Here is a 492,630-nt window from a genome sequence, read left to right on the forward strand (position 1 = left end):
TCTTGCTCACTCCATTCCCTAAAGCATCACACGGCCTTGGTTTTCACTCAGAATTGTGGGACTAACCATGGATGTCCTGGAATAATGGATTATTATTAGTGCTATGTTTTAGCTTCATCTAGATGCAATCCTGGAGTGTATAAAAGTTTTTGAACATCCTTGGATTTGTTCAGTTGCATTAGCTGCAATATCTTACAATTGACTTAAAACCTGGAACGTGGCCTGAAATATTTTATTTAAATCATTAAAGCCTTCTTTATAGTAAGAGGTTTTTAGTCAGATGGTGACTAAAAACATTTTTTACTAAGATAAAATACAATACTTATTATATTTTTTTGGTTGCTGGAAGAATAATTTCTGTACTGATATTATATATTATATGAGACACTGATTCTTGTTTCTGCTTTATTGACATATACAGACTTAATATGTACCTGTGGCACTGGAGGCAACCATTTTGAATGCAGAACCAATGTTCATAAGAATGGAGCCCATCAATTCACAGGAAACCAGGAATATCACAGAGGCACAGTCACTGGTTCAGAGTGATTTAACAGGCTTCATTCTTATGAATATAGGTTTAGCCCAAAACATCACCGCCTCCATGGTCCGGCATGATGCACTTGAATTAAAGACAAGGTGGAAACTGCACTAATTTACTATAATAGTCATGCTTTGCATATTGGCTTGTGCAAGTGATCTAATGATAGGTTGTTATGGATATGTTAATAAACAAACAAAACTGCAAATTATTGTGTCCAGCTTTTCTATAGGTTGATGTAAAAATCACATGACCAGTGTACAGCATGAAATTGGACTGGTAACTTCCAACAATTGCTGTATGAAAATGTTCAATGTTTTTTAAAAAGCAGTGTTATATTTTCCCCGCATTGAATTTTATTACACATTTTAGCATAATTATTAGATATGCCAAGTTTTCAAATCTGAGTCTGGTGGCATCATATATGGGGTACACAGGAAGAATTGTGGTTGAAATAACTTAAATACTGTAAGAATTTGCCCGAAACAAACTGTTGTTGAAAACCATGTGGAAATGTGACTGTAATAAAAAGAGGTTTTTGCTCTTTGGATGTTTTATGTTATTATTATTGCTTCTGTTTTATGTTGTTGGTAACTGAACATGTCAATTCACAGTTGTCACATTATGTGATAGAGAAAGACAAGTGTCACAATGCCTTATTTCTTAAAGGGAGTAAACTACTACTCCAAACCCCTGTCGGTGATAACCATTATACAGAATCACCAGAGTTTTGCTTTTCTTTACAAACTAGCAGATATCCACCATTACTTCCTATGACTAAGCACACTGTCTAGCCGTTCTGCTAATGGTGGGACAGTTTCTAGAGGCACTTTGAGAGAGAGTCTACTGCACCAACGGGGAGGAGGGGGCCCAATTGGAGCCTGCACATGGGCCCTCTACTCCCCGGCGGAGCAGTAGACTATGTCAATGTGCCAGAGTCTACTGCGCATGTGCAGGTCTCCAAGGACATCTCTATTATAAATGCACAAATCAGAAAATGGCCGCAGTGGCCATTTACTATTAATTTCTGCAGCCAGCTCTGGACCAACAGAGAGGTAACTATATTTCAATGGGTGCAGGGTGTGCGGAGTGGGGGTCCCAGGGGCCTGTGTGCACTGCACACCTTGTATCCATTATAGATACACCAGTGGTCAGAACATTTGTCCTGCTGTATACATATAGGCAGGATGCATCAAGCATCGCATTCCATCCTGCCTCTGATCTCATGCATAGCAGTGATAATGAACGCCGTATGCAGGAAGATTTAAGCAAAGAACAGCTCTTCCAATAAGAGCTTTCCTTTGTGCGTGTGGACATGTAGGTTCGTTACCCAGGAGTCCTGACCATGAGTCAGATGAGGAATGCAACACGGGTGACACTGGGAGGGATCTGATTGCACATTTACAGATGCCATTACCTACTGGGTGTAAGCTCCATAATGTATCGCATTCCTGAGCTTGATGCATATGAGAAATGTGGCCAAACCTCCAAAATGGCATTTTTAAGGTCTGACCGCAAAATTACCTTTGATGCATCTCACCTTATATAGTTAGACAGTATGGGGCAAAAATCAGTCCGTGACTTTGTGCTCTGAGAAGGCAGCAGACAGGATCAGAGAAGCTGACTGAGAAGGGGAGAGCCCTGCTTGTGAGAGTTTAAGGTTAAGGGGAGTGGGGGTAAACTGGGAGGTAAACGTGAAAGAGAAAAGAATAGAGAACAGAAGGAATGAAGTACATTGTGAGTAGGGATGGTAGGCTTTGTGGAACAGATCAGTTTTCAGGGCACATTTGAAGCCCTATATGCTTGTAAAAAGGGCAGGGAGTGAGGTTCAGAGAAGCAGAGCCTCCATAAGTGGGGACTGATCGGCTTACAGATGTAGCCATGCTCATCTTTGATGCTATTCAGCTTGCTGCATGGTGCGCTGGGCTGTGACTATTTGCCACTGCCAATTGCTCCATTAATACCATTAAGAATTAATGGAGTGATCGCCGACTGTGATTATGAATACATCGAAACTGAAACCCTCCTCATCAATTAATCTTACCTGCACGTTCCGGATCCGGTGATAGCATACAATCCATGTAATCAGCATGCCAGTAACGATATACTGGATTATGGGCCTAACTCAGCATGGATCGCTATTCAGAGAAATTGCAAATCGAACAATTATGGAATGACTGCACATGCGTAGCATTCGTATTGTGCACCATTGATGGGTAATAGCGACAGAAAATGCGTACAGATCGTAATCACAATGTAGTCGCTGTCTGACTGACAGGATGCCGGCGTTTCTGGCGGAAACCTGCCATTTTCTGGGTGTGTCAGAAAAAACGCAGGGCTTGGTGTAGACTTTGCATGAGAGCATTGCGGTTATTAGGTGCTGTGAGGGGTTAACTGTTTTAGACTGGCTACTCATGTCATGCCGCTCTCTGGTCCAGCATTATATTGCCTACGGCCCGTAGAGAGCTGCACCAGGCTGTGCGACAACAGTGGGCCGATGTGCTGGGAGGACTTCTCACAAAACAAGTTCTGCGCATCAGCCGTCTGTGAATTATTCTGCAGGTCCACAACGATCCACCTATATGTGAGATCACAATGTGTGTTGTCATACAGTGGTGGAGCACCACGGTAGAAAACTGCACCCTAGAGCTCCAAGTAAGCAAATAATTTTTTTTTTGCGTTGGGATAAAGTAGCAGAGGTCTGGGCCCTGCCTATTTTAGCAGTCCTGGGCCCAACAATTTCTAAAGTCAGCCTTGCAGAGAAGGCAAACAAAGTGGAAAAGTCTTCAATGTGGGCATAAGAGGAGGTAACAAGCAAGGAATATGACACCTAGGCAGAAGATCTGAGTCAATGAGAAGATAATATTAGCAAAAGAAAGAGAAATGTAGAGAATAGAAGAATCTTGGGGGGAGGGATAGTGGATTTGGTAGGGAGGAGGGAACTGCAGAGCCGGCCATAGGCATAGGCAAACTAGGCAATTGCCTAGGGCATTTGAACTGCCTAGGGGCATCAGCAGCTTCTGCTGATTAAAATGATATGCGGCATGCCTATATTCTGTGTGTAGCATTTCATATGCAGATACAGCCACAGTTTCACACAGTATATAGGCATGCTACATACCATTTTAATCAGCAGAAGCTGCTTGTGCCTACTAGCTACATAGCAATGCAAATAAGCTGCATTTTCATAAAAAAAAGGTGATCGACGTTAGCATTGAGGCAAGATTTATGAGGACACAACTGTATCCAAGCAGAGGCAGAGGTCACAGTGTTAGTAGCAGTGTAAGTGCTGTGTGCATGTGAGTGGGTTGGTTGTGCAGTAGTGTTCAGAATATGTGTAAGGAGCATTATGTGTGTCATGTAAAAATGCATTAATAATATGCAACATATGTGTAAGGGGCACTGTGTGTGTCATTATGTGTATAAGGGCATTAATAATGTGCGGCATATGTGTAACAGGGTACTACTGTTTGTGTGTCATTATGTGTATAGGGGCACTAATAATGTGCAGCAAATGTGTAGGGGGCACTATGCGTGTCATTATGTGTATAAGGGCATTAATAATGTGCAGCATATGTGTAAGGGACATTATGTGTAAAAGGGCATTAATAAAGGTTATCATAATGCATAAGGCGCATTATGTTTATAAGGACATTAATAATGTGTCTCATATGTTTAAGGGGCATTACTCTGTGGCATTATGTGTATAAGGTGCTCTACTATGTGGCGTTGCATAGGACACTACTGTGTCGTCTAATGTGAATAAAGAGCAATAGAGTGTGGTGTAATGTGAATAAGGAGCAATTCAGTGTGATGTAATGTGAATAAGGGGCTCTACTGTGAGAAGTAACGTTTATAGGGTAAAGTGATACTACTGTGGGATGTAATATGAATTATGGACACTGTCGCATCATCAAATGTGAATAAAGTTGCAGTACTGTGTGGCGTAATTGGAATTGGGGTTACTATTGTGCGGCCATGCCCCTTGCCAGCAAAAACACACCCCTTTTTGGGCTGAGCACCAAATGTGCGAACTGTTCCTATTTAAAATATAGGGGGTACAAACACCAAAATAAGGACTGCTATGGGTGAGGGGTGATGGTGCTGGGAAAGAGGTGCAAGGTCAGAGGCGGAACCAGCGGTGGTGCTAGGGGGCACCAGCCAAAATCTTGCCTAGGGCATCATATTGGTTAGGGCTGGCTCTGGCATTACTAATCTGGTTCATATGTGTAAGGTGCATTATTGTGTGGAATTTTGTGTATTATGGTCATTACTAATGTGGGGCATATGTGTAAAGTGCACTACTGTGTGGAATTATGTGTATTATGGGCATTACTGTGGAGCATTATGCAGGGTTGAACTGGCCCACAGGGGCACAGGGTAACCCCCCGGTGGGCCCCACTGCCTGAGCGTTACTGGGTCAGATGCAGAACTAGCGGCGGCGCTAGGGGGCTCCAGCCAAAATTTTGCCTAGGGCATCAAATTGGCTAGGGCCGGCTCTGGAGGGAAGAATGGTGAATGTCGCATTTAGAGGGCAGTGGAGAGAAGATAAGAAAGGTGGGGAGGGGAAATGAGAGGGTGGCTATAAGCACAGGCATGTAGTACTAGATGAGGTATACATTGGTGCACATAAGGTACATGTAATGAACGCACATCATATGCAATGAATTCTCTAATAATATAATTGTAGCTAAAGTATATATAAAAGAGAATATAAGGACTGGGCGAGACATGAAAAGGTATGGTTGATAAAAGGTTGAAGAGGAAATAAATGAAAAGGGGAGAGAGAAATAAAGGGCATTAAGTTAAGGTTAATAAAACTATAAAATGTAGAGGTTGAAAAATAATTCATAAATCCCAAACTGAGGGACAGGACACAAATGGCTATGGAATATGTATGTGCTATAAATAATTGGTGATCAATAAATAAAGTAATGAATTAATGGCAAGAACAGCAGTGAGATATCCAAAGCTAAAACTATAGTTTAAGAAACAAACATGAACATAGTAAAAGCAACAGGGATAAATAAATGACTCACTATGTAAGATGCAAGTTATCGATCACTTTTAGCAAGGTGCCGGAGGACAGGCAGGCTGGATGGACGCATCCAACTTAAGTACTGGGAGCCTGACAGCTTAAAAAATTGGCCTGTTCTTAAAGATTGCTGATGTTATCAAACTGTAAAATTGTAGCCTTTAATCAATTTAAATGGGAAATCCCATCTATAATGCCTTTTATGCAGTGAGAGGCAATCGATAAGCAGACAGCGCTTCTGACATCTGACCAAGGTCATGGTTATATGTTTTCAAAAAACCTGCATAGTGTCGCCATCAAACTTTTTTGGCCTAGTGGCATCGTAGTCTAGCTGGAGCACTACATCTCTTGGGAGCACATCTTTGCAGCTCTTAGGAGGCGCAGGAAGCTCTTTTAAGTGCCAGTGCTGGCTTGGAAAGATCCATGATACAGTATGTCACCATTTTCTGTAACTATCTCCAGGATTCCTTTGAGATAAAATTGTGTGGCCTTATTTTCTGCATTCCCTGATGTTTTCTTAATAAGAGCTAATTGGGAATACATACTGTACCTATAATATCTGAATCATTATAGCCTAATTGGTGATGGGAATCCCTCATCAATCCTAGCAAACAGGTTCGTTCGTAAATGGTGAGCTGATGCTCGACCTTAACTTAGAGCACATGATGAGATTTGTGTTCTGACCACCATCATCTTTGCACACTGGCTGCTGCCTGGTAAAAAAAAACAACGGAAGGCGGAGATCATTACTAAAGGTCACCATATGCATTCTTTGGAATACATAACGAGTATTCTCGTCCTGAAGCTTTACTAAGACATGGTTGCCCTGGAGCTCACATTTTTATGTTTCCCCAATATGTAATTGATATCCTACAATGGCCTTCCTCATTAATCATGAAGATGAATGAACTATCACCACTCTCTGGGGGAGATGTATTATATCGGCACAATGCATGCGCTATAGCTCTTCCTGTTTGGGGTCTTTACCTAGGCGCAGCAGGAAGCAGTACTGACAGATGTATTAACATCTCTGCAGCTGGAGTGGGGGAGTGAAATCTCCCCCCCTCCTGCGATCCCTGCCAGACCCCACAGCGCATCAGCTTAGTGCTGATGCACTGTGTCCCCCCTCTTGGCTAGCTTCAGCAGGCATGCGTGAGATTCCGCAAGCATTATGAGATCTCCCATGCAGCCGGGAGCCAGCAGCCAGGTACAGTGGCTGTGAATGGGGCAACGACAATCGATAGCTACAGCTGTCGGTATGTTCAGTGCCACTGACCGTTATACATTGGTGGGCACACTGGCATGCTATCTTCAAGATAGCAGCACTGATAAGGACACGGGCACATCATTCCTGTCATTTACCACACATTGCCACAGAAATACATGGTGCTGATACCACATTACCCCATAATTCCAGGTCATACATCGTAATCTTAGTTTCTACCTACCAATTATGTTGGCACAGTCATCTGAGTTACCCTTCCCTCCCTCTTTCTTTTCTCTATCTTTTATCTGTGAACAGAATCCTTTCAGATTATCTAATATACAGTAAAAAATTGGATGAGACTATCATAGCATTTATACATGTACTGCTGATGCTCCTGATAGGCCTATGGTTTTGTATGTTACTACTGTGTCAATTATCTTTTATGGACCTCTGTGCAGACCTTGCACTCGTCTCTCATACATTCAATAACATTTTCTTAAAAAAAACTTATATCAGCATTAGCAATGATGTTTGGATAGTTATTTATTCCAGATAATGGTCTCTGTTTATTAGGAGTCTGCCTTCTAGAAAGATATTATAGCTTTTTGCACCAAATCTTTTTAGCCACAACAAAAATAACAACATTCAAAATGTTTTTTTTAGCAGGTCTTTTGAGGTGTTCCAAGTATGCAGTGGTTAGTACCTACTGAAAGTTATCCAAGGAAGAACAACTGGTGAACCGGTGAGAAAGCCATGACCACCCAAGGCTCAATGATGAGCGCAGGAGCAAATGCTAGCCCATCTTGTTTGATCCATGGAAAAACTACTGTAGCACAAGTTTCTGAAAAATGTATTGCTGGCTGTGATAGACAGGTGTCTAGACACACAGTGGATCACAGATTGCGTATGGGGCTGCGTAGCCATAGACTGGTCAGTGTGCCCATGCTGACTTCTGTCCACTGCCAAAAGCGCCTACTATGGGCACATGAGCATCAGAACCTGACCATGGAGCAATGGAAGCAGGTGGCCTGGTCTGATGAATCACATTATCTCTTATATTAAGTGGATGGCCTGGTGCATGCTCATTGTTTACCTGGGGAAGAGATAACACCAGGATGCACAATGGGAAGAAGGTAAGCCAGCGGAGGCATGTGATACTTTTGGCAATGTTTTGCTGGGAAACCTTGGGTCCTGCCATTCATGTGGAAGTTACTTTAACACGTACCACCTACTTAAACATTTTTGCAGACCATGTACTTCCTTTCATGGCAACGGTATTCCCTGATGGCAGTAGCCTCTTTTAGCAGCACAATGCACCCTGCCACACTGCAAAAGTTGTTCAGGAATGATTTCAGGATAATGACAAAGAGTTCAAGGTGTTGACTCAGCCTCCAGATTCCGCAGATCTCAATCTGATCAAGCATCTGTGAGATGTGCTGGAAAAACAAGTCTGATCCATGGAAGCCCCTCCTTGCATTATAGGACTTAAATGAAATCCTGCAAACATTGCGGTCCATGCCTCAAGGGATCTGAATTGTTTTGGCAGACCCACGGAGACCTACACAATATTAGGCAGGTGGTTTTAATGTAATGTAATATCATTTTAAACCTTATATGACAAAGTATATTGACTGTATTGAGACCATGTGTATGAAATACATTAACAAGACCCGAGTATTGTGTTAATGTGGAATTTATGTAGGATTCATTAAGGCTACATGTCTCATCCCCTCCTGTGGCAAAGCAAACACAAGGATTTTTCTGACATGTCAAGGATCTTGACGACCTGGTCGGGGAGAGCCTGGCACATGTTCCACTGGCAACAATTAAAAAAAACAACTTTACAGAATGTGATTGATAAAAAACACAGTGTACATGTTTCTACATTATAGCATGGCATCCTGCAAATACTCCTCCTGCTTAACGTCACCTGAACACTGGCATTTCTCAACTGATTAGGGTCCAATGGTGGCAGTCCTACCAATTCCTCTACATAATCAGCATTATGCTCCAAGGGGATCCAGTCAGCATACCGGCATTCAGGATGCTGGCAGTCAGAATACAGATGCCGGAGCAGTAGCTATCGGAAACCAATTCCTTGTGTATTGTGTATTTTGTACTGATATACTTGACAATAAACTGTTTCTGATATCAAACTATAGCTAGTAGCGTCTCTGGGTGCGCACCACATATTCCACTACTGTATTAAAAAGGTGGGCACAATATTTTTCTTTTCTGTGTGCATCTTTGGTGAAATGGATTTGCTGATGCTCATGTCTCTGGGCTGTACTAGTGCAATAACTTTCTTATCTGCTAAATGTATTAACCGCAATCTATTTACTGCTAATAATGTCTCAGAGGTTCCACAGTTTTACTCGCCACTGTGCTGAAATCAGAGATTACGTGTGGAGCTGTTGCACACAGATCAAGTGTATGCTACAGGACCTCCTCCCCACCACCCTCCATTTTGGGGAAGGTGGCATGTGATAGTAATAACCCTTATGGTACCAGATTCTCCCAAAAGTTTTTCAGTATGTCCCTCTGCACACCAACATGCCCCTTCACATATTCTCCCCTGCCCAACAACATGCCCTCCCTGCCCAATGAGTTTGACCACACACTGCAAAACATGATCCTGCACATCACACATGCCCCCCCACCCCGCCCACGTGGACCACACATGCCACCTTCCTGCACACCAGATTAGTATACTTTTTACTTACCACATTTTCCTGGAAAGCTGTCAGAAGTTGAACCTGGCTGGAACAGCAGTGGTAGGGGTGATGTGGCCGGTGCATTGCACCAGGGCCCGTGGTGATGAAGCGGTTCACAGTCTTTACTGATTTGTTGAACGCTGCGGTGCCCAGGTCTGCGGATGCTGGCATGCAGTACCATTTTTAGCGGTGGTATTAAGCCGCTCACCGGTCTCTACTCACACTAATGTGGATATTATTACCAATGGTAACCCTAGATGGGATTCCTATGGACATCGCTGTTCAGGATTTCAACAGTGGGGCACGGTGGTGGTGACATCACTGTCATTGCATCCCTGCCAGCCCTCTCTGCTTGTTACCAGACTTGGGAGTGGAGATAACATGATGTCATGACACAGGTACTAAGATGGGACCAGTGAGGTGGTGGGGGTGGGGTTTATGGTGAATTTAAAAAATATATATATTTAATCTGTCTCCTCAGATCACATACTCCTCAGATCAGTGACACACCCAACCATCTCTCCAGCACCCCATTCTCTGACACCCCCGGCAATCTCTCTAGTACCAAATTACAGCGGGTTCGGTGGCTCGCTGCACTCACCGCAGGTTCTATTCTCACTATATGGGGTTTATTTACTAATATTCGTGTTTGTGTCGATTTGTGTTGATTTTAAACTCAAAATTTAGCGGACGTGTTTTCCTGCAACTTTTTGAAACCATCTACACTAATTTACTGTGCTGTCAAGTTTGTTGTTTTCGTATTTTCCGATGGCGATGTTTTTCGTGTTTTGTTTTTTTTGCAGCCGCAAATCACTTGTTCGGTTGGGAGTTTGTGGGGTTTTTTTTTCACGGATTGGGACTATTTTAAACGTGGCAGTGTTTTTTGGCAACTATGGCTGCATTTCCACTTTTACTTTCGATTTTAACCTTCGTCCGTGATTGGTTGTGTTTCAGATGTAGGAGTGTCTGTGCGCAACCATATAAATACACCCCAAACCGTCCACACCTCATGGGTTTAGTTAGTGGTGAGGAGAGAGGTTGTGCTGTGGAGTTTGGTGAATAGGTGTGATTTGGAGTAGTATTTTTGGCGAGTTCTGAGTGTTGTATTGTGTTTGAAAGTAGTCTTGTCATTCTTGTAGTCTTGCTTCTTTTTGGTTTGTCTTATTTTTTGTCCTAGGTTTTTTTTGGGAGTATCTTGTCAGTGTGTGTGTGTGTGTGTGTGTGTGTGTGTGTGTGTGTGTGTGTGTGTGTGTGTGTGTTGTGTTATGTAGTGGTAGTGGAGGAGTGTGTTGTTTGTGCTTTTTTTCAGTGTTAATTGTTGGTTATACTAATTATGTCTGACTCAGAGGTGAGTGAGGTGGAGGAGGTGGGTGAGAGGGAAGAGATTAGTGAGGTTGAGGAGGTGGTGAGGTTGGTGCTGTAGCCTCTAGTGATCGTGACAGTGAAGCAGCTCCGCAGCCACTTACCACTACTAAGACTGGCCGCAATGTAAAGTTTAGTTATGCAGAGAATGTGGCTTTGGTGCGTGAGCTGATGAAATATCAGCGGTACCTATTTGGCACGGAGGCCGCAAAGGTAACATCACGGAAGAAGAAAAAGGGATTGTTCTCAATCTTATTGTCTGTGGCAGCACCCCCAATACAGTATTAGGTATAGTAACCAGAGTATGTGTATTATTTGGGGCTTTCCTTATACTTAAAAGAATATATTGACCTTTAACTTGTGCAGAGGGTATTCCCCGTCCCCTTTTCCTTGCTGAGTAACATCACGGAAGACGATGGTGTTGTGGGCTAAAGTTGTTGTTGCTGTAAATAGTGAGGGGGTGGTCAAGCGGACAGAGGACACGTGCCGCAAATGGTACTATGATATAAAGCGCCATGTGAAGTCCAAAATGGCCAAGGAGGTGAAGTCGGCTCGCCAGACCGGTGGGGGTCAGCCCTACATTGCCAGATATCTGGACTATGAGGAGCCCATGCGGAGCTTAATACCTCCTGAAGTTGAGTCAGCAACCCATGTCTGTGATTCCGATCGGCCCAGGAAGGATGGTGAGCATGTTTTTTCTTAATAACATACTCTGTATTTTTGTGTATTTAATTTGGTTTTGGATAATGTGTGTCCTGTGACCTAGCGCGTTACTAGCATCTTCAACTACACGTCGGCAAAACCCTTGGCATTGTTAATGGCTAATCCAAAAGCCAATGTTGCACATAACAGTACTGTATGTGAAATGTGTCTTAAAATGTTTTATTTTTTTTTTATTGTGAAGTTGTTAGTTTGTCCGGCATTTAATTTGTAAACACCAAGCTTGCCCTTCATCACATTTGCCACAAAATGCATTGTACTCTGTATTTTGATGCAGTTAGCCATGTGCAAGGTTTCCCAAACATTGGTTCAGATGTTATAGGCTGGAGTAGACCTAAGTAAATTTAACACCAGTGACATGTGCCAGCTAATGGAAGCACCATTTAATCTGGTTTAAAAATAAGCCACCATATTTTTACTCGCTTGCCGCCTGTATTTGTCACCTTTGCCAACACTGCTTTATCAGTGGCTTATGTCTTTGGATGGTTAATAAATCTGTTTAATGTTTTCCTTAGTTTTGTTGTGATGTTGTGCTAGTGTGTGCTTGTTGTGGCACATCACACAAGTTGACAAAAATGTCATTTCTCATCATTGATATTTGATTTTAGAATCAATATGTGTGTGCTTTGTAGTGTTCTTTTATGTATTTGGAATGTAGGGCCATGTTTGTGGCCTCTCCATTATCTCATGCATAGCACTTTCCTGAGTGCACATGCCTATTGGCCAATATTGTTGTGCTAATGGCTGTGTGTGTGGGGTCGACATCAGACACCATTTTTTTGGCAGGGAAATGTTATCTCTGCTACACATTGTGAGTTGCATGCATTAATGAACAGTCTTTGATTATCTAATTATTATTACCAGATTCTAATCAGTCTCATATATAGCAGCCTGACTAATGCACAGGCATGCACATTCTGAGGTGTATGCATTAATGAGCCAACAGTCTTTGATTATCTAATCATTATTACCAGATTCTAAACAGTCTCATATATAGCAGCCTGACTACTGCACAGCCATGCAGATTAAAACATGACCCATGCAACCTAATTTTTGGCTTTGTGTGGTTAATTGTTCAATACTTTATGCCATTAGGACAATAACAGTATTGCTCAACAAGCAAGTGTCTGAATATGTGCAAACAATAATGGTTTGTTTGTTTTTTGGTGGTTTGTCATTAATGTCCTGCCATGTTTGTGTGCGCTAAAAAGGCGTTATGGGAGCATTTCTTTTGAAACTTCAAAGAAATCACACTTTTCCTTGCAACTGCAAAAGTAATGTGTGTAATAATGGATACATATTGTTTCTTGTGTTGTGTCTAGAAAACATGCAGAATTGAACAAGCAATCAGAAACAAATAAAACATTTTGGATGGTACGATGTTTGTGTCCCTTAAATACCATGGAACACCACACATAGGGTCACATGTATTCAGCATGGAGAAGATAAAAAACATGGCGAAGTGTAAAGTTAATATGTAGCAGACATTCAGATAGTAACTAGTATTTTCTAAAACAATCAGGATTATGTAGTGGTTTATCACCTTCTAGTTATCACTGCTTAATGACTTCCACCAGCCTTAATACATGTGCATCATAATATGATGTGTACTCAAAATAGAAACACATAATAAACATGCTGCATTTGTATGCCACTAAGCTAGTGTATGTTTGTATGTCTTTGGAATCATACACATTCTGGCAAAGTAACATGTTTGAGATGGTTTAAAAAAATAATTATGTTACAAATTAAAAATGCAAAAAATACTGATACACATATACTTACATTAAAAATGTAGATTTATAAGCTCTTGCCTTACCTGTCTCCCTACATCTGTACTCCAAATGTCGCCAGATGTATCTAACTCCTCTGCTTGCTGACTGCTTTCTTCATCCTCCTCCTCCTCATCATCATCATGTGGCAGATGTTGTTGCAAACACATGTTATGAAGAAAACAGCAGCAGAACACAATTCTGGTCACCTTTAAGGGACTAAACAACAAAAGCCCACCAGACTTATCCAGACACCGAAACCTAGATTTCAGCACACCAAAACATCTATCACATTCCGTGTGGACTTATGTGCATTATCGTAGTTGTGTTCAGCAGGGGAATCAGGGCAGGACAATGGAGTCAGAAGCCAAAAGAAACAGCCATATCACCCATCACCTGAAAGGCATATATAGTAATGTGTGTAAACTACATATACAGCAACACATAACTAACACAGTGGATTTGGGCGTAGTATACAAAATCCTACACATATCAAATCACATACCCAGCAGCCATCTATCTGGCATTTTGACAAGAAAAATAACCAGAAACCCAAGGCGCAAACACACTTGTGCAGCCACTTGAGGAAAAAAGGGGCCACCTCACCCTTACAGAACAATATGACAAAAACAAATACTCAAATAGGCGCTCAGTGTTGTTTCATATAAACAAATATGGTGAATACTTAAAATCCATATGTGCGACAAAGGAAAAAGAGTCCAACTCCAATAAGAGCCTCCTGTAGGGGTGTTGACGAATCTTCTAATCCACAGATACAGATGTGTCCACTTACATCTTTGCTATTTTGCTAAATTTGGCACAACATGTAAAACACGGCTAAATTGTTTTTCACGAGTAGCGAGTGGATGGATTTCAAAATTTTTGTTTGCCATAATAGAATATGTATAAAGTAACAAATTAAAGAAGCAAGTTAAGAAAAATCACAAGGCATGGCTAAATCTCTGAGTGTATGGCATGCAAAACCAAGCCATACATGGCGGGATATAGCAAAGATGTATGTGGACACATCTGTAACTCACGGTGATATGCAATGGAAAAATAAATGAAATATCATGGTGTAGTAAGTCCAGTAAATCTGAATGATATTCTCTCAGACAATTGCTAGACCAAATGTTAAAGGGTAGCGTACCCCACTCACAATGGATAAAATTGAGCTCCACACATAAAGGTATCTTTTTAGACTGGGCTGTAAGGATATTCCATAACAATGAATGCATACCATTACTCACTCAGAATCAAGCGTAGATCCTCCCATAACGGTTTCTTTTATGTCCTGCTCCAAAAATGGACGAGGGAGTGGTGATATAAAACACTATTTATTTAAAAAGTTAAAAATTGACAGGAGACCACACATATACAACTCAAGGGTGGCAATGGAAAAGCCGGTGGTGGCCGCCGGCCGAAAACGGCAATACCAGCCAGATGTAATGCACAATCACAACCACAAGAGATGAGTAATGTGTGATACTACCTATCTGCACCCTTCCAACGCGTTTCTCCCCATTTATGGGGCTTTTTCAAGGAACAAGAGTGCCCTTACCTGTCTGTTATTTAAATGAAATCCCCGGAAATTAACACAGAGAAAATCTAATTGAGCTGGATTGGAACAGCTGTGTTGCCTTAGCAACACATGTCCACGTGGGGCCAGCATGCAATGCACAAAGTTACAATTGCCTACGTCCTGTGTGGGCATCGTCATCCACGGACGGAAAACACACTTCCGTCCGCAGCGACCTCACTTCCCGTGTGTGTTGTCGTGGCAACCCGTAATATCGAGTGATGCCGCGGAGTGCAATGGATCGACTACATATACTTATTGTCCCGTATATCTATGGGACCAGCAAACAAACAATGTGAGGATAATACTGAAATCCTATATATGTATTGTCACTAACGGACGGAGAGATACTGCCGCCCATAGTGATAGACTTCCTGTCTATGTTGCTATCACAACCCGTGTACTTCCGCCCTAACTAATAAGGGAAAATTCACCCATCACAATGCGAATAAGCATGTATATATAAAATCCCATGCATATATCCACACTCGTATAATAAAGATACAGGACAATGCACTTATACTGTGTGTCTACATGAAAAATTATTATGGGCGGAAACATACACTCGCCCATACTGGCGTTACCATGGTGACATAAAACAAATGGCCGTCCCAACTAATAAAATATGCATAACATATAAAACTATTACCACCCACTTCTACTATGGAACGAACTCCCGCTTGAGGTTGTAATTATGCATCACAACTATGGCAAGAAAAAGTACAACAAAATCATAAAAACCATCTCAGCTCAAATTCATGATTTAAACCGTTGGGTGTAAGTGATTGCAAATTGTTAATCCACTTCATATCACTTCTGGCTAATTTGATCTCCTTATTATTGTTGCGCCATTGATCTTTGGTCACCTCTATATTCCAAAAAGACATAATGTGATCAGTGGAGCATTTATGGGTTTCTTTAAAATGAAGTGAAAAAGGGTGGGTAATTAACCCCTTGCGTATATTTCATAGATGTTCTGCCCAGCGGATTTTTAAACTTCTACTGGTTTTACCAATATATAATTTGTTACAGGAACATTGTATAGCATATATGGCATATTTGCTATTGCAGGTGATAAATTGTTGGATCTTGTATGTTTTTCCTTTCCAGTCAAAAGAGGTAAGTTTTCTTATTTTGGAGGGACAACTCTTACATATACTACAATCCCCACATCTGTGGAAACCTTGGTTCCTCACAATGCCCCCTAACGGTTTATCTATAAATGCGCTTGCTGTTAATTTATCCCTAAGATTAGGTGCCCTTTTATAGATAAACTACGGTTTATCCGGTAAAATAGATGTTAATACCGGGTCCCTTTTTAGGAGATACCAATTCTTATGGAACACCTTCTCTATAAGTTTGTGATAACCATTGTATTGCATCACAAAAGCTAAATTATGTGATGTTTCCAATTGGGGTTTGATCCTTGCACTAAGGAGAGTTTCCCTATCCACCTCTGCTATTTTCTCTAATGATTCCTGTAAACAATAAGGTTCAAACCCTTTTTCAATAAATTTCTTCTTCATGATCTGTGCCTTTGCAGTGCAATTCTTGTCCTCTGAGCAATTCCGTCGTCCCCTTTGGGGACATTTTTCAACCACTGCGGTAAATGGTTACTCCTTGTACTTATATAGGTGTTAGAGTCTTTCAGTTTAATATATACAGTGGACTCAATTTTACCATCAACAGTGTATATGTGCAAATCTAAAAAATTGACCTCAATTTTGCTTAAATTAAAGGTCAAATGAATCCCTAAAGTATTCACATTAAGATAGGCACAAAAATCCTGAAGTGTATTGACGTCCCCCTTCCATATAAAAAGGATGTAATTTATATAACGCCACCATCGGACCAGGTTCGCCTCCCAGCCATGTCCCGCCCTCACGGAATTGTCCTCCCAACTGGACATGAATAGGTTAGCATAGCTGGGGGCGAACCTGGTCCCCATGGCGGTACCCACCTCCTGATTATAATATTCTCCATCAAAATTAAAATAATTATTATGAAGAATAAAAGCAATGCCCTTCAAAATAAAATCACAAAGACTACTGGACATATTACAGGTGGTCAAAGTCTGTTTAACTGCTTCGATTCCATCCGTATGTTTGATGATGGTATAAAGGGATGTGACATCCCCCGTCACAAACCACATGTCACTCTCCCACTCAACGTCTTTAAGTTTATTTAAAACGTCGCTAGTGTCCTTAAGATATGAGCGGCCCTCAAGTACGAGGGGCTGTAGTTGGAAGTCTATATAGTGTGACAGGTTTGCCGTGATAGAATTCGTACCCGCCACTATAGGGCGTCCTGGAGGATGATGCTCATCCTTATGCACTTTTGGCAAAAGATACAACACTGGTACAGTATATTTCTCGTTGATAAAAAAAACTCTGCTGTTGTTTTATCCAGTGTGCCATTCTCTAAATAATCTTCTATTAAATCCCGCAGACCATTAAGAACTCTAACCGAGGGGTCTGTTCTCAATTTTTTGTATGTTATCCCGTCTATTAATTGACGCATGGCCTCTTTGACATATACTGTCCTGCTCCTTATGACCATTCCCCCCCCCCTTGTCTGCGGGTTTAATTATGATTGACTCATTATTTCTGAGTTTATCTAAGGCAACACGCTCATTTTTGGTAAGATTATGTTTATAAGCTGGCATATTCCCTTGTAATGCATTAATTTCATCATTAACTATCCTATGGAACATGTCAACAAAACAGCCCTTTGCATGACTAGGGTTGAAATGAGATTGTTTCTTAAAAATAGTTTCTCCACTATTTTGTATAGGAGGATTCACACTGGTCGCAAAAAACTTTTTAAGGGACAGTTTGCACACAAACTTTTGGATATCTATATATAGATTGAAGAAATTTATTTAATTTGATGGGCAAAATTTTAAGCCCTTTTTTAAAACTGAAATCTCATCTTCATCCAATGTGTAGTCACTCAAATTAAAAATCTTCGTGACTGTTTCTATTTCATCAGATATATGAGGATTTCCTTTACACAAATTTTTCTTAGAATGACGTTCTCTTTTCCTCTGGCCTCCTCTTTTTCCTCGTCTAGTCCTAATGTGAGGTACAATTCGAGGTGTGGCCAGTGGAACTGAATCGTGATCTACCGCCAGTTTCTCCAGTTGTCCCTTCTGACATCTAAAAAATCCCGCGATGGAGTTTGATCTCCAAGTACATGATATCTATTATTTGTACGTATCGGAGTGAAATGAGCATCCTCCTGTTTGTAACGATTGGGGTTATGACTGCCATTTTTCCAACTGCTACTGGTCAGTTGGGAGCGGTTATTAAACCTCCCCCTTTGGATGGGCTCATTCTGTCTCCGATTCGGATAAGTGTACCTAAAAGGAACGTTATCAGCATTAATATCCTGTTTAGTCCTTTCTTCATAATGTGGACCTCTGCTCCTAATGTTGTAATTGGGTCTAACTTGATCAACTCTATATTTTAATTTTCTCCATTTCTGTGTAGACACTGGCGTGATAGTCTGGGCAAGTGGTCTCAAATCAATCTTATCCTGCCCAACACTCTGCTTATCTTTTGTCGACACAGAAACGGATTCAGAGTTATTTTTATCCCATGCCAATTTCTTAGTTTTGCGCTGTATAATGTCCCTTTCGTTTTTCCTAATTCTGTTTGTGATGGTTTCTTCCATACTTTAATATTCCTCTAGATCCTTAAATGGTGTTAAAAGAGATTCTAGAGACTTAATTTGAGCATCCAGTGAATCGGCCTCCTTTCGCCGTTCCTGGATGATCAATTCCATCAATGAGAATGAGCACATTTCCTTTATGCTATTCCATTTGGAAGTAAAATACTCATTCATGTCAGTAAAAGAGGCCTGTTTTTGTATCTGTAGGCCCTTGGGAATCAATTTTAACATAAGGTACTTCTCAAGTGTCACAATCTCCCACCAGATGCGATTCTCCTTGAGAAGTATCTTTTCCAATTTACCCATGATGTTTTCAAGGATCTCATCTTCCACATCTATAACAGGATTACCTTCAAATATAATGTCTACCAAACCATTACGTTTGGTCCTATGATGAAACATGTTTGCTGCCTAGATAACTGATATAAGTGAGAACAATATGACAAGAAAAATAATCAGAAACCCAAGGCGCAAACACACTTGTGCAGCCACTTGAGGAAAAAAGGGCCACCTCCCCCTTACAGAACAATATGACAAAAACAAATACTCAAATAGGCGCTTAGTGTTGTTTCATATAAACAAATATGGTGAATACTTAAAGTCCATATGTGCAACAAAGGAAAAAGAGTCCAACTCCAATAAGAGCCTCCTGTAGGGGTGTTGACGAATCTTCTAATCCACAGATAACTCACGGTAATATGCAATGGAAAAATAAATGAAATATCATGGTGTAGTAAGTCCAGTAAATCTGAATGATATTCTCTCAGACAATTGCTAGACCAAATGTTAAAGGGTAGCGTACCCCACTCACAATGGATAAAATTGAGCTCCACACGTAAAGGTATCTTTTTAGACTGGGCTGTAAGGATATTCCATAACAATGAATGCGTACCATTACTCACTCAGAATCAAGCGTAGATCCTCCCATAACGGTTTCTTTTATGTCCTGCTCCAAAAATGGATAAGGGAGTGGTAATATAAAACACTATTTATTTAAAAAGTTAAAAATTGACAGGAGACCACACATATACAACTAAAGGGTGGCAATGGAAAAGCCGGTGTGGCCTCCGGCCGAAAACGGCAATACCAGCCAGATGTAATGCACAATCACAACCACAAGAGATGAGTAATGTGTGATACTACCTATCTGTACCCTTCCAACGCATTTCTCCCCATTTATGGGGCTTTTTCAAGGAACAAGAGTGCCCTTACCTGTCTGTTATTTAAATGAAATCACCGGAAATTAACACAGAGAAAATCTAATTGAGCTGGATTGGAACAGCTTTGTTGCCTTAGCAACACATGTCCACGTGGGGCCAGCATGCAATGCACAAAGTTACAATTGCCTACGTCCTGTGTGGGCATCATCATCCACGGACGGAAAACACACTTCCGCCCGCAGCGACGTCACTTCCCGTGTGTGTTGCTGTGGCAACCCGTAATATCGCGTGATGCCGCGGAGTGCAATGGATCGACTACATATCCTTATTGTCCCGTATATCTATGGGACCAGCAAACAAACAATGTGAGGATAATACTTAAATACTATATATGTATTGTCACTAACGGACGGAGAGATACTGCCGCCCGTAGTGATAGATTTCCTGTCTATGTTGCTATCGCAACTTGTGTACTTCCACCCTAACTAATAAGGGAAAATTCACCCATCACAATTTGAGTGACTATACATTGGATGAAGATGAGATTTCAGTTTTAAGAAAGGGCTTAAAATTTTGCCCATCAAATTAAATAAATTTCTTCAATCTATATATAGATATCCAAATGTTTGTGCGCAAACTGTCCCTTAAAAAGTTTTTTGCGACCAGTGTGAATCCTCCTATACAAAATAGTGGAGAAACTATTTTTAAGAAACAATCTCATTTCAACCCTAGTCATGCAAAGGGCTGTTTTGTTGACACGTTCCATAGGATAGTTAATGTTGAAATTAATGCATTACAAGGGAATATGCCATTTTATAAACATAATCTTACCAAAAATGAGCGTGTTGCCTTAGATAAACTCAGACATTATGAGTCAATCATAATTAAACCCACAGACAAGGGGGGGGGGGGGAGTGGTCATAAGGAGCAGGACAGCATATGTCAAAGAGGCCATGCGTCAATTAAAAGACGGGATAACATACAAAAAATTGAGAACAGACCCCTCGGTTAGAGTTCTTAATGGTCTGCGGGATTTAATAGAAGATTATTTAGAGAATGGAACACTGGATAAAACAACAGCAGAGTTTTTGATCAACGAGAAATATACTGTACCAGTGTTGTATCTTTTGCCAAAAGTGCATAAGGATGAACATCATCCTCCAGGACGCCCTATAGTGGCGGGTACGAATTCTATCACGGCAAACCTGTCACACTATATAGACTTCCAACTACAGCCCCTCGTACTTGAGGGCTGCTCGTATCTTAAGGACACTAGCGACGTTTTAAATAAACTTAAAGACGTTGAGTGGGAGAGTGACATGTGGTTTGTGACGGGGGATGTCACATCCCTTTATACCATCATCAAACATACGGATGGAATCGAAGCAGTTACACAGACTTTAACCACCTATAATATGTTCAGTAGTCTTTGTGATTTTATTTTGAAGGGCATTGCTTTTATTCTTCATAATAATTATTTTAATTTCGATGGAGAATATTATAATCAGGAGGTGGGTACCGCCATGGGGACCAGGTTCGCCCCCAGCTATGCTAACCTATTCATGTCCAGTTGGGAGGACAATTCCGTGTGGGCGGGACATGGCTGGGAGGCGAACCTGGTCCGATGGTGGCGTTATATAGATGACGTCCTTTTTATATGGAAGGGGGACGTCAATACACTTCAGGATTTTTGTGCCTATCTTAATGTGAATACTTTAGGGATTCATTTGACCTTTAATTTAAGCAAAATTGAGGTAAATTTTTTAGATTTGCACATATACACTGTTGATGGTAAAATTGAGTCCACTGTATATATTAAACCGACAGACTCTAACACCTACATAAGTACAAGGAGTAACCATTTACCGCAGTGGTTGAAAAATGTCCCCAAAGGGCAATTTACCCGTTTACAACGGAATTGCTCAGAGGACAAGAATTACACTGCAGAGGCACAGATCATGAAGAAGAAATTTATTGAAAAAGGGTATAAACCTTATTGTTTACAGGAATCATTAGAGAAAATAGCAGAGGTGGATAGGGAAACTCTCCTTAGTGCAAGGATCAAACCCCAATTGGAAACATCACATAATTTAGCTTTTGTGACGCAATACAATGGTTATCACAAACTTATAGAGAAGGTGTTCCATAAGAATTGGTATCTCCTAAAAAGGGACCCAATATTAACATCTATTTTACCGGATAAACCGTAGTTTATCTATAAAAGGGCACCTAATCTTAGGGATAAATTAACGTCAAGCGCGTTTATAGATAAACCGTTAGGGGGCATTGTGAGGGACCAAGGTTTCCACAGATGTGGGGATTGTAGTATATGTAAGAGTTGTCCCTCCAAAATAAGAAAACTTACCTCTTTTGACTGGAAAGGAAAAACATACAAGATCCAACAATTTATCACCTGCAATAGCAAATATGCCATATATGCTATACAATGTTCCTGTAACAAATTATATATTGGTAAAACCAGTAGAAGTTTAAAAATCCGCTGGGCAGAACATCTACGAAATATACGCAAGGGGTTAATTACCCACCCTTTTTCACTTCATTTTAAGGAAACCCATAATTGCTCCACTGATCACATTATGTCTTTTTGGGGTATAGAGGTGACCAAAGATCAATGGCGCAACAATAATAAAGAGATCAGATTAGCTAGAAGTGAAATGAAGTGGATTTACAATTTGCAATCACTTACACCCAACGGTTTAAATCATGAATTTGAGTTGAGATGGTTTTTATGATTTCGTTGTACTTTTTCTTGCCATAGTTGTGATGCATAATTACAACCTCAAGCGGGAGTTCGTTCCATAGTAGAAGTGGGTGGTAATAGTTTTATATGTTATGCATATTTTATTAGTTGGGACGGCCATTTGTTTTATGTCATTATGGTAACGCCAGTATGAGCGAGTGTATGTTTCCGCCCATAATAATAATTTTTCATGTAGACACACAGTATAAGTGCATTGTCCTGTATCTTTATTATATGAGTGTGGATATATGCATGGGGTTTTATATATACATGCTTATTCGCATTGTGATGGGTGAATTTTCCCTTATTAGTTAGGGCGGAAGTACACGGGTTGCGATAGCAACATAGTCAGGAAGTCTATCACTACGGGCGGCAGTATCTCTCCGTCCATTAGTGACAATACATATATAGGATTTCAGTATTATCCTCACATTGTTTGTTTGCTGGTCCCATAGATATACGGGACAATAAGGATATGTAGTCGATCCATTGCACTCCGTGGCATTACGCGATATTACGGGTTGCCACGGCAACACACACGGGAAGTGACGTCGCTGCGGGCGGAAGTGTATTTTCCGTCCGTGGACGACGATGCCCACACATGACGTAGGCAATTGTAACTTTGTGCATTGCATGCTGGCCCCACGTGGACATGTGTTGCTAAGGCAACACAGCTGTCCCAATCCAGCTCAATTAGATTTTCTCTGTGTTAATTTCCGGGGATTTCATTTAAATAACAGACAGGTAAGGGCACTCTTGTTCCTTGAAAAAGCCCCATAAACGGGGAGAAACGCGTTAGCGGGGTGCAGATAGGTAGTATCACACATTACTCATCTCTTGTGGTTGTGATTGTGCATTACATCTGGCTGGTATTGCCGTTTTCGGCCGGCGGCCACACCGGCTTTTCCATTGCCACCCTTGAGTTGTATATGTGTGGTCTCCTGTCAATTTTTAACTTTTTAAATAAATAGTGTTTTATATTACCACTCCCTCGTCCATTTTTGGAGCAGGACATAAAAGAAACCGTTATGGGAGGATCTACGCTTGATTCTGAGTGAGTAATGGTACGCATTCATTGTTATGGAATATCCTTACAGCCCAGTCTAAAAAGATACCTTTACGTGTGGAGCTCAATTTTATCCATTGAGTGGGGTACGCTACCCTTTAACATTTGGTCTAGCAATTGTCTGAGAGAATATCATTCAGATTTACTGGACTTACTACACCATGATATTTCATTTATTTTTCCATTGCATATCACCGTGAGTTATCTGTGGATTAGAAGATTCGTCAACACCCCTGCAGGAGGCTCTTATTGGAGTTGGACTCTTTTTCCTTTGTCACACATATGGACTTTAAGTATTCATCATATTTGTTTATATGAAACAACACTGAGCGCCTATTTGAATATTTGTTTTTGTCATCTATCTGGCATTTGTCCGTCCTCAAATTTATCAAAGAAGGATGACTGACTAGGATCAAGGAGTCATGGCAGCCACCAGGGTAACCAGCAACAACACTCATGATTTTCAGTTTTCCATCACAAACCACCTGGACATTTGTACAGTGGTCAAGATGTCTATTGGTATATATTTGCTGCCTGCCCCTAGGTGGTCTCAGCTGAACGTGTGTGCAATCTATGGCTCCCAGCACATTTGGCATGCCAGCAAGACCATAGAAAGCTACCCTGTTGGCATGCCACTGAGACTCCTGGGTAGGAAGCAGATTGAGTCATCGATGTGGGGCTGCAAAACATCCAACACCTGTGTGTATATTTGCGAAAAAAGGGTAGTGAGATTAAATTACATATCCTCATCACTGTGCACTGACATTACTAAAACCAACAAATTAACAGATGAGGATGTTAGGTATACGTCACCTGTATTAGGATTCTGGAAAAAGAGGGCTGTGAGATCCCAATGACATCGCCAGACACAGCCTGAAAGCTACCAGTAGCCATAAAGTGCAACACAGCCAGAAGTTTGTGCAGGCCTGAGATAGGGCGAGAGCATGCTGTCTCAGGGTCTAGGTCAAGTTTGACATGGTCATACAGATGGAAAATGTTTGAACGATTTAGACGGAACATCTGTATGACCTTGTCATCGACCAATGCATTTAAGATTAAATGCCCCCTAAAAAAAAAAAAACGAGGCCTGCGCAGACTCCGCAGAACCTGTACAACCTGCTGACTATGTTCAGTTTCCTGGTCCTGGTTTCTTCCAGGCTGATGTCCGAGTCTCAGGAATCCCACAGCACACAAAACATCACTGCCCATAGTCCAGCAGCCATTTCTGAGTGTGGGTTGATTGAAATGGGCCAAGGGTCCTTTTATAGACATCCTAATTCAGGTGTGATTAATGTGGAAGTTGCCACACATGTAAACACGCCAGGAAAAAGCAGGTCTATTTTTTTGCTGCTTTTATTTACGATTCGCAAAAAAATACAATCGTAATTGAGCACTCACGGACAAACTTCCAAATACGAATGAATAGTAAATTACCGTGTTGTATGAACAAACAGCCGCATTTGACCGATGCTCTATTCATTCGTATTTCTGATCTCTGCCGTGAAAACCATTACGAATAGCCCAAACACTGCCGAGATTTGAACTTAGTAAATTCCCGTGTTGACACTTAGAAAAAAAAAAAATTGCAAAAAATCGAGACTTTAGTAAATAAACCCCTATGAGGTTCATGGACACCCACGAGTGGGAGTACTCCCTGTTGGTTGGTACTATCCCGGCGTCGGTATGGTGACCGGTGGTCTGAGTCACATAACCGCATCTCCATTCTCTGACACCCCCAGCCATGCTTCCAGTACCTAATTTTCTGACAACCCCAGCCATCTCTCCAGCATCGCATTTTCTGATAACCCCAGCTATCTCTCTGTAACCTTGATATTCAGCTTGTGTAGTTTTGTGAGAATCCGGTTTGGTAGTGCAGTGCCAGGGATTTGTCAGACACCAGCAGCTCACATTTGTGTGACTGTATTTTCTTTTATAGGCAAACAAGTAGCCAATGACTGTACAGTATATTTGAAAATAACAAGCAGCTAGCTAAATGTATCAATGAATGTATCCTGCAATACTTACTAACTCCTGTTACTAAGTGCTAGATTACATCATTTGTAACCACTACAATTAAGAAAGAAGCAAACAAATATAATGCATTATTAATCAGTGCTTATTCCCAAATGTAGCTGATATGAAGGAAATATATTTCTGACTCCAGATAGTCCTCTATGAGTATTTGTGCATGAGTTAATAAGGAATACTTCAAAATATATTATTTTGTTTTACTTATGACAACATGGTACTTCAGATTTTTGCGCATATGTTGTAAAAAGGTGTGATCTAAAAACAGATATACAGTACTGTGCAAAAATTTTAGGCAGGTGTGGAATAAAATGATGCAAAGTAAGAATGCTTTCAAAAATAGAAGTGTTAATCGTTTATTTTTAGCAATTAAAATGCAAAGTGAATAAACAGAAGAGAAATCTAAATCAAACAGATATTTGGTGTGCCCAAACTTTGCCTTCAAAACAGCATCAAATCTTCTAGGTACAGTGCATCTGGAAAGTATTTACAGCGCTCCACTTTTTCCATTTTGTTATGTTACAGCCTTATTCCACAATGGAATAAATAAATTTTTCGCCACCAAATTCTAGACACAATACCCTATAATGACAATGTGAAAAAGTGTTTTTGAGATTTTTGCAAATTTATTAAAAATAAAAAACTAAGAAATCACATGTACATAAGTATTCACAGCTTTTGCCATGAAGCTTAAAATTGAGCTCAGATGCATCCTGTTTCCACTGATCAGCCATGAGATGTTCCTACAACTTAATTGGAAGTCCACCTGTGGTAAATTCAGTTGATTGGACATGATTTGGAAAGGCACACATCTCCCACACTTGACATTGCATGTCTGAGCACAAACAAAGCATGAAGTCAAAGGATTTGTTTGTAGACCTCAGAGACAGGATTGTCTCAAGGCACAAATCTGGGGAAGGGTATGGAAAAATATCTTCTGCTTTGAAGGGCCCAATGAGCACAGTGTCCCCCATCATGCGTAAATGAAAGAAGTTTGGAACCACCAGGACTCTTCCTAGAGATGGCCAGCTGTCTAAACTGAGCAATCGGGGGGAGAAGGGCCCTAGACAGGGAGATGACCAAGAATCCAATGGTCACTCTGTCAGAACTACAGCATTCCTCTGTGGAGACAGGAGAACCTTCCAGAGTGGCCAGACGGAAGCCACGCCTTAGTACAAAGCACGTGGCAGCCCGCCTGGAGTTTGCCAAAATGCACCTGAAGGACTCTCAGACGATGAGAAACAAAAGTCTCTGGTCTAATGAGAAAGATTTTATTCTTGTGTGAATTACAGGCGTCATGTTTGGAGGTAACCAGGCACCGCTCATCACCAGGCCAATACCATCCCTACAGTGAAGCATGGTGGTGGCGGCATCATGCTGTACAGATGTTTTTCAGCGCCAGGAACTGGGAGACTAGTCAGGATAGAGGGAAAGATGAATGCAGCAATGTACAGAGACATCGTGGATGAAAACCTGCTCCAGAGTGCTCTTGACCTCAGACTGGGGTGACGGTTCATCTTTCAGCAGGACAACGACCCTAAGCACACAGCCAAGATATCAAAGGAGTGGCTTCAGGACAACTCTGTGAATGTCCTTGAGTGGCCCAGCCAGAGCCCAGACTTAAATCTGATTGAATATATCTGGAGAGATCTGAAAATGGCTGTGCACCGACGCTTTCCATCCAACCTGATGGAGCTTGAGAGGCGCTGCAAAGAGGATAGAGCAAAACTGGCCAAAGATAGTTGTGCTAAGCTTGTGGCATCATATTGAAAAAGATTTAAGGCTGTAATTGCTGCCAAAGGTGCATCAACAAAAGTATTGAGCAAAGGCTGGGAATAGTTATGTACATGTGATTTCTTAGTTTTTTATTTTTAATAAATTTGCACAAAACTCAAAAAAATGTTTTTCACGTTGTCATTATGGGGTATTGGGCCTAATTCTGAGTTGATCGCAGCAGCAAATTTGTTAGCAGTTGGGCAAAACCATGTTCACTGCAGGAGGGACAGATATAGCATGTGCAGAGAGAGTTAGATTTGGGTGGGGTGTATTCAAACTGAAATCTAAATTGCAGTGTAAAAATAAAGCAGCCAGTATTTACCCTGCACAGAAACAAAATAACCCACCCAAATCTAACTCTCTCTGCAAATGTTATATCTGCCCCCCCTGCAGTGCACATGGTTTTGCCCAACTGCTAAAAAATTTCCTGCTGCGATCAACTTGGAATTAGCCCCTAGGTTTTGCCCAATTGCTAACAAACTTGCTGTTGCGATCAACTCAGAATTACCCCCATTGTGTGTAGAATTTTAAGAGAAAAAATTAATTTATTCCAGTTTGGAATAAGGCTGTAACATAACAAAATGCAGAAAAAATGAAGCGCTGTGAATACTTTCTGGATGCACTGTATACTTGCATACAGTTTTTGAAATAACTCGGCAGGGAGGTTGTTCAAAACATCTTGGAGAACTAACCACAGATCCTCTGTGAATTTAGGCTTGCTCAAATCCTTCTATCTCTTCATGTAATCCCAGACAGACTTGATGATGTTGAGATCAGGGCACTGTGGTGGCCATATAGGGGGTCATTCCGACCCGATCGCTTGCTGCAATTGTCGCAGTGCAGCGATCTGGTTGGAACTGCGCATGGCAGCCATTGTTGCCTAGCGATCGCATCTGAGGCAGAGGCGGTCGCTGGGCGAGAGGGGGCTGGACGGCAGCGTTAAAGCCACTGTTTAGGGGGCGCGGTCCGGCCAACGCAGGCATGGCTGGACCATTGGGGGGGCGGGCCGCGGCGGCGGTGGCTGCGTGACGTCAAACGCAGCCGCTGCGGGCCGGGGACTGATGAGTAGCTCCCAGCTAGCACGCTAAAGCTGCGCTGGCCGGGAGCTACTCTTGAAGTGCAAAGGCATCGCCACTGTGCGATGCCTTTGCACTTCTGCAGAGGGGGGCTGGCACTGACATGCGGGGCAGACTAGCCCTTTGCTGGGCATCCCCCCGCAACTCGGAATCACCCCCATAATCACTTCCTTGTTCTTCTTTGCACTGAAGATAGCTCTTTGTAAGGGCTTGTATTTTAAAGTGCTGCTTGGATTTGTAAGTGTGAGTTGGTAACAGCAAAAGCAGGAGCTGGAAGCCGAGTGAAAAGGAGGTGCAGTGAGCTGGAACAACTGCAACTGCTAAGTGGAGTATAGGTGCCGCAGGAGAGAGTACTACGGCTGCATAAAAGTGAAGGACCAAGAACCGCACAAAGATAGATAAGTATAAGCCAGCTTAATTATTGTATAAGTGAGATTGTTTGTCTTCTACCTTTTATTTTTGCTGCTTTTTCTTTGAGAGTAACAGGGAGTTAGACCTTACAAACAATATGGGAAGGGCTGTGATTGGGGACCTCACTCAGTGCATGTCGTGCAAGATGTATGCACACCTGGAGCTACCAGCCCAGTGTGATTACATCTGTGTGCGAACGGTTGCCCTGGAAGCCCAGGTAACTGATCTAGAGCAAACCGTTACGCGACTGAGGGAGATTCACAATCTCGAGCGAAGTTTAGACAGAACGGTGGAGGAGTTGCGGGAGGGGTCACTGGTAGAAGAGGATGATGATCAGGTAGCCAGCTGGGTCACAGTTAGAAGGAAGAAAAAGAGGGGAGGCTCGACATCTCCGAACTATCAAACCCGAACAAATTTGCCCGACTGGATGAGGAATCGGAGGATGATAGGAAGAAATGACGGTGCCGGAGGAGACTGCTCCCTCTAGCATCCAGAGGAGCGGTCCCTCTGGCGCGGTTGGGATAAAAGATAGTGAGGTACCTAGTCAGATGGTGGTGGTAGGGGATTCTATCATCAGGAAGGCAGATATGGCAATCTGCTACCGGGACCGTGATCGCCGTACAGTCTGTTGTCTCCCGGGTGCTCAGGTACGGCACATCGCGGACCGGGTAGATAGATTGTTGGGAGGGGCTGGGAAAGACCCGGCGGTCTTGGTGCACGTTGGCACCAAGGACAAAGTTAGCGGAAGGTGGGATGTCCTTAAGAAAGACTATAGGGACTAAGGAAAGAAACTGAAGGCAAGGACATCTAAGGTAATATTCTCAGAATTATTACCCGTGCCACGCGCTAGTCCAGGGAGGCAGAGGGAGATTAAGGAGGTAAATGTGTGGCTTAGGGATTGGTGCAGGAAAGAGGGGTTTGTGTTCCTGGAACACTGGGCGGACTTCTCAGTCAGGCGCCATCTCTTTTGTCGCGACGGATTGCACCTGACTGAGGAGGGGGCAGCGGTGCTGGGGGGAAGGATGGTTAGAAGGTTGGAGGAGATTTTAAACTAGGAGCCTGGGGGGGGGTTTAACTAGAAACTACGGGTCATGCAGTGAGAATAGTGGGGATGGCGGTAGTAAACGAAATGGGGGAGAAGTTGGGGGGAGGGTAAGAGCAGGCGGTAAGGTTACTAACATGGGTACTAAAAGAGATTTTACCAAAGCACTAAACAATGACGATTACAGGTCATCATTGCTACATAAGGTGAAAGATGTCCCTAACGCAAGGGAAAATACTTATCTTAGTTGTATGTATGTAAACGCCAGAAGCATTACTGGTAAAAAGGGTGAACTAGAAATACTTGCAGCAAGCAAACAGTATGATATTATAGGCATTACTGAAACTTGGTGGGACGAATCTCATGATTGGACAGTCAATCTAGAGGGCTATACACTGTTTAGGAGAGACAGACTAAATAAAAAGGGTGGAGGGGTGTGTCTTTATGTAAAGCCGTTTTTAAAACCTGATATACGGGAAGATATTCAGGAGGGGACTGTAGACACTGTCGAGACATTATGGGTAGAAATTGCATGCGGGGAAAAAGGAATAAAAAAGTTAGTATTGGGTGTATGCTATAGACCGCCTGGTATCAACGCATCTGATGAGGAATTGTTACTAAAGCAAATTTAAAGAGCAGCAGGAGTAGGAGACATAGTAGTGATGGGAGATTTTAACTATCCAGAGATAAACTGGAAAAACGATTCATGTGATACTGCTAGGGGCAATATGTTTTTAAACACACTTAATGATAACTACTTAGTTCAACTAATTGAGGAACCAACTAGGTACAATGCAATCCTAGACCTGGTATTAACAAACAATGGGGATTTGGTATCAGGTATTATAGTAGGGGAACCCATAGGAAACAGCGACCACAATATGGTCACATTCAATATCAGTTTCCATAAACAGCCCTATACTGGCTCAACTAGGACTCTAAACTTTAGCAAAGCAAATTTTGACAAGATGAGGAAATTTTTCAGGGATATTGAATGGGAAGGTTTGTTTTTAGGAAAAAATACTACGGAGAAATGGGAGGTACTAAAATTCCTGCTAGCTAAAAATACACTCAAATTTATTCCTACAAGCAGCAAAAAAAGGAATAAAAATCATAAACCGATGTGGCTTAACAAAAATATTAAGGAACTTATGGGCAAAAAAAGGCGAGCATTTAAAAAATACAAATCTGACGGGGAAGCAGAGTCATTTCAGCACTATAAGGAATGTAACAAAATTTGCAAAAAGGAAATAAGAGCGGCTACAGTAGAAACTGAAAAACTAGTAGCAAAGGAAAGCAAAGCTAATCCAAAAAAATTCTTTAAATACATTAATAGCAAGAGATTAAAGAAGGAGAGTATAGGCCCTTTAAAAGACAAGTTGGGAGTCTTAAGCAAAAATGATAATGACATAGCGGACACACTAAATTAGTTTTTTTCAACAGTATTTAATAGAGAGTACCCAATTCAGGGACTAACATATAGTCTCAATAATGAGAATATCCCACTGATAGGTACTTATTTAAGCGAGGAAGTAGTCTGTGACCGATTAAAACATTTAAAGATTAATAAGTCCCCAGGTCCCGATGGTATTCACCCAAGGGTTCTAATGGAGCTTCATTCTGAACTTGCAAAACCGCTATTTTTGATCTTTAAGGATTCAGTAATATCAGGTATGGTTCCCAAAGACTGGCGTATAGCGGAAGTAGTGCCTATATTCAAAAAGGGAAGTAAAGCTGAACCAGGTAATTATAGACCAGTTATGCTTACATCTATAGTGGGGAAAGTATTGGAAGGTATTCTAAGAGATAGTGGCCCTCATTCCGAGTTGATCGGTCGCAAGGCGATTTTAGCAGAGTTACACACGCTAAGCCGCCGCCTACTGGGAGTGAATCTTAGCTTCTTAAAATTGCGACCGATGTATTCGCAATATTGCGATTACTAACTACTTAGCAGTTTCAGAGTAGCTCCAGACTTACTCTGCCTGTGCGATCAGTTCAGTGCTTGTCGTTCCTGGTTGACGTCACAAACACACCCAGCGTTCGCCCAGGCACTCCCACCGTTTCCCCGGCCACTCCTGCGTTTTTTCCGGAAACGGTAGCGTTTTCAGCCACACGCCCCTGAAACGCCGTGTTTCCGCCCAGTAACACCCATTTCCTGTCAATCACATTACGATCGCCGGAGCGAAGAAAAAGCCGTGAGTAAAAATACTTTCATCATAGTAAAGTTACTTGGCGCAGTCGCAGTGCGAACATTGCGCATGCGTACTAAGCGGATTTTCACTGCGATGCGATGAAAAATACCGAGCGAACAACTCGGAATGAGGGCCAGTATTCAGAAGTTCCTTGAAGTCAATAAGGTCATTAAAAGGAATCAACATGGGTTTATGAAGGACAGATCCTGTCAAACCAACTTACTTGGCTTTAATGAAACAGTAAGCGCAAACCTAGATCAGGGTAAAGAGGTGGATGTAATCTTTTTAGATTTTGCCAAAGCGTTCGATACTGTACCACACATGAGACTTATCTACAAGCTACAAGAATCAGGGCTAGGAAGCACAATATGCACTTGGGTCAAAAACTGGTTAGATAATAGGGAGCAGCGCGTTGTGGTTAATGGATCTTTTTCAACTTGGACTGAAGTGCTAAGTGGTGTGCCGCAAGGCTCAGTATTAGGACCGCTATTGTTCAATATTTTCATTAACGACCTAACAGAGAGCATGGTGTCAATTTTTGCAGATGATACCAAATTGTGTAAAGTTATAAATGCGGAGGGGGGTGCTGAGTCGCTTCAGAATGACTTAGTTAAATTAGAAGCTTGGGCAGCGAAATAGAGAATGCGCTTCAATACAGACAAGTGTAAGGTAACGCACTGTGGTAACAAGAACAAAAATAACACCTACCAACTAAATGGGGTAAAATTAGGGGATTCTGTACTGGAAAAGGACTTAGGTGTCCTCATAGATAGCAAACTAAGCAGTAGTACCCAAAGTAGGATTGCAGCAAAGAAGGCTAATAAGATATTAGCATGCATAAAACGGGGAATTGATGCTAGGGACAAGAGTATTATACTCCCGTTATATAACTCACTTGTGAGGCCACACCTTGAATACTGTGTACAATTCTGGGCACCTTACTACAAAAAGGATATCCTGGAGCTAGAAAAGGTTCAAAGACGGGCGACCAAACTAATTAAGGGTATGGAGACGCTGAAATACGAGGAAAGGCTTGCAAGACTAGGCATGTTTACACTGGAAAAGAGAGATTAAGAGGGGAAATGATCAACATTTACAAATATATAAGGGGACAATATACAGATCTTGCACAGGACCTGTTTTTGGTTAGATCAACACAGAGAACTCGTGGACACTCGCTCAGGTTAGAGGAGAGGAGATTCCACACAATACGGTGTAAAGGACGATACGTGTTTGGAATTCCCTGCCTGAGGGAGTTGTAATGGCCAACTCAGTCAACACCTTTAAGAATGGGTTAGATAAATTCCTAATGGATAAGGATATCCAGGGTTGCGGGGCATAGTCACGCACTATGGTTATTATAAAAAAGAGGGGTTAATCGGAACCACAGTCAGCAACTTCAGTCAAAATTGTATACAAAATAATCGTGCATAGGAGACCACAAATAGGTTGAACCCAATGGACAATTGTCTTTTTTCAACCTTAGATACTATGTTACTATGTATGTTACGTTGGCTGTATGTTTGGGGTCGTTGTCCTGCTACAGAATACATTTGGATGAATCCTGATGGCATTGCATGATGGATAAGTACCTGCCTGTATTTTCTCAGCATTGAGGACACCACTAATCCTGACCAAATCCCCAACTCCATTTGCTGAAATGCAGTCCCAAACTTGCAAGGAACCTCCACCATACTTCACTGTTGCCTGCAGACCACTCATTACTGTACCGCTTTCAAGCCCTTCGGCAAAAAAAATCCTTCTATTACAGCCAAATAGTTAAAATTCTGAATCATCAGTTTAAAGCACCTGCTGTCATTTTTCTGCACATAGGCCCTCATTCCGAGTTGTTCGCTCGCAAGGCGATTATAGCAGAGTTACACACGCTAAGCCGCCGCCTACTGGGAGTGAATCTAAACATCTTAAATGTGCGACCGATGTATTCGCAATATTGCGATCAAAACCGAGTTAGCAGTTTCTGAGTAACTCCAGACTTACTCTGCCTGTGCGATCAATTCAGTGCTTTTCGGTCCCGGCTGACGTCATAAACACACCCAGCGTTCGCCCAAGCACTCCCACCGTTTCTCCAGACACGCCTGCGTTTTTCCCGGAAACGGTAGCGTTTCCTGCCACACGCCCCTAAAACGCCGTACATCCGCCCAGTAACACCCATTTCCTGTCAATCACAATGCGTTCTCCGGAGCGACGAAAAAGCCGTGAGTAAAATTACTTTCTTCTTAGTAAAGTTACTTGACGCATGCGCAGTGCGAACATTACGCATGCGCACTAAGAGAATTCTCACTGCGATGCGATGAAAAATAACGAGCGAACAACTCGGAATGAGGGCCATAGTACATAGTTTAGTCACTTGGCCTTGTTCCACTTTGGAAGTATGGCTTTTTGGCTGCAACTCTTCCATGAACACCACTTCTTGCCAGACTTCTCGGAACAGTAGATGGGTGTATCTGGTTCCCACTGGTTTCTGCCAGTGCTGAGCTGATGGCACTGCCTTGATATCTTCTGATTTCGAAGTGAAGTAAGCATGGCGTGTCTGTCATCTGATGCACTAAGTTTACTTGACCAACCACTGCATCTCAACATTGCCCGTTTCTTTGTGCTTCTTCACAGAGCTTGAACAGCACATCCTGAAACCCCAGTCTGCTTTGAAATATTTGCATCGGAGAGACTTTGCTGATGCAGTATAACTACCTTGTGTCTTGCTACTGTGCTCAGTCTTGCCATGGTGTATGACATGTGACATGAAACGGTCTTCCACAACCTCACCTTTGTAGCAGAGTTTGGATGTTCCTCACCCCATTTTACGCATCCTACACAGTTGTTTCTGTTAATGAGTGTGTTTCACCCTACTGTACATATGAAAGTGATAATGATTATCACCCGATTCTGACTCTGATACTGTATATGGGGTTAATTACCTCAGAGCTAACTAAGGTATCTCCTTGTTGATTTACTTAAGGGTTATTAACTGGCTGGAAGGATTTGAGTCTCGTTAGCAGCACATTTCTTCTAGATGAACACATACTCAGAAACTCTTACCCTGTATTGTATCATCCTGTTTATAGGATACTGTATATTTCTTTATCTTTAACACTTTACCCCAGTCCAAGCCAGGACTCTTTCCATCTCTGCCTCTAGCAAATTCTAGCGCAACACATTATGGGATATCACGAGATAGGAAAACATATATTTTAAAAAACATACACAATTGGATAAGTAATTTAGATACATAAGGAGATTTATGGTAGACTTACCATTGTTAAATCTCTTTCTGTGAGGTACATTGGTTCCACAGGGAAACATTGGGGTGTAGAGATGGATCTTGATCCAGGCACCAACAGGCTAAAGCTTTAGACTGTCCCAGAATGCATTGGGGCCTCCTCTACAACCCCGCCTCCAGGCACTGTGAGCTCAGTTTCGTTAACCAGTCCAATGCAGGAGCAGGTAAAAGAGAAGGTAGATGTTAGTCACATAGAACTGCGTTCTAACAACAGGAGTAGGGACTAGCGGCTAATGCCATACAAACCCATAGAAGCTAGATGCGTCTGGGTGGGCGCCCTGTGGAACCAATGTACCTCGCAGAAAGAGATTTAACAATGGTAAGTCTACCATAAATCTCAGATTCTGCAGCGGGGTACATTGGTTTCCACAGGAAAACATCAGGGATATCCTATAGCAGTTCCTCGTGGGAGGGGACACGCCGTAGCGGGTATAAGAACCCGGCGTCCAAAGGAAGCATCCTGGGAGGCGGACGTTTCGAAGGCATAAAACCTAATGAACGTGTTCACTGACACCACGTAGCGGCCTTGCACAATTGTTCAGTGGACGTGCCTCGGCAAGCCGCCCAAGAAGGTCCAACAGATCGAGTAGAATGGGCTTTAATAGCAGCAGGAGCTGGGAGTCCAGCCTGTGCATAGGCTTGTGCAATCACCATTCTAATCCATCTGGCCAAGGTTTGCTCATTTGCAGGCCAGCCACGTTTTTGAAAACCTAAAAATACAAAAAGGATATCTGACCTCCTGATAGAGGCAGTCCTCTCTACGTATATACGGAGAGCCCGTACCAGATCCAAAGATCGCTCTTTGGAGGACAAACCAGAAGAGATGAAAGCCGGAACCACAATCTCTTGGTTAAGGTGAAAATATGAAACCACCTTAGGTAAATAACCCAGGCGAGTTCTAAAAACTGCCCGGTCATGGTGAAATATCAGGAAGAGTGGACGACAGGACAAAGCACCTAGGTCTGACACCCTCCTAGCAGAGGCGATAGCCAGTAGGAACAGGACTTGAGCGTAAGCCATTTAAAGTTTCACTGACTCAAGAGGTTCTAATGGAGCCTCTTGTAGGGCATTCAGGACAACAGACAGATCCCATGGAGCCACAGGAGGGACATAGGGAGGCTGAATCCATAACACACCTTGAGTGAAAGTATGAACGTTAGGAATAGATGCAATTTTTCTCTGAAACCATACCGACAAGGCAGAAATATGAACCTTGAGGGAGGCCAGACGAAGGCCTAAGTCCAGGCCTTGTTGCAGAAAAGCCAGAAGTCTGGAAGTTCTGAACGTGTATGCATCGTAATTCTTAACAGCACACCAGGTGAAGTAAGAATGCCAGACGCTATAATAAATCCGCACTGATGCCGGTTTGCAGACCTTCAGCATAGTTTGGATAACCACCTCGGATAATTATTTTCCCCTCAGGAGTGATGCTTCAAGAGCCACACCGTCAAAGCCAGTCTGGCCAGGTCCGGGTAGACACAGGGGCCATGAACGAGGAGGTCTGGGCATTGAGGAAGTAAAAGAGGACGCTCTATCGATAGACCCTGCAGGTCTGAGAACCAGTGCCTTCTGGGCCACGCTGGAGCGACTAGAAGTAGAATTCCTCCTTCTTCAATGATGAACATCCGTAGTACCCTGAGCAGAAGGGACACTGGAGGGAACACGTAGGGCAGCCAAAAGTTCCATGGGATTGCTAGTGCATCCACGAACGCTGCTTGAGGATCTCTGGTTCTTGATCTGAAGACCAGAACTTTGTGGTTGTGTCGAGATGCCATCAGGTCTACATCTGGTAGGCCCTACTTGTCCACTAGGAGTTTAAAGACTTCCTGATGAAGACTCCACTCTCTGGCATGCACATCCTGACGACTGAGGAAATCCGCTTCCCAGTTGAGAACTCCCGGAATTAACAATGCCGATATTGCTGGCAGATGGCGTTCCACCCAACTAAGAATTTTTGATACTTCCATTATTGCCATGCGGCTTCGAGTGCCTCCTTGATGGTTTATGTACACCACCGTGGTGGCGTTGTCTGAACAGGCCTGTTTTGTAACAGATACAGGGCGAAAGACAAAGCATTGAACAACCGCCCGCAATTCCAGAAATGTTTATCGGGAGGAGTGATTCCTCCTTGGTCCACTGACCCTGGAAGGAGTATTACTCCAACACCACACCCCAACCCCTCAGATTGTCATCATCAGCAGGACCCAGTTGAGGATCAGGAAGGGACGGCCCCTGCTTAACTGCTGGTCCTGTAGCCACCAGGTTAGCGACAGATGAACCTCCGGAGTTAAGGAGATCATGTGAGACCTGATCCGATGAGGCAGGCCATCCCACTGGGAAAGAATTAAGCTCTGCAGAGGGTGGGAATGAAATTGAGCATACTCCACCATGTCGAAAGTCGACACCATGTAGCCTGAGGAAGCTCTTTAAGAGTGAAATGCGCATAGGCTTCAGCTATGTGCTCCCGTTTTAATAATAATGTTTAAAAAGTGCAGTTGATATATAACATACATGTGAGACCTATAGTGCAGTGTCAGGAGCCAAACCTGCTCGTAGAGAGGAGTTTTCAAATGTCTTTATACTTACCTGAAATTTCATGTGTATGCTGTGGGATAGCTGACACTTATATCAAACAAGAGAAATAACTGGGTTTATGCCAGATACAAGAATTTCTCTGTATCCAGTGGACATCTAGGGCCATTGTATGTGTACTGCAGTTAGTCGGCAAACAGGGGCATGATCCTCTGATACCCACTATATATAAAATACAAGCTACTTGAGTTTAATGAGCAATATTTAAGTGCTACTAATATGTCCTGCATGGACACTAGTTAATATTGCTAAGTATCAGCAACGACTGCTGCTAATACAAACTTATACACAAGGTGGAAAATAGTGTGGATTAACATCATATTGGAATATATTAAACCCACCTCTCTAGCACATTTATTTATGCATTATTAACAGCAGCAACTGGGGTCAGAGATTCTTAAGCTCTATGAAGCAGACAGCCTCTAATATAGGGCAGTGAAACTGTTTACCCAGGCTTATCCCCATCGTTTCTCTCAAACACTGGGTTTATACATATAATGTCATACCAGCATTCTCTACACCATGTGACATTTTAGAGTTTCAGGCAAAAGTTGCACATTTAGCAACATTGTTACACCCCTCCACGTGTAACATTACAATCAAGTTATTATTATTACAGCCTTACAGGCAGGAGTGGAGAGAAACTTGGCTACAATTTGTTGCAACAGCTTGTAACTTTTAAGCAAGACAGCATAGTTTCCCTCTACTGCAGCATAACAGGCTCTAATGAATATGAAAACTGTAGGTCTCAAATAAAGATAGCACTGACACAGTGCTGCATAAATATATGTATGTAAATGCACAAGTAAAATAAGCACAGGAAAATATAAGAAGGGACGAACACATTAGCTTTGTTTTTTAAATCTTTATTCACATATATTCTATTTCTGTCACTTTCTATTCTCTGCTTCTTACTCTATGTATTTTAATATTTCGCTCTAATTTCAATAAAGGACAATTGAGTCCCACATAAATGAATTACATAATAAACCTCTATACTATTTTTGGTTATTGAGCACTTTAGCCTCTATTTGATACTGCTGCTGCGGATATATATGTTCTATAACAACAATCATATTGATAAATTAATAGTTGGATGAGTGCACCTTAAATTTATCTGGTTTCTTTTTCTTTTCCCCTTCCTATGGGGATTTGACTCCATAACCATGTAGCCTAGTACTTGCATCGCCGAGTGTATCGACACACTTGAGCGAGAGAGGAAGTATCTGATCCTGTCCTGAAGTTTCAGGACCTTCTCTGGAGACAGAAACAGCCGTTGACTGTGTGTGTCCAGAAGTGCCCCCAGGTACACCATGCTCCGAGCAGGGACCAGCGAGGACTTCTTTCAGTTGATTAGCCACCCATGGGCTTGTAGGAAGTTGTAAATGACTGAGGAGGACATCTTGGGAGTTTGCCAGAATCAGCAAGTCGTCCAGATATGGCAGGATTCTGACTCCGTGGTGACGGAGATGAGCCGTCATCACGGCCATAACCTTGGTGAAGATCCGAGGGGCCGTTGCTAGTCCAAACGGCAGAGCCTGAAATTGATAGTGGAGGTTGCTAATAGCAAACCGCAGATATTGCTGATGCGATATGGCAATAGGAATATGCAGGTAAGCATCTTGCATATCCAGGGACACCATACAGTCTCCGGGTTCCATGGCTAGAACAATTGAGTGCAGTGTTTCCATACGGAACTTGGACACTCTCACAAACTTGTTCAGTGATTTGAGGTTGAGTATAGGCTGGAAAGACCCATTGGGTTTTGGGACTAGAAACAGGGTCAAGTAGTATCCTCTGACTCTCTGGGACAGAGGTACTGGCACTACCACTCCTGTATCCAGGAGGGAACGCACAACCAGTTGTAGAGCCTGCGCCTTCAATGGATCCGAAAGGATAACCGACGCGAAGAACTGGCGAGGGGGACGTCTCTTGATATAGACTGCGTACCCATGAGAAACAACTTCTTGCACCCATGCATCTGAAGTGGTCTTCAACCAGACCTGGGTGAATCGCAGAAGTCGGCCTCCCACCCAGGGCGAGGGTCGCCCCGTCATGCAGCAGGCTTTTCGTGTTTAGAAGTAGGCTGACGGGTGTCCCAGGATTGTTTTGCCTTGAGCTTGGTGGTTTTGGGAGCACAAGATCGTCTTGGGAATGCCTGACCTTTTGCTTTCCCTGAAGGCCAAAGGAGCGAAAAGTGGTACCTGTTGCCTTCTGTGCAGAAGGATTAGTATTCGGGAGAAATGCAGTATTAGCAGCCGCTAAGTCAGTCACAATCTTATTGAGATCTTCCCCAAATAGGATGTCTCCCTTAAAAGGGGGTACCTCCAAGGTCTTTTTGGAGTCCAGGTCCACCTTCCACTACCTCAACCACAGAATACGGTGAGCCAGGATGGACGTAGTCGATGCCTTGGCCGCCAACACACCTGTCTCAGAGGATGCCTCCTGAATGTAATAGGTGGTGGTGGTAATATGAGACAGGTATTGTGTGGCAGTGTCAGATATATCTTGAGGTAGCTCTTCCTCTAATGCCTGGACCCATGCTTCAATTCCTTTTGCAGCCCAGGAGGCTGCTATAGTGGCTCTATGTACAGCACATGTAAAAGAGTAAATAGACTTCAGGCAACCCTCCACACGCTTATCTGTTGGTTCCTTCAGTGAGGTGACAGTGGTGACAGGCAGAGTAGATGACACCACGAGATGGGTGACATGGGAATCCACCGGTGGTGAATTTTCTCACTTGTTACACAACTCAGAAGGGAGAGGATAACGAGCTACCATCTTTTTAGAGAGGGAGAATTTCTTTCCTGGCAAAGACCAGGGTTCTTGACGGATGTCTACTAAATGGTCAGAATGCGGTAATAATGTTTTAGTTACCTTCGGACGTTTAAACTTATCAGGTTTCTTAGAAACTGTAGTGGAATCCTCATCATCATCAGTGATCTGCAGGATCTGCTTAATAGCAAGACACTAAATCAGGGACATCAACCTGAATAGTAGATTCCTCGTCAGAAGCAGCTGTATCAGTGTCTAACGGGTCAGTATACTCCCCATCTTCATCAGAAGAATCTTCAGAGTGATTAATGGATTGTGAGGAGAAAGTGGCCCCTTGACACAAGAGTGACTTGGGGTAGGTTTATGTCTAACCAAAGATTGATTCAATTGTTGCAACTGGGTAGACAAATTATCCGCCCAAGGTGGATTTACCATAGGGACAATATGTGGCTGCAATGGCACAGGAGGTCCCATAGGGGGGGTAAGGTGTGTCACAAGCATATTGACCATAGTTGAGAATGCAGCCCAAGGTGGCTCCTGATTGGTTACAGGAGCAGCAGACTGACTTCCCCCTCAGGCAAATCCCTGGCGCATGTGCTGCATGATACAGGAGCATCCGTGGATTTCCCACCCTTTGTGTTAGACATTTTAGTGAATGTAACCGCAGAGCATACGAGTACGAGTATGAATCAGCCAGAGTGCAATACCAGCGAATAAATCCCCTAGTATGTGACAGCATACACGGTACACAACACCAACGTCTAAATCCGGTACTATGTGACTGCGTACACAGTACACAACACCAGCGAATAAATCCGGTACTATGTGACTGCGTACACAGTACACAACACCAGCGAATAAATCCGGTATTATGTGACTGAGTACACAATAGAATACCTTAATCGGTAAATACTGTGAAACACTATGTACAGTATAAGACCCTGACACACCTAGTCCTTTAATGTACAGAATACAGTGATAGACAAAGCTGGGATACACTGAAAGTGAAATCCACACAGCAGATACAGGCACACACAGTCACAGTGACAATGCAGATAATTATTTTAGTAGGACAATAAAACTGCACTGGACTAGTATATGTGTGTGTGTATGTATATATATATATATACATAAACGAAGAGAAATGGGAGCACTCACCAGTCTTCATTATAGCAGTAATTTATTTGGAATTCATGTCAGACAGAGCATCGACGTTTCGGTCCTCACTTGGACCTTTGTCAGGATAATTATACAGTGGAACGGACAGACATATATACCCAGTGTATGCCCACCCACTACTAAATAAAAACCAATCACAGTGAGATACATATTAACCATTTAAAAACACACATGAGTGGGTGGTCGGATTACAGCACTTGTCATATCACCATCGCACATGCATACACACCTTTAACCACGGATGTCCTCCCTGTGTCCAGCGCAACCTCATGCTGAATGGCGTGCGTTCCACCGCCGCCATCAGCTGCTCATTGGGACCCAGAGCGCCGGGGACTCAGTACACGGCTGCGTCTCCCTCCGGCAACGTCACTTCCTGTCTGTGGAACGCATATCCGCTCCCGATCCCGGAAGCGTGTGCGTTCCACTGCGCACCAATACATATGTGGGCACTGTATGTGTGCTGAATTAACAGCATCACAGTGAATTCCATATCAGCGCTAGTGAATGGATAAATAAGGATACTGAATATTAAATCAATATCCGTAATGGTTCTCAGAAGATTGTTTTTATGAGGGGACACAGGGAATACATATCTCCATAGTATCCGGGTGTATATACTCATGCCTAATACAAAAATAATAATAAATAGGAAACCTATTCCATAACATTAATGTGCATATAAATAAATTATGCATAGATCCATATTAAAAAAAAATGGATCCATGCATAGATACCATACATATATCTTAACCCAATAGTGGACAACAATCCCTAAGAGAAATAAGAGAAAATAGTCATTAAAAAAGGCTATAAACCCTCACGGAAGCGGACCTATTGCACAACCCCTATTCATCCGCCGCATGCGGCTCTTTCATCCGCCGCATGCGGCTCTTTCATCCGCCGCATGTGGCTCAGCCAGCTCCTGGCCACCGCTGCCCCTGGCCCCCCTTCCCCCGTGCTGCTCACCGCGCTGCTGCTGTCAGTGAGGGGAGAAGAGCGCAGCGTGCGCCTCTCCTGCCCCTCACTCTCCAGCTGCGGTGTTATGCTTCAATTCAATGCCGGTCTGTGAGCCAATCATAGCTCGCGGACCGGCAGCTAAGGCTGCCGGACCGCGAGCTTTGAATTGGCTCACGGACCGGCGCCCAATTGAAGGGAGACAGCCTCCGGAGAGTGAGGGGCAGGAGAGGCGCATGCTGCGCTCTCCTCCCCTCACAGACAGCAGCAGCGCGGTGAGCAGCACGGGGGAAGGGGGGCATTGCTAGCACTGTGGGGACATGTATACCTGGCACTGGGGTCATAGATGGCACTGGGGAGGCACGTATATCTGGCACTGGGGGGGCATATCTGGCACTGTGGGGACACTGGCATTGGGGGCATAGCTGGCACTGTGGGGACATATATATCTGGCACTAGGGGCATAGCTGGCACTGTGAGGACATATATATCTGGCACTGGGGGCATAGCTGGCACTGTGGGGACAAGTATATCTGGCACTGGGGGCATAGCTAGCACTGGGGGGACACTGGCATTGGGGGCATAGCTGGTACTGTGGGGACATATATATCTGGCACTGGGGTCATAGCTGGCACTGGGGAGACGAATATCTGGCACTGGGGGGCATATCTGGCACTGTGGGGACACTGGCATTGGGGGCATAGCTGGCACTGGGGGGGAAATGTATATCTGGAACTGGGGGGGCATGTATATCCGGCACTGGGAGGATATGTATATCTGGCACTGGGGGCAGAGCTGGCACTGTGTGGGGACACTGGCATTGGGGGCATAGCTGGCACTTTGGGGATTATGGAATCAAGGGGTTTGCGTGGAGCGCACAGTATGTGTATCTTGTTCAAGGGGGCTGCTGGTATCTGGAGAGTTGTCCAGACTCTAAGGCTAGTGTTATCGTACAGGTTTTGGATACCCGCGCTCACCCTCTCTTTGGTGTTTTTATGTGAGAAATGATGTATCTCTATGATCTGTAAATACCTTTATAAGTCACAATGCTTAGTATAACAGATGGTACAATAATTCACATATAATTGATGATATTGTGATTACACATAAATGCCCTTATAATAACATGCATGTTGTGTGAACATCCGATGTATAGGGAAATTAAACACAAGATGAAGTAAAATATGGTATTGCCGCTTGATGAATATCCTAAAAAAAAAAAAAAGAAAGAAAGAAAGAAAGGAGTCTTGTGAGAAAAGGAGTGTCTTTGTTCCAGATATATAGGAGTCAGTCTTTATCTGAAGGAAATCCCTTCAGATAAAGACTGACTCCTTTAGACTCACACTGAGAGGAAAGGAAATCCCTTCAGATAAAGACTGACTCCTATATATCTGGAACAAAGACACTCCTTTTCTCACAAGACTCCTTTCTTTCTTTCTTTTTTTTTTTTTATCAGCGGTGACGTCACTTTAGGTCAACCGCAGGGCAGAAAGTTCCCACCATTGGTTACAATGGAGCGCATAGGCGCTACATTGTAACACTGCCGTGTGCCGCCTGTCACTCAGTACAGGAGCACACAGCCGATCAGGAGAGTGCTACAACGTAGCACTCTCTGATTGGCTGAAGAAACCCACTTAGACATCAGTCAGAGTGGGTTTCTAGCATTCGGGGAAAGGAGTCCCATGTGAAAACATGGGGCCCCTTTCAGTTCGTGGCTCGGCTTTCCGTTTTCTTATTTTATGCAAGTACGTGGATTACAAATGGATGCCCCGAGGACCCTGGGACCCGCGATCTGGTGAGTAGAATTTATTCAACAGGTACCCCTTGGATTCTACTGGAGAAGAGGACCGACCTGCGTGTGAACATAAGGTAAGTATGTATGTATGTTTGTGTGCATGTATGTAATAAATCTTTACTTTCACGGTGTGTGTGTCTTGTCTTTTTTTGGGTATTTTTTTAGTAGTAGTACTACAGGTACCAGCGGGCCCGTTTTTCCGTCGCATGCTGGTACTTGTGGTTCTCCAAGTACCAGCATGCGGGGGAGGCTTGCTGGGCCTTGTAGTACTGCTACTAAAAACAATATCTTTTCATTATCACAAAAGGCTATCAGCCTCCCCATCCGCAGCCCATTGGATGGGGGGGGACAGCCTCGGGCTTCACCCCTGGCCCTTGGGTGGCTGGGGGGGGACCCCTTGATTGAAGGGGTCCCCACTCCCCCAGGGTACCCCGGCCAGGGGTGACTAGTTGGATTTTTGATGCCACGGCCGCAGGGCACTATATCAAAGTGACCCCCGGCTGTGGCATTATCTGTCCAGCTAGTGGAGCCCGGTGCTGGTTTTAAAAATACGGGGGACCCCTACTCTTTTTGTCCCCCGTATGTTTGGAACCAGGACCAGGCGCAGAGCCCGATGCTGGTTGCTTAAATATGGGGGAACCCCTGTCAATTTTTTCCCCATATTTCTGCAACCAGGATCGGCTCAAAGAGCCCGAGGCTGGTTATGCTTAGGAGGGGGGACCCCACGCAATTTTTTTTAATAAAATAACAACTTTCCCACCCCTTCCCACTGATATACATGCACGGATCTCGTGGATCCCTGCATGCCTATCCAATCACGGGAAAAAAAAGCAGGTCTGTTTTTTTTTAGCACTTTTTTACGAGTTGTAATTTTTCACGGCAGTGTTTGTTTTTTTTTGCTTTGCACTTCTTAGTAAATTACCGAGATTCATACTTAAACAGCCGCGTTTTGACCGATGGTGTATTCATTCGTAATTTTTTTCTTGGACTTGCAAAAAATTACGAATGCCCTCATCACTGCCGTGATTATTGCTTAGTAAATTACCGAGATGACACTTTGATGAAAAAACGGCATCTCGGTCAAAATCGGGAGCTTAGTAAATTTACCCCCTTGAGCACAAAGGGGGTGGTCTCACAAGGGAGGGGTGTGGCCACACAATAGTACCCCACAATTGAAATTACGCCATACAGCTAGTGGGAAGAGGGCAGACTGTGAGAGGTAGGGGATAGAGTGATGGCTGTGACAGCTAGTGGGCAGAGGGTGGACTGTGACAGGTAGAGTGCAGGCTGCTCAGTCTCTCCCAGTGTCCGGCCGACAGCACAGCAGGCTGTGTGGTGGTGGCAGGAGAGGAATACTGATGAGAGGGTGGTATGAGGGCAGAAGGTGGGGGGCATTTGGGAGCAAAGGTAAAAAGAGAAGGAGAAAGGGCTGGGGAGGTGGGGGGAAGGTTGCTTACCCGTGTTCCGGCAGGGTGCAGTCTGCAGCAGGGCTCACCATGCCCAGCGCACACCTCACTCTGATGCTTTGCTCAGCCATATACGCAGAGCGACTCTGCGCATCACGTGACTGCAGTGCTGGAATGCCAGAATTTAGTGTGGCCGGGCAGGGTGAGTGGGCAGGCGGAGAAGCCAGGGAGTGTGCAGTCTCTCTTTCTAAACTGTACTTAGGTTGCTGTGACCAGGTTAGGCGGGCATCCGCCTCCATTTATGTGTCAGAATATAGTTCTGCCCCATTCTGGCTGACTTTAACATCTGCTATCAGCCATCTTTCCAGTATCCCATTCTCAGACACCCCAGCCATCCCACCAGCACCCCATTCTCACACTCTCAACCATCACAGCAGCACCACATTCTGCCCCCCCTAGCTATCTCTCCAGCACCCCATTCTCAGACACCCCCAGCCATCACACCCGCAGCCCATTCTCAGACACGCCCAGCCATCTCTCCAGCACCCCATTCTCAGACACCCCTAACCATCTCTCCAGCACCCCATTCTCGCACACCCCCAGCCATCCCACCAGCACCCCTTTCTCACACTCTCAGCAGCACCCCATTCTGACACCCCCATCCATCCCACCAGCACCCCATTCTGACACTCTCAGCCATCACAGCAGCTCCCCATTTTCAAACACACCCAGCTATCTCTCTAAATCCCCATTCTGGAAAACTCCAGCAATCTCCCAAGTATGCTTCAGAGCAAAAATGATCCCTAATGTATATGCGTCCATGTGATAGGGAATATAGATTGCAAGCTCCACTAGTAAAAGTACTGATGTGAATGACTGAAATATTCCCTATAAAGTGCATAATATTTACTACCAAAATCTAGTTTTTTATTTTCACTTGGGCCCATTCAGCAACAAAGCAGCAGGCAGCAGCCCCCTAAGCAATTTGACTGTAGCAGACACTTGACAGTCACATCAGAAGGAAGCCTTTTGATCAGGAACTACTATGATAATTTTTTTTCCTGACAGTGTATTATCAACTACAAGATATGTACCTCAGTGGGCTCTGGTAACTTAAGTACAAACTGCACTTGCTCCGCCCATGCTGGAATAGTGGCTGAGATATCTTACTTTTCTCTTACGTCCTAGAGGATACTGGGGTCCACATTAGTACCAAGGGGTATAGACGGGTCCACTAGGAGCCATGAGCACTTTAAGAAATTGATAGTGTGGGCTGGCTCCTCCCTCTATGCTCCTCCTACAAGACTCAGTTTAGAAAATGTGCCCGGAGGAGCCAGTCACACTTGGAAAGCTCCTGAAGTTTTCTGCATTTATTTTGTTTTCTCGTACGACCTAGAGGATGCTGGGGTCCATTTTAGCACCATTGCGTATAGACTGTTCTGCAGGAGCCTTCGTCACTTTAAGACTTTTTAACAGTGTGTACTGGCTCCTCCCTCTATGCCCCTCCTCCAGACCTCAGTTTAGAAAATGTGCCCAGGAGACTGGATGCACACCAGTGGAGCTCTACAGAGCTTTGTTGGAAAAATACTTTCTTAGGTTTTTTATTTCACAGGGAAGCTGCTGGCAACAGCTTTCCTGCTTTGTGGGAATTAGGGGGGGGGAAGTAGGAACCAACTTCTCAATTAGTTAATGGTTCTGCTTCCGCTGACAGGACACCATTAGCTCCTGAAGGGTACTGAACACAGCCCAAGCCTGGCCAGCGTTCACTCTTACAGCACTGCCGCCACCCCCTTAACAGAGCCAGAAGGCTGATGAGTATACTACTGGAGTCCTGCAGAGAGGTTCATCGGCGGCGGCATACAGGTACACGCGTGGCGGCGGGACGCTGCGCGCCATGTCTCTCAGCACAAGGGTGCAGAGCGCAGGGGGGGGGCGCGCCCTGAGGGCATGTTTTAAAACCTTACTCTCACTGGCAAAAAGGGTACATACATGTACAGCCGCTGATGTGCCATCCCCACAGCCAGTATAAATATTACATTGCTGAGGCTGAAGGGCGGGGCTTCTCAGACTTGCCAGAACAGTCACTGGGTGCCATTTTCTCCTGCAGAAACTCCAGTGTGAAGCTCCTGATGACAATGCTGATACAAGTATTGTTGCATATGGTGTTATAGAAGGGACAGAGAGTGTTCATTATAATTAGGTCTGTGGGCCTATTATTGGTATATGCGCTGTAAGTGGGTAATATTTCCACAATTCACAATAAGGCGCAGTGTGTGGACTGACAAATCCCTCTGTGTCTCTCTGACAGACTTTAGTGTGGGTCTGTCCCCAATAGATCCCCTGTGTGAAAGGTGTGTGTGTGTGTGTGTGTGTGTGTGTGTGTGTGTGTGTGTGTGTGTGTGTGTGTGTGTGTGTACAAGTGTGTAACATGTCAGACATTGGGGAGGGTTCTTCCCAGGAAGAACCAATTTTAGATGCACATGAGGGTAATGTGGTGGCCCTTCCCTCTTGGAAGGAGCCGGAGTGGGTGAGAATGTTGCAAAATAATATGTCAATGCTTGCAAATAAATTCTCTGAGTCTAAACAACAGACTAAATATTGGAGGCAGTCTGTGGAGGATGCACTGTTTACTGACTCCTCCATATCATCCACTCGGGTCCCATCCAGTTCCCAGAAAAGGTCTCTGGCCCAGATGATGCAAGGGGACACAGACACAGATTCCGACTCTGTCGACGACACTGGGGATTTGAGAGGGGTAGACCCCAAATTAGCCAAAAGCATACAATGTATGATAGTTACTATAAAGGAAGTGTTGGAGTTTCCTGAAACAACACTGGTCCCAGAGGAAAAGGATTATTTTAAATTAAATAAAAAAAACAAGTGACTTTTCCTCCTTCAAAGGATTTAAATGCGTTCTTTGAAGAATCATGGGCTAACCCTGAGAAGAAATTTACCCTTCCCAGAAGGATGCGTGTAGCGTACCCTTTCCCTGAGGAAAACAGGCACAAATGGGAGACTCCCCCAATGATAGACACCTCAGTTTCTCGGCTGTCTAAGAAAATAGTTTTGCCTGCCCCTGGTTTAGCCGCTTTAAAAGATCCAGCTGACCGTAAATTAGAAACAACCCTGAAATCCATATATACGGCTAACGGAACGGTGCTCAGGCCCACCATTGCTTGTGAGAGGGTGGGTAACGCTGTGGAAAAATGGTCTGACAACTTGCTTGTTAACATAGACACAGTTGACAGGGATGAAATAGTCCTAACTCTCGGCCATATCAAAGATGCTGCAGGTTACTTAGTTGAAGCTATGGAGGATATTGGGTTGCTGAGTTAAGATCCTCCGCTATGGCAATTTCAGCCCGCAGGGCGCTGTGGATCTGCCAATGGAATGCTGATGCGGAATCAAAAAAGAATATTGAGGCGCTCCCTTACAATGCAGAAGCCCTCTTTGGAGACAAGCTGGATGCCATGATTTCAACAACTACATCAGGCAAGTCAGCATTTCTGCCTTCCGCAGCTGCTCCACCTAGGAAAGGATTTCATTCTCATACGATGCAATCCTTTCGGCCCAACAAGTTCAAAAAGGCAAAGGGTACCCCCTTCTTCGCAGGAAGAGGGCGAGGAAGAGGTAAAAAAATCTACAACACCTTCAGGATCGCAGGAGCAGAAGTCAACAGATACTTCTGCTAAAACCTCAGCATGATGCTAGGGCTCCCCTGCGGGAGTACGATCGGGTGGGGGTACATCTACTGTTTTTCAGCCAGGTCTGGATTCACTCAGATCTGGATCTTTGGGTATTACAGATAGTATCCCAAGGGTACAAATTGGAATCTCAAGACCTTCCCCCATGCCGATTTTTCAAATCAGCCTTACCAGCTTCTGTTCAGGACAGAACAAAGGTGCTGAACGCAATACAGAAATTATGTCAAGACAACGTAATTTCCTTTGTTCCTGTGTCACAACAGGAAAAAGGGTTTTATTCAAGCCTGTTTGCAGTGCCGAAACCAGATGGCTCGGTCAGACCGATTTTAAACCTAAAGACTCTGAACCTTTATTTGAAAAGGTTCAAAATCAAGAGGGAATCCCTGAGGGCGGTGATCTCCAGCTTGGAGTAAAAGGAATTTCTGGTGTCAATGGACATCAAAGATGCTTATTTACATGTTCCCATCTACCCTCCGCATCAGGCATACCGGAGGTTGGCGGTGCATGACTGCCACTACCAGTTCCAAACATTGCCTTTCGGGCTCTCCACGGCTCCGAGAATACTCACCAAGGTGATGGTGGAGATGATGGTTCTCCTTCGCAAGAAAGGAGTCAACATAATTCCTTACCTGGATGATCTCCTCATAAAAGCAAGATCCAGGGAGAAACTAGTGCAGAACATTGCACTTTCCCTGATGGGGCTTCAACAGCACGGTTGGATCATAAACCTTCCAAAATCACAATTGTAACCCACAATGAGATTATCATTTCTGGGAATGATATTGGACACGGAAGCACAAAAAGTATTCCTACCGGTGGAAAAGGCTCTGGAGATCCAGAGAATGGTCAAACAAGTTTTGAAACCAGCACATGTATCGATTCACCAGTGCATCCGCCTGCTGGGGAAGATGGTAGTGGCCTACGAGGCTCTACAATTTGTCCGATTCCACGCCAGGGTCTTCCAATGGGATCTACTGGACAAGTGGTCAGGACCGCATCTACACATGCACCGGAGGATAATCCCGTCAACAAAAGCCAGAATTTCACTCTTGTGATGGCTTCAAAGTTCTCACTTCCTGGAGGGACCCAGGTTCGGAATTCAGAATTGGATCCTGGTGACCACAGATGCAAGCCTCCGAGGTTGGGGAGCAGTCACGCAAGGGGAAAGCTTCCAAGGAAGATGGTCAAGTCAAGAAGTACTCCTTCACATAAACATTCTGGAATTGAGAGCTGTGTACAACAGCCTTCATCAAGCGGCACACCTTCTTCAAGGTCGTCTCATACAGATCCAGTCAGACAATGTAACGACAGTAGCTTACATAAACCGTCAGGGCGGAACAAAAAAGCAGAGCGGCAATGGCAGAGGTGACAAAAATTCTCCTCTGGGCAGAAAGACATGCAAAAGCTCTGTCGGTAATTTTCATTCAGGGAGTGGACAACTGGGAAGCAGACTTCCTCAGCAGACACGATCTCCTTCCAGGAGAATGGGGCCTCCACCCAGAGGTCTTTGCGGAGGTAGCAAGTTGTTGGGTCAAGTAGATATAATGGCATCACGTCTCAACAAGAAGCTTCAGAAATATTGTTCCAGGTCGAGAGACCCACAAGCAATAGCAGTAGATGCACTGGTGACCCAGTCGGTGTTTCAGTTGGTGTATCTGTTCCCGCCACTTCCACTAATACCAAAAGTTCTCAAGATCATCAGAAGAACAAAGGTTTGAGCAATTTTCATTGCTCCAGACTGGCCAAGGAGGGCTTGGTATCCAGATCTTCAGGAGTTGCCACTGGAAGATCCTCGGCCTCTTCCTCTTCGCGAGGACCTGCTTCAGCAGGGGCAGTTCGTTTATCAAGACTTACCGCAGCTACGTTTGACGGCATGGCTGTTGAGCACCAGATCCTAGCCCGTAAGGGTATTCCCAATGAAGTCATTCCCACACTTATTCTGGCCAGGAAAGGGGTAACGTCCAAACATTACCATCGTATTTGGAGAGAATATGTATCTTGGTGTGAAGCCAAGAAGTCTCCTGTGGTGGAGTTTCAAATAGGACGTCTTCTCCTATTTCTACAGACGGGTGTGGATGCTGGCTTGAGCTTAGGGTCTATCAAGGTCCAGATATCGGCCTTGTCCCTTTTTTTCAGAAACAGTTGGCTTCCCTTCCTGAGGTCCATACGTTCGTGAAGGGGGTTCTGCGTATCCAACCTCCCTTTGTACCTCCTGCGGCACCATGGGATCTTAATGTGGTGTTGCAGCTCCTTAAATCGGACTGGTTTGAGCCTCTGCAAGAGGTGTAGTTGAAGTTTCTCACTTGGAAAGTGGTCATGCTGTTGGCCTTGGCTTCAGGCAGATGAGTGTCTGAATTAGGGGCTCTGTCACACAAGAGTCCTTATTTGATTTTTCATGAAGATAGAGCTGAACTGCGGACACATCAGCATTTTCTTCTGAAGGTTGTGTCTTCTTTCCATATCAACCAATCTGTGGTGGTGCCAGTGGCTTCTGACACCTCAGCCGTTTCAAAGTCCTTGGATGTCGTCAGAGCGTTGAGGACTTATGTTGCAAGAATGGCTCGGATAAGGAAACAGAATCCTTGTTTGTCCTCTATGACCCTCAACAAGATTGGGGGTCCTGTTTCTAAGCAGACTATTGCGCGCTGGATCAGAGGTACCATTCAGCACGCTCATTCCATGGCAGGATTGCCGTGACCGAGTTCGGTAAAAGCCCACTCTACCAGGAAAGTGGGTTCGTCCTGGGCGGCTGCCCGGGGTGTCTCGGCATTGCAAATCTGCCGAGCTGCTACTTGGTCAGGTGCAAACACGTTTGCTAAGTTTTACAAGTTTGACACCTTGGCTGCTGACGAACTTCAGTTTGGTCAGTCAGTTCTGCAGGAACATCAGCACTTTCCCGCCCGTACTGGGAGCTTTGGTACATCCCCATGGTACTAAAATGGACCCCAGCATCCTCTAGGACGTAACAGAAAATAGGATTTTTATAACCTACCGGTAAATCCTTTTCTCGTAGTCCGTAGAGGATGCTGGGCGCCCGCCTAGTGCTCATTTTTCCTGCAAAATACGTTTTGTCTTTTTACACAGGTTTTCATGTGTTAAGATGTTCACAACAGTTGCTGTTGTGTTATGCATGCACGTTGGCATGGGTTATGTTAAAGGCCATGTTAGGCGGCATGTTTTGTGTGGTGTGAGCTGGTATGAATCTCGCCACTAGTTTAATGTAAATTCTTCTCTCGAAGATGTCCGTCTCCTCGGGCACAGTTCCTATACTGAGCTCTGGAGGAGGGGCATAGAGGGAGGAGCCAGTTCACACTGTTAAAGTGTCTTAAAGTGCCGAAAGCTCCTGCGGAACCGTCTATACCCCATGGTACTAAAATGGACCCCAGCATCCTCTACGGACTACGAGAAAAGGATTTACCGGTAGGTTATAAAAATCCTATTTTTGTTGTTTTCAGGCAGGTCTGGCTGGCACCTTCGTGGGACTTAGGGGGGGGGGGGGGGGACTGCCCAACCTCCCTAGGGTTAAAGGTCCTGTTCCCCGCTGACAGGATACTGAACTCCTGAGGGAACTAGTCGCAAGCCCCACCACAGCGAGCGTACAGACCGGCAGCATGATGCCACTCCTAACAGAGCCAGAAGAATAAAGAGTGGTGAGTAGGTGGCCGGCATCTCGGTTAGCGGGTCACCGACTGTAATGGTGGCACAAGGGTAGGAGCACAGCGCTGAGAAGCAGGCTGCAGCTCCAGGCTTCAGAGGCATACAGGGTGTGTGTTCCACTGTGAGGGGCGAGCTGAAGCCACAACATACATATACCCACACTGGCAGCGCTTCTCCAGGGGTTTTAACCCACTGTAGGATAGAAATGACCTCAGCCAGTATAAAAAACCGGGAAGACCACGCGCCATTAAGGGGGCGGGGCTTCACTATGAGCGGAGCCAGAAGCTCACCATCGCCATTTTCCCTCTGCAGCTGAACGCAGACAGACTGACAGGGAAGCGCAGCTCCTCCACAAGGACTCCAGAGCACCTCAGCGGTACCAGGTGGTCATAGCAAAGGGGGGGAGCAATATTTGGTGTACTAAACCCTATTTAGGGTACTTAGTTTGCAACCCAGCTGAACTTGTACTTTAGCTATAGGGGCGCTAATTGGCTGGCTCCAATATACTCTGTGTCTCCCTAGAGGAATCTGTGTGGGTTAACTGTGTTTTACCCTAATTTCGTGTGTGTGTGTGTGTGTGTGTGTGTGTGTGTGTGTGTGTGTGTGTGTGTGTGTTTTCTTTCACATTTACTATTGTACTATGTAAAAGGAGTGTGTATCATGCACAGCAGAGTGTTTTTCTGAATCTGGGGGATCACTGCCGTGTACTCAGGATAGTACACATTCTCAGGCTAGTGGATCTGAACCAGTATGGTTAGATTCATTAAAAGGGATGATTTCAAATATTTCGAATAAATTATCCCAAAATGAGGAGACGCAATACTTAAGGCAATGTTTGTGACCTGATGAATAGAGATTCAGTGGTTATTCCAGTGTCTCAGACCCCTGCCATTTGCCTACAGAAGCATACACTGGCCCAAATCATGCAGGCGGGTACCGATGATGATGTTGTATCAGACCCAGAGAAGGGTGAGGTGGACTCGAGGGGAGGAGGGAAAGATGCAGCTTTGTCACAGGGAATACAGGCCCTGATAGTAGCTATTACAGATGTCCTGCACATCCCTGACAAAGTGACAGAGGAAGATGAGGAATCTTATTTTAATGTAAAAAAGAAATCCTCAGCTACTTTCCCTGCATCTAAGGCATTAAATTCCCTATTTGAAGCAACTTGGGTAAATCTTGACAAGAAGTTTCAGGTCCCAAAACGGTTACTCACCTCCTTCCCGTTCCCTCAGGATGATAGGAAAATCAGGGAAAACCCACCGATAATTGACGCATCGGTTTCTAGGCTGTCACGTAAAATAGTTTCTCATATGTCCTAGAGGATGCTGGGGACTACATCAAGACCATGGGGTATAGACGGGATCCGCAGGAGACATGGGCACTCTAAAGACTTTTCATTGGGTGTGAACTGGCTCCTCCCTCTATGCCCCTCCTCCAGACCTCAGTTTTAGAAATGTGCCCAGGTCGACTGGATGCACTCTGAGGAGCTCTACTGAGTTTCTCTGAAAAGACTTATGTTAGGTTTTTTATTTTCAGGGAGTTCTGCTGGCATCAGAATCCCTGCTTCGTGGGACGGAGGGGGCAGAAGTAGGAACCAACTTCCTCAGTTTCATGGCTCTGCTTCTGGCTGACAGGACACCATTAGCTCCTGAAGGGAACTGAACGCTAGCCGTGTCTAGATGCTCACTCCCACAGCACGCCGTCACCCCCCTCACAGAGCCAGAAGTCAGAAGACAGGTGAGTATGAGAAGAATGATCTTCAATCAAGTAAGTGACGGCTAAAGGTACCGTGCGGCTGGCGGGAGCGCAGCGCGCCATGTTGCCCACACATACACAGGCACTGCAGGGTGCAGGGCATGGGAGGGGTGGCGCCCTGGGCAGCATGAAACTGGCATAAGGGGCATAAGTTACTGAGGCACAGTCCTACCCCCACCAGTATAAAAATTACCTCATAAAAGCTGAGCAGAAACACACCATGGAAGAGTGGAGCTTCCTCCTCAGTCAGCCAGCACACTGCTCAGCACCATTTTCTCTCTCCCCTCAGGCTGCAGAGACAAGGCTGGTCCTCCTCCACTACTGAACAAGTATCAGGGTGCAAAACAGGGGGGACAATACAAAAATTGATCACGGATGCGCTAACTATGAATAGCAGCCTATGAGAAAAGATGGTGCCTCACAAATTCACCACAATAATCACAACAGATATAGATATTTTTTCCCACAATGGCGCATATCATTTAAATGTTTGAAGAAAAGTCCTTACTCCAATTAACTAAGAATGGAAAAAGGTCCAAAATCCCTTTTGTCATGAAGTGGAATAATGCTCATCCATATGTAGTATAATTTAACAGCAGGTACTCAATCTCAAAGAGAAGAACAAAAGGATCTAGTGCAATATTGTCTGATCAAATGAGCAGAATTAATTTTATTACATTAGACTCACAATAAAAACATGAAAAACAAGCATATCACCACAAATTGTGGGTGGGGATCATCACAGCTGACAAATTCCACTCTATTACCCGTCCCAGATCGAATAGGGTTCAGAGGCCGAAAGCCCGGGATTCTTTCACCTCATATGGTAAATCGTGGATCCAGTGATGTTATCCCTCAGATTGATCTCACCAGCAACCTAAAGCTTTTCGGACAACACGTCCTTCCTCAGAGGCATGGTGAGAATACAATGGGCTCCTATATTTATACCACTTCTAATTGGATAATGGAAATTAATTGCCCCACCGGTACGCCCTAAGTGACGTCACCGGAGGTGTCCCCAGTCCATTAGAAACGTAACTTCCTATCCTCGGAAAGTCCTCCTATTCATTACTACTTTTTGCTTTCCATTACTATTATGAGGCGTTTTTTCCTCTTAATGTATATTAACTGTATTCTGTTCCTCTCTCTCCCTAATATCTCTGTTATATTTCTTTTGTTTTCTTTCCCTCAGATCTCGTTTCCTTATTTAATTTGCGGACTATTTCAATTTCGGCTTCTTTAAAGTCCTCTAGATCTTTTGCCGGGTCTACTAAAGTCTGTAATCTCTCTATCTCTTCTGTAAGGGATTGTAGATTTTTTCTACGTTCCCTTAATATTAGACCTATTAATTTCAATGAACATTGATTCAGAATTGAATCCCATTCTTTAAGGACATTTTCATCTGTTAGGTTAAAAGAGGGTTTTTTTTTTGAATTTTTAATCTATGGATTATTTATGGACTCTTTTGGACATTTTATCTTATGGAATGCATTGCACTTTAAATATCTTCGGAAAATGGATGGAACGCAGTGTTTACTTCCTTCCCGCCGGAGAGCTTAAGATACTGTATCCGGTCGAGAAAGGAGAAGTCCGTTGGAACGCATGATTAACTTCCGGGATCATCTCCGACGGAGGTTAGCGCTGAGAAGAGACGTCACTTCCGCCGGAAACGGATTGGAGCGCGTTTAGCCGCGGACAGCGGCAAACGTGTAGGAGGACTTTCCGAGGATAGGAAGCTACGTTTCTAATGGACTGGGGACACCTCTGGTGACGTCACTTAGGGCGTACCGGTGGGACAATTAATTTCCATTATCCAATTAGAAGTGGTATAAATATAGGAGCCCATTGTATTCTCACCATGCCTCTGAGGAAGGACGTGTTGTCCGAAAAGCTTTAGGTTGCTGGTGAGATCAATCTGAGGGATAACATCACTGGATCCACGATTTACCATATGAGGTGAAAGAATCCCGGGCTTTCGGCCTCTGAACCCTATTCGATCTGGCACGGGTAATAGAGTGGAATTTGTCAGCTGTGATGATCCCCACCCACAATTTGTGGTGATATGCTTGTTTTTCATGTTTTTCTTGTGAGTCTAATGTAATAAAATTAATTCTGCTCATTTGATCAGACAATATTGCACTAGATCCTTTTGTTCTTCTCTTTGAGATTGAGAACCTGCTGTGAAATTATACTACATATGGATGAGAATTATTCCACTTCATGACAAAAGGGATTTTGGACCTTTTTCCATTCTTACAGTTAATCGGAGTAAGGACTTTTCTTCAAACATTTAAATGATATGCGCCATTGTGGGAAAAAATATCTATATCTGCAAAACAGGGGGGGCCACAGTGAATTTGGTGCTATATAATTGTGTGATTAACATTATAAAAGCGCTGAATGTAAGTGGGCATTTTGTGTTCACAGACATTGTGTTACTGGCGCTGGGTTGTGAGCTGGCAAATCCCATCTGTGTCCCTCTGACAGATTTTACTGTGGGTCTGTCCCCCTACAAGTCCCGGAGTGTCTGTGGTGTGGTTCTGCACGTGTGTAACATGTCTGTGGCAGGGAACTCTGTGGAGACATGTTAGGGACACAGAGGTGTAACATGACACCAAGAGCCTGACTGGGTGAAAGGTTAAATGATAGTGTGAATCATATCAGTAAGAGGTTGGACTGAATCTCATACAGAAAATGAAAATAATCTGTTGAAGATGTGATTTTTAATAGTTCTGCCTTTCAGCCACAGGGACCTTTCTGGGTCACATACAAATTTGCACAAGTAGTACAAACTGATACCGACACGGACTCTGATTCCTGTGTCGACACTAGTGATTCCAGGGGAATAGGTCCTAAGTTAGCAAAAAAAAGCATTCAAAACATGTTTTAGCTATAAAGGAGGTGTTAGAAGTTACGAAGCCCCCTCTTTTACCACAAGGAGAGGGTTTACTTTAGTAAAGAAGTAATGTAATTTTCCCTCCACCTCAGGTCTGATTTAACCTGAAAAGAAATTTCAGATTCCCAAAAGGAATTCAGGCAGCTTACCTTTTTCCAAAAAAGGTGGTAGTCACCCCGCATTTTAGACAGGGCCCTGTCATAAAAGAGAAAAGGTGTTTCTCCCTGCGCCTGGAATGGCTTCACTTAAGGAGCCGACAGGCCGCAAGTGAGTGAGGTGATTTATTGATGTGGTCAATGGGACACTACTCAGGCCTACCATTGTCTGTGAGTGGGTGAGTAGTGCTATTGAAAAGTGGTCAGAAAACTTGGTATTAGACATTGACACAATAGATGGAGACCAGATACTCCTAACGTTAGGTCATATCAAAAACACTGCTGCGTACGTACTAAAATCAATGAAATATATTGGTTTCTTGTGATCAAGAACCGCTACCATGGCAATATCGGCTCGGAGGGCGTTGTGGATTCGCCAGTGGAATGCTGATGTAGATTCCAAAATAAAATATGGAGGCTCTCCCGTATAAAGGTGAGGCCTTGTTTGGTGATGGGCTGGATGCGTTAGTCTCGGCGGCTACCGCAGGTAAGTCGACATTCTTGCCTTATGCTCCTACACCGGCGAAAAAGACATCACTCTCACATACAGTCCTTTCGGCCCAACAAATACAAAAAGGCCAAAGGTCTCCCCTTTTTTTGCAGGTAGGGGAAGGGGAAAAGGAAAGAAATCCGCAGCGTCTCCCGGATCGCATGAGCAGAAGTCCACCCCTGCTTCTGCCAAATCTGCAGCATAACACTGAGGCTCCCTTGCGGGAGTCCGCTCGGGTGGGAGCACGTCTGAACTTTTCAGCCAAATGGATTCAATCTGGCCTGGACCAATGGGTCTTACAAATAGTGTCCCATGGGTACAAACTAGAGTTTCAAGACGTCCCCCATGCCAATTTTTCAAATCGACCTTGCCAGCTTCTCTTCCGGGAAGAGAGGCAGTAACAACGGCAATTCAAAAATTATGTCAGGATCAGGTCATTGTCCTGGTACCCTTGGCTCAGTAAGGAAAAGGTTTTTTTATTCAAGCCTCTTCGTAGTTCCGAAGCCGGACAGCTCAGTCAGACCGATTTTAAACCTGAAAATCTGAATCTCTACCTGAAAAGGTTCAAGTTCAAGATGGAATCCCTGAGGGTAGTGATTTCCAGTCTGGAAGAGGGAGACTTCATGGTGTCAGTAGACCTAAAAGATGCTTACTTGCATGTTCCCATTTATCCTCCTCACCAAGCTTATCTGAGATTCGCAGTACAGGATTGCCATTACCAGTTTCAGACGTTGCCGTTCGGACTCTCCACGGCACCGAGGGTATTCACCAAGGTGATGGCAGAGATGATGGTACTCCTTCGTTAAAAAGGAGTCAATATAATTCCTTATCTGGACGATCTCCTGATAAAAGCGAGATCTAGGGAACAGTTGGTGCAGAACATCGCACTCTCCCTGTCAATACTCCAACAACACGGTTGGATCATTAATTTTCCAAAGTCGCAGTTGGAACCGACGACTAGATTGTCCTTTTTAGGGATGATTCTGGACACAGAAGTACGGAGAGTATTTCTTCCAGTGGAAAAGGCTCTGGAAATCCAGAAAATGGTCAAACAAATATTGAAACCAACAAGCGTGTTGATCCATCAATGCATTCGGTTGTTGGGGAAAATGGTAGTGGCCTACGAGGCCATACAGTTTGGCCGATTTATTTCATGCCAGAGTATTCCAGTGGGACCTGTTGGACAAGTGGTCCGGATGCCACCTACACATACACCGGAAAATAATCCTGTCCCCCAAAGCCAGGATTTCGCTCCTGTGGTGGCTACACAGTTCTCACCTTCTAGAGGGACGCAGGTTTGGGATTCACAACTGGGTCCTAATAACCACGGATGCAAGTCTCCGAGGCTGGAGAGCTGTCACACAGGGGGAAAGCTTCCAAAGAAAATGGTCAAGTCAGGAAGCCTGCCTTCACATAAACGTTCTGGAATTGAGAGCCACTTACAACAGCCTTCTAGAAGCAGTACATCTTCAAGATCCCGTGCAGATCCAGTCGGACAATGTAACAGCAGTTGCGTACATAAACAGGCAAGGCGAAACGAAAAGCAGAGCGGCAATGGCAGAGGTGACAAGGATTCTCCTCTGGGCAGAAAGACATGTTAGAGCTCTGTCAGCAATTTTCATTCTGGGAGTGGACAACTGGGAAGAAGACTTCCTCAGCAGACAAGATCTCCATCCAGGAGAGTGGGGCCACCACCAAGAAGTCTTCGCAGAGGTGACGAGTCTTTGGGGAGTTCCTCAAGTAGACATGATGGCATCTCGTCTAAACAAGAAGCTTCAGAGATATTGTTCCAGGTCGAGAGACCCTCAAGCAATAGCAGTGGATACACCGGTGACCCAGTGGGTATTTCGGTCGGTATATGTTTTCCCTCCACTTCCACTGATTCCAAAAGTTCTCATAAATAATAATAAGAACAAGAGTTTGAGCAATCTTCATTGCCTCAGACTGGCCAAGGATGGCTTGGTATCCAGATCTTCAGGAGTTGCTCATAGAAGATCCTCGGCTTCTTCCTCCTCGAGAGGACCTACTACAGCAGGGGCCATGTGTGTATCAAGACTTACCGTGGCTACGTTTGACGGCATGGCTGTTGAGCGTCGGATCCTAGCCCGAAAGGGTATTCCCAAGGAAGTCATCCCCACTCTTATTCAGGCCAAGAAAGGAGTAACGTCTAAACATTACCACCGTATTTGGAGAAAATATGTGTCTTGGTGTGAATCCAAGAAGGCTCCTACGGAAGAGTTTGAGTTGGGACGTTTTCTCCATTTTCTGCAGGCTGGTGTGGATGCGGGCCTTAGATTGGGGTCAATCAAGGTCCCCATTTCGGCCTTATAAGTTTTCTTTCAAAATCAATTGGCCTCCTTTCCAGAAGGTCAGACGTTCGTGAAAGGGGTTCTGCACATCCAGCCTCCTTTTGGGCCTCCAGTGGCACTATGGAACCTTAATGTGGTGTTGCAGTTCCTTCAATCGGGTTGGTTTGAGCCTCTACAAGAAATAGAGTTGAAGTTTCTCACTTGGAAAGTGGTGATGCTTTTGGCGTTGGCATGAATTGGGGGCCTTGTCCCACAAGAGCCCTTACCTGATCTTCCATGAAGATAGGGCAGAGTTGAGAACTCGTCAACATTTTCTTCCAAAGGTGGTTTCCTCTTTCCACATAAACCAACCTATTGTGGTACCAGTTGCTACTGACACGTTCGCTGAGTCAAAGTCTCTAGATGTGGTTAGAGCTTTGAAGATTTATGTCGCTAGAATCGCTCGAATACGGAAAACAGAGGTTTTGTTTGTCCTGTATGCTCCCAACAAGATTGGGTGTCCTGCTTCCAATCAGACTATTGCGCGCTGGATCAGAGGTACGATTCAGCAAGCTCATTCTATGGCTGGATTGCTGTTACCGATGTCGGTGAAGGCCCATTCTACTAGGAAGGTGGGCTCCTCCTGGGGGCGGCTGCCCGGGGGGGTCTCAGCATTACAACTTTGCCGAGCAGCTACTTGGTCAGGGTCAAACACATTTGCAAAATTCTACAAGTTTGACACCTTGGCCGATGAGGACCTAAAGTTTGGTCAATTGGTGCTGCAGGGTCATCCGCACTCTCCCGCCCGTACTGGAGCTTTGGTATAGACCCCATGGTCTTGATGTCATCCCCAGCATCCTCTAGGACGTATGAGAAAATAGGATTTTGATAACCTACCGGTAAATCCTTTTCTCCTAGTCCGTAGAGGATGCTGGGCGCCCGTCCCAGTGCGTACTTCACCTGCAGTTTAGTTATTACAGTTACACAAGTTGTGTTATCTTGGTTTCAGCATGTTGCTGCAATTAGTCCATGCCTGTTGGAGTGTGTTATGTTGAATGCCATGTGTGCGGCATGGTTGAGGGTGTGAGTTGGTAGATATCTCACCACTAGATAGGTAATTCCTTTCCTCGAAATGTCAGTCTCCCTAGGCACAGTTCCTACAACTGAGGTCTGGAGGAGGGGCATAGAGGAAGGAGCCAGTTCACACCCAATGAAAAGTCTTTAGAGTGCCCATGTCTCCTGCGGACCCCATGGTCTTGATGTCGTCCCCAGCATCCTCTACGGACTAGGAGAAAAGGATTTACCGGTAGGTTATCAAAATCCTATTTTTACCTGTTCCTGGGGCAGCTTCCTTGAAGGATGCTGCAGACTACAAGATTGAGACCACTCTCAAATCTCTGTACACAGCTGCGGGGGTGGCCCAGAAACCCACTATAGCTTGTGCATGGATCTCTAGGGCCATTGCTAAATGGTTGGGTAATCTAATTGACGGGTTAGATTCCTTATCCAGGGGGGAGATAATTTTACTCCTACATACAGTATACAGGATTCTGCTAACTTTATGGTGGAGACCATAAAGGAAATTGGTTTACTCAATGCACGCACCACTGCCATGGCAGTGTCATCACGCAGGGGCTTGTGGCTACGCCAGTGGACTGCAGACGCGGATTCCAGGAAGGGCGTGGAAAGCCTACCTTTCACAGGTGAAACCCTCTTTGGGGATGAACTGGATACGTTAATATCCAAGGCTACGGGCAGGTAATTCTACATCCCTTCCTTCCACAGCTCCCCCGGCTAGAAAATCCTACACTGCTCCAACTCTGCAGTCTTTTCAGACAGCAAAGTTTAAAAACAAAACCAAAGGTTCTTCTACAGCCTTCAAAGGCAATAGAGGTAAACCCAGAAAACCAGCAACTGCAAGTTCACAGGAACAGAACCCCAGTTCTGCTTCCTCTAAGCCTTCAGCATGACGTTGGACCGCACTGCCAGGAAGACAGACAGGTGGGAGCCCATTTGAGATTTTTCAGTCACATATGGGCAATGTCATGCCAGGATCCCTGGGTCAAAGATCTTATAGCCCAGGGCTACAGACTGGAGTTTCAGGAACTCCCACCTCACATATTCTTCAAATCAGGCTTACCAGCTTCTCAAGAAGCAAGTGTGACTTTACAGGAAGCAATTCAGAAACTGGTACAGACGCCGATCATTATTCCAGATCCACTTCAGCTGCAAAACCAGGGTTATTATTCCAACCTGTTTATAATTCCATAACCGGACAGTTCGGTAAGGCCCATTTTAAATCTCAAGTCACTGATCCCGTACTTACGGGTGTTCAAGTTCAAGATGGAGTCTCTGAGAGCGGTGATCTCAGGTCTGGAGGAGGGGGAATTCTTGGTGTCTCTGAATATCAAGGATGCGTACCTTCATATTCCGATTTGGCCGCCTCTTCAGGCTTATATAAGGTTTGATTACAGGACTGTCACTACCAGTTTCAGGCCCTGCCATTTGGCTTATCTACGGCACCAAGGGTGTTCACCAAGGTAATGGCAGAGATGATTTTTCTCCTCCGCAAACAGGGAGTAAACATAATACCATACCTGGACGATCTGCTGATAAAAGCACCATCCAGGGAGAGGTTATTAGTCAACATTGCCTTCTCAACCCGACTATTCCAGGATCACAGGTGGATTTTGAACCTACCAAAATCTCATTTGGTACTAACACGGAGGCTTCTTTTCCTAGGGATGATATGGAGGAACAGAAGGTATTTCTACCATTTGGAAAAAAGCATTGGTGATCCAGTCAATCGTGCGGAATGCTCTAAAACAATGCCAGACATCGGTACAACTGTGCATTTGCCTTCTGGGGAAGATGGTAGCCATTTACGAGGTGCTGCAGTACGGAAGGCTTCACGCAAAGCCCTTCCAGCTGGATCTGCTAGACAAATGGCCCAGATCGAATCTTCACATGCACCAGAGGATACGTCTGTCGTCAAAATCCAGGATTTCTCTTCTGTGGTGGCTTCAGACTTCTCACCTGACGAGGGCCGAAGGTTCGGTATTCAAAATTGGATTCTGCTAACCACAGATGCAAGCCTCAGAGGTTGGGGAGCAGTCACCCAGGGGGAACAGTTCCAAGGAAAATGGTCAAGTCAGGAAGCCATTCTTCCAATCAACATTCTGGAACTAAGGTCCATATACAATGCCCTAATACAGACATCGCATCTTCTTCAAAATCAAGCCATTCAGGTTCATTCGGACAATGTGACGGCAGTAACGTACATAAACCGACAAGGCGGAACGAAGAGCAGGGCAGCAATGTCAGAGGTAACAAGGATTCTCCCTCTGGGCAGGAAGACACGCTGTGGCGTTGTCCGCGATCTTCATTCTGGGAGTAGACAACTGGGAAGCAGACTTCCTCAGTAGACACCACCTCCACCCAGGAGAGTGGGGCCTTCACCCGGAGGTGTTCGGGTGCTTGACACGTCGGTGGTGAATGCCACAAATCGGTATGATGGCCTCTCGTCTCAACAAGAAGCTCAAGCGGTGTTGTTCCAGGCCAAGGGACCAGCAAGCAGTAGCGGTGGACGCTCTGGTGACTCCAGGGGTCTAACGTGTTTCCACCATTCCCATTGATCCCAAAGAGTCTCAAAAGAATAAAAAGAGAAAAGGTTCCAGCAATTTTCATTGCTCCACACTGGCCATGAAGGGCCTGGTATGCAGATCTACTGGAGATGCCCCTAGAGGACCCGTGGCCTCTACCTGTTCGCGAGGACCTTCTCCAACAGGGTCCGTTTGTCTATTCAGTCTTACCACAGCTACGTTTCACGGCATGGAGGCTGAGCGTCGAATTCTAGCCTGGAAAGGGATCCCGGATAGGGTTATTCCAACCCTGATCCAAGCCAGAAAGAGGTCAACGTCTAAACAGTACAGGAAATTTCCTGCGGTGGAATTTCAACTGGGACGCTCTCTATTTTTTCTGCAGTCAGGTATGGATGTGGGCCTACGTTTGGGCTCCATAAAAGCCCAGATTTCGGCCTTATCAATGTTCTTCCAGAAACAATTGGCTTCTCTCCCTGAAGTTCAGACATTTTTGAAGGGGGTTCTGCACATCCATCCGCCCTTTGTGCCTCCTACGGCACCTTGGGATCTCAAGGTGGTGTTGCAGTTCCTGCAGTCTGAATGGTTTGAGCCTTTACAGGAAGTAGACATCAAGTTTCTTACGTTGAAGGCCGTCATGCTGTTGGCCTTGGTTTCCACAAGGCGCGTGTCGGAGCTGGGGGCTTTGTCTCACAAAAGCCCCTATTTGATTTTTCATGAAAATAGGGCTGAACTCAGAACTAGTCAGCAATTTCTTCCAACGGTGGTGTCTGCGTTTCAGATTAACCAGCCTATTGTGGTTCCGGTGGTTACCGACACCTCTCTACTTCAAAGTCCTTGGATGTTGTGAGGGCTTTGAAGATCTATGTAAAGCGGACAGCTCGCCACAGAAAATCTGACTTGCTGTTTGTTCTCTATGAACCCAATAAAATTGGGTGTCCTGCTTCAAAGCAGACAATTGCACGCTGGATTAGGTTTACTATCCAGCATGCTTATTCAACAGCAGGTTTGCAGTGTCCAAAATCTGTTCAGGCCCACTCTACTAGATCGGTGGGTTCTTCCTGGGCGGCTGCCCGGGTTGTCTCGGCTTTACAGCTCTGCCGAGCAGCTGCTTGGTCAAGTTAGAACACGTTTGAGAAGTTCTACAAGTTCGATACTTTGGCCTCTGAGGACCTTCAGTTTGGTCAATCAGTTCTGCAGGAACCGCAGCACGTTCCCACCCGGTTTGGGGGCTTTGGTACATCCCCATGGTACTAATGTGTACCCCAGTATCCTCTAGGACGTAAGAGAAAATAGGATTTTAATTACCTACCGGCAAATCCTTTTCTTGTAGTCCGTAAAGGATACTGGGCACCCACCCGATGCTTCGTTTCCTCCTGCACTGTTACTTGGTTAAGTATTATTGGTTCAGCGGTTGCTGTTCCTGGTTTAAAGTTTGGTTAGCTTGGCTTTCCTCTAGTTTGTGTGTGCTGGTTCAGAATCTCACCACTATGGTTTTATATCCTTCTCTCAAAGTATGTCCGTCTCCTTGGGCACAGTTTCCTAGACTGAGTCTGGTAGGAGGGGCATAGAGGGAGGAGCCAGCCCACACTATCAATTTCTTAAAGTGCCCATAGCTCCTAGTGGAACAGTCTATACCTCATGGTACTAATGTGGACCCCAGTATCCTCTACGGACTATGAGAAAAGGATTTACCAGTAGATAATTAAAAACAGGATTTTGGTACCTACCGGTAAATCCTTTTCTCGTAGTCCGCAGAGGATGCTGGGGTCCAATTTAGTAGCATGGGGTATAGACGGGTCCTTTGGGAGCCACAGGCAATTTAAGAGTTTAATAGTGTGGGCTGGCTCCTCCCTCTATGCCCCTCCTACCAGACTCAGTCTAGAAACTGTGCCCGAGGAGACGGACATACTTCGAGAGAAGGAAATACACGGATAGTGGTGAGATGCACACCAGCTCACACAAACCAATGTAAACATGCTAAGAAGCATGAACCTGAAGCAAACACATGCTAACTAGCATGAAAAAGAACAGCAACAGCTGAACCAATACTAAACAAGTAACAATGCAGGAAAACGAAGCACTGGGCAGGCACCCAGCATCCTCTACGGACTACGGGAAAAGGATTTACCAGTAGGTACCAAAATCCTGTTTTCTCTTACATCCTAGAGGATACTGGGGTCCAATTTAGTACCATGAGGATGTACCAAAGTTCCCAGAACGGAAGGGAGAGTGCTGAGGCTCCTGCAGAACTGACTGACCAAACTTTAGGTCATCAGAAGCCAAAGTACCGAACTAGTAGAGCTTAGCAAATGTGTTTGACCCTGACTAAATAGCTGCTCGGCAAAGTTGAAGAGCAGACACACCCCAGGCATCCGCCCAGGAAGAACCCACTGAATGAGTAGAGTGGGCCTGTACAGATCTTGGAACAGGCAACCCTTCCGTGAAATAAGCATGCTGGATAGTTAGCCTGAACCAGCGATTGTCTGCTCAGAAGCAGGACACCCAATCATACTTGGATCATAAAAGACAGACAGTGCGTCCGATTTCCTGCGACGAGCTGTCCCCTTCACCTAAATCTTCAAAGCCCTCACAACAGCCAAGGACTTTGAAGCAGCTGAGGTGTCAGCAGCCACTGGCACCACAAAAGGTAGGTTGATATGAAAAACCAATACAACCTGTGGATGAAATTGCTGACGCGTTCTAAGCTCAGCTCTATCCTCATGGAAAACCAAGTAGCGGCTCTTGTGTGACAATGCCCCTAATTCTGACACACATCTTGCCGATGCCAAGGCCAACTGTGTGACCGCCTTCCAAGTAAGAAACATATGTCCACCTCCTGTAATGGTTCAAACCAATCCGATTGCAGGTACTGCCACACCTCCTTAAGAACCCAAGGTGCTGTAGGAGGCACAAAGGGTGGTTGGATGTGCAGAACCCCTTCCAAGAATTCCTGAACATCGAGAGAAAAGCCAATTGTTTCTGGAAGAAAATGGACAAGGCCGAGAAATGGACTTTTATGGAGCCCAAACGTAGGCCCACATCCACACTTGCTTGCAGAAAGAGGAGCAAATGCCCTCGTTGAAACTCCACCGCAGGAAACTTCTTGGATTCCCACCAAAACACCTACTTTTTCCAAATCCGATGGTAATGCTTAGACGTTACTCCCTTCCTAGCTTGGATCAGAGCAGGAATTACTTTGTTCGGAATGCCCTTCTGAGCTAAGATCTGGTGCTCAATGTCCATGCCGTCAAACGGAGTCGTGGTAAGTTTTGATAGATGAACGGCCCCTGTTGTAGAAGGTCCTTGCGAAGAGGAAGAGGCCTCGGATGCTCCAGTAGGAAATCCAGAAGATCCACGTTTTTATTAGCTTGAGAATCCCTGGGATGAGCGGAAGTGGAGGGAACACATACACTGACGAACACCCACGGACTTACCAGCGCGTCCACCACCACTGCTTGTGGGTCTCTTGACCTGGAACAGTAAACTCCAAAGCTTCCTGTTGAGGCGAGAAGCCATTATGGCAATCTGAGGTACACCCCACCGGCTTGTTACCTCCGCGAACACCTCCTCGTGGAGGCCCCATTCTCCTGGATGGAGATTGTGTCTGCTTCCCAGTTGTCCACTCCCAAAGTGAATATTGCAGACAGCGCCACTGCGTGCCTTTCTGCCCAGAGGAAAACCTCTGACATTGCAGCTCTGCTCTTCGTTCTGCCCTGTCGGTTTATGTAAGACACCGGCGTTTTATTGTCCGACGGAACTTGAATGGCTTGATCTTGTAGAATATGTGCCGCTTGTAGAGGGCCGTTGTATATGGCCCTTATTTCCAGAATGCTTATCGGAAGGATGGCTTCCAGACGACCACGTTCCTTGGAAGTTTTTTCCCAGTGGTGACTACTCCCCAACCACTAAGACTTGCATCTGTGGTTAGAAGAATCCAATTTTGAATTCCAAACCTGCGGCCCTCGAGCAGGTGAGAAGTCTGCAGCCACCAAAGGAGTGGAATTCTGGCTTTTGGCAACAGGCGTATCCGCTGGTGCATGTGTAGATGTGATCCGGACCACTTGTCCAGGAGATCCAGCTGGAAGAATCTTGCGTGGAATCTTCTGCACTGCAGAGCCTCGTACGAGGCTATCATCTTTCCCAGGAGGCGAATGCACTGATGAACCGACACCCGGGCTGGCTTCAGGACATCCTGGACCATTGACTGGATCACCAAGGCTTTCTCCACTGGTAGAAACACCCTCTGTACTTCCGTGTCGAGAATCATTCCCAGGAAGGGCAGTCTCCTGGTTGGTTCCAAATGTGATTTCGGAAGATTCAGGATCCACCCATGATCATGAAGCAGTTAAGTTGAGAGAGCAATACTCTGCAACAACCTCTCCCTGGAAGATGCCTTTATCAGTAGATCGTCCAATATGGGATTATGTTCACTCCCTGCTTGCGGAGTAGCATCATTTCTGCCATGACCTTGTGAATACCCTCGGTGCTGTGGAGAGGCCAAATGGCATGGCCTGATACCATGAATTCCTTTTCCTCCAGACCTGAGACCACCGCTCTCAGAGACTCCGTCTTGATCTTGAACACCCACAAATGGGGGTTAAATGACTCTAGGTTCAATATTGGTCTTACCGAACCGTCCTGTTTCACTACCAAAAACAGGTTTGAATAATAACCCTTGTTGTGTAGGTGAGGTCGAACTGGAACAATTTGAACAGGTTCCTGCAGAATTGTACGTTCTGTCATTGAAGCCGGTAAGCCTGATTTGAAAATTCTGTGCGGTGGGAGTTCTTGAAATTCCATCCTGTACCCCTGGGTAACAATATCTTATACCCAGGGATTTAGGCATGACGTTGCCCAGATGTGACTGAAAACTCTAAGACTCTCTTCCACGTGCCTGATTTCCAGGCTGGGAGGTCCACCGTCATACAGAAGTTTTTTTGTGTTTTTTGGAAGCAGAACCTGGTTTCTGTTCCTGGAAACCTGCCGCAGTAGGTTTTCCAGATATTCCACGACCTCCTTGAAAGAAGTTGGGGGAATCTTTGGATTAATTATTGAATTTTGCGGACCGAAAGGACTGCAGATTAGGCGTAGGATATTATTTCGTAGTCGGCGGAGCTGTGGAAGCAAGAAATGTCGGCTTACCCGCCATTGCTTTGGATATCCATGTATCCAGTGCATCCCCAGACAAGGCCTTACCTGTGAAGGGTAGATTCTCCACACTTATCTTGGATTCTGCGTTCGCCGACCATTGTCGTAGCTAAAGTCCTCTGCGTGCCGAAACTGCCATGGTTGAGGCCCCTGCATTAAGCAGGCCAAGGTCCTTCATGGCTTCTACCATGAAACCTGCAGAATCCTATATGTGCCGTAAAACAAGTCAATGTCACTCCTATCCATGGAATCAAATTCATCAAGTAAGGTGCCTGACCACTTTACTATGGCCCTAGAAATGAACGCACAAGCAATAGTGGGTCACTGAGCCACCCCTGTAGCAGTGTATAGTGATTTGAGTGTAGTCACAATCTTTCGGTCAGCGGGCTTCTATAAGGTGGCTGTGCCAGGGACAGGTAGAACCACCTTCTTTGACAATCTAGATACAGAAGTGTCAACTATAGGTGGACATTCCCACTTCTGTCTATCCTCTTCAGGAAAAGGGAAAGAATTTAGTATTCTTTAAGGGATTTAAAAAAAAATTCTCTGGGTTTTCCCAGGTTTTTTCAAATAAGGAGTTTAACTCCTTAGAAGCAGGGAAGGTAACGGAGGATTTCTTATTGAATGTAAAATAAGTCTCTTTATCCTGGGAGAAAATGGCACTGGTGAGCGCTGGATCCGCTCTGAGAGGAAGCCCCACCCCCTGTAATGGCACGTGACTTATTCTTTATACTGGCCTGAGGATTTGTGTGTTAACAGCGGGATTAGCCCCTGTTAACAATGTGACCAGTGTAGGGTTAACGCGCTGGCTCAGGACGCCCCTCCAGCGTCTACATGTGCTATGTTGTTGAGCCTTCCAGGAGTGCAGCCCGTCAGAGCTGCGCTCCTACCCTTGTGCCGCGCTAACCGGGATGCTGGCGCTGTACTCACTTGTGGCTCTGTTAGGGGGTGGTGGCTGTGCTGCGGGAGTGAGCGGTCACCTCGTGGGCTTGCGATCAGCAGCCTCAGGAGCTCAGTGTCCTGTCAGCGGAGATAGAGAACCATTAACACTTTATTAAGTTGGCTCCTACAATCCCCCCCCCCCCCCCAAGTCCCACAAAGCAGGGAAGCTGTTGCCAGCAGCCTTCCTGTAACCTAACTCTAAAAACAATAAAACTAAGAAAACTCCTAGGAGATCCCCAAGCTGTGACCGACTCCTCCGGGCACATTTTCTAAACTGAGTCTGGTAGGAGGGGCATAGAGGGAGGAGCCAGCCCACATTATTAAACTCTTAAAGTGCCAGTGGCTCCCAAAGGACCCGTCTATACCACATGCTACTAAATTGGACCCCAGCATCCTCTAGGACGTAAGAGAAATCCTATTATTTGCAATGCTTCCTAATCACAGTGATTACTTCTGACAAAGTTTCCGTGTGGTTATAAACAACTAGTGGGGTGTGCCTCGACAAAGACCCGCAGAGGGCAGAAACGCGTCGGCAGCTTTAGGTGAACCTGGTCTTTAACAGCGTGGAGCAGGGAGCGTCTAGCGGGGGAGAGCGGAGGAGTGTGGAGGCGGCTGCAGCGCCTGGAGGGTCCGTGACCGAAGGACGGCTAGCGGTGTCTAGAGAACAACTGCGGGTGAGCAAACCCTGCAATAGACAGTACCGCGATTACAAACTGCGCCCTGAGGGTCTGGTGAGCTCCATTGATATATCTTAAACCCCACTCTTGTACCGCCTTCCTTGCTGAGACTGCCCTGTGTCTATATAAAAAGACTTTTAATGGATGTTTTGAAATAAAGTAAGGATTATCTTTTATCTACATTGATGTGGTAAAGTGTCCTTCATATACGTGGAGAAACCTGGACTGTATCCCTGTGAGATTTGGCCCATTAGAAACAGCGCTGTGGTTTTCCTTGATTTTTTTTCCTCGTGTATACAGCATAACTACATTACCTTGCTTCCAGACCATAGTAGGGATAGACCATATTGGAGCCTTTACCTTCTTGCACCACAAAAGAATACCAGCAGCCATTTCAGCTCCCTGAACATGGCTTGCTTTATTTCAACAAAAATTGTTAACTGAACACAATAATTAACTAATAATTACAGTAAGGAGAGGGGTAACCAGTTCTTTTTATTAGGTCCCAAACCTCAATTATTGACATTGACACACAAAAGTGTCAAAGATCCCAGCTGGTGAGATATAGAAAATAAGGAGTTGACATACAACGTCACTTTATTCCAAACTGTCTAATTTTTGTACAATCCCATAGATTGTAAAAAAGGAAGGCGGAATGATAGTGACACTAAGGGCAGTGACCGCTTCCATCCAGCACCATATGCTTGTGCTGTTTTTGTGATATATATATGCTCTGTTTACGGTCTTAAGATGAACCTCTTGCAGTGTAGCAGATTGCAAATGTTTCATCGTGGAATTAAAATGATGCCTAATATCGGAGTGTGAAGAGCAGCGAGACATCTGTAGACCAATTAACCATGGTTAGTCCCCAGAGTTTAACTGGATCTAAGTAAAGAAAATCTTTATATCAAAATTTAGTGCGGTAAGTAGGGTTCTGTTCAAGAAAAGTGAGAAGCGTCATTAAAGTATCTTGAGATTGTGAGGTCTGCATCACAGAAGGTAGGCATATGTAGAACTGTTTATGGGGTATTTCGAAGGTATTATAAATCTCTTCAAATGTTTTCAGGCATTACCTGGGATCAAAAACATCTTTTATTTTCATGATGCCCCTATTTCCACATCCAGAACAGACTTCTCTAGAGCTAGGGGAAAGACTGGTTTAGACATAGAGCAGGCATTCCCAACCACGGTCCTCAAGGCACACCAACAGTGCAGGTTTTAGTGATATCCAGGCTGCAGCACAGGTGACTTAATTAGTAGCTGAGCTATTTTGATTTAACCATCTGTGCTGCAGCCTGGATATCACTAAAACCTGCACTGTTGGTGTGCCTTGAGGACCGTGGTTGGGAATGCCTGACAGAGCCTTGGAATGTATGATTAATAGACACTGTATACAGGCAAAGTATGTATCCTTAAATGGCCATAACCCCCAAAGTGACAGGGTCTGGAATCTTTTATTGAAATCATGCACCTCATCTCCTCCCCATTTGCCGTAACTACGCCGTGTCTACACTATCTCACACACCAGGACTGATACAGAAATGGATGCAATGACTGTTACTCTGCAGGTGAGTGATTTTGTTTTAGTTGTAGATCAATTTTTTTTCAGATCCACTGTGTACGGGATGGCAGTAGCGACGACATTTATGTCCACCTCTGAATCAGGCACACTGTTTTACTAATTACTCTCTGCAAAGAGTGTTTGGCTGAAAGTTCTCCCAGCCGCTGAATCCTCTTTTCCCTCAGCACAGCTGCATCACCCTGAGGTGCTGCCAACCCCTACTCAAGAACATGTACCTGAGAGAGAAACAGACACCTCCCTAATTTGCCAGTAGTAAGGGTGCCCAAACACGGCACGATATAGCTGCAGATCTGACAAATTGGAACAATACAGCAGCTATATCGTTCCGTGTTGTGGGCATATCGTCCATTGCTTACACCCATGGGGTTGTCTGCCTGTATCGCTGATCTTTCAGCATATTCAAAAGATCAGCGGTGCAGGCGGACAATCCCATGCAGCACTATGCGTAGGAGTGCGGGATAGCAGGCGGTCGGGCACCGGATCACCCCATGTGTGAGGACCGCCCAACAGATCTGCCCTCAGACGCGCCGTCGCTTTGTGTGTGGGCACCTTAACAGTAATTCCCATTACTAGAAAAATGATTAAGAGGAAATGGAAAATCTGTCCACTTTATACCATCTGGCACTAATTGATCAAATAGTTAAAAACGGTGGTTCTTGCTGCCACACAAGGTGATACCTGTACTCGCTCACAGTACAATAGTAAAAACAATTATCTGCGCTTTAAAAAAAAACTTTAAAATATAACCATTAATAAATCACATTTACATACTCATTATAAGCTAAAAATACAGAATTATCAAATTTAGATTATCAACTTAATGTTGCAGAATTGTATTTACACATACATAATTATACCAGTGCAACTGAAAATAATACATAACTTTAATTAAAAAAAAAATGAATAAGGAGCTAATAGAAGATCCAGATAGATATCACAGCGCTAATCAATGATGTGAAATGGATCTTTGAAGTGCCAAAGTGTATAGATGCTCAGTCATTCTGCAAACTACCATCTGTCCAACTGTTCATATAGAAGCCTTATGAATCCCTGTATACATGCTCCATCTTGGAGATGATGTCATTGCAGTAGAAGCAATGCAGTCAATACAAAATTGTACATTCAATAATAGCACCCCATGAATGAGCCCTCATGAATCTCAACTTCAATCCAAAATATTAAAAAAAAAAACCAAAAAACTGATTTTGTAAATGATCAATCAGTGTTATGACAAAGGATATTCAATGCGTTTCACTTGTGGATTTTTGTCACCTGCTGCTAAGATTGGAAGGGCATAATGACGGGAAGGCTAGAACAGTGACACTAATCAGTAAGGCTTGGAGGTTTCTATTTATTTCAACTTGAAAAAAATTGGATAAAATGGGAACACAACATCCCAAACAGAACTTATGTTATAAGTGAGTCATAGCACGTTACTATGAACACAGTTTGTTGCACTGAGGCCAGTTTCTTGTGAGTGCAAATGCAGAGAGATTCAGTTGTTCACCACTGGTCCCTTCTTTTACCCCATACTGAAAAACAGGAGAACTGCATTTTCAATGGAGATTTGGGCAGAGGCACCTACCAGAAGATTTGTTACCTACTAAGCAATCAGAAAGGGAAACACTGTTGCTTGGAGTTCAACATATACACAGATGAGCCATTCATTTTCGTATGCTACCATAAAATAATTCTCAGCTCATCTTCAAGTCGCACAAGTCCCAGCAATGGAACAAAATATGTAGTTAATTCACCCTCAACCATACTCTCTCAAGATATCAATCTATACTGGGGGGCACTGCCAAGTCTCAAATTTCTTCATTTCACTTCCCTGAGTTGGTCAATTTATTATTAATTAATAAAAGGTGCAACCATTATAAAATGATAAACAAAACACTGCCCATTAATTAAATTACTAGACAGCGAGCAGATTTAACTAATTTTAAAATGAAATTATAGGATTTTAATTACCTACCGGTAAATCCTTTTCTCGTAGTCCATAAGGGATATTGGGGAATCTAGTACGATGGGATACAGACGGGGTCCAAAGGAGCCGGTGCACTTTAAATTTCTTTACTGGGTGTGCTGGCTCCTCCCATTTATGCCCCCTCCCACAGGCAGTTAAAGGTAAAAACGTGCCAGAAGGAGAAAGGACATATATTCGAGAAGAAAACATGACAACAAAGTGGTGAGATTTAATACCAGCACACCACGAACATATAACAACCAGCAATGGCTTTTAACAATAACAGCAACAGCTGAACAGGTAACCACATAACAGAGAACCTGCAGAAAAGTCAACGCTCTGAGGCGGGTGCCCAATATCCCTTATGGACTACGAGAAAAGGATTTACCGGTAGGTAATTAAAATCCTATTTTCTCTAGCATCCATAAGGGATATTGGGGAATCTAGTACGATGGGGACGTCCCAAAGCTTCCAGAACGTGCGGAGACTGTTGCAGCACCGCCTGCCCAAACTGGGTATCCTCTTTGGCCAGGTTATCAAATTTGTAGAACTTCACAAAGGTATTCTTTCCCGACCAGGTAGCAGCTCAGCATAGTTGCAAGGCCGAGTCTCTTGTAGAGTCTTGTAGAGTGGGCAGTCAGAGACTTAAGAACACGCAAGGCTGCCGACACATAAGTCTGTTGGAAAGTAAGCCTAATCCAATGAGCAATGGACTACTTCGAAGCAGGGCAACCTTTTTTCTGCGCATCATAGAGAACGAACAAAGAATCCGTCTTTCTGATCCGAGCTATTCGCTTGACATAGATTTTCAAGGCACGCACAGCATCCAATGCCTCCGGAGGAGCAGAAGCATCAGAAGCGGACGGAACCACAATAGGTTGATTCAGGTGAAACGCGAAGACACCCTTCGGCAGGAACTGCTGTCTAGTCCTGAGCACCGCTCTGTCCTCGTAAAAGACAAAGTCGGGACTTTTACACGATAAGTCCCCCAATTCTGACACACGTCGAGCAGAAGCCAGGGAAAGTAACATCACCATCTTCCATGTTAGGTACTTGTCTTCTATCGTCAGAGATTCAAACCAGGAGGACTGTAAAAACTCCAACACCACATTCAAATCCCAGGGTGCCGTATGCGGCACAAAAGGAGGTTGTATGTGGAGTACCCCTTGCAAGAAGGTCTGATATTCTGGCAACACTGCCAATATCTTCTGGGAGAAAATGGAGAGAGCTGAAATCTGGACCTTTATGGAACCCAGACGTAAGCCCTTATCCACACCAGCCTGCAGGAAACATAAGAAACGTCCCAAGTGGAACTCCGGATATGTGCGTTCCTCGCACCAAGAGACATATGTTCTCCAGATAGGATAGTTTTTTGACGTCACAGGTTTCCTGGCCTGAAACATGGTAGCAATAACCTTTTTGGAAAGGCCCTGGTGAGCTAGGATGTTCCGCACAACTTCCATGCTGTCAAACGAAGTCGCCGTAAGTTCGGGTAGATGAACGGTCCTTGTTGAAGATCTTTTCTGAGAGGGAGAGGCCAAGGGTCTTCGACCGACATGTCCAGAAGATCCGTGTACCACGCCCTCTGAGGCCAATCAGGGGCAATCAGAATTGCTTGGACTCCATGATTTCGGATGCGCTTGAGCACCCTTGGGAGCAATGTAATCGGAGGAAACAGGTAAACCAGCCGGTAAGGCTGGGGGACCCTGGTTCGTGAGCAATACCAGTGAAGCTTCTTTTTGAGCCGAAAAGCCATCATGTCTATCTGCGGGCAGCCCCACCAGTGGATGATCTGTTGGAACACCTGATGGTGGAGACCCCACTCCCCCGGTTGAAGATCGTGATGACTCAGGAAGTTCGCTACCCAGTTGTCCACACCTGCAATGAAGATAGCAGACATTGCTCTTGCTTTTCTTTCCGCTCAGAGGAGTATTTTTGACACTTCTCGCATGCAGGCTCTGCTTTTTCTTCCTCCTTGTCGATTGATGTACGCCACTGCTGTGGCGTTGTCTGTCTGTACCTGGATCGCATGATCCTGGAACGGAGGAGAGGTCTGGAGCAGAGCATTGTAGATCGCCCGAAATTCCAGAATGTTGATCGGAAGGAGGGCTTCTTGGGCCAACCAATGGCCCTGGAACTGCGACCCTTGGGTGACAGCTTCTCAGTCTCTCAGACTTGCATCCGTTGTGAGGAGGATCCAATCCTGAATCCCGAAACTCCGGCCTTCCAGGAGATTGGAGGATTGCAGCCACCACAGGAGGGAAATCCTGGCCTGAGGTGACAGCCGTATCATCCAGTTGTGAACCAGACCATTTGTTCAGGATATCCAGCTGAAAAGTCCTGGAATAAAAGCTCCCGTATTGGATCGCCTCGTATGAGGCGACCATCTTTCCCAACAATCTTATGCAAAGATGGATGGACACTCGAGTAGGACGGAGCACCATGCGGACCATCTCCTGAAGTGTTCTCACCTTGTAGTAACACATTCTGGGCCACAGTATCCAGCAACATCCCCAGGAACAGGAGTCGCTGAGATGGCTCCAGGTGGTACTTCTGTAAGTTGAGGATCCACCCATGGCGTGACAGAAGTTGGATATTGCGGTCGATATGGAGCAACAAAAGATCCCTGGATCTTGCTTTGATCAGAAGATCGTCCAGGTAAGGGACAATATTGACACGGAGCTGGAACATCATCTCCACCATCACCTTTGCGAACACCCTAGGAGCTGTGGACAGGCTGAAGGGCAGCGCCTGGAATTGGTAATGATTGTCCAGCAGGGCAAACCAAAGGTACGCCTGATGAGGCGGCTAAATCGCAATATGGAGGTAGGCATCCTTGATATCCAAGGAGAACATGAATTCCTGTTCTTACAGGCCCGCAATCACTGCTTGCAATGATTCCATTTTGAACTTGAACACCTTCAAGTAAGGATTCAAGGACTTTAGATTCAGAATGGGTCTTACCGAACCATCCAGTTTCAGTACCACGAAACAGGTTGGAGTAATAACTCTTGCCACATTGTGGTATTGGTACTGGAACAATGACGTGGGACTGGACCAACTTAGGATGGCCTGTTGCAACGTAACCTGCATAACCTACAAAGCTGGTAAGCTTGATTCGAAAAAACATTGGGGAGGAGTACTGTCGAACAGCTTGTAGCCTTGAGAAATGAGAACCCTGACCCAGGTATCCTGACAGGAAGCCTCCCAGACTCGGCTGAAGTGATGCAGTCGTGCTCCCACCTTGAGATCCCCTCGGGGTGGGTAGGCACCGTCATGTTGAGGTCTTAGTGGAAGCAGAACTGGTGGTCTGTTCCTGAGAGCTGGTGCTTGCGGGTTTTCTTGATTTACCTCTGGCGCCTCTAGTTGCATTGGAGGCACCTCTGGCCTTAGATCGAAATCTGAGAGACCAGAAGGACTGAACAGACGGGCCCCGGGTAGAAGCGTCTCGCCGACGGGGCTCCAGAGGGGAGAAACGTAGATTTCCCAGCCGTAACTTTGGAAATCCAGGTATCCAATTCAACCTAAAAGAGCCATTCCCCTGAAAAGAGGGATTCCACACTACATTTGGATTCCGCGTCCGCTATCCACTGACGCAACCACAAGGCTCTGCGCACAGACACTGCCATGGCAGAAGTCCTAGAATTAATGTTCCCCATCTCCTTGAGCGAATCACAGAGGACACGTGTAGTGACCTGAATGTGCTTTAGGAGGGTCACCATAGTGACCAGGTGCACAGCCCCGGAGAGGCCTTCCTGAATTTGAGTGGCCCATGAATGAATGGCATGGGTCATCCAGCAACCCGCAATGACCGGCCTTTGCGATACACCTGCTGCCATGTAAATAGATTTGAGTGTAGTCTCTATTTTCCTATCACCAGGATCCTTTATGGTAAAGGAGCCCGGGGCAGGCAGCACCACCTTTTTTGACAGTCGAGAGACTGATACATCAACCCCTGGGGGTTCCTCCCAAAATTTCCTACCATCAGGAGCAAATGGGAAAGTGCGCAAAAACTTTTTGGACACTTCGAATTTTTTGTCTGGATTTTTCCAGGCCAGCTTGAATAGGTCATCTAACTCTGCAGAATCAGGGAAAGTGACATTAGGCTTGTTTTGTGTAAAGAAAAATTACTGCTGTGACGCAGCGTCCTCTAGAGGGAGCTTTAACATGTCCCGTATAGCCAAAATTAGGGGTTCAATACCGTGAGCAGAATCGGGATCCCCACTAACGGGGTCCAAGTCCTCCCCATACTCCTGTATATCCTCATCTGTCAGATAGTATAGCAGGCAAACCACGCCTTTGTGGTCCTGCATAAGTGTAGGGGGACTAAGCAACATCTGCCCTAGCAGCTAAACCTGCAACAGCCTGTTGTAGTAGCTGAGTTTTCATTAGTAGTGAGCTGGGATGACATATCAGACATCATAGTTTCATGGGGCTCTGGACACTCTCCCCCAGCCCCTTCACCGAGTTGTGAAGATTAGCTGCATTGTTCACATGAAACAATCAGATAATGGAGAGAATCTGGTGTGGCATACACTGCACAGCTTGTGTTTATCCATGTTTAACAGTAAGCACAATCACAGACACACAGTGATATATTGCAAGCCTGACCTACTGTATGTGAGAGGAGACACAAAGAGAGGACACCAGCACATCCCTAGCTGCACAACCCCAGTGAGGTTGTCAGCTAACTTTATCTGAGTAAACACTAGTAAATTCTGTCCTGTAGAGGACCCAGATAGTGTACAATAGCGGCTCCCCCCCCCTTTGCTACACCCCGTACCAGATATCCATGGCTGCAGTAAGCTGAGGAAGGCGCCAAAATGTCTCTGGTCCCGCACTGAGTTAGCTCCGCCCCCTCCAATACGCCAAAGCTATAGTTATTTTTTATACTGGCAATGTCTCCATTCAGCTTAAAAGCATCACAAGTGCTAGTTTAAGCGATTGTGAGCCAGTCTACATGGGGGATCTTACCGGGACCCCCCCGCGTGGTCCAGTACGCCGCGCCCGCGTTCAGCCGCTCAGTGAACCGGGGGACCCCCCCAAGCGGGGCCCCCGGTTTGTACTCACCACAGATATCACCTTCAGGCAGTGTTAGGGGTGTGCGGCATGCTGCGGCTGTGACAGCCAAGCCTCAGTGCCCCACTGAACAACCACTGCAGGGAAGCGGCTTTGCACCTCGTAAGGCTGGTGACCGTCCCCCTCCCTAACTCACACGGTGCAGGTATGCTGTTGCCCAAACAGCATGCCTCTCCTGAGGGCACTTTTTTATAAAATGCCTGTGGGAAGGGGCATAGAGGGGAGGAGCCAGCACACCAAGTGAAGAAATTTAAAGTGCACCGGCTCCTTTGAACCCAGTCTACACCCCATCATACTAGAGATGAGCGGGTTCGGTTTCTCTGAATCCGAACCCGCACGAACTTCATGTTTTTTTCACGGGTCCGAGCAGACTCGGATCCTCCCGCCTTGCTCGGTTAACCCGAGCGCGCCCGAACGTCATCATGACGCTGTCGGATTCTCGCGAGACTCGGATTCTATATAAGGAGCCGCGCGTCGCCGCCATTTTCACACGTGCATTGAGATTGATAGGGAGAGGACGTGGCTGGCGTCCTCTCCATTTAGATTAGGGTTGAGAGAGAGAGAGAGAGAGAGAGAGATTGACCTGAGGCTGTGATACTGTAGAAGAGAGTGCAGAGTTTAGTGACTGACGACCACAGTGACCACCAGACAGTGCAGTTGTTTGTTTTATTTAATATATCCGTTCTCTGCCTGAAAAAAACGATACACACAGTGACTCAGTCACATACCATATCTGTGTGCACTGCTCAGCCCAGTGTGCTGCATCAATGTATATATATATCTGACTGTGCTCAGCTCACACAGCTTATAATTGTGGGGGAGACTGGGGAGCACTGCAGTGCCAGTTATAGGTTATAGCAGGAGCCAGGAGTACATAATATTATATTAAAATTAAACAGTGCACACTTTTGCTGCAGGAGTGCCACTGCCAGTGTGACTAGTGACCAGTGACCTGACCACCAGTATATATAATATTAGTAGTATACTATCTCTTTATCAACCAGTCTATATTAGCAGCAGACACAGTACAGTGCGGTAGTTCACGGCTGTGGCTACCTCTGTGTCGGCACTCGGCAGCCCGTCCATAATTGTATATACCACCTAACCGTGGTTTTTTTTTCTTTCTTTATAGTCATACTAGTTACGAGTATACTATCTCTTTATCAACCAGTCTATATTAGCAGCAGACACAGTACAGTGCGGTAGTTCACGGCTGTGGCTACCTCTGTGTCGGCACTCGGCAGCCCGTCCATAATTGTATATACCACCTAACCGTGGTTTTTTTTTCTTTCTTTATACATACATACTAGTTACGAGTATACTATCTCTTTATCAACCAGTCTATATATTAGCAGCAGACACAGTACAGTGCGGTAGTTCACGGCTGTGGCTACCTCTGTGTCGGCACTCGGCAGCCCGTCCATAATTGTATATACCACCTAACCGTGGTTTTTTTTTCTTTCTTTATACATACATACTAGTTACGAGTATACTATCTCTTTATCAACCAGTCTATATATTAGCAGCAGACACAGTACAGTGCGGTAGTTCACGGCTGTGGCTACCTCTGTGTCGGCACTCGGCAGCCCGTCCATAATTGTATATACCACCTAACCGTGGTTTTTTTTTTCTTTCTTTATACATACATACTAGTTACGAGTATACTATCTCTTTATCAACCAGTCTATATTAGCAGCAGACACAGTACAGTGCGGTAGTTCACGGCTGTGGCTACCTCTGTGTCGGCACTCGGCAGCCCGTCCATAATTGTATATACCACCTAACCGTGGTTTTTTTTTCTTTCTTTATACATACATACTAGTTACGAGTATACTATCTCTTTATCAACCAGTCTATATATTAGCAGCAGACACAGTACAGTGCGGTAGTTCACGGCTGTGGCTACCTCTGTGTCGGCACTCGGCAGCCCGTCCATAATTGTATATACCACCTAACCGTGGTTTTTTTTCCTTTCTTTATACATACATACTAGTTACGAGTATACTATCTCTTTATCAACCAGTCTATATATTAGCAGCAGACACAGTACAGTGCGGTAGTTCACGGCTGTGGCTACCTCTGTGTCGGCACTCGGCAGCCCGTCCATAATTGTATACTAGTATCCAATCCATCCATCTCCATTGTTTACCTGAGGTGCCTTTTAGTTGTGCCTATTAAAATATGGAGAACAAAAATGTTGAGGTTCCAAAATTAGGGAAAGATCAAGATCCACTTCCACCTCGTGCTGAAGCTGCTGCCACTAGTCATGGCCGAGACGATGAAATGCCAGCAACGTCGTCTGCCAAGGCCGATGCCCAATGTCATAGTACAGAGCATGTCAAATCCAAAACACCAAATATCAGTAAAAAAAGGACTCCAAAACCTAAAATAAAATTGTCGGAGGAGAAGCGTAAACTTGCCAATATGCCATTTACCACACGGAGTGGCAAGGAACGGCTGAGGCCCGGGCCTATGTTCATGGCTAGTGGTTCAGCTTCACATGAGGATGGAAGCACTCAGCCTCTCGCTAGAAAAATGAAAAGACTAAAGCTGGCAAAAGCAGTAGCACCGCAAAGAACTGTGCGTTCTTCGAAATCCCAAATCCACAAGGAGAGTCCGACTCCAATTGTGTCGGTTGCGATGCCTGACCTTCCCAACACTGGACGTGAAGAGCATGCGCCTTCCACCATTTGCACGCCCCCTGCAAGTGATGGAAGGAGCACCCGCAGTCCAGTTCCTGATAGTCAGATTGAAGATGTCAGTGTTGAAGTACACCAGGATGAGGAGGATATGGGTGTTGCTGGCGCTGGGGAGGAAATTGACCAGGAGGATTCTGATGGTGAGGTGGTTTGTTTAAGTCAGGCACCCGGGGAGACACCTGTTGTCCGTGGTAGGAATATGGCCGTTGACATGCCTGGTGAAAATACCAAAAAAATCAGCTCTTCGGTGTGGAGGTGTGGAAGTATTTCACCAGAAATGCGGACAACAGGTGTCAAGCCGTGTGTTCCCTTTGTCAAGCTGTAATAAGTAGGGGTAAGGACGTTAACCACCTCGGAACATCCTCCCTTATACGTCACCTGCAGCGCATTCATAATAAGTCAGTGACAAGTTCAAAAACTTTGGGTGACAGCGGAAGCAGTCCACTGACCAGTAAATCCCTTCCTCTTGTAACCAAGCTCACGCAAACCACCCCACCAACTCCCTCAGTGTCAATTTCCTCCTTCCCCAGGAATGCCAATAGTCCTGCAGGCAATGTCACTGGCAATTCTGACGAGTCCTCTCCTGCCTGGGATTCCTCCGATGCATCCTTGCGTGTAACGCCTACTGCTGCTGGCGCTGCTGTTGTTGCTGCTGGGAGTCGATGGTCATCCCAGAGGGGAAGTCGTAAGCCCACTTGTACTACTTCCAGTAAGCAATTGACTGTTCAACAGTCCTTTGCGAGGAAGATGAAATATCACAGCAGTCATCCTGCTGCAAAGCGGATAACTGAGGCCTTGACAACTATGTTGGTGTTAGACGTGCGTCCGGTATCCGCCGTTAGTTCACAGGGAACTAGACAATTTATTGAGGCAGTGTGCCCCCGTTACCAAATACCATCTAGGTTCCACTTCTCTAGGCAGGCGATACCGAGAATGTACACGGACGTCAGAAAAAGACTCACCAGTGTCCTAAAAAATGCAGTTGTACCCAATGTCCACTTAACCACGGACATGTGGACAAGTGGAGCAGGGCAGGGTCAGGACTATATGACTGTGACAGCCCACTGGGTAGATGTATGGACTCCCGCCGCAAGAACAGCAGCGGCGGCACCAGTAGCAGCATCTCGCAAACGCCAACTCTTTCCTAGGCAGGCTACGCTTTGTATCACCGCTTTCCAGAATACGCACACAGCTGAAAACCTCTTACGGCAACTGAGGAAGATCATCGCGGAATGGCTTACCCCAATTGGACTCTCCTGTGGATTTGTGGCATCGGACAACGCCAGCAATATTGTGTGTGCATTAAATATGGGCAAATTCCAGCACGTCCCATGTTTTGCACATACCTTGAATTTGGTGGTGCAGAATTTTTAAAAAAACGACAGGGGCGTGCAAGAGATGCTGTCGGTGGCCAGAAGAATTGCGGGACACTTTCGGCGTACAGGCACCACGTACAGAAGACTGGAGCACCACCAAAAACTACTGAACCTGCCCTGCCATCATCTGAAGCAAGAAGTGGTAACGAGGTGGAATTCAACCCTCTATATGCTTCAGAGGTTGGAGGAGCAGCAAAAGGCCATTCAAGCCTATACAATTGAGCACGATATAGTAGGTGGAATGCACCTGTCTCAAGCGCAGTGGAGAATGATTTCAACGTTGTGCAAGGTTCTGATGCCCTTTGAACTTGCCACACGTGAAGTCAGTTCAGACACTGCCAGCCTGAGTCAGGTCATTCCCCTCATCAGGCTTTTGCAGAAGAAGCTGGAGACATTGAAGGAGGAGCTAACACGGAGCGATTCCGCTAGGCATGTGGGACTTGTGGATGGAGCCCTTAATTCGCTTAACAAGGATTCACGGGTGGTCAATCTGTTGAAATCAGAGCACTACATTTTGGCCACCGTGCTCGATCCTAGATTTAAAGCCTACCTTGGATCTCTCTTTCCGGCAGACACAAGTCTGCTGGGGTTGAAAGACCTGCTGGTGACAAAATTGTCAAGTCAAGCGGAACGCGACCTGTCAACATCTCCTCCTTCACATTCTCCCGCAACTGGGGGTGCGAGGAAAAGGCTCAGAATTCCGAGCCCACCCGCTGGCGGTGATGCAGGGCAGTCTGGAGCGACTGCTGATGCTGACATCTGGTCCGGACTGAAGGACCTGACAACGATTACGGACATGTCGTCTACTGTCACTGCATATGATTCTCTCAACATTGATAGAATGGTGGAGGATTATATGAGTGACCGCATCCAAGTAGGCACGTCACACAGTCCGTACTTATACTGGCAGGAAAAAGAGGCAATTTGGAGGCCCTTGCACAAACTGGCTTTATTCTACCTAAGTTGCCCTCCCACAAGTGTGTACTCCGAAAGAGTGTTTAGTGCCGCCGCTCACCTTGTCAGCAATCGGCGTACGAGGTTACATCCAGAAAATGTGGAGAAGATGATGTTCATTAAAATGAATTATAATCAATTCCTCCGCGGAGACATTGACCAGCAGCAATTGCCTCCACAAAGTACACAGGGAGCTGAGATGGTGGATTCCAGTGGGGACGAATTGATAATCTGTGAGGAGGGGGATGTACACGGTGATATATCGGAGGGTGATGATGAGGTGGACATCTTGCCTCTGTAGAGCCAGTTTGTGCAAGGAGAGATTAATTGCTTCTTTTTTGGGGGGGGTCCAAACCAACCCGTCATATCAGTCACAGTCGTGTGGCAGACCCTGTCACTGAAATGATGGGTTGGTTAAAGTGTGCATGTCCTGTTTTGTTTATACAACATAAGGGTGGGTGGGAGGGCCCAAGGACAATTCCATCTTGCACCTCTTTTTTCTTTTCTTTTTCTTTGCGTCATGTGCTGTTTGGGGAGGGTTTTTTGGAAGGGACATCCTGCGTGACACTGCAGTGCCACTCCTAGATGGGCCCGGTGTTTGTGTCGGCCACTAGGGTCGCTTATCTTACTCACACAGCTACCTCATTGCGCCTCTTTTTTTCTTTGCGTCATGTGCTGTTTGGGGAGGGTTTTTTGGAAGGGACATCCTGCGTGACACTGCAGTGACACTCCTAGATGGGCCCGGTGTTTGTGTCGGCTACTAGGGTCGCTTATCTTACTCACACAGCTACCTCATTGCGCCTCTTTTTTTCTTTGCGTCATGTGCTGTTTGGGGAGGGTTTTTTGGAAGGGACATCTTGCGTGACACTGCAGTGCCACTCCTAGATGGGCCCGGTGTTTGTGTCGGCCACTAGGGTCGCTAATCTTACTCACACAGCTACCTCATTGCGCCTCTTTTTTTCTTTGCGTCATGTGCTGTTTGGGGAGGGTTTTTTGGAAGGGCCATCCTGCGTGACACTGCAGTGCCACTCCTAGATGGGCCCGGTGTTTGTGTCGGCCACTAGGGTCGCTTATCTTACTCACACAGCGACCTCGGTGCAAATTTTAGGACTAAAAATAATATTGTGAGGTGTGAGGTATTCAGAATAGACTGAAAATGAGTGGAAATTCTGGTTTTTGAGGTTAATAATACTTTGGGATCAAAATGACCGCCAAATTCTATGATTTAAGCTGTTTTTTAGGTTTTTTGGAAAAAAACACCCGAATCCAAAACACACCCGAATCCGACAAAAAAAATTCGGTGAGGTTTTGCCAAAACGCGGTCGAACCCAAAACACGGCCGCGGAACCGAACCCAAAACCAAAACCCGAAAAATTTCCGGCGCTCATCTCTACATCATACTAGATTCCCCAATATCCCTTATGGATGCTAGAGAAAAATAATAATAAAAAAAAAAAATCGCACATGCATAATTTTGAAAGTATTTATAAGCTATCTGCAAAATGAGGGAAATATCTTTTTGGAGGCTGAGGCTCTACATGGTGGGATTTTGAGTTTTCTTGTACTTATGATAAGATGCAACTATGTCTGAAATGTGTGTGGAATTCGAGAAATAAGAGCATGTGTATGTGTCTTTAGTCATAGATGCTAACTTTTAAAACGGATTGTGGGTGCTTTCATTAACCGCCTACACCCCACAACTTAAAAATAGGATTTTCATTATCTACCGGTAAATGCTTTTCTCGTAGTCCGTAGGGGATACTAGGAATCCATTTAGTACCATGGGGTCTTGACAGGTCCACTAGGAGCCATGGGTACTTTAAGAAATTGATAGTGTGCGTTGGCTCCTCCCTCTATGCCCCTCCTACCAGACTCAATCTAGGAAACGGACATACTTTGAGAGAAGGATAGATAAAGAAAAGTGGTGAGATTATGAACCAGCACACACAGAACAAGAGGAAAGCCATGCTAACCAAACCTGAAACAGGAACAGCTGAACTAACCAGAATACTTAACTAAGAAACAGCGCAGGAAGAACGAAGCACCAGGCGGGCGCCAAGTATACCGTACGGGCTACGAGAAAAGGATTTACCGGCAGGTAATTAAAATCCTATTTACTAACGTCCTAGGGGATACTTGGAATCCATTTAGTACCATGGGGAAGTACCAAAGCTCCCAAACTGGGTGGGAGAGTGCTGAGGTTCCTGCAGAACTGATTGACCAAACTGAAGGTCCTCAGAGAACAAAGAATCGAACTTGTAGAACTTAGCAAACGTGTTCAAACCTGGCCAAGTAGCTGCTCGGCAGAGCTGTAAAGCCGAGACACCCCGGGCAGCCGCCCAAGAAGAACCCACTGACCTAGTGGAGTGGGCCTGTACAGATTTTGGAACCGGCAGGCCTGCTGTGGAATAAGCATGCTGGATAGTGAGCCTGATCCAGCATGCAATTGACTGCTTTGAAGCAGTACAGACAATTTTATTGGGATCATAAAAAACGAATAGCGAGTCCGATTGCCTGTGATGAGCTTTTCTCTTTACATTGAAGCAGCAGAGGTGTCTGTAACAACCGGAGCTGACAAGTTCTGAGTTCAGCTCTGTCCTCATGGAAAGTTAAGTAGGGGCTATTGCAAGACAATGCACCTAACTCTGACACACGTCTGTTGAAGCCAAGGCCAGCAGTGTGATGGTCTTCCACGTAAGGTACAGTATTTTACGTCCACCTCCTGTAACGGTTCAAACCAGTCTGATTGGAGGAACTGCAGTACCAAATTGAGATACCAAGGTGCCGTAGGAGGCACAAAGGGAGGTTGGATGTGTAGAACATCTTTCTCTAACGTCCTAGAGGATGCTGGGGACTCCGTCAGGACCATGGGGAATAGCGGCTCCGCAGGAGACAGGGCACAAAAGCAAGCTTTTAGGATCACATGGTGTGTACTGGCTCCTCCCCCTATGACCCTCCTCCAAGCCTCAGTTAGGTTTTTGTGCCCGGCCGAGAAGGGTGCAATCTAGGTGGCTCTCTTAAAGAGTTACTTAGAAAAAGTTTTTAGGTTCTTTATTTTCAGTGAGTCCTGCTGGCAACAGGCTCACTGCATCGAGGGACTTAGGGGAGAGATTTTCAACTCACCTGCGTGCAGGATGGATTGGATTCTTAGGCTACTGGACATAGCTCCAGAGGGAGTCGGAACACAGGGCTCGCCCTGGGGTTCGTCCCGGAGCCGCGCCGCCGACCCCCCTTGCAGACGCTGAAGATGAAGAGGTCCGGAACCAGGCGGCAGAAGACTCTCAGTCTTCATCAGGTAGCGCACAGCACTGCAGCTGTGCGCCATTGTTGTCAGCACACTTCACACAGCGGTCACGGAGGGTGCAGGGCGCTGGGGGGGGGCGCCCTGGGCAGCAATGTATAATACCTGTATGGCGAAAAATACATCACATATAGCCCTTGAGGCTATATGGATGTATTTAACCCCTGCCAGATATCTAAAACTCCGGAGAAGAAGCCTGCCGAAAAGGGGGCGGGGCCTATTCTCCTCAGCACACAGCGCCATTTTCCCTCACAGAAAGGCTGGTGGGAAGGCTCCCATGCTCTCCCCTGCACTACAGAAACAGGGTTAAAACAGAGAGGGGGGGCACTGATTTGGCGATATGTATATATATTAAAATGCTATAAGGGAGGAACACTTATATAAAGGTTGTCCCTGGATAATTATAGCGTTTTGGTGTGTGCTGGCAAACTCTCCCTCTGTCTCCCCAAAGGGCTAGTGGGGCCTGTCCTCTATCAGAGCATTCCCTATGTGTGTGCTGTTTGTCGGTACGTGTGTGTCGACATGTATGAGGAAAATATTGGTGAGGAGGCGGAGCAAATTGCCTGTAATGGTGATGTCACTCTCTAGGGAGTCGACACCGGAATGGATGGCTTATTTATGGAAATTACGTGACAATGTCAACACGCTGCAAGCCGGTTGACGACATGAGAGGGCCGGCGAACAAATTAGTATCTGTCCAGGCGTCTCAAACACCGTCAGGGGCTGTAAAATGCCCATTTACCTCAGTCGGTCGACACAGACCCAGACACGGACACTGATTTCAGTGTCGACGGTGAAGAAACAAACGTATTTTCTTTTAGGGCCACACGTAAGGGCAATGAAGGAGGTGTTACATATTTCTGATACTCCAAGTACCACAAAAAAGGGTATTATGTGTGAGGTGAAAAAACTACCTGTAGTTTTTCCTGAATCAGATAAATTAAATGAAGTGTGTGATGATGCGTGGGTTTCCCCCGATAGAAAATTATTGGCGGTATACCCTTTCCCGCCAGAAGTTAAGGCGCGGTGGGAAACACCCCTCAGGGTGGATAAGGCGCTCACACGCTTATCAGAACAAGTGGCGGTACCATCTACGGATAGGGCCGTACTTAAGGAGCCAGCTGATAGGAGGCTGAAAAATATCCTAAAAAGTATACACACACATGCTGGTGTTATACTGCGACCAGCGATCGCCTCAGCCTGGATGTGCAGAGCTGAGGTGGCTTGGTCGGATTCCCTGACTAAAAATATTGATACCTTTGACAGGGACAGTATTTTATTGACTATAGAGCATTTAAAGGATGCATTTCTATATATGCGAGATGCGCAGAGGGATATTTGCACTCTGGCATCAAGAGTAAATGCGATGTCCATATCTGCAAGAAGATGTTTATGGACACGACAGTGGTCAGGTGATGCAGATTCCAAACGGCACAAAGATGTATTGCCGTATAAAGGGGAGGAGTTATTTGGGGTCGGTCCATGGGACCTGGTGGCCAGGGCAACTGCTGGAAAATCCACCGTTTTTTACCCTAAGTCACATCTCTGCAGAAAAAGACACCGTCTTTTCAGCCTCAGTCTTTTCGTCCCTATAAGAGTCATATCTGCCCAGGGATAGAGGAAAGGGAAGAAGACTGCAGCAGGCAGCCCATTCCCAGGAACAGAAGCCCTCCACCGCTTCTACCAAGTTCTCAGCATGACGCTGGGACCGTACAGGACCCCTGGATCCTACAAGTAGTATCCAAGGGGTACAGATTGAAATGTCGAGAGGTTTCCCCCCTCGCAGGTTCCTGTAGTCTGCTGTACCAATGTCTCCCTCCGACAGGGAGGCAGTATTGAAAACAATTCACAAGCTGTATTCCCAGCAGGTGATAATAAATTTACCCCTCCGACAACAAGGAAAGGGGTATTACTCCACACTATATGGTGGTACTGAAGGCTAGGTGAGACCTATTCTAAATCTGAAAAATTTGAACACTTACAAGGGTTCAAATCCAGATGGAGTCACTCAGAGCAGTGATAGCAAAGAACAAGGGGACTATATGGTGTCCCGGGACATCAGGGATGCTTACCTCCATGTCCCAAAATTTGCCTTTTCTCACCAAGGGTACCTCAGGTTCGTGGTACAGAACTGTCACTATCAGTTTCAAGACGATGCCGTTGGATTGTCCAAGGCACCCCGGGTCCTTACCAAGGTAATGACCGAAAGGAGGATTCGTCTTCAAAGAAAATGGACGACCTCCTGATAAGAACAAGGTCCAGAGAACAGTTGGAGGTCGGAGTAGCACTATCTCAAGTAGTTCTACGACAGCACGGGTGGATTCTAAATATTCCAAAACCGCAGTTGTTCCGACGACACGTCTGCTGGTCCTAGGGATGATTCTGGACACAGTCCAGGAAAAGGTGTTTCTCCCAGAGGAGAAAGCCAGGGAGTTATCCGAGCTAATCGGGATCCTCCTAAAACCAGGAAAAGTGTCAGTGCATCATTGCACAAGAGTCCTGGTAAAAATGGTGGCTTATTACGAAGCGCTTCCATTCGGCAGATTTCACGCAAGAACTCTTCAGTGGGATCTGCTGGACAAATGGTCCGGATCGCATCTTCAGATGCATCAGCGGATAACCCTATATCCAAGGACAAGGGTGTCTCTCCTGTGGTGATTACAGAGTGCTCATCTTCTAGAGGGCCGCAGATTCGGCATTCAGGATTGGATGCTCGTGACCACGGAGGCCAGCCTGAGAGGCTGGGGAGCAGTCACACAAGGAGTGTGATCAAGTCTGGAGAATTCTCTCCACATAAATATACTGGAGCTAAGAGCGAATTTATAATGCTCTAAGCTTAGCAAGACCTCTGCTTCAAGGTCAGCCGGTATTGATCCAGTGGGATAACATCACGGCAGTCGCCCACGTAAACAGAAAGGGCGGCACAAGAAGCAGGAGGGCAGTGGCAAAACTGCAAGGATTTTTCGCTAGGTGGAAAATCATGTGATAGCACTGTCAGCAGTGTTCATTCCGGGAGTGGACGACTGGGAAGCAGACTTCCTCAGCAGGCACGACCTCCACCCGGGAGAGTGGGAACTTCATCGGGAAGTTTTCCGCATGATTGTGAACCGTTGGGAAAGACCAAAGGTGGACATGATGGCGTCCCGCCCGAACAAAAAAATGGGACAGGTATTGCGCCAGGTCACGAGACCTTCAGGCGATAGCTGTGGACGTCCTGGTAACACCGTGGGTGTAACAGTCGGTGTATGTGTTCCCTTCTCTGCTTCTCATAACCAAGGTATTGAGAATTATAAGACATAGAGGAGTAAGAACTATACTCGTGGCTCCGGATTGGCCAAGAGGGACTTGGTAACCGGAACTTCAAGAGATGCTCACAGAGGACTAATGGCCTCGGGAGCTAAGAAGGGATTTGCTTTCAGCAAGTACCATGTCTGTTCCAAGAGGAACCGTGGCATCGGCCTTTAAGAAAGGACCTGCTCCAGCAGGGACCTTGTCTGTTCCAAGACTTACCGCGACTGCGTTTGACGGCATGGCGGTTTGAACGCCGGATCCTAAGGGAAAAGGCATTCCGGAAGAGGTCATACCTACCCTGGTCAAAGCCAGGAAGGAGGTGACCGCACAACGTTATCACCACATGTGGTAAAAATATGTTGCGTGGGTGAGGCCAGGAGGGCCCCACGAAAAAATTTCAACTAGGTCGATTTCTGCACTTCCTGCAAACAGGAGTGTCTATGAGCCTCAAATTGGGGTCCATTAAGGTTCAAGTTTCGGCCCTATAGATTTTCTTCCAGAAAGAATTGGCTTCAGTTCCTGAAGTCCAGACGTTTGTCAAGGGAGTATTGCATATACAGCCCTTGTGTGCCTCCAGTGGCACCGTGGGATCTCAACGTAGTGTTGGGATTCCTCAAATCATATTGGTTTGAACCACTCAAATCTGTGGATTTGAAATATCTCACATGGAAAGTGACCATGCTGTTGGCCCTGGCCTCGGCCAGGCGATTGTCAAAATTGGCGGTTTTGTCTTACAAAAGCCCATATTTGATTTTCCATTCGGACAGGGCAGAACTGCGGACTCGTCCCCAGTTTCTTCCTAAGGTGGTGTCAGCGTTTCACCTGAAACAACCTATTGTGGTGCCTGCGGCTACTAGGGACTTGGAGGACTCCAAGTTGCTAGACGTTGTCAGGGCCCTGAAAATATATATATATATATATATAATTCCGGGACGGCTGGAGTCAGAAAGTCTGACTTGCTGTTTATATTGTAGGCACCCAAAAAGCTGGGTGCTCCTGCTTCTAAGCAGACTATTGCTCGTTGGATTTGTAGTACAATTCAGCTTGCACATTCTGTGGCAGGCCTGCCACAGCCAAAATCTGTAAATGCCCATTCCACAAGGAAGGTGGGCTCATCTTGGGCGGCTGCCCGAGGGGTCTCGGCTTTACAACTTTGCCGAGCAGCTACTTGGTCAGGGGCAAACACGTTTGCTAAATTCTACAAATTTGATACCCTGGCTGAGGAGGACCTGGAGTTCTCTCATTCGGTGCTGCAGAGTCATCCGCACTCTCCCGCCCGTTTGGGAGCTTTGGTATAATCCCCATGGTCCTGACGGAGTCCCCAGCATCCACTAGGACGTTAGAGAAAATAAGATTTTACTTACCGATAAATCTATTTCTCATAGTCCGTAGTGGATGCTGGGCGCCCATCCCAAGTGCGGAGTGTCTGCATTACTTGTACATAGTTATTGTTACAAAAAAAAATCGGGTTATTATTGTTGTGAGCCATCTTTTTTAGAGGCTACTTCATTGTTATCATACTGTTAACTGGGTTCAAATCACAAGTTGTACGGTGTGGCTGGTATGAGTCTTACCCGGGATTCAAGATCCTTCCTTATTGTGTACGCTCGTCCGGGCACAGTACCTAACTGAGGCTTGGAGGAGGGTCATAGGGGGAGGAGCCAGTACACACCATGTGATCCTAAAAGCTTGCTTTTGTGCCCTGTCTCCTGCGGAGCCGCTATTCCCCATGGTCCTGACGGAGTCCCCAGCATCCACTACGGACTATGAGAAATAGATTTATCGGTAAGTAAAATCTTATTTTCAAGAACGTCTGGACCTCAGGGAGAGAAGCCAATTGTTTCTGAAAGTAAATAGACAAGGCCGAAATATGGTCTTTAATGGAGCCTAGACGTAGGCCCACATCCAGTTCCGACTGTAGAAAAAGCAGGAAACGTCCCAGATGAAAGTCCACCGCAGAATATTGTCTGCTCTCACACCAAGAGACATATTGCTTCCAAATACGGTGGTAATGTTTAGACGTTACACCCTTCCTGGCTTGGATCATAGTCGGGATGACCTTGTCAGGAATCCCTCTCTTGGCTAGAATCAGCTGTTCAGCTTCCATTCCGGAAAACGTAGCCACGGCAGTCTTGATAGACGAATGGGCCCTGTTGCAGAAGATCCTCGCGAAGAGGCAGAAGCAACGGATCTTCGATCAGCATCTCGAGAAGAGCCGCATACTAGGCCCTTCGAGGCCAGTTTGGAGCAATGAGGATTGCTTGAACCTTTTCACTTTTTATTCTTTTTAGAATTCTTGGGATCAGAGGAAGTAGAGGAAACACGTACACCAACTGGTAGACTCACGGAGTTGTCAGAGCGTCTACCGCCGCTACTTGTGGGTCTCTCGACCTAAAGCAATAACGCTTGAGCTTCTTGTTGAGTCGAGAGGCCATCGTGTCGATTTGTGGATTACCCCACAGACTTGTCAGCCACAGGAACACCCCCGGGTGGAGGCCCCATTACCCCGGGTGTAGGTCGTATCTGCTGAGGAAGTCTGCTTCCCAGTTGTCTACTCCCGGAATGAAGACCACCGATAATGCCACGGCGTGTTTTTCCGACCAGAGGAGAATTCTTGACACCTGACATTGCGGCTCTGCTTTTTTGTTCCGCCCTTTCGGATTATGTACGTTAATCGCCGTTACATTGTCCGACTGGACTTGAATGGCATGATTCCGAAGTAGAGATGAGGTTCCAGGATGTTTATTGGAAGGACGACTTCCTGACTTGACCATCTTCACTGAAACTGCACCCCCTGGGTGACTGCTCCCAAACCTCTGAGGCTTGCGTCTGTGGATAGCAGAATCCAATTCTGAATCCCGAACCTCAGACACTCGACTAGGTGAGAAGTCTGTAGCCACCACAGAAGGGAGATCCTGGCTTTTTGCAACAGACTGATCTTCTGTTGCATGTGAAGATGCGATCCAGACCATTTGTCCAATAGATCTAGCTGAAAGGGCCTTGCATGAAACCTTCCGTACTGAAGCACCTCGTGAGAGGCCACCATTTTCCCCAGAAGGCGAATGCACAGAGATTCGGGTTGGCTTCAGGACAGCCCGAACCATTGACTGGATTACCATAGCCTTTTCCAATGGAAGGAACACTCTCGGAAACTCTTTGTCCAGTATCATTCCCAGGAATGGAAGCATTTGTGTCGGTTCTAGGTGAGATTCTGGAAGGTTCAGAATCCACCCGTTTTCCAGGAGTGATCTGGTTGAGAGACCAATGCTGTCCAACAACCGCTCCGTGGACGGTACCTTTATCAGAAGATTGTCCAGGTACGGAATTATGTTCACTCCATTTGTGGAGTAGAAACATCATCTCTGCCATCATTTTGGTGAACACCGTCGGTGCCATGGAGAAACCAAATGGCAGGGCCTGGAACTGGTAGTGACAGTCCTGCAGTGCAAACTATAGATAAGCCTGATGAGGCGGCCAGATCGGAATGTGAAGGTACACATCCTTGATATCCAGAGACACTAGGAATTACCCCTCCTCCAGACCTGAGATCACCGCTCTCAGAGACTCCATCTTGAATTTGAACACTCGTACGACTTGAGGTTCAGAATCAGACTCACCGAACCGTCCGGTTTCGGTACTACAAACAAGTTGGAATAGTACCCCTTGTTTTGCAGATGAGGAGGAACTGGAACAATGACCTGGGTCTGTACCAGTTTATGAACTGTAAAGTTATACTTGCCTCTTGTGACACTGGTAAGCCTGATTTGAAGAATCTGTGTGGTGGGAGCTCCTGGAACTCCAGTCTGTAGCCCTGGGAAAAAAGATCTATGACCAGGGATCCTGGCACGATCTTGTCCAGATGCGACTTAAGAATTTTATTTGGGCTCCCACCTGCCAGTCTTCCTGGCATCGCGGTCCGCCATCATGCTGAAGGTTTTGAGGAAGCAGAGCTTGAGCCCTGTTCCTGTGAACCAGCAGTTGCTGGTTTGCGTGGTTTACCTCTAGCGGCGTTACAACCACCTCTGGGTTTGCACCTAAACTTGGCAGTCCGAAAAGACTGTAAATTGGGACCTGAGTAGGCCTTCCTAGCAAGGAGAGCTGCAAAGAGAAGGTATGTGGACTTACCCGCAGTAGCTTTGGAGATCCATTTGTCTAGTTCATCTCCAACTAAGGCCTCGCCCGTGAAAGGTAGATCTTCCACGCCTTTCCTGGAGTACGCATCCGCAGTCCACTGGCGTAGCCATAGACCCCTGCGTGCAGACACTGCCATAGCTGTAGTGCATGCATTAAGCAAGCCTATTTATTTTATGACTTCCACCATAACGTTTGCAGAGTCCTGTATATGCTGCAGGACAAGATAACCTCCTCCTGATGCAAGGTGTCTAACCCTTCAATCAGGTTACCCGACCATTTAGCAATAGCTCTTGTAATCCACTCACATGCTACAGTGGGTCTCTGGGCCACCCCAGCAGCTGTATACAAGGATTTGAGCGTAGTCTCAATTTTACAATCAGCTGCGTCTTTTAGGGAGGCTGCACCCAGGACAGGCAATACAATTTTTCGTGAGAGCATGAATACTGATGCATCCACTATCGGTGGATTTTCCCATTTTTTTCCTATCCTCAGGACCATTAAGGGATTTCACATTTCCTATCAGGATTAACCCACGGTTCACAAACAGGGTTTTTAGTCATTTGACACAGGAAGAGTGTCTGAGGATCTTTTTTTTTTATATTAAAATAAGAATCCTCACACTCCTCTGTCACCTTATCAGGGATAATCAGAACTTCTCTAATAGCCTCTATTCCCTACGACAGAGTACCGTCCCCCACCTCTAAGTCCACCTCACCCTCCTCCATTTCTGACCCCTCATCATCAGTCAGACTGCAGGATATGGGCCAAAGTGCGTTTTTGCGGACAATTGGCAGGGGACTGAGACGCTGGTTTGGGTACCAAACTCAGTCATAGATTGTCTTAACTATTGCGTCTATTTCTCATTCCGAGATAACTTAGTAGAGATTGTGGAAATCATTCCCCTAATGGAGTCCAGCCATGCTGGTTCTGCCACACTAGCCTGGGAAGGGACACTACACCGAGTACACACTAGTGAACCCCCTGGGAGAGAGGAACACTGTGCCTTACATGAAACACACTCTTTGCCTGACATACTGTAACAGTGACAGAGCACACACACAGGAAAAGGTTAAATGCACAATTAACCCACAAAGAGCCCTTCCAGGGAGACACAGAGGGAGAGTATAGAACCAGCACACGGCGCACTTAACGATAATGCCAAGCTTAGCCGGTTCGCAACTAAGTACCTAGATTAGGGACTTAGTACACTAATAATCACTCCCCCCCCTGCTATGACCCCCTGGTACCGCTGAAGTATCCGCTCATAGTGAAGCCCCACCCCTTCAATGGCGCACGGTCTTCCCACACATTTTTATACTGGCTGTATTTGTCTATGTGCATAAAATGGAGACAGACTCCTTTTATGGCTTTGTTGCCAGTCTGGGTACTGTGTCCGCTGTTCAGCATTTGTGTCCATACACAGTAGGAGACGCAGTCCACCCCGTTTAGAAGCTGTGCGTCTCCATACCCTCATGCCGCCCCGCTAACTGGGACGCCGGTTTAGTACTCACCACTCTTCATTCTTCTGGCTGTGTTATGGGTGGCAGCATGCTGCTGGAATGTACGCTCGCCATGGTGGGGCTTGCGAATAGTTCCCTCAGGAGCTAGTGTCCGGTCAGCGGGAAACGGGACCACTAACCCTGAGAGAGGTTGGGGCGTCACCCCCTGCCCCCCTCCCTAAGTCCTTTTCTCGTAGTCCGTAGAGGATACTGGGGTTCCATTTAGTACCATGGGGTATAGCCAGGTCCACTAGGAGCCATGGACACTTTAAGAATTTGATAGTGTGGGCTGGCTCCTCCCTCTATGCCCCTCCTACCAGACTCAGTCTTGGAAACTGTGCCCGAGGAGAAGGACATACTTTGAGAGAAGGATAAAGATAGTGGTGAGATTCCGAACCAGCACGTAACCAGAGGAAAGCTAAACTAACCAAACTTTAAACAGGAACAGCAACAGCTGAACCAACAATACTTAACTAAGTAACAGTGCAGAAATAACGAAGCACCAGGCGGGCGCCCAGTATCCTCTACGGACTACGAGAAAAGGATTTACCGGTAGGTAATTAAAATCCTATTTTCTCTTGCATCCTAGAGGATACTGGGGTTCCATGCAAATATGGAATTTGGAGTAACTCGTTGGGCGCTGAAAGTTTTTTGGTGCTGCCTTGGACACACTGAGAGGTTTCCCTTACCCCCAAATGAAACAGATATGAGAATGTATGATAGAGTGACCTGGGCGCCCCCCTTTCAGTGGCTGGGTGCAGAAGTAATTACGGATGATTCACTTTTTTAACCCGTATAATCAGTAAATATCTCAAAATGAATGTCATCCAATTATATAAAAAAATGACAATAAATTTAATACAATGAGATAAAACAAACATGCATAAAATATTTCTAAGGACAAATGTCCCAAACTCAGAATGAAATCGTACCCATAGGGTAGCAAAGGAGCCGCAGGTGGTATATACGGCAGGGTGGTCCAGACTTCACCCTGCTCTGGCTCCTAAGCTTACCAGTGGAAGTCTATCCGCAAACGTCCTGGATCCGGAAGTGTGGATGTCCAATAGCCAAACGTGTATATGTCAAATAGCCAACGCGTTTCGAGGTGTATAACCTCTTCCTCAGGGCTTGATCCACACTTCCGGATCCAGGACGTTTGCGGCTCCTTTGCTACCCTATGGGTACGATTTCATTCTGAGTTTGGGACATTTGTCCTTAGAAATATTTTATGCATGTTTGTTTTATCTCATTGTATTAAATTTATTGTAATTTTTTTATATAATTGGATGACATTCATTTTGAGATATTTACTGATTATACGGGTAAAAAAAGTGAATCATCAGTAATTACTTCTGCACCCAGCCACTGAAAGGGGGCGCCCAGGTCACGATACTGGGGTTCCATTTAGTACCATGGGGATGTACCAAAGCTCCAAAACCATGTGGGAGAGTGCTGAGGTTCCTGCAGAACTGATTGACCAAACTGAAGGTCCTCAGAGGCTTAAGTATTGAACTTGTATAACTTCGCAAACGTGTTCGAACCTGACCTAGTAGCTGCTCGGCAGAGCTGTAAAGCCGACACACACCGGGCAGCCGCCCAGGAAGAACGCACCGACCGAGTAGAGTGGGCCTGTACAGATTTTGGAACCGGCAAGCCTGCCGTGGAATAAGCATGCTGGATAGTGAGCCTAATCCAGCGTGCAATTCTCTGCTTTGAAGCAGGACACCCAATTTTATTGGGATCATATAGGACGAACAGCGAGTCGGATTTCCAGTTGCGAGATGTCCTCTTTACATATACCTTCAAAGGCCTCTAAACATCAAAAGACTTTGAAGTAGTGGAAGTGTCGGTGATAACTGGAACCCCAATAGGTTAGTTGATGTGAAATGCAGATACCACTTTCGTAAGAAATTGCTGACGAGTTCTGAGATTAGCTGCGTCTTCATGGAAAATTAAATAGGGGCTCTAGTGAGACAAAGCCACGAGCTCCGACACACATCTTGCTGAAGCCAAGGCCAACAGTCTTCCACATAACATATTTTACGTCCACCTCCTGTAATGGTTCAAAACAGTCCGATTGGAGAAACTGCAGCACCAAATTGAGATCCCAAGGTGCCGTGGGAGGCACAAAGGGAGGTTGGATGTGCAGATCGCCTTTCAAGAACGCTAGACCTCAGGGAGAGAAGCCAATTGTTTTTGAAAGAAAATAGAAATCTGGACCTTTATGGTGCACAGACGTAGGCCCGCATCCACACCTGCCTGCAGAAAAAGTCCCAGGTGAAAATGCACCGCAGAATAAGTTCTGCTCTCACACCAAGAGACTTATTTCTTCCAAATGCGGTGGTAATGTTTAGACGTTACCCCCTTCCTGGCTTGGATCATAGTCAGGATAACCTTAGTAGGGATCCCTCTTCTGGCTAAAATCAGCCGTTCAACTTCCATGCTGTCAAACGTAGCCGCGGTAAGTCCAGATAGAAGAACAGGTTCAAGGACTTGAGGTTCAGAATCAGTCATACCGAACCGCCCAGTTTCGGTACTACAAACAAGTTGGAATAGTACCCCTTGTTGTGTAGATGAGGTGGCACTGGAACAAGGTCTTGAGTCTGCTCCAGGTTCTGAATTGCTTCCTGTAAAGTCACACTTGCTTCTTGAGAAGCTGGTAAGCCTGATTTGAAGAGTCTGTGAGGTGGGAGCTCTTGGAACTCCAGTCTGTAGCCCTGGGAAATTACGGTCCATTACCCAGGGATAGCTTAGTCGGGCTCCTACCTGACAGTCCCCCAGACCTCGCGCTGCACCGTCATGCTGAATGCTTTGAGGAAACAGAGCCCGAGCTCTGATCCTGAGCACCTGCAGTTGCTGGTTTGCATGATTTACCTCTTGCGCCTCTGGAGGCTGCAGAAGCACCTATGGATTTTCCCCTAAACTGTAAATTTGAAGCTGAATAAGCTTTCCTAGCAGTGGAGCTGCGGAAGGAAGATACGTAGACTTACCCGCCGTAGCTTTCGAGATTCATTTGTCCAATTCATCTCCAAACAAGGCCTCTCCTGTGAATGGTAGGCCTTCCACACCTTTCCTGGAGTCCGCATCAGCAGTCCACTGGCGTAGCCACAAGCCCCTGCGTGCTGACACAGCCATAGCGGTGGTGCGTGCATTAAGCAAACCAATCTCCTTTATGGCTTACACCATAAAGTTCGCAGAGTCCTGTATATTCTGCAGGAGTAAAACAACATCCCCCCTAGACAAGGAATCTAACCCCTCAATTAGGTTACCTGACCATTTAGCAATGGATTTTGTGATCCACGCACATGCAATAGTGGGTCTCTGGGCCACCCCGGCAGCTATGTACAATGATTTGAGGATAGCCACAATTTTACGATCAGCCGTATCTTTTAGGGAGGCTGCACCAGGGACAGGAAATACAATTTTTCTTGACAGCCTAGAGACTGATGCGTCCACTATCGGTGTATTTTCCCATTTTTTCCTATCCTCTAGAGGAAAAAGAAAAAGATGAGAGCAACCTTTTAGGGATTTGAAATTTCTTATCAGGATTAACCCACGGTTCTTCAAATAGGGTATTCAATTACTTCGACGCAGGAAAAGTGACTGAGGACTTCTTTTTTACATTAAAATAAGATTCCTCACACTCCTCTGACACCTTATCAGGAATCTGCATAACATCTCTCATAGCCTCTATAAGAGCCTCTCTATTACCTGTGACAGAGTGGCACCCCCCCCCCCCCCAAATCCACCTCACCCTCCTCCATGTCTGACCCGTCAGCATCAGACTGCAGGATATGGGCCAGAGACCGTTTTTGCGGACAAATGGGAGGGGATTGAGATGTTGGTTTGAGGACTGAGTCTCTATTCATCAACTCATCCACAGTCTGTCTTAAGTAATGCATCTCTTTCTCATGGCGGGATAGCTTTGTAGAAATATTTGAGATCATTCCCTTAATGGAATTAACCCATTCCGGGTCAGCCCCACTATTATGGGAAGGTGCATTGCCCTGAGTACCCAGTAGTGAGCCCCCTGGTGAAGAGGAACACTCCGCTGTACAAGAAACACACTCTTTGCCTGACATAATGACACACACAAAAAGGTTAAGCACAATTAACCCACAAAGAGCCCTTCAGGGAGACACAGTAATTTGGAGCCAGCCCCTACAGCGCCCTTATCGCTAATGCCAAGCTTAGCCGGGTCGCAGACTAAGTACCCTGATAGGGGACTTAGTACACTAATAATCACTACCCTCCTGCTACCGCTGAGGTAATCTAGAGTCACACTGGAGGTACTGCGCATCCCTGTCAGTCAGCGTCTGTGTCCACTGCAGAGGGAAAATGGTGCTGGAGCGCTGCTGGATCCTGTCATAGTGAAGCCTCGCCCCACCAATGACACGTGGTCGTCCCACTTTTTTTTTTTTTATACTGGCTGAGAAAATCTGTTGCTTAAAATGGAGAGAAACCCGTTTTAAGGCTGTTTTTGCCAGTGTGGGTACTGTGTACAGTGTACTGAGATGCAGCTGTGTACTGTGTCTGGAGACGCATTGCGCTCCGGTTAGAAGCCGTGTGTCTCCGTACCCTCATGCCGCCATAATAGCCGGCGACCCACTAGTCGGGACGACGCCATAGTACTCACCACTCTTCATTCTTCTGGCTCTGTTAGGGGTGGCAGCATGCTGCGGGATTGTACGCTCGCCGTGGTGGGACTTGCGAATAGTTCCCTCAGGAGCTCAGTGTCCTGTCAGCAGGGAACGGAACCATTAACCCTTCAAGAGGTTGGAGCGTCACCCCCATCCCCCCTCCCGAAGTCCCACGAAGCAGACAGGCTGCCTGAAAATAACAAACATATAAAATAAATGCAGAAAACTCTTCAGGAGCTTCCATAAGCGTGACCGGCTCCTCCGGGCACAATTTCTAAACTGAGTCTGGTAGGAGGGGCATAGAGGGAGGAAGCAGCGCACACTATCAAATTCTTAAAGTGCCCATGGCTCCTAGTGGACCCGGCTATACCCCATGGTACTAAATGGAACCCCAGTATCCTCTAGGACGTAAGAGAAAAACTCAGAAGACATTGGAGATGGGGGGGCGGGGGGAAGGGGGGGTGAACACTAGGCTCAGACATGTAATAAAGTACACCACACATGAAAGGCTGAGAACATGTAATAAGATTTTACTTACCGGTAAATCTATTTCTCGTAGTCCGTAGTAGATGCTGGGGATACCGTAAGAACCATGGGGAATAGACGGGCTCCGCGGGAGACAGGGCACTTTAAGAAAGAATTTGGATACTGGTGTGCTCTGGCTCCTCCCTCTATGTCCCTCCTCCAAACCTCAGTTAGAGAAACTGTGCCCGGAAGAGCTGACAGTACAAGGAAAGGATTTTGGAATCCAGGGCAAGACTCATACCAGTCACACCAATCACACCGTATAACTTGTGATAAACTTACCCAGTTAACAGTATGAACAACAACAGAGCATCAGATCAACCCTGATGCAACCACAACATAACCCTTATTTAAGCAATAACTATATACAAGTATTGCAGAAGAAGTCCACACTTGGGACGGGCGCCCAGCATCCACTACGGACTACGAGAAATAGATTTACCGGTAAGTAAAATCTTATTTTCTCTAACGTCCTAGTGGATGCTGGGGACTCCGTAAGGACCATGGGGATTATACCAAAGCTCCCAAACGGGCGGGAGAGTGCGGATGACTCTGCAGCACCGAATGAGCAAACACAAGTCCTCCTCAGCCAGGGTATCAAACTTGTAAAACTTTGCAAAAGTGTTTGAACCTGACCAAGTAGCTGCTCGGCAAAGCTGTAATGCAGAGACCCCTCGGGCAGCCGCCCAAGAAGAGCACACCTTCCTTGTGGAGTGGGCTTTTACGGATTTTGGAAGCGGCAATCCAGCCGCAGAATGAGCCTGCTGAATCGTGTTACAGATCCAGCGAGCAATAGTTTGCTTTGAAGCAGGAGCACCCAGCTTGTTGGATGCATACAGGATAAACAGCAACTCAGTTTTCCTGACTCTAGCCGATCTGGCTACATAAACCTTCAAAGCCCTGACCCCCATCCAGCAACTCGGAATCCTCCAAGTCACGAGTAGCCACAGGCACCACAATAGGTTGGTTCATATGAAAAGATGACACCACTTTTGGCAGAAATTGTGGACAGGTCCGCAATTCTGCCCTGTCCATATGGAAAACCAGATAGGGGCTTTTATGTGACAAAGCCGCTAATTCTGACACACGCCTAGCTGAAACCAAGGCTAATAGCATGACCACCTTCCACGTGAGAAATTTTAACTCCACGGTTTTGAGTGGCTCAAACCAGTGTGACTTCAGGAAACTCAACACCACGTTAAGATCCCAAGATGCCACTGAAAGCACAAAAGGGGGCTGAATATGCAGCACTCCCTTTACAACGTCTGAACTTCAGGAAGAGAAGCCAGTTCCTTTTGAAAGAAAATGGATAGGACCGAAATCTGGACCTTAATGGAACCCAATTTCAGGCCCAAAGTCACTCCCGACTGTAGGAAGTGAAGGAAACGGCCCAGCTGGAATTCCTACGTAGGGGCATTCCTGGCCTCACACCAAGCAACATATTTTCGCCATATACAGTGATAATGTTGAGCCGTCACATCCTTCCTAGCCTGTATCAGCGTAGGAATGACCTCATCCGGAATGCCTTTTTCTAGGATCCGGCGTTCAACCGCCCTGCCGTCAAACGCAGCCACGGTAAGTCTTGGAACAGACAGGGCTCCTGTTGCACAAGTCCTGTCTTAGAGGCAGAGGCCACGGGTCCTCTGTGAGCATTTCTTGCAGATCTGGATACCAAGTGCTTCTTGGCCAATCCGGAACAAAGAGTATTGTTCTCACTCCTCTTTTCCTTACGATTCTCAGCACCTTGGGTATGAGAGGAAGAGGAGGAAATACATAGACCGACGGGAACACCCACGGTGTCACCAGTGCGTCCACAGCTATCGCCTGAGGGTCTCTTGACCTGGTGCAATATCTCTGCAGCTTTTTGTTGAGGCGGGATGCCATCATGTCCACCGTTGGCAGTTCCCACCGACTTGCAATCTGCATGAAGACTTCTTGATGAAGTCCCCACTCTCCCGGGTGGAGGTCGTGCCTGCTGAGGTAGTCTGCTTCCCAGTTGTCCACTCCCGGAATGAATACTGCTGACAGTGCGCTTACGTGATTCTCCGCCCAGCGAAGAATTCTGGTGGCTTCTTCCATCGCCACCCTGCTCCTTGTGCCGCCTTGGCGGTTTACATGAGCCACTGCGGTGATATTGTCTGACTGAATCAGAACCGGTTGGTCATGAAGCAGGGTCTCCGCTTGACTTAGGGCGTTGTATATGGCCCTTAGTTCCAGGATATTGATGTGAAGGCAAGTCTCCTGCCTTGACCACAGCCCTTGGAAATTTCTTCCCTGTGTGACTGCCCCCCACCCTCGGAGGCTTGCATCCGTGGTCACCAGGACCCAGTCCTGAATGCCGAATCTGCGACCTTCGAGAAGGTGAGCACTCTGCAGCCACCACAGGAGAGACACCCTGGCCCTGGAGGAAAGGGTGATTAACCGATGCATCTGAAGATGTGATCCGGACCACTTGTCCAGTAAGTCCCATTAGAAGGTCCTCGCATGGAACCTGCCAAAGGGAATGGCCTCGTATGATGCCACCCTCCTTCCCAGGACTTGGGTGCAGTGATGCACTGACACCTGTTTCGGTTTTAATAGATTCCTGACCAGCGTCACGAGCTCCTGAGCTCTCTCTATCGGGAGATAAACCCTTTTCTGGTCTGTGTCTAGGATCATGCCTAGGAGAGGCAGATGAGCTGTAGGAACCAGCTGCGACTTTGGAATATATAGAATCCAGCCGTGTTGCCGTTACACTTCCAGAGAAAGTGATACGCTGTTCAGCAACTGCTCTCTTGATCTCGCTTTTATGAGGAGATCGTCTGAAATTAGTAATGACAATCCCGTACCGCAATTCTGAGGTACGCCTGATGAGGTGGATAAATGGGGACATGAAGGTATGCATCCTTTATGTCCCGAGTCACCATAAAATCTCCCCCTTTCAGGCTTGCAGTGACCGCTCTTATCGATTCCATCTTGAACTTGAACCTTTTCAGGTATATGTTCAGGGATTTTAAATTCAATATGGATCTGACCGAACCGTCTGGTTTCGGGACTACAACATGGTCGAATAATAACCCCCTCCTTGTTAAAGGAAGGGAACCTTGACCACCACCTGTTGAAGATACAATTTGTGAATTGCAGTTAACACTGTTTCCCTCTCGTGGGGGGAAGCCGGCAGGGCCGTCGGTGAGGGGGCATCTTCTCAAAGTCCAGCTTGTATCCCTGAGACATAATATCTATTGCCCAGGGATCTAACAGGGAGTGAACCCACTTGTGGCTGAACTTACGAAGGCTTGCCCCGCCTGTGGAGCCCCAGCGACATGCGGTGGATTTTTGTAGCGACCGGGGAGGACTTCTGTTCCTGGGAACTAGCTGTGTTGTGCAGCTTCTTTCCTCAGCGCCCGCCTCTGGCAAGAAAGGACGCACCTCGGACTTTGTTTCTTTATTCGAAAGGCTGCATTTGATAATGTCGTGCTTTCCTAGGCTGTGCAGGAATATAAGGCAAAATATCAGAATTACCAGTTATAGCGGGGGAGACCAGGTCCGAGAACCCTTCTCCACACAATCCTCAGCCTTCCATATGCCTCTTAAGTCGGCATCATCTGTCCATTGCATATTCTACAGGACACGTCAAGCAGAAATCGACATAGCTTTGACTCTAGGACCCAGTATACTCATGTCTCTTTGGGCATGTTTTATATATACATATCTCTTAAGACAGCATCTTTAATATATCTCTATATATACATATATATATACATACTAGGGTCTTAATCTCTGATAAGGTACCTATCCACGCTGCCACAGCGCTATAAACCCACGCCGACACAATCGCCGGTCTGAGTAGTGTACCAGAATGTGCACGCTATCTGCAGGATCCCTGAGAATATCAGGGCTACCTTTTGGGCAAATGTGACACCCTAGGGGAAGATTCCCATCATATCCTGGCCCTAGTGGGGAAAGGATACTGCCTGAGAATTCTTTGTGGGAAACTGCAGTCTCCTGTCTGGAGATTCCCGCTCTTTTTCATCATGAGAGGAGGGAAATTTACCTCAGCTTTCTTCCCCTTAAACATGTGTACCCTTGTGTCAGGGACAGATGAGTCATCAGTGATATGCAAATCATCTTTTATTACAATAATCATATATTGAATACTTTTCTGCCATTTTGGCTGTAACTTTGCATTATCGTAGTCGACACTGGAGTCTAACTCCGTGTCGATATCAGTGTCTATTATTTTGGATAGCGAGCATTGAGACACTCTAAAGGTCTCTGCGACATAGGGACAGACATGGGTAGATTTCCTGTCTGTTCTCTAATCTTTTGTGCAATAAATTCACCTTAGCACTTAATTACACATATCCTCACACACATATTTGCTCCATCTCCTCCTTAGGGGAGCCTTTTACCTCAGACATGTCGACACACACATACCGACACACACTCAGGGAATGCTCATCTGAAAACAATTCCCCCATAAGGCACTTTGGAGAGACAGAGAGAGAGTATGCCAGCACACACCCCAGCGCTATTAACCCAGGAATAACACAGTAACTTAATGTTAACCCAGTAGCTGCTGTATATATTGATTTTTGCGCCCAATTATGTGCCCCCCCTCTCTTTTTACCCTCTTCTACCGTGTAACTGCAGGGAAGAGACTGGGGAGCTTCCTCTCAGCGGTGCTGTGGAGAAAAAACATGGCGTTGGTGAGTGCTGAGGAAGAAGCCCTGCCCCCTCGACGGCGGGCTTCTGTCCCGCTTTCATGTACAATTTTGGCGGGGGCTCATACATATATACAGTGCCCAACTGTATATTATGCAACTTTTGCCAAAGAGGTCTCTAATTGCTGCCCAGGGCACGCCCGCCCCCCCCCCCCCCCCCCCCCCCGCGCGCCCTGCACCCTACAGTGACCGGAGTATGTGGGTGTAGTGTGGGAGCAATGGCGCACAGCGGCAGTGCTGTGCGCTACCTCATATGAAGACTGGAGTCTTCTGCCGCCGATTTCTAAGTCTTCTTGCTTTCACCCGGCTTCTGTCTTCCGGCTCTGCGAGGGGGACGGCGGCGCGGCTCCGGGATCGGACGACAAAGGGTGAGATCCTGTGTACGATCCCTCTGGAGCTAATGGTGTCCAGTAGCCTAAGAAGCAGGACCTATCTTCAGAGAGTAGGGCTGCTTCTCTCCCCTCAGTCCCATGATGCAGGGAGTCTGTTGCGAGCAGAGCTCCCTGAAAATAAAAAACCTAACAAAATACTTTCTTATAGCAAGCTCAGGAGAGCTCACTAAGTAGCACCCAGCTCGTCTGGGCACAGATTCAAACTGAGGACTGGAGGAGGGACATAGAGGGAGGAGCCAGAGCACACCAGTATCCAAATTCTTTCTTAAAGTGCCCTGTCTCCTGCGGAGCCCGTCTATTCCCCATGGTCATTACGAAGTCCCCAGCATCCACTAGGACGTTAGAGAAAATAAGAATTTACTCACCGGTAATTATATTTCTCGTAGTCCGTAGTGGATGCTGGGGACTCCGTAAGGACCATGGGGAATAGACGGGCTCCGCAGGAGACTGGGCACTCTTAAAAGATCTATATCTGGTGTGCACTGGCTCCTCCCTCTATGCCCCTCCTCCAGACCTCAGTTAGGGAAACTGTGCCCGGAAGAGCTGACATTAATAGGAAAGGATTTGGAATCCAGGGTAAGACTCATACCAGCCACACCAATCACACCGTACAACTTGTGATAACTATACCCAGTTAACAGTATGAACAACAACTAAGCCTTATTCAACAGATGGCTCATAACAATAACCCTATAGTTAAGCAATAACTATATACATGTATTGCAGAAAGTCCGCACTTGGGACGGGCTACCAGCAGCCACTACGGACTACGAGAAATAGAATTACCGGTGAGTAAATTCTTATTTTCTCTGACATCCTAGTGGATGCTGGGTACTCCGTAAGGACCATGGGGATTATACTAAAGCTCCCAAACGGGCGGGAGAGTGCGGATGACTCTGCAGCACCGAATGAGCAAACTCAAGGTCCTCCTCAGCCAGGGTATCAAACTTGTAGAATTTTGCAAAAGTGTTTGATCCCGACCAAGTAGCAGCTCGGCAAAGTTGTAAAGCCGAGACCCCTCGGGCAGCCGCCCAAGAAGAGCCCACCTTCCTCGTGGAATGGTCTTTCACTGATTTAGGATGCGGCAGTCCAGCCGCAGAATGTGCAAGTTGAATCGTGCTACAGATCCAGCGAGCAATAGTCTGCTTTGAAGCAGGAGCACCCAGCTTGTTGGGTGCATGCAGGATAAACAGCGAGTCAGTTTTCCTGACTCTAGCCGTCCTGGAAACAGATTTTCAGGGCCCGGACTACGTCCAGCAACTTGGAATCCTCCAAGTCCCGAGTAGCCGCAGGCACCACAATAGGTTGGTTCAAATGAAACGCTGATACCACCTTTGGGAGAAATTGGGGACGAGTCCTCAATTCTGCCCTGTCCATATGGAAAATCAGATATGGGCTTTTACAGGACAAAGCCGCCAATTCTGACACACGCCTAGCTAAGGCCAAGGCCAACAGCATGACTACCTTCCACGTGAGATACTTCAACTCCACGGTCTGAAGTGGCTCAAACCAATGTGATTTTAGGAAATCCAACACAACGTTGAGATCCCAAGGTGCCACTGGAGGCACAAAAGGGGGCTGAATATGCAGCACTCCCTTAACAAACGTCTGAACTTCAGGCAGTGAAGCCAGCTCTTTTTGAAAGAAAATAGACAGGGCCGAAATCTGGACTTTAATGGATCCCAATTTTAGGCCCATAGTCACTCCTGACTGTAGGAAGTGCAGAAATCGACCCAGCTGAAATTCCTCTGTTGGGGCCTTCCTGGCCTCACACCAAGCAACATATTTTCGCCATATGCGGTGATAATGTTTTGCTGTCACATCCTTCCTAGCTTTAATCAGCGTAGGAATGACTTCATCTGGAATGCCCTTTTCCATTAGGATCCGGCGTTCAACCGCCATGCCGTCAAACGCAGCCGCGGTAAGTCTTGGAACAGACAGGGCCCCTGCTGTAGCAGGTCCTGTCGGAGCGGCAGAGGCCAATGAGGCGGGACGCCATCATGTCCACCTGTGGCCTTTCCCAACGATAAACAATCAGCTTGAAGACCTCTGGATGAAGTCCCCACTCTCCCGGGTGGAGGTCGTGCCTTCTGAGGAAGTCTGCTTCCCAGTTGTCCACTCTCGGAATGAACACCGCTGACAGTGCTAGCACGTGATTCTCCGCCCATCGAAGAATCCTTGTGGCTTCTGCCATCACCATCCTGCTTCTTGTGCCGCCCTGTCGGTTTACATGGGCGACCGCCGTGATGTTGTCTGACTGAATCAGCACCGGTTGGTTTTGAAGCAGGGGTTCTGCTCGACTCAGGGCATTGTAAATGGCCCTTAGTTCCAGAATATTTATGTGTAGGGAAGTCTCCTGACTCGACCACTGTCCTTGGAAGTTTCTTCCCTGAGTGACTGCCCCCCAACCTCGGAGGCTTGCATCCGTGGTCACCAGGACCCAGTCCTGAATGCCGAATCTGCGGCCCTCGAGAAGATGAGCACTCTGCAGCCACCACAGCAGAGACACCCTGGCCCTCGGGGACAGGGTGATCAACCGATGCATCTGAAGATGCGATCCGGACCACTTGTCTAACAGATCCCACTGAAAGATCCTTGCATGGAAACTGCCGAAGGGAATTGCTTCGTAAGAAGCTACCATCTTTCCCAGGACTCGCGTGCAGTGATGCACCGACACCTGTTTTGGTTTCAGGAGGTCCCTGACCAGAGATGACAATTCCTGGGCCTTCTCCTCCGGGAGAAACACCTTCTTCTGTTCTGTGTCCAGAATCATGCCCAAGAACAGCAGACGCGTCGTAGGAATCAGCTGCGACTTTGGGATATTCAGAATCCAGCCGTGCTGTTGTAGCACTTCCCGAGATAGTGCTACTCCGACTAACAACAGCTCCTTGGACCTTGCCTTTATAAGGAGATGGTCCAAGTACGGGATAATTATAACTCCCTTCTTTCGGAGGAGTATCATCATTTCGGCCATTACCTTGGTAAATACCCTCGGTGCCGTGGACAGACCAAACGGCAACGTCTGGAATTGGTAATGACAGTCCTGTACCACAAACCTGAGGTACTCCTGGTGAGGTGGGTAAATGGGGACATGTAGGTAAGCATCCTTGATGTCCAGTGACACCATAAAATCCCCCTCTTCCAGGCTTGCAATAACCGCCCTGAGCGATTCCATTTTGAACTTGAACTTCCTTATATAAGTGTTCAAGGATTTCATATTTAGAATGGGTCTCACCGAACCGTCTGGTTTCGGTACCACAAACATTGTGGAATAGTAACCCCGTCCCTGTTGAAGGAGGGGAACTTTGATTATCACCTGCTGAAGGTACAGCTTGTGAATTGCCGCCAGTACTACCTCCCTTTCCTTGGGAGCAGCTGGCAAGGCTGATTTGAGGTAACGGCGAGGGGGAGACGCCTCGAACTCCAGCTTGTATCCCTGAGATACCACTTGTAGAACCCAGAGATCCACCTGCGAGCGAACCCACTGGTCGCTGAAGTTCCGGTGACGCGCCCCCCACCACACCTGGCTCCACCTGTGGAGCCCCAGCGTCATGCGGTGGACTTAGTGGAAGCAGGGGAGGATTTTTGTTCCTGGGAACTGGCTGTCTGGTGCAGCTTTTTCCCTCTACCCCTGCCTCTGGGCAGAAAGGACGCGCCTCTGACCCGCTTGCTTTTCTGAGGCCGAAAGGACTGTACTTGATAATACGGTGCTTTCTTAGGCTGTGAGGGAACCTGAGGTAAAAAAGTCGACTTCCCAGCTGTTGCTGTGGATACGAGGTCCGAGAGACCGTCCCCAAACAATTCCTCACCCTTATAAGGCAAAACCTCCATGTGCCTTTTAGAATCAGCATCACCTGTCCACTGCCGAGTCCATAATACTCTCCTGGCAGTAATGGACATTGCATTAATGCTAGATGCCAGCCGGCAAATGTCCCTCTGTGCATCCCTCATATATAAGACGACGTCTTTAATATGCTCTATGGTTAGCAAAATAGTATCCCTGTCAAGGGAATCAATGTTATCTGACAGGGTATCAGACCAAGCAGCTGCAGCACTACACATCCATGCTGAAGCAATTGCAGGTCTCAGTATAGTACCTGAGTGTGTATACACAGACTTCAGGATAGCCTCCTGCTTTCAATCTGCAGGCTCCTTTAAGGCGGCCGTGTCCTGAGACGGCAGTGCCACCTTTTTTGATAAGCGTGTGAGCGCCTTGTCCACCCTAGGGGATGTTTCCCAACGTAACCTGTCCGTTGGTGGTAAAGGGTACGCCATTAGTAACCTCTTAGAAATCACTAATTTCTTATCTGGGGAACACCACGCTTCTTCACACAATTCATTTAACTCATCAGATGGAGGAAAAGTCACTGGCTGCTTTTTCTCCCCAAACATAATACCCTTTTTAGTGGTAACCGGGTTAATGTCAGAAATGTGCAACACATTTTTCATTGCCGTAATCATGCATCGGATGGCCCTTGTGGACTGTACATTTGTCTCATCCTCGTCTACACTAGAGTCAGACTCCGTGTCGACATCTGTGTCTGCCATCTGAGGTAGCGGGCGTTTTTGAGCCCCTGATGGCCTCTGAGACGCCTGGGCAAGTGTGGGCTGAGATGCCGGCTGTCCCAAAGCTGTTACATCATCGAACCTTTTATGCAAGGAGTTGACACTGTCGGTTAATACCTTCCACATATCCATCCACTCTGGTGTCGGCCCCGCAGGGGGCGACATCACACTTATCGGCTCCTGCTCCGCCTCCACGTAAGCGTCCTCATCAAACATGTCGACACAGCCGTACCGACACACCGCACACACACAGGGAATGCTCTGACTGAGGACAGGACCCCACAAAGTCCTTGAGAGAGAGTATGCCAGCACACACCAGAGCGCTATATAACAGAGGGATTTACACTAACACAAAGTGAATTTTCCCCCAATAGCTGCTTATATCACCTTTTGCGCCTAAATTTATGTGCCCCCCCCTCTCTTTTTTACCCTTCTTGTAGTGTATACTGCAGGGGAGAGCCTGGGGAGCGTCCTTCCAGCGGAGCTGTGAAGAGAAAATGGCGCCGGTGTGCTTAGGGAGATAGCCCCGCCCCCTCCGCGGCGGGCTTCTCCCGCTTTTTTAATAATGTTAATGGCGGGGGATTAGGCACATATACAGTTTATAACTGTATTCTGTGCACATTTGCCAAAAGGTATACTTATTGCAGCCCAGGGCGCCCCCCCCAGCGCCCTGCACCCACCAGTGACCGGAGCGTGTGGTGTGCTGTGGGAGCAATGGCGCACAGCTGCAGTGCTGTGCGCTACCTTATTGAAGACCGGAGTCTTCAGCCGCCGATTTTCTCCTGGTTCTTCCGTCTTCTGGCTCTGCAAGGGGGACGGCGGCGCGGCTCCGGACGATCGAGGTCAGGCCCTGTGTTCGAACCCTCTGGAGCTAATGGTGTCCAGTAGCCTAAGAAGCACAAGCTAGCTGCACGCAGGTAGGTTTGCTCCTCTCCCCTCAGTCCCTCGTAGCAGTGAGTCTGTTGCCAGCAGATCTCACTGAAAATAAAAAACCTAACAAATACTTTCTTTTCTAGTAAGCTCAGGAGAGCCCACTAGGTGCATCCAGCTCTGGCCGGGCACAGATTCTAACTGAGGTCTGGAGGAGGGGCATAGAGGGAGGAGCCAGTGCACACGAGATATAGTACCTAATCTTTCTTTTAAGAGTGCCCAGTCTCCTGCGGAGCCAGTCTATTCCCCATGGTCCTTACGGAGTACCCAGCATCCACTAGGACGTCAGAGAAAAGGGGAGAATGCATGAAAGGCTGAGAACAAGGAATGAAGGAATCATGCATGAAAGGCTCAGACAAGCATAACGAAGACTTGCATGAAGGTGTCAGGCAAGGAATAAGGGGGGCATGTATGAAAGGCTCAGATAAGGGATAAGGAGGGCTTGCATGAAGAGCTCTAAGATGAGGGCAGGAGGTGGGGGGATAATAGGTTCAGACAAGAAATAAGGTGGATGAATGAAAAGGAATAAGGGGAGGGAGCATGCTTGAAGGGCTTAAACAATAGACCATGAGCAGGGTGTGGAGAACCATAAAAAAATTCAGCATGGGCGAGTCTTTTTATGTTCAGTGGGTGTCATTATTAGGGACGGAATGGGATTAAGCTATGGAGCCTTCAGCTATGTCATTGTTCCCAAAATTATAGTAGCTACAATTGAGTCTTGATGTGAACTGTACCTGCACATTGTACCTCAGAAACCATGCATTGCTTGGACACTGGAATCATGAAATGTAACCATACCGCTATCACTAGGTTTTGGTTGCACACACACATTACATGTGTGTTGGGCTGTGGGTATAAAATGCAGATGAATAAATATAGCAAAAAATAATTGAATTCTCAACTTTCTAGCCATCCCCAGCTAATTATGGGAACTGTAACATGTCTATATACATGTATTGCAGTGATTTTGGACAGGAAGAGAGTTAAACAATCTCCTTACAGCAATCTGTCACAGTGTTACTACAAAAGAGAAATTGTTGGCAAGCATTTTTCAGAAAATAAGAGCCGGACTCATTTAGTTGTCACCCTAGCCAACTCGATCTGCCGCTCACTAGCCGCTGGGGCATGAAATAAGATGCCAGAAAGACTTGTGCAAGGGTTAGATGAGCAATGTGTCTTGAAGGCCAGGAGCTAGGGCTGATACCAGTGTTAATAAAGAGATTTGTCTTCATTTGGCAGCGCTGTCTGAATCAGGATGAGTATTTGGGTGGCGTATGTGTATCAGGGATGGTGGGGTTACAGTTATGGGTTTCAGACTGAGAAATTCCCATCTGTATGCAGGAAATACTCATTTAAAATCTTTATGAACATGTACTGGTTTATAGGAATAACTGTCGCTCCCAAATCAGCAACATGCATTAGGGTTCTGTCATGTAAAATATATTCATTAACTCTTTATGTGAATAAATATATTACTTATTTAGGCCTACCATTATATATAGGGAGGCTGTCCCATCTCAGAGAAGGTGAAATGCCACGACCAGAATATTAAATACGTTTGGCAGTAAACTAATGATTAGTGGTTTGAAGACATGAGCCTGACTTTAGTATCCTGTTTCAGCAACTCACTGGCCGCTGCGACAAACACCTTCAGATGAGGTTATCATCGACCTGTAGTTACTGTCCTTCATGGTGACTGTAACAAGATGGCATTCCATCCATATCATTTTGCATGTTGTAGGTGAAAGGCCTTTAACGCACAGTCCTGTTAACTAGAACATCATAGGAATAATAAAGAGAAGTACTTCACAATTACATTAATTTTCTTTATAGATTAATTTGGATGGCCGCTCTTTAACAATCAGGTTAGTCTATACATTCAACCAGAAACCACTTTATTACAGCAGGTTCATTCAGGTTTAAAACAGCTGTATCACATTTTTATAATATTAATAATCATGGGTACCCTAAAACAGATATAAAAAAAAGACTAAGGAGTTAATAGGGAATGACTGGTGAAAAGGCTTAATTGTCTCCTGAGTGCAAGAGTTGCATTGTGTGTCACCTCCTGCTGGAGGGAGGCTGCCACTGCGCCATGTATCGTCTCCAGTGATGAACAGGTGAATAGCCGCTACGTCACCTGCAGTAATCGGCTAATCTCATTTCTTGACACAAACCAGAGTCAAATGGTGGTAACCTAGATTTTTCTGTCTCTTTTATACAGGGGTTCCCTCAAGAAGATGTTGTAGAGGGTTTTTGCTTGGCTCTTTACCCTCTTCCTTGCCCTCTGCCTTCAGCCATTCCATTTTCTGTTGGTGCTGCCGAATAGCATCAGCCACACGTGCATCGATCATGGCTTCTGTCAAAATGCCATCTTCTGAGGCATATGCTGCAGCCTGAGATAGATATAATAAAGGTTATTAGAAACAGGAGGCACTCACACCAACTAAAAGTACAAACCATTATGCTATAAGCTTTAGAATGATGAATGTCAAAACCACAAATACATTAGAAATCTAGATTTAGGTAACACCAACTTCTAGCCAAGTGTGGTACAGTACAAACGGCATTGAGGACCATTAAAGTAATTACAAGCCATAGCAACATTCAAATTGTTATTTTGGAGGATGAAAAGGATCTTATAATCTTGGCAGTCACCTACTGACTAATTACCATCCAGAATTTCCAAAGGAAACAGTATTGGCAACCCCATTTAACTGGCAGCCATCAGGAAGATACCATACAAACTGTCAGGTGGGGAGGGAGAACGGCGCTGGGATTCCCGGCGGTCAGCATACCGACCCCGGGATTACGGCAGCAGAATGCCGGCGCGGGGGTGGTCCGAACGCAACAAAGCCCCTTGTGAAATCACTGCGCTTGCCACACAGCAGACTCGTAGTGTCGCCACAGGTTCTATTCCAACTCTGTGGGTGTCGTGGGCACCAACAAGTGGGAATAGTGCCTGTGGATCGGCATTCCTCTTGCCAGCATTTTGATTGTTCGGGATCCCGGCATCTGCATGGTGAATGCCGGGATCCCAAACTGGCCTTCAAGACAGGTAACACTGCTGCATTAGGTAATGTGCCCTCATCAGTGATGGGACTGCAGTGATCGCTGCTAGAGGCTGTTACACCCAATAACCTCAGGCACAAGTACAGTGTTCCTGCATGGTCCTCGGGGGCTCGTTCACATGGAGTGCTGCGTCCCATCCTTGGCCTGTGCTCACTGCCCCATGCCTGTATTGTTCCTACATTCTAAGGGAGGCCTGACATGGGGATTGCCACAAGCAGATTTTGAGACCTGTCGTACTGTCTGATAAATTGTTCTTAGGTCAACAATCTAGGTTTAACATAAAGCGAAAAGCATTGCAAGGTCCAGGCCAGTCATGCGCAAACTATGGCTTCATAGACAAAATTGTTTCTGTCCAACAATAAATGCTCCTGCCTGTGTTATACTTGGTGCTTATTACTGTTACTTGTATAACTATTTAAAAGGAAAAGGTTATTGAGAAAGCGGTTGCAAATCAACTGGAAACCTGCCTGACAACTCATGACATTTATGATCCATTCCAATCAGGAGAAGACATATCACTGAAACAGCCATGGTGTGTGTGTTAAATGATCTTGTCATGGCAAGAGACTGAGGTGGCTGCTCAATCTTAAATCCTTCTGGATCTCTCTGCAGCATTTGATACCGTGGACCATGGACTTCTGATCGAGCGACTGAAAAATTTCTGTGGACTGGATGGCACAGTCCTAAGCTGGTTCAAATAATTTCTCACCTGCAGGTCACAGAGAGTTTCATCTGGAGTATACTCATCACCACCAGTGCCATGTGTTGTCCCACAAGGTTCTATACTATCCCCCATGCTTTTTGCAGTATACATGCTACCACTGAGTGAAATAATCAGGCACCACGGCCTGGTCTACCACTGCTATGAAGATGATACACAACTGTACTTGTCCTTTGCTCCGGGCACTGAGAACCTAATAACAACCCTAAATGGCTGTCTAGCTGAGCTCCAGGAGTGGATGAGTGCCAGTTGGCTGCGACTGAATCCGGATAAAACAGAGGTCCTTATGATAGGACCGCAACATCAAAGGACAAGACTGCAGCAAAGCCAACCAACTGGACTTCCACTTGAGGATTCAGAATTACAAACCACTGATCATGTGCAGAATCTTGGCGTTGTCCTGGATTGATCAGACATCAGCCATAATGGAATCTTCATTCTTTCATCTGAGGAACATAGCCAGAATCAAGCACTTAATTTCCTCAGATATTCTGCCAAAAGTCATACATGCATTTGTATTAGACTACTGCAATACCCTCTACCTTGGTCTCTCAGCAAAAGAATTGCACCACTTACAGCTGGTGCAAAACACAGCGGCCAGGCTGTTATCCAACCAGGACCATTCTAGTCACATAACACCAAACCTCTACTACCTTCACTGGTTGCCTGTAAGATGGCGAATCACCTTCAAGATTGGCTTACTGAGTTTCAAAGCACTACAGGACCAAGGCACCTGAAGCAGCTTCTGATTCCATACTGCCCCTCTGAATTACCGAGATCTGTAGATGAAGGACTTTTAGCAGTACCTGGAATATGCCGTAATTCATTGGGAGGGATCGAGCTTTTAGCCATGCGGCTCCGACTCTATGGCACTCACTTCCCTGCACAGTTCTGAGGCCTTCACTCTAGAATTCTTAAAAAACAGACTCAAGACTTTCCTATTTACCCAAGCATTTCCATAACTTCCCTTTAGTATCTACAGGGTCTCTGTATTTTATGAAAAGCTTTTCTGTACTTCACATGTTCTGCACAGGAGAGGAGATGCTGACCAGGAACCGGTGGTGCGTTCATGGAGGAGCTGGGTGTAGAGGACAGGAGCCTGTGCGGAGATCACCACTAAACGGAGTGGGGGGAGCTGTTGTGGGAGCCGCTGCCCATACTGTGCGGGGGGCTAAACAAAGAAGATGCTGCTACAACGAACCACAGAAAGTATTACCTTACCTACTGTATTGTACATGTGACTATATATATATATATTTTTTCTTGGTGCATACATATGGCAGGTGACGATGAAGGGGCGGCGTGTAGGAGTGAATGTGTTCGGCCTTGTATCTGATGTGACTCATTCCATACTATACGTGTTTAATTAACTTGGAGTTAATATCCTGGTGACGACAATCAAATTTTAAGCATATCATGTGGATCAGCTGGATCTGTAATTGTAATAAAATAGAGAGATCTTAATAGAGTAATGAACATGATATTACGAGTGTATAACTTATAGTGATTTTATGGCTCCCACTTATTTTAGGTTATTTCTACGATGTTTTAACTATTTAGATGATGATATCCTGAAATTGTTTATATTTATGGCTAATTGCACTTTAATGAAGATCGACACCCAGATTGGGTATATATAGGTGATATGAACTGGGTAAACCACACCCCCTGACGAAGTACCTTCAGTACGAAACGCGTTGGGCGTGGCTAATCTTGACGTGGACGTTGTGACGTCATCCTCCGGAAACAGAGCCGGTGCAGAGACGAGCCGCGGACTTGAATATCGGAGTGGCTAAGTCTAATGCAATATTATTGCCGATGAATTTTAACCTCAATGTATGTGAGCATATGTTATAAGTAAAGTTGTTACTTTTTATACACTCATGAGTGCGCTCTCCACTTTCTTAACAGTTTGTACAAACACTCCTTGGCACGGAGAGGATTTTGAAGCTGCACTTAATTGGACATTAACTCTGGATACTATTAGATCCTGGTGCGCAACACTGAATCTTTGTGGATATATATATATATATACATATACCTTCCAAACAACCATCAATCTGTTTATACAGACATCTGCCCCAGTACCCTCCCTTGCTTCATGTTGGAATATCTTGTAAAAAAAAAACGTGTGGCACTCTTGAGGGACTAACACAGCTGAAATAATGACGGAGACTGCGGTAACGTTTCAGTTGTATTACAACTTTCGTCAGACCTTTGTAGTCTAATACCCCTTTTCCACTAGCTCAAAAAACATGGGTAAATGCATGGGGGCACGCATTTACCCGTGTTTTTTGCTAGTGGAAAAGGGTCTCCCCGCAAAAACCCGGATCAAGTGACCAGTGAATCCTACCCGGGTAACTACCTGGGTAGGACACGGGAATGATCCGGGTAGGGTTGTAGTGTAAACGGAAGACGTGTCGATGCGACACGGCTCCCGTCTACACTGTATGGAAGGGCGGCGCTGTGAGATCATGTGATCTCCCAAAAAAATAAATCAGGGCAGCCAAAATAGAAAACGAAAAACAAATCGCAAAAGTAAAACAAAGGCCAGAAAGTTCTTTAAGTATATAAACGGTAAAAGATTAAAAAAAGAATATTGGACCATTAAAAGGCGAGTTGATGTCTTGATTAATGATTATAGAGAAAAAGCAGATTTCTTGAATAAATTCTTTTCATCAGTGTTCACGAGAGAGGACCGGTTAACAGAAGAAGTGCACAACATAAGTGATAAAAAAACGACCCATTGCTAAGTACTTGGTTAAACGAGGAAGTAGTCTCGGAGAGACTAAGTAAAATTAGGATAAATAAATCTCCGGGGCCGGATGGACTACACCCCAGGGCACTTATGGGACTTAACTCAGAGCTATCAAGGCCTCTATATTTGATTTTCAGAGAGTCAATTACATCAGGAATGATGCTGAAGGACTAGTGTATAGCAGAGGTAGTCACAATAATTAAAAAAAGGAATTAAAACTCATCCTGGCAACAATAGACCGGTAAGTTTGACATCTCTAGTGGGGAAAATACTGGAAGGTATATTAAGGGAAAGTATACTAGACTACTTAGATACCTCCAAGGTTATTAATAGGAACATGGTTTTGTGAAGGACAGGTCATGTCAAACTAATAAGCTTCTACGAAAAAGTGAGCGATAATATTGAGCAGGGTAAAGCAGTGGATGTGGTCTTACTGGACTTTGCTAAGGCCTTTGACAAAGTCCCACATAAGAGACTAATTTTCAAATTGAGAGGTTGGGGTGGGAAACACTATTTGTACTTGGGTAAGTAATTGGCTACACAACAGAAAAGAGTGGTGAGATGTGCTCTGAATGGGTCTCAGTGCTTAGTGGAATAATGCAGGGTTCAGTACTCGGGCCATTGCTGTTTAACATTCATTAATGACCTAGGAGTGGGCCTAGAAAGTACAGTGTCAATTTTCACAGATGATACTAAACGGTGTTGAGTATTTAGGCCCTCATTCCGAGTTGTTCGCTCGCAAGCTGCTTTTAGCAGCTTTGCACACGCTAAGCCGCCGCCTACTGGGAGTGAATCTTAGCTTATCAAAATTGCGAACGAAAGATTAGCAAAATTGCGAATAGACACTTCTTAGCAGTTTCCGAGTAGCTCCACACTTACTCGGCAACTGCGATCAGTTCAGTCAGTTTCGTTCCTGGTTTGACGTCACAAACACTCCCAGCGTTCGGCCAGACACTCCTCCGTTTCTCCAGCCACTCCCGCGTTTTTCCCAGAAACGGCAGCGTTTTTTCACACACACCCATAAAACGGACAGTTTCCGCCCAGAAACACCCACTTCCTGTCAATCACATTACGATCACCAGAACGAAGAAAAAACCTCGTAATGCCGTGAGTAAAATACCTAACTGCATAGCAAATTTACTTGGCGCAGTCTCACTGCGGACATTGCGCATGCGCATTAGCGACTAATCGCTCCGTTGCGAGAAAAATATAACGAGCGAACAACTCGGAATGACCCCCTTAATTCAAACAAGGATGATAAGTCTCTACGGAATGATTTACCCAGACTGGAGGTCTGGCCAGACAAATGGAGAATGAGGTTCAATATCAAAAAATGTAAAGTTACGCACTTTGGGACTTAGACACAATCGGGCAGCCTAAAAATTAAAAGGGGAAAATGTAGGGATAACGGTAGTTGAAAAGGATTTGTGTGTGCTCATCGATAATAGACTTAGCAGCAGTACGCAATACCAAAATGCAGCAACAAAAGCAAATAAGGTGTTAGCATGTATAAAACGGGGGAATGGAGACAAGGGATGAGAGTGTAATACTGCCACTGTATAAATCATTGATGCAGCCGCACCTGGAATATTGTGTACAATTCTGGGCACCGCACTATAAAAAAAAAAAAAAAAAAAAAGATATCTTGGAACTCGAAAGGGTTCAGAGGCGAGCCACTAAACTGGTTAAGGAACTAGAGGCACTAAATTATGAGGCAAAACTTAGAAGGTTAGATATGTTAACACTGGAAAAGAGGCAGCTGAGAGGGGACAATATTAATATTTATAACTACATTACAATATAAGGACTTATCAGATGATCTGTTTATCAAAAATATGCTACTCAGGATACCCCGAGGTTAAAATAAAAACAGTATTTTAATTACCTACCGGTAAATACTTTTCTCGTAGTCAGTAGAGGATACTGGGGTCCACATTAGTACCATGGGGTATAGATGGGTACACTAGGAGCCATGGCCACTTTAAGAAATTGATAGTGTGGGCTGGCTTCTCCCTCTATGCCCCTCCTACCAGACTCAGTCTAGGAAACTGTGCCCGAGGAGACGGACCTACTTTGAGAGAACGATATAAAAGGATAGTGGTGAAATTTCGAAACCAGCACACACAAACTAGAGGAAAGCTAAGCTAACCAAACTTTAAACCAGGAACAGCAACCGCTGAACCAACAATACTTAACCAAGTAACAGTGCAGGAAGAAACGACGCACTGGGCGCCCAGTATCCTCTACGTACTACGAGAAAAGGATTTACCGGCAGGTAATTAAAATCCTATTTTCTCTTACGTCCTAGAGGATACTGGGGTCCACATTAGTACCATGGGGATGTACCAAAGCTCCCAAACTGGGTGGGAGAGTGCTGAGGTTCCTGCAGAACTGATTGAGCAAACTGAAGGTCCTCAGAGCCCAAAGTATCGAACTTGTAGAACTTCGCAAACGTGTTTGAACCTGACCAAATAGCCGCCCAGGAAGAACCCGCAGATCTAGTACAGGGGCCTGTACAGATTTTCGACACAGCAAACCTGCCGTGGAATAAGCATGCTGGATAGTAAGCCTGATCCAGCGTGCAATTGTCTGCTTTGAAGCAGGACATCCAATTTTATTTGGATCATAGAGAGCAAACAGAGTCAGATTTTCTGTGACGAGCTGTCCTCTTCACATAGCTCTTCTAAGCCCTCACAACATCCAAGGACTTTGAAGTAGCTGAGGTGTCGGTAACCACAATAGGTTGGTTGATATGAAACGCAGACACCACCTCTGGAAGAAATTGCTGATGAGTTCTGAGTTCAGCCCTATCTTCATAAAAAATAAAATAGGGCCTTCTGTGAGACAACGCCCCCAGCACCAACACACGCCTTGCAGAAGCCAAGGTCTTCCATGTAAGAAACTTGATGTCAATGTACTGTAAAGGCTCAAACCATTCCGATTGCAGGAACTTCAACACCACCTTGAGATCCCAAGGTGCCGCAGGAGGCACAAAGGGTGGTTGGATGTGCAGAACCCCCATCAAAAATGTCTGAACTTCAGGGAGAGAAGCCAATTGTTTCTGGAAGAAGATGGATAAGGCCGAAATCTGGACTTTTATGGAGCCCAAATGTAGGCCCACATTCACACCTGACTGCAGAAAAAGGAGAAAACATCCCAGTTGAGTATTCACACCAAGAGACGTATTTTTTCCAAATACGGTGGTAATGTTTAGACGTTACCCCCTTTCCGGCTTGGATCAGGGATGGAATAACCCTATCCGGTATCCCTTTCCCGGGCTAGAATTTGACGCTCAACTTCCATGCAGTCAAACGTAGCCGTAGTAAGTCTTGAAAGACGAACGGTCCCTGTTGGAGAAGGTCCTCGCGAAGAGGTAGAGGCCACGGGTCCTCTAGGAGCGTGTCCAGTAAATCCGCATACCAGGCCCTTCTTGGCCAGTCCGGAGCAATGAGAAATGCTTGAACCTTCTCCCTTTTTATTCTTTTGAGAATCTTTGGGATTAATGGGAGTGGTGGAAACATGTATACCATCTGGTAGACCCATGGAGTCACCAGAGCGTCCACTGCCACTGCTTGCGGGTCCCTCGGCCTGGAACAATACCGCTTGAGCTTCTTGTTGAGACGAGAGGCCATCATGTCGATTTGTGGCATTCCCCACCGACGTGTCAAGCACCTGAACACCTACGGGTGAAGGCCCCACTCTCCTGGGTGGAGGTGATGTCTGCTGAGGAAGTCTTCTTCCCAGTTGTCTGCTCCCGAAAAGAAGATCGCGGACAATGCCACAGTGTGTCTTTCTGCCCATAGGAGAATCCTTGTTACCTCAGACATTGCTTCCCTGCTCTTCATTCTGCCTTGTTGGTTTATGTACGTTACTGCCGTCACATTGTCCGACTGAACCTGAATGGCTTGATCTTGAAGAAAATGCGATGCCTGTAGGGTGCTGTATATGGCCCTTAGTTCCAGAATGTTGATCGGAAGAATGGCTTCCTGACTTGACCATTTTCCTTGGAACTGTTCCCTCTGGGTGAATGCTCCCCAACCTCTGAGGCTTGCGTCTGTGGTTAGCAGAATCCAATTCTGAATCCCGAACATTCGGCTCTCGGTCAGGTGAGAAGTCTAAAGCCACCACAGAAGAGAAATCCTGGCTTTTGGCGACAGACGGATCCCCTGGTGCACGTGAAGATGCGATCTAGACCATTTGTCCAACAGATCCAGCTGGAAGGGCCTTGCGTGAAAACTTCCGTATTGCAGCGCCTCGTAAGTGGCTACCATCTTTCCCAGAAGGCGAATGCATAGATGCACCGATGTCCGGGTTTGTCTTAGAACATCCCGCACCATCAACTTGATCACCATTGCTTTTTCCAATGGAAAGAATACCTTCTGCGCCTCTGTATCCAATATCATCCCCAGGAACGGAAGCCTCCGTGTTGGTTCCAGGTGATATTTTGGCAGATACAAAATCCACCCGTGATCCTAGAGTAGTCGGGTTGAGAGGGCAATGTTGACTAACAACCTCTCCCTGGATGGTGCTTTTAGCAGATCGTCCAGGTACGGTATTATGTTCACTCCCTGCTTGCGGAGGAGAAACATCATCTCTGCCATTACCTTGGTGAACACCCTCGGTGCAGTAGAGAGGCCAAATGGCAGGGCCTGGAACTGGTAGTGACAGTCCTGTAATGCAAACCTTAGATAAGCCTGATGAGGCGGTCAAATCGGAATATGAAGGTACGCATCCTTGATGTCCAGAGACACCTAGAATTTCCCATCCTCTAGACCTGAGATCACCACTCTCAGAGACTCCATCTTAAACACTCGTAAGTACGGGTTCAACGACTTGAGATTTAAAATGTGCCTTACCAAACTGTCCGGTTTCGGAACTACAAACAGGTTGGAATAACCCTAGTTTTGCAGCTGAAGTGGAACTGGAACAATGACCTGAGTCCGTTCCAGTTTTTGAATTGCTTCCTGTAAAGTCATACTTGCTTTTTGAGAAGCTGGTAAGCCTGATTTGAAGAATATGTGAGGTGGGAGTTCCTGAAACTCCAGTCTGTAGCCCTGGGCTATAAGATCTTTGAAGTTGCCCATATGTGACTGAAAAATCTCAAACGGCTTCCACCTGTCTGTCTTCCTGGCAGTGCAGTCCACCGTCATGCTGAAGGCTTAGAGGAAGCAGAACCGGGGGTTCTGTTCCTGTGAACCTGCAGTTGCTGGTTTTCTGGGTTTACCTCTGTTGCCTTTGAAGGCCGTAGAAGAACCTTTGGTTTTGTTTTTAAACTTCACTGTCCGAAAGGACTGCAGAGTTGTAGCAGTGTAGGATTTTCTAGCCGGGGGAGCTGCGGAAGGAAGGTATGTAGACTTACCTGCGGTAGCCTTGGATATTCACGTATCCAGTTCATCTAAAAAAAAGGCTTCACCTGTGAAAGGTAGGCTTTCCACGCCCTTCCTGGAATCTGCGTCTGCAGTCCACTGGCGTAGCCACAAGGCCCTGCGTGCTGACACTGCCATGGCAGTGGTGCGTGCATTTAGTAAATCAATTTCCTGTATGGCCTCCACCATAAAGTTAGCAGAATCCTGTATATGCTGTAGGAGTAAAATTATCTTACCCCTGGATAAGGAATCTAACCCGTCAATTAGACTACCTGACCATTTAGCAATGGCCCTAGAGATCCATGCACAAGCTATAGTGGGTCTCTGGGCCACCCCCGCAGCTGTGTACAGAGATTTGAGAGTGGTCTCAATCTTGCGGTCTGCAGCATCCTTCAAGAAAGCTGCCCCAGGGACAGGTAAAACTATCTTATGTGACAGCCTAGAAACAGATGCGTCAACTATTGGTGGGTTTTCCCATTTTTTCCTGTCATCCTGAGGAAACGGGAAGGATGTGAGTAACCATGTTGGGACCTGAAACTTCTTGTCAGGATTTACCCAAGTTGCTTCAAATAGGGAATTTAATTCCTTAGATGCAGGGAAAGTAGCTGAGAATTTCCTTTTCACATTAAATTAAGATTCCTCCTCGTCCTTTGATACCTTATCAGGGATGTGCAGGACATCTCTAACAGCTTCTATCAGGGCCTGTATACTCTGTGACAAAGCTGCATCTCCCTCCTCCGGGTCTGAAACATCATCATCAGTATCAGCCTGCATGATGTGGGCCATAGTATGCTTCTATGGACAAATGGTAGGGGTTTGAGATGCTGGAATGACCACTGAAATCTCTATTCATCAGTTCATCAACAGATTGCCTTATGTATTGCGTCTCCTTCTCATATTGGGATAATTTGTTTGAAATATTTGAAATCATCCCTTTTAATGAATCTAACCATACTGGTTCAGATCAACTAGCCTGAGAATGTGTACTATCCTGAGTACACGGCAGTGATCCCCCAGATTGAGAAAAACTCTGCTGTGGATGATACACACTCCTTTGACATAGCAAATGTGAAAGAATACACACACAGGAAAATAGGGCAAAACACAGTTAACCCACACAGAGCCCTCTAGGGAGACACAGAGTATAATGGAGCAAGCCACACAGCGCCCCTATAGCTAAAGTACAAGTTTAGCTGGGTCGCAAACTAAGTACCCTAAATAGGGTTTAGTATACCAAATATTGCTCCCACCCCCTTGCTATGACCCCCTGGTGCCGCTGAGGTGCTCTGGAGTCCTTGTGGAGGAGCTGCGCTTCCCTGCCAGTCTGCCTGTGTACAGCTGCAGAGGGAAAATTGCGCTGGTGAGCTGCCGGATCTGCTCATAGTGAAGCACTGCCCCCTTAATGGCGTGCGGTCTTCCCGGTTTTTTTTTATACTGGCTGAGGTAGTTTCTGTTCTACAGTGGGTTAAAACCCCTGTAGAATTGCTGCCAGTGTGGGTATGTGTGTGTTGTGGCTTCAGCTCGCCCCTCACAGCGGAACACACAGCACCCTGTATGCCTCTGAAGCCTGGAGCTCTGTCAGCAGGGAACAAGACCATTAACCCTAGGGACGTTGGGACCATGTAGCTGCCTTACATATCTGTTCTGCTGAAGCACCACGTTGTGCTACCCATGATGGACCTACCTTACGAGTAGAGTGAGCAGAGACATTAGCAGGAACAAGGAGATCAGCCTGAGAATGTGCTTCTGAAATAGTCATCTGAAGCCAACTTGCCAGCGTCTGCTTATCAGCAGGCCATCCTCTCTTGTGAAATCCGTAGAGAATGGAGAGAGAATCTGTCTTTCTGATGGCACTGGTATGATCCATGTAGATCCTTAAGACACAGACCACATCCAGCGATTCATCTCCCACAGAAAGGCCCGGTACCCGGAAAGCCGGGACTACAATTTCTTAGTTAAGGTGGAATTTAGACACCGCCTTGGGAAGATACTCAGATCTAGTTCGGAGAACTGCTTTATCTGGATAAAAAAAAAAATCAGAAATGGGGAACGACATGACAATGCCCCTAAATCAGACACTCTTCTAGCTGACGCCATGGCCAGTAGAAAGAGAACTTTAGCTGTCAACCATTTAAGATCCACTTTAAGTCCCAAGGCACTGTAGGAGGAACAAAAGGAGGTTGAATGCACAGCATTCCCATGAAAAAAGTACTCACATCCTGTAAGTTGTTAATTTTCTTTTGGAACCATACAATCAATGCTGACACTTGCACTCTCAAGGAAGCCACCTTCAAACCTTTATCCATTCCTGCCTGAAGGAATGCTAATACCCTGGAAACTATGAAAGACTTTGGGTCCATTTTCCGTTCACTGCACCAATGAATATAGGTTTGCCATATTCTGTAATAAATGTGAGCTGAGGAAGGTTTCCTTGCTCTGAGCATTGTTTGAATTACCTGTTGTGAGAATCCTCTTGACTTCAGGATAGAGGTTTCAAGAGCCACACCGTCAAAGACAGTCGATCCAGATGTCTTGTCAGGAATCTGCATTTTCCATCACATCACTGCTGTGGAACTACAGGTTCCAGCAGTTCAGTTCTGTTCCAGTTCTCGTTTTCAGTCCTCTGCAGCCTGGAGTACATAGTGCTTCAACTAACTCACAGCTGATCTGGACACCCAATCCAGCTAGTATCTCCGCCTGCAGTTTGTGTCCAATCACTGCTGGGCAGGTGGTATAACTTCCAGTTTGTGGCTCTCTCACATCGCCTTGGACAACACGTCACATCCCGTGAACAGACCGCTCCTGTTTGCAATCCTCTGTCTACAGAGATTTCCTTGTGTATTAGACCTGTGGAACAACAGGTCCCAGCTGTTCCAGTTCCCAGTTGTTCCTGTGTTCCCGTGGAACTACAAGTTCCAGCAACCCCTCCAGCTCTCCTGCGACATTCCGTGTGCAAGTTCCTGTGTTCCTGTGGAACTACAAGTTCCAGCAACCACTCCAGCTCTCCTACTGCATCCAGTGGTTCCCTGTGTTCCAGTCTCCAGATCCCCTGTGTTCCTGGTTATCCTCCTGCATCTCTGTGGAACTACAAGTTCCAGCAACCACTCCAGCTCTCCTGCTGCATCCAGTGGTTCCCTGTGTTCCAGTCTCCAGATCCCCTGTGTTCCTGGTTATCCTCCTGCATCTCCGTGGAACTACAAGCATCAGCAATTCCTGCATTCATTTACAGGCTTCACACCAATCTCCAACACAGTGTGCTTCAGCCTCAGCTGTAGAGACTCCATCTCCAGGTGCAGCTCATCACCTCACCTGTGAATCAGCTTGCAAGCTGCCTGTGCTTTCCAATAGCACTGTGAACCCTGCATCAAGTCTTCTGCATCTGCTACCAGGTTTGCTACCATTATCATCACCTCTGCTGGCTCCACGTGTTTATCATCTCTGGTTCCCATACCAGCATATTGCCATAGACTCTCACTGTATTGCCATAGACTCTCACTGTATTGCCATAGACTCTCAGCTTCCACGCTGCATCATACCCATTGCATTTATTATTGTTTATTTCTCCAAGTATTCCTGCTGCCATATTGTTTTATCTTTCTGCTTAATAAACAACATTGTGCACATGCGCAGGAATCCAATCCAGTATCCTCACTTCTTCCATCCTACCTCCACTGACCCACTAGCACCCCCTCCGGGGACACAAACCAGACCGAACCTGACAGTTTGTCCAAGGCCCATGGACTCGGATGGTGGTCAGAATGTGGGGTCAGGGGCCTTACAAAATCTGGTCTCCCGTTTGGATGGTCAAGAGGCTGCGCAGCAGCAGATGTTCCAGTTTCTACAGGGAATGTCTATCCGTTTGGATACCTTGCAGCAATCCCTTCCAAGTTCTGTTGTTTCTCCAGTTCCTGTTCAAGTCACTCCTGCTCCAGTCATTTCAACTTTCCCTGCACATTCCGTTCCTGTGGATGGATATTGCTCAAGTCAGTCCTATGGCAGTCCCTTCACAGCGAATTCTCCTGAGAGAGCGACTTCCTCCTTTGAAAGCTTCAAGACTCCTTTGTTGTCTGCTGTGAACTCTGAACCAATAAGCACACTTTATCATCTATTGGAACAACTTCAAAGTCTCCTAACAAAAATCATTCCAATAATGCCAGAAATCCTGGGTGGTGCTTTAAACGCAGTGAAGAGTACTGCTCAAAGTATTGAGACTAGTGCGACCTCCGTGTCAACTTTTCTTCAAGCTAAAGTCTCTTCTCCTATGCAGAGGGAGGGCAGATTCCAGAGCTACCCGCGCTCCAAACTAACGGAAGCTGAACGCCGGCATCGCAAGCAGCTTCACCTCTGCTTTTACTGTGGGAGTTCTAGTCATCTTATTAAGGACTGTTCCTTCCGCAACTCAAAAGTTGGTGACAGGTCCCAGCATCACAGTGTTTTCACCTGCAAACCTTCCAACGTATCCTCTGCAGTTTCAAGTTCCTTTACCTCGGACAGGAGAGTCCAAAAAGTATACGATTGGGGTCCTGTGACAAATAGACCCAATCCCAAGTTCAGAAATCAACAGAGACTATCTATGTTACCCATAACTAAAGTAGTTTCTGTGCCTACAGCCCGAGAAGGGGCATCTGTGCCTACAGCCCGAGAAGGGGCATCTGTGCCTACAGCCCGGGAAGGGGCATCTGTGCCTACAGCCCGGGAAGGGGCATCTGTGCCTACAGCCCGAGAAGGGGCGTCTGTGCCTACAGCCCGAGAAGGGGCGTCTGTGCCTACAGCCCGAGAAGGGGCGTCTGTGCCTACAGCCCGAGAAGGGGCGTCTGTGCCTACAGCCCGAGAAGGGGCGTCCGTGCCTACAGCCCGAGAAGGGGCGTCCGTGCCTACAGCCCGAGAAGGGGCGTCCGTGCCTACAGCCCGAGAAGGGGCATCCATGTCTACAGCCCGAGAAGGGGCATCCGTGTCTACAGCCCCAGGTGGGGCATCTGATGTTGTGACCCCAGTAGGGGTATCTGATGTTCAGGTTCCAGAAGTGGCATCCGGGCATGCAACTCAAAGAAGTGTGTCTGATCTATTAACCCCAGGAGGGGTCTTTAGAGTTTCAGCCTCAAGTGAGGAATCCAGGGCCAAGATCCCAGGAGGAATTCTTAAAGTCACAGATACAGACATGAACTTTTGTTTGCCAACTTCAGAGAGTGCTACCAGCTCAGTACCACTCCAAAAGGGATCATCAGAACATCCGGATTCTGTCTATACAGAGTCAAGTGTCAATGGACCTAGCCCGGTTCCAGCCGTCGGTCCAAAGTCTCCACTGGTTCCAGCCAGCCTGAGTGGCTCCAATGATGGGCTACCTCCTTCGGTTCCAGCCGATTCCAGAATCCTCGGATCAAATCCGGTCCTATCCGTCAGTCCGAGGACTCCACCGGTTCCTGCCGATTCAAGCTCTTCCGGACCCAATCCGGTCCCATCCGTCTGTCCGGATCAGCCTCCTCTGGTTCCAGCCAGCCCGAGTAGCTCTGTTTCCAATGCTGAGCTACCTCCTTCGGTTCCAGCCGATTCCAGCATCCTCGGATCAAATCCGGTCCTATCCGTCAGTCCGAGGACTCCTTCGGTTCCAGCCGATTCCAGTCTCTTTGTATCAAATCCGGTCCTATCCGTCAGTCCGAAGACTCCTGCGGTTCCAGCCGGTTCAAGCTTATCTGGACCCAATCCGGTCCCATCCGTCTGTCCAGATCAGCCTCTTACAGTTCAAGTCCATTCAAGTAGTCCTGGACAAATCCCTGTTCCATCCGTTTGTCCAAAGTTGTCGTCGGTTCCTACCAATTCCAGTTCCTCCGAACCCGGTGTGGTTCTCTCCAGTGTTTCAAGTAAGCAACTCCTGTCCCTATGTCCAGAGTCTACAGTTCTTTCAGATATTGCAGTTGCCTCAATCCAGATGGAGGCTCTACGCATATCACCCCAAGATGAAGCTTCTAGCGTTCTGTCAACCTCGGCAGAGAATTCCCGTCAGTCAATCCAGGAGATGACGTCCTCTCTCCACCCTCGAGCATTTCAAGTTGATTCTACTCCTGCTTCTGAATGCTTATTCCAGTCCTCAACTCTCAAGTGTCCTACATTGTCTTCCGAGACTTCAACTGACATTCAGCCTTCCAAGTGTCCACCAGATACAAAAGCTCCAGTCTACTTTGATGGTGACTATGCTCAGTTTCGTGCAGTGGCGAGCCAATACCTCGCTTTTACTGAGTCAGAACCTTCAGTGACTATTTCTCCAGCCAATGCAATCAGATACTTCCTCCTGTTCTTCAAAGGTAGAGCACTGGACTGGGCGAATCCTCTCATTGAATCTAAAGATCCGCTACTGAGTGATCTTCCCGCTTTCTGCGAAGCCGTAAAACAGGAGTTTGCTCCAAAGTTTATGCATTCAGAGTCATCTGGGCATTCTGGCCAATTTGTCAACAGTTTGTCTACTGCTAAATCCTCTCCAACATCTCTGTCTGTGCAAGATCAGGATACGTTAGACCAAGCTATTAAAGATTTCCAAGCTGTAAAGTCAAGACAAGGTTCTCAGACTTCAGATTTGAAAGTTGCATATACTCCCGTGTCTCCATCCTACAGCAACACTTCTGAAAGTGAGTTTGTTGATGACGACTCAAGTTACATTATGGGGGGTTCTATCCTTCCGAGTTATGCCTTCTTCCAGGAAGTAAAACCTGTCTCAAATGACCATGAATGGTCTACTTGTTCTGACGAGGAAAATCTGTCTTCTGAAGATGAAAGTTGGGAAGACTTTTGAGGACCTCTGCTTTTGTGTATTTCTAAGTTCTTTTTCAAGGTTCCTCCAAGTTCCAGCGTGGGTGTTCGGTGCCCACCCATAAAAGGGGGGGTACTGTCAGGAATCTGCATTTTCCATCACATCACTGCTGTGGAACTACAGGTTCCAGCAGTTCAGTTCTGTTCCAGTTCTCGTTTTCAGTCCTCTGCAGCCTGGAGTACATAGTGCTTCAACTAACTCACAGCTGATCTGGACACCCAATCCAGCTAGTATCTCCGCCTGCAGTTTGTGTCCAATCACTGCTGGGCAGGTGGTATAACTTCCAGTTTGTGGCTCTCTCACATCGCCTTGGACAACACGTCACATCCCGTGAACAGACCGCTCCTGTTTGCAATCCTCTGTCTACAGAGATTTCCTTGTGTATTAGACCTGTGGAACAACAGGTCCCAGCTGTTCCAGTTCCCAGTTGTTCCTGTGTTCCCGTGGAACTACAAGTTCCAGCAACCCCTCCAGCTCTCCTGCGACATTCCGTGTGCAAGTTCCTGTGTTCCTGTGGAACTACAAGTTCCAGTAACCACTCCAGCTCTCCTACTGCATCCAGTGGTTCCCTGTGTTCCAGTCTCCAGATCCCCTGTGTTCCTGGTTATCCTCCTGCATCTCTGTGGAACTACAAGTTCCAGCAACCACTCCAGCTCTCCTGCTGCATCCAGTGGTTCCCTGTGTTCCAGTCTCCAGATCCCCTGTGTTCCTGGTTATCCTCCTGCATCTCCGTGGAACTACAAGCATCAGCAATTCCTGCATTCATTTACAGGCTTCACACCAATCTCCAACACAGTGTGCTTCAGCCTCAGCTGTAGAGACTCCATCTCCAGGTGCAGCTCATCACCTCACCTGTGAATCAGCTTGCAAGCTGCCTGTGCTTTCCAATAGCACTGTGAACCCTGCATCAAGTCTTCTGCATCTGCTACCAGGTTTGCTACCATTATCATCACCTCTGCTGGCTCCACGTGTTTATCATCTCTGGTTCCCATACCAGCATATTGCCATAGACTCTCACTGTATTGCCATAGACTCTCACTGTATTGCCATAGACTCTCACTGTTTTGCCATAGACTCTCACTGTTTTGCCATAGACTCTCACTGTTTTGCCATAGACTCTCAGCTTCCACGCTGCATCATACCCATTGCATTTATTATTGTTTATTTCTCCAAGTATTCCTGCTGCCATATTGTTTTATCTTTCTGCTTAATAAACAACATTGTGCACATGCGCAGGAATCCAATCCAGTATCCTCACTTCTTCCATCCTACCTCCACTGACCCACTAGCACCCCCTCCGGGGACACAAACCAGACCGAACCTGACATGTCTGTGATAACTAGGACCCTGCATCAGTAGATCTGGACGTTGAGGGAGCAGGAGTGGGGCATCCATCGACATTCTCTGCAGATCTATGTATCAATGCCTTCTGGGCCAAGCTGGAGCTATTAGTATCATGACACCCTTTCCATGCTTTATCTTTCTCAGCACCCTGGATAATAGGGTGATTGGACTAAACACATAAAGCCAGATGAAAGGCCCATCTCACTGACAGGGCATCCACAAAGATTGCTCTGGGATCCTTTGTTCTTGACCCGTATGCGAGAACTTTGCTATTCTAACGGGACACCATGAGATCTATCTCTGGCAACTCCCACTTGTCTACTAGGGTCTGGAAGACCTCCGGGTGTAGAGCCCCTTCGCTTGCCTGAATAGCATGTCGACTGAGAAAATCCTCTTCCCAGTTTAGGACTCCTGGAACGAACACTGCGGACAAGGCTGGATGATGAAGTTCTGCCCACTGTAGTATGTGACTTACCTCCTTCATCGCTTTTCGGCTGCAAGTTCCTCCCTGATGGTTGAGATACGCTACTGCCGTCGCATTGTCCGAGCGTATCTGAACTGGTTTTACCCGAAGAATGTCCTTTGCCTGAATCAGTGCCATGTATATGGCTCGAAGGTCCAATATATTTATTGGCAGGCAACCTTCTTGCTTGGTCCATTTCCCCTGGGAACACAACCTTCCTGACACTGCTCCCCAGCCCTGGAGACTGGCATCTGTTGTCAGAATTTCCCAATCGGATATTCAAAAGGATCTCCCCTTGTCCAGATGGGATGTCTGTAGCCACCAAGCTAATGACCTTCTTACTTCTATCGTAAGAACCATAGTCTGCGTTTTTATCATCTGATGCAACCCATTCCATTTGGCATTACTACAATAATCTTGGTAAATACTCTGGGGGCTGTGGCTAACCCAAAAGGTAGGGCCTTGAACTGAAAATGCTATTGGAGGATAGCGAACCTGAGAAAGCACTGATGGGACAGTGCTATAGGAACATGTAGGTAAGCATCCTGTATATCCAGGGATACCATATAATCCCCTGGCTCCATGGCCAAAATGATGGAACGTAAAGTCTCCATATGAAACCGTGGTACCCAAATGTACTTGTTCAGCACTTTTTTCCTTTAGCGTTTCCTTGAGACAAAAAGGGCCGAAAAGCCGGAACTTTAGTTTTAAAATTGAAGGAAACTTTACCTTCTTGGAGTCTGCTTCTGACTACAAAATATCGGTCAATTCTTTACCAAAAAGAATATCTCCAGAAAAAGGCTAAGACTCCAAAACCTTCTTAGATTCTGAATCAGCTTTCCACGTATGTAGCCAAACTGCTCTGCGAGCAGCGATTGTTGAAGCTGATGCCCTGGAGGCAATAGTACCCATATTCAATGCTGCTTCTTCCAAGAACATTGCAGCCTGTTTTATATGTGCTATATGGGATTTTTGCTCTCTAGATGCTATTGAAAAATCCCCCTCCAATGCATCAGCCCAGGCAGCCACTGCCTTTGCCATCCAAGCTGAAGCCATGGCTGGCCTTATGACTGCCTCAGACAGGGCAAAAAATGGTTTTTAAAAAAACATCCACCCTCCTATCCGTGATATCATTTAATGATGTTGAAGGCAAAGTTAATGTACATTTTCACACTAATCGAATCACATGCGTATCTACTTTAGCAGCCACCTTCCTTTTTAAACAATCCCCAGCTGGTAGAGGATAATTGGAATTCCATTTCTTAGGAGTTCTAAACTTATTGTTCGTAGCCCAAGGCTCTTCCATTTCCGTCAGCTGATCTTACCCTGGAAACTCAGTCTTAACTGTTTTGGGACGTTTACATACAGGTGCCTTGGTTTTTAACACAGGCTCTGCTGTATCCTCTAAGGATAGTATGGCTTTCATTGCTTTAATTAACTCCACTATATCCACTGAGCTGAGACCTTCCTACTCCTCTTCGTATGTCGAAGCAGAGTTTACTGAGCTTTCATCCTCCGATGACTCCTCATCTGAAACATGTGTAGCCTGTGAGGATGACGATTTACTTACCACTGGCTTATCAGCCTGTTTCTTTTGAGAGGCTGCTGCTGTAAGTGATAAACCACAGGTGGGAAGCTGCATGTAAGGGTTAATCGTGTAACCTAAACCTGGTACAGGAGTTGGAGGAATGATCCGTTCAGCTATACTGGATAATGTCTGTGCAAACATAGCCCAAGGTGGATCAACCTGCACCTGAATCTGCCTTATATTCAAGAGACCCTGGTGCCTGAGCGGTTAACACAGCATTGCAAAACAAACATGATATGAGTGTTGCTGTGAGTGTATCTTCCTCACCTTTGCCGCTCTTAGACATGATAAATAATCGACACTTTCACAGTGTACTACACAATTTGTGACTGTAATCACTTTAAGCTTTTTAAAGTGACCTACAATATGACCCTACCCATGCACCAGCACTAAGGATGGGAATAGAAAAAAAAAAAAAAAAAGACAGTATAGTAAAGTCAGCAATCACACTAGCAGTCAGTCACATGTTATACATTAGTATAATAAGCAATATGAGCACATCAACTACAATTCAAGTATGTAGGAGAACATATTACTGCACCATGTTTAAACATATCTACCATATTCAGACGCATAGCAAAAGAAACAGTAATAGTATACAGACTTAGTGCTGTATTACCGGTACTCAGTAGAGAGGGAGACTCACCTCGCTTCCAGGACCAATCAATACGTTAGCGAATGCTGAGTGGATCCAGACGCTACTAGTGTACACTGCCTCTCCATGAACCTATAGTGAACACAGACGCTCAATAAACACAGACGCACCCGTCACACAGCCACCTATGCTGCGACTGGGTGCCCCTCGTGTACAGCGTCTGAGACGGAAGCGGGAAACAGTTCATGGCGGGAGACTCAGAGGGAAATTGGTCAAGAACTGGGAGGAGGGGCGACAAGGAGAGTGTCTGACTCCCCATTGCTGACATTAACCTTAGGGATCGCGGCCTCATACTATTCCTGGAGCCTCTGATCTCTAAGGCTTAGCAGCGGTGCACCCGTGGCAGCGACTGTTTAGTAGTCTCCTCCCAAAACAGTGCGGATGTGTTTGTATTCGCCTTCTAAGCAGAACTGATGCCTTACCTTCTCCCCATGCTCCGGCCAAAGCCTGGTAACGTCTGCTGAACCTGCTAGTATATCCGACACAAACGCCCGCCGAAACAGCACTATACTCGTGGGTAAGGTTTGTCGCGACCCGGTGGAGAGTTGTTGGAGCAACTCTTTCTAAGGTATGTATAAGACGCTTTTTGAAAAGATCACTCAGGAAAAAATAAGAATTTACTTACCGATAATTCTATTTCTCGGAGTCCGTAGTGGATGCTGGGGTTCCTGAAAGGACCATGGGGAATAGCGGCTCCGCAGGAGACAGGGCACAAAAAGTAAAGCTTTAGGATCAGGTGGTGTGCACTGGCTCCTCCCCCCATGACCCTCCTCCAAGCCTCAGTTAGGATACTGTGCCCGGACGAGCGTACACAATAAGGAAGGATTTTGAATCCCGGGTAAGACTCATACCAGCCACACCAATCACACTGTACAACCTGTGATCTGAACCCAGTTAACAGTATGATAACAGCGGAGCCTCTGAAAAGATGGCTCACAACAATAATAACCCGATTTTTGTAACTATGTACAAGTAATGCAGATAATCCGCACTTGGGATGGGCGCCCAGCATCCACTACGGACTCCGAGAAATAGAATTATCGGTAAGTAAATTCTTATTTTCTCTATCGTCCTAGTGGATGCTGGGGTTCCTGAAAGGACCATGGGGATTATACCAAAGCTCCCAAACGGGCGGGAGAGTGCGGATGACTCTGCAGCACCGAATGAGAGAACTCCAGGTCCTCCTTAGCCAGGGTATCAAATTTGTAGGATTTTACAAACGTGTTTGCCCCTGACTAAATAGCCGCTCGGCAAAGTTGTAAAGCCGAGACCCCTCGGGCAGCCGCCCAAGATGAGCCCACCTTCCTTGTGGAATGGGCATTTACATATTTTGGCTGTGGCAGGCCTGCCACAGAATGTGCAAGCTGAATTGTATTACACATCCAACTAGCAATAGTCTGCTTAGAAGCAAGAGCACCCAGTTTGTTGGGTGCATACAGGATAACAGCAAGTCAGTTTTCCTGACTCCAGCTGTCCTGGAACCTATACTTTCAGGGCCCTGACAACATCCAGCAACTTGGAGTCCTCCAAGTCCCTAGTAGGCGCAAGGCACCACAATAAGCTGGTTCAGGTGAAACACTGACACCACCTTAGGGAGAGAACTGGGGACGAGTCCGCAGCTCTGCCCTGTCCGAATGGACAAACAGATATGGGCTTTTTTGAGAAAAAACCCACCAATTTGACACTCGCCTGGCCCAGGCCAGGGCCAAGAGCATGGTCACTTTTCATGTGAGATGCTTCAAATCCACAGATTTGACTGGTTTTAAACCAATGTGATTTGAGGAATCCCAGAACTACGTTAAGATCCCACAGTGCCACTGGAGGCACAAAAGGGGGTTGTATATGCAATACTCCCTTGACAAACTTCTGGACTTCAGGAACTGAAGCCAATTCTTTCTGGAAGAAAATCGACAGGGCCGAAATTTGAACCTTAATGGGCCCCAATTTGAGGCCCATAGACACTCCTGTTTGCAGGAAATGCAGGAATCGACCGAGTTGAAATTTCTTCGTGGGGCCTTCCTGGCCTCACACCACGCAACATATTTTCGCCACATGTGGTCATAATGTTGTGCGGTCACCTCCTTCCTGGCTTTGACCAGGGTAGGAATGACCTCTTCCGGAATGCCTTTTTCCCTTAGGATCCGGCGTTACACCGCCATGCCGTCAAACGCAGCTGCGGTAAGTCTTGGAACAGACATGGTACTTGCTGAAGCAAATCCCTTCTTAGCGGCAGAGGCCATAAGTCCTCTGAGCATCTCTTGAAGTTCCGGGTACCAAGTCTTTCTTGGCCAATCCGGAGCCATGAGTATAGTTCTTACTCCTCTACGTCTTATAATTCTCAGTACCTTAGGTATGAGAAGCAGAGGAGGGAACACATACACCGACTGGTACACCCACGGTGTTACCAGAACGTCCACAGCTATTGCCTGAGTGTCTCTTGACCTGGCGCAATACCTGTCCCGTTTTTTGTTCAGACGGGACGCCATCATGTCCACCTTTGGTATTTCCCAACGGTTCACAATCATGTGGAAAAACTTCCCGATGAAGTTTCCACTCTCCCGGGTGGAGGTCGTGCCTGCTGAGGAAGTCTGCTTCCCAGTTTCCACTCCCGGAATGAAACACTGCTGACAGTGCTATCACATGATTTTCCGCCCAGCGAAAAGTCCATTTCCCTCCTGCTTCTTGTGCCGCCCTGTCTGTTTACGTGGGCGACTGCCGTGATGTTTTTCCCACTGGATCAATACCGGCTGACCTTGAAGCAGAGGTCTTGCTAAGCTTAGAGCATTATAAATTTACCCTTAGCTCCAGTATATTTATGTGGAGAAAAGTCTCCAGACTTGATCACACTCCCTGGAAATTTTTTCCTTGTGTGACTGCTCCCCAGCCTCTCGGGCTGGCCTCCGTGGTCACCAGCATCCAATCCTGAATGCCGAATCTGCGGCCCTCTAGAAGATGAGCACTCTGTAACCACCACAGGAGAGACACCCTTGTCCTTGGATATAGGGTTATCCGCTGATGCATCTGAAGATGCGATCCGGACCATTTGTCCAGCAGATCCCACTGAAAAGTTCTTGCGTGAAATCTGCCGAATGGAATTGCTTCGTAGGAAGCCACCATTTTTACCAGGACCCTTGTGCAATGATGCACTGACACTTTTCCTGGTTTTAGGAGGTTCTTGACTAGCTCGGATAACTCCCTGGCTTTCTCTTCCGGGAGAAACACCTTTTTCTGGACTGTGTCCAGAATCATCCCTAGGCACAGCAGACGTGTCGTCAGGATCAGCTGCGATTTTGGAATATTTAGAATCCATCCGTGCTGTTGTAGCAGTATCCGAGATAGTGCTACTCCGACCTCCAACTGTTCCCTGGACTTTGTCCTTATCAGGAGATCGTCCAAGTAAGGGGTAATTAAGACGCCTTTTCTTCGAAGAAGAATCATCATTTCGGCCATTACCTTGGTAAAGACCCGGGGTGCCGTGGACAATCCAAACGGCAGCGTCTGAAACTGACAGTGACAGTTCTATACCACGAACCTGAGGTACCCTTAGTGAGAAGGGCAAATTTGGGACATGGAGGTAAGCATCCCTGATGTCCCGGGACACTATATAGTCCCCTTCTTCCTGGTTCGTTATCACTGCTCTGAGTGACTCCATCTTGATTTGAACCTTTGTAAGTGTTCAAATTTTTTTAGATTTAGAATAGGTCTCACCTAGCCTTCTGGCTTCAGTACCACAATATAGTGTGGAATAATACCCCTTTCCTTGTTGTAGGAGGGGTAATTTGATTATCACCTGCTGGGAATACAGCTTGTGAATTTTTTCCCATACTGCCTCCTTGTCGGAGGGATACCTTGGTAAAGCAGACTTCAGGAGCCTGCGAGGGGGAAACGTTTCGACATTCCAATCTGTACCCCTGGGATACTACTTGTAGGATCCAGGGGTCCTGTACGGTCCCAGCGTCATGCTGAGAGCTTGGCAGAAGCGGTGGAAGGCTTCTGTTCCTGGGAATGGGCTGCCTGCTGCAGTCTTCTTCCCTTTCCTCTATCCCTGGGCAAATATGACTCTTATAGGGACGAAAGGACTGAGGCTGAAAAGACGGTGTCTTTTTCTGCAGAGATGTGACTTAGGGTAAAAACGGTGGATTTTCCAGCAGTTGCCGTGGCCACCAGGTCCGATGGACCGACCCCAAATAACTCCTCTTCCTTTATACGGCAATACACCTTTGTGCCGTTTGGAATCTGCATCACCTGACCACTGTCGTGTCCATAAACATTATGGACATCGCACTTACTCTTGATGTCAGAGTGCAAATATCCCTCTGTGCATCTCGCATATATAGAAATGCATCCTTTAAATGCTCTATAGTCAATAAAATACTGTCCCTGTCAAGGGTATCAATATTTTTAGTCAGGGAATCCGACCAAGCCACCCCAGCTCTGTCAGCTGGCTCCTTGAGGACGGCCCTATCTATAGACGGTACCGCCACTTGTTTTGATAAGCGTGTGAGCGCCTTATCCACCCTAAGGGGTGTTTCCCAACGCGCCCTAACTTCTGGCGGGAAAGGGTATACCGCCAATAATTTTCTATCGGGGGGAACCCACGCATCATCACACACTTCATTTAATTTATCTGATTCAGGAAAAACTACAGGTAGTTTTTTCACATCCCACATAATACCCTCTTTTGTGGTACTTGTAGTATCAGAAATATGTAACACCTCCTTCATTGCCCTTAACGTGTGGCCCTAATAAAGAATACGTTTGTTTATTCACCGTCGACACTGGATTCAGTGTCCGTGTCTGTGTCTGTGTCGACCGACTAAGGTAAACGGGCGTTTTAAAACCCCTGACGGTGTTTTTGAGACGTCTGGACCGGTACTAATTGTTTGTCGGCCGTCTCATGTCGTCAACCGACCTTGCAGCGTGTTGACATTATCACGTAATTCCCTAAATAAGCCATCCATTCCGGTGTCGACTCCCTAGAGAGTGACATCACCATTACAGGCAATTGCTCCGCCTCCTCACCAACATCGTCCTCATACATGTCGACACACACGTACCGACACACAGCACACACACAGGGAATGCTCTGATAGAGGACAGGACCCACTAGCCCTTTGGAGAGACAGAGGGAGAGTTTGCCAGCACACACCAAAAAACGCTATAATTATATAGGGACAACCTTATATAAGTGTTTTCCCTTATAGCATCTTTTTATATATTTCTAACGCCAAATTAGTGCCCCCCCTCTCTGTTTTAACCCTGTTTCTGTAGTGCAGTGCAGGGGAGAGCCTGGGAGCCTTCCCTCCAGCCTTTCTGTGAGGGAAAATGGCGCTGTGTGCTGAGGAGATAGGCCCCGCCCCTTTTTCGGCGGGCTCGTCTCCCGCTCTTCAACGGATTCTGGCAGGGGTTAAATATCTCCATATAGCCCCCGGAGGCTATATGTGAGGTATTTTTTGCCAAAAAATAGGTTTACATTGCCTCCCAGGGCGCCCCCCTCCCAGCGCCCAGCACCCTCAGTGACTGCCGTGTGAAGTGTGCTGAGAGCAATGGCGCACAGCTGCAGTGCTGTGCGCTACCTTAAGAAGACTGAGGAGTCTTCTGCCGCCGATTCTGGACCTTCTTCTCTTTTCAGCATCTGCAAGGGGGCCGGTGGCGAGGCTCCGGTGACCATCCAGGCTGTACCTGTGATCGTCCCTCTGGAGCTAATGTCCAGTAGCCAAAGAAGCCAATCCATCCTGCACGCAGGTGAGTTCACTTCTTCTCCCCTAAGTCCCTCGTTGCAGTGATCCTGTTGCCAGCAGGACTCACTGTAAAATAAAAAACCTAAGCTAAACTTTTCTAAGCAGCTCTTTAGGAGAGCCACCTAGATTGCACCCTTCTCGGCCGGGCACAAAAATCTAACTGAGGCTTGGAGGAGGGTCATGGGGGGAGGAGCCAGTGCACTGCACACCACCTGATCCTAAAGCTTTACTTTTTGTGCCCTGTCTCCTGCGGAGCCGCTATTCCCCATGGTCCTTTCAGGAACCCCAGCATCCACTAGGACGATAGAGAAAATAGTAAGACTATAAAAATAAAATAAGAAAGCTTAGGGCTGCTAAAAACCAGCAGCCTCTGACCATGGTACGGCTCCTGCTGTTGCTTCATCATATCCCAATGTTATCCTGTGGATAACCTGTGGACCCTGCCGGAGAAAGGGTTCTTCACAGTAAGAGCAGAAAGGATTTGGAATTCTCTACCAGAGGAGGTAGTAATGGTGAACTCAATAAATAAGTTTAAAAATGGTTTAGATAAATTCTTAACTGATAGAAATATCCAAGGTTACAGCATCTAAATGATTTAGTACAGGTTGAACTCGACGGACATTTGTCTTTTTTCAACCTCACCAACTATGTAACTAGGTTTCTATACTGTATTATGTTCATGCTACCTGTTATGCAACTTGAGTCCTATTGGAGAAAGAGCGCTATAAATCAAATTATTATTTAAAGTCTAAAAAGGTCATAAAAACAAACATTCTATTTAATGGTTAAGATGCTACTAATCCCATTTGTAAAACAGATGATAAAAAGGTGCAATAAAGAAAAAAAAATACTCCATAATTAGAAATGTCACAACAAGCTAAAGTTCCAGGTTTACTGACACTTTCATCTTAGCCGGTATTTCTTGACATGTCCCTGATGCTTCACCTTCCCTACCTTTACGGTCAACTGTGCAGGGGGAGGGGGGGCTAGTGCTGTCTGTGTTCATTCATCTTAGGGGCACAGATGATGCAAAAATGATGCGACAGGCCTTTTCAGGCAGAAAATAGGTGTTCATACCCAGTGTAGCGTAGCAGTGCGAGGTGCGTCAATTCACAGGACTGTAACCTCCATCACCAACCCTTTAACGCTACAGCAAAAGAAAAACCCTTGTCTGAAGGAGACATGAGTTTATGTAATAACATTGTGGAGAGTACAAATGTTATACAACCTAAAGCAATTGGTTATCAGCTGAGATCGATGCAAAACAGAAAAAAATATGATCTCTTGGGGGTAACTGAGAATTGGAGTTGAGACTCGCTGAATGAGTACTTAATGTATCAACTAAATATTAGCTTAGCCCACATTTACTGCCAGGGCATCCTATGTCATTGTGCAGTGAGGGTCGAGACCAAGATGGCACAAGTGGTAATGAATTGTATAAACAAGGGAGGTGGGAGGAATGATCGATAGGGAGGTGGGAGAAATTGGGGCGAGGTTGTTATAGTTCTACATTTATGTTATAGTTACACATTTATTTCTATGAGCTGCAAACATTAAAATGAGGAATTTACACTTTATAGGTTGCCACAAGTGGTCCGCAGCACAGAGGGAAAATAAGAACGTACAGGGTAAAACAGTACAGAGAACAGTAGAATACAGTAGGTAAGTGACAAATGCCACTAGAGCTCTCAACACATCCAGTGATGCAAAGCGTGCAATGGTGATATTCACCGCAAGCTGAAACAGTAATGTAGCAAGTCCGGGGACAGACTGCACAAGGAGGTGTAAAGTGTAGCTTGTGTGTAAGAGAAGTAGGTAAGGAGAACAGAAAGTACAAGGGCCGTGCTCATTAAGCTTACAGTCTGAAGCATGCATTCCTATCCTCGGCCCACAAGGTACACTATAATGCTATGGAAAACACTGGCAGATACAGTGCCTTGCTAAAGTATTCACCCCCCTTGGCTTTTTACCTATTTTGTTAAATTACAACCTGTAATTTATTTTTTTTATCTGAATTTTATGTGATGGATCTGCACAAAATAGTCTAAATTGGTGAAGTGAAATGAGAAAAATGTATAAAAAAAAATAATTTTTATAAATAAAAATGTGAAAATTAGCATATGTACTCACCCCCTTTGCTATGAAGCCCCTCAAAAGTTCTGGTGCAACCAATTACCTTCAGAAGTCACATAATTAGTGAAATGAAGTCCACCTGTGTGCAATCTAAGTGTCACATGATCTGTCTGTTTAAACCAGGCATGTCCAAACTGCGGCCCTCCAGCTGTTGAGAAACTACACATCCCAGCATGCCCTGACACAGCTTTAGCATTCTCTGACTGCAAAACTGTGGCAGGGCATGCTGGGATATGTAGTTTCACAACAGCTGGAGGGCCGCAGTTTGAACACACCTTTTCTGAAAGGCCGCAGAGGCTGCAACACCACTAAGCTAGAGGAATCACACCATGAAGACCAAGGAGCTCTCCAAACAAGTCAGGGACAAAGATGTTGAGAAGTATAAGTCAGGGTTGGGTTATAAAAAAAATATCCAAATCTTTGATGATCCCCCGGGGCACCATGAAATCCATCATCTTCAAATGGAAAGAACATGGTACCACTACAAACCTGCCAAGAGAGGGCCGGCCACCAAAACTCACAGACCGGGTAAGGTGGGCATTAATCAGAGAGGCAGCACAGAGACCAAAAGGTAACCCTGAAGGAGCTGCAGAGTTCCACAGTAGAGACTGGTGTATCTGCGCATGTGACAACAATAAGCCATACACTCCATAGAGCTGGGCTTTATGGAAGAGTGGCCAGAAAAAAGCCATTACTTAGTGTTAAAAATAAGGCACAAAAGGCATGTGGACGACTCCCCAAATGTATGGCGGAAGGTGCTCTGGTAAGATGAGACTAAAATTGATCTTTTCGGCCACCAAGGAAAACGCTATGTGTGGCGCAAACCCAACACATCTCATCACCCCAAGAACACCATCTCCACAGTGAAACATGGTGGTGGCAGCATCATGCTGTGGGGATGTTTTTCAGCAGCAGGGACTGGGAAACTGTTTAGAGTTGAGGAAAAGATGGATGGTGCTAAATACAGGGATATTCTTGAGCAAAACCGGTTTCAGTCTGCCTGTGATTTGAGACTGGGACGGAGGTTCACCTTCCAGCAGGACAACGACCCGAAGCATACTGCTAAAGCAACACTCAAGTGGTTTAAGGGGAAACATTTAAATGTGTTGGAATGGCCTAGTCAAAGGCCAGATCTCAATCAAATTGAGAATCTGTGGTCAGACTCGAACATTGCTGTTCACAGGCATAAACCATCCAACATGAAGGAGCTGGAGCAGTTTTGCCTTGAGGAATGGGCAAAAATCCCAGTGGCAAGCTCAGAGACTTATCCAAAGCTACTTGCAGCTGTAATTGGCTCTGCAAAGTACTGACTTTAGGTGAGTGAATAGTTATGCACGCTGAAGTTTTCTGATATTTTGTCCTATTTGTATGTTTCCTTCACAATAAAAAAACAAACAAAAAACACCACATCTTCAAAGTTGTAGGCATGTTCTGTGAATGAAATGATGCAAACCTTCAAACAATCCAGTTTAATTCCAGGTTGTGAGACAGCAAAACATGAACAATGCAAATAGGGGTGAATACTTTAGCAAGGCACTGTATATTGGCCAATCAATTCATTGGCCAATACATTTTTTGCTAAATCTGCAGGTGCGTACAAGCAATATGTCCATTGCAGACGTCTTTCACATATATATTGGTGCATCTTTCTGTGCGTCTTAACAACCATCGGCAGATATATCTGCAGAGCGATTGATCTGCAGATATATCTGCCAGTGTGTAACCAGCTTAACAGTCCAGATTTTAGTGATAACCATGCTTGAGAACAGGTGACTATTAGTACCTCACTTATTTTGATTTTACCATCTGTGCTGCAGCCTGGATATCACTAAAACCTGCACTGTTAGTTTGCCTTGAGGAAAGAGGTTGGGAATGCCTGGTTAAAAGGAATAAAAAGTATAAAAAAGCCTTTATAAACACATCACCATGTCATAAAATTACTCCACAGCACAAGAAAACCTGTCCTATCTCACTGTGTATCCACGGAGTCCCTGCCAAGCCAGGCAGAAATATGCCGCTGACCATCATTAGCCAGCATTAATGCCACTATGTAGATTAGGGTATTTGTTTCTTGGCCGGTAAATGTGAAAGGGTTAATTGCTGAAGCAGAAATTGTGCAGGCAGTAAAAGTGAACACATGCTCATGTTAATGAAGCCCCATTTCTATTCATGAATGCTGGGGAAGTTGGAGTATTTATGTTCAGCAGCAATTTAGTGTAAGCAGTTTGAATCCCGCAGCTGGCAGGTGAAAGGCCCATCCTCCCCCCAAAACTGCTTCCTTGAGGGATTTTCCAGTGCAGCGGCTGTGTAATGTAGATTAAATGGAAAGGGAGAGTTCTCCCTCCTCTCATCACAGCTGAAGGTCATAAGAACAAGGAGACGTGCAAAAATCATAGAAGCCCCTTACATGATGTGGTTATAAAGACGACGGACAAATGCATGTGCCATTGGGACTGAGTGACCATACCACCCCTGCACTGAACCAGCAGCTATTATCAGATGAATATGACACACCCAACAATTGTTTTCGTCCCCAAAATGCAAATAGGCGACACCTATTCAGCATATGAGTGTCTGGGTAATCCTATTTACACGGCAGCCTCTAAATCACAGCTAAATCCAATAGTTTAACAAATAGCTTAACAATTAAAAATGTATTGAAGGTAATAAATTAATACCCCCCCCTAATAAAAAAATAAACGAAACCTAAATCGCTCCTCCCCCCATCCTGATTACATGGAATGGGATCATCCTGGGAGGACATAACCTCCGCAACATATGACAGAGTGTTCCTGGACATAGCTAAAGGAGACCACAAAACATCACACACACACACACACACACACACACACACACACACACACACACACACACAGCGGAGGGCAGAAAGAGTTCCCCCCCCCAAGAAAGGCAAGAGAGACACAGAGATTGGAGCCAACCCACACACAGCGCTTATAACCAAAGGGAGACCCCTTGTCAGCGCTGACTGTGCACCTTAATAGGATACACAGTCGCAATGCAGCCCCTCCCCCCTTCTACAACCCCCTGGTACCGTGAGAGATAGCTGGAGTTGCTGTGGAGGGACCTTCTTTCTACTGATCAGCACTGTGCAGGCAGGAAAATGGCGCTGAACGCAGCTGGGTCCGCTCTGAGGAGAAGCTCCTCCCCCAAAATGGCGCTGTCTACCCGCTCTTCATCTGATTATACTGGCCTAAGGATTGATGCAGGCTGAGATTCTGGGACCCCAACAGGCTTTGTGACCAGTGTAGGGTGTAAGCGCTGGCCCAGGGCGCCGCACTATGAACCGCTGAGCCATCCCGGAGCGCAGTTAATACTGCGCTCCTACCCTGCTGCCCCCATCTTCACCCCCCCCCCACTTGCTAGGGGGGGGGGGGAGGGTCGGTGACTTACTCGCCACAATCTTCAGCTCTGAAAGGGGGTGGTGGCATGCTGCCAGGGCGAGTGATCCCCTGTGGCGTGGAGTGATCTATCCCCTCAGGAGCGCAGTGTCCTGTAAGCGGAGCAAGTGGCTCAGACCCCGCAGGGCGGACACTACTGCCCCACCCCACCCCCCCACCCCCCGTAGTCCCACGCTGCTGGGAGGCTGTTACCAGCAAAAAACCTTAAAACAAAGTTTTACTAGAGAAGCTCTGGAGAGCTCCCCTAGCTGTGACCAGCTCCTCCGGACACATTTTCTAAACTGAGTATGGTAGGAGGGGCATAGAGGGAGGAGGCAGCCCACACTCTCAAACTCTTAAAGTGCCAATGGCTCCTGGTGGACCCGTCTATACCCCATGGTACTAATGTGGACTCCAGCATCCTCTAGGACGTAAGAGAAATTAAGTTTACGTTTAAAAAGTTTGGGAGTTAGCTATTTTGTGTACTCAGCCCAGCAATTTACAAGGGACAGTAGGGAATGGATTGGCTACACCTGAATATGGAGTCAAAAACAAAATGGCTGTCTCATGAAGTCTCTCAGTGATGTAAATGCTTTATACGAATACTAAAAATTCAGGGCAGCCATAAAAAAAACTGTGTGTGGCCATGCCATGGTGGAGCATGAATTTAAGAATATTGGGTATCTGCAGATATTTTAAAACAAAAACATTTTGTGCAGAAGACTCACTAGAACTATTCAACGCACAACAAACACTGTTTTGAAGCTTAATTATTAATAGCACAATTAAAAATTAATTGCCATTAAACATTTACAAATGACAACAAGAAAAGCTGAAGGCATCCATTATATAGATTTAATTGCAAGTTTTTATTTAAAATGTAACAGAATTTGCAATACAGCTGGAGGCCATTAAAACGGCTTTCGTTATTTTGATGCATATCCACAAAACAATGCCTAATGAGTAACTGGACAGCTGTGGAGCTTAAAGATGGGCTAAAATCAAAACACTGATATGAATGTCATTACAAGGCTTATAAAGTATAATGGTTTAAATACCACATGGGCTGCTACACGCTGTCACCGGATATTCGCTTTCATCCGTCTGATATCATCCATTATTTATAAATGTGCTCCATATTTAGCCACACTGTTCAATAGAATCCTTTTATGCAGCAGAACTTTATAATACCCTTACCACAGACATACGTACACCAGGACAGCTAAGACAACATTTATCCTAACAGTAGCATTTGGATTGTAGAAATAACAGAAAATGGACAGAAACTCCCCCAAAGTGGTGCTGGGAAGCACATACAAACTCCCAAACGTTTGCTTGTTTGTTCTCTTCAAATAAAGCTTCATTTGGGCAGGGTCCCGGCACACCTAGCAAACTGAACTATATAAGAATGCAGCAAGTTACATATTATATACAGATGGAGAGTTTTTGGAACAAGTGGAGCAAAGCCAGCTAAAGGGTTCAAATCTGAACACACCATGATGCAAAGCAAGCGGTGCAAATTAAATATTTTATTTTACTCGAAAATACTACCTGGTTTTACACCTAGTACAAAAATACTGGGAAGCTTAATTATGAACCTGAAATTTAGTGTTAATATACAACTTGATTTGACAAAGCCCCCAGCCCAATTTGCATGTAAAAATAATAGAATAAATAGGATTTTAATTACCTACCAGTAAATCCTTTTCTCGTAGTCCGTAGAGGATGCTGGGGTCCAGATTAGTACCATGGGGTATATATGGGTCCACTAGGAGCCACTGGCACTTTAAGAGTTTAATAGTGTGGGCTGGCTCCTCCCTCTGTGCCCCTCCTACCAGACTCAGTCAAGAAACTGTGCCCGAGGAGAAAGACAACTTCGAGAGAAGGATTTTACACAGATAGTGGCGAGCTTCACACCAGCTCACACATACAAGGCAAACCAAGCTAACCAGCTTGAAAACTCCGCAACAGCTGAACAATATTACTTAACCAAGTAAGAAAAACAGTACTTAACCAAGAACAAAGCAGTACTGAACTAAGAAACCACTGCAGGATCACGAAGCGCTGGGCGGGAGCCCAGCATCCTCTACGGACTACGAGAAACGGATTTACCGGTAGGTAATTAAAATCCTATTTTCTTACGTCCTAGAGGATGCTGGGGTCCACATTAGTACCATGGGGATGTACCAAAGCTCCCAGAATGGGAGAGCGCGGAGGTTCCTGCAGAACTGATTGACCAAACTTCAGGTCCTCAGAGGCCCAAGTATCGAACTTAGCAAACGTGTTCGACCCTGACCAAGTAGCCGCTCAGCAAAGATGTAAAGCAGAGATACCCCCGGGCAGCCGCCCAGGAAGAACCCACCTTACGAGTAGAGTTGGCCTTAACAGATTTTGGGCACAGCAATCCTGCCGTAGAAAAAGCGTGCTGAATAGTAAACCTGATCCAGCGAGAAATAGTCTGCTTAGAAGCAGAACACCTAAGTTTCTTGGGATCATACAGGATAAACAGAGAGTACGATTTTCTGTGACAAGCAGTCCTCTTCACATAGATCTGCAAAGCCCTCACAACATCCAAGAACTTTGATGTAATTGAGGAGTCAGTAGCCACTGGCACCACAATAGGGTTGGTTGATATGAAAAGCCGACACAACCTTTGGAAGGAACTGCTGCCGTGTCCTGAGCTCAGCTCTATCTTCATGGAAGATTGAGTATGGGCTTTTACAGGACAAAGACCCCAATTCCGAAACACGTCGAGCAGTAGCTAAGGCCAACAAAGTGACAGCCTTCCATGTGAGAAACGTGACCTCAGCCTCCTGTAAAGGCTCAAACCAATCCGACTGCAGGAAATGCAACACCACGTTAAGATCCCAGGGTGCCGTCGGTGCCACAAAGGAAGGCTGGATGTACAGAACCCCTTTCAAGAAAGTCTGTACCTCTGGGAGTACAGCCAATTCTTTCTGGAAGAAAATTGATAAAGCCGAAATCTGGACCTTTATGGATCCCAAACGCAGGCCCATATCCACACCTGCATGCAGGAAGAGGAGAAACCTTCCCAGTTGAAACTCCATGGTAGGAAACCTCTTGGATTCACACCAAGACATATTTTTTCCAAATGCGATGGTAATGTTTAGACCAGGCATTCCCAACCGCAGTCCTCAAGCCACACCAACAGTGCAGGTTTTAGTGATATCCAGGATTCAGCACAGATTGTTAAATCAAAATAACTGAGGTACTAATTAAGTCACCTGTGTTCCAGCCTGGATATCACTAAAACCAGGACTGTTAGTGTGCCTTGAGGACAGAGGTTGGGAAACACTGGTTTAGACGTTACTCCTTTCCTAGCCTGTATCAAGGGAGGAATAACCTAGCTCGGAATACCCTTCTGGGCTAATATCTGGCGTTCAACCTCCATGCCGTCAAATGTAGCCACGGTAAGTCTTGATAAGCGAACGGCCCCTGTTGCAGAAGATACCCGCGAAGAGGAAGAGGCCTCGGATCTTCCAGCAGTAAGTCCAGAAGATCCGCGTACCAAGCTCTCCTTGGCCAGTCCGGAGCAATGAGAATTGCCTGAACCCTTGTTATCTTTATGAGCTTTAGAATTCTTGGAATAAGTGGAAGTGGAGGGAATACATACACAAACACCCACGGAGTTACCAGGGCATCCATTGCCACCGCTTGTGGGTCTCTCGACCTGGAACAGTACCTCCAAAGTTTCTTGTTGAGACGTGAGGCCATCATGTCTATTTGAGGCATGCCCCAACGACTGGTCACGTCTGTGAACACCTCCGGATGATGGCTCCATTCTCCTGGATGGAGATCGTGCCTGCTGAGAAAGTTCGCTTCCCAGTTGTCCACTCCTGGAAGGAATATTGCTGACAACGCCACTGTGTGGGCCACCGTCGTTACATTGTCAGGCTGCACCTGAATGGCCTGATTTCGTAGAAGATTCTCCGCTTGGAGAAGACCGTTGTAAACGGCACAAAGTTCCAGAATGTTTATTGGAAGAATGGATTCCAGACTTGACCATCTTCCTTGGAAGGTTTCCCCTTGAGCAACTGCGCCCAAACCTCTGAGGCTTGCATCCGTGGTTAGAAGGATCCAGTTCCGAACCCCGAACCTGCGGACCTCCAGGAGGTGAGGCATTTGCAGCCACCAGGGGAGTGAAATCCTTGCTTTCGGCGACAGACGTATCCTCTGGTGCATGTGTAGGTGAGATCCCGACCACTTGTCTAGGAGATCCAGTTGGAAGGACTGTGCATGAAATCTTCCGTACTGTAGAGCCTCGCAGGAGGCAACCATCTTCCCCAGAAGGCGAATGCACTGGTGAACCGATACCCGGGCAGGTTTCAAGACATCCCGGACCATTGATTGTATCACTAACGTTTTCTCCACCGGTAGAAACACCCTCTGCACTTCCGTGTTGAGGATCATCCCCAGGAAAGAATCTCCTTGTCGGCTCCAAATGTGACTTTGGAAGGTTCAGGATCCAACCATGTTCTCTGTGCAGATGAGTCGTGAGAGCAATGGACTGCAACAACTTCTCCCTGGACGATGCCTTTATCAGCAGATCGTCCAGATATGGAATTCTGTTCACTCCCTGCCTGCGGAGGAGAACCATCATCTCTGCCATCACCTTGGTGAACACCCTCGGTGCTGTGGAGAGACCGAATGGCAGTGACTGGAACTGATAGTGACTGTCTAACAGCGCAAATCTGAGATAGGCCTGATGCGGCGGCCAAATCGGAATGTGGAGGTACGCATCCTTGATATCTAGGGATACCAGAAACTCTCCCTCCTCCAGAACGGAGATCACCGCTCTCAGGGATTCCATTTTGAATTCCCTCAGGAAAGGGTTTAATGATTTCAAGTTCAAAATCTGTCTGACCGAACCATCCGGTTTCGGCACCTCGAAAAGGTTTGAATAGTAACCCTTGTTTTGCATATGAGGTGGAACTGGGACAATGACCTCTGACTTTTCCAATTTTTGGATGGCTTCCTGTAGGATAGCCCTGTCTGTCAGTAAAGCTGGCAAGCCTGATCTGAAGAATCAGTGAGGCGGGAGTTCTTGAAACTCTAGTCTGTACCCCTGGGACACAATATCCTGTACCCAGGGATCCAAGCTGGACGACACCCAGACATTGCTGAAACGTCGGAGTCTCGCCCCCCCCTGCCCGTTTTCCAAGTTGTGCGGACCACCGTCATGCTGAGGATTTTGAGGAACCAGAAGGAGGCTTCTGGTCCTGGGAACCTGCAGTTGCAGGTTTCCTGGATTTTGCCCGTCCACCTCTAAAGAAGGTGGTAGGAGGTTTTGACATTTTTGTCTTAGCGGACCGAAAGGACTGCTGTGTGGATGAAGAAAAGGATTTCTTTGTAGAAGGAGCAGCTGAGGGAAGAAAGGGTGAATTACCCGCAGTTGCCGTGGAAATCCACGCATCCAATGCTTCCCCAAATAGAGCCTGACCTGTGAAGGGTAGGTTCTCCACACTTCTCCTGGATTCCGCGTCTGCAGACCAGTCCCCTGCGTGCCGAGACAGCCATGGAAGATATCCTTGCATTCAGAGTAACCAGGTCCTTCATGGCCTCCACCATGAAACCCGCAGAATCCTGTATGTTACATAAAAACTATTCAATGTCACTTCTATCCATAGAATCTAATACCTCTAGTAATGTGCCTGAGTACTTTACTATGGCTTTAGAAATCCATGCACAGGCAATAGTGGGCCGTAGCGCCACTCCTGACGCAGTGTACATGGATTTGAGCGTAGTACTCCAAGAAAAATAAGAAAACTAGAAGAACTCCTATGGAGCTCCACTAGCTGTGACCGGCTCCGTCGGGCACATTTTCTAAACAGAGTCTGGTAGGTGGGGCATAGAGGGAGGAGCCAGTCCATACTATTAAACTCTTAAAGTGCCAGTGGCTCCTAGTGGACCAGTCTATACCCCATGGTACTAATGTGGACCCCAGCATCCTCTAGGACGTAAGAGAAACTAAATAATATTACAGTCAAAATTTGAAAAAAAACTTGATAATCTGTGTGCATGTCTGAGTCTGTATACATAGCACGACAGAACTTGTCTTGGGGTAATTAGAAAAAAAAATATGTGAATGTTACTTTTTACACAGATATACAATACAAGTGTGGCATTTCAAAGTACGAGTCTTTACTTTACGAGACTGTGTTTACTGTACTTCTTCCCGGGCCTCCCCACTGCTTTAATAGGCAGCCTTCCCCACCCCACAATCCCACCTCCTGTGAGACTTCTGATTTTTGCTTACCGGGTGTACTGCTTAGCGTCCCGACCATGCTGTGTTTGCCATTTACTAAGCAGTACACCCAGTCCATGAAATAACAAGTCTTATATGAAAATATGTATGTACATATGTTTTTCATAGGCTCCTACATGGCTTGATGGATCTGTACCAAACTTGGTATACATACCCTTCATTATCCAACTTTAAATACAGACGGGGTTTACACTAAAAAAACAAAAACAAACAAAAACAATCCTTTCGGAGCCGGGGCCATATAGCTTCTATATAGAAATTCATTGGTCTGTTTTTCGGTCTGTTTATGCATTCGCACACCACTGCACAATTGTTCGGCAGATGCACCGCGGCGTGCTGCCCACGAAGGACCCACAGAGCAAGTAGACTGAGCATAGACTGTAGCCAGGACAAGGTGGTCGGCTGCGTGTACACCTGTAAGATAGTCATGTGAAGCCATCTGGCCAAAGTCTGTCTGTTGGCTGGCCAGCCCCTCTTGTGGAAGCCATAAAGGACAAAGGGGAAATCAGATTTCCTGATCGAACTGATAGATCCAGAGAGCATGGACCACATTCATGGAGGACACCCCTGCCGAGACATCTGAGGACAGGAAGGCTGGTACCACGATATGCTCATTAAGGTGAAAACACAACAATACCTTAGGATGGTAATCAAGGCAAGCTTGAAGAACAGCCCTCTCCTGATGAAAAATCAGAAAGGGAGAGCGCCCCCAAATCTGACACCCGTCTGGCAGATGCAATAGCTAGAAGGAATAGAGTCTTCGATGTTAGCCACTTGAGATCCACTGAATCCAGCGGATCAAACAGGCTCCTGAAATGCGAGGAGAACCACTGACAAAGTACAAGGAGCCACTTGAGGCACAAAGGGAGGTTGAACACGGAGGACACCTTGAAGAAAGGTGCAAACATCCTGGAACCAAACTGACAGAGCAGAGAAGTGCACTTTGAGAGAGGCCAGGAGGAGTCCGAGATCCAATCCAGCTTGAAGAAAGGCAAGGATCTGGGAAACTCTAAACACCAGAGGGTCGTAGTGTCTTGCAAGGCACCACTGGAAGTAAGTATGCCACACCTGGTAATTGATACAGGCGGAGGTCGGCTTACGCACTCTGAGCATGGTTTAAACTACAGAGCAAGAGAAACCTTTGAACCTTAGGATTGATGACTCAAGAGTCACACTGTCGAAGATACATCCGGGTGGTGACAGGGATCCTGAAACAGCAGGTCTGTTTGTAGAGGAAGTGAAAAGGAAGCATCAATGGAGAGACACAAAGAATCAACAGAAGATTAGAGGCTAGAGCAGTGGTTCCCAAACTGTGTGCCGTGGCTCCCTGGGGTGCCTCGGGACACTTGCAGGGGTGCCCTGGGTTGGTGGTCCAGGACCAATTCAAATTATTTATGATCAATGTAATAGGCAAAACCAGCGCTGGTGGCTGCCAGTCATAAAATATGTGGCCAAACAGAAGCAAATCCTGTCCCTCACCACACAATTGAACCTAAGGATGACATATAAACACAATTTATTTAATTTAATATTTATTCTAAATCTCTCAATAAAAAACTTTTGGCCTAGGGGTGCCGTGATTCAAAAAAGTTTGGGAACCACTTTCCTCTAGCCGCTAGAGGAAAGACATACAGCAGAAGGAAGTTCTACTTCACAGCCAGGGAGTCCACAAAGGCTACTTTGGGATCTCTTGTCCTGGACTCAAATACTGGAACATAGAAACATAGAATTTGACGGCAGATAAGAACCACTTGGCCCATCTAATCTGCTCCCTTTTTTTTTTACCATGTTTTTATCTCAAACCTTATTTGATCCTTATTTCTTTGTAAGGATATCCTTATGTCTATCCCATGCATGTTTAAATTGCTCTACTGTCTTAGTCTCTACTACAGGGATGGGGAACCTTTGGCCCTCCAGCTGTAGAACTACATATCCAAACATGCCCTGCAACAGTTTTAGAATGGGCAAATAAGCAAAACCTTTGCAGGGAAAGCTGGTGTGTGTAGTTCAACTACAGCTGGAGGGCCAAAAAGTTCCCCACCCCTGCTCTACCACCTCTGATGGGAGGCTATTCCACTCGTCCATTACCCTTTTGTGAAGTAATTTTTCCTCAAATTTCACCTGAACCTACCTCCCTCCAGTCTCAGTGCATGTCCTCGTGTCCTATTGCTTCTCTTGATTTGAAGAATGTTTCCCTCCTGGACTTTGTTAAAACCCTTAATATATTTGAAAGTTTCTATCATGTCCCCTTTTCCCTACTCCGCTCCAAACTATACATAGAGATTTTTTTAGTCTTTCTAGGTATGTTTTGTGATGTAGGCCATGCACCATTTTAGTTGCCCTTCTTTGTACAGTTTCTAATGTATTAATATCCTTTTGAAGATATGGCCTCCAGAATTGAACACAGTATTCTATATGACTCTGTACCAATGACCTATACAGTGGCATTATTACTTTTTTCTTTTGCTGCCAATTCCTCTCCTAATGCAGCCAAGCATCTGACTAGCCTTCCTCATTGTTTAAATGCCTTTAAGTCAACTGAAATAGTGACTCCTAGATCCCTTTCCTTCTCAGTAGTTACCAGTATAGTGCCATTAATACTATATTTAGCCTTTGGATTTTTGAGACCCAAGTGCATGATTTTGCATATTTTGGCATTAAACGGTTGACCATACCTCTAGTCTACCTAGATCCTCAATCATTTGTTTACTCCTCAGGGTGTGTCTACCATGGTGCATATCTTTGTGTCATCTGCAAAAAGGCATACTTTCACCTTAAATCCAATTTGCAATGTCAGCAATAAAGAAATTAAAAAACACTGGTCAAAGTACAGATCCCTGGGGTACTCCACTGGTAACATTTCCCTCCTGTGAATGCACTCCATTTACTACAACTCTGTTTTCTTTCCTGCAACAAAGATCTTATCCATTCAACAATCTAAGTATCCAATCCCAAGCTTTCGAGTTTATTTAGCAGTCTGCAACGTGGAACAGGGTCAAAAGCCTTACTTAAGTCTACATAAGCTATATCCACTATATCCATCACTTTAGTCACACAGTCAAAAAAGTCAATAATACCCCTTTCACATCGCACAAATAACCCGGTATCGACACGGCATATTGCCGCGTCGACCCGGGTCAGTGTGCGATGTGAAAGGTCCTTGGTCGTTTTACCGGGTCGCCTGACCGGGTAATTCAACCCGGTAAAAAAGAAGGGTTTTACCCGGGTTGATTACCGGGTCAGGTGCGGTGTGAATGGGAGCCGTGTCGATGCGACACGGTTCCCATTCACAGCATAGGGAGAGGCGGCGCAGGAGATGAGCTCATCTCCTGGCGCCGCCACCACACCCGCCCCTGCTGCTCCCTCCGCTGCTATGGCAACCGACCCGGTATATTGCCGGGTCGGAAAGCCAGCAGCGGAGCGCAAATGCCGGATCCCACCCGGTAAGTACACGTTTGTCTTACCGGGTAGGATCCGGCATTTGCGGTCTGAAAGAAGCATTAGGTTTGTTAGACATGATCTCCCTCCAGTGAATCCATGCTGTTTGGGACCCTGTAAATTGCTGGATTTGAGATAATCTACAACTCTTTCTTTCTTTTAAGAGTGCTTCCATCAATTTCCCTACTACGGATGTAAGGCTCACTGGTCGGTAGTTGTTTGCCTCTTCCTTGCTTTCACTTTTGTGCAGTGGGACTAATTTTGCTCTTTTCCAGTCCTCTGGAATTACTCCTGTAGTTAATGACTGTTTGAATAATTCCGTTAACGGTGCTACCAGCACCTCTTTAAGCTCTTTTAGTATCCTTGTATGTATCCCATCTGGCCCCAGAGATTTGTTCACTTTCAGCTTTGACAGTTTGTCACGATCCAGGGTATCTAGACGCCATTACTTAGCCTTCAAATGCCTCCTAAGGCTGGCTCAGCGTTCCAGGACCGGATCCCGCTGTTCCTGAGTTTCCACATGCAGAATGTCAGAGTGGTGATTTCATCAGCCGCGGCCTCCGCTGTGCCCGCGTGGTTAAATGTGCGCTTGTCAGTCTGGCGTCTCCTGTCTCCTGTGGCCGGCGTCGCCATTACTGTTTCAATTCTCACATGGATTACAAACCAAACTTCCCTCCAAGTGTCTGCATGGGCGCAGCCATCTTGGATTTTGTCATCTGAGCATTTCCACCAATCTGCTGTCTGTATTGTTGATTTGCATAATTGCCTAGCCAACCCCTTCCTTGCTGCAGGTATAAGTAAGCAGTGCCTGAGCAAGGAAGGCGTCAGTGCTTTGGTTGTCTAACCTAGTTCCAGTTTGTCTCTCTCCTGTGGTTGTCTTCCAGGTTCCAGCTCCTGTCTCCAGACTTCTGCTATAGAGACCCGTACCAGCATTCCATCTGCGGTGTAGCCTGACTCTCCGATCCATTCTGGACTCACCTGTTTCCAGTTACAACAATCACCTGCTTCCAGCAGTGTACAGCTTCTCTTAAAGGGCCGGTGTACTTTCTGCAGTTTACCACTCTCCACCGGTATTATTATTTCACCGCTCTTAAACTCCAAACTTCATTATTATTTCATCGCTCTCAAGTTCGTTTATTATTTAACTGGTTCCAGCCAGTATCCACTCCGTACCAACAACAGTCTGGTTCCAGCCAGTATCCACAGCAGCCGTTTTATCTTCAGCAACCCAGCCTTTCCTGGAACACCAGCTGGTACGATCCTGGGTTCTCTCCATTGCTACAGTCAGGTCTGGTAAGAACTTTCCAACTAGAAGATTATAAGAACTGTCTCACTCTACCAGTGCCTGTGGCCCTTGCCACCCTGTAGTACCCAGGAATTGTATTTATCCTCTGTTGACTTTTATGTTTCCTTTACTGCTGCCGTGTTACGGAGTTTGTCATAATAAACATCATTGACTTTTATCCTGGTTGTCGTGGTCACGCCTTCGGGCAGTTATTCTACATGTTACTTACATGTCTAGGGGTCTGATACAACCTCCCAGGTTCCGTTACATCTCAGCCCCTACAACTGAGGCTGCCTCCCGTCAGCTCAGGCCCTCAGTTGTGACAGTAAGCACTGACCTAATGAATCCAGCCGGAGACCAGGATCAAGCGGCCAGGCCAATGCAAGAACTGGCAGCCCGACTTGAACATCAGGAGGCTGCACAGGGCCACATCATCCGCTGTCTCCAGGATCTCTCTACACGGCTGGATGGGATTCAATCGACCCTCCGTGGACCTGGCACGTCCGGTGCGTCCACTACAGTGACACCAGCTGTAACCCCACCCACCTTACCCATTTCCAGTCCACATCTTCATCTTCCAACGCCAGCAAAATTTGATGGATCTCCAAGGTTCTGCAGGGGATTTCTCAATCAATGTGAAATCCACTTTGAGCTTCTACCTGGCAATTTCTTCAGTGACCGTACCAAAATTGCCTATATCATCTCCCTTCTCAGTGGCTCAGCCCTTGACTGGGCATCACCTTTATGGGAGAAGTCTGATCCCCTGCTATCCTCCTATACTGACTTTGTAGCTACATTCAGGCGCATCTTCGACGAGCCAGGCCGGATAACATCTGCTTCATCTGAGATTCTCTGTTTACGCCAGGGAACACGTACTGTGGGACAGTATCTTATACAGTTTAAAATCCTGGCATCCGAACTGGCATGGAACGACGAGGCCCTGTATGCTGCATTCTGGCATGGCCTATCAGAACGCATCAAGGATGAGTTAGCTACCAGAGACTTGCCCTCTAAGTTGGATGAGCTAATTTCTCTTTGCACGAAGGTTGATCTACGTTTCAGAGAGAGAGCAACTGAGCGAGGAAGATCATCTACTCCTAAATCTTCTGCTCCTCCTCCTCGTCAACCATCTCCATCCAAGGATGAGCCTATGCAAATTAGTCGTTCTCGTCTATCTCCCGCTGAGCGCCGAAGACGTCTCTCTGAGTCTCTCTGTCTCTACTGTGCAGCTCCGTCGCACACTATCAATGCCTGTCCCAAACGTCCGGGAAACTCCAGATCCTAGCTCGCCAAGGAGAGGGCCGGCTAGGAGTAATGATCTCCTCTCCATCTCCTCATGACTGTAACCTCCCAGTGTCGCTCCAAATTGCTCAACGTTACAGGAACGTCATTGCCCTCCTTGATTCCGGAGCAGCTGGGAATTTCATAACCGAAGCTTATGTTAAACGGTGGTCCCTACCCACCGAGAGACTGTCCTCGTCCATCTCTTTGACTGCCGTGGATGGCAGCAAGATTTTTGACGCAGTCATTTCCTTAAGGACTCTTCCAGTTCGTCTGAGAGTGGGAGTTCTTCATTCTGAGTATATTTCTTTTTTAGTGATTCCAAGAGCCACACATCCAGTGGTTTTAGGCCTTCCATGGCTCCGTCTCCACAACCCATCAATTGACTGGACGACTACGCAAATACTGGCATGGGGTCCCTCCTGTGCTGAGACCTGTTTAGCCAAAGTTCTTCCTGTTTGTTCTTCCTTCCCCAGGTCATCTGATGTTCCGCCTCCTCCATATCAAGACTTCACGGACGTGTTCAGTAAAGCCTCTGCTGATATCCTTCCTCCTCATAGAGAATGGGACTGCCCAATCGACCTCATTCCAGGGAAGGTTCCACCGCGAGGCCGAACTTATCCGTTGTCTCTGCCTGAGACACACTCCATGGAAGAGTACATCAAAGAGAACCTGGCGAAGGGTTTCATCCGACCATCCTCTTCTCCAGCCGGCGCAGGCTTCTTCTTCGTTAAGAAGAAAGACGGTGGTCTGCGTCCGTGCATCGACTACAGAGGTCTGAACGACATTACCGTCAAGAACCGATACCCTTTACCCCTGATTACCGAGCTCTTTGATAGAGTTAGTGGTGCAACTATTTTCACAAAGCTGGACTTGAGGGGTGCCTACAATCTCATCCGAATCCGTGAGGGTGACGAGTGGAAGACAGCCTTTAACACCCGTGACGGACATTATGAGTACCTCGTCATGCCCTTCGGATTGAGCAATGCTCCAGCAGTCTTCCAGCACTTCGTGAATGAGATTTTCAGGGACATCTTGTACCGCCATGTCGTGGTTTATCTAGACGACATCCTCATCTTTGCTAATAATCTCGAAGATCATCGTTTCTGGGTAAAAGAGGTTCTTTCCCGTCTCCGTGTCAATCACCTCTATTGTAAATTGGAGAAGTGTGTGTTTGAAGTTAAAACCATTCCGTTTCTAGGTTACATTGTGTCCGGTTCCGGACTAGAGATGGATCCTGAGAAACTCCAAGCAATCCAGAATTGGCCTATACCCTTAAGCCTCAAAGGGGTCCAGAGGTTCTTAGGGTTCGCCAATTATTATAGAAAATTTATACGAGACTTTTCCACCATTGTGGCGCCTATCACTGCATTAACCAAGAAAGGTGCTAATCCGTCCAAGTGGTCCGAGGAAGCTACACAGGCCTTTCACCTTCTGAAGCAACGGTTCATCTCTGCACCAGTTCTGAAACAGCCCGACACCGACTCTCCTTTTATCTTAGAGGTAGATGCCTCCTCCGTTGGAGTAGGAGCAGTGTTATCCCAGAGGGCCAAAGATGGACATCTACATCCTTGCAGTTTCTTCTCCCGGAAGTTCTCCCCAGCTGAGCGCAACTATGCCATTGGCGATCAGGAGTTGCTAGCCATCAAGCTCGCTCTGGAGGAGTGGAGATACCTGTTGGAGGGAGCTTCCCACTCAATCACCATTCTTACCGACCACAAAAATCTTTTATATCTCAAAGGCGCACAATGTCTGAATCCTCGTCAGGCCAGATGGGCACTTTTCTTCTCTAGGTTTGACTTTAAACTCCAGTTCTGTCCGGGTTCTCAGAATCGTAAGGCCGATGCCCTTTCCCGCTCATGGGAGCAAGAAAATTAGTCCGAGTCTGCAGACAAGCATCCTATTATTAATCCGTTGGCATTCTCCACGGTAGGGATGGACTCTACGCCTCCACCAGGGAAAAGTTTTGTTAAGCCAGTTCTAAGGAAGAAGCTCATGCATTGGGCCCATGCTTCCCGTTTTGCTGGACATACAGGCATTCAGAAAACCCTTGAATTTATTTCTAGGTCCTACTGGTGGCCAACTCTGAAGAAGGACGTTATGGAATTTATTGCCTCCTGCCCAAAGTGTGCCCAACACAAAGTCTCCCGCCAGTCGCCTGCGGGGCAACTGGTTCCATTATCTGTTCCCCGTCGACCTTGGACCCATTTGTCGATGGACTTTGTTTCCGATCTACCTATCTGCAACAAGTTTAATACCATCTGGGTGGTAGTTGACCGGTTCACCAAAATGGCACATTTCATCCCTCTCACCGGTCTTCCGTCAGCTTCCAAGTTGGCTCAAGTGTTTATACAAGAGATCTTCCGACTTCACGGTCTTCCTGAAGAGATCATCTCGGATCGTGGAGTACAATTTGTAGCCAAATTTTGGCGAAGTTTGTGTCAAGCCCTCCAAGTCAAGTTAAAGTTTTCCACGGCTTACCATCCTCAGACCAATGGTCAAACCGAGAGGGTGAATCAGGACTTGGAGGCCTTCCTCCGTATATATGTGTCTTCCTCTCAAGATGACTGGGTTCAACTCCTTCCTTGGGCCGAGTTCAGCCACAACAATCAATACCATTCCTCATCTTCTTCTACACCATTCTTCATTAATTATGGATTCCACCCTAAAGTCCCAGAATTCCAACCGCTTCCCGCAACTTCTGTTCCAGCAGTGGATGTCACCTTGCGTCAGTTTTCAAATAACTGGAGGAACGTCCGCGCAGCCCTGCTTAAAGCCTCATTCAGGTATAAGAAGTTTGCCGATAGAAAGCGTAGAGCGGTTCCTGCTCTCAAGGTGGGTGATCGTGTGTGGCTGTCCACGAAGAATTTGAGGTTGAGAGTTCCCAGCATGAAATTTGCACCTCGCTACATCGGACCCTTCAAGATTGAACAAGTCATCAATCCTGTTGCCTACAGGTTACAGTTACCATCCTTCTTGAAAATACCCAGGACATTTCATGTTTCTTTGTTGAAACCGCTGATCCTGAATCGGTTTCATTCCGCACTTCCTCCAGCTCCCAAAGTTCAGACTCAACGGGGAGTCGAGTACGAGGTGGCCAAGATTTTGGACTCACGTTTCCGTTACGGTCAGTTACAATACCTCATTGACTGGAAGGGCTATGGTCCTGAAGAACGCTCTTGGACCAATGCCTCAGACGTCCATGCTCCTGCCTTGGTCCGAAATTTCCACGCAAAGTTTCCTTTAAAGCCTAAGAAGTGTCCTGGGGCCACTCCTAAAGGGGGGGGGTGCTGTCACGATCCGGGTATCTGGACGCCATTACTTACCCTTCAGATGCCTCCTAAGGCTGGCTCAGCGTTCCAGGACCGGATCCCGCTGTTCCTGAGTTTCCACATGCAGAATGTCAGAGTGGTGATTTCATCAGCCGCGGCCTCCGCTGTGCCCGCGTGGTTAAATGTGCGCTTGTCAGTCTGGCGTCTCCTGTCTCCTGTGGCCGGCGTCGCCATTACTGTTTCAATTCTCACATGGATTACAAACCAAACTTCCCTCCAAGTGTCTGCATGGGCGCAGCCATCTTGGATTTTGTCATCTGAGCATTTCCACCAATCTGCTGTCTGTATTGTTGATTTGCATAATTGCCTAGCCAACCCCTTCCTTGCTGCAGGTATAAGTAAGCTGTGCCTGAGCAAGGAAGGCGTCAGTGCTTTGGTTGTCTAACCTAGTTCCAGTTTGTCTCTCTCCTGTGGTTGTCTTCCAGGTTCCAGCTCCTGTCTCCAGACTTCTGCTATAGAGACCCGCACCAGCATTCCATCTGCGGTGTAGCCTGACTCTCCGATCCATTCTGGACTCACCTGTTTCCAGTTACAACAATCACCTGCTTCCAGCAGTGTACAGCTTCTCTTAAAGGGCCGGTGTACTTTCTGCAGTTTACCACTCTCCACCGGTATTATTATTTCACCGCTCTCAAACTCCAAACTTCATCAATCACCTGCTTCCAGCCAAGCTTCCAGCAGTGTACAGCTTCTCTTAAAGGGCCGGTGTCCTTTCTGCAGTTTACCACTCTCCACCGGTATTATTATTTCACCGCTCTTAAACTCCAAACTTCATTATTATTTCATCGCTCTCAAGTTCGTTTATTATTTAACTGGTTCCAGCCAGTATCCACTCCGTACCAACAACAGTCTGGTTCCAGCCAGTATCCACAGCAGCCGTTTTATCTTCAGCAACCCAGCCTTTCCTGGAACACCAGCTGGTACGATCCTGGGTTCTCTCCATTGCTACAGTCAGGTCTGGTAAGAACTTTCCAACTAGAAGATTATAAGAACTGTCTCACTCTACCAGTGCCTGTGGCCCTTGCCACCCTGTAGTACCCAGGAATTGTATTTATCCTCTGTTGACTTTTATGTTTCCTTTACTGCTGCTGTGTTACGGAGTTTGTCATAATAAACATCATTGACTTTTATCCTGGTTGTCGTGGTCACGCCTTCGGGCAGTTATTCTACATGTTACTTACATGTCTAGGGGTCTGATACAACCTCCCAGGTTCCGTTACATCTCAGCCCCTACAACTGAGGCTGCCTCCCGTCAGCTCAGGCCCTCAGTTGTGACACAGTTCTGTTAAGACCTTCTCCTCTGTAAATGTACTTGTTTCATTTTCCCGAATATCTCTGCAACTTTACTGTGGCCCCTTCCCCTCTCTTACAGTAGTGAATACTGAGCAAAAATAATTAAGATGATCTGCTATTACATGTTCTCCCTCAAAAAGACTCCCAGTTTCTGACTTTAGTTTTATTATTCCGCCTTTTGGTTTTTCTCATTTTGTTTGTATACCTAAAAAAAAGTTTGGCTCCTTTACCCACTGACTGGGCCATTTTCTCCCCAGCTTGTGCCTTTGCACATCTGATTACCGTCTCAGTCTCCTGTCTAACAAGATATATCTCTTTGTCTTCATTATATTGTGTCTGCTTATATTTCCTCAAAGCCATCTTTTTTGCTTTCACAGTACTCGCTACTTCTCTTGCAAACCACACTGGCTTCCTTTTCCTTGTGTTTTTCTAATCACTTTTGATACAAAGGTCTGTTGCCTTTAATATTGCACTTTTTAAGGTTTCCCATCTCTCCTGCACTGCTTCCGAGTTCTTCCACTCTGCCAAAGAATCACTTACACTTTTTCCCATCCCTACAAAACCAGCCTTCCTAAAATCTAACACCTTTGTTTTTGTATGGGATGAGTCAGTCTCAGTCTTTATGCTTATCCATACTGCTTGATCATCACTGGATCCCACTTTTACGTCAGATATTGACTCCATTTGTAAGCCTAAAGCGTAATATTGCATCTTTCAGAGTGGGCTCCCTCACCAATTGGTGGAGGGATGCTTACTGCAGGGAATTTAAAATGTCCCTACTTGTAGTGGAACTAGCAACGGACACCTACCAGTTTTCATCAGGAAGATTAGAGTCTCCCATGATTATTACCTCTCCTTTTTAAGCCATTTTAGTTATGTCCTGCAATAGGTTCTTGTCCAGTTCCTCTTCCTGACCTGGTGGCCTGTATACCACACCAATACGAAGAATAGACTTCTCCCATTTCTATGGACACCCAAAGGACCTCAGTTTTTTCTTCAATACTTTGTATTAAGGTATGTATGCATATTTTTTTTTTTTTACATACATTGCTACCCATCTTCCGATTCTTCCCATTCTGTCCTTCCTAAATAAAGTATATCCCAGTATAGCTATGTCATAATTTTCATTGCCCCATGACTAATTGCCACAATATCTAGATCATCCCTTGTCATTGCAATTAGTTCTGGGATTTTATTTCCTTATCTCTGAGCATTTGCACACAGCTTTTAGAGTTTTGTTTGTGCTTTTCCTGTTCCTAGCTATGTTCAACTCTCCTCCTATGTTTATTTGGTTTTGATTTGAATTATCTTCTGTTGCTGTGGTTTCTCTTCACAGCTTTTAAGAATGAACAGCACAGATACAAACACAACCAAATTCAAAATCCATTTTCTCCCACAATATTACAATCCCTATATAGATATACAGAGAATACTCACCTGCTGCTGTTTCAAACTCATAATTCACTTAAAAAGCAAATCTTTCACTTAAGAATGAAAGCTCTCATAATGACCAACTTTGTAGTTGTGTCGGGAGGCCATGAGGTCCACATTCGGTTGGCCCCACTTGTGTACCAAAAGTTGGAAGGGTGTAGAGACCACTTGCCAGTTGAGGAAGTCCGCTTTCCAGTTGAGTATCCTGGGATGAAGACCGCTGAGATGACCGGTAGATGGCATTTGGCCTACCTGAGAATGCAAGTCACCTCCTGCATAACCATCTGACTGTGAGTACCGCACTGATTGTTGAGGTAGGCCACTGTAGTGGTGTTGTTGGACTGAAGTAGTCGGACTCTCTCCCTGGGGTCTCCAAGGGGGAAGTCCATCCAGTCAAGCTAAGGGCTTGTCATCAGGCTTGGTAGGTAGATGTTTCGCAGCCCAGACCGGCTTGGGTTTTGGTAATCATTGAGGAAGTAGTTTGTCTGGGAAAGGACTGACCTTTAGCTTAACCTTGTGGACGAAAGTAGCAAAAAGTGGAGCTCCAAACCTGTGGAGTAGGAGTGCGGGCAAGAAAGCCCTCTTGGCAGCTACAATTCAGCTCCAAACAAGATATCCCCATTTAAAAGGTAAGAATTCCAAGGCCTTCTTGGAATCTATGCCTGCTTTCCAAGAACGCAGCCAGGGGATGTGGCGGCCGACTACGGAGGTACAGTAGAAGACACCTTAGAAGCCAGGAGACTGGCATCCAAAAGTGCTTCCCCTAGGTAAGAGGCAGCCTCCTTGATATGAACAATGTGAGTCTCCCGAGAAGAGTCTTAGGGAAGCCCTTCCTCCTAAGAGTACAAGCAGTGATCAATCGCCCAATCAGTGGCCACAGTAGTCTTGATAACAGCACCTCTAAGGGAATATAGACTTGAGACAAGCTTAAATCCTCCTACCTGTAGTTTCATTTAGGGAAGATGATTACGGGATAGGGAGGGTAGAGGATTTAAATAAACGTGCTACGTGGGAATCCACTAGAGGGGGGAGTCTTGCACTTGGCACAGTCAGCAGCTGGACTGGAGTAGAAAGAAGTTAGTCGCTTAGGGAGTGGACACTTTTTAATCAGGATTATTCCACGAGGACACTTTTTACCAGGATTATTCCAGGCTTCATGTCTGAGCTCCATAAAGATGTTCAGAGAATGGAAATTCATCCTTGACTACCTTTTGGCGCTTAAATAGCAAAGTATTTTTAGATTCAGGAGCAGGCTCCTCTTCCGCTATCTGAAGGATATATTTGACAGCTCTTACAAGGGCAGATACATCCAATGGAGACAGACGCTCCTCTAGCCCGGAGGGAGACTCCCGAGAGAGAGAGAGAGACATCAGCATCCTCTGCCTCGCCAGATGATGTCTCTGAATCAGTGTGTGTAGATTGACAGAAGGGGACAGTACGCCTATTAGCTTTAAGAGGGCAAGGTCCTGTCTCCCTGTAACATCTATTGGAAAGCCGTGGAGGTCTGTGCCAGGCTTTGCACGGAGGAAGAATGCATATCCACTCAGGGGGTAGATGGGTCTGGGACTGGCATAGCCTGAGGCATTGGTATGAGAGGATGCACCTGCTGAAGAACATACATAGGGGGTGTAATGGCAGGGGTTGTCAAGTGGTAATCTATCTGACCGAGTAACTTTCAGAAAGAAGCCCAGTGTTGTTCCTGCACAGGGGCTGGTGGTGCTGGATGAAAAGATGCTTAACAAGCAGTACATATATCATCCTGTATAATGTCCCGAGGAAATAAACCTGCGGAACAGGACTTGCAAGAGACTAACAGAGGCGCCTCAGCCTCTTTGCAACCCTTGCATTAGCCAGACATAGCTGCAAGGGAATTACCACACACAATATGGAAAAAAATAAGATTTTACTCACCGGTAAATCTATTTCTCGTAGTCCGTAGTGGATGCTGGGGACTCCGTAAGGACCATGGGGAATAGACGGGCACTCTAAGAAAGAATTAGTACTACTGGTGTGCACTGGCTCCTCCCTCTATGCCCCTCCTCCAGACCTCAGTTAAGGAAACTGTGCACGGAAGAGCTGACATTACAAGGAAAGGATTTTGGAATCCAGGGTAAGACTCATACCAGCCACACCAATCACACCGTATAACTGGTGATAACATATCCAGTTAACAGTATGAACAACAACAGAGCATCAAACAAACGGATGCCAACAAAACATAACCCTTAATTAAGCAATAACTATATACAAGTATTGCAGAAGAAGTCCGCACTTGGGACGGGCGCCCAGCATCCACTACGGACTACGAGAAATAGATTTACCGGTGAGTAAAATCTTATTTTCTCTAACGTCCTAGTGGATGCTGGGGACTCCGTAAGGACCATGGGGATTATACCAAAGCTCCCAAGCGGGCGGGAGAGTGCGGATGACTCTGCAGCACCGAATGGGCAAACACAAGGTCCTCCTCAGCCAGGGTATCAAACTTGTAGAATTTTGCAAAAGTGTTTGAACCCGACCAAGTAGCTGCTCGGCAAAGCTGTAATGCCGAGACCCCTCGGGCAGCCGCCCAATAAGATCCCACCTTCCTTGTGGAGTGGGCTTTTACTGATTTAGGATGCGGCAATCCAGCGGCAGAATGAGCCTGCTGAATCGTGTTACAGATCCAGCGAGCAATAGTTTGCTTTGAAGCAGGAGCACCCAGCTTGTTGGATGCATACAGGATAAACAGCGAGTCAGTTTTCCTGACTCCAGCCGTTCTGGCTACATAAATCTTCAAAGCCCTGACTATATCTAGTAACTTGGAATCCTCCAAGTCACGAGTAGCCGCAGGCACCACAATAGGTTGGTTCAAATGAAAGGATGACACCACCTTCGGCAGAAACTGCGGACGAGTCCGTAATTCTGCCCTGTCCATATGGAAAACCAGATAGGGGCTTTTATATGACAAAGCCGCCAATTCTGACACACGCCTAGCCGAAGCTAAGGCCAATAGCATGACCACTTTCCACGTGAGATATTTTAACTCCACGGTCTTAAGCGGCTCAAACCAGTGAGATTTCAGGAAACTCAACACCACGTTAAGATCCCAAGGTGCCACAAAAGGGGGCTGAATATGTAGCACTCCCTTTACAAACGTCTGAACTTCAGGAAGAGAAGCCAGTTCCTTTTGAAAGAAAATGGATAGGGCCGAAATCTGGACCTTAATGGACCCTAATTTTAAGCCCATAGTCACTCCCGCCGGTAGGAAGTGAAGGAAACGGCCCAGCTGGAATTCCTCTGTAGGGGCCTTCCTGGCCTCACACCAAGCAACATATTTTCGCCATATACGGTGATAATGTTTTGCTGTCACGTCCTTCCTAGCCTTTATCAGCGTAGGAATAACCTCATCCGGAATGCCTTTCTCCGCTAGGATCCGGCGTTCAACCGCCATGCCGTCAAACGCAGCCGCGGTAAGTCTTGGAACAGACAGGGCCCCTGTTGCAACAGATCCTGTCTGAGAGGCAGAGGCCATGGGTCCTCTGTGATCATTTCTAGCAGTTCCGGATACCAAGCCCTTCTTGGCCAATCCGGAACAATGAGTATTGTTCTCACTCCTCTTTTTCTTACGATTCTCAGCACCTTGTGTATGAGAGGAAGAGGAGGAAACACATAAACCGACTGGAACACCCACGGTGTCACTAGTGCGTCCACAGCTATCGCCTGAGGGTCTCTTGACCTGGCGCAATACCTTTGTAGCTTTTTGTTGAGGCGGGACGCCATCATGTCCACCTGTGGCAGTTCCCACCGATTTGCAATCTGCTCGAAGACTTCTTGATGAAGTCCCCACTCTCCCGGGTGGAGGTCGTGCCTGCTGAGGAAGTCTGCTTCCCAGTTGTCCACTCCCGGAATGAACACTGCTGACAGTGCTTGTACGTGATTCTTCGCCCAACGAAGAATCCTTGTGGCTTCCGCCATCGCCACCCTGCTTATTGTGCCGCCCTGTCGGTTTACATGGGAGACTGCCGTGATGTTGTCTGACTGAATCAGCACTGGTTGGTCTCGAAGCAGAGGCTCCGCTTGACTCAGGGCGTTGTATATGGCCCTTAATTCCAGTATGTTTATGTGCAGACGAGTCTCCTGACTTGACCACAGCCCTTGGAAGTTTCTTCCCTAAATGACTGCCCCCCATCCTCGGAGGCTTGCATCCGTGGTCACCAGGACCCAGTCCTGTATGCCGAACCTGCGGCCCTCGAGAAGGTGAGCACTCTGCAGCCACCACAGAAGAGACACCCTGGCCCTGGGGGATAGGGTGATCAGCCGATGCATCTGAAGATGCGATCCGGACCACTTGTCCAACAGGTCCCACTGAAAGTTCCTCGCATGGAACCTGCCAAAGGGAATGGCTTCGTATGACGCCACCATCTTTCCCAGGACTCGCGTGCATTGATGCACCAACACCTGTTTTGGTTTTAAGAGGTCTCTGACCAGAGTCACGAGCTCCTGAGCCTTCTCCGCCGGGAGAAACACCTTCTTCTGGTCCGTGTCCAGAATCATGCCCAGGAAGGGCAGACGTGTCGTAGGAATCAGCTGCAACTTTGGAATATTCAGAATCCAGCCGTGCTGTTGCAACACTTCCTGAGAGTATGCTACGCTGAACAGCAACTGCTCTCTGGACCTCGCCTTTATGAGGAGATCGTCCAAGTATGGGATAATTGTAACTCCTTGCTTTCGTAGGAGCACCATCATTTCCGCCATTACCTTGGTAAATATTCTCGGTGCCGTGGACAGACCAAACGGCAACGTCTGGAGTTGGTAATGACAGTCCTGTACCACAAATCTGAGGTACTCCTGATGAGGTGGATAAATGGGGACATGCAGGTAAGCATCCTTTATGTCCAGAGACACCATAAAATCCCCCTCTTCCAGGCTTGCAATGACCGCTCTGAGCGATTCCATCTTGAACTTGAACCTTTTCAGGTAAATGTTCAGGGACTTTAAATTCAATATGGGTCTGACCGAACCGTACGGTTTCGGTACCACAAACATTGTGGAATAGTAACCCCTTCCCTGTTGAAGGAGGGGAACCTTTACCACCACCTGCTGAAGATATAATTTGTGAATCGCCGCTAACACTACCTCCCTTTCTATGGGGGAAGCTGGCAGGGCCGATTTGAGGTAACGGTGAGGGGGCATCACTTCGAATTCCAGCTTGTATCCCTGAGACACAATCTGTATAGCCCAGGGATCCACCTGTGAGCAAACCCACTGGTGGCTGAAATTTCAGAGACGCGCCCCCACCGCTCCCGGCTCCACCTGTGGAGCCCCAGCGTCATGCGGTGGATTTAGTGGAAGCCGGGGAGGACTTCTGTTCCTGGGAACTAGCTGCATTGTGCAGCTTCTTTCCTCTACCCCTGCCTCTGGCAAGAAAGGACGCACCTCGGACTTTCTTGTTTCTTTGTTCTAAAGGCTGCATTTGATAATGTCGTGCTTACCTAGGCTGTGCAGGAATATAAGGCAAAACATCAGAATTACCAGCTATAGCTGTGGAGACCAGGTCCGAGAACCCTTCTCCACACAATCCTCAGCCTTCCATATGCCTCTTAAGTCGGCATCATCTGTCCATTGCATATTCTACAGGACACGTCAAGCAGAAATCGACATAGCTTTGTCTCTAGGACCCAGTATACTCATGTCTCTTTGGGCATGTTTATATATATATATATATATATATATATATATATATATATATATATAAATCTCTGAAGACAGCATTAATATATATATATGTATATCTCTATATATACATATATCTATATATATCTACATACTAGGGTCTCAATCTCTGCTGATAAGGTACCTGTCCACGCTGCCACAGCGCTATAAACCCATGCCGACACAATCGCCGGTCTGAGTAGTGTACCAGAATGCGCACGCTATCTGCAGGATCCCTGAGAATAGCTGTTACGACAGGTTACCTTTTGGGCAAACGTGACACCCTAGGGGAAGATTCCCATCGTATCCTGGCCCTAGTGGGGAAAGGATACTGCCTGAGAATTCTTTGTGGGAAACTGCAGTCTCTTGTCTGGAGATTCACGCTCTTTTTGCTCATGAGAGGAGGGACATTTACCTCAGCTTTCTTCCCCTTAAACATGTGTACCCTTGTGTCAGGGACAGATGAGTCATCAGTGATATGCAAATCATCTTTTATTACAATAATCATATATTGAATACTTTTCTGCCATTTTGGCTATAACTTTGCATTATCGTAGTCGACACTGGAGTCAATCTCCGTGTCGACATCAGTATTTTGGATAGTGAGCATTGAGAGACACTGAAGGTCTCTGCGACAGAGTGACAGACATGGGTAGATTTCCTGTCTGTTCTCTAATCTTTTGTGCAATAAATTCACCTTAGCACTTAATTACACATATCCAACAGGTGTCGGCGTTGTCGACGGAGACACCCTCACACACATTTTTGCTCTATCTCCTCCATAGGGGAGCCTTTTACCTCAGACATGTCGACACACACGTACCGACACACCACACACACAGGGGATGCTCTATTTGAAGACCGTTCCCCCACAAGGCCCTTTGGAGAGACGGAGAGAGAGTATGCCAGCACACACCCCAGCGCTATATGACCCAGGAATCACACAGTAACGTAGTGTTAACCCAGTAGCTGCTGTATATATTGTTTTTACGCCAATTTATGTGCCCCCCCTCTCTTTTCACCCTCTTCTTCTGCAGGGGAGAGCCTGGGGAGCTTCCTCTCAGCGGAGCGGTGGAGAAAAAATGGCGCTGGTAAGTCCTGAGGAAGAAGCCCCGCCCCCTCAGCGGCGGGCTTCTGTCCCGCGATTTTGTGTAAAATAATGGCGGGGGCTCATGCATATATACAGTGGCCAACTGTATATATGCTGCTTTTGCCAAGAGGTACCCCCCCCCCCCCTCCCCCTCCCCCCCTGCACCCTACAGTGACCGGAGTGTGTGGGTTAGTGTGGGAGCAATGGCGCACAGCTGCTGTGCGCTACCTCATATGAAGACAGGAGTCTTCTGCCGACGATTTTGATGTCTTCTTGCTTCAACCCGCCGGCTTCTGTCTTCTGGCTCTGCGAGGGGGATGGCGGCGCGGCTCCGGGAACGGACGACCAAGGTTAAGTTCCTGTGTTCGATCCCTCTGGAGTTAATGGTGTCCAGTAGCCTAAGAAGCGCAACCTATCCGCAGTTAGTAGGTTTGCTTCTCTCCCCTCAGTCCCACGTAGCAGAGAGTCTGTTGCCAGCAGATCTCTCTGAAAATAAAAAACCTAACAAAATACTTTCTTATTAGCAAGCTCAGGAGAGCTCACTAAAATGCACCCAGCTCCTTCCAGGCAGATTCTGACTGAGGTCTGGAGGAGGGACATAGAGGGAGGAGCCAGTGCACACCAGTAGTCCTAATTCTTTCTTAAAGTGCCCAGTCTCCTACGGAGCCTGTCTATTCCCCATGGTCCTTACGGAGTCCCCAGCATCCACTAGGACGTTAGAGAAAGTAGTGTGTAACAATGACTGTACTGTGACTAACTTCACCAGCTCTGAGAGCTGTGAATAATGTAACACCCCTTACACACCTGTCTTTGGGTGGAAGGGAAGAAAAACAAGGGACAGTATATGCTAACAGGAATATTAGATAAGAACAGAAAGCAGAGCTAGCACAAGTCACATACAATGCATATTACAATTTAAATACACTGCAGTAGGCAGTAAATCAACCACACAGTCGCAGTGGGAGTTAGGATGTTAGCGCTGTATAATCTGGCTCCTTGGAGAGGTATGCAGGGAGACTGGATCAAGTGTTCCCGGAGACCTGTAGCTGCACTGAAGATGGCTTGCCTTGGGTCTCTGAGGAGAAGGAAGGAGAAGCAGCTCAGCAGCAGGAAACTGCAGTGGAAAGGCACTCTGAGCTGGGGGAGGGGCCGCAGGCAGAGGGCTGGAGTGAGCTGTGGTAGCAGTCACTCCCAGTGCCCCGTCGGAAGTACCTGGCCTGCGGACGGAGTTTTGTGGGTGATGGAGTAGCGGCGCTGGCGTCCCCAGGACAGCCTAGTGCTTCTGCTCAGTAGTTGTAAAAACAGAAATTAAATAAATCATAAAATAAACGCTTTTGGTTGCTTAGAAGCAGTCCCACTGTTTAAAATGGTGAATCGGCTCCTGCCAGCACCAAACTAAAAACTGTGGCAGCTGAGCATAAAGGCAGGGTATAGGGAAGAAGGACTAGAGCATTCTGGGATACCTAAAAGCTTAACTGTTTGCTGCCCAGCCCTATACCATCATCTACACCACACTGTCTCTCCTGTGGAGCCCTATGGACCCCAGAGAAGAAATTATTATATCTATCTCCCTCCCTCCCTCCCTCCCTCCCTCCATCCACACACACAGGGAGATAGAGTGAGACATACACTGTTCATTTCACACTGTACCTCTTTTGAGTCAGCTGTATAGATCTGTATGTAATCTTCTAAAGCCTCATGGAAATGCATTACAGCAACCACCCTGTGTACAGTCCTTTGTATATGGACATATTAAGCAGTGTGCGTAATAATGAACATATCTTAAACAGAACCCGTCACTTGAAATAAATCCTGCCGTACACACTTTTGCACTGCGTGTGTTTAATAAACATTGGAGGTCATTCCGAGTCGTTCGCTCGGAAAATTTCTTCGCATCGCAGCGTTTTTCCGCTTAGTGCGCATGCGCAATGTCCGCACTGCGACTGCGCCAAATAAATTTGCTATGAAGTTTGGATTTTTACTCACGGCTTTTTCTTCGCTCAGGCGATCGTAGTGTGATTGACAGGAAATGGGTGTTACTGGGCGGAAACAGGCCGTTTTATGGGCGTGTGGGAAAAAACGCTACCGTTTCCGGAAAAAACGCGGGAGTGGCTGGAGAAACGGAGGAGTGTCTGGGCGAACGCTGGGTGTTTGTGACGTCAAACCAGGAACGATAAGCACTGAACTGATCGCAGATGCCGAGTAAGTCTGAAGCTACTCTGAAACTGCTACGAGATGTGTAATCGCAATATTGCGAATCTTTCGTTCGCAATTTTAAGAAGCTAAGATTCACTCCCCGTAGGCGGCGGCTTAGCGTGTGCAATACTGCTAAAATCGCCTTGCGAGCGAACTCGGAATGAGGGCCATTATACATGTGTTTTTCTATGCTGCTATGTGCACTCTGAAGGGTCAAGTTATCTTGTGGTGTCTGGAAGGCAATGTGTGGTCAAGCTTTAAAAGTGGTTGAAGGGAACAAACACAGCTTCTTATCAAAATCTTGTACAAAATAAAAAGTTCAATATGCAAAATGGTTACATGACAAATCTGATCTGCAGTTGCATGTGTACATGCCATTGCAAACATCATAAACACCATACTGAAAATGGTATGCTTTTCTCCTTTGTATCCTTTGGTCAAACCAAGAATATTATTTTTAGGTGCTCCTCAAGGTTATTTCATTTATTTGACATAACACTATGTCCTTGTGCCCTTGAATGTTGGCAAAGACAGGGCGATGTCTAGTAAAAATGAGAGATAAAACAAGGCAGATGGGATAATGCTGCCCCCCACCAGCAGCAGCAAATGAGTTAACACTTACATTAATGTATTTCTTTTAAGAGCTGCAGTGTTTGCCAGCATTGCCACCAGAGTTTAATCCCAATAAAGTGTTTATCCCTCACAAATCACCACCAAACCCCTGCATCTAGCCACGGAATACTGCGATCCTTAGCGCTTGGCTGCTTTTCTGAATGACTTTCTAAAAATAGCTGAGCTGCGGGTTCCCTGCCTGCCATGGGAGGTGGTGGAGAGCAGGAAGGGGGATGAGAAAGGATGACGAAGAGAGAGACAGAGATGAGGAGAGAGAAATGCAGCCGTCCCTGTCGAGAGCTGCTGGCGTACTAAAAACCAGCATTCTTCCTCATTCATATTCTTTTTTTTTTTTATCTCCCCCTGCGGACACGTTAACCCATTTCTGTAGACTTGGCTGACAAAGCAACTCTTCAGCCAAGCTGGAAGGCAAGGTACCCTTTTTTTACAAGGTTACCTTCTCAGATGGGAGAGAGAGGGTGAGAAAGAGGAAAGGCTATAGTGACAAAGTTCACGTATTAGAGGAGCTTTCTCTCTCGGCTGGATACAGACGTAACCATGTGCTCCTTAATTCACTAAGCTTGACTACATAATGCGGCATCTAGTCCAAGGACAGCTGTCCACTTTAAAATGGATAGATTCACTTTTTGTCACAATAGTGTAAAATAAATACTATAAGATCACCAATCTACTGCTGGTTTATGATCAAATACTCATATTTAACATTTTATTTTTCAGATTGGCCAAAATGAAACCTTATAGCAGAGAACAGCAGGGATCAGTTAAAGTTAATAATTACATCCTACCAAACTGCAAAGTTTCCATGCTAACAAGAGACTCACAATCGCTCTAATCTGAAGGTTCATGCCTGGACACTTGTGAGTGTACACATAGGGAGGAACTAAGTGACCTGCTCTGAATTAGCGAGTGCGAGGAAGTGCGGTTGTATGCAGCACTAGAAGGGGCTGTGATGGGTGCGAGTTTGGGTGACACTGCCAGCATTTACACACTGCAACGACAACTTGTGCACTTTGCAGGCAATTGGATTCTCTTCTCAATCAGGAACACTTAGTGAAGCTGACCGTTTGGCTGAATTGGTTGACCATTATTCGTACGTTGTCAATACATTCTATATTTAATTTATTATTTATTACCAGTTATTTATATAGCGCACACATTCCGCAGCGCTTTACAGAGTATATTTGTCTATTCACATCAGTCCCTGCCACAAAGGCGCTTACAATCTATATTCCCTATCACATGTACACACAGAAACATTCACGCTAAGGTTAATTTTGTTGGGAGCCAATTAATCTACAAGTATATTTTTGGATTGTGGGAGGAAACCGGAGAACCCGGAGGAAACCCACTCAAGTACGGGGAGAAAATACAAACCCAATACAGTTAAGGCCATGGTGGGAATTAAACCCATGACCTCAGTGCTGTGAGGCAGTAATACTAACCATTACACCATCCGTACTGCCCGTACTATATTCTTCAACATTAAGGGTGTGTACACACGGTGAGATCCTTGCTATGGACGATTTTCACTTGCGATTTCCCTTGAACTCCCTGGAGCCCAGATAGCACAGATTTTTACTAACTTTTCTTGAGATATGGAATATGTGTGCTTACGATTTTGGCTTATGTGAGATGTCATTGACATGTGAGATGAACTAGATAGTACACCGATCTAAGAAAATGGGGAATCGGGTGATGTTGGGTACTGTGGCTCTAATGCTGCTGCTAAAACGTTTGGGATAGTCACGCCCAAACCATACAATACAGAAAGAACAACAACAAATAGCAGCGCTAATGTAGTGGTGAATTAATGAATTGTAATAGGAAGGATTGGGTGATAAATATTTCACATTTAATGGGGTATAAAATTAGAACAAAATAAAACCATACATATGTAAAGAATTCATAACAATAAACATTAAAATAGGGTCAAAGTGGTTACTGCCAATGTCAATGTATCACGTTCCTGTTGATAATAAACTGGATAGCAGAAAGTAGAGATAGACTGACAGCGCAGTCTCACCAATCAACTATACCAAAGCAGCTAGAGGTGTAGTCCTTTAAGAATGTCTCTTAAATCAGGTCAAAACCAGCCAGGTTTCGGGGATCCTCAATTAGCGCGGTGTCCTCCTTAGGTCTAAAGGGTTGGTGATGCTCCAAAGAGATTAATCATCTCACTTGTGTTCTGCACGGTTCAAACGCCAGTATTGGTCCGGATACAGTTCGGCAGTGAAATTGGAGTAAATAGTGACCCAAAGTAACCTCCTGACGCGTTTCACTGCAGGCACTGCAGCTTTATCAAAGGTGGTCGCAGTGCCTGCAGCGAAACGCGTCAGGAGGCTGTATCCGGTGGGAGCATACAGGACAAACAAAGACTCTGTTTTCCGTATTCGAGCTGTTCTAGCGACATAAATCTTCAAAGCTCTAACCACATCTAGAGACTTTGACTCAGTGAACATGTCAGTAACTACTGGCACCACAATAGGATGGTTTATGTGGAAAGATAAAACCACCTTTGGAAGAAAATGTTGATGAGTCCTCAACTCTGCCCTGTCTTCATGGAAGATCAGGTAAGGGCTCTTGTGAGACAAGGCCCCCAATTCAGACAACCGCCGCGCGGATGCCAATGCCAAAAGTATCACCACTTTCCAAGTGAGAAACTTCAACTCTATCTCTTGTAGAGGCTCAAACCAATCTGATTGAAGGAACTGCAACACAACGTTAAGGTCCCATGGTGCCACTGGATGCACAATGGAGGCTGGATGTGCAGAACCCCTTACACGAAGGTCTGAACCTCTGGAAGAGAGGCCAATTGTTTTTGGAAGAACACTGACAAGGCCGAAATCTGGACCTTGATTGATCCCAATCGGAGGCCCGCATCCACACCAGCCTGCAGAAAATGGAGAAAACGTCCCAACTCAAACTCCTTCTTGGATTCACACCAAGACACATATTTTCTCCAAATACGGTGGTAATGTTTCGACGTTACTCCTTTCCTGGCTGAATAAGGGTGGGGATGACTTCCTTGGGAATACCCTTTCGGGCTAGGATGCGGCGCTCAACAGCCATGCCGTCAAACGTAGCCGCGGTAAATCTTGATACATGCACGGCCCCTGCTGCAGCAGGTCCTCGCGAAGAGGAAGAGGCCGAGGATCTTTTATGAGCAACTCCTGAAGATCTGGGTACCAAGCCCTCCTTGGCCAGTCTGGGCAATGAAGATTGCTCGAACTCTTGGTCTTCTTATGATCCTGAGCACTTTTGGGATCAGCAGAAGTGGAGGTAAGACATACACCGACCGGAATACCCACTGGGCCACCAGCGTATCCACTGTTATTGCTTGAGGGTCTCTCGACCTGGAACAATATTTCTGAAGCTTCTTGTTGAGACGAGATGCCATTATGTCTAATGGAGGAACTCCCCAAAGACTCGTCACCTCTGTGAAGACTTCTTGGTGTAGGCCCCACTCTCCTGGATGGAGATTGTGTCTGCTGAGGAAGTCTGCTTCCTGTTACATTGTCCGACTGGATCTACACGTGATGATCTTGAAGAATATGTACCGCTTGTTGAAGGCCATTGTAAATGGCTCTCAATTCCAGCACGTTTATGTGAAGGCAGGCTTCCTGACTTGACCATTTTCCCTGGAAGCTTTCTCCCTGAGTGACAGCTCCCCAGCCTCGGAGACTTGCATCCGTGGTTATTAGGACCCAGTCGTGAATCCCAAACCTGCGTCCCTCTAGTAGGTGAGAACTGCGTAGCCGCCACAGGAGCGAAATCCTGGCTTTTGACGACAGGATTATCCTCCGGTGCATGTGAAGGTGGGATCTCGACCACTTGTCCAACAGGTCCCACTGGAATACTCTGGCATGGAACCTGCCAAACTGTATGGCCTCGTAGGCCGCCACCATCTTCCCCAACAACCGAATTCACTGATGGATCGACACACTTGTTTCAATATTTGTTTTACCATTTTCTGGATTTCCAGAGCCTTTTCCACCGGAAGAAAAACTCTGAACTTCTGTGCCCAGAATCATCCCGAGAAAAGACAATCTTGTCGTCGGTTCCAACTGTGACTTTGGATAATTTATGATCCAACCGTGTTGATGGAGTATGGACAGGGAGAGTGTGATATTCTGTATCAACTGCTCCCTGGATCTCGCCTTTATCAGGAGATCGTCTAGATAAGGAATTATATTGACTCCTTTTTGACACAGGAGAACCATCATCTCTACCATCACCTTGGTGAATACCCCCAGCGCTGTGGAGAGACCGAAAGGTAACGTCTGGAATTGGTAATGGCAATCCTGAACCACGAATCTCAGATAAGCCTGGTGAGGAGGATAAATGGGAACATGCAGGTAAGCATCTTTTATGTCTACAGACACCATGTAGTCCCCCTCCTCCAGAATGGAAATCACTGCCCTCAGTGATTCCATTTTGAACTTTAATCGTTTCAAGTAGAGATTCAGATTTTTTAGGTTTAGGATCGGTCTGACCGAGTCGTCCGGCTTCGGAATTACAAAAAGGCTTGAATAAAAACCTCTCTCCTTGTTGTGACAAAGGTACCAAGACTATGACCTGATCCTGACATAATTTTCGGAATGCCGCTGTTACTGCTTCTCATTCTGGAAGAGAAGCTGGCAAGGTCGATTTGAAAAATCGGCATGGGGAAACGTCTTGAAACTCCAGCTTGTATCCCTGGGACACTATTTGCAACACCCAGGGATCCAGGCCAGACAGCATCCAACCTGGCTGAACAGTTTGAGACGTGTCCCCACCTGAGCGGCCTCCCGCAAAGAAGCCCCAGCGTCATGCTGAAGATTTTGCTCCTGGGAACCTGAAGTCGCTGTGGACTTCTTTCCCTTTCCCCAACCCGCAAAGAAGGAGGAACCTCTCGCTTTTTTGTATTTATTGGGCCAAAAGGACTGCATGTGCGGGTGATATGTCTTTTTTGCCGGTGCAAACGCAGAAAGCAAAAATGTCGACTTACCTGCGGTAGCTGCCGAGACTAACGCATCCAGTCCATCGCCAAATAAGGCCTCACCTTTATATGGGAGGGCCTCCATATTTCTTTTGGAATCAGCATCCGCGTTCCACTGGCGAATCCACAACGCCCGCCGAGCCGATACTGCCATGGTAGCGGCTTGTGAACTCAAGAGTCCAATATCTTTCATCGCTTCTAGCATGTATGCGGCAGCGTCTTTGATATTCCCTAACTTAAGGAGCATCTCATCTTTATCAATCGTGTCAATTTCTGGTGACACGCTTTCTGACCATTTTTCAATAGCGCGACTCACACACGCGCAAGCAATTGTGGGCCTGAGCAGCGTACCATTGGCAACATACATGGATTTCAATGTAGTTTCCATCTTTCGGTCTGCCGGTTCTTTTACTGAAACCGTGCCAGGTGCAGGGAGAATTATCTTCTTTGTCAACCTGGACAGTGCACTGTCTAACACAGGGGATGACTCCCATTATTTCCTGTCTCCACCGGGAAAGTATAAACTATCTGAATTCCCTTGGGAATACGAAATTTCTTTTCGGGATTCACCCACATCCCATCAAAGAGTGTATTAAGCTCGTGGGAAGGAGGGAAAGTGACCTTGGATTTCTTTTCTTTATAGAAATAAGCCTTCTCCTGAGGTACAGGAGTGGCTTCCGTGACTTCCAGAACTTCCCTTATAGCTACAATCATATATTGTATATTTTTTGCCAATTTATGATCTATTTCTCTGGAGTCACTATCGTCGACACAAGAATCAGTGTGTGTCGGTATCAGTATTCCCAATATTCGCAAATGGTCTCTTATGTGACCCAGAGGGGTCGCCTGCGGATGGAAGAACAGAGCCCTGAAAAATCACATCCTCCACAGATTTTCTCCAGCACTTAGCATGAGATTCAGACTTATCTAATCTCCTATTGATATGATGCATACTATCACGTATTTCTTTCACCCATGCAGGCTTTTGGTGTGCCGGCAGCGCCACCACATTACACTTGTGTCCCTAAAATGGTTTGCTCCAAGGAGAAACTCCCTGCCTCTGACATGTCTTACACACGTGTACAACACACACACACACACACACACAGACACACTGGGACTTATAGGGAACAGACCCACAGTAAAATCTGTAAGAGGGACACAGTTTAGGAGCAGCTAGTTCACAACCCCAGCGCCAGTATCTAATGCCTGTGAACACAGAATGCCCACTGACATGCAGCGCTTTTTACACAGTAAAACACACTTGTAAAGCACCAAATTCGCTTGTGCCCCCTCCTGTTTTGCACCCTGATACTTGTAGTCAGAAGTGAAGGAGGACCAGCGATGTGTCTGCAGCCTGAGGAGAGAGAAAATGGCGCTGAGCAGTGTGCTGGCTGCCTGAGGAAGAAGCTCCGCCCTTTTAACCTCAGAAACACTTCATAATATTTATACTGGCAGGGGTAGGGCTGTGCCTGGGCATCTTATGCCCCCTTTTTGCCAGTTTATAGAGGTGTTTTTGTTGCCCAGGGTGCCCCCCACCCCACGCCCTGCAGTGCCTGTGTGTGTGGGCAGCAATGGCGCGCTGCGCTCCCGCCAGCCGCGCTGTACCTCAGACGTCACTTTTCTTGATAGAAGATCTGTCTTCTTCTACTCACCTGTCTTTTGACTTCTGGCTCTGTGAGGGGGGTGACGGCGTGCTGTGGGAGTGAGCATCTAGACACGGCTAGCGTTCAGTTCCCTTCAGGAGCTAATAGTGTCCTGTCAGCCAGAAGCAGAGCCATAAAACTCTTCAGGAAGTTGGTTCCTACTTCTGCCCCCTCAGTCCCACGAAGCAGGGAGACTGTTGCCAGCAGTTCTCCCTGAAAATAAAAAACCTAACATAGGTCTTTTCAGAGAAACACAGTAGAGCTCCTCAGAGTGCATCCAGTCTGCCTGGGCACATTTCTAAAACGGAGGTCTGGAGGAGGGGCATAGAGGGAGGAGCCAGTTCACACCCATTGAAAAGTCTTAAGAGTGCCGATGGCTCCTGCGGAACCATCTATACCCTATGGTCATGAAGTGGACCCCAGCATCCTCTAGGACGTATGAGAAAGTATGTTAGAGAGGCTAGGGATGGCCAGTATCTCCTATAAAAGCTCACCTAACAAGTTCTGGTTTAACGATTTTTAAGAAACATGGTTATCAGATAGAGATACAATGCTTAACATTGTGGAAGCAATAAGACAAATAGCTGTTCATTAGTACAATGGCCTCAGAAAACCATAAACGGCTGTAAAAAATAAAATAAAAAGAGCAATAATTATTAAACGTATAAAATGTTGAGAATAAACCAGTTTGAAATATCAGGGTCCATGTTTGACCAAACATTTGTCTGTACAGAAACATGGAAGAGAAGAACCCCAACTTTCAAGAGCCAGAGCTAATTGACTGGTTTGACCAACTACATTTCCCATAAGCTTTTGCCTCATGACCGACCATATGCGTCACATTTTATTTCATGTGTTAGTCTCAAAAATCTATGGCACAATTTCTAATAAAATGCTGCTTCTCAGGCCCAACTGAATTACCAGAATGTTGGACGTGCACTATAACTCTGTATAAAGGATATCCTACGTCACCAGCGCATAGACCATGAAGTAGGTCATGTGTATAAGGTGTGCAACAGGCCGTCTGCACACATCACTCATTGCTGTCATGGGTAAAAAGAGTGATTTATCAGAGTTGCAAAAAGGGATGATTATCAGCTATTCACTGCACACGACGGTTACTCTGGCTGTTAGCTGGTGGTCATAATGATGGACTCTATCGTGTCTGTATCTATCTATACACACACACACACACACGTTGAGTATCCCTTATCCAAAATGCTTGGGGCCAGTAGTATTTTGGATATGGGATTTTTCTGTATTTTGGAATAATTGCATACCATAATGAGATATCATGGTGACGGGACCTAAGTCTAAGCACAGAATGCATTTATGTTTCATATACACACACCCTGAAGGTCATTTAATACAATATTTTTAATAACTTTGTGTATTAAACAGTGTGCGTACATTGAGCCATCAGAAAACAAAGGTTTCACTATCTCACTCAAAGTGTGTGTGTGTGTGTGTATATATATATATATATATATATATATATATACACACACACACACACACACACACACACATATACAAATGTAATCAGCACTGCGCCGTATTTCTGCTCGATTATAAAATTCATATACCATACTTTGATTTGAGGGGTCATTCCGAGTTGATCGTAGCTGTGCTAAATTTAGCACTGCTACGATCATCTTCCCTGACATGCAGGGGGACGCCCAGCACAGGGCTAGTCCGCCCCGCATGTCAGTGACGCCCCAGTCCCCCCCCCCCCCCCCCCACACACACACAAATACAAAAGCATCGCACAGCAGCAGTGCTCTTGTATTTGTGGAGTAACTCCCGGTCAGCGAAGCTTCTGCGGCTGGCCGGGAGTTGTGCATCGCTGCGGCTGGCGGCAGCGGCATGCCCCCCCCAACGGTCCAGCCACGCCTGCGTTGGCCGGACCGCGCCTACTAAACGGTGGCTTTACGCCGCCATTCAGCCCCCTCCCGCCCAGCGACTGCCTCTGTCTCAGAGGCGATCGCTGGGCAGCGACGACTGCCATGCGCTGGCGCATGCGCAGTTCCTACCCGATCGCTGCGACACACTGCAGTGAGCGATCGGGTCGGAATGACCCCCTTGATGTTATACCAACACTCCAGTCACAATTTATAACACACACTAGAGTCCATGAGCTATCGGACCGCTGCTCCCCTCACAAAGACCTGGAATGCTACAGGTGTAGAATCTCCGCCCTTCGTGACATCACTCAGACCCGGCGTGTGTGTGGTCCCGACCGAGCAGTTGCAGTGATCCGGCCCGTGGCGATCCCCAGCGGGTGGTGAGATCCGGACAGTCACTTGAAGCGGTGTTCCAGACATTGCCGTGAGGTCTTACAAATCTGTCATGTGATGACCAGCCCACAACGGTTGCCTTAGCGGTACGGGCAATTTACCTGCAGTGCTGTACCTTTTAAATGTGTGTCATTAAAATGTCAGTTTTACGCTATGTGGCGCCCCCTCTCTATGTTTAATAAAAAAATTTTTTTTATATATATATATATATATATATATATATACACATACACACATACATAAATATACACATACACACACATACATAAATATACACATACACACACATACATAAATAATAAGAATTTACTTACCGATAATTCTATTTCTCGGAGTCCGTAGTGGATGCTGGGGTTCCTGAAAGGACCATGGGGAATAGCGGCTCCGCAGGAGACAGGGCACAAAAGTAAAGCTTTCCGATCAGGTGGTGTGCACTGGCTCCTCCCCCTATGACCCTCCTCCAAGCCAGTTAGGTACTGTGCCCGGACGAGCGTACACAATAAGGGAGGAATTTTGAATCCCGGGTAAGACTCATACCAGCCACACCAATCACACCGTACAACTTGTGATCAAAACCAGTTAACAGTATGATAACAGAGGAGCCTCTGAAAGATGGCTTCCTAACAATAACCCGAATTAGTTAACAATAACTATGTACAATTATTGCAGATAATCCGCACTTGGGATGGGCGCCCAGCATCCACTACGGACTCCGAGAAATAGAATTATCGGTAAGTAAATTCTTATTTTCTCTATCGTCCTAGTGGATGCTGGGGTTCCTGAAAGGACCATGGGGATTATACCAAAGCTCCCAAACGGGCGGGAGAGTGCGGATGACTCTGCAGCACCGAATGAGAGAACTCCAGGTCCTCCTTAGCCAGAGTATCAAATTTGTAAAATTTTACAAACGTGTTCTCCCCTGACCACGTAGCTGCTCGGCAAAGTTGTAATGCCGAGACCCCTCGGGCAGCCGCCCAAGATGAGCCCACCTTCCTTGTGGAGTGGGCCTTTACAGATTTAGGCTGTGGCAGGCCTGCCACAGAATGTGCAAGTTGGATTGTGCTACAGATCCAACGAGCAATCGTCTGCTTAGACGCAGGAGCACCCATCTTGTTGGGTGCATACAATATAAACAACGAGTCAGATTTTCTGACTCCAGCTGTCCTTGCAATATATATTTTTAATGCTCTGACAACGTCCAGTAACTTGGAGTCCTCCAAGTCACTTGTAGCCGCAGGCACCACAATAGGCTGGTTCAGATGAAATGCTGACACCACCTTAGGGAGAAAATGCGGACGAGTCCGCAGTTCTGCCCTGTCCGAATGGAAAATCAGATATGGGCTTTTGTAAGATAAAGCTGCCAGTTCCGACACTCTCCTGGCCGAAGCCAGGGCTAGTAACATGGTCACTTTCCATGTGAGATATTTTAAATCCACCTTTTTTAGTGGTTCAAACCAATGAGATTTTAGAAATTCCAAAACCACATTGAGATCCCACGGTGCCACTGGAGGCACCACAGGAGGCTGTATATGCAGCACTCCCTTAACAAAAGTCTGGACTTCAGGAACTGAAGCCAATTCTTTTTGAAAGAAAATCGACAGGGCCGAAATTTGAACCTTAATAGATCCCAATTTGAGACCCATAGACAATCCTGATTGCAGGAAATGTAGGAATCGACCCAGTTGAAATTCCTCCGTCGGAGCACTCCGATCCTCGCACCACGCAACATATCTTCGCCAAATGCGGTGATAGTGTTGCACGGTTACTTCCTTCCTTGCTTTAATCAAAGTAGGAATGACTTCTTCCGGCATGCCTTTTTCCTTTAGGATCCGGCGTTCAACCGCCATGCCGTCAAACGCAGCCGCGGTAAGTCTTGAAACAGACAGGGACCCTGCTGAAGCAAGTCCCTCCTTAGAGGTAGAGGCCACGGATCTTCCGTGATCATCTCTTGAAGTTCCGGGTACCAAGTCCTTCTTGGCCAATCCGGAACCACTAGTATCGTTCTTACGCCTCTTTGCCGTATAATTCTCAATACTTTTGGTATGAGAGGCAGAGGAGGAAACACATACACCGACTGGTACACCCAAGGCGTTACCAGCGCGTCCACAGCTATTGCCTGCGGATCTCTTGACCTGGCGCAATACCTGTCCAGTTTTTTGTTGAGGCGAGACGCCATCATGTCCACCATTGGTCTTTCCCAACGGGTTACCAGCATGTGGAAGACTTCCGGATGAAGTCCCCACTCTCCCGGGTGAAGGTCGTGTCTGCTGAGGAAGTCTGCTTCCCAGTTGTCCACTCCCGGGATGAACACTGCTGACAGTGCTATCACATGATTCTCTGCCCAGCGAAGAATCCTTGCAGCTTCTGCCATTGCACTCCTGCTTCTTGTGCCGCCCTGTCTGTTCACATGGGCGACTGCCGTGATGTTGTCCGACTGGATCAACACCGGTTTTCCTTGAAGCAGAGGTTCTGCCTGGCTTAGAGCATTGTAGATTGCTCTTAGTTCCAGAATGTTTATGTGAAGAGACGTTTCCAGGCTCGTCCACACTCCCTGGAAGTTTCTTCCTTGTGTGACTGCTCCCCAGCCTCTCAGGCTGGCGTCCGTGGTCACCAGGATCCAATCCTGTATGCCGAATCTGCGGCCCTCCAATAGATGAGCACTCTGCAACCACCACAGAAGAGATACCCTTGTCCTTGGAGACAGGGTTATCCGCTGGTGCATCTGAAGATGCGACCCTGACCATTTGTCTAACAGATCCCTCTGGAAAATTCGTGCATGGAATCTGCCGAATGGAATTTCTTCGTAAGAAGCCACCATTTTTCCCAGGACTCTTGTGCATTGATGTACAGACACCTTTCCTGGTTTTAGGAGGTTCCTGACAAGCTCTGACAACTCCTTGGCTTTTTCCTCCGGGAGAAAAACCTTTTTCTGAACCGTGTCCAGAATCATCCCTAGGAACAGCAGACGAGTTGTCGGCATTAACTGGGATTTTGGAATATTCAGAATCCAGCCGTGCTGTTTTAGCACTTCTTGAGACAGTGCTAATCCCCTCTCTAGCTGTTCTCTGGACCTTGCCCTTATTAGGAGATCGTCCAAGTATGGGATAATTAATACGCCTTTTCTTCGAAGAAGAATCATCATCTCGGCCATTACCTTTGTAAAGACCCGAGGTGCCGTGGACAATCCGAACGGCAGCGTCTGAAACTGATAGTGACAGTTTTGTACAACGAACCAGAGGTACCCCTGGTGTGAGGGGTAAATTGGAACGTGGAGGTACGCATCCTTGATGTCCAAGGACACCATAAAGTCCCCTTCTTCCAGGTTCGCTATCACTGCTCTGAGTGACTCCATTTTGAACTTGAACTTCTTTATGTACAGGTTCAAGGACTTCAGATTTAGAATAGGTCTTACCGAGCCGTCCGGCTTCGGTACCACAAATAGAGTGGAATAATACCCCTTTCCCTGTTGTAGAAGAGGTACCTTGACTATCACCTGCTGAGAGTACAGCTTGTGAATGGCTTCCAAAACCGTCTCCCTTTCGGAGGGGGACGTTGGTAAAGCAGACTTCAGGAAACGGCGAGGCGGATCTGTCTCTAGTTCCAACCTGTACCCCTGAGATATTATCTGCAGGATCCAGGGATCTACCTGCGAGTGAGCCCACTGCGCGCTGAAATGCTTGAGACGACCGCCCACCGCCCCCGAGTCCGCTTGAGAAGCCCCAGCGTCATGCTGAGGCTTTTGTAGAAGCGGGGGAGGGCTTCTGTTCCTGGGAAGGAGCTGCCTGTTGGTGTCTCTTCCCCCTTCCTCTGCCTCGTGGCAGATATGAATATCCCTTTGCTCTCTTGTTTTTAAAGGAACGAAAGGACTGCGGTTGAAAAGTCGGTGTCTTTTTCTGTTGGGGAGTAGCTTGAGGTAAAAAGGTGGATTTCCCGGCTGTAGCCGTGGCCACCAAATCTGATAGACCGACTCCAAATAACTCCTCCCCTTTATACGGCAAAACTTCCATATGCCGTTTTGAGTCCGCATCGCCTGACCACTGTCGCGTCCATAAACTTCTTCTGGCCGAAATGGACATAGCACTTACCCGTGATGCCAGTGTGCAGATATCCCTCTGTGCATCACGCATATAAAGAAATGCATCCTTTATTTGCTCTAAAGACAGTAAAACATTGTCCCTATCCAGGGTATCAATATTTTCAATCAGGGACTCTGACCAAACTACTCCAGCACTGCACATCCAGGCTGACGCTATAGCTGGTCGTAGTATAACACCTGTATGTGTGTATATACTTTTTTGGATATTTTCCATCCTCCTATCTGTTGGATCTTTAAGTGCGGCCATCTCAGGAGAGGGTAACGCCACTTGTTTAGATAAGCGTGTGAGCGCCTTATCCACCCTAGGAGGTGTTTCCCAGCGCGCCCTAACCTCTGACGGGAAAGGGTATAAAGCTAATAACTTCTTTGAAATTAGCATCTTTTTATCGGGGGCAACCCACGCTTCATCACATACATCATTTAGTTCTTCTGATTCAGGAAAAACTATAGGTAGTTTTTTCACACCCCACATAATACCCTGTTTAGTGGTACCAGTAGTATCAGCTAAATGTAACGCCTCCTTCATTGCCAAAATCATATAACGTGTGGCCCTACTGGAAAATACGGTTGATTCGTCACCGTCGCCACTGGAATCAGTGCCTGTGTCTGGGTCTGTGTCGACCGACTGAGGCAAAGGGCGTTTTACAGCCCCTGACGGTGTTTGAGGCGCCTGGACAGGCACTAACTGATTGTCCGGCCGTCTCATGTCGACAAACGACTGCTTTAGCGTGTTGACACTATCCCGTAATTCCATAAATAAAGGCATCCATTCTGGTGTCGACCCCCTAGGAGGTGACATCCCCATATTTGGCAATTGCTCCGCCTCCACACCAATATCGTCCTCATACATGTCGACACACACGTACCGACACACAGCAGACACACAGGGAATGCTCTTAACGAAGACAGGACCCCACTAGCCCTTTGGGGAGACAGAGGGAGTTTGCCAGCACACACCAAAAGCGCTATATATGACAGGGATAGCCTTATAATAAGTGCTCCCTGTATAGCTGCTTTTATAATATAATTTTTGCCACTATTTTGCCCCCCCTCTCTTGTTTTACCCTGTTTCTGTAGTGCAGTGCAGGGGAGAGACCTGGGAGCCGTCCTGACCAGCGGAGCTGTGTAAGGAAAATGGCGCTGTGTGCTGAGGAGATAGGCCCCGCCCCTTTTCCGGCGGGCTCGTCTCCCGCTCTTTAGTGTATTCTGGCAGGGGTTAAATATCTCCATATAGCCCCGGAGGCTATATGTGAGGTATTTTTTAGCCAAATAGGTTTTCATTTGCCTCCCAGGGCGCTCCCCTCCCAGCGCCCTGCACCCTCAGTGACTGCCGTGTGAAGTGTGCTGAGAGGAAAATGGCGCACAGCTGCAGTGCTGTGCGCTACCTTTAGAAGACTGAGGAGTCTTCTGCCGCCGATTCTGGACCTCTTCATGTTTCAGCATCTGCAAGGGGGCCGGCGGCGAGCCTCCGGTGACCATCCAGGCTGTACCTGTGATCGTCCCTCTGGAGCTGATGTCCAGTAGCCAAGAAGCCAATCCATCCTGCACGCAGGTGAGTTCACTTCTTCTCCCCTAAGTCCCTCGTTGCAGTGATCCTGTTGCCAGCAGGACTCACTGTAAAATAAAAAACCTAAGCTAAACTTTCTCTAAGCAGCTCTTTAGGAGAGCCACCTAGATTGCACCCTTCTCGGCCGGGCACAAAAATCTAACTGGCTTGGAGGAGGGTCATAGGGGGAGGAGCCAGTGCACACCACCTGATCGGAAAGCTTTACTTTTGTGCCCTGTCTCCTGCGGAGCCGCTATTCCCCATGGTCCTTTCAGGAACCCCAGCATCCACTAGGACGATAGAGAAATACACATACACACACACACACACACACACACACACGTATGACCGGCACTCCAACAGCACAGCATAAATACCTGGGTGCCCTCCCGTGGCACTACAGAGCCCAGCAGACAGCACAGATTGGTGGGCGGCACTCCAAGGATTTGTAGAAGAAATAACAGATTCACAAGCTTTTTCAATCAACGTTTCAGACGCCTTTATTTGCACCTTTCGTCAGGATACAAACAATGTACAAACCACATACCTTTATAGCACCAGAGCGTGAGAAACCCCTCCTGACGCTCCCGCGTTTCCAGCACCAGCGCAATGACGTCATACGCCCGTCTCCGTCCCATCGGTAACCATAGGAACCGTGGGCGGGACTGTAACCACAGTAACAAGGGTAACAAACCCCCGGACCAACTGGCCCCACACGTTTGCGCTAGCTAAGAAATCTAGGAGAACCAAGAGGTGATTTGGACAGAAAGACACCGTTACATGCACAGACATTACTCCTGTCCCTGCCACAATGCGCCTGAGCGACCACACACACGGCCCATGCGGCTCAAGGAGTGGGTCCCTATTACTAAGTGTTACCTCCACCTCCAACCACCTAGTACAGAAACCAAAGAGTGAGACCATGAATTAATACAAAACTATCCAACCCCTGTAGGGGTACCGTCATCATGACCCAGACCCATATACCAACCTAACAAAGGTTCCCAACCCCACTATACAGGGGAGGGGATTATTACACATTCCGGCCCTGATGACAACCCCCCACAAGAGATGGAAATACATTTTTCAAAAGGTAATGTTTTCCTTAAAAACTCTCATAACACCCATATAGAGCGTGGAAAGGCAATAGACACATAAAAAGAGAAGACATGTCAAGAATAAATAAGCCAAGACCCGCTCAAAGAAAACAAAGAAGGGAGAGGTTCTCATTGAGGCCAGAAGGTGCAACCGTATTGAATTCAAAAATCCATCGTGCCTCTAATTGCAACAACTTCCTGTTGCGATCTCCTCCTCTTGTCATTGGTGGAACATGGTCGATCAATTTGTAGCGCAAGGCCGCCATTGTATGTCTCGCTTCCTTAAAATGCCTGGCCACAGGCTGGTCGATATCTTTGCCTTCCAAGGCCTGTCTTATAGCTGATCTGTGTTGCACTGCTCTTTCCCTAAACGTACATGTGGTCTTGCCAATATAGGCAAGGCCACAGGGACACTTGATATAAATTACAAATTTAGACGTGCACGTAAGAACATGCTTGATCGCCGTTTTCTTCCCCGAATGCGGGTGTAGCACCACTGGTCCGGTTTCAAGGTATCTGCAGGTCGTGCAACCAGTACATTTGTATGATCCCGGTGCCTTCGTAAGGAAATGTGATCTCAGTTCCCTTTTCAGGGCAGTGGTGTCATTGTGCACCAGCCAATCCTTGAGGTTGCGTCCCCTTCGATGGCAATTCAACACCTTGTATTGATTCAAGGCTGGCAACGACTTGTCCATCTTGATAATTGGCCACAGTTTCCTCGCTTTATTCCTTACTATAGTACTGGTCGTACTGTAAGTGGTTACCAATGGAATCACCTTCTTCGACGTTTTATCTTTCCTTTGCAGACATTGTGCTCGCGGTAATGACAGGGCTTTTGATTTTGCGCTTGCCAGATCTTCAATTGGATAGCCCCTTTCCAAATACTTAGCTATCATCTTATCCACCTCCGCCTCACAATCTTCCTGGTTACTGATGATACGTCTTGCTCGAAGAAACTGTGAGAAGGGGAGACCCTTTTTCATGGCCAACGGGTGAAAGCTCTTAGCATGTAATAACGTGTTTTTATCGGTCAACTTATGGTACACCGATGTCTAAGCCATTCCCCCTCCTTGAGATCAATACGTCCAGATAGCGAATAACGTCAGCACTGCATTCAAAAGTAAACTTAATGTTTGCATCAAGAAGATTAACCGCTTGCATCCGGAGTTCAAACTCTTCTGGAGTGCCGGCCCAAATCAGCAGCAGATAGTCTATATAGCGAGTAAAAAGTAGTAGCCCGTCTGCAAACGCTGGATTCTGCAAGAACAACCGTTTCTCAATGTCCAACATATAGGCATTCGCGAAGGCCGGTGCCACATTGCTCCCCATGACACAGCCTACCCGCTGAAGGTTGAACTGGCCATCAAAATAGAAGAAATTTCTGGTAAGGGTCTTCTCCAATAATTCAAGAAAGAATTCCACATCCGGTCCCTTGTAGTACACGTTTCCCTGGAGTAGACGTCTAACTGCCTCTATTCCTTCAGTCTGAGGAATGTTCGTATAGAGGCTCACCACGTCAGCACTCCCTAATGTGCATACGTCAGGAAGTTGTGTCAGATTCTGTATCAACAATAGCAACTGAGTAGTGTCCAAAAGTACAGTTGGTTCTGCATGTATAACGGGCTGAAGAAAATCATCCAGATATCTTGAGATACTACTATAAAGGGAGCCCCGAGCCGATATTATAGGGCGTCCCGGGGGGTTATCCAGTTTTTTATGGACCTTCGGAAGCGTATATAGAATTGGCGTAATTGGATGTTCCACCATCAGGGCTTTTAAAGTTTGCTTGTCAATGATGGCTTCTTGATACGCTCTTGTCAAGATTGCGTCAATTTCTTGTTTGAACCTCATTGTTGGGTCTGTATTCAATTTGCAATACACCACTTGGTCATTCAATTGACGATACACCTCCTCATTGTATGTCCCCAGGTCCTGTAAAACAATTACTCCCCCCTTATCAGCGGCCCTAATGACCACTGATCTATTTTTGCTTAAATCAAGCAACGCTTGGAATTCCCCCTTAGATAAATTTGATGAAGCCCTGGATAACTTGGTAGCCTCGTTATCAACACTGCCTTCCAACATCCGCGCATAATTCTTTATTGCAGCGTTATGTGTCTGCGGCTCAAAGAGTGATTTAGCTCGTATGGGCTGTTTACCCCTAGCTGGTTCATCCATGTCGGCATTTTTTCCATAAAATTCCTTCAACTTAAGATTTCTTTGATGTTTCCAGGAATCCACTCTCCAGTCGAACCGATTAAATTTTGTGACAGGTACAAAGGATAAACCCTTGTTAAGTAATGATTTCTCATTTGCAGTAAGAACATAGGAAGAGAGGTTAATAATCAAATCACTTTTTGGAATCGGCATTTTTCTCTGCCTCTCCCCTTGCTTGCTCCGCCTTGTTTTGCCCCGGCATCTTTTCGTGGCGCGGCCTTTGCTCGTGTTGAGGTCCCTAAAGGGGGCTTCCCCGTACTGGAACTTGCTGCCTGGTCAGAATCAGTGGCTGAACTATCCATTGCCGACCCTTCTGTATCCGTCAGAAATTTCCTTGAGTTACGTTTAGGAAAAAATAAGATTTTACTTACCGATAAATCTATTTCTCATAGTCCGTAGTGGATGCTGGGGACTCCGTCAGGACCATGGGGAATAGCGGCTCCGCAGGAGACGGCACAAAAGCAAGCTTTTAGGATCACATGGTGTGTACTGGCTCCTCCCCCTATGACCCTCCTCCAAGCCTCAGTTAGGTACTGTGCCCGGACGAGCGTACACAATAAGGAAGGATCTTGAATCCCGGGTAAGACTCATACCAGCCACACCAATCACACCGTACAACTTGTGATTTGAACCCAGTTAACAGTATGATAACAATGAAGTAGCCTCTAAAAAAGATGGCTCACAACAATAATAACCCGATTTTTTGTAACAATAACTATGTACAAGTAATGCAGACAATCCGCACTTGGGATGGGCGCCCAGCATCCACTACGGACTATGAGAAATAGATTTATCGGTAAGTAAAATCTTATTTTCTCTAACGTCCTAGTGGATGCTGGGGACTCCGTCAGGACCATGGGGATTATACCAAAGCTCCCAAACGGGCGGGAGAGTGCGGATGACTCTGCAGCACCGAATGAGAGAACTCCAGGTCCTCCTCAGCCAGGGTATCAAATTTGTAGAATTTAGCAAACGTGTTTGCCCCTGACCAAGTAGCTGCTCGGCAAAGTTGTAAAGCCGAGACCCCTCGGGCAGCCGCCCAAGATGAGCCCACCTTCCTTGTGGAATGGGCATTTACAGATTTTGGCTGTGGCAGGCCTGCCACAGAATGTGCAAGCTGAATTGTACTACAAATCCAACGAGCAATAGTCTGTTTAGAAGCAGGAGCACCCAGCTTTTTGGGTGCCTACAATATAAACAGCAAGTCAGACTTTCTGACTCCAGCCGTCCTGGAATTATATATATATATATATATATATATATATATATATATATATATATATATATATATTTTCAGGGCCCTGACAACGTCTAGCAACTTGGAGTCCTCCAAGTCCCTAGTAGCCGCAGGCACCACAATAGGTTGTTTCAGGCGAAACGCTGACACCACCTTAGGAAGAAACTGGGGACGAGTCCGCAGTTCTGCCCTGTCCGAATGGAAAATCAAATATGGGCTTTTGTAAGACAAAGCCGCCAATTTTAACAATCGCCTGGCCCAGGCCAGGGCCAACAGCATGGTCACTTTCCATGTGAGATATTTCAAATCCACAGATTTGAGTGGTTCAAACCAATATGATTTGAGGAATCCCAACACTACGTTGAGATCCCACGGTGCCACTGGAGGCACACAAGGGCTGTATATGCAATACTCCCTTGACAAACGTCTGGACTTCAGGAACTGAAGCCAATTCTTTCTGGAAGAAAATCTATAGGGCCGAAACTTGAACCTTAATGGACCCCAATTTGAGGCTCATAGACACTCCTGTTTGCAGGAAGTGCAGAAATCGACCTAGTTGAAATTTTTTCGTGGGGCCCTCCTGGCCTCACCCACGCAACATATTTTTACCACATGTGGTGATAACGTTGTGCGGTCACCTCCTTCCTGGCTTTGACCAGGGTAGGTATGACCTCTTCCGGAATGCCTTTTCCCTTAGGATCCGGCGTTCAAACCGCCATGCCGTCAAACGCAGTCGCGGTAAGTCTTGGAACAGACAAGGTCCCTGCTGGAGCAGGTCCTTTCTTAAAGGCCGATGCCACGGTTCCTCTTGGAACAGACATGGTACTTGCTGAAAGCAAATCCCTTCTTAGCTCCCGAGGCCATTAGTCCTCTGTGAGCATCTCTTGAAGTTCCGGTTACCAAGTCCCTCTTGGCCAATCCGGAGCCACGAGTATAGTTCTTACTCCTCTATGTCTTATAATTCTCAATACCTTGGTTATGAGAAGCAGAGAAGGGAACACATACACCGACTGTTACACCCACGGTGTTACCAGGACGTCCACAGCTATCGCCTGAAGGTCTCGTGACCTGGCGCAATACCTGTCCCATTTTTTTGTTCGGGCGGGACGCCATCATGTCCACCTTTGGTCTTTCCCAACGGTTCACAATCATGCGGAAAACTTCCCGATGAAGTTCCCACTCTCCCGGGTGGAGGTCGTGCCTGCTGAGGAAGTCTGCTTCCCAGTCGTCCACTCCCGGAATGAACACTGCTGACAGTGCTATCACATGATTTTCCGCCTAGCGAAAAATCCTTGCAGTTTTGCCACTGCCCTCCTGCTTCTTGTGCCGCCCTTTCTGTTTACGTGGGCGACTGCCGTGATGTTATCCCACTGGATCAATACCGGCTGACCTTGAAGCAGAGGTCTTGCTAAGCTTAGAGCATTATAAATTTGCTCTTAGCTCCAGTATATTTATGTGGAGAGAATTCTCCAGACTTGATCACACTCCTTGTGTGACTGCTCCCCAGCCTCTCAGGCTGGCCTCCGTGGTCACGAGCATCCAATCCTGAATGCCGAATCTGCGGCCCTCTAGAAGATGAGCACTCTGTAATCACCACAGGAGAGACACCCTTGTCCTTGGATATAGGGTTATCCGCTGATGCATCTGAAGATGCGATCCGGACCATTTGTCCAGCAGATCCCACTGAAGAGTTCTTGCGTGAAATCTGCCGAATGGAAGCGCTTCGTAATAAGCCACCATTTTTACCAGGACTCTTGTGCAATGATGCACTGACACTTTTCCTGGTTTTAGGAGGATCCCGATTAGCTCGGATAACTCCCTGGCTTTCTCCTCTGGGAGAAACACCTTTTCCTGGACTGTGTCCAGAATCATCCCTAGGACCAGCAGACGTGTCGTCGGAACAACTGCGGTTTTGGAATATTTAGAATCCACCCGTGCTGTCGTAGAACTACTTGAGATAGTGCTACTCCGACCTCCAACTGTTCTCTGGACCTTGTTCTTATCAGGAGGTCGTCCATTTTCTTTGAAGACGAATCCTCCTTTCGGTCATTACCTTGGTAAGGACCCGGGGTGCCTTGGACAATCCAACGGCATCGTCTTGAAACTGATAGTGACAGTTCTGTACCACGAACCTGAGGTACCCTTGGTGAGAAAAGGCAAATTTTGGGACATGGAGGTAAGCATCCCTGATGTCCCGGGACACCATATAGTCCCCTTGTTCTTTGCTATCACTGCTCTGAGTGACTCCATCTGGATTTGAACCCTTGTAAGTGTTCAAATTTTTCAGATTTAGAATAGGTCTCACCTAGCCTTCAGTACCACCATATAGTGTGGAGTAATACCCCTTTCCTTGTTGTCGGAGGGGTAAATTTATTATCACCTGCTGGGAATACAGCTTGTGAATTGTTTTCAATACTGCCTCCCTGTCGGAGGGAGACATTGGTACAGCAGACTACAGGAACCTGCGAGGGGGGAAACCTCTCGACATTCCAATCTGTACCCCTTGGATACTACTTGTAGGATCCAGGGGTCCTGTACGGTCCCAGCGTCATGCTGAGAACTTGGTAGAAGCGGTGGAGGGCTTCTGTTCCTGGGAATGGGCTGCCTGCTGCAGTCTTCTTCCCTTTCCTCTATCCCTGGGCAGATATGACTCTTATAGGGACGAAAGGACTGAGGCTGAAAAGACGGTGTCTTTTTCTGCAGAGATGTGACTTAGGGTAAAAAACGGTGGATTTTCCAGCAGTTGCCCTGGCCACCAGGTCCCATGGACCGACCCCAAATAACTCCTCCCCTTTATACGGCAATACATCTTTGTGCCGTTTGGAATCTGCATCACCTGACCACTGTCGTGTCCATAAACATCTTCTTGCAGATATGGACATCGCATTTACTCTTGATGCCAGAGTGCAAATATCCCTCTGCGCATCTCGCATATATAGAAATGCATCCTTTAAATGCTCTATAGTCAATAAAATACTGTCCCTGTCAAAGGTATCAATATTTTTAGTCAGGGAATCCGACCAAGCCACCTCAGCTCTGCACATCCAGGCTGAGGCGATCGCTGGTCGCAGTATAACACCAGCATGTGTGTGTATACTTTTTAGGATATTTTTCAGCCTCCTATCAGCTGGCTCCTTAAGTACGGCCCTATCCGTAGATGGTACCGCCACTTGTTCTGATAAGCGTGTGAGCGCCTTATCCACCCTGAGGGGTGTTTCCCACCGCGCCTTAACTTCTGGCGGGAAAGGGTATACCGCCAATAATTTTCTATCGGGGGAAACCCACGCATCATCACACACTTCATTTAATTTATCTGATTCAGGAAAAACTACAGGTAGTTTTTTCACCTCACACATAATACCCTTTTTTGTGGTACTTGGAGTATCAGAAATATGTAACACCTCCTTCATTGCCCTTAACGTGTGGCCCTAAAAGAAAATACGTTTGTTTCTTCACCGTCGACACTGAAATCAGTGTCCGTGTCTGGGTCTGTGTCGACCGACTGAGGTAAATGGGCATTTTACAGCCCCTGACGGTGTTTGAGACGCCTGGACAGATACTAATTTGTTCGCCGGCCCTCTCATGTCGTCAACCGGCTTGCAGCGTGTTGACATTGTCACGTAATTTCCATAAATAAGCCATCCATTCCGGTGTCGACTCCCTAGAGAGTGACATCACCATTACAGGCAATTTGTTCCGCCTCCTCACCAATATTTTCCTCATACATGTCGACACACACGTACCGACATACAGCACACACATAGGGAATGCTCTGATAGAGGACAGGACCCACTAGCCCTTTGGGGAGACAGAGGGAGAGTTTGCCAGCACACACCAAAACGCTATAATTATCCAGGGAAAACCTTTATATAAGTGTTCCTCCCTTATAGCATTTTAATATATATACATATCGCCAAATCAGTGCCCCCCCTCTCTGTTTTAACCCTGTTTCTGTAGTGCAGTGCAGGGGAGAGCATGGGAGCCTTCCCACCAGCCTTTCTGTGAGGGAAAATGGCGCTGTGTGCTGAGGAGAATAGGCCCCGCCCCCTTTTCGGCGGGCTTCTTCTCCGGAGTTTTAGATATCTGGCAGGGGTTAAATACATCCATATAGCCTCAAGGGCTATATGTGATGTATTTTTCGCCATACAGGTATTATACATTGCTGCCCAGGGCGCCCCCCCCCAGCGCCCTGCACCCTCCGTGACCGCTGTGTGAAGTGTGCTGACAACAATGGCGCACAGCTGCAGTGCTGTGCGCTACCTGATGAAGACTGAGAGTCTTCTGCCGCCTGGTTCCGGACCTCTTCATCTTCAGCGTCTGCAAGGGGGGTCGGCGGCGCGGCTCCGGGACGAACCCCAGGGCGAGCCCTGTGTTCCGACTCCCTCTGGAGCTATGTCCAGTAGCCTAAGAATCCAATCCATCCTGCACGCAGGTGAGTTGAAAATCTCTCCCCTAAGTCCCTCGATGCAGTGAGCCTGTTGCCAGCAGGACTCAATGAAAATAAAGAACCTAAAAACTTTTTCTAAGTAACTCTTTAAGAGAGCCACCTAGATTGCACCCTTCTCGGCCGGGCACAAAAACCTAACTGAGGCTTGGAGGAGGGTCATAGGGGGAGGAGCCAGTACACACCATGTGATCCTAAAAGCTTGCTTTTGTGCCCTGTCTCCTGCGGAGCCGCTATTCCCCATGGTCCTGACGGAGTCCCCAGCATCCACTAGGACGTTAGAGAAAACCTCTTACTTCTTGGGGGATACCTCCCCGTTGCCCAGGGGTACACCGTCTGATCCTCATAATCCTTGTTGACTGTTGCCAATTTCGTCTTTTTATATTTAATCAGCTCGTGTCTATAAGAATCAATTTTACCCTGCAATTTCTGTACCCAGTTCTCTTTGGGTACAATAAATGATTTGAGGCACGTTCCACCTCACTGATCTTCACCTTTGTTTCATTCAGAATTCTAGTTGATTCCTCAACAACCAAAATCATTAAATCTAGTGCCGCCCAACGCCTACAAAATTCAGGATTTGTTCTCCCAATCGTGGGGATGTTTTTTATCCTAAACCCCCTGGGTATCTTGCGTTCTCTATAGTAATCAGAGATCGTAACTCCATGTAAATGGTAGTCGACCTCTCTTTTGCGGAGTTTAAGCAGAGCAAAGTAAATGTCCTCAGCAGAATCCCCCTCAGCCGTAGCTTGTAAAGTATCTTTCACGAGTACTGCTTCTGCTTCTGATTCAGAGAAGCTGAGCAGCTCACCTGTGTGTAACTTAATTGCTTGAAACCCAAAGTTATGTGTATTGCCGACTCCATATTTAAATTATGACGAAAATTCACTCAATTCAGTCCCATTCAGTGAGAATAAACACCACCGTTAGTGAAAATACATACACAAAAATTTCCCAGCACTGACATTATTCACAATAATAAAGTGTGGTTGCCTTGTCTAGAGACAGTCCTTGTAATCACAAGCCTTCCTTTAACATACACGTATGACCGGCACTCCAACAGCACAGCATAAATACCTGGGTGCCCTTCCGTGGCACTACAGAGCCCAGCAGACAGCACAGATTGGTGGGCGGCACTCCAAGGATTTGTAGAAGAAATAACACAGCTTCACAAGCTTTTTCAATCAACGTTTCAGACGCTTATTTATTCTTGACATGTCTTCTCCTTTTATGTGTCTATTGCCTTTCCACGCTCTATATGGGTGTTATGAGAGTTTTTAAGGAAAACATTACCTTTTGAAAAATGTATTTCCATCTCTTGTGGGGGGTTGTCATCAGGGCCGGAATGTGTAATAAAGGTTCCCAATCCCACTATACAGGGGAGGGGATTGTTAGGTTGGTATATGGGTCTGGGTCATGATGACGGTACCCCTACAGGGGTTGGATAGTTTTGTATTAATTCATGGTCTCACTCTTTGGTTTCTGTACTAGGTGGTTGGAGGTGGAGGTAACACTTAGTAATAGGGACCCACTCCTTGAGCCGCATGGGCCGTGTGTGTGGTCGCTCAGGCGCATTGTGGCGGGGACAGGAGTAATGTCTGTGCATGTAACGGTGTCTTTCTGTCCAAATCACCTCTTGGTTCTCCTAGATTTCTTAGCTAGCGCAAACTTGTGGGGCCAGTTGGTCCGGGGGTTTGTTACCCTTGTTACTGTGGTTACAGTCCCGCCTACGGTTCCTATGGTTACCGGTGGGACGGAGACGGGCGTATGACGTCATTGCGCTGGTGCTGGAAACGCGGGAGCGTCAGGAGGGGTTTCACACGCTCTGGTGCTATAAAGGTATGTGGTTTGTACATTGTTTGTATCCTGACGAAAGGCGCAAATAAAGGCGTCTGAAATGTTGATTGAAAAAGCTTGTGAAGCTGTGTTATTTCTTCTACAAATCCTTGGAGTGCCGCCCACCAATCCGTGATATATATATATATATATATATATATATATGATTTAAGACCATGCTTTCCCCTCTTAAAAACCTCTGCAATGGACCACCATTACACTAACTCTGTGTGTCAAACAGGGAAAAAAAAAAAGGATTGCATATTTATTTTCTGAAATGGTTTATTGCCCATAGCAACAGTTAGTGTCTGTATTCCCTCTCAACAGAAGCTCCATTAAAAAACATCTTACGCTGCTGTTGCACTCCTGAATAGGACTCTGCACATCTGCAGCAGACTACAATGATTTTTGGGAAAAAAACAAAAACCATAAGCGGTTTTTCACAATAAAGGAAAGCCTGAAAAAAAGCACAGCAACCTGCGGGGAGACAGTCAATGTAAATGCTTTCGTTCAATGAGGAAGCATCAAGGCCTCCTGCTCTCCGGCCTTCGCTAATGCAAATGGTTATCCACCCAGCAGAGATAATGGTCTTGAAACACTGCTCTGCAGTCATTTTCTGCAATTTGTCACAGAAGCTGAGCTGCCTGAGCTCAATCGCCCGTCGCAGCATCATTTTGCGCTCCCTCTCCCTTTTAATACCAATATTTTGTTCTGCATTTTTCTACAAGGAACAAAAAAACATGACAATAGGAAAAGCTAGAGGGTAGCAGAAAAAAAATATTCTAATTAGGGTGACAGTCACAGACATTTATGGCATCTGTCCATAGAGAACAATGTTCAAGGTAGTCACCACATCAGCAAACATTTGAAGTTAAGATACTTAAAGCATTACTACACCCCAAAAATTGAAATATCAAGATATGAACCATGAAGGTTAAAACATTGGAGCAGATGTACTAAGCCTGGAGAAGTGATAAAGCAGTGATAAGTGGAAGGTGACAACGCACCATCCAATCATTACAGGTTTGAAAAATGACAGGTGTTGATTGGCTGGTGCGTTATCACATTCCACTTATCACTGCTTTATCATTTCTCCAGGCTTAATATATCTGCCCCATTATGTTTGTAAAAACCTGACATCCCTTTGAAGCTCTGTTAGATAGTGAAGTATTACTACAGAGTCCATTTAAGCATCCTTAGGACCATATCCTCATGGGACCTCTTACAGATCAAAGTCCTGAGAAATCACTCATGAGTTATTTTGCCATAGATGTTCCCACCCCTGTGTAGGGGGAATGGTGGTGGGGGGGGGGGTTGACGTGTCAGGGAATGAAGAGTCCAGCTATTAGTAGAGCTGTAAGAACTGGAGGGACATGCTATAACAATTATAATCTTTGCCAACGCTGTCAAATTATGTAAATAACAGCTCAGTAATGCACAGCCCCTGCGATACATCAGCGTTATGTGACAAGCGGTCCACCATGGCTGGAAAAACACATCACTCATGAAAATCTGAGAAAAGGACTTAACGTTAGTACAAAATGAATATATTCTTCATTCTTGGGGGACACTATTGAAAACTGCTACTTTGTGAGGTAGCAGTCTTGGGCAGTACGCAGCACTTTTTGCCTAAACTGGCATCACTGGACAAATATTTAGTGACAGTGTGCACCAAAGATCAGATGTTCACCATGCACATCTGCACAACAGAGGCCCCATGTTTCACCATCTACAAGTCATGCATGGACCTAGTGGAATGAACCCTCCATTTCTCTTCAACAGGCACTCCTGCTTAGATATGAGCCTGCAAATGACCAAATTAACCCACTGAGCAACTGTCTGCTTAGAAGCTTGACATTCCCTTTTGTGGGAACAAAAGGATAAAGAGACTGTCTGGTACACCTTATTTGTCCTGCATATACAGATCCTGCGCCCTGATCACGTCCAAGATTAAAGAGACCCCTCTTCATCCTCCAAAACCATCCTGGGATTTAACCAGAAGCATTTTTGGATTCAAATAGAACTGGGAAACACCTTGTGGTGAAAGAGATGTTTAAGCCCTATGCAAAAACAAAACCAGAACAGGTCACAGTCAGGAAATAGCTCTCAACTCTGACTCCCATTGTGCTGAGATAATGGCTAGGTAAAAGCCAGATTTCCAATTTATCAAAGTCACGTCATCAAACCAAGTCAGAGACTCAAAAGATGGATGCTGTTGCACCTTGAGAACTAAATTCCAGCATTGTGCCCTCTTGTAGAAAGAAAGAAATAAAAAAGAACCAACCTCTCCAACCTAAAGGATGCTGCTGGAAAATCCTTCCATGCAAACCATGATATGTATGTTTCCCAGATCCAATAATTTAAAGTTGAAACCAGCTTCCTTGCCTTCAGCATTATCTGAACTAAGCTGCTGGCAAAACCCTTGTTCATTACGAGCATGGCCTCAATAAACATGCTGTTAAAACCAGATGAGAAAGTTAAATGTTTAAAGGGGATGCGGTCAGGATCCTGATGGTACAGGGGTTAGGATTTGGCACTAAGGGAATGGTTGGGTTTAGGCTGCGGGGGGAGGGGAAGGGAAGAGAGGGATCAGAGCCTAGAAGGTGAACGCCTCTTTGAGAAATCATGCACTGAGGATCTAAATAACAGGACCTTGTGGGACAATTCAGGGCCACCAGGCTAACATTAGTTCATTCTCTTTTTACCTTTCTAAGAACCCTCAGTAATAAGGCTATCAGAGGGAAAAGATAAATAAGATTATACCATAGAACAAACATGGCACTGACAAGCATCGTCCCAGGATTTTTAGCCTGGTGCGGTAGTGCTCCATCATGTGATTCAAACTGGGTGCCATCACATACATGTACGTCCACTTGTCCACAAACTACTGAGTTAAAGCACCAGATTTGACAGTGTTCAAGCTCCTCACCCATCTCAATATTTACCAGCGTCTCTCATAGAGGAAAAAAACCCACACAATTTTGCAATGATTACTTTTAGAGTTTCCCTTAGATTATCACTGAGTGATATTACGCAATAGTGAGTGAGCAATAATCAGGAATGGGCTTAGATTGAAATGTATTTTTATATATTTTTTTGTATGTGCATCACATAGGAAAAATAAACATGCAGATTTTTCTGTTGCCACTAAAACAAGTTAAACTGGGTTTGGATTGTCTTGAGTATTCACCTTCACTTATTAAGTGAATCATTCTAAATTTCAGTATGGCAAAAGTGGGTTTGTAGATACAAAGAATAAGAACACCCTTTCTCTTAATTTTTCTAATGTCAACTATAATACAGCACAATGAAGGGAGTCTTCAAAAACCAAAAAAAAAAGTTTGTTCTGTGGATGACTTCCAGCTATCTTGACAGTCTCCCAGAAAGCCCTAAATAAACTATGTACTACAGTAGAAGAGGTTGACTATGTATGGGTTCTTCTGTTCACTCTATTATGTGTTTATGTTAACTGGGTAACTTACCTGCCAGGCAACACCTAGTTTAGAGATTTCTCTGCCAGACATGCCTTTGGTAAGTTCTGCCAGCTCCGAGCACTTCTTCCCATAGTCAAACTGGGCAACTTTCAAACGCCTAGAAACAACAAATCAGATGATTTATTGACTCCGCAATATAAACCAATTACACAGCAGACACGGAGCTAATGGACATTAGCCATAAAACACCTCTACATGGACTGCCCAAATCCCTGCCTAATCTCTCAGTGTCTTGTATGATCAAATTACATGAATATCCTATTACATGGAAAGTAATTGATTAGACTTTAGCATGACACACACAAGTATAAAATGCACTGTCCAACACTGATCTTAAAGGAATACCCCACCTTTATTTAGTCAGGATTGAGCTTATTAATGAGTGCACTTACTGCTTGCCTTCGCTTGCTGGTTTCAAGACAAATTTATCAAAATAAAGCCTGACGAGGCGCTCTCTCTCCTCCAGCCCAGGAAGGGCGAAGTTGACAATCTCATCTATTCGATCATTGATAGCCCAGTCAAACTGTTCCGGCTGGTTACTGGCCAACACCAACATAAATCTGAACAGGGAAACACAAAGAGCTGATTATTACATGACAGAAAGCACTTTCTTACAATACAGAGGACAATCTACATGGGTGCCCAAATTGTCTCCACAGCCATGCTCATGAACAGCATTCTTTATGCATAACATGGCATCCATGTTTTACTACACTTTAAGAAATGAAAACCCTACAACAACATCCTAAATGTAAAGGGGTGGGTTGGTGGGGGGAAACAGCTCTCCTTGTTTGGCCCTTCCAGCAACAACAAATACTGAAAGAAAAGTAAAAGCGCACAATGGTGAACTATATTAAAATCAGTACTTTTTACTTCAATAAATATAAAATTCACAAAAGAACATATGATAATACAAATGATCACAACAGCGCTGGTTATAAACAGGAGTCATCAGTCCATCCTCTGCTATCCGCACCGCTGGCATCCGCACTGTGTCTCAAGCCTCATTTCCAGACTCCGTGACGTCACTGTCTTTTAGTCCTGCCCACACACTTTCTCTCATAGATTACAAGCTGCGGGGAGATTTCTGTTTATAACAAGCACTGTTGTGATATCTTGTTAATATGTTCGTGAATTTTATATTTATTGAAGTAAAAATAACTGATTTTAACGTACTTCACCATTGTGTGCCTGCACTTTTCATTATTTATATATACTTTTTCCACATTTTGCTGTTACAGCCTTATTCCAAAATGAAATAAATTCATTTTTGTCCCCAAAATTCTACACACAATACCCCATAATGACAATATGAAAAAAGTTTTTTTTTTAGATCTTTGCAAATTTATTAAAAACTAGGTGATTCATGGCGCCCTACGGGCGCTCTTCACACCGTCGTAAGGGGCTACGCCCCCTTATCCCTTGCACGCCCTTGTGGCATGCAATATTTTTATTATATGGAGTATTACCTCCAATCATAATAGTGTGAGTTGTTAAATATTGCACGGACAAAGGGCGTGCGATGTGTAAGGTGTCGCAGCCCCTTGCAACAACGTGAACAGCGCACGCAGGGCCCGATGAATCGCCTAGTAGGAGCTGTGGTTGGGAGTGGCAGGTACGGGGGAGATGCGGATGGGGGAGGGGGTCCAGGGGAGACGTGGGTGGGGGAGGGGGGCCGGAGCCATTGCTGGTGGTAGCGCGGATAAGGCATGGAGGTACTGCAAGTGGGGGAGGGGCGGGTAATGCTTCTCCTCCTGGAAGCAGCTAAGCTGCTGTCCTCCCTTCGGCAGTGGCTCTCCCAGAGACTAGCACAGCAGCCAGTCACTATTGTTAGCGCCGGTGTCCCAACACATCGCATTACAGGGAAAAAGATGCACTCAAACTACAACTCCCAGCAGTCCTTAGCGCCGGAATGCTTTGAGGCTAAGGGCTGCTGGGAGGTGTCGTTTATTTAGTGCGTCTACTTCCCTGTAATGCGGTGCGTTGGGACACCAGCGCTAACAATAGTGACTGGCTGGCAGAACTGATTTACTGGCTGAATCAATGTAAAAGGTGAGTGCTATACACAGCACTGTCACCTTTTACATTGATTCAGCGTCCAGACATTACCCTCCAAGATATCACCCACTCTGTTACATTAGCCATCTCGGGGATTCCAGGCCGGCAGCCCAGGTACTGTGTTGTGGAGTCAGGGCCTCTGGGGTTGGCAGTGACGGGGAGGCACTTCTGTGACATCATGTGCAGAGGAGGCTTTGGGGCTCAGAGAGTATGCGGCGCAGGGAGGGCTTCTGCTGCGCCGCTTTCATACACATCTATGCCGGTGGCTGCAGCAGCTTTTGTTCCACCTACGCCGCGGCTAGGCAGTGGGGATTGTTGATGCCGGAGGGGGCAGCCGGCTTGGCAGCAGGACATAGGAAGTTGAAGTAAAAGGATTCCCTCCCCCCCCCCCCTATCTACAGTACAGAGACTTGCTGCAGATGCAGTGGCTTACTCTCCAACTGTACCTTTTTGGCAGGTACAGAACCTTTGTTTATGGTCTGTACCGATTTTTGGCTCTCCAAACTTCCATTGAAAGTTTAGGAAAAGGGGCGTGGCCACACCACTTTACCCGTGGCCATGCCCCCTTTTCGAATTTGTAGTGATTTTTATGTGTAAATTGTTGGAGGGTATGTTGCTGCAGAAGCAGTGGGCATATTTTGCAGCTCCATCAGCCCCATTGTTAATCCTGCTCTGGGAACACACAGCAGCCAAAGGCAGAGCATCCCATTGGATGTAACCTGTGTGGGAGGGAGAGTCTCGCCCAATCAGCTGTGGACTGGGTGTGATAGACCTGCTGCTAATCCAATGAGAGCTCCTAGCCACGCACATCGTTATTCACACAGGCACAAAGTCACAGATCTGGGCTATTATATAGGAGATAAAAAAAACTAAGAAATCACATGTACATAAGTATTCACAGCCTTTACCATGAAGCTCAAAATTGAGCACAGGTGCATCCTGTTTCCACTGATCATCCTTGAGATGTTTCTACAGCTTAATTGAGGTCGATCTGTGGTAAATTCAATTAATTGGACATAATTTGGAAAGGCACACACCTGTCTATATAAGGTCTCACACTTGACAGTGCATGTCTGAGCACAAGCCAAGCATGAAGTCAAAGGAATTGTCTGTAGACCTTTCGAGATAGGATTGTCTCGAGGCACATATCTGGGGAAGGGTACAGAAAGATATCTGCTGCTTTGAAGGTCCCAATGAGCACAGCGTTCTTTATCATCTGTAAATTGAAGAAGTTCGGAACCACCAGGACTCTTCCTAGAGCTGGCCGGCTGTCAAAACTGAGCGATCGGGGGAGAAGGGCCCGATAGTCACTGTCAGAGCTACAGCATTCCTCTGTGGAGAGAGGAGAACCTTTCAGAAAGACAACCATCTCTGCAGTGAATGCCAGGCAAAAAAAGATTGAACTCTTTGACGTGAATGCCAGGCATTATGTTTGGAGGAAACCAGGCACCGCTCATCACCAGGTCAATACCATCTCTACAGTGAAGCATGGTGGTGGCAGCATCATGCTGTGGGGATGTTTTTCAGCGGCAGGAACTGGGAGACTAGTCAGGATAGAGGGAAAGATGAATGCAGAAATGTACAGAGACATCCTGGATGAAAACCTGCTCCAGAGAGCTCTTGACCTCAGACTGGGGCGACGGTTCATCTTTAGCAGGACAACAACCCTAAGCACACAGCCAAGATATCAAAAGAGTAGCATCAGGAAAACTCTGTGAATGTCCTTGAGTGGTCCAGCCAGAGCCCAGACTTGATTCCGAATGAACATCTCTGGAGAGATCTGAAAATGGCTGTCCGCAGACGCTTCCCATCCAACCTGATGGAGCTTGAGAGGTGCTGCAAAGAGGAATGGGCGAAACTGCCCAAACATAGGTGTGCCAGGCTTGTGGCGTCATACTGAAAAAGACTTGAGGCTGTAATTGCTGCCAAAGGTGCATCAACAAAGTATTGAGTAAAGGCTGTGTATACTTATGTACATGTGATTTTAGTTTTTTTTTTTTTATAATTTGCAAAAATCTACAAAAAAAACAAGATTTTAAACCGACCGGTAAATCTTTTTCTCCTAGTCCGTAGAGGATGCTGGGCACTCCGTAAGGACCATGGGGTATAGACGGGCTCCGCAGAAGACATGGGCACTCAAAGACCTTTTAATGGGCGTGAGCTGGCTCCTCCCTCTATGCCCCTCCTCCAGACCTCAGTTATAGAACTGTGCCCAGAGGAGACGGACATTTCGAGGAAAAGGATTTTGTTAATTAAGGGTGAGATACACACCAGCTCACACCACAAACACACCGTATAACATGGTACATAACTAAATCAGTTAAAAGCATGAACAACAGAAATCAGCAACAGTCTTATCTCAACCGTACACAACTCTCTTGTAACTACATCAGTAACTATGTACAAGTACTGCAGATTTATTCCGCACTGGGATGGGCGCCCAGCATCCTCTACGGACTAGGAGAAAAAGATTTACCGATTTTGGTAACGGCAATCCTGCCGTAGAATGAGCCTGCTGAATCTTGTTACAGATCCAGCGTGCAATAGACTGCTTGGAAGCAGGAGCGCCAACCCTGTTGGCCGCATATAGGACAAACAGAGCCTCTGTTTTCCTAATACGAGCCATTCTGGCTACATAGATTTTTAAAGCCCTGAATACATCAAGGGACTTGGACTCCTCCAAGACATCCGTAGCCACCGGCACTACAATAGGTTGGTTCATGTGAAACGACGAAACCACCTTAGATAGAAATTGTGGACGAGTTCTCAATTCCGCTCTATCCACATGGAAAATCAGATAGGGGCTCTTGTGGGACAAGGCGGCCAATTCGGACACCCGCCTTGCAGATGCCAAGGCCAATAACATGACCACTTTCCACGTGAGAAATTTTAACTCAACAATTTGAAGTGGTTCAAACCAATGTGATTTAAGGAACTGCAACACCACGTTCAGGTCCCACGGTGCCACAAGGGGCACAAAAGGAGGTTGGATGTGCAGTACTCCTTTCACAAAAGTCTGTACTTCTGGAAGAGAGGCCAATTCCTTCTGAAAGAATATTTATAAGGCCGAAATCTGCACCTTAATGTAACCTAACTTTAGGCCCATATCCACTCCTGTCTGTAGAAAATGGAGAAAACGACCCAGCAGGAATTCTTCCGTAGGAGCATTCTTGGATTCACACCAGGACACATACTTCCTCCAGATACGGTGATAGTGCTTCGCCGTTACTGCCTTCCTAGCTTTAAGTAGAGTAGGGATGACTTCCCCTGGAATACCTATCCTAGCTAGGATCTGGTGTTCAACCGCCATGCCGTCAAACGTAATCGCGGTAAGTCTTGGAACACACACGGCCCCTGTTGTAACAGGTCCTCTCTGAGAGGTAGCGGCCAAGGATCTTCTGTGATCATTTCCTGAAGATCTGGATACCAGGCCCTTCGAGGCCAATCTGGGACAATGAGTATCGTCTGAACTCCTGTTGTTCTTATGATTCTCAATATTTTTGAGATGAGCAGAAGCGGAGGGAACACATAGACCGCTTGATACACCCACGGTGTTACTAGCGCTTTCACTGCTATTGCGTGAGGGTCCCTTGCCCTGGAACAATATGTCCAAAGCTTCTTGTTGAGGCGTGACGCCATCATGTCTATTTGAGGGAGTCCCCAACAACTTGTCACTTCTGCAAAGACCTCTTGATGAAGTCCCCACTCTCCTGGATGGAGATCGTGTCTGCTGAGGAAGTCTGCTTCCCAGTTGTCCACTGCCGGAATGAATACCGCGGACAGAGCGCTTACATGATTTTCCGCCCAGCGAAGAATCCTGGCGGCCTCCGCCATTGCTGCTCTGCTCCTTGTTCCGCCCTGGCGGTTTACATGCGCCATGGCTGTGATATTGTCTGACTGGATCAGAACGAGTAGGTTGCGAAGGAGATGCTCCGCCTGTCTCAGGCCGTTGTATATGGCCCTTAATTCCAGCACGTTTATGTGCAGACAAGCCTCCTGGCTTGACCATATTCCCTGAAAGTTTTTTCCCTGTGTGACTGCTCCCCAACCTCGGAGGCTCGCGTCCGTGGTCACGAGAACCCAATCTTGAATTCCAAACCTGCGACCCTCTAGAAGGTGAGCACTCTGGAGCCACCAAAGGAGAGAAATCCTGGCCCTGGGGGACAGGCTTATCATCTGATGCATTTGGAGATGGGACCCTGACCACTTGCTCAGTAGGTCCCACTGAAAAGTTCTTGCATGGAACCTGCCAAACGGAATGGACTCGTAGGCCGCCACCATCTTTCCCAACACTCGAGTGCATTGATGAATCGACACTCTTTTCGGTTTCAGCAGAACCCTGACCATGTTCTGGAGTTCCAGAGCTTTTTCCACTGGGAGAAAAACCCTCTGCCGTTCCGTGTCCAGAATCATGCCCAAAAACGACAGCCGAGTTGTCGGGACCAACTGCGACTTTGGCAAATTTAGAAGCCAGCCGTGTTGTTGTAGCACCCTCAGAGAGAGAGCCACGCTCTTCAGTAATTGTTCTCTTGATCTCGCTTTTATCAGGAGATCGTCCAAGTACAGGATAATTTTGACACCCTGCTTGCGCAGGGGCACCATCATTTCTGCCATTACCTTGGTGAAAATCCTCGGGGCCGTGGAAAGCCCAAACGGCAACGTCTGAAACTGGTAATGACAATCCTGTACAGCGAATCTCAGGAACGCCTGATGAGGAGGATATATGGAGACATGAAGGTATGCATCCTTTATGTCTAGTGATACCATAAAATACCCCCCTTCCAGGCTGGAGATCACTGCCCGGAGAGATTCCATTTTGAATTTGAAACTCTTCAAATATAGATTTAGGGATTTTAGGTTCAGAATCGGTCTGACCGAACCGTTCAGCTTCGGGACCACAAACAGGGTTGAATAGAACCCCTTTCCCTGTTGCAACTGGGGAACCTGGATAATCACTTGCTGTTGACACAGCTTTCGTATAGCCGCCGAAACTATTGCTCTCTCTGGGAGAGAAGCTGGCAAGGCCGATTTGAAAAATCGGCATGGAGGCACATCTTCGAACTCCAGTTTGTAGCCTTGGGACACAATTCCTATAACCCAAGGATCCAATTCCGAATGAACCCAGACCTGGCTGAAGAGCTGAAGATGTGCCACCACCGGTGTGGACTCCCTTAGCGGGGCCCCAGCGTCATGCGGTGGATTTGGTAGTGGTCGGGGAGGACTTTTGCTCCTGGGAACTAGCCGAAGCTGGTGTTCTTTTCCCTCTACCTCTACCTCTGGCGAGGAAGGATGAACCGCGCCCCTTTCTGAATTTATGAGACCGAAAGGACTGCATCTGGTATTGAGGTGTTTTCTTTTGCTGTGGGGGAATGTAAGGCAGAAAAGAAGATTTACCCGCGGTAGCTGTGGAAACCAGGTCCGCAAGGCCTTCCCCAAACAGAACTTCACTCTTGTAAGGCAAAGCCTCCATAAGTCTCTTGGAGTCAGCATCCCCCATCCATTGGCGGGTCCACAGTGACCTCCTAGCTGAAATTGTCATGGCATTTGCTCTTGAACCCAAGAGTCCAATATCTCTCGCAGCCTCCCTCATATATAACACTGCGTCCTTTATGTGACCTAATGTCAACAAAACACTGTCTTTATCGAGGGTGTCCATGTCAGATGACAAGTTATCTGCCCATGCTGCAATTGTGCTCCCCACCCATGCAGACGCTACCGCCGGTCTGAGCAGGGCTCCCGTAGTCGCATAAATTGATATTAAGGTAGTTCCCTGCCTGCGATCCGCAGGATCTTTTAAGGTCGCTGTGTCCGGGTACGGTAGGGCCACCTTTTTGGACAAGCGCGTAAGGGCCTTGTCCACCGTAGGTGAGGATTCCCACCGTAACCTGTCCTGTGAGGGGAAATGATACACCATTATAATTCTCTTGGGAACCTGTAGCCTCCTGTCTGAAGTTTCCCAAGCCTTTTCAAATAAAGCGTTCAGCTCATGTGATGGGGGAAATGTTACCTCAGGTTTCTTCCCCTTAAACATACAGACCCGTGTGTCCGGGACAGACGGGTCCTCTGTGATATGTAATACATCTTTTATTGCAATAATCATGTATTGAATACTCTTTGCCACCCTTGGGTGCAACTTTGCCTCATCCTAGTCGACATTGGAGTCGGAATCCGTGTCGGTATCAGTGTCTGCTATCTGGGTAAAGGGACGTTTTTGGGAACCTGAAGGGTCTTGTGACACAGTAAGAGGCATGGAGTGACTCCCTGGTTGGCATTTGGACTCTGCTTTGTCCAATCTCTTATGTAATATCGCCACATTTGCATTCAAAACATTCCACATGTCAACCCAATTAGCCGTCGGCGGTGCCTCCAGAGACAATACTACCATCTGCTCTGCATCCTCCCTAGAAGAGCCTTCCGCTTCAGACATGTCGACACACACGTACGGACACCCCACGCACACTGGGATATATGGATATGGGGACAGACCCACAATAAGGCCCTTTGGAGAGACAGAGAGAGAAAGTATGCCAGCTCACACCCAGCGCCCTGTGGTTCTGAAACAAAGTCCCAGACTAGTAAGCGCTTTTATAATAATAAATTTTGCACCAAATTAATGTGCCCCCCCCCCCTTCGTTTTGCACCCTGTTACTTGTGTACAGCAGGGAAAGTCCGGGAGCAGCTTCTCTGCAGCAAGCTGTGGAGAAAATGGCACTGGTTAGAGTCGAGGAATCAAGCTCCGCCCCCTCGATGGCGGGCTTCGGTCCCGCTGTTTCTTTATACTGGCGGGGCATTATATACTGCCTCAGCAGTATCTATACTTGTGCCAGCCTATATACGAGGTAAAAATGGCTGCCTAGAGCGCCCCCCCTGCGCCCTGCACCCTTGCTGTGCCGTTGTGTGTGTGTGGGAGCAATGGCGCGCAGCGCGACCGCTGCGCGGTACCTCACGAAGATCTGAAGTCTTCTGCCGCCTTTGAAGTCTTCTTGCTTCCTATACTCACCCGGCTTCTATCTTCCGGCACTGAGAGGAGGACGGCGGCACGGCTCTGGGACGAACAGCGAGTACGACACCTGTGTTCCGACCCTCTGGAGCTAATGGTGTCCAGTAGCCTAAGAAGCAGAGCCTATCAGTAAAGTAGGTCTGCTTCTCTTCCCTCAGTCCCACGAAGCAGGGAGCCTGTTGCCAGCAGTGCTCCCTGAAAATAAAACACCTAACAAAAGTCTTTTCTAGAGAAACTCAGTAGAGCTCCCCTAGTTTGTGACCAGTCTTCTCTGGGCACAGAATCTAACTGAGGTCTGGAGGAGGGGCATAGAGGGAGGAGCCAGCTCACGCCCATTAAAAGGTCTTAAAATGTCTCCTGCGGAGCCTATCTATACCCCATGGTCCTTACGGAATGCCCAGCATCCTCTAGGACGTAAGAGAAAATAAATAAATAAAATATATATATATATATATATATATATATATCTCTCCTTGGAAAGTCCTGCACTCTCATCTATACATAGTAACGACGGCGGGTGCTCCTAATGACCAAATAGGCCACCAATATACCGCAACTACCACCTGGGTGGAAGGTGCACTCACGCCCAGAAATCAGTCTCTGAAATCACTTGTAGGTTCAATTTATTTTAATCAGGTTCACTGTTGATGCCGTTTTTCATCGACGTTTCGGTCCATATAAGGACCTTTATCAAGATTGGCACTTAAAACACCTGGACAACACACTAGGTCATACTGAAGTGACTAGATTGTTCAAGTGTCCAGAGCCAACTGCAGCTCTCATTTGGCTCTGGACACTTCAACAATCTAGTGTTGGAAATATGCATTGAGCCCTCAGCTGTCATTCGTTGTTTTAATAAACTATCAGCATCTTCAATGTGTTGAAGAAGCAATCCATCACTTCAGTATGACCTAGTGTGTTGTCCAGGTGTTTTAAGTGCCAATCTTGATAAAGGTCCTTATATGGACCGAAACGTCGATGAAAAACGGCATCAACAGTGAACCTGATTAAAATAAATTGAACCTACAAGTGATTTCAGAGACTGATTTCTGGGCGTGAGTGCACCTTCCACCCAGGTGGTAGTTGCGGTATATATATATATATATATATATATATATATATATATATATAAAACAGTTTGAGTATCCCTTATCCAAAATGCTTGGGACCCAGAGGTATTTTGGATATCGGATTTATCCGTATTTTGGAATAATTGCATACCATAATGAGATATAATGGTGATGGGACCTAAATATAAGCACAGAATGCATTTATGTTTCATATACACCTTATACACACAGCCTGAAGGTCATTTTAGACAATATTTTTTTATTACTTTGTGCATTAAACAAAGTGTGTCTACATTCACACAATTCATTTATGTTTCATATACACCTTATACACACAGCCTAAAGGTAATTTAAGACAATATTTTTAATAACTTTGTGTATTAAACAAAGTTTGTGTACATTGAGCCATCAAAAAACAAAGGTTTCACTATCTCACTCTAAAAAGTCCGTATTTCGGAATATTTGGATATGGGATACTCAATATATATATATATATATATATATATATATATATATATATACATACATACATACATACATACATGTACAAAAGATGAGGTAGTAGAGAGCGACCAAAGGTGCCGAATAATGCTAAAAGCAGAATAATAATATAAAAAGTGTACAAATTTATTGCAATGGAACGCACTATACAAGACTGGTTGTAAAAACACACAAGCTCATATAAAAAAAATATATATATGACCCATATAAAAAAATCCAAATTAAAAAAAGAAAAGAAAAGAGCATAGTAACATAAAAACATATATATTACTTAAAAAACTTTGAAGTATCACTTTAGCACAGAGGGTAAAAAATACTTTAAAAGTTTAAAAAGCACAAAAGAATAATACAGCGTTCATAAGGATGTAAAAGAGGAATCTAATAGCTTAACTTTGTGGTGAGGTTAGATCAAAGAGTAGCACCCAACGCGTTTCGTCCTATCTGGACTTCATCAAGGGGTGATTTGAGACTAGAGACAGACCATACTTATATACCCAAACTAAAAGGAAGTGATGTACGCATCACTTCCTGTAATCAATTAACATGAGTGTTTAGATATTGCCAAAACTATTTATTGCACAGCATGTAGTTACAGTTATATTGATTAGAACCTTAGAGAAGAAAAAACGAGTGAAAAATACTGAAAGAAACATCTAAAATCCATAAAAGACGCTCAGAGCCGCGGACTTCCTGTCCGGGCTCTGCGTGACGTCATATCCGCCCCACATCCGGTATCCGGCGCGTCGTACTGCGCCTGCGTTGGTCCTGTGCGGCGGAAGTTGTTGTGTTGTTGATATCCTCTGGGACGGCTGCCTGGTTACACGGCGGACATTCTATGTGAAAGTGAAATATCACATTCTTGCCGCAGCCCTATTATTGGAGTCTGAATGCACGGCGGACATTCTTTATAAAGTGGGATAGCAAATTCCTGCGGCGGACATACTTTAAGAGTCTGGATAAACAGGATAATGTCTGTATGTCGATTGGATCCAAATCTTGGTCATCTCCAGATCGGATATGAAACAGAGGAAGGATATGTTGGTCTATTTATGAGCGCAACTCTATCATATAAATATAGATCTTAAGTCCCAAATTACTATATAGTCTTAATGAAGCAACTACAACTTCTGTATTTATTGACCAATTTTACTGATTTAATCCCTCCTTATATCCTTCCTCTGTTTCATATCCGATCTGGAGATGACCAAGATTTGGATCCAAATCGACATACAGATTTACACAGATGTTACACAGCCCCCTCTCATGCAGCACCACAAAAGCATGGTTTGCCTGCTGTACTATCTGATTCAGATGAGGAATTGCAGATGAATGAGGAGGACTTGGATCCCGTTAGTGGGGATTCCGATTCTGCTCAGGGTATTGAACCCCCCATTCTGGCTATACGGGACGTGTTAAAGCTCCCTCTAGAGGACGCTGCGTCACAGCAGTCGTTTTTCTTTACACAAAACAAGCCCAATGTCACTTTCCCTGATTCTACAGAGTTAGATGACTTATTCAAGTTAGCCTGGAAAAATTCAGAAAAAAAACTCCAGGGGGTAAATTTACTAAGATGGGAGTTCTATTTAAGATGGGATGTTGCCAATAGCAACCAATCAGATTTCAGGTATTATCTTCTAGAAGGTTCTAGATGAATGAGAAGTAGAATCTGATTGGTTGCCATGGGCAACATCCCATCTTAAATAGAACTCCCATCTTAGTAAATTTACCCCCAAGTGTCAAAAAAGTTTTTGCGCACTTTCCCATTTGCTCCTGAAGGTAGGAAATTTTGGGAGGGACCTCCGGGGGTTGATGTATCAGTCTCTCGACTGTCCATAAAGGCGGTGCTGCTTGCCCCGGGCTCCTTTACTATATGGGGACAGAAAAATAGAAGCTACACTCAAATCTATTTACATGGCAGCAGGTGTATCACAGAGGCCGGTCATAGCAGGTTGCTGGATGACCCAATGCCATTCATTCGTGGGCTACTCAAATTCAGGGGGGCCTCTCCGGGGATATGCCTCTGGTCACTATGGTGACTCTCCTCAAGAACATTCAGGACACCACACGCACACTGCGTGACTCGCTAAAGGAGATGGGGAATATTAATGCTAGGACTTCTGCCATGGCAGTGTCGGCACGCAGGGCTTTGTGGTTACGTCAGTGGATAGCGGACGCAGAATCAAAGTGCAGTGTGGAATCCCTCCCCTTTTCTGGGGAATGGCTCTTTGGGGTTGAGTTGGATATGTGGAAGTCACAGCTGGGAAATCCACATTTCTCCCCTCTGGGGCCTAGCTGGCTAGGTGTACCTACCCGGGGCCGTCTGTGCAGTCCTTTCGGTCTAACAGATTTCGATCTAGGGCCAGAGGTGCCTCCAATGCGAATAGAGGCACCAGAGCTAAGTCAAACAGACCTGCCACCACCAGTTCTCAGGAACAGAGCACCAGTTCTGCTTCCACTAAATCCTCAGCATGACGTTGCCAACCCACCCCGAGGAGATCACGAAGTGGGAGCTCTACTGCGTCATTTCAGCCACATCTGGGAAGGCTCCTGCAAGTATACCTGGGTAAGGGACCTAATTTCTCAGTTCAACGGTGCTCCTCCCCAACAATTTTTCAAATCAAGCTTACCAGCTTTGGAGGATACGCAGGTTACGTTACATCAGGCCATCTGAAAATTGGTTCAGTCCCACGTCATTGTTCCAGTACCGATACCACAACAAAGCAGGGGTTATTACTACAACCCGTTTGTGGTACCAAAGCCGGACGCCTCGGTTTGGCACATTTTGAATCTAAAGTCCTTGAATCCCTACCCGAAGGTCTTCAAGTTCAAAATGGAATCCCTGAGGAGATTGCGGGCCTGGAAGAACAGAAATTTCTGGTTTCCTTGGATATCAAAGACGCCTACCTTCATATTCCAATTTGGCCTCCTCATCAGGCTTATCTGAGGTTTGCCCTACTGAACGATCATTACCAGTTCTAGGCACTACCCTTTGGTCTGTCCACAGCTCTGAGGGTATTCACGAAGGTGATGGCAGAGATGATGCTCCAACTCCGAGTACAAGGGGTCAATGTTGTCCCTTACCTAGACGATCTTCTAAAAACGCAAGATCAAGGGAGCTTTCATTGCTCCATATCGACCACACTATCCAACTTCTGTCACACCATGGGTGGATTCTCAATCTACAGAAGTCCCACCTGGAGCCGCAGCAACGGCTCCTGTTCCTGAGGGTGTTGCTGGATGCAGTGGCCAAGAGGGAGTTCCACCCAGAGGATAAAGGGAGACAACTTCAGGAGACTGTCCGCATGGTGCGCTGACCTACTCGAGTATCCATCTTTGCATAAGATTGTTGGGGAAGATGGTTGCCTTATACGAGGCGATCCAATATGGGAGGTTCCATGCAAGAACATTTCAACTGGGTCTCCTGAGCAAGTGGTCCGGATCACATCGACAGATGCACCGGATGATTCGGCTGTCACCTCAGGCCAGGATTTCCCTCCTGTGGTGGCTGCAGCCCTCCAACCTACTGGAAGGTCAGTTTTAGGATTCAAGAGTGGACCCTCCTCACAACGGATGCGAGTCTGCGAGGATGGGGTGCTGTCACCCAGTGTGCACAGTCCCAGGGCAGGTGGTCAGCCCACAAAGCCCTCCTCCTGATAAACATTCTGGAACTTCGGGCGATCTACAATGCTCTGCTTCAGGCCTCTCCTCTGCTAACGGATCACGTGATTCAAGTTCAGTCGGACAACACCACAGCAGTGGCGAACATCAATCGACAAGGAGGAACTGAAACCAGTGCCCGCATGCGAGAGGTGTCAAAAACACTCCTCTGGGCGGAAAGAAATGCAAGAGCACTATCGGCAATCTTCATTCCGGGTGTGGACAACTGGGAAGCGGACTTCCTGAGTCGCCACAATCTCCACCCGGGAGAGTGGGGTCTCCACCATCAGGTGCACCAACAGATCATCCACCGGTGGGGCTGCCCGCAGATAGACATGATGGCTTCTCATCTCAACAAGAAGCTTCACTGGTACTGCTCACGAACCAGGGACCCTAAGGTGAGGGCAGTGGGTGCACTGACATCGCCTTGGCCGTACCAGCTGGTCTACCTGTTTACTCCGATTCCGTTGCTCACAAGGATGCTCAAGCGAATCAGAAATCAGGAAGTCCAGGCAATTCTTATTGCCCCAGATTGGCCTCAGAGGGCGTGGTACGCGAATCTTCTGGACATGTCTGACGAAGACCCTTGGCCTCTACCACTAAGAAGCGATAGTCAACAAGGACTGTTCGTCTACCCAGACTTACGGCAACTTCGTTTGACTGCATCAAGGTTGAGAGGAACATCCTAGCTCATAAAGCCCTTTCCAAAAAGGTTATTGCTACCATGGTTCAGGCTAGGAAACCTGTGATGTCAAAACACTATCATCGTATCTGGAGAAGATATGTCTCTGGGTGCGAGGAACGCACGTATCTGCCTGCAGAGTTCCACTTTGGATGCTTCTTGCGTTTCCTGCAGGCTGGTGTGGATAAGGGCTTGCGTCTGGGTTCAATTAAGGTCCAGATTTCAGCTCTCTCCATTTTCTTCCAGAGAAAATTGGCATAGTTGCCAGAAGATCAGACCTTCTTTCAAGGGATACTCCACATAAAACCTCCTTTTGTGCCGCTTACGGCACCCTGGGATTTGGTGTTGGAATTCCTACAGGCCTCCTGGTTTGAGCCTCTGATTACGGTAGAAAACAAGTTTCTCACGTGGAAGACAGTGATGTTACTGGCCCTGGCTTCTGCCATACGTGTCTCAGAATTGGGGGACTTATCGTGTAAGAGCCCATACCTGGTCTTTTACGAGGACAGAGCGAAGCTCAGGACTAGGCAGCAGTTCCTGCCGAAGGTTGTCTCTGCGTTTCACCTGAATCAACCTATTGTGGTTCTGTCCAGTTTGACACTTCTGCTCCTCCGAAGGCATTGGATTCTGTGCGAGCCTTGAAGATCTATGCCAAGCGAACGGTTCGGACCAGAAAGACGGATTCCTTGTTCGTGCTCTATGATGCGCAGAAAAAGGGTTGTCCTGCTTTAAAGCAGTCCATTGCTCGTTGGCTTAGGCTTACTGTCCAACAAGCCTATGTGTCGGCAGCCTTACCTTTTCCTAAGTCTCTGAAGGCCCACTCTACAAGATCAGTGGGCTCTTCCTGGGTGGCTGCCCGTGGAGTCTCAGCCTTGCAACTATGCCAAGCTGCTATCTGGTCGGGGAAGAACACCTTTGTGAAGTTCCACAAGTTTGATAACCCTGGCCAAAGAGGATACCCAGTTTGGGCAGGCGGTGCTGCAGAAGTCTCCGCACATTCCCACCTGTTCAGGAAGCTTTGGGACATCCCCATCGTACTAAGGTGGTCATTCCGAGTTGTTCGCTCGCTAGCAGTTTGTAGCAGCCATGCAAACGCTATGCCGCCTCCCACTGGGAGTGCATTTTAGCTTAGCAGAAGTGCGAACGAAAGGATCACACAGCGGCTACAAAAAAATTATGTGCAGCTTCAGACCTACTCAGCGCTTGCAATGACTTCAGACTGTTCAGTTCCTGTTTTGACATCACGAACACGCCCTGCGTTCGCCCAGCTATGCCTGCGTTTTTCCTGGCACGCCTGCGTTTTTTTGAACACTCCCTGAAAACGGTCAGTTGACACCCAGAAATGCCCTCTTCCTGTCAATCACTCTGCGGCCAGCAGTGCGACTGAAAAGCTTCGCTAGACCTTGTGTGAAACGACATAGTTCGTTGTAATAGTACGACGCGCATGTGCAGAAGTGCTGTTTTTTAGCAAGATCGCTGTGAATGAAATCTGCTAGCGAACAACTCGGAATGACCCCCTAAATCTCCTCAATAGCCCTTATGGATGCTAGAGAAAATAGGATTTTAATTACCTACCGGTAAATCCTAGTCTCATAGTCCATAAGGGATATTGGGCGCCCGTCTCAGTGCGTTGACTTTTCTGCAGGTTCTCTGTTATGTGGTTACCTGTTCAGTTGTTGCTGTTATGGTTACCAGCCGTTGCTGATTGTTATATGTTAGTGGTGTGCTGGTATTAAATCTCACCACTCTTTGTTATCATGTTCCTTCACTCATATATGTCCTTTCTCCTTCGGGCACTGTTTTACCTATAACTGCCGGTGGGAGGGGGCATAAAGGGGAGGAGCCAGCACACCCAGTGAAGAAATTTAAGTGTACCGGCTCCTTTGGAATCAGTCTATACCCCATCGTACTAAGTCTCCATAATATCCCTTATGGACTACCAGAAAAGGATTTACCGGCAGGTAATTAAAATTAGTGATGAGCGGGTTCGGTTCCTCGGAATCCGAACCCCTCCGAACTTCACCCATTTTACACGGGTCCGAGGCATACTCGGATACTCCAGTATTGCTCGGTTAACCCGAGCGCGCCCGAACGTCATCATCACGCTGTCGGATTCTCGCAAGATTCGGATTCTATATAAGGAGACGCGCGTCACCGCCATTTTTCACTCGTGCATTGGAAATGATAGTGAGAGGACGTGGCTGGCGTCCTCTCACTTTGTTTCAAACTTACAGGGGACTGCAAATATCTTTATTCTGGGGACCAGCAGTATTATAGGAGGAGTACAGTGCAGAGTTTTGCTGACCAGTGACCACCAGTATTATACGTTCTCTGCCTGAAAAACGCTCCATATCTGTGCTCAGTGTGCTGCATATATCTGTGCTCACACTGCTTTATTGTGGGGACTGGGGACCAGCAGTATTATATAGGAGGAGTACAGTGCAGAGTTTTGCTGACCAGTGACCACCAGTATTATACGTTCTCTGCCTGAAAAACGCTCCATATCTGTGCTGCATTGTAGAATATAGTAGGAGTACAGTGCATAATTTTGCTGACCACCAGTATATAACATATAGGAGTACGGTACAGTAGGCCACTGCTCTACCTACCTCTGTGTCGTCAAGTATACTATCCATCCATACCTGTGGTGCATTTCAGTTTTGCACAGTTTGCTGACCACCAGTATTTAATATATAGCAGTACGGTACAGTAGGCCACTGCTCTACCTACCTCTGTGTCGTCAAGTATACCTTCCATCCATACCGGTGGTGCATTTCAGTTGTGTGCAGTATATATAGTAGTAGGCCATTGCTATTGATACTGGCATATAATTCCACACATTAAAAAATGGAGAACAAAAATGTGGAGGGTTAAATAGGGAAAGATCAGATCCACTTCCACCTCGTGCTGAAGCTGCTGCCACTAGTCATGGCCGAGACGATGAAATGCCATCAACGTCGTCTGCCAAGGCCAATGCCCAAAGTCATAGTAGAGAGCATGTAAAATCCAAAACACAAAAGTTCAGTAAAATGACCCAAAAATCAAAATTAAAAGCGTCTGAGGAGAAGCGTAAACTTGCCAATATGCCATTTACGACACGGAGTGGCAAGGAACGGCTGAGGCCCTGGCCTATGTTCATGGCTAGTGGTTCAGCTTCACATGAGGATGGAAGCACTCATCCTCTCGCTAGAAAAATTAAAAGACTTAAGCTGGCAAAAGCACAGTGTCACAACTGAGGGTTTGAGCTGACGGGAGGAAGCCTCAGTTGTAGGGGCTGAGATGAAATTAAACTTGGGAGGTTTAATCAGACCCCTGGACATGTAAGTGCAGAATGATTACCCGAAGGTGTGACCATGACAACCAGTTTAAAATTCAAAATAAAAGTTTATTAACAGACTCCGTGTGATAACAAGCAGCATTCAAGGTTCAGCAAAGACAGTGGCAAATAACACAGTTCCTGGAACACATAACCATAGAAGGTATCTCAGAGCACTGGTAGGTTTAGAACAGATGGAGTCACCTTACCAGGCCTGGTTGTAGTAGTAGAAATAGCCAAGGAACATGCCAGTAGTTGTAACAGGTGAATCTGGTAACTTGAGTAAGCTGCTGTATCAGCTGGATGGAACCAGCCAGGTGGTAAAACACGGAGTGGATGCTGAATGGAATCAGCCAGGTAATGAAACACAGAGTGGGTGCTGAATGGAATCAGCCAGGTACTAAAGTCACGGAGTGGGTGCTGGATGGAACCAGCCAGGTGATAAAACACAGAGTGGATGATGTGAGATGCTAGGGAGCGTAGAAACAGAATAGCTGATAAATGATTACCGGTGGTAGTGGATACTGCTGGTAAGATAGGATCCGCTGGATCAGCACCGGAGTTTAGTAGAAGCTGAAATCTGTTGAAAGCTGGCTGCTGGAAGCAGATAGTAGATAGCTGGAAACTGGACAGCCACGGAAGACTGTAGAGTCAGGCTGCACCGCAAGATGGAAAGCAGGTGCGGGTCTCTTTGTGGATGCTGGAGACAGGAACTGGAACCTGGAGAAACAAGCCACAGGAGAGAGAGACTGGAACAAGGTATGACATTCAAAGCACTGACATCAATCTGGCCTAGACACAGGATACTTATACCTGCTGCTATGCAGGCATTGGCTAGGCAATTATGCAGATTCCAGAGATGGTGGATTGGAGGAATTGGAGCATGTGATCAAATCCAACATGGCTGCGCCCATGCTGGAACCTGGCGGGAAAACTGGTTTGAAATGTAATGTGCAAACATAGTGATAATGGCGGCGCCAGCCGCGGAGGACAGGAGACGCCAGATGACAGTTATATGCTGAGACACATGGAGGACAGCGGAGGCCGCGGCAGGCATAATAAACCACTCTGTGAACCTGCAGCAATATCACAGGAACGGCGGCAGAGGCCGCGGAGGACGGGAGACGCCATGTTGGATTCAAACATGGCGCCGCTGTGGTAGTGTCTCAGAACGACAGGAGGGATGCACAGAGTGTTGACACAGATGAGATCCGGACTTGGAACGCTGGGCCAGTCTCAGAAGACACCTGAACGGCAGATAATGGCGTCCAGATACCCGGATCGTGACAGCACCCCCCCCTTTAGGAGTGGCCCCAGGACACTTCTTAGGCTTTAAAGGAAACTTTGAGTGGAAATTTCGGACCAAGGCAGGAGCATGGACGTCTGAGGCATTGGTCCAAGAGCGTTCTTCAGGACCATAGCCCTTCCAGTCAATGAGGTACTGTAACTGACCGTAACGGAAACATGAGTCCAAAATCTTGGCCACCTCGTACTCGACTCCCCGTTGAGTCTGAACTTTGGGAGCTGGAGGAAGTGCGGAGTGAAACCGATTCAGGATCAGCGGTTTCAACAAGGAAACATGAAATATCCTGGGTATTTTCAAGAAGGGTGGTAACTGTAATCTGTAGGCAACAGGATTGATGACTTGTTCAATCTTGAAGGGACCGATGTAGCGAGGTGCAAATTTCATGCTGGGAACTCTCAACCTCAAATTCTTCGTGGACAACCACACACGATCACCCACCTTGAGAGCAGGAACCGCTCTACGCTTCCTATCGGCAAACTTCTTATACCTGAATGAGGCTTTAAGCAGGGCTGCGCGGACGTTCTTCCAGTTATTTGAAAACTGACGCAAGGTGACATCCACTGCTGGAACAGAAGTTGCGGGAAGCGGTTGGAATTCTGGGACTTTAGGGTGGAATCCATAGTTGATTTAGAATGGTGTCGAAGAAGATGAGGAATGGTATTGATTATTGTGGCTGAACTCGGCCCAAGGAAGGAGTTGAACCCAGTCATCTTGAGAGGAAGACACATATATGCGGAGGAAGGCCTCCAAGTCCTGATTCACCCTCTCGGTTTGACCATTGGTCTGAGGATGGTAAGCTGTGGAAAATTTTAACTTGACTTGGAGGGCTTGACACAAACTTCGCCAAAATTTGGCTACAAATTGTACTCCACGATCCGAGATGATCTCTTCAGGAAGACCGTGAAGTCTGAAGATCTCTTGTATAAACACTTGGGCCAACTTGGAAGCTGACGGAAGACCGGTGAGAGGGATGAAATGTGCCATCTTGGTGAACCGGTCAACTACCACCCAGATGGTATTAAACTTGTTGCACATAGGTAGATCAGTAACAAAGTCCATCGACAAATGGGTCCATGGTCGACGGGGAACAGATAATGGAACCAGATGCCCCGCAGGCGACTGGCGGGAGACTTTGTGTTGGGCACACTTTGGGCAGGAGGCAATAAATTCCATAACGTCCTTCTTCAGAGTTGGCCACCAGTAGGACCTAGAGATAAACTCCAGGGTTTTCTGAATGCCTGTATGTCCAGCAAAACGGGAAGCGTGGGCCCAATGCATGAGCTTCTTCCTTAGAACTGGTTTAACAAAACTTTTCCCTGGCGGGGGCGTAGAGTCCATCCCTACCGTGGAGAATGCCAACGGATTAATAATAGGATGCTTGTCTGCAGACTCGGACTCATTTTCTTGCTCCCATGAGCGGGAAAGGGCATCGGCCTTACGATTCTGAGAACCCGGACAGAACTGGAGTTTAAAGTCAAACCTAGAGAAGTAAAGTGCCCATCTGGCCTGACGAGGGTTCAGACATTGTGCGCCTTTGAGATAAAAGATTCTTGTGGTCGGTAAGTATGGTGATTGAATGAGAAGCTCCCTCCAACAGGTATCTCCACTCCTCCAGAGCGAGCTTGATGGCTAGCAACTCCTGATCGCCAATGGCATAGTTGCGCTCAGCTGGGGAGAACTTCCGGGAGAAGAAACTGCAAGGATGTAGATGACCATCTTTAGCCCTCTGGGATAACACCGCTCCTACTCCAACGGAGGAGGCATCCACCTCTAAGATGAAAGGAGAGTCGGTGTCGGGCTGTTTCAGAACTGGTGCAGAGATGAACCGTTGCTTCAGAAGGTGAAAGGCCTGCGTAGCTTCTTCGGACCACTTGGACGGATTAGCACCTTTCTTGGTTAATGCAGTGATAGGCGCCACAATGGTGGAAAAGTCTCGTATAAACTTTCTATAATAACTGGCGAACCCTAAGAACCTCTGGACCCCTTTGAGGGTTAAGGGTATAGGCCAATTCTGGATTGCTTGGAGTTTCTCAGGATCCATCTCTAGTCCGGAACCGGACACAATGTAACCTAGAAACGGAATGGTTTTAACGTCAAACACACACTTCTCCAATTTACAATAGAGGTGATTGACACGGAGACGGGAAAGAACCTCCTTTACCCAGAAACGATGATCTTCTAGATTATTAGCAAAGATGAGGATGTCATCTAGATAAACCACGACATGGCGGTACAAGATGTCCCTGAAGATCTCATTCACGAAGTGCTGGAAGACTGCTGGAGCGTTGCTCAATCCGAAGGGCATGACGAGGTACTCAATGTCCGTCACGGGTGTTAAAGGCGGTCTTCCACTAGTCACCCTCACGAATCAGGATAAGATTGTAAGCACCCCTCAAGTCCAGCTTTGTAAAAATGGTTGCACCACTAACTATCGAAGAGTTCTGTAATCAGGGGTAAAGGGTATCGGTTCTTAACGGTAATGTCGTTCAGACCTCTGTAGTCGATGCACGGACGCAGGCCACCGTCTTTCTTCTTAACGAAGAAGAAGCCTGCGCCGGCTGGAGAAGAAGATGGTCGGATGAAACCCTTCGCCAGGTTCTCTTTGATGTACTCTTCCATGGAATGTGTCTCAGGCAGAGACAACGGATAAGTTCGGCCTCGCGGTGGAACCTTCCCTGGAATGAGGTCGATTGGGCAGTCCCATTCTCTATGAGGAGGAAGGATATCAGCAGAGGCTTTACTGAACACGTCCGTGAAGTCTTGATATGGAGGAGGTGGAACATCAGATGACCTGGGGAAGGAAGAACAAACAGGAAGAACTTTGGCTAAACAAGTCTCAGCACAGGAGGGACCCCATGCCAGTATTTGCGTAGTCGTCCAGTCAATCGATGGGTTGTGGAGACGGAGCCATGGAAGGCCTAAAACCACTGGATGTGTGGCTCTTGGAATCACTAGAAAGGAAATATACTCAGAATGAAGAACTCCCACTCTCAGACGAACTGGAAGAGTCCTTAAGGAAATGACTGCGTCAAAAATCTTGCTGCCATCCACAGCAGTCAAAGAGATAGACGAGGACAGTCTCTCGTGGGTAGGGACCACCGTTTAACATAAGCTTCGGTTATGAAATTCCCAGCTGCTCCGGAATCAAGGAGGGCAATGACGTTCCTGTAACGTTGAGCAATTTGGAGCGACACTGGGAGGTTACAATCATGAGGAGATGGAGAGGAGATCATTACTCCTAGCCGGCCCTCTCCTTGGCGAGCTAGGATCTGGAGTTTCCCGGACGTTTGGGACAGACATTGATAGTGTGCGACGGAGCTGCACAGTAGAGACATAGAGACTCAGAGAGGCGTCTTCGGCGCTCAGCGGGAGATAGACGGGAACGACCAATTTGCATAGGGTCATCCTTGGATGGAGATGGTTGACGAGGAGGAGGAGCAGAAGATTTAGGAACGGATGATCTTCCTCACTCGGTTGCTCTCTCTTTGAACCGTAGATAAACCTTCGTGCATAGTGAAATTAGCTCATCCAACTTAGAAGGCAAGTCTCTGGTAGCTAACTCATCTTTAATGCGTTCTGACAAGCCATGCCAGAATGCAGCATACAGGGCCTCGTCGTTCCAGACCAGTTCAGATGCCAGGATTTTGAACTGTATAAGATACTGTCCCACAGTACGTGTTCCCTGGCGTAGACGGAGAATCTCAGATGAAGCAGAGGATACCCGGCCCGGCTCGTCGAAGATGCGCCTGAATGATGCTACAAAGTCAGTATAGGAGGACAGCAGGGGATCAGATTTCTCCCATAATGGTGATGCCCAATCAAGGGCTGAGCCACTGAGAAGAGCAATAATATAAGCAACTTTGGTACGGTCACTGGGGAAGTTGCCAGGTTGAAGCTCGAAATGGATTTCGCATTGGTTGAGAAATCCCCTGCAGAACCTTGGAGATCCGTCAAATTTTGCTGGCGTTGGAAGATGAAGACGTGGTATGGAAATGGGTAAGGTGGGTGGGGTTACAGCTGGAGTCACTGTGGTGGACGCACCAGACGTGACAGGTCCACGGAGGGTCGTCTGAATCCCATCCAGCCGAGTAGAGAGATCCTGGAGACAGCGGACGATGTGACCTTGTGCAGCCTCCTGATGTTCGAGTCTGGCTGCAAGTTCTTGCATAGGTCTAGCCGCTTGATCCTGGTCTCCGGCTGGATTCATATGGTCAGTGCTTACTGTCACAACTGAGGGTTTGAGCTGATGGGAGGAAGCCTCAGTTGTAGGGGCTGAGATGAAATTAAACTTGGGAGGTTTAATCAGACCCCTGGACATGTAAGTGCAGAATGATTACCCGAAGGTGTGACCATGACAACCAGTTTAAAATTCAAAATAAAAGTTTATTAACAGACTCCGTGTGATAACAAGCAGCATTCAAGGTTCAGCAAAGACAGTGGCAAATAACACAGTTCCTGGAACACATAACCATGGAAGGTATCTCAGAGCACTGGTAGGTTTAGAACAGATGTAAAAGTCCTTTGATGGAATCACCTTACCAGGCCTGGTTGTAGTAGTAGAAATAGCCAAGGAACATGCCAGTAGTTGTAACAGGTGAATCTGGTAACTTGAGTAAGCTGCTGTATCAGCTGGATGGAACCAGCCAGGTGGTAAAACACGGAGTGGATGCTGAATGGAATCAGCCAGGTAATGAAACACAGAGTGGGTGCTGAATGGAATCAGCCAGGTACTAAAGTCACGGAGTGGGTGCTGGATGGAACCAGCCAGGTGATAAAACACAGAGTGGATGATGAGATGCTAGGGAGCGTAGAAACAGAATAGCGGATAAATGATTACCGGTGGTAGTGGATACTGCTGGTAAGATAGGATCCGCTGGATCAGCACCGGAGTTTAGTAGAAGCTGAAATCTGTTGAAAGCTGGCTGCTGGAAGCAGATAGTAGATAGCTGGAAACTGGACAGCCACGGAAGACTGTAGAGTCAAGCTGCACCGCAAGATGGAAAGCAGGTGCGGGTCTCTTTGTGGATGCTGGAGACAGGAACTGGAACCTGGAGAAACAAGCCACAGGAGAGAGAGACTGGAGCAAGGTATGACATTCAAAGCACTGACATCAATCTGGCCTAGACACAGGATACTTATACCTGCTGCTATGCAGGCATTGGCTAGGCAATTATGCAGATTCCAGAGATGGTGGATTGGAGGAATTGGAGCATGTGATCAAATCCAACATGGCTACGCCCATGCTGGAACCTGGAGGGAAAACTGGTTTGAAATGTAATGTGCAAACATAGTGATAATGGCGGCGCCAGCCGCGGAGGACAGGAGACGCCAGATGACAGTTATATGCTAAGACACGTGGAGGACAGCGGAGGCCGCGGCAGGCATAATAAACCACTCTGTGAACCTGCAGCAATATCACAGGAACGGCGGCGGAGGCCGCGGAGGACGGGAGACGCCATGTTGGATTCAAACATGGCGCCGCTGTGGTAGTGTCTCAGAACGACAGGAGGGATGCACAGAGTGTTGACACAGATGAGATCCGGACTTGGAACGCTGGGCCAGTCTCAGAAGACACCTGAACGGCAGGTAATGGCGTCCAGATACCCGGATCGTGACACACAGCAAAGAACTGTGCGTTCTTCTAAATCACAAATCCTCAAGGAGAGTCCAATTGTGTCGGCTGTGATGCCTTACCTTCCCAACACTGGACGGGAAGAGGTGGCGCCTTCCACCATTTGCACGCCCCCTGCAAGTGCTGGAAGGAGCACCCGCAGTCCAGTTCCTGATCATCAAATTGAAGATCTCACTGTTGAAGTACACCAGGATGAGGATATGGGTGTTGCTGGCGCTGAGGAGGAAATTGACAAGGAGGATTCTGATGGTGAGGTGGTTTGTTTAAGTCAGGCACCCGGGGAGACACCTGTTGTCTGTGGGACGAATATGGCCATTGACATGCCTGGTCAAATTACAAAAAAAAATCACCTCTTCGGTGTGGAATTATTTTAACACAAATGCGGACAACAGATGTCAAGCCGTGTGTTGCCTTTGTCAAGCTGTAATAAGTAGGGGTAAGGACGTTAACCACCTCGGAACATCCTCCCTTATACGTCACCTGCAGCGCATTCATCATAAGTCAGTGACAAGTTCCAAAACTTTGGATGACAGCGGAAGCAGTCCACTGACCACTAAATCCCTTACTCTTGTAACCAAGCTCCTGCAAACCACACCACCAACTCCCTCAGTGTCAATTTCCTCCTTAGACAGGAACGCCAATAGTCCTGCAGGCCATGTCACTGGAAAGTCTGACGAGTCCTCTCCTGACTGGGATTCCTCCGATGGATCCTTGAGTGTAACGCCTACTGCTCCTGGCTCTGCTGTTGTTGCTGCTGGGAGTCTATCATCATCCCAGAGGGGAAGTCGGAAGACCACTTGTACTACTTCCAGTAAGCAATTGACTGTCCAACAGTCCTTTGCGAGGAAGATGAAATATCACAGCAGTCATCCTGCTGCAAAGCGGATAACTCAGGCCTTGGCAGGCTGGGCGGTGAGAAACGTGTTTCCGTTATCCACCGTTAATTCACAGGCAACTACAGACTTGATTGAGGTACTGTGTCCGGGTGTGGTTCATCAAATCGACAGTATCTAGGTCGACAATGTTTAGGTCAACAGTCACTAGGTCGACATGGATGGAAGGTCGACAGGGTTTCTAGGTCGACATGTGCTAGGTCGACAGGTCTAAAGGTCGACATGAGGATTTTAATTTTCTTTTGTGCCGTTTTCTTCGTAGAGTGACCGGGATCCCAAATTAGTGCACCGCGTCCCCTCGCATGGCTCGCTTCGCTCGCCATGCTTCGGGCATGGTGCCGTCGCTTCGCTCGGCACAGATTACCGTTCCAATCGTAGTCCACGTGGATCGTTAAGTATGAAAAAATTAAAAAAAAAAATGTGAAAAACTCATGTCGACCTTTAGACCTGTCGACCTAGCACATGTCGACCTAGAAACCCTGTCGACCTTCCATCCATGTCGACCTAGTAACTGTCGACCTACAGTGGTCGACCTAAACATTGTCGACCTAGATACTGTCGATCTTCAGACCGGATCCCCTGTGTCCCCGGTACCAAATACCATCTAGGTTCCATTTCTCTAGGCAGGCGATACCGAAAATGTACAAAGACATCAGAAAAAGAGTCACCAGTGTCCTAAAAAATGCAGTTGTACCCAATGTCCACTTAACCACGAACATGTGGACAAGTGGAGCAGGGCAGACTCAGGACTATATGACTGTGACAGCCCACTGGGTAGATGTATTGCCTCCCACAGCAAGAACAGCAGCGGCGGCACCAGTAGCAGCATCTCGCAAACGCCAACTCGTTCCTAGGTAGGCTACGCTTTGTATCACCGCTTTCCAGAAGAGGCACACAGCTGACAACCTCTTACGGAAACTGAGGAACATCATCGCAGAATGGCTTACCCCAAATGGACTCTCCTGGGGATTTGTGACATCGGACAACGCCAGCAATATTGTGCGTGCATTACATCTGGGCAAATTCCAGCACGTCCCATGTTTTGCACATACATTGAATTTGGTGGTGCAGAATTATTTAAAAAATGACAGGGGCGTGCAAGAGATGCTGTCGGTGGCCCGAAGAATTGCGGGCCACTTTCGGCATTCAGCCACCGCGTGCCGAAGACTGGAGCACCAGCAAACACTCCTGAACCTGCCCTGCCATCATCTGAAGCAAGAGGTGGTAACGAGGTGGAATTCAACCCTCTATATGCTTCAGAGGATGGAGGAGCAGCAAAAGGCCATTCAAGTCTATACATCTGCCTATGATATAGGCAAAGGAGGGGGAATGCACCTGACTCAAGCGCAGTGGAGAATGATTTCAACGTTGTGCAAGGTTCTGCAACCCTTTGAACTTGCCACACGTGAAGTCAGTTCAGACACTGCCAGCCTGAGTCAGGTCATTCCCCTCATCAGGCTTTTGCAGAAGAAGCTGGAGACATTGAAGGAGGAGCTAAAACAGAGCGATTCCGCTAGGCATGTGGGACTTGTGGATGGAGCCCTTAATTTGCTTAACCAGGATTGACGGGTGGTCAATCTGTTGACATCAGAGCACTACATTTTGGCCACCATGCTCGATCCTAGATTTAAAACCTACGTTGGATCTCTCTTTCCGGCAGACACAAGTCTGCAGAGGTTCAAAGACCTGCTGGTGAGAAAATTGTCAAGTCAAGCGGAACGTGACCCGTCAACAGCTCCTCCTTCACATTCTCCCGCAACTGGGGGTGTGAGGAAAAGGCTAAGAATTCCGAGCCCACCCGCTGGCGGTGATGCAGGGCAGTCTGGAGCGAGTGCTGACATCTGGTCCGGACTGAAGGACCTGCCAACGATTACGGACATGTCATCTAACTGTCACTGCATATGATTCTGTCACCATTGAAAGAATGATGGAGGATTATATGAGTGACCGCATCCAAGTAGGCACGTCAGACAGTCCCGTACGTATACTGGCAGGAAAAAGAGGCAATTTGGAGGCCCTTGCAGAAACTGGCTTTATTTTACCTAAGTTGCCCACCCTCCAGTGTGTACTCCGAAAGAGTGTTTAGTGCAGCCGCTCACCTTGTCAGCAATCAGCATACGAGGTTACTTCCAGAAAATGTGGAGAAGATGATGTACATCAAAATGAATTATAATCAATTCCTCCGTGGAGACATTCACCAGCAATTGCCTCCAGAAAGTACACAGGGACCTGAGATGGTGGATTCCAGTGGGGACGAATTAAAAAATCTGTGAGGAGGGGGATGTACACAGTGAAAGGGGTGAGGAATCGGACGATGAGGAGGAGGTGGACATCTTGCCTCTGTAGAGCCAGTTTGTGCAAGGAGAGATTGATTGCTTCTTTTTTGGTGGGGGCCCAAACCAACCAGTCATTTCAGTCACAGTTGTGTGGCAGACCCCGTCGCTGAAATGATGGGTTTGTTAAAGTGTGCATGTCCTGTTTATACAACATAAGGGTGGGTGGGAAGGCCCAAGGACAATTCCATCTTGCACCTCTTTTTTCTTTCATTTTTCTTTGCATCATGTGCTGTTTGGGGACAATTTTTTTGAAGTGCCATCCTGCCTGACACTGCAGTGCCACTCCTAGATGGGCCAGGTGTTTGTGTCGGCCACTTGGGTCGCTTAGCTTAGTCATCCAGCGACCTTGGTGCAAATTTTAGGACTAAAAATAATATTGTGAGGTGTTCAGAATAGACTGAAAATGAGTGGAAATTATGGTTATTGAGGTTAATAATACTATGGGATCAAAATGACCCCCAAATTCTATGATTTAAGCTCTTTTTGAGGGGTTTTTGTAAAAAAAAAAACCCGAATCCAAAACACACCCGAATCCGACAAAAAATGTTCAGGGAGGTTTTGCCAAAACGCGTCCGAATCCAAAACACGGCCGCGGAACCGAATCCAAAACCCGAAAAATGCCCAGTGCACATCACTAATTAAAATCCTCTCTCTCTAGCATCCATAAGGGATATTGGGGAGACTTAGTACGATGGGGACATCCTAAAGCTTCCAGGACAGGAGGGAATGTGCCGAGACTTCTGCAGCACCACCTGCCCAAACTGGGTATCCTCTTTGGCCAGGGTAACAAACTTGTGGAACATCACAATTTACACTGCTCAAAAAAAAAATAAAGGGAACACTTAAACAACACATCCTAGATCTGAATGAATTAAATATTCTTAATAAATACTTTGTTCTTTACATAGTTGAATGTGCGGACAACAAAATCACACAATTCCAATTATCAATGGAAATCAAATTTATTAACCCATGGAGGTCTGGATTTGGAGTCACACTCAAAATTAAAGTGGAAAAACACACTACAGGCTGATCCAACTTTGATGTAATGTCCTTAAAACAAGTCAAAATGAGGCTCAGTAGTGTGTGTGGCCTCCACGTGCCTGTATGACCTCCCTACAACGCCTGGGCATGCTCCTGATGAGGTGGCGGATGGTCTCCTGAGGGATCTCCTCCCAGACCTGGACTAAAGCATCCGCCAACTCCTGGAAAGTCTGTGGTGCAACGTGGCATTGGTGGATGGAGCGAGACATGATGTCCCAGATGTGCTCAATTGGATTCAGGTCTGGGGAACGGGCGGGCCAGTCCATAGCATCAATGCCTTCGTCTTGCAGGAACTGCTGACACACTCCAGCCACATGAGGTCTAGCATTGTCTTGCATTAGGAGGAACCCAGGGCCAAACGCACCAGCATATGGTCTCACAAGGGGTCTGAGGATCTCATCTCGGTACCGAATGGCAGTAAGGCTACCTCTGGCGAGCACATGGATGGCTGTGCGGCCACCCAAAGAAATGCCACCCCACATCATTACTGACCCACTGCCAAACTGGTCATGCTGGAGGATGTTGCAGGCAGCAGAACGTTCTCCTTGGCGTCTCCAGACTCTGTCAAGTCTGTCACATGTGCTCAGTGAGAACCTGCTTTCATCTGTGCACAGGGCGCCAGTGGTGAATTTGTCAATCTTGGTGTTCTCTGGCAAATGCCAAACGTCCTGCATGGTGTTGGCTGTAAGCACAACCCCCACCTGTGGACGTCGGGCCCTCATATCACCATCATGGAGTCGGTTTCTGATCGTTTGAGTAGACATGCACATTTGTGGCTTGCTGGAGGTCATTTTGCAGGGCTCTGCCAGTGCTCCTCCTGTTTCTCCTTGCACAAAGGCGGAGGCAGCGGTCCTGCTGCTGGGTTGTTGCCCTCCTACGGCCTCCTCCACGTCTCCTGATGTACTGGCCTGTCTCCTGGTAGCGCCTCCATGCTCTGGACACTACGCTGACAGACACAGCAAACATTCTTGCCACAGCTCGCATTGATGTGCCATCCTGGATGAGCTGCACTACCTGAGCCACTTGTGTGGGTTGTAGACCCTCGTCTCATGCTACCACTAGAGTGAAAGCACCGCCAGCTTTCAAAAGTGACCAAAACATCAGCGAAGTGGTCTGTGGTCACCACCTGCAGAACAACTCCTTTATTGGGGGTGTCTTGCTAATTGCCCATAATTTCCACCTGTTGTCTATTCCATTTGCACAACAGCATGTGAAAATGATTGTCAATCAGTGTTGCTTCCTAAGTGGACAGTTTGATTTCACAGAAGTGTGATTGACTTGGAGTTACATTGTGTTGTTTAAGTGTTCCCTTTATTTTTTTGAGGTGTGTGTGTGTGTGTGTGTGTGTGTGTGTGTGTGTGTGTGTGTGTGTGTGTGTGTGTGTGTGTGTGTGTGTGTGTATATATATATATATATATATATATATATATATATATATATATATATATATATATATACACACATACACTAGGTGATTCATCGCGCCCTACGGGCGCTCTTCACACCGTCGTTAGGGGCTACGCCCCGTTAACCTCTGCACGTCTTTGAACATACGCAGGGCGGTAGATAACAGAATCAGAAACGCAGGGCAGTATAGAGGGCATACAGAAATGGGTTCCGGTTGAGATAAGATAGAGAGGCGTAGGGGGGAGAGAAAGGGAATGTACAGAAACGCTGTGCGATCGGTAAAGGATAGGGAGAGGCAGGGTGGTAGGGAGAGGATAAAGAGAGGGAAGGTGTTAGACAGAAAATACCGTTGCAAGGGGCTACGATCCATTATCCCCTGCACGGGCTTCAGCTGTGCTATAATTGTTATTACGATTGTCAAGGGGGCGTAGGCCTTTGTGAGGGCGTGCAGAGTGGCCGCAGGGCACAATGAATAACATAGTGTAGAGTGTAGTATATATTGCTAGTGTCTGCATTATGAAGTACCAGATGAGTAACAGCAATGCACTGTAGATAAGATACGAAGGTGCTGTGGCCACAGGTAGCAGAGCCGCTTATACACACAATGGCCACAGGTAGCAGAGCCGCTTATACACTCAATACCCACAGGTAGCAGAACCGCTTATGCACACAATGGCCACAGGTAGCAGAGCCGCTTATACACACAGTGGCCACAGGTAGCAGAGCCGCTTATACACACAGTGGCCACAGGTAGCAGAGCCGCTTATACACACAATACCCACAGGGGGCAGAGGCGCTTATACACACAGTGCCCACAGATAGCAGAGCTGCTTATACACACAATACTCACAGGTAGCAGAACCGCTTATACACAGAATACCCACAGGTAGCAGAACCGCTTATACACACAATACCCACAGGGGGCAGAGGCGCTTATACACACAGTGCCCACAGGGGGCAGAGGCGCTTATACACACAGTGCCCACAGGTAGCAGAGCCGCTTATACACACAATACCCACAGGGGGCAGAGGCGCTTATACACACAGTGCCCACAGGTAGCAGAGGGGCTTATACACACAGTGCCCACAGGTAGCAGAGGCGCTTATACACACAGTGGCCACAGGTAGCAGAGCCGCTTATACACACAGTGCCCACAGGTAGCAGAGCCGCTTATACACACAATACCCACAGGTAGCAGAACCGCTTATACACACAATACCCACAGGGGCAGAGGCGCTTATACACACAGTGACCGCAGGTAGCAGAGGGGCTTATACACACAATGGGCACAGGTAGCAGAGCCACATGTACACACATTACCCACAGGTAGCAGAACCGCTTATACACACAATACCCACAGGGGGCAGAGACGCTTATACACACAGTGCCCACAGCTAGCTGAGCCGCTTATACACACAATACCCCCAGGTAGCAGAGGCGCTTATACACAGTGCCCACAGGTAGCAGAGGTGCTAATACACACAATGGGCACAGGTAGCAGAGCCACGTGTACACACAATACCCACAGGTAGCAGAGCGGCTTATACACACAATACCCACAGGTAGCAAAGCCGCTTATACACACAGTGTGCACAGGTAGCAGCGCCACTTATACACAATGAGCACAGGTAGCAGTGTTGCTTATACACATAACGGCCACAGTATTAGTGTTTCTAATTAATCCAATGTCCATTGCTAGCAACTATACTCACAAAAGTTTGGGGGGTTTGGAAAGGGAGTGGGTTCAGTGAGGTTCCTATCCGTGGGAATCACTTGTAGCGGCTGTGGATGGTGATTCGAGGTGCTACGTGTGGTGGAGGGTTGGGTGTGGGAGGGGGTCCAGAGGTGTTGTGGGTGGCGGAGGGGTGGGTGCAGGGGCATGGATGGCGTAAAGGGTGCAGAGGTCCTGTGGGTGGGGGAGGGGGAGGTGTAGAGGGGGCGCGGATGGGGAGTGTAGTTGCTTTTGGTGGGGGAGGGGTGGGGGAGGGGGACTGTGGATGAAGGAGGGGGTATGGAGGTGATGTGTGTGTGGGAGGGGCGATGTAGGGGTGTGCGTTTGGAGGTGCACGGGGGGTGAGGTTAGGTGATGGGTTCCAGAAGTGCTGTGCTTGGGGGATGTGTGGGATGGCACGGATGGGGGATGTAGATGTTGTGGATGGGGGAGGGGTGGATGCGGGGGAGCTGTGGATGGGGGTGGTTCGGGTGGTGGTCCAGAGGTGTTGCGGGTGGGGGAGGGGCAGGTGTGGGAGGTCCGCAGATGTGGAGGGTGCCTGTAGATAATGCGGGCGGGTAGGTGCTGTGGTTGTGGGAGTGGCGGGGGTGTTGCGGGTGGGGTACGTGATCTGGATGGGGTAGGTGATGTGGATGTGCGGTAGCTAGGGAAGGGGCGGGTGCGGGGATGGCACGGATGGGGGAGGGGGTCCGTGGGCGCTGTGGGGTTACGGCGGTTGTTGTGGGCCAGGTGTGCTGCTGCAGTGGGTGGGGGAGGGTGCCGGTGCAGGGATACCGCAGTTGGGGTAGGGCGGTTGGTGCAGCTGCGGCGGGTAGGGGAGGGGGTGCAGCGGTGGGGAAGGGGCGGGTGTGAGGATGCTGCGGGTGGGTTGGGGGCGGGGGGCGGGAGGGGGTGTGGATGGGGTCTGTAGATGCTGGTGGTGGAGGGGCAGGTGCAGGAGGCTGTGGATGAAGGAGGGGGTCTGGAGGTGCTGTGTGTGGGGGAGGGGCGATGTAGGGGGAGTTGGGGTTGCAGAGGGGGAGGTTGGGTGATGGTTTGTAGAAGTGCTGGGGGTGGGGGAGGTGTCTGCAGATGATGGGGGTGGGGGAGGTGCTGTGGGTGGGGGACAGGTGCGGAGGGGGGGCAGGGGCTGAAGCAGTGGTGGTGCAGTTGGGTGGCGGGAGGCAGCTGCTGGGGTTCCGAGGGTTGGGGAGGTGGTGCGGGTGGGGGTGGGTGCAGGATGGGGCAGTTGCGGTGGTGGTGCGGGTTGGGTGAAGGGTGCAGCAGGGGGGAGAGGTGGGTATGGGGGAGGGGCAGGGTTGAGGTGGGTATGGGGGAGGGGCAGGGTTGAGGTGGGTATGGGGGAGGGGCAGGGTTGCAGCGGGTGGGGGAGGGGCGGGGGGTGCTGCAGGTGTGGGAGCTACGGGTGGGGGCGTGAGTGCCGCGGGTAGGAGCGGATGTGGGGGATGCGTTGGGTGCCGCAGGGGGGGCCAGCGGGTGTTGGTGCTGTGGGTGGGGGAGGGGGCAGAGTGCCACGGGTGGTGCGGGTGTTGGTGCTGCGGGTGGGGGAGGGGTTGGAGTGCCACGGGTGGTGGGTGGATGCGGTGGGTGTTGGTGCTGCGGGTGGGAGTGACGCGGATGGGGGGCGAATGCGGTTGGTTTGCCTCGGGTGTTGGTGCTACCGGTGGGGGAGGGGGCGGGAGTTCCGCGGGTGGGTGGCGCGGGTGTTTGTGCTCTGGGTGGGGGAGGGGACGGGAGTGCCGCGGGTGGTGGGTGGATGCGGCGGGTGTTTGTGCTACGGGTGGGGGCGGGAGCAGTGGCGCCACAACGTGGGTGCAGGCCGCACCCGGGTGTTACCCTCTGAGGGGTGACACCAAAGTGCCGGCTCCTGTCACAGTGCAGAAGCCAGCACTGCCCCGACCCACAATGTGCCGAAAACGGGGGGTCGTGCCGCGAAGCCACGCCCCCTTTTCACCCGCGACCGCGGGTGACGGGTGGATGCCGCGGGTGGGAGGCAGATTCGGGTGGTTGCCGCAGGTGAGAGGGGGGGCGAGTTGTGCCGAAAACGGGGGTCGGGACGCGAAGTCACGCCCCCTTCCGTGAAGCCACGCCCCATTTTCACCCGCGACCACGGGTAAGTGACGGGTGGATGCCGCGGGTGGGGGGCAGATGCGGGTGGTTGCCGCGGGTGGGAGGGGGGGCGAGTTGTGCCGAAAACGGGGGCCGGGACGCGAAGCCACGCCCCCTTTTCACCCGCGACCGCGGGTAAGTGACGGGTGGATGCCGCGGGTGGGAGAGGGAGCGAGAGCAGCTGCCAGTGCTCAGCATGTCCCCCTGAACTCTGCAGCAGCCGCTAGTCTGTGAGGCGGGTAGTGTGAGTTCCGCTCACAGTCAGCGGCTGCGGTGTCACCAGAGAGAGTGTACGGGGAGAAGGGAGACAGGGGACTGGGCGGAGATGGGGAGGGGACTGGGCGGAGAGAGGGAGGGGACTGTTCCTGGCCAGATCTGTGCCTGTGACTCCGCCCAGCGTTACGGGCACAGAGTCACAGACTTGGGCAAATATATAGGAGATATAGTAGAAAAAGTCCAGCACTCTCATCTTCTAGACAGCATCAGCGGGGTGCACTACACAGAAAAGCCACTTACTTAGAGGGAATTTACGATGAATATAGTCCAAACATAGGCACTCTCCAGACTTTAGCAAGCTTTTTAAGGTATTTTTAATCCAATACTCACAATATAGAGATGCAAGGCGTATTTAGTTGCATGGCAGTGAAATAGCAGCGACGTTTCGGTCCCTCCGGACCTTTATCAAGCTTTCCATAATAATATGCCCATAAGAAATCCACATCAGCAGAGTTATTTACAGCGGAAGTATCATACCCCATTGCTGGTTGCCTTTTAAGTGCTCAAAATGCCGCCAAAGCACGCTGAATCCCGGCGTGCGTTCCAACCATCAAGTGGAACGCACCCAGGCCTAATTCCGGTTCCGGTCACGTGATTCTGCGGTTCAGCACCCGGCGTGACACGCGCGCTGAGGCTGGACGCACATACACACATTTTCTTCAAAGCTTTTTCTAGAGTTATGGAAAAAGATGTTAGGACAGGGTATAAAACCGTTGGCTTTAATAATTTATCTAAAGGTGAACGTATAGCCTTGAAGGCTTTAAGGGAGAATGAAAATGTGGTAATACGCCCCGCTGATAAGGGCGGGGCTATTGTTTTGCAAAATCGGTCCTCATATGACAAGGAGGTTAAGTGACAATTGTGAGATTAATCTATTTACAGTTTATGTGATGCTAATCCAATGAATAAGGTAAAAAATAAGATTGACCTATGCATTTCACGTGGACTCCAAAATTGTTGGATCAATGATAATATTGCTGAATATTTAAAGGTTGATTACCCAAAATGCCCTTATCTGTATACCATGCCTAAGGTCCACAAGACCCTTGTTGACCCACCGGGTCGCCCCATAATTTCAGCCCAGGATTCGGTATTACAGCCTGTTGCCAAGTTTGTGGATACATTTTTACAACCAGTGGTTGCTAGGATCCCCACTTGTTGAAAAGATACAGGAGATTTTCTGCTGAGATTAAAACATATTGATGTGTCTCACCCTGAGGATATTTATTTCGTTACATTAGATGTGGTATCGCTGTATACCATTATTCCTCATGAGGGTGGTATCAGGGCGGTACGGGAGGCCCTTGTGGCCTTTGATCATCATGGACCCCCAGTGGAGTTTATTCTAGATTTACTGGGATTGGTATTAAAGGAGAATCACTTCCTATATGCGGGTAGTTATTATAAGCAGGTGTCAGGGACCGCGATGGGGTCGAACCTGGCACCTGCTTAGGCTAATATCTATATGCATGACTTTGAAACTACATATATACTACCTGTATTTGGTGACTGTATTAAATGTTATTATAGATTTATCAATTATATTTTTCTGCTCTGGTCTGGGGGAGTAGCTGAGTTTTGGCAGATGGTGACCACCTTAAATAACCTAGAGACGCCAGTAACATTTTCGGCTAGGATAGAGGATGCTAAAATTGATTTTCTTGATGTCACAGTCTATAAAGATAACGGTGGGTTGTGCACTACACTTTTTCGGAAAGAGACTGACAGGAATAGCTTGCTCTATGCCACGAGTCATCAAGCACCTAGTTTAAAGGCAAGCTTACCTATATCACAATTTATGAGGATACTACGGATTAATACGGATGAGGCACTTGCGGAGCAACAGATTAATGTGATGAAAGTATGCTTTAAAGAACGTGGCTATGCCCATAAGATGATTGAAGAATGCCTTAAAAAGGCACGTGATAAAATCATTCACCCCTCTGGGTCATCGGATGCCAGACTGAAAAGTCGTATGATATACTGCAGTAAATATGATGACAGAGTGGGTTGTGTTAAACGAGCCTTTAGGAGGAACTGGAGGATTGTTGCCTCCGACCCCAAGCTGGGGCGGGACTTACAACAACAGCCAATGATGGCATATCGCCGCGGTGCGAATTTAAAACAGCTCCTTATGCGCCCTTTGCTGAATCCTGAAAAAGGAAAAAGGGAGACATGGCTGAAATATGCCAGCAAGGGTTGCTTCAAGTGCTCTGACTGTACGACATGTAGATCCTTAATTCCAGGTGTATCCTTTCCTCACCCACATAGTGGGCGTCCGATATACATTAAACATCGTCTCCACTGTCTTATGGATCATGTGATTTACTTGATTGTATGCCCATGTGGGCTGGTTTATGTTGGCCTGACGCAACGTTGCTTTAGAGAACGAATGGCAAACCACCGATACTCTATAAGACAGGCGATTGAGACGGGACAGTCGGATAAACCGGTGGCAAGACATTGGATGGAGGTGGGACATCAGATTCCTATGCTTCGCTGCCGGATCATTGACTGGATTCCTCCCTCAGTCAGAGGAGGTAATAGGATCCTTGAACTGCACAAACGTGAATCTGAATGGATATTCCGGTTGGACACAATTGCCCCTAGGGGCTTGAATGAGCAAATTAATCTAAAAAACTTCCTGATTTAGGTCAACTGGCGTCTCTATAGAAATATTATATATATTTTTTTCATTTGTGGTTTTTTACCACTATCTACATTCTACGGGCTCCACCACTTAGTATATACTTAACAGTATATATTTTTAATTATATGTGTGTATGTTTTGTTGTTTATGTATCACTAATGCTTTTGGATATGTAACATTGAGCTTTGCTAGTTGCCTCTTGTTTGTTCTTAAATGCCTATACATGTGTACTGTCGCCTGCTATACCGCTTTATGCCATGGATGGCGCTGTTGATTTGTTTATTTACTACACTGATGTGTTGGTACTTTATGTGCCTAGCGGTGTTGTACATTGCGGCTGGGGATATATGCACATGTGACATGTGGGAGTGGTGTTCGTGCGGTGTGAAGAAAATGTGTGTATGTGCGTCCAGCCTCAGCGTGCGTGTCACGCCGGGTGCTGAATCGCAGAATCACGTGACCGGAACCGGAATTAGGCCTGGGTGCGTTCCACTTGATGGTTGGAACGCACGCCGGGATTCTGCGTGCTTTGGCGGCATTTTGAGCACTTAAAAGGCAACCAGCAATGGGGTATGATACTTCCGCTGTAACTAACTCTGCTGATGTGGATTTTTTATGGGCATATTATTATGGAAAGCTTGATAAAGGTCCGGAGGGACCGAAACGTCGCTGCTATTTCACTGCCATGCAACTAAATACGCCTTGCATCTCTATGTTGTGAGTATTGGATTAAAAATACCTTAAAAAGCTTGCTAAAGTCTGGAGAGTGCCTATGTTTATATATATAACAAGGGGGTATTCCATAATAGTTGTATTTATCAAGGCTAAAATGCCAGCATCAGTATAAAAATGCTTATACCGAGTAACAAACTGTATGGACTGATTACCACATGGTTTTAAAACATACTGCGTCAGTCAGACGGTCTTCTTCCACTGTAGTCCCGGGCACACACCTCACGCTACCAGTCTCTATGAAACTCGTGTCATGCTGGAGCCATGCAGATACGAACTGGTGTAGGTAACGTTGCATAGCCATGGCTGACACGTTTTGTCATCAACTTCTTCAGAGGGCTCTCTGATGAAGTTGTTGACGATGAGCTGCAGAGAGAGCTAAGTGGTGAGAGAGGCCGACCTAACAGCACAGCCCTGAAAATCAAATGTTCGTTCTAGATAGAACAGAGTTTCATTGCAATAAGTTGCAACGAAAATGTAACCAACATAAGGCTTGGTGTGTAAGGATTCAATACAAGGGAGCCATGTGGCAAGTATAAGGTTTACATAGTAGATTTAAAAACACTGCATAGTAAAGACCAGTCCTGTGAATCAATGAGCAATTCCAGTCCCTTCATTATAATGCGACAGGGTTATTAACAGCAGAACAATACATATGAAAGGGCAGTTTTATATTCTGCATTAGCAAAGGTCAATATTAAATGAAAATAATACACTATAATCAGATGGGAGTTCACCTTTATGGTTAAGATGACCTCTGTGCACAGAAATTCTGGAGCAACTATTTCGGAAAATAAAACACCCTATAGTTGATAGAAACACAGAGTGCAATACCTTTTGGCATTAAATGGTTTATTATGAAGGTAATACCTACCTGGAGACCATAAAGGTGGATACATTTTAACATATTTTTAAGCAGGGTCTCCTGGAGTACCTATGCAATTTTACATCAAACTCTTTTAGATGATCTTTATATAGTATTATTATAATAATAATAATAATAATAATAATAATTTAGAACCTGGTGTGTCTCACCCTACCTAGGTTACAGTATATTCCATCATAGGGAGATTCAGTTCTCCGCAATGTCCTGCATTATCATTCAGATGCGCATACTGCTAGATACTACGGAAGGCCAACATAAATACTTTGGCTTTGCGCCTTTATGAGTGTTAGAGAAAATTAGCAACATTACTGTCCTCAAAGCTCCTTCGCCTGATCGCTCTCGTGAGGCACTTGGCAGCAATTGCCAATAACTGGAACACCTTACTATGGGGTATACTCAATTACAGTCGGATCCTTTCTGATAATGCACTATTCAATAATGGCAATCCAACTTTTTTTAAAGTCGGATTGACATTATTATTGGAAGGGACAGACACAGGCGGCCTCACCCCGTGGCTGCAGCAGCGTAGCAGGAGGATGGGGCACCGCAGCTAAACCTCACAGGAGCGCCCATCCGGCTCCAGCAAGTGGGATCTTGTTTGCTGGAGTCGGGTGGACGCTGCCGTGAGCGGCGGCGCCCCATCCTCCTGCTGCAGACGCCGGGTTCCCTGCTCTCCTCCGCTGCGATAACCCTCTCAGCCGTCCACGCTCCATCTTCTCTCCCATGGCGGCGACCCATCCTGCTCCTACGCTGCTGCAGCCGCGGGGTTTCCTGCTCTCCCCCGCAGCGGGACCAAAACAAACACTTGCAGCAGGAATATGATCGGAGAAGTCAGCAACGAGCCCGCTGAAGAACATCTCCAGATACACTCATTTTATGTCTACAGCCTGGGTCTTTATCAAAAAATGTTTTGCTTCTTTTCCCTGTCCCCGCTCCCTGTCTTCTCACCTCAATCCGACGTTTCAAAAAGTCAGATTGAGGCTGTCTGAAACGAGACCAAAACCTGTCGAATTTGGTCCCATTTCTGCCAGAAGCACGCGGATCGGCGGCTATTCTGCAGATCCACATGCTTTCCGACAATTCGAATTCCCCGACTTGTCGAGAAAAAAAGCCGGGGATTGGATAGGTCGGAACCCCTTCAGACCTAAAAAAGTCAAAAACTGCCATCTTTCCGACAAGACGGCAGTTTCGACTGCAACTGAATACACCCCTATAAGTGAAGTGACATCATGGATCACAAGTATTACTATTTTACAGCTATTCTGTACAACTAAGGTTTTACTATAAGGCCCTATTTTCACAGAATTCATCTGCATGAAATCTGAGGTTTAGGCCAGACTGAAAAAGCACTACTGATTATTTCTAAAGGATCAGTCCAACTAATGAAGGTTTCTATTGTGCCAAAACCTTTATGGACTAGGGAGGACCCTGAGCCTTGTGCTAGAGAACTCATTCCGAATGTTAGCCTTTTTACTTCAAACTTCTGTTCTCTAAAGAAAACAGATCACTTATAGTAATTCAAGATAATGGCCTACATTTTTTATTTTAATTAATTTCAGAGATGTCACTAGTTTCTAGTGGAACTGGTGGCATTAATAAAAAGGCTGCAAGTCTATAGTGTGCAGGTCACAGATCAGCTTAAAGAAAAAAAAAAAAAAAAAAAAAAGAAGAAGATGTATATGTTCCACTGCATAAGAACAATACATCAATGGTTTCCTAGACATTGCACAACCATTGGCTGCCTACACCAGATACTGTGACATGCTATGGTAGACTTAAACTGCTCTGCAATACAAGGCAGTAAGGGGGTCATAGGGATTGCAATAAGTACACAGGAGAGTGTATGCACATTGCAGTTTTTGTCATTTTGGGGGATTATTTAGTAATTTTGCATCAACGCAGATTCCTCCAGTCCAATAAAAGCAGCAGAATTAGACAGTGACATTTTTTTTTATTTGTCCTGTGTATGTTAAACATCACACTATTTGTGCACAGAATGCATGTCATTTTAACAAGCTGGACCATTAACATTGCTCATTATGGAACAAAAAGACTTAATGATAAGACATTAATCTACTCCACAGGCACAGACAGGACTCTGGGGAAGCGCTCTGTTAACCATTTCATGTATAAAAAATAACAACTGGTAATTCCCATTACCATGATAAAAAGTTCTATACTAAACACTGAAATGCATTAATGCTGCAAACAATAAAAACCTCAAAACACATTATTAACAGTATAAAATTGCTATCCATTACACACATGTAAGAGTCACCAAAACTTGAAAATTGGACACTGCGGGACAGTGATTCAGAACTGAGCGCTGAGCAAAAACAAGGCACAACCTGTACCAAACACTGCAATTACTTTTTATTTTTGCATGCAGGGAAAAGTACCGGCTTCTTTTGCAAATAGGCTGCAAATAATGAACAGGTCTAGTTCCACGCTTACATTTACAGTTCACCAAGGACAAGCCCTTCCCAACTCTAAACCTCTGCACATTTGAAATCTGCCCCACCTGCTGGGCAATATGGTTTTGCCAAGGTGCAATTTTGCTCTTTCTGCTTTACTCCCAACTCTGAATCAGTCCCCGTATTACTATTAGCTATGCAGATTACAGCAAAGTACTGTTCATTGCTATCAGCCATATTCTGTTATTGGACTAAACCCTAATAGTTATTTCCCCTGTGTATTTGTCGGATGTAAATTCATGTATAAAGATCTAGAGCTGCCAGTTTCTTTCAGGTGTGAGAAAGCTCAATATAGGTTGTGGGTGTGACCTAGCAGAATAGCGGGAGACATAAAATTTACTAATCAGAGAACGAGGTAGACCTACAATATGTCATCACTGGGGTCATATTCCCAAAATATACTGAGCACACATGAAGGGACGTCAGACAAAACCCCATAATTCTACAATTTGGGTGTGGCGGCTAGGGCTATCCCCCAGCCCTCAAGTGCCTAACCCTCCACCTCCCCCTAGCTCCCCCAACCAAACAGTCGCCTACAATATTTACCGTCAGCGGTCAGTGTCCCGGTGCCGGGATTCCGGTATCTGTCACATGACCGCCAGCTTTCAGAGTGCCAGGATGCTAACTGTACCCCATAAGCGGTTCACATTTATTTGGGGAGATCTCGTTATAGAGTAGTAACTTCCTTATTCCTTATTATTGGACTGGCCCAAAAGATAGGGAGGGGAATTTATCTTGGCAGTAACACAAATGGAACATTTGTCGCTACATAAGGTTATACATATAGGGGGAGATTTATCAAACCTTCTGAAGAGTGGCTTCTATATACCTTGGAGAATGCACTTTATAATTGCTAGATAATTGCTATGGACAGCATCTCCATTTTAAGAGACTAGATCCATGTCCTCCATGGTCCTTATCAGATAAAACTTATATTTGGCTTTCCTCCTCAAACTCGTTCTAGGATTTCTGTTGGTTCAGAGATATATTTTCTCTCCTTTAAGCATAAAGTTATTGAAATTACATCCTTAACACAATGTCTCCGTACAGTACTGGTTAGACCATCCTGTGTATATAGCATTCAACGTCCCGCAAAGCGGTCTACAAATCCAAAACAAATAAAATGATGGTCTAGCGCCAACATAGGACTCACTTGTTACTCTGCTCTCCGGTGCGGTAGAGAAAAGCATTTAGCGTTGCCCTTAGATCTTCACTGATTTTCTCCTAAAAAATAGAACAAAAGGAGGAAGCGGTCTATCACATCTGTCTTTATGAATCCTGCAATCCAGTCTTGTAAAATGACAAGGCTAAAACTTACAAGGATTGAAAAAAAAAAAAAAAAAACCCCAAAGAAAAAAAAATAGAAACACAATAAGTGACTCTACTTTTCTAGTAGATTTATCAACCACTTTATTGTAACTGGGATGAATAGCAGTAATCCTTTCAGAACCTATTCCAGCATGCAGCTAGAATATATTTTCTAGGCCAGATAAACTAGATCAGCCACAAGAAAATAATTTATTAAAAAAAAAAAAGAAGAAAAAAAAAGAGAAAGAAATTAGGTCTATAAATGGCATGTGGATGTTTAGCTTCCTAATAAAGCACAGACAGCAGCTCCTGCGTTGTCCACCTGTCGCACTTGTAAGGAGGTTCTCTCCTCCCAGACCTCAGACCATTAGGGCCTTCAGCTATGGTTTCTAACCAGGCAAAATTAAATTTCAAAAACATGTGCAGACAAGGTCAATGCTGCCCTCTAGGTGACATGCGAGGCAAATGCTCTGGGCACACTGGTGCGGAGGCTATCCTCTGGAGATGACAGACACCATCCTATGAGTGGTCTGTGGTGGGAATATCTTTCAGATTACAAAGTATTCCCGTCTGTACACATGCCTACTGCAGATATCACAGAGAGTCTTCCACCGAGATAAGCAGCTTTACAAATTACCAATCAAGTGTCTCTGCTTATTGTGTTTAATAGTTTTGAAAGTGCAACCATAGATGAGAACGTACTATACGAGAATGGACATACTTTTCTACACAGCCTTTGCCGCTGGCTCATGGAAACTGCAGGACAGTAAAAGATCTGGGAAGCTGCACAAGAATGGGTTCTCCATTTTAATCAAATTATGGGGATATGTGTTGTACATAACAATGGAGGGAGGAGGAAGGGGGATCTGATGGAAGTGCAGTTGAAACCCCAAGCCCACCTAAGCTCTTATATGGCCCCACCAATAATACCATGGCCTCCAGTGTCCATGAATGTGTATTTATGTATAGCACAATGGGGGAGAGTCAAATGATTTTTTTGGGTGCCCAATGTAATGAGCACTCATCAGAGCAATTCAATTGTTGCTTCAGTCGGGCAACCATTATTTTTTAAGTGCCCAAAAGCAACTGGTTTAGCCGTGCAACTAACGCAAAAATTCCCATATGGACGTCCAAACGGGACACTTTTTGCACATTTCTGCTCGCTACCGCAGGAGGCTGCGAGCAGAAATGTTGGTGCTGGCTGCGAGCAGAAATGTTGGTGCTGGTTGCGAACATGCCCGAAAGGCAGAACAAATTTATGGCTGCTGTCGGTTGCCACCTAGTGGTGGGTGCCTAAAAAAACAACTGAATTGCCCCTGGTGGGCATACACATCTTAAATCACTAGCACCTTTTCTTCTCCTTCTCTACTTTTGTTCTGTAATTCCCCACTGTATATTACACTTCTACAAAACTGAGCTGAGCAATACATGGAATTATATATGCAATGTATATCCTGTTAGTCACTGATCATTGTACCATTGTATCTAGGTCTTCTTTCCATGTACCGCCTGCCTTGCACACTGTAAGCTACATAGAGCATCCCTGATGGCTGCCTCACATGGCACTCAAGTGTCAGATGAATAATGCATGGATCCAATGATTTTTGGAAGGATTGTATCTCTTGCTTTACTATTTTCTCCCATTTTAGGTCATCTCTTCCAGAATTGCCTATTCTGCCCACTGTAGCCTATGTAGTGTGCACAAGACGGCTTGTATCCTCTGGTACCCTAAGTGACAGAAAGGATAATCCTAGGAAGAGATGCCCCAAAATGTTCATGGTTTCTTTATTTCCTTTAAATGTAAACCTCTGTATTATGATTTCTGTAAACACCACAAATCCTTTTAGAGAAAAGTGCTACATAAATTCAGTTATTAAAGTATGTAGAGGGTTATTTCTATTTTTTGTTTCAAACAAAACCATGTGCTCAGATGACATGCCCACTGTACTCTACTTGGGTGGGATATACAAAGTGCTACATGTATCAGCTTCGCAGTGTACTGGGGAAACTTTTTTGATTTTTTTCTTATCTATAATTCACTGGGGCAGACATCATCAATCTGTTATCACAGGGGGAAATGCTGCTGAGAATACTGGGGAGCTCAGACACAAAACCTTGGATGAAAAGCATAAGCAGCAAAGTGATTACATACTGTGGATCTCTTCCTTAGGAAGGCATCTGCTTCATCCACGAACAACAAGAGGCTGTTTAAAGAGACAGGAATCAGACGTGTAAGGTTACATTTTCATTTGTATTAAGCACCATTAGAAGAAATTTAAAGATTTTTATAAAAGGAATTTTAAAAAAAAAAACCTTCACACATTATAAATACAGTATACACAATTTACAAAAAATATTTTCGTTTGTAATTGATAAATATAGGTTTTTCATACTTTACTTCATAGTTGTCAAAGTGCATAATATGAATAGTTACAACAGTGACCAGAAATGCAAAACATTGTGAATTGTTTAGTCAAATTTATAGATATTGTGAGTCAAAAATAATTAGGAAAATTAGGATTTTGGTTACCTACCGGTAAATCCTTTTCTCGTAGTCCGCAGAGGATACCGGGGTCCACATTAGTACCATAGGGTATAGACAGATCCACCAGGAGCCATTGGCACTTTAAGAGTTTGAGAGTGTGGGCTGGCTCCTCCCTCTATGCCCCTCCTACCAGACTCAGTCTAGAAACTGTGCCTGAGGAGACGGACATCTTCGAGAGAAGGATTTAACACAGATAGTGGCGAGATTCATACCAGCTCACACATACAAGGCACATCAAGCTAACCTAGCTTGAAAACTCAGCAACTGCTGAAACATTACTTACCAAGTAACAATGCAGTACATAACTAAACAAAGTTGTACTGAACCAGATAACGGCTGCAGGAAAACGAAGCGCTAGGCAAGTGCCCAGCATCCTCTATGGACTACGAGAAAAGGATTTACCGGTAGGTAACCAAAATCCTATTTTCTCTTACGTCCTAGAGGATGCTGGGGTCCACATTAGTACCATGGGGATGTACCAAAGGGAGAGCGCGGAGGCTCCTGCAGAACCGATTGACTGAACGTCAGATCAACAGAGGCCAAAGTATCGAACTTGTAGAACTTAGCCAACGTATTCGACCCAGACCAAGTTGCCGCTCAGCAAAGTTGTAATGCCGAAACACCCCGTGCAGCCGCCCAGGAAGACCCCACCTTACGAGTAGAGTGGGCCTTAAAAGATTTAGGACACGGCAATCCTGCCGTAGAATAAGCATGTTGGATAGTGAACCTAATCCAGCGAGATATAGTCTGCTTAGTAAGCAGGACACCCAATTTTCTTGGGATCAAACAGGACAAAGAGAGAGTCTGATTTCCTGTGACGAGCAGACCTCTTCCGTTAGATTTTCAAAGCCCTCACAACATCCAAGGACTTTGACGAAATTGAGGAGTCAGTAGCCACTGGCACCACACTAGGTTGGTTGATATGAAATGCAGACACAACCTTTGGAAGAAACTGCTGACGTGTCCGGAGCTCAGCTCTATCTTCGTGAAAGATCAAGTAAGGGCTCTTACAGGACAAAGCCCCCAATTCTGACACACGTCTAGCATAAAGCTAAGGCCAACAACATGACAGCCTTCCATGTAAGAAATTTGACCTCAACCTCCTGTAGAGGCTCAAACTAGTCCGACTGGAGAAACTGCAACACCACGTTAAGGTCCCAAGGCGCCGTAGGCGGTACAAAGGGAGGTTGGATGTGCAGAACTCCCTTCAAAAAGGTCTGAACCTCAGGGAGGGCAGCCAATTGTTTCTGGAAGAAAATGGACAGGGCCGAAATCTGGACCTTCACAGATCCCAACCGCAGGCCCATATCCACACCTGCTTGCAGGAAGAGGAGAAAACATCCCAGTTGAAACTCCACCGCAGGAAATTTCTTGGACTCACACCAAGAGAAATATTTCTTCCAAATACGATGGTAATGTTTAGACTTTACCCCTTTCCTAGCCTGTATCAGGGTAGGAATAACCTTCTTCGGAATGCCATTCCGAGCTAGTATCAGGTGTTCAACCTCGATGCCGTCAAACATAGCCGTGGTAAATCTTGATAGGCAAACGGCCCCTGCTGCAGCAGGTCCTCCCAAAGAGGAAGAGGCCTCAGCTCTTCCTGCAAGAGATTCAAAAGGTCTGCGTACCAAGCCCAGATTCTTGTTGAGACGAGAGGCCATCTTAACTATTCGGGGTAACCGCCAAAGGTCTGTTATTTCCTTGAACACCTACGGATGGAGACCCCACTCCCCCGGATGGAGATCGTGTCTGCTGAGGAAGTCTGCTTCCCAGTTGTACACTCCCGAAATGAAGATCGCAGAGAACGCCAACGCGTGTTTTTCTGCCCAGAGGATGATTCTGGTCACCTCTGACATTGCAGCTCTGCTTTTCATTCCGCCCTGTCGGTTCATGTAAGCCACCGTCGTTACATTGTCCAACTGTACTTGAATGGCCTAATTTCTTAGAAGATGGGCTGCCTGAAGACGACCATTGTAGACTGCTCTTAGTTCCAGGATGTTGATCGGCAGGCTGGCTTCCAGACTTGACCACCTTCCTTGGAAGGTTTCCCCTTGAGTGACTGCGCCCCAGCCCCGGAGGCTCGCATCCGTGGTTAGAAGGACCCAGTCCTGAATCCTGAACCTGCGGCCCTCCAGAAAGTGAGGCAATTGGAGCCACCAGAGGAGTGAAATCCTGGCCTTTGGCAACAGACTAATTCTCTGGTGCATCCTAACCACTTGTTCAGGAGATCCAGTTGGAAGGCCCGAGCATGGAACCTCTCGTACTGGAGAGCCTTGTAAGAGGCCACCATCTTCCCCAAAAGGCGAATGCATTGATAAACCGACACCCGGGCTGGCTTCAGGACATCCCAGACCATTGTTTGTATCACCAACGCCTTTTCCTGCGGAAGAAACACACTCTGCACTTCCGTGTCGAGGATCATCCCCAGAAACTACAACCTCCGGGTTGGTTCCAAATAAGATTTTGGAAGATTCAGAATCCAACCGTGGACTCTGAGCAGGCGGGCCGTGAGTACAAAGGACTGCAACAGCACCTCCTTGGACGATGCTTTTATCAGTAGATCGTCTAGATATTGAATGATGTTTAACCCCTGTTTTCGGAGTAGAACCATCATCTCTGCCATCACCTTGGTGAACACCCTTGGTGCTGTAGAGAGGCCGAATGGCAGGGCCTGGAACTGGAAAGGACAGTCCAGTAATACAAAACAGAGATGAGCCTGATGCGGTAGCCAAATCGGAATGTGGAGGTACGCATCCTTGATATCCAGGGATACTAGGAATTCACCCTCTTCCAGACCTGATATCACCGCCCTGAGAGACTCCATTTTGAACCATTCAGAAAAGGGTTCAGTGATTTTAGGTTCAGAATGGGTCTGACCGAACCATCCGGTTTCGGTACCGCAAAAAGGTTCGAATAGTAACCCGTGGCTTGCGAATGAGGAGGGACTGGCACAATGACCTGTGCCTCCACCAACTTCTGAACCGCTGCTTGTAGGACAGTCCTGTCCGCCAGCAGAGCTGCCAAGCCCGATTTGAAAAATCGGTGAGGAGCGAGATTTTGAAATTCCAACCAACACTATCTATCACCCAGGGATCCAGGCCGGACGATACCCAGACGTGACTGAACTGTCTGTGCCTCGCTCTTACTGGCCCCACCTCCAGGCCGCACGGTCCACCATCATGCGGAGGACTTCGGCGTACTGGAAGCAGGCTTAGTTTCCTGGGAACCTGCAGCAGCAGGTTTCTTGGATTTAGCTCAACCTCCCCTAAAGAAGGTATTGGACGGCTAGGCCTTTCTAGGCTTGTTAGGCCGAAAGGACTGCGATGCTGATGAAGAGAAGGATTTCTTCGGAGCAGGTGCAGCTGAGGGAAGAAACGGAGACTTACCCGCCGTAGCCATGGATATCCACGCATCCAAAGCTTCCCCAAAGAGAGCCTGACCTGTGTAGGGTAGGGACTCCACACTTTTCCTGAATTCCGCATCGGCCAACCACTGGCGCAGCCACAGTCCCCGACAAGCTGAAACAGACATGGAAGAGATCCCCGCAGCCATGGAACCCAGGTCTTTCATGGATTCTACCATAAAACCTGCTGACTCGTGAATGTTACGCAAAAACAATTCGACATCACCCTTATCCATTGTATCCAAATCCTCAAGTAAGGTGCCTAACCATTTTACTATAGCTTTTGCAATCCATGCACTAGCAATAGTGGGACGTAATATGGCCCCCGAAGCTGTGTACATTTATTTAAGTGTATTATCAATCTTTTGATCAGCCGGCTCCTTTAACCACTTAACTGACGATTTTTCCCTTCAATACTGTTAATAACATTGTTTTTTTTATTTTTATTTTATTTAATAAAGTTTAAAAAGTATTTTTCTAAATATTTAAACATTATATTATGCCCATCAGCAGAACGGCTCTCCTCATCAAAAACGGGGGGACAACGCAGTCGCATGAGATCTGACCATGCCAGTTAAGTGGTTAAGGCGGTAGATCCCGGAACAGGCAAAACCACCTTTTTTGAGAGTCTGGACATAGATGCATCAACAATTGGTGGGCTTTACAATTTTTTCCTATCCTCCTCAGGGAAAGGAAACGCCACCTGGACCCCTTTAGGGATCTGGAATTTTTTCTCAGGGTTTTCCCATGCTTTCTCAAATATAGCATTCAATTCCATTGACACAGGAAAGGTTAGCGAGGCTTTCTTATTTTCAGTGAAAAAAGCCTCCTCAACCTGCTCAGGTGTGGTATCATTAATATTCAACACATCCCTGATAGCCTCCATCATCAACTGCACCCCCTTTGCAAGAGAGGCAGACCCCCGCAACACATCCCCATTACCGTCTGTGGTATCAGAATCGGTATCCGTGTCATCTTGCATGACATTAACAAGCGCACGTTTGTGGCGGTATATAGCGGAGCGTCCTGAGGTACCAGAATCAGGCCATACTGCCATAGAGTTCTGTAATACCTGGGTTGCGGATTCATTACTTGCAACCCTGTCTGAAATCTGAGAAATCCAAGATTTGATAGAGGAAAACCACTCAGGTTCCCTTGCTGAAATCTGTGCTAAACCAGTGCTATCCTGATTACATGGAATGGGATCATCCTGGGAGGACATATCCTCTGCAGCATATGAGACAGTGTCCCTGGACATAGCTAAAGGAGACCACAAAACATTCCACACACACACACAGGGGACGGCAGACAGAGTTCCCCCCCCCCAAGAAAGGCAAGAGAGACACAGAGATAGGAGCCAACCCAAAGGGAGACCCCTTGCTAGCGCTGACTGTGCACCTTAATAGGATACACAGTCGCATTGCAGTCTCCCCCCCTTCTACGAACCCCCTGGTACCGTGATAAATATAGCTGGAGTTGCTGTGGAGGGACCTTCTTTCTCCTGATCAGCGCTGTGCAGGCAGGAAAATGGCGCTGAACGCTGCTGGGTCCGCTCTGAGGAGAAGCTCCGCCCCAAAATGGCGCTGTCTTCCCACTCACTGGCCTGAGGATTGATGCTGGCTGAGATCCTGGGACCCCGACAGGCTTTGTGAACAGTGTAGGGTGTAAGCGCTGTCCCAGGGCGCCCCTCAGCGCGCCGCACTATGTACCGCTGAGCCATCCCAGAGCACAGTTAATACTGCGCTCCTACCCTGCTGCCGCCATCTTCACACCGGCCCCCCGCTTGCTGGGGGGGGGGGGGGGTCGGTGACTTACTCGCCACAATCTTCAGCTCTGTAAGGGGTTGGCGGCATGCTGCTGGGGTGAGCGATACCCTCAGGATCTCAGTGTCCCCTCAGTCCCTCGCTGCAGGGAGGCTGTTGCCAGCAGCCTCCCTGTACAATAAACTCTAAAACAAAATTTTTCTAGAAAACCTCTGGAGAGCTCCCCTAGCTGTGACCGGTTCCTCCGGACACATTTTCTAAACTGAGTCTGGAAGGAGGGGCATAGAGGGAGGAGCCAGCCCACACTCTCAAACTCTTAAAGTGCCAATGGCTCCTAGTGGACCCGTTTATACCCCATGGTACTAATGTGGACCCCAGCATCCTCTAGGACGTAAGAGAAACAAGGAAAAAACCCAACTTATTTTACAATAACCCCAATTACTCACCCTCGCTTGCTGGTGTTAGCCCAATCAAATACTTTATGCATTGCAGTAACTCCTTCACGCCCCATGGGGGCGACATCACCACCAGTCATGATGGCATAATCCATGCCAGAATGCATGGCTAATTTCTATAGATAAAGCAAAAAAGAAAAAAAGTGACACAAAAAATCAATCAAGAATAAATCACAAATAACACTACAATAATGCAATGTGGACATATTAAAAACAGCGTGCGGTTTGTAATGCTCCATAGATTCTAGAGAGTCAAGTGAGGTAAAGGAAAGGTTTTTGATCATGAAAGACATTCCTTTCTTATTGTGGCTTCTATCAATGATCTTGTTAAACATTATCTAATGCTCACAAGGGAGCAATCCCATATATTTTTCTTTTGGGAAGGAGCAGGGGGAGGAGGGCTATCAATCCAACCAAGCAAAGTGATACGTGCGTGTGTCAAGTAAACATACACATTCTTCAATTAGGGAGATGACCACATTGGGTTTAAACATGGCTCAGCGTTCTTAGCCCGCAGATCAATAACAACATACTCTGCATTACACAGATGCTGTCCAGTAAAATGATCTTTCATTATCTCCATCCTTTTCTATGATGCTCTCACAAGTCAGTTTGGAGACAAACCTATGTGGTTGCTAATAAGGCATTTGAGCCTATAAGCATGCACATTTTAACAAGGAGTAAAGGCGTAAAGTGGACATGTAAACCATAACTGACAAAATAATGTTATAAGAAGCACAAGTACTGTGAATAGATGTACTGTACTCTCCGTATAGTCCAAAAGACAGACGTAACAGTATCTTATAGTAAATACTTCACCCATGCCAGAGAGTACCTCACACAATGTATAGAACAACTGTTGAGAACACATACAAAACAATACACACAGCTTCTCTACTCCTCCATGTGCCAACATGTTTCTGTAGACTGTGGCTCTCATGTGGAATTATCTGTGCAATAATGTGAATGAGGCCAATATTTGAAACTAAAAATCATGGTGAACACAGGGCACGATTCATAGATTTACGTTAGAGGCATGTTGCGGTTTCTTTGTGCGCAGCAGCGGTGCTGAAAAATGCATTTTCCGCATAAATCATATTCAGTATAAAGGCTCCCACTACAGGCTTCTGGGATCTACTTTCTGCAGACACAGGATCGGATACACTGTGTGAACATCTGAGTAACCCTGAGGTTACTCAACTACGTCCACCAAAACCAAACAGCCAGGGCCAGTGAACTGGCTTTGGCATGCTCAGAAAACAGGGCCACATGCCAAACAGCTGCAGATTGTCACTTACCTGACATCACAGGACCTGATCTGCACATGAGCAGTGCAGCTCCTGGGCAGATCATTAAACTAAAAATAAGATTTTACTCACCGGTAAATCTATTTCTCGTAGTCCGTAGTGGATGCTGGGTACTCCGTAAGGACCATGGAGAATAGACGGGCTCCGCAGGAGACTGGGCACTCTAAAGAAAGATTTAGGTCTACCTGGTGTGCACTGGCTCCTCCCCCTATGACCCTCCTCCAAGCCTCAGTTAGGACACTGTGCCCGGAAGAGCTGACACAATAAGGAAGGATTTTGAATCCCGGGTAAGACTCATACCAGCCACACCAATCACACCATATAACTCGTGATAGGAACCCCGGTTAATAGTATGATAACAATGGAGCCTCTGAACAGATGGCTCGCAATAACAACCCAATTTTTGTAACAATAACTATTTACAAGTATTGCAGACAATCCGCACTTGGGATGGGCGCCCAGCATCCACTACGGACTACGAGAAATAGATTTACCGGTGAGTAAAATCTTATTTTCTCTGACGTCCTAGTGGATGCTGGGTACTCCGTAAGGACCATGGGGATTATACCAAAGCTCCCAAACGGGCGGGAGAGTGCAGATGACTCTGCAGCACCGAATGAGAGAACTCCAGGTCCTCCTCAGCCAGGGTATCAAATTTATAAAATTTTGCAAACGTGTTTGCCCCTGACCAAGTAGCAGCTCGGCAAAGTTGTAAAGCCGAGACCCCTCGGGCAGCCGCCCAAGATGAGCCCACCTTCCTTGTGGAATGGGCTTTTACAGATTTAGGCTGCGGTAGTCCCACCGCAGAATGCGCCAGCTGAATAGTGCTACAAATCCAGCGCGCGATAGTCTGCTTAGAAGCAGGTGCACCCAGCTTGTTGGGTGCATATAAAATAAACAGCGAGTCAGTTTTCCTGACTCCAGCCGTCCTGGAAATATAAATTTTCAGGGCCCTGACTACGTCCAGAAACTTGGAATCCTCCAAGTCCCTAGTATCCGCAGGCACCACAATAGGCCGGTTCAAGTGAAAAGCTGATACCACCTTCGGGAGAAACTGAGGACGAGTCCTCAACTCTGCCCTATCCATATGGAAAATCAGATAGGGGCTTTTACAGGACAAAGCCGCCAATTCTGACACACGTCTGGCCGAAGCCAGAGCCAACAACATAACCACTTTCCACGTGAGATATTTTAAATCCACAGTCTTAAGTGGCTCAAACCAATGTGATTTCAGAAACTCCAAAACCACATTGAGATCCCAAGGTGCCACTGGGGGCACAAAAGGAGGCTGAATATGCAGAACTCCCTTGACAAAAGTCTGAACTTCAGGCAGTGAAGCCAGTTCTTTCTGGAAGAAAATAGACAGGGCCGAGATCTGGACCTTAATGGACCCCAATTTGAGGCCCAACGTCACACCTGCTTGCAGGAAATGCAGGAATCGACCCAGTTGAAATTCCTCCGTTGGGGCCTTCTTGGCCTCACACCAAGCAACATATTTTCGCCAAATGCGGTGATAATGTTTTGCGGTGACATCCTTCCTGGCCTTGATCAGGGTAGGGATGACTTCCTCCGGAATGCCTTTTTCCTTTAAGATCCGGCGTTCAACCGCCATGCCGTCAAACGCAGCCGCGGTAAGACTTGGAACAGACAGGGTCCCTGCTGCAGCAGGTCTTGTCTGAGCGGCAGAGGCCAAGGGTCCTCTGCAAGCATCTCTTGAAGCTCCGGGTACCAAGCTCTTCTTGGCCAATCCGGAGCCACGAGAATAGTTCTCACTCCTCGCTTTCTTATTATTCTCAGTACTTTGGGTATGAGAGGTAGAGGAGGAAACACATAAACCGTCTGGTACACCCACGGTGTCACTAGAGCGTCCACAGCAATCGCCTGAGGGTCCCTTGCCTGGCGCAATATCTTTTTAGCTTTTTGTTGAGGCGGGACGCCATCATGTCCACCTGTGGTTTTTCCCAACGGTTTACCAGCATCTGGAAGACTTCTGGATGAAGTCCCCATTCTCCCGGGTGGAGGTCGTGCCTGCTGAGGAAGTCTGCTTCCCAGTTGTCCACTCTTGGAATGAACACTGCTGTCAGTGCTAACACATGATTCTCTGCCCATCGGAGAATCCTTGTGACTTCCGCCATTGCCCTCCTGCTTCTTGTGCCGCCCTGTCTGTTTACATGGGCGACCGCCGTGATGTTGTCTGATTGGATCAGTACCGGCCGGTTCTGAAGCAGGGGCCTTGCTTGGCTTAGGGCATTGTAAATGGCCCTTAGCTCCAGAATATTTATGTGAAGCGAAATCTCCTGATTTGACCACAGTCCTTGGAAATTTCTTCCCTGTGTGACTGCACCCCAGCCCCGAAGGCTGGCATCCGTGGTCACCAGGACCCAGTCCTGTATTCCGAATCTGCGGCCCTCTAGTAGATGAGCCCTCTGCAGCCACCACAGCAGCGACACCCTGGTCCTTGCCGACAGGGTTATTCGCTGTTGCATCTGGAGATGGGACCCGGACCATTTGTCCAACAGGTCCCACTGGAAAGTCCTTGCGTGGAACCTTCCGAATGGAATCGCCTCGTACGAAGCTACCATTTTTCCCAGGACTCGTGTGCATTGATGTACCGACACCTGTCCCGGTTTTAGGATGTCTCTGACTAGAGATGACAACTCCTCGGCTTTTTCCACTGGAAGAAACACTCTTTTCTGGTCTGTGTCCAGAATCATTCCCAGGAACAGAAGACGTGTCGTCGGGACCAGCTGTGACTTTGGAATATTGAGAATCCAGCCGTGCTGTTGTAGCACTTCCCGAGAAAGGGCTACCCCCACTACCAACTGTTCCTTGGACCTCGCCTTAAATCAGGAGATCGTCCAAGTACGGGATAATTAAAACTCCCTTCTTGCGAAGGAGTATCATCATTTCGGCCATTACCTTGGTAAAGACCCTCGGTGCCGTGGATAACCTAAACGGCAGCGTCTGGAACTGATAGTGACAGTCCTGTACCACAAATCTGAGGTACTCCTGGTGAGGAGGGTAAATGGGGACATGGAGGTACGCATCCTTGATGTCCAGGGAGACCATGTAATCCCCCTCGTCCAGGCTCGCAATAACCGCCCTGAGCGATTCCATCTTGAACTTGAACCTCTTGATATAAGTGTTCACGGATTTTAGATTTAAGATGGGTCTCACCGAACCGTCCAGTTTCGGTACCACAAACATTGTGGAATAGTAACCCTTTCCTTGCTGAAGGAGGGGTACTTTGACAATCACTTGCTGTGAATACAGTTTTTGAATAGCCACCAACACCGCCTCCCTGGCAGAGGGAGTTGCCGGTAAGGCAGATTTTAGGAAACGGCGGGGGGGAGACGTCTCGAATTCCAGCTTGTACCCCTGAGATATTACTTGAAAAACCCAGGGATCCACTTGTGAGAGATCCCACTGAGCGCTGAATTTCCTGAGCCGGGCCCCCACCGTCCCCGGGTCCGCCTGCGCAGCCCCAGCGTCATGCTGTGGACTTACCGGACGCGGGGGAGGACTTCTGCTCTTGGGAACTAGCTGTGTGTTGCAGCTTTTTTCCTCTACCTTTGCCTCTCGGCAGAAAGGATGAGCCTCTAGCCCTCTTGCTTTTCTGGGGCCGAAAGGACTGTACCTGATAATACGGTGCTTTCTTTTGCTGTGGGGCAGCCTGTGGCAAAAAGGTCGATTTCCCAGCAGTAGCTGTGGACACGAGGTCCGAAAGACCATCCCCAAACAGTTCCACCCCTTTATAGGGCAAAACTTCCATGTGCCGCTTAGAGTCGGCATCGCCAGACCATTGCCGAGTCCATAACCCCCTTCTGGCGGCAATGGACATAGCGCTTATTCTTGAGGCCAGCCGGCAAATATCCCTCTGTGCATCACGCATGTATAAGACTGCATCTTTTATATGCTCAATCGTCAGCAAAATATTGTCTCTATCCATGGTATCAATATTTTCCGACAGGGAATCTGACCACGCAGCAGCAGCACTGCACATCCAAGCTGATGCAATCGCTGGTCGCAATATAATGCCCGTGTGTGTGTAAATAGCTTTTAGGGTAGCTTCCTGCTTTCTATCAGCAGGTTCCTTCAGGGTAGCCGTATCCGGAGACGGTAATGCCACCTTCTTTGATAAGCGTGTCAGCGCCTTATCTACCCTAGGGGGTGTTTCCCAACGTAACCTATCCTCTAGCGGGAAAGGGTACGCTGCCAATAACCGTTTTGAAATTATCAATTTCTTATCGGGGGAAGTCCACGCTTCCTCACACACCTCATTTAATTTCTCAGATGTAGGAAAAACTACAGGTAGTTTTTTCTCACCAAACATAATACCCTTTTTTGTGGTACCTGGGGTATTATCAGAAATGTGCAAAACATTTTTCATTGCCTCAATCATGTAACGGGTGGACCTATTGGAGGGTACACTAGTCTCATCATCGTCGACACTGGAGTCGGTATCCGTGTCGACGTCTGTATCTGTCACCTGAGGTAGCGGGCGTTTTAAAGCCCCTGATGACATTTGAGACGCTGGAACAGGCACAAGCTGTGTAGCCGGCTGTCCTATGACGTCAAACCTTTTGTGTAAGGAGTTGACACTTTCACGCAATTCCTTCCATAAGTCCAACCACACAGGTGTCGACCCCGCAGGGGGTGACATCACATTCACAGGCATTTGCTCCGCCTCCACATCATTTTCCTCCTCATACATGTCGACACCGCAGTACCGACACACAGCAGACACACAGGGAATGCTCTTACAGAGGACAGGACCCCACAAAGCCCTTTGGGGAGACAGAGGGAGAGTATGCCAGCACACACCAGAGCGCTATATATATCACAGGGATATCACCTATAAAAACGTGTTTTCCCCTTATAGCTGCATAATATATTTATACTGCGCCTAATTTGTGCCCCCCCTCTCTTTTTTACCTTTTTCTGTAGTGCAGGACTGCAGGGGAGAGCCAGGGAGCTTCCTTCCAGCGGAACTGTGAGGGAAAATGGCGCCAGTGTGCTGAGGCAGATGGCTCCGCCCCTTTTTCGGCGGGCTTTCTCCCGCTATTGTAAAAGTTCTGGCAGGGGTTAATAAGCACCCATATAGCCCCTGGGGCTATATATGGTGCCAGTTCGCCAGCCAAGGTGTTAATATTGCTGCTCAGGGCGCCCCCCCCAGCGCCCTGCACCCATCAGTGACCGCAGTGTGTGGTGTGCATGAGGAGCAATGGCGCACAGCTGCAGTGCTGTGCGCTACCTTGGAGAAGACAGAAGTCTTCAGCCGCCGATTTTCCGGACCTTCTGGCTCTGTAAGGGGGATGGCGGCGCGGCTCCGGGAACGGACGACGAGGTCGGGTCCTGTGTTCGATCCCTCTGGAGCTAATGGTGTCCAGTAGCCTAAGAAGCCCAAGCTACCACCACTTAGGTAGGTTCGCTTCTTCTCCCCTTAGTCCCTCGATGCAGTGAGCCTGTTGCCAGCAGGTCTCACTGAAAATAAAAAACCTAACATATACTTTCTTCCTAGGAGCTCAGGAGAGCCCCTAGTGTGCATCCAGCTCGGCCGGGCACAGTGATCTAACTGAGGCTTGGAGGAGGGTCATAGGGGGAGGAGCCAGTGCACACCAGGTAGACCTAAATCTTTCTTTAGAGTGCCCAGTCTCCTGCGGAGCCCGTCTATTCCCCATGGTCCTTACGGAGTACCCAGCATCCACTAGGACGTCAGAGAAATGTGCGTAAATGTCAGATAAGCACTTGCATCCCTCTAAATGTGGCTTTACGTACTGTGCCATACCCAGCAATACTGACAGATTGAATGACAGAAAGTATGTAGTTTTAAAACAATAGCAAAACTAAATTATAATAATATCAAAATCCTAATGATTGCCATTGTGTATGGACCTAGATGACTTATTAGCCTGTGTGTGCCACCATTAGTCTAGCCACCCTTTCAGGTTCCACATTTCCAGGAGTGATTTGGTCACTAAGTCCAATAACCCAATGGATGGATCTAATCTAGTTTGGCCTTTTGTGTGTTACTCATTAGGCGATCAGATTAATAGCAGGACATCAGCATATAGTCACCACAAATTTGGAGGCAACATTTGTCCAACTGTGTGGCTCATGTGATCAATATTACAGTATGAGCTGATTATTTGTATAGAAAGGATTGCTACCGTAAAGGGGGGTACCCACGGAGCGATCGCTGCTTAAAATCTAAGCAATCTGGCTAGATTGCTTAGATTTTAAGCAGTATCGCTCCGTGTGTAGCCCCCACAGCGATAGCGATGCGCAGCCCCGCGCATCGCCAACGCTGGTGCTAGATTGAGCCTGCCGTTCAGCCCAATCTAGCAGGTCGCTCGTATCACCCGCTGGGTGAAATGAGCGCCCCCTCCGTCTCCCCCCGTATGCTCAGCACACATCGCGCTGTGCTGAGCGGCGGGAGAGATGTGTGCTGAGCGGTTCGCTCAGCACACATCTCTCTCGCATCGGCTGGTGAGTACCGGCCTTAACTTAGGCTCTGCTAGCTTAATGGGAAGAATAACCAGAAACATACTAAGCAACCTGTTGTCTTCCCAGGTCAGACAGCCAGAGAACACACACTTTGTGCCTATAAAAGAATTGTTTATTGTAAGCAAGAGATTTAATCGCATTAAGGATGCACACTATCAGTTACAGTCAGTATATCCTCAGGCTTGCAGCAATGCCTGCTTTCACGTAATTCATTAATTATTGAAAGCCTCTAACAAATCTAATTACCCATTACTGGCACCATGAGTTGAATAATCCTATTTATTAGTCATGGACATCATAAACCAGAATACAAACCCTTCAGTTGAACATGGTTGCAGTACAGCTACTGCATAGGGTAACGGGAAACAGACTGGCTGTAATGTTTTACCTTGGCAAAGAGTGTTTTTCCAGTCCCTGGAGGACCGTACATTAAAATATTCCGGTAGAGACCTCTGTTCTGCTTAGTGTTTCTTGTAGCAATTGCAATATCTCTTACTCGCTCCTCCAGTTTTGGCTGAAACACAGAGAAACAGATTACACCCCATGTCCTAAGATTCTGTCAATCAGAAGCCGCCTTCAATGACGTAGCAAGGAAAAGCAGCCATCTTTATGGATCAATTAATAGTAGTCACAGGCCACTTCAGGAGAGCTATCACAGGATTTCTACATAGAGGAAGGAACTACTCAACTACATGGCAGACACTCACACTATAGAGGATGGAACCAGAGGACTTCTGAGCATGGACATAAAGAAATAACTGGAAAGAACCAATTACCATAGGGGTGAACAGTGTTCTTTTTACCCTTCGTCACTTTTAGAATATATGTTTTGTCTATATTCATCCATTCCATGTTATCACTCAATGTTATCTCCTTTGTAAAAACAATACACACAGCATCACAAGATATTTTTAATACATTGTTGTAATGTTACATTAGCAAACAGAACGTGCTAGGTTTGTTTTTCTGCCCCTGGACCCCGTAATATTTGATGCATGAATGTAATGTCATACCGAGAAATGAGTGACTCCATAATGTTCTACACTATTTTTATACGAGCCACATATCAATACTATCTACTGCGGAGCATCCTGTACCTTTCCCCATCTATCTCTGTCTGTCTCTTCTCATTTGCCGCCACTCCTTAGCTCACCTCATGTGACTGGTCCTGTCAAATGCAGACCGGTCCTCAATAATATAACCACGCAAGTGGGCAGGTCAAAGGCCTAAACCAAATCTGCACACTTATAGACTGCTGTCATAACCATTCCTGTAGACTGATCTATTCCCACTTATAAATCAAGCTGGAGTTGATGAATAAGTGAGCAGTCCTTAGAGTTCGTTCAGTATGGAAATCCCCAGTGTAGTGTGCTATTTGCTGCTAAATATTTATGATCTACTCACATTGAGAACAACTCCTTCTAAGGCATCCTGGATTTTGCTGAACAGGCGCTTGCTGACCTATTGAGTGGGAACAAAAAAATAATAATAATAATTTAAAACATTAGTTTAACAACAACAAAAATAGACGTGCTACGTTACATTCCACCCCTCTTCCATTATTCATGAAACGTTTACTCAAATTCATTCTTCTTCAGCTACCCATTGTATCAGGTGACCCCAAAGATTCTCCCATGTAGTTCAATACCCAAACCCACTGCTACTGCATCAGGACAACCCGCTCACCCCATCCTCCATTTAATTGCAGTGGATGTAGAGGCACTACTTCTATTGTGCCATATTAATATATGGTACAATACTTTATCAAACGAGAAAGAATGGATCAGCTCTTGACAAGTCTCTCTGCACTGCTTGCCCCAGAATGTAGTTATACTTAGTAACTGTGGGGCAGATTTTTTAAGCTCGGTGAAGTGATAAATTGGAAGGTGATAAAGGACCAGCCAGTCAGCTCCCGTCAGTTTTCAAACCCTGCCTGTGACATGTTAATTAGGATCTGATTGGCTGGTCCTTTATCACCTTCCACTTTATCACTTCACCAAGCTTAATAAATCTGCTCCTTCTTAGCAAGTACAGGTTGAGTATCCCATATCCAAATATTCCGAAATACGGAATATTCCGAAATACGGACTTTTTTGAGTGAGAGTGACATACTGAAATCTTTGTTTTCTGTGGCTCAATATACTAAAACTTTGTTTAAAACACAAAGTTATTAAAAATATTGTATTAAATGACATTCAGGATGTGTGTATAAGGTGTATATGAAACATAAATGAATTGTGTGAATGTACACACACTTTGTTTAATGCACAAAGTTAGAAAAAATATTGGCTAAAATGACCTTCAGGCTGTGTGTATAAGCTGTATATGAAACATAAATGCATTCTGTGCTTAGATTTAGGTCCCATCACCATGATATCTCATTATGGTATGCTATTATTCCAAAATACGGAAAAATCTGTTATCCAAAATACCTCTGGTCCCAAGCGTTTTGGATAAGGGATACTCAACCTGTATAACAATGCACAACCAGTGTTTATCCTCAGTGTCCAAGCACTTGCCATTCTTACCTTTATAGGATGCTTGGCTGCCTCTAATGCTGTTATACGGGATGTGTCTCTGACCAATGAAGGCTTTCCGAGCCGTGCTTCGATATAACGACCCGCAACACCAGTGGCATTCTTTGCAGTGTAAACGCCTAGTGCAAGTATGGTCAATCCCGCTGCCTGGGGGAGGCATAAACATTACACAGCTCATGCATGTAGAAGATAAAGGAACAACATGAAAAGGATCACTACACAGTATTCACATTATGGCATAAAAAGGTCCATTAACACATTGATAAATATATTTATATTAACACTTTCGGAGTGTAGCATTAAAGAGAATTCAGGTAATGCATGACGGATGCAGCAAGAAAATGTTTCTCGTCTACATGTAGGTTTAAGCAAAATATCAGCTTGTAATGAAAGGCTCTAAATAATGCATATAGATTTTCCTCTAGAGTAATAAACCAAGAAGAGGTATCATAGCTTTATATTCCAAGCACCAGCTACATGTCACATCCAATTATATAAATACATTGCTAGAAAGCACAGAAATCTGAGAAACAGAGTAATGTATGTTGCAGAAGTCTCCAAGTGAAAAGTAAGCTGGGCGTGGTAACCCCTTTACACTTCTTGCTGCAATGTGTGTAAATATATTAGGAAATTACTATGTGCCCTGCCTCAGCCTGCAGCTGGATAAGATACACCAATGCATTTCTCTTGCTCGGCTGGCAGTCAGGTAAATTAAGTCCAGTGAATTTAATTAGGGCTTCTGTACGAGTATCCCTGAACTTGATCAGGGGAGCTGACCTATTGTTTACCAGTGTCAGCAGCTGCCGAATATAAATAAGAAGCCGTCAATACTGCTTTCCAATACTGGAGACAGCAAACAAAATAAAATCATTGTCAACTCTATGGCTCTGGAAAATAGCAGTCTGGAACATATACATTACTTTACTGAGGGAAAAAGAATTTATACTAGAAACAAATCAAGAAAAGTCATCATACATAAACAATTCTAAGTTCATTAGATCTTTTTAAAACTGTGTTAATACATAATATTTTGGAGACGCACCATTAAGGTGGTGCTATTTTAATTTAAAATAGTAACCTGTATCGGCTATTGACCTATACTGGAAAAACCCTGATCTCCCTGCCCTCTGTAAGATCGGAATGTATTTTCAAAAGAATTATGACCCTCGGTCTTAAATATTCCACTTCCCCGTCTCTCCTTTGAGATTGCGGTTTGACTATTTCTCTACATTTAAGCCATTACAAGGTTAAGCCATAAGGACTGTATCTCTACAATGATATGTGGTACATGATTTAGGTTTTTGTTCTCTCTCACATTGTTTTGCATGTTTGGTCTTTTGTCATCTATTGTGTATTGTAATATCTATAATACCATTGGATCGCTCCCATTCTTCACCCCCTTATAGCCTTTATAGTATTGTTCATTGACATGTTGAAAGGTTTTTGCTTATTATATGTAACATGTTTGTTATTTACCATTTGTTTCCTTGTAACCAGTATTGGCTGTATTTTTAAAACTACTAATAAAAATGTGCAAGTTAAGTGTTACATACTATACAGTACACCTTTAATGAAGCTGTATGGGTTGTGTAGGGAGAAGAATGGAAATGTACTCTGAAGCCTCTAATGCTAATATGTGGTGTGACCACCCTTTGCCTTCAAAACAGCATCAATTCCTCTAGGTACACTTGCACACATTTTTTTGAAGGAACTCAGCAGGGAAGTTGTTCCAAACATCTTGGAGAACTACAGATCTCTGTGGATGTAAGCTTAGACAAATCCTTCTGTCTCTTTCATGTAATGTACTTACCGACTTTATAGCTGCCTCCTCCAAGAGGAGGCAGCCAGATCAGCTCAATAGGGGCGCAGCATTGGCATGGGTGGGTTGTGCGGGGGAAAGGAAGCGGGGCCATGACCTCATGGCCCGCTTCCTGCTTTACAATACCCAAATTACAGGCATTGTAAGGCGGCGGGGCTACGATGACACAACTTAACGCAGATTACATAATTTTTTTTTAAAAATGGGGCTGACGAGTGGAAAAGTGGAGGGGGTTGTAGGTGGATGGGAGTTTTGTGGGTGGCTGACCCCTCTCCGGGAGGCTTGCCTTCTTTCGCGGGGAGCCTGGACTGACACCAGATTTTCGGGAGCCTCCCAGCCGTTCCAAGAAAGTAGGCAAGTATGTCTTAATGGCATTGACTGTATGTTTGGGGTCGTTATCCTGCAGCAGAATAAGTTTAAAGCAAATCGGACGCATCCCTGATGGTATTGCTTGATGGATAAGTATCTGGCTGTATTATTAAGTAAAGAAATGGGCAACGTTGAGGACCGTAGATGCAGTGGTCGGCCAAGGACGCTTAGTGCATCAGATGAAAGACACAATGCTTACTTCCCTTCGAAATCTGAACATTTATTTATTTATTAACAGTTTCTTATATAGCACAGCAAATTACGTTGCGCTTTACAATTGGACACAATGATTAAAGAAAACTGGGTAATAACAGTCAGAGCTAGGAAGGGCCTGCTCGCAAGCTTACAATCTATAGGGAAATAATGTCCAGCAGTGCCATCAGCTTGGAACTGGCAGAAAACAGTGGGACCCAAGTACACCCATCTACTGTTTAGAGAAGTCTAGTCAGAAGTAGTGTTCTTGGAAGAACTGCGGACAAAGAGCCATACCTTTGACGTGGAAACAAGGCCAAACGACTCAACTACACATAAAAACATAGGAACTGTGGTGCAGAAAAATGGCAGAAGGTGCTCTGGACTGATGAGTCAAAATTTGAAATATTTGGCTGCAAAGGCAGTTCGTTCCAGCAAATGGAGTGGGGGATTTGGTCAGGATTAATAGGGTCCTCGATGCTGAGAAATACAGGCAAGTACTTATCCATCATGCAATACCATCAGGGAATCCTCCAACTGGCTCCAAATTTATTCTACAGCAGGACAAGGACCCGAAACATACAGCTAATGTCAATAAGAACTACCTTCAGTGTAAAGAAGCAGCCCTGAAAGTGATAATATGACCCCTACAGAGCCCTGATGTCAACAGAGTCAGTATCTGATTACATGAAGGGACAGAAGGATTTGAGCAAGCTTACATTCACAAGATTTATGGTTAGTTCTCCAACTGGATGTTTGGAACAACCTTCCTGTCGAGTTCCTTCAAAAAACACTGTGCAAGTGTACTTGTGTGCAAGTGAAGAATTGATGCTATTTTGAAGGCAAAGGGTGGTCACACCAAATATTGATTTTATTTAGATTTCTGTTCATTCAGTTTGCATTTTGTTAATTTCAGGTGTTTCAATCAGACCTGTTGCCACAGGTGTATAAAATCAAGCACCTAGCAATGCAATCTCCATTTGTAAACATTTGTGAAGAAAGAAAAAAAAGGTCACTCTGAAGAGCTCCTTTGCAATAAGACTGTTCGTGAAATTTCATCCTTGCTGGATATTCCACGGTCAACTCTCAAAGCTGAAAGTGGATAAATCAATGAGGCCAGATTGGATACATCCAAGGAAACTAAAAGAGCTTAAAGGGGTGCCGGTATCACAATCAACAGAATTATTCAACCAGTCACTAGCTACAGAAGTAATTCCAGAGGACTGGAAAAGAGTAAACGTAGTTCCACTTCACAAAAGTGGAAGCAAGGAAGAGGCAAGAAACTACAGACCAGTGAGCCTTACCATCAGTAGTAGTAGGGTAATTGATGGGAACACTCTTAAAAGAAAGAGTTGTAGATGAACTCAAATCCAGCAATTTACATGATCCCAAATAGCATGGATTCACTGGAGAGAGATCATGTCAAACAAATCTTATTGACTTTATTGACTGTGACTAAAGTAATGGATAAAGGTGGAGCCTGTGGATATAGCTAATCTAGACTTTAGTAAGGCATTTGACACTGTCCCACATCGCAGACTGCTAAATAAATTTGAAAGCATGGGATTGGATACTAAGATGGTTGAATGGATAAGATCTTGGTTGCAGGATAGAAAACAGAGAGTTGTAGTAACTGGAGTGCATTCACAGGAGGTAAATGTTACCAGTGGAGTACCCCAGGCATCTGTACTTGGACAAGTGCTTTTTAATATCTTTATTGGAGACATTGCAAATGGCATTAGAGGGAAAGTATGCCTTTTAGTAAATGACACAAAAAGGTATGCAACAGGGTAGACACATCAGCAGGGGTAAAATAAATGATTGATGATCTAAGTAGACTAGAGGAATGGTCAAGAGCATGACAATTACAGTTTAATGCCAAAATTTGCAAAATCATGCACATGGGTCTCAAAAATCCAAAGGCTAAATATAGTATTAATGGCACTAAACTGGAAACTACTGAGGAGAAAAGAGATCTAAGAGTCACTATTTCAGGTGACTTAAAAGCAGGTAAATAATGTAACAAAGCAATGAGGAAGGCTAGTCAGATGCTTGGTTGCATAGGGAGAATAATCAGCAGCAGAAAGAAATAAGTAATAATGCCACTGAATAGGTCACTGGTACGGCCTCATCTAGAAAACTGTGTTCAATTCTGGAAGATATCTTCAGAAGGATATTAATACATTAGAGACTGTACAAAAAAGGGCAACTAAAATGGTGCATGGCCGGGACTGTCATTAGGTCGACCACTATTGTGGACATGTGCTAGGTCGACGTGGAAAAAAGGTTGACATGCGTTTTTAAAATTTTTTGCACTTTTTCATACTTTAATATCCACGTGGACTACGACTGGGAATAGTAACCTGTGCCGAGCACAGCGAAGCACCTTGCCCGAAGCATGGCAAGCGAAGAGAGCCATGCGAGGGGACACTGCACTAAGTATAAAAAAGTATAAATAGGATTTTAATTACCTACCGGTAAATGCTTTTCTCGTGGTCCATAAGGGATTTTGGGGAGACTTAGTACGATGGGGTATAGACGGTGTCCAAAGGAGCCGGTGCACTTTAAATTTCTTCACTGGGTGTGCTGGCTCCTCCCCTCTATGCCCCCTCCCACAGGCCGTTATAGGTAAAACAGTGCCCGAAGGAGAAAGGACATACATGAGAGAAGGAACATAACAACGAGTGGTGAGATTTATACACCAGCACAACACTAACATAAAACAACCAGCAATGGCTGGTAACCAAACAGCAACAGCTGAACAGGTAACCACAGAAAAGACAACCTGTAGAAAAGTCAACGCACTGAGGCGGGCGCCCAATATCCCTTATGGACTACGAGAAAAGGATTTATCGGTAGGTGATTAAAATCCTATTTTCCCTAGCATCCATAAGGGATATTGGGGAGACTTAGTACGATGGGGACGTGCCAAAGCTTCCAGAACAGGCGGGAATGTGCGGAGACTTCTGCAGCACTGCCTGCCCAAACTGGGTATCCTCTTTGGCCAGGGTATCAAACCTGTAGAAATTCACAAAGTTGTTCTTCCCCAACCAGGTAGCATCTCGGCATAGTTGTAAAGCAGAGACTCCAGGGACAGCCGCCCAGGAAGACACCACCGATCTTGTAGAGCGGGCCTTTAGAGACTGTGGAACAGGTAAAGCTGCCGGCACAGGAAGATAAAGATAAAAAGCGTGCTTTCAAAGTATTTATATCTAATGGAAAGGAGGGGTCATTCCAGTACTACAAGGAATGCAATAAAAGATGCAAAAAAGCAATAAGAGCAGCTAAAATTGAATACGAAAAGCAAATCGCCACTGAGAGCAAAACCAATCCTTAAAAGTTTTTTTAAATACAAACAGTAAAAGGATAAAAAAAAAAAAAAGGAGACCGTAGGTCCAATAAAAGATGAATTTGAAGTATTGATAAATGATGATGAAATAAAAGCGGAAAAACTAAACTAATTTTTTTCATCAGTGTTTACCAGAGAAGAAGAACTGACGGTGGGAGTAGTGCATAACGGTAGTGACAGTAATGATTCGTGGCTAGATACTTGTTTAAGTGAAGAAGTAGTCCGGGAGAGACTAAGCAAAATTAAGATTAATAAACCACCTGGCCCTTATGGACTTCACCCGAGGCTTCTTATGGAGCTTAGGTCACAACTAGCAAGACCCCTATACTTGATTTTCAATAGTTTAATTAGATCAGGCATGGTACCAAAGGATTGGCGTATAGCTGAGGTAGTGTCATTATTTAAAAAAGGGATCTAAAAATTATCCAGGTAACTACAGACCACTCAGTTTGACATCTATAGTGGGGAAAATATTGGAAGGAATTTTAAGGGATGGCATACATGAGTGTCTTCAGACTGCTAAGATTATTAGCAAGAACCAGCATGGCTTTGTGAGGGACAGATTATGTCAAACTAACTTAATTAACTTCTATGAGGAAGTGAGCGACAATCTTGACCAAGGAAAAGCAGTGGATGTGGTCTATTTAGGTTTTGCAAAAGACTTCAATACGGTGCCTCACAGGAGACTGATCATCAAATTAAAGGAGCTTGGCCTAGGACAGTGATGGCTAACCTTGACACTCCAGCTGTTGTTGAACTACACATTCCAGCATGCCCTGCATCAGTTTTAGCATGGTCAAATAGCAAAACTGTAGCATGGCATGCTGGGATGTGCAGTTCAATAACAACTGGAGTGTCAAGGTTAGCCATCACTGGCCTAGGAGAAACTGTTTGTACATGGATAAGTAACTGGCTGGATAACGGGGTACAGCGTGTAGTGGTCAATGGGATGTCCTCAAGCTGGGCACCAGTAGTCAGCGGTTTACCTCAAGGGTCCGTACTCGGGCCACTACTGTTCAACATATTTATCAATGACCTAGAAATAGGCCTGGAAAGCACAGTGTCAATCTTTGCAGATGATACTAAACTGTGTAGGGAATTAATTAAGAAATAGATGGAGTCTCTACAGAATGACTTATCTAAACTTGAAATCTGGGCGTCTAAATGGAGAATGAGGTTCAATATAGAAAAATGCAAAGTTATGCATTTCGGGACTAAAAACAAACTTGCATCCTACATATTAAATGGGGAAAATCTAGGGGTAACAGTATTGGAAAAAGATTTGTGGGTGCTCATAGATAATAGGCTTAATAACCGTATACAAAGTCAAAATACAGCAAAAAAGGCAAGTAAGGTGCACTTGTGCATAAACCGGGGAATTGAGACAAGGGATGAGAGTGTAATCCTGCCGCTGTACAAATCATTGGTACGTCCGCACCTGAAATATTGTGTTAAATTTTGGGCACCACATTATAAAGAAAGATATCTGTGAACTTGAAAGGGTTCAAAGGCGAGCTACTAAACTGAGTAAAGGGTTAGAGGGATTGGATTACAAGGAAAGGCTTACTAGGTTGAATATGTATACACTGGAAAAGAGGCGTCTAAGAGAAGACAATATTAATATCTTAAAATATGTAAAGGGACACTACAAAGAGTTACCAGAGGAATTGTTTATTAAAAGAACTCTGTATAGGACACGAGGGCACTCGCTGAGGCTAAAGGAGAGAAAATTCCGTACGAACGTAGGAAGGGGTTCTTCACTGTTAGGGCAATAAGGATTTGGAATTCCCTGCCAGAGAAGGTGGTAACGGCGGACTCTGTAAATTCATTTAAAAACAGATTGGATACATTTCTGACTGAAAAAGATATCCAAGGTTATAGCATTTAAAATATTGACATTGGTAATCTGTGAGGAACATGAGTTATATTGGATAACTAGACAAAAAGCTTTACTTCAGCAGGAACATTACAATGATCTCGGCTTAAAACAGAATACAGGTTGAACCAGATGGGCATTTGCCTCTTTTCAACCTCATTAACTATGTTACTATGTATATAGCAAGAACAAGGAATCCCTCTTTCTGATTCGAGCCGTTCCCTTGACATCTTCAAGGCTCGCACCGCATCCAATGCCTCCGGAGCAGAAGTGCCAAAACCACAATAAGTTGATTCAAGTGGAATGGAGAGACTACCTTCGGCAGGAACTGCTGCCTAGTCCTGAGCTCCACTCTGTCCTCGTAAAAGACCAGGTAGGGACTTTTACACAATAAGGCCCCCAATTCTGAGACACGACTAGCAGAAGCCAGGGACAATAACATCACCGTCTTCCACGTGAGGTACTTGTCTTTTACCATCATCAGAGGTTCAAACCAAGGGGACTATAGAAATTCCAACACTACATTCAAATCCCAGGGTGCCGTGGGTGGCACAAAAGGAGGTTGAATGTGAAGCACTCCTTGCAAGAAGGTCTGAACTTCTGCCAATACTGCCAATTTCTTCTGGAAGAAAATTGAGAGAGCTGAAATCTGGACCTTAAAAAGGAACCCAGACGTAAGCCCTTATCCACACCAGCCTGCAGGAAACGTCCCAAGTGGAACTCTGGAGGCGGATACGTGCGTTCCTCACACCAAGAGGCATCTTCTTCAGATATGATGATAGTGTTTTGACGTCACAGATTTCCTGGCCTGAACCATGGTAGCAATAATCGTTTTGGAAAGGCACTTGTGAGCTAGGATGCTCCGCTCAACTTCCATGCAGTCAAACGTAGCCGCCGTAAGTACCTTGGTGAAGATGATCTCTTCTCATTGGCAGAGGCCACGGGTCTTCGACAGACATGTCCAGAAGATCTGCGTACCGAGCCCTCCGAGGCCAACTCGGGGCAATCAGATTCCTGATTTGCTTTAGCACCCTTGGGAGCAAAGGAATCGGAGTAAAACACATAGATCAGCCGGTAAGGCCAAGGCGACGTCAGTGCATCCACTGCCCTTGCCTGAGGGTCCCTGATTCTGGAGCAATACCAAAGAAGCTTCTTGTTGAGTCGAGAAGCCATGATGTCTTTGGGCAGCCCCACAGGTCGATGATCTGCCGAAACACCTGACGGTGGAGCCCCCACTCTTCCAGGTGGAGATTGTGACGACTCAGGAAGTCCGCTTCCCAGTTGTCCACACCCGGAATGAAGATTGCCGACATTGCTCTAGCATTTCTTTCTGCCCAGGAGTATTTTTTGACACCCTTTGCATGCAGGACCGGCTTTTTGTCCCTCCTTGCCAATTGATGTACGCCACTGCTGTGGCGTTGTCAGACTGTACCTGGATCGCGTGATCCCGAAGTAGAGGAGAGGCCTGTAGCACAGGACTGTAGATTGCCCGAAGTTTCAGAATGTTGATCGGAAGGAGGGCTTCTTGGGCTGACCACCTGCCGTGGAACTGAGCCCCTTGAGTGACAGCTTCCCAGCCTCTCAAACTCGCATCTGTCGTGGGGAAGATTCAATCCTGAATCCCGAAACTTCAGCCTTCCAGGAGATTGGAAGACTACAGCCACCACAGGAGGGAAATCCTGGCCTGAGGCGACAGCCGTATCATCCGGTGCATCTGAAGATGTGATCCACACCACTTGCTCAGGAGATCCAACTGAAATGTTCTGGCATTGAACCTCCTATACTGGATCACCTCGTATGAGGCGACCATCTTCCCCAACAATCTTATGCAAAGATGGATGGATATTCGAGCAGGTCGGAGAACCATGTGGACCATCTCCTGAAGTGTTCTCGTCTTGTCCTCCGGGAGGAACACCTTCTAGGCCACAGTGTCAAGTAACATCCCCAGGAACAGGAGCCGCTGAGTCGGCTCCAGGTGGGACTTCTGTAAATTGAGAATCCATCCATGGTTTGACAGAAGTTGGATAGTGTGGTCGATATGGAGCAATAAAAGCTCCCTGGATCTTTCTTTTTATCAGGAGATCGTCCAGGTGAGGGACAACATTGACCCCTTGGACCCAGAGCATCATCTCCATCATTACCTTTGTGAACACCCTCGGAGCTGTGGACAGGCCAAAGGGTAGTGCCTGGAACTGGTAGTGATCGTCCAGTAGGGCAAACCTCAGATAAGCATGATGAGGTGGCCAAATCAGAATATTAAGATAGGCGTCCTTGATACCCAGGGAGACCAAGAATTCCTGTTCTTCCAGGCCCGCAATCAGTGCTCTCAAGGATTCCATTTTGAACTTGAAAACCTTTAGGTAAGGGTTCAAGATAGGCCTTACCGAATCGTCTGGCTTTGGAACCACGAATAGGTTGGAGTAGTAACCCTCTCCCTGTTGTTGCAGTGGCACTGGAACAATTACCTGGGTCTGGACCAGCTTTAGGATGGCCTGTTGCAGTGTATCACGCGTATCCTCCAAAGCTGGTAAGCTTGATTTGTAAAAATTGTTGGGGAGGAGCGCTGTCGAACTCCAGCTTGTAGCCCTGAGAAATGAGGTCCCTTACCCAGGTATCCTAGCAGGAGCCTTCCCAGATGCGTCTCAAGTGATGCTGCTGAGCTCCAACCTCAAGATCCCTTCGGAGTGGGTGGGCACAGTCATGCTGAGGCCTTGGAGGAAGGTGAAGCGGTGCTCTGTTTCCGAGAACCCGCGGTCGCTGGTTTTCTTGTCTTAACTCTGGTGCCTCTTGCTGCATGATTGCATAGTTTAGGTACGATTCGTGGAACTACACATACCATACCAGCAAGTTGTACTGCATCTGCTGATTATCTCAAATGAACACCAAGATTGCATAGTTTAGGTACGATTCGTGGAACTACACATACCAGCAAGTTGTACTGCATCTGCTGATTATCTCAAATGAATACCATGATTGTATAGTTTAGGTACGATTCGTGGAACTACACATACCAGCAAGTTGTACTGCATCTGCTGATTATCTCAAATGAATACCAAGATTGCATAGTTTAGGTACATTGAGAAAGAGTGTTTTTTTTTTTTTTTTTGTTTTTTTAACTCTGTAAAGATTTAGTTGGCTGTCTTATTGGTATGTAATGCCTGCTTGTGTAAGTTAATTTATTGCCTTAGTTTGAAGTGGGATTGTATTGGGGGAGGAGTTTGCAATCATTGCATTCACATGGAAATTGTTCCTATTTAAAGTCTAGTATTCGGCTGGAAGCCGTCGGCTGGGAGTGCTTCCATAGAAGTGCTGACATAAAAGTGTTATTATAATATTAGCGTTATACCTACGTTAAACCGAAGGAGAAAAGAAGGAAAACAACAACAACACACCAAAACTATGACATATGGACTGCCTTAATGCCTCAAAAGTATGTAATTCATCTTATGCATATTATCTGTCTTTTTAACTAAGAAAAGACATCCCCCAATCTGCTCACTACAGTTCTCTACTATGCAAACTCATATATTTTCTTGATGTAATGAATTGCTAGTAATTGGCATTGGATGTGTGGGGAAGTTGTTCAGTGAAACAGTTTTATTACTGCATGCTGTCTGGTGTTTACCTCCTTTGACCATTTGTGGACAGGTGTACTATATCTTTTCAATTAGTGAGGTGTAGTCGTGGTGTAAAGGACAGAGTGTGATTCCTGATTGGGAGGGGGGGGGGGAACAAACAAACAAACAAACACTGAACAACATCACCAAACAGGTAATTTCAACTTTACACTTTTTATTTTTTGTACTGTCTGGACAGGACTACTAATAATAGATGCACAGACAAAATTCTTAAAGCTATGTGTGCAAATGCTAGGAGCTTAGGATACAAAATTCCAGAGCTAATTGCGATAATGACAAGGGATAACCTGGATAATGTCGCAATTACTGAGTCATGGTGCAATGAGAATCATGACTGGGACATAGCTATACCAGGATACAATTCATTTAGGAAGGATAGAATGGGAAGAATAGGAGGAGGGGTAGCAATGTATGTGAAAAAAAGCATAAATGCTACTTTAATACAAAATGTTGAGGACAAAACTGAGGCCCTTTGGATCACCACGGAAACTGGGGAGAAGGACATTATTCGCATTGGAGTGATCTATAGACTACCAGGCCAGGGGCAGGATTTGGACAGGAACCTATTGTTGGACAGCTCTAAAACGGCTTTAAAGGGAGAAGTTATAATCATGGGAGACTTTAATTTACCTGATGTAAATTGGGAGGGGTCCTTTGCAAGTTCAGCTACAAGTGGCAAATTTCTAAATTCCTTACAGGGAGCATCTCTCAAGCAATTCGTGAGGGAGCCCACTCGCAAAGACTCAATATTAGATTTGATTCTTACAAATGGTGACAGGATATCAGACATATATGTGGGTGAGCACCTGGGATCCAGTGATCATCAAGCAGTATGGTTTAGTATAAAGACAGGATCCAACTCCTGTCACACAAAAACAAAGGTGTTGGATTTTAGAAATGCTGACTTTGCAAAAATGGGGAGATGTTTCAGTGATTCATTGGCGGACTGGAGGAACTTGGAAGGAGTGCAGGAGAGATGGAAAAAACTGAAAAGTGCCACACTAAGGGCAACAGACCTTTGTATCAAAAGGGTTAGGAAAAGCACAAGGAAAAGGAAGCCAATGTGGTTCACAAAAGAAGTATCAACTAGTGTGAAAGCAAAAAAGATGGCTATTAGGAAATACAAACAGACTCAAAATAATAATGACAAAGAGGTGTATCTTGACAGACGGAAGGATGCTAAGAAAGTGATCAGACGTGCAAAGGCAGAAGCTGAGGAGACAATGGCCAGTCGGTAGATGAAGGGGGCAAAACTTTTTTTTTAAGTATATAAATGAAAGGAGAAAATCAAATGGAGGAATAATAAGACTTAAGACAGAGTGAGAATTTGGTGGAGGGAGACAAGGCAATAGCAGATAACCTAAATAATTATTTTTGCTCAGTATTTACTACAGAAGGAGAAGGGAAGGGGCCACCGTTATGTTGCAAGGACATTCATAAAAATAAGGTAGATGAAAGCACATTTACAGAGGAGAAGGTCCTAACTGAACTTTCAAAACTAAAAGTGGATAAATCAATGGGGCCAGATGGGATACACCCAAGGATACTAAAAGAGCTAAAAGATGTGCTGGTGGCACCATTAACAGAATTATTTAACAAGTCACTAAATACAGGTGCCATTCCAGAGGACTGGAAAAGAGCAAATGTAGTTCCATTGTACAAAAGTGGAAGCAAGGAAGAAGCAAGTAACTACAGACCAGCAAGCCTTACATCAGTAGTAGGGAAAGTAATGGAAAAACTACTAAAAGAAAGAGTTGTGGAATATCTTAAATCAAACAACTTACAGGATCCAAAACAGCATGGATTTACTGGTGGGAGATCATGCCAAACAAATCTTATTGACTTTTTGGACTCTGTGATGAAAATAATAGATCAAGGGGGAGCTGTAGATGTAGCATATCTAGACTTTAGTAAGGCATTTGACACTGTCCCACATCGCAGACTGCTAAATAAACTTGAAAGTGTGGGGGTGGATTATAAAATAGTTAAATGGATAAGAACCTGGTTGCAGGATAGGAAACAGACAGTTGTAGTAAATGGAGTGCAATCTATGGAGGGAAATGTTACCAGTGGAGTAACCCAGGGATCTGTACTCGGACCAGTTCTTTAATATCTTTGTTGGTAACATTGCAAATGGTATTGAAGGGAAAGTATGCCTTTTTGCAGATACAAAGATATGCAACAGGGCAGACACACCAGGAGGGTAAAACAAATGATTGATGACCTAGCTAGGCTTGAAAAATGGTCAAGAACATGGCAACTACAGTTTAATGCTAAAAAATGCAAAATCATGCACTTGGGTCTCAAAAACCCAAAGGCTAAATATAGTATCAAGGGTACTATAATGGAAACTACTGAGGAGGAAAGGGATTTAGGAGTCACTATTTCAAGTGACTTAAAGGCAGGAAAGCAATGCAACAAAGCAATGAGAAAGGCAAGTCAGATGCTTGGTTGCATAGGGAGAGGAAACAGTAGCAGGAAAAGAGAAGTAATAATGCCACTGTATAGGTCATTGGTGCGGCCTCATCTGGAATACGGTGTCAAGTTCTGGAGACCATATCTCCAGAAGGATATAAATACATTAGAGAGTGTACAAAGAAGTGCAACTAAAATGGTGCATAGCCTACATCACAAAACTTACCTGGAAAGGCTAAAAGATCTTAACATGTATAGTATGGAGGAGCGAAGGAAAAGGGGAGATATGATAGAAACTTTCAAATATACCAAAGGTTTTAACAAAGTTCAGGAGGGAAACATTTTTCAAAGGAAGAGAAGTATTAGAACTCGAGGACATACACTGAAACTGGAGGGAGGCAGGTTCAGGGGAAATTTAAGAAAAATTATTTCACAGAAAGGGTAGTGGATAAGTGGAATAGCCTCCCATCAGAGGTGGTAGAGGCTAAGACTGTGGAGCAGTTTAAACATGCCTGGGATAGGCATGTGAATATACTTAAAAGGAATTAAGGTTCAAAGAGGGTTGCGATTACCTAAAGGATAAAAAAAAAAATGGGCAGACTAAATGGGCCAAGTGGTTCTTATCTGCCGTCAAATTCTATGTTTCTATTAGAGGCACCTCTGGCCCTACATCGAAATCTGTTAAACCGAAAGGACTGAACAGATGGCCCCGGGTAGGTACGCCTAGCTGGCGGGGCCCCAGAGGGGAGAAACATGAATTACCCCGCAGTAACTTTAAAAATCCACGTACCAACTGTCGAAGTCAAAAAATAAATAAAAAGAACATACAAACTACACACACGAGTCGCTATACTTGCAAATACGCGCAGCGAGCACAGATATATATGGTAACACACGCATTTACACGGACATGCCACAGAGATGGATTCGACACTTATTTCATACAGTACATAACTATAATAATATCAAGCGCCAGACATCATGATGATGTAAAATTGTATAATGAAGTAATGTCATGTATGTGTATTATTTGAACGAAACCAGATAGACCTGTCATATTTACTATTAAAGCAACCAGATTAATGTGTAGATTCATTTGATACTTGTTATTAAGTTATAGGACATTGCAACAAATAATTATGATTAAATGTATAAAAGCTAAAATCACTTTTACTAGAACAATAGATATTCCAAACAGGTAGTGGACAGGAAGCTTAGGCCAGCCCCTCTGGACATCCCCAAGGCTGAACCTGATTAGCATATACAAAGAGACTAGTGACTCATGAATGAGTAAGTTCCCTCCCCCAAAAACTAGATAACACATTGCTGATCACACAGGAGGTCAGTTCCTGTTCTGTCTTAGACGATGATGGAGTTATTGCCAGATCAGTTCCTGTTTTGGTCTCAGCGTAAGATGGAGTCCCAACATGATTTTAGAGAGAGAGAGAGACATAAGCATTGAGGGAATGGTATTGTATTGTTGGCCTGTAACTGTATGCAACTGTAACTGTATGCAACTGTATGTATGTAACTGCTTACTGTATGAGTTGTAACTATAGGTATACTGTACATTGTAATATATTGAATCCATATCCTTTTAATAACAAATGTATACATCAATGAGCTTTGGAACTCAGATAATGGGGGTAATTCCAAGTTGATCGCAGCAGGAAATTTTTTAGCAGTTGGCCAAAACCATGGGGGGTAATTCCAAGTTGATCGCAGCAGGAAATTTTTTAGCAGTTGGGCAAAACCATGTGCACTGCAGGGGGGCAGATATAACATCTGCAGAGAGAGTTAGATTTGGTTGGGTTATTTTGTTTCTGTGCAGGGTAAATACTGGCTCCTTTATTTTTACACTGTAATTTAGATTGCAGATTGAACTCACCACACCCAAATCTATCTCTCTCTGCACATGTTATATCTGCCTCCCCTGCAGTGCACATGGTTTTGCCCAACTGCTAAAAATGTTCCTGCTGCGATCAACTTGGAATTACCCCCCATGTGCACTGCAGTGGAGGCAAATATAACGTGCAGAAAGAGAGTTAGATTTGGGTGGGGTGTGTTCAAGCTGCAATCTAAATTGCAGTTTAAATTTAAAGCAGCCAGTATTTACCCTGCACAGAAACAAAATAACCACCCAAATCTAACTCTCCCTGCACATGTTATATTTGCCTCCCCTGCAGTGCACATGGTTTTGCCCAACTGCTAAAAAATTTCCTGCTGCGATCAACTTGGAATTACCCCCAATGTGTGGGTGTATTGTTTTCTCTTATGGGATGCAGTGTTTTGCTTTGTACAGCGCACTTTTATCGTATATGGTAATAAGATGCTCCTGGCGTTTGCAATATACACTGCTCAAAAAAGATAAAGGGAACACTAAAATAACATCCTAGAACTGAATGAATGAAATATTCTTATTAAATACTTTGTTCTTTACATAGTTGAATGTGCTGACAACAAAATCACACAAAAATTATCAATGGAAATCAAATTTATTAACCCATGGAGGTCTGGATTTGGAGTCACACTCAAAATTAAAGTGGAAAAACACATTACAGGCTGATCCAACTTTGATGTAATGTCCTTAAAACAAGTCAAAATGAGGCTCAGTAGTGTGTGGCCTCCACGTGCCTGTATGACCTCCCTACAACCCACACAAGTGGCTCAGGTAGTGCAGCTCATCCAGGATGGCACATCAATGCGAGCTGTGGCAAGAAGGTTTGCTGTGTCTGTCAGCGTAGTGTCCAGAGCATGGAGGCGTTACAAGGAGACAGGCCAGTATATCAGGAGTCGTGGAGGGGGCTGTAGGAGGGCAACAACCCAGCAGCAGGACCGCTACCTCCGCCTTTGTGCAAGGAGGAACAGGAGGAGCACTGCCAGAGCCCTGCAAAATAACCTCCAGCAAGCCACAAATGTGCATGTCTCTACTCAAATGATCAGAAACAGACTCCATGAGGGTGGTATGTGGGCCCGACGTCCACAGGTGGGGGTTGTGCTTACAGCCCAACACCGTGCAGGACGTTTGGCATTTGCCAGAGAACACCAAGATTGGCAAATTCGCGACTGGCGCCCTGTGCTTTTCACAGATGAAAGCAGGTTCTCACTGAGCACGTAACAGACATGACAGAGTCTGGAGACGCCAAGGAGAACGTTCTGGTGCCTGCAACATCCTCCAGCATGACCGGTTTGGCAGTGGGTCAGTAATGGTGTGGGGTGGCATTTCTTTGGGGGGCCGCACAGCCCTCCATGTGCTCGCCAGAGGTAGCCTGACTGCCATTAGGTACCAAGATGAGATCCTCAGACCCCTTGTGAGACCATATGCTGGTGCGTTTGGCCCTGGGTTCCTCCTAATGCAAGACAATGCTAGACCTCATGTGGCTGGAGTGTGTCAGCAGTTCCTGCAAGATGAAGGCATTGATGCTATAGATTGGCCTGCCCGTTCCCCAGACCTGAATCCAATTGAGCACATCTGGGACATCATGTCTCGCTCCATCCACCAACCACAGACTGTCCAGGAGTTGGCGGATGCTTTAGTCCAGGTCTGGGAGTAGATCCCTCAGGAGACCATCCGCCACCTCATCAGGAGCATGCCCAGGCGTTGTAGGGAGGTCATACAGGCACGTGGAGGCCACACACACTACTGAGCCTCATTATGACTTGTTTTAAGGACATTACATCAAAGTTGGATCAGCCCGAAGTGTGTTTTTCCACTTTAATTTTGAGTGTGACTCCAAATCCAGACCTCCATGGGTTAATAATTTGATTTCCATTGATAATTTTTGTGTGACTTTGTTGTCAGCACATTCAACTATGTAAAGAACAAAGTATTTAATAATAAGATTTTAAACCTACCGGTAAATCTTTTTCTCGTAGTCCGTAGAGGATGCTGGGACTCCGTAAGGACCATGGGGATAGACGGGCTCCGCAGGAGACATGGGCACTTTAAGAAAGAACTTGACTCTGGGTGTGCACTGGCTCCTCCCTCTATGCCCCTCCTCCAGACCTCAGTTAGAGAAACTGTGCCCAGAGGAGATGGACAGTACGAAGAAAGGATTTTAGTTAATCCAAGGGCAAGATTCATACCAGCCACACCAATCACACCGTATAACTTGTGTTAAACTAACCAGTTAACAGTATGAAAAACAACATAGTTTCGGTCCAAAACCGATGAAACTATAACATAACCCTTATTTAAGCAATAACTATATACAAGTCTTGCAAAAGTAGTCCGCACTTGGGACGGGCGCCCAGCATCCTCTACGGACTACGAGAAAAAGATTTACCAGTAGGATTAAAATCTTATTTTCTCTAACGTCCTAGAGGATGCTGGGAATCCGCAAGGACCATGGGGATTATACCAAAGCTCCCAAACGGGTGGGAGAGTGCGGATGACTCTGCAGCACCGATTGAGCAAACATGAGGTCCTCCTCAGCCAGGGTATCAAACTTATAAAAAACTTTGCAAAGGTGTTTGACCCCGACCAAGTAGCAGCTCTGCACAGCTGTAGTGCCGAGACCCCTCGGGCAGCCGCCCAAGACGAGCCCACCTTCCTAGTGGAATGGGCCTTAACCGATTTTGGTAACGGCAATCCTGCCGTAGAATGCACTTGCTGGATCGTGTTACAGTTCCAGCGAGCAATAGTCTGCTTTGAAGCAGGGCCGCCAACCTTGTTGGCTGCATACAGGACAAACAGTGCTTCTGTTTTTCTGATCCTAGCCATTCTGGCCACGTAAATTTTCAAAGCCCTGACCACATCAAGGGACTCGGAATCCTCCAAGTCACGAGTAGCCACAGGCACGACAACAGGTTGGTTCATATGAAAGGATGAGACCACCTTAGGTAGGAATTGAGGACGGGTCCGCAACTCCGCTCTATACATATGGAAAACCAGATAGGGGCTTTTATGTGATAAAGCCAATTCCGAAACTCGCCTAGCCGAAGCCAAGGCTAACAACATGACCAGCTTCCAAGTGAGATATTTTAACTCCACCGTTTTGAGTGGTTCAAACCAATGTGACTTAAAGAAACTTAACACCACGTTAAGGTCCCAAGGCGCCACCGCAGGTACAAAAGGAGGCTGAATATGCAGTACTCCCTTTACAAAAGTCTGTACTTCAGGTAGAGAGGCCAATTCCTTTTGAAAGAAAATGGATAAGGCTGAAATCTGAACTTTTATGGAGCCTAATTTTAGGCCCAAATTCACTCCAGTTTGCAGGAAGCGAAGGAGACGACCCAGATGGAATTCCTCCGTAGGAGCATTCCTGGCCTCACACCAAGAAACATATTTTCTCCATATTCGGTAATAATGTTTTGATGTCACGTCCTTCCTAGCCTTTATTAGCGTAGGAATGACCTCATCCGGAATACCTTTTTCCGCTAGGATCCGGCGTTCTGTCAAACGCAGCCGCGGTAAGGCTTGGAACAGACAGGCCCCCTGCTGCAGCAGGTCCTGTCTTAGAGGAAGAGGCCACGGATCTTCTGTGAGCAATTCCTGTAGATCCGGATACCAAGTCCTTCGTAGCCAATCTGGAACAATGAGGATTGTTCTCACTCTTCTTTGTCTTATTATTCTCAACACCTTGGGTATAAGAGGAAGAGGAGGAAACACATAGACCGACCGAAACACCCACGGTGTCACCAGGGCGTCCACAGCTATCGCCTGAGGATCTCTTGACCTGGCGCAATACAGTTTCAACTTTGTGTTGAGACGGGATGCCATCATGTCTATCTGGGGCAGTTCCCACCGAACTGCGATCTGCGCAAAGACTTCCTGATGAAGTCCCCACTCACCCGCATGCAGGTCGTGTCTGCTGAGGAAGTCTGCTTCCCAGTTGTCCACTCCCGGAATGAACACTGCTGACAGTGCGCTTACATGATTTTCCGCCCAGCGAAGAATCCTGGTGGCTTCGCCAATGCCACCCTGCTCCTTGTGCCGCCTTGGCGGTTTACATGAGCTACTGCGGTGACATTGTCTGACTGAATCAGAACTGGTTTGTCGCGAAGTAATGCCTCCGCTTGACGTAGGGCGTTGTATATGGCCCTCAACTCCAGGATGTTGATGTGGAGACAAGTCTCTAGACTCGACCAAAGATCTTGGAAATTTCTTCCCTGTGTGACTGCTCCCCAACCTCGGAGACTTGCGTCTGTGGTCACCAGGATCCAGTCCTGAATGCCGAACCTGCGACCCTCTAGGAGGTGAGCACTCTGCAGCCACCACAGGAGAGACACCCTTGCTCTGGGGGACAGGGTGATCCTCTGATGCATTTGCAGATGTGACCCGGACCACTTGTCCAGTAGGTCCCATTGGAAGGTCCTCGCATGGAACCTGCCGAAGGGAATGGTTTCGTATGATGCCACCATTTTCCCCAGGACTCGAGTGCAGTGATGCACTGACACCTGTTTTGGCTTCAATAGGTTCCTGACCAGAGTCATGAGTTCCTGAGCTTTTTCCATTGGAAGAAAAAATAAGATTTTACTTACCGGTAAATCTATTTCTCGTAGTCCGTAGAGGATGCTGGGACTCCGTAAGGACCATGGGGAATAGACGGGCTCCTCAGGAGATAGTGCACTTTAAGAAAGCTTTGGACTCTGGGTGTGCACTGGCTCCTCCCTCTATGCCCCTCCTCCAGACCTCAGTTAAGGAAACTGTGCCCAGAGGAGATGGACAGTACGAGGAAGGATTTTTGTAAATCTAAGGGCAAGATCCATACCAGCCACACCAATCACACCGTATATCTTGTGATACACTACCCAGTCAACAGTATGAACAACAACATAGCCTCGGTTAAACCGATAAACTATAACATAACCCTTATGTAAGCAACAACTATATACAAGTCTTGCAGAAGAAGTCCGCATTTGGGACGGGCGCCCAGCATCCTCTACGGACTACGAGAAATAGATTTACCGGTAAGTAAAATCTTATTTTCTCTAACGTCCTTGAGGATGCTGGGACTCCGTAAGGACCATGGGGATTATACCAAAGCTCCCAAACGGGCGGGAGAGTGCGGATGACTCTGCAGCAACGATTGAGCAAACATGAGGTCCTCCTCAGCCAGGGTATCAAACTTGCAGAACTTTGCAAAGATGTTTGAACCCGACCAAGTAGCAGCTCGGCACAATTGCAATGCCGAGAACCCTCGGGCAGCCGCCCAAGAAGAGCCCGCTTTCCTAGTGGAATGGCCTTAACTGATTTAGGCAATGGCAAACCTGCCGTAGAATGCACCTGCTGAATCGTATTATAGATCCAGTGAGCAATAGTCTACTTTGAAGCAGGAGCGCCAACCTTGTTGGCCGCATACAGAACTTCAGTCTTCCTGATTCTAGCCGTTCTGGTCACATAAATCTTCAAAGCCCTGACCACATCCAGGGACTCGGAATCCTCCAAGTCCCGTGTAGCCACAGGCACGACAATAGGTTGGTTCACATGAAAAGATGAGACAACTTTTGGCAGAAAGTGAGGACGAGTCCACAACTCTGCCCTATCCACGTGAAAAACCAAGTATGGGCTTTTATGTGATAAAGCCGCCAATTCTGAAACACGTCTTGCCGAAGCCAATGCCAACAACATGACCACTTTCCACGTGAGGTATTTCAACTCCACAGTTTTGAGTGGTTCAAACCAAGGTGACTTGAGGAAACGTAACGCCACGTTAAGATCCCAAGGCGCCACCGGAGGCACAAAGGGAGGCTGAATATGCAGCACACCCTTCACAAAAGTCTGTACTTCAAGAAGAGAGGCTAATTCTCTTTGAAAGAAAATGGATAAGGCCGAAATTTGGACCTTTATGGACCCTAATTTTAGGCCCAAAGTCACTCCTGTTTGAAGGAAGTGAAGTAGACGGCCCAAATGGAACTCCTCCGTAGGAGCAGCTCTGGCCTCACACCAAGAAACATTTTCGCCATACACGGTGATAATGTTTTAATGTCACGTCTTTCCTAGCCTTGATCAGGGTAGGAATGAACTCCTCCGGAATCCCTTTTTCCGCTAGGATCCTGCGTTCTACCGCCATGCCGTCAAACGCAGCCGCGGTAAGTCTTGGAACAGACAGGGCCCCTGCCGCAGCAGGTCCTGCCTTAGAGGAAGAGGCCACGGATCTTCTGTGAGCAACTCTTGCAGCTCCGGATACCAAGTCCTCCGTGGCCAATCTGGAACAATGAGGATTGTTCTGACCCTGCTTATTCTTATTATTCTCAACACTTTGGGTATGAGAGGAAGAGGAGGAAACACATAGACCGATCTGAACACCCAAGGTGTCACCAGAGCGTCTACCGCTACCACTTGAGGGTCCCTTGACCTGGTGCAATACCGCTTTAGCTTTTTGTTGAGACGGGATGCCATCATGTCTATTTGAGGCAGTCCCCACCGACCCTTGATCTGTGCGAAGACTTCTTGATGAAGTCCCCACTCTCCCGGATGCAAGTCGTGCCTGCTGAGGAAGTCCGCCTCCCAGTTGTCCACCCCCGGGATGAACACTGCTGATAGCGCGCTTACATGGCCTTCCACCCAGCGTAGAATCCTGGTCGCTTCTGCCATGGCCACTCTGCTCCTCGTTCCGCCTTGGTGGTTTATATGAGCCACTGCCGTGACATTGTCTGACTGAATCAGAACCGTTTTTTCCCGATGCAATTCCTCTGCTTGACGCAGGGCGTTGTATATGGCCCTCAACTCCAGGACGTTGATGTGGAGACAAGTCTCTAGATTTGACCAGAGACCTTGGAAATTTCTCCCCAGTGTGACTGCTCCCCAGCCTCGGAGGCTTGCGTCCGTGGTCACCAGGACCCAGTCCTGAATGCCGAACCTGCGACCCTCTAGTAGGTGAGCACTGTGCAGCCACCACAGGAGAGATACCCTGGTCCTGGGAGACAGGGTGATCCTTCGATGCATTTGTAAATGGGACCCGGACCACTTGTCCAAGAGGTCCCATTGAAAAGTCCTCTCATGGAACCTGCCGAAAGGGATGGCCTCGTATGAAGCCACCATCTTCCCCAGGACCCGCGTGCAATGATGCACTGAAACCTGTTTTGGTTTTAATAGGTTCCTGACAAGGGCTATGAGCTCCTGAACCTTTTCGACCGGAAGAAAAACATTTTTCTGGTCTGTGTCTAGAATCAGGCCCCAAAAAGTTAGACGCGTTGTAGGGACTAACTGCAACGTCTTCATGGACAGAGACACGCTGTCCAGCAACTTCTCCCGAGATCTCGCTTTTATGAGGAGATTGTCCAAGTACGGGATAATTGTGACACCCTGCTTGCGCAGGAGCACCATCATTTCCGCCATTACCTTGGTGAAAATTCTCGGGGCCGTGGACAGCCCAAACGGCAACGTCTGAAATTGGTAGTGACAGTCCTGCACTGCAAATCTTAGGAACGCCTGATGAGGGGGGAATACCGGAACATGAAGGTAAGCATCCTTTATGTCCACTGACACCATCCAATTCCCCCCCCCCTCCTGGCTGGCGATGACCGCCCTGAGTGATTCCATTTTGAACTTGAACCTCTTCAAGTACAGGTTCAGGGATTTTAGGTTTAAAATGGGTCTGACCGAACCGTCCGGTTTCGGGACCACAAATAGGGTTGAGTAATATCCCTCTCCTTGCTGGAGATGAGGAACTGTGACAATCACCTGTTGAATATACAATTTTTGGATTGCTGCCAACACTAGCTCCCTCTCTGACGGGGAAGCCGGCAGGGCCGACTTGAAAAACCGGCGAGGAGGCAAGTCTTCGAATTCCAGCCTGTATCCTTGAGAAACAATCTCTAATGCCCAGGGATCCACCTGCGAGTGAACCCAGACGTGGCTGAAAAACCGAAGACGAGCCCCCACTAGATCTGCCTCCCCCCCGGGAAGCCCCAGCGTCATGCGGTGGACTTTGCAGACGGAGGGGAGGACTTCTGCTCTTGGGAACTTGCTGTGTGCAGCTTTTTTCCCCTGCCTTTCCCTCTGGCAACAAAGGACGATCCCCGTACCTTTTTGTTTTTATTGGAACGAAAGGACTGCATTTGATAATGAGGTGCCTTTTTTTGTATGCTGCGGGGGGACATAAGGTAAGAAATTCGACTTACCAGCCGTAGCAGTAGAGACAAGGTCCGAGAGGCCGTCTCCAAACAACTCCTCCCCTTTGTAAGGCAAGGACTCCATATGCCGCTTTGAATCTGCGTCTCCCGTCCACTGTCGGGTCCACAAGAGCCGCCTAGCAGAAATAGACACAGCATTTATTCTAGAGCTTAATAAACAAATGTCTCTCTGAGCATCTCTCATATACAAGGCAGCATCTCTGATATGCTCTATGGACATTTGAATGGCATCCCTATCTAAGGTGTCAATCTCCGTAGATAAGGAATCTGCCCATGCCACAACCGCACTACAAACCCAGGCCGACGCCATAGCCGGTCTAACAATAGTACCTGAATGAGTGTAAATGTGCTTCATGGTAATTTCCTGCCTGCGATCAGCAGAATCCTTGAGGGAAGCCGTATCCTGAGAAGGCAGTGCCACCTTTTTGGACAAGCATGTCAGTGCCTTGTCTACTTTAGGCGAAGATTCCCATCGCATCCTATCCGTTTGTGGAAAAGGATACGCCATAAGAATCCTTTTGGGAACTTGTGGTCTCCTATCCGGAGATTCCCAAGCCTTTTCGCACAATTCACTCAGTTCAAATGAGGACGGAAAAGTGACTTCAGGCTTTTTCCCTTTATACATGTGTACCCTCGTGTCAGGGACAGGGGTTCCTCAGTAATATGCAAAACCACTTTAATGGCAATAATCATGTACCGAATACCTTTTGCCACCCTCGGCTGTAATTTTGCATCTTCATAGTCGACACTAGAGTCAGTATCCGTGTCATCGATCTGGGATATGGTGCGCTTCTGAGACCCCGAAGGGCCTGGCGCCACAGGGACAGGCATGGACTGGCTACCTGACTGATCCCTGGCTTCAGCCTTGTCTAACCTTTTATGCAATAGATTGACATTTGCAATCAAGACATTCAGCATATCCACCCCATTCCGGTGTCTGTGTTGCCGACGGCGACATGACATTCAAGCACTCCCCCTCCACATTAAGCGAGCCTTCCTCAACAAACATGTCGACACACGCGTACCGACACACTTCACACACACAGGGAACCTCTTTTCTGAAGACAGTATCCCCTTCAAGGCCCTTTGGAGAGAGAGAGAGAGAGAGAGAGTATGCCAGCACACACCCCAGCGCAATGACACTGGAGACCAACACAAAATGTTTTTCCCCAGCCGCGCTGTATAATTTGTTATCCGCCAATTATGTGCTCCCCCCCTCTCTTTTAAACACCCCTTCACAGTGTGTAAGCAGGGGAGAGTCTGGGGAGCTTCCTCTCAGTGGTGCTGTGGAGAGAAAATGGCGCTGGTGAGTGCTGAGGGAGAAGCCCCGCCCCCTCGGCGGCGGGCTTCTGTCCCGCTCAAACTTACTAAAATATGGCGGGGGTTCTTTTATATACATGTACAGTGCCCACCTGTACATGTATATTGTCTTTTGCCATAATAGAGGTGTTATATTGCTGCCCAGGGCGCCCCCCCCTGCGCCCTGCACCCTTAGAGTGACCGGAGTATGTGAGGTGTATGGGAGCAATGACGCACAGCTGCAGTGCTGTGCGTTACCTCAGTGAAGCTGAATGCTTCTGCCGCCTGACGTCTTCTGACTTCGGTTCTTCTGGCTGTGAGGAGAACGGCGGCGCGGGTCTGGGGGTGGACGCCCAGTAAGAACCTGTGTTCACCCCCTCTGGAGCTAATGGTGTCCAGTAGCCGAGGAAGCAGAGCCTATCTTAGACAAGAAGGTCTGCCCCTCTCTCCTCAGTCCCTCGATGCAGGGAGCCTGTTGCCAGCAGTGCTCCCTGTAAAAAAGTAGAAAAAAATCCAAACAAAAATGCTTCTAGGCAGAGAACTCAGGAGAGCTCTCTGCAGTGCACCCATCCTGCTCTGGGCACAGTGTAAAACTGAGGTCTGGAGGAGGGGCATAGAGGGAGGAGCCAGTGCACACCCAGAGTCCAAAGCTTTCTTAAAGTGCCCTATCTCCCGCCGAGCCCGTCTATTCCCCATGGTCCTTACGGAGTCCCAGCATCCTCAAGGACGTTAGAGAAACCTTCTTCCGGTCTGTGTCCAGAATCAAGCCCAAGAAGGTCAGACGCGTCGTAGGAACCAACTGTGACTTCGGGATATTGAGAATCCAGCCGTGTTGCTGTAACACCTTCAAAGACAGAGACACGCTGTCCAGTAACTTCTCCCGAGATATCGCTTTTATGAGGAGATCGTCCAAGTATGGGATAATTGTGACCCCTCGCTTGCGCAGGAGCACCATTATTTCCGCCATTACCTAGGTGAAAATCCTCGGGGCCGTTGAAAGCCCAAACGGCAACGTCTGAAATTGGTAATGACAATCTTGTACAGCAAATCTCAGGAACGCCTGATGAGGAGGAAATATTGGAACATGAAGGTATGCATCCTTTATGTCCAGGGAAACCCTAAAATCCCCCCCTTCCAGGCTGGCGATGACCGCCCTGAGCGATTCCATCTTGAATTTGAACCTTTTGAAGTATAGGTTCAGGGATTTTAAATTGAAAATGGGTCTGACCGAACCGTCCGGTTTCGGAACCACAAACAGGGTTGAGTAATAACCCTTTCCTTGCTGCAGTAGAGGAACCTTGACCACTACCTGTTGAAGATACAATTTTTGTATTACATTCCACACTAACTCCCTCTCTGAGGGAGCCGCAAGTAGAGCCGATTTGAAAAACTGGCGAGGAGGCACCTCTTCGAATTCCAGCTTGTAAACCTGAGAAACAATGTCTATTGCCCAGGGATCGACCTGTGAATGAACCCAGATGTGGCTGAAAAGTCGAAGACGTGCCCCCACTTGAGCGGACTCCCCCAGGGAAGCCCCAGTGTCATGCGGTGAATTTTGCAGAGGCAGGGGAGGACTTCTGTTCCTGGAAACTAGCTGTGTGCAGCTTTTTTCCTCTGCCCTTACCTCTGGCAAAAACGGACGATCCTCGTACTCTTTTGCTTTTATTCGAACGAAAGGACTGCATTTGATAATGAGGCGCTTTCTTAGGCTGTGAGGGAACATAAGGCAAACATTTTTATTTACCTGCCGTAGCTGTGGAGATGAGGTCCGAGAGGCCTTCTCCAAATAACTCCTCACCTTTGTAAGGCAAAGCCTCCATATGCCTCTTTGAGTCGGCATCACCCGTCCACTGTCGGGTCCATATGACTCGCCTAGCAGAAACAGACATAGCGTTTATTCTGGAACTTAGCAAACAAATGTCTCTTTGAGCATCCCTCATATATAACGCAGCATCTTTTATATGCCCTAGGGTCATTAAAATGGTATTCTTTTCTAGGGTCTCAATTTCCGTAGATAAGGAGTCTGTCCATGCTGCGACAGCACTACAAACCCAGGCCGACGCCATTGCCGGTCTAAGAATTGTACCTGAATGTGTGTAAATGGACTTCATGGTAACCTCCTGTCTGCGATCAGCAGCATCCTTGAGGGTAGCTGTATCTTGGGATGGCAGCGCTATCTTCTTTGATAAACGTGTTAAAGCATTGTCCACTATAGGAGAAGACTCCCATCGTATCCTATCCGTTTGCGGGAAAGGATACGCCATAAGAATCCTTTTGGGAATCTGCAGCCTCTTGTCTGGAGATTCCCAAGCCTTTTCGCACAGCTCGCTCAGCTCATACGAGGATGGAAAAGTGACCTCAGGCTTTTTCTCTTTATACATGTGTACCCTCTTGTCAAGGACAGGGGGTTCCTCTGTGATATGCAAAACATCTTTTATTGCAATAATCATATATCGAATACCCTTAGCCACTTTTGGCTGTAATTTTGCCTCCTCATAGTCGACACTGGAGTCTGAATCCGTGTCTGTATCTGTGTCCATTATTTGGGACAATGTGTGCTTCTGAGACCCGGAAGGTCCCGGTGACACAGGGACAGGCATGGTCTGACGACCTGACTGTTCCCTAGCCTCAGCCTTGTCTAATCTCTTGTGTAATAAATTTACACTAGCACTCAAGACATTCCACATCTCCATCCAGTCCGGTGTCGGCGCTGCCGACGGAGATCTGACATTCATACACTCCCCCTCCTCCTTAGGTGAGCCTTCCACTTCATACATGTCGACACACGCGTACCGACACACCCTACACACACAGGGAAGCTCTTATCTGAAGACAGTTCCCTACCAGGCCCTTTGGAGAGAGAGAGAGTATGCCAGCACATACCCCAGCACTATATAACCCAGGCAAAACACAGAATGTTTCCCCAGTAGCGCTGAAATAACACGTTTTCGCCAATTATGTGCCCCCCCTCTTTAAAAACCCAGTCACCTCAGTAAGCAGGGGAGAGTCCGGGGAGCTTCCTCTCAGCGCTGTGCTGTGGAGAAAAATGGCGCTGGTGAGTGCTGAGGGAGAAGCCCCGCCCCCTCGGCGGCAGGCTTCTGTCCCGCTCAAATTATTCAAAAACATGGCGGGGGCTCTTTATATACATGTACAGTGCCCAGCTGTACATGTATATATGTGTTTATGCCATAATAGAGGTTTATATTGCTGCCCAGGGCGCGCCCCCTGCGCCCTTACAGTGACTGGAGTGTGTGAGGTGTATGGGAGCAATAGCGCACAGCTGCAGTGCTGTGCGTTACCTCAGTGAAGATCACGAAGTCTTCTGCCGCCTTTGAAGCCTTCTTACTTCTCATACTCACCCGGCTTCTATCTTCTGGCTCTGCGAGAACGGCGGCGCGGCTCTGGGACGAACTCCAGGGTGAGACCTGTGTTCCGACTCCCTCTGGAGTTAATGGTGTCCAGTAGCCTAAGAAACAGGACCTTGAAACTCGGAGAAGTAGGGCTGTTTCTCTCTCCTCAGTCTCACGATGCAGGGAGTCTGTTGCCAGCAGTGCTCCCTGAAAATAAAAAACCTAATTAAAATACTTTCTTAGCAGGAAACTCGGAGAGCTCCCTGCAGTGCACCCATCTCCTCTGGGCACAGTATCAAAACTGAGGTCTGGAGGAGGGGCATAGAGGGAGGAGCCAGTGCACACCCAGAGTCAAAGTCTTTCTTAAAGTGCCCATGTCTCCTGCGGAGCCCGTCTATCCCCATGGTCCTTACGGAGTCCCAGCATCCTCTAGGACATTAGAGAAAAGAATATTTAATTCATTCATTCAGATCTAGGATGTGTTATATTAGTGTTCCCTTTAATTTTTTGAGCAGTGTATATTAGAGCGGGCATTTTAAATATTTGTGAGTAAGCAATTTGGCATTCACAGATGGGGGCTCTTACGGGATATCAGGGTCTTAATGATGCAATGTACATTACAAACGCGGCTGTAATCGACCGGCTCCGATGGATGAAAATAACATCCACGTGTATTGTTGTGATATCAGTAAGCCAATGATATGAAATATCAAGGGACAATGCATTTCTCATAATATTTAAGATGCTAAAATGTATTTTTATTGTTGCAAAACAAAGTTCAAATAAGTCATATTGTGTTTGATTTAGATTGGATTGTTTATCTGTTAAGTAGGGTTAAAAGTACATTTAAAAGTTGCTGCATAGCCGTGATATAGTTTTTTTTTTTTTTTTTAACTCCGGCCTAAAATAACTTCAGGTGCTTGTATGATGTGTGATGTCTTTGTGACAAAGGAAGCCGCATGGTCTGTCCTCCATTTTGGACTAACCACATGGCCTGTCCACCATTTTGTGTAAACCTCATGGATGTGGAAGGGGGAGGAGCAGTGGCCATTTTAGGAAGGTCACTTTATAAATAGCAGATTTTCAGTCTGCTCAGAATATCAGTTTCCTTGGTCACATCAAACACCATTTATGAGTTACCAATGCATTTATTTAACCTATGTCATAGTCAATTACAAATAGTTTCAGTTGGGCCTAATGAGAGTAAATGGTAAGATAAATTTTGGGATTGAAAAAAAAATTTTGCACACAGATAGAAAAAGGAAAGAAAGGGTTTTGGTTTTTTTTTCTCTTTTTCCCTCAAAGACTTGTAGAATCTGCTTACTAGGGAAGATAGCCATTGACATGCAAATTAACCTGTGTAACTGCTTTTTTTTTTTTTTTGCAGTGGAAAAGCAAATAGCTTTGATATGCAAATAAGAGGTAAGATGTCTCATAGGAGACCAGTGAATGATATATATATATATATATATATATATATATATATATATATATATATATATAAATAAAATACAGGTTGAGTATCCCATATCCAAATATTCCGAAATACGGAACATTCCGAAATACGGACTTTTTTGAGTGAGAGTGAGATAATGAAACCTTTGTTTTCTGATGGATCAATGTATACAAACTTTGTTTAATACACAAAGTTATTAAAAATATTGTATTAAATGACCTTCAGGCTGTGTGTATAAGGTGTATATGAAACATAAATGAATTGTGTGAATGTACACACACTTTGTTTAATGCACAAAGTTATAAAAAAATATTGGCTAAAATTACCTCCAGGCTATGTGTATAAGGTGTATATGTAACATAAATGCATCCTGTGCTTAGACTTAGGTCCCATCACCATGATATCTCATTGTGGTATGCAATTATTCCAAAATACGGAAAAATCCGATATCCAAAATACCTCTGGTCCCAAGCATTTTGGATAAGGGAGACTCAACCTGTATTATTATAATTATGTGTATATTTATATCAGTGTATGTTCTGCAAGATAGCTATCCAATCTGAATCATATCATTTAAATTATTGCTAGAGTCATAATAGATCTGTGTGAAATAGGATACATTTGTTGCTATATAGGTAAATTTGAAATAATAGTATTTTAAGGAAGTGTAATGACACAAACGCAGGTCTGCATAAAAGTTTATACAGAACAAGTTGTATCTAGTGGGCAATAGTAATTAGTATTGTTCACATTTATACTTAGAGCTGTGTGATTTGTTTTATTGCGGACGCAGGGTTTTGTACACGTGTCTCGGACAAAGTAAAGGACTGCGCACGCAGCGTAAGAGACACGCACTGTCGTGTGTGTATGCAAAGTGCGTAAGAATGCAAGCGCTAAGTACAAATTACACAATAGTGTCGTTTAGTTCAAAGATGGGATAGTAGACATTTAATACAAAAGCACAAAACTACCCGGTTTCTAAAGCAGATTAGTATAAAACTTTTGTTTAAACTGTATTGCCTCTGGGGTAAAGCTGCCTATCTGAATGAATTGAAATTTTCTGTACAAAAAAAAAAACCTAAAGTTTATTTGAGTGAGCGAACGTAGGAGTGAGTGGATATTGAACCCAGGGAATTCGGGATCCCGTAGTGTGGTACATCAAGTAAGTGGAGGCTTGGTGGCGTGAGGCGGCTGACTCATGTTAATATAGATTGAAATACGCAAATCGTGAGATTTGCAGAGGACTGTAATAGGGAATTGTGCATTGTGTAGTATTGAAGTAAAAAGGATTTTTGTTACGCTCCGAGCTGAGGGTCACAGTTTGTACATTGACCCGTGGTTGTACGGCAGATAGGTAACAAGTACCTATACGCTGTGCGATTGGACCGCACGTTTGTGGGTGCGATAGATAGTGCAACTTGATACCCTTTTTACAAGCTTTTTGCGTAGAATCGCGGTATCATTAGCGCTGTATAGAGCATACGCAAGCGTGATTTGTGTATAAAAAGTGTATAGGGAGTTTTCGCTGGTCTCTCTCAGGAAAGTCTCCAGCGGCATATATTTACTGGAAAAGCTAAGTCACTCCTAACACTTCCAGTAAATAGAAACCAATAGGGCCTCACTGGGTACGTGATGTTCACTATTTGAGTGAGTCGTGGTACTCAGCGGAGAAGGAGCGAGTGAAAGCGCTAGGTGTCTTTCACTGTCTATTTGCGGTGTGCATTGGGGATTGCGTTTATTGGCAAAAAGTCCGCGATGGGATCCAATTGCACAAGCAGTGGGCATTTGGTAGCTAGGGTTCAGGCTGAAGAAGAGTTGGGACTGAGAAGGTCAGACTCGGGACCGAGAAGGTCAGAATTGCGACCGAGAGGGTCAGCAAGGTTTATTATGTGTGAAAAAAATATGGTTCACACACGGAGGCTTTGAAATGAATGGTTAGGTATGACTGACAAAGATAGGGTACCATTCCCTAAGGTGGGAAGCTTTGAACCAGAGGTATTGCAGAACTTAAGGATAAAAATATGTCTGATAAAATCCAGAAAACAAAGGGTCAGACATACAAAGTGTTTAAACCTGTGGCAGCAAGAGGGGTTGGTGAGTTTGATCCTAAGGTATTGCAGGTGTTATGTCTAACCAAAGTCATATAAGACAAGAATGGAAATATAAGAACTGTTTGAACTTGTAGCAACAATAAACAAGTAGGAAGAAAAGAAAAAAAGAGAATGCAAGTACACCGCCATATGTAGATGTGGAAGCAGTTACAGCCAGCATACAAACTATAGAAAATAATAAAAATATGAAAAATATGACTGTAACCTATATATGTACTAATGAATGTTGAAGTTTTATTTAGGAGGAGGAGAAGGTGACCTGATTGTTTTCAGCCATTTCTCATGTACCCAGAGGAGTATCCAACCGGTAAAAGAAGAGCAGTAGCCTGTGGGGGAAGTGGCTGAGACCAGTGGAACAGGTAAGTATGGTATCATTCGTGTACATATATAGCAAAACCCAAAAATAAAACAAAAAAAATCAAGAAAGTAACGTCAGAAATGGAAAAAAACCTGTCCACACATTAGTATTTGCCAGTAGGAAAGCGGACAGAGACAAGGTAACACCCGGGTATTTCTTTCAGTTACCATATAAGAAGTATTCATTCCTAGTAATGCCCCTAGAAAAGATGAGCTCGGAAATGTTTGTTGGACCATGTACAGACCCTTATAACGGGATGAGAAGGATTGAATGAATACTTCGCATGACCTAGAAGCTTGTTAAAACTTTTTTTTGTTTGTTTTTGTCTCTTGCAGTAATAGAAAACTCTCCATCTGGATAAGACCACTGGTAAACACTAATTCGGCAAATGGGAGATGGCTGTATCCGTGCAAATGGACGGGCTCAATAAGGCATTGAGTGTCAGGGTGCAGACTTCTTTGCAAAATTGGAAAGGGGTCACAGTAGCTAATCTTAGATAGTGTGCTATTGAACATCACAAGAATAGTGCTAGGCGCAGAGAACAACAGGTGGAGAGGTTGAGGACGGTAAGTATACTGGCACATACAGGAAAGACCCATCAGTCCAAACCCCAGATCCCAAATGGTCAATAATATGTTACACTTGTAGGAAGGAAGGGCATTTTGCCAGAGATTGTAGGAGTAGTAAGACACATCGTCAATATAGATCCCCTAGACAGAAAACACAAGCCACATTATTAAACACATAGACGGGACCAAGGGACATATAGTAAGGAATCATAAGCCATATAGAAAACACAGATTCGGCTAATGGGAAGAACAAAATAAATGCAACATTTTGACAAAACTTGCTGGGGTTAAGATGGGGCCTCTAAACTTTTGCTTCTTTTTCCTAGCAGAAATGGCCCCTGATTAACTTAATTTTGTTAGATATGATATACATATACTATGCTCCAGCTCAGGAAGTACAAAGTATGTTAGACACCCACGAAGACTAATGTCGCATTCTACTGTTCTAGATGCATGTCCATCACAGGTAGAGGAAATTCTCTAACAGATACTGGGTTCCCTATGAATTTAGGATGGACAGGACACTGGATTGATGGCTGGGATAGTCCCAATAGCGATACGACAAAAACAGAATTTTTTTTAAGGGGAGTAGACCAAGTAGAGAATCACTTCCCCGTAGTGCCCAATCCAGTTGTCAAATTTTCATAAAATCTTCTCCACCTCTACAAACTCATCTGTCACCAACCTCTATTCTGTTTCTCTACAGTTTCCTCTTCATCTTTTGCGTTCACACAGGGTGGTACAATACATGGACCCAAGTACAGTTCAAACTCCACATGCCTAGGTCCTTCAGAGTTCTGCCCAAACCCAGTATATCTCAACAGCACGATGACACCAGTATTACTGCAGTGTGCCTTGTCATGCAATGGTGAAGGGAAATTTTGTATAGACACGGATATGCCTGTTGGTGAATGGCAAATCTGACATTTTCTTTTTCATTTTCTTCTTCTTTCTCTCCTCTAGAGATGTTTCTTTTTTCTTTTTTTTTCTTTTTTTTTTGAGTTATGCTCATGGTACTCTACATTGCAAACACACAACAGTTAAATTAAGATACAAAAATTTGTGTTCCCTACAGGAAAAGGCAGTCTGAAGGACAGAGGTGTATGGCCAGGAGTCCTTAGGACTGTGGACAGGTGGACACGGTAAGCTAGTAGCCCCCAGAACATACCTTCCAAGTCTAGCTGAGGTGGCACATGGTCTGACTCATCTAGGCAAAGAGGGTATGTGCAGGCTGATGAGAGCCTACTGGTGTGCGCCAGGATTCTATTCTCATACAGGTAAGAGAGCAATGACCTGTCTTGCTTGAGAAAGAATATTGGTAAAGCAATACCAACAAAGCCATCCCATATCCCTCCTGCAGATGGATCTTTTCAGGAAATACAAATCGACTTCATACAGTTAACACCCTTTAGGAATTTTTGTTATGTATTGGTGTGCACTGATGTTTTCTCAAACTGGGTAGAGGCATTTCCTGCCGCCACGGATGCTGCTGTGTTTACCGCAAAGAAAAATTGTGCAGAAATTTGTGTGTAGATAATGGTACCCCTAGAAGTAGGAGCAAAGCTTGAAATTGTACTATTGTGATCATAGATACTGCCACTAGTATTATGTAGCTTCGGAAACCACTCCCAGATCTCCACTCAACGAATCACCCTCTTCGAAATTTGTTTTTGTTTTGGTATGTGTGTCTTTTTGGTTGTTTTTGGAAGACAACCTCATGTCATGATTGATCCGCACAATGATCAGAGATACACCAATGAGGTGACCGCACAGTACCTTATTGAGATGAGCCAGCATTTGAGAACTTGACAAAAGAACTTGAAACTGTTGATTGCTGGTATGCCAAGTGCTAACTGTCTTGATTGTGAACCAAGAGACTGTGTGATTGTTCTTACGCTCAGGTTGCCTAATAGACAGGTGGGAAGGACCATACCAAGTTTTGTTGACAACACTATCCCAGTGAAAATAGCCAAGAGAGAGACTTGGGTCCACGATTCCCATTGCAGGAAAGTCGGTAGTCCGGAAGGAACTCGTAAATGGAGTAAGATCGCAAAAGTATCACCAGAGACTCTGTTCCGTGAAGACTGAGAGGCGGCACTGTTGAACACTACCTGAGCGTACTAAAGGATTGCAGAAAGACCAGTCATTGTAATTGATTTGTTATGTACAAGAGTTGTTTTGTTCTATTTCTCTCTTTCCCGCTGACAAACATTTTCTTTCAGTATATTCTATTTTTGCGAGGTTTATTTATGAGGAGTCGAGTGTGGGACTGGGACTGGTTCTGGAGGAAGGAGTGATTTCCTTATAGGATCCCAGGATTAGCCGATCAGTTTGTTAAAGTCAGAGAAAAATCAAAGGTCTAGTAGTTATGGAGTTCAGAGGTAATCAGGAACAATCAGACAATGGCTATTCACACATTGCAGATAAAGGGCTCATTAATATATGTGGAAGAAAAGTTTCTGAGTGGCTCTCCCCGAACTCCGAAGGTTTATGTTATTTAGGAAGGACACAACTTATAACCCTTGTTCAATGATTAAACAGACCTAGCATACGTTCCAGAAATGGAAACAATGTTCAGAAAATGATAGGAATATGTAGATCATGAAAATTTTATATGTCACTGTCACGATTTGTTTGTGTCTTCTTCATCTACCCAGCAGAAACTCAATCGAACCCAAACATCAGTGTACAAAGACGTAGGTACATGTATGTGTGAAATGTTCGTCGCAAATCAGACATTATAGGCCTAAGCAATGTCCCAGCATACTCTATAGGTTGAATGTTATCCCACACCCAACCAGTGGTCCCGTGACCGCCGAGTGCATATAGAGGATGTCTCGTCTTCCTCCCTGTCTTTCCCAAATATAGACAAGTGTCTGATTTGCAAAATTTATACATACTTGTGTCTAGGCAATCGATTATTGTATGAAACATTTTTTTTTCTTATGTTAATAATTGATGGCAGTTATTGTTTGCTGCCAAAGGGTGGACTATCGAAGTCAAAAATATTACATTAAAAGAACATACAAACTACACACATGAGTCGCTATACTTGCAAATATGCACAGCAATATATGGTAACACTCATTTACACGGACATGCCACAGAGATGGATTCAACACTTATTTCAAACAGTACATAACTATAATAATATCAAGTGCCAGACATCATGATGATTTAAAATTATATAATGAAGTAATGTCATGTATGTGTATTATTTGAACGAAACCAGATCTACCTGTCATATTTACTATTAAAGCAACCAGAGTAATGTGTAGATTAATTTGATACTTGTTATTAAGTTATAGGACATTGCAACAAATTATGATTAAATGTATAAAAGCTAAAATCACTTTTACTAGAACAATAGATATTCCAAATAGGTAGTGGACAGGAAGCTCAGGCCAGCCCCTTTGGACGTCACCAAGGCTGAACCTGATTACATACACAAAAGAGACTAGTGACTCATCATGAATAAGTTCCCTCCCCCAAAAACTAGATATCACATTGCTGATCACACAGGTCAGTTCCTGTTCTGTCTCAGACGATGATGGCGTTATTGCCAGATCAGTTCCTGTTTTGGTCTCAGCGTAAGATGGAGTCCTAGCATGATGTTAGAGAGAGAGACCTAAGCATTGAGGGAATGGTATTGTATTGCTGGCCTGTAACTGTATGTAACTAACTGTATGTAACTGCTTACTGTATGAGTTGTAACTATAGGTATACTGTACATTGTAATATATTGAATCCATATCCTTTTAATAACAAATATATACATCAATGAGCTTTGGAACTCAGATAATGTGTGGGTGTATTGTTTTCTCTTATGGGATGCAGTGTTTTGTGATGTACAGCGCGCTTTTATCGTATATGGTAATAAGATGCGCCTGGCGTCTGCAATATATATTAGAGCGGGCATTTTAAATATTTGTGAGAAAGCAATTTGGCATTCACACAACTCAACCCCAAAGAGCCATTCCCCAGTAAAGGGGAGAGACTCCACACTGCTCTTGGACTCTGCATCCGCTATCCATTGACTCAACGAAAAGGCAGAGGTCCTAGCATTAACATTGTTCATCTCCTTGAGCGAGTCACACAGGACACATGCAGCGTCCTGAATGTGCTTCAGGAGAGTCACCATAGTGACCAGTGTCAGGAGGAGTGTCCTGAGTGTCAGGAGGAGCTGTGTGTGCCTGCTGCTACATTAAGCAGAGGAAGCCGCCAAAATGCTGCTGGTCCCACTCTGAAGTAGCTCCCCCCCCCCCCCCCTTCCCCTACAGTCCCCTTATATACCTATCTCAATTACTCCTCATAACATACACCTGAATACCACAGATGAAACCAACTTCCGGACCGGAAGTCCGGTCCAGGAAGTGACGTATGAATTCCTCATCTGTGGTATTCAGGTGTATGTTATGAGGAGTAATTGAGATAGGTATTGTGAAGATACGGATTCTCTGATCACTCAGGTAAACAGTTTAGTAAAGTGGCAAATGCCCTTTATTGTTAAAAAATACACACACAGTACACAATAACATTAACAATTAAAAGCCAGGATGGTATCTTGCTTACTAAGTCCCCACAGTAGTTTAGAATTACAGATGCCTGCAATCTCCTGCTGTTACACACTGGCTGTGGTTCTGTGTCCTCCGGTCTAGGATACCAGCTCACAGTGTCCTGTGCCACGGATTCTCACCACTGACGGCACCGCAATGCCTAGTCAGTGTCTGCACTTCAGAAGTACATCTACTCTCTCTGACCTTCTGTGCAGATCTCTCCCTCAGTGCACGTCCAGTAGCCTTTTGAAACCAGCGGATCCCAGCAATGCTTCTAGGCCTCAGCACACTGGAAGCACTATCTTACCAGTAGCTTTCAGAAGCCAAACACATCATTCCTCTCAGGCCAGGAACTCCCGTACACTCTGTCCCAATAGCCCCCATTTGCTATTATAAGACCTTTGTCTTTCCTACCATAAGGCGAACAGTTTCAGATCAGACCTACTTTCACCTGCATTTTGACGGTGTCAGAAGAATAATCACATACTGTTTGGTGTTATGCCAATAAACGTATCACTAGAAGGTAATATGCTTATATATTAATATTTTACTATACAGTATGTATGTATGTACGTATGTATGAAAAAAATGCAAGAAGCAGAAGAAAAACCCAATGCATTATGAAAAATAAAAATACTGTTTTATAAAACAAAACAAATTAGACAAGCAGCTTTCTCATTTTAGAATCGCAGCTACTGGGCACAGGAAGGTCCTGTGTGTGTTAACTTGGCTCTATCTATATAAAACATGTTCTAGCCAGGATGATGTCAAGAAGACAAGGATGTGACATGTTGGACTGCAGGAAGCAGGTTGCAAAGCAGCATGAAAGAGCAGAATAAAGTGCGTCTGCAGGATGAACACACAGATCTATCTCCATAGGGACAGCACTAAACATGATGTTCATCTTCTCATCATATTTTCTGGATTTTGGTGCAAAGACAGAAAGGTGAGGAGATCGCATCCACTAGAAGAGAAGTCAGTAGTTTCTGCCAGACAAGCTGCAATCACCCTGCGCTCACCAGGAAGAATCAGGGGAAGGGGGTGCTGACAGCTGCTATTAGCCAAGTGATACTGCAGCCAAAGGATATAGAACTTAGCAGATAAAAACTACACTATACCCCAGGGACCAGAGTAAATCATTGGCCAGCGCCATGATGGGAGGTCAGAAGAGATACCTTGGGGATCTGTTCGAGTGGCTTATCCCAGGGCTACTGACATCCACATAGAGGAGATTCCCAGGCAGTAAAGGTGGTTTTATAGTGCCATATACAGCATTAGAACTCTCCTCTTAGAAAGAGAAGCAGGAACAGATTTTACAGATTGATTTTCAAACTTGTAATTTACTAACTTCTTACAACATACCAGATAGATTTTAACAACCTTGGGAGATGCAAGCATACAGATTCTAAATCAGAAACATGACTGCTCATCCATGCTTATAATGGCCATCTGCCTGTACGTGCTTTATGTAATATGACAGAGGTATAGACGTTTGTGAATAAAATGAATGGTCTTTTTAGTATCACATGGTAATAGAGGGTGGATTGGCCAGCAAAGGATAATAATTATACCTATTATATAGCAAGCCCTTTCCAATGTGTACATTTTCAGCTGCTCTGTTTTGGTATATTTACTAACTACATCTTTCTAAAACTCTGGACACCTAGTATCACTGGTCACTGTGTAAGAAGAGCAAGGAAACCTGTCTGGCTAGTTTCCACAAATCTTTCTGCATTATGGATCAGTGAGCAAATGTAAACCGCTTGCGGAAATAATTCCAAACTATTCACATTAGACATCAGTCAAAATACACCAAAATTAAAAGGATACGTAGCATTTAGTCTAAGTGTTTAACATAGCACCACATCACCCCGCAATAAATCACTCCCCCAGAGACGAACTACTGTAGGTCTGAGAAGCCGCAGCTAACGAATGTTACATCTCCTGGAACCATGGAGGTTAAATGAAGCTCCTTCTGTTCCTTTCTCAAAACTAAATGACTTTTCAGACCTTGTTAGAGACTCATTAGTGTCGTGATGAAAGACCACAGGTAAAGTAATTCTCCTCATTAGCCATGGCTCAGTGGCCCCTGTGGTTCTGTCTATAGCCGGCACTGTCTGGGGTACAATACACAAACCGCTCACAGGCAGAGGATCACACGCCATATAAATGCAGCACAAAACAAGTATATCATTTGGTCAGGTTAATCAGTAACTCACTGCAGGTCAAACACTAGGTTTAGATAATGACTTTGAGATCCAGCGGACATGGGAGAGAGTATGATCTGAAAGTCCTGAAGACAAGTAAGAACCTACAAAATGGACACTTGTGAGCTGGCAACTGGACCAGTAATTATTTCTTTTTACTTCAGTCAAAAGAAATTTCCACTTCCATCACTGGCAAGAGAATTACATTTCGCTTTCTCAAGTTATTTCTTGTTTAATCTCATGTAAGGACGGTGGGGAAGAAGCAATGCTTCTGTTCTGCATCTGGCATCTGTGTATGTATTAGGAAACAGACAAGTTTACCTTCTCTTAGCTTTGGAAAGTATTCCAGTAACAGAATGCGCTAGGAATTACGCTGACTTTTCAAAGCCAAATAATTCAAAGTCCAGATTCATTTTGGACAGAGATTTATACTGTTTGGTTGAAATAAGAGGAGAGACGTACTTAATGAACTGAACCACCGATTTAACCAATATTATACGCAGAGCTCCTGTGTTTTATTAAGTTGGTTATCAGCTGATACCAATACATCTTGTAAAAATACAGATGGTGACCGAGGGCTCGTGTAGCGACATGCCGGCTACACAAACTTATGGGCCCTACACACTTTGCGATCTGCCGCCGAGCTGTCCGGCGGCGGATACGGCAAACCCGGCGGCGGGGGGGACAGTGACGGGGGGAGTGAAGTTTCTTCACTCCCCCCGTCACCATAGCAGTGCAGGCAAATATGGACGAGATCGTCCATATTGGCCTGCATGCACAAGCGACGGGGCACCAGCGATGAATGAGCGCGGGGCCGCGCATCGTTCATCGCTGGTGCCTCCACACTGAAAGATATGAACGGTATCTCGTTCATTAATGAACAAGATCATTCATATCTTTCAGTATTATCGCCCAGTGTGTAGGGCCTATAAGTGCAGCTGCAGCACACTCGGATTTCAGCACAATGGAGCAAGCGGGACTACTTCAGCCAGATACAAATATACTAGAAAAGGTTTGTTTTACAGTATCTGTACTTTAATAGTAGGAAGCTGGTCACACTTGCAGACCTTTTACTGTACCCCACAAATGACACACCCATGGCTAGAGCCACGTTACATCAGTCCTTTGCACATTACACTTCCTGAAGGCTGGACTACTTTCCCGGGAGACTCCCACATATTCTCAGAGTATGAAGTGGATGGCATACAATGGGGACAAGGTTAGTGAGGTCACATGGTGACATAAGAGGGATTTCCCTGTGCAACGAGAAACGTCCTCACATTGTCATTGTTGCTATATGTGGAGATAAAGGACAAAAGAGCATAATGCAATTCCTCCTGGTTCTATCGCTGGAACAACTGGCTGCCAGAGTCCTAAGAAGAAGTGTGATGCAGGGCCATAATACTCTGTCTCCAGTAAGAAATTCTAGAAGGAATCTTTAAAAAAAATTATAGAATTGTAACTTTTTGATACAAAAACTCAAAGTACCCCCCGTTTTGTCTTCAGGGATCCCGACAGTGCATTGGATGTGGATAACAGAAAATAGGACGCAAAAGGTGGATTTAAATGAAAATGGTCACAGCACCAGTTATAGAAGCTTCCTTCCTCATCTAGCCTCCGTACATGACGACTCGCTGCACACAGAGGGCACGAGAGCTGACAGGAAAACTCTAACACAGCATTTTGTATGCAGCTACAGCTGCACACAGAACATACACATGACAAATACTGTAAAAGTTTAGGCAGCAGAGTCTGCTTGTGCGTCTTATTCACATCTATATGCAAATATGACGCATTTTGGGGGGGGGGGGGGGGGGGGAGCATAGACACTCTGCATTAGTAAACGCACTCCTAATTAGGTGCAACTAGAAGGGCTGTTTAACGTGACTGCAGCACCGATGAGGGAGGACATCTATATTTTGTGGGCTAAATTCTCATGGAAATTCAGCCTACAAAACCACCAAGAACAAGAGATGCCACCGAGGCAGAACAAAATGGTTGCCTCTACTGTGCACATGAAAGACACACTTTAAAGCAAACCCATCACCAGGTGCCTTGAGAACTCTGTAGTAAGCACAAAGTGTATCCGAGAGATGTGGTCACCATAGAAAGAACAAAACAATACTGAGTTATCTATACACGTCACAGATCTCCTGCTGTGGTAGCTGAAGGGAACAAAGCCAGCTGAATAACATGCTCCACAGAATATCACAGGGCCTGTTGACAGATCTGATTTACTGTAATTCAAATTTTTCATCAAATACACAAAATGGTCTCTATTCCATCATATAGATCAGTCAGTCAAATGTGCTGCATAAAAGTCAGTCACATGAGATATAACAGAAGCATAAAGAACCTCTAGTCTGACATGCAGGAGACAAACATTTCATATTTGTAAAACACATGTCCTACTCTGGATTGCGGCATTCACTGATAACACAGAACACTCTAGGAATTTGTGCTGGTATGTTACCAGTTGACATCTCATCCTCGTGCTAGAGATGGAATCTGCCTGGCAGCACAGAAATCCACCATGTTCACGATAGCATCTAACTGCAGAGAGCTGCTACCAGCAGATAACATAAATACAACTCAGTTACACCATCTAGTGGTTGAAACCTTTAACTAAATCTGCATTATCCACTATCTGCAACAAATTGATTTTACCAGAACTGCAATATTGTTGCAACTAAAAAATAGTTTTAGGTGTCGAATTCTCACTGAAAATAGGATTTTGGTTACCTACCCGTAATCCAGTCCGTAGAGGATGCTGGGGTCCACATTAGTACCACGGGGTATAGACGGGTCCACTAGGAGCCATGGGCACTTTAAGAGATTAATAGTGTGGGCTGGCTCCTCCCTCTATGCTCCTCCTACCAGACTCAGTCTAGAAACTGTGCCCGAGGAGACGGAAATACTTCGAGACAAGGAAATTCACAGATAGTGGTGAGATTCACACCAGCTCACACGTACAACAAAAGGAAAGCCAAGCTAACCAACTTGGAACGATTCAGCAACGGCTGAATTAACAAACTGAACCAAGTAACAATGCAGGAATAATAAGCACTGAGCGGGTGCCCAGAATCCTCTACGGACTACGAGAAAAGGATTTACCGGTAGGTAACCAAAATCCTATTTTCTCTTACGTCCTAGAGGATGCTGGGGTCCATATTAGTACCATGGGGATGTACCAAAGCTCCCAGTACGGGAGGGAGAGTGCTGAGGTTCCTGCAGAACTGATTGACCAAACTTAAGGCCCGCAGAAGCCAAAGTATCGAACTTGTAGAACTTGGCAAACGTGTTCGACCCTGACCAAGTAGCTGCTCGGCAAAGCTGAAGGGTCGAGACACCCCGGGCAGCTGTCCCAGGAAGAACCCACTTTACGAGTAGAGTGGGCCTTAACCAATTTCGGAAACGGCAATCCCGCCGCAGAATAAGCGTGTTGGATGGTGAACCTGATCCAGTGAGAAATTGTCTGCTTAGACACAGGACACCCAACCTTGTTGGGATCATAAAGGAGAAATAGAGCGTACGACTTTCTGTGACGAGAAGTTCTCTTCACATATATTTTCAAAGCCCTCACAACATCCAAGGACTTTGAGGTAATTGAGGAGTCAGTAGATACTGGCATCAAAATAGGTTGATTGATATGAAAGGTTGACACAACCTTTGGAAGAAATTGCTGACGCGTTCTGAGCTCAGCTCTATCCTCATGGAAAATCAAATAGGGGCTTTTGCATGACAATGCCCCCAATTCCGACACACGTCTAGCAGACGCCAATGCCAACAGTGTGACCGCTTTCCAAGGAAGAAACTTGACGTCCACGTCCTGTAAAGGTTCGTACCAATCCGATTGCAGGAACTGCAGCACCATATTAAGATCCCAAGGTGCCGTTATAGGCACAAAGGGTGGTTGAATATGCAGAACCCCTTTCAAGAATGTCTGAACCTCAGGAAGAGGCGCCAATTGTTTCTGGAAGAAAATCGACAAGGCCGAAATCTGGACCTTTATGGAGCCCAAGCGTAGGCCTACATCCACACCTGCTTGTAGAAAGAGGAGAAACTGTCCCAGTTGAAACTCCACCGCAGGAAACTTCTTGGATTCACAAAAAGACACATACTTTTTTCCAAATCCGATGGTAATGTTTTACCCTGTATCAGGGTAGGAATTACCTTTTTCGGAATGCCTTTCCGAGCTAAGATCTGGCGTTCAACCTCCATGCCGTCAAACATGACCACGGTAATTCTTGATAGGCGGACGGCCCCTGTAGGAGAAGGTCCTCGCGAAGAGGAAGAGGCCTCGGATCCTCCAGCAGTAATTCCTGAATATCCGCGTACCAAGCCCATCTTGGCCAGTCCGGAGCAATGAGGATCGCCTGAACTCTTGTTCTTTTTATGAGCTTGAAGATCCTTGGGCTGAGCGGAAGTGGAGGGAACACATACATTGACTGGTACGTCCACAGAGTTACCAGTGCGTCCACCGCCACTGCGTGTGGGTCTCTCGACCTGGAACAGTACCTCAAAAGCTTCTTGTTGAGGTGAGAGGCCATCATGTCTGAGGTACCTGTGCAGGCCCCATTCTCCTGGATGGAGATGGTGTCTGCTGAGGAAGTCCGCTTCCCAGTTGTCCACTCCTGGAATGAAGATTGCCGACAGCGCCACTGCGTGCTTTTCTGCCCAGAGGAGGATTCTTGTTACCTCTGACATCGCAGCTCTGCTCTTCGTTCCGCCCTGTCCGTTTACGTAGGACACCGCTGTGACGTTGTCCGACTGAACCTGAATGGCTTGATTTTGCAGCAGATGTGCCACTTGTAGAAGGCCGTTGTAAATAGCCCTTAGTTCCAGAACGTTTATTGGAAGGAGAGATTCCTGACTGGACCATCTTCCTTGGAAGTTTTCCCCTTGGGTGACAGCTCCCCAAGCTCTGAGACTTGCATCTGTGGTTAGAGGGATCCAGTTCTGAATCCTGAACCTGCGGCCTTAGAGTAGGTGAGAAGCTTGGAGCCACCAGAGGAGTGAAATTCTGGCTTTCAGCGATAGGCGTATCCGCTGGTGCATGTGAAGGTATGATCCCGACCATTTGTCTAGGAGATCCAGTTGGAAGAACCTTGCATGGAATCTTCCGTACTGAAGAGCCTCATAGGAGGCAACCATCTTCCCCAGAAGGCGAATACACTGATGAACCGGTACCCGGGCTGGCTTCAGAAGCTCCCGGACCATTGATTGGATCACCAACGCTTTCTCCACAGGTAGAAACACCTTCTGCACTTCTTTGTCGAGTATCATCCCCAGGAAGGGCAGTCTCTTTGTCAGCTCCAAATGTGACTTTGGAAGGTTCAGGATCCACCCATAATCCTGGAGTAGCCGAGTTGAGATCGCAATACTCAACAACATCTTTTCATTGGAAGATGCTTTTATCAGAAGATCGTCCAGATATGGAATTATGTTCACACTCTCTCTGCGGAGGAGTAGCATCAGCTCTGCCATGACCTTGGTGAACACACTCGGTGCTGTGGAGAGGCCAAATGGCAGTGCCTGGAACGGATAGTGACAGTCCAGGAGGGCAAATCTGAGATAAGGCTGGTCAGGCGGCCAGATCGGAATGTGAAGGTATGCATCCTTGATATCCAGGGATACTAGGAATTCCCCCTCCTCCAGACCTGAGATCACCGCTCTCAGAGACTCCCATCATGAATTTGAATTCCCTCAAGTAGGGGTTCAATGACTTTAGATTTAATATTGGCCTTACCGAACCGTCCGGTTTCGGTACCATAAACAGGCTAGAGTAATAACCCTTGTATTGCAGGTGAAGTGGAACAATGACATTTGTTTGAACAAATTTTTTAATGGCTTCCTGTAGGATGGCACTTCCTGTAAGCAAATCTGGTAAGCCTGCTTTGAAGAATCTGTGAGGTGTGAGCTCTTTAAACTCCAGCCTGTATCCCTGGGCAACAATATCTTTTACCCAGGGGTCTAGGCATGATGACGCCCAAACGTGACTGAAAGCTTTTAATCTCGCTCCCACCTGCCCGACCTCCAGGCTGGGAGGTCCACCGTCATGCTGAAAATTTTGAGGAAACAGAACCTGGTTTCTGTTCCTGGGAACCTGTTGGTGCAGGTTTTCCGGACTTTCCCCAACCTTCTCTAAAGAAGGTGGGAGGGGGTTTGGATTTTTAAAATTTTGAATAAGTTTTCCTAGCCGGTGGTGCTGATGAGGGAAGAAAGGGTGACTTACCCGCAGTTGCCGTGGAGATCCACGCATCCAATGCATCCCCAAACAGAGCATGACCTGAGAAGCAGCCCGTGCATTCAGCATGTCAAGGTCCTTCATGGCCTCACCATGAACCCCGCAGAATCCTGTATGTGACGTAAGAACAAATCAATGTCACTCCTAGCCATAGTGTCTGAGCCCTCTAGCAATGTGCCTGACCACTTCACTATGGCTTTAGAAATCCAAACACAAGCAATAGTGGGCCTTAAAGCTACGCAGTAGCTGTGTATAGTGATTTGAGTGTAGTTTCAATTTTGCGGTCAGCCAGCTCTTTCAAAGCGGTTGAAGCAGGAACAGGTAAAACCACCTTTTTTGACAACCTAGATACAGAAGCGTCAACTATAGGGGGGGTTTTCCCACTTTTTTCTATCCTCTTCAGGAAAAGGGAAAGCAATAAGAACCCTTCTTGGGACCTAGAATTTTTTTTTCAAACAAAGCGTTTAACTCCTTGGAAGCCGGAAAGGTAAGCGAGGATTTCTTACTTTCTGTAAAATAAGATTCCTCCACCTGTTCAGGTACATTCTCAGCAATGTGTAAAACATCCCTAATGGCTTCAATCATTAGTTGCACCCGTTTAGCAAGGGATGCATCCCTCCCCCCCCCCCCCCTTGCATATCCCCATCACCGTCCCCTGTATCAGGGTCGGTATCAGTGTCAGCTTGCATTATCTGGGCAAGTGTACGCTTTTGTGGGTATGTAGGTGTTTTTTTTATGAAGTAGTGGGGGCCAAGTATTGCAACCCCTCCACAGATTTCCTCAAAAACTTTCTCAGTATGTGACATCCTTGTAGAAATCTGGGATATCATTCCCTTTAAAGAATCCACCCATGGGGGATCGGATTCCGAAGGCTGAGACAGTATATTGCAGTCCTGAGTACATGGAATAGACGCCTCAGGAGAAGATAAACACTCTGCAGCACAGGACACAGAGTCCTTAGACATGGTAATGTGGAATATACACACACAGGAAAATGGGAGTGTGCTCTCTCTACAATGGCGCTGGTCTCTCTTACGGTCACCCATGTATGTGGATAATACCCAGGTGTGAAAGTGTATGTTGAAACACACTGGTATGGTAAATAAAATGGAATTTAATACAATACTAACATGCAATGTCTAAAAACAAGCAATACATAAAAAAACAAGTGGACTGGGAACAGGCCATGGGGGGAATGTGATCCTACCGATGCAGGTGGAGGAACAGCAGGTGTCAGATAAAGGCAGGGTACCCCGGGAAATACCCTGCAGGTGGCTGCTCTGATCGAATTCCCTTCCAGGCAATCAGGAAAAAAAGTCTGCCAAACGGCCAAGGGGTGGGCAGCGCCACAAGGTAGGAGATACCTTGAGCCGCTGCCCACCCCCTGGACGTTTGGCAGACTGTTTTCCTGATTGCCTGGAAGGGAATTCGATCAGAGCAGCCACCAGCAGGGTATTTCCCGGGGTACCCTGCCTTTATCTGACACCTGCGGCTCCTCCACCTGCATCGGTAGGATCACATTCCCCCCATGGCCTGTTCCCAGTCCACTTGTTTTTTATGTATTGCTTGTTTTTAGACATTGCATGTTAGTATTGTATTAAATTCCATTTTATTTACCATACCAGTGTGTTTCAACATACACTTTCACACCTGGGTATTATCCACATACATAGGTGACCGTAAGAGAGACCAGCGCCATTGTAGAGAGAGCACACCCCCTTTTTCATTTTGCACTTTTGTACTGAGCCCTTAGGGAGCTCTGGCACTCTCCACACGGCCAGCTATCTCAGTCCTATACAGCGCAAACTTGCTACCCCCGCCCTCCAGTTTGCACACACAGGAAAATGTCAGATACAGTTTTCCCCAGAGTACCTTCGGAGAGTCAGAGAGTCTAAGGAGCCAGCCACACAGCACCCCTGTGGGCAGTTATGATAAAAGCCCGGCACTGACTAACCAACCTTAATAGGTTAATTCGTACTAACCATACACTCCACCCCCCACCCTCCTGTCTATAACACCCTGGTACAGCAAAGGATAACTGGAGTTATGTGGAGCGTCAGTGCTCCCTGTCAGCGTCTTCCTTCTATGTCTGCAGGGAGAAAAATGGCGCTGGTGAGTGCTGGATTTGCTCTGAGAAGCCCCGCCCCCTGTAATGGCGCGTGGCTTCCCGCACAAATTTGATTATACTGGCCGGAGGTATACTATGCTAACAGCGGGATTAGCCCCTGTTAGCTTCTTTGACCAGTTTAGGGTGACCGCGCTGGCCCAGGACGCCCCTACAAGCACCTACACTTAGTGTTGCTGAGCCTTCATGGAGCGCAGCCTGTCAGAGCTGCGCTCCCACCCTTGTGCCGCCATACCCGCCGGCGACTCGCTAACCGGGATGCCGTTGCTGTACTCACCACTCTTCTATCTTCTGGCTCTGTTAGGGGGTGGCGGCCGTGCTGCGGGAGTGAGCGGTCGCCTCGTGGGCTTGCGATCATCACCCTCAGTAGCTCAGTGTCCTGTCAGCGGAGATAGAGAACCATTAACTTCAAGAGTTGGTTCCTACTCCCCCCCTAAGTCCCACGAAGCAGGAAGGCTGTTGCCAGCAGCCTTCCTGTAACCTAATGCTCTAAAAAAACAAACAAAAAAAACTAAGGAAACTCCAAAGAGCTCCCCTAGCTGTGACCGGCTCCACCGGGCACATTTTCTAAACTGAGTCTGGTAGGAGGGGCATAGAGGGAGGAGCCAGCCCACACTATTAATCTCTTAAAGTGCCCATGGCTCCTAGTGGACCAGTCTATACCCCACGGTACTAATGTGGACCCTAGCATCCTCTAGGACGTAAGAGAAAGTATACATGTCAGCTATAAATTGTAGCACGCAAGTAGATTAGAAAAAAAATAAGAATTTACTTACCGATAATTCTATTTCTCGGAGTCCGTAGTGGATGCTGGGGTTCCTGAAAGGACCATGGGGAATAGCGGCTCCGCAGGAGACAGGGCACAAAAAGTAAAGCTTTACGATCAGGTGGTGTGTACTGGCTCCTCCCCCTACGACCCTCCTCCAAGCCTCAGTTAGGATACTGTGCCCGGACGAGCGTACACAATAAGGAAGGATTTATGAATCCCGGGTAAGACTCATACCAGCCACACCAATCACACCGTACAACCTGTGATCTAAACCCAGTTAACAGTATGATAACAGAGGAGCCTCTGAAAGATGGCTCCCTACAACAATAACCCGATTTAGGTAACAATAACTATGTACAATTATTGCAGATAATCCGCACTTGGGATGGGCGCCCAGCATCCACTACGGACTCCGAGAAATAGAATTATCGGTAAGTAAATTCTTATTTTCTCTATCGTCCTAGTGGATGCTGGGGTTCCTGAAAGGACCATGGGGATTATACCAAAGCTCCCAAACGGGCGGGAGAGTGCGGATGACTCTGCAGCACCGAATGAGAGAACTCCAGGTCCTCCTTAGCCAGGGTATCAAATTTGTAGAATTTTACAAACGTGTTCTCCCCCGACCACGTAGCCGCTCGGCAGAGTTGTAATGCCGAGACCCCTCGGGCAGCCGCCCAAGAAGAACCCACCTTCCTTGTGGAGTGGGCTTTTACCGATTTTGGCTGTGGCAGGCCTGCCACAGAATGTGCAAGCTGAATCGTACTACAAATCCAGCGAGCAATAGTCTGCTTAGACGCAGGAGCGCCCAACTTGTTGGGAGCATATAGTATAAACAGTGAGTCAGATTTCCTGACTCCAGCTGTCCTTGAAATGTATATTTTTAAAGCTCTGACAACGTCCAACAACTTGGAGTCCTCCAAGTCGCTTGTAGCCGCAGGCACTACAATAGGCTGGTTCAGATGAAATGCTGACACCACCTTAGGGAGAAAATGTGGACGAGTCCGCAGTTCTGCCCTGTCCGAATGGAAAATCAGATATGGGCTTTTGTAAGATAAAGCTGCCAGTTCTGACACTCTCCTGGCCGAAGCCAGGGCTAGTAGCATGGTCACTGTCCATGTGAGATATTTCAAATCCACATTTTTTAGTGGTTCAAACCAATGAGATTTGAGAAAGTCCAAAACAACATTGAGATCCCACGGTGCCACTGGAGGCACCACAGGGGGCTGTATATGCAGTACTCCCTTAACAAAGGTCTGGACTTCAGGAACTGAAGCCAATTCTTTCTGGAAGAAAATCGACAGGGCCGAAATTTGAACCTTAATAGATCCCAATTTGAGACCCATAGACAATCCTGATTGCAGGAAATGTAGGAATCGACCCAGTTGAAATTCCTCCGTCGGAGCACTCCGATCCTCGCACCACGCAACATATTTTCGCCAAATGCGGTGATAATGTTGCGCGGTTACTTCCTTCCTTGCTTTAATCAGGGTAGGAATGACTTCTTCCGGCATGCCTTTTTCCTTTAGGATCCGGCGTTCAACCGCCATGCCGTCAAACGCAGCCGCGGTAAGTCTTGAAACAGACAGGGACCCTGCTGAAGCAAGTCCCTTCTCAGAGGTAGAGGCCACGGATCCTCCGTGATCATCTCTTGAAGTTCCGGGTACCAAGTCCTTCTTGGCCAATCCGGAACCACTAGTATCGTTCTTACGCCTCTTTGCCGTATAATTCTCAATACTTTTGGTATGAGAGGCAGAGGAGGAAACACATACACCGACTGGTACACCCAAGGCGTTACCAGCGCGTCCACAGCTATTGCCTGCGGGTCTCTTGACCTGGCGCAATACCTGTCCAGTTTTTTGTTGAGGCGAGACGCCATCATGTCCACCATTGGTCTTTCCCAACGGGTTACAAGCATGTGGAAAACTTCTGGATGAAGTCCCCACTCTCCCGGGTGAAGGTCGTGTCTGCTGAGGAAGTCTGCTTCCCAGTTGTCCACTCCCGGGATGAACACTGCTGACAGTGCTATCACATGATTCTCTGCCCAGCGAAGAATCCTTGCAGCTTCTGCCATTGCACTCCTGCTTCTTGTGCCGCCCTGTCTGTTTACATGGGCGACTGCTGTGATGTTGTCCGACTGGATCAACACCGGTTTTCCTTGAAGCAGAGGTTCTGCCTGGCTTAGAGCATTGTAGATTGCTCTTAGTTCCAGAATGTTTATGTGAAGAGACGTTTCCAGGCTCGACCACACGCCCTGGAAGTTTCTTCCTTGTGTGACTGCTCCCCAGCCTCTCAGGCTGGCGTCCGTGGTCACCAGGATCCAATCCTGTATGCCGAATCTGCGGCCCTCCAATAAATGAGCACTCTGCAACCACCACAGAAGAGATACCCTTGTCCTTGGAGACAGGGTTATCCGCTGGTGCATCTGAAGATGCGACCCTGACCATTTGTCCAGCAGATCCCTCTGGAAAATTCTTGCGTGGAATCTGCCGAATGGAATTGCTTCGTAAGAAGCCACCATTTTTCCCAGGACTCTTGTGCATTGATGTACAGACACCTTTCCTGGTTTTAGGAGGTTCCTGACAAGTTCGGATAACTCCTTGGCTTTTTCCTCCGGGAGAAAAACCTTTTTCTGAACCGTGTCCAGAATCATCCCTAGGAACAGCAGACGTGTTGTCGGAATTAACTGGGATTTTGGAATATTCAGAATCCACCCGTGCTGCTTTAGCACTTCTTGAGACAGTGCTAATCCCATCTCTAGCTGTTCTCTGGACCTTGCCCTTATTAGGAGATCGTCCAAGTATGGGATAATTAATACGCCTTTTCTTCGAAGAAGAATCATCATCTCGGCCATTACCTTGGTAAAGACCCGAGGTGCCGTGGACAATCCAAACGGCAGCGTCTGAAACTGATAGTGACAGTTCTGTACGACGAACCTGAGGTACCCCTGGTGTGAGGGGTAAATTGGAACGTGGAGATACGCATCCTTGATGTCCAAGGATACCATAAAGTCCCCTTCTTCCAGGTTCGCTATCACTGCTCTGAGTGACTCCATCTTGAACTTGAACTTTTTTATGTACAGGTTCAAGGATTTCAGATTTAGAATAGGTCTTACCGAGCCATCCGGCTTCGGTACCACAAATAGAGTGGAATAATACCCCTTTCCTTGTTGTAAAAGAGGTACCTTGACAATCACCTGCTGAGAGTACAGCTTGTGAATGGCTTCCAAGACCGTCACCCTGTCGGAGGGGGACGTTGGTAAAGCAGACTTCAGAAAACGGCGAGGTGGATCCGTCTCTAGTTCCAACCTGTACCCCTGAGATATTATCTGCAGGATCCAGGGATCTACCTGCGAGTGAGCCCACTGCGCGCTGAAATTCTTGAGACGACCGCCCACCGCCCCCGAGTCCGCTTGAGAAGCCCCAGCGTCATGCTGAGGCTTTTGTAGAAGCGGGGGAGGGCTTCTGTTCCTGGGAAGGAGCTGCCTGTTGCAGTCTCTTCCCCCTTCCTCTGCCTCGTGGCAGATATGAATATCCCTTTGCTCTCTTGTTTTTAAAGGAACGAAAGGGCTGCGGTTGAAAAGTCGGTGTCTTTTTCTGTTGGGGAGTGACTTGAGGTAAAAATAGGATTTTGGTACTTACCAGGTAAATCCTTTTCTTTGAATCCATAGGGGTCACTGGAGTACTCTTGGGATATGGACGGGCTTCCGTAGGAACAGCACTGAATATTTAAATTTAGAAACACTCCACCCCTCCATATCCCTGGTCACTACCCAGTGTTTTTTACTGAGCCGAACAGGAATTAAGAGAGGTTAATAATGGAGTATTACATATAACATAACTGACAATAACGAAGTTAACACATAACGTTACTGACAACTAAACAGTTGACACCCTAACCAGCACTTGTAACTTGAACCAGTCGGTGAAAGTGTGTTACCATAAGATCCTCAGAACTAACCACAAGTAGGTAAACTGCTCTGGGTGGGCGTCCAGTGACCCCTATGGATTCAAAGAAAAGGATTTACCTGGTAAGTACCAAAATCCTATTTTCTTTTTCATCCACTAGGGGTCACTGGAGTACTCTTGGGACGTACCAAAGCTTCCCCCGTGGGCGGGAGAGCAGTTTGGCACTTGTAACACTAGGCGGCCAAAGCTAGATGCTGATGCCGCAAAAGTATCAAACTTGTAAAAGCGCACAAACGTGTGCACTGAAGACCATGTAGCCGCCCGGCAAAGCTGCGTCGCAGAAGCCCCACGACCAGCTGCCCATGAAGTACCCACAGAACGTGTGGAATGAGCGGTTACTGACGTAGGCGGTTGTAACCTAGCATGAAGGTAAGCCTGGCGTATGGTCAGTTTTATCCATCTGGATAAAGTTTGTTTAGATGCTGGCCAACCCATTTTGGCAGCATCGTAGAGAACAAATAACGTATCCGTCTTACGAACTGAAGACGTTCGGGATACATAAACGCGTAATGCGCGAACCACATCCAGAGTTCCAGAATGTGCTGTCAACACAGGAACTACTATTGGTTGATTGATGTGAAAAGATGACACTACCTTTGGTAAGAAGGCGGGATTCGTCCGAAGTTCCGCTCTGTCATCATGAAACACCAAATACGGTGGCTTGCATGACAAGGCACCCAAATCCGAAACACGCCTCGCCGAAGCTAAGGCTAAGAGAAAAATTGTTTTCCCAGTGAGAAACTTTATATTCACTTGTTGTAAGGGTTCAAAATATGAAGACTGTAAGAACTCCAAAACCAGATTCAAGTCCCATGGCGCTGTAGGTGGAATGAATGGAGGCTGTACCCTGAGTACACCTTGGAGAAAAGTGCGTATCGACGGCAATAGAGTCAATCGTCTTTGAAAATAAATTGACAAAGCAGAAACCTGCACCTTTAGTGTAGATAAACGCAATCCTCCATCTAAGCCTGTTTGTAGAAACAACAACAGGCGGCATACCTTGAAAGCTGATGTCGGAAATTTCCGAACCTCACACCAACCTATATATGCACGCCATATTCTGTAATAATGAGCTGCCGTAACCGGCTTCCTAGCTCGTAACATGGTTGGTATAACTGAATCTGGAATGCCCTCTCTTCTTAAGAGGGCGGTCTCAACAGCCACCCCGTCAAACGCAGCCGCGCTAAATCGGGGTAAAGAAACGGACCCTGTTGTAACAGGTCTGGACGTATCGGGAGCGGCCACGGATCGTCTGCGAGTAATCCTCGAAGATCCGAGAACCAAGCTCTCCGAGGCCAATGAGGCGCCACTAGTATGACTGTGAGCGACTCTCTTTTGATCCGTTTTAGCACCAGAGGGAGCAACGGAAACGGTGGAAACAGATACACAAGACTGTACGGCCACGCGACAGTGAGAGCATCCACCGCGACTGCCTTTGGATCTCTTGTTCTGGACACATACTGGAGCGTTTGATGATTGTGTCGAGATGCCATCAGGTCCACCTGAGGATAACCCCATCGCTGAACCAACATGTGAAACACTTCTGGATTTAATGACCATTCGCCTGGGTGAAAATCCCGACGACTGAGATAATCCGCTTCCCAGTTGTCCACTCCCGGAATGAACACAGCCGACAATATCACCTGGTGGCATTCCGCCCAATTGAGGATTCGAGCTACTTCCCGCATTGCCATGCGGCTTCTCGTTCCTCCTTGTTTGTTGATGTATGCGACCGCCGTCGCATTGTCCGACTGCACTTGGACCGGCTGAGAGCGAATCATGTGCACTGCTTGTCGTAGCGCATTGAAAATGGCGCGGAGTTCTAGAACATTTATCGACAGCAATTTCTCGTGATCCGCCCAGAGACCCTGGAGCTGACAATTTTGAATTACCGCTCCCCAACCTCTGAGACTGGCGTCCGTAGTTAGAATTATCCAATTGCAAACTCCGAACCGTCTTCCTGCGGTTAAATTGTGTTCCTTGAGCCACCATAGCAGAGAAACTCTTGCTATTGGTGACAACCTCACCCTGTGGTGAATCTGCAGATGCGAGCCCGACCACTGGGCAAGCACGTTCAGCTGAAATGGACGAGAGTGAAATCTCCCGAACTGAAGCGCCTCGAAAGCTGCCACCATTGTGCCTAACAGGCGAATGCACAAGTGTACCGACACTGTGCGTGGTTTGAGTACTAATTGTACTAGATGGCGTAGCATTTGTACTTTTTGTTGTGGTAGGTAAATTCTTTGATTGACCGTATCGAGAATCATACCTAGGAACTGAAGGCGTTGAGACGGAATCAGATGTGATTTCTTGAAATTTACAATCCAACCGTGGTGAACTAGTACATTGTAAGTTAGCAGCGCATGCTGGGTAAGTATCTGTTGAGACGGAGCTTTGATGAGCAGATCGTCTAAATACGGAACTATTGTCACTCCCAAGGATCTGAGGTGAGCTATCATCACAGACATTACTTTGGTGAATACCCGAGGCGCTGATGACAGGCCAAACGGCAGAGCCTGAAACTGGTAATGGTTCTGGCGTATTGCAAATTGTAAGAATTTCTGATGAGGCTGCCAAATTGGAATGTGTAAGTACGCATCCTTGAGGTCTAGCGCAATCATGAATTCCTTGGTCTCTAACCCCGCAATCACCGAACGTAGAGACTCCATTTTGAATCTGTAGTAAGTTACGTACTGATTTAGTCCCTTTAAGTTCAATATTGGTCTGACTGAGCCATCCGGCTTCGGGACCACAAATAGACTTGAATAATAACCCTGACCCTGTTGGTGTACAGGGACCGGAATCAACACTGCCGAATTCAGTAAGGATTGAATGGCAATTTGCAAAACTGTCCTCTTGTCGTCCGACAGAGGCAATCCTGTCTTGAAAAACCGCAGAGGCGGCAGACAGTCGAACTCTATTTTGTAACCTTTTAACACTAAATTGCGAATCCAGCCCTCCGCGGATGTGTGGAACCACGCCCCATGGAACTTCTGAAGGCGTGCTCCCACAATTGGAGAACCGAGATGGGCTGGTAACCCGTCATGCCACTGGCTTGTCGGTAACCTTAGCGTTTTGGCGAGTTGTGTTGGTTTGATGGAAACCACGTCCTCGACCACGTCTAGCAGGCGTGGCTGATCCTCTGCCACGTCCTCGAAAGGGCTGAGGTCTAAAGGATTTGAACGAAGGTCCAGCGTACCTTCTTCTTGGCGCAGGTGGAGGCAATGGTAAGAAAACAGACTTACCTCCCGTAGCCTCCTTAATCCATGCGTCCAATTCTGGACCAAACAACTTCTTGCCATCGTAAGGCAACGCCTCTATACTTCGTTTGACCTCTGCCTCCGCTTGATAAGTACGCAGGTAGAGTGCTCTTCGTGCTGTAACTAGCGAAGATGAAATACGAGAAGTGAGCTGACAGACGTCAGTAGACGCTGTACAGAGATACTCTACAGCCTCAATCATTTGATTTACCAGAACTATCAAGTTTTCGTCCTGTAAAGCAGATTTGAGTTCTGTAAGCCATATTATGAGCGCCTTAGTTACCCAAATGCCAACCAATCCAGGTCTTAGCATCACACCTGCTGCTACATACATGGTCTTTAGCATAGTTTCTATCTTGCGATCTGAAGGATCTTTAAGCGTAGTAGCTGCTGGCACTGGTATGGTTAATTTCTTGGTAAGCTTTGACACAGAAGAATCAACTATTGGTGGATTCTCCCATGTACACGTTACCGAGTCTGGAAAAGGATAACTAGACTTAAATCTGCGAGGTATAGAAAACCGTTTATCTGGATTCTGTCTTGTTTCTACTAACATCTGATTTAGAGAATCCGACACAGGAAAACTTACTGGCGTCTTCCGTCGTTTAGTAAATACGACCTGATCATTGGTGAGAGGCTGCTCAGCTTCAGGAAACCTTAGAGACTGCCGTACCGCTCTGATGAGATCATCAATGCCGGAACTGTTAACATCCTCGCTATCTGACTCCACTTCGCCCTCCTCACCCTCATCGTGTTCCGTGAGGTCAGGTATGGAATCGTCAGAATGCAACATAGCAGACACTGGAAAATCATAAGACATATGAAAATTATCCCGTTTGCCCAAAATGGATTTGGACCTTACGCAAGGCTGAGACGCCTCTGGTAGTTCTGGCGGTCTCACCCTAGACTCAGATCTTAACGTTTCTCGCTCCAGACGAGCAGCGGTCATTTCTGTCTGAAATCTCTCCAGTACATTCACTAACATACCCCACGGAGGGTCCGGTGAGGAAATTGGTTGTAAAACCGGAGGAGCAATGGTATTATGGACGGAATCCACAAAACATACTGTACATGTGGTAGATGCATCTGGTAACACACTGCCACATATTTTGCAATTATGCTTTTTAGTTTTTGCTGGTGCCTTACTCATTATGGCGACAGACAATACAATACACAAAAAACTGACACCTGCACGACTCAGTAAAATAGCAATAAGGTGTCTCTGTATATAAATCTGGCCAAGTGCAGTACACGTGGCCAGTACTATGAAATGTGATCCCAAATTCCCACTAACACCCCTGCGCCTTCCGGTGGTGTAGAGATGTAAGACAGGAACCTTCTGGAATCACAGAGGAAGACACAGGAAGCATGATTAATGGCTGCCACAGGAAGCATGGTTAATGGCTGCCATGCTTAAACATATAATCACAGTTTCATACTGATATTATAAACAGTCTCCCTGCCAGCAAAATCCTCATTATATATTATATATATATATAAAGTGTGCTTAAACATATAATCACAGTTTCATACTGATATTATACCCAGTCTCCCTGCCAGCAAAAGCCTCATTATATATTATATATATAGAATGTGCTTAAACATATATCTTACACTGATATTATTAACAGTCTCCCTGCTAGCAAAGCCTCATTATATATTATATATATAGAATGTGCTGTCCTCTACCCCCCCTCGCAGCTGCTCCTTAGTGTGCAGTGCGGGACCCCGGGTACCTGTTAGAGTAGGAGCTATTACGGCCCCCAGCGATACACGCGGCGGCCGGAGCCTTACAAGCGGCGGCCGGAGCCTGGGGCGAAGCGGCGGCCTGACGCGGGGAGTAGATGCCCTGTAGCGGCGGCCGTGCAAGAGACTCTGGAGCGGAGATCCGGAGAGCATTATCACCCGGCGGCAGCAGCTGTTCGCTCAGCGGGCGGCGCTGCTGCCGCCGCAGTTAGCCAGTACACCAGCGTGCTGCTGTCCTCCCTTCTCCCCTCCTCGGGACGGCAGCGGAAGCTGACCGCCCCCTCTCACATACCTGCAGTGAAACTCTGTCATGAGGCTCCGACGGGGCTTCTTCAACAAGCGCCGGGCAGCCAGTGTAACAGGATGTGAGGGCTGTGAGGGAGCTCTTTCAGAGAGGCCCGACACGCCCGTGCTGCTATCAGCAGCTGCACTATCCCTGACCCTGCCTTTTGGAAGGGGGAAAGGGATGTGCCAATTTGTTAGAAAAAAGAAAAAGAAAAAGAAAAATAAAATTTCTTGAAGTAACCGTGACTTCAGTTAGTAAGCTGCTGCCACGTTCAGCACAGAAAAAACACTGGGTAGTGACCAGGGATATGGAGGGGTGGAGTGTTTCTAAATTTAAATATTCAGTGCTGTTCCTACGGAAGCCCGTCCATATCCCAAGAGTACTCCAGTGACCCCTAGTGGATGAAAAAGAAAAGGTGGATTTCCCGGCTGTAGCCGTGGCCACCAAATCCGATAGACCAACACCAAATAACTCCTCCCCTTTATACGGCAAAACTTCCATATGCCGTTTTGAGTCCGCATCACCTGACCACTGTCGCGTCCATAAACTTCTTCTGGCCGAAATGGACATAGCACTTACCCGTGATGCCAGTGTGCAAATATCCCTCTGTGCATCACGCATATAAAGAAATGCATCCTTTATTTGCTCTAAAGACAGTAAAACATTGTCCCTATCCAGGGTATCAATATTTTCAATCAGGGACTCTGACCAAGCTACCCCAGCACTGCACATCCAGGCTGTCGCTATAGCTGGTCGTAGTATAACACCTGTATGTGTGTATATACTTTTTTGGATATTTTCCATCCTCCTATCTGCTGGATCTTTAAGTGCGGCCGTCTCAGGAGAGGGTAACGCCACTTGTTTTGATAAGCGTGTGAGCGCCTTGTCCACCCTAGGAGGTGTTTCCCAGCACGCCCTAACCTCTGGCGGGAAAGGGTATAAAGCCAATAACTTCTTTGAAATTAGCAGTTTTTTATCGGGGGCAACCCACGCTTCATCACACACCTCATTTAATTCATCTGATTCAGGAAAAACTATAGGTAGTTTTTTCACACCCCACATAATACCCTGTTTTGTGGTACCTGTAGTATCAGCAATATGTAACGCCTCCTTCATTGCCAAAATCATATAACGTGTGGCCCTACTGGAAAATACGGTTGATTCGTCACCGTCGCCACTGGAATCAGTGCCTGTGTCCGGGTCCGTGTCGACCGACTGAGGTAACGGGCGTTTTACAGCCCCTGACGGTGTTTGAGGCGCCTGGACAGGTGCTAATTGATTGTCCGGCCGTCTCATGCCGTCAAACGACTGCTTTAGCGTGTTGACACTATCCCGTAATTCCATAAATAAAGCCATCCATTCTGGTGTCGACTCCCTAGGGGGTGACATCCCCATATTTGGCAATTGCTCCGCCTCCACACCAATATCGTCCTCATACATGTCGACACACACGTACCGACACACAGCAGACACACAGGGAATGCTCTTAAAGAAGACAGGACCCCACTAGCCCTTTGGGGAGACAGAGGGAGAGTTTGCCAGCACACACCAAAAGCGCTATATATGACAGGGATAGCCTTATAATAAGTGCTCCCTGTATAGCTGCTTTAATATATATATTTTTGCCACAATTTTGCCCCCCCTCTCTTGTTTTACCCTGTTTCTGCAGTGCAGTGCAGGGGAGAGCCTGGGAGCCTTCCTGACCAGCGGAGCTGTGTGAGGAAAATGGCGCTGTGTGCTGAGGAGATAGGCCCCGCCCCTTTTTCGGCGGGCTCGTCTCCCGCTCTTTAACGGATTCTGGCAGGGGTTAAATATCTCCATATAGCCCCCGGAGGCTATATGTGAGGTATTTTTTGCCAAAAAATAGGTTTACATTGCCTCCCAGGGCGCCCCCCTCCCAGCGCCCTGCACCCTCAGTGACTGCCGTGTGAAGTGTGCTGAGAGGAAATGGCGCACAGCTGCAGTGCTGTGCGCTACCTTAAGAAGACTGAGGAGTCTTCTGCCGCCGATTCTGGACCTTCTTCTCGTTTCAGCATCTGCAAGGGGGCCGGCGGCGAGGCTCCGGTGACCATCCAGGCTGTACCTGTGATCGTCCCTCTGGAGCTAATGTCCAGTAGCCAAAGAAGCCAATCCATCCTGCACGCAGGTGAGTTCACTTCTTCTCCCCTAAGTCCCTCGTTGCAGAGATCCTGTTGCCAGCAGGACTCACTGTAAAATAAAAAACCTAAGCTAAACTTTTCTAAGCAGCTCTTTAGGAGAGCCACCTAGATTGCACCCTTCTCGGCCGGGCACAAAAATCTAACTGAGGCTTGGAGGAGGGTCGTAGGGGGAGGAGCCAGTACACACCACCTGATCGTAAAGCTTTACTTTTTGTGCCCTGTCTCCTGCGGAGCCGCTATTCCCCATGGTCCTTTCAGGAACCCCAGCATCCACTAGGACGATAGAGAAAAAAGGGTCCATCGACTAATGCAGCAGATTTAGAAAAAAAATGGTAGACCTTGTTGGCCTGGCATATTACTTCTATGCATTTAGGGTGTTTTAAATGACTGCTGGCGATAGTAGAACACCCTAAATGCATAGAAGTAATATGCCAGCCCAACAAGGTCTACCATTTTTTTTAAATGACAGCTGACTGCTGGTATTAAATGACTGCTGGCGATAGTATAACGGGCTAATAGCACAGAAATTAGCCCGATGTTATTATCGGGCTATCCTATTGTAGCCCATTTTTTCCTTACGGTAAACTACCGCTATAGGCTGATAACGTATGGTTCCGGGATAATGACACGTGTCTGGGGATGCTTACTGGGGAATCAGCATGCTGGCACCGGGCTAATAGGATAGTAACATAGTAAATGAGGATGAACAGAAACAAAATGCCTATCGTGTTCAACCTGTATTCCGTATTAAGCAGAGTTCATTATAATGTACCTGCTGAAGTACTGCTTTATGTCTAGGTAACAACTATAAATCCTGTTCCTCCTGGATTATCAATGTCAATATTTTAAATGTTATAACCTTGGATATATTTTTCAATCAGAAATTTATCCAATCCTATTTTAAATGCATTTACAGAGTCCGCCGTTACCACATTCACTGGCAGGGAATTCTAAATCCTTATTGCCCTAACAGTGAAGAACCCTTTCCTACGTTTTGTACGGCATTTTCTCCCCTCTAGCCGCAGCGAGTGCCCACATGTCCTATACAGAGTTCTTTTAATAAACAATTCCTCTGATAACTCTTTGTAATGTCCCTTTACATATTTGAACATATTAATAATATCTCCTCTTAGACACCTCTTTTCCAGTGTATACATATTCAACCTAGTAAGCCTTTCCTCGTACTCCAGTCCCTCTAGCCCTTAATGCAATTTAGTAGCTCGCCTTTGAACCCTTTTGAGTTCACCAATATCTTTTTTTTATAATGTGGTGCCCAAAATTGAACACAATATTCCAGGTGCAGACGTACCAATGATTTGTACAGCGGCAGGATTACACTCTCATCCCTTGTCTCAAGTCCCCGTTTTATGCACGCTAGCACCTTACTTACCTTATTTACTGCGCTTTGACATTGTATACGGTTATTAAGGTTATTATCAATGAGTACCCCCAAATCTGTTTCCAATACTGTTACCCCTAGACTTTCCCCATTTAATATGTAGGATGCATGTTTGTTTTTAGTCCCAAAATACATAACTTTGCATTTTTCTATATTAAACCTCATTCTCCATTTAGATGAGTCATTCTGTAGAGACTCCACATCTATTTCCAAATTATTACCCTACACAGTTTAGTATCATCTGCAAAGATTGACACTGTACTTTCCAGGCCTATTTCTAGGTCATTGATAAATATGTTGAACAGTAGTGGCCCAAGTACGGACCCTTGTGGTATTCCGCCGACTACTGGTGGCCAGCTTGAGGACATTCCGTTGACCACTACTCGCTGCACCCTGTTAACCAGCCAGTTATTTATTCATTTACAAACAGTTTTTCGTAGGTCAAGCTCCTTTAAGTTGATGATCAGTCTCCTGTGAGGCACTGTATCGAAGGCTTTTGCAAAATCTAAGACGACCACATCCACTGCTTTTCCCTGGTCAAGATTGTCGCTCACTTCCTCACAGAACCTAACTAAGTTAGTTTGACATGATCTGTCCCTCACAAACCCATGCCGATTCTTGCTTCGTCATCATTTATCAATACTCCAAATTCATCTTTTATTGGTCCTACGTTCTCCTTTTTTAACCTTTTACTGTTTATGTATTTAAAAAAACTTTAGGATTGGTTTTACTCTCTATAGCAATTTGCTTTTCGTTTTCAATTTTAGCTGCTCTATTGCTTTTTTGCATCTTTTATTGCATTCCTTGTAGTACTGGGACGACTCCTCCTTACCATTAGATTTTAATGCTTTGAAAGCACGCTTCTTTTTATCCATTTCTTCCTTGACCTTCTTATTAAGCCACATCGGTTTGAGTTTGGTACTCCTGCGTTTACTGCCCGTGGGAATAAATTTGTAAATATTGCTATAGTCCCTGTACAACCTATTAGCAGCTAATAAGTCAATCCAATTAGCCGTGATGATCTTGCGGGTGCGAGTCATCGTGGCAGCGACAGCACTTTACAGAGCCCAAATTCACAGAAAAGTGCTTGCATCCCATAAAAGTCAGAGCAATTTTGTGCTAATTGGGGCAGATTTCAGCCCGGGAAGGGTGTGAGCTCGGTTGCTGTTGCTGGCGTGGAAACGTCACAGCAACGAAACATTGCACCATTTGCAGCTAGCTGGAACAACCCCGTAGTTTGAGATGCCGAAACCTAGCAACAACTACTGCTTTTTGCTGCTTTGTGAAGCAAGAACTGCAATGGATGTGAGCAACACATATGGAAAATGGGCTCAACACAGGGGTGAGAAATCCACCAGCAGCGAAGGGATGTAACTCCTAATAGGAGACTCAAACGAGGTGAAAAAAGAAAAACCCTCCTAGATAAAGAAACCACAAGAGAAAAAACTTAAAGTAACTTTCATTCAATATTACATCAAGCATCAGCTCTTCATTGTACTGTGATTTAGTAGGTTGAGTACCACTTACAGTCGCTGTTACTTTGTCCCAGTCTGTGATAAACGCACGGAAACCTTCACCAAACACAGTCCCAGCAGTCCTACGGTAAGGAGAGGTAAAATCTGTGACTAATATGGACCTCATTGGGGCAAATTAATGTGCACACACAATTACATGACCAAAATAATACTTCACTTTCACATACTTGATGGATTCTAGAACAGTTTGCCGATGTTCTGCAGCTTTCAGACGAATCTGTTCCCTGATAATGTCTGCGTTTTCCCGTTCTACCTTGGCACGCGCCCGCGCCTCTGCCTCTATCCGCAGCATTTCATTCTTATGCCGCAACTCCATCTCATGCTCAACCGTGGCTGAATAAAAGAAATGCAAGTGGAAAATAACCAATCTGTACAGACCACTATGGAATGTAAATCACTAGGAAGGGCATTAGGGGAACCAGCTAGTAGCACATGAAACATACTGTATGCACTGCCAGACAGATTTAGAATTAGTTCTTCCTACCTCTCTGACCGTTCATTCTCTGTCTCCTCTCATGACTCCAACTCCCCCTCACTTTCACTAGCTGTAGGTGTACCCCAAGGTTCTGTCCTTGCTCCTCTTCTTTTCTCTCTCTATACGTCCTCACTAGGTAAGCTCATTAGTTCTTTTGATTTCCAATATCATCTCTATGCTGATGACACTCAAATCTATCTTTCCTCTCTGGACCTCTCCCCGGCTCTCCTCACTCATATCTCCAACTGTCTCTCTGCGATCTCTGTTTAGATGTCACAGCGCTTTCTTTAACTTAATATGTCTAAAACAGAGCTGATCATCTTCCTCCATCCCGCATAACCTCACCTCCCACAATCTCATTATATATTGATGGCACTACTATCTCCTCTACCCCCCCAAAGTGCGCTGTCTTGGCGTAATCCTCGACTCCTCCCTCTCATTCAAACCAAACATTCAGCACCTCACACAAACCTGCCATTTTCATCAAAAAAATATTTCCAGGATCAGACCCTTTCTGACCCAGGATGCTACCAAGACCGTTATCCACTCACTGGTCATCTGCAGACTGGAAAACTAATCTCCTCTTGACTGGCATTCCTGACAAATACCTCTCTCCTCTCCAATCTATCCTCAATGCTCTCCTCTCTTACAAGTCCTTCGCTGGCTTACCTTCCCTTTCAGAATCCATTTGATGCTTCTCACACTTACTTAAAAGCCCTCACCCCCTCCTCTCCCATTTAAAGCACAACGGAATATGCTGCGCTATATAAAAAACTGCTAATAAATAAATAATATACATCTCTGACCTTATCTCCCTTTACACTCCCACCCGTCCTCTTCGCTCTACTGATGCACGCCGACTCTCCTGCCTACTGATTATTTCCTTCCACTCCTACCTCCAACATTTTTCACGTGCTACTCCGTTTCTCTGGAATTCCCTACCTCTCCCCCTCAGACTCTCCACCTCTCTACAAAACTTCAAACGGGATCTCAAAACCAACTTAGTAACATAGTAATTGAGGCTGAATAGAGGCAAAACGCCCATCGTGTTCAACCTGTATTCCGTATTAAGTTGAGTTGATTAAAATGTACCTGCTGGAGTAATGTGTTATGACTAGTTAACTATAAATCATGTGACACCCGGATTATCAACGTCAATACTTTGAAAATGATATCCAAGTTTATAACTCTTTGTAATGTCCCTTTACATATTTGAAGATATTAATGTCTCCTCTTAGACGCCTCTTTTCCAGTGTATACATATTCAACCTAGTAAGCCTTTCCTCGTAATCCAATCCCTCTAGCCCTTTAATCAATTTAGTAGCTCGCCTTTGAACCCTTTCAAGTTCACAGATATCTTTTTTTTATACAGTGGTGCCCAAAACTGAACACAATATTCCAGGTGCGGACGTACCAATGATTTGTACAGCGGCAGGATTATATCCTCGTCCCTTGTCTCAATTCCCCGTTTTATGCACGCTAGCACCTTACTTGCCTTCTTTACTGCACTTTGACATTGTATACGGTTATTAAACCTATTATCAATGAGTAACCCCAAATCTTTTTCCAATACTGTTAACCCTAGACTTTCCCCATTTAATATGTAGGATGCAAGTTTGTTTAGCCCCGAAATGCATAAATAACCTTGCATTTTTCTATATTGAACCTCATTCTTCATTTAGATGCCCAGAGTTCAAGTTTACATAGATCATTCTGCAAGGACTCCACATCTATTTACGAATTAATTACCCTACACAGTTTAGTATCATCTGCAAAGATTGACACGGTTTTCCAAGCCTATTCCTAGGTCATTGATAAATATGTTGAACAGTAGTGGCCCGTGTAGTCCCTTGTGGTATTCCTCCGACTACTGGTGTCCAGCTTGAGGGCTTCCCGTTGACCACTACTCGCTGTACCCTGTTATCCAGCCAGTTATTTATTCATGTACAAACAGTTTTTCCTAGGCCAAGCTCCTTTAATTTGATGATCAGTCTCCTGTGAGGCACTGTATTGAAGGCTTTTGCAAAATCTAAGTAGGACCACTTCCACTGCTTTTCCCTGGTCAAGATTGTCGCTCACTTCCTCACAGAAGCTAATTAAGTTAGTTTGACATGATCTGTCCCTCACAAACCCATGCTGGTTCTTGCTAAGGTGGTCATTCCGAGTTAATCGCTCGCTAGCAGTTTTTAGCAGCCGTGCAAACGCATTGTCGCCGCCCACTGGTGAGTGTATTTTCGCTTTGCAGAAGTGAAAACGCCTGTGCAGCAGAGCGCCTGCAAAAACATTTTGTGCACAACAAGACCAGCCCTGTACTTTCTCTTCGTGTGCGTGGATTCTAACGTCAGTGGGTTGGGCTTTTGACATCACACACCCGCCCAGCGTTCCGCCAGCCACGCCTGCATTTTTCTAAACACTCCCTGAAAACGGTCAGTTGACACCCAGAAACGCCCCTTTCCTATCAATCTTCTTGCGGCCGCCAGTGCGAATGAAAACGTCGCTAGAACCTGTGCAAAACCACAAAGGCCTTTGTACCCGTATGTTGCGCGTGAGCATTGCTGTCCATACGCATGCGCAGAAATGCCGTTTTTAAGCCTGATCGCTGCGCTGCGAACAACGGCAGCTAGCGATCAACTCGGAATGACCCCCAATAATCTTAGCGGTCTGCAGATACTCCTGTATGCTATCCCTTACAATTTCTTCCAATATTTTCCCCACTATAGATGTCAAACTTACCGGTCTGTATTTACCCGGATGATTTTTGGATCCCTTTTTAAATAATGTCATTACCTCAGCTATATGCCAATCCTTCGGTACCATGCCTGATCTAATTGAACTATTGAAAATCAAGTATAGTGGTCTTGCTAGTTGTGACCTAAGCTCAATAAGAACAGTCGGGTGAAGTCCCTCAGGGCCAGGTGATTTATTAATCTTAATTTTGCTTAGTCTCTCCCGGACTACTTCTTCACTTAAACAAGTATCTAGCCACGAATCATTGCTGTCACTATCGTTATGCACTACTCCCACCGTCAGTTCTTCTCTGCTGAACACTGATGAAAAAAATTATTTCAGTATTTCCGCTTTTATTTCGTCATCATTTATTAATACTCCAAATTCAGCTTTTATTGGGCCTATGTTCTCCTTTTTTAACCTTTTACTGTTTATGTATTTAAAAAACTTTTTAGGATTGGTTTTACTCTCTATAGCGATTTGCATTTAATTTTCAATTTTAGCTGCTCTTATTGCATTTTTGAATCTTTTATTGCATTCCTTGTAGTACTGGAATGACTTTCCATTAGATTTAAATGCACGGTTCTTTTTATCCATTTCTGCCTTGACCTTCTTGTTAAGCCACATCGGTTTGAGTTTGGTACTCCTGCGTTTACTGCCCATGGGAATAAATTTGTGAATATTGCTATCTAGCAACCCTTTTAAAACATCCCACATATCCGAAGTGTTCTTGTTATGAAACAAAACCTCCCACTCAATGTAATTTAGTTCACATCTCAGCATACCAAAATTAGCCTTCCTAAAGTTAAATGTTTTGGTTGAACTCTTATAGCTATATAGTAACATAACACTTCTTCAGCAAACCCAGCCAAATCTCATCCTAACCCTCTGTTCCACGCTCTCTATGTACCCCATCTGTGTCACCCCTTTCTGTCTACTCCTCCCCTTAAGAATGTAAGCTCTCACGAGTAGGACCCTCTGCCCTCAGGTGCTTATCCTTTTTCTTACTTTAATAATCTTCAACTGCACCAAATCCAGCAGTCTTCTGCCACCTGATACATATTTCAGTGTATTCTGCTGATGTAGCTATGTTTATTTACCCTGTACTTGTCTTATATTGTCTTCAACTGTAAAGCTAGGTACACAGTAAATTATCTGGAAGATAATCTGCCAGATCTAGCTGGTTGGAATGAAAATCTGGTAATGGATGAGAGCAAATTTCAATCGTTTGTTCCCAAACACTGGAAAATTAACAAAACCTACTGTCCATACAAATTGGTTAAACACAAATTTAACCAACTTGGATGAACGACTGTTTGACATTTTTGCAGTGTTTGGGAACAAATGATAGATTGTGATTTGCTCTCATCCATTACCAGATTTTCATTCCAGCTAGATCTGGCAGATAATCTGCCAGATAACTGTATAGTGTGTACCTAGCTTTAGTTGCTGTTTTCCTGTTTTGATTATTTGCTTATGTACTCTGTAATTGGGCGCTGCAGAACCCTTGTGGGGCCATATACACAAAGGATAACAAATAAAAATAGTTCATACACACACCTAAAAAGGAGAGAGCCCAACCCCCCTGGTCCAGTCACGCCCCAACACACAATGCTACTATTAAGTACACACAATATGCTTAAACATTACAAGCAAACAGGTATAAAATACCTCATTCAGGGTTGTACGCCTACCCGATGGTTTGTGTACAGCTCAGATGGTGGATGGAGAGTGCAAGCAACGGAGCCACCACAGTCAGTGTCGGGAATACGGACAGGCTGCAGTAGTTTGAGGGTGGCCATGGTGGCAGTTTCAGTTTCCTGGATATGCCAAGAGTAGAGTCCTCGTCTTCCAACGCAGATTTACTGACCTCAGCTGCGGAGTTTGGGCTTCTATTCTGAGTAAGTTTAGACTTACTAATATGGACAATGGCTGCGTCTTTGGACCTGCAATGCCTGCAGTGGGCATCTTCAGTCGTCCAAACACGCAGCAGCGATGCAAAGAGCGTACAACTTAGAATGTTTACACTTAATATAGGAGCACGGTGTAGAATAAGGAACAGTGGAATTCATGATAATTAAAATAAAAGAGAGACCCCATTACCTTTGCGCATTGCTTCTTGCTTTTTTACAGACTCCTCTTGTTTTCGCAAATTCTCTTCATTCATTGATTGCTGTAAAAAAACTACAATTAGAAATAATGACTAGACCAGAATTAGGTAAAGAAAACAAGATCGTTTACAATATGGATTATTTAATGCAGATAGTTTACAAAAGGCGTTCGGAATATTGCCATGACAGTAGCACAACAGACACACAATCCTCCCACACATATAACATCCTATAACCCACTTGATTAAAAAAAAGTGCCCAGGTAATACAAATTATTTCCAGAGAAAACAGGATTTTAATACCTACCGGTAAATCCTTTTCTCCTAGTCCGTAGTAGAGGATGCTGGGGTCCACTTCAGTACCATGGGGTATAGACGGTTCCGCAGGAGCCATGGGCACTTTAAGACTTTTCAAGGGTGTGAACTGGCTCCTCCCTCTATGCCCCTCCTCCAGACCTCAGTATAGGAACTGTGCCCAGGGAGACTGATATTTCGAGGAAAGGATTTACTTTTAAACTAATGGTGAGATTCATACCAGCTCACACCTCAACCATGCCGCACAACATGGCATTCAACATAACACATGCCAACAGGCATGAACAATTGCAGCAACATGCTGAAAATAATCGTAACCCAACACTCATGTAACTACAAAACTAACAACTGCAGGTAAAGTACGCACTGGGTCGGGCACCCAGCATCCTCTACGGACTAGGAGAAAAGGATTTACCGGTAGGTATTAAAATCCTGTTTTCTCATACGTCCTAGAGGGTGCTGGGGTCCACTTCAGTACCATGGGGTTATACCAAAGCTCCAGTATGGGCGGGAGAGTGCGGATGACCCTGCAGCACAGATTGACCAAACTTGAGGTCCTCATCGGCCAAGGTGTCAAACTTGTAAAACTTTGCAAATGTGTTTGCCCCTGACCAAGTAGCTGCTCGGCAAAGTTGCAACGCCGAGACCCCCTGGGCAGCCGCCCAGGATGAGCCCACCTTTCTAGTAGAATGGGCATTTACCGACTTCGGTATCGGCAATCCTGCCGTGGAATTAGCGTGCTGAACCGTCCCTCTGATCCAGCGCGCAATGGTCTGCTTAGAAGCAGGACACCCAATCTTGTTGGGAGCATACAGGATAAACAGAGCCTCTGTTTTCCGAATCCTAGCTGTTCTTGCGACAAATTTTCAAAGCTCTAACCACATCCAGAGACTTTGACGCAGTGAAAGTGTCAGTAGCCACTGGCACCACAATAGGCTGGTTTATATGGAAAGACGAAACCACCTTCGGAAGAAATTGTTGGCGAGTTATCAACTCTGCCCTATCTTCATGAAAGAAGATCAGGTAAGGGCTCTTGTGAGACAAGGCCCCCAACTCAGACACCCGCCTTGCGGATGCCAAGGCAAATAGCATGACCACTTTCCAAGTGAGAAACTTCAATTACATCTCCTGTAGAGGTTCAAACCAATCCGATTGAAGGAATTGCCCACATTAAGGTCCCATGGTGCCACCGGAGGCACAAATGGAGGTTGAATGTGCAGCACCCCTTTCACGAACGTCTGAACTTTGGAAGGGAGGCCAATTGTTTTTGAAAGAAAACCGATAAGGCCGAAATCTGGACCTTGATTGAAACCAATCTTAGGCCCGCATCCACACCCACCTGCAGAAAATGGAGAAAACGTCCCAAGTGAAACTCTTCCATAGGAGCCTTCTTGGATTCACACCAAGACACATATTTTCTCCAAATACGGTGGTAATGTCTAGACGTTACTCCTTTCCTGGCCTGAATAACAGTGGGGATGACTTCTCTGGGAATACCCTTTCGGGCTAGGATCCGGAGCTCAACAGCCATGCCGTCAAACGTAGCCGCGGTAAGTCTTGATACACGCATGGCCCCTGCAGCAGCAGGTCCTCGCGAAGAGGAAGAGGCCGAGGATCTTCTATGAGCAACTCCTGAAGATCTGGATACCACGCCCTCCTTGGCCAGTTTGGGACAATGAGAATCGCTCGAACCCTTGTTCTTCTTATGAGCTTGAGAACTTTTGGTATCAGTGGAAGTGGAGGGAAGACATACACCGACCGAAACACCCACTGTGACACCAGTGCATCTACTGCTATAGCTTGAGGGTCTCTCGACCTGGAACAATATCTCTGAAGCTTCTTGTTGAGACGTGATGCCATCATGTCTACTTGAGGAACTCCCCAAAGACTTGTCACCACTGCGAAGACTTCTTGGTGGAGGACCCACTCTCCTGGATGGAGATAGTGTCTGCTGAGGAAGTCTGCTTCCCAGTTGTCCACTCCCGGAATGAAAATAGCCGACAGAGCTCTTGCATGTCTTTCTGCCCAGAGGAGGATCTTTGTCACCTCTGCCATTGCTGCTCTGCTTTTCATTCCGCCCCGAAGGCTTATGTACGCGACTGCTGTTACATTGTCCGACTGGATCTGCACGTGTTGATCTTGAAGAAGATGACCTGCTTGTAGAAGGCTGTTGTAAATGGCTCTCAATTCCAGAACGTTTATGTGAAGACAGGATTCCTGACTTGACCATTTTCCTTGGAAGCTTTTTCCCTGTGTGACTGCTCCCCAGCCTCGGAGACTTGAATCCGTGGTTACTAGGACCCATTCCCGAATCTGCGTCCCTCTAATAGGTGAGAACTGTGTAGCCACCACAGGAGCGAAATCCTGGCTTAGGAGGACAGGATTATCTTCTGGTGCATGTATAGGTGGGATCCGGACCACTTGTCCAACAGGTCCCACTGGAATACTCTGGCATGGAATCGGCCAAACTGTATGGCCTTGTAGGCCGCTACCATCTTCCCCAACAACTGAATGCAATAATGGAGAGACACTCTTGTTGGCTTCAAAATCTGTTTGACAATTCTCTGGATTTCCAGAGCCTTTTCTACTGGAAGAAATACCCTCTGTACTTCTGTGTCCCGTATCATCCCCAGAAAGGACAATCTTGTCGTCAGTTCCAACTGCGATTTCGGAAAATTCATGATCCAACCGTGTTGTTGGAGTAGGGAGAGTGCAATGTTCTGTACCAACCGTCCCCTGGATCTCACTTTTATCAGGAGATCGTCCAGGTAAGGAATTATACTGACTCCTTGTTGTCGAAGGAGGACCATCATCTCTGCCATCACCTTGGTGAATACCCTCGGTGCCATGGAGAGTCCGAACGGCAACGTCTGGAACTGGTAATGGCAATCCTGTACTGCGAATCTCCGATAAGCTTGATGAGGAAGATAAATGGGAACATGCAGGTAAGCATCCTTTATGTCTACTGACACCATGTAATCCCCCTCCTCCAGACTGGAAATCACTGCCCTGAGTGATTCCATCTTGAACTTGAACCATTTCAAGTAGAGATTCAGATTTTTTAGGTTTAGGATCGGTCTGATCGAGCCGTCCGGCTTCGGAACTACAAAGAGGCTGGAATAAAATCCCTCCCCTTGTTGTGACAAAGGTACCAGGACTACGACCTGATCATTACATAATTTTTTGAATTGCCGCTGTTACTGCCTCTCATTCTGGAAGAGAAGCTGGCAAGGTCGATTTGAAAAATCGGCATGGAGGAACGTCCTGAAACTCCAGCTTGTACCCCTGGGATACTAGCTGTAAAACCCAGGGGTCCAGGCCAGACTGAACCCAACCTTGGCTGAACAGTTTGAGACGTGCCCCCACCCGAGCGGCCTCCGCAAGGGAGCCCCAGCGTCATGCTGTAGATTTGGAAGAAGTAGGGGTAGACTTCTGCTCCTGGGAACCTGAAGCCGCTGCGGACTTTTTTCCCTTTCCCCTTCGCCTACCTGCAAAGAAGGGGGAACCTCTCGCTTTCTTGTATTTATTGGGCCGAAAGGACTGCATGTGAGAGTGATATGTCCTTTTTGCCGATGCAGGCGCAGAGGGCAAAAATGTCAACTTACCTGCGGTAGCCGCCGAGACTAATGCATCCAGTCCATCGCCAAATAAGGCCTCACCTTTATATGGTAGAGCCTCCATATTTCTTTGGGAATCTGCATCCGTGTTCCACTGGCGAATCCACAACGCCCTCCGAGCCGATACTGCCATGGTAGCTGCTTGTGAACTCAAGAGTCCAATATCTTTCATCGCTTCTAGCATGTATGTGGCAGCGTCTTGATATTCCCTAACTTAAGGAGTATCTCATCTTTATCAATCGTGTCAATTTCTGATGACACGCTGTCTGACCATTTTTCAATAGCGCGACTCACCCATGCGCAAGCAATTGTGGGCCTGAGCAGTGTACCATTGGCAACATAAATGGATTTCAATGTAGTTTCCATTTTCCGGTCAGCCGGCTCCTTCAGTGAAGCCGTGCCAGGTGCAGGGAGAATTACCTTCTTTGTCAACCTGGACAAAGCACTGTCTAACACAGGGGGTGACTCCCATTTTTTCCTGTCCTCTACCAGGAAAGGATAAGCTATTTGAATTCTCTTGGGAATACGAAATGTATTTTCGGGATTCACCCACATCCCTTCAAAGAGAGTATTAAGCTCGTGGGAAGGAGGGAAAGTGACCTTAGATTTATTTTCTTTATAGAAAGAAGCCTTCTCCTGAGGTACTGGAGTGGCTTCCGTGACTTCCAGAACTTCACTTATAGCTACAATCATATATTGTATATTTTTAGCCAATTTATGATCTATTTCCCTGGAGTCACTATCGACGACACAGGAGTCAGTGTCCGTGTCGGTATCAGTATGCACAATATTTGCAAATGGCCTCTTATGTGACCCAGAGGGGTCGCCTGCGGGTGGAAGAACAGAACCCTGAAAAATCACATCTTCCACAGATTTTCTCCAGCATTCAGCATGAGATTCAGACTTATCTAACCTCCTATTGATGTGATGCATACCATCACGTATTTCTTTCACCCATGCAGGCTCTTGGTGTGCCGGCAGCGCCACCACATTACACTTCTGTGTCCCTAAAATGGTTTCCTCCGGGGAGGAACTCCCTGCCTCTGACATGTCTTACACACGTGTACAACACACACACACACACACACTGGGACTTATAGGGGACAGACCCACAGTAAAATCCGTCAGAGGGACACAGTTTAGGAGCAGCCAGTTCACAACCCCAGCGCCGGTATCTAATGCCTGTGAACACAGAATGCCCACTGACATGCAGCGCTTTTTACACAGTAAAAACACACTTGTAAAGCACCAAATCCGCTTGTGCCCCCTCGTTTTGCACCCTGATACTTGTAGTCAGAAGTGAAGGAGGACCAGCGATGTCTCTGCAGCCTGAGGAGAGAGAAAAATGCGCTGAGCAGTGTGCTGGCTGCCTGAGGAAGAAGCTCCGCCCCCACAATGGCGCGTTTTTACCTCAGAGACTTTACTTAATATTTATACTGGCGGGGGTAGGGCTGTGCCTGGGCATCTTATGCCCCCCTTTTGCCAGTTTATAGAGGTGTTTTTGCTGCCCAGGGCGCCCCGCACCCTGCAGTGCCTGTGTGTGTGGGCAGCAATGGCGCGCGGCGCTCCCGCCAGCCGTGCGGTACCTCAGCCGTCACTTTACTTGAGAGAAGATCTGTCTTCTTCTACTCACCTGTCTTCTGATTTCTGGCTCTGTGAGGGGGGTGACGGCGTGCTGTGGGAGTGAGCATCTAGACACGGCTAGCGTTCAGTACCCTTCAGGAGCTAATGGTGTCCTGTCAGCCAGAAGCAGAGCCATGAAACTCTTCAGGAAGTTGGTTCCTACTTCTGCCCCCTCAGTCCCATGAAGCAGGGAGACTGTTGCCAGCAGTTCTCCCTGAAAATAAAAAACCTTACATAAGTCCTTTCAGAGAAACTCAGTAGAGCTCCCCTGGAGTGCATCCAGTCTGCCTGGGCACATTTCTAAAACTGAGGTCTGGAGGAGGGGCATAGAGGGAGGAGCCAGTTCACACCCATTGAAAAGTCTTAAGAGTGCCAATGGCTCCTGCGGAACTGTCTATACCCCACGGTCATGAAGTGGACCCCAGCATCCTCTAGCACATATGAGAAAACAAATGTTCGTATGAAATCCACATTCTGTGCCTAGTGTCATACAGCTCTGACAGGGTAAATACTGCCCCCCAGTGGACAGAAGCTATAAGGTAGAGTTTGCATTTATGGTGTAGAGCAGCGGTGGCCAACCAGTGGCTCTTGAGCCGCATGAGGCTCTTTTATTCAAATGTGGCTCCCCAACACTCAAAATCACATGACCACAATAGATCCGGAAACTGCTGCACTCCAGCCAGACACACAGCAGCACTATGGGCACTGAGAATTGAGGGAGCCAGATACTAGAGGCAAACAGAGGACACATAAGAGGCTGCTGCAATGGCACAAGTTGTAGGGGTGTGGTGACACATGAGGGTGGGCTGGTGTGACACATGTAACTGTCTGGAGTGACCCAGTAGGGTGCTAGGAGGAGTGACACATGGGAGAGCTGGCTGGAGTGACTCAGCAGGGTGCTGGCAGGAGTGACTCACGGGGAACTGGCTGGTGAGACATAGGAGGGTGCTAGCAGGAGTGATACATGGGAGAGCTGGCTGGAGTGACAGATAGGGGAGCTGAAATGTATTATGTGAATCTGGCTTTTTCAATTATTTTATGTGGAAGTGGCCTTTTCAATGTATTTTATGCCAAGGGCGTGGTCTAGCAGGCACAAGGCCACACCCCTTTTTTGTACGCGTGCCTTTGGCTTTATGACGGCTCTTTGATGTACCTAACTGGACTTTTTGGCTCTTTGTCTCTGACTGGTTGGCCACCCTTGGTGTAGAGAATGGTAAGATAAAGAACTGGATCATAGAAACATAGAATTTGATGGCAGATAAGAACCTCTTGCCCCTTTTTTCATTCTTTAGGCAATCACAAACCCTTTTGAACCTTAGTTCTATGTAAGGATATTCATATGCCTATCCCAAGCATGTTTAAATTGCATCACTGACTTAGCCTATACCACCTCTGATGGAGGGTATTCCAGTTATTCACTACCCTTTCTGTGAAGTAATTTTTCCTTAAATTTCCCTTGAACCAGTCTTGCTCCATTTTCAGTGTACGTCATCAAGTTGTAAAACTTCTTACTTTAGAGAATGTCTCCTTGTTGTATTTTGTTAAAAACTTTGGTTATTTGAAAGTTTACATCATGTCCCCACTTTCCCTTCTCTGCTCCATACTATACATGTTAAGATCTTTTAGTCTTTCCGGGAAAGTTTTGTGATGCCATGCACCATTTTAGTTGCCCTTCTTTGTACGCTCTCTTATGTATTTATATCCTTCTGGAGATATGGCCTCCAGAACTGGACACAGCATTCCAGATAAGGCCATACCAATGACCTATAAATGGCATTACAGGTCGAGTATCCCTTATCCAAAATGCTTGGGACCAGAAGTATTTTGGATATCGGATTTCTCCACATTTTAGAATAATTGCATACCATAATGAGATATCATGGCGATGGGGCCTAGGTCTAAGCGCAGAATGCATTTATGTTTCATATACACCTTATACACACAGCCTGAAGGTCATTGAACACTATTTTTAATAACTTTGTGTATTAAACAAAGTTTCTGTATATTGAGCCATCAGAAAACAAAGGTTTCACTATCTCACTCAAAAAATTCTGTATTTCGGAATATTCCGTAATATTTGGATATGGGATACTCAACCCTGTATTACTTTTTTTTCTGCTGCTGGTTCCTCTCCTTATGCCGATGTACCTCACTCTTTAGCAAGTGAGCACTACCTTACCTTGTGCAGAGTGTGCATTAGCCAATAACAGAACAAGCTTAGATATTGCTACTGACCATCTGAAATCTTATCATGTGGTATATAATGGGTGCAAATGGCTGTCACGTATACCGTGAAATAAGTCCAGCTATAAAATACACTCAAAGAGAGTATCTAACAAGTGAAAGAGGCCATTACCATTTCTTATGACTTACAGTCAATTAATGCAGAATACATGTCTGACCTATAACTGCATATTCAGTTCCCTCCTACACATGTTTAACAAGGAGTACTTGTACGGGGATAATCATGTTAGTAAGAGGAGATGTGCATGTGCAGAAAAAAGCTAAGCAACCGCACGGACCAAAACATTAGTACAGAAAGAAAAGTGGATATAGGGGTAAACTATTAAGTTCAGATACTAAAATACAAAATTGTGTGGTTTCTCAGGCACACAAAATATAACAAAACCACAAAATCTTTCCTTCAAGAACTTCCAAACGGGATTTCTATGAAATAGGCTTACCTGCTGTCGCAACTGGTCCTCATAACGCTGCCTTGCCAGTTTGTCCTGGTACTGAGCTCTCTAAAAGAAATTCAAAAGACAAACTGTAAAAAATAGAGACTTCGAAAACATATCATTGTGCATTGTGCAGGAAAAATGTGAACTCAACCAAGCTGTAGATTAGCCAATAAAGTTAGAATATGAACTACAGATAACATTCACCAATATGCATGCAAGAGTTCCCTTTCCTTTATTAGTCACTTTCTACTAGGTTTTTATAAGCTCATGAAACACAACATACTGTACATACATTATATATATATATATATATCATTCAGTTACTATAATCATAGCGAAATGAGTAAATGGAAAAAAACAAAATATTCACAGCAAGAGCAAGACACTGGTTTATAACCAGAATTCCTGCACAGCAAGATTATTTCATTATATATTATTCATATAATCAAATCTTTGACTGACCGCTTGATTCTGCTTTGTCTCCTCATTTAGAGTTTTCCTGCGCTCATCTCCTTGCACTCGAATCTGCTCATTCTTCAGCTGTTCTATGGCAGCTTCATATTCCTATAAAACAAAGAACAACTGAGACTCTGCTATGAACCAGGCCGGACATTCATTAGTAATACACATTGTGAATGTAGTAGTGGTCCTTATCCTGCATACAAGGATGAATAGACTATTTGGGGGGCAAGCCAAGCTTACATGAAATGGATACATTCTGCTGTAAATAATATACTGGAGTTTTATGAGGAAACATTATCGCACTGGTACTCATCCATTTTTATACAGTTGGGTATTGGAGTGTCTGTGCCACTGTTATGGATAAAAAAAATAAAAAATAAAAATACAAGCAAATGCCAAACAGAGAGTACTGATGATCTCAAAATCACAGAACACTTATTGATTTCCTCATGCACAATTGCCAGAATTTAATATGGATATTTTATTCTCCAATAGGATATATCGTTAAAATTACTTACCTCATATATGGATATTTCAGTCTCCAACAGGATATATCATTAACACTACATCTGGAGAAACATGCAATACCCTTTTTAAAGCTGTTGAGTATTTTGTATATGCAAGTGTGTCAGAGTTTGATGTTGTCTGTTGGATTATACTGACCCACAGTCAAACCACACTGGGCATGCCCAATCTTGTCTGATCTTGGAAGCTATGCACTGTCAGGACTGGTCAGTACCTGGATGGGAGACCACCAGGGAATACTAGGTACTTTTACTTCAACACACAACATTGAGTTTGGTGCCAAAAGAAATCAGAGGCCGCATACCAGACTAAGGGGTCTATTTACTAATCCCTGGATGCCCGATAAAGTCAATGGAGATAAAGTACCAGTCATTCAGCTCCTAGTCACAGGCTGGGTTTGAAAAAATAAGAATTTACTCACCGGTAATTCTATTTCTCGTAGTCCGTGGTGGATGCTGGGAACTCCGTAAGGACCATGGGGAATAGACGGGCTCCGTAGGAGACTGGGCACTCTAAAGAAAAGATTAGGAACTATCTGGTGTGCACTGGCTCCTCCCTCTATGCCCCTCCTCCAGACCTCAGTTAGGGAAACTGTGCCCGGAAGAGCTGACATTACAAGGAAAGGACATTTTTAATCCAGGGTAAGACTCATACCAGCCACACCAATCACACCGTACAACTTGTGATACCTTACCCAGTTAACAGTATGAACAACAACTGAGCCTCACTCAACGGATGGCTCATAACAATAACCCTTAGTTAAGCAATAACTATATACACGTATTGCAAAAAGTCCGCACTTGGGACGGGCGCCCAGCATCCACTACGGACTACGAGAAATAGAATTACCGGTGAGTAAATTCTTATTTTCTCTGACGTCCTAGTGGATGCTGGGAACTCCGTAAGGACCATGGGGATTATACCAAAGCTCCCAAACGGGCGGGAGAGTGCGGATGACTCTGCAGCACCGAATGAGCAAACACAAGGTCCTCCTCAGCCAGGGTATCAAACTTGTAGAACTTTGCAAATGTGTTTGAACCCGACCAAGTAGCCGCGGAATGGGCTTTCACTGATCCACCTGTGGCAGTTCCCATCGGTTTGCAATCAGTTGGAAGACTTCTTGATGAAGTCCCCACTCTCCCGGGTGGAGGTCGTGTCTGCTGAGGAAGTCTGCTTACCAGTAGTCCACTCCCGGAATGAACACTGCTGACAGTGCTTGCACGTGATTCTCCGCCCATCGAAGAATCCTTGTGGCTTCCGCCATTGCCATCCTGCTTCTTGTGCAGCCCTGGCGGTTTACATGGGCGACCGCCGTGATGTTGTCTGACTGAATCAGCACTGGCCGGTTTCGAAGCAGGGGCTCTGCTTGACTCAGGGCGTTGTAAATGGCCCTTAATTCCAGTATATTTATGTGTAGAGAAGTCTCCAGACTTGACCACAGCCCTTGGAAGTTTCTTCCCTGAGTGACTGCCCCCCATCCTCGGAGGCTTGCATCCGTGGTCAGCAGGACCCAGTCCTGTACGCCGAACCTGCGGCCCTCGAGAAGGTGAGCACTCTGCAGCCACCACAGAAGAGACACCCTGGCCCTTGGGGACAGGGTGATCAGCCGATGCATCTGAAGATGCGATCCGGACCATTTGTCCAACAGATCCCATTGAAAGATCCTCGCATGGAACCTGCCGAAGGGAATGGCTTCGTAGGAAGCCACCATCTTTCGCAGGACTCGCGTGCAGTGATGCACCGATACCCGTTTTGGTTTCAGGAGGTCCCTGACCAGAGATGCTAATTCCTGGGCCTTCTCCACCGGGAGAAACACCTTCTTCTGTTCTGTGTCCAGAATCATGCCCAGGAAAAGCAGACGCGTCGTAGGAATCAGCTGTGACTTTGGAACATTCAGAATCCAGCCGTGCTGTTGCAACACTTCCTGAGAGAGTGCTACGCTGATCAACAACTGCTCCCTGGACCTCGCCTTTATGAGGAGATCGTCCAAGTACGGGATAATTATAACTCCCTTCTGCCGAAGGAGTATCATCATTTCGGCCATTACCTTGGTAAATATTCTCGGTGCCGTGGACAGGCCAAACGGCAACGTCTGGAACTGGTAATGACAGTCCTGTACCACAAATCTGAGGTACTCCTGGTGAGGTGGGTAAATGGGGACATGCAAGTAAGCATCTTTGATGTCCAGCGACACCATAAAATCCCCCTCTTCCAGGCTTGCAATAACCGCTCTGAGCGATTTTGAACTTGAATTTCTTTATATAAGTGTTCAAGTTTAAATTCAGAATGGGTCTCACCGAACCGTCCGGTTTCGGTACCACAAACATTGTGGAATAGTAACCCCTTCCCTGTTGAAGGAGGGGGACCCTGACAATCAGTTGCTGGAGGTACAGCTTGTGAATTGCCGCCAGCACTACCTCCCTTTCCATGGTGGAAGCTGGCAAGGCTGATTTGAGGTAACGGCGGGGGGGAATCGCTTCGAACTCCAGCTTGTATCCCTGAGATACAATGTGTATAGCCCAGAGATCCACCTGTGAGCGAACCCACTGGCTGCTGAAGTTTCGGAGACGCGCCCCCACCGCACCTGGCTCCGCCTGTGGAGCCCCAACGTCATGCGGTGGACTTAGTGGAAGCAGGGGAGGACTTTTGTTCCTGGGAACTGGCTGCATGGTGCAGCTTCTTACCTCTACCCCTGCCTCTGGCAAGAAAGGATGCACCCCTGACCCTCTTGCCTTTTTGGGAACGAAAGGACTGCATTTGATAATACGGTGCTTTCTTAGGCTGTGAGGAAACCTGAGGCAAGAAAGTGGACTTTCCAGCTGTCGCTGTAGACACGAGGTCCGACAGACCGTCCCCAAACAATTCCTCACCCTTATAAGGCAAAACCTCCATGTGTTTTTTAGAATCAGCATCTCCTGTCCATTGCCGAGTCCATAAGACCCTCCTGGCAGAAATGGACATAGCATTAATTCTAGAGCCCAGCAGGCAAATGTCCCTCTGAGCATCTCGCATATATAAGACGACGTCTTTGATATGGCCCAGGGTTAGCAAAACAGTATCTCTGTCGAGGGAATCTATGTCGTCTAACAGAGTATCTGTCCACGCTGCTACAGCACTACACATCCAGGCTGAAGCAATAGCAGGTCTCAGTAGAGTACCAGAGTGTGTATACACTGACTTCAGGATAGCTTCCTGCTTTCTATCCGCAGGCTCCTTTAGAGCGGCCGTATCCGGAGACGGCAGGGCCACCTTTTTAGATAAGCGTGTCAGCGCCTTGTCCACCCTAGGGGATGTGTCCCAACGTAACCTGTCCGTTGGCGGGAAAGGGTACGCCATCAGTAACCTCTTAGAAATCACTAATTTCTTATCAGGGGAACTCCACGCTTCTTCACACAATTCATTTAATTCATCAGATGGGGGAAAAGTCACTGGCTGCTTTTTCTCCCCAAACATATAAACCCTCTTGGTATTAACCGGGTTACTCTCAGAAATGTGTAATACATCTTTCATTGCAATAATCATGTATCAGATGGCCTTGGTCATTTTAGACTGTAAATGTGCCTCATCATCGTCGACACTGGAGTCGGACTCCGTGTCGACATCTGTGTCAACCATCTGAGATAGAGGGCGATTATGAGCCCCTGACGGTTTCTGAGTCGCCTGGGCAGGCGCGGGCTGAGACCCCGGCTGTCCCAAGGCTGCAGCGTCATCAAACCTTTTATGTAAGGAGTTTACATTGTCATTTAAGACCTTCCAAATATCCATCCAATCAGGTGTCGGCCCCGACGGGGGCGATACCAAACTTATCTGCCCTTGCTCCGCCTCCACGTAACCTTCCTCATCAAACATGTCGACACAGCCGTACCGACACACCGCACACACACACACACAGGGAATGCTCAGACTGAGGACAGGACCCCACAAAGTCCTTTGGGGAGACAGAGAGAGAGTATGCCAGCACACACCACAGCGCTATATAACACAGGGATTTTCACTGCTAATAAGTGATATACCCAATAGCTGCTTTTTTTGTATTCTTTGCGCCTAAATTTATGTGCCCCCCCTCTCTTTTTAACCCGTCTTGTACCTGGATACTGCAGGGGAGAGCCTGGGGAGCTGCTTCTAGCGGAGCTGTGAAGAAAAAATGGCGCTGGTGTGCTGAGGAAGAAGGCCCCGCCCCCTCAGTGGCGGGCTTCTGTCCCGCTTTCAGTGTAAAATAATGGCGGGGTTTTTTACATATATACAGTGCTAGACTGTATATATGTATTTTTATGTCAAAGGTACTTCAATTGCAGCCCAGGGCGCCCCCCCCCCCCCCCCCCCCAGCGCCCTGCACCCTACAGTGACCGGAGTGTGTAAGTGTGCTGGGAGCAATGGCGCACAGCTGCGGTGCTGTGCGCTACCTTAATGAAGACAGGAGTCTTCAGCCGCCGATTTCGTCGTCTTCTAGCTTCTGTTCTTCTGGCTCTGCAAGGGGGACGGCGGCGCGGCTCCGGGAACGGACGATCGAGGACAGGTGCCTGTGTTCGAACCCTCTGGAGCTAATGGTGTCCAGTAGCCTAAGAAGCACATGCTACCTGCAAGCAGGTAGGTTTGCTTCTCTCCCCTTAGTCCCACGTAGCAGTGAGTCTGTTGCCAGCAGAAGCTCACTGAAAATAAAAAAACCTAATAAATACTTTCTTTACTAGTAAGCTCAGGAGAGCCCACTAGGAGCACCCAGCTCTGGCCGGGCACAGATTCTAACTGAGGTCTGGAGGAGGGGCATAGAGGGAGGAGCCAGTGCACACCAGATAGTACCTAATCTTTTCTTTAGAGTGCCCAGTCTCCTGCGGAGCCCGTCTATTCCCCATGGTCCTTACGGAGTTCCCAGCATCCACTAGGACGTCAGAGAAATGACAGTTAGGAGCTGATTGGCTGGTACTTTATCTCCAGCCATTTTATCTCCATCCAAGGTTTAGTAAATAGACCCCTAAGGTACTGTTACCATTTCCTTGTTGTCTTTTAAGCCTAGTGAGCTCCTTTCCTACAATTAGTTCTCATTTTGAAAAGTGAAAAAGGGATTGTTTCATATCAGGAAAATGCTCATATTTTCACTTGTAGATCTATTTTCGCCATACTTTGCATTTTGGAATAATTGCATACTATAATGAGATATCATGGCAATGGGACCCAAATCTAAGCACAGAATGCATTTATGTTTCATATACACCTTATACACAGCCTGATGGTCATTTAATACAATATTTTTAATAACTGTATTAAACAAATTTTGTGTACATTGAGCCATCCGAAAACTCAACTTACTCAAAAAATTCTGTATTTCTGAATACAGGTTGAGTATCCCATATCCAAAATGCTTGGGACCAGAGGTATTTTGGATACCTGATTTTTCCGTATGTTGGAATAATTGCATATCATAATGAGATATCATGGTGATGGGACCCAAGTCAAAGCACAGAATGCACATTCTTTATCCACATAATGTTATAAGCGTGCCCCAGAAAAGACAGTCGCTTCTGTTTTTTTGCCCTTGCAAAACCAGTTCTTTGTATTAAGGATTTGACAGGTCCTCACCACATCAAAGTGCCATGCGTACAGCAGCTTGTCGCTGGCAGTGGTAGACTGCCAGCAAATAGCGGAGGATACCACAGAGGAGGTCGATGTCGCTGGACCCCACCAGAAGGGTAAGTAATGTTAAAAACCAATGGCATATTCTTATCACTACGATACTAAACAAATTAAAAAGTTCAGGAGCAAATGTTTGCATGAATCACTCATAGCAGTGAAAACGGCCCCCTCAGACAATCATCTTCTAGACCGTCTTTTAGTAATTCAAGTGATACCCAATAAATCAACTCCCTAGTAAAATACAGCAACATACCAACTGCAGCATTTTATATACGAATGTGACTGGTAGTAAATGATTTTGTTATGAACCTTAGGGCTGTTCTCACTTATTTTGGAAGCTACCGAGAGGAAGTCTAGTTAATCTGGTCTTAAAGAACCTAGCACATTCTGATCATCACTTTCAGGCACTGCTGTTATACCTTGACTTTCGATTGCTGCTCCAGGTGAAGTGTCTCTTCCTGCATCTTGGCAAGATGAAGGGCTTCTTTAGCATGGCCTGAAAACAAAAAACAAGGATTGAATTGTTGCTTATTAATAAATGATTTTTATGGTGTTCATGTAAAGAATAATAGGATTTTAATACCTACTGGTAAATCCTTTTCTCCTAGTCTGTAGAGGATGCTGGGGACTCCAAAAGGACCATGGGGTATAGGAACTGTGCCCAGGAGAGACGGACATTTCGAGGAAAGGATTTTGTTAGCTAAAGGCGAGAAACATACCAGCCCACACCACAAACATACCGTACAACTGGAGTAGCATGAAACCAGACAACAGTATGAACTAACCACAGCAACAAGCTGACATAACTGGTACACAAACCATGCGTAACCGAAAACAACCAGTATCAACTCAACTGCAAGTAACAGTCCGCACTGGGATGGGCGCACAGCATCCTCTACGGACTAGGAGAAAAGGATTTACCGGTAGGTATTAAAATCCTATTTTCTCTTACTTCCTAGAAGATGCTGGAGACTCCAAAAGGACCATGGGGTCTATACCAAAGCTCCAGAACGGGCGGGAGAGTGTGGCCGACTCTGCAGCACCGATTGAGCAAACATGAGGTCCAGCCAGGGTATCAAACTTGTAAAATTTTGAAAAAGTGTTTGAACCCGACCACGTAGCTGTTTGGCAAAGTTGAAGCGCCGAGACCCCTCGGGCAGCCGCCCAAGATGAGCCCACCTTCCTGGTAGAATGGGCCTTTACCGACTTCGGCAACGGCAGCCCAGACGAAGAATGAGCTTGCTGGATCGTATTACACATCCAGCGTGCAATAGTTTGCTTAGAAGCAGGATTTCCAATCTTGTTGGAAGCATACAGGACAAACAGAGCCTCTGTCTTCCTAGTAAGAGCCGTTCTGGAGACATAAATTTTCAAAGCTCTGACAACATCAAGAGACTTTGGGACCGCCACAGCATCTGTAGCCACAGGCACCACAATAGGTTGGTTTATGTGAAACGAAGAGACCACCTTCGGCAGAAATTGTTGACGAGTCCTCAATTCCGCTCTATCCGAATGAAAAATCAAATATGGGCCATTGTGAGACAAGGCCACCAACTCGGACACTCGTCTGGCAGACGCCAGAGCCAAAAGCATGACCACTTTCCAAGTGAGAAACTTTAACTCAACCTTACGCAAAGGCTCAAACCAGTGAGACATAAGAAACTGCAACACCACTTCAAGATCCCACGGCGCCACTGGTGGGACAAATGGAGGATGGATATGCAGCACTCCCTTCACGAAAGTCTGAACCTCAGGAAGGACGGCCAATTCCCTTTGAAAGAAAATAGATAAGGCCGAAATCTGCACTTTGATGGAACCCAACTACAGGCCTGCATCCACGCCTGCCTGCAAGAAATGGAGGAAACGACCCAAGTGAAACTCCTCCGCAGGAGCTGCTTTGGTTTCACACCACGACACATATTTTCTTCAAATACGGTGATAATGTTTCGTCGTGACCTCCTTCCTAGCTTTAAGGAGAGTGGGGGTGACCTCCCCGGGAATACACTTCTGAGCTAAAATCTGGCGTTCAACTTCCACGCCGTCAAACGCAGCCGCGGTAAGTCCGGAAATAGGCAGGGCCCCTGCAGTAAGAGGTCTTCTCTTAGAGGAAGCGGCCAGGGATCTTCCACTAGTAATTCCTGAAGATCCGGGTACCAGGCCCTCCATGGCCAATCTGGAGCGACGAGTATTGCCCGAACCCTTGTTCGCCTTATGATCCTCAACACCTTTGGAATGAGGGGAAGTGGAGGGAAAACATACACCGACTGAAACACCCACGGAGTTACCAGGGCATCCACTGCACAGGCTTGGGGGTCTCTTGACCTAGAACAATAGTTCGGAAGTTCCTTGTTGAGGCGAGATGCCATCATGTCTATCAGAGGAGTTCCCCAATGCCTTGTCACTTCTGCAAATATCTCTTGATGAAGAGCCCACTCTCCTGGATGGAGATCGTGTCTGCTGAGAAAATCTGCCTCCCAGTTGTCCACGCCTGGGAGGAAGACTGCTGACAGAGCGCTCACGTGCTGTTCCGCCCAGCGGAGAATTCTTGTGGCTTCCGCCATTGCCGCCCTGCTCCTTGTTCCGCCTTGGTGGTTTACATACGCCATCGCTGTTATGTTGTCCGACTGGATCAGTACCGGGAGACCCTGAAGAAAACTCTTCGCTTGCAGAAGGTCGTTGTAAATGGCTCTTAACTCGAGAACATTTATGTGGAGAGAAGATTCCTGGCTTGACCATTTTCCCTGGAAACTTCTTCCCTGCGCGACTGCGCCCCAGCCTCGGAGACTTGCATCGGTGGTGAGCAGGACCCAGTCCTGAATTCCGAAACGGCGTCCCTCTAGGAGGTGAGAGCTTTGCAGCCACCACAGGAGAGAGATACTGGCCCTGGAAGATATACTTATTTTCCGGTGCATGTGTAGGTGAGACCCGGACCATTTGTCCAGCAGGTCCCACTGAAACACCCTGGCATGAAACCTGCCAAACGGAATGGCCTCGTAAGCCGCCACCATCTTCCCTAGCACTCGAGTGCATTGATGAATCGACACTCTTGTCGGTCTCAAAAGCTCCTTGACCATGGTCTGTATTTCTAGAGCTTTGTCCTCCGGAAGAAACACTCTCTGAAGCTTCGTGTCTAGGATCATGCCCAGGAAGGGCAGCCGAGTCGTCGGAATTAACGGAGACTTTGGCAAATTTAAAATCCAACCGTGATGTTGCAGAACTGTCAGGGAGAGTTCCACATTCTTTAACAATTGTTCCTTTGACCTCGCCTTTATCAGGAGATCGTCCAAGTACGGGATAATTGTGACCCCCTCGCTTGCGAAGGAGTACCATCATTTCTGCCATAACCTTGGTGAAAACCCTCGGGGCCGTGGAAAGCCCAAACGGCAACGTCTGAAATTAGTAATGACAATCATGCACCACAAATCTCAGGAAGGCCTGATGCGGAGGATAAATCGGGACGTGTAAGTAGGCATCCTTTATGTCGACTGATGCCATAAAATCCTCCCCTTCTAGGCTGGAGATAACAGCTCGAAGAGATTCCATCTTGAACTTGAAAGTTTTCAAGTATGGATTGAGGGATTTTAGGTTCAGAATCGGTCTGACCGAACCGTCCAGCTTCGGTACGACAAAGAGGCTTGAATAGAACCCTTCCCCCCGTTAGGACGGGGGAACGGGAACAACGACCCTCTGTTGACACAACTTTTGTATCGCTGCATTTACGACTTCTCTTTCTGGAAGAGAAACTGGCAAGGCCGATATGAAAAAGCGGCAGGGGGGCATCTCCTGAAACTCCAGCTTGTACCCTTGGGACACTATGTCTAAGACCCAAGGATCCAGGGCTGATTGAAACCAGACCTGACTGAAGATCCGGAGACGGCCCCCCACCGGCACGGACTCCGCAGGGGAGCCCCAGCGTCATGCAGTGGACTTGGTAGAGGCGGGGGAGGACTTTTGGTTCTGGGTGCCTGATCCTGCAGGCGACTTCTTTCCCCCTTCCTCTACCCTTTGAAGCGAGGAAGGACGAGCCTTTACCTCGTCTGTATTTATTAGGTCGAAAGGACTGCATCTGTTGATGGGGTGCCTTTTTCTGTTGTGTGGGAACATAAGGAAGAAAAGATGACTTACCCGCAGTAGCGGTAGACACCAGGTCAGCCATGCCGTCACCAAACAAGACACTACCTTTGAAGGGGAGAGCTTCCATATTTTTCTTGGAGTCAGCATCAGCATTCCATTGATGGATCCACAGTGCCCTCCTGGCCGAGAACGCCATGGCATTGGCTCTTGATCCCAAGAGGCCAACATCCCTCGCTGCATCCTTTAGGTAATCTGCAGCGTCCTTGATATAACCAAGAGTCAAAAGAATATTATCTTTATCAAGGGTATCCATATCAGAAGCTAAATTATCAGCCCATTTAGCAATAGCACTACTCACCCATACCGACGCCACAGCAGGTCTGAGCAATGCACCAGTATTAACGAAAATGGCCTTCAAAGACGTCTCCAGCTTGCGATCCGCCGGATCCTTGAAAGTAGCCGTGTCAGGGGGCGGAAGCGCCACCTTCTTGGACAAACGGGATAGAGCCTTGTCGACATTCGGAGACTACTCCCATTTTTCCCTGTCATCAGAGGGGAAAGGATACGCCATAAAAATTCTCTTGGGAATCTGCCACCTCTTGTCCGGCGACTCCCAAGCTTTTTCACAAAGAGCATTCATTTCATGAGAGGGGGGAAACTTCACCTCAGGTTTTTTCCCTTTAAAAAGGCAAATCCTTGTTTCCTGAACAGCCGGTTCATCAGAGATACGCAAGACATCTTTAATAGCCACAATCATGTACTGAATACTCTTAACTACCCTTGGGTGTAAAGTAGCCTCATTAAAATCGACTTCGGAATCAGAGTCCGTGTCGGCATCTGTATCTACCATCTGGGTAAATGAACGTTTTTGTGACCCTGAGGGGGTCTGCACCTGAGCCAAAGCATCCTCCATGGATTTTCTCCATGTTTGTGTCTGTGAATCAGCCACATTAGCATTAGGTGTACTCAACATAGCAACCCAATCAGCAGTCGGCTGTGCCGACAGAGCCATTTCCAGCTCCTTTTCCGCACCCCCAGTAACTTCCTCCGGGGAGGAACATTCAGCCTCAGACATGCCGACACGAAGTACCGACACCCAACACACACACTGGCCAAATAAAGGGGACAGCCTACAGGGAAGCCCGGAGAGATAAACACAGAGGGAGTATGCCAGCTCACACCCCAGCGCCCATATACTACACCACAATAATACATGTCAGTAGTGCAGTATAATAACAATAAAAGCACCAAAATTATTTGTGTGCCCCCCCCCCGTTTTGCTCCCTGTTACTTGCGAGGAGCCTGGAGGTCCGGGCCAGCGTTCTCTGCAGCGGCTGTGGAGAGAAGAAAATGGCGCTGGTGAGCTGCGCGGCTAAGCCCCGCCCCTTCCCGGTGCGCTTCAGTCCCGCTCAAATTTAAATTCTTTATACTGGCGGGGGTCTTATATACGGTGCCCGGGCACCGAATATGGCTTTCACCAGTTCTAAGAACCTCAGTAACTGCTGCCCAGGGCGCCCCCCCCCCCCAGCGGCCTGCACCCTGTGAGTGCCGTTGGTGGTGTGTGTGGGAGCATGGAGCGCAGCGCTACCACTGCGCTGTACCTCGTTAATGAAGTCTTCTGCCGTCACTGAAGTCTTCGGATCTTCTAATACTCACCCGGCTTCTGTCTTCTGTGAGGGGGGTGACGGCGCGGCTCCGGGAACAAGCAGCTAGGCGAACCAAGTGATCGAACCCTCTGGAGCGAATGGTGTCCAGTAACCTAAGAAGCAGAGCCCTTAACTAAGCAGAAGTAGGTCTGACTTCTCTACCCTCAGTCCCTCGATGCAGGGAGCCTGTAGCCAGCAGGTCTCCCAGAAAATAAAAAACCTAACAAAAGTCTTTCTAGAGAAACTCAGTAGAGCTCCCCTAGTGTGTGTCCAATCACTCCTGGGCACAAAGTCTAACTGAGGTCTGGGGAAGGGGCATAGAGGAAGGAGCCAGTTCACACCCAGTCAAAGTCTTTTTAGTGTGCCCAAGCTCCTGCGGATCCCGTCTATACCCCATGGTCCTTTTGGCGTCCCCAGCATCCTCTAGGACGTAAGAGAAATTTAAAACTACATGTGTTAGTTAAACATGTGCAATGATCCTTACAGAGGGTTAGCAATGACACAGGTTTTTGCTGTGTGTGAACAGAAATGACCCGAGTTGAAGTCCCAAGTCCATGACCCTGCTCTCTACCAGAGTTTTTCCCAGGTGCGACCTGGGTCGCCTCTAGTGTGAATGCATCAATCCTGGGTTTTTAGACCCAGTTGGAAGAAAAGTGTCTGACTGGCTGCTTGTCTAATTGGTATAACAGAACCCAGCTGACTATTACACAGTAGACTAAGCAAATGCTGTATACTTACAGGAAGATCACATATGAGAAGGGCAGATCTGAAACAGAGGAATGGTAATACTGGCCAAAAACTGGGGGTAATGTGAGCGGGAGCACATTAAGCTGGACACTATACAATTTTCTGGCAGGTCATCTGTTGTTCATACAAATTAGTTAAATCCGTGATTTCAAACATTTGTCTGAACGTCAGTTTTTGCCTATTTCCCAGTGTTCGGGAGCAAATAGTATATTGTCATTTGCTTCCATCCATTACCAAATTTTCAGTCCAACCAGCCAAATCTGGCAGATGATCTGCCAGATAATTGTATTGTGTATGCCCAGCTTTAGCAAGAAAAAATAGGATTTTAAATTACCAACCGGTAAATCCTTTTTTCGTAGTCCGTCGAGGATACTGGGGTCCACATTAGTACCACGGGGTATAGACTGGTCCACTAAGAGCCTTGGGCACTTTAGGAAATCAACAGTGTGCATTGGCTCCTCCCTCTATGTCCTTCCTACCAGATTCAGTCTCGGAAACTGTGTCCGAGGAGACGGACATATCCTGAGGAAGGATGTAACAGAACAGTGGTGAGATTCCGAACCAGCACACACAAACAAGAGGAAAGCCATGCTAACCAAACTTGAACAGGAACAGCTGAACTAACAACATTACTTAATGAAGTAACAGTGCAAGAAGAAACGAAGCACTGAACGGGTGCCCAGTATTCTCTACGGACTACGAGAAAATGATTTACCGGTAGGTAATTAAAATCCTATTTTCTCTTACATCCTAGAGGATACTGGGATCCACAGTAGTACCATGGGGTGTACCAAAGCTCCCAAACCGGGTGGGAGAGTGCTGAGGTTCCTGAAGAACTGATTGACCAAACTGAAGGTCCTCAGACGCCAGAGTATCGAACTTGTAGAACTTAGCAAACGTGTTCGAACCTGACCAAGTAGCTGCTAGGCAGAGCTGTCGAGCCAAGATACCCCGGGCAGCCGCCCAGGAAGAACCCACCGACCTAGTAGAGTGGTCTTGTACTTTAGAAACCGGCAATCCTGCCATAGAATAAGCCTGCTGGATAGTAAGCCTGATCCAGCGAGCAATAGACTGCATTGAATCAGGACACCCAATTTTCTTGGGATCATAGAGAACACACAGCGAGTCAGATTTTCTGTAACGAGCAGTCCGCTTCACATAGATCTTCAAAGCCCTCACGGCATCCAAGGACTTTGAGGTAGCAGAGGTGTCAAAAAGCACCGGAACTACAATAGATTGGTTGATGTGAAACGCAGACACCACCTTAGGAAGAAATTGCTGACGAGTCCTGAGTTCAGCTCTGTCTTCATGAAAAATCAAATAGGGGCTTTTGTGAGACAACGCCCCCAGTTCCAACACACACCTTGCCGAAGCTAAGGCCAACAGTGTAACAGTCTTCCTCCTGTAAAGGCTCAAACCATTCCGATTGTAGAAACTGCAGCAACACGTTAAGATCCCAAGGTGCCGTCGAAGGCACAAAGGGCGGTTGGATGTGCAGAACACCCTTCAAGAACGTCTGAACTTCAAGGAGGGAAGCCAATTGTTTCTGGAAGAGAATGGATAAGGCTGAAATCTGGACTTTCAAGGAGCCCAAACGTAGGTCCACATCCACACCTGACTGTAGAAAAAGGAGAAAACGTCCCAGTTGAAATTCCACTGCAGGACATTTCCTGTTTTCACACCACGAGACATATTTTTTTCCAAATACAGTGGTAATGTATAGACGTTACCCCTTTCCTGGCTTGTTTCTGGGTTGGAATAACCTTGTCAGGAAATTCTTTCCGGGCTAGAACTTGCCGCTTAACTTCCATGCCATCAAAAGTAGCCGTGGTAAGTCTTGATAGATGAACAGCCCCTGTTGCAGAAGATCCTCTCGAAGAGGCAAAGGCCACGGGTCCTCTAGGAGCATCTCCAGTAGATCTGCGTATCAGGCCCTTCTTGGCCAATCCGGAGCAATGAGAATTGCTTGAACCTCTTCCCTTTTTATTCTTTTGAGAATTCTTGGGATCAATGGAAGAGGTGGAAACACGTAAACCATCTGTTTGACCCATGGAGACACCAGAGCTTCCACCGCCACTGCTTATGTGTCCCTCGACCTGGAACAAAACCGCTTTAGCTTCTTGTTGAGACGAGAGGCCATCATGTCTATCTGTGGAATTCCCCACCGACGTGTTAAGGATCGAACACCTGCGGGTGGAGGCCCCACTCTCCTGGGTGGAGTTCGTGTCTGCCGAGGAAGTCTGCTTCCCAGTTGTCTACTCCCAGAATTAAAATCGCGGAAGACGCCACAGCGTGTCTTTCCGCCCATAGGAGAATCCTTGTTACCCCTGACATTGCTGCTCTGCTCTTCGTTCCGCCTTGTCGGTTTATGTATGTTACCGCGGTCACATTGTCCGACTGAACATGAATGGCTCGATCTTGAAGAAGATGCGATGCCTGTAGAAGGGCGTTGTATATGGCCCTTAGTTCCAGAATGTTGATTGGAAGACTGGCTTCCTGACTTGACCATTTTCCTTGGAACTGTTCCCCCTGGGTGACTGCTCCAACCTCTGAGGCTTGCGTCTGTGGTTAGCAGAATCCAATTTTGAATCCCGAACCTCCGTCCTTTGGTAAGGTGAGAAGTCTGAAGCCACCACAAAAGAGAAATTCTTGCTTTTGGCGACAGACTGATCCTCTGGTGCATGTGAAGATGCAAACCGGACCATTTGTCCTACAGATCCAGCTGGAAGGGCCTCGCATGAAACCTTCCGTACCGCAAAGGCTTGTAAGAGGCGACCATCTTCTCCAAAAGGCAAATGCATAGATGCACCGAAATCCGGGCTGGTTTTAGAACATCCCGCACCACTGACTGGATTACCAATGCCTTTTCCAACGGAAGGAATACCTTCTGTTCCTCCGTATCCAGTATCATCCCCAGGAACGGAAGCCTCTGTCGGTTCGAGGTGGGATTTTGGTAGGTTCAGAATCCAACCGTGATCCTGAAGTAGTCGGGTTGAGAGGACAATGCTGTCCAACAACCTCTCCCTGGATGGTGCTTTTGTCAGCAGGTCGTCCAGGTACGGTATCATGTTCACTCCCTGTTTGCGGAGGAGAAACATCATCTCTGCCATTACCTTGGTTAATACCCTCGGTGCCGTGGAGAGGCCAAATGGCAGGGCCTGGAACTGGTAGTGACAGTACTGTAGTGCAAACCTTAGATAAGCCTGATGAGGCGGCCAAATCGGAATATGAAGGTACGCATCCTTGATGTCCAGAGACACCAGAAATTCCCCTTCCTCCAGACCTGAGATCACCGCTTTTAGAGACTCCATCTTGAACTTCAACACACGCAAGAACGGGTTCAGTGATTTGAGGTTTAAAATGGGCCTTACCGAACCGTCCGGTTTCTGTACCACAAACAGGTTGGAATAATAACCCCTGCTTTGTAGTGGAGGTGGAACTGGGACAATGACCAGAGTCTGTACCAGTTTTTGAAAGGCTGCCTGTAAGGTCATACTAGCTTCTGGAGAAGCTGGTAAGCCTGATTTGAAGAGGTGGGAGTTCCTGAAACTCCAGTCTGTAGCCCTGAGCTATAAGATCTTTGACCCAGGGATCCTGGCATGACGTTGCCCATATGTGACTGAAGAATCGCAAAACGGGCTCCCACCTGTCTGTCTTCCAGGCAGTGCGGTCCACAGTCATGCTGAAGGCTTAGAGGAAGCAGAACCGGGGGTCTGTTCCCGTGAACCTGCAGTTGCTGGTTTTCTGGGTTCACCTCTATTGCCTTTGAAGGCCGTAGAAGAACCTTTGGTTTTGTTTTTAAACTTTGCTGTACAAAGGACTGTAGTGTTGGAGCAGTGTAGGATTTTCTAGCCGGGGGAGCTGTGGAAGGAAGGTATGTAGACTTACCCGCCATAGCCTTGAATATCCACGTATCCAGTTCATACCCAAAAAGGGCTTCAACTGTGAAAGGTAGACTTCCCATGCCTTTCCTGGAATCCGCATCCGCAGTCCACTGGCATAGCCACAAGCCCCTGCGTGCTGGCACTGCCATGGCAGTGGTGCGTGCATTGAGTAAACCAATTTCCTTTATAGCCTCCACCATAAAGTTAGCAGAATCCTGTAAATGCTGTAGGAGTAAAATTATCTCCCCCCTGGATAAGGAATATAACCAGTCAATTAGATTGCCTGACCATTTTGCAACAGCCCTAGAGATCCATGTACAAGCTATAGTGGGTCTCTGGGCCACCCCCGCAGCTGTGTACAGAGATTTGAGAGTGGTCTCAATCTTGCGGTCTGCAGCATCCTTCAAGGAAGCTGCCCCAGGAACAGGTAAAACTATCTTATGAGACAGCCTAAAAACAGATGCGTCAACTATTGGTGAGTTTTCCCATTTTTTCCTATCATCCTGAGGGAACGGGAAGGATGTGAGTAACCGTTTTGGGACCAGAAACTTCTTGTTAGGATTTATCCAAGTTACTTCAAATAGGGAATTTAATTCCTTAGATGCAGGGAAAGTAGCTGAGGATTTATTTTTCACATTAAAATAAGGTGTCAGAGGACGAAGAGGAATCTTATCAAGAATGTGCAGGACGTCTCTAATAGCTACTATCAGGGCCTGTATACCCTGTGACAAAGTTGCAACCCCCCCCCCCCCCTCCCCTTCTGAGTTCACCTCACACTCCTCTGGGTCTGATACATCATCATCGGTATCAGCCTGCATGATTTGGGCCAGAGTACGCTTCTGTGGACAAATGGCATGGGTCTGAGACCCTGGAATGACCACTGAATCTCTGTTCATCAGGTCATCAACAGATTGCCTTAAGTATGGCGTCTCCTTCTCATTTTGGGATAATTTATTCGAAATATTTGAAATCATCCCTTTTAATGAATCTAACCATACTGGTTCAGGTCCGCCAGCCTGAGAATGTGTACTATCCTGAGTACACGGCTGTGAGCCTCCGGATTGAGAAAAACAGACTGCTGTGCATGATACACACTCCTTTGACATATTAGATGTGAGAGAACACACACACAGGAATAGGTTAAAACACAGTTAACCCACACACAGAGCCCTTATAGGGAGACAGAGTAAAATGGAGCCAGCCACACAGCGCCCCTATAGCTAAAGTGCAAGATTAGCTGGCTCGCAAACTAAGTACCCTTAGAAGGGTTTAGTACACCAATATATTGCTCCCCCCACCCCTTTGCTATGACCCCTGGTACCGCTGAGGTGCTCTGGAGTCCTTGTGGAGGAGCTGCGCTTCCCTGCCAGTCTGCTGTAGTCAAGCTGCATAGGGAAAATGGTGAGCTGCTGGCTCAGTGAAGCCCCGCCCCCTTCATGGCACGCGGTCTTCCCGGGTTTTTATACTGGCTGAGGTGAATAATGTAGTCTACAGTGAGTTAAAACCCCTGTGGTGTAGTGCCAGTGTGGGTAACAGAAGTGGCTTCAGCTCGCCCCTCACAGCGGTTTCAGTGTGCCTGAAAACTGGAGCGCAGCGTGCATGCAGTGCTGCGCTCCTACCCTTGTGCCGCCATTACCGCCGGCGACACGCTAACCGGGACGCCGGCTACTTACTCACCACTCTTTAGGCTCTGTTAGGGGTGGCGGTGTGCTGCGGGTCTGTACGCTCGCCGTGGTGGGGCTTGCGAATAGGACCCTCAGGAGCTCAGTGTCCTGTCAGCAGGACATTAACCCTAGGGAGATTGGACCGTTTCCCCCCCTAAGTCCCACGAAGCAGGCAGTCTGGTGCCAACCAAACCTGCCTGAAAACAACAAAGAGAAAATAAATGCAGAAAACTCTTCAGGAGCTTCCCAAGCTCCTCCGGGCACATAAACAGAGTCTGGTAGGAGGGGCATAGAGGGAGAAGCCAGCCCACACTATCAATTTCTTATAGTGCCCAAGCTCCTAGTGGGACTGTCTATACCCCATTGTACTAATGTGGACCCCAGTATCCTCTAGGATGTAAGAAAAAAGTTAGAATATTCAAAAAAATTGTTCCCCAGTGCATCAGTCATAGTCTATAGTAGTTTAAAATAAGATTTTAAACCTACCGGTAAGTCTTTTTCTCCTAGTCCGTAGAGGATGCTTTGGACTCCGTAAGGACCATGGGGATAGACGGGCTCCGCAGGAGACATGGGCACTAAAAAAGAACTTTAGGTATGGGTGTGCACTGGCTCCTCCCTCTATGCCCCTCCTCCAGACCTCAGTTAGAGAAACTGTGCCCAGAGGAGACGGACAGTACGAGGAAAGGATTTTTGTTAATCCAAGGGCAAGATTCATACCAGCCCACACCATTCACACCGTATAACTTGGGTTATACGAACCAGTTAACAGCATGAAACAACACAGCATCAGTCCGAGACTGAACAAAATTGTAACATAACCCTTATGTAAGCAATAACTATATACAAGTCTTGCAGAAGTAGTCCGCACTTGGGACAGGTGCCCAGCATCCTCTACGGACTAGGAGAAAAAGATTTACCGGTAGGTTTAAAATCTTATTTTCTCTTACGTCCTAGAGGATGCTGGGGACTCGTAAGGACCATGGGGATTATACCAAAGCTCCCAAACGGGCGGGAGAGTGCGGATGACTCTGCAGCACCGACTGAGCAAACATGAGGTCCTCCTCAGCCAGGGTACCAAACTTGTAAAACTTTGCAAAGGTGTTTGAACCCGACCAGGTAGCTGCTCGGCACAACTGTAATGCCGAGCCGCCCAAGAAGAGCCCACCTTCCTAGTGGAATGGGCCTTAACCAATTTTGGTAACAGCAATCCAGCCGTAGAATGAGCCTGCTGAATTGTGTTACAGATCCAGCGAGCAGCAGTCTGCTTAGAAGCAGGAGCGCCAACCTTGTTGGCTGCATACAGGACAAACAGTGCCTCTGTTTTTCTGACCCGAGCCGTTCTGGCCACGTAAATTTTCAAAGCCCTGACTACATCAAGGGACTCGGAATCCTCCAAGTCTCGCGTAGCCACAGGCACCGCAATAGGTTGGTTCATATGAAAAGATGAAACCACTTTGGGCAAGAATTGAGGACGAGTCCGCAATTCTGCTCTATCCACATGGAAAACCAGATAGGGGCTTTTGTGAGACAAAGCCGCCAACTCCGACACTCGCCTAGCCGAAGCCAAGGCTAACAACATAACCACTTTCCAAGTGAGATACTTTAATTCCCCCGTTTTAAGTGGTTCAAACCAGTGGGACTTAAGGAAACTCACCACCACATTAAGGTCCCAAGGCGCCACCGGAGATACAAAAGGAGGCTGAATATGCAGCACTCCCTTCACAAAAGTCTGTACTTCTGGGAGAGAAGCTAATTCCTTCTGAAAGAAAATGGATAGGGCCGAAATCTGAACCTTAATGGAGCCTAATTTTAGGCCCAAATTCACTCCAGTTTGTAGGAAGTGAAGGAAACGGCCCAGATGGAATTCTTCCGTAGGAGCCTTCCTGGCCCCACACCAAGAAACATACTTCCGCCATATACGGTGATAATGTTTAGCTGTCACGTCCTTCCTAGCCTTTATCAGAGTAGGAATGACCTCATCCGGAATACCCTTTTCTGCTAGGATCCGGCGTTCAACCGCCATGCCGTCAAACGCAGCCGCAGTAAGTCTTGGAACAGACAGGGCCCCTGTTGCAACAGGTCCTGTATTAGCGGAAGGGGCCACGGATCTTCTGTGAGCATTTCCTGCAGATCCGGATACCAGGCCCTTCGCGGCCAGTCTGGAACAATGAGAATTGTCTGTACTCCTCTTTTTCTTATGATTCTCAACACCTTGGGGATGAGAGGAAGAGGAGGAGACACATAGACCGACTGGAACACCCACGGTGTCACCGCCTGAGGGTCTCTTGACCTGGCGCAATACCTCTGTAGTTTTTTGTTGAGGCGGGACGCCATCATGTCTATTTGGGGCAGTCCCCACCGACTTGCAATCTGTGCGAAGACTTCCTGATGAAGTCCCCACTCTCCTGGATGTAGATCGTGTCTGCTGAGGAAGTCTGCTTCCCAGTTGTCCACCCCCGGAATGAACACTGCTGACAGTGCGCTGACATGATTTTCCACCCAGCGAAGAATCCTGGTGGCTTCAGTCATTGCCACTCTGCTCCTTGTGCCGCCTTTGCGGTTTACATGAGCCACTGCGGTGATGTTGTCTGACTGAATCAGAACCGGTAGATCGCGAAGCAAAGTCTCCGCTTGACGAAGAGCGTTGTATATGGCCCTCAGCTCCAGGACGTTGATGTGAAGACAAGTCTCCTGGCAAGACCTTGGAAGTTTCTTCCCTGTGTGACTGCTCCCCAACCTCGGAGGCTCGCGCCCGTGGTTACCAGAATCCAATCCTGAATGCCGGACCTGCGACCCTCTAGAAGGTGAGCACTCTGCAGCCACCACAGGAGAGATACCCTGGCCCTGGGGGACAGGGTGATTAACTGATGAATCTGTAGATGTGACCCGGACCACTTGTCCAGTAGGTCCCATTGGAAAGTCCTCGCATGGAACCTGCCGAAGGGAATGGCCTTGTAAGACGCCACCATCTCTCCCAGGACTCGAGTGCAGTGATGCACTGACACCTGTTTTGGCTTCAATAGGACCCTGACCAGAGTCACGAGTTCCTGGGCCTTTTCTATCGGAAGATAAACCCTTTTCTGGTCCGTATCCAGGATCATGCCTAAGAAGGTCAAACGAGTCGTAGGAACCAACTGTGACTTTGGGATATTGAGAATCCAGCCGTGTTGCTGCAACACCTTTATTGAAAGTGACACGCTGTTCAACAACTGCTCTCGTGATCTCGCTTTTATGAGGAGATTGTCCAAGTACGGGATAATTGTGACACCCTGCTTGCGCAGGAGCACCATCATCTCCGCCATTACCTTGGTGAAAATCCTCGGGGCCGTGGAAAGCCCAAACGGCAATGTCTGAAATTGGTAATGACACTCCTGTACCGCAAATCTCAGGTACGCCTGATGAGGTGGATAAATGGGAACATGAAGGTATGCATCCTTTATGTCCAGTGATACCATAAAATCCCCCCCTTCTAGGCTGGCGATGATCGTTCCATATTGAACTTGAACCTTTTCAAGTATAGGTTCAAGGATTTTAAATTTAGAATGGGTCCAACCGAACCGTCCGGTTTCGGGACTACCAACAGGGTTGAGTAATACCCCTTCCCTTGTGGAAGCAGGGGAATTTTGACCACTACCTGTTGAAGACACAATTTGTGAATCGCATTTAAAACTATCTCCCTTTCTGGGGGAGAAGCTGGCAGGGCCGATTTGAAAAACTGGCGAGGAGGCACCTCTTCGAATTCCAGCTTGTACCCCTGGGAAACAATTTCTATTGACCAGGGATCCACCTGTGAGTGAACCCAGATGTGGCTGAAAAGTCGAAGACGTGCCCCCACTGGGGCGGACTCCCTCAGCGGAGCCCCAGCGTCATGCGGTGGATTTTGTAGAGGTCGGGGAGGACTTCTGCTCCTGGGAACTAGCTGTGGTAGGCAGCTTTTTCCCTCTGCCCTTACCTCTGGCAAGAAAGGACGATCCTCGTACTCTCTTGTTTCTATTTAACCGAAAGGACTGCATCTGATAATGTGGCGCTTTCTTAGGCTGTGAGGGAATATAAGGCAAAAAATTTGATTTACCTGCCGTAGCTGTGGAAACCAGGTCCGAAAGACCTTCCCCAAACAATTCCTCACCCCTGTAAGGTAAAACCTCCATATGCCTCTTTGAGTCGGCATCACCAGTCCATTGCCGGGTCCATAGGACTCGTCTAGCAGAAATCGCCATAGCGTTGACTCTAGAACCCAGTAGGCCAATGTCTCTTGGAGCATCTCTCATATATAAGACAGCATCTTTAATATGACCCAGGGTCAATAACATGGTATACTTATCCAGGGTATCAATATCCGCCGATAAGGTATCTGTCCACGCTATTACAGCGCTACAAACCCAAGCCGACGCTATCGCCGGTCTGAGTAAGGTACCAGAATGTGTGTAAATGGACTTCAAGGTAGTCTCCTGCCTGTGATCAGCAGGATCCCTGAGGGTAGCCGTATCTTGGGATGGCAGCGCTACCTTTTTGGACAAGCATGTCAACGCTTTGTCGACCCTTGGGGCGGATTCCCACCGTATCCTGTCCTTATTCGGGAAAGGATGTGCCATAAGAATCCTTTTGGGAATCTGCAGTTTTTTGTCTGGAGATTCCCAAGCCTTTTCAAATCACTCGTTCAGCTCATGAGACGGGGGAAAGGTTACATCAGGTTTCTTTTCCGTATACATGTGAACCCTCGTGTCAGGGACAGGGGGGTCCTCTGTGATATGCAAAACATCTTTTATTGCAATAATCATATATTGAATACTTTTAGCCAATTTTGGCTGTAACTTTGCATCATCGTAGTCGACACTGGAGTCAGAATCCGTGTCTACTATTTGGGATAGTGGGCGCTTTTGAGACCCCGAAGGTCCCTGTGACATAGGGGAAGGCAGGGCTCGACACCCTGTACATCCCTTGGACTCAGCTTTGTCCAACCTTTTGTGCAATAAATTCACATTAGCCCTTAAAACATTCCACATATCCAACCAGTCAGGCGTCGGTGTTGCCGACGAAGACACCACAGTCATTTGCTCCACCTCCTCCCAAGGAGAGCCTTCTACCTCAGACGTACCGACACACCACACACTCAGGGAATCCTCTTATCTGAAGACAGTTCTCCCTTAAGGTCCTTTGGAGAGACAGAGAGAGAGCATGCCAGCACACACCCAGCGCTAATGACCCAGGGAAAAAACACAATATGTTTACCCAGATAGCGCTGTTATCATCTATTTTGTGCCAAATTATGTGCCCTACCACCTTCTTAAAAACCCTTTGGTAAGCAGGGGAGAGTCCGGGGAGCTACCTCTCAGCGGTGTGCTGTGGAGAAAATGGCACTGGTGAGTGCTGAGGAACAAGCTCCGCCCCCTCAGCGGCGGGCTTCGGTCCCGCTGAAAAATTTAAAACAACTGGCGGGGGTCTCATATATACAGTGCCCAGCCTGTATATCACTATTTAAGCCACATTTGGAGGTCCTTATTGCTGCCCAGAGCGTCCCCCCTGCGCCTTGCACCCTTACAGTGACTGCCGTGTGTGTGCTGTGTGGGAGCAATGGCGCACAGCGTTACCAGCAGGCTCCCTGAAAATAAAAAACCTAACAAAATACTTTCTTTTCAGGAAACTCAGGAGAGCTCCCTGTAATGCACCCAGTCTCCTCTGGGCACAGTAATAAACTGAGGTCTGGAGGAGGGGCATACAGGGAGGAGCCAGTGCACACCCATACCTAAAGTTCTTTTTTAGTGCCCATGTCTCCTGCGGAGCCAGTCTATGCCCATGGTCCCGCATCCTCTAGGACGTAAGAGAAAAATGGGTTGGTAACGGTGTGTCACATGACATGCTGCCATTTTGTCATATTGCAGTAATGGCTACCAGGCATTAGGCAGACACTGATTGTGACCACTGATTATCTATTGCCGTTTTCTGAAAACAAAAAGGTAAGAAATTTGAATTATTGTAGTTTATAACAAAAGTTGAGGACATGTACTGTCAGAAATTATATTTTGCTAATCAGTGCTTCATGTGGTTTTATGTTAGTGAAAGAGTTAAAACAAGATGATGAGATATGGTACCCATCTGAAAACATTGGGGCAGATGTATTAACCTGGAGAAGGCATAAGGAAGTGATAAACCAGTGATATGTGCAAGGTGATAAATGCACCAGCCAATCAGCTCCTAACTGTTAATTGACATATTGGAGCAGATTGGCTGGTTCGTTTATCACCTTGCACATATCACTGGTTTATCACTTCCTTATGCCTTCTCCAGGTTTATACATCTGCCCCTTTGTTAGAAAGGTAAAATTACCCTGTATCAGTTAATGCAAGGGGCCTTTTTTCATTTCCTGATTAATGTATTTGATGGTTACGTCCGTGACGATTTTCGGGATACATCCGTTACACATAGAGGTCGATTCAATTCAGCGCAAGTTGAATTTCGCCGGGAATTAGCTCCCGGCGCTATTCATTTCACCTCAAGTTAAGTCGGCGAATGCCCGTTCTCCCGGACTAAACAGGTTGATTTGTCGGGAGAAAGGGCATTCTCCGACTTAACTCCCCGCCGCGATGCTGATTCCCGACATAATCAGCCTCGCGCCGGCCGCACTTTTGTAAAATTTCCTCTCTCATCCCCCGGGGGTGAGAGAAGAATTCCCGACAATTGAGTGTCACTTGGCGCTGTATTGAATAGCGCCGGGAGCTAATTCCCGGCGCTATTCAACGCGCCGGGAGCTAATTCCCGGCGCTATTCAACTGTCTGTGAATTGAATCGACACCATACAGTCCATTAAATATTGTCAAGGTAATAAGAATGACTTTCCTGAAAACTGTACTAAAACAATCTGTGTGGGTTATACTTTATTGTAAAAAAGTATGGAATAAATCTCTGTTGTAGTTTCAGAGAAATCAGACATGTATTTGATGTCAGAAATTACCATGTCCTATCCTGGTTACATCCGGCACATTTAAACAATGTATTTATTTACAGCAGACAACAATGGTGAGGCTTGTTCACAATTTATATTATTATTCACCAGTGGTAGATACAATTGTGGCAACATTTGCTTCTTTATGTGCATTTTAAATTTGAAGCAATCCAGATGTCCATCACAAACATTGTACCTGAGAGTAAAGGCCAGTACTCACGACCCGATTTGGGAGAGATGTGTGCTGAGCGAACCTCTCAGCACACATCTCTCCCACCGCTCATCACAGCGATGCGTGCTGAGCGTGCGGGGGGGGGGGGGGGAGACGGGGGGGCGCTCATTTCACCCAGCGGGTGAAATGAGCGACCTGCTAGATTGGCCTGCACGGCAGGCCAATATAGCACCAGCAATAGCGATGCACGGGGCTGCGCATCGCTATCGCTGTGGGGGGTACACACGGAGCGATCCTGCTTAAAATCTAAGCAATCTAGTCAGATTGCTTAGATTTTAAGCAGCGATCGCTCCGTGAGTACCCCCCTTTACATCCGTTACTTTGGAATTGCCCTTTAATATTTTCTTTACAGGGGAACTACAGGTGTCAGTGTGCTCTTAATGTACAGGTATGTCGCCATTTGTGGTTCACCAAATGCCAGCATGCTGGGGCTGGCCTGCTGGAACCTGTGGGATGCTTGTAAATAACAATATTAACATACCATGATCCCCACGCATAGCACGCCTGTAGTTATTTGGGAGAGGGCGACAACTTACTTTTGTTTTCTGTATTTACGTTCTCCTCATGCTCGCGAGAGTTTCCTCTAAGTACTCCACTTTCCTCCAACAATCAAAAGACACAGTACTGGTAGGAAAATGGTCTTCTAGCAAAATGGTCTTCTAGCAAAAATGAACCATAGCATGCATGCTTACACATGGTAGTGACATCCACTAGGACAGGGACTGATTATTTATAAACCATTTCTTATACACCACATACATTTTTTGCAGTGCTTTACAGAGAATATTTGACCAATCACAACAATCCCTGCCCCCAGTGGAGTTTACAATCTATATTCCACATCACATGCATGTGCGCGCACGCACACACACACACACACACACACACACACTAAGGTTAATTTATGAAAGGAGCCAATTAACCTATCAGTATATTTTTGGTATGTGGAATGAAACCCACACAAGTAAAGGGAGGAAATATAAACTCCACACAGTTAGGGTATTGGTGGGAATCAAACCCAAGACCTCAGTGTTATGAGGCAGTAATATTAACCATTTCCCCAACTGTGTGGTTAAAGTATTCTCTGTAACTCTGTAAAGGGCTGCATACTATATGTGCACTATATAAAGAACTGTTCAGAAATAAAGGCAACAAACAATGCCAAATTCATTACCTAACATTATAGCCATGTAAAATGTAATCCAGAACTATTTGTATACTGGAATATATAGTAAAATTAAAAAAACTATATGAAGCTAAATACATCATCACAAGCAATATGTGCCCTTGACATCATGTGAGCATTAGTGCAAAGTAAGAGATCACAGACCAAAATGAATGATGCAACTATGGGTAAACAGTGACATATCACACTGACTCAGTCGGGAAGAGGCGCATTTAGCCACAATAGAAGCAAGGACATTATACAAACCACAATAAAGATTATGGGATGGCACGGTTTACATGCAGCTCGTTAGTGCCGACACAACCTTGGCCAGGAAAAGAACTCTCTAAATGAAGTCTCAAACATCAGAGACAACAAAACATTGATCTGTGTTACAGAGAGGTGCTGGGTCTGATTCATGTAGGTTAGTAAAGCAAAAAAGCATGCAAATGAGCAAAACCACGTTGCACTGCATGTGTGGCAAATGTAACATGTGCAGAGAGATTTATATTTGGGTGTGTTCAAATTTAAATTGCAGTGTAAAAATAAATCTGTACAACATTTGTTGGCTACATAAAAAAAGAAAAAAATCTGCCAGTATTTACTCGGCACAGAAAAAAATATAAATGTATTTGCTCCCTTTTCATAGCAACATGGTATGTTCCAGACACAAAGATGCTTGCTTTTTTTGCTTTATTTACAAACATGAATCAGGCCCAATGTATCTTATAAGTTTGTATATGTTTTGATTATTTTGTACACGCACTCCTACATGTACAAAAACTTTTACCTTGGTTTTTCTTTGTGCTTACATTTGTCTTTACTTGTTTTTCAACAAAGTTTCTGGCATTTAGAGATGTTTCTCATTATTACCCTTATTAACAAAAAAACAAAAAAAACACACAACAACAACAGTTGTACCATAGCTAAAGCAGGGACGTGCTGGAAGGTCAATGGCTCAGGAGGCACTGGCTAGTACCAGAGCAAGATTTACACACAGTATACGAGTCCAATGGTTCATGTAGCATTACACAAAGATGCAGCAGTATATACTGCTGGAAATTTGGTGAGTTTTGACCAGAGATGTGCGGAGAAGATAGGTACTGCCTCACCTGCCATAGACTTTTTAGTCCAGTTTTGACTGTAAAAATGATTAGAATAATGCAGAGAGGATATTTCTAATATATTATTTGTATTCTTCATATACTTTATATAATCAAAACTCTGGCTCGACGTTAGCATGACAGGAAAGGCTCTCTCGCCTCACATCATTGAGCTAAAAGCAAAAATAACTGCAACCCAAGTGATTTAAAAGCTATTGTGAAGAATAAAAGCCAGAAAGTTGCAACAGCGTATACAGTAAAAGCTGTGATGATACAACACTAACCATACAGTACCACCACATTACTCTAAGTAAGGTGTGACCTGTAATACATGTGATTGTCATCTCTTCTATAAAGCCCTCATGTGTGGTCATATACTAACCAACCCACCCCCTAGGTTACACAGTCATGCTGGTTATATAGTCACAGGTACTACAGCTGGTCACTGGCAGGGGTCACTGTCACTTGCCAGCTACCAGCAAATCCCAGCATGTTAAGTGACAGCTAGTTGGCCAAGCATGCTGGGCCTTGTAGTCACCACAGGTGGGATGTGGAGCTACAATCAGACTCTGCCTGGCAGGGCATGCTGGCACTTGTGTTTTCACACAGACTGAGCAATCACTGTGAGAATATACCAGAAAGCGAGTCTGCTCTGTCATGTTTAAGCTATGCTGGTCCTTGTAGTTCCACCACAGCAATGTTCTCCCCCGGCCACTTACGTGACTGGTCGAGCTCCCGGGCAGCTTTGGCTGCTCTCTCAAGGCCGGTGGGGTCAAAGTTGCTCCATTTGTCCTTGGGTTTGTTCTTATCCCCTCCGTCCCCATCTCCCCCAGGGGGTGGAGGTGGCACCGGCATGCCAGGTACATCTGGAGGGGCCGGCTGCCCCTTGTTATAGCCGAATAACCAGGACATGGCGGAGAGAGAAGCTCACACTGATCACCTCTCACTGACACACGTGGGGCGCACAGCACCCTGCCGCGCATGCGCACACACCTCCCCTCCGCAAGGTCACTTTCCGTACAGCCGGCTCACCGGTGACGACACAGCCATACCAGACTGCTATTGGCTATTCCGTAGCCGGCGGCCAGACTACTATCCGACGGTAGCCCTGCAGGCTCAAAACTCTTGAGACTAAGAAAAGCGAAAAATTGGCTGTGAGATTTCCGCTTAGCAACGTCTTGTTTGGCTCCTCCCTTAGTAACAAGGGACAGAAGCGGAGAAGCTGCAGCTATGGCTCAGACAGCGGAGGGAGCGTTTGTTCTGCACGGGAGGAAAGCAGCCCTCAGGTACGGGGGACAGGGCAAGGTGCGCTGATACGGGGCAGGCGGTCACTTAGACCGAGCCATCATACAGGTGGAGTCTCCGAAAAAGAAATCATTGAAGCAATTGTACATGTCTCAGCATGTCAGCTGCTTGCCCTGCCTGCTAGAGGGCACTGATGCCTGAGATCGATCGATCTATCTATCTATCTATCTATCTATCTATCTATCTATCTATCTATCCTGGGGGAGGGTTCCCATTGGTTCCTATGTAAGGTATAACTATTGTGTCTTGTTCTACCAACAATAAACAGAACACCTGTAGCACTAGGCTAGCATGGCTGCCCGTCAGTATACACTCACTATACAGGTGCCGCCTACTGCTGATACATAAGATTACCATTATATAACGTGAGTATTAAAAAAATAAAACAAAATCCCATTTTATTACATAACCTGTAATAGCAAATCCAGAAGTGCCCTCTGCTACCAACAAAGCAATGAGTGAGCATCTACTGAATAAATAGGATGTGCTGTGGGAGAATCCCGAGCGCTGTGTTCTGGATGCATCCACTATCTCTCCTCAGTTTCCCACAGCTATATCCTTGGGGATGCAGTTAATATACCGACTGTCGGTACCCCGGCATAACCATGATAACACTGACAATGTATGCTGCGAGATGGGATTTCACTGTGCTTGCTGTCATGGAAACCTCTGCCATAGGCCCACACATCCTCCTAGAACTGCATGGAATAGGAGATTAGTAATGTGGTTATTAGCTATACCATTTTTCTCACAGCTTCAGATGATGATTAGACTGGAATGTATTTTTTCCCAGCCTCTGGAATAAACCATTAAAAGTCCCTCCTTGTAACATCATAGGGATCCTTAATATTTGGAGGTACACCAAAGACATCCGATATCCCACAGATATTATTTAATACGTATGCCCCTAAGAGTTTTCTCTGTAGTACTCTTAGGCCCTCATTCCGAGTTGATCGCTAGCTGCTTTCATTCGCAGCGCGGCGATTAGGTAAAAAAGCAGCAGTTCTGCGCATGCGTATGGGGCGCAATGCGCACACGCGACGTACTTTCACAAAAGCCGATGCAGTTTCACACAAGGTCTAGCGACGCTTTTCAGTCGCACTGTTGGCCGCTGAGTGATTGACAGGAATGGGGCGTTTCTGGGAGGTTACTGACCGTTTTCCGGGAGTGTGCTGAAAAACGCAGGCGTGTCAGATACAAACGCAGGCGTGCCTGGGGAAACGGGGGAGTGGCTGGCCAAACGCAGGGCGTGTTTGTGACGTCAAAACAGGAACTAAATAGTCTGAAGTGATCGCAAGGTAGGAGTAGGTCTGCAGCTACTCAAAAACTGCTTGATAAAATTTAGACGCCGTTCTGCGATCCTTTCGGTCGCACTTCTGCTAAGCTAAGATACACTCCCAGAGGGCGGCGGCTTAGCTTTTGCACTGCTGTTAAAAGCAGCTAGCGAGCGATCAACTCGGAATGAGGGCCTTAGTTCAGTCTGTAACGTCTTTGGGGGTAATTCAGAGTTGATTGTAGCAGCAAATTTGTTAGCAGTTGGGCAAAACCATGGCCTTCATTTCGAGTTGTTCGCTCGGTAATTTTCTTAGCATCACAGCGATTTTCCGCTAATTGCGCATGCGCAATGTTCGCACTGCGACTGCGCCAAGTAAATTTGCCAAGAAATTTGGTATTTTACTCACGGCATTACGAGGTTTTTTCTTCGTTCTGGTGATCGTAATGTGATTGACAGGAAGTGGGTGTTTCTGGGTGGAAACTGGCCGTTTTATGGGTGTGTGTGAAAAAACGCTGCAGTTTCTGGGAAAAACGCGGGAACTGCTGGAGAAACGGGGGAGTGTCTGGGCGAACGCTGGGTGTGTTTGTGACGTCAAACCAGGAACGAAACTGACTGAACTGATCGCAGTGGCAGAGTAAGTATCGAGCTACTCAGAAACTGCAAAGAAATTTGTAATCGCAATTTGAGAATCTTTCGTTCGCAATTTTGCTAAGCTAAGATTCACTCCCAGTAGGAGGCGGCTTAGCATGTGCAATGCTGCTAAAAGCAGCTTGCGAGCGAACAACTCGGAATGAGGGCCCATGTGCACTGCAGTTGTGGCAGATATAACATTTGCAGAGAGAGTTAGATTTGGGTGGGTCATTTTGTATCTATGCAGGGTAAATACTGGCTGCTTTATTTCTACACTGCAATTTAGATTTCAGTTTGAACATACCCCACCCAAATCTAACTCTTTCCACACATGTAATATCTGCCCCCCCCTACAGTGCACATGGTTTTGCCCAACTGCTAACAAATGTGTTGCCACGATCAGGTCTGAATTACCCCCTTTGTCTCCTCACACTGCTTGTGACTGATATGCAAAGAAGTGCCCCAGCACATACAAGCTTTACAACAACGCAGTGTTGAAATAAATTGGTACCAGTCATCTAATCTGATGGAGAAATAACAGGTAGATCTTTATTTACATCTTCCTACTTTACTCTGTAGCACAGTTATCTTAGTGACACACGCGGTAGTATCACTTGGCATAAGAGGTGACACTTTTATGCATTGAATTTGTCATTATTATCTCTTAATACTCTGCTTCTATTCACTTGTGGTCACACCAGTGTGTTCGCAGATTTTCAGGTGCTGGCTTCCCCTCAGTCCATCCTTGACTACATTTCGGTACTATCAAATGCAGTCTGTAACGAGATGCCTGTAAGGGTGAGAACCTCATGCATCGTTCATCTAATATGCAGGTCAGGATGGAAGCATCTTGCTTAATCTTAGTACGCATGGTTCTCTTCAGCGTTACTGGTCTCTCTATGTCTACTAGAGCTTCCCAATCAGAACTAGGGCACTCTCCAGTATCAGGGGACACTGACACACTTGAAAGTTGTGATCACTTGGCACCAGTCAGCCAGCTGAGAGTTGAAAGTTTACAACTTCGACTCAGACTGGCATAACTCAAACTTTTTAAAGACTTGTGTCCCTTGTACACTCTAATACCTCTAAAGGTGTCACACTCCTCACATGTCACAAGGGGTGTCATATTCGCTCACTAACACCTCTAGGGGCATTATGCAAGATGTGCTGTGTACTTACAGTATATATATCACAAAAACTAATCGTGTGACACCTGTGTCAACAGATGTATCACATCACCAAAATATTGGCAATCCATGCTCTATATATTAGCATAGTTGCCTACTTACTCATAATATCTTGGAGACACCTTTATAAGGGCAATATCTCCTGGACTCTTGGGAGAGCAGGTAATTCACCAGTAAGGGCCCTTTCCCGACTGCAAGATGCGCTGTGGCTGGCATGTCCAAATGTTCAAGTCTTTAAGGGTTAAATGCAGACACAAGTGCAGTTTCCTTCCTATTTTGTTGTGACATGCTCCAATATACCTGTGATCTGATTAGCAACATGGATTAGAAGGCCTAAATCCGATTTGTATGCACATGCCTAAGCAGCTGCAGTCTTTCTAGTCTATGGACTTGCTAATCATTGCAAGTGAAGTTGCCGCCCAGAAAAGACTAGGGGCCTAATTCAGACCTAATCGCTAGGCTGCGTTTTCATACAGCGGGCGATCAGGTCTAAACTGCGCATGCATATGCACCACAATGCGCAGGCGCGTCGCATGGGTACAAAGCAGATCACCGCTCAGCGATGGGTTTGTGCGAAGAATCCATTCGCACCAGCGTTCGCAAGGAGATTGACAGGAGAAAGCCATTTATGGGTGGCAACTGACCGTTTTCTGGGAGTTTTGGAAAAATGCAGGCATGTCCAAAGCGTTTGCAGGGCGGGTGCCTGACGTCAATTTCGGCCCTGAACAGGCTGAAGTGATCGCAGCGGCTGAGTAAGTCCTGGGCTACTCAGACCGCACAAAATCTGTTTGTACAGCTCTGTTACACATGCGTTCACACACTTGCAAAGCGAAAATACACTCCCGTATGGGCGGCGACTATGCGAACGCAGCACTGCAAACAACCCCTAGCGAGTGAACAGGTCTGAATTAGGCCCTATGGACACCCACCAGAGGCATCGCAAAGTCCTCAGCTACTGCGTACACATATGCAGCATCAACACAGTAATGAGGAACATCAACGCTCTGAGTGAGTCTGTGGTCACTCAGACTGGATGCAGCAGTAGCAATGCTTGCGCCATATTTCTCTATGTATATGTTCGCAGATATGCTCCAAACACGGACATGACATGCCACTCATCGTTACCTCACCCCAAATAATCCCTTCCTGTCAATCACTCTGAATTGAAATTCTCACTGCGAGCGTTATTGCAAAAGTACCTTGGCACTTGCGCATTACAATCGCAGCACATGCGCAGTCCATCGATACTCAGTTGCGTGAACATCGGCATTGCATACAAATCTGCATTAGGCCCAGAGAAGCGTGATAGTGGCAGCTGCAGGTGTGAAAAATGATGCTTTTCTGATGAGAGGAGACGTGCGGGTCGGTAGCTCCTTGCGGAATGCAGTCTTGCTGCGGTTATGGGGCTCTTTTCCACACTACTACAAACAATTTATTACGAATTTTCCAGGTTAAGGGCCCTTTTACACCCACAACATTATTTGATATTATTCATGTCTCCTAAATAGTATAATAAAAAAAAAAAATTAGTATAAAATTGCATATACTGTACATAGTAAAAGTTTACAAAAAAAGCTGGTCTGGATATTTCAATAAAAAATCTTGTAGTTCCCAAACTGCCCCTGGTTTCAGACACAACTGCTGCAAAAGACTCAAGGAAAGCCACAAATATGTACCATTAGGCCCTATGAGGCGGGATCCCATCCCCTCAACAGACTCCACCCCCTCATCAGACCCCACCCCCTTTAGGGCTGTTTCCGTAAATTTCCCGGGCTGGTTTTACATCCCAATCCGTCCCTGGGGGAGTCAAATAATTTATCTGATCCTTAAAATACAGCTGTAGAGGGACCATGGCAATAGAAGCGCCGCTATAGTAGCGCCGCTATAGTATACAGCACCGCTATAGTATATCAAGTCACAGCTGTCTTTTCAAATGACTTAACTGATTATTCCTTGTGCAGAAAAAAAGATTGCCATTTGCTTTTTCAGGGTAAACAACAGATATCTTTATTTAATTTAAGTTACATTGTAGTTTGTATTTATTTACATTTATATAAGAAAAGCTTCTAAAAATGAAATGTGTTAGTGTTGCCAATAGCAACCGGATTCTATCATTTTGTAGGGTGCAATAGAGAAATGATAGCTAGAATCTGATTGGTTGCTATGAGCAACACATTTTATTTTTAGAAACTTTAGTAAATCTAACCCTTAGTCTCTTTTCTGAAGGTGACATTTTATTAGTATATTGTTTTCAATTAGGGTAATTCAACTTTTGATTGTATTAATACTATAAATGTACAGCTCTATAGTATCGTGGGGCATTGTATACAGTGGCGGATCTTGCCACGGGCAAGCAGGACTTTTGCCCGGGGCGCCGCCTTCCGGAGGGCGCCGGCGCCATCCGGAGGGCGCCGCACCATGGCAAGATCCTCCACTGTCAGTGTGCGCCCCAGCAGTGTCCCCCCGCTGTGCCCCCCCTCCCGCTGTGAGAAGGGAACCAGACGCTATGCGTCTGGTTTCCCTTCGTGGCGCTGGTCCTCCCCCGCTCTGAAGGGAATCAGACGCTAAGCGTCTAGTTTCCCTTCATGGAGAGGACCTTTGGTGTGCGGTGCGCGATGACGTCATCGCGCACCGCACAGCATTGTGGCATAGACGCTAGGGGTCATAATTGACCTCTAGCGCTTATGCTGTGCTATGGGAGAGACGTCATGACTGACGTCTCTCCCATAGATCCGAGGAGAAGAGCGGCGCCGGTCTGCAGGGTCTGGAAACAGGAGCGGGGTACAGTAAGTATACTTTTTTTTTTTCTTTTTTTTTCAGCGGCGCTACAAATGGGGGGCGTGACTGACCACGCCCCCATGTTAAGCCACGCCCCTAACTTTTGCCCGGGGCGCCGCAAGGGCAAGAACCGGCCCTGATTGTATACACGCTTGTTTGCTTGATGTACAGTATTACTGTATTACAGCTGCAAGTGTCTTAACATGCATCTAACGGAACTGCATGTAAATCAGATTTTTCTTGCATGCTTTCTATTCTACATGTGTGGCACACTTACAGCACATGCCCACCTCTAACTTATTATTTATATAGCGCACACATATTCCATACCTCCCAACTTTGCCCCCTTCCAAAGAGGGACACACGCGCGGCGAAGCCGCGTGCGCTCCCGAAAAGGGTCGTGGCCTATGAAAAGGGGGTGTGACTTCGCGGGAGGACCCGCGATCGCGAGCCACTCCCCCGTTTTCGTCACTGAGGGGTCATGCCCAGCGCTCTGTGAGCCGCTGGCATGCCCCCTCTCCCCCTGTCTGCGCTGAATAGACGCTGTGCGCATGCGCACAGTGTCTATTCACCGCTGCTCTGTAAGCAGGGCAGCGACAGACAGAGCCTCCCAACTGCCCCCTCCACCGCGGGACACTGCGGCCCGCGGGTAGGACAGCGGGACAGACCCCAAAAAATTGGACTGTCCCGCGAAAATCGGGACAGTTGGGAGGTATGATATTCCACAGCACTTTACAAAGAATATTTTGGCCATGTGCATCAGTCCATGCCCCACTGGAGCAGATGTATTAACCTGGAGAAGGCATAAACCAGTGATATGTGCAAGGTGATAAAGGCACCAGCCAATCAGATCCTAACTGTTAATTTACATATTGGAGCTGATTGGCTGGTGCCTTTATCACCTTGCACATATCACTGGTTTATCACTTCGTTATGCCTTCTCCAGGTTAATACATCTGCCCCTATATTCCCTATGACGTGTACACACAGACACATTAACGCTAGAGTCAATTTTATTTGGAGCCAATTAACCTACCAGTATATTTTTGGATTGTGGGAGAAAACCAGTGTACCAGGAGGAAACCTACGCAAGTACAGGGAGAACATACAAACTCCACACAGGTATGGCTATGGTGGGAATTGAACCCATGACCTCAGCGCTGTGAGGTGGTAATGAGATTCTTGCTATACAGAATGATGCCTTTTGAGGATTGGGTTAGAAACATTTTACCTTCTATATTTATATATCCTAACTCATCTTTTGTATTTCTCTTACGTCCTAGTGGATACTGGGGTCTTGTACTTTAGTATCATGGGGTATAGATCGGGTCCACTGGAGCCTGGCACTTTAAAAACTTTTAGTGTGTGCATATGTGTGCTGGCTCCTCCCTTCTATGTCCCTCCTAACAGACTCAGTTTAGAAAAATGTGCTAGAGGAGCCGGGTGCACTTCTCTGGAGCTTCAGAGATTTTTCTTTTAAGTGTATTATTTTCAGGTAGTTCTGGTTGGCAACCAGACCAGGGCCGTAACTACGTGTGTGCCAAGTGGGCTTGGCACACAGCGCAGTTGCCCTGAGGGCAAATTGACTCATTACATGCCGCCTCTGAAGTCTGCGCCGTGCGCCGCAGCCACGCTGGAGGAGAGAGAAGCGCCGGAGGCAGCTGAGAAGGAGGAGGAGGGAGGGGACTGGAGCCGCAGCAGCGCTATTTCATTGGTAGTAAGCGCCGCTGCAGCATCCCCCTCTCCTTCCGTATAGGCTGCCCGGCGCTGCTGTGGATGCTGGGATGCGGTTCCTCCATCCCAGCATCCACAGCAGCGCCAGGCAACCAATACGGAAGGAGAGGGGGATGCTGCAGCGGCGCTTACTACCAATGACATAGCGCTGCTGCGGCTCCAGTCCCCCTCCCTCCTCCTCCTTGTCCGATGCCTGCACACTTCACAGAGGGAGATGCCAGCACGAGGAGCCTGTCAGCGGGGAGAAGGTAAGTATATCCCTCTCTCTCTCTCTCTCTCTCTCTCTCTGGGGGACACCGTCTGCCATAATGTGTAAAAAGGGGTCCTGGCTGCCGGAATGTGTAAAAAGGGGGCCTGGCTGCCGCAATGTGTAAAAAGGGGGCCTGGCTGCCGCAAAGGGGGCCTGGCTGCTGCAATGTGTAAAAAGGGGGACTGGCTGCCGCAATGTGTAAAAAGGGGGACTGGCTGCTGCAATGTGTAAAAAGGGGGACTAGCTGCCGCAATGTGTAAAAAGGGGGCCTGGCTGCCGCAATGTGTAAAAAGGGGTCCTGGCTGCCGCAATGTGTAAAAAGGGGGACTGGCTGCCGCAATGTGTAAAAAGGGGGCCTGGCTGCCGCAATGTGTAAAAAGGGGTCCTGGCTGCCGCAATGTGTAAAAAGGGTTCCTGGCTGCCGCAATGTGTAAAAAGGGGTCCTGGCTGCCGCAATGTGTAAAAAGGGGTCCTGGCTGCCGCAATGTGTAAAAAGGGGGACTGTCTGCTGTAATGTGTAAAAAGGGGGACGCTGTCTGCTGTAATGTATAAAAGGGGCTCTACCTGGTGTAGTGGCGCTACTGTGCAGCGTAATTTGAATAATGGAGACTACTGTGCACCGTAGTATGAATTGCTATTATTTTGTGGCCACGCCCCTTCCCCAAGAAGCCACGCCCCTATATATTTTTCGCGCGCCTGTGGCGCGCACTGCCCCTATCTTGCATGGGGGGCGCCAATGTCGTTTCTTGCACACAGCGCTAAAATGCCTAGTTACGGCACTGAACCAGACTACCTGCTTCGTGGGACTTAGAAGGAGGGACTAAACCAATCTCCTGAGGGTTAATGGTTCATAATCCCAGCTGACAGGACACTGAGCTCCTGAGGTGCTGATCACACTCCGTTAGTGTGTTTGTGCCCACCCCGGCAGCTAGCCGCCACCCTCTAACAGATGCCGAAGATCCAGGCGCGGTGAGTGTTACACCGGGGTGCCAGGTAGCAGTTCCCCGGTGCAGTGTTGGCGGCAAGTCACGCGGCGGTCACGGGCCCGGAGCTGCGGTGCCCGCCGTGGACAAACTGGCTCTGGGCTACAAGCCCCGCAGTGCTCACTGTCTTAAGGCTTTGTGTGGACTGTATATGGATGTATAATGTTTTCTCTAACGTCCTAGTGGATGCTGGGGACTCCGTAAGGACCATGGGGGAATAGACGGGCTCCGCAGGAGACTGGGCACTCTATAAGAAAGATTTGGTACTATCTGGTGTGCACTGGCTCCTCCCTCTATGCCCCTCCTCCAGACCTAAGTTAGATTTCTGTGCCCGGCCCGAGCTGGTTGCACACTAGGAGCTCTCCTGAGCTGCTAGAAAGAAAGTTTCAATTAGGTTTTTTATTTTACAGTGAGACCTGCTGGCAACAGGCTCACTGCATCGAGGGACTAAGGGGAGAAGAAGCGAACCTACCTGCTTGCAGCTAGCTTGGGCTTCTTAGGCTACTGGACACCATTAGCTCCAGAGGGATCGACCGCAGGACTCGTCCTTGGTGTTCGTTCCCGGAGCCGCGCCGCCTTCCCCCTTACAGAGCCAGAAGCATGAAGATGGTCCGGAAAATCGGCGGCAGAAGACTTCAGTCTTCACCAAGGTAGCGCACAGCACTGCAGCTGTGCGCCATTGCTCCTCATACACACTTCACACTCCGGTCACTGAGGGTGCAGGGCGCTGGGGGGGGGGCGCCCTGAGCAGCAATAATATCACCTTGGCTGGCAAAATAACCACAATATATAGTCCCAGAGGCTATATATGTGGTAATTACCCCTGCCAGAATACAGAAAAAAGCGGGAGAAAGGCCGCCGAAAAAGGGGCGGAGCCTTCTCCCTCAGCACACTGGCGCCATTATTCCCTCACAGTTCCGCTGGAAGGAAGCTCCCTGACTCTCCCCTGCAGTCTACACTACGGAAAGGGTAAAAAAGAGAGGGGGGCACTAAATTTGGGCGCAGTTTAATATAATAAGCAGCTACAGTATAAAGGGTCATAATTCAGTTAGTCCCTGTATTATTATAGCGCTCTGGTGTGTGCTGGCATACTTTCTCTCTGTCTCCCCAAAGGGCTTTTGTGGGGTCCTGTCTCCTTGTAAGAGCATTCCCTGTGTGTGTGTGCGGTGTGTCGGTACGGCTGTGTCGACATGTTTGATGAGGAGACTTATGTGGAGGCGGAGCAGATGCCTATTAATGTGATGTCACCCCCTGCGGGGCAGACACCTGAGTGGATGGATTTATGGAAGGAATTACGTGCAAGTGTCGACTCCTTACATAAAAAATTTGACGACATGCCAAATGCGGGACAGCCGGCTTCTCAGCTCGTGCCTGCCCAGACGATTCAAAGGCCGTCAGGGGCCCTGAAACGACCACTACCTCAGATGGCAGACACAGATGTCGACACGGATACTGATGCAAGTGTCGACGACGATGAGTCAAATTTAATGTCCACTAGGGCCATTTGTGGCATGATTGAGGCAATGAAAGAGGTATTACACCTTACTGATATAAACCCGGGTACCTCAAAGAAGGGTATTATGTTTGGGGAGAAAAAACTACCTATAGTTTTTCCCCCATCTGAGGAATTGAATGAGGTGTGTGAAGAAGCGTGGGCTTTCCCCGATAAAAAATTGGTGATTTCAAAAAAATTACTAATGGCGTTCCCTTTCTCGCCAGAGGATAGGTCACGTTGGGAAACTCCCCCTAGGGTGGATGAAGCACTCACACGTTTGTCTAAAAAGGTGGCACTACCGTCTCCGGATACGGCCAACCTAAAGGAACCTGCTGATAGAAAGCAGGAGGCTATCCTAAAATCTATTTACACACACACTGGTGTTATACTGAGACCAGCTATTGCCTCAGCCTGGATGTGCAGTGCTGCTGCTGCCTGGTCAGATTCCCTGTCGGAAAATATTGACACCCTAGACAGAGACACTATATTGCTAACCATAGAGCATATAAAAGACTCGGTCTTATACATGAGAGATGCACAGAGGGAGATCTGGCGGCTGGCATCTAGAATAAGTGCTTTGTCCATTTCTGCTAGGAGAGGTTTATGGACTCGGCAGTGGACAGGAGATGCAGATTCTAAAAGGCACATGGAAGTTTTGCCTTATAAGGGTGAGGAGTTATTCGGGGACGGTCTCTCAGACCTTGTTTCCACAGCAACGGCTGGGAAGTCTGCATTTTTGCCCCATGTCCCCTCACAGCCTAAGAAAGCACCGTATTACCAAGTACAGTCCTTTCGACCCCAGAAAAACAGGCGCGGAAAAGGCGGGTCCTTTCTGTCTAGAGGCAGAGGAAGGGGGAAAAAGCTGCAACACACAGCAGGTTCCCAGGACCAAAAGTCCTCCCCCGCTTCTTCCAAATCCGCCGCATGACGGTGGGGCTCCACAGGCGGAGCCAGGTACGGTGGGGGGCCGCCTCAAGGTTTTCAGCGATCAGTGGGCTCGCTCACGGGTGGATCCCTGGATCCTTCAAGTAGTATCTCAGGGGTACAAGCTGGAATTCGAGGCGCCGCCCCCCCGCCGTTTCCTCAAATCAGCCTTACCGACGACTCCATCGGGCAGGGAGGCTGTGCTAGAGGCCATTCACAAGCTGTATTCCCAGCAGGTGATAGTCAAGGTACCCCTACTTCAACAAGGCCGGGGCTACTATTCCACACTGTTTGTGGTACCGAAACCAGACGGTTCGGTGAGACCCATTTTAAATTTGAAATCCTTGAACACTTACATAACAAAATTCAAGTTCAAGATGGAATCGCTCAGGGCGGTTATTGCAAGCCTGGACGAGGGGGATTACATGGTATCCCTGGACATCAAGGATGCTTACCTGCATGTCCCTATTTACCTTCCTCACCAGGAGTACCTCAGATTTGTGGTACAGGATTGCCATTACCAATTCCAGACACTACCGTTTGGACTGTCCACGGCACCGAGGGTGTTTACCAAGGTAATGGCAGAAATTATGATACTCCTTCGAAAAAAGGGAGTTTTAATTATCCCATACTTGGACGATCTCCTTATAAAGGCGAGGTCCAGTTACTGGTCGGTGTAGCACTATCTCAGGAAGTGCTACAACAGCATGGCTGGATTCTGAACATTCCAAAGTCACAGCTGGTTCCTTCCACTCGCTTACTGTTCCTGGGGATGATTTTGGACACAGAACTGAAAAAAGTGTTTCTCCCGCAGGAAAAAGCCAAGGAGCTGTCATCTCTAGTCAGAGACCTCCTAAAACCAAAACGGGTATCGGTGCATCGCTGCACACGAGTCCTGGGAAAAATGGTGGCTTCATACGAAGCAATTCCATTCGGCAGGTTCCATGCGAGGACCTTCCAGTGGGACCTCTTGGACAAGTGGTCGGGATCGCATCTTCAGATGCATCAAATGATAACCCTGTCTCCAAGGACCAGGGTGTCTCTACTGTGGTGGCTGCAAAGTGCTCATCTTCTAGAGGGCCGCAGATTCGGCATACAGGACTGGGTCCTGGTGACCACGGATGCCAGCCTTCGAGGCTGGGGAGCAGTCACACAGGGAAGAAACTTCCAAGGACTATGGTCAAGTCAGGAGACTTCCCTACACATAAATATTCTGGAACTAAGGGCCATTTACAATGCCCTGAGTCAGGCAAGACCCCTGCTTCAAAACCAGCCGGTACTGATCCAGTCAGACAACATCACGGCAGTCGCCCATGTGAACCGACAGGGCGGCACAAGAAGCAGGATGGCAATGGCGGAAGCCACAAGGATTCTCCGATGGGCGGAAAATCACGTACTAGCACTGTCAGCAGTGTTCATTCCGGGAGTGGACAACTGGGAAGCAGACTTCCTCAGCAGACACGACCTATACCCGGGAGAGTGGGGACTCCATCCAGAAGTCTTCCTACTGTTGGTAAACCGTTGGGAAAGGCCACAGGTGGACATGATGGCGTCCCGCCTCAACAAAAAGCTAAAGAGATATTGCGCCAGGTCAAGGGACCCTCAGGCGATAGCTGTGGACGCTCTAGTGACACTGTGGGTGTACCAGTCGGTTTATGTGTTCCCTCCTCTGCCTCTCATACCAAAGGTACTGAGAATAATAAGAAGGCGAGGAGTAAGAACGATACTCGTGGTTCCGGATTGGCCAAGAAGGGCTTGGTACCCGGAACTTCAAGAAATGATATCAGAGGACCCATGGCCTCTACCGCTCAGACAGGATCTGCTGCAGCAGGGGCCCTGTCTGTTCCAAGACTTGCCGCGGCTGCGTTTGACGGCATGGCGGTTGAATTCCGGATCCTGAAGGAAAAGGGCATTCCGGAGGAAGTCATTCCTACGCTAATAAAAGCCAGGAAAGAAGTAACCGCGAACCATTATCACCGTATTTGGCGAAGATATCTTGCGTGGTGTGAGGCCAGGAAGGCCCCAACAGAGGAATTTCAGCTGGGTCGCTTTCTACACTTCCTACAGTCGGGAGTGACTATGGGCCTAAAATTGGGTTCCATTAAAGTCCAGATTTCGGCCCTGTCGATTTTCTTCCAGAAAGAACTGGCTTCACTGCCTGAAGTTCAGACTTTTGTAAAGGGAGTGCTTCATATTCAGCCCCCTTTTGTGCCTCCCGTGGCACCTTGGGATCTCAATGTGGTGTTGAATTTCCTAAAATCACATTGGTTTGAACCACTTAAAACTGTGGATCTGAAGTATCTCACGTGGAAAGTGGTCATGTTGTTGGCCTTGGCTTCGGCCAGGCGTGTATCAGAATTGGCGGCTTTGTCTTGTAAAAGCCCTTATCTGATTTTTCATATGGATAGGGCAGAATTGAGGACTCGTCCCCAGTTTCTCCCTAAGGTGGTATCTGCTTTTCACTTGAACCAACCTATTGTGGTGCCTGCGGCTACTGGGGACTTGGAAGATTCCAAGTTACTGGATGTAGTCAGGGCCCTGAAACTTTATGTTTCCAGGACGGCTGGAGTCAGAAAGACTGACTCGCTTTTTGTCCTGTACGCACCCAACAAGATAGGTGCTCCTGCTTCTAAGCAGTCTATTGCGCGCTGGATTTGTAGCACTATTCAGCTGGCGCATTCTGCGGTAGGCTTACCGCAGCCTAAATCTGTAAAAGCCCATTCCACACGGAAGGTGGGCTCATCTTGGGCGGCTGCCCGAGGGGTCTCGGCTTTACAACTTTGCCGAGCTGCTACTTGGTCAGGGGCAAACACGTTTGCAAAATTCTACAAATTATATACCCTGGCTGAGGAGGACCTGGAGTTCTCTCATTCGGTGCTGCAGAGTCATCCGCACTCTCCCGCCCGTTTGGGAGCTTTGGTATAATCCCCATGGTCCTTACGGAGTCCCCAGCATCCACTAGGACGTTAGAGAAAATAAGATTCTACTCACCGGTAAATCTATTTCTCGTAGTCCGTAGTGGATGCTGGGCGCCCATCCCAAGTGCGGAGTGTCTGCAATACTTGTATATAGTTATTGCCTAACTAAAGGGTTATTGTTGAGCCATCTGTTGAGAGGCTCAGTTATATTTCATACTGTTAACTGGGTATAGTATCACGAGTTATACGGTGTGATTGGTGTGGCTGGTATGAGTCTTACCCGGGATTCAAAAATCCTTCCTTATTGTGTCAGCTCTTCCGGGCACAGTATCCTAACTGAGGTCTGGAGGAGGGGCATAGAGGGAGGAGCCAGTGCACACCAGATAGTACAAAATCTTTCTTATAGAGTGCCCAGTCTCCTGCGGAGCCCGTCTATTCCCCCATGGTCCTTACGGAGTCCCCAGCATCCACTACGGACTACGAGAAATAGATTTACCGGTGAGTAAAATCTTATTATTTTCTCTTATGTCCTAGAGGATGCTGGGGTCCATATTAGTACCATGGGTATAGACGGGTCCACCAGGAACCATTGGCACTTTAAGAGTTTAATAGTGTGGGCTGGCTCCTCCCTCTATGCCCCTCCTACCAGACTCAGTTTAGAAACTGTGCCCGGAGGAGCCAGTTACAGCTAGGGGAGCTCTCCTGAATGTCCTTGGTAAAAAAAAGTTTTTTTAGAGTTTATTTCTTTACAGGAGGCTACTGGCGACAGCCTGCCTGCATCGAGGGACTGAGGGGGGAGGGGGGGGCAGTGTCCACCCTGCGGGGGCTGAGTCACTGCCTCCGCTGACTGGACATTGATCTCCAGAGGGAACGATCGCGACCCGCCATAGGGGACCGCTCGCCCCAGCAACCAGCCGCCACCCCCTTTCAGAGCTGAAGTTGGCGAGTAAGTCACTGTCCCCCCTCACAAGCGGGTGGTCAGTGTGAAGAAAGCAGCTTGCGGGTAAGGAGCGCCCAGAACGGCTCAGCGGTACTGCGGTGCAGCGCTTGGAGGGGCGCCCTGAGCCTGCTCCAGACCCTAACTGACCTGTCCAGCCTCTCGGGGTCCGCGGATCTCTGCCAGCAGAAAAATCCTCCGGGCCAGTATAATCTAAAGAAGAGCGGGAAGCCGGCGACATTGCGGACCCAGCAGCGTTCAGCACCATTTTCCTGCCTGCAGCTCCCTGCCAGCGGATGTCCAGGTCCCTCCAGAGCACCTCCAGCGATCTGTATGGTACCAGGGGGGTGTAGAGGGGAGGGGTGTCTGTGAAGGGCTGTGTCACCTATTAAGGGATTCAGTCATCGCTGGTGTAGGGTCTCCCTATACCTGTTATAGCGTTGTGTGTGGGTTGGTTCCAGTCTCTGTGTCTCTCTGCCATTCTTGGGGTGGAAACTCTGTCTGCCCAGTACCCTGTGTGTTTGTGGAGTGTTTGGTGGGTGTGTGACAACATGTCTAGGGACACTGTTTCATATGCTGCAAAGGATTTGTCTTCCCAGGAAGACTCCATTCCATGTAATCTGGATTGCACTGTTGTAGCGCAGATCCCAGGGGTCTGGGACTCAGGGTCAACAACAAAAAGGTCGACACACCTTAGGTCGACACCAATTGGTCGACCTGGACAAAAGGTCGACATGGACAAAAGGTCGACATGAACAAGGTCGACATGGAAAAAGGTCGACATGAGTTTTTTATGTTTTTTTTGGTGTCGTTTTCTTCGTAGAGTGACCGGGAACACCAATTAGTGCACCGCGTCCCCTCGCATGGCTCGCTTCGCTCGCCATGCTTCGGGCATGGTGCCTTCGCTCCGCTCGGCACAGATTACCGTTCCAATCGTAGTCCACGTGGATCGTTAAGTATGAAAAGGTTCCAAAAAAGAAAAAAAACATAAAAAACTCATGTCAACCTTTTTCCATGTCGACCTTGTTCCTGTCGACCTTTTGTCCATGTTGACCTTTTGTCCATGTCGACCTAAGGTGTGTCGACCAATTGGTGTCGACCTAAGGTGTGTCGACCTTTTTGTTGTTGACCTGGAGTCCGAATACCGATCCCAGCTAGAGAGCCAGAATGGTTAGTCTCTCTGAGGGGGACTATTTCTCAGATTTCGGATAGGGTGGCTAGGACTGAACATGCCACTCAGGTCCTGCAATCCTCTATGGTTGTATGGTCTGATACTGCTTCCTCGGGGTCCCCTGCGGTGCATTCTCACAAACATGCGCTTGCAATGCTTATGCAGGATGACACGGACACCGATTCTGACACTGCAGATGGTAACAGGGATGTGCTGAGGGGGACAGCATCACTTGCTAAGGGGGTGCAATTAATGATTGAAGCTGTAAGGGATGTTTTACACATTTATGACACAGCTCCTGGGCAGGTGGAGGAGGCCTTTTTTACAGATAATAAAAAGCCCCCCCCCCTCCTCACTTTCCCGGCATCCAAAGAATTAAACGCTATCTTAGAAAAAGCCTGGGAAACTCTGGAAAAGAAATTCCAGATCCCTAGGAGAGTCTTGGTTGGTTTTCCCATCCCAGAGGAAGATAGAAAGAAATGGGAGTCCCCGCCGATAGTCGACGCCTCTGTCTCCAGGCTGTCCAAACAGGTGGTGTTGCCAGTCCCGGGATCTACCGCGTTGAAGGACCCGGCAGATTGCAAGGTGGATGCTACGCTAAAATCCATTTAGGGGCTATATTGCAGCCTACTATAGCCTGTGCTTGGTTTGCAAAAGCTATTGCCAGGTGGTCTATCACTCGGCAGGAGGAATCGACTAAGCTGGGTAAAGGTGACGTTGATTTATTTTTACGTAATATTCAGGATTCTGCAGGGTTCCTGTTAGATTTCATGAAGGACCTGGGTTCCATGGCTGCGGGGATCTCCCCCATGTCCGTCTCGGCTCGCAGGGGTCTCTGGCTGCGCCACTGGTCTGCGGATGCGGAATCCAGGAAGAGTGTGGAGGGCCTACCATATACAGGTCAGGCTCTCTTTGGGGAGGCGCTGGATGCGTGGATTGCCACGGCTACCGCGGGTAAGTCTCCTTTTCTCCCCTCAGCTGCACCGGCTACGAAGAAGCCTTTTACACCAGCCACGTCACAGTCCTTTCGGCCCGTGAGGCCTAGAAAGAACAAGCCTTCGAACACCTTCTTCAGAGGTGGTCGTGCCAAAGGAAAGAAACCTGCTCCCGCAGGTTCCCAAACCCAGAAGCCCGCTTCTGATACCCCTAAGTCCTCCGCATGATGGTGGACAGCTAGGCCTGGAGGAGGGTCAGGTGGGGGCAAAACTCCGGCAGTTCAGCCACGTCTGGGTGTCGTCTGGTATGGACTCCTGGGTCCTGGATATAGTGTCCAGAGGGTACAGACTGGAGTTTAAAGATCCCCCGCCTCACCGTTTCTTCAAGTCAGGCTTGCCAGCTCTGCTGGCAGAAAGAACAATTCTTCTGGAGGCCATCAGAAAATTGGTGGTGTCAGAGGTCATTGTTCCAGTTCCACCTCAACAGTGGAACAAGGGTTATTATTCGAACCTTTTTGTGGTACCAAAACCGGATGGTTCGGTACGGCCTATTCTGAACTTAAAGTCTTTGAACCCTTATCTCAGGGAGTTCAAATTCAAGATGGAATCTTTGAGAGCTGTCATCTCAGGACTGACGGAGGGGGAGTTCCTGGTGTCTCTGGACATCAAGGATGCATACCTCCACATTCCCATTTGGTCACCGCATCAGGCATATCTCCGGTTTGCACTGTTGGACGATCACTATCAGTTCCAGGCGCTGCCGTTTGGCCTCTCCACAGCACCAAGGATTTTCACCAAGGTGATGGCGGAGATGATGGTTCTCCTCCGCAAGCAGGGGGTGAACATAATTCCATATTTGGACGATCTCCTGATCAAGGCGTCGTCCAGGGAGAGGTAGTTGCTGTCCATCGCGCTCACAACACAGCTGCTCAGGAAGCACGGTTGGATCCTGAACCTTCCAAAGTCTCATCTGGAGCTGACAAGGAGACTGTCTTTCCTGGGAATGATCCTCGACACGGAAGTGCAGAGGGTATTTCTCCCGGTGGAGAAAGCATTGGTGATTCAAACAATGGTCCGGGATGTGTTAAATCCTACCCGGGTATCGGTTCATCAGTGCATCCGCCTTCTGGGGAAGATGGTTGCCGCCTACGAGGCTCTGCAGTACGGCAGGTTTCATACTCAACCTTTTCAGCTGGATCTCTTGGACCAGTGGTCGGGCTCTAACCTACACATGCACAAGAGGATACGCCTGTCTCCGAAAGCCAGGATTTCACTCCTCTGGTGGCTACAACTTCCTCACCTTCTGGAAGGCCGAAGGTACAGAATTCAGGACTGGATCCTCTTAACCACATGTGCAAGTCTAAGAGGTTGGGGAGCAGTCGCTCTGGGGGAAACCTTCAAAGGAAGGTGGTCGAATCAAGAATCTCTTCTCCCAATAAACATCCTGGAGCTAAGGGCCGTGTACAACGCCCTTCTGCAAGCAGCACACCTTCTACAGGATCGGGCTGTTCAGGTGCAGTCGGACAACGTGACCACAGTGGCCTACATAAACTGACAAGGCGGAACGAAGAGCAGGGCTGCCATGTCAGAGGTGTCAAGAATCCTCCTCTGGGCAGAAAGGCACGCTGTAGCGATGTCAGCAATCTTCATTCCTGGTGTAGACAACTGGGAAGCAGACTTCCTCAGCAGACACGATCTCCATCCAGAGGAATGGGGCCTCCATCCGGAGGTGTTCGAGAAGGTAACCGGTTGGTGGGGGGTTCCTCGCGTAGACATGATGGCCTCCCGCCTCAACAAAAAGCTGAGGAGGTACTGTTCCAGGTGGAGAGACCCACAGGCAGTGGCGGTGGACGCACTGGTAACACCGTGGGTGTTCATGTCAGTGTATGTGTTCCCTCCACTTCCTGTGATTCCAAAGGTCCTTCAGCTGGTAAGAAGAACAAAGGTTCTGGCAATCCTCATTGCTCCGGACTGGCCAAGGAGGGCTTGGTATGCGGATCTACTGGATCTTCTGCTGGAAGATCCAAGGCCCTTACCTCTGTGGGAGGATCTGCTGCTGCAGGGGCCATTTGCCTATCAAGATCTACCACGGCTACGTTTGACGGCATGGCGGTTGAACACCAGATCTTAGCTCGGAAAGGTATTCCAAGTCAGGTCATTCCTACCCTGATTCAGGCTAGGAAGGGGGTGACTTAACATTACCACCGTATTTGGAAGAAATATGTTTCTTGGTGTGAATCCAGGAAATTTCCTGCGGTGGAGTTTCAACTTAGACGTTTTCTCATTTTCCTGCAAGCGGGAGTGGATATGGGCCTGAGATTGGGATCCATCAAGGTCCAAATCTCTGCTTTGTCCATCTTCTTTCAAAAACAATTGGCTGTCCTCCCTGAGGTTCAGACCTTTTTGAAAGGGTTCTGCACTTCCAGCCTCCCTTTGTGGCGCCAACGGCACCCTGGGATCTAGATGTGGTGTTGCACTTCCTGCAATCAGCATGATTTGAGCCTCTACTGGAGGCTGACATCAAGCTTCTCACGTGGAAGGCGGTCAGTCTGTTGGCCTTGGCTTCTGCCCGACGCGTGTCGGAAGTGGGAGCTTTATCTTGCAAAAGTCCTTATCTGATCTTCCATGAAGACAGGGCGGAACTTAGAATTCGTCCACAGTTCCTGCCTAAGGTTGTATCGGCTTTCCATATCAACCAACCTATTGTGGTGCCAGTGCCTACTGACTCCTCAATTGCTTCAAAGGCCTTGGATGTTGAAAGGTCTTTGAAGATCTATGTGAAGAGGACTGCTCGTCATAGGAAATCTGACTCTCTCTTTGTCCTCTACGATCCCAAGAAAGTTGGGTGTCCTGCTTCTAAGCAGTCGATTTCACGCTTGACCAGGTTCACTATCCAGCATGCGTATTCTACGGCAGGATTGCCATGTCCGAAATCGGTTCAGGTCCATTCTACTCGTAAAGTGGGGTGTCTCGGCCATACAGCTTTGCCGAGCTGCTACTTGGTCTGGTTCGAACACGTTTGCCAAGTTTTACAAGTTCGATACTCTGGCCTCTGATGACCTCAAGTTTGGTCAGGCAGTATTGCAGGAGCCTCCGCGCTCTCCCTCCCATACTGGGAGCTTTGGTACATCCCCATGGTACTAATATGGACCCCAGCATCCTCTAGGATGTAAGAGAAAATAGGATTTTAATTACCTGCCGGTAAATCCTTTTCTCGTAGTCCGTAGAGGATACTGGGCGCCCGCCGAGCGCTTCGTTTTCCTGCATTGGTTTATAGTTCAGTACTACCTGGTTCCTAGGTAAGTTCTGCGTTATTTACTGTTTCAGTACTGTTTCAGCTGTTGCTGAGTTTTCCGGCATGTTTGCCAGATTTGTTTGTTGTGTGAGCTGGTATGAATCTCGCCACTATCTGTGTAATTCCTTCTCTCGAAGTATGTTGTCTCCTCGGGCACAGTTTCTAGACTGAGTCTGGTAGGAGGGGCATAGAGGGAGGAGCCAGCCCACACTATTAAACTCTTGAAGTGCCAATGGCTCCTGGTGGACCCATCTGTACCCATGGTACTAATATGGACCCCAGCATCCTCTACGGACTACGAGAAAAGGATTTACGGGCAGGTAGGTAATTAAAATCCTATTTTTAACATTGCCAGTATAAAATCACTGTCAGGGACCGCACGCCATTACAGGGGGCAGGTCTTCCTGGTGCGGGAACAGAAGTGGGAAGGTGCCATTTCCTGCTGCGGATCATCAGGCTGCATGAACGCTGCTCCTCCAGGGACCCACGCTGCTACAGACTGTAAACTGGTACCAGGGGGTCAAAGAAGGGGGGAGCACACCAGCGGTAGCACCGCTGCACTCCTATCAGGTCCTACACATACTTTCACACTTTGTGCTGCTGTGTTTCTGTGTGCTGGTGTCCGCTCCTCAGTGTCACTCCAGGGTCTCTCTAGGGTCTGTGTGGAGGTGTTAGTCAGTGGGCTAAGCTGTATTACGGTTGTCTAAAATGTCTGTGGACATGGTTATATGTATTGCTAGTAACTCAACCCCCTCTTCAGGGGGGGTCACTCATGTGTGAACAATGTTCTTTGTCACCACAAGGACACCGTTCACAGGCACCTGACTGACTAGATAACTTCAAAAGCATGATTCAGAATGTAAATTCAGAATTGGTGGCTGCTAAAAGAGAGAGACAGGTGCTAAGACAATCTATTGATTGTGTGGCTAAGGCTGCAGATGCCAAGAAGGCTTATCAGCCTCCTCTAGTGGTATACCATAAACGCTCACTGCCTCAGGTATTACAGTCTGATTCTGACTCTGATCAGCCGGATGTGGATGATGATATGGATGAGGACAGCTCTCTGTCCCCTGGAGTGGAGGCTCTCATCTTTGCTATTAGAGAGGTCCTCCACATACCAGATCAGGAGGCGGAACCAGATGAGGAATTATATCTTAATGTTGGACCAAAGACCTCAGCAACTTTTCCTGTGCCTAAGGAATTAAACTCCCTGGCCAGGGAGGCTTGGTTAAACCCTGATAAAAAAAAATTAAGATCCCTCAGAGTTTTTTAACAACTTTTCCCCTCCCTGCTGAGGACAGGAAGATATGGACCCCCCCTCCCCGTCAGTCGATGCATCTGTATCCAGACTGGCGGTAGTCAGGTGGTCTGGCACTGTTATTGAAGGTTTAGACCCTCTACCCCGGGATGAGGTCATTACTCTGCTGCCACATATACAGGATGCTGCAAACTTTATAAGCAAAGCTATTAAGGATAAGGAGTTGTATAAGATAAATGGCCGCACTACTGCTATGGCCGCACTACTGCAGGGCTCTGCGGTTACATCAGTGGTCAGCTGACGTTGACTCCAAAAATGGTGTAGAAAATCTTCCCTTTACTGGTGATGCCTTGTTTGGAGATGAATTAAATAAATGGATCTCCCAGGCTACGGCGGGTAAGTATACCTGTCTGCCATAGGCTGCGCCGCCTGCTAGATGTTCTTACACCGGACCCTCCTTGCAGTCCTTTCGTGTGGAAAGGTTCAGAGGCAGGGGCCGAGGGGCCTCCACTACCTCCAGAGGATCTTATGGTAAGACCCGTAAACCTGCACCTGCCGTCTCTCTGGACCAGACCACCGGATCTCCTTCCGCTAAGCCTTCTGCGTGACGGTTGGCCCCAGTGGAGAGGCGCCTTTCAGGTAGGTGCTTGCCTTCAACACTACGCCCACGTGTGGGCGGAGTCCTGCCGGGATCCTTGGGTGAGGGATCTCATTTCCCAAGAATACCAGCTGGAATTCCAGACACTCCCTCCTCACAGGTTTTTCAAGTCGGGCTTACCAGCTTTACCCACAGTAAGAGTTACCTTGCAAGAGGCTATTCAAAAGCTTTTGCAGACAGAGGTGGTGGTGCCTGTACCTCCTCAGTTACGTAACCGGGGATTTCTCTGACGTCCTAGTGGATGCTGGGGACTCCGTAAGGACCATGGGGAATAGCGGCACCGCAAGAGACTGGGCACAAAAGTAAAGCTTTAGAACTACCTGATGTGCACTGGCTCCTCCCCCCATGACCCTCCTCCAAGCCTCAGTTAGATTTTTGTGCCCGAACGAGAAGGGTGCACTGCACACTAGGTGGCTCTCCTGAGCTGCTTAGTGAAAAGTTTAGTTTTAGGTTTTTTATGTTCAGTGAGACCTGCTGGCAACAGGCTCACTGCATCGAGGGACTAAGGGGAGAAGAAGCGAACTCACCTGCGTGCAGAGTGGATTGGGCTTCTTAGGCTACTGGACATTAGCTCCAGAGGGACCGATCACAGGCCCAGCCATGGATAGGTCCCAGAGCCGCGCCGCCGGCCCCCTTACAGAGCCAGAAGACAGAAGAGGTCCGGAAAATCGGCGGCAGAAGACGTCCTGTCTTCAACAAGGTAGCGCACAGCACTGCAGCTGTGCGCCATTGCTCTCAGCACACTTCACACTCCGGTCACTGAGGGTGCAGGGCGCTGGGGGGGGGCGCCCTGAGATGCAATAAAAACACCTTGGATGGCAAAAAATGCATCACATATAGCTCCTGGGCTATATGGATGAATTTAACCCCTGCCAGAATACACAGAAAAACGGGAGATAAGGCCGCCGAGAAGGGGGCGGAGCCTATCTCCTCAGCACACTGGCGCCATTTTCCCTCACAGCTCCGTTGGAGGGAAGCTCCCTGGCTCTCCCCTGCAGTCACTACACTACAGAAAGGGTTAAAAAAGAGAGGGGGGCACTAATTACGCGCAGTATTAAAAATGCAGCAGCTATAAGGGGAAAAACACTTATATAAGGTTATCCCTGTATATATATAGCGCTCTGGTGTGTGCTGGCAAACTCTCCCTCTGTCTTCCCAAAGGGCTAGTGGGGTCCTGTCCTCTATCAGAGCATTCCCTGTGTGTGTGCTGTGTGTCGGTACGTTTGTGTCGACATGTATGAGGAGAAAAATGATGTGGAGACGGAGCAGATTGCCTGTAATAGTGATGTCACCCCCTAGGGGGTCGACACCTGAGTGGATGAACTGTTGGAAGGAATTACGTGACAGTGTCAGCTCTGTATAAAAGACAGTGGTTGACATGAGACAGCCAGCTACTCAGCTTGTGCCTGTCCAGACGTCTCATAGGCCGTCAGGGGCTCTAAAGCGCCCGTTACCTCAGATGGCAGATATAGACGCCGACATGGATACTGACTCCAGTGTCGACGGTGAAGAGACAAATGTGACTTCCAGTAGGGCCACACGTTACATGATTGAGGCAATGAAAAATGTTTTACACATTTCTGATAATACGAGTACCACCAAAAAGGGGTATTATGTTCGGTGAGGAAAAACTACCTGTAGTTTTCCTGAATCTGAGAAATTAAATGAGGTGTGTGATGATGCGTGGGTTTCCCCCGATAACAACTGATAATTTCTAAAATGTTATTGGCATTATATCCTTTCCCGCCAGAGGTTAGGGTGCGTTGGGAAACACCCCCTAGGGTGGATAAAGCGCTCACACGCTTGTTAGAACAAGGGCTCTACCCTCTCCTGAGATGGCCGCCCTTAGGGATCCTGCGGATAGAAAGCAGGAGGGTATCCTAAAATGTATTTACACACATACTGGTGTTATACTGCGACCAGCAATCGCCTCAGCCTGGATGTGCAGTGCTGGGTTGGCGTGGTCGGATTCCCTGACTGAAAATATTGATACCCTAGATAGGGACAGTATATTATTGCCTATAGAGCATTTAAAAGATGCATTTCTATATATGCGTGATGCACAGTGGAATATTTGCCGACTGGCATCAAGTCTAAGTGCGTTGTCCATTTCTGCCAGTAGAGGGTTATGGACACGACAGTGGTCAGGTGATGCGGATTCCAAACAGCATTTGGAAGTATTGCCTTATTAAGGGAGGAGTTATTTGGGGTCGGTCTTTCAGACCTGGTGGCCACGGCAACAGCTGGGAAATCCATGTTTGTACCCCAGGTCGCCTCTCAACATAAGAAGACGCCGTATTATCAGGCGCAGTCCTTTCGTGGGCAAGCGGGCAAAAGGTTCCTCATTTCTGCCCAGTGACAGAGAGAGAGGAAAAAGGCTGCAGAAATCAGCCAGTTCCCAGGAACAGAAGCCCTCTCCCGCCTCTGCCAAGCCCTCAGTATGACGCTGGGGCTTTACAAGCAGAATCAGGCACGGTGGGGGCCCGTCTCAATGAATTTCAGCGCGCAGTGGGCTCACTCGCAATTAGACCCCTGGATCCTTCAGGTGATATCTCAGGGGTACAAATTGGAATTCGAGACGTCTCCCCCTCGCCGTTTCCTAAAGTCGGCTTTACCGATGTCTCCCTCTGACAGGGAGGCAGTTTTGGAAGCCATTCACAAGCTGTATTCCCAGCAGGTGATAATCAAGGTACCCCTCCTGCAACAGGGAACGGGGTATTATTCCACACTGTTGTGGTACCGAAGCCGGACGGCTCGGTGAGACCGATTCTAAATCTAAAATCTTGAACACTTACATACGGAGGTTCAAATTCAAGATTGAGTCACTCAGAGCAGTGATTGCGAACCTGGAAGAAGGGGACTACATGATGTCTCGGGACATCAAGGATGCTTACCTTCATGTCCCAATTTACCTTTCTCACCAAGGGTACCTCAGGTTTGTGGTACAGAACTGTCACTATCAGTTTCAGACGCTGCCGTATGGATGGTCCACGGCACCCCGGGTCTTTACCAAGGTAATGGCCGAAATGATGATACTCTTTCGAAGGAAGGGAATTTTAGTTATCCCTTACTTGGACGATTCCCTGATAAGGGTAAGATCCAGGGAACAGTTGGAGGTCGGTGTAGCACTATCTCAGGTAGTGTTGCGGCAGCACGATTGGATTCTCAATATTCCAAAATCGCAGCTGATTCCGACGACTCGTCTTCTGTTCCTAGGGATGATCCTGGACACAGTCCAGAAAAAGGTGTTTCTCCCGGAGGAGAAAGTCAGGGAGTTATCCGAGCTAGTCGGGAACCTCCTATAACCGAGCCAAGTCTCAGTACATCAATGAAAGGGTTCTGGGAAAAATGGTGGCTTCCTACGAAGCAATCCCATTCGGCAGATTCCACGCAAGAACTTTCCAGTGGGACCTGCTGGACAAATGGTCCGGGTCGCATCTTCAGATGCATCAGCGGATAACCCTGTCACCAAGCACAAGGGTGTCTCTCCTGTGGTGGTTGCAGAGTGCTCATCTTCTAGAGGGCCGCAGATTCGACATTCAGGACTGGGTCCTGGTGACCACGGATGACAGCCTGCGAGGCTGGGGAGCAGTCACACAGGGAAGGAATTTCCAGAGCTTATGGTCAAGCCTGGAGACATCACTTCACATAAATATCCTGAAGCTAAGGGCCATTTACAATGCTCTAAGCTCAGCAAGACCTCTGCTTCAAGGTCACCCGGAGTTGATCCATTCGGACAACATCACGGCAGTCACCCACGTAAACAGACAGGGTGACACAAGAAGCAGGAGGGCAAGGCAGAAGCTGCAAGGATTCTTCGCTGGGCGGAAAATCATGTGATAGCACTGTCAGCAGTATTCATTCCGTGAGTGGACAACTGGGAAGCAGACTTCCTCAGCAGACACGACCCCCACCCAGGAGAGTGGGGACTTCACCCAGAAGTCTTCCACATGTTTATAAAACTCGACAAGTATTGCGCCAGGTCAAGGGACCCTCAGGCAATAGCTGTAGACGCTCTGGTAACACAGTGGGTGTACCAGTCAGTGTATGTGTTCCCTCCTCTGCCTCTCATACCCAAGGTACTGAGAATTATAAGATGGAGAGGAGTAAGCACTATATTCGTGGCTCCGGATTGGCCAAGAAGGACTTGGTAACCGGAACTTCAAGAGATGCTCACGGAGGATCCGTGGCCTCTACCTCTAAGAAGGGACCTGCTCCAGCAAGGACCCTGTCTGTTCCAAGACTTACCGCGGCTGCGTTTGACGGCATGGCGGTTGAACGCCGGATCCTGAAGGAGAAAGGCATTCCGGATGAAGTCATTCCTATCCTGATCAAAGCCAGGAAAGATATAACCGCAAAACATTATCACCGCATTTGGCGAAAATATGTTGCGTGGTGCGAGGCCAGTAAGGCCCCGACGGAGGAATTTTCAACTAGGTCGATTCCTACATTTCCTGCAAACAGGAGTGTCTGTGGGCCTGAAATGGGGGTCCATTAAGGTTCAAATTTCGGCCCTGTCAATTTTCTTCCAAAAAGAACTAGCTTCAGTCCCTGAAGTTCAGACGTTTGTGAAAGGGGTACTGTATATACAGCCTCCTTTTGTGCCTCCAGTGGCACCTTGGGATCTAAATGTAGTTTTTGGGTTCCAAAAGTCACATTGGTTTGAACCACTTAAATATGTGGAGTTAAAATATCTCACATGGAAAGTGGTCATGCTGTTGGCCCTGGCCTGGGCCAGGTGCGTGTCAGAATTGGCGGCTTTATCCTGTAAAAGCCCTCATCTGATTTTCCATTCGGACAGGGCGGAATTGAGGACTTGTCCTCAGTTTCTCCCTAAGGTGGTTTTCAGCGTTTCACCTGAATCAACCTATTGTGGTGCCTGCGGCTACTAGGGACTTGGAGGACTCCAAGTTGCTAGACGTTGTCAGGGCCCTGGGAATATAGGTTTCCAGGACGGCTGGAGTCAGAAAACGTTTGCTAAATTTTACAAATTCGATACCCTGGCTGAGGAGGACCTGGAGTTCTCTCATTTGGTGCTGCAGAGTCATCCGCACTCTCCCGCCCGTTTGGGAGCTTTGGTATAATCCCCATGGTCCTTACGGAGTCCCCAGCATCCACTAGGACGTCAGAGAAAATAAGAATTTACTTACCGATAATTCTATTTCTCGTAGTCCGTAGTGGATGCTGGGCGCCCATCCCAAGTGCGGATTGTCTGCAATACTGGTACATAGTTATTGTTACCAAAAAATCGGGTTATTGCTGTAGTGAGCCATCTGTTCTAGAGGCTCCTCTGTTATCATGCTGTTAACTGGGTTTAGATCACAAGTTATATGGTGTGATTGGTGTGGCTGGTATGAGTCTTACCCGGGATTCAAAATCCTTCCTTATTGTGTACGCTCGTCCGGGCACAGTATCCTAACTGAGGCTTGGAGGAGGGTCATGGGGGGAGGAGCCAGTGCACACCAGGTAGTTCTAAAACTTTACTTTTGTGCCCAGTCTCCTGCGGAGCCGCTATTCCCCATGGTCCTTACGGAGTCCCCAGCATCCACTACGGACTACGAGAAATAGAATTATCGGTAAGTAAATTCTTATTTTCTCTCCAGTCTTTTTGTCGTACCCAAACCAGACGGTTCGGTGCGCCCCATCTTGAACTTGAAGTCTCTAACCCTTATCTGCGGGTATTCAAATTCAAGATGGACTCCCTGCGGACGGTGGTGTCCGCGCTGAAGGAGGGGGAGTTCATGGAATCTCTGGATTTCACATATGCTTACCTACACATTCCCATGTGGCCCTCTCATCAGGTTTACCTCAGGTTCGCCATATTGAACGACCATTTCCAGTTTCAGGCCTTACCCTTTGGATTATCCACAGCTCCGAGGGTTTTTCACCAAAGTCATGGCGGAGATGATACTGCAGCTGCGCATGTTGGGAGTGAACATAGTCCCCTAATTGGACGATCTCCTAATAAAGGCTGTGTCCATGGTGTGTCTGCTGGACAGCATCGATCTGACGACTCGACTACTGACGGGTCATGGGTGGATCCTACATTTTCAGAAGTCTCACCTGGAACCGACCCGATGTCTTCAGTTCCTGGGAATGATACTGGATACTGTGTCTCAAAAGGTGTTTCTCCCAAGGGACAAAGCCTTGACTATCCAGGTTATGGTTTGCTCAGTGCTCGGTCCTCGCAAGGTATCCATACATCTTTGCATCCGATTACTGGGCAAGATGGTGGCTGCTTATGAGGCAATCCAATATGGCAGGTTTCATGCCCAATCATTTCAGCTGGATCTGCTGGACAAATGGTCAGGGTCTCACCTTCACATGCATCAGGAAGTGATGTTGTCCCCGCAAGCCTGGATTTCTCTCTTACAGTGGATACAGGTTCCTCACCTGGTGGAGGGCAGGAGTTTCAGTAGCTACCTGTGGATTTTACTGACAACGGATGCCAGCCTCCGGGGTTGGGGGCTGTAACCCAATGGACCCAGTTCCAGGGGATTTGGTCACGACAGGAATCTGCCCTACCAATAAACATCCTGGAACTCAGGGCAGTTTACAATGCTCTTCTGCAGGCTTCTCATCTCCTGAAGGATCAGGCGATCCAGGCTCATTCGGACAACGCCACGGCAGTGGCATACATCAACCGTCAAGAGGGAACAAGAAGCAGAGCGGCGATGCAAGAGGTGTCGAAGATCCTCCTCTGGGCGGAGGCGAACGCAAGGGCCATCACCGCCATATTCATTCTGGGAGTGGACAACTGGGAAGCGGACTTCCTCAGCAGGCACGACCTACATCCCGGGGAATGGGGCCTACATCCAAGGTGTTTCAACAGTTAATTCACCGGTTGGGCCGTCCACAGATAGATCTGATGGCTTCTCGACTCAACAAGAAGCTATGCCTTTACTGTTCCGGAATGAGGGATCCGCAAGCTGTAGCAGTGGGCGCTCTGACGATACCGTGGATGTACCAGTTTGTGTACCTGTTCCCTCCACTACCGCTAATCCCAAGGGTCCTCAAAAGACTAAGAAGGGAAAGCATTCAGGCAGTTCTAATTGCCCCAGATTGGCCTCGACGGGCGTGGTACTCGGACCTCCTGACCATGTTTCTGGAGGATCCCTGGCTTCTGCCGCTCCAAGAAGATCTTCTTTAGCAAGATCCATTTGTCTATCCAGACTTACAGTGGCTACGTTTGACGGCTTGGAAGTTGAGAGGGAGATTCTAGCAAAAAAAGGTCTCCCCTCTCAGGTTATTTCCACCATGGTCCAGGCCAGGAAGATGGTTACGTCAAAACACTATCATCGTATCTGGAAAAAGTATGTTTTCTGGTGTGAAAGTAGAAGGGTTTCTCCTGTGGAGTTTAAACTTGGTCGTTTTCTGCTTTTCCTACAAGCGGGAGTGGATATGGGCCTACGTCTACGCTCTCTGTTTTCTTCCAGAAACAACTTGCCCTGTTACCAGAAGTACCGACTTTCTTTAAGGGAGTTCTTCATATGCAACCACCCTTTGTTCCTCCCAAGGCTCCGTGGGTTCTCAATGTGGTTCTATCCTTTCTCCAATCAGATTGGTTTGAACCCTTCCATAGGGTGGAGTTGAAATTTCTCGCCTGGAAGACAGTGATGTTAATGGCATTGGCGTCTGCCAGACATGTCTCTGAATTAGGGGCCTTATCCTGTAAAAGCCCTTACTTGATTTTTCATGAAGACAGAGCGGAACTTTGGACCCATCCTCAGTTTTTGCCTAAAATGGTGTCTGCCTTTCATGTGAACTAGCCTATTGTGGTTCCAGTGTTGTCTGACGCTTCTGTGGGCCCTGAGTCCTTGGATGTGGTCAGGGCTCTGAAGATTTATGTCAAAAGGACGGCATGTTATTGGAAATCTGACTCGCTGTTTGTCCTTTATGATGCCTCCAAAATTGGTTGGCCAGCTTCTAAGCAATCTATTGCTCGTTGGCTCAGGTTGACCATTCAACAGGCGTATACTTCGGTGGCTCTGCTCTTGCCGACGTCTATTCAGTCCCACTTGATAAGGTCGGTGGGGTCCTCCTGGGCGGCTGCCCAGGTTGTCTCGGCCCTACAGTTGTGCCGAGCTGCAGCTTGGTCTGGTTCGAACACGTTTGTTAAATTCTGTAGGTTCGATACCTTGGCCAAGGATGACCTTCAGTTTGGTCAGGCGGTTTTACAGGGGTCTCAGCACTCACCTGCCCGTTTGGGAGCTTTGGGACTTCCTCATGGTACTAAAGTAAAAGACACCAGTATCCACCTGTAAGATCCACCACGTCCTGTAAGAGAAAATAGGAATTTAATACCTACCGGTAATTCCTTTTCTCCTAGTCTATAGTGGATACTGGGCACCAGCCTCAGAGCTTTGTTCCGGCTTACCTGTGTAAGTTTTTGGTTGGACTGATGTTGCGGTCCTCTTCTGTTGTTGGGATAGCTGTGCTATCCTGGTTAGGTTGGTGTTGCTATCCTCTATTCTGGTTAGTGCCCTCCTTTAATTTATGGTTGTGTGTTGGCTTATTGCCTCACCGCTGTTGTTTCGTTCTTATCTCAGATTATGTCCGTCTCCTCGGGCACAGTTTCCTTGACTGAGTCTGATAGGAGGGGCATAGAGGGGAGGAGCCAGCACACACATGCACACACTAAAAGTTTTTAAAGTGCCAGGCTCCAGTGGACCCGATCTATACCCCATGGTACTAAAGTACAAAACCCCAGTATCAATTACGGACTAGGAGAAAAGGAATTACAGGTAGGTATTAAATTCCTATTATTTCCTGTAATGTACCTTAACCATAGAGGAGACACTGCCTTCTTCCTAATCTTTTCTGTTATTCTTATGCTACCTTGTGTATTATCTCCTCTGTTTTTAGAGAGAAGCCATATGAATTTCTGAGCAATACACAAAAGACCACGAGCAGCCATAATCTTAGCTTTCAAGGGTCTGCCATTAACCGCCGATCGCATGGCAGCCATTATGGAGGACAGAGTTTTCTAAGTGAATCAAATGGTACGCATTACACCGTTACGTTTATTTCCTACTGCTGTCGAAAGATTTTCTTATTAAAGTAAAACATAAGTTTTTATATATCTGGATAATGAACAAGACTGTTTACCATTTTTTATTCAATGAGAAAACAAACCCAAATGTTTGTTTATTAGCTCAGCAGGTCGGTACACTGGAGAACTAGTTCCATAAACAGGTACAATCCTCATAAAGCTTCAGAAGATGTAAAACAGTAAGCATACCCTGTGATTCAGCAGCAATAATGCAAAGTAATCATTTTGTGATTGAGTTTCACATATCATCAGAGCTGGCCATAGGCATAGGCAAACTAGGCAATTGCCTAGGGCATTTTATATACCTAGGGGCATCAGCAGCTTCTGCTGATTAAAATGATATGCGGCATGCCTATATTCTGTGTGTAGCATTTCTTATGCAGATACAGCCACAGTCTCACACAATATACAGTATAGGCATGCTGCATATCATTTTAATCAGCAGAAGCTGCTTGTGCATCCTAGCCACATAGCAATGCAAATAAGATGCATTTTCATAAAAAAGGTGCCCGACGTTAGCATTGAGGCAAGATTTATGAGGACACATCTGTATCCAAGCAGAGGCAGAGGTCACAGTGTTACTGGCAGTGTGAGTGCTGTGTGCATGTGAGTGGATTAGTTGTGCAGTAGTGTTCAGAATATGTGGAGCATAAGGAGCATTATGTGTGTCATGTAAAAATGCATTAATAATGTGCAACATGTGTAAGGGGCACTATGTGTTTCATTATGTGTATAAGGGCATTAATAATGAGCGGCATATGTGTAACACGGTACTACTGTATGTGTGTCATTAAGTGTATAGGGGCACTAATAATGTGCAGCAAATGTGTAGGGGGCACTATGTGTGTCATGTGTATAAGGGCATTAATAATGTGTGGCATATATGTAAGGGACATTATGTGTAAAAGGGCATTAATAAAGGTTGTCATAATGTGTAAGGCGCATTATGTTGATAAGGACATTAATAATGTGTAAGGGGCATTACTGTGTGGAATTATGTGTATAAATGCATTACTAATGTGTGGCATTATGTATATAAGGTGCTCTACTATGTGGCGTTGCATATAGAAAGGGCACTACTGTGTCGTCTAATATGAATAAAGAGCAATAGTGTGTGGTGTGGTGTAATGTGAATAAGGAGCAATTCAGTGTGATGTAATGTCAATAAGGGGCTCTACTGTGAGGAGTAATGTTTATGAGGTAAAGTAATACTACTGAGGGATGTAATATGAATTATGGACACTATTGCATGATCAAATGTGAATAAAGTTGCAGTACTGTGTGGCGTAATTGGAATTGGGGTTACTATTGTGTGGCCATGCCCCTTGCCAGCAAAAACACACCCCTTTTTGGGCTGTGCGCCAAATGTGCGAACTGTTCCTATTTAAAATATAGGGGGTACAAACACCAAAATAAGGACTGCTATGGGTGAGGAGTGATGGTGCTGGGAAAGAGGTGCAAGGTCAGAGGCGGAACCAACGGTGGTGCTAGGGGGCACCAGCCAAAATCTTACCTAGGGCATCATATTGGTTAGGGCCGACTCTGCATATCATGTACTATACATTTATTCAGTATGATTGATTAAAGGGACGCTGGTAAACATGAAACACATAAATGCAGCAATCAGGACAATAACGTATAGTATCCTCTTTGCTGAGCCTTTAATTAATCACTAGCGGGTCCTCTACAGCCACCACTTGTGGTGGATATTGGCTTCATGTGGGCATTTATTATTGGGGAATGTATGATATTTTCTCTGACGTCCTAGTGGATGCTGGGAACTCCGTAAGGACCATGGGGAATAGCGGCTCCGCAGGAGACTGGGCACAAAAGTAAAAGCTTTATGACTAGCTGGTGTGCACTGGCTCCTCCCCCTATGACCCTCCTCCAAGCCTCAGTTAGATTTTTGTGCCCGGCCGAGAAGGGTGCATGCTAGGTAGCTCTCCTGAGCTGCTTAGAGTAAAAGTTTAAATAGGTTTTTTATTTTCAGTGAGACCTGCTGGCAACAGGCTCACTGCATCGTGGGACTAAGGGGAGAAGAAGCGAACTCACCTGCATGCAGAGTGGATTGGGCTTCTTGGCTACTGGACATTAGCTCCAGAGGGACGATCACAGGCTCAGCTTGGATGGGTCCCGGAGCCGCGCCGCCGGCCCCCTTACAGAGCCAGAAGAGCGAAGAGGTCCGGAAAAATCGGCGGCAGAAGACGTTCCTGTCTTCAATAAGGTAGCGCACAGCACTGCAGCTGTGCGCCATTGCTCTCAGCACACTTCACACTCCGGTCACTGAGGGTGCAGGGCGCTGGGGGGGAGCGCCCTGAGACGCAATAAAACACGTTTTAAACCTTATATGGCTAAAGAAATGCATCACATATAGCTCCTGGGCTATATGGATGCATTTAACCCCTGCCAGTTTTCCTAAAAAAAGCGTGAGAAAAGGCCGCCGGAAAGGGGGCGGAGCCTATCTCCTCAGCACACAAGCGCCATTTTCCCTCACAGCTCCGCTGGAAGGATGGCTCCCTGACTCTCCCCTGCAGTCCTGCTACAGAATCAGGGTAAAACAAGAGAGGGGGGGCACAAATTGGCAGATAATACAAATACAGCAGCTATAGAAGGGAGAAACACTTATATAAGGTTATCCCTGTATATATATAGCGCTCTGGTGTGTGCTGGCAAACTCTCCCTCTGTCTCCCCAAAGGGCTCGTGGGGTCCTGTCCTCTATCAGAGCATTCCCTGTGTGTGTGCTGTGTGTCGGTACGATTGTGTCGACATGTATGAGGAGGAAAATGATGTGGAGGCGGAGCAATTGCCTGTAATAGTGATGTCACCCCCTAGGGAGTCGACACCTGACTGGATGGTCGTATGGAAGGAATTACGTGACAGTGTCAGCACTTTGCAAAAAACTGTTGACGACATGAGACAGCCGGCAAATCAGTTAGTGCCTGTCCAGGCGTCTCAAACACCGTCAGGGGCTCTAAAGCGCCCGTTACCTCAGATGGTCGACACAGACCCAGACACGGATACTGACTCCAGCGTCGACGGTGACGAGACAAACGTAATGTCCAGTAGGGCCACACGTTACATGATCACGGCAATGAAGGAGGCTTTGAACATTTCTGATACTACAAGTACCACAAAAAGGGGTATTATGTGGGGTGTGAAAAAACTACCCATAGTTTTTCCTGAATCAGATGAATTAAATGAGGTGTGTGACAAAGCGTGGGTTTCCCCCGATAAAAAACTGCTGATTTCTAATAAATTATTGGCATTATACCCTTTCCCGCCAGAGGTTAGGGCGCATTGGGAAACACCCCCTAGGGTAGATAAGGCGCTCACACGCTTATCAAAACAAGTGGCGTTGCCGTCTCCTGATACGGCCGCCCTCAAGGAACCAGCTGATAGAAAGCTGGAAAATATCCTAAAGGGTATATACACACATACTGGTGTTATACTACGACCAGCAATCGCCTCAGCCTGGATGTGCAGCGCTGGAGTGGCTTGGTCGGATTCCCTGACTGAAAATATTGATACCCTGGATAGGGACAGTATATTATTGACTATAGAGCATTTAAAGGATGCATTACTATATATGCGAGATGCACAGAGGGATATTTGCACCCTGGCATCAAGAGTAAGTGCGCTGTCCATTTCTGCCAGAAGAAGTTTATGGACACGACAGTGGTCAGGTGATGCGGATTCCAAACGGCATATGGAAGTTTTGCCGTATAAAGGGGAGGAGTTATTTGGGGTCGGTCTATCGGACCTGGTGGCCACGGCGACGGCTGGGAAATCCACCTTTTTACCCCAGGTCACCTCTCAGCAAAAAAAGACACCGTCTTTTCAAACTCAGTCCTTTCGTCCCCATAAGGGCAAGCGGGCAAAAGGCCACTCATTTCTGCCCCGGGGCAGAGGAAGGGGAAAAAGACTGCAGCAGGCAGCCTCTTCCCAGGATCAGAAGCCCTCCCCCGCTTCTGCCAAGTCTTCAGCATGACGCTGGGGCTTTACAAGCGGACTCAGGCACGGTGGGGGCCCGTCTCAAAAATTTCAACGCGCAGTGGGCTCACTCGCAAGTGGACCCCTGGATCCTGCAGGTAGTATCACAGGGGTACAAATTGGAATTCGAGACGTCTCCCCCTCGCCGGTTCCTGAAGTCTGCTCTACCAACGTCTCCCTCCGACAGGGAGGCAGTATTGGAAGCTATTCACAAGCTGTATTCCCAGCAGGTGATAATCAAGGTACCCCTCCTACAACAGGGAAAGGGGTATTACTCCACGCTGTTTGTGGTACCGAAGCCGGACGGCTCGGTGAGACCGATTTTAAATCTGAAATCATTGAACACTTACATAAAAAGGTTCAAATTCTAGATGGAGTCACTCAGAGCAGTGATAGCGAACCTGGAAGAAGGGGACTATATGGTGTCTCTGGACATCAAAGATGCTTATCTCCATGTCCCAATCTACCCTTCTCACCAAGGGTACCTCAGGTTTGTGGTACAAAACTGTCATTATCAGTTTCAGACGCTGCCGTTTGGATTGTCCACGGCACCACGGGTCTTTACCAAGGTAATGGCCGAAATGATGATTCTTCTTCGAAGAAAAGGCGTCTTAATTATACCTTACTTGGACGATCTCCTGATAAGGGCAAGGTCCAGGGAACAGTTAGAGGTCGGAGTAGCACTATCTCAGGTAGTGCTACGTCAGCACGGGTGGATTCTAAATATTCCAAAATCGCAGCTGATTCCAACAACACGTCTACTGTTCCTAGGGATGATTCTGGACACAGTCCAGAAAAAGGTGTTTCTCCCAGAGGAGAAGGCCAGGGAGTTATCCGAGCTAGTCAGGAACCTCCTGAAACCAGGACAAGTGTCAGTGCATCAATGCACAAGGGTCCTGGGAAAGATGGTGGCTTCTTACGAAGCGATTCCATTCGGAAGATTCCATGCAAGAACTTTTCAGTGGGATCTGCTGGACAAATGGTCCGGATCGCATCTTCAGATGCATCCGCGGATAACCCTATCTCCAAGGACAAGGGTGTCTCTCCTGTGGTGGTTGCAGAGTGCTCATCTTCTAGAGGGCCGCAGATTCGGCATTCAGGACTGGATTCTGGTGACCACGGATGCCAGCCTGAGAGGCTGGGGAGCAGTCACACAGGGAAGAAATTTCCAGGGCTTGTGGTCAAGCATGGAAACGTCTCTTCACATAAATATCCTGGAACTAAGGGCAATTTACAATGCCCTAAGTCAAGCAAGGCCTCTGCTTCAGGGTCAGTCGGTATTGATCCAATCGGACAACATCACGGCAGTCGCCCACGTAAACAGACAGGGCGGCACAAGAAGCAGGAGGGCAATGGCAGAAGCTGCAAGAATTCTTCGCTGGGCGGAAAATTATGTGACAGCACTGTCAGCGGTGTTCATTCCGGGAGTGGACAACTGGGAAGCAGACTTCCTCAGCAGACACGACCTCCACCCGGGGGAGTGGGGACTTCACCCAGAAGTCTTCCACGTGATTGTAAACCGTTGGGAAAAACCAAAGGTGGACATGATGGCGTCTCGTCTCAACAAGAAACTAGACAGATGTTGCGCCAGGTCAAGGGACCCTCAGGCGATAGCGGTGGACGCTCTGGTAACACCGTGGGTGTACCAGTCAGTGTATGTGTTCCCTCCTCTGCCTCTCATACCCAAAGTATTGAGAATCATAAGAAGGAGAGGAGTAAGAACTATACTCGTGGCTCCGGATTGGCCAAGGATGACTTTGTCTGTTCCAAGACTTACCGCGGCTGCGTTTGACGGCATGGAGGTTGAACGCCGGATCCTGAAGGAAAAAGGCATTCCAGATGAAGTCATCCCTACCCTGATCAAGGCCAGGAAGGATGTAACCGCGAAACATTATCACCGCATTTGGCGAAAATATGTTGCGTGGTGTGAGACCAAGAAGGCCCCTACAGAGGAATTTCAACTGGGTCGTTTCCTGCATTTCCTGCAAACAGGACTATCTATGGGCCTAAAATTAGGGTCCATTAAGGTTCAAATTTCGGCCCTGTCAATATTCTTCCAAAAAGAACTGGCTTCAGTGCCTGAAGTTCAGACGTTTGTCAAAGGGGTACTGCATATACAGCCTCCTTTTGTGCCTCCAGTGGCACCTTGGGATCTCAATGTAGTGTTGAGTCTCCTAAAGTCACATTGGTTTGAACCACTCACCACTGCGGAATTAAAATATCTCACATGGAAAGTGGTCATGCTGTTAGCCCTGGCTTCAGCCAGGCGTGTCTCAGAATTGGCGGCTTTATCATATAAAAGCCCTTACCTAATTTTTCATTCAGACAGGGCAGAACTGAGGACTCGCCCTCAATTTCTCCCTAAGGTGTGTCACGATCCGGGTATCTGGACGCCATTTCTTACCTATCAGATGCCTCCTAAGGCTGGCTCAGCGCTCCAGGACCGGATCCCATCTGTTATCCTGATGTGCACATTCCCGCATCCTCTCCTGTCTCTCTGGACGCAGTCACAGTAACGCCTTATACATCTGGCATGGCGTCTCCCGCGGCCTCCGCCGCCGTCCCTGAGCTTCTGCATTCAGAGTGGCGATTACGTCAGCCGCGGCCTCCGCTGTGTCCGCGTGGTCAAATGTGCATCTGTCAGCCTGGCGTCTCCTGTCTCCGGTGGCCGGCGCCGCCATTACTGTTTTCCAGACCACATGGATTACAATCCAAACTTCCCTCCAAGTGTCTGCATGGGCGCAGCCATCTTGGATTCTGTCAGCTGATCATTCCTACCAATCCGTTGTCAGTATTATTAATTTGCATAATTGCCTAGCCAATGCCTTCCTTGCTGCAGGTATAAATAGGTTGTGCCTGAGCAAGGAAGGCGTCAGTGCTTTGGTTGTCAAACCTAGTTCCAGTTTGTCTCTCTTCTGTGAATGTCTTCCAGGTTCCAGCTCCTGTCTCCAGACTTCTGCTATAGAGACCCGCACCAGCATTCCATCTGCGGTGTAGCCTGACTCTCCGATCCATTCTGGACTCACCTGTTTCCAGCTACAACATCACCTGCTTCCAGCTTAGCTTCCAGCAGTGTACAGCTTCTCTTAAAGGGCCGGTGTCCTTTCTGCAGTTTACCACTCTCCACCGGTATTATTATTTCTCCGCTCTCAAATTCTACATTTCATCTACATTGCATCGCTCTCAAGCTTTATTTATTATTTAACTGGTTCCAGCCAGTATCCACTCCGTGCCAACACCTGTCTGGTTCTAACCAGTACCCACAGCAGCATTTTACCTACAGCAGTCCAGCTTTCCCTGGAACACCAGCTGGTACGACCCTGGGCTTTCCTCATTGCTACAGTTGAGCCTGGTAAGGACTTTCCAACTTGCAGATAATAAGAACTGTCTCATACCACCAGAGCTCTATTATTATTTCTCTGCTGATTTTTATGTTACTTTTTACTGCTACTGTGATGCATGGAGTTTGTCATAAATAAATATCATTGACTTTTACTCAAGTTGTCGTGGTCACGCCTTCGGGCGGTTTCTCTTCATGTTACTTACATGTCCAGGGGTCTGATACAACCTCCCAGGTTCCGGTACATCTCAGCCCCTACAACTGAGGCTGCCTTCCGTCAGCTCAGGCCCTCAGTTGTGACAGTAAGCACTGACCAAATGAATCCAGCCGGAGACCAGGATCAAGCGGCCAGGCCGATGCAAGAACTGGCAGCCCGACTTGAACATCAGGAGGCTGCACAGGGCCACATCATCCGCTGTCTCCAGGATCTCTCTACTCGGCTGGATGGGATTCAGACAACTCTCCGTGGATCAGGCGCATCTGGGGCGTCAACCACAGTGACTCCAACTATAACCCCACCCACCTTACCCGTTTCTGCTCCACGTCTTCATCTTCCAACGCCAGCAAAATTTGACGGATCTCCAAGATTCTGCAGGGGATTTCTCAACCAGTGTGAGATTCAGTTTGAGCTACAACCTGGCAATTTTCCCAGCGACCGTACAAAAATTGCCTACATCATCTCACTTCTCAGTGGCTCAGCCCTTGACTGGGCATCACCGTTATGGGAGAGGTCCGACACCCTGCTATCTTCTTACACTGCATTCGTGTCAACATTCAGGCGCATCTTCGACGAGCCAGGCCGGGTAACTTCAGCTTCGTCTGAGATTCTCCGTTTACGCCAGGGATCACATACTGTAGGACAATATCTTATACAGTTCCAGATCCTGGCATCTGAACTGGCATGGAACGACGAGGCCCTGTATGCTGCATTCTGGCATGGTTTATCCGAGCGTATTAAAGATGAGTTAGCTACCAGAGACTTACCCTCCAAGTTAGATGAGCTAATCTCACTTTGTACAAAAGTTGACTTACGTTTCAGAGAGAGAGCAACTGAGCGTGGAAGATCATCTGCTCCAAAATCTTCTGCTCCTCCTCCTCGCCAACTGTCACCAACTAAAGATGAACCCATGCAAATTGGTCGTTCCCGTTTAACTCCTGCTGAGCGCCGAAGACGTCTCTCTGAGTCTCTCTGTCTGTATTGTGCAGCTCCGTCTCACACTATTAATGCCTGTCCCAAACGTCCGGGAAAACTCCAAATCCTAGCTCGCCAAGGAGAGGGCCGGCTAGGAGTAATGATCTCCTCTCCATCTCCTCAAGATTGTAATCTCCCAGTCTCGCTTCAAGTTGCTCAACGTTATCAGAACGTCATTGCCCTCCTGGATTCCGGAGCAGCTGGGAACTTTATTACCGAAGCCTATGTTAAACGGTGGTCCCTACCCACCGAGAGACTTCCTTCCTCCTTTTCCTTAACTGCCGTGGATGGCAGTAAAATTTTTGATACAGTTATTGCTCTAAGGACTCTACCAGTTCGTCTGAGAGTGGGAGTTCTTCATTCCGAACTTATTTCACTTTTAGTGATTCCAAGAGCCACACATCCTGTGGTCCTGGGCCTTCCATGGCTCCGTCTTCACAATCCTACAATTGATTGGACGACTACGCAAATCCTGGCATGGGGTCCCTCCTGTGCTGAGACATGTTTGTTTAAAGTGTTGCCTGTCTGTTCTTCCTCCCCCAGGTCGTCTGATGTTCCACCTCCTCCATATCAAGATTTCACAGATGTGTTCAGTAAAGCTTCTGCTGATATCCTTCCTCCTCATAGAGAATGGGACTGCCCGATTGATCTCGTTCCAGGGAAGGTTCCACCTCAAGGCCGAACTTATCCGTTGTCTCTGCCCGAGACGCATTCTATGGAGGAATACATTAAAGAGAACCTAGCAAAGGGGTTCATTCGACCTTCCTCTTCTCCAGCCGGCGCAGGCTTCTTTTTTGTAAAAAAGAAAGATGGTGGTCTGCGGCCGTGCATCGACTACAGAGGTTTGAACGACATTACCATCAAGAACCGCTATCCTTTACCCCTGATTACTGAGCTCTTTGACAGAGTTAGCGGAGCTACCATCTTTACAAAGCTGGACTTGAGAGGTGCATACAATCTCATCCGGATCCGTGAGGGTGACGAGTGGAAGACCGCATTTAACACCCGTGACGGACATTATGAGTACCTCGTCATGCCCTTCGGATTGAGCAATGCTCCAGCTGTCTTCCAGCATTTCGTCAATGAGATCTTCAGAGACATTCTATATCATCATGTCGTGGTCTATCTAGATGATATCCTCATTTTTGCCAACAATTTAGAGGAACATCGTTTTTGGGTAAAGGAGGTTCTGTCCCGTCTCCGTGTCAATCATCTCTATTGCAAATTAGAGAAATGCGTCTTTGAAGTCAAGTCCATTCCGTTTCTAGGGTACATTGTGTCCGGTTCCGGACTAGAGATGGATCCTGAGAAACTACAAGCAATCCAGAATTGGCCGGTACCCTTAACCCTCAAAGGGGTCCAGAGGTTCTTAGGGTTCGCCAATTATTACCGAAAATTTATACGAGACTTTTCCACCATTGTGGCGCCTATTACTGCTTTCACCAAGAAGGGTGCTAACCCGTCCAAGTGGTCTGAAGAAGCCATGCAAGCTTTTCATCTTTTAAAACAGAGGTTCATCTCTGCGCCTGTCCTGAAACAGCCTGACATCGACTCTCCTTTCATCCTAGAGGTGGATGCCTCCTCCGTTGGAGTAGGAGCGGTGTTATCTCAGAGGGCTAAAGATGGCCATTTACATCCTTGCAGTTTCTTCTCACGGAAGTTCTCCCCAGCGGAGCGCAACTATGCCATTGGCGACCAGGAGTTGCTAGCCATCAAGCTCGCTCTAGAGGAGTGGAGATATCTGTTGGAGGGAGCTTCTCATTCAATCACCATCCTTACAGACCACAAGAACCTTCTATATCTGAAAGGCGCACAATGTCTCAACCCTCGTCAGGCCAGATGGGCACTTTTCTTTTCCAGGTTCGACTTTAAACTCCAGTTCTGTCCGGGCTCTCAGAATCGCAAGGCCGATGCCCTTTCCCGCTCATGGGAGCAAGAAAATGAGTCAGAGTCTTCAGACAAGCATCCTATTATAAATCCGTTGGCATTCTCCACGGTAGGGATGGACTCTACGCCCCCATCAGGGAAAAGTTTTGTGAAGCCGACACTAAGGAAGAAGCTCATGCATTGGGCCCATGCTTCCCGCTTTGCCGGACATACAGGTATCCAAAAAACCCTGGAGTTTATCTCTAGGTCCTATTGGTGGCCAACTCTGAAAAAGGACGTTTTGGAGTTTATTGCATCTTGCCCAAAGTGTGCTCAACATAAAGTATCCCGCCAGTCGCCTGCGGGGCAACTGGTTCCACTATCTGTTCCCCGTCGACCATGGACCCATTTGTCGATGGATTTTATTACAGATTTGCCCATGTGCAACAAGTTTAATACTATCTGGGTGGTAGTTGACCGGTTCACCAAGATGGCACACTTCGTTCCTCTCACCGGTCTTCCGTCAGCTTCCAAGTTGGCTCAAGTATTCATACAAGAGATCTTTCGACTCCACGGTCTTCCAGAAGAAATTATCTCAGATCGAGGAGTTCAATTCACAGCCAAATTCTGGCGAAGTTTATGTCAAGCCCTCCAAGTCAAGCTAAAGTTTTCCACGGCTTACCATCCTCAGACCAATGGTCAAACTGAGAGGGTGAATCAGGACTTGGAGTCCTTCCTCCGCATCTATGTGTCCTCCTCTCAAGATGACTGGGTTCAATTACTTCCCTGGGCCGAGTTCTGTCATAACAACCAGTATCATTCTTCATCTTCTTCAACACCATTCTTCACCAACTTTGGATTCCACCCTAAAGTCCCCGAGTTCCAACCGCTTCCAGCAACTTCTGTTCCCGCAGTGGATATCACCTTGCATCAGTTTGCCAATATCTGGAAGAGCGTACGATCAGCTCTGCTCAAGGCATCGTTCAGGTACAAGAAGTTTGCGGATAAGAAGCGTCGAGCAGTTCCTGCTCTCAAGGTGGGTGATCGGGTATGGTTATCCACGAAGAATTTCAGGTTAAGAGTTCCCAGTATGAAGTTTGCACCTCGCTACATCGGTCCTTTTAAAATTGATCAAGTCATCAATCCTGTTGCTTACAGACTCCAGTTGCCTCCCTTCTTAAAGATACCCAGGACATTCCATGTTTCCCTGTTGAAACCGCTAATCTTGAATCGGTTTCATTCCTCACTTCCTCCAACTCCGAAAGTCCAAACTCAACGAGGCGTTGAGTATGAAGTAGCCAAGATCCTGGACTCACGTCACCGTTACGGTCAACTTCAGTATCTTATTGACTGGAAGGGTTATGGCCCTGAGGAACGTTCATGGACCAATGCTTCTGATGTCCATGCTCCTGCCTTGGTCCGGAGATTCCATTCCAAGTTTCCTCAAAAGCCAAAGAAGTGTCCTGGGGCCACTCCTAAAAGGGGGGGTGCTGTCACGATCCGGGTATCTGGACGCCATTTCTTACCTATCAGATGCCTCCTAAGGCTGGCTCAGCGCTCCAGGACCGGATCCCATCTGTTATCCTGATGTGCACATTCCCGCATCCTCTCCTGTCTCTCTGGACGCAGTCACAGTAACGCCTTATACATCTGGCATGGCGTCTCCCGCGGCCTCCGCCGCCGTCCCTGAGCTTCTGCATTCAGAGTGGCGATTACGTCAGCCGCGGCCTCCGCTGTGTCCGCGTGGTCGGATGTGCATCTGTCAGCCTGGCGTCTCCTGTCTCCGGTGGCCGGCGCCACCATTACTGTTTTCCAGACCACATGGATTACAATCCAAACTTCCCTCCAAGTGTCTGCATGGGCGCAGCCATCTTGGATTCTGTCAGCTGATCATTCCTACCAATCCGTTGTCAGTATTATTAATTTGCATAATTGCCTAGCCAATGCCTTCCTTGCTGCAGGTATAAATAGGTTGTGCCTGAGCAAGGAAGGCGTCAGTGCTTTGGTTGTCAAACCTAGTTCCAGTTTGTCTCTCTTCTGTGAATGTCTTCCAGGTTCCAGCTCCTGTCTCCAGACTTCTGCTATAGAGACCCGCACCAGCATTCCATCTGCGGTGTAGCCTGACTCTCCGATCCATTCTGGACTCACCTGTTTCCAGCTACAACATCACCTGCTTCCAGCTCAGCTTCCAGCAGTGTACAGCTTCTCTTAAAGGGCCGGTGTCCTTTCTGCAGTTTACCACTCTCCACCGGTATTATTATTTCTCCGCTCTCAAATTCTACATTTCATCTACATTGCATCGCTCTCAAGCTTTATTTATTATTTAACTGGTTCCAGCCAGTATCCACTCCGTGCCAACACCTGTCTGGTTCTAACCAGTACCCACAGCAGCATTTTACCTACAGCAGTCCAGCTTTCCCTGGAACACCAGCTGGTATGACCCTGGGCTTTCCTCATTGCTACAGTTGAGCCTGGTAAGGACTTTCCAACTTGCAGATAATAAGAACTGTCTCATACCACCAGAGCTCTGTGGCCCCTGCCACCCTGTAGCACCCAGGAACTGTATTATTATTTCTCTGCTGATTTTTATGTTACTTTTTACTGCTACTGTGATGCATGGAGTTTGTCATAAATAAATATCATTGACTTTTACTCAAGTTGTCGTGGTCACGCCTTCGGGCGGTTTCTCTTCATGTTACTTACATGTCCAGGGGTCTGATACAACCTCCCAGGTTCCGGTACATCTCAGCCCCTACAACTGAGGCTGCCTTCCGTCAGCTCAGGCCCTCAGTTGTGACAAGGTGGTTTCAGCGTTTCACATGAACCAGCCTATTGTGGTGCCTGCGGCTACTAGGGACTTGGAGGACTCCAAGTTGCTGGACGTAGTCAGGGCCCTGAAAATATATGTTTCCAGGACGGCTGGAGTCAGAAAATCTGACTCGCTGTTTATCCTGTATGCACCCAACAAGCTGGGTGCTCCTGCTTCTAAGCAGACGATTGCTCGTTGGATTTGTAGTACGATTCAGCTTGCACATTCTGTGGCAGGCCTGCCACAGCCAAAATCTGTAAAAGCCCATTCCACAAGGAAGGTGGGCTCATCTTGGGCGGCTGCCCGAGGGGTCTCGGCTTTACAACTTTGCCGAGCAGCTACTTGGTCAGGGGCAAACACGTTTGCTAAATTTTACAAATTCGATACCCTGGCTGAGGAGGACCTGGAGTTCTTTCATTCGGTGCTGCAGAGTCATCCGCACTCTCCCGTCCGTTTGGGAGCTTTGGTATAATCCCCATGGTCCTTACGGAGTTCCCAGCATCCACTAGGACGTCAGAGAAAATAAGAATTTACTTACCGATAATTCTATTTCTCATAGTCCGTAGTGGATGCTGGGCGCCCATCCCAAGTGCGGATTGTCTGCAATACTTGTATATAGTTATTGTTACAAAAATCGGGTTGTTTATTGTTGTGAGCCATCTTTTCAGAGGCTCCTACGTTTATCATACTGTTAACTGGGTTCAGATCACAAGTTGTACGGTGTGATTGGTGTGGCTGGTATGAGTCTTACCCGGGATTCAAGATCCTTCCTTATTATGTACGCTCGTCCGGGCACAGTATCCTAACTGAGGCTTGGAGGAGGGTCATAGGGGGAGGAGCCAGTGCACACCAGCTAGTCATAAAGCTTTTACTTTTGTGCCCAGTCTCCTGCGGAGCCGCTATTCCCCATGGTCCTTACGGAGTTCCCAGCATCCACTACGGACTATGAGAAATAGAATTATCGGTAAGTAAATTCTTATTATTACATGAAGCTATTGTGCTTGTTGTTCTGAAATGTTACAAAGGGAGTTCAGATAGTCGCTGCCTACAGGGGGAGCGTATTTTTCGCCATGCAAGTGTGTGATCGCATGTGTAGCAGAGCTGCACAAACTGATTTTGTACAGTCTCTGCGCAGCCCAGGACTTGCTCTCCTGTGCGATAGAATCCTGATGATCGGTGCCGGAGCTGACGTCACACACCCTCCCTGAAAATGCCCGAGACCGTCTGCGTTTTTCCGGACACTCCCTGAAAACGGTCAGTTGCCACCCACAAACAGCTTCCTCCTATCAATCTCCTTGCGAACGCCCGTGAGAATGGATCCTTCACACAATCCCATTGCAGGGCGCAGATGCCCGTTGCAGCCGTGCGACGCGCCGGCGCAGTGCGATGCATGTGCAGTTCGGATCTGATCTGAATGACCCCCTAGGTGTGTGCGGAATGTGCCACCGAACATAGCACTGCAGGGTAGGGAGTTTACCTTGTACTTTATGAAAAAATGATCAGCATTGCAGCTGAGCAGATCTATGTAGTATGTGGTTGGAAGGGATTGGGTGTGTGGCTGTACAGTACATATATCTACCTAATTGCAATGCTGATTATTATTTCTCTTACATCCTAGAGGATACTTGGGTTTTATTTAGTGCCATGGGGTATAGACGGGTCCACTAGGAGCCATGGGCACTTTAAGAATTTGATAGTGTGGGCTGGCTACTCCCTCTATGCCCCTCCTACCAGACTCAGTTTAGAAAATGTGCCCGGAGGAGCCGGTCACGCTTATGGAAGCTCCTGAAGAGTTTTCTGCATTTATTTTATGTTTGTTATTTTTAGGCAGGGCTGGTTGGCAACAGACTGCCTGCTTCGTAGGACTTAGAGGGAGAAAACGGCCCAACCTCTTGAATGATTAATGGTCCCATTCCCCGCTGACAGGACACTGAGCTCCTGAGGGTCCTATTCGTAAGCCCCACCACGACGAGGGTACATTCCCGCAGCATGCCGCCACCCCAAACAGAGCCAGAAGAATGAACAGTGGTGAGTACTAAGCCAGCGTCCCGGTTAGCGGGGCGCCGGCCATTATGGTGGCATGAGGGTACGGCAACGCACGGCTTCTAACCGGGCCGGAATGCGCCTTCAGACACAGTACACAGCTGCGACTCAGTACACTGTACACAGTACCCACACTGGCAAAAACAGCCTGAAAATGGTTTTCTCTCCATTTTAAGCACCAGATTACCTCAGCCAGTATAAAAAAAGCAGGTAGACCGCGCGCCATTGAAGGGGCGGGGCCTTCACTATGAGCGGATCCAGCAGCTCACCAGCACCATTTTCCCTCTACAGTGGACACAGACGCTGACTGACAGGGATGCACAGCTTCTCCGGAGAGACTCCAGATTACCTCACTGGTACCAGGGGTCATAGCAGTCCCAATCAGGGTACTTAGTCTGCGACCCGGCTAAGAGCTTTGCATTAGTGATAAGGGCGTGGTGGGGGCTGGCTCCAAAGAACTCTGTGTCTCCCTGAAGGGCTCTTTGTGGGTTAATTGTGCTTAAACTTTTCGTGTGTGTGTGTGTTGTCCCATTTACATTATGTCAGGCAAAGAGTGTGTTTTTTGTACAGCGGAGTGTTCCTCTTCACAAGGGGGCTCACTACTGGGTACTCAGGGCAGTGTACCTTCCCAGAATAGCGGGGCTGAACCAGAGTGGGTTAATTCCATTAAGGGAATGATCGCCAATATTTCTACGAAATTATCCCGCAATGAAAAAGAGACGCAATACTTAAGATAGACTGTGGATGAGTTTATGAATAGAGACTCAGTCCCCAAACCAGCATCTCAATCCCCGCCCATTTGTCCGCAAAAAAGATCTGTGGCCCATATCCTGCAGTCTGACTCTGATGCTGACGGGTCAGACATGGAGGAGGGCGAGGTGGATTTGGAGGGGGGGGATACTACTCTGTCACAGGGAATAGAGGCTCTTATAGAAGCTATCAGAGATGTTCTGCAAATTCCTGATAAGGTGTCAGAGGAGTGTGAGGAATCTTATTTTAATGTAATAAAGAAGTCCTCAGTCACTTTTCCTGCGTCAAAGGAATTGAATACCCTGTTTTAAGAACCATGGGTTAAGCCTGATAAGAAATTTCAAATCCCTAAAAGGTTGCTCTCATCTTTTCCTTTTCCTCTGGAGGATAGGAAAAAATGGGAAAATCCACATCAGTCTCTAGGCTGTCACGAAAAATTGTATTGCCTGTCCCTGGTGCAGCCTCCCTAAAAGACACGGCTGATCGCAAAATTGAGACTACACTCAAATCATTGTACTGCTGGGGTGACCAGAGACCCACTATTGCATGTGCGTGGATCACGAAAGCCAGGTAACCTAATTGAAGGGTTAGATTCCTTGTCTAGGGGGGATGTTGTTTTAGTCCTGCAGCATATACAGGACTCTGCGAACTTTATGGTGGAAGCCATTAAAGAGATAGGTTTGCTTAATGCACGCACCACCGCTATGGCAGTGTCAGCACGTAGGGGCTTGGGGCTACGCCAGTGGACTGCTGATGCGGACTCCAGGAAAGGTGTGGAAGCCTACCATTCACAGGAGAGGCCTTGTCTGGAGATGAACTAGACAAATGGATCTCCAAAGCTACTGTGGGTAAGTCTACGTATCTTCCTTCCGCAGCTCCCCCAGCTAGGAAAGCTTATTCAGCTTCAAATTTACAGTCCTTTTGGATGGCCAAGTTTAAGGGCAAATTCAGAGGTGCATCTACGGCCTCCAGAGGTGCAAGAGGTAAACCACACAAACCAGCAACTACAGGTGCTCGGGAACAGAGCTCACGCTCTGCTTCCTCAAAGCCTTCAGCATGACGGTGGACTGCGATGTCTGGAGGGCTGTCAGGTGGGAGCCCGACTAAAATTCTTCAGTCACATCTGGTCAAGTTTGTGCCGGGATCCCTGGGTCATAGTTCTTGTTTCCCAGGGCTACAGACTGGCGTTCCAAGAGTTCCCACCTCACAGATTCTTGAAATCAGGCTTACCAGCTTAACAAGAGGCAAGTATAACTTTACAGCATGCCATCCAAATACAGACTCAAGTCATTGTTCCAGTTCCACCTCATCTGCACAACAAGGGGTACTATTCCAACTTGTTTTTAGTACCGAAACCGGATGGTTAGGTACGGCCGATTCTGAACCTCAAGTCCTTGAACCCGTTCTTAAGAGTGTTCAAGTTCAAAATGGAGTCTCTGAGAGTGGTAATCTCAGGTCTGGAGGAAGGGGAATTCCTAGTGTCTCTGGATAGCAAGGATGCGTACCTTCACATCATAGGCGTGCGCAGTACATTTTATTAGGGGGTGCACCATCGGAGGGGTGTGTCTAGCACTGCCTTTTGGGCGTGTCTACCACCATCTATTGACGGTCAGCGCAATATAAAATATCCACCCTTGTACCAATCCTACTAAAGCAGATACATTGTCAGATGTTGTGGTGTGCACCAAACAAACACCCCTGATGGCACTCACTGCAATTACACTGCTCCTCCTCAGCCTGGTCTGGCTCCCCCTCTCTTTCCCCTGCAAGCTGCAGCAGCTTAATTACTAGTCAGCCACTCACTGTCACTGACAGTCGCAGACTAGTACTGCTGCTGCTGGAAAAATGAGTGACGTGTCAATGCTGCTGCCGGACGTCTGCCAGTATTGAATTTGTCTTGCTAAGAGGAACGCTGGCTGCATGCTGATCCTCATCACTGGCTGGTGTTGGCATAGCATAGAAGGAGAGAGGTGGGCATGTGGTGGGTGGGCATGCGAGCAGCATGACGTAATCACATCACGCTGTTTTTGTACATGGAGGTGGAGCCGGGAGTTTGAAAGCCGGGGGCAGTGGCACCCTTGATTAACCCAGGCATCCGGTCAGTAATGCAGCCCTGCAGGGTGCAGCGCAGAGGGGACAGTAATCAGCCTGCTCGGCAATCACTGCATCAGGCATGCGAGATTGGGTGCCAGACATTAGGGGGTGCCTGTGCGCACCAGGCACCCCCCCTGCGCACACCTATGCTTCACATTCCGATCTGGCCACTTCACATTCCGATCTGGCCGCCTCATCAGGCTTATCTACGTTTTGCACTGCAGGACTGTAACTACCAGTTCCAGACCCTGCCATTTGGATACTCCACGGCACCGAGGGTATTCACCAAAGTGATGGCAGAGATGATGTTTATACTCTGCAAACAGGGAGTGAATATGAAGGGTCATTCAGAGTTGATCGCTAGCTGCTTTCGTTCTCTCTGCAGCGATGAGGCAAAAAAAGGCACTTCTGCGCATGCGTATGCGGCGCAATGCGCACGCGTGTCGTTCTATTGCAATGAACGATGTAGTTTCACACAAGGTCTAGCGAAGCTTTTCAGTCACACTGCTGACCGCAGAGTGATTGACAGGAAGAGGGCGTTTCTGGGTGTCAACTGACTGTTTTCAGGGAGTGTTCGGTAAAACGCAGGCGTGCCAGGAAAAACGCAGGCTTGGCTGGCCGAACGCAGGGCGTGTTCGTGACGTCAAAACAGGAACTGAATAGTCTGAAGTGATCGCAAGCGCTGAGTAGGTACTGAGTTACTCTAAAACTGGGCAAAAAAAAAATTGCTGCCGCTCTGCGATCCTTTTCGTTCGCACTTCTGCTAAGCTAAAATACACTGCCAGTGAGAGGCGGCATAGCGTTTGCACGGCTGCAAAAAACTGCTTGCGAGCGAACAACTCGGAGTGACCACCATAATTTGGTACCTGGACGATCTTCTGATGAAGGCGCTGTCCAGGGAGAGATTGCTGGACAGCACTGGTCTCAACCAAACTTCTCCAGGACCACGGGAGGATTCTGAACCTTCCATTATCTCACCTTTAGCCAAAACGGAGGCTCTCATTCCTGGGAATGATACTGGACATGGAGTCGCAGAAAGTGTACCTTCCGTTGGAAAAGGCATTGGTAATCCAGTCGATGGTTTGGGATGTCCTGAAGCCAACCCGGATATCGGTGCATCTATGCATTTGCCTTCTAGGGAAAATGGTGGCCTCTTACGAGGCGCTACAATATGGAAGGTTTCACGCAAGACCCTTCCAGCTCGATCTGTTGGACAGATGGTCCGGAACGCATCTTCACATGCACCAGAGGATCCGTCTGTCGACAAAAGCCTGGATCTCCCTTCTGTGGTGGCTACAGATTTCTCACTTCGTAGAGGGTCGGAGGTTTGGAATTTAGGACTGGATCCTGTTAAACACGGACGCAAGCCTCAGAGGTTGGGGAGCAGTCACCCAGAGGGTGCAGTTTCAAGGAAGATGGTCAAGTCAGGAAGTCATCCTTCCAATTAACATTCTGGAACTCAGGGCCATATACAGTGCCCTTCTGCAGGCCTCATATCTTCTTCAAGATCGGGCCATTCAGGTCCAGTCGACAATGTGACGGCAGTGACATACATAAACCGACAGGGCGGAATGAAAAGCAGAGCAGCAATGTCGGAGGTGTCAAGAATTCTCCCCTGGGCAGAAAAAAAACGCTGTGGCATTGTCAGCGGTCTCCATTCTGGGAGTAGACAACTGGGAAGCAGACTTCCTCAGTAGGCACGACCTGCACCCGGGGCATTGGGGCCTTCACCCGGAACTATTCAGGTGCTTGACACGTCGATGGGGATATCCATAAATCGACATGATGGCCTCTCGTCTCAACAAGAAGCTCAAGCGGTATTGTTCCAGGTCGAGAGACCCACAGGCAGTGGCGGTAGAAGCTCTGACGACTCCATGGGTCTATCAGATGGTGTACGTTTTTTCTCCACTTCCTCTGATCCCAAGGATTCTAAAAAGAATAAAAAGGGAAAAGGTTCAAACAATACTCATTGCTGCGGATTGGCCAAAGAAGGGCCTGGTACGCAGACCTTCTGGAGATGCTCCTCGAAGATCCGTGGCCTCTACCTCTTCGCGAGGATCTTCTGCAACAGGGCCCGTTCATCTATCAGGAGTTACCGCGGCTACATTTGACGGCATGGAAGTTGAACGGCTGATTCTAGCCAGAAGACGGATCCCTAACAAAGTTATCCTGACTATGATCCAAGCCAGGAAGGGGGTAACGTCTAAACATTACCACCGTATTTGGAAGAAATATGTCTCTTGATGTGAGAGCAGAATGTTTTCTGTGGTGGAATTCCATCTGGTGACACTTACTGCTTTTTCTGCAGGCAGGTGTGGATGTGGGCCTACGTCTGGGCTCCATAAAAGTCCAGATTTCGGCCTTGTCCATTTTCTTTCAAAAACAATTGGCTTCTCTCCCTGAGGTCCAGACATTCTTGAAAGGTGTTCTGCACATCCAACCTCCCTTTGTGCCTCTCACGGCACTTTGGGATCTTAATTTGGTGCTACAGTTCCTCCAATCGGACTGGTTTGAACCGTTACAGGAGGTGGACGTAAAACATCTTACATGGAAGACCGTTACACTGTTGGCCTTGGCTTCAGCAAGACGTGTGTCGGAGCTGGGGACTTTGTCTCACAAGAGCCCCTACTTAATTTTCCTTGAGGACAGAGCTGAACTCAGAACTCGTCAGCAATTTCTTCCTAAAGTGGTGTCTGCGTTTCACATCAACCAACCTATTGTGGTTCCGGTTATCACCGACACCTCTGCTACTTCACCGTAAAGAGGACAACTCGTCACAGGAAATCCGACTCGCTGTTCGTTCTCTATGATCTCAATAAAATTGGGTGTCCTGCTTCAAAGCAGACAATTGCACGCTGGATCAGGCTCACTATCCAGCATGCTTATTCCACGGCAGGGTTGCTGGTTCCAAAATCTATACAGGCCCACTCTACTAGGTCGGTGGGTTCATCCTGGGCGGCTGCCCGGGGTGTCTCAGCTTTACAGCTCTGCCGAGCGGCTACTTGGTCAGGTTCGAACATGTTTGCTAAGTTCAGTTTGGTCAATCAGTTCTGCAGGAACCACAGCACTCTCCCACCCGGTTTGAGAGCTTTGGTACATCCCCATGGTACTAAATGGAACCCCAGTATCCTCTAGGACGTAAAAGAAAGTAGTAAATTCTTTTCTCGTAGTCCGTAGAGGATACTGGGCACCCGCCCGGTGCTTCGTTCTTCCTGCACTGTTACTTGGTTATGTATTGTTGGTTCAGCTGTTGCTCTTCTTATTTAAAGTTGGGTTAGTATAGCTTTCCTCTGGTTTGTGTGTGCTGGTTCGGAATCTCAACACTATCCTTTATATCCTTCTCTCAAAGTATGTCCGTCTCCTTGGGCACAGTTTCCTAGACTGAGTCTGGTAGGAGGGGCATAGAGGGAGGAGCCTGCCCACACTATCAAATTCTTAAAGTGCCCATGGCTCCTAGTGGATCCGTCTATACCCCATTGTACTAAATGGGACCCCAGTATCCTCTATGGACTACGAGAAAAGTATTTACCGGTAGGTAATTAACATTCAATTTTTTTACAAAGTGCAAGTAGCTTGATATAGTTAGAAATCTCATAGTTTTTATGCAGGATCAAATAACTCAATAAGTACGGTGTTTGAATGGAATGCAGCAGGTTATGAGTTTGAATCCTGGGCATGGCAGTATATGGAATGTGTTAAAGGGTATTTTGACTGAATAACAGCGAGCTCTCAAGTTAAGTGCATGAATTTGGTATAAAGACGTTTTGTGTCCAAATTTGGTGATGCCCCTTCCCTGCGAGGGCATGCCCGTTGTGTCTCTGTGGAAAAAGGTGTGTGTGGTCGGGGTGGGGGGGGGGGGGGGGGTAAAATTCTCTTTTTGGCACAGGGCATCAAAATGTCTAGTTATGGCTCTGCTACAGTATCAAGTATATATGCCTAATGCAGTATAATATTGACCATAAGATCATGTGTACTGTGAAAGTGGTAATTGTAGTCAGACACTTTATAATCAGAATGTGCTCCTGGAATAACTAGAATGAATTGGAAAGTTTCCAAGACAAAAGAAAATCCCATGTAGCGCGCTCTCAGATAATATTTTTTTTAAATAAAAATCTGAAATGTTGCAGGTAAATGTCTACACGATCATGTCTATAGCCATATATGCATACTTGCCTACTCTCCCGGAATGGCCGGGAGGCTCCCGAAAATCGGGTGACCCTCCCGGCCCCACGGAAGAGCAAACAAGTCTCCCGGTTTTTAACTTACCCCCTGCCCGGCCGCCCACTTTGAGAGTAAAGTGGGCGGTCCGGACAGTAGATGACGCGATTCTTGTTGAATCGCGCCATCATAGTCACGCCCCCTGCTATAAAATGCCGGTTATAGCGGCATTACCGAGCGGGAGGCGTGGCTCAATGGTGTAACCCCACCCTCATTCCGCCTCTGTCCCTCCTCCACCCCGCCCCGTTCCGCCTACTCCCCGCCCACTCCTCGTCATTTTCCTGCCCAGCCCCTCCATTGAGCCGTCCTGACAGCTCTCTCCCGGAGAGAGCTGCCAAAAAGTAGGCAAGTATGCATATATGTGTACTTACGGGTTCTACTTGCAATAGGGGATTATGGAGGAAACCAGAAGTCTGTGCTTTTACAACCCTTATTTCCATCATAAGAGCATGGAAAGGGTTAATGTGGGAAGGGGACTCCTCATTACTATACACACTATCATCTTTAACATCAGTCGGTTTCTATTGTTCCCTAAAGGGGGTTCTGACTAGATTGCTTAGAAATGAAGCACAGATCTTTCGGTAATGAGCACCACCACCCCCTCATGTGCTGAGCCGGGGGAGAGATTTGTGCTGAGTGGTCTGTGCTAGATCGCTCAGGACTCCTCCCCCCGTGTGTACCCCTCTTTATGGTGACCATTAGACGCAGTGGCACCTACACCTTAAGGGGTAGTGAGTAAATATGTGGAAAGCCTTAGCAAGATGTGTACAGCCCTCTTTCTGCAGCGGGTACACTGGTATTCCACAGGGAATAACATCGGGGTGTAGAGTTGGATCTTTATCCGAGGCACCAACAGGCATAAAGCTTTGAATGTTCCCAGGATGCACTGCACCGCCTCCTCTATAGCCCCGGCTCCAGGCACTGGAGCTCAGTTTGTAAGTTGGTGCCTGCAGTGCAAGCAACTAACAGCTGGGGCTGCGCTAGGCAGCCCTGAAAAGAGCTTTTTTAAAGATGAAAGAAGACTTCAAGGGCTGCAGCACTGGCATGTCAGTCTGACATTCTGTGCTGCGGCTCCATCACCTCCCTCAGCGGCGCTGCATACTACCGCGCCCTGGTTGCCGGGTACTTGCAGCGGTGGCTCTCCGGGTCCCTTAAGGCACACATCACCGCAGCTGCTATCCTGGATCGCTTGGCTGCACTTCAGGGAGGAGGTAAGAGGGCCCCCTAGCTGGGACCTGCCGAAATCGCGATCCGGTCGCTGTCCCAGGAGACGGACCGCGCCACTAGCATGGACACTGTGGCCGTGCAGGGATCCCACTATATCCACCAGGGCAGGGAGCACAGATCGGATTTACTAAAATCCGTTTAACATAGGCTCCATAGTACCCAGTGGTGAAGTCCAGCAGTGGGGATAAGGCGCTGACCTGTAGCCCCTCCCCCAGCTCCAGGCGCTTTCTACAGCAGATGTTCCCGCCCTGGAGCTGCATCTCTCTCTCTCTCTCTCTCTCCCTCACTCCCTGTCAGCGTTTGGGCGTCATTTCACAGAGCTGCGCTGATCCTGGGACTGCTGGGCACTGTCTCCTCTGTAAAGCCACCTGTCTCATCAGCGCTGTGCATTTACAGGACACTTTAGTATACATGTCATTTAGACAAGTGCACTCTATATGAATATTTAGTACAAGTATTCTATGATATACAGTACATCCAGTGTTTACTGTGCATTGTTATATTTGTATACATACATAGCTATATGTAGTACTACTAGTCCAGTGCAGTTTTATTGATTATGGGGGTAATTCCAAGTTGATCGCAGCAGGAAATTTTTTAGCAGTTGGGCAAAACCATGTGCACTGCAGGGGGGGGGGCAGATATAACATGTGCAGAGAGAGATAGATTTGGGTGTGGTGAGTTCAATCTGCAATCTAAATTGCAGTGTAAAAATAAAGCAGCCAGTATTTACCCTGCACAGAAACAAAATAACCCACCCAAATCTAACTCTCTCCTCAAATGTTATATCTGCCTCCCCTGCAGTGCACATGGTTTTGCCCAACTGCTAAAAAATTTCCTGCTGCGATCAACTTGGAATTACCCCCTATATGTAATAATTTCTACATTGTACCTGTGACTGTGTGTGCCTATAGCTGTTGTGTGAATACTTTTCCGTGTCTCACACATATTGCTATCACTATATTCTGTACCCTGGGAATCTAAGTGCGTCCACAGGATATACTGTTTAGTATTTTTCACTGTGTGTTTCAGTCACTTGATACCGCTTAAATCCTCTGTTGTGCTGTGAATTTGCATTCACATAACACAGGGGGTTTTTGTCAGGTATTATGTTTGTCTGGCTATATTGTACTGTTACGCCCTACTGCTACATTCCCAATAATGTCTGCTACACAGGGCGGGAAATCCGCAGATGCTCCTGCATCATGCAGTGCTGACGTCACGGATTGATCTGAGGAAAAGATTTCTGGTGAGGGTTTAGGTAGTGGGTGTTCTGTCCCCCCTAGTCAGCCCGCAGCACCTGTGGCACATCAAGACCCACCTTGGGCTGCATTTTCCAATATGCTGACTACGCTTGTAACATGGCTTACACCCCCTGTGGGATCATCTGTGCCATTACAGCCACATATTGTCTCTGTAGTAATCTACCATGGGCGGGGATACTCTGTCAACCCAGTTACAGCAATTAAATCAGTCCTTGGTTAAACAAAAACCTAACCCTCGCCCTACTGGGACCAAAGGGTCATCTAAGCGGGCCATTTCTTCCTCACAATCTACTAATATTTTGGATGAGTCTTCCGATTCGGATGGGGAATATACTGATCCATCAGACGCTGATACTGCTGCTTCTGATGATGATTCTACAACACAGGTTGATGTCCCTGACCTAGTGGAGGCTATCAAGCTGATTCTTCAGATTGATGATGACGTTGACCCTCCTGACACGTCTAAGAAACCTGATAAGTTCAAACGTCAGAAGGTTACTAAATTAGTTTTACCACATTCTGACCATTTAATTGATATACGTCAAGAATCCTGGTCTTCTCCAGGAAAGAAATGTTCCCAGTCTAAAAAGATTCTAACTCGTTATCCTATTTCTGCGGAGTTGAGTAACAAGTGGGAAACCCCGCCACCAGTGGACTCACATGTAGCCCGTCTTGTAGTGTCATCTACTCTGCCTGTCACCACCGTCACCTTGCTGAAAGAACCGATGGATAAACGTGTGGAAGGTTGCTTGAAGTCTATTTACACCCTTACAGGTGCTGTACATAGACCCACTATGGCAGCCTCTTGGGTTGCAAAAGGCATTGAAGCATGGGTTCAAACTTTTGAGGAAGAGCTGCCTCTTAATTTTTCTGACACTGCCAGACAATATCTGTCATATATTATCAGTCTCCCATTATATTCAGGAAGCGGCCTCTGATGCAGGCGTTATGGCGGCTAAGGCATCTACTATGTCTATCCTAGCTCACCAAATTCTGTGGTTATGGTCCTGGTCGGTGGACCTGGACTCTAAGAAGACCTTGGAGGTGCTCTCTTTTAAGGGAGATATACTATTTGGGGAGGATCTGAACAAGATTGTGACCGACTTGGAGTTTGCCAAGACTGCGTTTCTCCCAAGTACTAATCCTTCGGCCTCAAAGGCTAAGAGTACTACTTTTCATTCCTTTCGCCCTCAAGGTAAAGCAAAGGGTCAGGCGTACTCGAGACAGTCTCGAACTTCCAAATCCTCTAAGCCCACACCTAAACGTTCTTGGGCCGCCCGTCAACCTGCTTCCAAACCAGACAAACCTGCTGCATGACGGGGCGAGCCTCCCCCTGGGGGACCCCAGGGTGGGACGCCGACTTCTGCAGTTCGCCCGGCTATGGTTAAAGACCACTTCGGATGCCTGGGTGCAGAAAGTGGTCTCTCACGGGTACGCGATCTCCTTCAGGAGATGACCCCCTTGCCAGTTTTGCTCGACGGTTATCCCTTCGGATCCGTTAAAAGCACAAACTCTACATTTGGTTGTACAATCCCTCCTGGATACTGGAGTGATTGTGCCGGTGCCTCGGTCTCAGAGAGGTAGAGAATACTATTCTACGCTGTTTCTGGTTCCGAAGCCAAATGGATCCTCCTGGCCTATACTCAACCTCAAATCTTTGAACAAATTTGATAGGGTATCCAAATTCCATATGGAAACCCTGCGCTCTAGTGTACTGGCTTTGGAACCCAAGGATTATATGGTATCCCTGGACATACAGGATGCATACCTACACATACCTGTTGCCATGTCGCATGAGCAATATCTGCGGTTTGCTATTGGCAACCTACATTATCAATTCCAAGCCTTACCTTTCGACTGACCACGGCTCCTTTACCAAGGTCATGACGGCCATGACGGCCCTTCTCTGCCGTCAGGGTATCAGGATCCTGCCTTATCTGGATGACTTGTTAATCCTGGAAAACTCCCCAGAGGTTCATCTCTGTCATCTGGAACTGACGGTCCACTTTCTACAAGCCCACGGGTGGCTCATCAACTGGAAGTAATCTTCGCTGGTCCCTGCTCAGAGCATGGTGCACCTGGGGGCGTTACTGGACACACACAACCAACGTTTGTTCTTGACTCCAGAGAAGGTCCTGAAACTTCAGGACAGAATCAGATGCTTCCTCTCCCGTCCAAGAGTGTCGATACACTCAGCAATGCAAGTACTGGGCCTTATGGTGTCGGCTTTCGACATGGTAGAGTACGCTCCATTTCATTCCCACCCTCTACAGAGGTTAATCTTTTCCAAGTGGGACGGCCTGCCTCACCGGATCAGGTCTCAAATTATCTCCTTGACTCCGTAGGTCCGTCTGTCACTGAGCTGGTGGTTACAGGACCAACAATTGAGCAGGGGTCGTCCCTTCTGGATCTCCAACTGGGTCCTCCTAACGACGGATGACAGCCTGCGGGGTTGGGGCGAGGTGTTGGAGCAACACTCTCTTCAAGGTCTGTGGACCAGGGAGGTATCTCTCCTCCCGATAAATATTCTGGAATTGCGGGCAGTGTTCAATGCAATGAAACTTGCCCTGCCTCTGGTACAGAACAGGCCTGTTCAAGTACAGTCAGACAACGCCACCACGGTGGCGTACATAAATCATCAAGGCGGCACTCGAAGCCGCATGGCAATGATGGAAGTGTCAAAAATCCTTCAGTGGGCAGAACGCCATCTGCAAACCATATCGGCAGTGTTCATTCCGGGAGTCCTCAACTGGGGATGCGGTCAAGATCCCACCGGACGGAATCCTGGCGGTCGAAACAATGACACTGGGATCCCGACCGGCACAATCCCGACATATTCTCCCTCTGTGGATGTCCACGACACCCATAGAGGGAAAATAAATTAGTGTGCCGAGCAGCGCGGTGCTCGCCCCCCTATCGTGATTGTGCCAGTCGGGATCCCGATGTCAGTATTCCGACCGCCGAGATCCCGTCCGGCGGGATTTCGTACTGATCCCCTCAACTGGGAAGCGGACTACCTCAGTCGTCAGGACATACACGCCGGAGAGTGGAGTCTTCATCCGGAAGTCTTTCAACTCCTATTGGACAAGTGGGGCCTACCAGATGTAGACCTGATGGTGTCTCTACACTATCACAAGGTTCCAGTCTTCGGAGCAAGAACAAGGGATCCTCAAGCAGCGTACGTGGACGCACTGGGAATTTCATGGAACTTTTGGCTGCCATACTTGTTCCCTCCGGTGTCTCTTCGGCCCAGGGTGATACGGAAGTTCAAGCAAGATGGAGGAATACTACTTCTAGTTGCTCCAGCGTGGCCCAGACGGCATTGATTCTCAGACCTGCGGGGTCTCTTGATAGAGCGTACTATTCTACTTCCTCAACGACCAGACCTCCTCGTTCAGGGCCCTTTTGTCTAACAGGAACAGGACCTGGCACAACTAGCTTTGACGGTGTGGCTCTTGAAGCTTCACTCCTGAGGGCCAAATGATTCACTGAGGCGGTCATTCAAACTATGTTAAAAGCCCGTAAACCAGCTTCAGCTCGGATTTAATATAGGGTCTGGAATTCTTACTTCACCTGGTGTGCTATTAAGAATTATGATGCATACAAGTTCAGCACTGCCAGACTTTTGGCTTTTCTTCAACAAGGCCTGGACTTAGGCCTTCATTTGGCGTCCCTCAAGGTTCATATATCTGCCTTGTTGGTGTGGTTTCAGAGAAAAATTGTGTCTCTTCCTGACGTTCATACTTTCACTCAGGGTGTTTTACGGATTCAGTCTCCCTCTGTCCCTCCTGTGGCTCCATGGGATCTGTCTGTTGTTCTGAATGCCCTGCAAGACTCTCCATTTGAACCTCTTGACTCTGTGGACCTTAAATGCCTTACGCTTAAGGTCGTTTTTCTGTTGGCTATTGCCTCTGCTAGGAGGATGTCGGACTTAGGCGCTTTGTCCTGTCGTCCACCCTTTCTGATTTTTCACCGTGACTGTGCAGTTCTTAGAACTCGCCCTGGTTATCTACCCAGGGTGGTATCATCTTTCCATCTTAATCAAGATATTGTGGTTCCAGCCTTTATCTATCCTGGTTTGTCTTCTAAAGAGTGGTCTTTGGATGTGGTACGGGCTCTCCATATATATGTGGAGAGGACTGCCTCCATCAGGAGGTCAGATTCTCTTTTTGTCCTTTTTGGTTTTCACAAACATGGCTGGCCTGCGAATAAGCAAACTTTGGCCAGATGGATTAGAATGGTGATTGCACAAGCTTATGCCCAGGCTGGGCTCCCAGCTCCTGCTGCTATTAAGGCCCATTCTAGTCGGTCTGTTGGACCTTCTTGGCTGGGCCGCCATGGTGCGTCCCTGGAACAATTGTGCAAGGCAGCTACTTGGTCCTCAGTGAACACGTTCATCAGGTTCTATGCCTATGATACTTCCACCTCCCAGGATGCTTCCTTTGGACACTGGGTTCTTGTGCCCGCTACAGTGCATCCCCTCCCATGAGGAACTGCTTTAGGACATCCCCGATGTTATTCTTTGTGGAATACCAGTGTACCCCGCTGCAGAAAAGGAGATTTATGGAGACTTACCATAGGTAAATCTCTTTCTGTGAGGTACACTGGATTCCACAGGGTGCCCACCCTGACACACTTAGCTTCTTTGGGTTTGTATGGCATTAGCCGCTGGTACCTTCTCCTGTCGTGAGACTGTGGTTCTATGTGACTAACATCTACTGTCTCTATTTTACCTGCTACTGCATTGGACTGGTTAACGAAACTGAGCTCCAGTGCCTGGAGGCGGGGCTATAGAGTAGGCGGTGCAGTGCATCCAGAGAACAGTCAAAGCTTTAGCCTGTTGGTGCCTCGGATCAAGATCCAACTCTACACCCCAATGTTATTCCCTGTAGAATCCAGTGTACCTTGTAGAAAGAGATTTAACTATGGTAAGTCTACCATAAATCTCCTTTTCTGCATTAGCACTATAGAATATGTGTATGCTATATAAATAACTGGTAATGATAAGAATTAGCCACTCATAGAAAATATGGTAGTATGTATAAGCGAAGGGAAGAAACATAATCGTTTTGGAATAAAGTGGCAAATGTTTTTTTGTGTGTTTGGGTTTTTTTTTTTTGGGGGGGGGGGGAGCGAGATAAATGACATCTGCTAGAACTTGGGGTATAGACTGCTCTCTTCTCCTAGGAACACATCGGATGCAGGGAATGGATGAGGTGGGGGGAGTAGTAGTGGGTCCTGCAGCTTTGTAGCAACGGATGTTTTGAACATGTACATGGTTGTTCAGAACTTCAGTGGTACGACCGATGTGCATCCAATGATGCATCTTGTACAGTTTAGAGATGCCACTGGCGGGCATCTCTGTACAGATTACAGCGGCTGCAGACTTAGCATACTTTCGCAGTATCAAATGCGAATACTCAGTTGAGAATGGAGCTGCACCCACCTCTGAGTCAGGCCCAGAGTTTAAGAGCTCTTATATTATATTTGAGGAAATTTGGCACAGAGCCATATCAGGACATCCTGGCAATGCATGAAGTCGCACAACAGCGTTGTGGGCATATCGATGCCAGGCGGGACATGGCCTGCACCTTTTCAGATTGCGGGGTGCTTCTTCAGGAAACAGGGTACCATAGGGGTAGCGACCTAGCACTTTGGGTAGTGGCACTGGTTGTAAACCCTTAGTTACAGGAGACACTGCCCAACCCAAGGAAACTACCACAATTAAGGGGAGGGGCTAAATGCTGTAATTCATGTCAGCCCCACCCCCGGCGCTGCAATTTCGGTGACTTTCTCCCCATCCTGCACCGCTTCACTAGGAAGTGGGTGGGATTCAGGAAATTTGCCTGCTCTCCCATTCTCCAATGGGTGCACAGGAGTACCTGAAAAATTGGTCGTCTCCCGCAAATTCCGGGAGAGTAGGCAAGTATGCTGTAGCAATATCTTTTACTCCAACCGCAGACATGGAAAGACTGTTTAGTCACTAAGAATAATCCTGCAAAGCATGTAAGGGGACAGCTATAGATACTGTATATCAGGTAAATGTGTAGAAAAGGTTTTCTGACCTTAGCTAACAATCACATTGTAAGTTTTCAAGTTTTTCAGTTTAGACAATGAAAGAAAACACCTGCTGTGTTACAGCACCCTTTCTTCACAGTTGGAAAAATTTTCATACCCCCATATTAGTTTCAATCTGTCATTGTATTATTAATAGGTGAGGAAAATGTAGCTTCATGTATTTATGTTTTAGTGCCTATAAAATGTAATCCTTCTAAACAGACAGACTTTTTTGTATTTACCCCAGGCACAACATTTGCACCATATGCTAAAGAGCATCCTAGCATTGATGACTTGGAGGAGAATTTGAGAAAACTCAAAGTCCAGGTGGATAGTTTGGCCTCCAGTCTAAATTTGGAAAGCAGCACATCTGACTATACAGATACATACATGCCAGAATGGGCAAAACGCGTGAATGACTCATCGTATGGAGGCTCTAGTGAACGTGGTATGGACTCATCACCAAACTCTGAATGGTTTTTAATGTCAAATCATCTAATCAAACCACATGAAAACTATTCTTCTGTACAGAGTTCAGAATTACCAACATTTTCAAAATCTTCTTTTAGTAGTCCTATTGGTGCCATGGGAGGTGCATTTTTAGAGATGGCTTCTACAGCCTCACCTTTGACTTCATCAAGCATTGCTTATGGAGAATCCATTCCAGTGAAGTATGGGGCACCTCATGTTGTTGGAGTCAGATCCTTATTACCTCCCAAGATTCCTGTACGATCTTGTTCTCCGGATAGAACTAGAGTTTCTGTAGTTCGTGGAAGATCCCAGTCTCTTGACCGCTCACACTCATTTTCCCCTGCTGCTAAGAAAGCCCGATGGCCTAGATCACGCTCTCAATCACCAAAACCTATCTGGAGGCCAAATTCTGCAAAAGCCAATGCCTGTGGCCAGCCTCTACCAAGATCTAAATCCAGTGGCAAGACATCATCTTCCAATCGGCAATCACGTTCACGGTTATATAGACCTGGAGCTTTGATTACTAGATCCTTCACTTCCCCAAGGAAGAACAAAGGCGGTCTTGGCTATTCGTGGACTCCTTACAGCATTCCATCATCTTCTATATCAGCACCCTCTGCAGAAGAGATCAGTGAAAGGTAATTGTTTACATACATTTGTATACAAATTTCTTTAACAGCATTGTCTGGAAATGGGCTGAGCCACTATGTCTGATGCCTCTAGTCCTGTCACCACCGGACAGTCCATGTCTGCGTGCTTAATTCTAAGCACGGCTTTGGGATTAGCATACCTTCCTATTAAACAATATTGGTTTAATCTAGTGAATATTCATTTTGTTTTGTTAGATTCCTAAAGACATTGACAGGGAGAGATGTGGGGATAGCTCTAGTGGAAGGATCTCCCTACCAACAGGAGCTTACCCGGTTACGACTAGAGCGCCTTCGTGTGGAGGAGGAGTTACTGCTGGAGATTAAAAGGCGGCAAGAGTTGGAACGGACAAGAGGACCAAAGCCAAAGTGGTGAGAATGCCCCTTTCTGATGTACAGTATTATAGAAATTGTGAGCTGTGAATATGAATACTTTGGTTTCTCTTGTCACTATAGTATAGAGTTTGGCTACCAGAAGATTTAAACATTTTACTCCCAGTCTTCATTGTTTGCTTAGATTCTAGTAGAGCTTAATGAATACACTTCCTAACGTGAAAGTAATCGCAATTTTTTTTTTTACATTTTTTCATTGTATTTAAATAAAGGCTAAAAAGACAAGAGTTCATTATGTTCAACAATTTCCTAATTGATGTAAAGGAAGGCATAGCAAAACCCTCTGCAAAGTAACTTCCCGTTGAACTTTACCTTATTACAATGTGTTTTGCGCACATATTGATTCCTTAGATCAGTTAACCACATGTAGCATGTGATTTACTAACCAATAGCATATTATGAAAGAAGGCGTTTAAACCATTAAGTGCGGGGGTACTCACTAGATATTTTTCAAGAGCCACTGAAAGATATAAAAAATTATGTTATGAAATATATCAAAAATGAACCATAGATGAAACTAGAAGTGTAGAATTTAAATGGACATTAACTCAAAATGAAAAGGATATTTCTGATTTTATGATAGATTTTAGTAGAGTCCTTTGTACGATTTTGTAGTGAGTAACGCTGAGTTGGTGAATCTGCCATCACTCTCTCTCTTGGTAAGCAAGTACATATGCTGTCTGCCTCAAGGTGGAGAAAACGGCTCAAAATGTAATACGTGTAATCAGAAAAGTCAGTCCTGGGAACCAAATGTAGTTGGACAAATTTGGTCAGCTATATTGCCGACTTATTTCTAGTGATGAGCGGTTTCTCGGAAACCGAACCCCCCCGAACTTCACCCTTTTTACACGGGTCCGAGCCATACTCGGATTCTCCCGTATGGCTCGGTTAACCCGAGCGCGCCCGAACGTCATCATCCCGCTGTCGGATTCTCGCGAGATTCGGATTCTATATAAGCAGCCGCGCGTCGCCCGCCATTTTCACTCATGCATTGGAAATGGCTGGCGTCCTCTCCGTTTATTCATTGTTGAGTTGATGCAAATATTTGTGCTTGCTTATATCATTGTGGGGACTGGGGAGCAGCTTTATATTAATATAGGAGGAGTACAGTGCAGAGTTTTGCTGATCAGTGACCACCAGTTTTATCCGTTCTCTGCCTGAAAAAAACACTCCATATCTGTGCTCAGTGTGCTGCATATATCTGTGCTCACACTGCTTAATTGTGGGGACTGGGGAGCAGCTGTATTATATAGCAGGAGTACAGTGCAGAGTTTTGCTGACAGTGACCACCAGTATACGTTGTCTGCCTGAAAAACACTCCATATCTGTGCTCAGTGTGCTGCTTTATTGTGGGGACTGGGGAGTCGGGACCACCAGTATAATATTATATAGGAGGAGTACAGTGCAGAGTTTTGCTGACACAGTGACCACCAGTATATATAGCAGTACGGTACGGAAGGCCACTGCTGTACCTACATCTGTGTCGTCATTAAGTATACTATCCATCTACATTCTAATTCTATACCTGTGGTGCATTTTAGTTTTGCAGTTTGCTGACACAGTGACCACCAGTATATATAGCAGTACGGTACGGAAGGCCACTGCTGTACCTACATCTGTGTCGTCATTAAGTATACTATCCATCTACATTCTAATTCTATACCTGTGGTGCATTTTAGTTTTGCAGTTTGCTGACACAGTGACCACCAGTATATATAGCAGTACGGTACGGAAGGCCACTGCTGTACCTACCTCTGTGTCGTCATTAAGTATACTATCCATCTACATTCTATACCTGTGGTGCATTTTAGTTGTGCGCAGTATATATAGTAGTTGTCACGAACCTCGGGCAGCGGCGACCGCGCTTGTCCCTGCGGGTGGCCTGGTCTGCCCGGCGCCTCTCTTCCCCTGTCAGTCTCCGGCTTCAGCGGCGGGTCGGCGCTGCTCTCCGGCGGCTTCCCGGAAGCAAGGGCGCCGCCATCACAAGCGAGGGCAAGGAGGCGGAGCAGGTCTGACGTCACCTGCCTGCTCCGCCAATCAGGCTAGGGCGGGGAATTTAAAATCAGATACCAGGCAGAGATCCGATGCCTGAGTATCTTCGTTTCTCCTGTGGAAGCTATGATCCAGAGCTCCCTCGTCCCTGCAAGCATCCTGTGCTTCCAAGCATCCTGTCCCTGCAAGCATCCTGTGCTTCCAAGCATCCTGTCCCTGCAAGCATCTCGTGCCTCCAAGCACCTCCGTGCCTCCAGTTACCTCCGTGTCTCCAAGCACCTCGTGCCTCCAAGCACCTCCGTGCCTCCAAGCACCTCCGTGCCTCCAAGCACCTCCGTGCCTCCAAGCACCTCCGTGCCTCCAAGCACCTCGTGCCTCCAAGCACCTCCGCGCCTCAAGCACCTCCGTGCCTCCAGTTACCTCCGTGCCTCCAAGCACCTCCGTGCCTCCAAGCACCTCCGTGCCTCCAAGCACCTCGTGCCTCCAAGCACCTCGTGCCTCCAAGCACCTCCGCGCCTCAAGCACCTCCGTGCCTCCAGTTACCTCCGTGCCTCCAAGCACCTCCGTGCCTCCAAGCACCTCCGTGCCTCCAAGCACCTCGTGCCTCCAAGCACCTCGTGCCTCCAAGCACCTCCGCGCCTCAAAGCACCTCCGTGCCTCCAGTTACCTCCGTGTCTCCAAGCACCTCGTGCCTCCAAGCACCTCGTCCCTCCAAACACCTCGGTGTCTCCAAACACCTCCGTGCCTCCAAGCACCTCCGTGCCTCCAAACACCTCCGTGCCTCCAAGGGTCTCCCAGCACTCCCTGTACTCCCAGTACCTCAGTGCCTTCAATACCACAGTGTCTCCAATATCTCAGTACCCCAGCCTTCATTATTTCTACAAGTCTTGTCTTACAGGAGACCTACAAGAATTCCTCTGGGCCTCCCGCCTGCCGTCTTAGTTCTGCATGAGGAAGACCTACATCCGGCCATCTCTACTACGACCCAGTGGCGGTTCCTCTTCCCGGTCATCGGAAGAAGCCCCGAGTCCACAACACTCCCAAACCAGGTCAGTGATAGTATACTCAGGCCTCATGGACTCGGGGGATCGGAACACGGACTCTAGTGCCATCCAGAACCTGGCTTCTCGAGTGCAAAGTCAGGAAGCAGCACAAGGTCAGGTGATGCAGTACCTCCAGCAGTTGTCCGGGCGTCTGGATCAGATTCAGGCGTCTCTGGCCTCAGTAATTCCGGCTCCTGTTCCAGCAGTCGCACCAGTTGCCGTTGCCAGCAATGTTCAACCATCGGCCGGTGTCACTCCACGCCTTCAGTTGCCTACTCCGTCCCGCTATAATGGGAATCCCAAAAATTGTCGTGGTTTCTTGAACCAGTGCGAGGTACATTTCGAGCTACTTGCACACAACTTTCCTACAGACCGGTCCAAGGTAGCATATATTATTTCTCTGTTGGAAGGTTCTGCTTTGGATTGGGTGTCTCCATTATGGGAACGATCTGATCCCATGGTTTCCAACTACACCAACTTCATCTCGTCCTTTCGAAGGATTTTCGACGAGCCCGGCAGAATGACCACTGCTTCTTCCGATTTGCTCCGTGTTCGGCAGGGCGCCCGTTCCGTGGGCCAGTACGTGGTTCATTTCCAGACCATTGCTTCCGAACTACGCTGGAATAATGATGCCCTGAGAGCTGCCTTCTGGAACGGTCTTTCCGACCGGCTGAAAGACGAGCTGGTTACTAGAGATCTGCCGGATCCATTAGAAGATTTGATTTCCCTTTGCGTCAAGGTGGATCTTCGGATGCAGGAGCGTGGAAGAGAACGTAACCGTTCGGATCGTTCCAGGTTCCGGAATCCTACTCCTAGGCCGGTGGCCTCACCTAGCTCAGATGAGCCCATGCAAATTAACCGCTCCCGACTGTCTCCGGAAGAACGACAGCGTCGTCGTGAGGGTAAACTCTGCCTTTACTGTGGAGCCGCAGATCATTTTCTTAAATCTTGTAAAGTCCGTCCGGGAAACGGGCAGACCTAGCTTGTTCCGGAGGAGTCAAGCTGGGAGTTACGACAAAAGCTTCTCCAACTTCGGACTGCTTGCTTCCAGTAACTCTAGTCTCCAATTCAGTCTCCAGGTCTTGTGAAGCCCTATTGGATTCCGGAGCTGCAGGGAACTTCGTTTCTTCCTTCTGTGCCCAAAGTTTGGGTTTAAAGTTACGGCCTATCGAGCGGCCAATTTCACTGACGGCTATCAACGGGACTAGAATTTCCAAAGGTCTCATAATGTGGCGCACGGGGCCAGTTAAGCTGCGGGTCGGGGCTCTACATCAGGAAGATTTGGAACTCTTGGTAATCCCAGAAATGCCCCATGATCTGGTTCTTGGAATGCCTTGGCTGAAAAGTCATAACCCCCACATCGATTGGAAGTCGTCACAAATTCTGTCCTGGAGTTCCTTTTGTCACACTAATTGTCTTACTCCTGTTTGTCCGCTCCGTGTTACCTCCAAAACGGATGAAGAGCACATTCCGGAGGCATATCAAGGGTACAAGGACGTATTTTCGGAACAAGCTGCTGACCTGTTACCACCTCACAGGCCTTGGGACTGCCCTATTGACCTTGTCCCAGGGAAGACGCCACCTCGTGGTCGCACATATCCTCTGTCTCTTCCCGAGACTCAAGCCATGTCGGAGTATATTAAGTCCAATATGCTCAAGGGATTCATTCGCCCCTCTTCCTCCCCTGCTGGTGCAGGCTTCTTTTTCGTGAAGAAAAAGGACGGGGGGTTGAGACCATGCATCGACTACCGCGGCCTAAACGACATTACTATTAAGAATAAATACCCCTTGCCACTAATCACAGAGTTATTTGATAGGGTTCGTGGTGCCCGCATTTTTTCAAAACTCGACTTGAGAGGAGCTTATAATCTTATACGCATCCGAGAGGGGGATGAATGGAAGACTGCCTTTAATACCCGAGATGGGCATTACGAATACTTGGTGATGCCGTTTGGTCTTAGTAATGCTCCCGCGGTTTTCCAGGGATTCGTCAACGAAATCTTTCGTGATATGCTGTATCAGAGCGTTGTGGTATATCTGGACGACATACTGATTTTTTCCAAGAATCTTGTCGAACACAGGACTCAAGTCAAAGAGGTGCTACACCGTTTACAAGAGAATCATCTCTACGCCAAGCTTTCCAAATGTACCTTTGAAGTAACATCTATTCCGTTCCTCGGTTATGTCATCTCGGGGACGGAGCTTCGCATGGATCCGGAAAAGTTGTCGGCCATTCGTGATTGGACTCAGCCTCTTTCCCTGAAAGCAATACAAAGGTTCCTGGGCTTTGCGAACTACTACAGGAAATTCATTAAAGGTTTCTCCACCATTGTTGCACCCATTACTGCCCTGACGAGAAAGGGTTCTAATCCTAGTTTGTGGCCTCCGGAAGCCATTGTAGCTTTTTCTCGCTTAAAGTTAGCTTTCACGACGGCTCCAGTTCTCCAACAACCAAATTTCGAGGAACCCTTCTTCTTAGAAGTTGATGCATCTTCAGTCGGGGTGGGGGCTGTCCTCTCCCAGCATTCCTCTGATAAGAAATTACATCCGTGTGGCTTCCACTCTCGTAAATTCTCTCCAGCCGAACGAAATTACTCTATTGGAGACCAGGAACTCTTGGCAATCAAATCTGCCTTGGAAGAATGGAGATATCTTCTAGAAGGGGCTAAACATGTGTTTACCATCTACACGGATCACAAGAATTTACTGTACATCAAATCCGCACAATGTTTGAATCCTCGCCAGGCGAGATGGGCACTTTTCTTTTCCCGATTCTCGTTCATTATCAAGTACCGTGCCGGGACTCTCAATATTAAAGCAGATGCGCTTTCCCGTTCACAGGTTCCCACAGACGAGGATGAACCTCCGGAGCGGGGTTTAATTCTGAATCCAGTTTCTGTCTCTGCTGCTTTAACTACTCCAGCTCCTCCTCCTGGAAGAATGTCCGTACCAGCTAGATTCCGCCCAGGAATACTACGGTGGGTCCATAACTCCAAGTTTTCCGGTCATCCCGGCGCTCAGAAGATGTACAAGTTTCTGCAAAGGTCTTACTGGTGGAACACCATGAGGAAGGATGTACAAGATTGCGTTAATTCGTGTCCCCAATGTACACAACATAAATCTCCTCGTCTGCCTCCTGCAGGGTTACTTCGTCCTCTGCCTATCCCTGTGAGACCCTGGACTCACATTTCCATGGACTTCATCACTGACTTGCCCTGTTCCAAGGGTTGCAACACCGTTTGGGTTATCGTTGACCGTTTTTCGAAGATGGCACACTTTGTGCCCTTGACTGGTCTTCCGACAGCACCGAAACTGGCTCTATTGTTTATCCGAGAACATTTTCGTTTGCATGGGTTGCCACAAGAGATTGTTTCTGACCGTGGAGTACAGTTCACCGCCAGGTTTTGGAAAGCCCTTTGTTCAACTCTACACATTAAACTTAAGTTTTCGTCGGCTTATCATCCCCAAACAAATGGACAAACGGAACGAGTCAATCAAGATCTAGAGACTTTTCTTCGGTTGTATCTCTCTCCTTCACAGGACAACTGGGTGGAGTTGTTGCCTTGGGCGGAGTTTGCCCATAACCATTTGTTTCATTCTTCCACTGGGGAATCACCATTTTTCGTCAACTACGGGTTCCATCCCCGTGTTCCGGAATTTCCAAGCCTTCCGATAATAGAGGTTCCTGCTGTAGCGTCCACTCTACGACACTTTGGACAAATTTGGAGAAAGGTTCATGCTAATCTTAAGCAGGTTTCTGTTCGGTACAAGTTCTTTGCAGATAAGAAACGGCAAGCCGCACCTCAATATAAAGTTGGGGACAGGGTATGGCTGTCCACACGGAATCTCCGGTTGAAGGTGCCCACCATGAAATTCGCTCCAAGGTTCATCGGTCCTTACCCTGTGCTACAAGTCTTAAATCCTGTGGTCTGTAAACTGGGTTTGCCTGCCCATCTTCGCATACCTAACGCCTTCCATGTTTCTCTACTCCGTCCCCTCATACTGAATCGATTCCACTCAGCACTCCCAAGGCCAACGTCCGTAGTGGCAGAAGCTGGAGCGGAGTTTGAAATCAAAGCTATTCTGGACTCTCGTTATCTTCATAAAAAATTACAGTACTTGGTGGACTGGAAGGGTTATGGACCTGAGGAGAGAAGTTGGATTGGGGCTACTGAAGTAACGGCTCCTCGTCTGATTCGGATCTTCCACTCCAGACATCCGACTAAGCCCGGGAAGTGTCCAGGGGCCACTCCTGGAGGAGGGGGTACTGTCACGAACCTCGGGCAGCGGCGACCGCGCTTGTCCCTGCGGGTGGCCTGGTCTGCCCGGCGCCTCTCTTCCCCTGTCAGTCTCCGGCTTCAGCGGCGGGTCGGCGCTGCTCTCCGGCGGCTTCCCGGAAGCAAGGGCGCCGCCATCACAAGCGAGGGCAAGGAGGCGGAGCAGGTCTGACGTCACCTGCCTGCTCCGCCAATCAGGCTAGGGCGGGGAATTTAAAATCAGATACCAGGCAGAGATCCGATGCCTGAGTATCTTCGTTTCTCCTGTGGAAGCTATGATCCAGAGCTCCCTCGTCCCTGCAAGCATCCTGTGCTTCCAAGCATCCTGTCCCTGCAAGCATCCTGTGCTTCCAAGCATCCTGTCCCTGCAAGCATCTCGTGCCTCCAAGCACCTCCGTGCCTCCAGTTACCTCCGTGTCTCCAAGCACCTCGTGCCTCCAAGCACCTCCGTGCCTCCAAGCACCTCCGTGCCTCCAAGCACCTCGTGCCTCCAAGCACCTCCGTGCCTCCAAGCACCTCCGTGCCTCCAAGCACCTCGTGCCTCCAAGCACCTCGTGCCTCCAAGCACCTCCGCGCCTCAAGCACCTCCGTGCCTCCAGTTACCTCCGTGCCTCCAAGCACCTCCGTGCCTCCAAGCACCTCCGTGCCTCCAAGCACCTCGTGCCTCCAAGCACCTCGTGCCTCCAAGCACCTCCGCGCCTCAAGCACCTCCGTGCCTCCAGTTACCTCCGTGCCTCCAAGCACCTCCGTGCCTCCAAGCACCTCCGTGCCTCCAAGCACCTCGTGCCTCCAAGCACCTCGTGCCTCCAAGCACCTCCGTGCCTCAAAGCACCTCCGTGCCTCCAGTTACCTCCGTGTCTCCAAGCACCTCGTGCCTCCAAGCACCTCGTCCCTCCAAACACCTCGGTGTCTCCAAACACCTCCGTGCCTCCAAGCACCTCCGTGCCTCCAAACACCTCCGTGCCTCCAAGGGTCTCCCAGCACTCCCTGTACTCCCAGTACCTCAGTGCCTTCAATACCACAGTGTCTCCAATATCTCAGTACCCCAGCCTTCATTATTTCTACAAGTCTTGTCTTACAGGAGACCTACAAGAATTCCTCTGGGCCTCCCGCCTGCCGTCTTAGTTCTGCATGAGGAAGACCTACATCCGGCCATCTCTACTACGACCCAGTGGCGGTTCCTCTTCCCGGTCATCGGAAGAAGCCCCGAGTCCACAACACTCCCAAACCAGGTCAGTGATAGTAGTAGGCCATTGCTATTGATACTGGCATATAATTCCACACATTAAAAAATGGAGAACAAAAATGTGGAGGTTAAAATAGGGAAAGATCAAGATCCACTTCCACCTCGTGCTGAAGCTGCTGCCTCTAGTCATGGCCGAGACGATGAAATGCCATCAACTTCGTCTGCCAAGGCCGATGCCCAATGTCATAGTAGAGAGTATGTAAAATCCAAAAAACAAAAGTTCAGTAAAATGACCCAAAAATCAAAATTGAAAGCGTCTGATGAGAAGCGTAAACTTGCCAATATGCCATTTACGACACGGAGTGGCAGGGAACGGCTGAGGCCCTGGCCTATGTTCATGGCTAGTGGTTCAGATTCACATGAGGGTGGAAGCACTCATCCTCTCGCTAGAAAAATGAAAAGACTTAAGCTGGCAAAAAAACAGGAAAGAACTGTGCGTTCTTCTAAATCACAAATCCCCAAGGAGAGTCCAATTGTGTCGGTTGCGATGCCTGACCTTCCCAACACTGGACGGGAAGAGCTTGCGCCTTCCACCATTTGCACGCCCCCTGCAAGTGCTGGAAGGAGCACCCGCAGTCCAGTTCCTGATAGTCAAATTGAAGATGTCACTGTTGAAGTACACCAGGATGAGGATATGGGTGTTGCTGGCGCTGGGGAGGAAATTGACAAGGAGGATTCTGATGGTGAGGTGGTTTGTTTAAGTCAGGCACCCGGGGAGACACCTGTTGTCCGTGGGACGAATATGGCCATTGACATGCCTGGTCAAAATACAAAAAAAATCAGCTCTTCGGTGTGGAATTATTTCAACACAAATGCGGACAACAGGTGTCAAGCCGTGTTGCCTTTGTCAAGCTGTAATAAGTAGGGGTAAGGACGTTAACCACCTCGGAACATCCTCCCTTATACGTCACCTGCAGCGCATTCATCATAAGTCAGTGACAAGTTCAAAAACTTTGGATGACAGCGGAAGCAGTCCACTGACCACTAAATCCCTTCCTCTTGTAACCAAGCTCCTGCAAACCACACCACCAACTCCCTCAGTGTCAATTTCCTACTTACCCAGGAAAGCCAATAGTCCTGCAGGCCATGTCACTGGCAAGTCTGACGAGTCCTCTCCTGCCTGGGATTCCTCCGATGCATCCTTGAGTGTAACGCCTACTGCTGCTGGCGCTGCTGTTGTAGCTGCTGGGAGTCGATCGTCATCCCAGAGGGGAAGTCGGAAGACCACTTGTACTACTTCCAGTAAGCAATTGACTGTCCAACAGTCCTTTGCGAGGAAGATGAAATATCACAGCAGTCATCCTGCTGCAAAGCAGATAACTCAGGCCTTGGCAGCCTGGGCGGTGAGAAACGTGGTTCCGATATCCACCGTTAATTCAGAGGCAACTAGAGACTTGATTGAGGTACTGTGTCCCTGGTACCAAATACCATCTAGGTTCCATTTCTCTAGGCAGGCGATACCAAAAATGTACACAGACCTCAGAAAAAGAGTCACCAGTGTCCTAAAAAATGCAGTTGTACCCAATGTCCACTTAACCACGGACATGTGAACAAGTGGAGCAGGGCAGACTCAGGACTATATGACTGTGACAGCCCACTGGGTAGATGTATTGCCTCCCGCAGCAAGAACAGCAGCGGCGGCACCAGTAGCAGCATCTCGCAAACGCCAACTCGTTCCTAGGCAGGCTATGCTTTGTATCACCGCTTTCCAGAAGAGGCACACAGCTGACAACCTCTTACGGAAACTGAGGAAGATCATCGCAGAATGGCTTACCCCAATTGGACTCTCCTGGAGATTTGTGACATCGGACAACGCCAGCAATATTGTGCGTGCATTACATCTGGGCAAATTCCAGCACGTCCCATGTTTTGCACATACATTGAATTTGGTGGTGCAGAATTATTTAAAAAACGACAGGGGCGTGCAAGAGATGCTGTCGTGGCCCGAAGAATTGCGGGCCACTTTCGGCATTCAGCCAACGCGCACAGAAGACTGGAGCACCACCAAACAATCCTGAACCTGCCCTGCCATCATCTGAAGCAAGAGGTGGTAACGAGGTGGAATTCAACCCTCTATATGCTTCAGAGGATGGAGGAGCAGCAAAAGGTCATTCAAGCCTATACATCTGCCCACGATATAGGCAAAGGAGGGGGAATGCACCTGACTCAAGCGCAGTGGAGAATGATTTCAACGTTGTGCAAGGTTCTGCAACCCTTTGAACTTGCCACACGTGAAGTCAGTTCAGACACTGCCAGCCTGAGTCAGGTCATTCCCCTCATCAGGCTTTTGCAGAAGAAGCTGGAGACATTGAAAGAGGAGCTAAAACAGAGCGATTCCGCTAGGCATGTGGGACTTGTGGATGGAGCCCTTAATTCGCTTAACCAGGATTCACGGGTGGTCAATCTGTTGAAATCAGAGCACTACATTTTGGCCACCGTGCTCGATCCTAGATTTAAAACCTACGTTGTATCTCTCTTTCCGGCAGACACAAGTCTGCAGAGGTTCAAAGACCTGCTGGTGAGAAAATTGTCAAGTCAAGCGGAACGTGACCCGTCAACATCTCCTCCTTCACATTCTCCTGCATCTGGGGGTGCGAGGAAAAGGCTAAGAATTCCGAGCCCACCCGCTGGCGGTGATGCAGGGCAGTCTGGAGCGAGTGCTGACATCTGGTCCGGACTGAAGGACCTGCCAATGATTACTGACATGTCGTCTGCTGTCACTGCATATGATTCTCTCACCATTGAAAGAATGGTGGAGGATTATATGAGTGGACCGCATCCAAATAGGCACGTCAGACAGTCCGTACGTATACTGGCAGGAAAAAGAGGCAATTTGGAGGCCCTTGCACAAACTGGCTTTATTCTACCTAAGTTGCCCTCCCTCCAGTGTGTACTCCGAAAGAGTGTTTAGTGCAGCCGCTCACCTTGTCAGCAATCGGCGTACGAGGTTACTTCCAGAAAATGTGGAGAAGATGATGTTCATCAAATGAATTATAATCAATTCCTCCGTGGAGACATTCACCAGCAATTGCCTCCAGAAAGTACACAGGGATCTGAGATGGTGGATTCCAGTGAGGACGAATGAATAATCTGTGAGGAGGGGGATGTACACAGTGAAAGGGGTGAGGAATCGGAGGATGATGATGAGGTGGACATCTTGCCTCTGTAGAGCCAGTTTGTGCAAGGAGAGATTGATTGCTTCTTTTTTGGTGGGGGCCCAAACCAACCAGTCATTTCAGTCACAGTCGTGTGGCAGACCCTGTCGCTGAAATGATGGGTTCGTTAAAGTGTGCATGTCCTGTTTATACAACATAAGGGTGGGTGGGAGGGCCCAAGGACAATTTCATCTTGCACCTCTTTTTTCTTTCATTTTTCTTTGCATCATGTGCTGTTTGGGGACAATTTTTTTGAAGTGCCATCCTGTCTGACACTGCAGTGCCACTCCTAGATGGGCCAGGTGTTTGTGTCGGCCACTTGTGTCGCTTAGCTTAGTCACACAGCGACCTTGGTGCGCCTCTTTTTTCTTTGCATCATGTGCTGTTTGGGGACTATTTTTTTGAAGTGCCATCCTGTCTGACACTGCAGTGCCACTCCTAGATGGGCCAGGTGTTTGTGTCGGCCACTTGTGTCGCTTAGCTTAGTCACACAGTGACCTTGGTGCGCCTCTTTTTTTCTTTGCATCATGTGCTGTTTGGGGACAATTTTTTTGAAGTGCCATCCTGTCTGACACTGCAGTGCCACTCCTAGATGGGCCAGGTGTTTGTGTCGGCCACTTGAGTCGCTTAGCTTAGCCATCCAGCGACCTCGGTGCAAATTTTAGGACTAAAAATAATATTGTGAGGTGTTCAGAATAGACTGGAAATGAGTGGAAATTATGGTTATTGAGGTTAATAATACTATGGGATCAAAATGACCCCCAAATTCTATGATTTAAGCGTTTTTTTGAAAAAAACGCCCGAATCCAAAAACACACCCGAATCCGTCAAAAAATTTTCGGTGAGGTTTTGCCAAAACGCGTCCGAAATCAAAACACGGCCGCGGAACCGAATCCAAAACCAAAACACAAAACCCGAAAAATGTCCGGTGCACATCACTACTTATTTCACAGTAAGGAACTCCAATTTGTGAAAGCCTTTCAATAGCAAGTTTTTGTTGCAGAATATATAATAAGGTATGGTTCTAATGCATAGAAGAAGGAGAATATAAGCTATAATAAGAAGAAAGGGAAACATCTAGTATAAGAAAAAACATATCAATATATTATGTATATATTAGATTATATTATGTATAGAAAAATTAATTACAACCTAAATAGTGCAGAAGTTCTCTGCTCCATGCTTGGTATTACTAATGCTGGTCATCCTTGTCTTTACTGCTACTATATAGATTATTATCTTACATATAGATTATTAGCTTACAGTGCCATATGGTTAGAATTTTATCTACATATATTAAGAAAGTGATAGTATGGCGGTAGTAGACAACCATATGAAGTCTCTTGTTCTGGAGAATGTTACCTGAACAATTACACTCTCCGCTGTTTGTGTGGCAGCCTTTAGTCAGATTCCTGTGGTTCCAACAGGTACATTGGGGCAAAAAAGTATTTGGACAGCCACTGATTGTGCAAGCTGACCCACTTAAAAAGATGAGAGAGGTCTGTAATTTCCATCATAGGTACACTGTGAGAGACAGAATCTGAAAAAAAAAACCTAGGAAATCACATTGTATGATTTTTAAACAGTTTACTTGTATATTCTTGTGAAAAATAAATATTTGGACACCTACCAGGCAGCAAGATTTCTGGCTCTCACAGACCTGTTACTTCTTCTTTAAGAAGCTCTTCTATCCTCCTCTCGTTACCTGTATTAATAGCACCTGTTTGAACTGGTTATCTGTATAAAAGACACCTGTCCACACCCTCAAACAGACTGCTACCTCGCCACAATGGCTAAGACCAGAGAGCTGTCTAAGGACATCAGGGACAAAACTGTAGAGCTGCACAAGGCTGGGATGAGCTACTCGACAATAGGCAAGCAGCTTGGTGAGAAGAGATCAACTGTTGGCGCAATTATTAAAAAATGGAAGAAATACAAGATCACTGACAATCTCCCTTGACCTGGGGCTCCATGCAAGATATCACCTCGTGGGGTATCAATGATCTTGAGAACGGTGAGGAATCAGCACAGAAATACACGGGCGAACCTAGTTTGAAATCTTGCAGCGCCCGAAAGGTCCCCCTGCTTAAGCCAGCACATGTCCAGGCCCATCTAAAGTTTGCCAGTGACCATCTGGATGATTCAGAGGAGGATTGGGAGAATGTAATGTGGTCAGATGAGAGCAAAATCAAACTTTTTGGTATAAACTCCACTCGCCGTGTTTGGACGGAGAAGAATGATGAATGGCATCCCAAGAACACCATACCCACTGTGAAGCATGTGGGTGGAAACATTATGCTTTGGGGCTGCTTTTCTGCAAAGGGACAGGATGACTGATCCATATTAAGGAGAGGATGAATGGGGCCATGTATCGTGAGATTTTGGGCAAAAAACTCCTTCCCTCAGTAAGAGCATTGAAGATGGAACGTGGCTGGGTCTTTCAGCATGACAATGACCCCAAACACACCACCCAGGCAACTAAGGAGTGGCTCCGTAAGAAGCATTTCAAGGTCTTGGAGTGGCCTAGCCAGTCTCCAGACCTCAACCCAAAAGAAAATCTGCGAAGGGAGTTGAAAGTCCGTGTTGCCCGGCGACAGCCCCAAAACATGACAGATCTAGAGAAGATCTGCATGGTAGAGTGGGCCAAAATACCTGCTACAGTGTGTGCAAACCTGGTCAAGAACTACAGGAAACGTTTTACCTCTGTAATTGCCAACGGAGGTTATATGACAAAGTATTCAGTTAAACTTTTTGATAGTCCAAATATTTATTTTCCGCAAGAATATACAAATAAATTGTTTAAAAATACATACAATGTGATTTCCTGTTTTTTTTCTCCAGATTCTGTCTCTCACAGTTGAAGTGTACCTATGATGGAAATTACAGACCTCTCTCATCTTTTTAAGTGGGTCAACTTGCACAATCGGTGGCTGTCCAAATACTTTTTTGCCCCACTGTACATTCATTTTATAGAATGTGATAGCTACAAGCTGATTGGTTGCTATGGGGAACTTTTCTCCTCTTTAGTACAGTAGATTTGAGACATCTCCCTCATAGTTCTTTTAGTTAACTCCTTGAAAGGAAGCAGGAGAAATGAAGTTATAGTAATGCAAGTGAGAAGGTTCTAGTGATGAACGATATATCGGTAGCAGGTCGGCGGGTGTGTACTCCTGATATGTATGTGAACAACGTTGCTCACAGACATATGGCGTCGGCCCTGCAGCACAGCCAATGCCATTATATCTCTTGCAGATATATTGGCATGTCTGGCTGTGTGTACTTGTGACTCGCCAACCGCCCGTACACTGACTGCAGGGACTGACATCATAGCGGGGTGGTTAAATTCAATTACCTGCCCAGTTGTGCGACATAAGGAGCGTCAGATTGGTGAGTGCATATGCTTACTGAATTGGCCGATGTGGCGGCGGATATGTCTGCATAGTGTGTACCCAGCCTAAGAATAACCATATTCTTTTTATTGTGCAGGTACGAGATGAAGAGTTCCCAGTTCCATTATGAAGCACGTAAGAATAATGAATTGCTGAAGAATACTAAGGATTATCAATCAATCTACAATTACCGTCATGATCTGTCTAATGCATCCAAGGATTTTCAGGAGCACCTAAAGATTACACACTTGGAACCAGTATAATAGAAGGACACTCTGCCTGTCAGTTTCTGTCACTGTGTGGAAGATTGGTGGATGGGAAAATGAGCATTACACAAATATTTAAACAGGGATTGGTGTGCTAGATAAATACAGGGATTGGTGTGCTAGATAAATCAAAGTAAGAATAAATGCATACAGTACTGCATCTGCAGATGTGTGTGACATAGAGATAGGTGTATGTGGCATATTGTATCAGAACTGTTTAACTGTAGTCATTGGCTGAGGTGCTGAGGGGGTGGAGTTGAGGGGTGGAGTTATAGGGGCCTGTGGAGTGTATGGGAGGCATAACCACTCCCCTATGATGCTGTGACCATGCTCTTTAGTGAGCATCATCATAGATACATACATGACAAATGGTTTAGCCTTGTTTTGGCCAGTAGCCAATCCCCCCTTGTAACACTCAGGTCTGCCCTCAGCAGCTCTGCTCATTGCTCTGGTGCTATAACCCTGGGGGTGTGATTCTTAATCACTAGCCCCACAGCACAACTTGGAGGTGTTATACATGCTCAAGAGAGCAAAGTGGGACCTTCGTAGCAATTGGGCCATCAGCACTCTCTCATGTATGGGCCCTATAGCAGCAGCATCGGCAGTTCCTACACTGTATGAACCTAAAAAGTTTTCTAAAAGACGCAGGGGCTGAAGCAAAGCTGAATCTACACCCCCTTGCGGAGCATAGCTTACATGAATTTGCAAGTGTGCACGCTCCAGATATGGGCACACGCAATACAGGCAATGCAAAGTGATCGCATCTACACTTATGCTACAAAAAAGGTGAAAATCCTTTTGGGCGCTTCTTGTCTATTGTTGGCTGCCTTCTAAATCCAAGATTGGACCTATCCCAAAAAAGATCCAAGAATTTGGACAGAAAAAAGTGATTTGTGGACTAGATGGCGCTAACGTTCATGCAAGAGTGGAAAATGTCAGGGAATAGGAGTACTTAGCTATGCTCTGTATATCCCAATAGTTGACCGGAAAGGCTCTGTGTCCGGGTCCTTGATGGAAGTCTTCTCATACCAGCAATTGCCCTGCTGACATTTTCATCCACCTTCCTCCAAACCAGTTTGTTTTCAGGCGGTTAAGAAGTCTACTAGGTGCCTCGAGGATTGTTCCAAGTATGTTTCAAGGTCACTGCAATTTTTTCTAATTTGAATAAATTGGGAATATGGAACTGCATTTTTCCACCTAGTGTTCCATCAAGGACCCGGACACAGAGCCTTTCCGGTCAACTATTGGGATATACAGAGCATAGCTAAGTACTCCTATTCCCTCACATTTTCCACTCTTGCATCTACACTTATGACTGAAATGGTGTGGGAAGTGACGTTGGCATCTACACAAAGATCAGAAGGGTTTGTGCACACAAATGCGTCTCTGAGACCAGCATGCAAGCAAATATTTGTTTGTATGGACGTATCTTTTACGCCTTATGAGATGACTTGTAGCATACCAGGTGCATGTGCTGCCGATGCAGAGATGGGGACGTAATGAAAAGCGTACAGCTCTGCATGTTGGCTGTAACATACATATGATGTGCACGCAACTTTTATACAATGGGTCTGATTCATATATATACACAAACCCTATGGTTTGCGTACAAACACGATGTTTGGGGGCCTGCGCATGCGTAAGACCCATTATGCACATGTACATTACAAGTCTAGGATGTGGCTCGCAACCCCATCAGCTGCAGCATGATTGACATGCTGAGGCGTGACGGGTCCAGGGTCTGCACTGTTGGGCACAGACTTCCTGGTCCTGGGTGTCCAGATCCGATGCCCAGACCGGTGGCTAAAACCATTGGATGGTGACCCGAGGCTGCGTCCTCAGATGTAGCACTCGGATCCTCACTACTGCAAACAGGAGACCTCTGTCTCCCTACAGAATTTAATTAGACGGAATTGCACAGCTGCTTCCTTGCGGCTGTGCAATTCCATAGAAACGTGAATCAGGCCCAATGTACACGATTTACTTCCAGCTCTGCATCAGCCCCTCAATGTCACGGAATGGTGTCTTGTGAGACAGTGCTCTACCCCCAGGGCTATTTGGGCATGGCATGTAACCATTCCTTCTTATTATAGTATGACTTATTTTACCAGGGACCATTGTCTGAATGTCTGTCGCTACTCGTTGTTCTAGTATAAAACTCAGTATAAAAATGTGCCCTCATGAAATTCTATAAAGTTCTACACTGGCTCCTGCACATCTGTACATAGGGGTCTATTTATAAAAATGGCAAGTTACACTGTATTTAGGGATTCTCCATATTTATCGAATGGCACAGGACACAATGGCGGTGGTGGCTATGGCAGCAACTCTCCCCCTCCACACATCTATCAACAGCAGCGGTACTTGTACTGCCGGCTGTACTCTGTGCTATCTCATGATTAAGATGGCAGAAGCAATAAGCAAGAAAAAAATATTTACTTTTCACACAGAACGTTTTTTCTTGTTTAATGTTTATTAAAATATATATATTTTATTCTATCTTTGAATTTGTTTTCTATTTCTTTGTACAGAATCTGCACCTGATAGAGACAGGGGTTTCATGCGCTTTGTGCATATATGTGACCCACCAATGGCTGGTCACACGTGCTCACAAGGTACCCCGAATAGCCAGTGATGCAGTAACTAACGGCTAATTACAATCTCAACTGACTTTAATGGCTGGAAACAGACAGTTGTGAGGATCCGCAACAAGAAAAAAGCCCTTTCTTCTTATAGATATAGTCGAAAAGTATATAAGAAGGGTCTATAAACCAATTACCTATATTTGCTGTGGAAATCCGTCACAAGCAGAGGTTGGTGTTGCTCCCCAGAGTCAGAAAGTCAAAATGGAAACAGAAGGAAAGAAGACTCTATTTTGGGGGCACTCTTAAAAGTCCAAGACAGGTTTATTAATGTCCATAGTACTCATAAAACATAACTTTTATTTTATATCATTAAAATATGAAAAATATAACAAACATAATATTAAGAATTACACACTGATCTAAAAACTATTGTCCATACAACACAGCTATGCCTATGTGTTGATCACCAAATAATGTAGGTCAATAAATCAATACCCTCTGTGAGTATGCCACCATATAATTTGTTGTGAACATCACAAATTGAGGCTGCACCCAGGTTTATTGTGATAAAGTATATTCCACACTGTACCTAAAAGTAGGTTAATTTTTAGGGAATTATCGTCTCAGTATACACAGAAATTTTTTATATATATATTTCTCGGAAATTTTCATATATATATATATATACCACTGCTAACGGTATTTTTTGGCGAGTTCTACACATTCATTGTCTAGCTGTAAATAATAATTTGACTGAAAGGAATAACAATCAAAAGGAAAAACCTGGACCCTAATTAACTAAACAATTGCAATTAAACAATATGTATCCTTATGTAATTCCTTTTCCGTAAGAACAATGAATAAGGATTAAGATGAAAGATCAGCAACTCATAACCAATTACTTCTGCTGTCTATCCGTCATGAGTTAGGACAAGATTGTCGACACAGCGGCCGGCAGATGAGAGAGCAGCGGTCAGAGTTTCTAGCTGATTTGAAGAAAGATAGAAGCCGTACTTCTTTTCCCGTTAGGATGTTCACAGTGTCCTGATATCAAAAGACATTGCAGACCACTATGTCATAATTCAGGAATGAGTGTTAGCCGAAAGAGTATTAGATCACAGTAATTGCTGATTAGTGTGTGATATTAATTAGGTCTACTGATTAGCATACTCAGCATGAACAATTCTTATCATAACATTGCAGCACAGGAAAAAAACCTTTGGTACACAAATCTAAACTCTTCATCAATCACTAAGGAGAACTGTTAAATCTCAATAAATTATTTAAGCTGTTTGAACCAATTATGGTAAATCACATCATATTATAGCTAGATTATAGCTTACAATATTGTTGCAGTTTTTGTTATAGTAATTGTATCGAATCTAGGTAACAAGCTTTTGAACTAACACAGAAGTTTGTTAGTAGAAACTCGAGTTTAGCAGGAATATAGACAATAGTTACAGCAGACCTGACCACTCCATAACAGCCGTTTTCCCGTCATGAATTGAGGTCTCTAGACCAATACAGCGGACGGTGAGCGAGTGTATAGGGGTGGACCAGGTATTGTCTGTAAGAAAAAAGATAACAGTGGCCGTACTGCTGTCCACGTTAGTGCGGTTGCAGCTCCCTGATATCAGGAGACATTGCAGGGACGCTGCACCGCAATCGTGGATGAGAGCTGGCCGAAATGTTTACCGTGTACGTATCTAAGACGAGCGGTCCCAGGTGGAGCAGAGGGTATTAAATGAGCCAGTGGTTAGACAGGTCTTTAGCGGCGGAATTGCCGTGTTAGGTCTTTGCGGCAGGATTGCCGTGATGACGCGTTTCACCCGTAGGGCTTGCTCACATCACTGCACCGTCTGACATCTGTTACTGGAGTAAGGTAACAGCCCTTATATTGACTGGTTCCTCCTATCATGTTCAAAGTAAATTGATTGACGTTAATTTCAACCAGTGCACCTTGCAGGGGAGGTGATGAATACGTGTTGTTTGATTCTCACAGCTTATCCATCAAATTTAAACAGCTTACACCTGTAGCAAGGGATCAAAATTAACCCCATAGAGGACAGCTTAAATGCTAATTGTCAGTTTAAAAATCTCATTATTATAGTGATTCAAATTAGGACAAACCAAAATTCAAAAAAGGGAGAATCATAACACATATCAGATATATATTGTTAAACAAATTTATTATTAATATCATACGTACTACAGTTAATTGTTAATTGAAATATCCCCTTATCAGTAGTTATACTGAAGGATAATTGCTAAGAGGGGTGAAAAACAATAATAATAAAAGCATCATTTGTTATTAATTAAATGCCAATTCCTAAAAATTAAATTAAATCAACCAATCATTTTTTATTGCACATCTAACATAATTTAATGCTTGCGAAAATGTGGCCATTTCGGACCAATTTGGTATAATTAAAGGATGATATTTATTTTATTATTATTGTTATTTATAACAAATTATGCTCTTAGCGACGAAAAAATACATCGCTCATAACTGAGTACAGATTAAGTGACTAAAAATTAATTAATTATGCCATATTTAAATTTAAATTCAAGCTAATCATAAGGGTAACATATACCAATGCAACTTCACAGATACACATGAATATTTATGTCCGCTTGTATGTGCGCGCATAGACTGCATCCCCGCACTCGGACATTATGTATAGCCGCACATCAACTCATAACATAGACAATTATATAAATAGATGCTAATGGATAAGGAAAAACCACTTCAAAGACCTTATGGAATATTACTTTCCCATTAACTAAGATCAAAAAACCACTAATAAATTGGTGAAAAAGTGTATTTTGTACCGGATGAGAGGGATGCATCAGTCTATGTAGACTATTAAGTACATATCCCACATGCATATGTACATCCAATCTAAGTATAAATATAAATATAAATATAGATGTAGGTCAAAATTAATATGCTTCGTATAGGTTACTTGAGGAAAAATGAATAGTTGGAAAAAACACATAAAACAGAGAAACAGCAAAAACAAAAAAAACAGCAAAAGTAAATTTATTTTTAAATTTAATTTAAATCCAAATTCAAAATTTAAATTTTAAAGAAAGGGTAGATCAACAAGGGATGATATTCTAAGTGATATCAAAACAGGCCGGGTCAGAGACTCATTAGTGGGACATGTTATTCAAGATTACTCAAATAAACGCACTGTAGTTTATATAATCATTCAGACCTTCAGGTGTCAAAGCACCCAGTTTGAAAGTCTAGAGACCTCAATTCATGACGGGAAAACGGCTGTTATGGAGTGGTCAGGTCTGCTGTAACTATTGTCTATATTCCTGCTAAACTCGAGTTTCTACTAACAAACTTCTGTGTTAGTTCAAAAGCTTGGTACCTAGATTCGATACAATTACTATAACAAAAACTGCAACAATATTGTAAGCTATAATCTAGCTATAATTATGTGATTTACCATAATTGGTTCAAACAGCTAAAATAATTTATTGAGATTTAACAGTTCTCCTTAGTGATTGATGAAGAGTTTAGATTTGTGTACCAAAGGTTTTTTTCCTGTGCTGCAATGTTATGATAAGAATTGTTCATGCTGAGTATGCTAATCAGTAGACCTAATTAATATCACACACTAATCAGCAATTACTGTGATCTAATACTCTTTCGGCTAACACTCATTCCTGAATTATGACATAGTGGTCTGCAATGTCTTTTGATATCAGGACACTGTGAACATCCTAACGGGAAAAGAAGTACGGCTTCTATCTTTCTTCAAATCAGCTAGAAACTCTGACCGCTGCTCTCTCATCTGCCGGCCGCTGTGTCGACAATCTTGTCCTAACTCATGACGGATAGACAGCAGAAGTAATTGGTTATGAGTTGCTGATCTTTCATCTTAATCCTTATTCATTGTTCTTACGGAAAAGGAATTACATAAGGATACATATTGTTTAATTGCAATTGTTTAGTTAATTAGGGTCCAGGTTTTTCCTTTTGATTGTTATTCCTTTCAGTCAAATTATTATTTAGAGCTAGACAATGAATGTGTAGAACTCGCCAAAAAATACCGTTAGCAGTGGTATATATATATATATATATATGAAAATTTCCGAGAAATATATATATAAAAAATTTCTGTGTATACTGAGACGATAATTCCCTAAAAATTAACCTACTTTTAGGTACAGTGTGGAATATACTTTATCACAATAAACCTGGGTGCAGCCTCAATTTGTGATGTTCACAACAAATTATATGGTGGCATACTCACAGAGGGTATTGATTTATTGACCTACATTATTTGGTGATCAACACATAGGCATAGCTGTGTTGTATGGACAATAGTTTTTAGATCAGTGTGTAATTCTTAATATTATGTTTGTTATATTTTTCATATTTTAATGATATAAAATAAAAGTTATGTTTTATGAGTACTATGGACATTAATAAACCTGTCTTGGACTTTTAAGAGTGCCCCCAAAATAGAGTCTTCTTTCCTTCTGTTTCCATTTTGACTATCTGACTCTGGGGAGCAACACCAACCTCTGCTTGTGACGGATTTCCACAGCAAATATAGGTAATTGGTTTATAGACCCTTCTTATATACTTTTCGACTATATCTATAAGAAGAAAGGGCTTTTTTCTTGTTGCGGATCCTCACAACTGTCTGTTTCTTGTATTTCAATTGCTAGTGTACATTAGCTCTCTGAAGATCCAGCACAGAATACTAAATTCTATACTTTGACAGGTTAAATTACAATAATTCTTGTCTATAGTGCTTTCCTTTATAACTTAATACATACATATTACAAAACTGTACGCCATTACATCTGAAATGACTAGTTTCAGTCTAAAAAATGAATTAATAATAAGACGTAAAATCAACGAAGACGTTAACAGTATATTCCCTAGTGATATACAACATACGGAAACAAATCCTAAGTGGGAGGAGGATTTCAACAAATTGAAATATGTACTTCAAAAGCAGTTAAGAACAAGTTGGGATTTGACCACATTGGAAAATTATCAGAAACAACGTATTTATCCCAGAGGTCTAAGACCCAAGGTCTTCCCTGCTTTTCCCTTAGCAACAGAAGCATTAAAAACGGAATGGGAAACATGCCTACTGAAATGTTCGCATGAACTCACAAATATCCTATTGAAGCATGATAATTTAATGCTGGATGAATGTGAGAGGGAAATCGAGGCATTGGGAAAAACCTTGGAACAGTGGGAATTGGATGGTCAATTCCAGAAAGTGTTTGAACAAAACAAGAAGGATCTTGATAACTACGAGAAATCGATAATAGAACGCAAAAAGAACAAGTTTCTTAGGGACAAGAAGGATTTTGCTAATGGTCAGATCTTCAAGTGGTCTAGTATACAGAAGAGAGTCTACAATAGGGATACCCGTGCAAATTACAGTTACACATCATCTGAGGCAGAATCCTCAGGAGACGAGTCATATGATACACAATTTTTCAATAGGAAGGATGTCGGCAATACTGAGGCTTTTTTAGGCAATACCCGTGGGGCGAAGGGAGGATCCCAGGACCTAAAAGGAAGACGCGGAGGTCAAAGAAGAAGAGGAAGAGAAAGATGGGGATCACCTTCTCCAAACAGATATCCAATTCGTGCACGGAAGGAGAAGTGAAAGATGCTTTGAAAGTTGTCAATCTATCAGATCGGCTGTTGACAGAAGTTGAAATAGATGTACTTAGTAGGGGTTTATCATTTTCACCTAGCATTAAATTTGATCGATTTCAATTAGAAAAAGATCTTAAGCTCTTTGAACGTAAATTATTACTTAAAAAATTCTTTGCAACAAAGAAGACAGATGTGCCTAAACCGGTTGAAGAAGAAATCACACAGCAAGAGCAAGAAGCGTTAGCTGCTCTTGAAGAGCTCTATGATGAATCCGAAGGCACAGAATATGTGGATAGTAAAAAACCAGTATGTAAGAAAAAATCCACATTTTTTCCACCGGAAACAATCTGCCCGGAGGTGAAGGTTTTCACCAATCTTGTGTCGCAAGAATTTGATCACCTATACCATAATCGTTCTTTACAAAAATCAAACAACAATCTCAGTAAGGATGAGAGGGAGTCCTTGAGGAGTATTAAAAGTTGGAATGATGTGGTGATCAAACCCTCGGATAAGGGGGGTAATGTGGTGATCTGGCCTAAAGAGCAATATATGGAGGAGGCATATAAACAGCTTAACAACAAGGACTGTTACAAACAGATGCTACTAAATCCCCTGCAGTACATCAAATCTAGATTTAAAACCATCATAGAGGAGGCCTTCAACAACAGGGTTATAACTAAACATGAATTTGAATACCTATGGACTGAAAATCCAACAATATCAACACTGTATCTGCTTCCCAAGATCCATAAGAATCCACATAAACCCCCAGGTAGGCCGATTGTATCGGGAGTAAACAGCATCTCTGAGAAACCAAGTCGGTTTATTGACCTGCATTTGAGAAATTTTGTTCTTGGATTACCCTCCTACATACAGGACACTAGGGATATCCTTAGAAAGATCGATGAGACCACGTTGGATGATGATCAACTATTAGTTGGTCTTGACGTGGAATCATTATACACTAGTATTGACCATGCGGCTGGTATATCAGCCATTAAGTACTTCCTAAGCATGGGTGACTATGATGCATTCCAGGAATTCCTAGTTGACCTATTGGATTTTGTATTGAACAATAATTTCTTTACTTTTGACGGTAAATTCTTCCTACAAGTAAGGGGGACTGCTATGGGGGCGGCATGCGCCCCAACCTACGCAAATCTTTTTTTGGGATGGTGGGAGCGTGAGCACGTTTTTTGTGATAGCAATGAAACCTATACCCAACATATATCAATGTGGTATCGCTATATCGATGACATCTTCATGATCTGGAATGGAGGATTGGATCTTTTGTTGGATTTCATTAAGGTATTAAACACCAATTGCCTCAATTTGAGATTAACTTCAGAAATCAGCAGCTCTGAAATCTCATTTTTGGATGTCAAAATATACAAAGGCTCACAAAACAGGTTGGAAACCAAATTATTTAGGAAAACTACAGCTACGAACACATTGTTACATCAAACCAGTCATCATTTTCCACCTACAGTGGAAAATATACCTAAGGGAGAGTTCCTAAGATTGAGGAGGAATTGCTCTGAAAGCATTGTATTTAAACAACAAAGTGAGGAATTAACCAACAGACTAAGAGAAAGGGGGTACAGTCATAGGTCGATAAAAAGGGCTAAGAAATCGATAAATGAAACCAACAGAGAGGCACTCATTTTCAATCGGAAGGATACTTCAACTCATAAGGATGAAAAATTGAGATTTGTTATGAGTTTCAGCCAGGGTTGGGATCAGATCAAAAAATGTATCCAAAAACACTGGCATATACTATCATCGGACAAAGATTTGTCAAAATATGTTGGTGACAATGTATCAATGAGTTGGCGACGTGCCCCTAATTTACGAGATCATCTAGTAAAAAGCCACTTTGTACGTACAGCTCCTAAACCACCGACGATAGCTGGATCTTTTCCCTGTGGTGCATGTAAGGCCTGTCAATACATGTCTAGAACAAAAGAAGTGGTGGACAAATATGGCAACAGCAATAAGATTAGGGCTTACATTAATTGCCGAACAACGGGAGTGGTTTACTGCATTTCCTGTGAATGTGGTATGCGATACGTGGGTATGACCACTAGGATGGTGAAACAGCGTATCCTGGAACATGTTGGTACCATCAGGAATGCCGCCCTAGATATAAGTAGGGGTAGGCAACTCACCACGGTGGCCAGACATTTCCATTATACACACAAAGGAGATCTCAGGAATTTTAAGGCCTTTGGTTTGGAGAGGATACAACTTGGCATCAGGGGTGGAGATCTGACCAATGAATTGTTGAAGCGAGAAAGTTTTTGGACTTTCAAACTGGGTGCTTTGACACCTGAAGGTCTGAATGATTATATAAACTACAGTGCGTTTATTTGAGTAATCTTGAATAACATGTCCCACTAATGAGTCTCTGACCCGGCCTGTTTTGATATCACTTAGAATATCATCCCTTGTTGATCTACCCTTTCTTTAAAATTTAAATTTTGAATTTGGATTTAAATTAAATTTAAAAATAAATTTACTTTTGCTGTTTTTTTGTTTTTGCTGTTTCTCTGTTTTATGTGTTTTTTCCAACTATTCATTTTTCCTCAAGTAACCTATACGAAGCATATTAATTTTGACCTACATCTATATTTATATTTATATTTATACTTAGATTGGATGTACATATGCATGTGGGATATGTACTTAATAGTCTACATAGACTGATGCATCCCTCTCATCCGGTACAAAATACACTTTTTCACCAATTTATTAGTGGTTTTTTGATCTTAGTTAATGGGAAAGTAATATTCCATAAGGTCTTTGAAGTGGTTTTTCCTTATCCATTAGCATCTATTTATATAATTGTCTATGTTATGAGTTGATGTGCGGCTATACATAATGTCCGAGTGCGGGGATGCAGTCTATGCGCGCACATACAAGCGGACATAAATATTCATGTGTATCTGTGAAGTTGCATTGGTATATGTTACCCTTATGATTAGCTTGAATTTAAATTTAAATATGGCATAATTAATTAATTTTTAGTCACTTAATCTGTACTCAGTTATGAGCGATGTATTTTTTCGTCGCTAAGAGCATAATTTGTTATAAATAACAATAATAATAAAATAAATATCATCCTTTAATTATACCAAATTGGTCCGAAATGGCCACATTTTCGCAAGCATTAAATTATGTTAGATGTGCAATAAAAAATGATTGGTTGATTTAATTTAATTTTTAGGAATTGGCATTTAATTAATAAGAAATGATGCTTTTATTATTATTGTTTTTCACCCCTCTTAGCAATTATCCTTCAGTATAACTACTGATAAGGGGATATTTCAATTAACAATTAACTGTAGTACGTATGATATTAATAATAAATTTGTTTAACAATATATATCTGATATGTGTTATGATTCTCCCTTTTTTGAATTTTGGTTTGTCCTAATTTGAATCACTATAATAATGAGATTTTTAAACTGACAATTAGCATTTAAGCTGTCCTCTATGGGGTTAATTTTGATCCCTTGCTACAGGTGTAAGCTGTTTAAATTTGATGGATAAGCTGTGAGAATCAAACAACACGTATTCATCACCTCCCCTGCAAGGTGCACTGGTTGAAATTAACGTCAATCAATTTACTTTGAACATGATAGGAGGAACCAGTCAATATAAGGGCTGTTACCTTACTCCAGTAACAGATGTCAGACGGTGCAGTGATGTGAGCAAGCCCTACGGGTGAAACGCGTCATCACGGCAATCCTGCCGCAAAGACCTAACACGGCAATTCCGCCGCTAAAGACCTGTCTAACCACTGGCTCATTTAATACCCTCTGCTCCACCTGGGACCGCTCGTCTTAGATACGTACACGGTAAACATTTCGGCCAGCTCTCATCCACGATTGCGGTGCAGCGTCCCTGCAATGTCTCCTGATATCAGGGAGCTGCAACCGCACTAACGTGGACAGCAGTACGGCCACTGTTATCTTTTTTCTTACAGACAATACCTGGTCCACCCCTATACACTCGCTCACCGTCCGCTGTATTGGTCTAGAGACCTCAATTCATGACGGGAAAACGGCTGTTATGGAGTGGTCAGGTCTGCTGTAACTATTGTCTATATTCCTGCTAAACTCGAGTTTCTACTAACAAACTTCTGTGTTAGCTCAAAAGCTTGTTACCTAGATTCGATACAATTACTATAACAAAAACTGCAACAATATTGTAAGCTATAATCTAGCTATAATATGATGTGATTTACCATAATTGGTTCAAACAGCTTAAATAATTTATTGAGATTTAACAGTTCTCCTTAGTGATTGATGAAGAGTTTAGATTTGTGTACCAAAGGTTTTTTTCCTGTGCTGCAATGTTATGATAAGAATTGTTCATGCTGAGTATGCTAATCAGTAGACCTAATTAATATCACACACTAATCAGCAATTACTGTGATCTAATACTCTTTCGGCTAACACTCATTCCTGAATTATGACATAGTGGTCTGCAATGTCTTTTGATATCAGGACACTGTGAACATCCTAACGGGAAAAGAAGTACGGCTTCTATCTTTCTTCAAATCAGCTAGAAACTCTGACCGCTGCTCTCTCATCTGCCGGCCGCTGTGTCGACAATCTTGTCCTAACTCATGACGGATAGACAGCAGAAGTAATTGGTTATGAGTTGCTGATCTTTCATCTTAATCCTTATTCATTGTTCTTACGGAAAAGGAATTACATAAGGATACATATTGTTTAATTGCAATTGTTTAGTTAATTAGGGTCCAGGTTTTTCCTTTTGATTGTTATTCCTTTCAGTCAAATTATTATTTAGAGCTAGACAATGAATGTGTAGAACTCGCCAAAAAATACCGTTAGCAGTGGTATATATATATATATATATATATATATATATATGAAAATTTCCGAGAAATATATATATAAAAAATTTCTGTGTATACTGAGACGATAATTCCCTAAAAATTAACCTACTTTTAGGTACAGTGTGGAATATACTTTATCACAATAAACCTGGGTGCAGCCTCAATTTGTGATGTTCACAACAAATTATATGGTGGCATACTCACAGAGGGTATTGATTTATTGACCTACATTATTTGGTGATCAACACATAGGCATAGCTGTGTTGTATGGACAATAGTTTTTAGATCAGTGTGTAATTCTTAATATTATGTTTGTTATATTTTTCATATTTTAATGATATAAAATAAAAGTTATGTTTTATGAGTACTATGGACATTAATAAACCTGTCTTGGACTTTTAAGAGTGCCCCCAAAATAGAGTCTTCTTTCCTTCTGTTTCCATTTTGACTTTAATGGCTGACAGGTATTTAGAAACAGTGGGAGGTTCATCCTATTAGCTGCGGTCAATTTTGATTATGGTCATTATTGGGCTAACCAATTATAGACCATTTTTCCGCAATAAATATTACCCTTTTTCGTACAAGAACACATAGGATCAGCGAAAAGCTGCAGACCTAATGTGTTTCCTTGGCTGTGGGAAAAATGCTTACTTATCGGGAAATTGATTTAATCTTCCTGAGGCAGGCAAAACGAAATGCCGAAAAGTGCCGACATCGGGGCTAATATGATAGCCCTGGGCAAGTCAATTAGCCGTAGTCAATTACCGCAGCTAATCGGATAGCGCCCAATTTAATTTGATAACTAGGGACACTAACCGTTTTGTATAGAAATCAGTTTGTGTGTGTTCAAATTCTAAACTACTGGTCCCTTTATTTCATGAATTCATTTTGTGCTGTGTCGATATATATTTGTTTCCATGACTCTGATTTGTATATTTATAACTTACCAATTTAGTAAAATAATGGCTTTAAACATTATAGGCTGTTTGTCTGTTTGCTAATGTGTGATGTTTAGGAAACGGTGATAGGATAGTAAAAGAATACTAGATTTTTCAAACCTTCTAAAGTGCAAAGAGGGTTTGTTGCCCCGAGCAACCAGTCATATTCTAGCATTTTCTATGTAAATTATAGGTAGAATCAGATTGGTTACTGTGCTAAACCATAACCTCTAACATGACCCATTCTATTGGGTACAAAATGCTCTGTTCCTGGTCTTCCTTGCCGTTGGCAGTTGTAGAGGTGGGACTGCAGCACAGTCCAAAATTGAAATGGGGGCCACACCAACTGCCAGTGAGTCCCAGCTGGCGATGTCTGGCAGTGTTTGGGGTGACAGTTGGTGTGGCTCCCCTATTCGAATTTTGGACTGTGCTGAAGCTCCACCTCTGCAACTGCCACTGGCAAAGAAGTCCAGGAGCAGAGCATTTTGTACCTAATGGAATGGGTCATGTTGGAGGGTATGCTAAACACCTCCTATTTAGAAGTTTCAAAAATCTCCCCCTGAAAGATTTCACTTCTCTATTGCTGTCCACCATTGTAAAATCAATCACAGACCATCCACAAATGAATAGGACAAAATGTTAGAATTTCTGTAACTAAAGCAATAATAGTATTTGTCTAACAATTATATGGAACTGCATCTGGCCCATTGCTTCCATATTAAGTGCTCGAAATTTGTTAAGCCACGTTTTAGTTTCAGTGCAATATGATGTACAAAATACAATATCAGCTCATCTGCAGTGTTCTTTATATATAGCATAAAATAGTGTTGTGTCTACTTTCCTAATTAATAAAGTTTGATCATTGTAACAGACAGACCGCTCCTGGTGTGTAAAATAGCTTTTTCTGTTTGGGGAGCGGGTAACAACCCCCCCCCCCCCCCCTTCATCAGCAGATCAGTATACAGGTTTTGTGTCCACCATATTGCAGAATTCAAAGTCCCTGGGGTAAATTTACTAAGATGGGAGTTCTATTTAAAATGCCCATAGCAGCCAGTCAGAGCCTACTTCTCATTTATCTAGCACCTCCTAGAAGATAATACCTGGAATCTGATTGGTTGCTATAGGCAACATCCCATCTTAAATAGAACTCCCATCTATATAAATTTACCCCCCAGTATGATAAGCTATTTGCTATTGTCATTTCTCTGACGTCCTAGTGGATGCTGGGGACTCCGTAAGGACCATGGGGAATAGCGGCTCCGCAGGAGACTGGGCACAAAAGTAAAGCTTTAGAACTACCTGGTGTGCACTGGCTCCTCCCCTATGACCCTCCTCCAAGCCTCAGTTAGATTTTTGTGCCCGAACGAGAAGGGTGCACACTAGGTGGCTCTCCTGAGCTGCTTAGTGAAAAGTTTAGTTTTAGGTTTTTTATTTTCAGTGAGACCTGCTGGCAACAGGCTCACTGCATCGAGGGACTAAGGGGAGAAGAAGCGAACTCACCTGCGTGCAGAGTGGATTGGGCTTCTTAGGCTACTGGACATTAGCTCCAGAGGGACCGATCACAGGCCCAGCCATGGATAGGTCCCAGAGCCGCGCCGCCGGCCCCCTTACAGAGACAGAAGAGGTCCGGAAAATCGGCGGCAGAAGACGTCCTGTCTTCAACAAGGTAGCGCACAGCACTGCAGCTGTGCGCCATTGCTCTCAGCACACTTCACACTCCGGTCACTGAGGGTGCAGGGCGCTGGGGGGGGGGGCGCCCTGAGACGCAATAAAAACACCTTGGATGGCAAAAAATGCATCACATATAGCTCCTGGGCTATATGGATGAATTTAACCCCTGCCAGAATACACAGAAAAACGGGAGATAAGGCCGCCGAGAAGGGGGCGGAGCCTATCTCCTCAGCACACTGGCGCCATTTTCCCTCACAGCTCCGTTGGAGGGAAGCTCCCTGGCTCTCCCCTGCAGTCACTACACTACAGAAAGGGTTAAAAAAGAGAGGGGGGCACTAATTACGCGCAGTATTAAAAATACAGCAGCTATAAGGGGAAAAACACTTATATAAGGTTATCCCTGTATATATATATAGCGCTCTGGTGTGTGCTGGCAAACTCTCCCTCTGTCTCCCCAAAGGGCTAGTGGGGTCCTGTCCTCTATCAGAGCATTCCCTGTGTGTGTGCTGTGTGTCGGTACGTTTGTGTCGACATGTATGAGGAGAAAAATGATGTGGAGACGGAGCAGATTGTCTGTAATAGTGATGTCACCCCCTAGGGGGTCGACACCTGAGTGGATGAACTGTTGGAAGGAATTACGTGACAGTGTCAGCTCTGTATAAAAGACAGTGGTTGACATGAGACAGCCGGCTACTCAGCTTGTGCCTGTCCAGACGTCTCATAGGCCGTCAGGGGCTCTAAAGCGCCCGTTACCTCAGATGGCATATATAGACGCCGACACGGATACTGACTCCAGTGTCGACGGTGAAGAGACAAATGTGACTTCCAGTAGGGCCACATGTTACATGATTGAGGCAATGAAAAATGTTTTACACATTTCTGATAATACGAGTACCACCAAAAAGGGGTATTATGTTCGGTGAGGAAAAACTACCTGTAGTTTTCCTGAATCTGAGAAATTAAATGAGGTGTGTGATGATGCGTGGGTTTCCCCCGATAACAACTGATAATTTCTAAAATGTTATTGGCATTATATCCTTTCCCGCCAGAGGTTAGGGTGCGTTGGGAAACACCCCCTAGGGGGGATAAAGCGCTCACACGCTTGTAAGAACAAGGGCTCTACCCTCTCCTGAGATGGCCGCCCTTAAGGATCCTGCTGATAGAAAGCAGGAGGGTATCCTAAAATGTATTTACACACATACTGGTGTTATACTGCGACCAGCAATCACCTCAGCCTGGATGTGCAGTGCTGGGTTGGCGTGGTCGGATTCCCTGACTGAAAATATTGATACCCTAGATAGGGACAGTATATTATTGCCTATAGAGCATTTAAAAGATGTATTTCTATATATGCGTGATGCACAGCGGAATATTTGCCGACTGGCATCAAGTCTAAGTGCGTTGTCCATTTCTGCCAGTAGAGGGTTATGGACACGACAGTGGTCAGGTGATGCGGATTCCAAACGGCATTTGGAAGTATTGCCTTATTAAGGGGAGGAGTTATTTGGGGTCAGTCTTTCAGACCTGGTGGCCACGGCAACAGCTGGGAAATCCACGTTTGTACCCCAGGTCGCCTCTCAACATAAGAAGACGCCGTATTATCAGGTGCAGTCCTTTCGTGGGCAAGCGGGCAAAAGGTTCCTCATTTCTGCCCCGTGACAGAGGGAGAGGAAAAAGGCTGCAGAAATCAGCCAGTTCCCAGGAACAGAAGCCCTCTCCCGCCTCTGCCAAGCCGTCAGTATGACGCTGGGGCTTTACAAGCAGAATCAGGCACGGTGGGGGCCCGTCTCAATGAATTTCAGCGCGCAGTGGGCTCACTCGCAATTAGACCCCTGGATCCTTCAGGTGATATCTCAGGGGTACAAATTGGAATTCGAGACGTCTCCCCCTCGCCGTTTCCTAAAGTCGGCTTTACCGATGTCTCCCTCTGACAGGGAGGCAGTTTTGGAAGCCATTCACAAGCTGTATTCCCAGCAGGTGATAATCAAGGTACCCCTCCTGCAACAGGGAACGGGGTATTATTCCACACTGTTGTGGTACCGAAGCCGGACGGCTCGGTGAGACCGATTCTAAATCTAAAATCTTGAACACTTACATACGGAGGTTCAAATTCAAGATTGAGTCACTCAGAGCAGTGATTGCGAACCTGGAAGAAGGAGACTACATGATGTCTCGGGACATCAAGGATGCTTACCTTCATGTCCCAATTTACCCTTCTCACCAAGGGTACCTCAGGTTTGTGGTACAGAACTGTCACTATCAGTTTCAGACGCTGCTGTATGGATGGTCCACGGCACCCCGGGTCTTTACCAAGGTAATGGCCGAAATGATGATACTCTTTCTAAGGAAGGGAATTTTAGTTATCCCTTACTTGGACGATTCCCTGATAAGGGTAAGATCCAGGGAACAGTTGGAGGTCGGTGTAGCACTATCTCAGGTAGTGTTGCGGCAGCACGATTGGATTCTCAATATTCCAAAATCGCAGCTGATTCCGACGACTCGTCTTCTGTTCCTAGGGATGATCCTGGACACAGTCCAGAAAAAGGTGTTTCTCCCGGAGGAGAAAGTCAGGGAGTTATCCGAGCTAGTCGGGAACCTCCTATAACCGAGCCAAGTCTCAGTACATCAATGAAAGGGTTCTGGGAAAAATGGTGGCTTCCTACGAAGCAATCCCATTCGGCAGATTCCACGCAAGAACTTTCCAGTGGGACCTGCTGGACAAATGGTCCGGGTCGCATCTTCAGATGCATCAGCGGATAACCCTGTCACCAAGCACAAGGGTGTCTCTCCTGTGGTGGTTGCAGAGTGCTCATCTTCTAGAGGGCCGCAGATTCGACATTCAGGACTGGGTCCTGGTGACCACGGATGCCAGCCTGCGAGGCCGGGGAGCAGTCACACAGGGAAGGAATTTCCAGAGCTTATGGTCAAGCCTGGAGACATCACTTCACATAAATATCCTGAAGCTAAGGGCCATTTACAATGCTCTAAGCTCAGCAAGACCTCTGCTTCAAGGTCACCCGGAGTTGATCCATTCGGACAACATCACGGCAGTCACCCACGTAAACAGACAGGGTGACACAAGAAGCAGGAGGGCAAGGCAGAAGCTACAAGGATTCTTCGCTGGGCGGAAAATCATGTGATAGCACTGTCAGCAGTATTCATTCCGGGAGTGGACAACTGGGAAGCAGACTTCCTCAGCAGACACGACCCCCACCCGGGAGAGTGGGGACTTCACCCAGAAGTCTTCCACATGTTTATAAAACTCGACAAGTATTGCGCCAGGTCAAGGGACCCTCAGGCAATAGCTGTAGACGCTCTGGTAACACAGTGGGTGTACCAGTCAGTGTATGTGTTCCCTCCTCTGCCTCTCATACCCAAGGTACTGAGAATTATAAGATGGAGAGGAGTAAGCAGTATATTCGTGGCTCCGGATTGGCCAAGAAGGACTTGGTAACCGGAACTTCAAGAGATGCTCACGGAGGATCCGTGGCCTCTACCTCTAAGAAGGGACCTGCTCCAGCAAGGACCCTGTCTGTTCCAAGACTTACCGCGGCTGCGTTTGACGGCATGGCGGTTGAACGCCGGATCCTGAAGGAGAAAGGCATTCCGGATGAAGTCATTCCTATCCTGATCAAAGCCAGGAAAGATAACACCGCAAAACATTATCACCGCATTTGGCGAAAATATGTTGCGTGGTGCGAGGCCAGTAAGGCCCCGACGGAGGAATTTTCAACTAGGTCGATTCCTACATTTCCTGCAAACAGGAGTGTCTATGGGCCTGAAATGGGGGTCCATTAAGGTTCAAATTTCGGCCCTGTCAATTTTCTTCCAAAAAGAACTAGCTTCAGTCCCTGAAGTTCAGACGTTTGTGAAAGGGGTACTGTATATACAGCCTCCTTTTGTGCCTCCAGTGGCACCTTGGGATCTAAATGTAGTTTTTGGGTTCCAAAAAAGTCACATTGGTTTGAACCACTTAAATATGTGGAGTTAAAATATCTCACATGTAAAGTGGTCATGCTGTTGGCCCTGGCCTGGGCCAGGTGCGTGTCAGAATTGGCGGCTTTATCCTGTAAAAGCCCTCATCTGTTTTTCCATTCGGACAGGGCGGAATTGAGGACTTGTCCTCAGTTTCTCCCTAAGGTGGTTTTCAGCGTTTCACCTGAATCAACCTATTGTGGTGCCTGCGGCTACTAGGGACTTGGAGGACTCCAAGTTGCTAGACGTTGTCAGGGCCCTGGAAATATAGGTTTCCAGGACGGCTGGAGTCAGAAAATCTGACTCGTTGTTTATTCTGTATGCACCCAACAAGCTGGGTGCTCCTGCTTCTAAGCAGACTATTGCTCGTTGGATTTGTAGTACAATTCAGCTTGCACATTCTGTGGCAGGCCTGCCACAGCCAAAATCTGTAAAAGCCCATTCCACAAGGAAGGTGGGCTCATCTTGGGCGGCTGCCCGAGGGGTCTCGGCTTACAACTTTGCTGAGCAGCTACTTGGTCAGGAGCAAATACGTTTGTAAAATTCTACAAATTTGATACCCTGGCTGAGGAGGACCTGGAGTTCTCTCATTTGGTGCTGCAGAGTCATCCGCACTCTCCCGCCCGTTTGGGAGCTTTGGTATAATCCCCATGGTCCTTACGGAGTCCCCAGCATCCACTAGGACGTCAGAGAAAATAAGAATTTACTTACCGATAATTCTATTTCTCGTAGTCCGTAGTGGATGCTGGGCGCCCATCCCAAGTGCAGATTGTCTGCAATACTGGTACATAGTTATTGTTACCAAAAAATCGGGTTATTGCTGTAGTGAGCCATCTTTTCTAGAGGCTCCTCTGTTATCATGCTGTTAACTGGGTTTAGATCACAAGTTATATGGTGTGATTGGTGTGGCTGGTATGAGTCTTACCCGGGATTCAAAATCCTTCCTTATTGTGTACGCTCGTCCGGGCACAGTATCCTAACTGAGGCTTGGAGGAGGGTCATAGGGGGAGAAGCCAGTGCACACCAGGTAGTTCTAAAGCTTTACTTTTGTGCCCAGTCTCCTGCGGAGCCGCTATTCCCCATGGTCCTTACGGAGTCCCCAGCATCCACTACGGACTACGAGAAATAGAATTATCGGTAAGTAAATTCTTATTTTAATGTCAGTTGGAGGAATTCAATTGAATGCAATGTCGAATAGTGTCAAGAATGAGTGCCCGGAGCTATTCAACTGTTTACAGCACCTAATGCCAGGGATTTTGTTGTGGTAAATGGCATTTTCCGACAAAAGCAGTGGGAGCCATACTGTTAGCGCATGCGGTAAGCCTGCAACAAGCATCACATCACTAGTTTAATTGGTTTTCTGCTTCCAATTGGTACGAGCAGAAATCCTCTAGTCACAGGTTTACAGAGCGGCCAACTGTATAGCTCCGGACACTCATTAATTCACTATTCAACATCGTATTCAACTAAATTCCCCCCATTGCTCTTTAACCACTTGCATGCGACCATGCCTGCAAGTGCTCTATCTGACCTGGTCGCACATGATGCGACCAGTCAGATAGAGAGTGTTAGCAGCGGCAGGGAAGATAAACGTCCCTCCGCTGCTGCTGTCAGAGGGACGGGAAGGTCCCTCTGCCTCCCTGCACTCTCCCCCTGTGACTGCCGTGCTGCCGATCACTGCTGATTGGTCAGCACGGCAGGATCTGACACCTCCAGCGGCTGCAGACAATGGCAGCTGCAGGGGAGAGTAAATGAACCCTCCCAAGCCACCTCCAGACCCCCCTATATACCTGCAGGCTGTCACGGCTTTCTAATTGAAAGCCGCAATGTCCCCGATGTTCCGATGGTCGCAATGTTTCCGATCGATGTTTGAAAAAATATTTTTACAAATATATTTTTTTCCTTTTTTTTTTTTTAGCTAAAATCATTTGGGATAGGGTTAAAGTCATGTTCTTCACCTAATTCACTCATAAAAAAAAAACACGTCCATTTCGGAGCGGTTTTCGGCAAAATAAATCGTCAGTTAAGTGGTTAAACAGACTTTCCAAAGCCTCAGCTGAAACAGTTGCAGCATAAAAAATCTTGACACTCCCATCTTCTTAACTGTAGTTATTATTATGTTATTATTATTTTACTGTGCCTCTAATCAGCGCTGTACAGATATATATGTCATTCACATCAGTCCCTGCTCCACTGGAGCTTACAGTTGTCTGCGGAATACATTAATCCCTTTTCTCTAGCATCCATAAGGGATATTGGGGGAAACTAGTACGATGGGGTATAGATGGGGTCAAAAGGAGCCAGTGCACTTTAAATTTCTTTAGCTGGGTGTGCTGACTCCTCCCCTCTATGCCCCCTCCCACAAGCAGTTTAGAAAAATGTGCCCTCAGGATAGGATGCACATCTCTGGAGCTCCAGAGAGTTTTCTTCAATTTCATTTAAAACTTTTTTTTCCGTTAAGCTATCTGGGCAACAGCATACCTGCGCCGTGGAAGTTGGGGGGGGATCACCGGCCTTGCGAGGTGCAGAGCTGCTTCCCCGCTGCAGGACCACCGTCCTGAGGGGCTTTTTGTTATGCGGGGCACTGTGCCTTGGCTGTCACAACAGCAGCACGCCGCACACTCCTATCGCTGCCTGAAGGTGACATCAGTGGTGAGTACAAACCGGAGGCCCCCAGTTCAAAGTGCGGTTAAACACGGGCGCGGCGTACGGGACCCTCCCTGGGGGGGTCCCGCTAGGATTCCCTGTGTGTACACTGGCACAAAACTGCTTAACTAAGCACTTTGTGTGAGGTTTTAAGCTCATTTGGAGACTTTGCCAGTCTAAATAAGATGTACAGCTTCGGCGCCATTGGAGGGGGCGGAGCTTCCTCAGAGTGGAACTAGCAGCGTTTTGTAGCTAAGGGGGCTTAAAGTGGTCCTAGAGAGGTGGTGGAACTCATTTACCCAGCCCCCACACCACCACCCCTCCTCACATTAAGCGGAGCCAGGGCCAGTGCTAGGGTTTTTGGCACCCCCCTGCAAACTATAAATTAGTGTCCTACTTCCCATACTTTATAAAGAGACATAGGCCCTCATTCCGAGTTGTTCGCTCGCAATATTGCGAAAAGATTTTTCTGTGCAGTTTCTGAGTAGCTCGAGACTTACTCTTCCAGTGCGATCAGTTCAGTGCTTGTCGTTCCTGGTTTGACGTCACAAACACACCCAGCGTTCGCCCAGACACTGCCCCGTTTCTTCAGCCACTCCCACGTTTTTTCCAGAAACGGCAGCGTTTTTACACACACTCCCATAAAACGGCCAGTTTCCGCCCAGAAACACCCACTTCCTGTCAATCACACTCCGATCACCAGAACGAAGAAAAAACCTCGTAATGCCGTGAGTAAAATACCAAACTTCTTAGCAAATTTACTTGGCGCAGTCGCAGTGCGAACATTGCGCATGCGCAATTAGCGGAAAATCGCTGCGATGTGAAGAAAATTACAGAGCGAACAACTCGGAATGAGGGCCATTGATCTCACAAAGAAGCAACTTGGTCACATAATAGTACTTTCAATTCAAATTGCACCACACAGTAGCACAATTTTATTCACATTACACTGCATAGTAATGCCCCTTATTTAGGTTACATCACTCAGTAGTGCTCTTTATGCACATTGCACTACACAGTGGTACCCTCTATACATGTTATGCCACACAGTAGTGCCCCTTATGTACAGTACCCCCAGTAGTGCCCCTTATACACAATTCCCACAGTAGTAGTGTCCCTTACATATAATGACCACAGTAGTGCCACTTATACACATAATGGCCACAGAAGTGCCGCTTATACCCAAAATGTCCACAGTAGTTGGGCCACTTATATACAGAATGCCCACAGTAGTAGTGCCCCTTACACATAATGCCCACAGTAGTAGTGCCCCTTACACATAATGCCCACAGTAGTAGTGCCGCTTATATACAGAATTCCCAGAGGAGTAGTGCCTCTTACACATAATGCCCACAATAGTTATGCCCCTTATACACATCTCTGCCTCTGTCACTCCAGTAGCTCACCACCTGTGTCCCCCCAGCAGCTCCATGCCATGTATCCATCCAGCAGCTTCCCCACTTCTATTGTCACTTCAGCCCCCTCTCATCTTGTCTTCAAGATGCACAGAGCCTGCTCCTCTTCATGGCTCTTCTTCACTTCAGCAGTGGTGACAGCATGACCTCACATATGCCATGACGGAAAAGGAAGCTACTGGTCCGTGAAGAGGGGATGAATGCTGTCCAACAAATACAGTGTGTGTGAGTACCAGGAGGGGTGGGCTGTAGATGAAGGAGGACCATGGAGCCACCAGGACCTGAGGAACGAGGAGGTGGCTGCAGCTCATCAGTAACACATCTATTGATGTAGGTGATGGGGCAGGTTTTTCTGTTGGAATCCTGTGCAGGGAAATGGAGGTGGTGGAACTAGTTCCCCCTACCATTAGAGGTGGTGGAACTCAGTTCCACCTCGTTCCCCCTCACTTTAACCCCTGGTTTACTGTGATTTACAGAGCTGACAGTCTCACTGGGGCTGTGCAGCTCAGGGTGTGCTGGTATCCCCTCTCTGTGTCTCCTCTCACATACAGTAGGGCAGGCTTGCATTATAACTGTCTGTGTGTATGTGTATGTGTTTGTACTTACAGTGAAATATGGGTAAGCTTAAGCTGTGCAGTATATGTCACACCAGATTCTCTCCATTATCTTATGACCCTGTTACCTGTGAGCAATGCATTCATTATTCACAAATTAGTGAAGAGGTTGGGTGAGAGGGTCCAGAGCCCCACTGGTTAGGGTCTCTTAAGACCATGATGTCAGATATCTCATCCCAGCTCACTGCTAATGTGCAGAAAACTCAGCTACTGCAACAAGCTGTTGCCGATTTAGCTGCTAGGGCTGACGCACAGCCCCCCTCTCTCATGCAGGTCCCCAGTAACGTGGTTTACCTGCTCTATTATCTGACACTGATGATATACAAGATGATGGGGATGAACTGGATCCCGTTAGTGGGGATCCCGATCCCACTCAGGGTATTGAACCCCTCATTTGGCTATAAGGGATGTGTTGAAGCTCCCTCTGGAGGACACTGCATCACAGCAGTCGTTTTTCTTTGTACAGAATAAGCCCAATGTCACTTTCCCTGATTCTCCAGAGTTAGATGACTTATTCAAACAGGCCTGGAAAAATCAAGACAAAAAAATCCAAGTGTCCAAAAAGTTTTTGCGCACTTTCCCGTTTGCTCCTGAAGGTAGAAAATTTTGGGAGGAACACCGTGGCGTGGATGTCTCAGCCTCTCGCCTGTCTAGAAAGGCAATGCTACCTGCCCCGGGCTTCTTACCATGAAGGATCCTGGGGATCAGAAGATAGAGACTACCCTAAAGTCTATATACACTGCAGCCGGCCTCTCACAAAGACCGGTTATTGCGGGTTGCTGGATGACCCATGCCATTCATTCTTGGGCCATTCAAATTCAGGGGGGTCTCTTGGGGGATATGCCCTTAGTTACTATGGTCACTCTACTGAAACACATTCAGGACACTACACGTGTCCTCTGTGATTCCCTCAAGGAGATGGGGAACATTAATGCTCGCACGTCTGCCATGGCAGTGTCGGCACACAGGGCCTTGTGGTTGCGTCAGTGGATTGGGGACACAGAATCCAAACCTAGTGAGGAATCTCTCCCCTTTTCTGGGGAATGGCTTTTTGGGGTCGTATTGGATACCTTGGTTTCCAAATCTACGGGTGGGAAATCCACGTTTCTCCCTTCTGTGGCCCTGCCGGCAAGACGTTCCTATCCAGGGCCGTCTATCCAGTCCTTTCGGTCTCACAGATTTCAAGCGAAGGCCAGATGTGCCTTCAATGCAGCCAGAGGTACTAGAGGTAAGTCCAGATAACCTGCAAGCACCAGTTCTCAGGAACAGTCCACCAGTTCTGCTTCCACTAAGGCCTCAGCATGACGGTGCCCACCCACCCCGAGGGGATCTCGAGGTGGGAGCTCGAATGCATCACTTCAGCCGCGTCTGGGAGACCTCTTGCCAGGATGCCTGGGTCAGGGAGCTCGTTTCTCAAGGCTACAAGCTGGAGTTCGACAGTACTCCTCCCCAACAATTTTTCAAATCAAGCTCACCAGCTTTGGAGGATATGCAGGTAACATTGCAACAGGCTATCGAAAATTGGTTCAGTCCCACGTCATTGTTCCAGTACCACTACTGCAACACGGCAAAGGGTTTTACTCAGACCCGTTTGTGGTGCCGAAGCCGGACTTGGTCAGACCCATTCTGAATCTGAAGTCCTTGAATCCTTTTTTGAGGGTGTGCAAGTTCAAAATGGAATCCCTGCGAGCAGTGATTGCGGGCCTGGAAAAACAGGAATTTATGGTCTCCTTGGATATCAAGGACGTCTGTCTCCATATTCCGATTTGGCCTCCTCATCAGGCGTATCTGCCTTTTTACCCTTCTGGACGATCACTTCCAGTTCCGGCCACTGCCCTACAGCCTGTCAACAGCCCCGAGGGTATTCACGAAGGTGATGGCGGAGATGATGCTTCAACTCTGGATCCAGGGGGTCAATGTGGTCCCTTACCTGGACAATCTTCTGATAAAGGCAAGATCCAGGGAGCTTTTGTTGCTCCACATCAACCGCACTATCTGTCTTCTGTCCGACCATGGGTAGATCCTCAACTTACAGAAGTCCCACCTAGAGCAAACGCAGAGGCTCCTGTTCCTGGGGATGTTGCTGGATACTGTGGCCCAGAAGGTATTTCTACCAGGGACAAGGCGAAAACACTTCAGGAGATGGTCCGCATGGTTCTCCGACCTACTCAAGTGTCCGTACATCTCTGCATAAGATTGTTGGGAAAGATAGTTTCCTCTTACGAGGCAATCCAGTATGGAAGGTTCCATGCCAGAACGTTTCAGTTGGATCTCCTGAGCAAGTGGTCCGGATCGCATCTCCAGATGCACCGGTTGATTCAGCTGTCACCTCAGGCTAGGATTTCCCTCCTGTGGTGGCTACAGTTCTCCAATCTCCTGGATCAGGAGTTTTGGGATTCAGGATTGGACCCTCCTCACGACGGGGCGCAGTTCCAGGGCAGGTGGTCAGGCCACGAAAGACTCCTTCCAATCAACATTTTGGAACTTCGGGCGATCTACAATGCTCTACTTCAAGCCTCTCCTCTGCTCAAGTATCACACGATCCAGGTAGTCAGACAACGCCACGGCTGTGGCATATATCAATCGACAAGGAGGGACAAAAAGCAGATCCTGCATGCGAGAGGTGTCAAAGATACTCCTCTGGGTGGAAAGAAATGCAAAAGCCATGTCAGCAATTTTCATTCCGGGTGTGGACAACTGGGAGGCAGACTTCCTGAGTCATGATGATCTCCACCCGGGTGTCAGGAATCGACTCACCACTGCCACATCTGTCCGTCGGTGCGGACTCCGTCCGGGGTCCCTACGTTCTGCTGTCGTCCGCCCCTCTGCCGCCAGACGTCATCCTGGGCCTAGGAACGCTCCTGTAACAGCGGGCGTGTGAGCACGCCGCATTCCCGCCGGGCCGCGGCATGGGCGCCGCCATGACAGTCTCCATCGCTCAGAGTACGGCGGCCAATCCGGAGCTTGGCCGCACCTCCTTTTCCCACTCCAACCAATATCTGCACACCAGGGGGTATATCAGGAGCTGCAGGGTGAGCCTGTGGTTGTCCTGAACTTTGTGTCACTCCTGCGACCCATGTGCCTGGATTCCTCCGTGTTCCTGGTTACCTTCCTGGATCCTCCGTGTTCCTGGTTACCTACCTGTTCCTCCGTGTTCCTGGTTACCTTCCTACATCTCCGTGGAACTACAAGCATCAGCAACCCCTGCATCTGTATTTGGCTCCACACCTAACTACAACCGCAGTGTGCTTCAGCCTCTGCAGTAGAGACTCTCTCCAGGTGCATTCCATCACCTCACCTGTGAAGCAGCTTGCTAGCTGCCTGAGCTTAACGAACTGCTCTGTGAACATCCACCTGAGTCTCCTGCATCTGCTACCAGGTTTGCTACACATTTATTACCATCTCTGCTGGCTCCACGTTTTAAACCATTCTGGTTCTCACACCAGTGAACTTATCCATCATTACCATTTCCTCCATAGACTCTCAGCTTCCAAGCTGCACCATTTCCATTGCATACTTTTTATTGTTTATTCCTGCACGTTATTCTGCTGCCTTATTGTGTGAACTTTTATGTTAATAAAACACCATTGCGCTGATGCGCAGAAACCCAATCCAGCCTCCTCACTTCTTCCATCCTACCTCCACTGACCCACTAGCGCCCCCTCCGGGGACACAAGCAAAACCGAACCTGACAGTAAGTTCAGGACCGATGGACTCGGACGGTGGTCAGAGTGTGGGGTCAGGGGCCTTACAAAATCTGGTCTCCCGCTTGGATGGTCAAGAGGCTGTGCAGCAGCAGATGTTCCAGTTTCTGCAAGGGATGTCCTCCCGGATTGATACACTACAGCAAACCCTGCCTAGTGTACTTGCTACTCCAGTTCCAGTTACCCCAGCACCTGCAAGTGCTGTGAGTTCTTCTACGCCGGCTGCATCAGCTCCAGTGTCACGCTTGCACCTGCCTGTGCCTAGCAAATATGATGGCAGTCCGAAGCTATGTCGCGGTTTCCTTAACCAATGTGAAATCCAGTTTGAATTATTATCACACAATTTCCCCACGTCAAGATCCAAGGTTGCCTACATTATCTCACTGCTCTCTGGTTCTGCCTTGAGTTGGGTGTCTCCTCTGTGGGAACGTGCTGACCCTCTGATGAACAACTACGCTGAATTCGTGTCAACCTTCAGACGTATCTTTGACGAGCCAGGTCGTGCAACATCAGCCTCTGCAGACCTTATTCAGCTTCGTCAAGGTACCCGGAGTATGGGACAATATGTCATCCAGTTCCAGACGTTAGCCGCAGAGATTCAGTGGAATACTCAAGCCCTGGTAACAGCCTTCTGGCATGGACTTTCAGATCGGATCAAGGATGAACTGGCAACCCGCGATGTCCCTGAGCAATTGCCTGAACTGATTTCTCTATGCATCAAGTTGGACTCTCGCATCCGCGAACGCAACAGTGAGCGTGCTCGTAGTGAGCCGCGCAAGTCAAGAATGGTACCTTCTGTACAATTTCAGCCTCCACCTTCTGATGAGCCTATGCAAGTTAATAGGTCCCGCTTAACTCCTGAGGAGCGGTCAAGAAGACTCCGTGAGAGACTGTGTCTTTATTGTGCGGCTGCAGGTCACCAGATCAATTCTTGTACAGTGCGTTCGGGAAACGCCAGATCCTGACTTGTAAAGGAGGAGTCAAGTTGGGATCTTCTAGACAAGCTCCTTCAAACCAAGACCTCATTCTTCCTGTGACTTTAGAGACTACAGATGGTCTTCAGTCTGCATCTGCGTTAGTGGACTGTGGAGCCGCAGGAAACTTCATCACTCAAGCTGCGGTAGATAAGTTTCATTTGCCTATCTGCGAACTCTCATATCCAGTCTACATCACTGCAGTAGATGGTAGCCGAATCTCCAAGGGGAATATCTCTCACCAAACCAGACCAGTGGTTTTGGGAGTCGGGTTCCTGCATTCTGAATTAATAAAGTTTTTAGTTATTCCTCAGGCAACCCAGGAGATCGTGTTGGGAATGCCCTGGCTCCAACTACATAATCCGCAGATTGATTGGTCTACGTTACAACTCACTTCCTGGGGTTCACATTGTCGCCAGTCCTGCTTAGCCCAAGTTTGTCCTATCAAGTCTTCTGAAGTCAAAACCCAGTCAAATCTTCCTGCGGCTTACCAAGATTTCTCTGACGTCTTCAGTGAAAAGGCCGCTGATGTTCTGCCGCCCCATAGAGAGTGGGATTGCCCCATTGACCTCATTCCCGGCAAGAAACCACCAAGGGGGCGTACCTATCCATTATCCGTTCCTGAAACTGAGGCGATGAGCGACTACATCAGGGAGAACTTACAGAAAGGATTTATCCGTCCCTCATCTTCACCCGCTGGTGCGGGCTTCTTCTTTGTTAAAAAAAAGGATGGAGGATTACGTCCATGCATTGACTACCGGGGTCTCAATGACATTACCATCAAGAACAGTTATCCATTACCACTCATCACTGAATTGTTTGATAGAGTTAAGGCAGCCCGCATCTTCACCAAGTTAGATCTCCGCGGTGCCTACAACCTCATCAGAATCCGTAGTGGTGACGAATGGAAGACAGCTTTTAATACTCGAGATGGTCATTACGAGTACCTGGTAATGCCATTCGGGTTGAGCAATGCCCCATCAGTTTTCCAGCACTTTGTTAATGAAATCTTCCGTGACGTTCTGTACAAATACCTCGTAGTTTACCTGGATGATATCCTCATCTTCTCCCAAGATCTCTCTTCTCATCGTCTGCAAGTCCGTGAGGTCCTCCGACGTCTTCGTGAGAATCGTCTCTACGGCAAATTATCCAAGTGTACCTTCGAAGTTCCCTCCATACCCTTCTTGGGGTATATAATTTCCGGATCGGATCTCCAGATGGACCCGACAAAGTTGGAAGCCATTGCCAATTGGTCCATTCCAAGTAGTCTTAAGTCTATTCAGCGATTCCTGGGATTCGCCAATTATTATAGGAAGTTTATTCGAGGATTTTCAACTCTCATCGCTCCTATTACCAACTTAACTCGGAAAGGGGCAGATCATTCCAACTGGTCAGAAGAAGCTTTAGCGGCATTTCAAAAGATCAAGCTGGTCTTTATGTCTGCTCCAGTTCTGTCTCAACCGGATGTAAACAAGCCATTCGAGTTGGAGGTGGATGCTTCCACAGTAGGAGTTGGAGCTGTTCTCTCCCAGAAGGGAACTGATGGGAAGATTCACCCTTGTGGATTTTATTCTCGTAAATTCCTTCCTGCAGAAGCTAACTATTCCATTGGAGATCAAGAACTACTAGCGATCAAGCTGGCCCTTGAGGAATGGAGGTATCTCCTGGAAGGGGCCAAATTTCCGTTCAACATCTATACGGATCATAAAAATCTGCTTTATTTGAAGGCAGCCCAGTGCCTCAATCCTCGCCAGTCCCGGTGGGCTATGTTCTTCTCTCGTTTTAACTTTAAGCTTCATTTCCGCCCAGGTTCTCAGAATATCAAGGCAGACGCTTTATCTCGACCTATGGAGACCTCCGACTCGGTTCCGCATTCCATCCTGAGTCCAGTGGTATTTGCTGCGTCTCAAGTTTCTCCTGCTCCACCTCCTGGTAAGACTTTTGTTTCCCCAGAACTCCGTTCCAAGTTGCTGTCTTGGGCTCATCAGTCCAAATTCACTGGGCATCCTGGTGTCCTGAAAACTTTCAAGTTCCTCTCTGAGACATACTGGTGGCCGAAGATTAAAGTTGACATCAAAGATTTTGTGGCATCCTGCCTGAAGTGTGCGCAGCACAAGACTCCTCGACAATCTCCAGCAGGTCAGTTACAACCATTATTTGTTCCCAACCGTCCCTGGTCACACTTGTCCATGGATTTCATCTCTGACCTTCCCTCTTCTCAAGGATTCAATACCATCTGGGTTGTGGTTGACAGGTTTACCAAAATGGCCCATTTTGTACCACTCCAGGGTCTTCCTTCCGCACCAAAGCTTGCCCAAATCTTCCTACGGGAGATTTTCCGCTTACATGGACTACCCACTGAAATTATATCTGATCGTGGAGTTCAGTTTGTGGCAAGATTTTGGAGAGCCCTTTGTTCTGCCATGCAAGTCAACCTCAAGTTTTCGTCAGCCTACCACCCTCAGACGAATGGGCAGACGGAGAGGGTAAACCGAGAGTTAGAAACCTTTTTAAGACTTTATGTTTCGTCTTCTCAAGATGACTGGTTGGACCTGCTCCCATGGGCTGAATTTGCCCACAATTTCCGCTACCATACTGCTACAGAAACAACTCCGTTCTTTGCTGTATATGGACAACATCCCCGTGTTCCAGATTTTCAAGAACTTCCTCACATTGATGTTCCTGCTGCCACTGCTGTCTTGAGTCAGTTCTCTTCAACCTGGAGGAAGATTCATGCTTCTCTCAAGAAGGCTTCTAGCCGGTATAAGTTCTTTGCTGACCGCAAAAGACGTGCAGTTCCTAGCCTGAAACCTGGTGACAAGGTTTGGCTTTCCACCCGGAACCTCAGTCTTAGAGTCCCGTCGATGAAATTTGCACCACGTTTCATCGGTCCCTTTTCCATCGAAAGAGTCATCAGTCCTGTGGCCTACAAGCTCAAGTTACCACCTTCTCTACGAATCCCTAATGCCTTTCATGTCTCTCTCCTCAGACCGTTAGTCCTGAATCGCTTCCAAAGAGCTCTTCCAGTCGGTCCCAAAGTGCGAACTCAGCGGGGCGTGGAGTTCGAGATAGAGAAGATTCTGGATTCCCGTTGCCGGTACGGTCGTCTACAATACCTTATCGACTGGTCCTGTTATGGTCCTGAGGAGAGAAGTTGGGTGAATTCGTCAGATGTCCATGCTCCAAGGTTGGCCCGTGTCTTCCACAGAACTCATCCTTCCAAGCCACGTGGGTGTTCAGTGCCCACCCATAAAGGAGGGGGTACTGTCAGGAATCGACTCACCACTGCCACATCTGTCCGTCGGTGCGGACTCCGTCCGGGGTCCCTACGTTCTGCTGTCGTCCGCCCCTCTGCCGCCAGACGTCATCCTGGGCCTAGGAACGCTCCTGTAACAGCGGGCGTGTGAGCACGCCGCATTCCCGCCGGGCCGCGGCATGGGCGCCGCCATGACAGTCTCCATCGGTCAGAGTACGGCGGCCAATCCGGAGCTTGGCCGCACCTCCTTTTCCCACTCCAACCAATGTCTGCACACCAGGGGGTATATCAGGAGCTGCAGGGTGAGCCTGTGGTTGTCCTGAACTTTGTGTCACTCCTGCGACCCATGTGCCTGGATTCCTCTGTGTTCCTGGTTACCTTCCTGGATCCTCCGTGTTCCTGGTTACCTACCTGTTCCTCCGTGTTCCTGGTTACCTTCCTACATCTCCGTGGAACTACAAGCATCAGCAACCCCTGCATCTGTATTTGGCTCCACACCTAACTACAACCGCAGTGTGCTTCAGCCTCTGCAGTAGAGACTCTCTCCAGGTGCATTCCATCACCTCACCTGTGAAGCAGCTTGCTAGCTGCCTGAGCTTAACGAACTGCTCTGTGAACTTCCACCTGAGTCTCCTGCATCTGCTACCAGGTTTGCTACACATTTATTACCATCTCTGCTGGCTCCACGTTTTAAACCATTCTGGTTCTCACACCAGTGAACTTATCCATCATTACCATTTCCTCCTTAGACTCTCAGCTTCCAAGCTGCACCATTTCCATTGCATACTTTTTATTGTTTATTCCTGCACGTTATTCTGCTGCCTTATTGTGTGAACTTTTATGTTAATAAAACACCATTGCGCTGATGCGCAGAAACCCAATCCAGCCTCCTCACTTCTTCCATCCTACCTCCACTGACCCACTAGCGCCCCCTCCGGGGACACAAGCAAAACCGAACCTGACACCGGGGGAGTGGGGGCTCCACCATCTGGTGTTCCAGCAGATCACCGACCGGTGGGGTTGCCCACAAATAGACATGATGGCTTTTTGTCTCAACTAGAAACTTCCCTGGTATTGCTCACGGACCAGGGACCCTCAAGCGAGGGCAGTGGATGCACTGGCATCGTCTTGGCTGTACCGGCTGGTTTACCTGTTTCCTCCGATCCCATTGCTCCCAAGAGTGCTAAAGCGAATCAGGAATCAAGGTGTCCAGGCAATTCTAATTGCCCCAGATTGGCCTCTGAGGGCGTGGTACGCGGATCTTCTGGACATGTCTGTTGAAGTCCCTTGGCCTCTACCACTCAGAAGATATTTTCTTGAACAAGGACCGTTCGTCTACCTGGACTTACAGCGACTTCGTTTGACAGCATGGAAGCGGAACATCCTAGCTCACAAGGGCCTTTCCAAGAAGGTTACTGCAACCGTGGTTCAGGCCAGGAAATCTGTGACGTGAAAACACTATCATCATATCTGGAGGAGATATGTCTCTTGGTGCGAGGAACGCACATATCCGCCTGCAGAGTTTCACTTGGAATGTTTCCTGCAGGCTGATGTGGATAAGGGCTTACGTCTGGGTTCCATTAAGGTCCAGATTTCAGCTCTTTCCATTTTCTTTCAGAAGAAATTGGCAGTGTTGCAAGAAGTTCAGACCTTCTTACAAGAAGTACTCCACATACAACCTCCCTTTGTGCCGCCTACGGCACCCTGGGATTTGGATGTAGTGTTGAACTTTCCTCCTGGTTTGAACCTCTGATGACGGTAGACGACAAGTACCTCACGTGGAAGACGGTGATGTTACTGGCCATGGCTTCTGTTCGATTTGTTTCAGAATTGGGGGGCCTTGTCGTGTAAAAGTCCATACTTGGTCTTTTACGAGGACAGAGCGGAGCTCCGGACTAGACAGCACTTCCTGCCGAAGGTCGTCTCTGCGTTCCACTTGAATCAAACTATTGTGGTTCCGTCCAGTTCTGACGCTTCTGCTCCTCCGGAGGCATTGAATGCTGTGCGGACCTTGAAAATATATGTCAAGCATACAGCTTGGGTCAGAAAGACGGATTCCTTGTTCGTGCTGTATGATGCTCAGTTAAAGGATTGCCCTGCTTCAAAGCAGTCTATTGCTCGTTGGATTCGGTTTAGTATCCAACAGGCCTATGTGTCGGCAGCCTTACCTGTTCCTAAGTCTCTAAAGGCCCACTCTACAAGATCAGTGGGCTCTTCCTGGGCGGCTGCCCGTGGAGTCTCGGCCTTGCAACTATTCAAAGAGGATACCCAGTTTGGGCAGGCGGTTCTGCAGCAGTCTCTGCACATTCCCGCCCGTTCTGGAAGCTTTGGGACGTACCCATCATACTAATTTCCCCCAATATCCCTTATGGATGCTAGAGAAAATAGGATTTTAATACCTACTGGTAAATCCTTTTCTCGTAGTCCATAAGGTATATTGGGCGCCCGCCTCAGTGTGTGGACTTTTCTGCAGGTTCTTGTTCTTTAGTTGCCTGTTCAGCTGTTGCTGCTGTTGTTACCAGCCGTTGCTGGTTGTTATATGTTGTGGTGTGCTGTTGTTTAAATCTCACCACCTTTTGTTATCATGTTCGTTCTCTCATATATGTCCTTTCTCTTTCGGGCAAGTTTTTACCTATAACTGCCTGTGGGAGGGGGCATAGGGGGAGGAGCCAGCACACCCAGTTGAAGAAATTTAAAGTGCACTGGCTCCTTTGGACACCGTCTATAACCCATTGTAGTAGTTTCCCCCAATATCCCTTATGGACTACGAGAAAAAGATTTACCGGTAGGTATTAAAATCCTATTTTAAAACCTACTTTATTCATCTCCATTCATGCAGAAAATCAGTAATTAGATAAATTGGGCCTGATTCGGAGTTGCACGCTATGCTGATATTCACACAGTTGGCCAATGCAAGCACAGTGCATGCATCCTGATTGTTACTGCACTGAGACACAGAATTAATTTGTATGCAGGGAGTGTGGATTTTAGTGGGCCTTCCTGAGAGACAACAGCGGTGACTAGTAAGACGCAGGTTTGTCGCTGACAGTGGATGCATCTACAGACGCAAAACTACTCGCAGGTATTCCGATGGAGAAACTGAAACCTGACATAAAACTGGTGCAATTTCTGATGGTGCGGCTGATGGTGTATATTGACGGGGCGTCTAAAGACACACCAAGAAGATTGTGCACTGTAGCAAGATACTGAAAGTTGGTGTCTCAGTATTCACAAAACCGGTCGTGACATTAGCATCAAGATGGAGACATGGCTGCTACAATAGATGCAGATGAGGCTTTATTGAGTATTGCAATATACCATGCCAACTATAGCCCTGAGACCAGTATCCCTGACCACTTGCTTTGAACCCTAAGGGCATTCAAGAGGTTACTTCAGCATCTCCTCCAGGTGTTGAAGTATGGCTATAACCAGCACTTCACCTGTCTGAATCTCATACACTCATCTATAGCTGTGCATGTTCCTTCTCCTGATGTATACTGACTCCCAGGGCTACCCTTAGTTGAAAAAATGGAATACACATCCAAAGAGGTGTACCCTTCACAGATACACACGGCTGGTAGTGTAACAGTAACCTCTTGGGGCCCAAAAGAGTTCAAACATGCTAGTGGTATTCAATCATACTGCTTCTGTAGGTCAAAGGCTCGTGCGTCATGGCCGCGTTGTCATGGTGCCGGTCATGTGACAGGTGGATCAGTGTGCCATGTGTGGTCTTCTACTTCATATAGTTTTTTAAGAGCACAGTAACTGCTATCATCTACAGCTGATCTATTGATGTACAGTATTTGGGAACACCCAATTCAAAGCTTTCTACCCACCCACTAGAAACCAATATTTAAAATATGTTATCTTGCATCTGTTCTTTATTCTTCCCAAAACATTATACAATTATGGTAAATTGTGCTAATTATACTTTGATACATAATATTTTTCAAACCTCTCTTAAGGAGGTGGAACAGGGCCAGAATGTGCCAGGGGGGTTCATATTTCTTATGGGCGATCCTGCTGGGCTTCCCTAGTGTGCTTCATGTCATAGTGGTAGACATTAGTTCCTAGAGAATTTATGACTAAATATAAAAAAAGGGCCAAACACTTGCATATTATCACTATAATGAAAATGTGTTCTGAGAAAATGTATGATGAAAGCAACTCAAATAACTACAAAAATAAGCAATCTTAAAAAATTATCAAAACTCCAGTGATTATGTTCCAACCTCTATTACCTTTTTTATTGTGCAGCGTAAAATGTAGATGTTAGTTGCAATAACAATCATTAAAATACAAAACAATCAATAAAATACTGTAGGGAAATAACATACAAGTTCAGTGTAATAAATGAAATAAAAGCTGCCTGAACGTAATACATGACTCATACTGAAATAATAATGACCATGCACATCTACAGTACAAGATAATTGTCTCCAGATAGAACCTGATGTTGCTAGGCATATAAACATAGGGCCGGATATAACGCAGTGCGAGATGGCCGGTGCTCCCAGATTCTGGCTGAACTCATATATTTATTTTAAAGCGGCAATCATTCACAAGGCAAAACCAGGTTGGTTTTGCCTTGTAAATGATTGTCGCTTTAAAAAAAAAGTGTGTATGTATGTATATATATATATATATATATATACACGAATATCTGTAACAGTACAGGTTGAGTATCCCTTACCCAAAATTCAAAATCCCACATTTTTAGGTCCCCTACTGAGATAATGGCATAAATATTATATATTAAGTGTATATATAGCTATGTTATATAGACATATTTTATATATATATATATATATATGTCATTATCTCAGTAGGGGGACCAAAAATGTGTGATGTTGAATTTTGGATAAGGGATACTCAACCTGTATCTATGTTTATCTATATATATATATATATATATATATATATATATATATATATATACATACATACACTATATACTATGTACACATACACGCACATATGCATATTTGTACATACACACACCAATGTTTATAGCCAGAAGAAAATACATATAATAAAATAAAATATTTAAGTACAGTAGAACCCCAAGTGTAAGGATCCTCCCATAACAGAAACCTGTTTTTTTTTTTTTTCACTTCAAGTCACACTTGTGTTCCTCAATCCAGTTTAGAACTGTAGACACTAATATGAGTTACAGTTCTAGTTTTCAGACCTGTGGAAAGATGTTATTAATAGATACATCTAATATACAGAACAAATATCTCTATGTACAAGTTACAAATATGTCCATTATTTATTTCTCATTTATTCTCTATTTGAGTGTGAAATAATATTACATGTTCATGAACGTTTATATCGTCATTCTCAAATACAGTCCTCAGTACACACTAACAGTGCATGTTTTCCATTTCTCCTTGCTGGAATACGTATACTGTAGGTGTATTCATTATTGAAATTTTATTTAAAGATTCTTAGATGGTTCTAATTATTTCAGTTTTTGCTCTGTGAGGAGACCTGGAAAATATAGACTGTAAAGCTAGGTACACACTATACAATAATTGTACCAATTTGCCAATAATCTGATGCTGGCCACTTTTACTGTATAGTCTGTAGGAACAATCATTTGGGCATTTTGCCAATAAATCAGAAAAATCATGACCACAAACACACTCCTTTCATTATCTGATCGGTTCGGTTGGCAAAGACCAAATATCTTTGTCCAGAATCTACTGATACTGTGCAGTACAGTATGTGGGTATTCTGTATAATCTGACATAGTTCCCTTGTTTTTGCGAAATTACGTCATCCTCCTTGGGGCGGACATATGCAAATTCAGTAGGGTGAGGCAGAAAATTGGTGTGTAACTCAGATTCTGGGGCCTTCGTTATCCTGAAAAATGGCCCCGATTGTCGGGATTACCAAAGAATCAGAAACTAGTACCTACTGTAGCTTTAGTGTGTCCTTGATGACTAGATTTGTGAAGCACTGGTTTATACTATGCAGTGCACATAACTGAATGCAATACCTGTAATACAATTCTCTCTATAACATTATTCAACCTTCCAGGGGTGCCCTCTGTTGGTGGTTAAGGGCCAATTCAATTAGTGATGAGCGGATTCGGTTTTACTTGGTTTTACTCGGTCCTCAAAACCGAATCTTATTGGCTCACTGATGTCACGTGTTTTGGATAGCCAATAAGATTCGGTTTTGAGAACCGAGTAAAACCGAATCCGCTCATTATGGTCAATGTAATAGGCAAAACCAGTGATGATGGCTGCCAATCATAAACTGTGGACAAATAGAAGTGAATATGGTCCCTCACCACATAACTACACTTCTACAATACACCTAGGAATTTTGTGTGTGTGTGTGTGTGTGTGTGTGTGTGTGTGTGTTGGGGGTATCCTTTCAAACTTTGTGCTCACTTGGTAGTTACAGTCTGGTGTAATATGGTCACCAAACCAACAATCTCTACACTGCAGAAATCATTATAAAGTCCAGTGATGGGGGATGATCTTGCCTATCCTGGGTTTAATAAACTCAGGAGCATTTGGGGTGTCCCTCTTTCAAATGGCCCCTTGTTGTTGTCTGGCGATTACGTGCTCACAAGAGAATTTCACCCTGCAGAAATACAGAAATGCTAGTACAATCCAATATCCCTCATCCTGGCACCAACAGACTCTGGGAACCCTCATTTGAAAGAGGGAGTCTTTTTCTTAGTAGTTATTATTTGGTTATCACCAGACAAAATCACCCTATACTAAAGCCCAGATCTCCCCCATCCTAGCTTCAATAATTCAGAGCTGATCATAGATGTGCTAAAAAATGCACAACTACGATCAAAATCTCTGACATGTGGGGGGACCCCCAGCAAAGGCCTAGTCTGCCCCGCATGCCAGCTTCCCCCCCCCCCCCCCTGCAGAGATGCAAAAGTATCGCACAGTGGCGATGCTTTCGCACATGGTGAGTAGCTCCCTTCCTACGCAGACTAGCTGCGGAGTCAGGTGGCTAGCCGCAATGTTTTTGGTCGCAGCAGCTGTGTTTGACATCACACAGCCACTGCGACCTGCCCCAGCAACGGTCCAGACACGCCTGCGTTGTCTGGACTGTGCCCCCCCAACGCTGCCGGCACGCTCCCTACCACCTCTGCCTGTCAATCAGATAGTGGCGATCGCAACAGTGAGATGCTTTGTCAAAGGTGCGCACGTGCACGACATAGGGCTTCAGTCTGTGATTGCTGCCATTGCAGCGACCAGGTCTGAATTAGGCCCATTATGGATAGACTGCTTACTTTTCACACAGCTTTGTTGGGCTTCTAGGATTTTTTTTAGAACTAGCAAAACCAAAAAAAAAGTGCAGATTTTAATATAAAAACCTATAACCTTATAACGCTGTCATATAGTGAAAAAAGGGGCAACACATACAAAAAATAAAAGAATTGCTGTGTTGGAAACACGGATTAAAGGCCTCATTCCGACCTGATCGCATGCTAGGATTTTTCGCTGTGCTGCGATCAGGTCAGAACTGCGCATGTGTATGCACCACACATGTGTATGCAGGTACAAAGCGGATCGTTGCTGAGCGATGGATTATACAAAGAATCCATTTGCACAGCCGATCGCAAAGAGATTGACAGGAAGAGGGCGTTTGTGGGTGTCAACTGACCATTTTCTGGGAGTGGTTGAAAAAACGCAGGCGTGTCAAAGCGTTTGCAGGGTGGGTGTCTGACGTCAATTCCAGCCAAGAACAGGCTGAAGTGATCGCAGCGGCTGAGTAAGCTCAGACCTACTCAGAAACTGCACAAAACTTTATTGTAGTGCTCGGCTGCACATGCGATCGCACACTTGCAAAGCAAACATACACTCCCCTACAGGCGGCGACTATCTGTTCGCAGCGCTACAAAAAATAGTGATCAACTCGGAATGACCCCCTAATACAGAAACAAAATCACAAAGTATTTCTTTGTGTTGGGTTGAGAAAAATAATATAAATTTGCATTTAGTTTGCTTACTTGCAATTTCAGTAAAAAATCCTTTACAGCACATATATTCTGCTTACACAATTTTGTTACATACGTCCATAAATACGGGTTATTTAGCAACGAGTGTATGCACACCATACAGCCCACTAGTACCCAAAAGTTGGGTTGTATGGCACACAGCGGGTTTTAATGTGAAATAGAGAGAAAAATATGTTAAATGTGGAAATAGATTTCTGTGCTGAATGCAAACTGTTTACTGACATTTATCTTTACTACGCATCCGTTACACAAAAGAAGAATAAAACTGCAAACTAGGTGAACGCTAGCTGCTTTTCTTTATACACCATCAGAGAACTGTTCAGGCTGCTAAGATAAATACGGAGATACAAAAAGACAGGAAATATACATATGACATACTGGCTGCAGTGTTTCACTGAACACATATATGTCACTACACAAGAAGAGCCATGAACTTGCTATTTTTTCATAGACTATATCGATGTGCTTTTCTACCACATACAACTTCCTAAGTGCTGACGGGTCACAGTGACGGGTGACACAAAACTGCAGAAGGCTGGGAAGTGCAGCCCTTGAATATGTATAGTAGCTACTACAAAATGGTCATACTGTAAATAACTGAAATGCTTTAAGTCATCCACCACACATTCCTGAGACAGAACTGTACACATACCTGTAAAGCCCCCTAAGTATTCCAGCGATATGTGATTCTTGGACCAGATCTCAGAAATATTACTAGGCAGTTATTAATGATGCAATGGAACAAAGTGTTAGTCATTACAGAACACACATCATATTCAGTGGCAGAACTTGTAAGTGGTGGACCCAGGTGCAAAAATAAACTTTGGGCCCTCCTCCTCCTCCTCCCCATCCCATGTTTATAGCATGTCACATACCAGTAAGTAACATGGAGACCCAGAGGGTGGCAGGGAGAGGCAAAGGGTGACAGGGAGAGGCAGTGGGTTACAGCAGGAGGCAGTTGGTGACGGGGAGTCAGTGGGTGACATGGAGAGGTAGATGGTTACAGGGAGAGGCAAGGAGAGACAAAGGGTGATAGGGAAAGGCTGTGGGTGTCAGGTACAGGCAAAAGGTGACAGGGAAAGGCAGTGAGAGTCTGGGAGAGGCAATGGGTGATGGAGAGACAATAGGTGGCAGGGGTACAATGAAACAGTCCTGCGTGCATAACAGAGGGGATGTACCTTGGTGGGGGTTAGGAACACAGCAGCCTCTGGTCTGTTTGTGAGAGTGGCCAGGCCAGTACCCTGTGCTTTCCTCAGTTTGGCCCACAGGCAAGTTCTAGCAGCACCAGTTACACTGGCTGTGAGCTGCCTGTAATTCACAGACAAGGTGAATCAGGAAAAAAATCATAATTGGCTGTGAATTAGAGGCAGTACGCGGCTGTGATCGTTGGTACTGCTGATAGGCAGCAGGACTCCCCTATTATTCTGGCTCAGATGGCAGACTGATGCTGCTGCACATACACTAGGTTAGCCCTGCCTCCCTAAGGTAAGGGACATGTTCCTCAGGCACTAAGGCCCACCCTGCTCATGG

General features: G+C 46.6%; 2 protein-coding genes across 3 annotated transcripts; one reads left to right on the forward strand and one right to left on the reverse strand.

Annotated features, from left to right (window-relative positions):
- Positions 1 to 114,879: 114,879 nt before the first annotated feature.
- LOC134966344 (ATPase family AAA domain-containing protein 3) lies at positions 114,880 to 371,345 on the reverse strand. The gene is made up of 16 exons (XM_063943015.1): positions 371,012 to 371,345; positions 349,257 to 349,333; positions 342,685 to 342,786; positions 342,226 to 342,285; positions 333,980 to 334,049; positions 328,842 to 329,007; positions 328,667 to 328,736; positions 265,531 to 265,686; positions 264,407 to 264,463; positions 263,391 to 263,516; positions 255,180 to 255,304; positions 249,175 to 249,226; positions 246,868 to 246,938; positions 204,345 to 204,512; positions 203,941 to 204,049; positions 114,880 to 115,463 (listed from the first exon to the last, which is right to left on the reverse strand). Exons 1-16 carry the CDS (start codon positions 371,202 to 371,204, stop codon positions 115,284 to 115,286), a joined length of 1,782 nt encoding a protein of 593 aa, XP_063799085.1. The 5' UTR covers positions 371,205 to 371,345; the 3' UTR covers positions 114,880 to 115,283.
- On the forward strand, positions 371,324 to 451,768 carry LOC134966345 (uncharacterized). Of its 2 annotated transcripts, none has more exons than XM_063943016.1 (5): positions 371,324 to 371,578; positions 402,892 to 403,028; positions 434,178 to 435,039; positions 435,247 to 435,420; positions 438,332 to 438,758. In XM_063943016.1, the coding sequence occupies exons 1-5, from the start codon at positions 371,523 to 371,525 to the stop codon at positions 438,537 to 438,539; spliced, it is 1,437 nt and encodes a 478-aa protein (XP_063799086.1). In that variant the 5' UTR covers positions 371,324 to 371,522; the 3' UTR covers positions 438,540 to 438,758. The 2 variants fall into 2 exon arrangements, with proteins under 2 accessions (XP_063799086.1, XP_063799087.1); XM_063943017.1 differs by lacking the exon at positions 438,332 to 438,758 and adding an exon at positions 450,641 to 451,768 and having other exon boundaries at positions 371,334 to 371,578.
- Positions 451,769 to 492,630: the final 40,862 nt, after the last annotated feature.

The sequence above is a fragment of the Pseudophryne corroboree genome, chromosome 10 (assembly GCF_028390025.1).
Source record: "Pseudophryne corroboree isolate aPseCor3 chromosome 10, aPseCor3.hap2, whole genome shotgun sequence".
NCBI classification, from domain to species: Eukaryota; Metazoa; Chordata; class Amphibia; order Anura; family Myobatrachidae; genus Pseudophryne; species Pseudophryne corroboree.

What these genes read in the sequence shown, in the direction of transcription:
- LOC134966344 (XM_063943015.1), bottom strand. Translation starts at nt 371,204, where the DNA reads ATGTCCTGGTTATTCGGCTATAACAAGGGGCAGCCGGCCCCTCCAGAT. An exon ending in AGACAAAGCAGAATCAAGCG is followed by an intron (nt 342,286 to 342,684) that starts GTCAGTCAAAGA and finishes AATTTCTTTTAG; the next exon opens with AGAGCTCAGTACCAGGACAA. An exon ending in GCTAACACCAGCAAGCGAGG is followed by an intron (nt 249,227 to 255,179) that starts GTGAGTAATTGG and finishes CTCTTTAAACAG; the next exon opens with CCTCTTGTTGTTCGTGGATG.
- LOC134966345 (XM_063943016.1), top strand. Translation starts at nt 371,523, where the DNA reads ATGGCTCAGACAGCGGAGGGAGCGTTTGTTCTGCACGGGAGGAAAGCA. An exon ending in GGGAGGAAAGCAGCCCTCAG is followed by an intron (nt 371,579 to 402,891) that starts GTACGGGGGACA and finishes CTCTGTTTTTAG; the next exon opens with AGAGAAGCCATATGAATTTC. An exon ending in TTTTCTAAGTGAATCAAATG is followed by an intron (nt 403,029 to 434,177) that starts GTACGCATTACA and finishes TATTTACCCCAG; the next exon opens with GCACAACATTTGCACCATAT.